Here is a 556,567-nt window from a genome sequence, read left to right on the forward strand (position 1 = left end):
TTTTTATTCAACATTTGCGTCAATACACAGAGAACTTAATTAAGCACCACTTGGAATTTTGCACTGATATATATTTAACACATACATAAAACTTCTCGTGGTGTCTGCGATGGAAAAAGACGAGTTTTTCTGACCCGTGTGATCCTGTGACTCATAACCTCTATGTGACTGTATGACAGCTAGCACTCTCCTCCCCATACTCCCTGTCAGCCTCCTGGGGCAGTTTACGACATTCCTTGTGTATTTAGCAGCTTCCAACTGGCTCAGAATCTCATTGTTGCACACGACGACTAATCATGTCCCAGATATACTCCGAAGGGTTAAGATCGGGGCTCATTCAATTCGTTAGATATGTCAGGGGGTGTTTACGTTTTTGTGTATATGTTGCATGTATTGCTTTGCCTAGTTTCCGAGTTACAACCCTTGTTTTCATAGACGATACTATCAAAATCACTGGTGTCGCTTGGTTGTAATCCGTGTTAGGTGGTATAAACCTACACGTTATTTGTCATCATTCACTTGATGCTCATTTAATGAATTTATAACAGCTATAATTAGTGGCCACTGAGATTACCCGACAAAGGTCCCCATTTGGCATTTCTTATGTCTGGATCGATCAAAGGATTAACCGATAACACGCTGATTGATTAATTACTTTATGCGGATTTAAATCGGATTTGTTAAAAGGCAGTGTTTAAGTATATACATTTACTAATCTATACTGAATACACTCTGTCGTGTCTGAGTCTATGTAAAACAACACACTTCTCTCAAAGGACTAACCGCCATTGATTGATTGCTCATTATTGGCTAACTAAATTACTTTTTAAGAGAATGACGCACATTATGCAATGAATTGCCAGGTGTGCTATCTTGGGTAACCAATGAGACTATACACCAACGTGAAAAACCTGAAACGATACATCACTTTTTCATATATTTGACTGTTAAAGTCACAATACTTGGGAAATCTGCGGACGAATGGTATATCACTCGCTTTTGTGGATATTGATACGTACCTTCCTCGAGCAAGGTAATAGCTTGGCACTGCTCCTATAAGTTCTTTGATTATATGTCTAAACACAAGTAAGATTCTGGTGAATCGTCTCAGTTCTAGCAAGAACCAACAACTGTCCCTGGTTTATTCCCTCATTTCCAACACAACTCAAGACAGAAGCAAGTAAACATGTCACGTTACAGATGTCAACGGCAAAAACATTCTGTCATCAGTTATCCAATGTGGAATTCCTATATCAAGGTGTTCTCAGTATGCTCCTCCAGGACTAGTGCCCTCCTTGGGAAGTGGCATATCATGTACATTTCTTCTGTTCGTTAGGACGACTGACAGGATTAGGTGATCAGGCTCGCTGGCTGGGTTGATATCCCAATTGCGTAGATTGGATATTCATGTTGTTGATCACTGAATTGTATGGCCCAGACTCGATTATTTACACGATAAAGCCATATTGGTGGAATGTTGTTGAGTGCGGCGATAAGCAAACAACCAAACTAACAAATCATGGCGGTAGTGTAGAAGACCTTCACCTGCATTCTTCCCTTATCGAGTGAGTGAGTTATGTTTTACGCCACAATCAGCAATATTCCAGCTATATGGCGGCGGTCTGTAAATAATCGATTCGGGACCAGACATCCAGTGATCAACAGCATGATCATGGATCTAAGCATTTGGGAACTGATTGACATACATGTATGTCAACCAAGTCACCAAGCCACCACCCTGTCTCGTTAGTCGCCTCTTACCGCAAGCATAGTCGCCTTTTGTGGCAAGCATGGCTTGCTGAAGACCTATTCTATCCCGAATTTTCTCGGGTCTCTTCCCTTAATGCGCTGACACGGCGTGGTGTAAGGGGAAAAACGTTGAAACCTAGATCACAGCATGACTCTGTCCTCTTCACTGTATCCACCAAGCAGAGAATGCTGACAACTGCCTTGTTAACTTGGTCTGTGTCATGATAAGTCAGCCCAAACCGGGAGCATGTGGATGAAGTCTTTCTCTCGGACTCGAGAGAGTGTATTAGCATTGTGATTTGGCAAGTCTGCCCAGATAGCTCGCTCTGTGCCAGGATTCATTTGACTTTTGAGTTTTCTGGTAGACATACATATTTATGTTTCTAATGAGATAAATATATTCCCTGGACTAATGAGTCTAGTATTCTTGTACGGCTAATGTTACGCCAGTGATTGACGTCATGAGGAATTTTCTACTCAGATACACTGTCCTGTGTCAACCAAGTCAGCGAGCCTGCCCACTAAATCCAAGACCAACTCTGATGTGACATTATCACGTGGAGCAAGTGGTGCTGAGTGTGGAACTAAACAACAAGTTTGGTTTGCAACCTGGTGTGCAGCCTGAGTCTGAGCTGTGCACGTTGTGCTGTTGTCAACGGACTTCTACGTAAGCGACCGGTAATGCATGACAATTCTCTTCTATGAACTTAATCTTATCTTATCCTGTACTCTCTAGTGGAGGAATACAAGAGAGAGAGAGTGTGTGTGTGTGTGCGGAGGAATAAAAGTGCGCGCGCGTGTGCGTGAGTGCGTGTGTGTGTGCATCTCTGTGATGGCGGCGTGATACTGAAGGAGAGACATCATTCTAGTATTTAAGGTTTCACTATAGCTGCACACAGTGAATACGTACAACATGTTGGGGCTTGGGTGAGATGAGAGACGTCAAGATTATTTCACATATTTATCGAATTTCCCCATCTCTCGCCTGCATGAATTATACGCCTTATTATCTCCGATTTCGTTGTAGTTTTGAAATACCTGGTGTGATGATAACTTTCTCTTATCCTCCACATTCGTGAAAAAACTTCATTTTTCAATGATTATTTTCTAACAGTAGCGACATGATCTATAGCATGAAATATACTGAAAAGCAAAAGAAACGAAACTCTGTTTTGTTGTCAAGTCTCTAAATAAAACTCTTACTTTTATGGGGTTTCACTTCTTTCGAAACTTGCATTTCTCTTGCTGTTAAGTATAGTTGAAAGACTTCAACCAAGTAAACTTTCAGTTTAACTTTAGCTAAACAATTAGTGAAAAACAACAACAAAAGTAGTATATACAATGGGGGTTCTGGACCACTTTCAAGAAAAGTCTCTACAAAGCCTTATTTACTAAATAAGGCTTTGGTTGGGCCCTTAGCTCTTGCTATTATTACCCCTACTACAAAAAAGTTGGCGTGCCTATGTCACGTTTACCGTGTGTTGGTAGGAGGTAACACTGTGCCGTACGGTACGATCAATAATTCTTCTCTTACAAACCCCCTACCCGGCCCATCCCTCAAGTAGTACAAGTTAGGTTCGTCGGCTTTCATATCCACTTTATCTATGTTGTAAGTTTTGACTGACCATATAGGATCGGTGGCCCGCTTACGGCTATCACCCTCGTGTTCCCCCGGCTGGTATAGATACCTCACTAGGGCCCTATCTGGTATCTGTTTCTCCTTCCCACGCAATGGAGCGGCCGACTCTGCAACTATTGATTTTAGTTTGATAGCGTCTGCCGGTTTCTTACCGGTGAGACGGGTGACTTCATGGTTGATTGCCGACACCACCTTGGGTAACCTCGTGACCCATTCAGTCGATCGTTTTCCAGGGGTGACCATCTCCCTAGCATACTGATGGCCGAACAAGCGCTCAGCCAAAGTCCTATTAAATCTCTCAACTATGGCTTGGCTGCGATGGGCTCCGGCCGTGCCACGCCTGACCTTTGTATCATGTTTGGCTAGCAGTTGTGACACGGCACCCATGAACTCCCGTCCGGGGTCAACTTGCAGCTCTGTTGGCCACGTCAGCGGACTGCGTTTGTATATGCGTTCGAATCCTCTGGCTACCTGGGCCGAATCTTTCGTGGTCAAGGGTTCGGCTTCCTTGTAACGACTGGCTACGTCCACTACGGTTAAGGCATACTTGTACCTCTTGTCGTGGGGTAGGAACAGTAGGTCTTCCTGGTGAACGCTATTAGGTATGTTAATACCGAACCTCCTTCTAGGCACGTAGCGTGGTGTCGGCAAATAGATCTGCCACAGGGCTTGTTTTTCAAGCCACGCTTTGGCTTCCTCCGGGGGTACTCGCGCTATTTTAGCTAACTTATCTACTGCGCTAGCTCCTTTCCAGTACCCACGCGGGCTGTAGTAAATAGCCTCAAATTTTTTCATGTCCATACGCGTATGTGTTTATCCCATCAATAGCTATCCAACGTTTCGTGTCCATAGGCGACAGGGACGTCTTGTTTATAGTCAGTCCGTATATCTTATGTCCATCACTTCTAAGTGTGTTCATTTTATGCCTAAAGGTACGGGTCTTGAACAGGGCTTCCTTGAATCTGGCGTGTTTGATGTGTTGTTTCACCACATACTTCTTAACCCCCTTAGCCTTCCGGATCTCACTATTGTCGGCTTTCAGTATGGAGTACATCTTAGGTCTCAAACCTATGTACTCGGCTATGGGCGTGCCAGCACACTCGTCCTTCATCTTACCTAGGACCTTTTTATTTACCGTACTGTGTATGGCATGGGTCTTAGGGTAGTCGCTGGTGTCGTATAAATCGAGGTGTTTTTTCATGTCCTCGTACACGTCCTCGGTTCGAATCTCCATCAGCAGGGAATCCGTGTCAGTGTACAGCACTTCACACCTGTCACCGTACTGTTTCTTGAGCTCGTTGTAGTAAAAGTCGTACATCAGGTGTTTGGATAAATCGAGGATGCTCATCCCCACGTAAACAGGCCGGTTGAATTTTATGTGGCTTTTCTTCATGTGTAGGGCAACCAGGTTGTCTGTGAATATCTTACTACGGTTGAATGCCGGACTGGCTATCAATCTCCTGAGCTTGTCTTCCTCACTCGACCGAACCAGCTTCACGGTCACGCGTTTCCTCAGGTTCTCCATAGTCTTACCAAACACCGAGTTGTTCATGAGCTTGTAGAGATTTTTCTCAAAATCACTGGTGGCTTTTTTTCGTAGGTCTGTGTTCATTCTGATGTAGGGCTCCATCCATGGGCTCTGGTCGAACATGAGCACCCTGTGTATTTTGGTCAGCCTCATACCCAACGACAGGTACAGCTGTAGGTTGCGATAGTGAACGATGTACTTGGTCTTATTCATTAAGTTAGGCACGAGTTTTTCAACGTCTGTCACACGCCCACCTAACAAGTTATGTTGGTACTCAGACATCCAGTCTGGGTTAACCCTCATACGTTCGGGGGCCAGGGGGTAGCTGTTGTGTGATGTGTGTAATTCCTTGGTATACTCTAAGTCAACCTCGAGGATATACCCTTTGTTCGAATCTGGTGCAACCCCCATAACATCAACGTGGGGTACCCATTCGAATCCCCCTGTAGGTAGATACTGGCTCATGGCCCAGCCGTATAGGTTGTTTGCGTCGAGGTAGAGAATGTGATTGGTTGGCTTGTTAGGATCGTAACCTTTCACGTATTGATTATTTGCTTTCGCGTATCGTTTGGATGCCATGGAAATCCCACCTCGCAAGCCTTTCTCAATGAATAGATGCATGTCGTAATCTGTGAGCAATTCTAAATTAACTCCGGTCTTTTTAAGCAAGGCGTCCCACGACAGACCTGGGCTGGTGTAATACCATGCGGGGTCGAGTTTATACTGCTTGAAACACGTCCGCCTAAACGTCTCAAACACGTCGGCTAACAGCAGTACATCTGTCCTCAAGTACAGGTCGTGATAATCACCCAGGTTCTTACAACCCAGTTTATTCCATACGTTAGTCGCGTGCGAGTAATCATCTCGTGAGACGGACGCCTCATTCAGCTTGCTATAAAAGCAGTCAATAGGGGGTAGTCTGGTCTCGGTGAACTTGACCCAACTATCCATGTACTCATAGGGGTACACACCCTTCCTCATAAGCAGGGGTCTAGTCTCGGCGTCTGTGTATCGATCGGTGATAGGCAAGGTATTTTGGCCTTGACCAGACTGTCGAGTGACGACAGGAGGAACTGAAACGAGTCAATGAACCTAAGTCCGTTTAAGCTGAAGGAGATGTATCTCTCCATGTTGTTGGGGATGCACGTTATATTACCATCGATTTTCGCAATGGCCTGCATGATCAAGTGTGAGTCGTACCCTCTCAAGTTGTGAAAGACAACGGGGATGTTTATTGTCTTAGGGTTGATTTTAAGCTTGAGGTTGCACGCGCTGTGAGCGGCGCCTCTATACTTACCAGTTATGTGGCAGTGATCTCTCACCGAATCACCGTTAAGTGGTGAGTCACACACGTGACAGTTAGTGCTACTAGCGTGAGCTAGCCTGTCGACTCGGGTCATACGCATGGGAGCGATTCTATACAATGCATTCCTAATAATTTTTTCTTCCTCCTGCAAACACTTTAGAAACCTTTCAGCCGCGTCAGGGCCCCTATACACTACAGGAGCTTTCGTTTCCCCGTCACAACGGACGACAATGTATCCAAACGAACAGGCTTTATGCTCGTGTGTTTTGTGGGTAACCAAGGCTTCGAAGTCGGCGTATATGATATAAGGCACAGACATTTGGTTCTTGTGGTTACAGAATTTTAGGATATTATCACCTTCTTTAGGCATGTCGACTCGTATGGCCGTCTGCCCCACACCTTGGCAATCCTCCCGGTGGGATTCTAATAAATCAGCTCGTGTGAAGCCATGTAGGCATCGTTCACAGAAGTGGGTCTTTTCTCTGTGTGCCGATTGGTCATACAACAGCCTGCTAAAGTGTTTTATCCATGTGTAGTGATACTTGTCACCTCGCTGGATCATGAATATATTGATAACTTGGCGATCCTTCACCGGGCTGACCCTGTGTACTATTGTTGAGTTACCTTCGTGCCCAAAGACATTTATAGCCAGATTATTCTGTTTTTCTACTTTAGTGATCTGGGATATAGGGGTGGGTTCATCTATACCATCCCAGTCGAGCCCATCGTCTTGAGGATAGCTAGAAAGCCTATCTGAATGAGTGTCAGCTGGAAATAAGGCTGACCTGATAGCTAACCTCAGGCAATCGTTTCCTCTATTCTTAACGTTTACTATGGCATGTTTGTTCCTATAGTAGGGAGGCAAGGCTAGGTATGACCCGCCTCTGAACGGCACGTAGTTAGCTATGTCTAGATAGACATTATCGATTTTATCTACAGCCCACCCGGACCCCAAGTGTGTGTAGCGTTCTAGGTATTCTCGTATCTGCTGAAAACTGGTATCGATTGATGTGTCAATGGTCTCTGTATGTGTGACAACCTCTTGTTTACCTCAGAAGTAAGGCTGAACATACTCAGTGGTACTCCCAACCTGCTTATCGAGCGACATTTTCACTGTGATCTGAAACTTGATACTTCCTAGGTTATTTAGTTCCTGGTTGACCTTATCAGCTATCAGAGGCTTGATATCTGTAATGTCTATGTTTCTATCAACGTGCATGCGCCAACCTCTCAAATAGTTGCCTACAGCACGCTCAGTGCGCACGAACTGTAGGTCAATAGCTTTATTCTGTCGTAATAATTCTACAAGCTGTGGTTTTCTCATACGGGAATACCCGCCTAAACCCAAATCGTGTGCCTCGGCTTTCAGTTGTTTTACAGTGGGACGTGCTACGGGGGCATGTGATAACAATGCGGTTAACCTGGCTCTCCCCAGGTTTGAATAACCCGTGTATCCAAGCTGTTTTGCTTGAGCTTTTAATTGTTTTACCGTAGGAGGGGCTTCTAAACCTAGTAATCTCAACAATGCTGACTTCCGCATTCGAGAATACCCGATCACACCTCTCTGTTTTGCGACCCGCTTCAGCTCGCGCACAGTAGTCATAGTGTTTACACCTAAGAGAACCAATGTCTAATTGGTTCACAGTAAAGGGAGGTAACCCTTAAGTGGCTATCTTGAGCAGTCGCCTACGTTCTTTTATGTAGCCTTTTTTATTCTCGTAGATGAGTTGATGTCTGACTACGTTCGCTCCGTGAGCTTTACATAGACAGTAGTGCCCTTTAACCCCGATACCACACACAGAACACGTGTAGTTAGGACTTCCCATATGGAAACAACAGAACCCCTGATTCCTGCATTTCCTACCACAGGCCTCGGTCTTCCCCATAAGTATGTATTCGCATCGGTATGGAGCGGGTCTCATGTTTACTTATATGGGTATTTTAATTTAATTGCTTCGCAACCAACGCAGTAGCTGCTATACCCAACACTATCAAGCCCAGTTCACGATTCATTTGTCCCTTGGATGGTGTGTAGTACTGAGCGAGTGTGGGTTTATTGAGCGGTTCCAATCGTTTACCAGTTAGTAGGTAGTATTCTTTCATTGCTTCATCGACATCGTTGAATGTTTGAACGGCATGGTTTTCACGCTGGAGTTGTTCGTTAATAAAATCAATCCTCTGGAGGCGTTTTTTAGCGTACTCGGCCTGTGCTTTTTGTAAGTTCTCAGTAGCGAGATCGTGCCGCTTCCTTTCTTCCTGTATTTCAGCCGCGTGATCATCTCGTAGTTTCGAGAAGAGGAAATTACTCCCGGAAAATGCTAGGGCATTCACTAACGCCCCACCGACCATCATAGCTATCGTGGCCATCCCTATATTTATTTCATTATATTTTCAGGTATGATCCCTTGTTTTACTAGGATGTCTTTTGTGGCCATCGCCATACCAAGGTTCATTATGAGCATACCCATATCCTGCAGGTTGAAATCTAGCTTGATAGTTGGTTGTTTAAGTACCATTTTAGTCAACCGAGCGTACCCTACTGCTAGACTGGCGACCACTGTGGCGTGGTATGCGTCGTTGACGAACGTTTTCTCTTCAGACATTATGTATATATAAAAATATTTTAAATTATAACATGATATGCGGGTCGACAGTGGGGGTTACCACCTCACTGTTGGGGGGTACCCCCACGTTTACCTCACGTCCCTCACGTGTATATAACCACGAGATAGCCAAGACAGCAGTTACGCCTACAACCAACAACAGTCGGGTTGGGTTGGTCACTTTATGTTGGTTACACCACCGTTTTTTACCGGCAGCTACTCTCTTAGGATTCTTCTGTCTGGTCACTGTTGGGGGTTCCTGTGAAGGGGTCACTTCCCTCACTGTGGGGGTTTCCTCCAGTGGAGTTTCCCTCACTGTAGGGGGTGTCACCACTGGGGTTTCCTCCTCCCTGGTATCCATCTATACCATTATTGTTTTTTCTCTCAAATGACAATGCTTTGCCGTCACTGGAGCCAACAACATACCATATTTGTGGTACAGCCCGCAGCTGATAGAACTCACGGCGTGTTCGATAAAAGGGTCTTTCTCGAGGTCTTCCCACAGGTAAAGTCGGCGCTCTGGTGGAATGGGAAGGAAGTATGACACAATACCGGTGTATATCTGGGTCATAGCCGATCCTATTGTCTTTGTCATTTCTGCTCCGAGCCGGGACTAGCGTACCTAGCGTATCTAGCGTACAGCTTATCGATTTCTTCGGCTGACATTTTGTGAATTTTATCCGGAGTGTAGTCTCCAAAGTAATGTTTGGCTTTGCCGCCAACAGCCAACGCCACCAGTTTCTCTCGCTTATCATCAGTGGGGCCTGCCGGCGGCGTGGGGGAGACCCCCAACTGTTCGAGCAATTCCTCACACTCCATCTTATAATATAACAAGTAAGATTTAGTTTTAACTATATAATACCCGATGCAGACAAAACACAGAGAAATGAAGGTTAAGTTGCACACGACAAACACTTCAAATATCATAGCTATATGCTTAGCTTTAGCTTAGCTTTGCTTAGCTTTGCTTAGCTTTGCTTAGCATACTATATATGCTACTGGTTGGTCGGTCTTGAGCACGAGCTTAGCGTGTTTAGTTTCAGCGAGCTGTTTCTTCACCCGTTCCCGTTCTAATTTGCTCATCGTTCTCTCTCAAACACTCCTCGAACGAATCCCTGTCCTTGCAGTGAAATAAGGCCACCCATCGCGTCTGCTCCCTGAGGTCTTTCAACACCGAGTTGAACTTCTGCGTTAGCACCCAGACGCTGTGATTTGCACATCCAGAGAGATGTTATCGAACACATCCTTGTAGTAACCCTCCAACATATCCAACACGAAAACGGTCTTCCCACAGCCAGTCTGTCCGCACACTATGGCGCAGTGTGGGTCAGTGGGCAGTTGTGGGTACCCCCGGGGGGTGTGGGGGTCTCCCCCACTAGTAGATGGCTTGCACGAATCTCCCATTGTCTATATTAAGTTGCGCGTCCATAATAACGTACAGATATAATTTCAACTTACCAGCGGGTTGAGCCTTTTTAGTAATCTGGATGGTTATCCCTTCGCTGCCGTTATCTATACGGCGCCCGCTACCGTGCAGTTTATCATCATCCGTGGATCGCATGTCAAACCATAGGGCGTACTTGGTGGTCAGGTATTCACCGATCTGCACGGAGCCGAGGTCCAGGTCCTTTGTTATGTAGTCCCCCACTGGTAGCTTTTTTATCTCATCCCACTGCTGGTGTGGTCTCATACCATGACTGAACAGCTGGTTGGGCACGCCCTCGATGGTCACTTCCACCTTTTCAATCTCGGGGTTGAAAAACTTCTCGCTGTCCCTCCGGAATGGCTCGTAATCCTCCACGGGGACGACCAGGATACCTTTCATCGATCGCGCCGGCACGTTCAGGTTGATATTCCACACAGTGTCGCTCTTATCTCGCACGACTGATCTATGCCTCAGTACGCGATCGTACAGGATAGCCATCTTCCCAGAGTACTGGCTTCGAACTTGCCTGGCCAGCTCCGGGCTAGTGACCATGTCGAACTCCAGAGAGATGTTGTCTATGGTATAACTGGCCTCATCACCGTTCGGCGTACGCACTACTTTGCTATAGTCGTTAAACGTGAGCTCGTATTCTAGCCTATCACCCAGCGCGGCCTGGTAAAACGGCGCGTGTCCCGTGAGCAACTCGAAGTCGAGCGGCACGCAGAATCGATTCCAGTATGCTCGAGCGATGGCCTTTTCACCGTCCGATAGCTTGTCTAGCTGGTCTTGCGTGAAGGCATACCCTATGCGCGACCGGGTTGATTTGCTGATGCCCTGGTACACATCATTGACTCGTTCTCCCTCGCTTTTCCAGAGATCCCCGTAGCAGTGAAACACGTCGCTGTCGTCGATACTCAGCACCTCGTTACCGCTGATCTTGACGGTCGTTTTCTTGATGATAGCTCGACCCACGTTCCGCACTAGCTCGCGTTTGTCGTTGTCGGAGGTCAACGTGATATTGAACGCCAGTCGAACAGTGCCTGGTACAATGAGGTCATTCTCACCAAGGTTTGGAAATCTAACCAGCAGAGTTTGATTCTGGTCTATCTTGCTGGGATTGTTGGTGATGGTCACCGACTGGCGCACGGCTCTGGCGCCTAATGGCTCTCTCAATCTTCTGAAAGGATCTAATTTTCTGCCGTACATTGTTATATAAATGAAATATATTTTTAATACTAATGGATGAAGACATAGATATGACGGAGATGCCGGGCGATAGTGCCCAGGCATTCGATGATGACCAGGAGACCTCATTCAGTACTGGCCTACAGCCGGCTGACAAACTCATTAGGGACGCCGTCGACAGTTATTACGACGCAGTTGAAAAGAGAGACAACATCAAGCCGTTGGTAAGGGAATATGACAAGTTTTTTGTTGATACGGGTGGCCCGCTGCGTTTGAAGGCTCGCCCGGAGGCCGATCTCGTGCATCAACGCACGGGAAAACCGCTTGCCTTATCAACATTGGCCGGTAAATATAAAATTAAGTTTGTCCAAAAGGAACTAGGCTTAGAAGATTACGGTGGCGCGCGACCTAAGCTTCCTACGAATTTAGTTCAAAGTCTGGAAGGCATCAGGGACGCCCCATCGGATCAAAACATGACTTATGATATTAAAAAGGTGTTGGCCGACTATGAGAACAAGCCCTTCCCGGGTCTCAAAAATACCTTTCGGGAACTGAGGGGGTTGGACCTGTTGATGCAAACCCTTCGTGGTCATCTCTGGAAAAGCACGGCCAAAATTAGCGTGATAGACGACCACATCGCCCATGAAAAGGATAAACTCGGTGAAACTGAGGACGAGGCTCTGAAAGCCCCCATCAAGAAACGAATACGTGATTTGGAAGAGGAAAGGCAGGCCTGGCTGGAGACAGCATCCTCCTTCAAAGAAAAGCTTAGATCCCAGGTCAGCCGTGTGCGGGAAACCATCAATCAAGTCCTCCACCGAGACACCACGTTAGCAGACAGGATTCGGATATTGTTCCGGGAGCAAGGGATCACCATCGCCAGCATTCTGACTGCATTGGGTTTCATCATATCAACCCTGGTGGTGTCACTGACAGGGGGTACTGTGGGGCCTGCCGGCGGGGGAACTCCCACACCTGGCGGCGGTGTTAAAGACTGGATAAAAAAACTCGGGGAACACCTAGCTAAACTGGCTGGTAAAGCCGCCGAAGCCCTCCCCGGCATCCTGGGCAGTATAGTCTCGTGGTTGTTGGGCGCTCTGGCTAAAACTGCCATGTGGTTCAGTCAAAACCTGTAGGCAGCCATCGTCGCCGTGGCGGGTCTGGTGTACGTAGCGGCTAAGAAATTTTTAACCAAATAAGTCCCAAAGCTACCCCACCAACCACCAGGGCCGTTTTATTATCAATATGATTGGTGGCCTGAATATGGGGGTGTGTGGGGGGTACCTCCACATGAACTTTAGACTCCGGGGGTGGCGCTACTATACCCGTTTCACGTGGTGGGATGTGTGGGATATAGGGGGTGTTAATATCGGGGTTGATACCCAACTTTTGATCCGCCGTGGCTATGACTATTTTGTTGTTATAACCCACCACTTTTTTTACTCTCAGTTGCATATCACTCGGAGCCATGTACAGCCCCACGCCGAACACGTAATTGACTTTCGATCTGGCGTATTCTAACACGTTTTGGTAACGGTCGATGGCCCGCGGGAGATCAACTGGAGAATTGATAGCATCCTCAACGTTGGAAACGAACTGTTTCTGAGCGTCGTAAGCAGTTCCCTTACCTAGGATGTTGGAACGCGTCATCGACTGCGCACCCAACAGCGCCCACACGTACGTTCGAATCGAGTCGTTCAAGCGTATTGTACCAGCACGAGTGAATTCTTTCGATGTTTTTGAGATCATTTTAGTCCAGGCTGTGGCTGCATCAGGATTGGTTTGCTTTATACAGCTGACATGGACCTTTTCATTCGTTGTGGGACCTGTAAATGTATGTTTGCTTGGGTTGTATGAACCATCTTTAGAACCGGCCTGATATGTTCCGGACCTGTAGAAGTACACGAGAACTATACCGAGACCATGGTTCACACCAGGAAGACGAAAGTCTTTATTCGTTGGAATCTCAAACTCCCCACAAACACGTTCATAAGCGCGTTTATCATAGGGGTTATTCGTCATACTCCACGCTTTATCTTGGGGAAGAGGAGCACTTATTTCCTTCAATATTCGTCTCGTTTGATAATAAATATGAAACAAAATAACCGCCTTACTCAGTTCGTCTATACCGTAGTCTGGTGTCACACCCGACCCTGTCGTCACACACCACACAGCAAAGTTGAGTTGGTTCTGCCAAAACTGCATTGGGTTTTGATTCCAGTTTACCACCGCCTGCGCGTTATTAACGGACACGATATAGTTTTCAAAGATATTAATAAAGGTTGTTTTAAACCCCGTACTACCTTCCACCACGATTTTCAAGTGTGCTAAATCCATATTATAATATATAAATTATATATTATAATATGTACATAACACTTCCAGGAATAACGAGCGGTGAGGCCGTTCAGCTGACGCACGCGATCGATAACACGTCAGGTCAACTCGAAGTCGCACTCTGCGATATCACCTACCTACCGCAATGGACTAACATCAACGCCAGCAACAATAAGCTGTTCGTCAGTGGGGCTCGCAGCCAGATAACTGACGGCTACTACAGCGTGTGCTCTCTAAACGACGAGGTCTTCAAACCCCTGGGAGCCGAACTCAAGATGAACGACTCAAACGGTACAGTGGTGTTAATCAACAACGGAAGAACCTCATTGAGGCTCGGCCGACCATTAGCTAGGATACTCGGTATGTCTCCTGACGAGATAAAACCAACAACAACCGTCACAGGCACGAAGTTACCCGATCTAGTACCGTACCGAGAGCTGTACATTCATCTCGGTCAGGTGAGCACAACGTACAACATTCAAGGAGGTCACCCTTCCACTATACTGAGAGCAGTGCCGGTGAAAACTGAGAAATACAACGACGGTAGAACCGAGTCGTTTTCACCACGGCAGTATAAGAGATTAACCCAGGGCAACATACCTGAGCTGATAATATCGGTGTTAGATATAAATCATAATCCTGTAAATATAGGATACCTCAGCTTAACGCTTCATGTAAAATGACCAGCGCACAAGGGCCCGGAGTGAAAAAATGCGTCAATATCGGGATCTCCGACCTCGGAGACACGCGCGGTTTCGACGCTCCCGGAGTAGATGGTAAATCGTACGCCTTGCAACTGAAAAACAACATTTACAAACGCGTTGAAGTCTCCGGTGGAACCCTAAGTGATATAGTAGATACCACAAGAGCAACAGTCAACACTAAGTACTCCCTTGTCAACACCGGTGATAACTGGATAATATACCCATCGTTCGGGGGTAAACTGTTCGACTTAGACGATGTTGAGAGCACTACCGTCGCCCGAAACAAGCCATATATGCTCGTCTTCACCGAAGATGACAAGTGGGTGTGGTTACCCGATAACGACTGGTTTCTCAATATTAGGCTCGGCTCCCCTTACGTGTTTACTGATAACAAAGACAACCACCTAAACAAAGTCGTGAACAATGGAACCCTGCTCGTGGCTTACGTCCCAACTCAGAGACGTAGCGTAGTCGTCAGCCCACTCAACACTATGGCAGCCCACATGCTATCGAGTAAACTGACCATACAAAACGTGACATTGCAGTTGGTGTCTGAATTCGAAGGCGTGGTCAAGATACTAGAGAGTCTACCGGCAAACTCAACACTGATCATCAAAGTCTACCTAGGGGAACCATCGGGGAATGATGTCGAGATCGTGAAGGGGATCAAACTCGGGTGGGTGAAACGCCACCAGTATCAAGTTTGCAACGTTTACGTGCGGGTGGGTGTTGGAGCCGACACCAGTCTGCAGGGGGTCAACGTGATCGTGGAAAACAAGATATCACTAACCAAGATCTTCCTACCTGACAACATACACTTCATGGGTATGAAGTTAACCCCTGAATTATTATCAAAAAACCAGTTGGAAATTATATTGTAATAGTATAATAATGACCAGTCATCCCAACACTACGCTTAACGACCTAGGAGATACGGAGGGATTCGATCAGCCTGGTGAGGAAGACGCCTTATACATCCTGCACTTCAAAGACAACGTGTACAGACGGGTGTCGTTATCAGATTTAAAAGAGCCCAAATGGTTGGTCAACTTAACACTCGCCTCACCTTATCTCACATTAGACGAATGGGGGGATATCTCTAAGATTAAGAACAACGGTATCTGGGCCGGGGATTTCATTCCGGAGAGTGAATTACGCATGATAACTATTGGGGACGGGGAAAAAAAGGGGTTAAGTACTGGGTCAAACAATAGATTAACATTTAGCAGTAATCCTGATAGACTATTCCCCTCTTTCACACTCATCATAGAAGTCGTCTTTACGTATTTATTCAATGAAAACCCCCCAACAGTACACCAAATTTTACCCGGGGTGTCAATACACTGGTCTAACGAACACATGCAACAATATTGTCGTATTGTTATACAACGGGATACCACGGGTTCTATAAACCACTTAATAAGCCTCAGTGGGGTTTTTATTACAACAGAAAGGTATATTAGCCTCTCACCTATTACCCTGACTAATAGTCTAGATCTTGTAGACTTCAAATACATTGATAGACTATTAACTGAAACCCAATTAAAATATCTTTCAAAATATATATTATAGGATGGGTCTGTACCCAGTCGTAGAGGAAGTAGCGAAGACTCTGGAAACCGTAGATGGGTTCCGCTTGAGGCAGTTATGTGATGTGAAACGCCAACTAGAACAAGACCGTGACACACGGAAAGCACTATGTAAAAAGTACCATAGAGCTTTCAATATCGTGGACGGGGCTGACACTACCCTTATGACAACCAGCATGGGACTAGGGGCGGCAGGTGTTGGGTTGTTAGCTACCATCGTGGCTGCACCTATAGTACTAGGTATTGAAATAACGGCAGGGGTGGCAGGGTTGGTAGGGTTGGCGCTTAAGTTAGTATCACGCAGACTGCATCGTAAGGCATTGAAACACGACGAGATCAGGGTTCTGGCTGAAGCAAAGCTCAACACAGTGAGTGAGAGTATTTCCACGGCACTCTCTGATAGTAAGATCTCAGAAGAGTAGTTTCGTTCAATCCTCTCTGAACTCACAAAATATAATGGAATGAAACAAGATATTCGGTCCAAATCTCGTAAGTCTGCTATCAGTGAGGACGAGAAAAAAAAGTACATAGAACAGGGGATACAAAAAGCCCAACAAGCCTTTATTATGAACACCAAAGAGATCATAGGCGGTTCACGTTAAACTGTTTCATTGATATAAACGTGATATAGGCACAGTGTTACCTCCAACACACGGTAAACGTGACATAGGCACGCCAACTTTTTTGTAGTAGGGGTAATAGTAGCAATAGCTAAGGGCCCAACCAAAGCCTTATTTACTAAATAAGGCTTTGTAGAGACTTTTCTTGAAAGTGGTCCAGAACCCCCATTGTATATACTACTACAAACCAATTAGTTATGGGTCTGATCAGTTTCGTACACCCGCCCGCTCTTTTGTTGATGAGAAACTCATGCGGATGACTGTACGCATCGACAAGCACAGACATGGTTTTATAGTGTCAGCCACACCAATGAGATATCATACAGCAGCTACACATAGATATGCTACGATCAGAAGGCGTAAGGGACGACATATCATTTGGTATGGTTGCCATCGTATCGACACATATTCACTGGATTGCCTGATGAAAACTGAATTACAAAACACATATAACAATGATCAGCAACACATACTTATCGTAAGAGAAGTAAAACGGGATCTGGTGGTCAGGCTCGGTCGGAGACATGTTTAAAAATGGCATCATATCGTAATTGCGTAAACTGATGCTCATGAGGTCAGTCACAGGATTGCCTGGTCCATCCAGACAGCCGCGATAAAGCCTAAATGTTGCTGAGTAAGGCGTTAAACAAAGAAACAAACAAAAAAGAAAACTCCCCAAAGCAAACACAAACAACAAATAACAAAACTATAAAAAATATCATTTTTTAATGTCTTTCGGAAAGTTACATACATAGAATATGATCTCAAAGGTCTGCCACACTTCGCTATGGATCGCTACGGTTGAAGAATACCAGGCTCTTTTACCCAGTGCAGAATATGTACACTCCCTTACATATATGTTAAATTCCGGGATCCGTTCACTGCTTTCACTTTGATAATGGCGACACATCTACAGTTCTCTCAATAGTATTGGTGTTGTGACATTTGAATTTGATTCATATTATGCTATAATGACAACTGCTGTCTTGTAGTGAGTGCGTCTGTTTTCACACCGGTTTTAGAAATATTCCAGCAATATCACGGCGGGTGGCACCATCACACATTGTACCCAGGTTTTCAGCATGATGGGCGGACGCTTTAACCAGAAGGGCACCCAGCCGACCTGGATTTCTTGTATTTATGTTAACACAATGTACGTAAAATACACTGGAAATTGTGCGACTTTAAAGATCAGACATCTCTTTTTATGACAGGAAACCCCTCAACTGATTTGTCAAAAATATCAAATAAATACATACGAACTAGGGCCTTCGGTGTGACGGGCGAACGCGTTAAATCACTTGGCTGCCTCTTTCATGCTGTTACTCTTTTTGAAAGTTTACTATTTTTACGATTTCATTCATAGCTTTGATTGTCAATTGTCTCGCGATGGCAAGGCACGAGCAAATGCATCTTCTCGTCTAAACGGTTCTTTAGGTAGTAGCTAAAACCCATTTATGACATGTTTCTAAATTTGTTGATTAATAATGTTACCTGAAAAAAATGGTGTTTTGGATGATGACTAGAGGACCAAATTGAAAGGCCTAGTTGGGAAAAAAGATAGTTGTTGAAAAGAACATTTCATTTACGTTTCCGCGAGTAGTTTAGATAGGTCCTGTTCCTTTCTCCCTGTGCGGATTATGGAGAAAAACACAGGATTTTGTTTCAGACGAGATAGCGTTTCCGTCAAAATTGAACAATAACCTACCTACCCCCCCCCCCCCCCCCCCCCCAATGACCAAAGCATATATTTACGGTCCAAATATATTTGTTTTAGAACATACAGTATTTCTAAGATTGACTTATAAAGTGCAAATGAACCTGAATACTCGATTTGTCCGTTTCTGGAACAAAATAATCGGGCTCTGCCAGAATATGAAGTAGTCGTCCCATAAAAGTATACAATGTTATATGAAAGCAAGCATACAGACTGCGTATTGTCACGAACGTCGCATTAAACGGTTCCACAGATGAAGACACGGCCGACCATTACCATGTTGACGACGGCGCCGACGCCGAAGGCGAGGAATCTGATTGGCTGTGGCAGCGGGGTGAGGTAGGCGACAGTGTGAATGAGACGCGCCGCCGTGAACGTCTGGAAGAGTCGTCGAGCAATGATGGGGTGAGGATCCGATAGAACGAAGAGTATACCAATCACAGCAAATGGCACGATGTTCTCTATGTCATTCTGATGGCATCTGGAAAAAGTGGGTGAGTGAGTTTAGTTTTACGCCACTTTTAGCGATATATTCCAGCAATAACACGGTGGGGGACGCTAGAAAGGCGTTTCACACATTGTACCCATACAGGGAATCGGCCCCGGGTTGTCGACGTGACGGACTATCGCTTAGCCACAAGACTACCCAACCGCCCCTAGAAAAAGACACGTGTTAGGTTTGGCTCATGACTAGACACAGCCCGGCAAAGTTCTCGGGCTAGACATGTCCACAGAAACATTCAGGGGTCATATAAAACGCCCTGATGGGTTTGGTGACCAGATTCGTCGGCTGGGTTCATTAGATGTCATCAAGCCACAAAAGGGTTTGGGGAGCCATTGGATTGACGAATGCGTAACTGAGCATGAATTTAAACCGCTGTCAGCTATATTCCAGCAATATCACGCCAGAGATGGGCTTTACACACTGAACCCATGTGAGGAATAAAACCCAAGTCCTAGGTGTGACAATCAACGTTTTCACTACTCGGCTACCCCAGGTACGTAGGTGATGCAGATCGCAGACCTTCTCTAATGGTGACTTCTGACAGATGCTGAGAGACAAAAACTTAAAAAACAAATCACGATGAAGGAAAACAGCGGATTAGGACCCGTGATGGCTAGATTTTTTTTTCAAGACACTGCTCCGATTTACTAAGCTACCTCTTCCTCAACAACAGACACGCATATCCTGACCTGATTCATAAACGCAACAACGCAACTCTCCATAAAATGGGGTAACAGGCTCAGTCAGCCTTAGCATTGTAAACAACATCTAGTTCCATAGGAAATACGGTGGATATTTGTTTCGGAGAACAGTGCAGATGGTACTGGGCGGTCAGTCTTAGTATTGTAAACGAAATCTGGTTACAGCCTCTCGTGAGGAAACTACAGTGGACATTTCTTCCGAAAACGTGGGCTACGATCACCTTGTGAAATGTCGCCTGCGCCGCGGGGTCAGTTGTCAGATCTGCAAATTGCCCTCATCAATTATCTAGTTATAGTTGGGTCCGGAGCAGACATTACAGTGACAAACATAATGAACATTGATTTGGAATACGATGACATGAGTCAGGGAGTCTGACCACCCGATCGCGTTAGTCCTTTTTTACGACAATCATGGGTTGCTGAAGATCATTTCTAACCCGGATCCTCAAGGGCAGGATCTGCATATGGTCTACAGCAGACAGGATTTTACAGCCTACCTTCGAATCCTCTCCACAGTCTGGTCGTTGAAGTTGACTTTGATGCCAGGTGCGCCCAACTTCAGGTCCTCGGAGTTTGAGAAGGTCTGGAAGCATTGTCATATATGTCAGGTTATCATAAGTCTATTTCATATTGATTTATTTTCACTTCATGTTAACCTCTGTAACAAATTGTTAATAACTATGTTTTAATTATGTTTAATATTGGCAGACCATTCCATCTGTTGAAGTATTTGGAGTGACCATTGGTTTATATAACCTGGGTTCTGAAGTGGTCACTGGCATGATGTTTGAACTTGTGCTTTTTCTGCAGTCATCTGACAGAGGCATGTGAACCGACCAATCACTTGACGATAGAGAGTCTCCTTCTAATTTAATACTGAGTGAGTCAGTATGGTTTAGCGCCGCCTTTAGCAATATTCCAGCAAAATCAAGGCGGGGGACACCAAAACCCATTTGAGGAATTGAACCCGGGTCTTCAGCTTGACGACCGAAAGCTTTAACCACCCAGCTATAAATATGCATTTAATAAACAGGGTACAATCGACAAACATGTTTAGTAACCTAAGTTATTCGAATATTTCCCTCTCTGTCCCCACGTGAATGTTTGAATATCTTACTCCTTGAGATCCAAATACTGCTGTGCTAGCATAACGTCATTGTCTGGTTTTATTCTGACAAAACAATAACCACGGGTTCAACTTTGCGTAGCTTCATCAAGCAGAAGATGTGACCGATGGATTTTTCTCACCCTCGTGTTTTGTTTATCCACCTCTCACACCCCAGTAACCAACCACCGTATCCCAATTACGCAGATCGATGCTCATGCTGTTGGTCTGGATTTGTCTGTTCCAGACTCGATTATTTACAGACCGCCACCGTAGAGCTGGAATATTGCTGAGTGTGGCGTTAAACAACAAACCAACCAACCAAACCAGTGATCCGGACTGTCCAGAATAACAATTCTGTCACGAATGCCATCCATTGCCTGTGGACGAAATGCAAGAAGCGCACGAAGACACTCAAGTAGATTATCTGCCCTTGGTTGAAGAGCGTACAACAGTGGGGCAGGCACATGGGAACAAAAGGCACTATAGCAATGTGTAAACACTTACCTGGTTCTTCATTCTGAAGAGAGCCGTCAGTGGACTCATCAGCACCGTTTTCCCTATTAACACCGAGCCATAGAAGGCAAACTGGGAGAACACGGGGTTATCGATGAAACTCAGTTCTCCTGCCATGTTGAATGTGCTTATGCAAAAAGACAGTGAAATGTTACACAATTCAGGCTTGGGGCCGATAGGAATGAATGCTGTGCACGGTTGCATGTCCTTGGTAGTGGGGAATGGAGAATAGGGGCGGGGACTGACAGCAGGACGGAGGGTTCGGTCACGCATGACGTAGTATTGTGAATAGCCGTGATACTGGATCTGGACTGTCAAGTGAAGAACGGTGACTGAGAGAACTACTTTATCGGTATACACCTAGACTAACTCCTTGTCTATGAATACATGTAATTTTGATAGAGACAAACAATTCCTACTGACATGAAATGGGGCCCCAAAGTCTGTCTAATACGAAAGCCTGATGCTGCCACTTTTGTAGCATAAGATATTTTTTTCAAAGACAATTCTCGTTACTTCAATTATTTACTCGTTGCTTCGAGTATTTTCTCGTTATTTCAATGATTTTCTCGTAACTTCGAGTATTTTCTCGTTACTTCAAGTTTCTTTCAAAAACTTGAAATTTCGAGTATTTTCTCGTTATTTCAAATATTTTTTCGTTGCTTCGATTAATTTCTCGTTACTTCGAGAATTTTCTCGTTACTTCATGTTTCTTCCAAAAACTTGAAATTTCGAGTATTTTCTCGTTGCTTCAAGTTTCTTTCAAAAAGTTGAAATTTCGAATATTTTCTCGTTGCTTCAAGTTTCTTTCAAAAACTTGAAATTTTGAGTATTTCCTCGTCGGTTCAAGTTTCAGTCAAAAAGTTGAAATTTCGAGTATTTTCTCGTTGCTTCAAGTTTCTTTCAAAAAGTTGAAATTTCGAATATTTTCTCGTTGCTTCAAGTTTCTTTCAAAAAGTTGAAATTTCGAATATTTTCTCGTTGCTTCAAGTTTCTTTCAAAAACTTGAAATTTCGAGTATTTTCTCGTTGCTTCAAGTTTCCTATTTCATGTGTTAGGACAAATCTAAGTTTATACACCTTAAGTAAGAACTGACCAATATTATAGACAACACTACCTTTACCTGATGCCATAATAGTTATAAAAGACTGATGTGACACTAACGTTACACACAGAAAATGCACGGTACTGGCCTTCCTCAATATATAATCCATCTATGGCCTAACAATACAGCTATTATGTTGGAATTACTAGTCCGAATTTACAGACCGACACTGATTTTCCGTTGCGTTTCAGTATTAACACCTTTATTAGTCAAGACTAATTAGTCACTGGGAGATGAAAACCATTCAACACTATGAAATATTAAGGGGACGCAAATATGTTAACTCCGCGACGAAAGTGTCTTTCATCACTTTTGATCAATGCGAGGATAGTTCCGCACCAGGATATGCGGGTATCGCAACAAAGTAATTCACTGAGCTTCGAGTGAGTGAGTGAGTGAGTGAGTGAGTGAGGTTTTACCATTCTTCATCAATATTCCAGCAACATCAAGGAGGGGGACACCACAAATAGGCTTAACACATTGTACCCATGTGGGGAATCGAACCCGGCTCGTCAGAGTGACGAACGAACGCTTTAACTAAGCTAGCCCACCGCCCCTAAGCATAAAGTGACTATAGACGAATACACAAGCTTAAGCGTCGAGTTTTTTAAAATAAAAAACATATATAGATGGCAGGAAGGGGGTAGTTATTCTTATGTTATGTGAAACTTAGCTGAGTAAATTTTGTTATAGCTTTTGAGTACATTAATTGAACATGGACGGGCATTGGCACATGAAAAGAAATATTGTCTCGCGAGAATAATAGAGTGACGTCACGGGAAGGGGATGGGGTGGGGGTGGGGCTTACAATAGGGATTACACGTTCTCAGTAAAGAACAGATTCTTTTACTTTTGCTGGGTTGAATCCCATTCGGGATTCGAACTCATACCTTCGGAGTCAGACACGAAATCCCCAGTTGGTCCAAAATCGAGTTTGTTGAGTAACGGACGCCAGACAGCATCCTTTAAATCCCAACTATTTAACATGGTGCCGCCTAAAAGATGGAGCTATGTTTTCCCTGTGTGAACATAGACCGCCAGTCTTTGTTTTAATAGTGCAATACAGCATAATCAAAATAATAGAGAACCGAAACCCCTAAACACGATTGTATACACTTAACCAAATTGAAGCTGATTTCTGCAGCTGAAGGAGGATTTTCGCTGAATTGACCCCAAACCGGTAAATTTGAACATAACTGAACGCCCCGGTTGAAGCAGGTCACTCTTGTCTATAGCGATGTGTATGGTCACGTGACTCACCCAGCGCTCACTCCGAGTTAGGTCAAAGTCGTTCAAAATGGCTGGTGTGTTTGACAATCCCGTCTTCCCTTACTTCGCTTTTTATGCCACAGTGGTTGTTTTGAAAACCATGGCAATGAGCTTCGTCACTGCATTTCACAGAATTACGAAAAAGGTAAGAAAGTGTTATGTCTGTGAGACAAACGCGTTAAATGACAACTATGAATACAGGGAATACCCTTCGGAACCCCGGACTTTGATCGCGTACCCAGTTACTCAGATCAGAGACTATATAATCATAGAGAGGGGTTGGAGTGGGGTGGGAGTGTGCAGGGGTGCGCCCCCCACCCCCCACGACCTCTTTTGTCCTGAAATTTTGTGTGCGTGTGCAACCTTCACATATCGCTAGCTATATGGCAGTCACAGTATTATTTTGTGCTGTGTCATTCCTTTCGCCAGTGTAAGTGAGTTTAGTTTTACGCCGCACTCAGCAATATTACAGCTATATGGCGGCGGTCATTTCACCAGAAGAGGAAAGTAAAAATATAACGCATAATTCTTTTTAGGTGTATTTTTATATTATTCTCGAAGTGGTTTGTTTACTATAGCCTGGAAGAGAATTTGTACATTACACTTGAAGTGGGTTTTTATATTATACTCCCGTAGATATGACATCACTTAATGGTGACATTCATGGTTGAGATAAGCGCTCAGCTAAATTAAACATTAATTAATTAAGAATGATGGATCTGTTGTTATCCTCCCAGGTATGACTCGTGAGATCGGGGTTAGAATCCCGACTATAGCGGGATCGGGTGGTCAGGCTCGCTGACTCCTATCCCTGTTGCGTATCGCCGCCATATAACATTCTGTTTGACGCTCGGCGATGAAATGACCTGTCGAAGAGGAAATTTGTACCTGAATGCAGTATCCATTATTAATCTGCAGCATGGTTTCTCAGTGGGCCAGCGTTTCAAACTCAGAAAAGTGCAAGTCTGCATTCAGACATGTGCATTAGATGAGTGTCGGTCTTCACCGCCACCCACCCACCCCCACCCTATCTTTCTTTCAGTATGTGGAGCAATAATCTAGCAGCGTCGGGCATAGTCATATTTGCTCTGTGTCACTCCTTTTGTCGTTAAGCGTAAGCAATTAACCAGTTTTAATTAAATCAGTTTTTAACAAAAATATTATTTGAAAAAAATGTTTCTCTATTTTATGTTTTGTCTTGTTCTTGGTTTGTTTGTTTATTAATGTCGCACTCAGTAATATTCCAGATTTATGGTGTCGGTCTTTAGAAATTTGAATCTGAACCAGACAGTCCAGTGATTGACGTCATGAATAACGATCCAAACAATTGGAATACCATACAAAATGTTGGCGTTTTGCTGCGGCGATTTCATGTCAGATGCCTCTGTATTGCAGGTGTTTGCAAATGCCGAGGATCTCGTGGACAAAACAAAAGAGAAAGTCTCGACACATGAAACAGTTGAGAGGGTCCGCAGGTGAGTGAAATAATTTTTTTTTAGTATGTGAAGTGATGGTTATAAGGTCATCGAGATTATAGAATGCCTTATACTACTGAAGTGACACACGTTACATAATGTACGGCTTTCGTGAATTTTGTGTGATATTTAAAAAATTATTGTTTTGTTTTCTTACCAAAGAACTGTGTCGTTCATGGCGAACAGTCGATGTAAAAACGTGGCATCATTTGTGCACTTTGAGCTGCTTTTTACCAGTTATGGCGATCAATGGATTCTGTACTCAGGCGAAGTATTCCATTAACTTCAAGGATGAAATACAAGAGTCCCATTTACACGTCTTCCCATGTACAGCAACACAACACACTTCGTCTATTTCAGGTGCCACCTGAATGACCTTGAGAATGTTATCCCCTTCGTTCTGGTTGGTCTTCTGTATACAGCGTCTGGTCCAAGTCTCAGCTCCGCCCTCCTCCACTTCCGCATATTCACAGGTGCCCGGATCTTCCACACCATAGCCTACCTCTTCGCCCTGCCACAACCATCACGAGCTCTTGGTTTCTTCGTTGGAGTCATTGCCACAGTGTCTATGGCTTACAACGTCTTGTCTGCCGCTAAATATTAGCGCCATGTTCAGATGTCATACTGTAGAAGATAAATCTTTGTTTTTAATTATATCGAATTAACGGCTTATAAATGATGAGTATACACATGGTCACTATACTGTCTACATTATTTGAGGAAGTGTTTTTTGTCTGAAACTTCATGTCAATCATACTATACTGAATGAATCTATATTCTAACTGTTTAGAAAATACCATTTTGCGCCATTGACTCATCCATGGTCCTGTTGTTTGTCGGATTGTGATAGGCCACCGAGGTGGCCTTTAGCTTTTAAAGCATTTATAGGATTTAAAATGTCATTTGATGATGCTTCACTGTATTAAAGCCTGTAAAATATTTACCCGTGTTATAATTTAGATGTGACATATGTAACACGAGGGACCAAAGATTCGGTTAAAAAGCAGAAACTGTCCACTGCAGGTCGTGGAGAATATTGACAAATCGTTTGACTCCTGCTTTTAGAGCTTTTTGAGAATTTTGTTGTATGGTCCCTTAAAAGGTTTACTGCATTATGCAAAAATGTAACCTTTGATGGTTTTATCAAATGTTCCAACAGTACCGTTTATTTTGTTAAAACGTAGCATGTTCCATATAATACAACATATCTACGTAACTATGCACAACACGGTGCATGACCATTGAAGTCGTAATACGTCCTTACCGCGTTTTGATAACTGGCAAAGAAGAGCGGTTATTAAACCCAAGATCCGTGACCATCAGGGATAGAACTGGTCTTCGGTAACCCAGTGTCAATGTGTTTTAAAATCGTGCGAGGATGTCGGTAACTGAACCGACACCCAGATAATGATCCCGATAAAACATCCATAACAAGAACAGGAGTAGCAATTGTTTTATCACAAGTAATTAGTCTGAAAAATACTAGTTGTTGGAGTTTTCTGCACAGTAATAGAAATGCATTATTGCAAAGAGAATGAAGTACATGAATGCATGAACTGAAGTGCATATATGTACATGCAGGTTTACACACATATATACGAGTTTGCATGGTGAAAGGTTTTGCTGAGTTTTATCTGATGAAATATGAATGTTCAGTTGGACTTCCCTGGTTGTCAACGGGAAGGTCCTCAGCTGATCAAAAACCCAGTTTATTGAGTCGCCGACAATAAATGGCACCAGGTGATTCATCTAAACGGTGAATGTGACTATAAATAAAAGCTCCTGTTGAAACCTGCTACAGCTGTCAGACGCTACCGTGTGATAACGCATACGGTTACGTCACTCGCCCAGCGCTCACAGGATCAAGTCCTGTTAAACTGGCTGGTCTGTTTGACAATCCCTTCTTCCCTTACTTCACATTCTGTGCCACAGTGGTTGTTTTAAAAACCATGGCAAAATAGCCTCTTCATTTCATTTCACAGAATGAACAAAAAGGCATGAGCTTATTTCGTTCGTTGCAACATTCGAGATAAATGCAGATAAACGTATGAATGCAAGAAATACCATCGAACCGCTCTAACCCAGATACTTTATCATCTTCACCAGCACCTGTCAGTGCAAGGACGGATACAGCTTTCTGAGAAAGGTGTGCCGATGGGTGTGGGGTGTTGTGCACACTGTTGACAAAAGGGGTAGAGGAGTGCGGACATCGTTTTCACCAGATTTTTTGTGTGTGCGTGATTGGGTGGGGGTGGGGTGCGCACCCCTGCATCCCACCTCTGGATCCGCCTGTGCGCAAGCTTCACCTGTCACAACCAGTCAAAGTCGCATTTTTGTGACGTTTCTATCGTTTAAAGTGGAAAGTTAAAAACAGACAAACAAAAAAATCATTTACATTTGTCTTGGGGTGTATTATTCACACGTTCACGGTATTTCACTGTTTACTTGATTGCAAACCCAAAACCCAACACCAAACACATGTAGTACATGTGGAAGTACAGTAAGTCATAAATTGTGCTGTGTCACCCCTTTTATCGTAAAACTCAACAACCGACACCGATTTTAAAAAAAGACTCTTTAGTTTAGAAGATGCTCATCTGTTTATGGTTTGCTTGTTTGTTTATTCTGTTACACTCGGCCACATTCCATCTATATGGCGTTGGTCTGTAAATAATCAAATTTGGACCAGACAATCCAGTGATTGATATTATGATAGAATCAGTTAGAATTCGATGCATAACGGACGAAGAAAAGAAGAAAGCATGCTGGAGTTTTGCTGGCCCGAAATTCGAACAGGGTAAGCAACCAGTAGCTTACCTGCCCAATATTCATTGCTGGTGATCTAGCCAGACATGGTTTCACCATGAGTAGACAAGCAAGGGTGATGAGGATCCATTCAGGTGCGGATTCAACATTGGTAAACAAACATGTTTTTTGAGGATCTACTCAGGTCTGGTTTGTTCACAAGGAGAAAAGCATGGTTGCTGAGGATCTATTCAGGCACTGATTCTCCACTATGCACATGCAAATGATTTTCTAAGATCCTCATTCTTCGTGAATAGACAAGTATGGGTGTTGAGGATCTACTCATATCTGGTTTGACCATATGGAGACAAGCATGGGTGTTGTAGACCTGTCTAAACTGGAACTCTCCTTTAGGAGACCACAATGGCTGTTGAGGATCCATTTTATTCTAGAAGCTATTGCCGTCTCAAAACTTTACTTGATGGTACAGATAACCTATTTCTAGAAATAGTAGTTCAATATTAGTTTATCTGATTTGAGTTTTGTTTCAAAGCATCATCAGTCTTTCAGCATAAAGCAGTTTGTACTGTACTTTCCAAACTGAAATAACACGATTATGTTATCTCGCGGTCTGAGCAACTCTGGTAAGAAAAGAAGTTTTATATCATACCATAAGGCAAAATACCCTGTCTCGTCATGCCTGGACACATAATGTGCCCCATTTGCCTGTACGTGCATGGGGCAGTGGGGGCTGACCTGGTGCTTTATAGCATAGACTCGTCACGCCAAAGACCGGTTCAATTCCCCATATGTGTACAATGTGTAAAGCATATTTCTGGTAATCTGTGAAGTCCATTTCTGGTGATCCTCGCCGTGCCGTTGCTGGAATATTGCTAAAAGCGGCGTAAAACCATACTCACTCACTCTGCTTGGAAATATTTGATCGATGTAAGTAAGAAATGTTAACCCGTACATTTTACTCTTAAGACGTGCCGACATGAAAATGATAGGTAGACTGTATGTCACCGTAGCCTCTACAGCACTGGCCAATCACTGCATTGTGCGCGCGCGCGCGCGCACGCACACACAACACACAGTCTAGATTCTCTTCCTTTATCTCCATGGGGCTATTTTACAATTTGGGTCATTATTTGATTATATATGTTCAGAGTTAGTTTAGGTTTGTCTGGCCCAAGCTCAATAATATACAAACCACATTGAAGTTGGAGTATTGAGGACAGTGCTGCACAGTGTGCTGCACAGTGTGTCAAGGTTGTGTTGCGAACTCGTGGCTGGTGTGTTTCCAACGAAGAATTTATTATTTCAGCATTAATAGGATAATGGACTTTGGCACTGATAAAGTTAATGCTGCATAGTGGACGCCAGAAAACTCAAATCTGACAACTACTGTCGCTGCGTGCGAACTACTTGTGCAAGTCACGTTCCTGCTGACAATTTGTGCAAAGTCATCTTCGTTATACCTTAAAACTGACAAAAAAACTGCTTAACATAAATTGTTACAGTTAAATAATACAAAAGGTATAAGTGTCCCCTTTGAACAAGCAAAATACGACACAGACAAGTCTAAAATATTCAGTAACAAATATTCAATGAGTAAGTTACAATTAATCACAATACAGATTTCTAGTACAATACAGATGAGTCACAAATCTAAAGTAATGGGTCACAAATATCAAATAATAACTCACCAGAGTCTTGACATTTACAGTTAGAAATCTATACTAAATAGAGCCTGTTAGTCACGAAGTGTCAATCTTGAATGCATATTGAAGGCTAGATGAAGTTGACAAACTATGACGTTTGGCAGATGTACACAACAATTCCGAGTGTAAGTCCGTGTGTGACACAACTAGCCTTTATATACTGACACGGTGTCGGAAACTGTAAAATACTCTTACTGAATATGTCAACTGGTTATGGCTATGTCAAATGTAATGTATATGTACCTCAGTAATGTTGATACAGAGTGACTCTGTTGATTTATGTCATTACGTTCTTGGATAACCACAGTGGAAAGACATTATGGAGGGGTTAAAAGTTCTGTTTCAGAACGGATAAACAATAACCTACGAAACAGACAGCTGTTAAAGAACGAATATTTGAGAGTGCGGTTGTAATTTACAGAAAACACATAAAGAAATACTTAGGACAATTAGCAGCTGCATTCACAGCAATACAAAAGCTGATAATCTATGGAACTTGGTTTTCTGAAATTTTTAAGCATTTATAAGGAAACGAAAGCTATAACGTAATTTTTGTCTCGCGCACTTCAAGTATATTTCAGTCAGAACGTCTATAACCACGATATCAAACTTACTTTTAAGCCAAAATTAGTTAAAGTTCACTTCGCTATTAGCGTAATCAATGTAATTTCTGGCATTCAAATGTTCTAAATCTTAGGTCATGAAGTGTCACATAGTTTTAGGTAGTTTGAGATGTTTGAATATAGCTCCGGCAAATACATTTCATTAGTGTCCAATGGTTCCATAGCATCTTTGGTGTGTATTTCAATTGCATATCTACTGCCTTGTCCGACCCGTGAAGGTCCGGGGTAAACTAGGCTTTTTTTAGCAACCCATGCTTGCCATAAAAGGAACTATGCATGTCGTAAGAGGCGACTAACGAGATTGGGTGGTCAGGCTCGCTGACTTCGTTGACACATATCACCTAATCCCAAATGCGTAGATCGATGCTCATGCTGTTGATCACTGGATTATCTGGTCCAGATCCGATTATTTACCGACCGCCGCCATATAGCTGGAATATTGCTGAGTGCGTCAACTCACACACTACTGCTTTGCCCTCTGTAAAGAACCATGACATTCACAACTATGATTAAAAAAATCGTATCTTTCGTCATGCGATAAATATGTAGTCATGTGACTGTCCCATAGCGCTCGTTACAAAGTGTGTCAAAGTTATTGGTTTGACAAATCGTCGACAATGGCTGGTGTGTTTGACAATCCCGTGCTCCCCTACTTTGCCTTCTATGCCACTATGGTTGTTTTGAAGACCATGGCAATGAGCTTCGTCACTACATTTCACAGACGAACCAAGGGGGTAAGTGCTAAGTTGGTTAACTATCAAACATAAAACAGAGCCAGAGCAGTGGCGGTACATGTGGAAACTTTGATCAAGTAGTCAACCATTACTTAATTTCGCAGTCAGGATTCGTAGTAAGGATAATGAACTGTCTCATAGATGTAGCTAATTCTCCACAATGGAGCGCAACAAGCACACGGACATATTGACAAATGTCACTGTGTGCGAGCTCATGATCAAGGTCAGGGCGCCGTGTGCTTGTTAACTGTTTGTGCAAAGTCATCTTCGTTGTACCGTAAAACTGACAAAACATCAGACATGTTTTGTTTGTTGTTTAATGCTGCACTCAGCAATATTCCAGCTCTATTGCGGCGGCCGGTAAATAATCGAATCTGGACAAGACAATCCAGTGATCAACATGGATGGGTCTCACGTTCCATGATTACCTGTCCTTGTTATATGTCGAGCTCTTGAAGTGGTAACAAACAGCGTCCAGATCTATCACTTGAGGCCTTTTGTGGCCTAGCCAGTTATTTTTTACAATATTACTTTTGTCTAGTAAATATTATATATAGACCGTGCAATGAATTAAACTGACATATCTAAACTAGATTTAATCATGCGACATTTCTGTTAACAAATTCAATATTCGGACAGAATATCTTTGCTCAGTCATGTGTTTTAACAAGTATATTACTTTCTGTGAAAAAGAAAGTTGCATGTACTTCGCATTTTACTTGCTTTTGGTACAGTGGTCATAACATGACTCTAATTGTAAATGACTGGTCTTTTATTAGACGGGGCATTGGTCTCTGCGGTGTTTCAGTTTTCACTGATCCAAGCGTCTGACGTAACATTTTCCCAGACCCTACTCCTTCAAAAACTGACAACATTTCTTCAAGGTTCCCAGTATAGCTGACGCGAAAGTTAGCTGTACCCTTTCGCTGTGTCATTGGTTCCTAACTATTGTGTGATTGGTCTTTCATGATGCAGGTTTTTGCAAATCCCGAGGACGTCGGAATTGCGCCAGGAAAAGGGAAAATAGCAACAGATGAGTCGGTTGAGAGGGTACGCAGGTGAGTTTATTAAACGTTCAGTGGGTTGTGAAAATATGGCTTGCAAGGCTTTTGACGCAAACGCGTATCATTTTCTGATAGTGGAGCTATAGGAATAGGATGCAACGATGCCACGTCAAGACAATGGGTTCTAACGAGGCACGTCCTATACAGGTAACAGTCCAGGTAACAGTTACATCGGTGTGTCGATGAGATACGTTCGACGATGTCTAAGCCTCTACGACGGCCAAGTCCGATGGTCAGTTCTAATTTCAGGCCACATATGTCAATGTCTTCATTGTAGCATAAAACACACCTTTTCAACGTCTCCACTATAGCAGACAACGTTCTCCTTCAACGTCTCCATTGTAGATCACAACACTCTTTAACGAGTCATGTTCCCGTCTCCACCGAACTGACAGTTGGACATGCACAGAAACGAACGCTAGACCAAGGCACGTGTGTCTGTTTCGGTTTTTCGGGCGTTACCACCTGGGGTGTTATGACAACTGCGGCATGAACGCCAATGATTGTGATTGAGGGAAACATGAGGTATTGGGACGGTCTTTGTTGGAGTTTTATAGCAGTGTCCTAGTAAGAGCAATGTTAGCGTGTTACCCCTGCCCACAAGATCCCCGATCTGTAACACATGGAGTAGATCTGCGATGAAATGAAGCGACATTTACTAGGTCAACTGAATTCTCAAGCAACATTGCAGGAACTCTCACAAATACTTAATCGGATACTGAATGATCTTCCCTAGGACTTTCTTTGACTTTAAGAGGCCTCAGTGAGACAAACGTGAGGCAAAGGTGCCAGTCTTTGCATGAATGCATGTCGACGTGCTCGCATCAGTCTGTATATGGACTAACTTGTGAACCCCATCTTGTATGTTGTGGCTCATTTGCATATGTCAACTGCACTTTATAAGTACAACAACACAACACACTTCATGTATTTCAGATGCCACCTGAATGACCTTGAGAATGTTATCCCCTTCGTTCTGGTTGGTCTTCTGTATACAGCGTCTGGTCCAAGCCTCAGCTCCGCCCTCCTCCACTTCCGCATTTTCACAGGTGCCCGGATCTTCCACACCATAGCCTACCTCTTCGCCCTGCCACAACCATCACGAGGCCTTAGTTTTTTGGTTGGATACCTTGCCACCTTGTCCATGGCTTACAATGTCTTGTCGTCTGCTAAATATTAGCATCCCGTTAAGCCATCATACTGTAGGGCATAAATCTTTGTAATCAATATTTTGAATTAACGGCTTATAAATTAGGAGTACTCACGATTACGACATTGTCCAAGACTGATTATATTAGTCTTGAGATCTTTACACTTTAACCAGTGATGCAACATGGTGATGTGTGGTGTCCAAGAGTGTTTGGACCATCCTGAACATGTCTCAAAAACACGTCTACCCGAAACATGGGCGCTATTATGACTATAAATCCAGTTTCTTGCCCTGGTGCTGTAATGTTTATGTTTGATTGGGCTTTCGAGCCTGTGCATGCTCATATCAAAATTGATATCCGGTGTGTATAATTTCAGTACCACTGATTGCTATATTTACAAACAGAGATCTAAACAGACAAAAGTCACCAGCTGCAAGGTCAGGAAGTGAACATCATACAGCCTTCGTCTCTTATCAAACACAAGTACCAGGGACGGGAACTCCAGAATGAAGGACTCATGATACGTCATCTGACAGGTTTTCAACACATTAGCAGTACTAATCATGTTTCACCATAATCTGCAAAATGTTTTTGGGAAACCAATTATTAATTATGATTAACTTTTTTTTTAAACTTGCAAAATATCCGTCTTTTCAGGGCTGTATGGGTTTCGATTAGGATGAGTGAAGGACCAAGTATTCGATATAATGAAAACCTGGTACACTGCATGTCCTGGGAAAGGTAGTTCTCTGGATGAGCATTTGTTATTTGTAAGGTGGCTACAAATGTTTTATGTATAATCATTTTAGTTACTTTTCCATCTATTAGATGCAAGAGATATATTTTTTGTTGGCTTTAGTAAATGTTTTATATATGCTGATTTTATTTCTTAATATATTCACATAAGATCACATTGCTACACTTGCCCAAGTGTGGGGCCAGGAGGAAAAATGATACGTTAGGGCACATATAAAGCTTAAGGGCATAGACAACTCACAGTTGTTTTCTGAGATCGAAAGGCGATGGATAAATTGTGACTGCAATATATTTCGAAAACAGTTTCTCTCGACCCGGCCAATGAAGATTCGGGGGTCTAGGATAACTGCCCTCTGGATAAAGCAGGATTCTGACCTCAGCTGGGTGTAATCCATGAAATCCGTGTTAGAATTGGTCTTCAGAACTCATGGTTGTCGTGAAAGGCGACTAAAGGGATCGGGTGGTCAGACTCGCTGACATGGTTGACACGTCGTCTTATACCAATTGCGTAGATCGATGTTCATGACGCTTATAACTGGTTTGTCTGGTCCAGACTCGACAATTCCAGATCGCCGCCGTATATTTGGTTAATAGCCAAGTGCGACGTAAATAAACAACAAACCTATCAGTCAGCCAGATGTTCAAGTAACATGAATCACTAAGGAGTTCTAAGACATTCTACGATCTCAGTGGCCGTGTACACCACAAGATAAGTACTTGGAAGAAGTATCATTTCACTCACCTGCGGATCCTCTCAATTGTTTCATGTGTCGCTGGTTGGTAATCCTGGTGTCTTCAGGACTGATATCATGTGTGAAACATGAACACACCGGTCATATTCAACAATGTTCATAACACTATGACACAACAGATGGGGAGAACCAACAGTCAACTATTCGGCAGGCACCATGGGAAATGCCGCACGTCTTAGAATTCAAAGGTCACAGAGGTGAGTGTAGGTTTAGGCCGCATTTAGCCAAAGACAAATGGGCTTCACACATTGCACCCATGTGGGGAATTGATCCTTGGTCTTCAGCGTGACAAGCAGACGCTGTCCCACGACTGGGCTTCCCAAACACTTACAAGACGCGGGATGTACATGTTCATCTGTGACAATGTCTGGCAAATTTCTTTAATAGTGTGGACAAGCACAAAACACACCTGAGATGTAATGAAGTGAGTTTAGTTTTACGCCGCTTGTAGGAATATTCCAACAATATCACTGCGCGTCACACTAGTAATGAGCTTCAGACATTTTAGTCATGTGGTGAATCGAAGCCAGGTCTTGGGCGTGACGAGCGAATGCTGTGACCATCAGGTTATCCTACCGCCACAACACCTTGACCACAGGCACACAGACACGATTACTCACAGGCGGCCCACACAGCTGGAATATTGCTGCGTCTGGCGTTATACAGCAAACCAACCAAACAAGACAAATTATGTTAATAAGCACTTTCGCCAAATTTACGCTATAACGGAGATGACATTGCGAAAATATGCTCAACCATGAGCTCGCTCTCACCGATATTTGTTGGTTCATGTGTCTGTATGTCTGTTGCTCTCCCCTATATAGTATGAACAATTTCTGTGAAACAGTTTATCATCCTATATGAAACAAAATCTTCGGTGGTTGACTTCTCGGCCAAAGTTCGCTTCTTAGCGCTTATTGTGCTTACCTAAGAAAAATCCTCACTTTTGGCTACATGACAAAATAGGCACTTACCTACGTGGTTCGTCTGTGAAATATAGTCAAGAAGGCAATAGATATGTTGTTGTTTTTTATAATAACCACTATGGCATAGAACGCAAAATAAGGGTAGACGGGATTGTCAAACACACAAGCCATTTTGGACGATATCTTAACACTAAAATTTTAACACGTTTTCTATCCCCGCTGTACGAGAGCCACGTGACTGCATTTTTTCGTATTTGCAAACGATATATACCATCGGTTTGATTATAGATGTGAAGGCCATGGCTCTCCACGAAGGGCAAACTGTAGAATTCTAAGTGAATTACTAAACAAACATGAAGCTTAATCACAAGGTCGTCGGGTTATGATAAAATAAACGTGCCGATAATTCTCATTCAACACTAAAACTGATCAATGCCTCTGATTTGAAAACATTCGACAGCAATACACTACACAATAAGTCAGACGTGGCGAAACATACAATACGCAGTCACTGTGACACCATACAAAGTCAGCCACCAAGGGCGCCCAGCCAGCGCGACTTGTATGCTGGCGATTAGGTGCCTGACTCCGAGGGTGCGGATCTGAATGCCGGATGGGACTCAACTCGATCCGGAGTTGCCCTGCCACAGCCATCACGAGCCCTTAGTTTCTTCGCTGGACTCTTTAGCATGATGTCCATAGCTTACAACGTGTTGCCTGGTACTCAGTATTAGCACCTCGTGAAGATTTCATAGTGTAGGATGTAAGTCTTTGTAAGATGTTTATATACATCGCATTAACGTCTTATAAATGAGGAGTACGCAGATTGTCCAAGACTGAATCTATCAGTCATGGGATCTTTACACCTTAGCAAGTGTTGCAACATGGCGATGCTTGATGTCCAAGAGTGTCTTGAGCTTCCTGAACATGCCGAACAAGTACATCTACCTGAGCCAGAGGAGCTAAATGACTGTATATCCAGTTTCCACGTTTGTCGAAATCCCTAGAAGTTTTGACTTAAGTTTGGGCTGGGATATCAAGTTATAGGCAAATCAAAATCATGTAAAGAAATTGTAATCAGGGCCCAGATTTTAGAAGCTCTCTGAGCGCTACGATAGTCGTAGGTGTCATATACATTAACATTAACACACTACTATCTTAGCGCTTACAGCTTCGAAAATCAAGACCCAGGGTTTTCTAACTGTACTGCATTATTCTGGGCATCGAGAGATATTTTCAAGTGACGTGTCTTTAATCAATGTGCTCTTGAAAGGTCGCAAATGTCGCAAGGCTCTTTTCGTTACGAATCAGATGTGCGTCTTGACTGGCACCGTGCGTTTTTAAAACTAATATGATCACTGTGATGAATGAACCCTGACCAATGGTTGAGACTGGAAAGGGACGTTACTTGCAACAGCCACTCGTGCTGCGACAAAATGTATTGTCCCTTGCCTCGGGCACATGATACTTCAGCTCTATGTTTATGACTTGGACAATTCAGAGCAACTGATCACCACACTTAACTAACTAAAGGCACCAGCTGTAAGGTCTCGGCCAGTAAGTGAACATCAGGCATCCTACGTCTCTCATCAAACTCAAATACCTGGGACAGAAAATCCAGTACGAATAACTAAGATAAATCATTTGGTAACAAATATACCGGTAAATAGTTAAATGTTTCACCAATAATCTCTACATTGTTTCAGGAACTCTTTTCCAGTTTCATATTGTGCTTTACCGTTTTCGAAGCTGCAAAACATTCGTCTGTTCAGTGTTATATGCGATGCGATTGTGATGGGTGAAAGCCCAAATATCCGATCCAATCAACAATGTGTAACTGCATGCCCTGGAAAAGGGTGTGGAGGTTGAAAGTGACATCAGAAATGAGCTTCACACATAGTACCCTTGTGGGGAATTGAACATGGGTCTTCAGAGTGACAAATGCACTCTTCAATCTCCAGGATACCCCTCCGCTGCCTAAAAGATGCTAGGGCCACATCATCCCTTCATAACTGAATGATACAACATGTCTGTCTTACAAACCCGATATGATAAGCGAACATGACTGGCTGAAAAACCTCGAAGAACAACTGAACACATCTGGCATTTATAAAACTATAACATTTTATATTTTCATACAAGAGAACAAGGTGGTGTTGTGCAATATTTTAGTGAGAAGATATTACAGTACAACAGTGAACTAAACGAATATACAGCGACACTGACATGATGCTGAATATGTTACACGCGGACTTGGCAGTACATGGATAATATACATCTACCGCTACATAATAATTACTGCACATCGTGTTCAGAACAAATAGAACAGGGGTAGTACATCACTTTGATAATGCAGTCACTACTTGTATAACTGAGACAAATTCAACCGAATCTGTGTAATAATTGTAGCAACTATGAAGTAGGGGTGAAATGGTATACCACGGCATTAGGTGAACCGCAGTATTTTGCGTTTGGATCGGTAATGCAGTCCAAACATTTGATATTTTCTGGTTTTGTTTACCGTCATATAACAGACAGTTTAAAACCTTTTGTAAAATGTCTAGGTATCGAATCATTCTGTAAACATTAGTTTGCTAGGGGGCCGCTATATTCCTGGAAGTCAGTTTTCCTTTACTGTAAATCGAGTTCTATGCCACAGTGGTTGTTTTAAAAACCATGGCAAAGTAACCTCTTCACTTTATTTCACAGAATGACCAAAAAGGCAAGAGCTTGTTTCGTTCGTTGCAACATTCGAGATAAATGCAGATAAATGTATGAATGCAAGAAATACCATCTGACCCCACTAACCCATTACTCTGTCATCTTCACCAGCACCTGTCAGTGCAAGGACGGATACAGCTTTCTGAGAAAGGTGTGGGGATGGGTATGGGGTGTTGTGCACACTGTTGACAAAAGGGGTAGAGGAGTGCAGACTTCGTTTTCACCAGATTTTTTCCCAATGTTCATTGAACAAAATGGGGGTGCGTGATTGGGTGGGGGTGGGATGCGCACCCCTGCATCCCACCTCTGGATCCGCCTGTGCGCAAGCTTCACCTGTCACAACCAGTCAAAGTCGCATTTTTGTGACGTTTCTATCGTTTAAAGTGGAAAGTTAAAAACAAACAAACAAAAATCATTTACATTTGTCTTGGGGTGTATTTTTCACACGTTCACGGTATTTCACAGTTTACTTGATTGCAAACCCACAACCCAACACCAAACACGTGTAGTACATGTGGAAGTACAGTCAGTCATAAATTGTGCTGTGTCACCCCTTTTATCGTAAAACTCAAACAATCGACATCGATTTAAAAAAAAGACTCTATAGCTTAGAAGATGCTCATCTGTTTATGGCTTGCTTGTTTGTTTATTCTGTTAGGCCACACTCGGCCACATTCCATCTATATGGCGGCGGTCTGTAAATAATCGAATTTGGACCAGACAATCTAGTGATTGACATTATGATAGAATCAGTTAGAATCCTATGATTTGCATGAACCAAGTCAGCGATTCTGACTCCCTAATCCTGAAATTTGCTTCTTACGGACACGTAGGACCCCTTTCAGATCTCCGGGTTTACGTCCAATTTACGTGTCTGTCCATATCTTAAGACCTGTTGTGTCACGCATCACTCACAAGTGTCAAGGCAAGTCAGGAACAACATATGTTACAAGACAAAACAAGAAACTGTTGGCATCTCTTCCCTACCGGATTCATGACAGTCATGCAAGCAACGGGTGACACGAAATAACGGACGAAGAAAAGAAGAAAGCATGCTGGAGTTTTGCTGGCCCGAAATCCGAACAGGGAAGCATCCAGTAGTTAACCTGCCCAATATTCATTGCTGGTGATCTAGCCAGACATGGTTTCACCATGAGTAGACAAGCAAGGGTGAAGAGGATCCATTCAGGTGCGGATTCAACATTGGTAAACAAACATGTTTTTTGAGGATCTACTCAAGTCTGGTTTGTTCACAAAGCATCATCAGTCTTTCAGCATAAAGCAGTTTGTACTGTACTTTCCAAACTGAAATAACACGATTATGTTATCTCGCGGTCTGAGCAACTCTGGTAAGAAAAGAAGTTTTATATCATACCATAAGGCAAAATACCCTGTCTCGTCATGCCTGGACACATAATGTGCCCCATTTGCCTGTACGTGCATGGGGCAGTGGGGGCTGACCTGGTGCTTTATAGCATAGACTCGTCACGCCAAAGACCGGTTCAATTCCCCATATGTGTACAATGTGTAAAGCATATTTCTGGTAATCTGTGAAGTCCATTTCTGGTGATCCTCGCCGTGCCGTTGCTGGAATATTGCTAAAAGCGGCGTAAAACCATACTCATTCACTCTGCTTGGAAATATTTGATCGATGTAAGTAAGAAATGTTAACCCGTACATTTTACTCTTAAGACGTGCCGACATGAAATTGATAGGTAGGCTCGATGATCTGACTGTATGTCACCGTAGCCTCTACAGCACTGGCCAATCACTGCATTGTGCGCGCGCGCACGCACACACAACACACAGTCTAGATTTTCTTCGTTTTATCTCCATGGGTCTCCATGGGTCATTATTTGATTATATATGTTCAGAGTTAGGTTAGGTTTGTCTGGCCCAAGCTCAATAATATACAAACCACATTGAAGTTGGACTATCGAGGACAGTGCTACACAGTGTGCCACACAGTGTGTCAAGGTTGTGTTGCGAACTCGTGGCTGGTGTGTTTCCAACGAAGAATTTATTATTTCAGCATTAATAGGATAATGGACTTTGGCACTGATAAAGTTAATGCTGCATAGTGGACGCCAGCAAACTCAAATCTGACAACTACTGTCGCTGCGTGCGAACTACTTGTGCAAGTCACGTTCCTGCTGACAATTTGTGCAAAGTCATCTTCGTTATACCTTAAAACTGACAAAAAACTGCTTAACATAAATTGTTACAGTTAAATAATACAAAAGGTATAAGTGTCCCCTTTGAACAAGCAAAATACGACACAGACAAGTCTAAAATATTCAGTAACAAATATTCAATGAGTAAGTTACAATTAATCACAATACAGATTTCTAGTACAATACAGATGAGTCACAAATCTAAAGTAATGGGTCACAAATATCAAATAATAACTCACCAGAGTCTTGACATTTACAGTTAGAAATCTATACTAAATAGAGCCTGTTGCCACGGAGAGCAGTTAGTCACGAAGTGTCAATCTTGAATGCATATTGAAGGCTAGATGAAGTTGACAAACTATGACGGTAGGCAGATGTACACAACAATTCCGAGTGTAAGTCCGTGTGTGACACAACAACTAGCCTTTATATACTGACACGGTGTAAAATACTCTTATTGAATATGTCAACTGGTTATGGCTATGTCAAATGTACTGTATATGTACCTCAGTAATGTTGATACAGAGTGACTCTGTTGATTTATGTCATTACGTTCTTGGATAACCACAGTGGAAAGACAGTATGGAGGGGTTAAAAGTTCTGTTTCAGAATGGATGAACAATAACCTACGAAACAGACAGAACGAATATTTGAGAGTGCGGTTGTAATTTACAGAAAACACATAAAGAAATACTTAGGACAATTAGCAGCTGCATTCACAGCAATACAAAAGCTGATAATCTATGGAACTTGGTTTTCTGAAATTTTCAAGCGTTTATAAGGAAACGAAAGATATAACGTAATTTTTGTCTCGCGCACTTCAAGTATATTTCAGTCAGAACGTCTATAACCACGATATCAAACTTACTTTTAAGCCAAAATTAGTTAAAGTTCACTTCGCTATTAGCGTAATCAATGTAATTTCTGGGCATTCAAATGTTCTAAATCTTAGGTCATGAAGTGTCACATAGTTTTAGGTAGTTTGAGATGTTTGAATATAGCTCCGGCAAATACATTTCATTATTGTCCAATGGTTCCATAGCATCTTTGGTGTGTATTTCAATTGCATATCTACTGCCTTGTCCGACCCGTGAAGGTCCGGGGTAAACTAGGCTTTTTTTAGCAACCCATGCTTGCCATAAAAGGAACTATGCATGTCGTAAGAGGCGACTAACGAGATTGGGTGGTCAGACTTGGTTGAGACATATCACCTAATCCCATTTGCGTAGATCGATGCTCATGCTGATGATCACTGGATTATCTGGTCCAGATTCGATTATCTACCGACCGCCGCCATATAGCTGGAATATTGCTGAGTGCGTCAACTCACACACTACTGCTTTGCCCTCTGTAAAGAACCATGACATTCACAACTATGATTAAAAAAATCGTATCTTTCGTCATGTGATATAAATGTAGTCATGTGACTGTCCCATAGCGCTCGTTACAAAGTGTGTCAAAGTTATTGGTTTGACAAATCGTCGACAATGGCTGGTGTGTTTGACAATCCCGTGCTGCCCTACTTTGCCTTCTATGCCACTGTGGTTGTTTTAAAAACCATGGCAATGAGCTTCCTCACTTCACTTAACAGACTAAGCAAAGGGGTAAGTGCTAAGTTGGTTAACTATCAAAAAATATAACAGAGCCAGAGCAGTGACGGTACATGTGGAAACTTTGATCAAGTAGTCAACCATTGCTCAATTTCGCAGTTAGGATTCGTAGTAAGGATAATGAACTGTCTCATAGATGTAGCTAATTCTCCACATTGGAGCGCAACAAGCACACAGACATATTGACAAATGTCACTGTGTGCGAGCTCATGATCAAGGTCAGGGCGCCGTGTGCTTGTTAACTGTTTGTGCAAAGTCATCTTCGTTGTACCGTAAAACTGACAAAAAATCAGACATGTTTTGTTTGTTGTTTAATGCTGCACTCAGCAATATTCCAGCTATATGGCGGCGGTCGGTAAATAATCGAATCTGGGCCAGACAATCCAGTGATCAACAGCATGAGCATCGATCTACGCATTTGGGATTAGATGACATGTGTCAACCAAGTCAGCGAGTCTGACCACCCGATCCTGTTAGCAGGCTTTCACGAATACAGTACTACACTGGTAATCAGTGGAGGTGTTGCAGGACCTGCGTTATGTGGTCATACCGCCTTGTGTTGCTAACAACTGTGGCAGCGGTGTTCTGGACCTTTTGTAGTTTCTTCAGTTATTTATTTGTGATTCGAAAGAGTCAAGACGTGATGTTATCAGCGCTTAGGTCAGTGATGCAGCTGTGTGGATCATGATTCGTCGCCAGATAAGTCCAATGTTACGTGACGCAAGGCTCTCTGTGAGATGAGGTTAACATGTGTCAAAAATGATTCCAGAGCAACGTCCTTGAGCTTGGTGTGACATTGTGTGACAGATTGTTACATAAAATGTAATTAGTTACACATTTTTATGCTCATTCACATGTATGTCTGAATCTGCGTAAAAGATCTGGTACTGTCTGTTATGATTTCATTGGTCTAAGCGAATGTGAATTGCTGAAGATGACCAAGCCTTATTTCAGCGCGGAAAACATACACACATGTGACATCAGCGGGGATGTCAAGATATTTCTCAGATATTGTCACAGTCCTACATGGGTATCACGCTCCAAGAATACCTGTCCTTGTTATATGTCGAGCTCTTTAAGTGGTAACAAACAGTGCCCAGAACTATCACTTGAGGTCTTTTGTGGCCTAGCCAGTTAATCTTTACAGTATTATTTTTGTCTAGTAAATAGTATATATAGACTGTGCAATGATTTAAACTGAAACATCTAAACTAGACTTAATCATGCGACATTTCTGTTAACAAATTCAATATTCGGACAGAATATCTTTGCTCGGTCATGTATTTTAACAAGTATATTACTTTCTGTGAAAAAGAAATTTACACGCACTTCTGTCATAACATGGCTCTAATTGTAAATGACTGGTCTTCCATTAGACGGGACATTGGTCTCTGCGGTGTTTCAGTTTTCATTGATCCAAGCTTCTGACGTAACATTTTCCCAGACCCTACTCCTTCAAAAACTGACAACATTTCTTCAAGGTTCCAAGTTAGCTGTACCCTTTCGCTGTGTCATTGGTTCCTAACTATTGTGTGATTGGTCTTTCGTGATGCAGGTTTTTGCAAATCCCGAGGACGTCGGATTTTCCCCAGGAAAAGGGAAAATAGCAGCAGACGAGTCGATTGAGAGGGTACGCAGGTGAGTGTATTAAACGTTTTGTGGGTTGTGAAAATATGGCTTGCAAGGCCTTTGAAAGGAACGCAAACGCGTATCATTTTCTGATAGTGGAGCTATAGGAATAGGTACGTCGCACCGTGATGATTAAAGCCAAGAAAAACACCATTTGGCATTCATCGTTCGCGTACGTCCCAGCCTCCAGCAACGATGCCACGTAAAGACAATGGGTTCTAACCAGGCACGTCCTATACAGGTAACAGTCCAGGTAACAGTTACATTGGTGTGTCGATGAGATACGTTCGACGATGTCTAGGCCTCAACGACGGCCAAGTCCGATGGTCAGTTCTAATTTCAGGCCACATACGCCAATGTCTCTATTGTAGCATAAAACACTCCTTTCCAACGTCTCCACTATAGCAGACAGCGTTCTCCTTCAATGTCTCCATTGTAGATCACAACACTCCTTTTTAACGAGTCATGTTTCCGTCTCCACCGAACTGACAGTTGGACATGCGCAGAAACGAACGCTAGACCAAAGCACGTGTGTCTGTTTCGGTTTTTCGGGCGTTATCATCTGCAGCATGAACGCCAATGATTGTAATTGAGGGAAACGTGAGGTATTGGCACGGTCTTTGATCTAGTTTTATAGCAGTGTCCTTGTCAGATCAATGTTAGTGTGTTACCCCTGCCCACAAGATCCCCGATCTGTAACCCATGGAGCAGATCTGCGATAAAATGAAACGACATTTACTAGGTCAACTGAATTCTCAAGCAACATTGCAGGAACTCTCCCAAATACTTAATCGGATACTGAATGATCTTCCCTAGGACATTCTTTGACTTTAAGAGGCCTCAGTGAGACACACTTGAGGCAAAGGTGCCAGTCTTCCATTAATGCATGTCATCGTGCTCGCATCAGTCTGTATAGACTAGCTTGTGAACCTATTTGCAGGAACTCTCCCAAATACTTAATCGGATACTGAATGATCTTCCCTAGGACATTCTTTGACTTTAAGAGGCCTCAGTGAGACACACTTGAGGCAAAGGTGCCAGTCTTCCATTAATGCATGTCAACGTGCTCGCATCAGTCTGTATAGACTAGCTTGTGAACCTCATCTTGTATGTTGTGGCTCATTTGCATATGCCAGCTGCACTGTTTCACAGGTTGTCCATCGTTTTCATAACGATGCCACTTGAAACAGTTGTCTTCTCAAGTAATAACATTAAATTAGCGGAAGAAACTGTTTCAATTCTGTTTGTTGTTTGTTTAGTAACAAAATACAAATTACACGTCTTCCCATGTACAACAACACAACACACTTCGTCTATTTCAGGTGCCACCTGAATGACCTTGAGAATGTCATCCCCTTCGTTCTGGTTGGTCTTCTGTATACAGCGTCTGGTCCAAGTCTCAGCTCCGCCCTCCTTCACTTCCGCATATTCACAGGTGCCCGGATCTTCCACACCATAGCCTACCTTTTCGCCCTGCCACAACCATCACGAGCTCTTGGTTTCTTCGTTGGAGTCATTGCCACAGTGTCTATGGCTTACAACGTCTTGTCTGCTGCTAAATGTTAGCGCCTGACTGATTATATTAGTCTTGAGATCTTTACACTTTAACCAGTGATGCAAAATGCTGATGTGTGGTGTCCAAGAGTGTTTGGACCATCCTGAACATGCCTCAAAAACACGTCTACCCGAAACATGGGCGCTATTATGACTATAAATGCAGTTTCTTGCCCTGGTGCTGTAATGTTTATGTTTGATTGGGCTTTCGAGCCTGTGCATGCTCAAATCAAACTTGATACCCAGTGTGTATAATGTCAGTACCAGTGATTGCCATATTTACAAACAGAGATCTAAAACAGACAAAGGTCACCAGCTGCAAGGTCTGCGTCAGGAAGTGAACATCATACAGCCTTTGTCTCTTATCAAACACAAGTACCAGGGACGGGAACTCCAGAATGAAAGATTCATTATACGTCATCTGACAGGTTTTCAGCACATTAGCAGTACGAATCATGTTTCACCATAATCTGCAAATTGTTTGTGAAACCTTATTTATGATTAACTTTTTTTAACTTGATTAACTTGCAAAATATCCGTCTTTTCAGGGATGTGTGGGTTTCGATTAGGAAGAGTGAAGGACCAAATATTCGATATAATGAAAAACTGGTACACTGCACGTCCTGGGAAAGGTAGTTCTCTGGATGAGCATTTGTTATTTGTAAGGCGGCTACAAATGTTTTATGTATAATGAATTTTGTTAGTTTTTTCATCTATTAGATGCAAGAGATATATTTTTTGTTGGCTTTAGTAAATGTTTTATCTATGCTGATTTTATTTCTTAATCTATTCACATAAAATCACATTGCTTTACTTGCCGAAGTGTGGGGCCCGGAAAACTGATACGTTAGGGCACATATAAAGAGCATAGACAACTCACAGTTGTTTTCTGAGATCGAAAGGCGATGGATAAATTGTCACTGCAATATATTTCGAAAACAGTTTCTCTCGAACCCGGCCAATGAAGATTAGGGAGTCTAAGATAAATGCCCCCTGGACAAAGCAGGATTCTGACCTCAGCTGGGTCTAATCCATGAAGATACGAGTAAGAACTGGTCTTCAGAACTCATAGCTGTCGTGAAAGGTAACTAAAGGGATCGAGTGGTCTCGTCCGCTACCATGGTTGACACGTCTTCGTATCCCAATTGCGTACATCGATATTCATGATGTTTATCACTGGACTATCAGGTCCAGACTCGACAATTCCAGATCGCCGCCATATATTTGGATTGTTGCCGAGCGGGACGTAAATAAACAACGAACCTATCAGTCAGCCAGATGTTCAAGTAACATGGGTTCTACGACATTCTACGATCTCAGTGGTCTTGCACATCACAAGTTAAGTACTTGGAAGAAGTATTATTTCACTAACCTGCGGATCCTCTCACTTGGTTCATGTGTCGCTAGTGGGTAATCCTGGTGTCGTCAGAATTTATATCATGTGTGAAACATGAAAACGCCAATCATATTCAACAATGTTCATAACACAATGACACAACAGATGGGGAGAACCAACAGTCAGCTATCCGGAGGACACCATGGGAAATGTCGTACGTCTTAGGATTCAAAGATCACATAAGTCAGTGTAGGTTTACGCCTTATTTAGTCATATTCAAGCAGTTTCACCGCTAGGTTCTCCAGAAATGGGCTTCACATATTGTACCCATGTGTCGAATTGATCATGGGTCTTCAGCGTGACAAGCAGACGCTTTAGCGATTGGGCTATCACACCTTCCCAAACATTTACAAGACGAAGGATGTACATGTTCATCTGTGACAATGTCTGGCATATATCTTTAATAGTGTGGACAAGCACAAAAACACCTGAGAAGTAAGGAAGTGAGTTTAGTTTTAGCAATATTCCAACAATATCACTGCGCATCACTAGAAATGAGCTTCACACATTGTACCCATGTGGGGAATCGAAGCCGGTCTTGGGCGTGACGAGCGGATGCTGTAACCATCAGGCTATCCTATGGCCACAACACCTATAGACAAATCAATTATTTACAAAAGGCCCACACAGCTGGAATATTGCTGAGTTTGGCGTTAAAGAGCAAACCAAACAAACAAGACAAATTATGTTAACATGAACTTTGTCAAATTTACGCTATAACGGAGATGACATTGCGAAAATAAGCTCAATCATGAGCTCGCTCACACTGATATTTGTTGGTTCATATGTCTGTATATCTGTTGCTCTCCCCTATATCAACTATTTCTGTGAAACAATTTATCATCCTATATGAAACAAAATCTACGGTGGTTGATTTCTCGGCTAAAGTTCGCTTCTTTGAGCTCATTGTGCTTACCTCAGAAAAATCCTCACTTGTGGCTACATGACAAAATGGGCACTTACTTTTGCGGATCGTCTGTGAAATACAGTCAAGAAGGCCATGCATGCCTTTTTATAACAACCACTATAGCATAGAACGCAAAATAAGGGAAGATGGGATTGTCAAACACACAAGCCATTTTGGACGATTTCTTAACACTAAACTTTTAACACGTTTTCTATCCCCGCTGTACGAGAACCACGTGACTGCATCTATTTCGCTTTTGCAAACGATATATATCATCGATTTGATTATAGATGTGAATGCCATGGCTCTCCACGGAGGGCAAACGGTAGAATCCTAAGTGAATTACAAAACAAACATGAAGTTTAATCACAAAGTCGTCGGGTTATGATAAAATAAACGTGCCGATAATCCAACACTAAATTGCCTCTGATGTAAAAACATTCGAAAGCAATATACAACAAAATAAGTCAGATGTGGCGAAATATACAACACGCAGTCAGTGTGACACCAGACAAAGTCAGCCACCTAGGGCGCCCAGCCAGCGCGACTTGTATGCTGGAGATTGGGTGCCTGACTCTGAGGGTGCGGATTTGAATGCCGGATGGGACTCAACTCGATCCTGAGTTGCCCTGCCACAGCCATCACGAGCCCTTAGTTTCTTCGCTGGACTCTTTAGCATGATGTCCATGCTTTACAACGTGTTACATGGTACTCAATTCATAGTGTAGGATGTAAATCTTTGTAAGAATTTATGTACATCGCATTAACGTCTTATAAATGAGTGAGCAGACTGTCCAAGATAGTCCAAGATTGAATCTGTTAGTCATGGGATCCGTACACCTTAGCAAGTGTTGCAACATGGCGATGCTTGATGTCCAAGAGTGTCTGGAGCTTCCTGAACATGCCGAACAAGTACATCTACCTGAGCCATTGGAGCTAAATGACTGTAAATCCAGTTTCCACTTTTGCCGAAATACCTAGAAGTTTGGAGTTAAGTTTGGGCTGGGGTATCAAGTCGTAGTCAGATCAAAATCATGTAAAGAAATCGACAGCGGGGCCCAGATTTTCGAAGCTCTCTGAGCGCTAAGATAGTCGTAGGTGCCATACATTAACATTAATACACGACTATCTTAGCTCTTAGACAGCTTTGAAAATCAAGACCCTGGGTTTTTAACTGCACTGCAGGTTTGGTCGACTGCATTATTCTGGGCATCGAGAGATATTATCAAATGCCGTGTCTTTAATCAGTGTGCTCTAGAAAAGGTCGTAAAAATTGGGGAATAAGGCTCTTTTCGCTACGAATGAGACACGCGTCTTGACTGGCACCGTTAGTTTTTAAAACTAATATGATCACTGTGATGAATGAACTCTGACCAATGGTTAGGACTGGAAAGAGACGTTACTTGCAACAGCCACCCGTGCTGCGACAAAATGTATTGTCCCTTGCCTCGGGCACATGATACTTCAGCTCTATGTTTATGACTGGGATAATTCAGAGCAACTGATCACCACACTTAACTAACTAAAGGCACCAGCTGCAAGGTCTGTGTCAGTAAGTGAACATCAGGCATCCTACGTCTCTCATCAAACTCAAATACCCGGGACAGAAAATCCAGTACGAATAACTTATGATAAATCATTTGGTAACAAATATACCGGTAAATAAATAAATGTTTCACCAATAATCTCAAAATTGTTTCAGGAACTCTTTTCCAGTTTCATATTGTGCTTTACCGTTTCCGAAGCTGCAAAATATTCGTCTGTTCAGTGTTATATGGGATGCGATTGTGATGGGTGAAAGCCCAAATATCCGATCCAATCAACAATGTGTAACTGCATGCCCTGGAAAAGGGTGTGGAGGTTGAAAGTGACATCAGAAATGAGCTTCACACATAGTACCCTCGTGGGGAATTGAACATGGGTCTTCAGAGTGACAAATGCACTCTTCAATCTCCAGGATACCCCTCCGCTGCCTAAAAGATGCTAGGGCCACATCATCCCTTCATAACTGAATGATACAACATGTCTGTCTTACAAACCCGATATGATAAGCGAACATGACTGGCTGAAAAACCTCGAAGAACAACTGAACACATCTGGCATTTATAAAACTATAAAATTTTATATTTTCATACAAGAGAACAAGGTGGTGTTGTGCAATATTTTAGTGAGAAGATATTACAGTACAACAGTGAACTAAACGAATATACAGCGACACTGACATGATGCTGAATATGTTACACGCGGACTTGGCAGTACATGGATAATATACATCTACCGCTACATAATAATTACTGCACATCGTGTTCAGAACAAATAGAACAGGGGTAGTACATCACTTTGATAATGCAGCCACTACTTGTATAACTGAGACAAATTCAACCGAATCTGTGTAATAATTGTAGCAACTATGAAGTAGGGGTGAAATGGTATACCACGGCATTGGGTGAACCACAGTATTTTGCGTTTGGTTCGGTAATGCAGTCCAAACATTTGATATCTTCCAGTTTTGTTTACCGTCATATAACAGACAGTTTAAAACCTTTTGTAAAATGTCTAGGTATCGAATCATTCTGTAAACATTAGTTTGCTAGGGGACCGCTATATTCCTGGAAGTAAGTTTTCCTTTACTGTAAATCTACAACACTGACGTCGGGGAACTTTAATTTACAGTACCTAACTGATGAAGACCTTCTACTTCATCGGTCCGTGGCAAGAGTGTACTGTTTCACCCCTACTATTGTAACAAACATGTCTAAATATTACTTGACACAGATGTTGATTATATCTCACAACGTCTGTATAGGAATAACGTATATGAAAATATATTTTTAAATTAGTATCAACATTGAGTTAACATAATCAGGTTAAACTGCAACAAAACCCAATTTTTCCTGAAGTTTTGTGAAGACCAGATGCAGAGCACTCTAGTGTTGTCGTCGGTCGTGTGAACAAAATGATATTGTATTCAACCTAACAAATCGTCACTCTTAAACAGTATTGTCCCAAGAGGGAGAAATGGGATTCATATGATGGAAGAGAGTAGTCTTACATTTTCACCATCACTTGAAAGTTGGCTGAGTGTACGATGTATATATTTTAAAGAAATAAACATCTGATCTTCACCATTGTTATTCACAAAGTGGCCCAGGATAGATAGAATCAGGATGACTGTAATGTCAGCCCCTCTATGTAGACTTTTGATGGCTGTATCATGAAGACTGCCCTCTGTAACAGGAATGAACTGTTACCTTATGAGCACATGTTGTTAACGGCTTAATACCATAGTTTCAACTGCATTTACATTTTGTAGACATTTCACATACAAAACGTGAAAACGAAGTCAAGACTATCATGTGCTCTAAACATTTTCGCTGCAACTTGTTGAGAAGCCATCAGTTGCTAAATTCTCACAGCCTTCATCAAAACAGCTGCCAAATACATTAATTCCATGCTCCTGGATAAGTTGACTCTTCTAAAGATGTTGCCATTTTCAAAAATGTTTCAATTTTTCCATATCATTTTTGTGACAAGTCAAGCTATACTTACCATTTAGAGTTAACACATCCATACAAAGTCATTTACAATGAATGTACACACCATCCTCCCTCCTCAACAGCACCATTAGGAAATCGTACAAGCAGCAAGTGGAACATGAGATTCAGATGGACTGTTGCTGGCAGTTAACAGGTACATTGTGCAGTGTACCATAGGTCACAGATTACACAAGGAATTTGTTATATTTCAGTGCTACATCTAAAGGTAATTTCTTGATGGCATATATTCAATTTGATTAAAACCCTGAATTGGTGAGATCTCATGGTGTGACATTACTTACTATTGGTATCTTCACAATTGTAGAAGTGCACTGTAAAAAAGGTAGGCTAATGTTTTCAAAATCTACATGAGTGGGTGTATGTTATTTTCAGTGACATTAATACACAAAAATATGAGCAATTTTCCCCCAATTGATATCTTTCTGCTATGAACAACAAAGTCTGACCTACAAGAGGCAAATGTTAAATACAGATCACACATAGACAGATGTACAATGAAACCCCTTGTCAGTGGTAGATCCGGTTTATCTGGAAATGACAATTACAGACAATCACAATCACATCTATGTTCCTTGCCTTGCTGAACAAGGATAGGATGAGTGAACTGCCTTGATGAACAATAATCGAATAACGGGCAGAAACTGAACTTTTACAGTCAGTTATCTTCCTTGCCTTGATTAACAAGAATGGGATAATGGGCAGAAACTTAACTTTCATAGTCAGTTATCTTCCTTGCTTTGCTGAACAAGAATAGGATAACGGGCAGAAAGTGGACTTTTACAGTCAGTTATCTTCCTTGCCTTGGTGAACAAGGATAGGTTAACAGGCGAAAACAAAACTTTACAGCCAGTTACCTCTCTTGCCTTCCTGAACAAGGATGGGAAAATGGGTAGAAACTGAACTTTTAGAGCCAGTTATCTTCCTTGCCTTGCTAAACAAGAATGGGATAACAGGTGAAAACTGAACTTCAGCGGTAAAAAAATCTTCCTTGCTTTGCTGAACAAGGAATGGGTAACCAGTGGAACCTGCACTTTCAAGGTCACTTATCTACATTGCCTTATGAAGATGCTCTGGCTATTTTTTTAACACTGCAGATACTAACACAGGTACATCAGGTGGGAGATGTTAGACATTAGACTGAAAGCATGTCTAATGTAACTTCAAGCCCCTTTGATGTTTGAGTTCAGAAAATGGGCTCCTTGTGTATGGCAAAGTCACCTATACCTAATGTGTAATGGCAATAGGACAGACACGTCAGATGGGAGATGGCAGACATTAGACTGGAAACATGTCCAATATGAGAGGGGAGACTTCAAACAATAGATATGTTGGACATCAGACAAAAGACTCTTTAAAGATTAGTAGACATGACAGTAGACATGTCAGATCTCTCTAACAGGAGATATGTCAACATGAGACGGAAAATATATAACAGATAAACGTCAATATGAACAGACATACAGCCTTCATTGAATGCAGCCATTGCACTAGCATGTTTAATGTATATACAGTTAAGACAACAGCTCAGTTTTAATTGCAGCACATGCACCTTTTCCTCTTTAACTTCAGTGAACAATTAGCTTCTTTTGTGAAATATTTACAGTTGGTTCGCAATAGAGAAATGTACACATTATGCCAGAATTCCAGCAAATATACACAATGTGTACATTTTCTCAGACACTAACCAGGCGGCTATATACATGATCAGTCTTGCAGTTCAATGGGAGCAATCCCTGTCTAGTCGATTCTGTATGAACATCCTGTGTTTAAGTGCTAGTAGGATCAGGAACACCTCCAATTCCATAAGCTGAATGTCACTTGAGTATTTGAACTGGAAACAGTTACTGACAGGAGATATGTGTGAAAATACCAGAAGTTCTTTACGTATATTATAACATTAAGTGGACATTTTGCCATGTAACGTATGCAATTACTAAACTTATTACTGCACTGCAAGTGTGTTCAAACCCAATCTACACAGTTGGCACTAAACAGAATGTTTGAGTGAGTGAGTGAGTTAAGTTTAATGCCCCTTCAGGGAATATTCCAGCAATATCAGGACAAAGAACACCAGATATGGGTATTAGACACTGCACCCTTGTGGGGAACTGAACGATGGTTGCTGGCATGATGAGCACCTCCTTAAACATTAGGCTAACCCATACACCCTTTGATGTTGGAGAATAACAAATGGGCTACTTGTGTATGGCAAGTCACCTATACCTAATGTTTAATGGCAATATAAACAAGTCACAAAGAGAACAGTTGTGCAAAATATGTGTTATTTGTTGACAATGAACGATGTATTTTACTATAGGTCTACTGTGACCACATTGTGGATACCTAAGGATGACAATGTAACCATGCAGAAGCACACGTTAACGTTTATGGTGTTGATTATGAACTTTTACAACACCGTCAAATATCCACCAATATTCATGTAAATCCTTTCAAACACCAGATGACACAATACATCACTTATGGAAGCAACATTTGTTCTTGTTTTAAACACATATTAATGACAAACATCCTAACCTAGTTTACAGCATCAGTTTTGTTTGGGAAAATAAGACACATCTGAACCGGTACTGATTCAGTTATGTGAAGTCAAACTTGTTGTCATAGAAACAATATCAGTCATTTTGTGATAATCTCCACAGTGAATTAGGATCAGGTTCTACAGGTAAACTAAGAACAACTAACATTTTCCTCCAACTTAAGACTCTGTTCAGTTTTACAGTGCTCTTAGCAATATTAAAGCAATATCACCAAGATTTCACCAGAAATAGGCTTCACACATTGTACACGTGGGGAACTGAATTTGTATCTTTGGAGTGACAAGTGGATGTTATAAACACTAGGCTTCCCACCATCCCCGCTAAATTAACATCATGACATCAACCCCAGTCATTTCCACAAAAGCTGTGAAAATCAGTGGATTTGTGAGTATGACAATTGTGTTCAGTTGTCTGAGATAATGTTTGTGAGTGGTTTTGTTTACGATGACAACAAGCTTACACCTCACAGATTGAGATCACACTCAAGGAAATAGATCACAGATAGATATCATGTGCACAGTAGGTAAAGATCCAATCATTAGGATTCCTTCTCCAAACATAACAATATAGTCAACAATAACAAGTGGAGGACGTATGAGACCCTCAGATGTGAGGGTTTTAGCACTCCAGAGCATTTAGTTCTCCCTCTCAGCAGTAATTACAACCAGCTGTAAGACATGCACTGTTAATCCTTGTACACAAATCCTGCATTATCATTTTCACATACATTCATATTCCTCCCAATATGACAACTGCATTAATTCATACTACTCAAAAGATATGATTCTTTCATATTATCATATTTAAACAGTTATGTCATGAAAGAATGGAAAAGAACATGGCGTCCTTATGTTCTGAAAAGTGACATCAAATTCAAAATGCAGGCGAACAGCTTGAGGTTCACTATGCTCTACATTTGAATGAAAGACAGCAGAAATAGACTTGCACATAAACACACAAACACCATTTTGAAAAATGAATCCCTGAAGCGTTATCTGAAATGTTTTACCCTGACTGGGCTGACCAAGCTAATACAGGAATACCTGGTGGGTGGAGAACACTACATCATATCTACTTGTAACAAGCAGAAAGAGATGTGCCGAGTTGCGTAGGTGTATTAGAATTCCTATGGATACAAAGAGTCGGACACTATGGACATGAAGAGTCCAACACTATGAGGACAAAAAGAAAGACCGACGACGTCCTGGACTAATCTAACAGATGCTGGGTCATTCCTTATGTCATGGTGACGCCTAGAGCTTTGCGGACCTGTTCATACACAACATAACTGATGCTGACGGCCGGAGCCACCTTCATGAAGTTGGGCAGGATGCCTCGATATAGGCCACGAGGGCCTTCTTCACGTATAATAGTCCTAAACAATCCTGTCATGTTATCTGGCACCTTGCCTTTCAGATCTGCCTTAGCTGAAACAGAAATGCATGGAATGTGTGAGTGAGTTGGTTCACATTTAACAAAGTATCCGCAGCATTATTTCAGCCATAATATCTACACGCCAGGTGTTAATTTAGCATGTCATAAAAAAAAAGAAATAAAAAACAAATTATCACAATTCAATGAATCTGCAAACATGTCAATAAAATTCAGGTTCTTTTTAGCAAAGATATGTCAGTAATCCACAATAATTTTAGTCTATCTGGAACTGAATGAGTGAGTTTTCGTCACACTCAGCAATATTCCAGCTATATGGCAGCGGTTTGTACATAATTAAGTTTTGACTAGACAATCCAGTGATCAGCAAGCATAAGCATCGATCTATACATCTGGGATTCAATGACATGTGCCAACCAAGTCAGTGAGTCTCATCACCCAATCTTGATAGTCGCCTTTTATGACATGCATGGGTTGCTGAATACCTGTACACAGGTAAAACTGAATGTGGAGATGAAACCGACAAAAAACAACAAGGTCATAGCTAGCTGAGATTACCCTGTGCCTGGAGTCTTGTTCTGATCAGTGCCAGGGGGTAGCTGGCAAGCTGGCCACAAGTACTGCTAGTTGTTCCACAGGCTAGCAACACAAAGATGCCTGGGTCTTTGTCCTTATTCCTTGCACTGTATGCCTTCTTTAAAGTCTGCAGACATAAATAGTTTCAGTCAACTCACTGTCATCTCCCACAGGGATTGGGAAAGAGAACTTTGACAATGGGACATTTTCAGGATTATTAGCCATTTCCTTAATTTTGAATGGGCCACTGCCTTGTATCAATAGTGAAGTTCCAAATTTTAATGGGCCGTTTTTCATTGTAATGTGCAAAATGGCCCATGGCCCCTGCCTTTCCCAATCCCTGCTTCATATACTGTGAGAGAACATAAATACATCACAAAGTAAAACACACGTCTATTAGTTTTTTAAACCTGGCAGAGTTGTTTTCAAGTAAAGTGATTTACACATATTGACAACACATAAAAGTAGGAGAATGATATGAAGGTATGGAAGGAGTTATGTCCCATACACCTTGGCTTTATGGCTTTCAGCTAACCTACACCTGTCCATCTTTTTTGGTAGTTTACTTTCATCAGAGATAGCAGATCGCGATGTGATAGGCCATTCGGGTGACTCATGAATGCATGTAAATATCAGGTATATTTTGGTCTCCAGCTATATTACTGTGGCCTTTAACAGAACAGGACCTGTAGATGCAGTTTTACTGTTTCTTTCACCCTCTTCTTCTGAGGATAACATGGAGATGAAAAACATATAAAATGCTTTAGAGCAATATTTTCATTTTGGTTTAGCTTAACACTACATACTGAGAATAGCAATATTCCAGATATATAGTGACTCTCAATAAATGACCGAGTCTTGACCTTACTCAAACCAACCAAAGACTTTGTTTGTGAAGACTGCAGAATTTGCACACATTGGTGAAGACAAGTTCCCAGACTTTGAAAAAGAAAATCTGTGAATCATAAACCAGCACGATGACAGCCATTACCGTTTCATCCCTGAAGTAAAATACCTAAGGATACAGAATTCAGAAGTCTTACCTCATAAATAGCAAGATCTATTCCAGCATATGGTATGATTCCTAGTAAGTTGGGGATGTAGCCCTTGTAGAAGGCCTTGGCACCTTCATGTTTGAAGATCTTCTTTGTACAGTCAAACACACCACTGTATTGTCCAGTCTTCCTCAAAGCAAGGCGAGTCTTCAAGACCTGGAATGGGAAATGATTGTGGAATAATTTGTTTTATGGAACCAACATGGATTATTCACAACTTTGGCTGGACATAAGAGTTCAAATGGATGTTTGATCCTTTGGAGTTAGACTGTGATTCAACAGGATCATTTTATTAACCTAACCAGACTGAACCTATCTGTAGTTGAACCACTTGCAAGCTCTGTTACTTTACTACCAAATGTTGCTTTCTTACTTTGACTACCAATTTTGCTCTGTTACTCTGACTACCAATGTCACCTTTGTTACTTAGGCTACCAGTGTCAAACACTGGACACTGTCACATATTAAACCTAGTCAGTTCTCTTGCAAGAACAGGGAGCTGGCAATCTCATACACTTTTCCACACACTGATTTGTTACAATAATATTATCTTGAATGTGATGAAAAAAAGCTGATACTATGGTCCCAGAAAGACACAGGAAGATGTGTATAACAAGCATGTTCTCTCACCTCCATGGGGTAGATGATGGTTTGTGAGATGGCCCCAGCAGCAGATCCTGACAGCAGTCTCTCGATCACATACATATCACGGTTTGAATCCCCTTTGATCCAAGTCTTGATCTGGAAACCACAACACAGTTTGTCGTGAAATATCAAAACATGTTTCCACCGTGGAGTTGCTTGCATTTCAATTGGGTGTGTATCTTCATTTTACTTTGTTGTCAATAGAGGGAGTAAATGAAAGGTAAACAAGAAGGAAGTGTACCACAGCAATGGCCATTACAGCTTCAGATGGTTCTTGAAATATTTTCAATTACACTAACAGATATGTTTCTACTGCATGCATTTCATAAAATCTAACGCACTTTTGAATGAGAATATGACATACGACTAGGTCCTAAATTTTTTGTAAACGCCTGCATTTATTCATCTAAATTAGCTGCAATTCACTGCAATATATATATTACAGGAAAGATTCAAAGTTCATAAAATGTATGAAAACTGCATGGAACAATGCTTTTTGTCTCAAAGTCATGCTAAGATGCTGAGATATCAGAGAATGATTCTAGGTCATGACAAATACACTCACTACTGATGACCCAGTTATTGTTTCACATGTCAGTTTCAGTGGATTCCATTTCAAGAAGTTCTATTGTTCCGTAGAATATTAAAAAGGTGGCGAGATGAAGAAACATTTTTACAAAAATGTGAAAACCTTCTGGTATGTCCATTTTTGGTGAATCTATCACAATATTTCTTGGTGGAATAAATGATCTTGATCTCATAAATATACTGTGTGTTGTCGCTACAGTTACTTTCCAGACAGAGTAGAATGTATTCACATGCCATTTTTGAAGGTCACGTTGCATTTTGCATACCAAGCATGCATATGAAAGCTTTCCTAGCTTCAGATGTCAGGTGTCGCTTCATATTTTACCCTCAGCATATATATGAAGGCCTGACAATCCACACAATCATCTCATCTTATCATCTGGAGTGAGAAGTGTTTGGGTTTGTTGTTTAATGCTACACTCAGCAATATTTCAGCAATATGGCAGCTGTCTCTAAATAATCAGGTGGAATAAACAATCCAATGTTCAACATCACAAAACATCTATCTTCGCATTTGTTACGATGACCTGATCCCAATAATTAGCCACACAAACTCAGATGGCTGAAAATCAGTACTTCACGCATCAGAATCAGCAGGGACAAAAACAACGATGGAAATTAGCACCATTACACTTGCCAAGGCCAGTTTTCTTACTGTTAAAGGTACCTTTACAGTAGCTAGACTTTCAAACATTTTGTGTGGTATTGCAGTATGTTAGCACTTGTTGGGTAGTAGATGTACTTTGTTAATTTTCTTTCATGCTACCATCTGATACTTGGGACCTGTTCTTCTGCGAAAGTCTCCCGAGGATGCGTTGGGAAACAATAGACCACACAGCTGTTACTGTCTCTGGTACAAATGTGATAACAGTCATTTTCATCCTCTTGAGGAATGACAACGTTCTCACTTCTAACAGGGTTTGTTTGGTTCAAAGTGGGTAAATCCTACACTTAAACCTAGAATCTTCATTATTTACCTTGCAACTCTGATCAATACTTGTACTGGGATGTGATCGATTGATACAGTGTCTCATTACTACCATGAACTCCTAGAAACTTTCACTCATATATACATGACTTACTTGTTCATATGCCATGAACTTGAGCGCTGATTCAGGGGCAATCTTGATGACATTGATGCCGTTGCCCCTCCACATGGACATGTATCCCCCTTCCTTCAACATGTGTTGGAAGCCAGACTTTATACTGATGTTCTTCCGAGACCCATGGACCTGGTGATCAACAATCATATTGCTGTGACATAACATCAACCAATACTTACTGTATCACAGAACTTGGTATCTTGGTACAAATACCGATATGGCTGAGGTACATTCAAGAAAGACCCGGCAAATGTCTCTGTTTGTTGTTTATTGTAACACTTAGCAATATTCCAGCAATGTGATTGTGTTTGGTACATATTCCAATGTGGATCAGACAAATCAGTGATTGATACTGGAGCAACTTTCCATGTTCAACCATGAACCATATCACAGAGTCCGACTTGCATCAACTCTTACAACTAGAAAAGGTTGCTGATGTGAATCATAACCCAAAGTCCCAGATTTCACCTTCCCTCTAAATTCAAAGAGTTACTTCCCTTTTCTAATGACACCTTTGAATTACATTAAAAGACTGTATCAAAAAAATATATGATATGCGACAATATCAACAGAAATGTTTTGACATTGTTTGTGGGGAAAACAGATTCACAACCAGATTTGGGGCAGCCTGTGTTGGTTGAAACAAACATACATTTGTCGCAGTCAATATTTTATGTTATGTGTGGCATAAAGTTGTTGGCATCTGTCAGTTAACTGGGTAAGTGGGCACAAATTCTAATTCTGCTAAAATGGAATGGATGTTTATTAACATACCAGTAACATGTCTGTGTGTGGTAATTCCCTTACTAATGCATTTGAAGTTGCAAGAGTGAGTGATTTTAGTTTAACGTCACACTATATGGTTATGTCGGTTAATGATTGAGTCTGGACCAAGCAATCCAGTGATCAACAGCATATGCATCGACCTATACAAATGGGTTATGATGACATACATCAACCAAGTTAGCCAGCCTGATCACCTCATTCCATTAGTCACCTCTTATGATAAGCTGCAAGAGACATCTCATATAACATATATCAAATATAATAAGAGAAACAACAACTGCTTAGATACTCTGATTGTACCTTTTTCATCTAGTATGTCAAACCAATGAACAGACAACTAAAGCAGTATCACTATATTGGCCCATGAAGAAAAACAAGTTGTTTCACCTGTAGTAGAATCTTCAACCTATCTAGTGGAGCAGTTGCTGTCCTTGACACTGCTCCTGCAGCCCCTCCTGCCACTAGGTGGCGCCACCACATCCCTGTCTGCAGTTCCTTCTCTGTGAAGTCATCAGGCACCAGGCTGTTCTCACCAATGTCAATAATCTGCAGTCATACAGCTTGACGTTATTTTCACTACATAAATATCATTCAGTAACATTGGATATTTTTTAATCAGTATCTGTACTGGACAGATATATTAAGACTACTTTAAGTAGAATAACACTTACTTACGCTAAAGCTAAATAGTCAGCCATTCATTACTGGGCTAACGCTGCAAATATCTTGTTTAGTTCAATGACCAAGCAAATATATCTTCCTATCAAGAATATCAACTTCAACAATTCCATTACTAGAAATCAAATAAAACATGCAGAAAGATTCAAAGCCTACAACAAATAGTTTCTGGTGTATCCATGGGAGATAACTCTGCAAAGCAGACTATTTCACATTACAACTGGGAGGCTTGTGAAGCCATATCCGTGGTAATACTAATAACTAAGTCTCAGTGTTGCAACAAGTCTGCACTGAACCTTGATGATATGAATGTGCACCCACCGATGAATGCCTCCAGTAGTGCAGGATGTCTTTGAGACTCTGGCCAGGTGTCAGCAGCAAGAACTCCCGCCATTCATTCCAATCAATTTTCAGAGTTCCATCTTTGTCCATTCTAGCAGAACATTTGGGAAGTAAGTTAAGGGATAGTCTGTTTGCAGTGAAAATGTTCCGATGAATTTCACTTTAAACATAAAAGTAAATCAAGTAAAGTGAAATCAAGATTGCAGATCGTCATAATTTCAACTTGCCAATTGAACATTTAAATCTGAGAATTTTATTCAACTTCTGATAAAATATTGTTTAACAAACAATCATAGTTTCAAATTGCTATATTTGTTTGTATAACAAGTGGGTCTGCACATTAAATGAAACAGAGACAAGCAGGTTTTGTCTCACTATATGCTTATCATGTTCTGTACGTGCATTTGTTTCACTGTTCCACTACTTTGTACTAGTGCTGCTGCTTCAATACAAACCATTACTAAAGATTTGAATCTATAATCATTTGTAACAACTCTTATCCTAAGTTGAATACAATTCTGAGACTGAAACTGTCACATGGCAAGGTACAATTATCAGGATCGCAATCTTAATTTTGCTGTAAGTGGTTTACGTTTTTGCTTTAAGTGAAGTTCATTGGTATGTTTTCACTGAAAATACACAACAGTTCAAAACAGATGTTTGCTGATGCTTAACATAGCACTCAGAAATATTCCACCAATATAATGCACAAAAAGTAATTCGCACAAGACGATCAAACGATTTACATTATCAGCAACAATTCCTGCAAAGTTTCGGAACATACCTCATGAGCAGTTTCTTGGCTTCAGCTTTGTCAATGTGAACACCAAGTTTGCGGAATGATTCCTGAATCTCAGAAGTATCAATTGTACCTGCATAACACAAGAATATAGGAAGAAATTAACATTGAGAAGACATAATTTCTCCATAATGCTGGGGAGCAAAACATTCTCATTAACCATTAATTACTCGTCATAGTATCTTCACTGACATCTCAGTATGCTTATGTCTTAGATATCTCTAGTTGATCAAACTGACCAAAGAATGTTTTCAGAACATAATTCCTTTTTCACAAAAAACATATACTGAACTGCCAGTAGGTGAGTTTAGCTTTACACTGCACTCAGCAATATTCCAGCTATATGGTGGCGATCTGTAAATATTCGAGTCTGGACCAGACATTTCAGTGCTAATCATCATGAGCATCGATCTGCACAATTAGGAGCCGATGAAATGTGTCAACCAAGTCAGTGAGTCTGTCTACCCAATACCGTTAGTTGCCTCATACAACAAGCATGGATTACTGAAGGCCAATATTCTAACTCAGACCTTCATGGGTGAACTGTGAAAGAAATGTCACATAAGAATAATGAAATTTATTCGCATAACATGCATATTAACAATAGTACTTTGTGATACATCTTGTCTTCCATGTGCCTGTTCTGTTAAATGACACCCTAAACAAATTCTAGTACTTTTTAGGTTAAGTCCCATGACACTCAACCTAAAAAGTACTAGCATGACACTCAACCTAAAAAGTACTAGAATTTGTACTTTACTGAGAAAGTGAAATCCCAAATATGACATATGTTGCATTTGACCACTTTCTAAATGGCATCGTGTAATCATAGCTTTCGGCCGTGGGAGCCGTGCCAATTCACACTTATCAGAGGGGTGCACAAAGTAGGCTGTCTAGACTACCAGTTGTCTGACTTTCATTTTTGTGGAAGTCGCGGTTGCTGAGCAGGATAGGCGGCTGACTTTGTGTGCTGGCGATTAGGTGCCTGACTCTGAGGGTGCGGGTTCGTATCCCGAATGGGACTCAACCAAAAAGGTACTAGAATTTGTACTTTACTGAGAAAGTGAAATCCCAAATATGACATATGTTTGATCCTGACATTCTCGAAGTGAAGTAAAATGGCTGTATGTTATATTTAATGTTAAGGCATTCCCTGTGATAAAAAAAAATGCAGTGGGAACAATTGAAAATGTCGTCATAAAAATTTGCTCAAGAAAAGTTACAAAACATGTCAATGTCATTGTCTATATTTCAATGTGACAATGAGAATGTCACGTTTAGAGTAAAAAACATAAGTCATCAGAAGATGAAAAATCCCCCAGGCTCCTACACATTAGAAAGAACACATCATCTGACAGTTACTTTAAGTCCAACTTGATTTATTTGTAGACCCAGTCCAAATCCATGGAAATCATGACAAATGTAAATGCCAAAATTCTGCAAATAGCTACAGAACATACTTCCCTAGCTTTGGATCAAAAACTATTTTTCATGTTAAAACAAAATATCGTCACCATCAAAGGTATACTCTCATTTCCTCACTTGGTTGTGCTCTCAGATCTCCTACCCCATGTTTCATAATTACTCACTTGAAATATGCTTTATTCAACATTTTAAGTGCCATTCATGGTATACAGATCGTTCTTCGCCTCCATTACCCCTGCCAGCATCCGGTTGAACTAAGTGACGGAAGAATAAGCAGATATTAAAAAGAAAATACCATATTGCCTAATTACATCATGAACCTGTTGGAGTTTATTTGCGTTATCTGTTGTCTCTATTGTTAGAATTTTTGTAACATTTATTCTATATAAAAACACTTCTGGCGTAATGAGTGAATGAAGCAGGGAGGTAACTGTAAGTATTCCATATGGAATAATGTCCTCCAGCTCCTTCACTCCGTTGAACCAAAAGCTGGAATGGAGGCGAAGAACGGTCTGATATACCACAAGTTGTGCTTAAAATGTTGAATAAAAAATATTTCACTTGAGTAACTGTTCAACATGGGGTTGGAAATGTGATAGCACAACCCACTGAAGAAATTGGCGCATATCTTTGATGGTGGCGCTGTTTTGACATGTAAAGTATTTCTTGAACCGAAGTGAGGACAGTATGTTGCCAACCTTTGCTCACTACGCTCACATGGTCATTTTGTCTAAGCTGCGCAACTCATTTGCACTACAGTTTGCCTGTAGGCAAAGGTATCAGTTTAAGTTCTGTTAAGAGACTAAGTCAGAAACATTGACAAAAGTAAAAATTACAAAAAATCTGTCAACAGAAAAAGACACCACCTTAGGTTCTGTTTATTATATCTATGGACGTTTGTTGAAAAATACTGAACAGTTTTTGAATCATGATTCGGAAACAAAATGATTACAGACACACTGATGGACAGACTGATGGACGAGACGTTGGCTAAATTCTCCTGCATTACATGCTCGGGGATAAAAACAGGATAAGAATCTATAAAGACAACAAAAAAACTTCTCACCATCTTCGTTTGTGTCAATCTTTTTGAAGTAGAGTTTGAGATGCTGTTCGTGTTCCCGAACGTAGTTGACAAATTCAGAGAAGTCAATTTCTCCATCCTTGTCTTTGTCATATTTCTTGAACAATTTCTGTAATGACAACAGGGATAATCAACATGTTTAGGATGAATCATGCTGAATCAGCATTCTGAGTCCTGATCAATGTCATTCAGTATGTATTATAACTTGAGGTGAATCTTCATTATGCAAGCCCAGAAACACCATCCTGCCCTATTTAGCATGGATGTTCCTTGATGATAATCCACCATGTGCTCCTCTTTCACTGCAATAATTGTAAGCAGAAAAGAAATGGCTACAGTGTTCTCGTTAATGCAGAAACCCGCGTTCTTAATGCCCCAAAAATATAAAAACATGCAAAGAATATTCTTCCTGTGTGTTTTGGACACATAGATTCCAATCAACTTAATCTTAAAAGTACCTTGAAACAGAATAATACCAAAAAAAGAAATTTTTTTAAAATGATTCAGGATTATAATGAAAATTTCACATGCACCAGATCTGGGCTACATATTCATAATTTTATTTCTGCACGCACTCTTACAAAACCAGCCATGAACACTGGGCTAGGAAATGACAACATTTTAACATATTAAAACTAAACATGATAACGATGAAATCTATGTAGCTATAGCCATTTTGAGTGACATAAATCAATGGAAATGAAACACTATCAGGAAAAGACATAGATATATATATATATATATTGCAGATCATGCACATATCCTACAATTACATGCAATATTCATTACAACTGTAACAAAACCAATGGAACACTTGTGCAGCAGTGTACAGGATCATATTCCTAACATTAATGAAGAATATTATCAGTGTCTACCATGTAAACCCTGTTCCTCTGTCACTCCTCATTTTATGCAGCTGATACAGGGCAAAGTTAGCATTCACTTGTACATCTACCAGTTTTATAGACATGTTGCACTTGAAACTACTACTACAATAATTTAAAACAAGGATATATTCTGACCTGTACGTGGCCTTCTAGAATAGCAACTTACTGATTTAACATCAAACAGTAAATCAAAAATCACAGTGTTCTCTAATCTGATTGGTTGAAAAACACGATCGAATGGTACTGGATTCCCGGAAATAGCAAGATAATTTGCTGTGTATAGACACACACAATGTCACACACAATAGTATTAATGTGTCGTTAGCAGTGGTGCCATCATTCAAATAACATAGTGATGTACAATAGGAGTAACGTCACAAATGTGCAGTTCTTGATGCTACTCCGGGAACAAGCTGAAACAGCCAGAGGATGACACTTCACTACTGTACCTTTATTTGATGTAAATGAGTGTAGTGTCGACAAACATCATGTGTTGGCCAATTTTTGGGTGTTCTTGAGTACTTGAAGCACAGGAGTATTTCATTTGAAAGCTCCAGCTGACACTGTAGGTTCAAATTGAATCTCCCTGCTTCAAATACTCCATAACACTCGGTAATAGAAATGTATTGTATAGCAATGTTATACTATATGGCAGTAATGAAAGCAGAGTTTAAGTGCCATTCATTAACATTAGCTTACAACTATCTTAGCGCTAAGAGGGTTTTGAAAATCTAGGACTTAAGGTTAACCTTGCCCTACAAAATTTGAGGTCTAGACAACTCCCAAAACACACTTCATGAGTCTTTACAGGAAGTATGTGGGTCCTGTAACCTAATGAAATGGTCTAAACTAAAGACTTCTTAACAATTTCAGTTAAATGAATCTCCTTGTCAACAATCTGTTACAAAGAATATTTCTGTTACATAAAATCCTACTATACCATAAATATTGTAGGCTATCAGTTCTCAACGCTTTGGAAGATCCATGGTCCATGAGGGCTGCTGTGATCATATTTGAGCAAAGGGCTCTGATCACTAAAGCATTTGTAGCACTGCAACATTCGTTAATCTATGTACTCGTGAAGGTCTCATTTAAATATTGGCCTTCAGAAACTCATGCTTGTCTTATAGGAGGTGACTAACATAATCGAATGGTCAGGCTTGCTGACTTGGTTAACATATGTCATCGGTTCTCAAATGCGCAGATTGATGCTCATACTGTTGACCACTGGATTGTCTGGTCCAAACTAAATTATTTACAGACTGCAGCCATATAGCTGGAATACTGCTGTGTGTGGCGTAAAACTAAACTCATTCACTCGTATGCCCATGCTAAACTGAAGAGCTAGGACAAGTAGTCATGTTATGAAGGTTTTGCGGATTGGGACGTTATCATACCACATCAGGTTTTTACCTTGTCCTACACACCAGGCCCCAATAGTCAATTTCAAGGGCCCTTACAGAAAACAAAGGTCATTTGAATTAATGAAATGGTGTACACACATGGTGTAATTTATGCAAAGACAGAAATTAGCACTAGCCTGAAGCAGTATCACTTATGTGACGGGTATCCTAATGGGTGATAGAATTTGAAACATTTTAGGGTTTAGATCACATTGCTTTTCAGGCTTGAAGTCTTTCAAAGCTAATTTCTATTCCTGGTAAAACTTGTAATGTAGAAATGCTCCATATTTCCTGCTTAGAAGTGGTACAATGACTAACAGAGTGCATCTTTGAATGCATAGTATGTTTTTAGTTTGTGTGTGTGTGTCCATTCTAGACACAAATTTTGTGTCCCGGACGCTCCTTTCTGCATCCCTTAAAACCCAGCATCATCCATACTTCAACATTAAGTCTGATTAAAGTAATCACTCGGTTTATAAAAGAATGCAGAATGTTGTTTAATATAATAGTAAGCAATAATACAGTGGCTAATATGTGTGCTAGCCATGTAAACCAGTGGCTGACAGCATGAATACTGATCCATGCCAGTAGGGTTTGATCAGGAAGGTGACGAATCATAATCCTCTGTAGAATCAACAATAGTTTTCTGATGAATGTGTTTTACAACAAACACAGTCTGCCCTGGAATTACCATTCATGAAACTACTAATGCTTATTTGCTGTTCCAAACAAAAGTACAGTGGAAGCCCTCAAAACGGGCATCCCTCCAATCCAGAATGATCTCAAAATCGGCACTAGAATTTGGCCCTGGCATCAGCCTTCTCTGAACTTTGTCAGAATAAAGACCCTCCACTTAAGTGTTTGTACAGTAGTTATGCTTACAAAACCGGCATCCACTATACTGGCTCTCCTGTTGATTGGCTGAACAACACAATGGATTAAAGTTAAGAACAGTGGTTAAGCGTGAGTAGGTGAGGTAAATTGGTGAGAGGAACCTGTCACTTGGCAAATTGAAATCAGTTGGTGTCTCCCATTCTATCAGTTGTTCGCTATGTCAAGATGGCTTTGTAGATTAGTTGAACATGTAATACAACACAGTGGATTACGGTTAAATATGGTGGAGTATGGTTAAGGATAATGAATGATTAGGTGTGGTAAACTGGTGAGTGACATGTGTCACTCGTACTATAAATAAATAATTGTTGTGTGCCAATTTGTCAGTTGCTCGCTGTGTCTCAGACTGTCGCTAAGAACATCGCTCGAGATGAAATAATAGAAACAGCAAGCTAAGTTTCCTGACTTTTTCACGTCATGAATTATATACATGTATGCTTGCACTGTAGTTTTCAATGTTATTTTTATTGATGAATAAAGAATACGATGACTTTCAATGTGTTGTTCAATTGTATTTTATGGCACATGGAAAATCATTCTCAGGATGAAAAGGGAAAAGTTCACTAAACCGGAACACTCGCTATACCGGCATATTTTGCTGGTTCCACATGATAAATCTCACATCTTAAAGTGAATGAGTGAGTTTAGCCTTACGCTGGTTTTAGCAATATTCCAGCAATATCATGGTAGCAGAAACAAGAAGTGGGTATCACACATTATACCCATGAGGGGTATCAAACCTGGGTGTCAGGCATGATGAGTAAGCACTTTGACCACTAGGCTACCCCATCACCTCACATCTTATAGAATTGATCACAAACACGATCAATCTTCCAAAGATTCATGAATCATAAATACCCATTTACAATGAGGGTATCTTCCTGTATGTTCAACACATAATTGAAGACATTCTACTCACCGACTTCACTGCAACACAATGACATAAAATTAAACAATATCACAACGATCATTGCAAATCACTTATAACTTTCTTCCTTTTTCCAAAAGTGTCCAATAATGTAAATTAAATGTCAGTAATGAATATCTGCAAACTGTTACTTTGTGACTTGAACAACTGATCAATAATGGATCTGTCTTCAACAATATTTGATCTGATCGAGGTATAGATTTAACTGAAGAATGTCAAGCTTTTCAAAATGGAACCTATTGAAGCCATGGTTACTACAATGTAAATATAATGAAGACCAGAGCTTATTTTCAATTTTTTTGTAACATTTCTTGCTGAAAATGTTACACAATTGTGTACTGATATGCCATCATCCATGACTACCATCAGTTTCAAATATGGGTGCTTTCATGAATAAGTAAAGTTATATTATAGGATACTGAAATACTTGGTAACAGAACTCAACTGTGCCAAACAGTGCAAAAACATCAACTGAGTGTCACTATTACTTTAACAGTCATTAAAGTATAGATCATCGATCCAGCAGAACTGGCTTTAAATTAAATCATACGTGTAACATTGAAGTGATTCATTTGATTGAAATACTTCCTGCTTGCTTTGATCTGTTCGCTTGAATGATTTACAGCATATATATCTTAGTATGATATAAAACACTGCATGTGTCTTAATTCACACCTACGGGTCACTGCATGTGCCATAGTAATAGTATTGTGTATAAAGTGCACACAACACAACACAATAAACAGTCTTACAGCACTTACAGCACGGTTACACAGTGCTGAAGTGACAACAACTACCCTTTTGAATCTACTGAAAAGAGCCAATTCATGTAAGCATTATGAAGGAACTCGGACTGAAACTGAACTTTAACCATCTTCTTAACACAATCGTTGTGTCTATCAGTCCATACAATGTCCAAGGATAGTTTTCACAGCTGAATTTCAAGCCTTCTTTTAGTAGAACATGAACAGTGTCCCCTGATCATCAGTTAGTCTAGTAAAGATACCTTTGACGTCTGTTGTTAACTGATTACTCTAAGACAGGCATAATGATCAGTAAGACTACAAGGTATCAAACAGCACTACACATCACAGCTGAGCATTATAGCTCAGCATGTCTAAAAATAGCACTGCATTGCCAGTCACTGGGTTAAGCGTTCAGTCACAGAGTTTAAACAGTGAACTGTGCATCTAACATACATACAGGTACTTAGGCAAACTAAGTGAAAATTATGAACCACTCTGAAAACACTTGTTTAACACTTGAAATTTTGGAACAAATGTAACGTTACTACAAGCAATGACTGCTGCCTTGAAATTGACCATGTTTTCAGAACTTGCTATTTTGTAAAACATTCTCTTATTGGTCTATCAGCATGTCAGCTAGTCCTCATATATTTAATCACAAAATATGTATGCTTGAAATAGAGTCAAGGTGGAAACTAGGCTAATGGACACTCTTTCCTGGAGAAGATGTAAGTGAGCCAGCTGATTTTCTCATGGTTACCATGGTATCAGGTCTTATTCTAACAAAATACCTGTGTCTGTGTCTCAGTGTCTACTAGCCTAAATGTGCCCAGAATAATTTTCTATACAAATTAACAGTATATGAAATAAGGCCAGGCAGACAGCCCAAGACTGGCTAGATTTATAACGAACAGTCCTAATTTACAGCTATCCCACAGGATGGGCTGGTCAGTAATTCAGAAAACATTTCAAACAATATTGTTTACATTGTCTGGTCTGGTTATATCCATTTTGTACTGATGTCTGGATGGGTTTATGGCTAATTTCATACACTGATATTAGTTGAAGATTCAGATATTGGACTTACGGGTGGAGATTCAGAATGGAATACAAACTGGTGGGTACCCCTCTAAACCTCTTCGAAAATATTACAGAGAAGTCACTAAGAAAATATTTAAGCATAATGATTGATAAAGATACTTTTTTCTTTAAAAAATTAAATAAATAAAAAGTCATTTCTGAATAGTTTTTAACAAGCTTGACATAATTAATTTTGAAAGCACAAAAGTGAAAGACCTAACCATCACCAACACTACACAGGTAAGCCATGTTATACATGTTACATATGTATGATACCAGCACAAATAGAAACCAATTGTTGTTAATGTGCAAGTGTCCATGGCAACAAAGACGAAGACTACTGTCTCCCACAGTGCAGTGTGTGAAACAATCCAATGACAGCAATACTATGAACAAGGATAACACCTAGATAAGACATGGATAACAAGAGGAGCTTAGTCTTAAACTTTGAGAGATTCCATCTTGAACTTCACATGCATATTGCCAACTGTATGCTGAATGTTCCCATATACACTGACTGGGCTGGCAAGTTTGATGTCAGGTAATTAACTGACACAACCCTTTTGAACTGCAAAACATTTGATATTTACAACCCTTATTTGTACAGAGACCAAATCCTTTCAGTCCTCCGGCCCAAATCTGGCTTTCAGAACACATTTCTGAATAGATTTTAGAGTTGTTATCTAGATTTTGGTTAGATGGCTCAGTTGCCAGGGCTACAGATAATATTTCAATGTCAGGAGTACATGCTCATTATTTTCAACGTTAGGAGTACTGAAACACCTTAAGAATACATTTAGAATACTGCATGGAATTTGACAGAGTACCAGTAATCTTGCGTTTCATATGTACCACAACTTTGCTACTTAGATGTAAACAGGTCAATGAACAATAAAACAACACTTTTCTCACATAAATATGTCTGTACATAATTCCAAGACTGTACATCATTCTTGTGGCACATATCTGCCATATTTCCTAAATTACCTCCTACCGTATCGTGCATATTTTATCCATACGTACGCTTATCTGGTGCCATGGTTGGTTTGCGTATTTGGATGTAACATTACTAGCTAACAAAGCAAGTACTTTAGTCTTCATGTCTAAATACTAAAGAAATGTGCAGTGATAGTGGTGTATTACACACTCACAAGGAAGGGAAAAAATATGCTAAGTGATGGCTAGTCCTCGATATCTGTTAATGTTAAATCAAGCTGTCTCACTGAGGCCTGAATTTTTATATCATAGGTCCAAGAAAAAAAGCTAAAAAAACCAAAAAAAAAACCCAACAAGCATTGTCACTAAGGTGACATAATCCCCCCCTGCATATTATTAAATCAAACTTAAAAAGAAATAAAAGTGAAGGTCGTAGTTTAAGGTGAAGGAAAATGTCAACAAAAACACTACTCTCAAACTCTCTTGATATCATGCACAGTAGTTGTTCGAACACAAAATATTTTGAGCGTCACTTAAGACCTTGATCAGTGTATGAAACTCCTAAAAACACAGTTATGCTGACCTAGAGAATTAACTGACGGCCACCAAAATGGACTGGGCCTTGCACCTTCTCTAGATAAATCTTGGTCTTGAATATGAAGAAAATCCAGTGAACAGTTCTTGAGATATCTCACAAGACAAGGTACAACACTTAAGTCCCCTTGTGACCTTGAGTTGAAGGTCAGGGTCATCAAACCATACTGAGACCGTTCTTTCTCTAATGAACCTAGATACCAAAGATGAAAAGAATCTAATCAATGGTCCTTAAGATATTCCAATCCATACGTATGCACCTACGGATGTATGGACGGATGGAGTCTAATACTATATCCTCTGCTTCACGCTAAATGTGAGGTGGAGGATAAAAAAAACCCTCAACAAATAATCTTTATTTCTTCAGATTCAGTTTTGGGGGATTTTGGAGTCTGCAGATATGGAAACCAAGTTTTGGAAAAGTTCTGGCTGGTGGAATAAACTAGATTGACATAACTAGTGATCAACTTATTGATCCTGTAATTCAATATGAAGCACTATCCAAGGTTTTGTATTATCCTATAATCCATACCTGTGGGAGACAAGAAGAGGTCTCAGTTACTGAATACCAACCAATTAACTGATCAATATGTACCGATACCTGATTACTGGATAATTCGACAAAAGGTCATACTTGATGGAATGTGAACAAAACATATTTACCAAATAGACTAATTCAAACAGTGATAATTTTTTAATGCAAGATTACCCCCTTTTCCATTGGAGAAGTTTGTCATGCGACTGCAGAACTGAAGCTTGTAAGTATGGAGGACACATTTTGATATTCAGACATTTTTCTTGGATTTATTTTTAGTGAATTCTTGTATGACTAATTTTGTGTGACTGACAGAACTCTTTCACATTTCCTCTGTAAATTCCCTAGCATGAATAAAAATACAGAATTGTAATCATAATCATGATAATTTGAACCTTCTATCTTAAACTCTGGCATCAGCAAACATTTGGGTAAGTCATGGATCATAACCTTGTGCTTAATCGAGAAAATCTTTACTCCTACCCATGCTTCTAAGCAAAACAAAAATTAAACAAATACATATCCATAGTATTAGAAATAGTGTAATATGTTTAGTTTTTGCACTCAGCAGTATTCCAGCTACGTGGTGGCGGTCTGTACATAATAGAGCCTGGAACACACAATCAACAGCATGAAATGGGAATCGATGATGTGTCAACCACGTCAGTGAGCATGACCACCCGATCCCATTAGTTGCCTCTTACGACAAAACTGGGTTACTGAAGGCCAATATTTAAACCAGAACCTTCACTAGTAGTCATATTCCAGACGTGCATGACTGTCCTGTGTATGTTTGTTTTAGGGTGGCACAACAGACAAGAAGGCACATATCATGAGGACTTGCACTTATGGGAGGACTTATGTGCTAAAATCTCATTATGAGCATAATCAGAAGGTTATGCTGTAGAAAATATCCTTTATGTGAAATGTTTTATAGGTCTACTATTCCAACTCTGTAAACCTTCCAATTACAAGCAAAGGATCATTAATATCATAAATAGTTGCAAAATGTTGCACTCTATGTTGCACATTACATTACAGCTCATTTTTTTCATGTTTTTTTCTTAATGCGTGTAAGATATTTCACTTCATAAATAAATATCACCAAATGGTAAAATATGTCCAAATATATAAAAATACTGATTTTACCTCTGTCAATATTATAATACTGAAAGGAATTTCTGACATGTTTTATAATCAGCATTATGAACTTTTCCAAAGAGTTTTCATATTAAATAAAAAACTTTGATAAATAGTCTAAGATCTGGTTATTATCATTGAAAACATCTAAATCAGAAGTAAGTACCCATAGATAGCTTGATACTAAATAAAATGGGGTTGAGATGTACTGTACATATATTTGATAATTTAATGTTATGTATTTTTGTTTTTAAATTGAACATCAGGGCCCCGTTTCACAAAACTCTCGTAAGCCTAAGATCTCGTAACTTTTCTCGTAGCATCTGTAGCTCCTGTGTTTCAACATAGGAGGCACAATGGCTACGAGAAAACTTACGAGATCTTAGGCTTACGAGAGTTTTGTGAAACGGGGCCCAGAGCTCCAGATAAGGAGAATATTTGTGCATTTTACTCAATAAACAATCACATTTACTACATTAATAACAAATCTGGGAGTACAAGAAACCCATAAGAACCACTAAAAGCCCATTAGGTCTATAACACCTTGCATACTTTACTCAATAAACTAATCTGGATGTTGTCGAGCTCAGTCTCTACAACAGCATTAGCAAATGTTAAGCAATGCCTATATACATATATTCTTAGCTATAGTAGTGTGACATGATTTCTATGGTGAGTGTTTAAAAGTGAGAGAATTTATTGAGAAGCATTCACCTTAACCTTAAAAGTGCTAATTACCAAATACGGATAAGAAAGTCTGTGTAAAAGTACTCAATTCAATAAACTAGTGGGAGTATACAAAATGCTAGTTACTCCTAAAAATTAGCAGTTACTCATAATTAAAGAGACATGCAGACATGGGAGTAAACACCTAACTGCTTGAAAAATTATCTGTAGCTCTGGAATATTTTTACTGCTATCATAGTTGCGTTTGTTGGTTGTTTTTTTCATAAAATTGTATGGGCTGGCACCTCTGCATTCAACATAGTTTCATGTACTATAAAGGGAATCAAACCTCTTTCTGTCCAACAATGACCTGACTGACAATCAGTCATCCTGTGTCAGCGGACAAGCACATTTGATAAGTTTTCAATTCACACCACTCGTACACAAAATGTGTAAATCATACAGGGCTTCCAAAAACAATTTATCTAAGTCTATATCAGGCAGATATATGACTAAATGGATTTGGCAGATATCCTTGGAATAATTTTCTCCTTACATAATGACATGAACAAATCATTCATTATTACAGCCTGGTGCATAAGCTGTTGCTAGGTTAAACAGACATGGGCATCTGGCGTCACAATATCACTAACTGCATCTACTTAGACGTGTTAGCCAGAAGGATATTCTATTTACCTTGGCATTACTATGAACTATCTAAACTTAATACATCAGTGCACCATCCTAACATCTCCAAAAACAAATTTCACCATTCTTAATGACAAAATTGAATTAAAAAACATGAATCTTGGTAACACTTTTAGAAACCCTGCACATGATAGGATATTATTGTGCACTGGATAAGAGGACAGTGCTAGTTTATATATAGAAGCTAACAGCAAGTTTTAATAGACCCCTATTACCAGTGATTAGTATTAAGAAGTGCGTGCTAAGATGGATGCTGACTAGACAGTTGTGTCAGTACATTTGGCCATATTGCTGATGAGTTTTCATCATAGTTAATCACATGCCTCCCTTGCATATTTCAGTGTAACAGGACTCAAGATAAAAGAAAACGAATGTGAAGAAAGTTATAAAGTTTTTTTTAAGATCAAGCAATCATGGTCACCAGTAAAAGTTAAAGTTATGTGCATAGCATATTCTGAATCAGACACAGAGTTTGAAATTCAGTTTATAACAATTTTGGCAACAACAATAATTCATGTGAACATACTAGAACCAAACTTCGCAATTTGCCTAAGCCTTACCCAGGTATTGCCCTTCAGGATAACCCTAAAACTGTTCACAGCTAGTCCAAATTTCACTGTGTTCTTCTACACTGACATTCATGCACATGCTGTTTCTTTCAAACATGTACCAGACCCTTTACCATTTCATCTTCCATGTCGTTTAATATCAAACCATTCATTCAATTCTGATTATAAACCATCTTGTCAAAAGAATCCAAAGAACACACATTTGTAGTTTCAAACAGTTTTCAAGAGATGGTGAGTGATTATAGTCTGGCATCACTTTCAGCAATATTCTGGCGGGGGACACAAGAAATGGGGTTCAGAGATAGTACCCATGTGGGTAATCAAACCCTGGTCTTCAGTGTGACAAGCGAGCGCTTTAACCACTAGGCTACACCACTGCACTATACCACTGCCCCAGTTTTCGACATTCCTGACTCGTCAATATCTCATTCATAAATTACAGAGTAAAAACATTACATTATGTTTTCCTAAAAGAGATGGCACAGACTGAATCAAATCACATAGTGCTGATACAGATAATCCATGCAAGACCTAAATATATATATATACATAAATACACCCATGCAAAACATACAGAACAGCACCGACTTACACAAAGCAATCTCAGTGTTTCAGCTGATGGAAGTCTATGTTGACGAAAAGGACTTACAACAACACTGTAAGCACTAAATCACCTAGTGCAGTCGGTCTCCGAAGTGCTGCAACTTTCCACTGCAATTGTGCATCACTACAAATATGCATCTCTACCAAGAGGTACAGCAATATATAGATAAGATTGTGTTAATAAAACCATTGATTGCTATGCCTAATATATTCAAATAGGCAGAGGTGGATAGGCACAGTGCTCTAAGACCAAAAGCTGGGCTAGTGTCTAACCATAGAACACCATGATAATAGGGAATTAGTCAACGAAAATAACTATGCCGGTTAGCATTGACTAGTCACAAATATACCTGTGCATATTCCTTCTGAAAAAATGGAAACAAAATAATATACGAAATGTCTCCAAAACCATTCAAGAAAAACATGAAAAATGACCAGATGAGGAAATTGGAACTTGAAAGTTGTACAGTACAAAGAGAGGAGGCTGTTTTCATAATTTATAAACAACATGTACATTACATACAACAATACAATGAAACATGCAAACATAGAAACCCCTGGATGATTTTAAGGCCACAGTTTATATTTTTATATCAGGTTATGAATATTAAAATTTGAGCAAAATACCACTGGCAGTGAATGAATTTAACAGTGCATAAATTTTGGTGTGACTTTCTGACCAGTTGCTGAATGAGCATATAGAGATAAACCTTCACACTCTACAAAGAGAAACATTTAAAAAATATTATTAATGACTCATTGCTTTTTCTCATTAATTCTCCTCCTCTCAAAATAAATACTTCAACATCAGGTCACTGTCAAAATGTGTAACATCCTGCACATTTAACACCATTATCATCTATAGTTTCAATATTGTTAGACCAAAACCTAAACAAATGAAACATAATAATCATTTTTTTTTTTTTTTGGAAAATGAAAATGTAAAAACACTATACTGTCCAAATAAATCTCACTGGTAATTTTACTGTGATACACCCATGAAAATCATGTTGAGAGACAAAACTATGACAAAACTGTGTCAAAAACATCTGGTGAGGGATATCTACTGATTTTACCTGGCTGCAGGGCTATCATTGTTTATACAGCTGTCATAGATAGCTTTATGGTTGTGTGAACTTAATTTCATGCAAGAATTATGTTGTCAAGTTTCATATTCAAATGTATTGAATTTAAACCGCCAGTTTGCAGGAATTGTGTTTCACATACGTGAACATAGTCACTACTACCAGTGGGTTGACAGAGTCCATCTGTACAGCACTGAACCAAACATAACACATAGAGTTGGTCAAAGTCCATACATGACAGTTTCTATACACTGGAATTGACTCATGTTCTTTGAAAGACATGACAAGGATTGCTGAGACATAAAGCAAAAATGGTTTTTTTACAAAAGTTGACATGTTAAATATTACAGACTGATGTGAAGTGTAGGCGACACTGTACTTGGAAATAAAGGCCTGGGTCGTCATTCATCAGGCTTACACAGAATAAGAATAACATACAATTAAATGATCAAACATTTCAATTTCATAGCCAGCGTTTGAAATGTATTGCTGAGGCTTATAGTTTTTATTTGTCTCAGGACAGACATATGATAATTTACATTGGTTGTGACGTGTGTAATGAATTTTAAAACTGCCACTTCTGGATGCCAACTAATCTTAGCTGTAGTCTGTATGGTTTAATATGTCACAGACATATATTCATAAAATACATATAATAGTTAGAGTAACTATATCTGTTTGCTGCTTGAATTTTTTTGTTGACTTGTTGCCACAAAGAACTGCAGACTGTTACACTATTTTCCTAACAGATCCCTGATGCAAACACACATTACAAGCTGTCAAAGTAAAAGCTGTGATTGAATAATAAATGCAAGATTGTCACTTCTTTGATCTCTGACTTAAAGATGAGCAATAGTTTAGATCATGCAAACAGATACTACTTTCGTAATTAGAAACTAAATCAGGAAACACTGGCAGATTCTGTACCCTATTGGAAATTCCAACATAAATACCTATAATGGTTGTATGGTTGAAAATGTAAGAACACAAATTTGCAGGAAAGTGCTTCAGGAAGTGAAATGTGATTGGTGTAATTACAGAAAGGCTGTTTTGTGGTGCATGTTTTGCACCAAAAAGATTGGAAAATACAACAGGATAGTCCACAGCTCTGTGTGGCGACAAGTCAACAAATTGTTCATAGGGAATAGTACTAAGGTAGTCATGCATCAATCACAATTTCTCTTCCTTTGAGCCTGAGTACAACATATTTACAGAAAAATGTCTATAAGCATGTCTGAACAAATTCAAGCCTGGCATGAAATTTATTAATAGGATTTAGAGAGTTAGGAACTAGCCCTTGAGAGAAGGGAAATGAACACCTCAAAAGCCTGAAATTTACTATCTTTAATAAAGAAAACATTACCATATAATATCTTGGTAGAGATAGCAGGTTAACAAGTGCAAAATGGTCTTTCCCCAGTTTTAACCTTTCTCAGGACTTTTATTCATATTTAAGCAGCATGACCAACAAGTAGGCCTTACACACAGAGCAAATGTTCAGTGTTTCTGTCATGAAGACATTGATATTAAGATAAAGAAACACTCTATGTGTGGTATCACACCTTGAGTAAAGAATATTATGCTTGGCTGGGCTATCCTGCAACCTTGCTTTCTCTAAAAGTCATGGTTCAGTGCATCTGCATTAGTAATGGACGTTAATTAAGGAATGCATGTCATATATTCGAGCTGTTGGTATATTCTGTGGAGTATTATTTTCTGTGAAGATGAACTTTGTTAACACGCGTTCTGAGACTAGCGTGGCGGTGCAGCTTGAAGCGAACTTGCGACCATTGTGTTAAATGAATGATCAGTGAAGCGTAACGCAAGTGTTGCTCCGTATGCATGGAATTACGCTACCTATGACAGCCGACCTATGTATGACCTTGTCACAGACTGACAACACAGCGACACTGTCAATATGCCAACCTGAGCATGATCTGGGACTTGCGGCACATTCATCGTATCCAATGCACTAGTCAAATCGTCTATGTCAATGCGACCGTCTTGGTTCACATCTAGCTTTTTAAACAGTTCTTTGAGCTTTTGGCCATCGTCATCAGCTGCCTTACTGGCCTCGCTTTGCTCTTCGGACGGCATTGTTAAATTATAGCAGGTGATCACGACAGATACAGTTGACAGATTCCGTCGTCTTCTTCCATGGAACACCTCGCAGCGAATGTCATAGCTCAGCAGCAATTCGGCAGCGTGTGATTTGATTGGATAAAATTCACTCGCCGGCAATCTCGACGTTTTTTCAAACAGTTCATTTTGATGCGGGGTTACATATTTAGGAGTTGAGTTGTATAATATTGTACGATTAGGAAAGAGTTCCGTCCGTCCCCCCACCAGCTTTAAACTCTAAACCTAACCGTAAACCTTACATAAATTTTGGACTCAGTCGTTGCTGTGAGTTCTCTAGTGATAGCTGTGTTAAGTAGAGTTAATAATAATTTATTATAGTATATATCAATTGTAAAATATTATTTGGAATGAGAGAACGGGAGGATCTCTTACCTATTTACCTATGGTCCTCCGCAAAATGAAACTGTACAAGATAATAAATTGCGCCCCTCACCCCCACCACACACACATACAGACACACTACCACCACCACCACACACACATACACACAACCCTTTTCTCAATAGTGTGCCCGTCCCCTTGTCCAGGAAACTTTGTTTGTCCGCCCCTGCATATTCAACTGGCATAGATTGAAATTAATACTTCATATATATCAGTAGGAGTATTTCTACCAATGCAACATTTACGTGAAGAATTATTTTTTTAATGAAAGGGGGGCAAAAAGACATAACAACATGCAATGATGACTGAGATTCCAGGTCGAAAACAAGGACTTGTGTGGGTTTTGGAAAGCAAAGGGCGGCCATATCGAAAACAATATCCCCTCCCAAAAAGCAGACCCGTTAAAACAACCCTTGTTATGGTTGGTTGCATGCTTGATTAGGAAAAATGGTTTTACCCATCTAACTATAGTTTAGACAATCCTTTATTTCATCAGCATTTATTTAATTAATAATATTTAAAAGTAGGACAAAAATATTCATATTGGCGATTTGATAAGGATATTAATATTTTACCGAAAACCCATGGCATACACATTTTAAAGATTTATTAACTCCTATATATCACGTGATGACTGTGACCATTGAGTGGGATGCTTATGTCGGAAACTATATCACTGAACATAGCCTTATGAACAATACACTAATTGTGTAATTGTTAAACTGTCTCAAGCACACTTTGTGTAAATTATTTACATCTATCATAAACAAGATTATGAACACCTTTGTCGAAATTGAAGGTGTAATTGGTGAATACCAAAGACGGGCTTAGAAAACATGATTCAACTGTTGACAACATATTCATTCTTCACTCTATTTTCCAAATGCATATAACTTGAATAAAAGGCAGATTTCACTGTGCTTTCTCAAGAATGCTTTCGGCATGGTTAACCGAAACAAATTACTTTATATTCTTTTAAGAAACGGTATCCATGGAAACATTTCTTGTTCTTTCATATTTATGTAACAAAGTGAAATCTAACATATGTCATATTTGGGATTTCACTTTCTTAGTAAAGTACAAATTCTAGCCCGGCTAGGCGGCTGACTTTGTGCGCTGGCGATGAGGTGCCTGACTCTGAGGGTGCGGGTTCGAATTCCGGATGGGACTCAACCGAAAAAAAAGTACTAGAATTTGTACTTTACTAAGAAAGTGAAATCCCAAATATGACATATGTTGCATTTGACCACTTTCTAAATGGCATGGTGTAGTCAAAGTGAAATCTGCTATAGCTGTCGACGAAGGGAGAAAAACTACCTGATTATTTTGTTTGTTCCTCTGGTTTTAGACAAGAATGTCCACTTAGACCCTTGTTGTTCCCATTTTAATGTGTATTTTGGGAGGTCTGGGTTACAGTAGTAAACATGGAAACATCACTGGTTTTCAGAGTTCACGAGATGAGTGAGTGAGTTTAGTCTAACTCAGCTTTTAGCAACATTCCAACAATATGACGGCGGTGGGCACCAGCAACATTCCAACAATATGACGGCGGTGGACACCAGCAACATTCCAACAATATGACGGCGGTGGACACCAGCAACGTTCCAACAATATGACGGCGGTGGACACCAGCAACGTTCCAACAATATGACGGCGGTGGACACCAGCAACGTTCCAACAATATGACGGCGGTGGACACCAGCAACGTTCCAACAATATGACGGCGGTGGACACCAGCAACGTTCCAACAATATGACGGCGGTGGACACCAGCAACGTTCCAACAATATGACGGCGGTGGACACCAGCAACGTTCCAACAATGGCATCGTGTAATCAATATCGCTGCGGTGGTAACCAGGCATGGGCTTCACACATTGACCACTGGGTTTCCCTATCGCCATAGCGTATTTGGAGGTAAGTGTATGTGGAAGATGTTATGTAAATTATATTATTATTCACAGCCAGCCGTGCCCATTTTCAGTGTAAATTAAAACATTGTGTGAAGCTGACAGGCTACGGCATTAATGATTGTATAAACGGGCATACGTGTGCGTGGCATGGTCCTAGTCCGAACATTAATTTTGTCGGTTTAGTGCGACATCCCCTACACTGAAACTGACAAGTCCTAGTTTTATCCTCTATCGCCTGGCAGGGTGAAAGCAAGTTAAAATACTCTTACCATGTTTTGATTTCAGGCGATCGCAAATGGCCCTTGAGCCACTGGCGGCGGTTGGGTAGCCTGTTGGTTGAAATTTCTTCGCTTGTCCTACCGAAGACTCGAAGACCCGTACTGTCCTATTCCCTACATGGGTACAATGTGCCAAACTCATTATAAGTTGTTCACTGGTCACGAAAGGGACATGGGTTGATGAACCCTGGAAGACTGTTTATGTTGCCTGGACCCGAAGGCCGAGGGGACCATAAACAAACATTGAGGGTACATCAACCCATGGACTCAAGGGACAGGTGAACAACGTATATTATTTATGTATGGGTATCGGATCATACACTTCAGCCAGTCAATGTTCATCAAACGATTCGAATCTTGATGCTTTTCCCTCAGGTATTGTCTTAGTGAAGTCACCGCGGTGTAATTCCCCTTCTTCATATGCACAATATGTATATTAACGTTTTGAACGTTTAGTCAAAGCCATGCACTCTTCTTTCATTTTCAATGTACCCTAGTTACAAGCAAGGTGCATTTCAGTGTACCCCACTGCAAATGGCAACTTATTTGGTACACCGTGGTAGCACATCTCGAATAACATTGCATCACGCATCACGCATGAAGCATAGAAATAACCGATATTTTGAGAATGCAGATCGAAGGAAGGGAGATAACTCTAAATCTGTTTTTTCTTGTGTCGTCTGCAAAATCTAGCGATGGCTAAATATTGACAAATCGTTCAAAAGTAGTCCCTGTGAATATGTGAATATTAAGAAGGGGAATTACACAGCGGCGACTTTACTAAGACAACACCTGCAGGAAAAACAGCAAGATGACGCAACCCAAATCACTAAATGGACTTTTCCAATCAGTAAATGGACATTTCCAATCACTAAATGGACGAACGCGTCTTCTCTTTCGTCAGCCCATAAACACTGGAATTCGCTTCCCCCATGTTTCAGAAATACACTCACTAAAGACGCCTTTTAGACACCGATTAAAGCCACCCTGACACTTGCACGAACTGGAAGGCAATTTTCCGTGCCAATGAGTAAAGTCGGCGTATACTGTTGTGAAGTGTGAATAAACTGTTCGGGGCTGCGTACCATTACGCGAAGAAAAACTGGAACTGTTCAAAATTTCTGGCACACATAATCTTGCTGCTTGTGTGAACTACTCGCAAACATTGCGGGCCGGTGCGTGTCAAAGTGAGTCAAGTTCCGGTCCTAAGCGCATTGACACGCAGTGTCACGCATTGGATCACGAACTATATTAAGCGTATGTTGGAGAATGGAAGTTACAATCATTGAAGTGCTTTTGCTTTGTGGAAGTAAGCCATGGACGTGGCAGACTGCGCAAAGTTCACGCCTTCTAACTTGTCGTGAAGTGAGCGGGCGGCGGTTTGTGTAATGTCCCAAATTGTCCACGTGGTCATTATTCGAGTTCGCGCATAGTTTGCGCATGGCACGAATAGTTTGCATATGGAACGAAAATCATTTGCATTGTTACGCATTTTTGGCACACAAATCAGCGATGACTGCGCATGTACATAAAAGCGTACCGACCGCCAGTCCCCACATTCCTCAACTCAACAGCGAACCGTCAACAAAATGCCTGTCAAGAAGAAGAAAACCAGAAGGGGACCAGCAGTGGATAGAGGACTTGAAGAAGAGACCAGACATAAAATTCGAGACACAGAGAGGGACAGATAATGAAGGTGCCGAGAGGGATAAGTATATTTCTCCAGGTTCAGCGGGCAGTAACTTTCGGCTGTCGCCTTATCCCAAGGATATGGATACTCCTCTCATGACCCCCAACACTGTCCATATCTTTGACTTAATCCCTTTCACGTTCCCGTCTATATTTTGCAGGTAAATGTGTGCAGGGTTATTGAAAAGGAAGAAATGGAAACACTTTCTGCAGCTATTATGAATATGTGATAAGGATGAAAAAATGAAAATATTTTTTTTCGAAAACTGAAAATGTAAACTCGCTCGCCCATGGGCACGCCCATGGGCGAACAGCGGCCGAACAGCGGCCCATGGGCAGGCCCATGGGCGAGACTGTTTAATTTCGTCCAAAATAAACGTTTTGGATGTTGTAAATGAATGACAAAATGTTAATAAGTATCATGACTCAAATTTCAGCTCGATTTGACTTGACTCCGCTAACTGACAGTGATTTTAAAAAATCTCGCCCATGGGTGAAAAATATATTGGCCCATGGACGAGAATATTTACTTTCACTGGAAATACATGTTTTTTCCATGTTTTGCAGTTTGTAAAAAAATGAAAGTATATTTATTAGTGTCGTGACACGAAAATCAGCTTATTGTGACTTAATTCTGATAATTTAGAGCTGATTTAAAAATATCATTTGGCCCATGGGTGAGAATATTGACTTTTACTCAAATTACATCTTTTTGCATGTTTTGGGGGTTGTAAATGAGTGAAAGTATGTTCATAATACAAATTTCAACTTATTTTGACTTAATTCCGTAAATTTAGAGCGATGTTTAAAAATCTCGCCCATGGGTGAATAACATTTTGGCCCATGGGCGAGAACATTGCCTTTTACCCAAGATATATCTTTTCACGTGTTTTGGAGGATGTAAATGAATGAAAGTACATTTATGAGCATCATGACAGAAATTTCAACTCATTTGACTTAATTCCGCTAATTGAGAGCGATTTTAAAAACTCCCGCCCATGGGCGAAAAACATTTTGAAGCATATTTATAAGTATCATGACACGACATCCAACTCATTTTGACTTAATTCTGCTAATTTAGAGCGATTTAAGATCAATCTCGCCCATGGGCGAGAATATTTCCTTTTACTCCAAATACATCTTTTCCAATGTTTTGAAGGATGTAAATGAATGAAAGTGGCTTTACGAGTGTCATGACACAAAATTCAACTGATCTGAGTTAATTTTACGAATTCAGGAGGATTTTTAAAAATATACGAGAATAATTACCTTTACTCCAAATACATAGATTTTTTTTATTGTTTTAGAGGTTGTAAATGAATGAAAGTTTGTTTATAAGTATCACTCCGGTCTTAATTCGACTAACCTCGCTCGTGGACAAAAATATTTTCATTTGATTGTTTTCTTTATTTTGCAAGCATATGGTTAAAATTCAGATGAAATAATGACAAATAATTTCAGTTTAATTTAGTGAGTTTAGTTCTATGTCGCACTAAGCAATATTCCAGCAACATGGCGGCGGTTTGTAGATAATCAATTTTCGACCAGACAGTCCAGTGATCAACAGCATGACCATCGACCTACACAATCGGGAACCGATGACATGTGGCAATCAAGTTAGCGAGTCTGACCACCCGATCCCGTTAGTCGCCTCTTACGACAAGCATAGTCACCTTTTATGACAAGCATCGCTTGCTGAAGCCCTGTTCTACTCCAGATCCTCATAGGTCCTGAACGCAGAGCTATTAAATTGAAGTTATTTGTGAAAGTCCTTACTCCAGTGACACAAAGACTATGCTGGGACACATTAATAAACAGCGTTGTGAGATCTTTAAGCTGTTTTGAAATGTGTCTTGTCAACCCCACTGACATTCGCCAAAAACCACTTAAATATAGAATATATAGTCCGTGCTCCTTCGGAACAAATAAGTAATTAAGGATCCCCAACTGGGTAATTAAGTAAACAACTCAAAATACTGTCACTTTCTGCCCAGGACATCACGCGTCACCAGTCGTGAGCTAATGACCTTGTAAAACCCCTCACAAGGAAACACAAAGCACCAAAACTGCATTTCTTTCTAGGTGACACACGGTATGTTGTCAAAATATTTGTTGTGGAATACATTCTATAGTGGGCAAAACCTTACGATTGGAAAGTGTACCTACCCAGTAGTTATAAGTGTACCTACCCAGTTTAGCATGTTTCGTTTTAATATTGTGGGATCCACTTTTATTAATTCTCGTTTGCCCGTCCCAGGTTTTCTTCGACCGAGGTTTTATGGGGTATTCTCGAATTTGTCAGACCAGGAGTAATCTACAACAGTGATAGGTCACTCGCTTGCTTTCTTTACCATTTGTACCAATTAACATGTTCCTCGTCATGCTCCAGCGCACACAGCGATTTGGTTCGTTTCCAGCGCAACTTCGGCTGCGTGTAACAGTACTTCAGCCAGTTTACTGTATCAGTCGAAATCTTACAATGAATGAATGAATGAATGAATGAATAATAAGAATTAAGAGCAAGATGTATATGTGAATGAATGAAAGAAATAATAAAAGAAAGAAGTACATATGTGAATGAATGAAAGAATAAATGATACACCACGGCCATCCCTTCCTAAACATGCTAAATAATGCAAAACTATCGTTAGATCACATGTGTTAACATCAGCTAATTATAGTCTCCCTTGTCAGACATAACAATTTTCAGACAGGTTTAAACAACAAACTATCTGCTTGACTGCACAGCTGCCTGTTGACGTAGTATACCCACCTCACCTAATTTGCCTGCGTAATCTTCATCTACATCACCATAAGCAGAGAGCACAGAAGGCCGAATACCTGTAACCACTGAACCGTGGCGTCTCACTGGAACAGGCTAAGTTCCCAAGTGCGGGTGTCCTTCTCTACCTTTTCCATTAATCTTTAAAACATCTAACAAGCTCAACGCATGCAACTTTTAACTAAAATGTGATGTTAAACATGTCATAAAAGTAATTTTAGGTATTATTCAGTTGATAAATTATCAATATTTTGCTTTGATTGTGTAACTACCCACATTAGGACATTGAGACCATTCTGATTTATCGAGTAAATTGCGATTGTATGGTTTAGAGTTTGAATCTTGGCATATCTTACCGGTTTTGCTACTTTTGCACTCTACCTTTTACCTGGGGCGAGCATGTTTTGGTGGTTTTTAGTATTTCATCTATTTTTTCAGATTTATTGATTTATTTGTTTTATAACTGTAAATTTATTCTGACGGTTGACGAGGTTTGTGTAGTTATCATGTATGTTATGTAATTATATTATTGGTATGGAGTGGCATTTATATGCATGATTATGCTTGCCAATCCAGTCACGATTACTTGAAGAGATTAGTTTAAACTATAGATTAACGTATCCATACTGTTAATGTGTAATGTTTATATTGGGCTATGAGGAATACGTAAAATATTCAAGATTGATTTTACGTTTACTTTTCTATCTTTTAATAAATTTTCGCTATTTTTGCTACAGTCGAAAACATTTACCGTGACTTCGTTGTGTACAGGTCCATGGTTGTGGTCTCTAAGTATGTTAGAAATTATGTTGTTGGGACTGTTGGAACTGTTGAGCTGCAGTCTTTCAAAATTCATTTTCACGAGGTACATTCTCCCTTTTTGCTACAAAAATATTCTCACAATGAACATATAACCTTTTACAAAAAGGTGTCTTCAGGTAAAATAGGTAGGAGGAAACGCAAAGTATAGCAGCGCATTTGCCATAACTGAAGTTGTTAAAATGATAAAGAAAACTGTCATTTCCAACATTCACATTTTAAGCAATTTTATTAAGAAACTGAATAACTCATTACTAACGGAAGGGGTGAACTGTTAAAAAGTTCATTTTATTAACTAAAGTCAGTGAGTGAACTCGCTAACATCGGTTCAATTACATTGGCACACGTGTCTTATTTCGTTTCCTAAAGAAACACATTTTATTTTGTTTTTTTTTTAGAAAACCAGTGTCTAATCCCTTAAAACAGCACCGTTGTCACTACACCAAACGATTTTGACCTTGACCCAAAACAAAGGTTTAACTTACATAACTACCCCGTAGACATCATTTGCTTCAAAACGAGTTTAACACCTACGCCGAAATGCTGCTTCTATATCCATATAACTTTCTCTGTTTTTCAAATTATTTTAACCTGAACAGATATTACTTTGTCAACGACTTCATGAGAATTTTTCAAGTTCTAATCCACACACTGATTTCCACTTTTTCATCATTCTGACTTTTATCTTAATTTGTTGAGTATTTCAGCATAACTCGCAAAGACAAAACCACTGAGCGGAACGATGACGTTTTCTGTTTCCGCGTTCAGTTACGTAATTTCCGCAAAGCGCCTGCTACAATTTGCGCGTCGTGTCTCGTCCGCTGGTCTTGTGTATTGGAATAAACCAGCTGCCGCTTTCAAGTGTATTTTACTTGTCATATAGACATCTCATCCATGGATTACTCTAGTTCATTAGGTGACACCAGCTTTGAAATGAACAGGTGTTCGTGAGTGTATATGGATGAAAAAGACTGACTGCGCATGACGCGCAGCCAAATATCTCACATTCAAAGGAAATCTCGAATTAATTGTTTTACAAGGCGTCGAGCTGACCAATTGGTTTCGGTTTTGTGTATAAACCTCCTTTGCCATGTGAACTAAATACATTGTTGTTTATACTGGGGATGCATGCAGACCTTATATATGCACATGAATAATCTCGAATTTCGACCTTTCGTAAAATTCTATGTGCATTAAATTTTACTGTAAATATATATTGAAATCAATATATATACATACATGTGTGATTGAACAATCCTATTTACTAAAACAGGGATGGGGACTTTGTCCTTCTTCAAGACCTGCACATATTAGTCTGTGAAAGACAATGGCATTTATGTGCATGTTCTCTGGAAAACCTTCTCCTGCACGATATTCTTTTCAATTTAGTTATTGTGTGCATGCTGTATTTCAATTTTGAAAATGTAGTTAAAACATATTTTGATTCTCAAAGAATCTCGTTCGTTTAGCAAACAAAATATTGCTTTGATTAATACTTCACCAGTACTATACAATATTACAGAATGCACAAAACCGGATACGCAAAGCCGACAAATTATAGCATTGTGATGAAGGGTATACGGGGTTATAGGAGTCCCTGTTTATCCACCGAGCCAAATTGTCGCTGACACGGCCCCACAATCCTATACGCCCTTGTGGGGTGTGGTTTCGGAGGAGGGGGTAACGGTGGAGATGACCAAGCCAAGGAAGACACAAGTACTCCATACTCTATCATGGTCTTCCTTACTGCTTGAAGATGGACCTTTTCTCACTGTGGTCTGTGATGACTTCGGTGAACGAAAACAAAGAACTTATACACTGTGAAAACCAGAAAATAGTTGAATTCGTCAATGATTTTATCACGCAAACACAAAGCTTGTTTTTTTAACAGAAAACTAATTAACTTATCAATAACCTTCTCACAATTGTTCAGTGTTTCTACAAAGAGCTAGTCAGACACAACAAGCCGTAACTCTCTTTTTTATGTCTACTTATATGATAGATGTGTATTTGATTTAATGATATGTATGCATGTGTTATTATGTGATAGTTCATATGGATGACGACACATGCTGCATTTATATTTTGTATTATATGTTGTGTGGCTGAAGTACTGATATAAACTGTAAAGCTTGTTCACCAGTCCCAATCAGTGTTTACGAAACACACAAAAAACACAACATCTTGGAGATGTGTTGAGAAAATAGAGACATATGGAGAACAGCGATGTCATAACTGAACAGAAATCATTCCCTCTATTGGTGAAGGCCGTGTGGGATTAGTTAAACAAAGAAACCTAGTCGACCATGCCTCATAATCCTCTTACTCCGTCAATAAACAACGCACCTGGGCTGTCGAAAATTGAAATTTTGTAAATTCGATGTTTCGGCTAATATGTAAGGAGGTAACCCGACGTTAACACTATGGCGTTAACACACCGGACAAGAAGGTAAACAAAATCCGTTAACAGTACATGCTTTAATGTGGCCACTATGAACGAGGTAGACTGTCTGATCAGCACAGCTTATTATGGCAATCTCTTGTCTCTGAAGCTGGTCCTTGACACGCTGAAACTTTCTGTCTTCTTTACTGTGGCCACTGTGTTACAATATTATTACATTGCTCACAGATCCTCGATTCACGATGATGCCAACTTTCTCGATTACTGTTCGTGCGACGACTATCGTTCAGGAATTGCTTCCACAGCTCCTTCTTTCACCGATGTCTTTGTGTATGTGTTCTCCCTCGTTAATTAGAGTAGAGCCGAGTCTTCTCCTATTCTTAGGCGCAAGTTCTCCAAGGCAGTCGACACTCAAACTCCGCTGCTTCTCGACAGTCCAGTTGTGTATTCGATCAAACAGTTGACGCTCCGGGTGTGAACCAAAAGAGGATACAAACATTCGGATCGGTGGATCACAATGCTACACCTCATTTACCACAACGAATGTTTAAATCTCATTTTATGTAAATATAGCATCAAAACAAACTGAAATAATGTATTTTTATTAACATGGTACTGACTATAGTCGATTCGAATCACTGCTTTACGTTCACTTACTGCCATGGATGCTTGCTTTTCCCACGTGGCGGGGTAAAACTGATATATTCTCCCTCGAAAGGTCACATGAAGCAATCAGAAATGGACATTCTTAAATGGAGTAGGATAAATGTGCCCTCTACGTGCTTATGAACCTTGAACGCGCAGTTTCATTTCACCAGTTATGTACAAATATTGGTCTAGAATAATTTTATTTTTTCAAAACCTTTAGTCTTAAATATGTATTGATGCAAGGGCTCCATATATGTTCTTGTTCATGTCCCTCTCGTCAAGCGTCAGAATAAACTTACAGTTATCAAAGCAGACTCACTCGCTGGGCCACTAGCAGTTAAAAACACAACAAAAACAAATAAATCAATAAATCTAAACAAATAGATGAAATACTAAAACCACCAAAATATGCTCGCCCCAGGTAAGAAGGTAGTGTGCAAAAGTAGCAAAACCGGTAAGATATGCCAAGATTCAAATTCTAAACCATACAATCGTATTTTACACGATAAATCAGAATGGTCTCAATGTCCTAATGTGGGTAGTTACACAATCAAAGCAAAATAAAGTCAGAAGAATCCCCGACAATCACGGCAGCTTCTCCCCAGTCGGTTGGTTTGTGAGAGTGAGGGTACTCCCTACAAGGCTCACTCCCATTAGTGAACAGGGTGTCCTTCCATTTTATGTATTTTTTGATCGATAGGTACAGAAACTTAATTAGGTGATGTGGGTATGTCATGCTTGGTTGATTTCTCAGGATTAGGTGAATTGGGTATAGGAGAGTCCATATACTATGATCAGAGGGGATTTAACGACCGTATTGAAGTGAAAGAATGACAAAACTCAGAGATAGATTAATGAGTGTCTTTTTTATGCATTATGAAAATGGTAATGGTAAATTATCACAAAATGCCCAACACCCGTCCAGCATGTCATACATATATGCATCATAGAATGATAATTTATCAACTGAATAATACCTAAAAATTACTTTTATGACATGTTTAACATCACATTTTAGTTAAAAGTTGCATGCGTTGAGCTTGTTAGATGTTTTAAAGATTAATGGAAAAGGTAGAGAAGGACACCCGCACTTGGGAACTTAGCCTGTTCCAGTGAGACGCCACGGTTCAGTGGTTACAGGTATTCGGCCTTCTGTGCTCTCTGCTTATGGTGATGTAGATGAAGATTACGCAGGCAAATTAGGTGAGGTGGGTATACTACGTCAACAGGCAGCTGTGCAGTCAAGCAGATAGTTTGTTGTTTAAACCTGTCTGAAAATTGTTATGTCTGACAAGGGAGACTATAATTAGCTGATGTTAACACATGTGATCTAACGATAGTTTTGCATTATTTAGCATGTTTAGGAAGGGATGGCCGTGGTGTATCATTTATTCTTTCATTCATTCACATATGTACTTCTTTCTTTTATTATTTCTTTCATTCATTCACATATACATCTTGCTCTTAATTCTTATTATTCATTCATTCATTCATTCATTCATTGTAAGATTTCGACTGATACAGTAAACTGGCTGAAGTACTGTTACACGCAACATATGTCATATTTGGGATTTCACTTTCTTAGGAAAGTACAAATTCTAGTACTTTTTTTTTTTTTTTTTTTTTCGGTTGAGTCCCATCCGGGATTCGAACCCGCACCCTCAGAGTCAGGCACCTAATCGCAAAAATGAAAGTCGGACAACTGGTAGTCTAGACTGCGTACTTTGTGTACCCCTCTGATGAGTGTTACACGCAGCCGAAGTTGCGCTGGAAACGAACCAAGTCACTGTGTGCGCTGGAACATGACGAGGAACATGATAATTGGTACAAATGGTAAAGAAAGCAAGCGAGTGACCTATCACTGTTGTAGATTATTCCTGTACTGGTTTTGGTGCTTTGGAGGGGTTTTACAGGGTCATTAGCTCACGGCTGGTGACGTGTGATGTCCTGGGCAGAAAGTGACAGTATTTTGAGTTGTTTACTTAATTACCCAGTTGGGGATCCTTAATTACTTATTTGTTCCGAAGGAGCACGGACTCTATATTCTATATTTAAGTGGTTATTGGCGAATGTCAGTGGGGTTGACAAGACACATTTCAAAACAGCTTAAAGATCTCACAACGCTGATTATTAATGTGTCCCAGCATAGTCTTTGTGTCACTGGAGTAAGGACTTTCACAAATAACTTCAATTTAATAGCTCTGCGTTCAGGACCTATGAGGATCTGGAGTAGAACAGGGCTTCAGCAAGCGATGCTTGTCATAAAAGGTGACTATGCTTGTCGTAAGAGGCGACTAACGGGATCGGGTGGTCAGACTCGCTAACTTGATTGCCACATGTCATCGGTTCCCGATTGTGCAGGTCGATGGTCATGCCGTTGATCACTGGACTGTCTGGTCAAAAATTGATTATCTACAAACCGCCGCCATGTTGCTGGAATATTGCTTAGTGCGATATAGAACTAAACTCACTAAATTAAACTGAAAATATTTTTCACTATAATTTCATCCGAATTTTAACCATATGCTTGCAAAATAAAGAAAACAATCAAATGAAAATATTTTTGTCCACGAGCGAGGTTAGTCGAATTAAGACCGGAGTGATACTTATAAACAAACTTTCATTCATTTACAACCTCTAAAACAATAAAAAAAACTATGTATTTGGAGTAAAAGAAATTATTCTCGTATATTTTTAAAAATCCTCCTGAATTCGTAAAATTAACTCAGATCAGTTGAATTTTGTGTCATGACACTCGTAAAGCCACTTTCATTCATTTACATCCTTCAAAACATTGGAAAAGATGTATTTGGAGTAAAAGGAAATATTCTCGCCCATGGGCGAGATTGATCTTAAATCGCTCTAAATTAGCAGAATTAAGTCAAAATGAGTTGGATGTCGTGTCATGATACTTATAAATATGCTTCAAAATGTTTTTCGCCCATGGGCGGGAGTTTTTAAAATCGCTCTCAATTAGCGGAATTAAGTCAAATGAGTTGAAATTTCTGTCATGATGCTCATAAATGTACTGTCATTCATTTACATCCTCCAAAACACGTGAAAAGATATATCTTGGGTAAAAGGCAATGTTCTCGCCCATGGGCCAAAATGTTATTCACCCATGGGCGAGATTTTTAAACATCGCTCTAAATTAACGGAATTAAGTCAAAATAAGTTGAAATTTGTATTATGATACTTATGAACATACTTTCACTCATTTACAACCCCCAAAACATGCAAAAAGATGTAATTTGAGTAAAAGTCAATATTCTCACCCATGGGCCAAATGATATTTTTAAATCAGCTCTAAATTATCAGAATTAAGTCACAATAAGCTGATTTTCGTGTCACGACACTAATAAATATACTTTCATTTTTTTACAAACTGCAAAACATGGAAAAAACATGTATTTCCAGTGAAAGTAAATATTCTCGTCCATGGGCCAATATATTTTTCACCCATGGGCGAGATTTTTTAAAATCACTGTCAGTTAGCGGAGTCAAGTCAAATCGAGCTGAAATTTGAGTCATGATACTTATTAACATTTTGTCATTCATTTACAACATCCAAAACGTTTATTTTGGACGAAATTAAACAGTCTCGCCCATGGGCCTGCCCATGGGCCGCTGTTCGGCCGCTGTTCGCCCATGGGCGAGCGAGTTTAAATTTTCAGTTTTCGAAAAAAAATATTTTCATTTTTTCATCCTTATCACATATTCATAATAGCTGCATGTTTATTTTTGCCAAATCTCTTGTGAGAGAGTGGCCACAGTGCGGAGAGTTTCTGGACTATTGTGAGTCCAGAATTAAATTGTGACGTGTTCCAGGTATTAATGCCTGTCTTGTTGAAACGTCTTGATCGACATTTGTGGTCACTAGTGGACATGGTGTGCCCGTTCTCTTGCAAAGGAACGGCGCCAACAGGAGGTAAGTATACATACATGCATGCAAAGTACAGTTCTTCCATGTACCATCTGAAACACCAACCTCTGTTCGCAAATATCTACATGGCCCATGAGCATAATGATATGGAAGCCCATATACTAGTAATTATAGCAGAGTGATCCAGCTTTGGGGGGCTTCTTCATAGCATTGTGCGTGCCACCCACAGCCCCCGGACAGTTGTGGAATTTCCATCTGCAGCTAAAACCTTCAGCAACTTCCTCCCACTCCTCGTCAGTTTTGGGACACCTCAGTGGTGGCTTTGACCTCTAGTCTGCAAGAACCTGCAGACTGTACTTCAACTTCAACTCTGAAACTGTACTGTAGACTTGCATAAGAATTACCAGTGGCAAGGACGAGTGGTTGGCAGCTCGTTTCCTACCTCCAGGAGTTCTCTCATGAGTATGGTCTTCTTGTCAAAGTGAGAAGTTAACTTCTCCAGCATGTCTAAGAACAAGTCGGGGGGAATTTTCAAGTAATGTCCATAACCCCTTGGATCGTCCTTGTGGATATACACCTGTTCTTTTCTGTATTAGGAGCTTGTTGCTTGGTGTTCAACATCTTGTAGGTCCACAGCAATGCATGAAGCTGGTGCTGATGCCTGCTATGCCGGATCCAAATAGTACCATGACTGCTTGACCAACAATACGTGACCTAACTCATGCAATGAAGAAGTTGACAATCTATAGAACTTGGTTTTCCTTCTTCTGTACAATTTGTAAAATGCCTTTCAAAGAATGCTTGACCTAGACGTAAATATGTCGTACGATGGCGTGCCATTGCAGGACAATGCGCTTCATTTTCGACCACACATTGCGTGCAAAGTGCCTAATATCTTCGTAAACAGGCCACGAACAGTGCGCAAACTGGGCTTCACGTTTTCATGCGTACCATCTAAATTACACGCACTGGCACGACGAATTGCGCGGCAGTGCGAAGGCAAATTTGTGCAGGCGTCAGGGTGGAGTAGGACTTACTATTTCTTTCTGTGTACCTGTAGATAATCATTCTCTGTGTTATGTATATATGTTCCAGTATTATCACTGTATTGGCGTCACTGAGCAAATGAAATGTACTATTATCTATGTGTTTTATATATAGTTTCTGTAAACGTATGAATTGTTTCACGTCAATGCATTATTCCATTACTATCACGACAACAGCATGGGCTTTGCGTAATCGGACCAGGCTCTGCAGCGTGACGCGCGAACTCCTCTAGGACTTTACTGCCCCAAAACTTCGATTTTGAACTGGAATAGACATCAGGAGATAGCAGCGAGGTGTTTGATTGGCATCACTAAAGCTGATGATGGTCGTGTAATTATTCCATATTGATTTTATCAATAATTTATTAATCAACATTACCCAAATCGTTTAAAAACCAATAGCAACATGCACATTTATTTATAATACAAAGCCAATATTTAGAATAATACCAACCAAACAATATATTCTTACACAGCACTTAATCAAACTATTGATATCACAAATTCAAAGGCGGGTTATTGGTGGCTAGAAATTTGATTTCATCTCAGCACTAAAAATACAATTCTTGCTTGTTGAAAGAAAAGGATTTTGCCTAAGGAAGTTCTCCATTAAAGCCGTACCATTTCAACTATCAACATGTTTTCAAAGAATACTGAAAATGCAAAATACAACCTTTAATATACCGAACTACGCAACCCACGAACTTAGTCGTGAGAAATGACTTAAGGGTCAAATTCAGTGACTTAAATTAGTTTATTGTCATTTTACACCTACGGCGTGAAGAGTTCAATATTACCGTCATTGGCTTCTATGACGGAGCGTCATGGACCTCCCATGTTCACCATCAAGTACATTTTGCTTGACTGTGTGGACTTTTCAGCTGCAAGGAGCTCCCATTATGTTGTGACAAATCTGAAAGATCTTTTTTTCCAGTGAGAGCAGGCACCTGTACCTGATCATAAATTTCCTGAGGGAAGCTGGTAGTAGTTTCATGGGGAAAATAACTGCTTGCTTTTGTATTCGATGGTATGACATCTTATGTTTTAGATGGTGGTGAAATGAAAGCCAAAGTCTTTTGGACCATGCTCCCAAAATGGCACTGGACCCAAACGTTATCTCTTTACAATATGGCTGGAATAATGCTGATGTGACGTAAAAACTCAACTCAAGTCAACTCAACCGAAGTCCGGAAAACGTGAGCAATTGAAATCATGATTCCGACATGTGCCGCCATCATTGTAAAGTAGCAGCTCAAAGTGTTGGTTCCGCCTATGTCACCGCTTGTTGCTCACTGTTCTGGAATGGCTTCGTGCAGCTTGCTTAAATAACATTACAAGGTGGTATGATGAAGAGGAAGTCAATGTATGGATATCAACCTCTTTCTTGCACCAGATGCGACATATCGGTGTTGTTGCTAGAAAATGGTGTGAGCCCTTGCACCGAAATATCGGATCTATTACAGACTAGTCCATAAATTTGTTTCTCTGCTTGCAGCTTGTAGCTGGGAAGGAATTTTTGATGACAGTGGGATGGATTATGTTCAATTAATAGTCTGTTCTGCCAGTAGGACAGTGATTATCAGTGATTTATTCTTACAATGTTCACTTCTGTACCGTGCAAAATCAGATTAGAATTTTTATTTTATTAGTTAGAAGTTTTATGGATACGAGGAAATAGTAGCGAAAATCGTTACTTTCAGAGTAGAAAAACGTTAATCAGACAATTTTGTGACTCAAGAATGTTTGCGGAATGCAAACAAGGATAGCTGTTTGATATTCGCGCAAACCTTTCGTGCATTTTGTAGTTTTCTGGTAGCCATATTACTTCCTTCATGTATGAGAAGCCCGATTTTGATGTGCAAACATTCCCTCCTTAGGCACACCAGGCAGTGAATTGGGCTGCCGTAGGAGGTTGTCGTAAGAGGCAGCTAATGGGGTCGGATGCTCCAACTCACTGACAACCCTTGGATGACATGCCATCGTATCTAATCCTAGAATGGCGCTCATGCTGTTGACCACTGGATTGTCTGGTTCCGAGTCGATTTTTTGCAGACCGAAGCTTTACAGCTGGAATATTGTTGAGTGCGGTGTTAAACAGCAAACCAACCTAGGCACATCAGAATGGACAGAATAGACTCGAATGAAGGATTGACCCTGTTTATGTTTCTTCTCCAGCACCATATGACCATAAAGGTGAACATCTCAGGTCTGCATCACTTCAGGCAGTCAGGAGATTAATATAATAGAAGATCAAAAGCCTCAACCACTCTAAAATAGCTGTCATATGATTTCCGGCCTTGGCTATCCAAAAATTGTTCCACCGTTGACCATCATCGTTGATCGATTCCTTCTTGTAACGATTGATTTGAGACGCACGTCGAACTTGTCATTTATTCAAATAACCATTGTTGGAAAATCATTAATCCCTGATCAGTATGTAACTCACATCAATGATACGCCAGTATAACACTCACATTAATATTGGCTGAACACAATTACCGCTCAGTGGACAATAGTATTACTTAATGCGTTGAAGTTTCCTAGGCCTTGTTACTCGACAGCAGCAGAGGCATGGTTGGTCCAACAGTACGCTCGGCTTCGTTCACCCTTGCCCTTACAAACTTGATGCTGAATGGGTTGGTACCTATAACTGATGTGGGTTCACTGTCCGCATGCTTACTGCATTGTATTGAAGATATGGGATGCTTAGCTGCATTCTACAACACAATTGAGAAGAACTGTTTCCTGTCCCAGAGACAGTACCAGAGTGGAGGAACTGGCTTTTCGCTGCAGGAAGGAACCACGTTCTACCACAGGAAACTAGGTGAGCATGTTAGCATACCGTACAACTAACCCTGGCGCAGATAAACCTTAAACATTTTATGGGCGAACCGGGATTCGAACATACAATCACATTTTCCCAAAAGATGCATTCTTGCACAGTGAATTCCTGGGCTTTAGGCAACTGGTCCACGCACACAGGTGCTTAGCTATAGGAAGTCAAATCTGAAATTGTGACTTTGTTATACGAAACATAAAGCAGAGACCTCTCAGCACGTAGATATTTGCACCAGCATTCTTCCCTTAGTAGACGTCTACCGAGATGTAAAACGCCTTCCTTAAGGCGCGTTGACAAAAGATTTCTGTTGACATGAACAGTTGCCTTTTCCACAAGTCATTCTTTCCCTCAACGCCTTCAGAGGAAACTACTGATGTCAAATATGGTGACCTTTTCCGCTAGCCATTCTTTCCCCTTTCACACAAATAGTCATACGTCACATACGTCATTGGCCGTAAATCATTAATTCTTTACAGTATACACCTAACGTCATGTGCGATGACCTATTCCATAAGTCACCTTTCCCACTGCCACGTTCACAGTAACATATGTCTAATTTTATGTAAGATGACATTTTCCGTCTGTCATTCTTTCCCCTTTCACACAAATAGTATAACGTCATTTACGGTGTCTTTTCCCGAAAGTATTCTTTCCCCTTTCACTTAAATTGTATAACGGCATGTACGTCACCCTTTTCAGTAAGGCATTTCCCCCCCTTTCACACATATAGTGAAACGATACTTAAATCATTGGCCGTACGTCATTCTTTCCCACTGTCACTTTTACGGTATACGTCTAACGTCGTGTACGATGACCTTTTCCGTAAGTCATTCTTTCCCTTTTCACATAAATAGTATAGCGTCACGTACGATGACCTTCTTATGCAATGTACAGTGACCTCTTCCATCTAAACGAATTTGCCAAGCCATTAAGATATGAATAAATAAAACAAGCTTTGTTTCGTTATGTGCTAAATTTTGGAAAAGAACAACAGGATACCGGATACCTTCCGTCATCTCTGAAAACTTCAGAATTGTGCAACCGGAAGTCATCCCCCAAAATTCGATTTTGATGGGTATTGTTTTTATTTTGATGTTCCGTTTATTTCGAATTTTATAGTCTTTCCCATGGCACTAAACTGTATGGTAGGTAGCCGGTATTCTGAAGGTGTACCATATTTTGACCTTTGATAAATGCGGCACAAAACTGAGCTCGCTCACTTCTGAGGTAAGGCTTTACACCATAAGGTAGTGATTAGAGTTGGCTCTGCAAGTCTGGGGTTGGATTCCCCACATGTTAGCGATGTTGCGCCAATCGAGATATGCTTTGAATATTTGGAAAACTGACGTACAATCATCTTTTGCCAGATTTCTGTCCCACCTCATACAACTACCAATGGTCAAGTGACGGTTCCACCTGCTTCAGGTACGGAGCTGCCACGAAATGGGATCAAGCAAACATTGCATGTCGGGAAGATGGCGGGCGTTTGATGCAAGTGGAGACAGTTCATAAAAACAACGTTATGGTGGAGATTATCAATACATATAAAAATGGTACGGTATATCTATGATACATTTTGTCCGACGGATATATAACTATAGTATAAAAGATCCAGGTTAGAATGAGCCTTTAGTATTCGGTAACCCAAGCTTGTAGCGAGAGGCGACTAACGTGATCGGCTGGTCAGGCTGACACCATGTCATCGTAACCCAACGTATCGTGATTGTCCATCACTGGGTGTCTTTTCCAGGCTCGATTATTTACAGATCGCTGTCATATAATTGGACTATTGCGGCGTTAAACGAAACTGCTTGGTGAGATTATTTGCCTACTATAATCCCGGGACATAGCACCCAATGACACTGAATTTATAGAAACTACCATAAATAGCAATTTACACAAATTTAATGAATGTTAACTTAACAAGACAAGACTGAACATAACTATTTCCACAATGGTTTTGGATAAAGGAAACACTTAACACGTTAAAGAAAACACAAACACCCGAGGCAAATGTTCATGTCATATAGATTCAATCAATGAAACCACATGGATGGTTCACATTATGGAAGACCATATTTTTATGTAGTGATCGGGATGCACGTACTGTTTATTTGACAACACTTTACAAATGCGAAGTTTGGGACCGATAAGAACAAAAATTAGATAACCATGAATAAAAGAGAATGGTAACTGCTTTACTCCACGTCATCATCTATTAATACAGCATCTTTCAGCCCTTATTGGTGCGAGGATAAAAGATAGAAAACCCTTTCATATCCTGTCATGTCGTGTCGTGTGTCGTGTGTCGTGTGTCGTGTGTCGTGTGTCGTGTCATGTCATGTCAAATATCAAATATCATATCGTATCGTATCATATCGTATAATTGTGCGACAATATCATGAGGATGTGTTGATCAGTAATTATGAAAAGGCTGGTCCATTGTTCACAGACACACCCATAATACAAACATGGAATCATTCGCGTCAAAATATCTAATTTCATCGACTGGAATTTGGCTGAAGCTGAAGTATATTGCTCGACATAAGGAAAACGTTACTATTGACTTTACGTCGTCTTGAAACGAGTCGACACGTCATAAACTGTAAATCCCATTTACCCCTTAACACGAACCACACAACAGTCACTTTCATGAATGTCATTTGGAAACAACACCACCAAAATTCGTCTCTTCCATAAAACACCAAAATGTCGAATGTTTGATTACTGACTCGCCATCTTCAGGTAAGGATTGCATGGCCCTGGTAACCCTTCGTCGCTAGCGCTTGTTTATTAAACCACTGGAACCAAACAATATTGTCCGATTTCTAATCGAGCTCATACCAGACTAGTCTTACTAAATACATGTCTGAAAGAAAGATTTCGATCTTAGATTTCGATCTTTTCGATCTGTTGACGTGCACGTTAACCGGCTATTTTACGGCTATTTTGCTCTAAATACTCCGGTAACCTTGGCGATAGATACACAAGCACATCTATAAACAACACACCGGATGCTTGAAATTGCAAGTGCTACTCTGAAAGAAAAACTCTAAATCCTTTTACGAACAAACCCTGGATCAAGTTCTAAAGCAAGAAGGTCAGTGGGGTAGCGCTTGTTCGTCATGCAGAAGACTCGGGTTCGATACCTTACATGTGTACAATGTGTGAAACCCATTTCTGGCGTTCCCCGACACTCACTCACATTCTGGAGCGGAGTGTTGCACCCCAACGACACAGATGTTGAAAACTGTTAAACGTAAGTATTAACACCAAGGTACATCATTGCGTATTGATCCTGATTTTGACACTTTCAAGAAAAATATATTAAGGTCATTATTTGTAGTATTGGTAATAATTCTGATCACCGTCTGTTGATTCCATTCATTCTTTGTGTTGCACAAGCCACATTTCGTCTAGATTTCTGACCATGCTCAGTCTTCCACACTATGTGATTAGCAAACTATGAACCAGGTACTGAAAAAGCCACAGTGTCGAAAATCCACCCGTTTCAACATCTGGTTCACGACAAAAGCACAAAGTAAATTCATCGCACAGCAATCCAAATTGCTGAAAATTTCAACCAGCTCTTGGAGTGCAAGAAAAGAGTGGGGCCATTTGAAATGGTTTACGTGTAGCTCAACTCCGTGTCTCAAGGGAACGTGAGTTGCCGCCCTTTACAAATCATATGGTCAACAGACACCAAAGTTCACAACTGCAGTCAAGATGACCTTTCCTTTTCTTTGATCGGACTGACTGAATTGTCATTTTGAGACCTCGTGGTCAACTTAGGGTGGCTCGTAATGGTGTAACGTCTCATCACTTTGAGTGAAACATATTAATAGCGTGTACGGAAGAGTGACTGGACAGCACTGACACCTTGTCGTCCTGTTTGCATGGTTGACGGACGACCCTGCTTGTGCAAAGGCTCACCTCCAACAGCATACCATCCGTACAACGCCATTACGAGCAATGAACCGACCTCTCCCAGCACGTCTGAGACATGATGGCTACCGGGAGACGCGTGAATCTACATCACAGGTAGTCGACCACGTTAGCTGAATTTGTCCAGGTGCTGCAATCGCATTGAGACGAAAGCGATCAGAGCGCTGTTGAGAGACTCATACTTAATGTGTGTTTGGAAATCGTGGCGGTGTGACGCATTACTTATTATCACAATTCCCTTCTTATCCATATCGTCGTCAAGATCGTTGGAGGTCATATTAACATGTATTGTCATACATGACGACTGGTTGTAATGTGACCAGAACTTATTCATTCTTGTTATACAATTACCAAAAGCTGTATCTCTCATGTTTTAGATCTTAATATATTACGATTGTCCATAACCTTTTGATGAGCGTAGACGACACAGCAGATATCTATTCGTCTGTAATGTTTTGTGTGAGGACAGGGTGAATCGACATCCTCTCAAAGTGTTTACAGACATCGTCATTTTTGAGGCCTCGTCATTAGAGGATCGTTAACTAGACAAGACTGCAAAAAGCAATCGAACGACCTTCACTCATTTATCTATTTCCTACTACCAATCGTTGACCAGCAGCAACAATACAAGTACATGTAAATATTAAGATGAATAATGTGTTTTATTACCCTTTTATGAGCGTCTTTTTCAACACATTGTCGATTCAGGTCAAGAATCGTGGAACGCTGATACTATTGTCACGTTTCAACAGGTATATAAGGTATTTATATATAAAAATTCCAGGTATTGTTCTTTTGCAAAAACTCCATTATATCAACACAAGATCTTTCGTCGTTGAACGGCTCTTCAGGTGTACAATGTATATATGTACATTTCATGGCATGACAACAATTCCTATATAATAAATGAAATACTTATGTCAATTATTGAATTCCAAAAGATGAGAATGTCAAGTAAGGATAGGATCAAAACTGACAACATACTTAGTTTACTTTCAAAAAAAGGTATATCCCGGAAAGGAGGTTGGACATGTGGACAGCATTGTTGTTATTTTATGAACAAAAACAATAACAAAGCAATTGACACACTGGACTGAAATAGATGTCTTAATATAATGCGTGGTATTCTTGGTGATAGGAGAAAAGTTACTGTTTCATAGGAACAAAAGTATAATCAGCGACAATGACCCCAAGCATTACATGAATCATATATTCATGATAAACGCAGTCGTATGACAGGGATGTATGCCATCACCTCTTTCTTTTATCGCATTTCTTAAACCTACCCATGAAAATGTAAATATTCTGTACAGATATTGTCTTTAACTAAGGTTAGGTGTAAATTATTGTTTTAGTGAAGATTTTCAAAATGACATTCATGGTAACTCGTTGGTAATAATATCCATACAGTTCCGATCAGGATAATCATAATACACAATGGAAACTTGGTCCATCTTGATCATTTGAGACCATTGTATGTTACGTGCGCTCTCCGTCACAGAAAATAATGTGTATTTGTCAAATGATTCCTGCCTAAAAATGCAACAGGCATTTGTTGTCTAAGATTTAATTGAAAAGCCACAATGAATATGCGATACGGACTATGTCAGACATTTCCACGTCTTTAAAGCTTGGAAAGAAATACCTGATGACTCGGGTAGAAACTAGGTGCAATACAGATGAAGGAACATGCGAAACGTTGTGTTATCCATGATAAAGAAGCTGACATCCATAAATCTGGCTTTCCTTATGCTTTCCCTTTGTAAATGCCCTTCAAAGATTCGTCTCTAATATACGTCTACTTACAGCTGAAGAAAACTGCCGAAAGCCCGTGTGCCCGTACGCTAGTTTATGTATTTGTCTCGTATTTGTTTTGACCGGTGAAACTTTTCAATACTGGTTGGTCGGTCGGTGTGTTGTTTTACGCCGCACATAGAAAATATTCCAGCCTTAATGGAGGCGGTGTGTAAATAATGGAATGTGGATTATACACTCCAATCATCTACTATATCAGGGCCATAGTTAAATTTACGTAATGGGTGAGTGGCAATGGGGAGGGCGGAGAGGGGGCGGGGTGGTAATATCGATGCTAAAAGAGTGTTATATCAATACTTTAATGCACAAGAATTATTTGTAAAACTGTAGGTAGGTAGTTGTCCCTCACCCCCACCCCAGCACCCTCTGACGTCCAGATGATGTTAGTACAGTAAGTATGGTTGCTGAATTCTGACCTGGATCTTTACTGTTCTTTCAACAATACTAGCTGACCACGGATAAAGGAAGTAACTCTCACCGAGGCACTTTCTTCATCAGTTCAAACAATATCTCTGGAGTAAAATGGATTATTTTATCGCAGAAGCGAACAATCAAAAATCAACATGATGATATTTTTTTGATATGCTGATCATTGACACGAAGTTCCTAAAATTAATAACTGTTGTGTGAACGACTGCCTCGTGGACAAGTCATCAATACTCTGTGGAATACATCAGTCAGTTATATTTGTTATTCTTCATAATAAATATAGACATTAAAATACTTGAATAAATATGACGGGTTGACAGAGAACACTTATCTTATTGATGAAGAGGGGTGTCGGACTAATGTCGGAATATCAGAACCTTCAACAAATACCATATTTGTAGATTTGGACGAATGATGTTATAAGGTTTGTAATGTTTTATAGGATAACATGTTAACATGAAGTACAGCATTTAGACTTTACTCAGAATAACATCAGAGGGTTCCTGTTCCTACACGGTGACTGTTTGATGATGTTTTATGCCACAGTCAACTATAGATAACGATACGTAATTTATCAAACACATTGGAGAGAACTTTCGACTTGTCCCAGTTGTGCCTGGTTCGATAGCAAAAGACCAATGGCACCATCTGCAGTATCGATAGACAATACATTTAAAAGTAATAACTGATTTTGCCAATTACTAATATAGACATTTAAAAATAAACAGTTGAATACCTAATAATAACAATTGCAAGTGTACCTTTGCTCCCTGTATTCGTCTCATAGAGCCAACCTGTGACATGGATCACAACAGCGCTTAGATATCATCGCATTGGGAACCGGCAAATATGGAGGGTATATCTCAATGATGCACTGGATAACTGAGTCTCACTACATCATGACCTTCCACCAACTGGCTGATATCGTGAATTACGTTCTGCTCCTTTGTGACTGGTGGTTATACTATGAAACAAGTGATATCCATGTTAGGTAGACAGAAAAATGCCCCACTCGGGCATTGTCGGCGTAGGTCAGCATTGACGCTCTGCATGTTAGAAGATGTCTCTCAAGAGGATTTATCTAAAATTCACTCTAAGTATCAGTGCAGTGTAAATTGGTATTATTTATTTCAAAGCAGACATTTTTTGCGCGTTACGCCAGAGGAGCGACACTGTACACTATAACTATTTTTTCTCAAACTGGTAGTCTATCTCACTTCCTGAACCACATTACTTCCCCTACTGTCTACCCATCCCTGTAACCCGTGGGCTTTAAACGAAGCAAGTCTAGATTTTCCCAGGTAATCCTGAATCTCCCAATTAACCGGGCCACCTTTCCAGTTTAAATGGGTTTATTTGTTACTATCAAAGTGATATATATTTAGAGACTAAGCATCATTCTATCAAACCAGGAATTATTCGCTTTGGGATAATTTTACTGACGTTTGATGAGGTCGATTGGCCTTAGAGCAAGTCTAGATGGATCCCCGCTTACTTGTGACAATAGCTTGTTTGAAATGTTTTCTTGCTTTAAGTACACCATCTCAGAGGGGGCAATGTCCGACTTGTACATCCAGCATCTTGGACACGCCTTGCATGGTGATTCCACGTTTCTAGGAACTTTGGTGTTTTATTAGAGATTCTGAGTATATCCTTGTACGTGATGGAGAAAGGTGAAATAAAAATATCGACAAGTAGTATGAACTGGGCAAATATTTGTCAGCTTGGCAATTGAACAGGATCATTGAACGCGTGTGGTTTGATCACTAATTTAACTCACAGGGTTGTTTCTTCAAGGTTCTATTTAATGTAGCCTAGACTGTCTTGTAGTCTCTGGACTGCATTGATTTCAGCCAGCCCAGTCTTTTCTGCAATGCTAAGTCTTTAAAAAGGTCAGGTACAGGATCTTACTTCTCATTTGGGTGCCATTTCAATCTAAAACAACTGTATTGTTTGTTCCTATGAAAATGTGGACTTGTGCATACAGCACAGGTAAAGGTGGAGAGGTCTTGGATGGGTGACTGTGTTAGGCAGCTACACTCCTGAGAGTTTCTGCCTTCTTCTGTCCTGGTCTAAAACAAGGCTCCTATATTGTCTCACCTTAGGCAAGTGAGTTTGTTCAAAACTACATCTGTTCACGCAGCAAGAAGTGGTTACCTGGTGGCATAAGACATATGCCTATTAATGTTCTAGCGCCTCATAAGCAGGTTGGGTTATCCGGGGTGATAATGTCCATCCTGTTGTATGCGTTTAGGGCATGTTCCTGCTCAGGGCATGTTCCTGCTTAGGGAATGTTCCTGTTTGGGGAATGTTCCTGCGGCCTTGAGTTCAGCACTGTATATGTGGCATGCATATTAAGTAGCGTTAGGTTTATGTTAGACTGGAAACCTTGTCTTTCCATTATGCCAGGGGTACCAAATCGTCTTAATGAATACGCAGTACAATGTTGCGCTCTAGAAAACCAATGACCATAGGTTCGATTCAAGCTTTGCCCTGGATGCATGACTTGTTCTTCAGAGTCATAATCCACCTGTGGAAATCCTGCTTAGAACTGGTCTTCCGTAACCCATGCATGAGCAGGTAATCAGGTTCGCCGACTTGGTTCACACATGTCATCGTTTTCAATTTTCGTAGATCGATGCTCATGATATTTATCACTGGATTATCTGGTCGCTCGATTGTGTTACAGATCGCCTCGGCATTCCAGAGTATGCCTGAGTACGCCACTGAACAGCCAACGAATTAACCAATCAAAAATCGTTCCTATTTATAGCGTGTCTGTGAGAAAGTATTCAATCTAAGTACTGGCTATAAATTCACGGCATATGTTGTGAACGAACACAATACATACCATATAATATTCACGTGACAGCATCGCAGGACAAAAATAGTAAAAGAAGACCACAGCAAAAGTGAAAGCACGAAAATCATCAGTCAATGGATTAACCGAAAACACCTGATAGAGTAATAACTGCTATCTTGTAGACAGATCATGAACAATGTTGTCACGTGCCCTATCACAACTGACCAGTGTCATCTGCCACCCACGTGACATACCTGAAACCAAAGTTACGTGGACTGTAACGAACGCGAATTTGATAACACGAAACGATATACATACTGTAAGATATTATATATTTGCAAAGACACTGGTATCGAATAGCTCTTCTTACGATTTCACGTGCACGGGGTATTGTAGGACCACATGGTTAAACGAATATTATTCTTAGTTGATAAACACAACCATCTTATAACTTGAAGATTTAACGTCATAGATGTTTTCGCCCATCCGCGCGACATCACAAAAACCGATATAAATTAAGTAAAAATACGTCTCATTCTGTTTCATTTAAGCAAACTTTCATACATCTGCAACCCCCAAACTTGCATTTTGGCAATAGCAAATGTTCTTGCCTATATGCTTGATATTCTAACAATGTTACCGATTGCAGCATTAAGTAAAACAAAAGTTGAATTTTCTATATTTTATGTCGTAATCGTGACCCACTTAAATGATAAAACATGAGTTGTCAGCACTGGATTGTCTGGTCCAGAACCACCGTCACATATCAAGAATACTGCTGAGTGCAACGTAACACGACAAACACAAACATCGACGTAAACAGTGATTAACATTCTTCCAGGTGTATTGCCGTAGGTGCACACTCTCTGCACAAGCGAAGGTGAAAGAAAACCTTGTAACCAAATACAGTCAGCTGTCTTTCAATGTAACGTAATCATGGCCACTATATTAATTTCCATTCTTCTTCAGGTAACAATTTGGTGCTTGTATTCTTCGGAATGGTGGATTATAAAAACGAGTCCTCTCCAAGGTGGGCTGACGGGAGTCCGATCTCTGGCTATGAGAACTGGTACCCTGGTTCACAGGACAGTGATGCCGAAGAGTGTGGTGTTTACCATAGGAAGGTTCTGTCAGAGGCATTACAGTGGGAAGACCAGGTCTGCAATGCCAACTACAACTACGTCTGCGAGGTTGTGCTAGGTTAGCAGGAAGGGACGTGGCATATGGCCGTGTCAGAGAGTTACAATATTAAATGTAAGACATACCACCTCACTCTTACCACAGCCCTACGTATTTGAAGCTCTATGGTCGTCCTGAAAAAGATAGTGTCAGGTATACCCATAATAACGATTGCGTTATGTCATGTAAGACATAGCTCATTAAATGTTGTGCACTAATATCACCACGCATGGAGACTGTGGGTAGCCTAGTGGTTAGTGCGATCACTCGCCCCGTCCAAGACCCGAGTTCGATTCCTCACATGGGCAATGAGTTTGATATGCCTTCATGTAAATCACTGTTGTCCTTTCCGTTGAATTTCTGTGAATCTCAGACATGGGCAAATGTGGTTTGCATCGAGCAAGCGCTACTCGACTTTGGCAGCAATGTACCGTCAAGAAGAATGAAATAGGCATTGGATGCTTCACTAGGAGAAGCCTCGTCGAATCCGGTATTGTCTTGAGAATAGTGGCGTATTCACGCGGTAATGTGTGTTGTGGCCAATCAACTAACACAATCTTTGGCCATTCGGCATTCAACGCTCATCTCAGTCAAGTGGCCCGGTTACAATATAAATCTGTCTCTGCAATTAAATGTATAAATGTCAATAGTTAGGACATCTTTTTAATTGAGTATAGCCTAGTTTGTTTTAGAAAGTATGCGTCATGGAAGAAGGTGACAACATTCCTGATGATGAAGCATATTTACCACACACAAACATTGAATAAACGAACTAGATACAATCACGTTTGTAGGGCAAAATGTCTTCACGCTGCGCTCAAGTCTATTTATTACAGCAATGTTTCACTTGATCCAAAGGTATGCATGTTACTGAATCCCACGATGGTGCAAGATGCTCTCACCTTCCTCGAATACTATGATACTATCACACTCCACATTGATTCAAAAACACATGTTATCGTTGTTATAGACTCAGGTTTTAGTACAGGTTTCTTTCTTTCTTTCTTCTTTGTATACAAATACCTTCCGGGGATTGTAACAGTTTGTCGTCCAGTCAAAACGACGTGGTAATATTGCGTACATTGTTTACTTCAATCTCCAATTTATAATCATGTCCGTAAAGATCTTTTAACTGAATGTAATGATGCGTGACCTTATTTCAATATACAAAATGATGATGCTACGTTACGTTTTATCCTGTCCAAGCTACATGTTGTACATGTAAGTGCCAAAACCTTCAAGGCCATTTTAAATTTACTTAAGGATATCATATACACTTTATATTGTTTTAACCCTTTACTTGTGCATATTATTGCTTTTAGTTTTTCATTTGTATTTTAGAAAATTGTATTTGCATATTTTTAATGTTTAGGCTCTTGTAGCCTCCAAGGATTTGTTCATTTCAATACTACATATAAATCTATGTAACATTTGAAGTGAGACGAAAATAAATAATCTGTGTGTCTGTTGGTCTGTCCTTGGACTTTTCCATGTGTTTTTAGTGATATGTGTGTGGCTCTGAAGTCCAAATACATGCTTTAGTGAAAATTCTCTGAATTCAGCACCGTAAATCAGCAATGACTCCTGGGCCTCCTTTCTCGTTCAAAGCTATTGTAGCTCTATGACTGTCGTATGTCCTATACTGTCACATAGACTTACGGCAGTCTTAGCGTTATCATAACTTTGTGTAACTTGTCCCAGGTTTTCACTGAAAGTGTGAACCCGCACTACTGTATTAGAAAGTCCCGCCACTTTCACAGTTTGCCCTATTAGTAAGTGTTTGCTTGTTGCCTGACGCTACAAGTAGTACTTAATCCTCGTTTCATTTTCTTGGCTAGTGACTTAATTGAAAGAAGACGTTTTATTTCTGCAACTTTATTCTGGTCAGTGTGGTGCCCCTTAGATATGTCAGACTTTTGTGGGTTCGAACTCGCCATTCATCCTTTTTAATTTATGTTTGTAGGTTTTTCTGTGCAATACCTGCGAGGGCGTACTCCACCAGTGTAGTGTGCCTGTTCGACCTGTACATTTTCTGGCTTCCCTTTAACATCCTACTGACAAGTGGCGTTCAACACAACTCACTCACTCACTCACGACCAATGACAACCTAAACTAAGTCTTGCTATAAGCTGTTCACTGGTCATAGGGGGGAAATGGGTTGATGCAACCTCGATGTTTGTTCATGACGTTACATAAAAAACGTCGAGGGTACATCAACCCGTGGACCCCGATGGACCAGTCAACGACGTATTTATCTGAAGGAACATCTCAATGTTAATTTTGAATTGTTTGTAGCACAGGTACAAAAGCTTCTGTAGCCATCGGTAGATTTTGCAGGTAACAAAAAACAAAACACCCCCCCCCAAAAAAAAACCTAAAAAAAACCCAAAACCAAAATAAATAAATAAATAAAAATTAAAAAATAATTTCTAGTTATCTCCCTTCCATTGTTTTACATTCTCATAACACTGGTTAATTTCGTACATCATTCGTGATTCAATGTTATTCGAATTAAAGAATTACTACGACGAAGTACCAGATGGGTTCAGCATTACCAGCGGGGTACAGTGAAAATATTAAATTAACTGGAAATAGAAGGACAGCGCTCAGCCCATCTGAAACCGATATTTATGCGTGAGGTCAGATAATATTCTAAGTTACTGAGGTGCAGGTATTACATATTTTAAGGTGCCGGATAAAAAGAGTGTATATATTTGAAAACTGATCTAACCATTAAAATCATTTTCAAGAACGTTACTTGACTAAAACTGTAGTGAAAACAGTGAAATGTCAAACTCGCCTCCAGGATCCCCCTATACCAACTTGCACACCAGTTGATAACCATGTCTCATTTGTTCCAGTTTTAACCACTAAGGAAAACGGGTGTACATATTCTTATGTCAGCCAGGATATACATAAACTCCATTCTGGGATATCCTTCAAGCAACCTCCGCTTGTTTAATGTAAACTGCGTATTACTTGGTGCTCTGTGACTGATTGTGTGCCGCGGTGATTTGTCTTGGTCAGAGATGATTATATGCAGACGACGAGGAGACAACTGAACTGTTGCGGACTGTGGCAGAAAATGAAAATGGAGCACGCTTCAATTTTTGAGACTGTATTAAATACAAATAGACCTATTTCGCTATGGACCCCACAGCAATTCTGTCTTTCGAAAGAAATGACGTCTATAACTACACTTATACCTATATGCACATATCGGATAAAAACAAAGTAAACTTATACTGTTCTCGTGAACATCTGGTTTCAGTGACCACTTCATGATTTCTCCGGAGAACGCCCGGTGTCATCACTGGTTTAAGTGGCCACTTCATGTTTTCACCAGGGAACACCTTGTAACATCACTGGTTTCAGTGGCAACTTCATATATTCTCAAGAGAACACCAGATTAAATGGCCTATTAATCTATTTTCACTTCTATTTTGCCTTCGAAACTACTACTACTACTACTACTACTACTACTACTACTACTACTACTACTACTACTACTACTACTACTACTACTACTACTACTACTACTACTACTACTACTACTACTACTACTACTACTACTACTACTACCACCACTACTACTACTACTACCATCACTACTACTGCTGCTATTACTACTACCACCACCATTACTGCTACTATCACTATTACTTCTGCTGCCACTACTATTATTATTACTACTTCAACTGCTGCTACTGTTACTATTGTTTCTGCTACGACTACCGGTACTGCTCTAACTATTGCTACTATCGCTACTATTGCTGCTACTGCCATTGTTCTTACTACCACCACCGCTGCTGCTACTTCTACTACCACCACCGCCACCACCACACTTTTACTACTGTTACAACAACTAATACTGTTACTACTACTATACCTACTGCAACAACAACTACTACAGTTACTGCTGACGCAGTTCCTACCCTACAACTACTACTATTCATATATTTATCACAATTACTGCTACTACTACTACCACTGCCGCTATCACCCGTTCTGGTGCTACCGCCCGATCAGACACTTCGTTGTTGGAATACAACATAAGACACAAACACCAGACACGTTTGGGCTGCATTAATACTGAGAACATGGTATACCATATTGCATAAGCATTGAAGTTTTTGAGTACAGTCAATCACAATGCAGCCCAGTACATCTCAAACCATTTCATGTATTCCAGCCATGGAAGGCAACCCAAAGTAATTGAAAGCGATCCGATGCAACGACCCACACACTAGAATCCAGTCCACAGAAATAGAAGTTTTTCTGATAAGAATCAGATGCGATGACAAAGCCAATGAAACATCAAAGTTTATTCAAGACAACCGATTCTCTCAAACAATGTAACATGATCATATGCAATCACCTAGAAGACAAGTCAAGGCACAGAGGTGATACAATGCAGACCAATGCCGTCACCTAAAGCAGTTCAAGTTAATATCATACAGTGAGCCAGGAAATCAAGAGCAATCCAAAGCACATCAGGGCAATCTGATGCAATTACCCAAACAATGAAAGGAAACCCATACACAAGTCACGACAAAGAGATGCAATGATCCATTGCTATTATACGATGCAGTAACCCAAAAAGTTCAAAGGTAATCTGACGCTAACAATCGAATACCAAAAAGCAATCGGATACAATAACCAAAACATTCGAGATGCAATCCAAAGCAATACAAGGCAAAGACTTGTTCAAAAGCAAGTCGAGGCATTTCGCTGAACACATTTCCAACAACTCACTGCAGTAACCTTGACAACGAGGTGCAATTTCGTATCAATTAATAATACATTGACTCAAAGCAAGTCATTACAGTCAATGATCCAAACCATCAAAACAATACCTAACAAACAAAGGTAATCCCAGGTTACACAAATGCAATGACATTTTGGTCCCGTGACCCACAGGAGTCCAAAGTAATCTGTTACAATGAGGAATGTCCCAAACAAACCAAGGCAAATCCAAAGCAATTCAAGGCCATCAGGTCCAATGACATTCCAGATTTGGAAATATTCATGGAAAAAAGTAATCACACATAATCGTAATCGTAAACTTAATCCTGTATCTCCCATACATGTTCTTCTTAAAGATCCTGGAGAGATTTCTGGACACCGGGTGTTTGTTCAGTTTAATAATGAAACAACGTTACTAGTACTGAACAGTTTGCAGTTCCATTTTCACCTTTCTCCAGGAACGTTTGCGAAAATTGGCATCAACTTGAGTGTCGTGGGCGCTACATAGGGGTGTCGTCACTGTTGCCACCGTTTTCTGTCAGTGCAACTCCTTCGTTCTTCTCACGAACTACGTCTACCCTCTTCAAGGTGACATTTTCTTGCTTCTTTGCTGTGCAACTGAAACAATATAAGGTCCTCCGAATCATGTAGTGTGTTTTTCAGTGATCACACGGACCGACGGTGGATAGTAAATATCCTGCGTCTGTCTGTGACTAGCTGTCGCTCTATTTACAGCAGAGCTGAAATATAATCAAAACGAATTCCAAATGGTACAAATTTAAACTGTGATTAGACGAATTGTTTTGGTCGAAAGTACATGTATTCGGGGTAGCCTAATAGTTAGAGCGTTCATTCGTCACATGAAAGAGCCGGGTTCAATTCAGGGTACAATGTGTGAGACAAAATCTGGTGTCCCGCACCGTAATATTGCTGGAATATTGCTGAAGGCGACATAACACCATACTCACTTACTCACTCACATGCATGTATTCAGTACACTGCCCACGCTGAGGTGTGATTGGAGAAATAATAAAACCAGTTGCAACTCTGTATACACAACCTTAAAAACACAAGCCAAATAGTTAAACAGTCTAGGTTTAGATAGTGCAAAGTAACGAAAACCCTCTGTTCATTCACGTCTCTCTCTGCAGCGTCATGTGGAGAAATATCTGACTAATAATAACAAACTTAAGAAACGGGCGGAGTATAAATATCGTTTAAAGAAATCTGGAGTTCAGAGCGAAATGCTCGAAATATGGTCAAAGCTACCAATACTTTTGCTGTGCCATTCCTTTCCTCTTCCTTTGGAGTAGTTGATTGGACAAAACAAGACATCCAGAGTCTTGACCGCCTGACCAGAAGGATCATGTCAGATAACAGAGCACACCACCCTCTTTCCTCTCTTAATCGTTTATATATGCCAATCAGTTCTGGAGGTCGGGGTTTGATTAATGTGGACGCTCTTCATAACACAATTTTATTGTGTACTTTTGCACATATTTACAATCCCCTGCTGATGCCTGTCAAGACACATGATGAAAACAAGGAATTCCACAGCTATCTTTAGCGTGCCAAGGTTGTTGGACACAATCTGAAATTTGAGGTTGATTTTGATGGCGATGTACTGCTGGACAGTACAGCGATGGGAGTAAACCAGGTGAAATCCTTCATCAAGTCTACCCAGAATCGGTCCTTTGTGGAGAAGCTGTCTGGAAAGCCATTGCACCGTGTGCACATGCAGTATGCGGAACAGAATGGCAATCCCACCGACTCCTTTGCCTGGATGGAGTCGACTGGTCTCAAATGTGAAACTGAGGGCTTTCTTTTTGCTGCTCAGGACCAGTCACTGCCCACTCGCAATCGCCAGAATGTGATTCTTAATCAAAATGTGAACATGAAATGTCGCCTTTGCAATGAATTTACAGAGACTGTCCAACACCTTGTCAGTGGATGCCCTTCCTTGGCACAAACAGCATATCTTAAAAGACATGATGTCATGGCTCATTGCTTTTACTATCGTCTCCACTTTGCCTGTGGCTTTGACCCCGAGGTCCACCCATGGTACGACCCTGAACAGGTCCAGGGCGTCCTGGAAAATGATGCTTTCAAACGTCTCTGGAATAGGCCAATATACAGTCTGAGACGAATTCCAGCCAGTAAACCTGATTCTGTATCATTGAATTTTTTGTCCCTTTTGACAGCAATGTGATTGGCAAGATTCAGGAAAATATGATAAATATGCGGACGTCGCCTTTGAAATGTCTCGCTTGCATCCCAAATACACTGTCGTCAGGCTCCCCATTGTTCTCGGTGCCCTTGGTTTGGTACCTCCTGATCTCTTGGCGCAGATCAGGAGAGTACCCGGGTTCTCCACTGGGAGCACAGTCCTTCTGACAATTTGGATAATGAAGAAGGCTGCAGTGTTGGGGAGGCTTCATATTCTCTGGACAGTTCTTGGTGGGTTCGCACTAGGCAGCGTTTACTGGGAGAAGTCCCATTCGCTGTCTGGGCTGCATGTAGAAGGGGCGAAGGCCCTGAGATGATGATGAGCTTTACCAGCCTGACAGTGCTAGGACCACCCGAACCCTCTCTGTTGCAATTCAATCTCAGTCTGTAAATCATAATAATATTCCACTTATATGGCGCCATTCCAGTATGAATGTCGTGGTCAAAGCGCTAACAGTCAGAACACACTGTTATGATGACTTTCATGGGTTTGCGTTATCAGTTCTTTCGCACTCACCGTTTGATGACTACAGCCGCGACGATACAGACCACAACGAAACAGACAGCCACTGCGACGATCAAGTAAATGGCTGAAACAGACGGAATACAAGGGGATATTAGCGGAAGGGGGATTAGATGCATCTATCTAAATAGTGAGTGAGTGAATTTAGTTTTACGTCAGTTTTACGGGGGATACCAGAAATGGGCTTCGCGTTACCCATGTGAGGAATCGAATCCCGGTCTTCGGCGTGACGGGCGAACGCTTTTAACCACAAAACTACACCACTCTCCACTGCTGGCAAGAATCTGCCTCTGATGCAGTACAGAAAATTACTTCGGTTGCAAGATTTACCGGCATCTGGAACAATCATGAGATGAGGATGAAAGATGAAGGACATGTATTGCACGTCGCGGAAGGATCGCATCGTTTCATCAAACCTGTATTTGAGAGTCCTTTAGAGTCAGAACTTGTTGTGGTTGTCGCTGCCTTTGTCCCTGGTGTCCCTGTAGTTGTTGATGACTGAGGTGCTACCACAGAAAGGAAACACATGATACAAGAACAGACGTAGGGGTGATGCAAACTGTTGTGGTATTTGAGAAAGATTTTGCAGTTAATGGTGACAGATGAATAAGCTCTACTTACGCATTGAAGTTTCATTCCTTTGACACGGGACATAGAAGGCACGTGTGTCTGTATTTGTATAAACATGAACATAAACATGAACACGAACTTAAATATAAATGTGACAATACATGTGAATATTAACCTTGGCTGAAACCCAGGGCCAAAAGAAACGCTAGTTTCACAAATATTGATACAATTTTAATCCATGCCTAAAACCATGGTTAGGGACGTTATGAAAACATCTTTCCAAAATGCAACTGTCATTTCTTTGGCCTGGTGGTGAATCTACATCACAAGTTGTCTGTGAAAAATTGATTATTCTGGTTTCTGATTGAAAAAATGCATAGGGAAAGTTCGGTGCAAGGATCCGGTATAAATAGTGCCCTGAATCCTTCCTCGTCATTGAATCGTTTAGATTTCACCAAAAGAATGCCACGTCTAAGCAGCGGGAGAGAGCAATAGGGATGTTGCAGACTGGGACAACTCGGGTCAGAGTTGCACAAATCATGGGTTGCCATAAAACCACAATGGAGAGGCTGTGAAACGTCTTAGAGAGACTGATGGTGCATCAGACAGACCACGTGGTGGAGGACCACGGGTGACCATGGCCAATGAAGACCGCCATCTTCGTCTGCTGCACATCGGTAACAGGTTCCACACTTTGACGTCATTACCACAAGATGCTTTTCAACACGCCTTCAGCGGGAGGACTGCAGTTCGACGTCTCCGCCATTTTGGTATGAGAGTTTACCGGTCCTTTACGGAGTGACCTTGTTCCGGCAACCTCGATGCCGCAGATTGAGTCGGGCTCGCATTTGGCAACGCTGGCAAAGACGACATTGGTACAGAGTGCTGTTTTCGAATCCTCATGGCGGCGTACGTGTGATGATACGGGGCGGTATTTGTGGTGACGATAAGACCGACCTGATGGTTTTAAATGGTATCCTCAACGCTGACCGCTACATTAACCAGGTCTTGACACCAGTCGTGCTTCCATTCCTGCAGAATAGTCCAAGAACGCTGTTCCAACATTATGACGTCACTCTACACAGTGTACGTGTTACCAGAAAATATTTCAGTGTCAACACCATACACGTTCTTCAGTTGCCAGCCAGATCCCCTGAGCTGAATAATTTAGAACACCCCGGGGACCATCTTGGGAGAAGGATTCGGCAACGTCAGCAACGTCCACATGACAGCCACTCGCTGACGCAAGCACTACAAGGAGAATGGCGTCACATCAGCCCAGCCAATGTGAGGGGGAATGGTAAGGTCTGGGCGACGTCGTGTCAGAGACTGCATACTTGCTGGAGGTGGACACTCTCGATATTGATGATGGAATGTGACTTTTAAATGATGTGTGTAATGATGACATGAAATGAATCGTGATCGAATTATGCAGGACAGTGAAACACCTGTTACAAGAATGCTTACTATTCTTACAATATGATCAACTAGTTGTTAAAGTCGGTCAACCTGGTGTTGATTGTTGTGTTAGTAAAATACAACGGTATCTCTTAGATAAGAAATTTAGAAACCAGCGTTTCTTTTGCCCCTCAGCATATGTGATCTCTCCGAGAAATATTGTCTATTACAACAATGTCTATGAATAATTGATTCTGGACTAGACAATCGAGTGACCAACAACATGAGCATCGATTTACGCAATTGGGATACAATAATGTGTGGTCAACCAAGTCATAGGTTGTAAGAAGACTAAAAGGATGACATTTAAAGAACAACGAAGACGAACCACTAACATCCGAACAGGTAGTAATGTGAATTACGTTTACATGTCACGTGACTTTAATTAAATTACAAGAAAATACGTACCATTCCTCGATAGTTCTTCTTCCACTGCTGCAAAAGAGAATGGATATACTAAGGAATTCAATTTGCTTAAGATGATTAATTACACAGTATTGTTGTGGTTTATGCAGGAGAGTAATAACACCATGAAGTATAACCAAGAAACTCACTGGCGTTACGTTTGCAAAGATAATAGTGTTGTTCGCTGCAGTTCACCTCGACGAATGTCCCGTTCCTTAAAATTCTACACCTGTCTGCATAATCTGAAAAAGTGTAAAATATAAAAGTGCAACAAGGAGTGTAATATATCGCATCCTCAGTACACAAGCTTGGATACAAGGATGTCAAGGGTGTCATAAGTTTTCCGTTAACAGTTAACGTACATACTATCCCTGCAAACTGTACACCATACGCAGTGAACGTTTCAGTGATTTACATATCATGCACGCACTAATTAAAGAGAATATAATAATGCAATATGACGGCCAAGAGGCTTTAGATAATCAAACTTTGATTTACTGATATGAATATTTTACCACTAATCCATATCGATCCGTGTTGTGCTTCGGCTTCTGTTTTAAAATTGCCAGCCACTTTAAAGTCATATATGCTGAAAATGCGCATTCCCTGTTCGATGCACGTATTTGTGGCCTTAGTAAAATACAACGGTATCTCTTAGATAAGAAATTTAGAAACCAGCGTTTCTTTTGCCCCTCAGCATATGTGATCTCTCCGAGAAATATTGTCTATTACAACAATGTCTATGAATAATTGATTCTGGACTAGACAATCGAGTGACCAACAACATGAGCATCGATTTACGCAATTGGGATACAATAATGTGTGGTCAACCAAGTCATAGGTTGTAAGAAGACTAAAAGGATGACATTTAAAGAACAACGAAGACGAACCACTAACATCCGAACAGGTAGTAATGTGAATTACGTTTACATGTCACGTGACTTTAATTAAATTACAAGAAATTACGTACCATTCCTCGATAGTTCTTCTTCCACTGCTGCAAAAGAGAATGGATATACTAAGGAATTCAATTTGCTTAAGATGATTAATTACACAGTATTGTTGTGGTTTATGGAGGAGAGTAATAACACCATGAAGTATAACCAAGAAACTCACTGGCGTTACGTTTGCAAAGATAATAGTGTTGTTCGCTGCTGTTCACCTCGACGAATGTCCCGTTCCTTAAAATTCTACACCTGTCTGCATAATCTGAAAAAGTGTAAAATATAAAAGTGCAACAAGGAGTGTAATATATCGCATCCTCAGTACACAAGCTTGGATACAAGGATGTCAAGGGTGTCATAAGTTTTCCGTTAACAGTTAACGTACATACTATCCCTGCAAACTGTACACCATACGCAGTGAACGTTTCAGTGATTTACATATCATGCACGCACTAATTAAAGAGAATATAATAATGCAATATGACGGCCAAGAGGCTTTAGATAATCAAACTATGATTTACTGATATGAATATTTTACCACTAATCCATATCGATCCGTGTTGTGCTTCGGCTTCTGTTTTAAAATTGCCAGCCACTTTAAAGTCATTTATGCTGAAAATGCGCATTCCCTGTTCGATGCACGTATTTGTGGCCTTGGAGTTATTTTCAGGCTTGCAAGACGACTGGAAAGCTAGATGTTCTGCAGAAAAGGGAGAGAAATGAAAATATATAAAAGATATAAGATTATGGGATCAGCGTGATTCACGAAAGAATAGATATTTTGGAAAGCGTTATTTCGTCTGTCATTCTTTGTAATTCTAAGAAAGCAAATGAATGTAATGAAGGCCGGGTGGGGCAACTTAGGAATGACCAGCGAGTCCTAACTTGACACACAGAAGGGAGCAAGCTACAAAGACATATTTTATATCATTGGAAAGATCTCGAGGAGATGAACACGAAAAGTTCATTTGTCAGTGTGTTCACAAGTTAATAAGATCACAAATTGGCTCTGAAAATGCATTTCTGCAGTCGGTTCAACACATGAAAGTAATATGCAACAAGTATACTACCCACCAGAAGTCTAGACTCACTTAAAACACCCACTATATGTTATATATGGATACATGGTTACAACGAAGATGAATTTCTTCACCAACTTGGGGGAAACAACTGCAAACTCTATGCTGATTAATTGCCCGAGGATGGTTCATCAAATTGCTGTAAAACATGTGCAAATATCGTGCATGTGAAATGCTGCGTTTTGGTGTAAAGGTTTGATAAGAATTTGCCATTTTTCACCGAGTTTAATCATTTGTTGAACGCATGACAATAATCTTGTCAACGTTACGAATTTGGTTTATTATACACGAGTTCATGTGTAAACACCATTAAACAGTATGGAATATTTAGCAAAATCTAGTTTAGAACAGTTGAGTGAAGTATGCGGCTACATTTACACTAATGAGCCCAAACCTTTGGCAGGTAGTATAGTTGAACACAAGAGTCTAATGGTGAAGGAAATAGTAGGCACTTAGAGTAAATGAAACATATGATATTAGACGCCAATGGAAAATATAATGCATAACTGTAGACTCATGAGTCTACGTCCTACGTAGGTGACAGTAAGTCCTACGTAGGTGATAGTATGTCTTACGTAAGAGATAAGTCCTACGCAGGAGATGCTAACTCCTACGTAGGACTCTTTAGTCTCCTAATGAGACTAAAAATACTTTCACCGTGGCCCTAATACGCTTCCGTAAGTTCCACAAATGCCATTTACTCAAAAATTATTAATAAAAATCGCTGTTCTCTATTAAACTCCCGCATTCGACCCTTCTCTGCCTAGGATTTAAAATAGTTTTTAAGGAAGTATTTGAGTGATAACTGTTTGAACACTGTACAGAAACTGATACCTCTACTGGCGTTATGAAGTCAGCATATGCACGTATATAGACATGAAGCCACAGCATGTATGACGTCATGTTGACATAAGCTTCAAGACTCAGTTTTCAATATGAGTAACATTTAACCAATCTTTATGTGTGGCTAAAAGTTAAATACATTCATTTTAACAGGAAGTAAGGTTATGCATGATGTGTAAGTTAAAGATAGATGGAGATCAGTTTGATTTCCTTCTCGTCTGTTGCCATTGTAAATATGTGATTGAGTTCGCATTCATAAATACCATACAAGCAATTCCTTGGCAAAAAGTTGCTAACATTTTAAACTTGAATAATGTGCCAATACTTCAAAGTAAACAAAAATGTATAAACATATGTCAAGAAATAAATGCCTATAAATGATCATGGTAATAAAAATCGCATTTGAAAGGAAAGCCCCCAACACGACCTCTGCAGCATTATAGAATGTGTTTATGAATGACTGTCATACAGTGATGATGACAATACAAAAGTCATACCGACCATCACCAATGTACGATCCAGGCCGAATCAGAGACATGTGTTGATGAATCACTATCAGATATCAGTGTATGTAGACAATACGGACGTATCACTTTCCAGTACATGAAACGAGTGAATGAGTAGGTATGTAGTGCTTCTTGTAATATTTTTGCAATGGGCTTTATCGTCCCTGTGTGTTGAATCGAACCCGTGTCTTAATCGTGTCAAGCGAACGCTTCAACTACTAAGCTATCCCACCACTTACAAAGGGAAAAGAACATACATGATTACGCTGGAATGTGCGCACTTCTGATGTTTCCAAACCCCTGTCAGAAATAAAGTTCTTTCTGTTACAGTTTTAGGGAAACAGAAAAAGTATCACAATCGTGTCGAGAAATGCGTTAATTCTTCGATCTGTTGTGTCACGATGTATGCTGGATGCAAGCGGGTCGTTGACGTTGACAAAAACTAGTCTGTAAACTAGTCTGTAAACGCGATGCATAAAGGCAGCAAGTCTGCAAAACTAAACATGGTGTTCAAGACGACTTCATTGCATAACCTGTTAACCTCATGTACATCCTGGTCTAAACATTCACAATAGTTTCGTAGAACACAAACAAAACCCATAATCATGAGAAGTCTCTGCGAAACCAGAGACCATTTCACTGTTCCTACTTTGCCATAAGCGCGTGTTAATGAATCAGCGTTGAGTGTTAGAGGGTAGGGTAGTCCAGTGGCTAATGCCTTTGCTCGTCACGCCGAAGACCCGTGTTGTATTTCCCACATGGGTCCAAGATCATATACTTAGGGATCATTGCTTTAGTATCACTTTAACCGCCGATAAAACTGACAGCCCATCAAGCCACGAGGACGATATGAAAGTCATACGAGGACAATAATATATATTATGATATTCGTGAAGCTATTTCCTGGTCTATCGGTCGTAACGTTGTTTGAAAACTGCTAAAACGGAGGTAATTCTTACTTCCACACTTTAGGTTTGCAAAGAGGTGAATGTGATCGAGCGAGTCGTGGCATCTCAGTAACGAACACCCAAAGGACAATCATAATTAATCCAGTTCGCATCTGTATGTTTCCTACCTTGTTGAGTGAAACACTCCTTCCAGCTGAGAACCACCACTATCACCATCAGGGCAAATGCGTGAGATCCCCGTTGGATTGTCAGAGCGCCAGCCATGGTATACTTCTAGCTACAGTTACTTCAGCTCGACTGTCTCAAACAGACATACGTCCGGGTACTGCAGTTCCCGCTACATTCAATAGTTCTAGCAGCCCACGCCAGTGAGAATGTGAATCAGATTTGAAATGATGTTTGCGAAACTGGCTCGATGTTTCGTATTGAGGTCACATGACATGCCATGACACATACCCTGTAGACAGAGACCGGAAGGAAACGTTTGGGCTGAATATGGGGGACGAACAACTTGTACGTTCAAAGGCTGAACTACTAGTGATATGTGATAAATATCACTGATATTAATATTTTGTAGAAACAACAGATACACAAAAGGTAGATTAATGTGGCGATTATTTGCCGAAACATTTTCAGCGTAAGCTCATAAACTTGAACATGTCCTTAGTCTAAGATGATGTATGAGTTTGTTTTGGATGGGTTTACCTTAAGAGTCTATGAACATTATTTAGATCAATGTCTTGTTCTTCCTCGTATATTTCAAAATCCTGTACAAAATCCCTAAACCAGTCTTCCAGTTCTACTTTAAATTCCCAAATTCTACAATTGTTGAATAAAACCTTAATCTGAAAACACACATGAAACCTGACATTATGATTTGTAAAGGTTCCCATTTCATATATGCATGCGTCCTCGGTATTGCTGGAAGATAGCTACAAGCGATGTAAAACATACTCACTCTCTCCGCTATGCATAATCTATGGCCCAGACCAATGGCTAATATATTCGATCAGAATCGGAAGTCAAACCCACAATCCCAGACATCCAGGGTACCTAAGGGACGCAACTCAGTCAGGTTGGCACGTCCTAAGGTAGGATGGTGTCAATGTTTAAGTTACCCTTCTACACCTTGACTAAACATTGCTAAAATGTTGACACCGAGCAAGCTTGTTGTAGATTTACGGATAACTAGATCAGATGTTGGAATACCCTAAAAGGGAGTGGGTTTCAGCAATATTCCATTTATATGGCGGCAGTCTGCAAATAATCGAGTCTGAACCAGACAATCCAGCAATTAACAGCAAATGTGGTCCGATGTTTCGAAGTTCGCATAACTCGACATTTTTCGTGGTCCCATGTTTATCGAGACAACGGTGTTAGACTGAACACGTACATTGTAAATTTGTTTTCAACAAAGTTTACGAAAGGTACTTGTTGTAATGAAAGATATACTTGTGTGTGGTGAATCGTCTTTCTTCTTTCTTGTGACACGTTGTAGTTTCTCTTTCCCCAAATTATCACTGCTCACCAGAATTGTTTTTGAATGTGTTTTCATTTCCGTGATCTGATTGAAAGACATGAATGCATTTGGCAGTTACTTGTGCTGTCAGTCAGAAAACAGGCCTATGCGAAACCCTTTGTTCAAAGTTTGTGTGCGGAAAGTCATCGATGTGAGATGTGTTTCATTTGGGATGACACTTGTTCAGTAAAGTACAGATTCTAGTCGCAAGCACAAGTCAGTGATCTAACCCGCTCATCCACTTACGCAAACTTGATATGACAATGATACAATATGCTCACAAGCTATAATATGACAATGAAGCAGTACACAGACACACGTCTATGAACACCAAACATTAAACACATACACACACACACACGCGCCATATGATCATCAAACGTTACACACACACGATATAAACATCAAACATCACAAACATGCATTATGATCACCAGTCATTACACACACACGCTATGATCATTACACGCTACACTCACACTATGATTATATATCATTAGACCCCCCCCCCCCACACACACACACACTCTCTCTCTCTCTCTCACACACACACACACGATATGATAACGAAACACTACACACACACACACACACTACACACTTCATACACACACACACACACCATGATCATCAAACATTACTACACACACTATGATAGTCAAACACCACACACACACGCTTTCACCATCAAACTCGACATACACATGCAGGCTAGGAAACTGAAGTTATGGTAATTCCGTCCATCCCTGGAAGAAAACCATTATTCTGTCGACATTTCAACTGTTCAAACATTACGCAAATACTGCGTAATAGAGAAGCATTAGAGACACTGTACCCAATGTTGGGGCGGTGCGGTGGCCTAGTGGCTAAAGCGTTCTCTCGTTATGCAAAAGACCCAGGTTTGATTCTCTACACTATGTGAAGTCCTTTTTCGCCATGATATTGTTGGAATATTGCTAAAAACTAACGCTAACGCGTGACTACTCAGGCAGTCTTGACACACCACATAATATGAGGATGTCGACAAACTTGAAAGTGAACAGTGTCGGTTTCTTTCAAACGTTGGGCTGAAAGTTTTATTTAAATATCCACTGGACCAGTGCAAAAGTAATACAAGCAGAGACTTTCTCGAAGAAAATCACAGTGATTTTATAGACAATAGGGGAAAATATTTTTACCATGCCTATTTAAAGTGTGTTTATGATGGCTTTCGCAAACATGACATTGTGGTATCATTCCCATCAGATTCCCATTCATATATTCATACTTTTGATATGAATCGCAGCAATGGATTTTGTGTTTAGCAGAAATGTTTATGTAAAAGGAATTTCCATTTTGTTGTGTGAAGTAGAGCGAAGAAACCGAAAGGAAAACCACCCATGTTGGATTGATGTAAGTCAGAAAAGTATATACTCATTAACATACTCATATATCCGTCGATGATGAAATATGTCTCAGCTTCACATATGCCATTGTTTCCAGACCCGGCACAGAAACTGAGTTTGAAGAAGTCCTTATTTCATAAATTAACTTTTGAAGTAGTCCAGCATGAAAAGTTGAGTTAATTGATAAAGGATAGGACGGATTAACCCTGCACTTGTTTAACACTGGCTGAACTATACTTAGAAAGTACAGCTGAGCGCTACTAATTGTAATTTTGTGTTATGAAATGGAAAATACGACCTCATATAGCTGATGGCATGAACTGGTTTCCATACATTAACCGAAACGATTGTTAACTCACATGAATGTCTTGCCCTTCTAGAGCTAAATGCAGGTGTCGTTCATTTTGAGAGACCAACTTTTGTGATTTCATTGACGCCTGATATCTCAAACAGACCATTTGAACTTTCATTGAAATTCAACTATGCCAAGGCGCAGATTGTAAACCGGTGAGAGATGGCGGAATGCCTTGAAGAGCTGTTGCCAGACAGATTGAACATTATCACCGTGTTATCACACGCCTGGTTCAGAAACACACCCGAATCAATGAAGATCTACAGCGACATCTGTGCAAGAGGAGAGAGAACTGCTTCGACTCGAAAGACGACTCCCATTTTCATGTGTTCCTACACTGAGAGACCACTGGAATATCCACAGGAGAGTGTCCATCGCGACGACCAGGTATGGTCTCCATGCTACTGGACATGGTCATGTAGACCACTCCGAAAGTGACACAAATGCATGCTTGGTGTGGTGCAGAGCGAGAACATCAATGGCGAAGGATCCATTGATCTGACGAGTGCAGGAGGCTAATGCATCTTGTGGACGGCAGAGTTCGTGTTTGGTTTCAAAGTAACCGCTATTTTGAACCGCAATATGCCCAGCCGACCGACCAGGGATGTGGAAGTCATGTCATGACGTGTTTACAAGGGGTGTAAATTAGGCCTTGTGACTGTTCACAATATCTCTGGTAAGAAATATCTAAATGACATTCTTCAGCCTGTCGTAACTCGACAATCCTCCTCTCCGCTCAAGACTCTTTAACATAGAAGATAATGCCCATAACAGAAACGGGCACCCTTCAGCAAGATGTCACAACCACACTGGCCCGCATATAACCCGGATTGAACCCCATAGTACATCTGAACCATTAATAGATTTCATGATTGATATCTAACAGTCATATCTAGTATCACACAGAAATTGAACTGATAACATCTATCTTTTGTTTCAGACAACGATAGATGTGTCTTTTCTGTACCAAAAACTTAATCTTTAAATATTGATTTCGTGTGAATATCGCCAACAGCACGTACTCATTGAAGAGCATGAGGTGCTGGGCGGTGAGAATTTTGGTATACAAAGATAACAACAAAAGACAAATTTAATTACCTAGGATTAATGTACAAATATAACAATGTAAGGATGCCAATTAGATAAATGGTATTACAATGGAAGACGAGGTTGATGCTTATAGAACAATGGAAATTTGGTGGTCGGGATTTTTTATGAGGTGTTACGAATGGGCAGATTTCATGTCAGAGTTCTTATGTTCTTTTGTCCTGGTAGCTACGGGGCGTGTTGTCTCTCCTATGTATTTGTGTTTGTTCGTACACGCATGCTTTAGGTTGGGGTGGACTATATGTTTATATCCGTTGTAGGCAATGATGAATTTCTTGGCTAAGGCTGTCTGTATTGCCGATGGCTATGACTCGTTGAGTGATGGTGGCAGTGACAGCTTGGTTATCTGAGGATGGTGGTTTTAGTAAATAGTAAATATACTGATCCGTGTGGCTTGGTTTGTGGTAGACGGCAGTGTGGAAAGTTGTCTTTGGTTTTCTTGGCTGTTGTCCAGTTTTACATGGAGGAATGCTAACTGGTAGTGGTTTTCTGTTCCATAGTGGATTTGATTCTGTGGTGTTGCGGGTTTCGGGTCCATTAGGACTTCAGACCCTGGAATGGTGAAGGTTTCTGTACCAGCATTGGGAATGGAAACGCGTGGTATCGGCTTCTTTAAAGTTGGTCACAAATCTTTCTGTAATAAGTTGGGACACGGGGAACCCATAGGAAGGCAGTGAATTTGCTAGTTGGTCTTGCCTTGCCAAGCGAAGTATGAGGCGGCGAAAAAGGAAACGGTTAACAATGGGATGTCATCTCTAGTGAGGGATGTGCACAGATGGTTAATGTATATATGTACCTTGCCGTTTAGGATCTGGACGGTATTTACCATTTACATTCCCAGTGTATACCCCATTGTTTATGGGTAACATGACAAAAGTAATTGTTTTTCTTACTTAACTCGACAAAGTCAGAGCCTTAAGAAAACATCTGGCACAAGAGCGGAGAACAGTATTTTGTCAAGTGTCAGGATAGTTACCGACATTGTAATAAATAAATTTTGAAATAAAGTTTTGCCCGCCAGAAAACTGTCTCTCTCTAAAATAGCCTCCACAAAAACACAAACCATCTCTAGGTTGTACACCCTTCATGCTCAAGGCGGAATGAGTCCGTATGCTTTCGAAATGAAGATTTCTGGATACTTCTGGAAATTCGACCTGGATTCTACAACATACTGCACTCCGAATACATTCCAACTAATCGGGTCAGTTCTTGGAACATGACCGAATGTTTTGAGCATGCTCAACACTGTCGAGGTACATTCGAAGTGGAAAAATATTGAACGGCATACGAGGTGCATTGTAACTGCATTTTAAACATCCTTATAGTATTCAGATTATTCTTACTCTTCCTTTCTTACTCATTCTAAGCATTCTGAACATATTCGATGAAGATCAGAAAAGACAATTCAAAATCCTGTCAATGCGCCTCGAATAAGTCAGAATGTATCTCGATTACTGGTCGACTTCAGGTGGAATATGCTTCAAATGTATCGGGGTTTTCGAACGAAGTTGGAATACAGCTCGAATGTACCTCGAATACACTTGGAATACAGTCAGAGTATCCCAAATGCTCCTCAAATAACTCCTGACGTCAACGCCAACGAATCGCAGAAAACACGTGTCCACCTGACACTGAAACGACTGATAGCATTTGGGAGTCGCATGCTTGAAAAATAAAATAAAGCTTGAAAATTTAGTTGGATATTCCTTTCCTAATTCGAAGTTTGGAAATATGTTTTTTTCTACTTGATTCATGTCAATTCGAAATAAATGTGAAAGAACCTTTAGGGTGAAATAGCAAGGACATGACGATCTATATGTCCCCAAGGCACCTCAGGGCCTAAAATGGACTAGTGGCAACGCATCAACGCAAAAGTATTTCAAACCCGAGTTTTATTTGTGCTTTCATTTTCATCTTTTTCAACAGAATATTGAAGAGGAACAAGTAATTTGGACTGACAACGTCTATATCAAGTGTTAGCATCTGCGCCAAAATGTCGCATCCATTGCAACAAGGACATTGTCAAACCAAATTACTTGTTCTCTTTCATCACAGCAACTCTTCTAAAATGTCATCTAAGGAAATGAAAGGCCAATGTATTCAAGTATCAGACCCCTCCAGTAGATCCTAACGACCACTTCTAACAGTGAGATGTTTGAAATAGATATGAACAGAACCGGTAGAAATAAAAGGGATTTTACTGAGGAAGAAACTACTTACTTCCACTTAAAGAAGGAAGCGCTCTATTGCCCCTGAATACCATTTAATATATCACGTTAACATTTGGTGTGAGTATCCTATCCTTGAACTAGTTCGTATGGAGAGTGCATGGTTATTTTTCATGAGTTGAAAGACATGTATACTTTCTGCTTGTGTATTTAACACGTCACCTATCACGTCCCTGGGAACTGAACACTTACTACATATATTTATTCGTTTGTAGGAATACGTTTGACAATAATGATTTCCCGTTCTTTGTTAACACGCAGCGATATAAGGAATATATTGACTCGAAGGTATCTCCTTTCATGTTGAATGAATACCTGAGATTGGTAAAGGTTACCGAGGTATTGGGTTGTCAGTTAGTTGACACATGTTATCGGATCCCAATTGCGTGGATCGATGTTCATGCTTTTGGTCACTGGATTGTATGATCCAAACTTGATTATTATAAATTGATTGAATTCTGTTGAGTGCAACGAACCAAACGTAAACGTATAATTAGCCCAGTCATAGGATCATTCTCAGCTTCCTGGTGAGTATACACGTCAAGTTGTGCACCACGAGTTAGAAGGTTGACTGCCACATTGCCATCTCACACTTCCGGGTACTAACGTACTACCGGTGAGCAAAGGCATATTTCGACCAAAGCCATATGGTGGAGGAGACAAGAGATATTTCACGTGGTCGCCAGTGATCGGTTGAATTGGGGACTCACAAACTTCCAGACGCCAATCAAGGTCCCTCCACGACCAACCTTTCTTGACTTCAGCTGATAGTGACCTGTGCGCAAGACCTCGTGCTTCAACCTTCAACAGTTTCACTCCACATGTATCACACAACTGTGGCGTCATATTATCTCGCTCCTCGGGGCTCTTTGTTTTACGTATTAGATGTTTAACTAGGTGCCGTGAATACATGCGTTCTTATGTCCCTGTCAGGGGGAACAGAAATGTTTGATTTATTATGATAATTCACGTCAACTGTTTTGGTTATGTTTATTTTTGTTTGGTTTGCTTTTACTGCAAAACATCTCATCATGATAACATATTCCTACTGTCTTAAGTTCCTGACAGTTTTAAACGTTTTACAGATTTGAGTGAGTGAGTTATGTTTTACGCCACACCAAACAATATTCCAGCTATATGGTGTCAGGCTTTAAGTAATCGAGTCTGGATGAGACAATCCAGGGATCAATATCATGAGCATCGTTCTACGCATCTTGTATACACTAACACGTGTCAGCCAAATGAGAGAGTCTTCCCACCCGTTAATCGCCTCTTACGACAAGTACGGGCAACCGAAGATTAATTCCAACCCGAATTGGACAAGGTTTGATAGAACTGAGTTGTTGTTGTTGTTCAATTCGGTATTGACATCCTATGGCGTATAAATCTGGCCAAAATGTTTCAGCTATTACTCACTGTTGTTCGATATACGTGAGATGAAGGTTAAATGTACAAGGACGTCCGTGTGACATTCGAAACTACATATAGTTAGCCACAGTAGGGCATGACCTAGTCGTCCATATGTTAGTGTGGGGAATAAGGACATTCCTTGACCACATGAATGTGTTCTTTAACACCACACTCAGTGGAAATAGGGAAGTTCGCATTCCCAATTTCTCAAATAAACGAAAAGCCAAATGAATTATGTCTAAATGTTTAATACTAAACAAAACAGTAAATTCAAAGGAAAATCCCCCACCATGCACATTTACAGATAGTGTGAACGATAAGTAGGCATCTGTACAAATGTCTTCCCGATAATTAGTGAGTTTAGTTTGATGCCACACTCAGCAATATTCCAGCAGTATGGAGTCTGTGGGTCTGTAAATAATCGAGTGTGGACCAGACAAGTCAGTGATCAAAAGTATGAGCACCAATGTGCGGAATTGCGAACCGGTGACATGTGTCAAACAACTCAGCGAGCCTTACCATCCGATCAAAATAGTCGACTCTTACGACAAACATAGTGTGGCAAGCACAGGTTGCTGAAGACCTATTCTTCACGGACCCAGCAATATTCAAGCTATATGACGGTGGACCTTTAGATATCCAGCAGTCCAATGATTGACATAATGAGTGTCAATCTACAGAGCTTTGACAACAACAAATCAGTGTGTCTGACCACCCATTCCCCATAGTCACCTCTTACAAGTATGGGTTGCTGAAGATCAGCTCACCCCGACCGTCTTGTGTATGGATAGTTGTGTTGTGTTGTATCGCGTTGAGACGTAACGATGTGACCTGAGATTCCAACGATCGGATTGGTAAAACAGGTAAGAATTGTATTCAGTTGCGCATATTCAGGAAAGTCAAAATATGTGCGAAGGTAGTCCTAAACACAATTCTTCCGCAACCAGTTTCGGTTTGAAAATTCATAAAAATAACCGAAATACACTATTTTGTCAAGTTTACGCAGGTAATTCGTGGATAATGGTCACATACCATAGGAAAGACACTCATTTCGGAGAATTCGCGTGTAAAGAAACCAATGGTAGTATTCCCTATATAACGCAGGGAAGTTAGTTTGTTAAAAAAACGCTTCTATCCAATGGGTTGACCATGTTCCTCGCATATATATTGGGCACATATTGGGCGCATTTATTATTAGCATTATTATTACACTGAGGCCTTTACGGTTAGTTCGAGTGACAGCTATAGGCTGGAAGACCTGCAGCAACATGTGATCACCACACATGGCGCCGTTGGGTTCCAGGGATTGTCTTGAATACCACTTGAGACTGATTTGTCTCATAAATACATAAACATCACAAGTGTTAGGTCCGCAACGATGGTCTTAACGTGTCAGACTTCGAGGCTGGCCTAACTTCATCTACGAGGTTCTGAAAGATTAAGCCTGAGAGGTAAGACCATACTGCAATCCCACATAGACACATAGTTTCAAGATAATGATTATCCGCTGTCTGTTATCAAAATACAGAAGTTGAGCATCCAAGTTTGGTCATCTCTAGGACTACTGAATGACCAGTGTGTATGTTTCTGACAGTCTGTATGTATAATGGTCAGCCCATTGTTGCATTAAAACACGTAACTGTAATTGTCCTCCATTCATTCGTTCATTAGCCATTTCTTCAACGTCTCCTACACCTGTGTCTCCTGTGTCTTCTTCGTTTCCTTGACATTCCTATCTTCTTTCCTATTCCTGAAACAGAAAAGAAAACAGAAATCTATATTTCTTTACATTCAATAACGAATCTTTGTGTTTATCCTGGTTAACGTGCCCCCTTGACAATGAAAACATTTACTACAAACAGTTGTTTGTTTCTTTATTTGTTGGTTGGTATTCTGTCTGATGCCACACTCATTATTTCAGCTACATGGCGGCGGGTTGTAACTAATCGAAATTGGACCAGACAATCCAGTGATCAATAGCATGAACATCGATTTGCGCAATTGGGAACCAATGATATGTGTAAACCAAGTCAGCGAACCTGACCACCCAATCTGTTAGTCGCCTGTCAAGACAAGCATGGGTTTCTGATGACCATGTCTAACCTGGATCTTCAGAGAGACAGCTCTGTCATGACATGTATGGAAACTTACGCTTGAAATAACACACAGCCACGACGCCCGCCGCAATCACCAGGAAGCATACGACAAAGATGATTATGGCTGCAAGAGAAAGTCGGAAAACCTTCCATGAGAATGAATATACAACGTCCACACCAGATCATATCTTTCCAAACAGATTCTACTGGCCGCAGAGAGCAAATACTGCGAATATATTATTGTATGATTGAGTGATACTTATGATTCTCAAACATACATAAATTTAACATAAAGATGTACTGTCTTCGCCCGAGTGAGTGACTAACTATCATTTTCGGCCTCTCTTGAAATATTTCAGCACTATCGCGGCGGGGAGCACAAGGAATAGGCTTCCCATATTGTACTCATGTGGGGAATCGAACCCAGGTCTCGTTCGTGATGAACGTGATGACACCTTACCCATTCGATGTCACGTGCTAGTCTTTACAAACTGTATTCATACTAATGATTTTAATCGTAGACTAACTTTTAGACAAAAAAACCCACATGATTACTTATTATCGTTAGCAGCTGTAGTGGTGGTATATATCCCGCTGGGGACTCGTGCAGGAAGCAAAATTATTTTCAATTTCCACGGTCGCTGGTATGGTGATTAACTTCCGTTGCTATATTCGTTGCCATTTTTTTGGTCTCGTATTGTTAATTGTTAGTGTATTATTTTAAAATTTCTTGATGTAGTTTAAACAAATATGTTATAATCTAGTAATTTTTCTGTCCGTTGAGATGTTTCATAGATTATATTTGTCACTCACTCACTCATTTAACAAATGAGTGGTGCTCCATTGAACATAATCAAATTTAGAAAACGGAATTGTTTTTTATTACTGAAACAAACTGGGTATTCCTTCTTTTGCCCGTCAGATTATATTCCTAATAGGAACATTGTTATTTTATCTTCTTTCTAGATCATACAGCCGAGCTTGAGGCGACAATGGATGATTTGACAAAATCTAGTCCCAACATTTAAGTCAAAGTAATTGTGAGTCTTGTTGAGTTTATCATGATATTGAATTGATTCAAGAAAATAGTGATTAGTAAATAGTAATTGATTAATTAGTAATAGTAATTAATTCCACGACATAATTGCGCTCGGTAAAAATGATTGAGAATATCTTAGCCTTCTGCAGTTCATACTTTGAATGGAAGTACTATAGTTGCTTTGTTCAAATACATTACTTGGTACAAGTCAGACAAGGGCAAATGTTATAGACAGCTATGACTGTAGTGCGATATCATCTTTATTTCAGTGAGCTATAATTGGTTTCCCTGTATATTTCATCATGACAGGTGCATAGAACCGCACATAGTTCTTAGTGCGTCTAAATGTAAATTCTTATATGAACGCTTATATGAACTTTCCAAAAACAGTCGCTTTGAAGTGTAATACCTGGATGTTTATGGTTATCATCTTCTTTAATAGTTTCGACATTCTCAATAAGTGCCGTCTGACATAGCTTTACGTATTACGAGTGAATGTTATACTCTCAGTCCTACTAGGATTAAAACTAACTTGCCACTTTTCATCGCATTCTGAAATTTTTGCCAAATCTTTGTTTATTATTCCAGCTGATGCAATATTTATACCATCAGCAGAATCACTGATATAGATAATTAACAGAAGCGGTCCTAAAACGGAACTGTCGGGCACACCAGCTTCCACAGTTTTAATATCTGAATATTGAAACCACATATTACAACTCTCTTCATTCTACTATCAAACTTTCAAACCATTACAAGAGCTATACCATTACACCATACGCATGAAGTTTATGAATAATGCTCCGAAGCCAAACGCTGTCAAAGGCTTTGCTTATATCGCAGAATACGGCTCTAATATCCTTTCTTGATCTGCTGCACCTGCGATGAAGATAAGTTAATTTATTTATTGCAGAATTGATAGGTAAAGTCCAGACTGTAAGTTTGACAGGGTAGTGTTATCTCCTTAGAAGTTGAAGACATATGTGAAAAAACATTTTAAAAAAACAACTATAACGATACAGCTAGTTCGCGCAACTGGCCTATAATTTTAACAAACGTGTTCATCACCTTTCTTATGAAGGTGAATTACCGAGGCTAGTTTCAAAGATGAAGTAAAAGTTTTATAACGAAGTGGAGATGTAAAACAACTGATCTAAAAACGGCAGTAGAGAGACTGAAGATAATTTTAATACAATGTTTCAAATGCCATCGGGCCCGCAGTTTTAGATGTGTCTGAACTCATTTTGTTTTCAAATTCATTCAGTACCCTACATTCCCTACAGTACAACTATGAGCACCCCACCGAACCACGACCCTCGACACATGCAATTTACAAAGGTACCTTCAGTTGTTGGTGATCTATAGCCCGTGTTACACTGTATTGTCTTCTTTAATTACACAATTTTAGTTTTACGTGCTAGTTATATGTTCATATCTGGGATAGACTAGTATTTCTAATGTCCATTGCCGACAGGTGTAACTCTTCCAAATTTTATCTTTTTTCTTATTAGATGAATTGTTCTCGACACGATATAGCTGCAGTATAGCCGCTGTGATGGTGAATGTTGACCCACTCACTCACTCATTCAATATCAAAAGGCGGAATCCACAGATAAACTTCATAGAATTGATGTTTCTATTAGATAGGGCTACAGGTACACCCTAAGCATCAACTAGACACCTTCAAAATAGTTTAGCAACTATGTTTGTAAGCTGACCACTTCCCCAACCGCCGAACTATGGATTGGTAATATACATAGGGAACAACATACATACTTCTGTGCTTATAGGAGAGATATGAAGAGGGCGGTCTGGTAGTAGGAATGGTTTGAAGTATTATTTCACTGACAGGCCCTGAAAGCAGAGAGTGAATGGGTTACATATGGTTTGTCACTGTAACAGAATATCAGTCACAGTAACAAGAATTATAACGTGGTGCACGTCGTAGACAATTCCCAACCCAGTGACACCCACAAATGTGTCTGACAAACCATGAAACATAGTGCCTGCGAAGTCGGAATCGAACCGCCCAAGCTACAAAACATTTCAGCACAAGTGAGCCATCCGTGCGTGATGCCTACTCCACTTTTCATAAAACAGAGTGAGTTTATTTTTTTGCCGCTTTTAGCAATATTCCACCAATATCGCGACAGGGAACACCAGAAAATGGGCTTCACACATTGTACCCATGGTAGGAATCGAACCCGGGTCTTCGGTGTGACGACCGAACACCTTAACCAGTATACTACGCCGCAGCATCCTGAATACGACGACATGATACAGAACCTCACTTAAACAATCCTTTTTGAAAGGCATTTAGAAGTTGGACGAGCACGAATACATGGCACGTTTTATGGATAACAACATTTTTTTGTCTTTTTTTTATTTTAATTTTTGGTGAAGGAGCAAGAATTAGCTCAGAAACGTCGTAAAAAGAATAAAAAATAAGTTGTTATCGTATATATACACGCAAACATACACGTGTGTACACTCAAACGCAAACATTCATCACTACACAGACATTCATCTATACACACAATATGCATTACCTTTTGTAGTACCGCTATTGCATCCTTGGTATGGCACATGTGCAACTGTAGGCGAAAGTATTACGGAGGTACAAAACAGTACATAATCTAGCAATGCACTTAATACTGTACGTACGTGTGCAGATAAACGGTTGCACATGGTAGCATTTTGAATTGATCAAACGAATTATGTTCAGTGTGTTGCCTGTTTTTCAGTTCAATTTGCATTTCACGATGTATTGCGTTGGTTCAGGCATTACATGTTGACGACTTTGAGTGGCATGTCTTTCCTTTGCCCAACTCATTGGCCTCATCAGCTTAATTCCTAGACAATTATGCTATAATGCTTTTTTCTTTGTTACATTGTTACATTCAGTATATATAGCTACCCCCCTCTTCATGTTCCATTTATGCTTGACAACAATCTGTACTGAAACGTCGCTCTCACGAATAAAAGTTATCCATAAAGTTTGTTCTATATTACATGTTGAGATGTTAGAAAAAATAGACGGTTGTCATTTCTCTGAAAAATATTTTAGTCTACCTTTCTGGTTGGATAGGTACCGTCTTCCCAACAAATTCTCATAGAATGTGAGTTATAGTTATTATGGCATTCAGCAACAGACAAAAAAATCCAAATGAATACTCACCATTTCGATTGAATATGAAGTTAACATCTGCAAAGTAAACAAATACGTATATATGTGCAATGGCAGATATTTTGGCACTTGAACTGAAACAAATATAACAGAGACTGAATATATTAAACCGTTGCACTTGTCTAGCTGTCGTGGTGAAGACGCACTTGTTTTAGTACTCACCTGATGTCACACGGCAGACAAAATAATATTTCTCGTCACAGCTGTTGTCGATACGGATATGTTCTCCGGACAAAACGGGACATGTCTTGGTTTCATTTTCTGAAAAAAGTATATTAGTAGCATTTAACAATGATACAAATACAATTCGACGTTTGGCGCATATATGCTGACACACACAGAAGTTAATGCACATATACCGCAGTATTATTGTGGCAAAGTGGCACTACGATGACCTAATATCACTTTGTGGAACGGGGCCAAACCGATGCAGAAGACAGAGGTCTGAAACTAAATGCCCGTCTCACTGCAGTTCAACTGACTTCGGGCTTCTGCAAGAAAGTCATGGCGCTTACGTCCGTAGTACGTCCGGTGACAAAAATGTTTCCAACCATGGTGGTCAGTTGACAGCAAGTTCTTGCAGAACAACAATCTAACCATCCCTTAATAAGCTAAGTATTACAACTGTCAACAGCTGTGACAGCCATGCATGGTTGTACACTTGGTGCGGTGAAGTCATATTTGGTGGTCGGTGACACCCGCAAAGGGAGCAGGGAATTAGCTCAGGACCCTATCATCATTGATCTGAAAAGCCGGACGGTTGGGTAACCTAGTGGTTATGGCGTTCGCTCGTCACGCCGAAGGTCTGGGTTCTATTCCTCACGTGGACACAATGTGAGAAGCCCATTTCTGGTGTCCCATTTCTGGTGATATTGCTGGAATATTGCTAAAATCGGACACCTAAACTCACTCATGCTGAAAAGAAATTTCATAGCTAAAATGGACAGAATCTGCAGTGGCTCCCAAACTAAACAGGATCATACGTTTGGTGATTGCATGAAGAACCTCTCAAGATATGCCGCTGTTCTATCAATAGTAGCGTCAGAGAACATACACACAATGACATGAACAGAGAGTAAACAGAACTATGGGCATGGTAAATTAGGAGCGAGGAGAATATACGTTTGTCGACAAAGTCCTGAAGTTGTAATTTCCGTGTCTGTGGAGATATGGCATATACAGTTTGCGTATTCACCTTGTTCCTTGCCCAGCCATATCGTCGCGTGGTTTTCGATGGCCAGTTTGTTGACATATCCGCCGTAGATGTGCTTCAGGTCAGAAAAACCGTACAACACTCCCCACTTTTCAGCACATGTCTCGTTGGCTGAGAGCCAGGTCTTGCGTTCACAGGACGATTCAAAGGCAATCTTACCTGCGAGATAACAGGAGTTTGAGTGTGAACTGTTGCTGTTGTTTGAGATAGAACCGTTGTGTTGTTGTTGTTTGGAATATCAATCAAACTTTAAATAAAATAGCTTTGGCGCTTTGCTCACATCTCTTATCCACTCTATACATTCATAATACTGACAGCCAAAGTTGTCTAGTATTTTTAATGAATATTATCCGTTTTAATTTTGTACTTCGTTAATTTATTTACCGCAATACACTCGTCTTGCATTCGGACTGTTGTCACACTGTCTTCAATGTGTTTATACCTTTACTACTTTACATCCATCCCCGATATCTCCAGGGTATGCGGTCTCCTTTATGAATCTCCACTATACTGTGGATGCATCTAGGGTTCGTACCGATAATTTTAATACCTCCCTTTGCTTGCTCCGTATAAATTCTCACCATAGCCAGTCAGCCAAGCCGCAGTTACAACTGAGCTTGCCAGTATCAGTAAAGATAACGGTTGCAGCCGCGAGGGTTTGTCAGCAGTGTGACTCAGTTTGGGGAAAATCATACGGACAAATTGACAGGTCCGAAACGTTTACAAAATATGCAAACATTCCTCCTATCACTTTAAGAGTACCTCTGCATCATTTATGTTTGCCAAGTTTAATAGGGTAGATAATTTGAAAAGCAAAAGTGAGCTGTGATTGGTACGTTCAACTTTGGAAGTTGGAAATTATGCAGATTCTTGTACTGTTGCCAAGCATAAATCATGTTTGACAACAGAACAAGAATCTGCACCCAAATATCCCTTCTATGAAATAGAAAAGCTGTTAACCATAAAGTTGTTTTTTTTCTATAAGAGAAGTAATAAATTCACCTGACTCTGTTGTTACAGAACATTCATATTTCATCCACAGTAAAACCACTCTGGCGTCACGGAACATTCATATTTTATCCACAGTTCATCCACTCTGGCGTCACGGAACATTCATATTTTATCCACAGTACAACCACTCTGGCGTCACGGAACATTAATATTTTATCCACAGTTCATCCACAGTACAACCACTCTGTCGTCACAGAACATTCATATTTCATCCGCAGTACAACCACTCTGTCGTCACGGAACATTCACATTTCATCCACAGTACAACCACTCTGTCGTCACAGAACATTCATATTTTATCCACAGTTCACCCACAGTACAACCACTCTGTCGTCACAGAACATTCATATTTCATCCACAGTACAACTACTCTGGCGTCACGGAACATTAATATTTCATCCACAGTACAATTACTCTGTCGTCACGGAACATTCATATTTTATCCACAGTTCATCCACTCTGGCATCACGGAACATTCATATTTTATCCACAGTACAACCACTCTGGCGTCACGGAACATTCATATTTCATCCACAGTACAACCACTCTGTCGTCACGGAACATTAATATTTTATCCACAGTACAACCACTCTGGCGTCACGGAACATTCATATTTTATCCACAGTACAACCACTCTGTCGTCACGGAACATTCATATTTCATCCACAGTACAATTACACTGGCGTCATGGAACATTCATATTTCATCCACAGTACAACCACTCTGTCGTCACTGAACATTCATATTTCATCCACAGTACAACCACTCTGTCGTCACGGAACATTCATATTTCATCCACAGTTCACCCACAGTAGAACCACTCTGTTGTCATGGAACATTCAAATTTCATCCACAGTACAACAACTCTGTCGTCACGGAACATTAATATTTCATCCACAGTACAACCACTCTGTCGTCATGGAACATTCATATTTCATCCACAGTACAGCCACTCTCGTCAGACAGCATTCACACTACATCCTCAGTGCATTCACTATGCCGGGACACAATGTTCACATTATATCTACGGCACTATTACCCTCATCACAGAACATTCACATTACAAATATTAGAGCAAATATTCAAATTACACCCAGGAGCATCACTCTGTCGTCACAGAACGTGCACAGAATGTTAAAGTACACATGTACTATTCTATGATACATAGGATGTACGTTCATGATTTCCATGGCCTCGTTATCAACACAATGTAGCCGACATTCAGAGCATGCTCACTGTACCTTCACAGATTGTATGCTACCTACATGCACACACACAAACAAATACACACACACATACACACACACACACACACACGCACACTCACACACACACACACACACACACACACACACACGTTACACGACAATGACACACTCACAATCCTTACACAATCACAAAACACTCATAAAAACAGTAAAATCTTCACAATCCTGACACACGTCTAATATAAACACAACATGATACGAACAATCCTGTCATACTCGTGATCTAAACACAACACAATCCTCACAATCCTGACACAATCATGATATAAACACAACACAGTCCTCACAATCTTGACACACTCGTACACTGTTCTGAATTACTGAAAATTGGACAAAGTGAAAGCATGTACCACTGTAACGAAACGTCCACACGATAACGCCAGGCAACAAGCCACGAATGTAAGCTTTTGCTAAATGATACTCACCAAAAGAAATGGCACGTGTGTATATAACTTTTGTGTATACCAACAAAAGTAACACAATCACAAAGAAAAACTCTTTTGCGACAACTGAGCCTGCAAGCATACTTTGTGTCAGTAGTTCCCAAGTTCGTTGAGTTAACCGGAATGCTCAAAAATATTTCCGGGGCTAAGTCGGTATATGTGAACTGTGAGTCGTTGTGAAACTCGTTGTGATGACAGGGGCTACGGTAGTGTGTCGTAACAGCCCGATCAGTGAGTGAGTCATTGGGGTTTAATCTCCAGTTGTGGCCAAACATTTGTTGTGACCGGTTTATTGCTGTGTTGTAACTGATGAAACTGAATGAACTGACAACCTCTCTGTCTTAATTTTCATCAGGTTGGTTATATTAAAACAACGAAAACAGACTACGAAAACAAACCTAACTATGCATTTTACTGTCCTTTGTCGACAGCTATCTTAAAATGAATATCTTATTTTCATGGCTGTTAGGCCGTAATATTGGCGACACGACGTACACTTCAACAGTCAACAGACCATGAGATGTTGTTTTAAGCCTGGGGAACTGAGGTGTAGGCGAAGTGAGAACAACCCTTCTGAATAATGTAGCTCTAATGTCGCTGGCAGAGGGCTTAGTTAAGTCTAAATAAAGCTCAGTTCAAGTATGAATTCTACACATGCACGTTGTATCCGGCGACAAGTAATGCCTGGATGGGTTTTGTGAGTGTGTGCGGTTCGTGAGTGAGTGGGTTTTGTGAGTGACTGAGTGAGTGAGCGATCGAGCGAGTTTTGAACAAACGGGTTTGTGTTTGTGTTTTGAGTGAGTGAATGTTGCTTTAATCCCCATCACCGTAAGCGATTAAGATTGGCCACCAAAATTAAAATTTACCAAATCATTTCTTTATCTTATCGTAAAGTTTTATTTCCTAAGCTGAATATATAGGCACGGTTAAGAAATTGTTTGATCGGTACGAAAACGATGGCGAATAAGTGAAACATCCACACATTCCAACAGAATGTGCTTGACAGTTAATGAACTGTGACAGTGAGTAAATGAGTAAGTGAGTGGAGCGAGTTGGTTTGTGAGTTAGTGAGGTACTTGGCAGCTATTCAGCTGTGACAATGAGTGAGTGAGCGAGTGAGTGAGCGAGTGGACAGCCAAATCGTTAGCAAGATGAGCTAATGAGGTAGTGGGTTTGAAAAAGGCTTCTTTGTTTAACGCCACACCAAATACATTATTTCACGTCTTGAGGTTGTCACACGACACTCTCCGAACATGAAACATTTTCAGAATCCAAATTCCACATCAGCCGTATTTAGTGCCAGTTGGAAGCGTTTGTGGTTGTCTATCTAACGTAAGGATTAGGTTACGCTAGGTTGCACGTGGTGTAAAAGTTCCGTCTCCTACTTCCGGGTTGGGTAACTTCCGGGTTGGGTAAACCCCAGTCTGACATGTGAAACTGAAACACGTGGACACAGAGTGGCATAACTGCAAACAGGTGAATCAGGTGGGATGGCCGATCGTACTGACACCAACAATACAGTGTTCGAGCGAGGTACTTTATCATGGAGCTGAGACCTATTTACAACTCTTGCTTGCCGATGACTGACGGAGTTGTGTCCCTTGGGAATGTCAGCAATCTGAAATGATTGCGAGTTGGAATACCGATTACGGTTGTCAAAATTATTCCAGTCCTTGCTTGTTTCAACAAAGTGATAAACACTATGACCCGGATCATTTGGGGTTGACGTCCCATATTCAGCTGATACTTGGTCACGTACACACGCGACATGACCCCTAATTCACTGCCTCATTTAAAAATATTTACGCGCAGGCTTGCATCAGTGACAATAAAGTGTCGACATTCATTCAATCATTGATTGCCATAATACGATGATTGTTGACAAGGGGTTATGATTTTTAAACTTTCACTTAAGGAAATGCAACATAAAAATGTGCAACGCTGTTTGTCATGTTCCCGAGTAAGTGAGTATGGTTTTACGCGGCTTATAACAAAATTCAAGCAAGTTCATTGCGGACACAAGACATGAGCTCTTCTTTCTTTTAGTTTCTTCACGTTCATATATTCACATACTCGACTGTCTGATTCAGGGTCAATTATTTACAGCCCGCCACCATGTACCTGGACTACTGCTGAGGACGGTGTTTATACAGCAGACAACTAAACATAAGAATACATTATATATACAAAACGAAGTTGACAGTAACTATGTACAGGACATTTTCACCATACTACATCGATATAATCCAGCAACGAGAGCCAGTCACTCAGACTACTGGTGTGGTGCGTGAATAGTAGCGAAACAAATAACCGCTAGAACAATGCTGGTATGAGAATTCAAACTTTAACGAATGCAGTTCCAATATCGAGCTAAATATATGGGAGTCAAACATGCAATAATGAATATCCATTTGTATCGTGTAACGCAATTTAACGCAAACTTTCTCATTCACCTTCAGTGATAGCAGGAAGGTGAATTTATGGCATATGCCGGATCGTTAAAATTATTACTGGACGAGCAGCAGTGTGATGAAAAGTATTGAAAACGGTTCACTCTCACTTAGCCAGAGTCTAACTAAAATGTCTTGTTAAAACGACATTGCACTTTGGCTTTGTGAGACATGCGAGCCAAGATACAGTCGATGTAGTCGATAAGATAGTCGTAAGTGCTATACATTAACATTAACTTACGACATTCTTATCGCTAAGAGAGTATCGAAAATCTAGAGCCAGGTAACTAGCATGCAGCGTGAACCTTTGTTTAAGGCCTGTAGCCTATACCTACAATGCGACAGAATACAGAATCTGGCTAAGTGAGGGGATACCTTTAATGAATGAAATTAGTGAAATTACGAAAGAACGCTTCAAAGATAATTGGATGTAAATGGAAGGTTAGATTTTCGATTTCTGGAAATAGTTGCGTTGGTTCTATAACCCAGATAGGCGAGAGAGATTTATTACACTGACACCAATCATCATTACACTGACATTACACTGACACCAGTGTTCATTACACTGAGACCAGTCATAATTACACTGACACCAGTCAACATTACACTGACACCAATGACCATTACACTGACATCAATCACCATTACACTGGCACCAATCAGCATTACACTGACACCAAACATCACTACACTGACACTGATCATTATTATACTAACACCAGTCTTCATTACACTGACACCAGTCATCATTACACTGTCATCAGTCATCATTACACTGACACAAGTCATCATTACACTGACACCAGTCACCATTACACTAAGACCAGTCATCATTACACTGACACCAATCATTATTACGCTGTCACCAATCATCATTACACTGACACCAGTCGTCATCACACTGTCACCAGTCGTCATTACACTGTCACCAATCATTATTACGCTGTCACCAATCATCATTACACTGACACCAGTCGTCATTACACTGACACCAATCATTATTACGCTGTCACCAATCAGTATTACACTGTCACCAATCATTATTACGCTGTCACCAATCAGTAATACGCTGACACCAGTCGTCATTACACTGTCACCAGTCGTCATTACACTGTCACCAATCATTATTACGCTGTCACCAATCATCATTACACTGACACCAGTCGTCATTACACTGTCACCAGTCGTCATTACACTGTCACCAATCATTATTACGCTGTCACCAATCATCATTACACTGTCACCAGTCATCATTACACTGACACCAATCAGTATTACCCTGTCACCAATCAGTATTACGCTGACACCAGTCGTCATTACACTGACACCAACCATCATTACACTGACACCAATCAGTATTACGCTGACACCAGTCGTCATTACACTGACATCAACCATCATTACACTGACACCAATCATTATTACGCTGTCACCAATCATCATTACACTGTCACCAATCATTATTACGCTGTCACCAATCATTATTACGCTGACACCAGTCGTCATTACACTGGCACATGTCGTCATTACACTGTCACCAATCAGTATTACGCTGACACCAGTCGTCATTACGCTGACACCAGTCGTCATTACACTGACACCAACCATCATTACACTGACACCAATCAGAATTACGCTGACGTCAAGAGACAATTCCTGAGAGCTTTGTATCTGCACTTCAACCCATTACATTTGCATCAACGTGCCATGATACTATTTTCTTTGGGTCATAGTATGCTAAGGATTTTGAATTTTGCCAGTTTCCTAACTGCACGATTTCAGAACAAGCTCCTGCTTAGTGTACCAGCGTTCCTCATCTTGTAATCGACAGCCCCAGATCATGGAATGCACTGCCAGTCCACATCCAAGACTTTGACTCTGACAGATTTGAAATGAAAGTTTAAGACTTAACTTTTCTCATTATTACTCTGACAACAATTGCAATCATCATTACACTGACACCAGTTATCATTACGATGCCACCAATCAGCATTGCGCTGACACCAATCACCATTACACTGACACCAGTCACCATTACACTGACAATGATTATTATTACACTGACACCAGTCTTCATTACACTGTCACCAATCATTATTATGCTGTAATCAATCAGCATTACGCTGACACCAGTCATCATTACACTGACACATGTCATCATTACACTGACACCAACCATCATTACACTGATCAGTTTAATACTAACACCGGTCTTCATTACACTGTCATCAGTCATCATTACACTGACACCAGTCATCATTACACTAATCATTATTATACTAACACCGGTCTTCATAACACTGACACCAGTCATCATTACACTGACACCAGTCATCTTTACACTGACACCTGTCACCATTACACTGACACCAGTCATCATTACACTGACACCAGTCATCTTTACACTGACACCTGTCACCATTACACTGACACCAGTCATCACTACACTGTCACCAGTCATCATTACACTGACACTGATCATTATTATACTACCACCAGTCATCATTACACTGACACCAACCATCATTACACTGACAACGATTATTATTACACTGACACCAGTCTTCATTACACTGACACCAATCATCATTACACTGACACCAGTCATCATTACAAAAACACAAATCATCATTACGCTGACACCAATCATCATTACACTGTCACCAATCATTATTACGCTGACACCAATCATCATTACACTGACACCAGTCATCTTTTCACTGACACCTGTCACCATTACACTGACACCAGTCATCATTACGCTGTCACCAGTCATCATTACACTGAAACTGATCATTATTATACTACCACCAGTCATCATTACACTGACACCAACCATCATTACACTGACAACGATTATTATTACACTGACACCAGTCTTCATTACACTGACACCAATCATCATTACACTGACACCAGTCATCATTACAAAAACACCAATCATCATTACGCTGACACCAATCATCATTACACTGTCACCAATCATTATTACGCTGACACCAATCATCATTACACTGAAACCAGTCATCTTTTCACTGACACCTGTCACCATTACACTGACACCAGTCATCATTACGCTGTCACCAGTCATCATTACACTGACACTGATCATTATTATACTACCACCAGTCTTCATTACACTGACACCAGTCATCATTACACTGTCATCAGTCATCATTACACTGACACAAGTCATCATTACACTGACACCAGTCACCATTACACTAAGACCAGTCATCATTACACTGACACTGGTCAATATTACACTGACATCAGTCACCATTACACTGATACCAGTCCCCATTACACAAAGACCAGTCATCAATACACTGACACTGGTCATTATTACTCTGACAACAAATGCAATCATCATTACACTGACATCAACCATCATTACACTGTCACCAATCATTATTACGCTGTCACCAATCATCACTACACTGACACCAGTCGTCATTACACTGTCACCAGTCATCATTACACTGTCACCAATCATTATTACGCTGTCACCAATCAGTATTACGCTGACACCAGTCGTCATTACACTGGCACCAGTCACTATTACACTGACACTGATCATTATTATACTAACACCAGTCACCATTACACTGACACCAGTGTTCATTACACTGTCACCAATCATTACTACGCTGTCACCAATCATTATTACGCTGTCACCAATCAGTATTACGCTGTCACCAATCAGTATTACGCTGTCACCAATCATCATTACACTGACACCAGTCGTCATTACACTGTCACCAGTCATCATTACACTGTCACCAATCATTATTGCGCTGACACCAATCAGTATTACGCTGTCACCAATCATCATTACACTGACACCAGTCGTCATTACACTGGCACATGTCGTCATTACACTGTCACCAATCATCATTACACTGTCACCAATCATTATTACGCTGTCACCAATCAGTATTACGCTGACACCAATCAGTATTACGCTGTCACCAATCAGTATTACGCTGACACCAATCAGAATTACGCTGTCACCAATCAGTATTACGCTGACACCAATCAGTATTACGCTGTCACCAATCAGTATTACGCTGTCACCAATCAGTATTACGCTGACACCAATCAGAATTACGCTGTCACCAATCAGTATTACGCTGACACCAGTCGTCATTACACTGACATCAACCATCATTACACTGTCACCAGTCATCATTACACTGTCACCAATCATTATTACGCTGTCACCAATCAGTATTACGCTGGCACCAGTCACTATTACACTGACACTGATCATTATTATACTAACACCAGTCACCATTACACTGACACCAGTCGTCATTACACTGTCACCAATCAGAATTACGCTGTCACCAATCAGTATTACGCTGACACCAGTCGTCATTACACTGGCACATGTCGTCATTACACTGTCACCAATCAGAATTACACTGTCACCAATCATTATTACGCTGACACCAGTCGTCATTACACTGACATCAACCATCATTACACTGACACCAATCAGAATTACGCTGACGTCAAGAGACAATTCCTGAGAGCTTTGTATCTGCACTTCAACCCATTACATTTGCATCAACGTGCCATGATACTATTTTCTTTGGGTCATAGTATGCTAAGGATTTTGAATTTTGCCAGTTTCCTAACTGCACGATTTCAGAACAAGCTCCTGCTTAGTGTACCAGCGTTCCTCATCTTGTAATCGACAGCCCCAGATCATGGAATGCACTGCCAGTCCACATCCAAGACTTTGACTCTGACAGATTTGAAATGAAAGTTTAAGACTTAACTTTTCTCATTATTACTCTGACAACAATTGCAATCATCATTACACTGACACCAGTTATCAACACGATGACACCAATCAGCATTGCGCTGACACCAATCACCATTACACTGACACCAGTCACCATTACACTGACAATGATTATTATTACACTGACACCAGTCTTCATTACACTGTCACCAATCATTATTACGCTGTCATCAATCAGCATTACGCTGACACCAACCATCATTACACTGATCAGTTTAATACTAACACCGGTCTTCATTACACTGTCATCAGTCATCATTACACTGACACCAGTCATCATTACACAAATCATTATTATACTAACACCGGTCTTCATAACACTGACACCAGTCATCATTACACTGACACCAGTCATCTTTACACTGACAACGATTATTATTACACTGACACCAGTCTTCATTACACTGACACCAATCATCATTACACTGACACCAGTCATCATTACAAAAACACAAATCATCATTACACTGACACCAATCATCATTACACTGTCACCAATCATTATTACGCTGACACCAATCATCATTACACTGACACCAGTCATCTTTTCACTGACACCTGTCACCATTACACTGACACCAGTCATCATTACGCTGTCACCAGTCATCATTACACTGGAACTGATCATTATTATACTACCACCAGTCATCATTACACTGACACCAACCATCATTACACTGACAACGATTATTATTACACTGACACCAGTCTTCATTACACTGACACCAATCATCATTACACTGACACCAGTCATCATTACAAAAACACCAATCATCATTACGCTGACACCAATCATCATTACACTGACACCAATCATTATTACGCTGACACCAATCATCATTACACTGAAACCAGTCATCTTTTCACTGACACCTGTCACCATTACACTGACACCAGTCATCATTACGCTGTCACCAGTCATCATTACACTGACACTGATCATTATTATACTACCACCAGTCTTCATTACACTGACACCAGTCATCATTACTCTGTCATCAGTCATCATTACACTGACACAAGTCATCATTACACTGACACCAGTCACCATTACACTAAGACCAGTAATCATTACACTGACACTGGTCAATATTACACTGACATCAGTCACCATTACACTGATACCAGTCCCCATTACACAAAGACCAGTCATCAATACACTGACACTGGTCATTATTACTCTGACAACAATTGCAATCATCATTACACTGACATCAACCATCATTACACTGTCACCAATCATTATTACGCTGTCACCAATCATCATTACACTGACACCAGTCGTCATTACACTGTCACCAGTCATCATTACACTGTCACCAATCATTATTACGCTGTCACCAATCAGTATTACGCTGACACCAGTTGTCATTACACTGGCACCAGTCACTATTACACTGACACTGATCATTATTATACTAACACCAGTCACCATTACACTGACACCAGTGTTCATTACACTGTCACCAATCATTACTACGCTGTCACCAATCATTATTACGCTGTCACCAATCAGAATTACGCTGTCACCAATCAGTATTACGCTGTCACCAATCATCATTACACTGACACCAGTCGTCATTACACTGTCACTAGTCATCATTACACTGTCACCAATCATTATTACGCTGACACCAGTCGTCATTACACTGGCACATGTCGTCATTACACTGTCACCAATCATCATTACACTGTCACCAATCATTATTACGCTGTCACCAATCAGTATTACGCTGACACCAATCAGAATTACGCTGTCACCAATCAGTATTCCGCTGACACCAATCAGAATTACGCTGTCACCAATCAGTATTACGCTGACACCAGTCGTCATTACACTGACATCAACCATCATTACACTGTCACCAATCATCATTACACTGTCACCAATCATTATTACGCTGTCACTAATCAGTATTACGCTGGCACCAGTCACTATTACACTGACACTGATCATTATTATACTAACACCAGTCACCATTACACTGACACCAGTCGTCATTACACTGTCACCAATCAGAACTACGCTGTCACCAATCAGTATTACGCTGACACCAGTCGTCATTACACTGGCACATGTCGTCATTACACTGTCACCAATCAGAATTACACTGTCACCAATCATTATTACGCTGACACCAGTCGTCATTACACTGACATCAACCATCATTACACTGACACCAATCAGAATTACGCTGACGTCAAGAGACAATTCCTGAGAGCTTTGTATCTGCACTTCAACCCATTACATTTGCATCAACGTGCCATGATACTATTTTCTTTGGGTCATAGTATGCTAAGGATTTTGAATTTTGCCAGTTTCCTAACTGCACGATTTCAGAACAAGCTCCTGCTTAGTGTACCAGCGTTCCTCATCTTGTAATCGACAGCCCCAGATCATGGAATGCACTGCCAGTCCACATCCAAGACTTTGACTCTGACAGATTTGAAATGAAAGTTTAAGACTTAACTTTTCTCATTATTACTCTGACAACAATTGCAATCATCATTACACTGACACCAGTTATCATTACGATGACACCAATCAGCATTGCGCTGACACCAATCACCATTACACTGACACCAGTCACCATTACACTGACAATGATTATTATTACACTGACACCAGTCTTCATTACACTGTCACCAATCATTATTACGCTGTCATCAATCAGCATTACGCTGACACCAGTCATCATTACACTGACACATGTCATCATTACACTGACACCAACCATCATTACACTGATCAGTTTAATACTAACACCGGTCTTCATTACACTGTCATCAGTCATCATTACACTGACACCAGTCATCATTACACTAATCATTATTATACTAACACCGGTCTTCATAACACTGACACCAGTCATCATTACACTGACACCAGTCATCTTTACACTGACACCTGTCACCATTACACTGACACCAGTCATCATTACACTGACACCAGTCATCTTTACACTGACACCTGTCACCATTACACTGACACCAGTCATCATTACACTGTCACCAGTCATCATTACACTGACACTGATCATTATTATACTACCACCAGTCATCATTACACTGACACCAACCATCATTACACTGACAACGATTATTATTACAATGACACCAGTCTTCATTACACTGACACCAATCATCATTACACTGACACCAGTCATCATTACAAAAACACAAATCATCATTACGCTGACACCAATCATCATTACACTGTCACCAATCATTATTACGCTGACACCAATCATCATTACACTGACACCAGTCATCTTTTCACTGACACCTGTCACCATTACACTGACACCAGTCATCATTACGCTGTCACCAGTCATCATTACACTGAAACTGATCATTATTATACTACCACCAGTCATCATTACACTGACACCAACCATCATTACACTGACAACGATTATTATTACACTGACACCAGTCTTCACTACACTGACACCAATCATCATTACACTGACACCAGTCATCATTCCAAAAACACCAATCATCATTACGCTGACACCAATCATCATTACACTGTCACCAATCATTATTACGCTGACACCAATCATCATTACACTGAAACCAGTCATCTTTTCACTGACACCTGTCACCATTACACTGACACCAGTCATCATTACACTGTCATCAGTCATCATTGCACTGACACAAGTCATCATTGCACTGACACCAGTCACCATTACACTAAGACCAGTCATCATTACACTGACACTGGTCAATATTACACTGACATCAGTCACCATTATACTGATACCAGTCCCCATTACACAAAGACCAGTCATCAATACACTGACACTGGTCATTATTACTCTGACAACAATTGCAATCATCATTACACTGACATCAACCATCATTACACTGTCACCAATCATTATTACGCTGTCACCAATCATCACTACACTGACACCAGTCGTCATTACACTGTCACCAGTCATCATTACACTGTCACCAATCATTATTACGCTGTCACCAATCAGTATTACGCTGACACCAGTCGTCATTACACTGGCACCAGTCACTATTACACTGACACTGATCATTATTATACTAACACCAGTCACCATTACACTGACACCAGTGTTCATTACACTGTCACCAATCATTATTACGCTGTCACCAATCATTATTACGCTGTCACCAATCAGTATTACGCTGTCACCAATCAGTATTACGCTGTCACCAATCATCATTACACTGACACCAGTCGTCATTACACTGTCACCAGTCATCATTACACTGTCACCAATCATTATTACGCTGACACCAGTCGTCATTACACTGGCACATGTCGTCATTACACTGTCACCAATCATCATTACACTGTCACCAATCATTATTACGCTGTCACCAATCAGTATTACGCTGACACCAATCAGTATTACGCTGTCACCAATCAGTATTGCGCTGACACCAATCAGAATTACGCTGTCACCAATCAGTATTACGCTGACACCAGTCGTCATTACACTGACATCAACCATCATTACACTGTCACCAATCATCATTACACTGTCACCAATCATTATTACGCTGTCACCAATCAGTATTACGCTGGCACCAGTCACTATTACACTGACACTGATCATTATTATACTAACACCAGTCACCATTACACTGACACCAGTCGTCATTACACTGTCACCAATCAGAATTACGCTGTCACCAATCAGTATTACGCTGACACCAGTCGTCATTACACTGGCACATGTCGTCATTACACTGTCACCAATCAGAATTACACTGTCACCAATCATTATTACGCTGACACCAGTCGTCATTACACTGACATCAACCATCATTACACTGACACCAATCAGAATTACGCTGACGTCAAGAGACAATTCCTGAGAGCTTTGTATCTGCACTTCAACCCATTACATTTGCATCAACGTGCCATGATACTATTTTCTTTGGGTCATAGTATGCTAAGGATTTTGAATTTTGCCAGTTTCCTAACTGCACGATTTCAGAACAAGCTCCTGCTTAGTGTACCAGCGTTCCTCATCTTGTAATCGACAGCCCCAGATCATGGAATGCACTGCCAGTCCACATCCAAGACTTTGACTCTGACAGATTTGAAATGAAAGTTTAAGACTTAACTTTTCTCATTATTACTCTGACAACAATTGCAATCATCATTACACTGACACCAGTTATCATTACGATGACACCAGTCAGCATTGCGCTGACACCAATCACCATTACACTGACACCAGTCACCATTACACTGACAATGATTATTATTACACTGACACCAGTCTTCATTACACTGTCACCAATCATTATTACGCTGTCATCAATCAGAATTACGCTGACACCAGTCACCATTACACTGACACATGTCATCATTACACTGTCACCAACCATCATTACACTGATCAGTTTAATACTAACACCGGTCTTCATTACACTGTCATCAGTCATCATTACACTGACACCAGTCATCATTACACTAATCATTATTATACTAACACCGGTCTTCATTACACTGACACCAGTCATCATTACACTGACACCAGTCATCTTTACACTGACACCTGTCACCATTACACTGACACCAGTCATCATTACACTGACACCAGTCATCTTTACACTGACACCTGTCACCATTACACTGACACCAGTCATCATTACGCTGTCACCAGTCATCATTACACTGAAACTGATCATTATTATACTACCACCAGTCATCATTACACTGACACCAACCATCATTACACTGACAACGATTATTATTACACTGACACCAGTCTTCATTACACTGACACCAATCATCATTACACTGACACCAGACATCATTACAAAAACACCAATCATCATTACGCTGACACCAATCATCATTACACTGTCACCAATCATTATTACGCTGACACCAATCATCATTACACTGACACCAGTCATCTTTTCACTGACACCTGTCACCATTACACTGACACCAGTCGTCATTACGCTGTCACCAGTCATCATTACACTGAAACTGATCATTATTATACTACCACCAGTCATCATTACACTGACACCAACCATCATTACACTGACAACGATTATTATTACACTGACACCAGTCTTCATTACACTGACACCAGTCATCTTTTCACTGACACCTGTCACCATTACACTGACACCAGTCATCATTACGCTGTCACCAGTCATCATTACACTGAAACTGATCATTGTTATACTACCACCAGTCTTCATTACACTGACACCAATCATCATTACACTGACACCAGTCATCATTACAATAACACCAATCATCTTTACGCTGACACCAATCATCATTACACTGACATAACACTGACACCAGTGTTCATTACACTGAGACCAGTCACCATTTCACTGACACCAGTCAACATTACACTGACATCAATGATTATTACACTGACATCAATCACCATTACACTGAAACCAGTCATCATTACACTGATACGAGTCATTATTACACTGACACCTGTCATCATTACACTGACACCAGTCACCATTACACTGACACTGATCATTATTATACTAACACCAGTCACCATTACACTGACACCAGTCATCATTACACTGACACTAGTCACTATTACACTAGGACCAGTCATCATTACACTGACACCAGCTATCAGTACACTAAGACCAGTCATCATTACACTGACACCAGTCATCATTACGCTGACACAAGTCATCTTTATACTGATACCAATCAGCATTACGATGACACCAATCAGCATTGCGCTGACACCAGTCATCATTACACTGTCACCAATCATTATTACGCTGTCACCAATCAGTATTACGCTGACACCAGTCGTCATTACACTGGCACATGTCGTCATTACACTGTCACCAATCATTATTACGCTGTCACCAATCATCATTACACTGACACCAGTCGTCATTACACTGTCACCAGTCATTATTACGCTGTCACCAATCATTATTACGCTGACACCAGTCGTCATTACACTGGCACATGTCGTCATTACACTGTCACCAATCATCATTACACTGTCACCAATCATTATTACGCTGTCACCAATCATCATTACACTGACACCAGTCGTCATTACACTGTCACCAATCATTATTACGCTGACACCAGTCGTCATTACACTGGCACATGTCGTCATTACACTGTCACCAATCATCATTACACTGTCACCAATCATTATTACGCTGTCACCAATCATCATTACACTGACACCAGTCGTCATTACACTGTCACCAATCATTATTACGCTGTCACCAATCATTATTACGCTGACACCAGTCGTCATTACACTGGCACATGTCGTCATTACACTGTCACCAATCATTATTACGCTGTCACCAATCATCATTACACTGACAGCAGTCGTCATTACACTGTCACCAATCATTATTACGCTGTCACCAATCATCATTACACTGTCACCAATCATTATTACGCTGTCACCAATCATTATTACGCTGACACCAGTCGTCATTGCACTGGCACATGTCGTCATTACACTGTCACCAATCATTATTACGCTGTCACCAATCATCATTACACTGACACCAGTCGTCATTACACTGTCACCAATCATTATTACGCTGTCACCAATCATTGTTACGCTGACACCAGTCGTCATTACACTGGCACATGTCGTCATTACACTGTCACCAATCATTATTACGCTGTCACCAATCATCATTACACTGACACCAGTCGTCATTACACTGACACCAGTCGTCATTACACTGTCACCAATCATTATTACGCTGTCACCAATCAGTATTACGCTGACACCAGTCGTCATTACACTGACACCAGTCGTCATTACACTGTCACCAATCAGAATTACACTGTCACCAATCATTATTACGCTGACACCAGTCGTCATTACACTGACACCAGTCGTCATTACACTGTCACCAATCAGAATTACACTGTCACCAATCATTATTACGCTGACACCAGTCGTCATTACACTGACATCAACCATCATTACACTGACACCAATCAGAATTACGCTGACGTCAAGAGACAATTCCTGAGAGCTTTGTATCTGCACTTCAACCCATTACATTTGCATCAACGTGCCATGATACTATTTTCTTTGGGTCATAGTATGCTAAGGATTTTGAATTTTGCCAGTTTCCTAACTGCACGATTTCAGAACAAGCTCCTGCTTAGTGTACCAGCGTTCCTCATCTTGTAATCGACAGCCCCAGATCATGGAATGCACTGCCAGTCCACATCCAAGACTTTGACTCTGACAGATTTGAAATGAAAGTTTAAGACTTAACTTTTCTCCTCTGTATATTACTGACCTTTTTGGCACCCGTGGCGAGCCACCTCCTCGTGGTGGGTGCTGGGTAACGTCAAGAGCTCGCCGACACCCCCGTAGTGGACACGGGTGGATATTTGGTCCACCAACCCGTTTGCCGTGTGTTGCGGCCCTGTGTCGGCGGAGGAGGGGATCCTGGTGGTTGAGGGCAATAGGAACCTGCAATCGTGTTCCTGTTGCTCAACACACCACTTTGGCCCTGACTGCGCCTAGACGGGTGGTTGCATAGGCCCGGTTCGACCAATCGGCTGGTCATGCCGAGCCCTGTGCGTGGATTATTCATGTAATTGCACAAATTTGATTTTGTATTGTTTCAATTTTGGTCTTGGCTTTTCACTAACAAAACAGTTTTAGATTTGAAAACTGATGTTATGAACTTTGCCTAGAGTCTTATGCTTACACCCAGAAGGCGGTGGCTCATGGGCCAATCTGGTGGAATAATTCTTTAATTTTTCTGCTGGAGTATATCATCCGGGTATCCTTGGTGCTTCAAGCTGGAGATCCGCTTGTTTTTAGCATTGTCCTTGTGATACTCCGTGGTGGGTGGGGAGCTCGGATGGTGAAAAGTTACTCATTCCCCATGGCTTACGAAACTCCCTCAAAAGAAAACCTAAACGTCCACTTGAAAACGATGATGAACAGCGACCTTCACAATCTGTTGATTACTGGACACGGTTTCTAGTGATTGAACCTATTGATAAAACACCGTTGACATTAAATCCTTTTGCGGTTTCTAAAGGCATTCAAGGCATTGCAGGAGACGTGAAAAACATTACACGCTTGCGTTCGGATGCTTTGTTAATTGAATGTAGGAAACGACAGCAAGCATCCAACCTCCTTTCCATTGAATCATTTATTGGTACACCTGTATCCGTTTCTGCACACCGGACTCTTAACACAAGTAAAGGCATTATAAGAGATCGGGATCGATTGTTCTCTGACATGACTGAACTGGACATATCCACCGAAATGTAAGACCAAGATGTCACATTTGTCAAACGATTTACCACCTGTAAAAACTCAGAAATCCATCAAACAAATACCGATCTCTTTTCGTTTTCTTCTCCAACTGCTCCTCAATCCATAAAGGCTGGTCACTGCAATACCAGGGTTGAAACATACATTCCCAACCCTGTCAGATGTTTCAAATGTCAGAAGTTTGGCCACGGTGTGAACACCTGTACGTTGTCTGTCACATGCGCTCACTGCAGTGAGAAGACGCATGTGATGGAAGATTGTGAGAGCAGTTTTAGAATGTGTGCCAACTGCTTTGGAGCACACTCGTCGTCCTCCAAGGAGTGCCCGATGTGGAAAAAGCAGATGGAGATTAACAAAATTAAATTTACTAGAAACATCAGTTTTGGAGAAGCTAAAAAACGTGTACAATCTCCAGACCTAACTGAAACTCATGCATCAGTAACTAGACCACTATAAGATTCAACCCTAAAACAATTCAAAGTCAAACCTACACCAACAACCTGTCAAACAGACTTAATATGGGTGAAAACTAATACTCCCGAGAGGTTTTCACCGGAACAATCCACCCAAACATCAGTTTCAGCCCAAATCCAATCTGAGTCTTTGAGTAATCATGACACATCTACATCACAGGAGATAACACCATCTCAACTGCAAATGTCAAACAGGTTGTTAAAAGTAAACCCAAACCAAGGCCAGATCTTTCTAAAACACTTCAAAGTGGCAGAGTATCCAAAGGATCAGAAAATCGTGTTCAACTTTATAATAAATATGGTTCGCTTGAGGACATGGAAGTGTCCGAACACACCCATCAAAGGGCACATAGTTTGTCGCCCATCAAAAAAGTGCGGGGCAGATCCCCAATCAATGCCCCTAAAAGATAGTCCGTTCCAAAACTATAGTACAGTGGAATTGTAGAGGGTTAAGGACCAATTTCAATGAGTTCCAGCTACTAATCCAGGATTTTGCACCATCGGCCTTCTAATCTGCTGGAAACCTATTTGAAGCAGACAGATACTTTTGATTTACGTCAGTTCGTTTCATATAATTATTTTTCACCTCCGGGTGACAGGGCCACTGGAGGATCTTCAATCCTTGTAAAGCAGGATGTTATCCATAGTCCTGTAACACTCACAGCAAATCTCCAAGCTGTTGCAGTGAGACTAACTCTTCATGTTACCTTTACACTATGCTCTCTGTATAACATGGTTCAAAGAATTAAAGGCAAAGGTTCAAAAGTTGCTGTTCACCATCTTAAAGATGGTGACAGTTTAATTACTGACATACCTAAAATTGCAAATAAACTTGGCGAAACACTTGCAAAAAATTCATCATCGACAAATTATGTTCCTGAGGTTCAGAAATACCAGAAACAACAGGAAAAGACAAAACTTAATTTCGATTAAAAAAATGGTGAAGACTACAATGAAGTGCTTTCATTACATGAGCTACATACTGGACTTGAGCAAGCTCACGACACTGCAACTGGTGATGAAAATTTACATTATCAGCTACTGAAACACTTACCTGAACCATGTCTAATGGCACCTTTGGATATATCTGATCAAATATGGACGTCGGGGGAATTTCCTCCTTCATGGCGTAATGCCATTGTAGTCCCAATACCAAAACCTGTCAGGGATCATACAGATTCGTCGAATTACAGACCGATATCTTTAACCAGCTGTGTCTGTAAAACCATGGAACGTATGGTAAATAATAGATTAACTTGGTATCTTCAAACCAATAACCTGATCACAGATATTCAGTGTGGTTTCAGGAAATATCGCAGTACCATTGATCATTTGGTACGTTTAGAATCCTTCGTTAAAAATGCGATAGTAAATAAACAACATGCTGTATCGATTTTCTTTGATCTCAAGAAAGCTTATGATACGACCTGGAAGCATGGCATTTTGAAGGATTTACATGATTTTAGGTTGAGAGGCCGTGTGTCTCTTTTTATATCAGAGTTTTTAAAAGACAGGCAATTTCAAGTCCGAGTGGGTTCAACACTGTCTGATCATTACAATCAGGATCAGGGTGTCCCTCAAGGCAGCATTTTGTCTGTCACTTTATTTAGTATTAAAATCAACAGTGTATCCAAGGTTTTAAATGATTCAATTGATGGATCACTTTTTGTGGATGATTTTAATATTCTTGTCGTGGGAAAAATATGCGTACTATTGAACGGCAACTACAGCAGCTTTGTTTAAATATAATAAATAAATGGTGTCTTGAAAACGGCGTTAAATTTTCTAAATCCAAAACTAATTGTATACACTTTTGTAGAAACTATAAGCCAAATAAGGATCCGGAACTATCTTTAAATGGCACTCCAATTAAAGTTGTGAAGGAGGCCAAGTTCTTGGGTTTAATTTTCGATTCTCATTTAACCTTCTTACCGCACATTAAATCCCTTAAAGCTAAATGCCTGAAGGCACTAGATTTGTTCAAAGTGGGGAGGGGATCAAACTACCCTCATACACTTATATCGATCACTGGTCCGTTCAAAACATGACTATGGCTCCATAGCATATGGTGGAGCCTGTAAAAACAACCTTAACGTTCTTGTTTCTGTCCACCACCAAGGTCTAAGACTTTGTCTTGGGTCCTTTAGAACCTCTCCTGTTGACAGTGTACACGTTGAGGCTGATGAACCATCTCTTACACAACGTCGTGTAAAATTGTCTTTACAATACACTACTGAATTACATTCTAATGAATCTAACCCTGCATATGACTGTGTGTTTAATCCGCTTTATGAGGATTTGTATAAGAAAAAGTCTCTTGTTCCGCCTCTTGGTATAAGAACTAAGCCATTTATATCTGCTGCCGGCATTGAGCTGGAAAGTATATCGCCTTCCCGTCTTCTTCCTTCTCCTCCTTGGCAATTCGTTAGGCCTCAAGTTGACCTAACATTAACATCATAAAAAAATCAGAAACACATGACTTACAATATAAACAAGAATATCATCAATTAAAAATAAATATAACAATTACAAATCGTTGTTCACAGACGGGTCCAAGGACGGTGGCGCAGTGGCTTGTGCCACTGTCACTGGATCTAGGACAATATCTGTTAGGATACCAAATAAGAGTTCAATTTTTACTGCTGAAGCAAATGCCATATTAACAGCTCTTAAATATATTCAAAGACACCCGAAACGTAAACAATATATAATCTGTTCCAACTCTCTTTCTTGCCTTCAGGCTATTAAATATATTTCTTGTAAACATCCACTTTTAATTGAAATTATTGAATTGTATAATAATCTTGCTAATTGGTGAGTTTATTGACAGTATGGGTGGCCACTGGCCCATTATACATTTAAAAGAGAAATACAGTGTGTAGCACAACAAAGCGCCTGGAACATCAGTTATACATTTGGCAATACAAAACGTGATCGTAGTTTAACTGCTAGGAATACATATTTTGCAAGCAGTGATAATACATGAACATTTTTTGATGCTAACAACTGTTGAAATTTGGTTTCTGAGGGAAATGTGAAGTAGTATGCAGGAATGAGGGAAATAATCTTGCTAATGGCCAATACGACATCGTCTTCCGTTGGTTACCCAGCCACGTAGTCATTTCCGGTAACGCAATGACCGATCTTGCTGCCAAGGCAGCACTCAACAAATCTGTGACACCACTTCTTATTCCATACAGTGATTATAAAGCTACCATTAGAACTTACATCCGTGATCTGATGCAGAAGAGGTGGGACACCCAAGTAGGTATAAATAAATTACATGAAATAAAACCGTATATTGATTATTCCTACTTGGGTTGTCAGTCCAGATTTGAAGAGGTAATCATGCGGCGATGTCGTATTGGCCATACTAGATATACTCATTCATACCTATTGAAAGGTGAGGATCCTCCGTTTTGCATCCCTTGTGATGGGAGAACCACGGTCAAGCATATCCTGCTTGACTGTGTTGAATTCTCCATCATAAGGGATAAATATTTCAATGTAAAAACAATTAAAGACCTTTCTAACACCGTAAGTTCTCATTTAATTCTTGGATTTTTAAAAGAAATTGATTTCATCTTTGAATTTTGATTATTATGTTCTGTAGATAGCTGCATTTTAATTCATGGTAGTTTAGATTAGTAACTTGAATTGTTAGTGGCTGTACCCTCAAAGGGGGTTGAAGTACCGTAAAATTATTGTCCTCCTGAGAGTGTACTTAAGTCCCCAAACATTTCGTGTACGTTTAGACTTACACTGTTTGTAATCGTAGTATATGTGTATTTTTAATTTGTGGCTAGATGTGACTAAATTGCTAACAGCTGAGGGGATGATGTAAATCCAACTTGGGTGCATGCAGGTAGCTAAGGTACTGTAAGTCTCCACGGTCCATAATATGGTGATCTACCTTCGGTTGTTGGCAATCTATAGCCTGATTTTATGTTGTATGAATAGTGATATTATTTTTAACTTTCCACGCTAGTTTTAATCATATGTGTGATATTCTAGTTGTTTTACTGTCCCTCGTTGACAGGTGTTTATAGTATCCATATATTTCATTTCAGTATTAAACGTTCTCGTCACGATATGGCTGAGATATTGCCGATGTGACGTTAAATACTCTCACTCACTCACTCACTCACTCACTCACTCACTCACTCACTCACTCACTCACTCACTCACTCACTCACTCACTCACTCACTCACTCACTCACTCACTCACTCACTCACTCACTCACTCACTCACTCACTCAATCACTCACTCACTCACTCAATCACTCACCTTTTCTCCCGCGCACATTGATCATCCACTAGTGTGTGGATTATAGCGCATAACAAATGGTCATTATTACTACTTACCCGTGTTGTAACGGTGCAGTTACGGGTAATATATAAAATGTGATGGAAGTACATCTTCATGAATGTGAGGGTTGAAACCTTAAATTAGCAATGATAAGGAAAATAATAAATCCACATTTAGTTAATTCAGTTACCTTTTGCTTACTTCTGGTCTTTGCGCAGTTGTTGGCTACTTTTCTAATACCGATGTAATATGTTGAAAAGGGAAATATCTGGACACCCTGGAGAATTATAATTGGAAAATGTCTCTGAAGCTTGGCGTTTATGGTTTTGCACTTCCAGCAAAACACAGACTAAGGCACACTCAGAGATTAGATCAACTATGAACAGTTTGTATTTTTGCCTCTTATTTTTAAAAATATTGTTCTCTGAAAAGATGCAAATTCGAAAAAAATGCTCATTTTTATACAGCTGGGATTATAAAAAAATATCTCATAAATGACACTTTGTTTATTACATCACTTAAAGTACTTGTGATTCTGCACTTTGTTACCTAATGACCATGCCCCACTTGCACAAAGTCATCTAAGCGCTACGGAGTTCGTAAGTCTATGTTAAAGTATGGGAGCAACAAACGTCATAGCGCTGAGAAAGCTTTGTGCAATGTGACCAAGCTGATGAGAGGCCACACTGACGCCAAACACAGCTGGTTATAGGTAGAGTTGGATCAGAGTATTCTCCGTTGGTATACGGAACTTTGCCCACACTAATAACACACCATGAGATAAGTGACATGACATTATTAAACTATAGCGAAATAGCATTTAATATTGCACATTGATAGTTAAAAATGAATAGCATTTCATTGTACATTCTAATATATTTAACGAGGTTTTTTGTTGCTGATAGTTGTTTCAGTAATTCATTGTTTTAGTTCAGTCTAATAGTGGCACCAACATACCTCAATGGAACATCAATCTCAAGGAATGCACGCATAATGTATTCTTTTACTCATAAGTCTCAATTACAGCATAAACTAACATTACAAATAGGCCAGACATCTACATCGTAAATAGTTTTAATGACACATGGTATTCAAAATGTAATATAAACATGGCATATGCAGAAAACAAATGCTGATTTGTTGGCCGAATCCAGCGAGGTGCAGGCTAGATGGATGACCGTAGGTCCACAAATGTTTCAATGTCTCCAGCGCATTATTGGGAGAAATGCTTTTAATTTTTAAAGATAAAATTGGACAACAAACGCCTTAACGGGAATGTCTAAAGATGAATGTAAAAGAATCTAGAAGAACATACTATACTCGTTTCAGTTATAGTCAATTGTCATCTTTACGCGTGTTAAAAGGAGACAATGCAGTGGTGGGCAGAATAAATGTACATACATTCTTATACTTGAAGACAACACACACTATCATGATAACATGTGTGGTGCGGTGGTAACATATGCTGCATGTACGTACATCTTGAACTTTTATTCACGTTGGACCAAGTACAAGGACAGAAAGAAAGGAAAAAAACCCAAAATACAACATGAGTTTGAAAGGGACCAAACTCATTAAAGAGGACAGAACTGGAGAAGATTTATAATGTGATTACTCTGTTTATGGATTCCGCAAGGTAAGGGATCACCCGCTGCCGAGCAACGTTCTGTGAGCGCTGCACGTGCTGAAATAGACAACCAAATGCTAACGAGGCTGCGAGTTGGGGCTGCTCTCTGTATTAAGAAAATATTCATTTGGATAAGGATCGTTTACAAAGTAAGTATGCATTATATTTACTTTTGGTAATTGCCAGAAATATTTATCGTAAAGAAGCGGTTATGTTAGACTAGAGTTGGTGATATTTATTGCTGAATCAAATCACAAATGATCACAAAATGTCAACTTTGTAAACTGTATATTTATGTAAGGTGAATGTGGTAAAGAGGTGTTGTGAGATTTGTTAATTAGTATTTACAAGATAATGAACTGAGATCAATTAACCACTTACTTCCACAGTGATATAATGGGGAAGGAAGCAGAGCACAACGTGAATACAATGTAGTCTATCCACTTGGAAGTGTTAAGATGAATATGTACAACAGTAGGGGGTAAGCACATGGGGATCTTAATAGGTAATATAAGCGTTATCCCAAGGTAGGGATTTCATTACAATAAAATAAACCCAGTATGTGCTTATGTGTGAAGGGAATATTGGAGAAATAATCATGACCCATGATAGTAAAGTAATCAATTAGATATAAGTAAAGTGTGAACATGATATCGTAACTTCTAAGCAAGAGTGTCAAGTTAATAACAAAACAGTCAATAACCACTTGTGAGGGGAACGATTGAGAGAAGGACACATAAGACAACATTTTCATGATATGCACACAATACAATCTTGTCATGGATTATCATATAAATTCAACACAGGGTTTTCCATATTGTTGGCCATATGATCACACTTATCGGGTAACATATGATCACACATATAAGGTAAATGACATTTATTATCCGCAATTGTGTGAAAGTGTTTATATCTAGATACTATATAAATCAACACTAAAATTAACACAAAAAGTCCATGTTTTTGCCATATGGTCACATACATGAGGCACCATTTGATCATATATGTAGGGTCATGTCATTTGTGATCGGCTATGGTGTGATATCATATTATGCTTAAAAGAAGAGAAGAAGAAAGGACAGTGTTTCCTGGCTGTTCATATAGTAAAATGGCTTACACCACACATAAGCTTAAGGTCTGCAACTTTGATATAAGAAACTTTGATAGCAGAACAGGATTATATATTCATTATCAACTGCTCTTATTCGTATACGTATAACCGATCTTTTAAAAAAAACCACCATTGGTTTGGACTTCAATCTAAGTAAACTTACTCTCAATGCTATTCGTTACACACCTCTACAGTAGGGTGTAGTGTAACGAACAGTACTGATCGTAAATTTATATGGTGAGGACCCTTCCCTTGATTCATGAATATTTTGTACATAAATGTGAGATGTAAGTAGTCAGATTGATTCTGACTATCTGTGTATTGTTATATGTTTTTATCGTTTTCATTGTAAGAAAGAGACAAACCCAGAAATGATTATCATTACCGTTGTGGTTCTGCATGATTTTGCGACAGTCCTTGAATCACCCTGCACAGATGCTTGACGTTTCGTATTATCACATCCTGTATTGTATCTGGTTTGAATGTCAGTGCATATCCGTGGTAACTGATATGCTATTTTTGAAAGTCACTTATCCGATTTTGGGTTCATATCTCCGCCAGGCATTCCTTCACATAGATGGATTATAATCATATTTTGAGAAACCATTTCAAGAATAGGCCTTAGTTTCTTCATCATCCTTCAATTCTTTTCTACTGAAGCAAATCATCTTTTAAAAGTGCTATATAAACTGACGAAAAGTTAACTATCATAAATACTACTCTCGCAGCTGATGTGTAGGAAAATATACAAAACGTACCTTTTTCTGTTGTGCGTGGTAGGCAGGACTACTTCGTAGTCACTTTGATTTAAAGTTAGATTTGAATATCGAAATCTTTTTGTCACAGCGAATACAGCAATATCTCTTGTGATATTGCACGATAATGTTTGGAATTTTAACTTATTTAATCTGAAATAACAGTATCTGAATGCTAATGTTATACTATGACTATAGGTTCATATAAGGACTACAGTGGCACAATAACATTTCTCTGCTTGAATCGTGGCGAAGTTCCATAATACACTTATGAAACGTAATAGGTTTTCCACCCTTGAAGACATTGAAAAGAACTATCCATGCATTTTCTGTATTCACTTGAGAATGGAACTAAACGGAGTTTCGTCTGATTAATGAGTATGTGTTCATCTGTGAATTAGACGGAACTTCATGATTTTCAAGATATTTTTCAAGAATATGTCTGTAAAGGGGTTCAGATAATGACTACATTGCACAGTATTATTCATGAGATTCCTGTCAACAGTATGGTCGGATAATGGATCGATTTTATTGTTGGCCCAGAGGCCAGGTGCATTTGAAGGCTATCTACTTGCACGCGGTACAACCAGCCTAAAGTTATGAATAGGGATTAAAGAGGTTTGGTGTACATGGGTTAGTGATTACAGTGCTCATCATGAAATTTGGTCCTGATGGGTGACACTAAACAGTCTCATCTAGATGAACGGTGTTTACCGTTCATGAATTGGGGTTTAATGATTTATTGTTGTTGCTGCTGATTTTTTTAAACAAAAAATAGTGAACACTCTCCACCATTAACATCGGTATATAATGATACATATGGTCGGTTATCAAGTCAGCCACGATGGCTAACCAACAAGTGAATGTCAAGCTCTTTCCAAATGGTACGGGCGGTCAGTACTTGATTGATTTTCCAGAACCATAGATTTACAACAAAGGGAAGAAGAGGTACATCCATCCACTGGAACAGTGTCCAGAAAACCTGTCAAGCCACGATAAGTTTGTCACGCCTTTCAGTGAGCATCATGTAAATTTGGAATGACAGTAATGATGCAGGATCTCCGAGAATGTCCATTTTGACATTTTGACGTTATATCATCTGAGTGAATATGTCTATTTTGAAAGGTTACCCATGTACATATTTGTTGAGCCATGTTATTTGTACAGCAGTGAACACGCGAATGAACTGATAATTGTTTTGCATTTGTATTTGTCACACCTTATGAGAATTTTTGGGGAACCATTTATCACGGGGAGCAAAATTTAAGTGACATCTGTTGTACTGCTGATTATTTCGCGTCAGTGATTTGCCCACCAAGAAGAATAGCTGGTGGTTACACAAGAAGACCCCCTAATAACATATTAAGTTTCTGTTGGCATTGAATCATATTTCAGATAAAAAGGTAATGGTATTAATTTCACTTCTATAGTGTTTCATTTCGCAATGTGTTGCCGTACGTTACAATTTTTGACAGGCTTGGCAAATAATTATTCATGTGGGTAATATTTGTGAAGCTTTTATCCACGGACAAAATGCTCTACCGTTAATATTATTTTCATATTGTACCTATAGCTGTGCTCTAGTTTCTCATTAAAATGTCTTTTCTGATGTTGGAATGGAAGTTATCCAACGATAGTCTCTACTTTTATTCACTTAAGATCATTCTGATAGTGAAACCAACATTTCTGTCAGAAATTCATGCGGGAGAAAAAACTTCTGCCAGAAATGTCTGCTGCAAAAACATTCTGCCAGATATTCCTTTATGAATGCATTTTGAGAGCCAATTTGTGAGCTTATTAACCAGTGAACACATTTGCATGGACTTTTTGGGTTCGCCTCCTCGAGATCTTTCCTATGATATAAATACGTCTTTATAGCTTGATTCCTTCTGTGTGTCAATTTAGGACTCACCGGCCATTCCTAAGTTGCCCTACCCGGCCTTCAGGGCTCACTCTTCTGATTCGTACCTCTGTTATACTCAACATGTTCGCACAAGAAACGTGCGGATGAATGCACTGTCAACTGACATAGCGAAGCATAGAAATGTTCCGCTATTCAGCCAAGTACATGTAGCAACGTACGATCCTTTTCGTCAGATCATCAGCCAGAGAAATTATGACAACATGCACAAACTCTGCAAAATAATTAGTGACATTTCACTGGAATTACAACTGAGAATACTTAGGTATCATATGTTATATTTGGGCTTCAACATTTTCAGTAAAGTACAGATTCTACCACTTTTACTGGGTTGAGTCCCATCCGGTATTCGAAATCACGGCCTCAGTCAGCCACCTAACCGCCAGCACACATTGAGAATACTAACAAAAAGACAAATAAACACAGGTGTCGTAAAGTATGCACTCAGGAGATGGCAATTCAACCCTAGAATGATGATAATGTTGATGATGATGATATAGTGACTATATGTCAGTAGGTTCTAGAACAAATGATAGATGCCCCTCTGACAGCGACCAACCCCGCTCTCTTGATCCACTGAATATAACCGATTTGACAATCCCATAACAAACGATCGTTAACAGAGTGATTTCAATGCTACTCATTGGAGGGTACTTCACACAGTATTTCCTGAGACCGACTGCATTCAACATCATCAAGACATAGTCCCTTTTCTTCCCACAGCTCCATACAATCCATATTGCCGTTGGGCTCGCCCGGGCACCAATCATGATCCTTGATATCACTGCCATCAAACCACAAATGACCACCTTTGGGGTTTGCTTTGCCACCGATGTAAACGCTTGACCTAACTCCTGAAATGATATTAAATCAGTTTGAATTCTGAGAAGTAAATTAAGGAAAAGGTCAATCACACTTGCTCAGTAATAGTGTGTAAATGCTGTTACAGTCGTGTCTCTCTTAACTTTATTAGCACATGTTATCTGTATGGACAGATACTGGAACAACCACCATGCATAAACTGTCAACTAACACCAAAAGTATATCGTTTGTTGCCGTGATCTAGTCCAATTTCTCAGCACTGTGAAGTTTAAGGATAGATGAGGCATTTTAAATTAAAAGCAAGCAAACCACATATGCTGGGGTAGTTGCTCGTGCTTAATACGAAATGTATGATTAGGTCACTAAATGGCGTCAAAGATCAATGAGTGCAACATTCATTTTTACAAAGGAAAAAATTGCATTTTTGCAAATGTCACCGTAACGGAGCTACTTCTCGATTTTTGCGTAACTAGCTCAAAAATGCAAAGCAAACCGGAATATGTTTCCAGTTGTTGACATAATCGTATTCCAGGCACACCGTTTGGATCACAAAATTTCCAGGATAAGTGCATGATTATTTCAAAGGTACCAGTCTTATTTTGACTGAAGGATCGAGGGTGTAATGAACAGTTTGGTATGAAATATTTGGTTTAAGAACTGTTTATGCAAGTGGATTTTGCTAGTTGATGCACTGCTTATATTATGTCTTGGTTTTACCCAAAAGGTGCAGTGGAACCTCTGCAACTGTGTACCAGTATAACCTCTAGTATAAGTGAACCATGGAACCTGTTACCTGCCTCAAGTGGCAGCTCCAAGATGTCTCATTTCAGCTTTGTGCCATGTGTCAGGAAACCGGCCTTTGGTCACGTTAGCTAGGATATTGGTCACAAATATCATTTTCTGCAAATTAAGCCAAAGTATTCTTTTTCTGGATGAAAGAATTTAGTCTAATTTTGAGGTGTGTGCCCAAGTATAGCAGAAAGCATTTACTTTGAATGAATACAATTTATGTAACATATCACAATACATAGAAAATATTCCATGCTTAGAAATGAGTGTGAAATGTCCGTTACCACCGCCAAATTACGGAATTGGAACCTTTTCACACTGTTAAAGTTACATTTAGAAAATAAGGCACGTAAGATGGGATAAGGGGAAAAAAATTTCAAGGCTGATGTGTGGTTGATAGGAATGTTCTGCTTGATTTGGCAGACTGTGTAATTTTCTTTACTGACATGTTCCCTACTAGAGAATTCAAAACTATTCTGATACTATTTTTGTCTATTATAAGGTGACTTGATGATGTCTCCTGAATCGACAGAACCGCCACAGACTTACAATTGAGAGCCATCTGACATAGGAAGTAATGATGTAACGAACATTTTATTTCCATCTAAAAATGATACCATCACTTACTGTTTAGTTATTGGTCACGTTTCGGAGTAATGTCACTTTGCACAAGAAACATCACCATGATAACATAACAACCATAACGAGCATTTCATCCTAGTAACGGATATTTATCGTTTGCTAGTTTTGAAATAGAGCTACAGTCCTATCATTTCCAGAATTTTTGATGTTAGTCTCATGTTAAAGACTTACAATATCATCAGCTGAAATTTATGCCCGCCGAAAGAATGAATGATAATTGAAACGAAGAATAGTTTACTTACTTTTCTACTTTTAAACAATTACGTTACAATAACAATTGTTGACGATAACGTCGAATTTGAGTTTGGAATAACACGTAGATCCAAACATGATAATTAATCCTTTATGTTATTTTCATGGTGTCAGTTTTCATTGTCTGGAAATATCTTCCCTTTACGTCTGTCGGAGGAGAAGAGAGAGGAGATGTTTCTGAAGACATGGCGTTACCTAAAATGTTCCTTGGTTTACTCTTGACACTATTGAGGCGTTTTGTGATTGAACCTTGAGACGATTTCGAAGTACTTGTCACTTCATGGCATTTTATTTCAGGATCACCTCCTTTCACAAAGTTTGTTCAGCGTTTGTAAGTTTGTCTTATTCTGTACAGTATTTGCTGGGAATAGGACAGTCTACCAGGCAGTTGAAATGTTAAGAAAAATGTACCCCCAAACTTGGCAATAAAGCTAAGGTCGTTCACCCTTGTTATAACAAAGACTTCAGTGTTTGGGTTCTCTGAGAGTATACCTATCTTGTCAGCATGCTATATATTCAAGAGCATTCAATTCTTGTTGAAATACCGTTGGTTTTTTAAGCAGCCAAATAGGTTACCGTGGCAAAATAAATGATTTCGCTGAAATACATCTTTATTAATCTTTCGATAGTTTTGTGAGTCATTTGTATGGGAGCGTCATGGGTAGTCGGACCAGGGTGAATTTGATTTGTGTGTCACTATCTCCTACGTAAGACATATCCCATACGTAGGACTTACAAAGGACTTATAATCTCCTACGTAGGACGTAACATCTTCTATGTAGAACTCATTACCATATACTAAGTACTACGTATGAGATACTAAGTCTTACGAAGAACATACTATCTCTTACGTACTACTTATCTTTAAGGTTCGGATTATGAGGTATGGTTATTAAGTTGAGAAAAACTAGAAATCAATCCGAAACGTGAAATACATTAGTACCTACATACATGACAATGTGATTCATAGTTGATAATTGATATGTACAGAAGCATAATCAATATCCATTTACAACGGGATAGCGTCACTTGTACACAAAGTGTCTACATTACAATACAAACTCACGATATGGTCAGAATAATGTCTGCAACTATCTTGTTCAATATATAATTTATCATCTTCTGCGACGGAGATAGTAAGTCCTACGTAGGCGACATGAGGTCCTATGTAAGAGATATTAAGGACTACAAAGTGTGTCCTGAGTGGAATTAATGACACCTGCGTATGAGATATGATGTCCTATGCAGGAGACAGTGAGACAAAACAACTTTTTCACTGTGTCCCTGCAACGCTTCCGTAGATTTACTGTTATTTAGATCAACCTTAACAGCAGCAGGTAATTGATACACCTTACGATGGTGGAGAGAGAACAACAGACATCACAAGCCATGAAGAGAAAAAAAGCCGGAACGAATTAATTGTGAAAACCAAGCTGACTGGGTGTCCGGTGAATAGCTGATGTTCCACGTGTAACTTAAAGGACCTATGATATTCAGACAGAGAGAAATAGACGAGGTTTCTACGCCTGAAGGAGATGCATCAACAATATTATAACATGCAATTGATATATAATCCATACAACCTATTTCCTTCAGATATTTCACCGCTGCTCTATGTTTCTGAGTTGTTTCAAGTTGGGCAGGGCGGGCATCTACGAACAGTTCGGAGCATCTTTGGGGTCTGAAGGCGCCATGAGAATTCGCAACAAGTTTCAGACACACGCTGGCTTCTTTGTCAAGATGAAAGTCTGGTGGACACGATTTGGCTGAAATATGTAATTTTGGATCTTTTACTCTTCAAATGTTTCAGAGTTTCATGTATTACAAGCTCAAAACCTCGAAAGCATATAAACCGATGCTTATATTGTTTGGCATTTAACGCTTAATTTTAGTTTAGCTTAATAGCCGGATAAATGCTGCTGATAGCATCAAATATGACAAGTTAAAGAATTATCTGTCTGAGATTTCTCTTCCTCAAAGCATATTTTCTTCACGATGGATTCAGATCACTCCAATGTCAACCATGTTGATGGTTTTATTTACCATACAATAAAGTAAAATACGAGTCGTGTACAATAAGACAATCTGACAATAAATGATAGATGCAATGCATAGTAAGTCTTGATATATTCGTGACATATATATCTTCAGTAAACGTTCAGTTTTCATCATAAAACTTTCAGGAGAAACAAAGATTGCTCTTAAGTAATTAGGAATCCGTCATAGACAAACGTAACACATTCGAAGTAGGTTATGTCTAACAGTCAACGGAATGCCGCACCAACAAAACCCCCAAGAACCAAACCAAACCAAACCAAAATTCACAGATAAATCACAAAGAACAAAACACTTACACAGATAATCCAAGCAAAAGTGCCACAATCCTTTTTTCAAGGATTAACGGTAAGCCTGGTTCGTCGTGCACAGGTGTGAAATTCGTGAAATTCGTGGCTTACAAGCACCATACATTGTACCCTTGCTTAGGGTTTCACCGAAGTTGTAAAGAACTGCATCAGTTCGGGATATGCTCCTACATTAAACCGCTATGTCGTAATATAACTAGAATATTGTTACAAGAGGCGTTAGGCCCAACTACTGGCTGACGAACTATACACCTGGAAATTAATCAAGCAACACCCCAATTTTTTCTATTGGAGCAACTTTGAAGTGTTCTGACAATCAAAATATGCCGGGTTGATATAGTTTGACACTTTTTTATTCAACAGACGATCTCTGACAAACAACTTAAAGGGAAAAAGTATCAAGACTTTGCTTTATTGCAACGAAATCCAAATTCTTAAAACTGTCTTAAATTCATGAAAAAATGGACACAATTTACTATTCATCCACAGACGTTGTTGTCAGGTGTATTAACACAAATGTCACATGGAAAGAAAGAACAGTCATCTGAGAGTCTGCACACCGACTTTCATCAATATCTAGTGTGTCCTCCCTGCGCACGCACCACCGATTCCAGACGCCTCCTCATTCCTTGGATGAGTCTCCGGATCTGATTCTGGGGGATCCTGTTCCACTCCTCATGCAGGGCAGCCGTCAATTCGTTGAGATTATGGACTGGTGGGTCTCTCTGCCTCACACGACGGCCAATAAAGTCCCACAAATGTTCAATGGGGTTGAGGTCAGGGCTCATGGCAGGCCATGGAATTCTGTCAATTGCATTTTGCCGCAAAAAATCATTTACAGCATGCGCCCTGTGAGGTCTAGCATTGTCGTCCATAAATATGGGTCTCGTTGCCAGAGGATGGTTCTCAAAATGAGGTACCACAGCCCTGTCAAGAACCTCCTGTTGGTAACGAACACCGTTAAGGTTGCCACGGATGGTAATGATATCCAACTTGCAGTTCATGGAAATGCACCCCCATACCATAACGGAACCTCCCCCAAAGGCCACAGTCTCCTGGATGTTCCGTGGAGCCATTGCTGTGTTCCTCTGCCTCCAGACCCGAGTACGACCGTCCACCATGTGCAGCAAGAACCGGCTCTCATCTGAGAAATGGACCTTCCTCCAAGAGGCAATGTTCCAGTGCAAACGGTCATTACACCAGGCCAGTCGGGCTGCCTTATGGGCTGGAGACAGTCTGGGTCGCTTGATTGGCCTCCTTGCCCGGTATCCTGCAGCTTTCAGACGATTCCGAACAGTCCTGTTCGAGATGGGTCTCCCTGGAAGCCACTCCTGTCTCAACCGAGAGCTCGAGTCGAAGGACCTGCGCCGTACAAGTCTCAGTAAAGCTCTGTCCTCCCGGACTGTGGTCTTCCTGGGTCTTCCTGGTCTAGGCAGGTCTTTAACTTCATTAGTGGCCCGGTATTTTTTCAAAAGTTTTGAAATTATGGAATGATGTCGTCCGATTTGAGTCCCGATTTGTCTTAGAGACATACCAGCATTCCTCATGCCGATTATTTGCCAACGAGTGGCCTCTGATAATTTCCTACGTGCCATGACATTGAAATGAATGAAAAACCGAATGCAATCGACAACCTGCGCTTGTAAACACCCCAGGGAAAAAGTGCATTTTTCGAAAGTTGAGGTTAAAGCAATGCACGTGCGCTGTGCAAGCTTCACGCGCGTCATATCAACCCATGAAAAGCTCATGCTGTATGTCAATACATCAAAATTGAATAATCAATCATCAAAATTACTTCGTTAAACTTTGTTAAGTTTTTATGTGTCTTTGAATTTGGTGTTGCTTAATTAATTTCCATATGTATATATATAATAACATAACACAACAGCATTTACAACGTTTTTCTAATCACATGTGTAAAACATTCATATATTCACAAATACTTTGACGATTTGGTCATTATGATCTTAGTTAAGCGTTGATTTCAATATATTTAAATGCATTTTTTTCGGAATTGCAAAATATGTTTCCGCACTCTAGTAGGGTTGAAGGTCTGTAAGTTTCATCGGGTATATATATTTTTCAAGACATGTGTCACCAACATTGTAAAATCATACACACTCCCTCTCTTAAGTGTAATGTCTATATCAATCTCGATGACGATTTGTGCCGGTATGTTAGTGAATGGTAAATATTCAAAGAATGCATAACCTTTAGTGACTGTCAAATTGATTTCTCTGATAATACTGGTAACACACCCGAACACAAACACCCTCAGAAACAATGTGCTTCACATTTTACACTTGGAGTTTGATCGATTAAAACCCGCCTGGAATCATTCCTCTAAACAACAAGCGGCTCCTAACTTCATTTTGTATGGATGACAATACCCATAAACTGATAATAATGGACGAGAAAGAGTTGTTAATGATGTTGGTATGATGTTTTGAACAACAAAATCACACATATGGACTACTGTCCAAGGTCAACTGATCTTAATCCAACTGAACATGTATGGGACACTATTAGAAGTCGTGTTTACGGTCTCCTCCATGTTCGTCCCCGGACTCTGGATGGACTCGAAGAGAGAGAATAGCAGAACATTCCACAATAGAAACTTTAACGGCTCATTTTGTCAATGCAAAGACGCTCAGTGATGATAATACGCGTTACTGAACACTGCTTCACTTTCCAAAACTGACTTGTATGTTAACATTTTTTTCTAGCACATTTTGCTGTTCCATGGTTTCACGGTTACACCGTTTGATGATTTGTAAGTCTATTATTGTTCATATACTATTTCATTTCGTTAATCGCATGCACATGTGTTTCACCTTTCTCATTAAATGATCTGCAGTTTCAATAAATGAAAATGAAATGAGACTAAACAAGTTCGTGGTAAAATTCAGCAAATCATACGTGCATTAATAATGAACCCGTCATGTTGCCAGCAGTCCACCCACTACCCTCACCGCTGTCCTTGTCGCATAGTCGCCATTAATAGGTGGACTGAAGGTTGCCAAAACTTGTGAATAGTTTATCTACGGTTATCCACTTTGTTGTGTAGACATTGCCATTTTCTAAACGGATGTATAAATTCATGTACTAGAGTCTGTTTGTGGACGGGTTATACAATGCAACAATTTCGCAAAAGCTTTCTGGATTATGCGTTTCGTTTTGAATACTATGGGTCAGACAAACGCTTTCTAAAGATTAACGACTACTCCTATGTCGATCATTAGTCCGACTTTGTCTTGCAATTGGTTCCTTTAGAACTTCACCTGTTGACAGTCTATACGTCGAGGCTGTGATGAACCATCTCTTGACCAACGCTTTATAAACTTAACTCACTGTGTATTCAGTCCAGTATGAGGAATTGTACAACAACAACAACAACAACAACAACAACAACAACAACAACAACAACAACATAAATAAATAAATAAATAAATAAATAAATAAATAAATAAATAAATAAATAAATAAATAAAACACGTCTCTTGCTCCGCCTCTTGGGCTCACAATTAAACCGTTTATTACTGCTGCCGGCAGTGTACTCGAAAATGTAGCTCATTTCCGTTTTCTTTCTTCACTTGCTTGGCAGTTGGTTAGACCACATGTCGATCTAACATTAACTATATTCAGAAACTAATGACTTACACTATAAACAAGAATATCACTAGTTAAAATGTAAATATCGGAATTACAAATCCTTATTTACAGATGGGTCTAAGGGCGGTGGCGCAGTACCTTGTGGTAAAATCTATCAAAGAAGGACAGTGACACGACTGGAATATCACAATTTGAATTAAAACTAGCTAGGAAAGTTAAAACTAAAATCACTATTTAGAAAATACAATATACAAACAGGCTATAGATCGCCAACAACGGAAGGTAAATCACCACACTAGGGACCATGGGGACTTACAGTACCTTTGCTACCTACATGGACCCCAGTTGGATATACACCATCCCTTCAGCTGTTGGCGATTTTAGGAAACGTTAGCCAAAATGAAAACAACAATAATGCAACGTTTAAAAAGCCTGGAAAGTTCATATAGACCTGAGAATGTTTGGACTTGTATACCCACTCAGGAGGACAATAATTTTACAATACTTCAACCCCCGTTGAGGGTACAGCCACCAACAATTCAAGTTACTGATCCAAACTTCCAATAGTTAAAATACTTCTATTTACAGAACATATTATTCAAAATTCAACCAAAAAGTCAATTTCTTTGAAAGAAAATAGATAATTAAATGAGAACTATCGCTGGTAAAAAGATCCTTAATTGTTTCAACTGAGGATCCTCACCTTTCAATAGATATGCATGAGTATATCGTGTATAGCCAATACGACATCGTCGCAAAATAACCTCTTCAAATCTGGACTGACAACCAAAGTAGGTGTAGCCAATATACGGTTTTATTTCATGTAATTTATTTATACATACTTGGCTGTCTCACTTCTTCTGCATCAGATCACGGATGTAAGTTCTAATGCTAGCTTTGTAATCAGAGTATTGAATAAGAAGTGGTGCCACAGATTTGTTGAGTGCTGCCTTGGCAGCAAGATCGGCCACGGCGTTACCAGAAACGCCTACGTGGCTGGGTAACTAACGGAAGACGATGTCGTATTGGCCATTAGCAAGATTATTATACAATTCAATGATTTCAATTAAAAGTGGATGTTTACAAGAAATATTTTTAATCGCCTGAAGGCAAGAAAGAGAGTCTGAATAGAATATATATGGTTTACGTTTCGGGTGTCTTTGAATATATTTAAGAGCTGTTAATATGGCATTAGATTCAGCAGTGAAAATAGATCAAATGACCGTGGTACAAGCAACTGCACCACCATCCTTGGACCCATCAGTAAATAAGGATTTATATTTGCTATATTTAAGTTTCAATTGATGATGTTCTTGTTTATATCGCAATTTATTCCTTTCTGATTTTTTAAATGCAGTTAATGATAGGTCAACTTAGGGCCTAACAACAGCCAAGGAGAATAAGAAAGACGTCGGGAAGGAGCTATGTTTTCCAGCTGAATGCCGAAGGCAGCTAGAAATGGCTCCTAATCGCCAGCACACAAAGTCAGCCAACAAGCCCGCTCAGGACGTTTTGTCTCCCCCTCCCCCCTCCCCACCCTTTCCATTCAAAGTTGGATGATCGTTATACAAGTTTTAAATAGGATAATGAGTGAAGAACATGCAATACGTTTGACGGCACAATACAATGCATGTAATTCTTAGCTCACCCATGCAATTGGCGTATGCTCTGGCACCGTGCTTTGTGGCTCCAGATGACGAAACAGATGACGAGTAAATGTAGCAGTGACCACCATGGAACATGAAAGCGACACACAGCTCGTCCTGTGAACAAACTGATGCACATCCAAGGACACGTTTAGTCTGTCTGAAACTGTATGGGGTCTTGATAGCTTGCAGGTTATCCAGAGAAGTGATTCTGTCATATGGATAGTATCGAAGCTCTGCCGTTTTTGCAATGAAAACTGGTGTAAATGACAAGAAAATAATAGTTGCTTTCATCATGACGTGTGTTGGATAAATAAACCCCTGCAACTCTAGATGGATATGAGTGCACAAGAAGAGTAGCATTTACGTACTGCGCAGTTTGTACATGAAACAACTGACATTGATTAATAATCACACATCAATTATTCAAAACTTCCCTCAAGCAGCCAAAGAACACTTTTGTAGATCATTGCTCCCATATAGTTAGCATGGGTTCTATTAAGCCGGGGTGGTGGTGTAATCTAGTGGTTAAAGTCAAGTGCTTAAAGGGTTGAATCGTCATGCTGAAGATCCGGTTTTATTCCACTCAGTGCATGCACATGAAGCCCATGTAATCATTTGCAAACGTGTGTATTTTGTGCACATATATGTATGCATGTAGTTTATAAATCATATTTGCTTTACTAGTTTTTATTGACAGGCTCAGATGACGGAAATGTGTTTTTACTGAATAGGATGTCTAAAACAACATTTCCGTAAATATTAAAGCTTTAGGAAATTTTTAATTAAGTAATTGGTTTAATGCAAGTTGTGAAATCCCATGAATATGTCTGTATAGGCCTACTGACCAATATTCTCTGGTGCAAATGAATGAACATATCCAGTGGTTCAATTATAAGCAGTTGACTGGTCAAGAGGTGGACATGGATTGATGTGCCCTCGATGTTTGTTGATGTTTGCTGAGTCTGAACAAATAAATATATAAACGCATTTATCTTCCAAAACACCTGAATGTTAATTTTGAATTGTTTGAAGCACGGGTATCAAACTGTTTATAGCCATCGCTAGATTTTGCAGACAAGAAAAAACACATTTAGAGTCATCTCCATTCCATTGTTTTGCATTCGCAAAACATCGGTAATTTCCGTACATCATACGTGATTCATTGCTATATTAACGAGTCACTGTTTGGAAGTACCAAATGAGTTTGGCATTCCCACTGGGATATATAGAAATGCTTCTTGCTTGTAAACGGGGTATACTGAAAATAATAGAAGAACTCTCAGGCAATCAGAAAACGACATTTATGTGTAAGGTAAGATAAAATGGATTATTATGAATTAGAGAGGGTGTCATCATGCCGCTTTGAAAACTGTTTAAGTGTATTTCAGTTTGATGTAGGCGGACACTCTGATTCACTACACTGATTCACTTTGTCGAAGCTCACGACCATGGATACGATGCTGATCTATAAATCCATTCGTAATGTCGTAACTCGGATTAGGTGGTAGTAAACCCAATTACTAGTTACCTATCAAGACAGCCGTTCCATTTTGTCATGAGTGATGTAAGCTCAAGTTACACACTTGCGTGGTCTGTCTGGGGTTGCTACGTCTAGGAATGAGAAGTTGGACGACCAGGTCTCTTAACTACAGCATTGTATTCATGTACTGGTAACTCTACACAAGGTTCTGTACTCAAACAGGTTTAATCGACTTCTCACTTCAAGATAAGGCAAGCTCTTTACCAGATATGAAACTGATCGATCGCGATGCAAACGTTTTGCTGATTTTGCCACCCGCACTTCTTTCTAGCACTGACGGTATGTTCTCAAGGTGTTCGAGCCCGCTCCTCACTTCTCATATGACCAGATGCAATCCCTCCGATTCGTATAAAGCTACATCATTCCATTACTCATGTCGTGCTTCTTGATCGTAGTCACTGTCAACTGCGCCTATACCTCACCTATTAATTGTTACTTTAAGCGTCTTTTCTGTTCTGTTACTGACGTTTATCCAATTCTGTATCCATTAGTAAACTACCGAGCAGAAATAGCATTAATCTGACAAAACAATGGATTTGTTATCGTCTCTTGTATAACTGATGCAATTTTCACCATTTACCAACTCCGCATGTTGACAAGAACTGCTCATGGCTTGAAATAAGAAAACATGAGGACATGAAGGCGGTGTATGGAAGTACAACAGAATCTACACAAGAAGCAATGCCCAAGGGACAGTAACTTACGTTCGAAAAGGAGAAGAAAATAAAATGGCCCCTATGTTAGTTCGTGATGTCACAAAGCATGTACACAGCCCTCGTCCATTAAAGTTCACAAAAGTAAAAATACAATCAAATACGTTTAGTCACAGCTAACGTATTTGTAACATGAAGCGAATGTGAACAGTAATTGATTAATGGAGACATGGTAATCTAATTACAAAGACCTCATTTGGATACATACTCTACGGAGAAAATACTATGCTTATGAAGACTAAGTAGGATAAGCATGGACCTAATCTGTAATTCTCTTCTCGTGGTATCTCTAATCGCTCTTTCCCGTGTGGACCCGGGACAGAATGTGTCCACAGCACCCCATTGCTGGTCGTACGAGGCGACCAAATTGGGCACGTCAAGCCCTGTTTATGGACTTTAGTTATTTGTCATTACACACATTTGATTTGAAAATGTTACCCTTTTGGTCTTGGCAAAATTGTTCCCTAACATGTTTATAAGTTTGAACTATGACGTTTTGCACTTTGCCTAGAGTCTTACTGCCAAAAGGCTGTGGGCCAATCTGGTGGATTTGTCATTTCTAACTCTTCTGCTGGAGTATATCATCCGAGTATCCTTGGTGCTGTAAGTTGGAGACCCACATGCTTTTAGCATTGTTCTTGTGATACTGCGTGGTGGGTGGGGAGCCCGGATGATGAAATCTAAAACACAAACCATTGCTTATGAAACCCCAAACACAAAAAGAAAAAAAAATGTTCTCTCGTCATGGAGCCAAATGATTTGACACCATTAAAACTGAACCCTTTTGTTGTGTCTAAGGGTATCCAAGGCATTGCCGGCGATGTGAAGAATATTAGAAGATTGAATTCAGGAGCACGTTTGATTGAGTGTGCCAAAAGACAACAGTCAACTAACCTTTGGAACACCAAAACTTTTGTTGGCGTTTCTGTTACCGTCTCGGCTCACAATACGAGCAAGGGAATTGTTAGAGATCGTGAGCGATTGCTGGTTGACATGTCGGAACTAGATATCGTCTCCGAGCTGAAGGATCAGGATGTACTTTATGTTAAAAGTTTCTCAACCCGTAAAAATGGCACAACCATTCAAACTAACACCTATCTGTTTTCCTTTTCTCCAAATAATGCTCCAAATTCACTAAAGGTAGGTTATTTGTACCTCAATGTTGAGACATACATTCCTCACCCTCTTAGGTGTTTCACATGTCAGAAGTGTGGGCACGGTGTAAATACTTGCACATTGTGTGTTGTGTGTGCTCACTGCAGTGAAAAGACAGCCACAACTGAAGTTTGTGACAATAATGACAAAAACATGTACTAACTGCAAAAGGGAACACCCATCATTCTAAAAAGATTGTCCTGTTTGGAAAGAGCCAATGGTTATCAATAGAATGAAATTTACACAGAATGTTCGTTTTGCAGACGCAAAGTAACTGTTACAAACCTCAAAACAAACACAAAGCTATGATTCCATTGTCAGAACGTCAGGAATCTGTCTACAGGAAACAATTTTAAAACAGACAGATACTCTTGACCTCCGTCATTTCAACGTGTATCATTATTTTGCACCTCCAGGTGATAGCTCATCAGTCTTTGTACGGCTAAATGTTATAGATAGCTCAATAGCGCTTAAAACAAATCTCCAAGCTGTAGCTGTGCGACTTACATTACAAGTTGTATCCCAACGTCTTCTGCAGTTCCACACGTACGAAAAACATATAGGAGTGCGAGCAAGCTAGGAAGGTACGAAAGAAAGCTGAGCATTTCTTCCGTCGCCATCCTATGGTGCATACTTTAAACAAATTCAAAATTTCAAATGTAAAAGCCCGGCGTGCCTTTAAACAGAATAAACGCCAATCTTGGAAAAACTATGTATCCAAAATACATTCCCGAACGCCCATGTCCAAGGTATGGAACATGATCTAGAAAATTAAAGGCAAAGGTACTAAAGCTAGGATCCATCATCTTAAACATGGCAAACAATTACTTACTGATCAATCAGATATTGCCAATAGATTGGGTGAAACACTCGCTAAACACTCTTCCTCTTCAAATTATGTATCCAAGTTTCAACACTATCAAAAACGACGAGAAAAGAAGACTCTTAATTTCAATTCAGATAATGGGGAAGATTGCAATGAACTATTTCCTATTCACGAGCTTCATACTGTTCTTGATCAAGCTCACGATACTGCTACGGGGTCTGAAAACACACATTATCAACCCCTGAAGCACTTACCCGAATCGTGCCCAGAAAATCATGATATTTGAACCTCCCTCGTGGCTTGACGTTATAGTAGTACCAAACCTGGACGTGATCATACGGATCCATCCAATTATCGACCTATTTCACTGACAAGCTGTGTTTGCAAAAGCATGGAACGCATGATAAATAATCGAGTTGTTTGGTACTTGGAAACCAATAACCTTAACCTAACAGATATACAATGCGGTTTCCGTAAAAACAGAAGTACTCTTGTTAATTTAGTGCATTTGGAATCATTTGTCACAAATGCTCTAATTAACTTATATTCGTGATCACGCATGAGAAATGGGACAGTCAAGGAGGCATCAGTAAATTACATGCAATAAAACCCTATATTGGTTACACCTACTTGGGTTGTCAGTCCAAATTTGAGGAGGTCATTATGAGACGATGCCGCATTGGCCATGCGCGGTATACACACGAATAATTGTTAAAAGGTGAGGACCCTGCGTTTTGTGTCCCTTGCAACTGTGATGAAAGAATCACAGTCAAGCATGTCTTGCTTGACTGTGTTGAATATTCCAGCACAATAAGTATTTTAAATCCTGAACTATGAAGGATCTTTTTAATAATGGTAGTTTTCATTTAATTATAGAATTTTAAAGGAATTAGATTTGTTAACTGATTTGTAAGTAGATAAATATTTTGTTATTGGAAGTTTAGATCAATAACTAAATGTGTTAGTGGCTGTATCCTCGATGGGGGGTTAAAGTATTGTAAAGTCTTGAAACAAGAATGAAAATCGATCCTAGCAAGCAATAATGAAGATTCAAAACTTGAGAATAATGCAACATTGGTAACTACCAGCTATCCATAATATGTGAGATACGCATTCCGAGTACAATTAGAATCACTATGGAAATGCAGAGTGTATATCTATTACAATATTTTTGTATGAATATGATAGACAGGATGCTGAGTGTCGTATGGATTATGTCAAGGTAACGAGAGAGCTGCACCACAACGTTGGCGGACGGTAACATACTTTGCCTGGAATGCAGAATTTTTTTAACCCTCTGATAAATCTTTACAGAAATGTGTAGACTGTGATGGATGAAAATTTGCAAAGATGAAAAGTCAAAATAGTGGTAGGTAGTAAGATTGGAATTCCCCTTGAACTGATCATGTCAGGTCTCGGAGAAAATATTAAAACATGTTAGGTCGTAATCTCACCACAAACAGAGTTGGTGGAAAGAAATGTTTCAAACTGCCATCAGTTATACATTATCAATAATACATTGTGTGCTCTTTCATATGCTGGTAAGTAAGGTGTAAAGCAACGTCGACTTTCTTGTCACTGTATCAAGTTATAAATGTGGAATTTTAAAAGCATAATTATCGAAGATAAGCTGTAAAAGTTTTGAAAAGTTTGAATGAGGGTAGAAAAAGAAACCAATACGGTAAGAGCAAAAGATGCCGTTGGCATACCTTTGCAGTTGTCTTCTGACAATTATGAATGATCATGGCTATATGCCGAATTTACCAAGTTCCAACGCAAAGTGGCAAGAAAGTCTAAACATAAAAAGGCACCTTTGAAGAGCCACCTCCTCGTGGTGGGTGCTTGGTAACGCTAAGCGCTCGCCAACTGACTGAATGGAAAATACACATGCTGATGATGCAAATTTCACTAGAAAAGAGAAAAGGAAAGCACAGAAAAGACGAAAGGCACTCACTTACGTGGAGACGCCCACTCCTGTTCTTACACCTGTTGGGGTTCATAAGTCGTATATAAACCTCTGGAGAGAGACGTTTCTCCATCAGAACCAATCCATTACTAGTGAGCACTTCTCCTAATCACGATATCCAGTTAAGCCTCCACGGACATTTCCAATACCATTGTTCAGTGGAACTGTAGAGGAATGAAGAACAATTTTAATGATATGCACTTACTGATAGAAGATTTGAAGCCGTCAGCATAGTGTTTACAAGAAACATATTTTAAAGAAAACGATAAAAGTGATATACGACAGTATACTCATATCACTGCTTTTCTCCTCCAGGGCCAAAAACAAGTTAGAAGAACAATATTAGTCAGACAGGACATCATTCACAGCCCTGTTCCTCTAAATACTCACCTACAAGCTGTTGTTGTCCGTGTAACCATGCACATTGCTTTCACATTGTGCTCTATCTTCCCTCTTCCTTTTCTGTCCAGCCTGTCGTTCTACAAGCACTTTATGACTAACTGCCTGAGCCCTGTATCATGGGCGATTTGAATGGACAGAATCCTTGAGGGGAGGTACACATACGAACAGCAAAGTCAACATACTGGAACATTTTATTTCTACCAACAATAGCTGTCTCATTAATGATGATTCCAACATTTATTTACATCCTGGTACAGTAACATACTCTTTAGCTGATTTATCTATTACTGACTCTGCTCTGTCAGGTGAGTTTGAATGGGCGAGTGAGTGAGTGAATATTTAACGTCACATCGGCAATATTGCAGCCATATCTTGACGAGAACAATTAATTATAAAAATACAAATAAATTAATAGCATATACACTGTAAAACCTGTCATCGAAGGACAGTAAAACTAACTAGAATATCACAGATTAAAGTGTAAAACTAGTGATTAGAAATAAAACAATATATCTATATAGGGCAATGCAATATAAAAATCAGCTACAGGTTGCCAACAACTGAAGGTAGATCACCACACTAAGGACCATGGGGACTTACAGTACATTTGCTTCCTGCATGAACCCTAGTTGGATTTACATCATCCCTTCAGCTGTTAGCAATTTAGACAAATCTAGCCATACAGTGAAAAAGCACACACTTATTCTACGATCAAAAACCTGGAAAACTTACATTTACATCAAATGTTTTGGGACTTGAGCACCATCTCAGGAGGACAATTATTTTACAGTACTTCAACCCCATTTGAGGGTAGAGCCACTAACGATTTGAGTTACTAATTTAATCTTCCAATCGTAAAATATTTATCTATTTACAATTCATTCAACTAATTTAATTCCTTTAAAAATGCAATAATTAAACGAGGAGTAACATTGGTAAACAGATCCTTCATAGTTCGTGAATTAAAATACTGATCCCTTGTGATGGAATACTCAACACAGTCAAGCAGGATATGCTTCACTGTGATTCTTTCATCACAAGGGATGCAGAACTCAGGATCCTCACCTTTCAAAAGGTATTCATGAGTATATCGTGTATGGCCAATACGACACCGCGGTAAAAGGACCTCTTCAAATCTGGACTGACAACCCAAGTGGGTATACCCAATATAAGGTTTTATTGCATGTAATTTATTTACTCCCACTTGGGTGTCCCACTTACTTTGCATCAGATCACGGATATATGATCTAATTGTAGCTTTATAATCAGAGTATGGAATAAGAAGTGGGGTCACAGATTTGTTGAAGGCTGCTTTGGCAGCAAGATCAGCCACTGTGTTACCAGAAATGCCTACGTGGCTTGGTAACCAGCAAAACACGATTTGCCAGTCGCAAGATCATTATACAATTCGAAAATTTCGATTAAAAGTGGATGTTTACATGATAAGTTTTTAATAGACTGAAGATAAGAATCTGAGAGTCTGAATAGATTATGTATTGTGTATGTTTAGAATGTTTCTGAAAAAAATTTAAGAGCCGTTAATATGGCGTCTAGAAGATATAGTTCTAGATCCAATGACAGTGGCACAAGCCACTGCACCACCGTCCTTGGATCCATCTGTGTATATAGATTTCTAGTTGCTATGTTTAGTTTTTAATTGATGATATTCTTGTTTATATTGCAATTCATTAGTTTCTGATTTTTAAAATGCAGCTAATGTTAGGTCAACGTGTGGCCTAACCAACTGCCAAGGAGGTAAAGAAAGAAGACAGGAAGGAGCTATATTTTTCAGCTCAATGCCAGCCGAAGAAAGAAATGGTTTAATTCTATTTCCTAGTGGTGGAACAAGAGAAGATTTCTTGTTGTATAAATCCTCATAAATGGCATTGAAAACACAGTTATAGGAAGGGTTAGATTCATTAGACTATAATTTAGTAATGTATTGTAAAGACAATTTTATAGGACGTTGTCCAGGAGATGGTTGATCACCCTCAACGTAGAAACTGTCAACAGGTGAAGTTCTAAAGGACTCAAGACAAAGTCTTGGACCTTGGTGGTGGACAGAATGAAGAATTGTAACGTTGCTTTTATACGATGAAGCCATAGTCAAGTTTTGAGCGGACAAGTGATCTGTATAGATGTAGGAGGGTAGCTTGATCTCCTCCCCACTTGAGTTGGAAACAACTTTCAACAAATCTAGTGCCTTCTGGCATTTGGCTTTAAGGGATTTAATGTGTGGTAAGAAGGTTAAATGAGAAAAGAAAATTAAACCCAAGAACTTGGCCTACTTTACAACTTTGATGAGAGAACCATTTAAAGATAGTTCTGGGTGCTTTTGCGACTTATATGTTCTACAAAAATGTATACAATTTTTTTTGCATTTAGAAATTTTAAAGTGAGTGAGTGAGTGAGTTAATGTTTAACGTCACATCGGCAATATTGCAGCCATATCGTGACGAGCACATACGTGACATTAAAAACCAAATACATATGCATACCATGAAGAAGCTGTCGACGAATGACAGCAAAAGCACTAGACCATGGCAGTCAGTATTTAAAACCAGCATGGAAACTAAAAAAACCCAACAAAACAAAACAAAGAAAACAACAAAAACAATAGCCATTTGGACAGCACAAAACAAAACAGGCCACAGATCGCCAACAACCGTAGGTAGATCACCATGCTAGGGACCATGGTGACTTACAGTGCCTTTGCTACCTGCATGGTCCCTAGCTGGATTTACACCATCCCCTCGGTTCCTGGCGAACGTACCAGCCACAATCCGAAACGACACATACTCTACGGCCAAAAAGGTGATTAAATCTGACTTCAACTGCCCTGGGACTTACGTACCCTCTCAGGAGGACAATAACCTTACGGTAATTCAATCCCCTTCGAGGATAAAGCCAACAACAATCTTAGCTGCTAATTCAACCTCCAATCACAAAATATCCATCTATCCACAAGTCATGCAACAGGTCCAACTTTTTTAAAAACGCAATGATTAAACGATAACTAACACCACTAAAAAGATCTTTCATAGCTGCCGATTTAAAACAGTTATCCCTTGCGATGGAATATCCAACACAAACAAGCAAAACATGGTTGATTGTGATTCTTTTATCACAAGGGATACAAAATGGAGGATCCTCATCCCCAAGTAAACACCCATGTGTATATCGTGCGTGGCCATTTTGACATCGTCGCACGATGACCTCCCGAAATCTGGACTGACAACTCAAGTAAGTGCAACCAACGTAGGGCTTCATTTCATGTAACCCGTTGACACCCACTTGAGTGTCCCACCTCCTCCGCATCAGACCACGGTTGCAAGACCTAATGGTAGCTTCATTATCAGTGCCTGGAACAAGAAGTCGTGTCACAGATTTGTCGAGTGCTGCGTTAGCAGCAAGGCCAGTACGACATCGCCGCAAAATTGCCTCTTCAAATCTGGACTGACAACCCAAGTGGGTGTCCCCCTTCTTTTGCATCAGATCAAGGATATTCGATCTAATTGTAGCTTTATAAGCAGAGTATGGAATAAGAAGTGGTGTCACGATCACAAATTTATTGAGTGCTGCCTTGACAGCAAGATCAGCCATTGTGTTACCAGAAATACCCACATGGCTTGGTAACCAACAAAAGACGAAGTCGTACTGGCCAGTAGCAAGATGATTATACAATTCAGTTATTTCTATTGAAAGTGGATGTTTACAAGAAATACTTTTAATAGCTTGAAGGCAAGGAAGAGATTCTGAATATATTATATACTGTTATGTTTAGGGTGTCTTTCAATGTATTTAAAAGCCGTTAGTATTCCGTTAGCTTCAGCTGTGAAAATAGAACTGTTGTCTGGTAATCTAGAAGATATTCTTCTGGATCTAATGACAGTGGCACAAGCAACTGCACCATCGTCCTTGGACCCATCTGTAAATAAGGATTTATAATTGCTATATTTATGTTTTAGTTGATGATATTCTTGTTTGTACTGTAATTGATTAGTTTCTGATTTTTAAAATGAAGTTAATGTAAGAGCCTAACCAACTGCCAAGGAGGAGAAGCAAGAAGATGGTAGGGAGCATTGTTTTCCAGCTCAATGCCGGTCGAAGAAAGAAAATGTTTAATTCTGTGTCCTAGAGGTGGAACAAGAGAAGACTTTTTGTCCTACAAATCCTCATAAAGTGGATTGAACACATAGTTATATGCAGGGTTAGATTCATTAGAGTATAATTTAGTAATGTATTGTAAGGATAATTTTATTGGACGTTGTGTAAGAGATGGTTCATCGGCCTCAGCATAAAGACTGTCAATGGGTGAAGTTCGGAACGACAAAAGACAGAAAAGTCTTAGACCTTGGTGGTGGACAGAATGAAGAAGTTTAAGGTTGCTTTTGCAGACTCACCATAAACGATGGAGCCATAATCAAGTTTTGAAAGGACCAGTGATCGATATAGGTGTAAGAGGGTCGTTTGATCCCCTCCCAACTTTCAACAAGAGCCTTCAGACATTTAGTTTTAAGGGATTTAATATGAGGCAGAAATGTTAAGTGTGAGATTAAAGATTAGGCCCAAGAACTCGGCCGCCTTGATCACTTTGATGGGAGTCCCATCTAGAGATAGTTCTGAGTCCTTATGTGGCTTATTTTTTCTGCAAAAATGTATACAATTAGTTTTGGATTTAGAAAATTTAAAACCGTTTTCAAGACACCATTTATTTATTTTGTTTAAACATAGCTGCAGTTGCCGTTTCAATAGTCTGCAGATTCGTACCACGACAAGAAATATTAAAATGATCCACAAACAACGATCCATCAACCGAATCGTTTAAAACTTTTGATGAACTGTATATCTCTATACTAAAAGGTGTGACAGACAAAATACTGAAACACCCTGATCCTGAGTGTAATGATCAGACAGGGTAGAACCCACGCGGACTTGAAATTGTCTGTTGTTTAAACGACTTCGCAAGCCGAAATCATGTAAATCTCTTAAAATGTCATATTTCCAGGTTGTGTCATATGCTTTCTCAAGATAAAAAAAATATAGACACAGCGTGTTGTTTATTAATCAGCGCCTTTCTTACAAATGATTCCAGTCGCACTAAATGATCGACAGTACTTCTGTTTTTACGGAAAGCACATTGTATATCTGTGATAAGGTTATTGGTTTCCAAGTACCAAACAAGTGGATTATTTATCATGCGTTCCGTGGTCTTGCAGACACAGCTAGTTCATGAAATTGGTCGATAATTGGATGGATCTACAGCACAGATCCCCAACACCTCTTACTCATCTCCTCTACATGGATGACATCGAGCTCCTTGCCAAAAGAGATACCAATTTGAAAGAACAGATTCTCCTTGTCGAGTCCTTCTCTAATGATATTGGCATGAATTTTGGACTCGACAAATGTAATACTCTTCATCTGAAACGTGGCAAGGTAACTAATGATGGATCGGTCAAGTTACAAGGGCCAGGAGTTATTGAGCATCTTGTGGAAGATCAGGCCTACACCTATCTTGGAATGCAAGTTCGAGACAAGCTCCAGAATGCCCACATTCAAGATAAACTTCGGGCCGAGTATAAATCTCGTTTAAAGAAAATCTGGAGCTCCGAGCTAAATGCTCGAAACAAGGTCAAAGCCACCAATACTTTTGCTGTGCCAGTCCTCACCTATTCCTTTGGAGTAGTTGATTGGACAAAAGAAGACATCCAGGGTCTTGACCGCCTGACCAGAAGGATCATGTCTGATAACAGAGCACATCACCCTCGTTCCTCTCTTAATCGATTATATATGCCAATCAATTCTGGAGGACGGGGTTTGATTAATGTGGAAGCTCTTCATGATAGAATTCTATTGTGCACTTTTGCACGTATTTATTTATAAGATGATCCTCTGCTGATGCATGTGAAGACTCATGATGAAAGCAAGGAATTCCACAGCTATTTTAAGCGTGCCAAGGTTGTTGGACACAATCTGAAATTTGAAGTTCATTTTGTTGATGGTGATGTACTGCTGGACGGTACAGCGATGGGAGTAAACCAGGTGAAGTCCTTCACCAAGTCTACTCAGAGTCGGTCCTTTGTGGAGAAGCTATCTGAGAAGCCATTGCACCGAGTGTACATGCAGTGTGTGGAACAGAACAGCAATCCAACCGACTCCTTTGCCTGGATGAAGTCGGCTGCTCTCAAATGTGAAACTGAGGGCTTCCTTTTTGCTGCCCTGGACCAGTCACTGCCCACTCGCAATCGCCAGAATGTTATTCTTAAAGAAATATCAAGATGAAATGTCGTCTTTGCAATGAATTTACAGAGACTGTCCGACACCTTGTCAGTGGATGCCCTTCCTTGGCACAAACAGCATATCTTAAAAGACATGATGGCATGGCTCGCTGCTTTTACTATCGTCTCCACCATGCCTGTGGCTTTGACCCCGAGGTCCATCCATGATACGACCCTGAACATGTCCAGGGCGTCCTGGAAAATGATGCTTTCAAACGTCTCTGGAATAGGCCAATATACAGCCGGAGACGAATTCAAGCCAACAAACCTGATCTTGTCCTTTTTGATAAAACCAATGAAATTATTTATATCATTGAATTTTCCGTCCCTTTTGACAGCAATGTGATTGGCAAGATTCAGGAGAAGCATGATAAATATGCGGACCTCGCCTTTGAAATGTCTCGCTTGCATCCCAAGTACACTGTCGTCAGGCTCCCCATTGTTCTCGGTGCCCTTGGTTTGGTACCTCCTGATCTCTTGGCGCAGATGAGGAGAGTGCCCAGGTTCTCCACTGGGAGCACAGCCCTTCTGACAATCTGGGTAATGCAGAAGGCTGCAGTGTTGGGGAGCCTTCATATTCTCCGGAAAGTTCTTGGTGGGTTCGACTAGGCAGTGTGTCCTGGTAGAAGTCCCATTCGCTGTCTGGGCTGCATGTAGAGGGGGCGAGGGCCCTTAGCTGATGATGAGCTTTACTGGCCTGACTGTGCCAGGATCACCTGAACCCTCTCTGCTGCATTTCAATCTTAATCTGTAAAACATAATAAGGGTATTTATAAAGCGCTAGTTCCACATCACTGAGGGACATGCTCAAAGCGCGTATGAAATCTATGCATATGCACAGGGCGGACAACAGTTAGTGGTAACGTTGGAAGAGATACGTTTTTAGTCCAGATTTAAACACAGATAGCGTAGGTGCAATGTTGAGGTTAAATGGGAGAGAGTTCCATAATGAGGCAGCTACATGTGAGAAGGATCTAGCCCCAAAAGATTTCAGTTTATATACTGGTACAGTCAAGAGCAATTGGTCAGCTGATCGGAGATTTCTAGAGGGGTTGTAGTGGGCAAACATATCCTGAAGATAGACAAGGGCAGTGTTTTGAAAAGACTACTAGACTAAAGAAAGGATCCTAAAGTCAATCCTTTCACGGATCCTGAGCCAGTGCAGTGACTTTAGAGCTGGGGAGATGTGAGAATGGAGCTTAGTCCTGGTTATGATACGGGCAGCCCTGTTCTGTATCCTCTGCAGTCTGTTCAGCTGATCTCCTGATATTCCCATGAGTAAGCTGTTTCAGTAATCCAGACGAGAAGTTATGAGCGATCTAGCCAGAGTGGCTGTGGTTTCAGCTGTAAGAAGATGACGGATTCATCGATCCTATGTTTCTCAAATGAAAGTGACATACTTTGCAGAGATGGTCCACTTGCTTATCCATAGTAAGAGAAGAGTCAATAAAAACACCAAGATTTTTTACATGGTTCGAGAAAGGTATGAGAGACTGTCCAATTTGCAGGTGGGTTAGCCGAGATTTTTGCTGTCTAGAAGGTGGAGCGATGATGATGGCCTCTGTCTTTTCGTCATTTAATTTAAGCATGCTGGTTGACATCCAGGATTTGACATTGTTGACACAACTTTCCATGTTATGCAAAGATTCCATCTCACTTGCTAAGGTGGGTCTGAAACTGTCTACCAGCTGCGAGTAATCGGCATAGAAATGATGAGCCACATGCTTCTCTGATATCAAGTGTCCCAAAGGTCTTGTGTACATGGTGAAAAGGATCGGACCTAGCACGGACCCTTGAGGGACACCACAGGCCAGAACTTCACTGCGGCACATAGCTTTATTTATTTGGACAAACCGTTTCCTATCTGTAAGGTAGGATCAACACCACTCCAGGACAGTGCCGTTCAAGCCATAGTCGTGTTCCAAACGACTCAGCAGCATTGCGTGGTCGATGGTGTTGAATGCGGCTGATAGGTCTAACAGGACTAACATGGCGATGTCTCCAGAATCAACAGACACCTTTATGTTATTCAAAACACAGTTTAGAGCCGTCTCCGTGCTGTGTGCCACTCTATCTGCGGGCTGATAGTTGTCCATCAGATTAGACTTTTGAAGACGTTCCACGAGCTGTGCTTTAACAACTTTTTCTAGAATCTTTGACATGAATGTCAAGTTGGATACCGGGCGGTAGTTGCTCAAGGTCTGAGCGTCGAGAGCTGGTTTCTTGATTTGTGGCTTGATAACTGCCTTCTTGAAGCATGGTGGCACCTTTCCAGTGGCCAAGATGGTGTTTACAATCTTTGTTATCACGGGAAGAAGCACGTCCACTAATCCAAAGAGGAATTTTGTGGGTAGTGGATCTAGCGAGCATGATGTTGGTTTAGATGAAGTGATTAGTCTCTTGTATAAGAACCAGTATCACACACGGACCCCAGACCATGGTGTATCTTTGATATTTTCTCTGAGAAATACGTACTAAAGTTGTTTGCCAGGGTTGTATCAGTACCATGTGGCAAAGTGACATCCGCCTTCTTGCCGATCAATTTGTTAAGCGTGGAAAACAAGAGCTTAGGATTATCAGTGTTAGTGTTAATTTCTTGAATAATGTAATCGGATCTAGCCTTTCTGATACATCTGTTTACTTCATTCCGTGCAGAGTTGTACATCTGGCGGTGGACTTCAAGTCATGACTTATGCCAGCATCGCTCCGCAGCACGCCTCTTTCTCTTTGCGTTTCTGACCTCTGAACAGTACCAAGGTGCTGTATCTTGAGGACGAATTAGCTTGATTTTGATTGGTGCATGCTTATTCAGTAGGTCAAGCAATGTTTCATCAAACAATGCTGCCAGTTCATTAACATCATCAGGAGGAGGACGAAGGAGTGTTGATGCCTTCAGATCATTTGTGAAATGCTGAATATTAATGGACTTCAGATTCCGGATCTGTGCTTCCTTCTTGATGACGGGAGGCCCGCTAAAGTTAAGATGACACGTGATCATAAAATGGTCCGACATCTGTCGATCATCGACTGAGGCTCCAAGAATAGTGTTATCATCTCTGGACACGATCCAGTCAAGAACGTGGCCAGATTTGTGTGTGGACTCAGCAACATGTTGCTTTAAGGCATGGGAGTCAAGAACTGCACACACGCTTTTTGTCAGTTTATTTTCTTTTTTGTCAAACTGGACATTGAAGTCTCTCAGAATCAGGTAGGTTCCAGTCTTGCCATCTAAATAATCACAGTGATGAAAACTGTGTATGAAAATCTGAGTTTTTCAGATTATTTCCTTTTGAGGGTGGGTGTCTATATATTTTCCCGAAGCTGATGACAGTCACCATTTACTCAAAAGTAACGAATCTATCAATCAATTTAGAGAAACTGATAACCATGTCTTTCTTATATATCATAGCTATACCTCCAGTAGTATAGGGAATGACAGTTCTAAAACACTTTCAAGAAATGTCTCTACAAAGCCTTATTTCTCCTTCCCACGCAATGGAGCGGCCGACTCTGCAACTATTGATTTTAGTTTGATAGCATCTGCCGGTTTCTTACCGGTGAGACGGGTGACTTCATGGTTGATTGCCGACACCACCTTGGGTAACCTCGTGACCCATTCAGTCGATCGTTTTCCAGGGGTGGCCATCTCCCTAGCATACTGATAGCCGAACAAGCGCTCAGCTAAAGTCCTATTAAATCTCTCAACTATGGCTTGGCTGCGATGGGCTCCGGCCGTGCCACGTCTGACCTTTGTATCGTGTTTGGCTAGCAGTTGTGACACGGCACCCATGAACTCCCGTCCGGGGTCAACTTGCAGCTCTGTTGGCCACGTCAGCGGACTGCGTTTGTATATACGTTCGAATCCTCTGGCTACCTGGGCCGAATCTTTCGTGGTCAAGGGTTCGGCTTCCTTGTAACGACTGGCTACGTCCACTACGGTTAAGGCATACTTGTACCTCTTGTCGTGGGGTAGGAACAGTAGGTCTGCCTGGTGAACGCTATTAGGTATGTTAATACCAAACCTCCTTCTAGGCACGTAGCGTGGTGCCGGCAAATAGATCTGCCACAGGGCTTGTTTTTCAAGCCACGCTTTGGCTTCCTCCGGGGGTACTCGCGCTATTTTAGCTAGCTTATCTACTGCGCTAGCTCCTTTCCAGTACCCACGCGGGCTGTAGTAAATAGCCTCAAATTTTTTCATGTCCATACGCGTATGTGTTTATCCCATCAATAGCTATCCAACGTTTCGTGTCCATAGGCGACAGGGACGTCTTGTTTATAGTCAGTCCGTATATCTTATGTCCATCACTTCTAAGTGTGTTCATTTTATGCCTAAAGGTACGGGTCTTGAACAGGGCTTCCTTGAATCTGGCGTGTTTGATGTGTTGTTTCACCACATACTTCTTAACCCCCTTAGCCTTCCGGATCTCACTATTGTCGGCTTTCAGTATGGAGTACATCTTAGGTCTCAAACCTATGTACTCGGCTATGGGCGTGCCAGCACACTCGTCCTTCATTTTACCTAGGACCTTTTTATTTACCGTACTGTGTAGGGCATGGGTCTTAGGGTAGTCGCTGGTGTCGTATAAATCGAGGTGTTTTTTCATGTCCTCGTACACGTCCTCGGTTCGAATCTCCATCAGCAGGGAATCCGTGTCAGTGTACAGCACTTCACACCTGTCGCCGTACTGTTTCTTGAGCTCGTTGTAGTAAAAGTCGTACATCAGGTGTTTGGATAAATCGAGGATGCTCATCCCCACGTAAACAGGCCGGTTGAATTTTATGTGGCTTTTCTTCATGTGTAGGGCAACCAGGTTGTCTGTGAATATCTTACTACGGTTGAATGCCGGACTGGCTATCAATCTCCTGAGCTTGTCTTCCTCACTCGACCGAACCAGCTTCACGGTCACGCGTTTCCTCAGGTTCTCCATAGTCTTACCAAACACCGAGTTGTTCATGAGCTTGTAGAGATTTTTCTCAAAATCACTGGTGGCTTGTTTTCGTAGGTCTGTGTTCATCCTGATGTAGGGCTCCATCCATGGGCTCTGGTCGAACATGAGCACCCTGTGTATTTTGGTCAGCCTCATACCCAACGACAGGTACAGCTGTAGGTTGCGATAGTGAATGATGTACTTGGTCTTATTCATTAAGTTAGGCACGAGTTTTTCAACGTCTGTCACACGCCCACCTGACAAGTTATGTTGGTACTCAGACATCCAGTCTGGGTTAACCCTCATACGTTCGGGGGCCAGGGGGTAGCTGTTGTGCGATGTGTGTAATTCCTTGGGGTACTCTAAGTCAACCTCGAGGATATACCCTTTGTTCGAATTTGGTGCAACCCCCATAACATCAACGTGGGGTACCCATTCGAATCCCCCTGTAGGTAGATACTGGCTCATGGCCCAGCCGTACAGGTTGTTTGCGTCGAGGTAGAGAATGTGATTGGTTGGTTTGTTAGGATCGTAACCTTTCACGTATTGATTATTTGCTTTCGCGTATCGTTTGGATGCCATGGAAATCCCACCTCGCAAGCCTTTCTCAATGAATAGGTGCATGTCGTAATCTGTGAGCAATTCCAAATTAACTCCGGTCTTTTTAAGCAAGGCGTCCCACGACAGACCTGGGCTGGTGTAATACCATGCGGGGTCGAGTTTATATTGCTTGAAACACGTCCGCCTAAACGTTTCAAACACGTCGGCTAACAGCAGTATATCTGTCCTCAAGTACAGGTCGTGATAATCACCCAGGTTCTTACAACCCAGTTTATTCCATACGTTAGTCGCGTGCGAGTAATCATCTCGTGAGACGGACGCCTCATTCAGCTTGCTATAAAAGCAGTCAATAGTGGGTAGTCTGGTCTCGGTGAACTTGGCCCAACTATCCATGTACTCATAGGGGTACACACCCTTCCTCATAAGCAGGGGTCTAGTCTCGGCGTCTGTGTATCGATCGGTGATAGGGAAGGTATTGTTGGCCTTGACCAGACTGTCGAGTGACGACAGGAGGAACTGAAACGAGTCAATGAACCGTCCGTTTAAGCTGAAGGAGATGTATCTCTCCATGTTGTTGGGGATGCACGTTATATTACCATCGATTTTCGCGATGGCCTGCATGATCAAGTGTGAGTCGTACCCTCTCAAGTTGTGAAAGACAACGGGGATGTTTATTGTCTTAGGGTTGATTTTAAGCTTGAGGTTGCACGCGTTGTGAGCGGCGCCTCTATACTTACCAGTTATGTGACAGTGATCTCTCACCGAATCACCGTTAAGTGGTGATTCACACACGTGACAGTTAGTGCTACTAGCGTGGGCTAGCCTGTCGACTCGGGTCAGACGCATGGGAGCGATTTTACACAATGCATTCCTAATAATTTTTTCTTCCTCCTGCAAACACTTTAGAAACCTTTCAGCCGCGTCAGGCCCCCTATATACTACCGGAGCTTTCGTTTCCCCGTCACAACGGACGACAATGTATCCAAACGAACAGGCTTTATGCTCTTGTGTCTTGTGGGTGATGGGTGCCTCGCCGGCGGCACCACTGGGGGGTGTGGGGGAATCCCCCACAACTAAGGCTTCGAAGTCGGCGTATATAATATAAGGCACAGACATTTGATTCTTGTGGTTACTGAATTTTAGGATATTGTCACCTTCCTTAGGCATGTCGACTCGTATGGTCGTCTGCCCCACACCTTGGCAATCCTCCCGGTGGGATTCTAATAAATCAGCTCGACTGAAACCGTGTAGGCATCGTACACAAAAGTGTTTTTCCCCATCGTGTTTCGACTGGTCGTGCAACAACCGGCTGAGATGTTTTATCCACGTGTAGTGATACTTTTCACCTTGTTGGATCATGAATATATTGATAACTTGGCGATCCTTCACCGGGCTGACCCTGTGTACTATTGTTGTGTTACCTTCGTGCCCAAAGACATTTATAGCCAGATTATTCTGTTTTTCTACTTTAGTGATCTGGGATATGGGGGTGGGTTCATCTATACCATCCCAGTTGAGCCCATCGTCTTGGGGATAATTAGAAGGCCTGTTCGGATTAGTGTCAGCTGGAAATAAGGCTGACCTGATAGCTAACCTCAGGCAATCGTTTCCTCTATTCTTAACGTTTACTATAGCATGTTTGTTCCTATAGTAGGGAGGCAAGGCTAGGTATGACCCGCCTCTGAACGGCACGTAGTTAGCTATGTCTAGATAGATATTATCGATTTTATCTACAACCCACCCGGACCCCAAGTGTGTGTAGCGTTCTAGGTATTCTCGTATCTGCTGAAAACTGGTATCGATTGATGTATCAATGGTCTCTGTATGTGTGGCGACCTCTTGTTGACCTCGGAAGTAAGGCTGAACATACTCAGTGGTACTCCCAACCTGCTTATCGAGCGACATTTTCACTGTGATCTGAAACTTGATACTTCCTAGATTATTTTGTTCCTGGTTGACCTTATCAGCTATCAGAGGCTTGATATCTGTAATGTCTATGTTTCTATCAACGTGCATGCGCCAACCTCTCAAATAGTTGCCTACAGCGCGCTCAGTGCGCACGAACTGTAGGTCAATAGCTCTATTCTGTCGTAATAATTCTACAAGCTGTGGTTTTCTCATACGGGAATACCCGCCTAAACCCAAATCGTGTGCCTCGGCTTTCAGTTGTTTTACAGTGGGACGTGCTACGGGGGCATGTGATAACAATGCGGTTAACCCGGCTCTCCCCAGGTTTGAATAACCCGTGTATCCAAGCTGTTTTGCTTGAGCTTTTAATTGTTTTACTGTAGGAGGGGCTTCTAAACCTAGTAATCTCAACAATGCTGACTTCCGCATTCGAGAATACCCGATCACACCTCTCTGTTTTGTGACCCTCTTCAGCTCGCGTACAGTAGACATAGTGTTTACACCTAAGAGAACCAATGTCTAATTGCTTCACAGTAAAGGGAGGTAACCCTTAAGTGGCTATCTTGAGCAGTCGCCTACGTTCTTTTATGTAGCCTTTTTTATTCTCGTAGATGAGTTGATGTCTGACTACGTTCGCTCCGTGAGCTTTACATAGACAGTAGTGTCCTTTAACCCCGATACCACACACAGAACACGTGTAGTTAGGACTTCCCATATGGAAACAACAGAACCCCTGATTCCTGCATTTCCTACCACAGGCCTCGGTCTTCCCCATAAGTATGTATTCGCATCGGTATGGAGCGGGTCTCATGTTTACTTATATAGGTATTTTAATTTAATTGCTTCGCAACCAACGCAGTAGCTGCTATACCCAACACTATGAAGCCCAGTTCACGATTCATTTGTCCCTTGGATGGTGTGTAGTACTGAGCGAGTGTGGGTTTATTGAGCGGTTCCAATTGTTTACCAGTTAGTAGGTAGTATTCTTTCATTGCTTCATCGACATCGTAGAATGTTTTAATGGCATGGTTTTCACGCTTGAGTTGTTCGTTAATAAAATCGATCCTCTGGAGGCGTTTTTTAACGTACTCGTCCTGTGCTCTTTGTAATTTCTCAGTAGCGAGATCGTGCCGCTTCCTTTCTTCCTGTATTTCAGCCGCGTGATCATCTCGTAGTTTTGAGAAGAGGAAATTACTCCCGGAAAATGCCAGGGCATTCACTAACGCCCCACCGACCATCATAGCTATCGTGGCCATCCCTATATTTATTTCATTATATTATCAGGTATTATTCCTTGTTTTACTAGGATGTCTTTTGTGGCCATCGCCATACCAAGGTTCATTATGAGCATACCCATATCCTGCAGGTTGAAATCTAGCTTGATAGTTGGTTGTTTAAGCACCATTTTAGTCAACCGAGCGTACCCTACTGCTAGACTGGCTACCACTGTGGCGTGGTATGCGTCGTTGACGAACGTTTTCCCCTCAGACATTATGTATATGATATAAAATATTAAAATTATAACATGATATGCGGGTCGACAGTGGGGCCTGCCGGCGGCGTGGGGGTACCCCCCACACCCCCAGAGTTTCCCTCACTGTGGGAGGGTACCCCAACGTATAACCATGTTATAACCACGGCAGCAGTTACGCCTACAGCCAACAACAGTCGGGGGTTGGTCACTTTATGTTGGTTACACCACCGTTTTTTACCGGCAGCTACTCTCTTAGGATTCTTCTGCCTGGTTACTGTTGGGGGTACCCCCACTGAAGGGGTTTCCACCGTCACCTCGGGACTCACTGTTGGGGGTGGGGTCTCCTCCACTGGGGTTTCCTGTGCAGCATCCATCTATACTATTATTATTATTTTTTCTCTCAAATTGACAATGTTTTGCCGTGATAATCGCCGCCGTCACTGGAGCCAACAACATACCATATTTGTGGTACAGCCCGCAGCTGATAGAACTCACGGCGTGTTCGATAAAAGGGTCTTTCTCGAGGTCCTCCCACAGGTAAAGTCGGCGCTCTGGTGGAATGGGAAGGAAGTGTGATACAATACCGGTGTATATCTGGGTCATAGCCGATCCTATTGTCTTTGTCATTTCTGCTCCGAGCCGGGACTCGTATCTAGCGTACAGCTTATCGATTTCTTCGGCTGACATTTTGTGAATTTTATCCGGAGTGTAGTCTCCAAAGTAATGTTTGGCTTTGCCGCCAACAGCCAACGCCACCAGTTTCTCTCGCTTGGGGGAATCCCCCACAGTGGGGGTACCCCCCAACTGTTCGAGCAATTCCTCACACTCCATCTTATAATATAACAAGTAAGATTTAGTTTTAACTATATAATACCCGATGCAGACAAAACACAGAGAAATGAAGGTTAAGTTGCACACGACAAATACTTCAAATATCATAGCTATATGCTTAGCTTTGCTTAGCTTTGCTTAGCTTTGCTTAGTTTTAGCTTAGCTTTGCTTAGCTTTGCTTAGCATACTATATATGCTACTGGTTGGTCGGTCTTTAGCACGAGCTTAGCGTGTTTAGTTTCAGCGAGCTGTTTCTTCACACGTTCCCGTTCTAATTTACTCATCACATCGTTCTCTCTCAAACACTCCTCGAACGAATCCCTGTCCTTGCAGTGAAATAAGGCCACCCATCGCGTCTGCTCCCTGAGGTCTTTCAACACCGAGTTGAACTTCTGCGTTAGCACCCAGACGCTGTGATTTGCATGCCGGCCGGAGAAGGCCAGGTACGATAGCATGTCTCTCTTTTTTGTTATCTCGCGATTAGCGCTGCAGTCGTCCAGTATAAACAGCGTCGGTTCCCCTTTAAATTTCTCGTGAAGAGCTTTCAACCAGTCCTGCAGGCGTGTTCCAGGGTCGATTTTGTGTACGTCCGGGTCCGTCATCACCCAAGGTCGCGCGTACGTTTTATTCATGCTCAGAGTAGGGCACATGATAACGATGTTATCGAACACATCCTTGTAGTAACCCTCCAACATATCCAACACGAAAACGGTCTTCCCACAGCCAGTCTGCCCGCACACTATGGCGCAGTGTGGGTCAGTGGGTAGTTGTGGGTACCCCAGGGGGGTGTGGGGGTCTCCCCCACTAGTAGATGGCTTGCACGAATCTCCCATTGTCTATATTAAGTTGCGCGTCCATAATAACGTACAGATATAATTTCAACTTACCAGCGGGTTGAGCTTTCTTAGTAATCTGGATGGTTATCCCTTTGCTGCCGTTATCTATACGGCGCCCGCTACCGTGCAGTTTATCATCATCCGTGGATCTCATGTCCAACCATAGGGCGTACTTGGTGGTCAGGTATTCACCGATCTGCACGGAGCCGAGGTCCAGGTCCTTTGTTATATAATCCCCCACTGGTAGCTTTTTTATCTCATCCCACTGCTGGTGTGGTCTCATACCATGACTGAACAGCTGGTTGGGCACGCCCTCGATGGTCACTTCCACCTTTTCAATCTCGGGGTTGAAAAACTTTTCGCTGTCCCTCCGGAATGGATCGTAATACTCCACGGGGACGACCAGGATACCTTTCATCGATCGCGCTGGCACGTTCAGGTTGATATTCCACACAGTGTCGCTCTTATCTCGCACGACTGATCTATGCCTCAGTACGCGATCGTACAGGATAGCCATCTTCCCAGAGTACTGGCTTCGAACCTGCCTGGCCAGCTCCGGGCTAGTGACCATGTCGAACTCCAGAGAGATGTTGTCTATGGCATAACTGGCCTCATCACCGTTCGGCGTACGCACTACTTTGCTATAGTCGTTAAACGTGAGTTCGTATTCGAGCCTATCACCCAGCGCGGCCTGGTAAAACGGTGCGTGTCCCGTGAGCAACTCGAAGTCGAGCGGCACGCAGAATCGATTCCCGTATGCTCGAGCGATGGCCTTTTCACCGTCCGATAGCTTGTCTTGCTGGTCTTGCGTGAAGACATACCCTATGCGCGCCCGGGTTGATTTACTGATACCCTGGTACACATCATTGACTCGTTCTCTCTCGCTTTTCCAGAGATCCTTGTAGCAGTGAAACACGTCGCTGTCGTCGATGCTCAGCACCTCGTTACCGCTGATCTTGACGGTCGTTTTCTTGATGATAGCTCGACCCATGTTCCGCACTAGCTCGCGTTTATCGTTGTCGGAGGCCAACGTGATATTGAACGCCAGTCGAACAGTGCCTGGTACAATGAGGTCATTCTCACCAAGGTTTGGAAATCTAACCAGCAGAGTTTGATTCTGGTCTATCTTGCTGGGATTGTTGGTGATGGTCACCGACTGGTGCACGGCTCTGGCACCTAGTGGCTCTCTCAATCTTCTGAAAGGATCTAATTTTCTGCCGTACATTGTTATATATAAATAAAATATATTTAAATACTAATGGATGAAGACATAGATATGACGGAGATGCCGGGCGCTAGTGCCCAGGCATCTGATGAGCAGGAGACCTCATTTACTAGTTCACCATTGAACCAAGAACTTTTAGCAACAACGGTAGATGATTATTACGAAAGTTTAAGAAGTGATAAATACTACGTTGATCCACAGGGCCGATACCTTGATAATTTTTTTATTGATACAAAGGGTGTTCTACGCCTTAAGTCTAAACCAGAGGTTGACCTCGTTAACAAGCGCAATAAAAAACCACTGGCCTTGTCAACTCTAGCCAGACGCCATGGTGTCGAATTTATCCGTGAACATCTCAACATGCATGATTACGTTGGTGCAATACCTAAGGCCGTTGTTGAAGATCTGCAAGCTACCAGATCCCACCTCACCACTAGAGATGAAATGACACCACAGCGTGCTACAGAAGCCTCGGACAGCATAGAAAAACTGTTGAGCACCTACTGGGACAAACCGTTACCGGGGTTTGACTTTCCGGTAAGGGAACTGCGCGGCTTAGACGAAGCCGTGAAACGCGTGCGTGGAGAACTCGTGAACAACATGGGGAAACTGAACGAAATCGACGAGCACATCGCTAAGGAAAAAACCAAACTCAACGAAACTGAAAACGATGATATGAAGCGTCGTATCAATGAACGACTACGCGATTTAGAAGACGAGAGACGTACACGATTGGAATCCGCTTCCTCGAATCGTGAACAGCTTCGATCCCAGATCAGTCGCATTCGGGAAACAATCGATAGAATACTGAACGAGGATACAACTTTAGCCAACAGGATTCGGATATTGTTCCGGGAGCAAGGGATCACCATCGTCAGCATTCTAACTGCATTGGGTTTCATCATATCAACCCTGGTGGTGTCACTGGTGGGAGGAACCCCTGTGGGGCCTGCCGGCGGCGGGGGAACTCCAAGTGGCGGTGGTGTTAAAGACTGGATAAAAAAACTCGGGGAAGGCCTAGCTAAACTGGCTGGTAAAGCCGCCGAAGCCCTTCCCGGCATCCTGGGTAGCATCGTCTCGTGGTTGTTGAGCGCTCTGTCTAAAACTGCCATGTGGCTCAGTCAAAACCTGTGGGCAGCCATCGTCGCCGTGGCGGGTCTGGTGTACGTAGCGGCTAAGAAATCTTTAACCAAATAAGTCCCAAAGTTACCCCACCAACCACCAGGGCCGTTTTATTATCAATATGCTGCTGATAGGAGGTCTGAATATGGGGGGCCACCTCCTGTGGTGTTGGTTGAACTTTAGACTCCGGGGGTGGCGCCACTATACCCTTTTCACGTGGTGGGATGTGTGGGATATAGGGGGTGTTAATATCGGGGTTGATACCCAACTTTTGGTCCGCCGTGGCTATGACTATTTTGTTGTTATAACCCACCACTTTTTTTATTCTCAGTTGCATATCACTCGGAGCCATGTACAACCCCACGCCGAACACGTAATTGACTTTCGATCTGGCGTATTCTAACACGTTTTGGTAACGGTCGATGGCCCTCGGGAGATCAACTGGAGAATTGATAGCATCCTCAACGTTGGAAACGAATTGTGTCTGAGCGTCGTAAGCAGTTCCCTTACCGAGGATGTTGGAACGCGTCATCGACTGCGCACCCAACAGCGCCCACACGTACGTTCGAATCGAGTCGTTCAAGCGTATTGTACCAGCACGAGTGAATCCTTTCGATGTTTTTGAGATCATTTTAGTCCAGGCTGTGGCTGCATCAGGACTGGTTTGCTTTATACAGCTGACATGGATCTTTTCATTCGTTGTGGGGCCTGTAAATGTATGCCGGTTTGGGTTGTATGAACCATCTTTAGAACCGGCATAATATGTTCCGGACCTGTAGAAGTACACGAGAACTATACCGAGACCATGGAAGGCGAAAGTCTTTATTCGTTGGAATCTCAAACTCCCCACAAACACGTTCATAAGCGCGTCTATCATAGGGGTTATTCGTCATACTCCACGCTTTATCTTGGGGAAGAGGAGCACTTATTTCCTTCAATATTCGTCTCGTTTGATAATAAATATGAAACAAAATAACCGCCTTACTCAGTTCGTCTATACCGTAGTCTGGTGTCACACCCGACCCTGTCGTCGCACACCACACAGCAAAGTTTAGTTGGTTCTGCCAAAACTGCATTGGGTTTTGATTCCAGTTTACCACCGCCTGCGCGTTATTAACGGACACGATATAGTTTTCAAAGATATTAATAAAGGTTGTTTTAAACCCCGTACCATCTGCATTCACCACGATTTTCAAGTGTGCTAAATCCATATTATAATATATAATTCATATATTATAATATGTACATAACACTTCCAGGAATAACGAGCGGTGAGGCCGTTCAGCTGACGCACGCGATTGATAACACGTCAGGTCAACTCGAAGTCGCACTCTGCGATATCACCTACCTACCGCAATGGACTAACATCAACGCCAGCAACAATAAGCTGTTCGTCAGTGGAACTCGCAGTCAGATAACTGACGGCTACTACAGTGTGTGCTCTCTAAACGACGAGGTCTTCAAACCCCTGGGAGCCGAACTCAAGATGAACGACTCAAACGGCACAGTGGTGTTAATCAACAACGGAAGAACCTCCTTGAGGCTCGGCCGACCATTAGCGAGGATACTCGGTATGTCTCCTGACGAGATAAAACCAACAACAACCGTCACAGGTACGAAGTTACCCGACCTAGTACCGTACCGAGAGCTGTACATTCATCTCGGTCAGGTGAGCACAACGTACAACATTCAAGGAGGTCACCCTTCCACTATACTGAGAGCAGTGCCGGTGAAAACTGAGAAATACAACGACGGTAGAACCGAGTCATTTTCACCACGGCAGTATAAGAGATTAACCCAGGGCAACATACCTGAGCTGACAATATCGGTGTTAGATATAAATCATAATCCTGTAAATATAGGATACCTCAGCTTAACGCTTCATGTAAAATGACCAGCGCACAAGGGCCCGGAGTGAAAAAATGCGTCAATATCGGGATCTCCTACCTTGGAGACACGCGCGGTTTCGACGCTCCCGGAGTAGATGGTAAATCGTACGCCTTGCAACTGAAAAACAACATTTACAAACGCGTTGAAATCCCCTCCGGTGGAACCCTAAGTGATATGATAGATACCACAAGAGCAACAGTCAACACTAAGTACGCCCTTGTCAACACCGGTGATAATAATTGGATAATATACCCATCGTTCGGTGGTAAACTGTTCGACTTAGACGATGTTGAGAGCACTACCGTCGCCCAAAACAAACCATATATGCTCGTCTTCACTGAAGATAACAAGTGGGTGTTGTTACCCGATAACGACGACTGGTTTCTCAATATTAGACTCGTCTCCCCTTACGTGTTTACGGATAACAAAGACAACCACCTAAATAAAGTCGTGAACAATGGAACCCTGCTTGTGGCTTATGTCCCAACTCAGAGACGTAGCGTAGTCGTCAGCCCAGTCAACACTATGGCAGCCCACATGCTATCGAGTAAACCGGCCATACAAAACGTGACATTGCAGTTGGTGTCTGAATTCGAAGGTGTGGTCAAGATACTAGAGAGTCTACCGGCAAACTCAACACTAATCATCAAAGTCTACTTAGGGGAACCATCGGTGAATGATGTCGAGATCGTGAAGGGGATCAAACTCGGGTGGGTGAAACGACACCAGTATCAAGTTTGCAACGTTTACGTGCGGGTGGGTGTTGGAGCCGACACCAGTATGGAGGGGGTCAACGTGATCGTGGAAAACAAGATATCACTAACCAAGATCTTCCTGCTTGACAACATACACTTCATGGGTATGAAGTTAACCCCTGAATTATTATCAAAAAACCAGTTGGAAATTATATCGTAATAGTATAATAATGACCAGTCATCGTCCCAACACTACGCTTAACGACCTAGGAGACACGGAGGGATTCGATCAGCCTGGTGAGGAAGATGAATTATACATCCTGCACTTCAAAGACAACGTGTACAGACGGGTGTCGTTATCAGATCTTAAAGAGCCTAAATGGCTGATCAACTTAACAATCACCTCACCTTATATCACATTAAAAGAAGAAAAGTGGGGGTACATCTCTAAGATTAGGAATAACGGTATCTGGCCCGGGGATTTCATTACGGAGAATAAAGCAACAGTCTCGATAGATTCTCGTATTGGAGAAAAAAGTGGGTTAAGTTCTGACACAGAAAGTAAATTAACATTTAGCAGTAAGTTTTTTTTACCCAAGGAGCATCTTGATCAAATAAACTACCTCTACACAATCATCATAGAAGTCGTCTTTACGTATTTTAACCAGGAAAACTCCTCGAAAGGACACCAAATTTTACCCGGGTTGACAATACACTGGTTTAACGAACACGTAGGTCAATATTGCCGTATTGTTATACAACGGGATACCACGGGTCCTATAAACCGCTTAATAAGCCTCCCTGGGGTTTTTATTACAACAGAAAAGTCTATTGGCTTCACACCTGTTATCATTAATTATGATCTATCCCTTGTAGGCTTCAAATTCATTCGTGAAATATTAACTGAAACCCAATTAAAATATTTTTCAAAATATATATTATAGATGGGTCTGTACCCAGTCGTAGAGGAAGTAGCGAAGACGCTGGAAACCGTAGATGGGTTCCGCTTGAGGCAGTTATGTGATGTGAAACGTCAACTAGAACAAGACCGTGACACGCGGAAAGCACTATGTAAAAAATATAATAGAGCTTTCAATATCGTGGACGGGGCTGACACTACCCTTATGGCAACCAGCATGGGACTAGGGGCGGCAGGCGTTGGGTTGTTAGCTACCATCGTGGCTGCACCTATAGTGCTAGGTATTGAAATAACAGCTGGGGTGGCAGGGGTGTTAGGGTTGGTGCTTAAGTTAGTATCACGCAGACTGCATCGTAAGGCATTGAAACACGACGAGATCAGGGTTCTGGCCGAAGCAAAGCTCAACACAGTGAGTGAGCGTATTTCCACGGCACTCTCTGACAGTAAGATCTCAGAAGAGGAGTTTCGTTCAATCCTCTCTGAACTCACAAAATATAACGGAATGAAACAAGATATTCGATCCAAGTCTCGTAAGTCTGCTATCAGCGAAGATGAGAAAAAAAAGTACATAGAACAGGGGATACAAAAAGCCCAGCAAGCCTTTATTATGAACACCAAAGAGATCGTAGGCGGTTCACGTTAAACTGTTTCATCGATATAAACATGACCTAGGCACAGACGTTAAGTAGTAGGGCGATAGCCGTAAGCGAGCCACCGATCCTATATGGTCAGTCAAAACTTACAACATAGATAAAGTGGATATGAAAGCCGACGAACCTAACTTGTACTACTTGAGGGATGGGCCGGGTAGGGGGTTTGTAAGAGAAGAATTATTGATCGTACCGTACGGCACAGTGTTACCTCCAACACACGTTAAGTAGTAGGGGTAATAGTAGCAAGAGCTAAGGACCCAACCAAAGCGTTATTTAGTAAATAAGGCTTTGTAGAGACTTTTCTTGAAAGTGTTTTAGAACTGTCATTCCCTATACTACTCCTCCGCCTCTACCACTAAGTCGGGGTACATGGTGAAGTTTGTAACCAATTGGTGTGATCTCAGAGCATTTTGATTCATCTCCCATTACTGACAACCAAGTTTCAGTTAAGAAAAGAATGTCAATGTTTGATTCTATGATGTAGTCAGCAATTTCAACAGTTTTATTTCTAGCAGACTGAGCATTCCATACGCTTATCTCCAGACTATCAAGTGTTGTCCTGTCAAACGGTTGTGATGTATGATCATCTGGGTACTAACTTGAAATCTCACCAGCAGACCATAATGCTTTTTGTTTACGTTTGCCACCTCTACAGCCTCTATTTGTTTGTTTAATCTCACTGATGTTCAAACTTCTTATGTGACGCAACAACTCTGGCTGAATCCATTGTATGTTTGACTGAAGAGAGCCAGAGTCAATCAGCTGGATTCTGCTGTAGGAGAGTTGGCTAACACCCATAGTGATCCTGCTGGCATGTGGGCTTGGCTCACTGATTGATGAACAATTGCTGTCCACTGCAGTAGTATCAATATAGATGAGACTGCAAAATGTTAATGTCAGCAAAGTCAACATTTTGCAACAATCTTGGACTTCAAAAACATCGTAGGAAGATTCTCCAGAACATGACCCAACTGCTTGGACTTGATAAAAATAGGTGAAACAGGGGATATTTGTGAGAGCTCAAGTTGACTGCTGCCTGCGAGGCGCACACTTGGCTTGAGAGGGAAGTCACTTCACCTGAAGAAGAGACTAGAATCTGTCTCGAAACGTTGTGACCTTGTAAAATAAAGAAGTTGCACCATAAAGCACTTTTAGTTTGATTCCTCCAACTTCTAAATGCCTTTGAAACAACTTATTAATTTCGCTGATGATGTGGTGGAATTGTCTTAGTCTGAAACACTTAATCTGTCATTGTTGAACATGGACTCTCGAAGAAATCGCAAAGAGAACGAACGCTTGTAGCTTTTAATAATGGAGGTTTGTTACCAAACACTAAAAGTGGTATCCTTGTTCGTCGGATGTTCAGGCTTAAACTATTCCCTTGATGGAAAGGTACGGCCTATGGAGTGAAAACAATGTAGGCAACGAAGACTTTATGCCTCTTCATAATGTATTTAAGAAACATGGTATTAAAGCAAAATTGTATCTAAAGTATCTTGTATGGCTCTGAAATAAAGGGAGCGTGTAGCTGAAATGGAAAAAAAGGAGTTTACAGTCACTCACTTTTGTATATGCTTTCAGGTGTTTGTACATTTCCTTTTAAAGAGGCAATCATTTTGTAAAAGTTTCGACTGTTTCCATTTTGTCATCCACACTTTGGGATATATGTTTGGGAATCAGCTATGTTCATATTCAATAGGTGTTTAAGTTTATAAGAAGATATTTTATGACTAATTGTGAATGATTTCTTGCACGTTCCAAATTAAAATGTAGATCGCAGGTGCCATAGACGGTGATCTTCATTGCACATATTGTATATCATGAAAAGTAGAAATTGAATACTATATGTTACTTCTTCATGTATCTGATGTATTTAAATAACTTTGTCTGTACATATCTTTACATTTTGTCTGCCTCTTGTAGAACTATGCTCTAATATACTATTGTAAGTGAGTGAGGGAGTGAGTTGATATTTAACGTCACGTCGGCAATATTGCAGCCATATCGTGACGAGAACGATCAATTATAAAACAAACAAACAAAAAAACAAATAAATTAATAGCACATACATTCATTTGTAAAAACCTGTCAACGCAGGACAGTAAAACTAACTAGAATATCACAGAGTATAGTGTAAAACTAGTGATTAGACCTAAAACAATGTATCTGTAGAGGACATTACAATATAAAAATGAGCTATAGGTTGCCAACAACTGAAGGTAGATCACCGTACTAAGGACCATGGTCTATTGTAACTATGTTAGTGAGGGAGGGAGTGAGTTTTAGTTTTACGCCGCTTTTAGCAATATTCCAGCAATATCACGGCGGGAGACACCAGAAGAAGGGCTTCACACATTGTACCCATGTGGGGAATCGAACCCGGGTCTCCGGCGTGACGAGCGAACGCTTTGAACACTAGGCTACCCCACCGCCCCATTTGCAACTATGTACAGAGGACATATTTAAGTTAGATCACTTGTGCCCAATCCGTGTCTTGAATAAAATATGTTTCAATCAATCATGCATCTGAATGGTATTCAAATTTCTGCCTTAAATTTCTCCTGGTGGTGTTGAGTATTATTTAGGGCTTTCATTAATGATAAATCTTCTAAAGTATGAAACAACAACCATGACATGATCCATGCTGTTGCTTTTCTCATGTGAATGTGATTTAAAATCTGACACTATGCAGTCAGCAGTATAATGTGATGTCTGAATAAACTGTCTGTCCAATCCAGAAATGATACTCACCAAAAGAAATCGTCCGTGTGTATATAACTTTTGTGTATACCAACAAAAGTAACACAATCACAAAGAAAAACTGTTGTGCGACAGTTGAGCCTGCAAACATACTTTGTGTCAGTAGTTCCCAAGTTCGTTGAGTTAACCGGAATAGTCTAAAATATCTCCGGGGCTAAGTCATGATTGTCGATGTATATGAACTGTGAGTCGTGAAACTCGTTGTGATGAGAGGGGCTACTGTAGTGTGTCGTAACAGCCCGATCAGTGAGTGAGTCATTGGGGTTTAATCTCCAGTTGTGGCCAAATCTTTGTTGTGACCGGTTGATTGCGTTGTTGTAACTGATGAAACTGAATGAACTGACTACCTCTCTGTCTTAATTTTCATCTGGTTGGTTATATTAAAACAACGAAAACAGACCTAACTATGCATTTTACTGTCCCTTGTCGACAGCTATCTTAAAATGAATATCTTATTTTCATGGCTGTTAGGCTGTAATATTGGCGAAACGACGTACACGTGTGTAATCAACAGTCAACAGACCATGAGATGTTGTTTTAAGACTGGCAAACTGGGGTGTAGGCGAAGTGAGAACAACCCTTTTGAATAATGTAGCTCTAATGTCGCCGACAGAGGGCTTAGTTGAGTCTAAATAAAGTTCAGTTCAGGTATGAATTCTTAACATATACGTTGTATCCGGCGACAAGTAATGCCTGGGTGAGTGAGTTTTGTGAGTGAGTGAGTGAGTGAGTGAGTTAAAATTTAACGTCACATCGGAAATATCTCAGCCATATCGTGACGAGAACATCTAATATCAAAATTAATTATATATCTACTATAAAACCTGTCAACGAAGGACAGTAAAAGAACTAGAATATCACAAATGGAATTAAAACTAGCACGGAAAGTTAAAAACAACATCACCATTAGGACAATACACTATAAAATCAGGCTATAGATCGCCAACAACTCAAGGTAGATCACCAAACTAGGGACCATGGGGACTTACAGTACCTTTGCTACCTGCATGGACCCTAGTTGGATTTACACCATCCCCTCAGCTACTGGCGAGTGTACAATATGCCAGCCAAAATTAAAACAACAAGAATACTACGATTAAAAGCCTGGTAGATTTAAATTTACATGGAATATTTGTGGACTTACGTACCCTCTCAGGAGGACAATAATTTTACAACACTTCAACCCCCTTTGAGGGTACAGCCACTAACAATTCTAGTTACTAACCTAAACTACCAATCATTTAAAATACATTTATATACAGAACATATAACTCAAAATTCAACCAAGAAATCAATTTCCTTTAAAAAAGCAATAATTAAATGAGCGCTGACTGTGTTAAAACGATCCTTAACAGTTTTTACAGAAAAAATACTTATCCCTTATGATGGAGAATTCAACACAGTCAAGCAGGACATGCTTGACCGTGACGCTCTCATCACAAGGGATACAAAACGGTGGATCCTCACCTTTTAAAAGGTATGCGTGAGTGTATCTTGTATGGCCAATGCGACATCGTCGCAAAATGACTTCTTCAAATCTGGACTGACAAACCAAGTATGTATAACCAATGTACGGTTTTATTTCATGTAATTTATTTATACCTACTTGGGTATCCCACTTCTTCTGCATCAGATCACGAGTGTAAGCTCTAATGCTAGCTTTGTAGTCAGAATAAGGAATAAGAAGTGGTGTCACAGATTTGTTGAGTGCTGCCTTAGCAGCAAGATAGGCCATTGCGTTACCGGAAATGCCAACGTGGCTGGGTAACCAACAGAAGACGATATCGTACTGGCCAGTAGCAAGATCATTATATAATTCAATAATTTCAATTAAAAGTGGATGTTTACAAGAAAGATTTTTAATCGCCTGAAGGCAAGAAAGAGAGTCGGAATAGATTATATATTGTTTATGTTTATGGCGTCTTTGAAATATATTTAAGAGCTGTTAATATGGCTTTAGCCTCAGCGGTAAAAATAGAACTGTTAACTGCGGGCCTAACCAACTGCCAAGGAGGAGAAGAAAGAAGACGGGAAGGAGCTATATTTTCCAGCTCAATGCCGGCAGCAGCAAGAAATGGTTTAATTCTTAAACCAAGAGGCGGTACAAGCGAAGATTTCATATTGTATAAGTCCTCACACAGAGGACTGAAAACACAGTTATATGCAGGGTTTGACTCACTGGAATATAATTTTGTTACATACTGTAAAGCTAATTTGATACGTCGCTGCTCAAGAGATGGCTCATCGGCCTCAACGTACATGCTGTCAACAGGTGAAGTTCGAAAGGAGCCAAGACAAAGTCTTAGACCTTGATGGTGAACAGAGTCTAAAAGTTTCAGGTTGCTTTTACAGGCTCCACCGTATACAATGGAGCCATAATCAAGTTTTGACTGGATCAGTGATCGATAAAGTTGCAGGAGGGTAGCTTGGTCCCCTCCCCATTTAGAATTTGAAACGACTTTCAACAAGTCAAGTGCCTTCAGGCATTTAGTTTTGAGGGATTTGATATGTGGTAGAAACGTTAAATGCGAGTCAAAAATTAATCCCAAGACCTTGGCCTCCTTTACAACTTTGATGGGAGTGCCATCTAGAGATAGTTCAGGGTCCTTATGTGGCTTATATGTTCTGCAAAAATGTATACAATTAGTTTTGGACTTCGAAAATTTGAAGCCGTTTTCAAGACACCATTTATTTATTTTGTTTAAACACAACTGCAGTTGCCGTTCAATAGCATGCATATTTTTACCTCGGCAAGAAATATTAAAATCATCCACGAAAAGCGATCCATCAATTGAATCGTTTAAAACTTTTGATAAACTGTTGATCTTGATGCTAAAAAGAGTGACAGATAAAATACTGCCTTGTGGAACACCCTGATCCTGATTGTAATGATCAGACAGGGTAGAACCCACACGGACCTGGAATTGTCTGTCATTTAAAAAGTTGGCAATAAATTGAGGCAAACGACCTCGCAAACCAAAGTCATGTAAATCCCTCAAAATACCATGTTTCCAGGTTGTGTCATATGCTTTTTCAAGATCAAAAAAGATAGACACAGCATGTTGTTTATTAATTAGTGCGTTTTTAACAAATGACTCCAGTCGCACTAAGTGATCGACAGTACTTCTGTTTTTACGGAAACCACATTGTATATCAGTGATAAGATTATTTGTTTCCAAGTACCAAACAAGTCGATTATTTATCATGCGTTCCATGGTCTTGCAAACACAGCTAGTTAGTGAAATAGGTCGATAATTTGACGGATCCGTATGATCACGTCCAGGTTTAGGTATTGGTACTACTATGGCATCACGCCATGACGGAGGAAAGTTACCCGATGTCCAAATATCATCAAAATATTGAGAAGCGTTTCTAGGCAGGATTCTGGTAAGTGCTTCAGGAGTTGATTTTGTACGTGATCAGCTCCTGTAACAGTGTCATGAGCTTGATCAAGAGCAGTATGGAGTTCATGAATAGAAAACGTTTCATTATAATCTTCCCCATTATCAGAATTGAAATTAATAGTTTTCTTTTCTTCTTGTTTTTGATATTGCTGGAATTTAGGTACATACTTTGAAGAGGAAGAATGTTTAGCAAGGGTTTCACCTAGTTTATTAGCAATATCTGATTTATCAGTAAGCAATTGATCTCCATGTTTAAGATGATGGACAGTAGATTTAGTACCTTTACCTTTGATTTTCTGGATCATGTTCCATACCTTGGACATGGGTGTCCGAGAATTTATTTTGGATACATAATTTTGCCAAGATTGGCGTCTATTTTGTACGCCGTGCTGTAGCATTTAAAATTTTAAATTTATTTAAATTATGCACCATGGGATGGCGACGGAAATAATGTTCTGCCTTTTTCCTTGCCTTCCTAGCTTGTTTGCACTCATCGTTGAACCATGGTTTTCTTATGTGTGGAACTGCAGAGGACTTTGGTATACATTCATCAGCTATAGATTTTAGTTCATCAGAAAACCTTTTGATAGCGTCAGGAACATCAATAAAACGTTCAGGTTGAAGCCTGGCAGCACACAACGTTTCATATAAAGGCCAGTCAGCCTTTTTAAAATTCCATCTTGATGATGGAGGAACATCAGATGGTGTTACAGATTTCAGTATAGTAGGAAAATGGTCACTTCCACAGAGGTCATTGTGGACTGACCATTCGAATTCATTTAGTAAGTTGGAGTCAGTTAATGACAAATCAAGAGCTGTATATGTTCCTGTGCCAGGATGTAAATATGTATTGGTACCATCATTATGTATACATAAATTATTATTTGAAATGAAATCCTCCAGAAGCTGACCTTTAGTGTTCGTGATTACACCACCCCAAAGTGGGTTGTGCCCATTTAAATCACCCATGAGTATACATGGTTTGGGTAATTGATCGTAGAGAGTTTGTAGATCAGCCTGCATAAGAGTTGATGAAGGCGGAATGTACAATGAACATAAAGTAAGCGTAATGTTCAAAGTCATTCGCACTGCAACAGTTTTGAGTTTTACAGGACTATGAATAACATCATGTCTTACAAGGATTGAAGATCCTCCAGTGGCTCTATCACCAGGTGGGGAAAAGTGATGATATGCATTATATTGACGTAAGTTAAAAGTATTTGTCTGCTTTAGATACGTTTCTTGCAAGCAGAATGCTGATGGTGTAAAGTCTTGGACTAATAGGTGAAGTTCATTAAGATTAGTCATTAGGCCCCTGCAGTTCCACTGAATAATATATGAAGAAACTATTTCTTGGGGGGATTTATTGGGGATCTACCCCTTGATTTCCTTGAGGGCGATAAGCTATGTGCCCTACATTGGATGTTTTCGGACACATCCATGTCCTCTAAGGATCCAAACTTATCAAAAAGTTTGATGGTGTCATTTGAACCTTTGGAGGTTCTGCTACTTTGACATTTTTGTATGTCATTTTTGGTTTTGATTTTATTTTTGGTAATAACTTTCCCATTATCTTTTGATTGAGGCTTAGGCATAGGCTGTGATGATGAGGACGATTGTTCTTGAGAAGATGACCGTGACTGAAATGGAGCAAGTGTTTTTGGAAGTGATTTAGCGGTCTGGGTCGACTGTTTGGGTGTGTATATTTCAGGTTTCTCTGTATCCACCCATGTCAGATCAGTCTGGCACTCCACTGACGAAGTGGATAAAGTTGCTTTGTGACTGGCGGCAGAGGGTATTCTCGTAACTGAGGCATAAGAAGTGGTCTGGTCTGTTGGGGAAAGAACAAGTTTCTTGGCATCAGCAAAACTAACATTTTGCGTGAACTTAATTTTGTTTATTTCCATTTGTTGAATCGAGATGGGACATTGTTTCGAGAAAGATGAATGTATCCCAGAGCAGTTTGCACATTTTTTAATGTTGTTATTGCAATCCTCAGTAACATGAGTTTTCTCACTGCAATGAGCACATGTTACCGAGTTAGTACATGTAGTGACACCGTGTCCATACTTTTGACATTTGAAACATCTCAGTGGATTGGGAATATAGGTATCAACACTGAGATTGCAATATCCTGCTCTAACTGATTTTGGAATGGTTGGTGAAGAAAAATGGAAAAGATAAGTATTAGTAGGTTTTGTTTCAGAGTTTATTCGTGTTGTAAATCTTTTGACAAAAATCACTCCTTGCTCTTTCATTTCTGCCGCTATATCAAGTTCTGACATATCAGAAAACAGTCGATCTCTGTCTCTGACAATCCCTTTGCTTGTATTCAGAGTCCTGTGAGGGGAAATTGAGACCGGAACTCCAACGAACAACTTGGTAGACATCAGGTTGGTGGATTGTTGTTTCCGATTACACTCTATAAGGAGAGAGCCTGAACGTAATCGCCTGACATTTCTGACCTCACCCGCAATACCATGTATACCTTTTGATACTGCAAAAGGATTTAATTTAATAGGTGATTTGTCAAGAGTTTCCATAACGAGAAATCGTGGCCAATATTCGATTGAGCTGGACGGTCGAGGTTCATCATCATCATCATAGTCAAGGTGACGTTTGTTTCTTTTTAGGGGGGTTGTGTAGGCCATGAGTAATTTAGTATGGTTCATCATCTGAGCTCCCCACCCACCACGGAGTATCACAAGGACAATGCTAAAAACAAGTGGGCCTCCGACTTGCAGCACAAAGGATACTCAGATGATATACTCTAGCGGAAGAATTATAAATAACTAATCCACCAGATTGGCCCATGAGCCACCGCCTTCTGGCATAAGACTCTAGGCAAAGTTTAAATACATATTAACATTTTTCCAATTCCAAATCATTGCACTGTAATAATAAGTCCAAGTCCGAAATCAAACAATTCCAAATACGATTTGTGCATTGACATGTAAACAGTCCATACACAGGGCTTGGCATGACCAGCCGATTGGTTGAACCGGGCCCATTCAACCTCCCGTCTAGGTGAAGTAAGGGTCGAAGGGGTGTGTTGAGCAAAGGGAACGCGGTCACAGGTCCCCAGTGCTCTCAACCCCCAGACTCCCGTCCTCCACCGACACAGGGCCGCAACCCACGGCAAACGGGTTGGTGGACCAAATATCCCCCCGGGTCAACTACGGGGGTGTCGGCGAGCTCTTGGCATTACCCAGCACCCACCACGAGGAGGTGGCTCGCCACGGGTGCCACAAGAAATATTAAAATCATCCACAAACAACGATCCATCAACTGAATCGTTTAAAACTTTTGATAAACTGTATATCTTTATACTAAAAAGTGTGACAGACAAAATACTGAAACACCCTGATCCTGAGTGTAATGATCAGACAGGGTAGAACCCACGCGGACTTGAAATTGTCTGTTGTTTAAACGACTTCGCAAGCCGAAATCATGTAAATCTCTTAAAATGTCATATTTCCAGGTTGTGTCATATGCTTTCTCAAGATCAAAAAAGAAAGACACAGCGTGTTGGTTATTAATCAGCGCCTTTCTTACAAATGATTCCAGTCGCACTAAGTGATCGACAGTACTTCTGTTTTTACGGAAAGCACATTGTATATCTGTGATAAGGTTATTGGTTTCCAAGTACCAAACAAGTGGATTATTTATCATGCGTTCCATGGTCTTGCAAACACAGCAGCTAGTTAATGAAATTGTTTGATAATTGGATGGATCTGTGTGATGACGTTCAGGTATAGGTGTTATCAGCTCCTGCAGCAGTATCGTGAGCTTGATCAAGAGCAGTATTGAGTTCATGAATAGAAAACGTTTCATTATAATCTTCCCCATTATATGAGTTGAAATTAATAATTTTCTTTTCTTTTCACATAAATCGATGAGGAAGAATGTTTAGCGAGAGTTTCATCCACTTTATTTGCAATATCTGATTGATCAGTAATTGTAAACCAAGACGCTCTGTGTTCTGTAATCTGATTGGTTGAAAACATGATCAAATGGTATTAGATTCTCGGAAACTGCAAGACTATGCACTGCGTATTGACACGTAAACAATTGTTTTGTTGAGTCATCAACAGTGGTGACGTCAAATCCTATTGTGACGTAAAGTTAGAATGACGTCACAAATGAGCAACTCCAAATGCTACCATGGGAACCAGCTGAAACGGCCAGGTGATGACACTTCACTGCTGTACCCATACTCGATGTAAACGAGTGCAGACAGTAAAACCCCTTTGGTTTACTTTTTTGTTGACAATGTCGATAAACGTCATGTGTTGGCCAATTTCCGGGTGTTATTGAGTATATGAAGCACGGGAATATTTCATTTGAAACCTCCGGCTTACGCCGTCGGTTCTAAATGCATTGCCGTGCTTCAAATACTCAATAACACCCGGAAATTGGCCAACACATGATGTTTATCTCCTAAGTAATTGATCTCCACGTTTCATATGATGGACACCAGATTTAGTATCTTTACCTTTAATTGTCTGGACCATGTTCCATACCTTGGACATGGGTGTCCAAGAATTTATTTTGGATACGTAATCTAGCCAAGATTGGTCTTTGTTCTGTTTAAAAGTAAGGCGAGCTTTAGAATTTAAAATTTGGATGGCGACGAAAATAATGTTCTGGTTTTTTCCTTGCCTTTCTAGCTTGTTTGCAGTCATCGTTGAACCATGGTCTTCGAATATGTGGAACTGCAGATGAATTTGGTATACTCTCATCAGCTATGGAATTCAGTTCATTCGAAAAACATTGAATAGCATCAGGAACGTCAATAAAACGGACAGATTTTTCAGCACACAGTGTTGCAAACAAAGCCCAGTTAGCCTTTGTAAAATTCAATTTAAAAATTGATGATGGAGGTACATCTGATGGAGTCACGGGTTTTAGTATAGTAGTGAGTGACAGAATAGGTTCCTGTACCAGGGTGTTAACATGTGTTGGAACCATCATAATAAATACATAAATCATTATCAGAACAAAAGTCCTCCAGTAATTTACCTTTAGCGTTTGTAGTTATAGTTCCTTAGAGAGGGTTGTGCCCACTCAGATATCCCATCATAATACAGGGAGTTGATCATGCAGAGCCTGAAGATCGGTTTTGTGAAAAGTTGAAGACGGAGAAATATAGAGAGAGCATAATGTAAACTGCAACGGCCTGAAGATCAGTAGTAAGTTAAACAGGGTTATGGATAATGTTCTGTTTGACTAGGATGGAAGACCCTCCCTTGGCCCTGTCACCTGGAGGTGAAAAGCAATGATAGGTCTTGTAATGACGCAGGTCAAAAGTATCTATCTGTTTTAAATAGGTCTCCTGTAGACAAAAAGCTGATGGTGTTAAATCCTGGACCAAGAGCTGCAACTCATTACAATTAGCCTTAAGACCTCTGCAATTCCACCGTGTAAGATTATTCTGATTACCTATCTTTTTGGGGGTTTATTGGGGATCTACCCCGCACGTTTTTCGAGGGCAACAAGCTGTGTGCCCTAGAACGGACGGTTTCACACAGGTGTCCACATACTCAAGCGATCCGTATTTGTTGAATAACTGAATTAATGTTTTAGTACTCACCTGATGTCACACGGCAGACAAAATAATGTTTCTCGTCACAGCTGTTGTCGATACGGATATGTTCTCCGGACAAAACGGGACAGGTCTTGGCTTCATTTTCTGAAGAAAGTACAATTATTAGCGTTAAACAATGATACAAATACAGTTCGACCTTTGGTGCATATATTGCTGACACACACAAACGTTAATGCATATGTACCGCAGTATTATTGTTCAGGTCCCTGTTATACAAAGTGGCACTACGATGACCTGAGATCACTTTGTGGAACGGGGCCAATCCTATACAGAAGGCAAAGGTCTCAAACTAAATGCCCGTCTAACTGCAGTTCAACCGACTTCGGGCTTCTGCAAGAAGGTCAATACGCCTCGCGAAAGCTTAGTACTTCCGCTGACAAAAATGTTTCCAACCTTTTAGTCTCATGGTGGTCAGTTGACGGTAAGTTCTTGCAGAGTAACAAACCTCCAATCTAACCATCCCTTAATAAGCTAACTATCACAACTGTCAACAGCTGTGACAGCCATGCATTGTTGCACACTTGGTACGGTGAAGTCATATTTGGCGGTCACTGACACTCGCAAAGGGAGCAGGGAACTAGCTCAGTACCAGAAGCAGCGCCTTGCAGGGCTTTCAGTTACAGACCCTATCATCACTGATCTGAAAAGCCGGACGGTTGGGTAAACTAGTGGTTTTGGCGTTCGCTCGTCACGCCGAAGGCCTGGGGTCTATTCCCAACATGGACACAATGTGTGAAACCCATTTCTGGTGTCCCATTTCTGGTGATATTGCTTGAAAATTGCTAAAAGCGGATAACTAAACTCACTCATGCTGAAAAGAAAAAGACATATAGCTAAAATGGAGAGAATTGGTGCTTTACTCACATCTCTTATCCCTTCTAAACATCCATAATACTGACAGTCAAAAAAGTCTGTTAATTTTAAATGAATGTTATCCGTCTTAATTTCACACTTCATTAATTACACTCGCGTTGTATTCGGACTGTTGTCACACTGTATCCACTGTGTTTATACCTTTACTACTTAATACCCATCCTCGATATCTCCAGGGTATACGTTCTCCGCTTTGAATCTCCACTATACCGTGGATGCACCTAGGGTTCGTACCGATACTTTTATTACCTCCCTTTGATTGCTCCGTATAAATTCTCACAGTAGCCAGTCAGCTAAGTAAAGTCGCAGTTACAACCGAGCTTCCCAGTATCAATAAAGATAGCGGTCGCAGCCGCGAGGGTTTGTCAGCAGTGTGACTCAGTTTGGGGAAAATCATACAGACAAACTGACACGTCCGAAACATTTACAAAATATGCAAACACTCCGTCTATCCCTTTCAGATTACCTCTGTATCATCTATTTTGCCAAGTTTAATCGGGTAGATAATTTGAAAAGCAAAAGTGAGCTCTGATTGGTACTCTCTACTTTGGAAGTTGGAATTTATGCAGATTCTTGTACCGTTGCCAAGCATAAATCATGCTTGACAACAGAACAAGAATCTGCACCCAATCATCCCTTCTATAAATTAAAAAAGTTGTTAACCATAAAGAATCTTTCTATAAGAGAAGTAATAAATTCATCTGACTCATCCACAATGTAGTTACTCTGTCGTCAAAGAACAGTCATATTTCATCCACTGTACAACCACTCTGTCGTCAAAGAACAGTCATATTTCATCCACAGCACAACCACTCTGTCTTCACAGAAGAGTCATATTTCATCCACAGTGTAGTTACTCTGTCGTCAAAGAACAGGCATATTTCATCCACTGTACAACCACTCTGTCGTCAAAGAACAGTCATATTTCATCCACAGCACAACCACTCTGTCGTCACAGAACAGTCATATTTCATCCACAGTACAACCACTCTGTCGTCACGGAACATTCATATTTCATTCACAGTACAATTACTCTGTCGTCACATACCCGTGAAGATCCGGATTACGATTGATCTTCAGTACCCCATGGTTGTCGTAAGTGGCGACTAACTAGATCGTGTGGTCAGTATCGCTGCATCCATGTTCATGATGCAGATCCCTAGATTGTCTGGTACAGATCCGATTATGTACAGACCACCACCATATAGCTGGAATATTGGTGATAGGGGTGTAAAAACAAACTAGTTCGCTCTGTCGTAACACAATATTCACATTACGTCCACGGCAAAAAAGATCTAGTCACACAGCATTCACACTACATCTTCACTGCATTCACTACGCCGGGACACAATATTCACCTTACATCCACGGCACAATCGCCCTTGTCACAGAACATTCACATTACGTCCACAGGAGAATCACTCTGTCGTCACAGAACGTGCACAGAGTGTTAAAGTACACATGTACTATTTTATGGTACACAGAAAGTACGTTCATGATAATTTCCATGGCCTCGTTATCAACACAATGTAGCCGACATTCAGAGCATGCTCACTGTACCTTCACAGATTGTATGCTACCTACATACACATACACAAACACATACACATACACATACACATACACATACACATACACACACACATACATACACATACACATACACATACACATACACATACAGGTACACATACACATACACATACACATACACATACACATACACATACACATACATACACATACACATACACATACACATACACATACACACACACATACATACACATACACATACACATACACATACACATACACATACACATACACATACACATACACATACAGGTACACATACACATACACATACACATACATACACATACACATACACATACATACACATACACATACACATACACATACACATACACACACACATACATACACATACACATACACATACACATACAGGTACACATACACATACACATACACATACACATACACATACATACACATACACATACACATACACATACACATACATACACATACACATACACATACACATACACATACATACACATACATACACATACACATACACATACACATACACATACACATACACATACACATACACATACACACACATACATACACATACATACACATACACATACATACACATACACATACACATACACATACACATACACAAACACATACACACACACATACATACACATACACATACACATACAGGTACACATACACATACACATACACATACACATACATACACATACACATACACATACACATACACATACACATACACATACACATACACATACATACATACATACGTACATACATGCATGCGTGGGTGCACGCACGCACGCACGTACGTACATACACATACAGACAGACAGCGTCTGAAACAAGGTTCTGGCTTTACAACATAGGAATAGGTTAGCTCACATATTAAGGTAAATATTGAACGAACGCACAGCTTTGTTGATTTCAAGGTGAAAGTGATATATAGTTATAAAACATTTGCCAACACGGAACATTTGAAACACATACAATACTGGACATTGTTAATTTCGCTGATGATGTGGTGGAATTGTCTTAGTCTGAAACACTTAATCTGCCATTGTTGAACATTGACTCTCGAAGAAATCGCAATGAGAACGAACGCTGTAGCTTTTAATAATGAAGGTTTGTTGCCAAACACAATAAGTGGTATCCTTGTTCGTCGGATGTTCAGGCTTAAACTATTCCCTGGATGGAAAGGTACGGCCTATGGAGTGAAAACAATGTAGGCAACGAAGACTTTATGCCTCTTCATGATGTATTTAAGAAACATGGTACTAAAGCAAATTGTATCTAAAGTATCTTGTATGGCTCTGAAATAAAGGAAGCGTGTAGCTGAACTGGAAAAAGGAGTTTACAGTCACTCACTTTTGTATATGCTTTCAGTTGTTTGTACGCTTCCTTTTAAAGAGGCAATCATTTTGTAAAAGTTTCGACTGTTTCGATTTTGAAATCTAGCAATGCAAATAAAAAGACACTTATGCTACGATTAAAAACGTGGAAAGTTTGAATTTACTTTGAATGTTTGTGGACTTCCATACCCTCTCAGGAGGACAATAGTTTTACAGTACTTGAACCTCCTTTGAGGATACAGCCACTAACAAGCACATTTAAAAATTTAAACTTCCAATAATAAAATATTTATTTATTTACAATTCAGTCAATAAATTTAATTCTTTTAAAAATGCAATGACTAAATGGGAGCTTGTGTTATTAAAAAGATCCTTCAGAGTTCGTCAGTTAAAATACTGATCCCTTGTGATGGAATACTCAACGCAGTCAAGCAGGATATGCTTGACTGTGATTCTTCCATCATAAGGGATACAAAACGGAGGATCCTCACCTTTAAGCAAATATTTATGTGTATATCTTGTGTGGCCAATACGACATCGTCGCATGATGACCTCCTGAAATCTGGACTGTCAACCCAAGTAGGTGTAACCAATATATGGTTTTATTTCATGTAATTTATTGATACCTACTTGAGTGTCCCACTTCTTCTGCATCAGATCACGGATATACGTTCTAACGTAAGCTTTGTAATCTGAATATGGAAGAAGAAGTGGTGTCACAGATTTGTTGAGTACTGCCTTGGCAGCAAGATCGGACATCACATTGCCAGAAATACCTGCGTGACTGGGTAACCAACAAAGGACGATGTCGTACTGGCCAGTAGCAAGAGTATTATACAGTTCAATAATTTCAATTATAAATGGATGTTTACAAGAAATATTTTTACTAGCCTGAAGGCAAGAAAGAGAATAGGAATATATTATATATTGTTTACGTTTCGGGTGTCTTTGAATATATTTAAAAGAAATGTCAACATGGCTTGGTAACCAACAAAAGACGAAGTCTTACTGGCCAGTAGCAAGATGATTATACAATTCAGTTGTTTCTATTGAAAGTGGATGTTTACAAGAAATATTTTTAATAGCTTGACGGCAAGAAAGAGAGTCTGAATAGATTATATACTGTTATGTTTAGGGTGTCTTTCAATATATTTAAGAGCCGTTACTATTGCGTTAGCGACTGCTGTAAAAAATAGAACTATTGTCTGGTAATCTAGAAGATATTGTTCTGGATCCAATGACAGTGGCACAAGGAACTGGACCCATCTGTAAATAAGGATTTGTAATTGTTATATGTATGTTTCAATTGATTATATTCTTGTTTATACTGTAATTCATTCGTTTCTGATTTTTTAAATGTAGTTAATGTTAGGTCAACCTGTGGCCTAACCAACTGCCAAATGGGAGAGGAAAGAAGACGGAAGGGAGCTGTATATTGTCCAGCTCAATACCAGCAGCAGCAGCAGCAATAAACGGCTTTATTCTGAGCCCAAGAGCTGGAACAAGAGAAAGCTTTTTGCTATATAAATCCTCATAAAGAGGATTGTAGACACACTTATATGCAGGGTTAGATTCGTTAGAGTATAGTTTTGTGATAGATTGTAAAGATCATTTGATACGGCGTTATGCAAGAGATAGTTCATCCGCCTCAACGTAAAGACTGTCAATAGGTGAAGTTCTGAAGGACCCAAGACAAAGTCTTAGACCTTGGTGATGGACAGGATCAAGAAGTTTAAGATTACTTTTGCATGCTCCACCATAGACGATGGAGCCATAATCAGGTTTAGAACGAACGAGTGATCGATATAGATGGAGAAGGGTAGCTTGATCCCATCCATATTTTGACTTTGACACCACTTTCAACAAGTCAAATGCTTTCAGGCATTTTTAAAAGTGATTTAATATGTTGTAAAAACGTTAAATGTGAATCAAAGATCAGACCCAAGAACTTGGCTTCCTTCACAACTTTAACTCATTAAGCCCTGGAGTCGCTCCACTGCCCAACACCTGGCACCCCTCGCTGACTGCCTGATTGCTGCGACGAGGTTAATTAGTGCTAATCATGCCTGATTTCCCTGGCAGGTCTCGGATATGACAGGAAACTGTCTAGTCTCACAAACAAGTACTGATTATTTAATTGTGTCGTAAAGATGTAAATGGGAAAGAGGCCAATGTGAATTCATATATTACAGCATTTCATGTAATTTATTACCTGTGTCTCTCATACCCCTTTGCCAGTGTGTGCTGTATTTTTATCAACACCTACGCGGTCTTTGTACGTACTAGATGAACAAATATACAAATTCCTCCAGTCTCTCTCATCGTATGGACTGAATTATAATATATTATTTATAATAGAGTTTAAAAAGAGTGTGTGTGTGTGGGGGGGGGGGGGGGGGGGGGCTTGCATTATAATCGTCTAGATTTTTTGCCAATACATTGCTCGTGCTTACTGACTATTTCAAGGAAATTATCAGTAGGTGTGTAAGTAACATGGAACATATAGAGATTTATAGTTTGTCACTTTGTTCATCTTAACTTAACGCTGCAAACATACATCACCATTCATACACATACATACTGCATGATACATTTATCATTACTCGATGCTAAACAAAGCTTCCCGTCATGTGAAGGGATAAAATATCCCCCGAAAGTAACGCATTATATCTCAGTTACTCATTATATTGGCTGATACTTTGACCAATCGTATCGTGAGAACCTGTCACATAGGAAGGGCAAGGTGATGGGGCGTGGCCTAAATTTCTGAAGAGCACGTTTGGACACTCAAAGTGATAGGGTAGAGATTGATTTTTGGCTTTATCGTTGACCAATGGCTATGTTGTGTTACGGCTGTATCAACTATCATGCAACAATTTGTGTATTGTAAACATAACATCAGTTGTTGTAATGATGTATGAAAGAGACACATAATACATATGGGAGTAGACTGATACTATGATGAGTGTATTCGTTCTCAGATGGTGAACACACATGTCTTAGTATTTTGGACATGTAAAAGAATAACGACTGAAATGCAACAATTGAAAAGAATGAGTGAATTTAGTTTTACAGCGATTTTAGCTATATTCCAGCAGTATCACGCGGGCTTCACACATTGTGCCCAACAACTGACAAGAATGGTATACCGTACCATTTGTACAACACAACTAGTGCATAAAACGTTATTGTCCTTGGAACAAGTCTTTATGGTAGGCCTCAAAACAGTCAACGCACAAAAACACATCACAGCTTGAACATCTGCATTTGATGTCTCGACGTTTGCCAGTCCGTTTCATTGTATGTAAGACATACTTAAACAAATTGTCCCTCTCATGTCATTGTGTGAGGTTAAATTGTTCAAAACATCTATGTCAATGGCAGTAAAGAAGAATTTACGCACATGCATAATAGTCTATGAAAGAAGCGTTTTCGCTGATACATTGCTGGTGTATACTGAATATTTTAAGGAAAGTACTAATAAGCTAGTCTGTGACTTACATATAACAGATTCAGTTTGTCGCTTTGGTTCAACTAGATTTAACGCAGAAAATATACGAACATACATGCATACATATTGTATAATGCTATTCCTTGCACATACATAAGACAAAGGGTCATGGGATGGGCGTCATCAAAGTTCCCGAATAGGACGTTTTGTATCTTAACTGTTCAATATAGTCCCTGATTTGTTATCTATGACCAATCGTATCATGAGATACCTGTCAGATTTCGGCTTTATCAGCTTTATCAGCTATCATGAAAAACTTTGTGTATCGTGAACATACATAATCGTAAGAATGCCTGAAATGTACACGTAGGACTAACAAGCACTTTGACGAGTTTATTTTTTTCTAAGCGCTCAAAGCGCTACAATCCGATTATTTTTACCCCGAATAACCCAATCCAATCATTGAGTAGAGATAGTATTTATTTGCGTATACTTTTTGCGCACACTACTTGTACATCAAACATAATGGCTTGCTGAACATTTCAATATAATCTATACATTGTTATGAATAAATAAATATCAAAATTCAAGTACATGTATTATAGAATTAAAAAAGTAACACGATACTGATTTATTGTGATGTATACACTTGTAGTTGAATCTCTCCCAAATATTTATGAAGATGGGCATACTTATATTTGTTTTGAAAGCAAACGAGGTGCAGAAGATTGGCAATGGGCGTGACTCCACATGATGTAACAGCGCATGTTTGTTTTACACTTGTCACAGGACAAAAGTTTACCTGGACATGCATTCGACCAGAGGCTGTTAGTTTGAGGTTGAAAGAGGTGTTCATATATTTAGTGTTGTCTGATTGAATGATTATACGCATCAATTCCGTAACTGATATATTCTCCTCCTTTTATTGACGATGGATCTGATACACGTGATGATTACACAGGATAAGATAATTACAGAGATCAAATACAAACGTTTCTTACACAATGCTTATGTAAATTGCATTGAAAAATCACATTTCAAATAAGCATGAAACAGCTTGAACAAAATACCCCAGTTACCTTTGTATGGTTTATGTGTACTATATATGTATATTATGAGTAGATGCAAGAGTTATCACTTCATATTCGATTATGTATTATTGTCAACTTTAAAAATCAATAGTCGCAAATGAATTAGATCTAAATTAGTAACTTGGTTTATTTCAAATCTACACGAACATGAGTGTAATACAGTAGTGCTATTTATGTCTACGATTCATTATATGAACTATTACAATGAATGAATGATTTAATTTAGAAGAAGGTTTCGTAACCTTGTCACCGTGATTCAGTCAATGTGCAAACATAGTATCTTAGTATTCACTCCCAATGACGAGTAACAAACACGTACCTCCTGTAACAACATTTCATAATCCCTATTCTCGCAGACATGTGTTCATTTGCCTGTATAAGCCCCCGACATTGCAAGCAATTGTTATCAAAACACATTAATAGTTCTTCTGATTAACACAGAAAGTAATCTCTCTCGTAAGAAAGGCTAATATTTGATCATTACTGCTAAAGTGATTGAAATTATAGGTAATGTACGAATTTAAAATGTGAAACCCCCAATACGCGGCTCTGGCTGAATAAGAGGTGCTTTTCATAACCCCCAATATGCGGCTCTCGCTGAATAAGAGGTGCTTTTTATTACCCCCAATATGCGGCTCTCGCTGTGAGAGACTGACTGACTTCGCCTAGACGGGTGGTCGAATGGGCCCGGTTCGACCAATCGGCTGGTCATGCCAAGCCCTGTGCATGGATTATACTTGTATTTATCATTGCACAAATATCATTTGGAATTGGTGTACTTTGGTCTCGGCGTTATTGTGCAAAACATTTGTAATTTGAAATATTTTGTTCTGAGTCCTATGCCAGACGGCGGTGGCTCATGGGCCAATCTGGTGGAATTATTAATCTTTTGATTCTTCTGCTGGATTATATCATCCGAGTATCCTTGGTGCTGCAAGCTGGAGGCCCGCTTGCTTTAGCATTGTCCTTGTGATACTCCGTGGTGGGTGGGGAGCTCGGATGACGAACCAATATACCAGTAATCATGGATTACCAAACCCCTAACAAAAAACAAAAAACAAACGTCAATTGGAAAATGATGATCAGCATCGACCCTCTGTACAAATTAATCACTGGCCACGTTTTTTGATTATTGAGACCCTTGACAAAACTCCTTTGAAATTAAATCCCTTTGCAATTTCAAAAGGCATCTCTGGCATTGCAGGTGAGGTAAAAGATATCAAACGCTTACGATCAGGCTGATTGAATGTAGCAGAAAACAACAAGCTACCAACCTGTTATCAACTGATATGTTTGTCGGAGTCCCGGTATTAGTTTCTGCCCACAGAACACTGAATACAAGCAAAGGTTTTGTTCGAGACCATGAGCGACTTCTAGCAGACATGACTGAGCTTGATATAATATACGAGATGAAAGATCAAGGAGTATCTTTCGTCAAACGTTTCACAACACGGACAAATAATGTGACTGTCCAAACCAACACATATCTGGTTTCATTTTCAGCTCCAACACCTCCAAAGTCAATCAAAGCAGGTTATTGCAATCTGAATGTTGACTTATATATTCCAAATCCTCTGCGCTGCTTTAAGTGTCAAAAGTACGGACATGGTGTTAATACTTGCACATTGTCTGTTACATGTGCTCACTGTGCTGAGATTACACATGTAGCCGAAGATTGTGACAGTATTCACAAAAATGTGCAAACTGTTCAGGAAATCATTCATCCTTTTCGAAAGAATGTCCCATTTGGAAAAGGCAAATGGAAATTAACAAAATCAAATTTTCAAGGAACGTCAGTTTTGCTGAAGCAAGAAAGATTGTACAATCTACTGAGCGCACTGAAACTTACGCCTCTGTCACAAAAACATCTGAAACCTTATCAAAAGGAACAACTACGTCAGTACCAACTTCGTCAAGCTCATGTCAGACTGACCTCACATGGGTAAAATCAGATATTCCTCAGTCTATCTCTCCTGATCTTCCACAGTCTATCTCAGAACAGTCTACTCAGACAGACACAGCTCAGTCTACACAAAAGCCCGTATCTTCTTCATCAAAATCTTCTTCCGATCACAAATCTTCATCATCACCATCTCAGTCACACTCAAAGTCTCAATCTGATAGTCAGCCACCTGTTAAAAGTAAACCAAAGCCTAAGCCTGATGCTTCAAAACAACAAAGTGGCAGAACTCCTAAAGGGTCACAGGACAAAATTCACTTGTTCAATAAATATGGGTCTCTTGAAGACATGGACGTTTCTGAAAACGTCCATTCTAGAGCACATAGCTTGTCGCCCTCCAAAAGAGTGCGGGGTAGATCCCCAATAAATCCCCACAAAGGATAGTTCATTCCAATAATATTGTACAGTGGAACTGCAGAGGACTGAGGACTAAGTTACATGAATTACAGCTATACATTAGTCCAAGATTTTACACCTTCAGCGATATGTCTCCAAGAGACATATTTAAAACAAACACATACATTTGACCTTCGTCAATTTAATGCATATCATTGTTTTTCACCTCCGGGTGATAGGTCCACTGCCGGATCATCTATTCTAGTCAGACAACTCCCGAAGCCCTGTATAATAATGGGAGATTTAAATGGACACAACCCACTCTGGGGTAGTGTAACTACAAACACTAAAGGTAAGTTGCTGGAGGAATTTTGTTCTGACAATGATTTATGTATTTATAATGATGGCTCCAACACATATTTACACCCTGGTACAGGGACCTATTCTGCTCTTGACTTGTCACTGACAAATTCAGAACTACTAAATGAATTTGAATGGTGAGTCCACGATGACCTCTGTGGAAGTGACCATTTTCCTACTATACTAAAATCTGTAACTCCATCTGATGTTCCTCCATCATCACGACGAAATTTTATAAAGGCTAACTGGGCTTTATATGAAACACTGTGTGCGGAGAAACTTAAACCTGAACGTTTCATTGACGCTCCTGATCCTATTAAATGTTTTTTTTCTGAGGAACTGACTTCCATAGCTACTGAGTGTATACCAAAGTCTTCTGCAGTTCCACACAAAAGAAAACAATGGTTCAGCGATGAATGCAAACAAGCTAGGAAGGCATCCTATGGTGCATAATTTAAATAAATTTAAAATTTTAAATCCTAAAGCGCGGCGTACTTTTAAACAGAACAAACGCTAATCTTGGCAAAATTACGTATCCAAAATAAATTCTCGGACACCCATGTCCAAGGTATGGAACATGGTCCAGAAAATTAAAGGTAAAGGTACTAAATGTTCTGGAGATCAATTACTTACGGATAAATCAGATATTGCGAATAAACTGGGCGAAACTCTCGCTAAACATTCTTTCTCTTCTAATTATATACCTAAATTTCATCAATATCAAAAACAACAAGAAAAGAAAACTATTAATTTCAATTCTGATAATGGGGAAGATTATAATGAAACTTTTCCTATTCATGAACTCCATACTGCTCTTGATCAAGCTCATGACATTGCTACAGGAGCTGATAACATACATTATCAGCTCCTGAAGCATTTACCAGAATCCTGTTTAGAGACGCTCTTATCAATTTTTTATGATATTTGGACTTCCGGGAAATTTCCTTCTTCATGGCGTGATGTTATAGAAGTACCAATACCTAAGCCTGGACGTGATCGTACGGATCCATCCAATTATCGTCCGATTTCATTAACTAGCTGTGTTTGCAAGACCATGGAACTCATGATAAATAATCGACTTGTTTGGTACTTGGAAACAAGTAATCTCATAACTGATATACAATTTGGTTTCCGTGAAAATAGAAATACAGTTGATCACTTAGTGAGTTTAGAATCATTTGTGAAAAACGCACTGATTAATAAACAACATGCTGTGTCTATCTTTTTCGATCTTGAGAAGGCATATGACACTACTTGGAAATTTGGAAATTCAAGAGATTTACATGACTTTGGTTTGCGAGGTCGTTTGCCTGAATTTATTGCCAAGTTTTTAAATAACAGACTATTCCAGGTCCGTGTGGGTTCTACCCTGTCTGATCACTACAATCAGGATCAGGGTGTTCCACAAGGCAGTATTTTGTCTGTCACTCTTTTTAGCATCAAGATCAACAGTTTATCTAAAGTTTTAAACGATTCAGTTGATGGATCGTTGTTTGTGGATGATTTTAATATTTCTTGTCGTGGTAAAAATATGCGTACCATTGAACGACAATTGCAGTTGTGTTTAAACAAGATAAATAAATGGTGTCGTGAAAACGGCTTTAAATTTTCTAAATCCAAAACTAACTGCATACATCTTTGTCGTAAATATAAACCACATAAAGACCCTGAACTGTCTCTAGATGGCTCGCCGATTAAAGTTGTGAAGGAAGCCAAGTTCTTGGGTCTAATCTTTGACTCACACTTAAATTTTTCACCACATATTAAATCACTTAAAACTAAATGCCTGAAAGCACTTGACTTACTGAAAGTGGTGTCAAATTCTAAATGGGGAGGGGATCAAGCTACACTTCTCCATCTATATCGATCACTCGTACGTTCTAAACATGATTATGGCTCCATCGTCTATGGTGGAGCCTGCAAAAGAAACCTTAAATTTCTTGATTCTGTCCACCACCAAAGTTTAAGACTTTGTCTTGGGTCTTTCAGAACTTCACCTATTGATAGTCTCTATGTTGAGGCCGATGAACCATCTCTTACTCAACGTCGTATAAAATTGTCCTTACAACACATTACTAAATTATATTCTAATGAATCTAACCCTGCCGATAACTGTGTCTTCAATCCGCTTTATGAGGATTTGTATAACAAAAAGTCTTCCACCTCTTGGGCACAGAAATAAACCATTTATTTCTTCTGCCGCTATAGACCTGGAACGTATATCGCGTTCCCGTCTTCTTTCTTCTCCTCCTTGGCAATTGGTTAGGCCACAAGTTGACCTAACATTAACGACATTTAAAAAATCAGAAACGAATGAATTACAGTATAAACAAGAATATAATCAACTTAAACATAAATATAGCAATTATAAATCCTTATTTACAGATGGGTCCAAGGACGGTGGCGCAGTTGCTTGTGCCACTGTCATTGGATCCAGAACAATATCTTCTAGATTACCAGACAATAGTTCTATTTTCACAGCAGAAGCTAACGCCATATTAACAGCTCTTAAATATATTCAAAGACACCCGAAACGTAAACAGTATATAATATATTCCGACTCTCTTTCTTGCCTTCAGGCTATTAAAAACATTTCTTGTAAACATCCACTTTTAATAGAAATTATTGAATTGTACAATAATCTTGCTACTGGCCAGTCCTTTGTTGGTTACCTAGTTACGTAGGCATTTCTGGTAACACAATGGCCGATCTTGCTGCTAAGGCGGCACTCAACAAATCTGTGACACCACTTCTTATTCCATACTCAGATTATAAAGCTACAATAAGATCTTATATCCGTGATCTGATGCAGAAGAAGTGGGACACCCAGGTAGGTATAAATAAATTACATGAAATAAAACCATATATCGGTTATACTTACTTGGGTTATCAGTCCAGATTTGAGGTCATTATGCGACGATGTCGTATTGGCCATACGAGGTATATTCACGATTATCTATTAAAAGGTGAAGATCCTCCGTTTTGTATCCCTTGTGATGAAAGAATGTCCTGCTTGACTGTGTTGAATATTCCATCACAAGGGATAAATATTTTAATTCAAGAACTCTGAAGGATCTTTTCAATAATGTTATTGCATTTTTGAAATAATTAGATTTGCTAAATGAATTTTAAATATATAAATATTTTATGCTTGGAATTTCGAATTAGGAACTTAGAGTGTTAGTGGCTGTATCCTCGAAGGGGGTTAAAGCACTGTAAAATCATTGTCCTCCTGAGAGGGTACGTAAGTCCCAAAACATTTGCAGTCAAATTTGATCTTCCTCTTTTTAGTCGTAGTAATTCTGTCATTTTAATTTGTGGCTAATCTTGCATACAGTCACCAGCAGCTGAGAGGATGGTGTAAATCCAGCTAGGGACCATGCAGGTAGAAGAAGTACTGTAAGTCCCCATTGCCCCTAGTATGGTGATCTACCTTCAGTTGTTGGTGATCTATATAGCCTGTTTTTATATTGTATTGTCTGAATAGGGATATTAATTTTAACTTTTCACGCTAGTTTTATTTCTCATTGTGATATTCTAGTTGTTTTACTGTCCTTCGTCGACAGGTTTTTATCATATGCATAGATTCCATTTTTAAGTATGCTCTCGTCACGATCTGGCTGCAATACTGCCGATGTGACGTTAAATATTAACTCACTCACTTAAGATGATGGACTGTAGATTTAGTACCGTTACCTTTAATTTTCTGGACCATGTTCCATACCTTGGACATGGGTGTCCGAGAATTTATTTTGGATACATAAGTTTGCCAAGATTGGCGTTTTTGTGTTCAAAAGTACGCCGGGCTTTAGCATTTAAAATTTTAAATATATCTTAAATTATGTACCATAGGATGGCGACGGAAATAATGTTCTGCTTGTTTCCTTGCCTTCCTGGCTTGTTTGCATTCATCGCTGAACCATGGTTTTCTTATATGTGGAACTGCAGAGGACTTTGGTATACACTCATCAGCTATGGAATTCAGTTCATCAGGAAAACACTCAAGAGCATCGTTAGCGTCAATAAACCGTTCGGATTTAGGTTTTTCAGCACACAGTGTTTCATATAAAGCCCAGTTAGTCTGTTCAAATTCCGCCATGATGATGGAGGAACATCAGATGGAGTTACAGATTTTAGTATAGTAGGAAAATGGTCATTTACACAGGGGTCATCGTGTACTGACCATTCGACTTCATTTAGTAGTTCTGAATTTGTCAGTGACAAGTCAAGAGCAGAATAAGTCCCTATGTGCTGGAACCATCATTCTAAATACATAAATCATTGTCAGAACAGAAGTCCTCCAACAACTTACAAGAGTTGGTTGTGCCCATTTAAATCTCCCATTATAATACAGGGCTTCCGGAGTTGGTCATATAGGGCTTGAAGATCAGTAGAAGATGGCGAAATATAGAGTGAGCATAGCGTAAAGGCTACATGTACCCCACACTCTTTTGGAGGGCGACAAGCTATGTGCCCTAGAATGGACGTTTTCAGAAATCAGAAGAAGACTTTGAGGTACTAGGAAGTGATTCCTCAGTCTGTGATGATAGAGCAGGATACAAAAGCTGTGGAGAATCACAATTTACCCAAGTCAAGGTAGTCTGGCAGTCTGTGGTTGATGTTGTTTTAGAGCTAGTCCCCTATGATGTTTTTGCTTCTGTAGCATACGTTTCTGGAAGATCAGATCTCTTTGCCAGTTTTTTTTTGCCTCAGAGAAAGACATATGTTGTGTAAATTTGATTTTGTTTATCTCCATTTGTTCTTTCCAAAGAGGACACTGTTTAGAAAATGAAGAGCAGAGCAGTTGGTGCATTTTTTTTAAATCACTGTCACAATCTTCTGTTGTGTGTGTCTTGTCACCACTGTGAGCACACACAACACACAATCTGGAAGTACTAACACCATGACCAAACTTCTGGCATTGAAAACACCTCAAAGATTCGGGTATATAAGTGTCTACGTTGATGTGACAATAGCCTGCCTTGACTGATCTGGGAGCTGTTGGAGAGGAAAATGAGAACAGGTACGTATTAGTCTGAATGGTGTCCTGGTTTTTACGTGTTGTAAAACGCTTAACATAAGTGACCCCTTGATCATTCATTTCTGAAACTATATCAAATTCAGACATGTCGGCGAATAATCCATCTCTATCCCTGACGATTCCTTTGCTTGTGTTAAGTGTCCTATCCGGAGATACCGACACTGGAAAGCCGCCGAATGCGGTGGTAGACATCAGGTTAGTTGTCTGTTGTCTTCTGTTGCACTCAACAAGCAATGCACCTGAACGCAAACGTCTGATATTTTTAACGTTATTTCCTTACACGCCTTTCTGTATCGCAAAAGGGTTCAACTTTAGTCGACCTTTTTCTTGAGTCTCAATCACGACACAACGTGGCCAGTAATCAATGGAAGTGGACAGTCTTTGGTCGTTATCATCTGGATCATTGTCAAGTGGACGTTTTTTCTTTGTAATGGGGATTTGAGAAGCCATGGTTATGGTTGAATAGTTCATCATCCGAGCTCCCCAACTACCACTGAGTATCACAAGGACAATGCTAAAAACAAGCGGGTCTCCAACTTGCAACACCAAGGATACTCGGATGATATACTCCAGCAGAAAATTATAAGAGAGATTAATGATTCCACCAGACTGGCCCATGAGCCACCGCCTTCTGGCATGCGACTCTAGGCAATAATAAACAGTAACGTTTTCAAATTCTGTTTCAAAATTCGCCAAGGCTAGAAAATATAAGATCTCAAATTTTTGTCCAACACTACAGAGTTGTAGCACAGGGCTTGGCGTGACCATCCGATTGATAGAATCGGGCCGATTCTACCACCCGTCTAAGAGAAGTAAGGGCCAAAGTGGTGTGTTGGGCAACAGAACGCAGTTAAAAGCCCAAATGCCCTCAACCACCAGGATCCCGTCTTCCACCGACACGGAACGCAACCCACGGCAAACAGGTTGCCCAATTTAGTCGCCTCTTACGACAAGCAATGGGGTGCTGTGGACACATTCTGTCCCGGGTCCACACGGGAGATGAGCTCTTTGCGTTACCCAGCACCCACCACGAGGAGGTGGCTCTTGATGGGTGCCCCTTTCTGTCAGATCATCAGCCAGAGCAATTATGACAACATGCACAAACTCTGCAAAATAATTTGTGACATTTCACTGGAATTACAACCGAGAATACGTATGTATCATACGTTATTTGTGGGCTTCATCATTTTCAGTAAAGTACAGATTCTACCACTTTTACTGGGTTGAGTCCCATCCGATATTCGAAATCACAGCCTCAGTCAGCCACCTAACCGCCAGCACACATTGAGAATACTAACAAAAAGACAAATAAAGACAGGTGTCGTTAGTATGCACTCAGGAGATGGCAATTCAACCCTAGAATGATGATAATGTTGATGATGATGATATAGTGGCTATATGTCAGCAGGTTCTGGAACATATAGCAGATGCCCCTCTAAAAACGACCACCCACGCTTTCTTGATCCACTGAATCTAACCGATTTGACAATCCCATAACAAACGATCGTTAACAGAGTGATTTCAATGCTACTCATTGAAGGGTACTTCACACAGTATTTCCTGAGACAAACTGCATTCAATATCATCATGGCATAGTCCCTTTACTCCCCACAGCTGGATACAACCCCCATTGCCGCTTGGCTGGCCCGGGCACCAATCATGATCCTTGATATCACTGCCATCAAACCACAAATGACCACCTTTGGGGTTTGCTTTGCCACCGATGTAAACGCTTGACCTAGCTCCTGAAATGATATTAAATCAGTTTGAATTCTGAGAAGTAAATTAAGGAAAAGGTCAATCACGCTTGCTCAGTAATGGTGTGTAAATGCTGTTACAGTCGTGCCTCTCTTCATTAGCACATGTTATCTGTATGGACAGATACTGGAACAACCACCAAGCATAAACAGTCAACTAACACCAAAAGTATATTGTAAATGTGAAGTTTAAGGATAGATGAGTCATTTCTAAGTAAAAGCAAGCAAACCACATATGCTGGGGTAGTTGCTCGTGCTGAATACACTAAATGGCGTCAAAGATCAATGAGTACAACATTCATTTTTACAAAGGAAAAAATTGTATTTTTGCATATGTCACCGTAACGGAGCTACTTCTGGATTTTGCGTGACTAGCTCAAAAATGCAAAGCAAACCGGAATTTATTTCCAGTTGTTGACGTAATCGTATTCCAGGCACACCGTTTGGATCACAAAATTTCCAGGAAAAGTGCATAATCATTTTAAAGGTACCAGTCTTATTTTGACTGAAGGATAGAGGTTGTAATGAACAGCTTGGTATGAAATATTTGTTTTAAGAAATGTTTATGCAAGTGGATTTTGTTAGTTGATGCACTGCTTATACTATATCTTGCTTTTACCCAAAAGGTGTAGTTTGTGTGTACCAGTATAAGCTCTAGTATAAGTGAACCATGGAACCTGTTACCTGCCTCAAGTTACAGCTCCAAGATGTCTCATTTGAGCTTTGTGCCATGTGCCAGGAAACTGGTCTATGGCCACGTTAGCTAGGATATTGGTCACAGTATCATTTTCTGCAAATTAAGCCAAAGCATTCTTTTCTGGATGAATGCATTTAATCTAATTTTGAGGTGTGTGACCAACTGGTGTGCCCAAGTATAGAACAAAGCATTTACTTTGAATGAATACAATTTATTTAATTTTTCCATTTATGATATTTGTCATAATTGGGGGCGTACAATATATCATAGCGTAACATATCACAACACATAGAAAATATTCCATGCTTCGAAATAAGTGTGAAATGTCCGTTACCACCGCCAGTTTTGAAATAGAGCTACAGTCGTATCATTTCCAGAATTTTCGATGTTTCGATGTTAAAGATTTGCAATATCATCAGCTGAAATTGAAGCCCGCCAAAAGAATGAATAATTATTGAAGCGAAGAATAGTTTACTTACTTATCTACTTTTAAACAGTTACATTACAATTACAATTTTTGACGATAACGTCGAATTTTAGTTTGGAATAGATCCAAACATGATAATTAATCCTTTATGTTATTTTCATGGTGTCAGTTTTCATTGTCTGGAAATATCTTCCCCTTACGTTTGTCGGAGGAGAAGAGAGAGAAGCAGATTCTAAAGACATGGCGTTACCTAAAATGTTCCTTGGTTTACTCTTGACACTATTGAGGCGTTTTGTGATTGAACCTTGAGACGATTTGGAAGTATTTGTCACTTCATGGCATCTTATTTCGGGAACATCTCCTTTCACAAAGTTTGTTCAGCCTTTGTAGGTTTGTTTTATTCTGCACTGTACTTGCTGGGAATAGGACAGTCTACCAAGCAGGAACACAGTTGAAGTGGTAAGGAAAATGTACCCCCAAACTTGGCAATAAAGCTAAGATCGTTCTCTCTTGTTATAACAAAGCCTTCAGTGTTTGGGTTTTCTGAGAGTATGCCTATCTTGTCAGCATGCTGTATATTCAAGAGCATTCAATTCTTGCTGAAATACCGTTGGTTTTTAAGCAGCCAAATAGGTTACCGTGGCAAAATAAATGATTTCGCTGAAATACATCTTGATAAATCTTTCGATAGTTTTGTGAGTCATTTGTATGGGAGCGTCATGGGTAGTCGGACCAGGGTGAATTTGATTTGTGTGTCACTATCTCCTACGTAAGACATATTATCCCATACGTAGGACTTACAAAAGACTTAGAATGTCCTACGTAGGACGTAACATGTTCTATGTAGAACTCATTACCATATACTAAGTACTACGTATGAGATACGAAGTCCAACGAAGAACATACTATCTCTTACGTATTACTTAAGATACCCTCTTTAAGGTTCGGATTATGAGGTATGGTTATTGAGTTGAGAAATTCTAGAAATCAATCCGAAGATTATTGATACTTTAATTGAATGAAACGTGAAATACATTAGCACCTACATACATGACAATGTGATTCATAGTTGATAAGTGATATGTACAGAAGCATAATCAATATCCATTTACAACGGGATAGCGTCACTTGTACACAAAGTGCCTACATTACAATACAAACTCACGATATGGTCAAAATAATGTCTGCAACTATCTTGTTCAATATATAATTTATCATCTGCGATGGAGATAGTAAGTCCTACGAAGGCGACATGAGGTCCTGCGTAAGAGATATTAAGGGCTACAAAGTGTGTCCTGAGTGGAATCAATGACACCATCATATGAGATATGATGTCCTACGCAGGAGACAGTGAAATAAACTTTTTCACTGTGTCCCTGCAACGCTTCCGTAGATTCTACTGTTATTTAGATGGACAAGCATTAGATTAACCTTAACAACAGCAGGTAAGTGATAGACCTTGCGATGGTGGAGAGAGAACAACAGACATCAGAAGCCATGAAGAGAACAAAAAGCCGGAACGAATTAATTGTGAAAAACAAGCTGGCTGGGTGTCAGGTGAATAGCTGATGTTCCACGCGTAAAGTACCTGTGATATTTAGACAGAGAGAAATAGAAGAGTTTTCTACGCCTGAAGGAGATGCATCAACAACAGTATAACATGCAATTGATATATAATCCATACAACCTATTTCCTTGAGATATTTCACCGCTGCTCTATGTTTCTGAGTTGTTTCAAGTTGGGCAGGGCGGGCATCTACGAACAGTTCGGAACATCTTATGGTCTGAAGGCGCCATGAGAATTCGCAACAAGTTTCAGACACACGCTGGCTTCTTTGTCACGATGAAAGTCTGGTGGACACGATTTGGCTGAAATATGTAATTTGGATCTTTTACTTTCCAAATATTTGAGCGTTTCATGTATTACAAGCTCAAAACCTCGAAAGCATATAAACCGTTGCTTATACTGTTTGGCATGTAACGCTTAATTTTAGTTTAGCTTGATAAATTAGCCGGATAAATGCTGCTGATAGCATTAAATATGACAAGTTAAAGAATTGTCTGTCTGAAACTTCTCTTCCACAAAGTATATTTTCTTCATGATGGATTCATATCACTCCAATGTCAAACATGTTGATGTTTTTATTTACCATAAAATAAAGTAAAATACGAGTCATGTACAATAGGACACTCTGACAATAAATGATAGATGCAATGCATAGTAAGTCTTGATATATTCGTGACATATATATCTTCAGTGAATGTTCAGTTATCATCTTAAAACTTTCAGAAGAAACAAAGATTGCTCTTCTATTTAAGTAATTAGGAATCCGTCATAGACAAACGTAACACATTCGAAGGATGTTATGTCTGACAGTCAACAGAATGCCACACCAAAAAATCCCCAAGAACCAAAACAAAACAAAACAAAAATCACAGATGAATAACAAAGAACAAACCATTTACACAGATAATCCTAACAAAAGTGCCATTGGAGTTTGATCGATTAAAACCCGCCTGGAATCACTCCTCAAAACAACAAGCGGGTCCTTACTTAATCTTTTATGGATGACATTACCCGTCCATTGACAGTAATAGCCGAGAAAGAGTTGTAAATGATGTTGGAATGATGTTTTGAACAACAAAATCACACATATGGACTAGTGCCCAAGGTCAACTGATCTTAATCCAACTGAGTGAGTGAGTTAATATTTAACGTCACATCGACAATATCTCAGCCATATCGTGTTGAGGACACTTAAATGAAATATATGCACATTCTAAAATCTGTCAACGAAGGACAGTAAAACAACTAGAATATCACAAGTTTAATTAAAACCAGCATGAAAATGTAAAACCAATATCACTATTTAGACGATACAATATAACAACAGACTATAGATCGCCAACAAGCGAAGGTAGATCACCATACTAGGGACCATGGGGACTTACAGTACCTTTGCTACCTGCATGGACCCTAGCTGGATTTTACACCATCCCTTCAGCTGCTGGCGAGTGTACAAAATGCTGGCCAAAATTAAAACAACAAGAATACTACGATTAAAAACCTGGTAGATTTAAATTTAGATCGAATGTTTTTGGACTTACGTACCCTCTCAGGAGGACAATAATTCTACAATACTTCAACACCCTTTAAGGGTACAGCCACTAGCAATTCAAGTTGCAAATGTAACCTACCAATAATTAAACTACATCTATTTACAGCACATACTATTCATAATTCAATCAAGAAATCAATTGTCTTGAAAAACAAAACAATGATTAAATGAGAATGAACAGTGTTAAAAAGATCCTCAACAGTTTTGAAATTGAAATATTTATCCCTTGTGATGGAGAATTCAACACAGGATATGCTTGATCGTGATTCTCTCATCACACGGGATACACAACGGAGGATCCTCACCTTTCAATAGGTATGCATGAGTATATCTCGTATGGTCAATACGACATCGTCTTAAAATAACCTCTTCAAATCTGGACTGACAGCCCAAGTAGGTGTAACCAATATACGGTTTTATTTCATGTAATTTATTGATACCTATTTGAGTGTCCCACTTCATCTGCATCAAATCACGGATGAAGGTTCTAATGCAAGCCTTGTAATCAGAGTATGGAAGAAGAAGTGGTGTCACAGATTTGGTGAGTGCTGCTTTTGCAGCAAGATCGGACATCACATTCCCAGAAATACCTACGTGACTGGGTAACCAATAAAAGACGATGTCGTATTGGCCAGTAGCAAGAGCATTATGCAGTTCAATAATTTCTATTAAAAGTGGATGTTTACAAGAAATATTTTAATAGCCTCAAGGCAAGAAAGAGAGTCGGAATATTATATACTGTTTACGTTTCGGGTGTCTTTGAATATATTTAAGAGCTGTTAATGTGGCGTTAGTTTCTGCTGTAAAAATAGAGCTATTGTCTAATCTAGAAGATATTGTTCTGGATCCAATGATAGTGGCACAAGCAACTGCGTCACCGTCCTTGGACCCCTCTGTAAATAAGGATTTGTAACTGTTATATGTATGTTTCAATTGATTATATTCTTGTTTATACTGTAACTCATTCGTTTTTGATTTCTTCAATGTAGTTAATGTTAGGTCAACCTTTGGTCTAACCAACTGCCAAGAGGGAGAGGAAAGAAGACAGAAGGGAGCTATATTGTCCAGGTGAATACCAGCAGCAGCAATAAACGGCTAAGAGGTGGAACAAGAGAAGACTTTTTGTAAAGATAATTTGATACGGCGCTGTGCAAGAGATCGTTCATCGGCCTCACCGTAAAGACTGTCAATAGGTGAAGTTCTGAAGGACCCAAGACAAAGTCTTAGACCTTGGTGATGGATAGGATCAAGAAGTTTAAGACTGCTTTTGCAGGCTCCACCATATACGATGGAACCATAATCAACTTAGCTATACATTCAGGCAAACGACCTCGCAACCCGAAGTCATGTAAATCTTTTAAAATTGCATATTTCGAAGTATTGTCATATGCTTTTCCAAGATTAAAAAAAGATAGACACGGCGTGTTGGTTGTTAATTAGTGCGTTTTTAACAAATGATTCCAGTCGCACAAGGTGATCAGCAGTACTTCTGTTTTTTACGGAAACCACATTGTATATCTGTTATGAGATTATTTGTTTCCAAGTACCAAACAAGTGGATTATTTATCATGAGTTCCATGGTCTTGAAAACACGGATGTCCAAATATCATTGGTACTACAATGCCGTCACACCATGAAGGAGGAAAGTTACCCGATGTCCAAATATCATCAAAAATATTTCGGAGAGTGTCCAGACAAGATTCTGGTAAATGTTTCAGGAGTTGGTAATGTATGTTATCAGCTCCTGTAGCAATATCATGAGCTTGATCAAGAGCAGTATGGAGTTCATGAATAGAAAACGTTTCATTATAATCTTCCCCATTATCAGAATTGAAATAGATTTCTTTTCTTGTTGTTTTTGATATTGTTGAAATTTAGGTATACAATTAGCAGAGGAAGAATGTTTAGCGAGAGTTTCGCCCAGTTTATGCGCAATATCTGATTTATCCGTAAGTAATTGATCTCCATGTTTAAGATGATGGACAGTAGATTTAAGACCTTTACCTTTAATTTTTCGAACCACGTTCCATACCTTGAACATCTGTGTCCGAGAATTTATTTTGGATACATAAGTTTGCCAAGATTGGCGTTTAAAAGTACGCCGGGCTTTAGCATTTAAAATTTTAAATTCATTTTAAATTATGCACCGTAGGATGGCGACGGCAATAATGTTGTGCTTTTTTCCTTGCCTTCCTAACTTGTTTGCATTCATCGGGAACGTCAATAAAACGCCCAGGATTAAGTTTCTCCGTACACAGTGTATCATATAAAGCCCAGTTAGCCTTTTTTAAAATTCCGCCTTGATGATGGAGGAACATCAGATGGAGTTACAGATTTTAGAATAGTAGGAAAATGGTCACAACAAATGGACCATTCAAATTCATTTAGTAGTTCTGAATTTGTGAGTGACAAGTCAAGAGCAGAATAGGTCCCTGTACCAGGGTGTAAATATGTGTTGCAACCATAATTATAAACACATAAATCATTGTCAGAACAAAAGTCCTCCAACAATTTGCCTTTAGTGTTTGTAGTTACACTACCCCAGAGTGGATTGTGCCATTTTAAATCTCTCATTATAACACAGGGCTTGAAGATCAGTTTTGGCAAACGTCGAAGACTGCGAAATATAAAGAGAGCATAGCGTAAACGCTACATGTAAAGAAATTCTCACAGCAACAGCCTGCATATTAGTATTAAGTGAAACCGGGCTTTGAATAACGTTTTGTCTGACTACAACGGATGACGCGCCAGTGGCTCTATCACCCGGAGGTGATAAAGAATGAAACGCATTAAAATGACGAAGGTCAAATGTATCTGTTTGTTTTAGATATGTCTCTTGGAGACATATCGCTGAAGGTGTAAAATCTTGGACTAATAGCTGTAATTCATGTAAATTAGTCCTCAATCCTCTGCAGTTCCACAGTAAAATATTATTGGAATAAACTATCTTTTGGGGGGATGTATTGGGAATCTACCCCGCACTCTTTTGGAGGGCGACAGGCTATGTGCCCTAGAATGGACGTTTTCAGAAACGTCCATGTCTTCAAGAGACCCATATATATTGAGCAATTGAATTTTATTTTGTGACCCTTTAGGAGCTCTGCCACTTTGTTGTTTTGGAGCATCAGGCTTAGGCTTAGATTTACCTTTAGCAGTTTGTTGTCTATCAGCTGTCGATTGAGACTCAGTGTGTGACTGCAAAGATAATTTATGATCAGAAGAAGACTTTGATGTTCCAGGAAGTGATTCCTCAGTCTGTGATGACATAGCTGGATATAGAAGTTGAGAAGTGTCGCTGTTAACCCAAGTCAAGGTAGTTTGGCAGCTTGTAGATGATTTTGTTATTTTAGAGCTGCGCACATATGATGTTTTTGCTACTGTAGCATAACATTCTGTAAGGTCAGATCTCTTCACCAGTTTTTCTGCTTCAGAAAAAGAGATGTTTTGGGTATACTTTATTCTGTTTATTTCCATTTGCTCTCTCCAGATTGGACACTGTTTCGATGAAGATGAATGGTCGCCTGAGCAGTTGGTGCACTTTTTAAAATCACTGTCACAATCTTCTGTTGTGTGTGTGTCTTCTCACCACAGTGAGCACACAAAACAGACAATGTACAGGTAGATACACCGTGTCCATATTTCTGGTATTTAAAACACCTGAGCGGGTTGGGTATGTATGTCTCAACTTGGATGTTGGTACAGTAACCTGCCTTAACTGACTTGGGGGCATTTGGAGAACAGAAGGAAAACAGGTGTTTGTTTGGATTGTTTCATTACTTTTCCGGGTTGAAAAACACTTTACATAAAGCACACCCTGATCTTTCATTTCGGATGCTATGTCAAGTTCTGACATATCAGCAAACAACCGATCACGATCTCTGACAATACCTTTACTTGTGTTCAGGGTCTTGTGAGCAGAGACCGTGACCGGAATGCCCACAAAAGAATCAGTACCCATCAGATTGGTTGCCTGCTGCTTTTTCCCACACTCAACTATCAGGGCACCCGTACGTAAGCGTCTAAGATTCTTCACATCTCCAGCAATACCTTAAATACCCTTAGATACTGCAAAAGGGTTCAATTTCAATGGTGTCTTGTCAGGAGTTTCAATTACAAGGAAACGTGGCCAATACTCAATCATAAAGTCGGTCTATGGTCAGTATCAACAGGATCAATTTCAAGTTGACGTTTTGATTTTGTGGGGGGATTTCATATGCCATGGGTAATGTAAATTGGTTCATCATCCGAGCTCCCCACCCACCACGGGGTATCACAAAGGACAATGCTAAAAGCAAGCGGGCCTCCAGCTTGCAACACCAAGGATACTCGGATGATATACTCAAGTAGAATAATCACAAAGTAATTACTCTACCAGATTGGCCCATGAGCCACCGCCTTCTGGGCATACGACTCTAGGCAACTTACAAAACAACATAATTCAAAATTAAACATGTTTCAGAAGCCAATAAATCCAAGACCAAAATTACATCAATTTCAAATCATATATGTGCAATGATACATATATTTATAATCTATGCATAGGACTTGGCGTGACCAGTCAGTCTAGGTGAAGTAAGGGTCAAAGGGGTGTGTTGAGCAAAGGGAACGCTGTTACAGGCCCCCAGTGCTCTCAACCCCCAGACTCCCGCCCTCCATCGACACAGGGCCGCAACCCACGGCAACTCCGGGTCCACAACGGGGCTGTCGGCGAGCTCTTAGCGTTACCCAACACCCAACACCAGGAGGTGGCTCGCCACGGGTGCTCTTAATCCAACTGAACATGCATGGGACACTATTAGAAGTCGTGTTTACGGTCTCCTCCATGTTCGTCCCCGCATTCCGGATGGACTCTAACAGAGAGAATAGCAGAACATTCCACAATAGAAACTTTAACGGCTCATTGTGTCAATGCAAAGGCGCTGAGTGATGATAATACGTGTAACTGAACACCGTTTCACTTTCCAAAACTGACTTGTATGTTAACATTTTGTTCCAGGACATTTTGCGGTTGCACGCTTTTGATGATTTGTAAGTCTATGATTGTTCATATACTATTTCATTTTGTTAATCGCGTGCACATGTTTAACCTTTCTCTGGAATCATTAAATGATTTGCAATTTTAGTCAATGAAAATGAAATGAGACTAAACAAGTTGGTGGTAAAATTCAGCAAATCATACGTGTATTAATAATGAACTCATCATGTTGTCAACAGTCCACCCACTACCCTCACCACTGACCTTGTCACATGGTCGCCATTAATAGGTGGACTGGTAAACATAGAAGCAAGAGCAAAATCTTCTTCCTCAGCGAAGCTGACAACAGCGTGTGCATTATATATTCTGTAAAGATTGCTCATTAATCACGGTGATTCTTACACATTCCATGCTCATTTTGTTGATAATATAACTTCAGTACCACTTCGGTATCTGACAACTAACAATTCGGACAAAATTATTACGGGGGTTTGCATTTTAGGGCTTGCAGCCAGTCAAAAACGGGTATTTATTGAACTATAACTTGATATATTAACTATTAGGACGAGGAAATTTGAATGCAGCTAACGTGAGAAGGACGTGTACAATGCCGTTGCGTTCCGGTTAAACGCACTAACGCAACTGAGGCGTACACCTGCTGGAAAATGCGACCGAGTCAGCGTCTCAATGAACAGTGAGTGAGTGAGTTTAGTTTTGCGTCGCACTCAGCAATATTCCTGTTGGATGGCGGCGGTCTGTTAAAAACCGTGTCTGGACCAAAGTAACTGTCTGATCCTGATTTAGCCGCCTCTTACATGCACGGTCGCCTTTTGTCGCAAACATGTGTTGCTGAAGACCTATTTTAACTCTGACCTTCACCAGGGGCCCTTTAAGATGACAGAAAGAATAAACTAAGAGTGTCCTATACTGCACATTCTTTAAACAACAACAACAACAATAACAACGTCTGTTTAACAGTTTACATTGATATTCGTATGAGTTATGATCAGTTGAATATCATGCACCTTATTCATGGCTTGTCTGCCAACCTTAATTAACATACTTTCCTACGACTGACGTACTGTCACGGATATGTGTCTATAGCAGGTTGTACTGCCGCATCAACTTTATTCTAATCATTTATGTCAATGCGGTTTGAAAGTCAACAGGTAATATTCTTAGGAACTACTGACATTTTACAGGCGCTGATCTAAAATCTCGCTCAGAATATAACAGACCCCCCAAACAGTCGGTAGGATTAATTATCGATAAAAAGGGCGACTGAAAATGAAGACTAAGCCGCTTGGGTGCCCTCCTCCTTCATCATCGTATCGAGCATGATAATGGTGCAGTTGAAATATATTTTGATAAATGCAAAGTAGGATGATAGTTCTACGAGTTTTAAATAGTTTAATGAAGGAAGAACAAATCAGCTGTTTGAAGGACCGCGCTTGGTGTATGCTCTGGCACTGTTTTGCGACTCCAGATGACGAAACAGATGACGAGTAAGTGTAGCAGTGACCACCATGAAAGCGACATACAGCTCGTCCTGTGTACAAACTGATCCACCTCCAAGGACACCTTCAGTCTATCTGAAACAGTATGGAGTCGCTGCAACTTGCAAGTTATCCAGAATAGTGATTCTGCCATACGTCTTTACAGTCAGAACTGGTGTAAATGACAAGAACAACAGAGCTACTTTCATCATGCCGTGCACTGGAAAATAGACTTCTGCATCTGTGCATGGATGTAACTGAACAAGAGCAGTTACTGACTGCGCAGTTTGTGCATGGAACAACTGACATCGATCAATAAAGACACATAAGTTTTCACTGAAGTTTTCTGCCAATAACTTCATTAGTATACTCATTGTTCATGTGTAGTTAACATGGATTCTGATTGGTCGGGACAGCCTTGTAACCGAGCGGGGAGAACCTTTGTTCGTCCCTCTGGGTAAAATGTATGAAGCTAACATGATCATTTGCACATTTGTGTATGTATATTTGAGAATGTTGTGTACTCGTATGTTTACATGAAGATTGTGAAAATATTTTTTGCAGCACATATGATTGGTTTTTCGTCAGGTTTCCATGAGGGTACACAGCTCTAGATGATTGAACGGTTTATTAACAACATATTATATATATGTCTACAACAATGGTTCAGATAACAACGCATTGATCATATCGAACACCTCTGTGTTTAATTATTTGTGGCAAGCATTCACACTTTTCTGTAGATATCGCTACATTTTGCACACAAGAAAAAAAGAGTTACCATCCTTCCATTAATTTGCATTTGCAAAACATTTTGTACATCATACGTGATGCAATGTAATTCGAGACTGACAAGCGTGTGTGAACTGTTATTCGTGCACGCGGTGGGCACAATTGGTATTGACACTTCTTTGAAGGTTGCTAAACTTGTGAATGGTTTATCTAAGGTTATACACTTTGTTGTGCAGACATTGCCTTTTTTCTAAACTGATGTATTAATTCATGTACTAGAGTCTGTTTGTGAACAGGTTTTACAATACAACATTTTTGCAACAGCTTTCAGGATTATGCGTTTCGTTTTGAATAGTATAGGTCAGGCAAACGCTTTTTAAAGATAAACAGTTTCAGTTTCAGACAAAATATATAAATGGTGTCTTGAAAACGGCACTCCCATCAAAGTTTTAAAAGAGGCCAAGCCCTGGGCCTAATGTTTGACTCCCATTTGGCTTTTGTGCCGCATATTAAATCTCTTAAAGCCAAATGGCTGAAGACACTCGATTTGTTGAAAGTTGTTTCCAACTCAAAGTGGGGATCAGGGCACCCTCTATATGGATCATTAGTCCGACATTGTCTTGGTTCCTTTAGAACGTCACCTGTTGACAGTCTATACCTCGAGGCTGTGATGAACCATCTCTGACCAACGCCCTATAAACTTAACTCAATGTGTCTTCAGTCCCCTATATGAATTGTGCACCCCCACCCCCCACCCCCCCACCAAAAAAAATAAAAAAAAAAAAATAAAAAAAAAACAACAAGAAACGTCTCTTGCTCCGCCTCTTGGGCTCAGAATTAGACCGTTTATTACTGCTGCCGACAGTGTGCTGGAAAATATAGCTCCGTTTTCCGTTTTCTTTCTTCACCTCCTTGGCAGTTGATTAGCCCACATGTCGATCTAACATTAATTATATTCAGAAACTAATGACTTACAATATAAACACGAATATCACTAGTTAAAAAGTAAATATCGCAATTACAAATCCTTATTTACAGATGGGTTTAAGAACGGTGGCGCAATACTTTGTGCCACTGTTATTGGATCGAGAACCATCTCTTCTAGTGAGTGAGTGTGTGAGTGTGTGAGTGTGTGAGTGTGTGAGTGAGTTAATATTTAACGTTACATCGGCAATACCTAAGGCATATCGTGCCGAGGACATTTAACATTTAAATGATATATATGCATGTGAAACGACTAGAATAGCACAATTTGAATTAAAACTAGCGAGGAAAGTTATTTAGAAAATACAATATAAAAACAGGCTATAGATCGCCAACAACAGAAGGTAGATCACCACACTAGTGAGTGAGGGAGTTAATATTTAACGTCACATCGGCAATATTTAAGCCATATCGTGACGGGAACATAATACTGAAATGAAATCTATGTGTGATATAAAACTTGTCGACAAAGGACAGTAAAAACACTACAATATCACAGATATGAATATAAAATCAGCACGAAAAAATAAAACATTGTAATTGAAGAAGAAACTACATTATAAAACACGGCTTATAGATTGCCAACAACAGGAGGAAGATCACCATACTGGGGACCTTTGCTACCTGCATGGACCCTAGCTGGATTTACACCATCCCTTCAGCTGCTGGCGAGTGTACAAAATGCTACAATCATTGGCTATGGAATTCAGAAAAACATGTAATAGCATCAGGAACGTCAATAAAACGGTCAGGTTTACGTTTTTCAGCACACAGTGTTTCATATAAAGCCCAGTTAGCCTTTTCAAAATTCCGTCTTGATGATGGAGGAACATCAGATGGAGTTACAGATTTTAGTATAGTAAGAAAATGGTCACTTCTACAGAGGTCATCGTGGACTGACCATTCGAATTCATTTAGTAGTTCTGAATTTGTGAGTGACAAGTCAAGAGCAGAATAGGTCCCTGTACCAGGGTGTAAATATGTGTTGGAACCATCATTATAAATACATAAATCATTGTCAGAACAAAAGTCCTCCAACACTTTACCTTTAGCGTTTGTAGCTACACTACCCCAGCGTGGATCGTGACCATTTAAATCTCCAATTATAATATAGGGCTAGTCCATGGTAAATGTATAGTCGTTCATCATCCGCGGTCCCCTCCCACCGTGGAGTATCACAAGGACAATGCTAAACACAAGCGGATCTCCAATTTGCAACACCAAGGATACCCGGATGATATACTCCAGCAGAAAAGTTAAAAAAGATCAGTAAAAAGTAATTCCACCAGATTGGCCCATGAGCCACCGCCTTCTGGACATATGACTCTAGGCAAGTTCCGAAATTGGAGTTTCACAATCAATATCATCATGAAGCCAGGAAAATTGACAAAATTTGTAAACATCGTCTCAAATTTGTGCAGCGAAGTTTACATGTGCAGGGTTAGTATGACCAGCCGGTCTGTTTAACAGTTGGCACGAATATTGATATCACTTATGATCGGTAAAAATTTCCTTCACTTTATTGAGGATTTTTCTGCTAGCTATGTCTAACCTACAGCCTTACAACAGACTTTCAATAAATGTAATGATTCTTAGTGTGTGTTATTTATAGTCAAGAATAGCTTGTGCTGTTGCGTCAGCTTCACCTTTACCATTTATGCCAATGTGGTCTGGAAGCGAATAGGTAATATACAAATCCCCCCAGCCCCCATTCATTCAAAGTTGGATAATAGTTATAAAAGTTCTAAATAGGATAATGAGGGAAGAACAAGCAATCAGTTTGACGGCACAATACAATGCATGTAATTCTTAGCTCACCCATGCGATTGGCGTATGTTCTGGCACCGTGCTTTGTGGCTCCAGATGACGAAACAGATGACGAGTAAGTGTAGCAGTGACCACCATGGAACATGAAAGCGACACACAGCTCGTCCTGTGAACAAACGGACGCACAACCAAGGACTCGTTCAGTCTGTCTGAAACTGTGTGGGGTCTTGATGGCTTGCAGATTATCCAGAGAAGTGATTCTGTCATATGGATGGTATCGAAGCTCTGCCGTCTTTGCAATAAACACTGGTGTAATTGACAAGAAAATAACAGCTGCATTCATCATGACGTGTGTTGGATAAATAAACCCCTGCAACTCTGGATGGATATGAGAGCACAAGAAGAGTACCAGTTACGTACTGCGCAGTTTGTACATAAAACAACTGACATCGATTAATAAACACACATCAATTATTCAAGGCTTAGTCCAAGCAGTCAACGAACACTTTTGTAGATCATTGCTCCTGTATAGTTAGCATCGGTTCTATTAAGCCGGGCTGGTGGTGTAATCGAGTGGTTAAAGTCTACTGACCAATATTCTCTGGTGCAACTGAATGAACATATCCAATGGGTCAATTATAAGTAGTTGACTGGTTAAGAGATGGACATGGATTGATGAGCTCTCGTTGTTTGTTCATGTTTGCTGAGTCTGAACAGAATAAATATATAAACGCATTTATCTTCCAAAACACCTAAATGTTAATTTTGAATTGTTTGAAGCACGGGTACCAAACTGTTTATAGCCATCGCTAGATTTTGAAGACAAGAAAAAAAACACATATAGAGTCATCTCCCTTCCATCGTTTTGCATTCGCAAAACGTCGGTAATTTACATCATGTACGTGATTCATTGTTATTCGGGATAACGAATCACTGTTTGGAAGTACCAAATGAGTTTGGCATTCCCACTGGGGTATATAGAAATGCTACTTGCTTGTAAACGGGGTATATTGAAAATAATAGAAGAACTCTCAGCCAATCAGAAAACGACATTTATGTGTAAGGTAAGATAAAATGGATTATTGTGAATTAGAGAGGGTGTCATCATGCCGCTTTGAAAACTGTTTAAGTGTATTTCAGTTTGATGTAGGCGGACACTCTGATTCACTACACTGATTCACTTTGTCGAAGCTCACGACCATGGATACGATGCTGATGTATAAATCCATTCGTAATGTCGTTACTCGGATTGGATGTTAGTAAACCCAATTACAAGTTACCTATCAAGACAGCTGTTCCATTTTGTCATGTGTGATGTAAGCTCAAGTTACGCACTTCCGTGGTCCGTGTGGGGTTGTTACGTCTAGGAATGAGAAGTTGCGACCACCAGGTCTCGTAACTACAACACTGTATTCATGCACTGGTAGTGAGTGAGTGAGTGAGTTTAGTTTTACGCTGCACTCAGCAATATTCCAGCTATATGGCGGCGGTATGTAAATAATCGAGTCTGGACCAGACAATCCAGTGACCAACAACATGATCTGCACAATTGTCAACCAAGTCAGCGAGTCTGACCACCCGATCCCGTTAGTCGCCTTTTACGACAAGCATAGTCACTTTTTATGGCAAACATGAGTAGCTGAAGGCCTATTCTACCCATGTATTGGTAACTCTGGCATACAGTGAATACCTCAACACAAAGTTCTGTACTCAAACAGGTTTAATCGATCTATCTCATCATTACCAGGTGACATGGTCTGGACAAGATATGGCAAGCTCTTTACCAGATATGAAACTGATCGATCGCGATGCAAACGTTTTGCTGATTTTGTCACCCGCACCTCTTTCTAGCACTAACCGTATCTTCTCAAGGTGTTCGAGCCCGCTCCTCACTTCTCATATGACCAGATGCAATCCCTCCGATTCGTTTAAAGCTACTTCACTCAATTTTCTCATGTCATGCCCCATGATCGTAATCACTGTCAACTGCTCCTATACCTCACCTGTTAATTGTTACTTTAAGCGTCTTTTCTGTTCTGTTACTGACGTTTATCAAATTCTATACCAATTAGTAAACTGCCAAGCAGAAATAGCATTAATCTGACAAAACAATGGATATGTTATCGTCTCTTGTATAACTGATGCAATTTTCACCATTTACCCTCTCCGCCTGTAGACAAGAACTGCCCACAGCTTGAAATAAGAAAACATGAGAACATGGAGGCGGTGTATGGAAATACAACAGAATCTACACGAGAAACATTACCCAAGGGACAGAAACTAACATTCGAAAAGGAGAAAATGAAATGGCCCCTATGTTAGTTCGTAATGCCACAAAGCATGTACACAGCTCTCGTCCATTAAAGTTCACAAAAGTTAAAATACAATTGAAAACGTTAAGTCACAGCCAACGTATCTGTAACCCGTGAATGTCCCGGGGTAGAATAGGCCTTCAGCAACCCATGCTTGCCATAAAAGGTGACTGTGCTTGTCGTAAGAGGCGACTAACGGGATCGTTTGGTCAGACACGCTGACTTGGTTGATATATGTCATCGGTTCCCAATTGCGCAGATCGATGCTCATGTTGTTGACCACTGGATTTTCTGGTCTAGACTCGATTATTTACATACCGCCGCCATATAGCTGGAACATTGCTGAGTGCGGCGTAATACATGTGCAACAATATAAAAACAGGCTATAGATCGCCAACAACAGAAGGTAGATCACCATACTAGGGACCATGGGGACTTACAGTACCTTTGCTACCTGCATGGACCCTAGTTGGATTTACACCATCCCTTCAGCTGCTGGCGAGTATACAATATGCTAGCCAAAATTAAAACAACAGAAATACTACGAGTAAAAGCCTGGTAGATTTAAATTTAGATCGAATGTTTTTGGAAATACGTACCCTCTCAGGAGGACAATAATTTTACAATACTTCAACCCCCTTTGAGGGTACAGCCACTAACAATTCTAGTTACGAATCCAAACTACCAATTATTAAAATAGATCTTTTTACAGAAACATGTTACTCAAAATTCAATCAAAAAATCAATTTCTTTTAAAAAACAAGAATTAAATGAAAACTAACGCTGGTAAAAAGATCCTTCATTGTTTTACAGTGTTCCCAGAAATTATTGAGAAAATCTTTGTTTTTTTTCTAATGATGCTAAGATTGGAAAAAGGGCTTTCACTATGCACTAAGCATACTAAATAAAGGACACAACTCTTGAAGGCTTAGAAGGCAGCTCATTGCGTCAAGAGTTATCTCCCTTGTCTGAGCAGACGGCTTCCTGTGTTGACATGGCAGAATTTACAGCAAGAGAGAAAAGAAAGCTCATTCTAGATGATTGTGAAAGGGGTGAGGCTGATGCTAAAGTGTTAGCTTGTAGACATGGTATTCCTCTGTCTACATTATACAGAACTTTGAAGAATATTCAAACAGGAACCGGGATAGAGCACAAAACAGGGGCAGGTCGGCCTAGGAAATTCAGTGTTGTGGATCGCCGAAGACTTGGGCAGATTGTGAGTAGGGGCAAATTGAAAAGTGTTGAGAACATCAGAAATGAAATGATTAGCAGATGAAGTCCTCACGTATGCAATGAAACAGTTAGGCAGGAATTGCAGAGACTTAATTGGGTGAAAAAACGTGGAATTCCCTCGCCGTTGATGAAAGATGCACAAAAGGAAAAACGTTTAAACTGGTGTCGGGCTCATGAAAATCAAGATTGGGATAATGTTTTCTTTTCGGATGAAAGTTCTGTTTGGCTTTTCCCTAATTGTGTGAAAATGTGGACCAAAGATACTGTCAAACCTATCTACCAGCGACCAAAACATAGCCCGAAGTTTCACCTGTGGGGTGGCATATCGGCTCGCGGAGTGACGCCATTGTGTGTTTTCACGGTAAACTTGACAAAAGAAAGATACGTTGACATTCTAAATGGTCACCTTCTTCCGGCAGCACAAACATTGTATGAAGATGATTGGATTTTCCAGCATGATAATGACCCAAAACACACTGCGCGCTACACGAAACAGTGGTTCTCGGGCGAAAATGTTCAAGTTTTAGTCTGGCCCAGTTACAGCCCAGACCTAAACCCAATTGAGAATGTGTGGGGAGTCATGAAGGACAGAATAAACCAAAAGGGACTGAGAAATATTGAAGATATGAAGGCCGAGGTGGTCCAATATTGGGATACCCTGTCACACGATTACCTACAAACTTTGATGGGTAGTGTGCCTAGGCGTATTCAGGCATGCATTGCTGAGCGAGGAGGTCTAACAAAGTACTAAAACAAGACTGAGACTGTAAAAGGATGATGTTTTAACATGTTTATGTAAGTAAAACGCCAGAAGTTAATACGCGTAATGAGTTACATGACGCAACATGATTCTATGCTTGACTGTGACTCTCTCATGACAAGGGATACAAAATGGAGGATCCTCACCTCTTAACAGGTATGCAGGAGGATAACTGGTGTGACCAATACGACATCGTCGTAAAATAACCTCTTCAAATCTGGACTGACAACCCAAGTGGGTATAACTAATGTAAGGTTTTATCTCATGTAATTTATTTATACCCACTTGGGTGTCCCACTTCTTCTGCATCAGATCACGGATATAAGATCTAATGCTCGCTTTGTAATCCCTGTAAGGAAGAAGCAATGCTGTCACACATTTGTTGAGTGCTGCCTTAGCAGCAAGGTCAGCCAATGTGTTACCAGAGATCCCTACATGGCTGGGTAACCAACAGAAGACGATGTCGTATAGGCCAGTTGCAAGATCATTATACAATTCAATAATTTCTATTAAAAGTGGTTGTTTTCAAGAAATATTTTTAATAGCCTGAAGGCAAGAAAGAGAATCGAAATAGATTATATATTGTTTACGTTTATGGTGTCTTTGAATATATTTGAGAGCTGTTAATATGGCGTTACCTTCTGCTGTGAAAATAGAACTATTATCTGGTAATCTAGAAGATATTGTTCTGGATCCAATGACAGTGGCACAATCCACTGCGCCACCGTCCTTGGATCCATCTGTAAATAAGGGTTTGTAATTGCTATATTTATGTTTTAATTGACAATATTCTTGTTTATATTGTAAGTAATTTGTTTCTAATGTTTTAAATGATGTTAATGTTAGGTCAACTTGTGGCCTAACCAATTGCCAAGGAGGAGAAGAAAGAAGACGGGAAGGCGATATACGTTCCAGGTCTATACCGGCAGAAGAAATAAATGGTTTGATTCTATGCCCAAGAGGTGGAACAAGAGAAGTCTTTTTGGTATACAAATTCTCATAAAGGGGATTGAACACACAGTTATAGGAAGGGTTAGATGCATTAGAATATAATTTAGTAATGTATTGTAAAGACAATTTTATACGACGTTGAGTAAGAGATGGTTCATCGGCCTCAACGTAGGGACTATCGATAGGTGAAGTTCTGAAAGACCCAAGACAAAGTCTTAAGCCTTGATGGTGGACAGAATCAAGAAGGTTAAGGTTGCTTTTGCAGGCTCCACCATATACGATGGAGCCATAATCGAGTTTCGAACGCACCAGTGATCGATGTAGGTGCAAGAGGGTAGCTTGATCCCCTCCCCACTTTGAGTTGGAAACAGCTTTCCACAAGCCAAGAGCCTTCAGGCATTTCTTTCTAAGGGACTTAATATGAGGCAGACATGTTAAATGGGAGTAAAAGATTAGCCCCAAGAACTTGGCCTCCTTTACAGCTTTGATGGGAGTGCCATCTAGAGATAGTTCAGGGTCCTTGTGTGGTTTATAATTTCTGCAAAAATGTATACGATTAGTTTTGGATTTAGAAAATTGAAAGCCGTTTTCAAGACACCATTTATTTATTTTGTTTAAAAAAGGTGCAGTCGCCGTTCAATAGTATGCATATTTTTCCCACGACAAGAAATATTAAAATCATCCACAAATAACGATCCATCAATTGAATCGTTTAAAACTTTTGATAAGCTATTTATCTTTATGCTAAAAAGTGTGACAGACAAAACACTGCCTTGTGGGACACCCTGATCCTGATTGTAATGATCAGACAGGGTAGAACCCACACGGACCTGGAATTGTCTGTTATTTAAAAACTTGGCAATAAATTCAGGCAAACGACCTCGCAAACCAAAGTCATGTAAATCTCTTGAATTTCCAAATTTCCAAGTAGTGTCATATGCCTTCTCAAGATCGAAAAAGATAGACACAGCATGTTGTTTATTAATCAGTATCAACTTATCAACTATGGAGTTCAATTCATCAGAAAAGCATTTAATATCATCAGGAACGTCAATAAAACGTTCAGGTTTAAGTTTCTCAGCACACAGTGTTTCATATAAAGCCTAGTTAGCCTTTTTAAAATTTCGTCTTGATGATGGAGGAACGTCGGATGGAGTTACAGCTTTTAATACAGTAGGAAAATGGTCACTTCTACAGAGGTCATCGTGGACTGACCATTCAAATTCATTCAATAGTTCTGAATTTGTCAATGACAAGTCAAGAGCAGAATAGGTCCCTGTACCAGGTCAGAACAAAAGTCCTCCAACACTTTACCTTTAGTGTTTGTAGTGGTGCAGGGTGTTGGAGTGAGAATTACGTAACATGTAGTGTTTACATTATGCTCTCTCTACATTTCGCCGTCTTCGACGTTTGCCAAAACTAATCTTCAAGCTCTATATGACCAACTCTCGAAGTCCTGTATTATGATGGGAGATTTAAATGGACACAACCACTTTTGGGTAGTGTAACTACAAACACTAACGGTAAAGTGTTGGAGGACTTTTGTTCTGACAATGATTTATGTATTTATAATGATGGTTCCAACACATATTTACACCCTGGTACAGGGACCTATTCTGCTCTTGACTTGTCATTGACAAATTCAGAACTATTGAATGAATTTGAATGGTCAGTCCACGATGACCTCTGTGGAAGTGACCATTTTTCTACTGTACTAAAATCTGTAACTCCATCTGGTGTTTCTCCATCATCAAGGCGAAATTTTAAAAAGGCTGACTAAGCTTTATATGAAACACTGTGTACTGAAAAAACTTAAACCCGAACGTTTTATTGACATTCCTGATGATGTTAATTGCTTTTCTGATGAATTGAACTCCATAGTTGATAAGTGTATACCAACGTTCCACATATTCGAAAACCATGGTTCAACGATGAATGCAAACAAGCTAGGAAGGCAAGGAAAAAAGCACAACATTATTTTGGTCGCCATCCTATGGCGCATAATTTAAATAAATTTATAATTTTAAATGCTAAAGCGCGGCGTACTTTTAAACACAACAAACGCCAATCTTGGCAAAATTATGTATCTAAAATAAATTCTCGGACACCCGTGTCCAAGTTATGAAACATGGTCCAAAAAATTAAAGGTTAAGGTACTAAATCTACTGTCCATCATCTTTAACATGGAGATCCGTTACTTACTGATAAATCAGATATAAACTGGGGGAAACCCTTGCTAAACACTCTTCCTCTTCTGATTATTTACCTAAATTCCAGCAGTATCAAAAAGAACGAGAAAAGAAAACTGTAAATTTCAACTCAGATAATGGGGAAGATTATATGAAACTTTTTCTATTCATGAGCTCCATACTGCTCTTCATCAAGCTCATGATACTGCTACAGGAGCTGATCACATACATTATCAATTCCTCAAGCATTTACCAGAATCCTGCCTTGAAACTCTTCTCATTATTTTTGATGATATTTGGACATCGGGTAACTTTCCTCCCTCATGGCGTGACGCCATAGTAGTACCAATACCTAAACCTGGACGTGATCATACGGATCCGTCCAATTATCGACCTATTTCACTAACTAGCTGTGTTTGCAAGACCATGGAACGCATGATAAATAATCGACTTGTTTGGTACTTGGAAACCAATAACCTTATCGCAGACATACAATGTGGTTTCCGGAAAAACAGAAGTACAGTCGATCACTTAGTACGTTTAGAATCATTTGTTAAAAATGCGCTGATTAATAAACAACATGCTGTGTCTATCTTTTTTGATCTTGAGAAGGCATATGACACAACCTGGAAATATGGCATTTTAAGAGATTTACATGATTTCGGTTTGCGAGGTCGTTTGCCTCAATTCATAGCTAAATTTTTAAATAACAGACAATTTCAGGTCCGTGTGGGTTTTACCCTGTCTGACCATTACAGTCAGGATCAGGGTGTTCCACAAGGCAGTATTTTGTCTGTCACTCTTTTTAGCATCAAGATTAACACTCTATCTAAAGTTTTAAACGATTTAATAGATGGATCTTTATTCGTGGATGATTTTAATATTTCTTGTCGTGGTAAAAATATGCATACTATTGAAAGGCGACTACAGTTGTGTTTACATAGAATAAATAAATGGTGTCTTGATAACGGCTTCAATTTTTTAAAATCAAAAACCAATTGTATACCCTTCTGTCGTAAATACAAACCTTATAAAGACCCAGAACTATTTCTAAGTGGTACCCCAATCAAAGTGGTCAAGGGGGTCATGTTCTTGGCTCCTATTTTCGATTCACATTTGACCTTTTAGCCGCATATTAAATCCCTTAAAGCCAATTGCCTGAAGGCACTCGATTTATTAAAAGTTGTTTCTAATTCAAAATAGGGAGGGGATCAAACTAGCCTTCTTCACTTATATAGATCACTGGTCCGATCCAAACTTGGTTACGGTTCCATCGTATGTGGTGGAGCTTGTCAAAGCAACCTAAAACTACTTTATCCTGTGCACCACCAAGGCCTGAGACTTTGTCTTGGTTCTTTTAGAACCCCTCCTATCGACAGTCTATACGTCGAAGCTGATGAGCCTTCTCTCAACCAACGCCTTATAAAACTATCTTTACAATACATTACAAAATTAGCTTCTAATTTAATTGTGTCTTTAATCCTCTTCATGAGGATTTGTATAAGAAAGGTCTTCTTTTCTTCAGCCTCTGGGGCTCAGAATTAAGCCATTTCTTGCTGCTTCTAGTATTGAGCTGGAAAATATAGCTCCTTCCCGACTTTCTTCTCCTCCTTGGCAATTGGTTAGGCCCCAAGTGGACCTAACATTAACTACATTTAAAACAATCAGAAACTATTGAATTACAATATAAACAAGAATATAATCAATTAAAACTTTAATATAACAATTTTAAATATATTCAAAGACACCCTAAACATAAAGAGCATATAATCTATTCAGACGCTCTTTCTTGTCTTCAGGCTATTAAAAATATTTCTTGTAAGCATCCCCTTTTAACTGATATTATTGAATTGTATAATAATCTTGCTACTGGCCAATACGACATCCTGACATCCTCTAGACTGGCCAAGAGCCACCACCTTCTGGGCATACGACTCTAGGCAAAAGTCTGAGACTATTTGAAATTTTGCAATTTCTAAAAATTGCCAAGTCTTAAAAAGAGCATGATAAAACTTTTCAAAATGCTTAGATCATTACAAAATGTAATTCTCAGGGCTTGGAGTGACCCGCCGATTGGTTGAATCGGGTCTATTCAACCTCCCGTCTAGGTGAAGTCAGGGCCAAAGTGGTATTTTGAGCAATAGGAACAATGGTCCTGCTCCCATGCCCTCAACCACCAGGATCCCCTCCTCCACCGACACAGGACCAAAACCCACAGCAAACGAGTTGGTGGACCAAATATGTCCCTTAGCACTTAGCGTTGCTGAGCACCCACCACGTGGAGGTAAACGTCAATGTTTGCGAAACTATGTATCGAAAATAGTAGTATAGGGAATGGGGGTTCTAAAACACTTTCAAAAAAAGTCTCTACAACGCCTTATTTACTAAATAAGGCTTTGGTTGGGCCCTTAGCTCTTGCTACTATTACCCCTACTACTTAACGTGTGTTGGAGGTAACACTGTGCCGTACGGTACGATCAATAATTCTTCTCTTACCCGGCCTATGTCACGTTTATATCGATGAAACAGTTTAACGTGAACCGCCTACGATCACTTTGGTGTTCGTAATAAAGGCTTGCTGGGCTTTTTGTATCCCCTGTTCTATGTACTTTTTTTTCTCGTCCTCGCTGATAGCAGACTTACGAGACTTGGATCGAATATCTTGTTTCATTCCGTTATATTTTGTGAGTTCAGAGAGGATTGAACGAAACTCCTCTTCCGAAATCTTACTATCAGAGAGTGCCGTGGAAATACGCTCACTCACTGTGTTGAGCTTTGCTTCGGCCAGAACCCTGATCTCGTCGTGTTTCAATGCCTTACGATGCAGTCTGCGTGATACTAACTTAAGCGCCAACCCTAACACCCCTGCTATCCCAGCTGTTATTTCAATACCTAGCACTATAGGTGCAGCCACGATGGTAGCTAGCAACCCAACACCTGCCGCCCCTAGTCCCATGCTGGTTGTCATAAGGGTAGTGTCAGCCCCGTCCAAGATATTGAAAGCTCTATGGTACTTTTTACATAATGCTTTCCGCGTGTCACGGTCTTGTTCTAGTTGGCGTTTCACATCACATAACTGCCTCAAGCGGAACCCATCTACGGTTTCCAGCGTCTTTGCTACTTCCTCTACGACTGGGTACAGACCCATCCTATAATATATATTTTGAAAGATATTTTAATTGGGTTTCAGTTAAAAGTCTATTAATGAATTTGAAGTCTACAAGATCTAGACCATCAGTTATGGTAATAGGTGAGAGTTTAATAGACTTTTCTGTTGTAATAAAAACCCCACTGAGGCTTAATAAGCGGTTTATATGACCCCCGGAGGTATCCCTTTGTATAACAATACGACAATATTGGTCTAGGTGTTCGTCAAACCAGTGTATTGACACCCCGGGTAAAATTTGGTGTACTCTTGAGGTGTTTTCATTGTCTAAATCTAAAAATAAGACTTCTATGATGAGTGTGAAAGGGGTTAATATTCTATCAACAATGCTATAAGCATTATTGCTAAATGTTAATTTATTTTTTTTTTCTACAGACTTTAACCTATTTTTTTCGTAAAAAATAGTTCTCATGTATAATTTACTCTCCGGAATGAAATCCCCGGCCCAGATACCGTTGTTCCTAATCTTAGTGATCCATATATTTGCGTCTAATGTGATATAAGGTGAGGTGAGTGTTAAGTTGATCAGCCATTTGGGTTCTTTAAAATCTGATAACGACACCCGTCTGTACACGTTGTCTTTGAAGTGCAGGATATATAAGGTGTCTTCCTCACCAGGCTGATCGAATCCCTCCGTATCTCCTAGGTCGTTAAGCGTAGTGTTGGGACGATGACTGGTCATTATTATACTATTACGATATAATTTCCAACTGGTTTTCTGATAATAATTCAGGGGTGAACTTCATACCCATGAAGTGTATGTTGTCAGGCAGGAAGATCTTGGTTAGTGATATCTTGTTTTCCACGATCACGTTGACCCCCTGCAGACTGGTGTTGGAGCCGACACCCACCCGCACGTAAACGTTGCAAACTTGATACTGGTGTCGTTTCCCCCACCCGAGTTTGATCCCCTTCATGATCTCGATATCATTCCCCGATGGTTCCCCTAGGTAGACTTTGATGATCAGTGTTGAGTTTGCCGGTAGACTCTCTAGTATACTGACCACGCCTTCGAATTCAGACACCAACTGCAATGTCACGTTTTGTATGGCCGGTTTACTCGATAGCATGTGGGCTGCCATAGTGTTGAGTGGGCTGACGACTACGCTACGTCTCTGAGTTGGGACGTAAGCCACGAGCAGGGTTCCATTGTTCACGACTTTGTTTAGGTGGTTGTCTTTGTTATCCGTGAACACGTAGGGGGAGCCGAGCCTAATATTGAGAAACCAGTCGTTATCGGGTAACAACACCCACTTGTCATCTTCGGTGAAGACGAGCATATATGGCTTGTTTCGGGCGACGGTAGTGCTCTCAACATCGTCTAAGTCGAACAGTTTACCCCCGAACGATGGGTATATTATCCAGTTATTACCGGTGTTGACAAGGGCGTACTTAGTGTTGACTGTTGCTCTTGTGGTATCTACTATATCACTTAGGGTTCCACCGTAGGGGACTTCAACGCGTTTGTAAATGTTGTTTTTCAGTTGCAAGGCGTACGATTTACCATCTACTCCGGGGGCGTCGAAACCGCGCGTGTCTCCGAGGTCGGAGATCCCGATATTGACGCATTTTTTCACTCCGGGCCCTTGTGCGCTGGTCATTTTACGTGAAGCGTTAAGCTGAGGTATCCTATATTTACAGGATTATGATTTATATCTAACACCGATATTATCAGCTCAGGTATGTTGCCCTGGGTTAATCTCTTATACTGCCGTGGTGAAAACGACTCGGTTCTACCGTCGTTGTATTTCTCAGTTTTCACCGGCACTGCTCTCAGTATAGTGGAAGGGTGACCTCCTTGAATGTTGTACGTTGTGCTCACCTGACCGAGATGAATGTACAGCTCTCGGTACGGTACTAGGTCGGGTAACTTCGTGCCTGTGACGGTTGTTGTTGGTTTTATCTCGTCAGGAGACATACCGAGTATCCTCGCTAATGGTCGGCCGAGCCTCAAGGGGTTTCTTCCGTTGTTGATTAACACCACTGTACCGTTTGAGTCGTTCATCTTGAGTTCGGCTCCCAGGGGTTTGAAGACCTCGTCGTTTAGAGAGCACACGCTGTAGTAGCCGTCAGTTATCTGACTGCGAGTTCCACTGACGAACAGCTTATTGTTGCTGGCGTTGATGTTAGTCCATTGCGGTAGGTAGGTGATATCGCAGAGTGCGACTTCTAGTTGGCCTGACGTGTTATCGATCGCGTGCGTCAGCTGAACGGCCTCACCGCTCGTTATTCCTGGAAGTGTTATGTACATATTATAATATATAATTTATATATTATAATATGGACTTAGCACACTTGAAAATCGTGGTGGTAGGTAGTACGGGGTTTAAAACAACCTTTATTAATATCTTTGAAAACTATATCGTGACCGTTAATAACGCGCAGGCAGTGGTAAACTGGAATCAAAACCCAATGCAGTTTTGGCAGAACCAACTCAACTTTGCTGTGTGGTGTGCGACGACAGGGTCTGGTGTGACACTAGACTACGGTATAGACGAACTGAGTAAGGCAGTCATTTTGTTTCATATTTATTATCAAACGAGACGAATATTGAAGGAAATAAGTGCTCCTCTTCCCCAAGATAAAGCGTGGAGTATGACGAATAACCCCTATGATAAGCGCGCTTATGAACGTGTTTGTGGGGAGTTTGAGATTCCAACGAATAAAGACTTTCGCCTTCCTGGTGTGAACCATGGTCTCGGTAACGTTTACGTGTACTTCTACAGGTCCGGAACATATATAGCCGGTTCTGCAGATGGTACATACAACCCACACCGTCATACATTTACAGGTCCCACAACGAATGAAAAGATCCATGTCAGCTACATAAAGCAAACCAATCCTGATGCAGCCACAGCCTGGACTAAAATGATCTCAAAAACATCGAAAGAATTCACTCGTGCTGGTACAATACGCTTGAACGACTCGATTCGAACGTACGTGTGGGCGCTGTTGGGTGCGCAGTCGATGACGCGTTCCAACATCCTCGGTAAGGGAACTGCTTACGACGCTCAGAAACAGTTCGTTGCCAACGTTGAGGATGCTATCAATTCTCCAGTTGATCTCCCGTGGGCCATCGCCCGTTACCAAAACGTGTTAGAATACGCCAGATCGAAAGTCAACTACGTGTTCAGCGTGGGGCTGTACATGGCTCCGAGTGATATGCAACTGAGAGTAAAAAAAGTGGTGGGTTATAACAACAAAATAGTCATAGCCACGGGCGGATCAAAAGTTGGGTATCAACCCCGATATTAACACCCCCTATATCCCACACATCCCACCACGTGAAACGGGTATAGTGGCGCCACCCCCGGAGTCTAAAGTTCAACCAACACCACAGGAGGTGGCCCCTCATATTCAGGCCTCCTATCAGCAGCATATTGATAGTAAAACGGCCCTGGTGGTTGGTGGGGTAGCTTTGGGACTTATTTGGTTAAAAATTTCTTAGCCGCTACGTACACCAGACCCGCCACGGCGACGATGGCTGCCCACAGGCTTTGACTGAGCCACGTGACAGTTTTAGCCAGAGCGCCCAACAACCACGAGACGATGCTACCCAGGATGCCAGGAAGGGCTTCGGCGGCTTTACCAGCCAGTTTAGCTAGACCTTCCCCGAGTTTTTTTATCCAGTCTTTAACACCACTTGGGGTTCCACCGCCGGCAGGCCCCACAGTACCCCCTGTCAGTGACACCACCAGGGTTGATATGATGAAACCCAATGCAGTCAGAATGCTGGCGATGGTGATCCCTTGCTCCCGGAACAATATCCGAATCCTGTCTGCTAACGTGGTGTCTCGGTAGAGGACTTGATTGATGGTTTCCCGTATACGGCTGACCTGGGATCGAAGCTTTTCTTTGAAGGAGGATGCTGTCTCCAGCCAGGTCTGCCTTTCCTCTTCCAAATTACGTATTCGTTTCTTGATGGTGGCTTTCAGAGCCTCGTCCTCAGTTTCACCGAGTTTGTCCTTTTCATGGGCGATGTGGTCGTCTATCACGCTAATTTTGGCCGTGCTTTTCGCGAGATGTCCGCTAATGGTTTGCATCGTCAGATCCAACCCCCGCAGTTCCCGAAAGGTAAATTCGAGACCCAGGAAGGGCTTGTTCTCGTAGTCGGCCAACACCTTTTTAATATCATAAGTCATATTTTGACCTGATGTGGCGTCCCTGATGTCTTGCAGACCTTGAGGGACCTTCGGAGGAAGCTTAGGTCGCGCGCCACCGTAATCTATGAAACCTAGTTCATCGCGGATCAAGTCACTCCCATGTTTACTGCCCAATGTTGATAAAGCAAGCGGTTCTCTCGTGCGTTTATTCACGAGATCGATCTCCGGGCGAGCCTTCAAACGCAGCTTGCCATTGCTATCGATGGTAAACTTGGAATAGTCTCGCCACAGCGGCTTGAGTTTGGATTTATTTTCAACTGCGTTGTAATAATCGTCGACGGCCTGCCACGTGAGTGCGCCACCTTGCGAGAATGAGGTCTCCTGGTCATCATCGAATGCCTGGGCACTATCGCCCCGTATATCATCCATAGGTATGTCTTCATCCATTAGTATTAAAAATATATTTCCTTTATATAACAATGTACGGCAGAAAATTAGATCCTTTCAGAAGATTGAGAGAGCCATTAGGAGCCAGAGCCGTGCGCCAGTCGGTGACCATCACCAACATTCCCAGCAAGATAGACCAGAATCAAACTCTGCTGGTTAGATTTCCAAACCTTGGTGAGAATGACCTCATTGTACCAGGCACTGTTCGACTGGCGTTCAATATCACGTTGACCTCCGACAACGACAAAAGCGAGCTAGTGCGGAACGTGGGTCGAGCTATCATCAAGAAAACGACCGTCAAGATCAGCGGTAACGAGGTGCTGAGCATCGACGACAGCGACGTGTTTCACTGCTACGGTGATCTCTGGAAAAGCGAGGGAGAACGAGTCAATGATGTGTACCAGGGCATCAGCAAATCAACCCGGTCGCTCATAGGGTATGCCTTCACGCCAGACCAGCTAGACAAGCTATCGGACGGTGAAAAGGCCATCGCTCGAGCATACGGGAATCGATTCTGCGTGCCGCTCGACTTCGAGTTGCTCACGGGACACGCGCCGTTTTACCAGGCCGCGCTGGGTGATAGGCTCGAATACGAGCTCACGTTTAACGACTATAGCAAAGTAGTGCGTACGCCGAACGGTGATGAGGCTAGTTATGCCATAGACAACATCTCTCTTGAGTTCGACATGGTCACTAGCCCGGAGCTGGCCAGGCAGGTTCGAAGCCAGTACTCTGGGAAGATGGCTATCCTGTACGATCGCGTACTGAGGCATAGATCAGTCGTGCGAGATAAGAGCGACACTGTGTGGATTATCAACCTGAACGTGCCGGCGCGATCGATGAAAGGTATCCTGGTCATCCCCGTGGAGGATTACGAGCCATTCCGGAGGGACAGCGAGAAGTTTTTCAACCCCGAGATTGAAAAGGTGGAAGTGACCATCGAGGGCGTGCCCAACCAGCTGTTCAGTCATGGTATGAGACCACACCAGCAGTGGGATGAGATAAAAAAGCTACCAGTGGGGACCCCACATTATATAACAAAGGACCTGGACCTCGGCTCCGTGCAGATCAGTGAATACCTGACCACCAAGTACGCCCTATGGTTGGACATGGGATCCACGGATGATGATAAACTACACGGTAGCGGGCGCCGTATAGATAACGGCAGCGAAGGGATAACCATCCAGATTACTAAGAAGGCTCAACCCGCTGGTAAGTTGAAATTATATCTGTACGTTATTATGGACGCGCATAATATAGACAATGGGAGATTCGTGCAAGCCATCTACTGATGGGGGGTACCCCCCACTGCCCACTGACCCACACTGCGCCATAGTGTGCGGGCAGACTGGCTGTGGGAAGACCGTTTTCGTGTTGGATATGTTGGAGGGTTACTACAAGGATGTGTTCGATAACATCGTTATCATGTGCCCTACTCTGAGCATGAATAAAACGTACGCGCGACCTTGGGTGATGACGGACCCGGACGTACACAAAATCTACCCTGGAACACGCCTGCAGGACTGGTTGAAAGCTCTTCACGAGAAATTTAAAGGGGAACCGACGCTGTTTATACTGGACGACTGCAGCGCTAATCGCGAGATAACAAAAAAGAGAGACATGCTATCGTACCTGGCCTTCTCCGGCCGGCATGCAAATCACAGCGTCTGGGTGCTAACGCAGAAGTTCAACTCAGTGTTGAAAGACCTCAGGGAGCAGACGCGATGGGTGGCCTTATTTCACTGCAAGGACAGGGATTCGTTCGAGGAGTGTTTGAGAGAGAACGATGTGATGAGCAAATTAGAACGGGAACGGGTGAAGAAACAGCTCGCTGAAACTAAACACGCTAAGCTCGTGCTCAAGACCGACCAACCAGTAGCATATAGGGTGTGCTAAAGCTAAGCAAAGCTTAGCAAAGCTAAGCAAAGCTAAGCTAAAGCTAAGCAAATGCTAAGTATAGCTATGATATTTGAAGTGTTTGTCGTGTGCAACTTAACCTTCATTTCTCTGTGTTTTGTCTGCATCGGGTATTATATAGTTAAAACTAAATCTTACTTGTTATATTATAAGATGGAGTGTGAGGAATTGCTCGAACAATTGTTGGTACCTGGGGGTGTGGGGGTCTCCCCCACTGATGATAAGCGAGAGAAACTGGTGGCGTTGGCTGTTGGCGGCAAAGCCAAACATTACTTTGGAGACTACACTCCGGATAAAATTCACAAAATGTCAGCCGAAGAAATCGATAAGCTGTACGCTAGATACGAGTCCCGGCTCGGAGCAGAAATGACAAAGACAATAGGATCGGCTATGACCCAGATATACACCTGTATTGTGTCATACTTCCTTCCCATTCCACCAGAGCGCCGACTTTACCTGTGGGAGGACCTCGAGAAAGACCCTTTTATCGAACACGCCGTGAGCTCTATCAGCTGCGAGCTGTACCACAAATATGGCATGTTGTTGGCTCCAGTGACGGCGGCGATTATCACGGCAAAGCGTTGTCAATTTGAGAGAAAGAATAATAATAATAGTATAGACGGATACTGCACAGGAAACCCCAGTGGGGGGTACCCCCCACACCCCCAACAGTGAGGGAAACCCCCACAGTGAGGGAAACTCCACTGGAGGAGACCCCTTCACAGGAACCCCCAACAGTAACCAGACAGAAGAATCCTAAGAGAGTAGCTGCCGGTAAAAAACGGTGGTGTAACCAACATAAAATTATTACAGTGACCAACCCAACCCGACTGTTGTTGGCTGTAGGCGTAACTGCTGCCGTGGTTATAACATGGTTATATCGTGGGGGTGTGGGAAACCCTGGGGGTACCCCCACTGTGGGAAACGCTGGAACCCCCACTGTTGGGGGTGTGAGGGGTACCCCCACTGTCGACCCGAATATCATGTTATAATTTTAATATTTTTATATCATATACATAATGTCTGAGGGGAAAACGTTCGTCAACGACGCATACCACGCCACAGTGGTCGCCAGTCTAGCCGTAGGGTACGCTCGGTTGACTAAAATGGTGCTTAAACAACCAACTATCAAGCTAGATTTCAACCTGCAGGATATGGGTATGCTCATAATGAACCTTGGTATGGCGATTGCCACAAAAGACATCCTAGTAAAACAAGGGATAATACCTGAAAATATAATGAAATAAATATTGGATGGCCACGATAGCTATGATGGTCGGTGGGGCGTTAGTGAATGCCCTGGCATATTCCGGGAGTAATTTCCTCTTCTCGAAACTACGAGATGACCACGCGGCTGAAATACAGGAAGAAAGGAAGCGGCACGATCTCGCTACTGAGAAATTACAAAAGGTACAGGCCGAGAACGCTAAAAAACGCCTCCAGAGGATCGATTTCATTAACGAACAACTCCAGCGTGAAAACCATGCCGTTCAAACATTCAACGATGTCGATGAAGCAATGAAAGAATACTACCTACTAACTGGTAAACGATTGGAACCGCTCAATAAACCCACACTCGCTCAGTACTACACACCATCCAAGGGGCAAATGAATCGTGAACTGGGCTTCATAGTGTTGGGTATAGCAGCTACTGCGTTGGTTGTGAAGCAATTAAACTAAATACCCATATAAGTAAACATGAGACCCGCTCCATACTGATGCGAATACATACTTATGGGGAAGACCGAGGCCTGTGGTAGGAAATGCAGGAATCAGGGGTTCTGTTGTTTCCATATGGGAAGTCCTAACTACACGTGTTCTGTGTGTGGTATCGGGGTTAAAGGGCACTACTGTCTATGTAAAGCTCACGGAGCGAACGTAGTCAGACATCAACTCATCTACGAGAATAAAAAGGGCTACATAAAAGAACGTAGACGACTGCTCAAGATAGACTCCAATTAGGTGTAAACTATGACTACTGTACGCGAGCTTAAGCATATCGCAAAACGCCGGGTATTCTCGAATACGGAAGTTGAGATTACTAGGTTTAGCGAAACAGCTTGGATACACGGGTACCTCGCTGAAAGAAGACATACGAGAATTGGTGACGAAAATCCTCACCTAGTTTTGATTGGCGGCTCTCTTAATACCAAATAAAATATTTACAATACTATATCCAACAGTGCGAGTACTGGATTCACTATTTTTTTTATCAACTCCCTTTACTGTGACCCAATTAGACATTGGTTCTCTTAGGTGTAAACACTATGACTACTGTACGCGAGCTTAAGCGGGTCGCAAAACAGAGAGGTGTGATCGGGTATTCTCGAATGCGGAAGTCAGCATTGTTGAGATTACTAGGTTTAGAAGCCCCTACGGTAAAACAATTAAAAGCTCAAGCAAAACAGCTTGGATACACGGGTTATTCAAACCTGGGGAGAGCCGGGTTAACCGCATTGTTATCACATGCCCCCGTAGCAAAACCTCCCACTGTAAAACAACTGAAAGCCGAGGCACACGATTTGGGTTTAGGCGGGTATTCCCGTATGAGAAAACCACAGCTTGTAGAATTATTACGACAGAATAGAGCTATTGACCTACAGTTCGTGCGCACTGAGCGCGCTGTAGGCAACTATTTGAGAGGTTGGCGCATGCACGTTGATAGAAACATAGACATTACAGATATCAAGCCTCTGATAGCTGATAAGGTCAACCAGGAACTAAATAACCTAGGAAGTATCAAGTTTCAGATCACAGTGAAAATGTCACTCGATAAGCAGGTTGGGGACCTCACTGAGTATGTTCAGCCTTACTTCCGAGGTAAACAAGAGGTTGTCACACATACAGAGACCATTGACGCATCAATCGATACCAGTTTTCAGCAGATACGAGAATACCTAGAACGCTACACACACTTGGGGTCCGGGTGGGCTGTAGATAAAATCGATAATGTCTATCTAGACATAGCTAACTACGTGCCGTTCAGAGGCGGATCATACCTAGCCTTGCCCCCCTACTATAGGAACAAACATGCCATAGTAAACGTTAAGAGTAGAGGAAACGATTGCCTGAGGTTAGCTATCAGGTCAGCCTTATTTCCAGCTGACACTAATCCGAACAGGTCTTCTAATTATCCTCAGGATGATGGGCTCAACTGGGATGGTATAGATGAACCCACCCCCATATCCCAGATCACTAAAGTAGAAAAACAGAATAATCTGGCTATAAATGTCTTTGGGCACGAAGGTAACACAACAATAGTACACAGGGTCAGCGAAGTGAAGGATCGCCAAGTTATCAATATATTCATGATCCAGCGAGGTGACAAGTATCACTACACATGGATAAAACACTTTAGCAGGCTGTTGTATGACCAATTGGCACACAGAGAAAAGACCCACTTCTGTGAACGATGCCTACATGGCTTCACATGAGCTGATTTATTAGAATCCCACCGGGAGGATTGCCAAGGTGTGGGGCAGACGGCCATACGAGTCGACATGCCTAAGGAAGGTGATAATATCCTAAAATTCGGTAACCACAAGAACCAAATGTCTGTGCCTTATATCATATATGCCGACTTCGAAGCCTTGGTGGTGGGGGATTCCCCCAGTGGTGCCGCCGGCGAGGTTCCCAGTGGTAGCTTCACCCACAAAACACAAGAGCATAAAGCCTGTGGGTTTGGATACATTGTCGTCCGTTGTGACGGGGAAACGAAAGCTCCGGTAGTGTATAGGGGCCCTGACGCGGCTGAAAGGTTTCTAAAATGTTTGCAGGAGGAAGAAAAAATTATTAGGAATACATTGTATAGAATCGCTCCCATGCGTATGACCCGAGTCGACAGGCTAGCTCACGCTAGTAGCACTAACTGTCACGTGTGTGACTCACCACTTAACGGTGATTCGGTGAGAGATCACTGCCACATAACTGGTAAGTATAGAGGCGCCGCTCACAGCGCGTGCAACCTCAAGCTTAAAATCAACCCTAAGACAATAAACATCCCCGTTGTCTTTCACAACTTGAGAGGGTACGACTCACACTTGATCATGCAGGCCATCGCGAAAATCGATGGTAATATAACGTGCATCCCCAACAACATGGAGAGATACATCTCCTTCAGCTTAAACGGACTTAGGTTCATTGACTCGTTTCAGTTCCTCCTGTCGTCACTCGACAGTCTGGTCAAGGCCAACAATACCTTCCCTATCACCGATCGATACACAGACGCCGAGACTAGACCCCTGCTTATGAGGAAGGGTGTGTACCCCTATGAGTACATGGATAGTTGGGTCAAGTTCACCGAGACCAGACTACCCCCTATTGACTGCTTTTATAGCAAGCTGAATGAGGCGTCCGTCTCACGAGATGATTACTCGCACGCGACTAACATATGGAATAAACTGGGTTGTAAGAACCTGGGTGATTATCATGACCTGTACTTGAGGACAGATGTACTGCTGTTAGCCGACGTGTTTGAGACGTTTAGGCGAACGTGTTTCAAGCAGTATAAACTCGACCCCGCATGATATTACACCAGCCCAGGTCTGTCGTGGGACGCCTTGCTTAAAAAGACCGGAGTTAATTTGGAATTGCTCACAGATTACGACATGCACCTATTCATTGAGAAAGGCTTGCGAGGTGGGATTTCCATGGCATCCAAACGATACGCGAAAGCAAATAATCAATACGTGAAAGGTTACGATCCTAACAAGCCAACCAATCACATTCTCTACCTCGACGCAAACAACCTGTACGGCTGGGCCATGAGCCAGTATCTACCTACAGGGGGATTCGAATGGGTACTCCACGTTGATGTTATGGGGGTTGCACCAGATTCGAACAAAGGTTATATCCTCGAGGTTGACTTAGAGTATACCAAGGAATTACACACATCACACAACAGCTACCCCCTGGCCCCCGAACGTATGAGGGTTAACCCAGACTGGATGTCTGAGTACCAACATAACTTGTTAGGTGGGCGTGTGACAGACGTTGAAAAACTCGTGCCTAACTTAATGAATAAGACCAAGTACATCGTTCACTATCGCAACCTACAGCTGTACCTGTCGTTGGGTATGAGGCTGACCAAAATACACAGGGTGCTCATGTTCGACCAGAGCCCATGGATGGAGCCCTACATCAGAATGAACACAGACCTACGAAAAAAAGCCACCAGTGATTTTGAGAAAAATCTCTACAAGCTCATGAACAACTCGGTGTTTGGTAAGACTATGGAGAACCTGAGGAAACGCGTGACCGTGAAGCTGGTTCGGTCGAGTGAGGAAGACAAGTTCAGGAGATTGATAGCCAGTCCGGCATTCAACCGTAAGATATTCACAGACAACCTGGTTGCCCTACACATGAAGAAAAGCCACATAAAATTCAACCGGTCTGTTTACGTGGGGATGAGCCTCCTCGATTTATCCAAACACCCGATGTACGACTTTTACTACAACGAGCTCAAGAAACAGTACGGTGACCGGTGTGAAGTGCTGTACACTGACACGGATTCCCTGCTGATGGAGATTCGAACCGAGGACGTGTACAAGGACATGAAAAAACACCTCGATTTATACGACACCAGCGACTACCCTAAGACCCATACCATACACAGTACGGTAAATAAAAAGGTCCTAGGTAAGATGAAGGATGAGTGTGCTGGCACGCCCATAGCCGAGTACATAGGTTTGAGACCTAAGATGTACTCCATACTGAAAGCCGACAATAGTGAAATCCGGAAGGCTAAGGGGGTTAAGAAGTATGTGGTGAAACAACACATCAAACACGCCAGATTCAAGGAAGCCCTGTTCAAGACCCGTACCTTTAGGCATAAAATGAACGCACTTAGAAGTGATGGACATAAGATATACGGACTGACTATAAACAAGACGTCCCTGTCGCCTATGGACACTAAACGTTGGATAGCTATTGATGGGATAAACACATACGCGTATGGACATGAAAAAATTTGAGGCTATTTACTACAGCCCGCGTGGGTACTGGAAAGGAGCTAGCGCAGTAGATAAGCTAGCTAAAATAGCGCGAGTACCCCCGGAGGAAGCCAAAGCGTGGCTTGAAAAACAAGCCCTGTGGCAGATCTATTTGCCGGCACCACGCTACGTGCCTAGAAGGAGGTTCGGTATTAACATACCTAATAGCGTTCACCAGGCAGACCTACTGTTCCTACCCCACGACAAGAGGTACAAGTATGCCTTAACCGTAGTGGACGTAGCCAGTCGTTACAAGGAAGCCGAACCCTTGACCACGAAAGATTCGGCCCAGGTAGCCAGAGGATTCGAACGCATATACAAACGCAGCCCGCTGACGTGGCCAACAGAGCTGCAAGTTGACCCCGGACGGGAGTTCATGGGTGCCGTGTCACAACTGCTAGCCAAACACGATACAAAGGTCAGGCGTGGCACGGCCGGAGCCCATCGCAGCCAAGCCATAGTTGAGAGATTTAATAGGACTTTGGCTGAGCGCTTGTTCGGCCATCAGTATGCTAGGGAGATGGCCACCCCTGGAAAACGATTGAGTGAATGGGTCACGAGGTTACCCAAGGTGGTGTCGGTAATCAACCATGAAGTCACCCGTCTCACCGGTAAGAAACCGGCAGACGCTATCAAACTAAAATCAATAGTTGCAGAGTCGGCCGCTCCATTGCGTGGGAAGGAGAAACAGATACCAGATAGGGTCCTAGTGAGGTATCTATACCAGCCGGGGGAACACGAGGGTGATAGCCGTAAGCGGGCCACCGATCCTATATGGTCAGTCAAAACTTACAACATAGATAAAGTGGATATGAAAGCCGACGAACCTAACTTAGACTACTTGAGGGATGGGCCGGGTAGGGGGTTTGTAAGAGAAGAATTATTGATCGTACCGTACGGCACAGTGTTACCTCCAACACACGTTAAGTAGTAGGGGTAATAGTAGCAAGAGCTAAGGGCCCAACCAAAGCCTTATTTAGTAAATAAGGCGTTGTAGAGACTTTTTTTGAAAGTGTTTTAGAAGCCCCATTCCCTATACTACTAAAATGAATTCACATACGGCGATATCAAAAGTATGGAACATGATGCAGAAAATCAAAGGCAAGGGTTCCCAACCTAGCATTAAATATCTTAAAGATGGAGACCAATTATTAGCTGGTAAATTTGATATTGCAAATAAACTTGGAGAAACTTTGGCCAAACACTCTTCCGCATCGAATTATGTACGTCAGTTACAAACGTACAAAAAAAACAAGAAGAAAAGACACCTATCAAGTTCACTTCAGATAATGGGAAGATTACAGTGAAGTATTTTCGATTCACGAGCTTCATACTGCTCTTGACCAGGCTCAAGATACTGCTACAGGAGCTGATAACGTTCATTATCAACTTCTGAAGCACTTGCCAGAATCATGTTTAGAAACGCTCTTAAACATAAGAATGAAGATTTTTATGGATATCAACTTCTTTATGAGAGAACACAACGTTTCGGAGTTAATGCTTACTCCTTCATCAGGTGATTGAGAAAGGGATACAGAGGTGTATTTATATGTACAGGTAAAACAATAACAAAGTAACAAGTGGAGTGAGTTAACGAAAGCTAGTATAAACTAGCACTGATAGGAAGCCGATAGTTAAGATAACAATGATGGAAGCCAATGGTAATGCATTACAGTTGATTGGATATGTTTACATAACACAGATACGGGGTAAGGACGATGTACATGATTGGGGATAAGGATGGAAGCCAATGGTGATACATTACGCATGATAGGATGATGTACATAACACACGATAGGGGGTGAGCATGTTTACATGAGGGTTGGTGATGTACAAACACAAGTAGGTAAGGATGTACTCGGGTAGATTGGCTATACATGAATTACATAGATAGAATGTACACAGGTAGATGAGATTAATTTATCAATAAGTCCCAGGCACTTGGTAGGTACACTCCTTGGTCGCGGTTGATGGCTGGTTTCTGTCTCCGGATCTCGATGGCCTCTTGCAGTTTCCAATCTACCCGAGTACATCCTTACCTACTTGTGTTTGTACATCACCAACCCTCATGTAAACATGCTCACCCCCTATCGTGTGTTATGTACATCATCCTATCATGCGTAATGTATCACCATTGGCTTCCATCCTTATCCCCAATCATGTACATCATCCTTACCCCGTATCTGTGTTATGTAAACATATCCAATCAACTGTAATGCATTACCATTGGCTTCCATCATTGTTATCTTAACTATCGGCTTCCTATCAGTGCTAGTTTATACTAGCTTTCGTTAACTCACTCCACTTGTTACTTTGTTATTGTTTTACCTGTACATATAAATACACCTCTGTATCCCTTTCTCAATCACCTGATGAAGGAGTAAGCATTAACTCCGAAACGTTGTGTTCTCTCATAAAGTAGTTGATATCCATAAAAATCTTCATTCTTATGTATTTTCACTTCTAAATGACATTCAAAGACTCGCTCATAAACAGTTTTATGATATTTGGACGACTGGAACCTTTCTCTGGTCTTGGAGCGATGCTATAATTGTTCCCATCCATAAACCTGGACGTGATCATACTGATCCTTTCAATTATAGGCCCACTTCACTGACTAGCTGCGAAGTACTGTCGATCATTTGGTGCCTTTGGAGTATTTTGTTCATAATGCCATCGACTTAGCAAAAGCATATAACACGACATGGAAACATCGGATTTTAAAAGATTTACATGCTTTTGGATACGAGGTCCTTTGCCTCAATTTACATCCAACTTGTTAAACAGGCTGTTTTAAGTCCAAGTGGGTCCCAACCTGCCTGACCATTATAATCAGGATCGGGGTGTCCCACAGGGTAGTAGATTGTCTGTCACATTGTTTAGTTTTACGATCAACAGTTTACCCAAGGTTTTAAATTGATTTGATTTGATTCAATTGATGGATCACCTTTAGTGGATGATTTTAATGTTTCTTGTCGGGGCAAAAATATGCATACCATTGAATGTCAACTACAGTTATGTGTAAACAAAATATATAAATGGTGTTTAGAAAATGGTTTTAAAGTTTCAAAGTCAAAAACTAACTGCATACATTTATTGCCGTAAATACGAACCGTACATAAAGACCCTGAACTGTATTTAAAGTTGCTGAGGAGGCCAAGTTTCTGGGTCTTATTTTCGTCTCCCACTTGACGTTTTTTTCCGCACATGTAATCACTGAAAGCCAAATGTCTGAATGTACTAGATTTGTTAAAAGTTGTTCGAAATTCTAAATTGAGACGGGGGTCAAACTACCATGCTTCCCTGCATCACTTATACAGAACGCGTTCGAAACTAGATTACGGCTTCATCATATATGGCGGAGCCTGCAGAGGCACCCGGACACTATTAGACTCTATCCACCACCAAGGTCTGAGACTTTGTCTTGGGTCCTTTAGAACTTCTTGATAGTCTCTACGTTGAGGCAGATGAACCGTCTCTTACACAACGCCGTATAAAATTATCCTTACAATATGTGATAAAACTACATTCTGACGAGTCAAACCCTGCCTTTAACTGTGTTTTAAAACTCTGTATGAGTGTCTGTACAACAAACAGTCTTCTCTTGTTCCGCCACTGGGCCTAGGAATTAAACCTTTACTTTCTGCAGCTGGCATTCGACTAGAAAATATATCGCCTTCCCGTCTTTCTTCTCCTCCTCCTTGGCAACTGGTTAGACCCCCTCGTTGACCTAAGTTTAACTACATTTAAAAATCAGAAACTAATGACTTACAATATGAACAAGAATATCATCAGTTAAGGAATAAATATAGTTCATATAAGTCCATTTTTACTTGTGGATCCAATGATGGTGGTGCAGTTGCTTGTGCCACTACCGTTGGATCCAGAACAATATTACCCAATAGTAGTGTCTACACTATGACTCCAACCAGTGAGAAAAACTGGCATCATCTTCATCCTCACCAGACGCGCCATAAGTCTTTGCTCTACCGATCCTACTGCAGAAATCCAACACCTTCGCCATGTCTTCACCCAGTTCAACCACTAACCATCCAAAATCATAAGCACCACTGTCCATCCAACAAGAAAACCAGACACAACCAAAGCCGAGCCAGCACCTATCCGCATCTCTCTTCGCTTTAAAGGAAAGATCTCCTACCACATCAGCCGTCTCCTCAAACGACAAGCTGGCATTGAAACCCTTTCACCAGCTCCACCCCACTGAAATCACTACTCCACGCCAATAGCAGAAATGCTTCCAAACATCTAAAACCCAAAGGAGTTATCTACAAGATCAGCTGTGACTGTGGCGCGGCCTATGTTGACGAAACTTCTCGCCCAATAAACCTCAGAATTATGGAACATCAGGTATCAACCAAGAAATTGGAAATCTCAGAACACATAATCAACTATCCTGGTCACACCATTGAATGGGACAATGAGGAAATATTATCAAAAACCCTTCACGATTTCACCAACAGAAAGCTGACAGAAGTAGTCCAAATCCGCCGACAAAAGCCTTCAATCAACAGAGACCAAGGACACCTCATTCCCTCCGCCTACAATGAACTCATGAAAACAACAGGACAGGGCACACCAGCCATAATTGCCAATTGATCCCTATCTGCTACATACAGCTTGGCTTCACCCCAAATGCTGTGTATACCCAGGCTTCCATCTATTATCATTGGATTACTGCCCACCCCATCTGCTATGAATACCCAGTTCTACTCTGGCTTCCTCCCAATTGTTACTGCATTATTACCCACTCTATCTCCTATGTGTACCTAGTTCCGCCTCCTCAATATTGGCTTCCTCGCATTGTTACTGTGTTATTACCCATCCAATTGTTGGTATTGTTAATCCCCCATGGTACATTCCTTGATGTTGTCTTACTTAATTTATGTTACATGTATAAAAGTTGGTTCTGTGCTGTGTTGCTTTTCTGACTGCCTGATAACAGCTCAATTTTTACAGCGGAAGCGAAAGCCATATTAACAGCCCTAAAATATATTCAAGACACCCTAAACATAAACAATATATGATCGATCTATTCAGACGCTTTCTCTCTTGCTTTCAGACGATTAAAAACTTATCATGTGAACATTTACATTTGTACCAATGGGCAAAATCGGCAAATTGTCTGTCATCACCGGCAAAAGCTTTTCGTTAGGGCTACGGAAATTGCACAGACGGCAATTGGCAATCACCAGACCAATCAGCGCCGAAATAGTGTGGAGGCGTTTGAGGCAGAGAAACGTCAGATGTCGCAGGCCTTACCCGGGTCCGATCGTCACTGCTCGGCATCGTCGTGCTCGTCTCCAGTGGGCCGCACATCATCGGATTGGGGAGTGACGAACTGTACTCGTCGCCGACGAAAGCAGTTATTGTGTCTCGACGGCTGATGGCAGAGTGAGAGTGTTGCGACGACGCGGAGAGCGTTTGGCAGATGCTTGTGTCCTGGAAAGACGCTAGTTGGGAGGTCCGAGCATAATGGTGTGGGATGCCATTAATCAAAAACTAGGCCTTATGGTGTATCAGAATATTGGTCCTGGTAGAGGAAAGTTTGTAACATCCACCCGCTATATTCATAAAACGCTGAGACCCTTCAACGTGCCACATGAAAACTATGTCCTCCAGCAGGACAATGCGCCGGACCAGCAAGAGCAACTAGAGACTTTCTCCGTCAATACGGCATCCAAACTCGTCAATGGCCTGCCCTCAGTCCAAACTTCGGCCCGATACAACACCTGTGGGACAAGATTTAGAGGAGGCAGACAACTGCAGCTCAACCCTCTCATTCGTATCACCGAGTGTGAGAGTTCCTATGGCCTTCATCAATTGTCTCACCCACTCCATGTACAGACGATGCAACGCTCAAGGATGCTATGATTTTCTCATCGCCACCTGATGTCATTTTGATGCGTAATAGTATGCAATTCGTCTTGAAGTATTGATGATCAGTTATGTCAATAACTATCGGAAAGATTTCAATATTATGTTATTTACATGTATTTCAATTAAACTGATTACAAATTTTAAAAAAAGGTATACCATTTGAAGAAAGGCTATGCAAATATTTAAACAAACGGCAGCATATATTTTATTGAAGATGAATTTCACTGATCCAGTGTACTTTATATAATGATATAAGATTTAACCTCTTTAAGGCAACTGCAGAAAGCCACGGTAATTTTAATCTAAAGCGTTTTAGGACGTAGTGTATTATGATTCCAGTTATTTCTTTTTTTTTTCTTTCATTTGTTTGTCGAGGAGTCTATCGGTGTATCTTACCCACATGCTGCTTCAATTTCTATCTCCCATATTATATTCTATCATGTATGCACCATTAATCTAATGTATTTATAACGTCTCGTACGCCATGTGTGACTAGTTTCTCTAAATCCTCCTTTAAAATGTTTTATGTGATTCTACATTTTAATGTAAATGTTGGTAAATGTTGTGCGTGTGACAATTTAATAACTATTAATTGCTGCTGCTGCTGCTACTACTACTACTACTACTACTACTACTACTACTACTACTACTACTACTACCACCACCACCACCACCGGTCTTCTACTGCTTAGTATCTGACAACTGACAAACTGAACCATCTGGAAAGAACGTATTGTCTCTGTATCAAGACAAGAAAATGTAACGATGATGTTCACAGTACAATGCAGAGCATTATGAACATAAATTTCAGTTTTGTCTTTTCTTCGTTACTGTTTGCGAACACATGTTGTCATGAATAATTGTCAATGAAAGTGCGACTATATGAAGTTCACCCGAGTAAACAACTTTAACATAGAGTGCAGCAAAAGGTCAACTGTGCGATTGATAAACGTGTACAGATAACAATCGTTAAGGGTAAATTACTCTTGGATAACGAACGCCAGGTTATCATTGAGGCTACGTTTCCAGATGTACATATGTGAAAACAAGATGAAGTATAAAGGTATATACGTCCACGTATATTCACAGTTCGTTATCCTTTTTGTTGTGCTGACTCATGAATACGAATAATCTGATTTGTTCATCAGAAACAACTAAACCGTCCATGTAATTATCAGTACGGGCAAGCTAGTGAATATATTTTCTTGCTATATCTAGCAGCATGCAAACATCCTTCAACGTCTTGAATATTAGCAATCATTATTTTATCAAATGCAGACCCCTGAGCACTAACGAATCGGGTTTGCAAACTATTCTCGTAATATATCAAACATGATCTGAGTCAATGGTCTTCCTGGTGGTCTCAAGTCTGCAGCTAAAAACAAACTGTTCGGGTCCAGATACTAAAACTGCCAGCTACCGTACAAACACATTTTTGTAAACCGTCGTTGTCTTTATATCAAATCATACGTAGGTGGATCGAAGCTGGTAATGTTAAAACGGTCAGCGAGAAAGCATTTACATAACCACAAAATACTCTGCGTGAAAGAGAGTCGACTGACGATCTTACACAAAAGCCATGCTTGTGGTGAGGAGCCATGATCGGGATCGGATGGTCATGCCCAATTGAATGGGTTGACACATACCATAGTATCCCAAATACTCCGATCGATGCTCATGCTGTTTATCACTTGATGACCTCCAACTTGATTATAGATGGAACATTGCGGAGTGTGGCGTTAAACAAACAAGTAAAAAACAAACAAACAAACGGTAAAATTTATCAGCGCTGATAAAATTTATTACCGCGTAAACGACAACAGCTTGAAGATACACAACAGAACATGAACAAATGAGAAACATACACAAGATTGATGCCGTCTTGTGGAAAGAGTATCGTCGAAGGCGCCGCTGTTCTGTCCCTTGCGCAGAGGTCCTTTCCTTGTGCAAGACCCAATCTAGGGATTGTGGTTTCATAATACTATTTCGGTGTTTTTAGCGCCTTAGTCATCGTGTTTCATTGACGTGGTTGAGATCAGAGTTTCGGGATATCTCCCACACTAAGCTTTGGTGATAAGAAATGGAATGTTATTCAAGAAACCGAGCTCACTGACTCATTCACTTGTACGTGTATGAGCATCATGTTGTATGTGTTATCTGACAATGCTGTAAGCAGCTGTAACTGACATATAGTAGTTGACAGACTCCTGATGACAGATTTCATCACCTGATGCCGTGACCTGGATCACATCAGTTGCCAAGATGAACAGATATGTATCTCATTGCCATTGGTGTTAATTACTCACCGCTGTGGCAGCGAGAGGGAAGAATGTACGCTTTCCTTATTTCCTGTCTTAGTTTATGCAAAATATGAATAGCAATAATGTCAGTGGACACCATTGAGACGATGCTTACTGCTTGCTGGGAAAGAGTCACACAGACAGACAAACGAAACTCATTAAATTTATGTGAATTAAAATAGGCTTTCCAAGCATGGTGATAGCCAGGGGCTGTTTGCCATTGATAATGTGACTCTCTCATCCATACGAGGTACCCAAATTCACAGCGCACAAAATGTCCTAACATTCTGGACACAATAAAACGTGTTTTCTCAAACTGAGATATTTGGCCCATCCGTTCATTCGACGGGGCGTTTCAGGCCTATCGTTTATGAGCAAGTCTGCATTGATCTTGGGCCCATTGTAGACGTTGTGTTTATGTGCAAACAAGTATTCACTATTTGTCCATTCAAAGGCTAGTGGTTTTGAGCGAGTAAGACATCTTTGATCGATGCGTCAATTTACACTTTAGGTGTGCTAAAGGTGCTGTCAGGCCATGATTTAGGTAAAGGAGCGAGCCTTGAAACAACAGAGAGAGCTGTGAGTTCCACAGGTATATTTAAGCAAGTGTGTTACTACAAATCTTCAGACTACATCATCGAGATCCGAGAACAATTTCAATCGGAAAGAGATATTTAAGACAGTATCTGGTTTTAACAAAGCGAGGTAGCCGTTTACAGAAACATACTACAAATAAAACAGCGTTAAGCTATGCGGTTGCTAATGTGTTAACTACGGTGAAGATTTATGACAATTACGGTATGTAGTGCCTATTCCGTTAACTACAGTACTGAAGGAGTTCATTAAATACAGTAAGCATTTACAACAGTGTTAGTAAATTTCAGTTAAATACATGCCTTGAGCTAATACGGTAAACAGTGCGAATGCTCAGATTGGATATATACCATTTAACTCCTGAACGCATTCTAACACTGATGTTTTCATTTTCTCAATACAGTAATTTCGGTAGGTACGGTAAGTGGTACTAGAGAGTGATTGAAACAAAAGTATGTAACTGCGGGGAGAGAAGATAAAATTTTAGTTAGACCATTACTCCTTTGTTTCATAATGGATCATTTAGGTGACTACGGTAAACGACATTCGACGGTGATGTTCCAATTGGCAACGAGCAATGTCGCTATATACAAAGTTTAAGTAATACCCAAGCGAAATCATGTAAGTCGCCTAACAAGGATGAGTTGCAGAAGAAAAATTTCTTGATCCTGACAGATTATCGCAGGTTTATGAGGCAGTTCTATGATATGTCATAAAGTTGGTATTTGGTTATATGTGTTGGATCAAGATGGGCCATGCGTTGAGGGTAAATGTGCTCATGGCGAACTACCAAGTCACTGGCTCTACTTACAACAGTAAGATATAGAGGTGTTGAAATAAAATAGCACGCAAATACGTACAGACGTACAGTTCACACACACACACACAGAGAGAGAGAGAGAGAGAGAGAGACAGAGAGAGAGAGAGAGACAGAGAGAGACACGATAAATCATAATAGCCATCGTATGACAACATATTTATTTGTTTTTGCACGGAACGTGTCAAACCATGTTTACAAAATTTCATGTACTGCGAGAAATAAATGTATCCATGATATTTCAGAATTTAATTAAACTGATGCATCAGCCAACTTCTATTGTAAGTAATCGAGTCAGACAACCCACTGGTGGACATTATCGAACCAGACAGTTGGGATTCGATGACATAACTGCGTCACCTAATACAGTTGCCTCTTACGACAGGTATCGAGTTGCTGAAGATCAACACTAAACCGGTTTACAACATGTCACACCACATGCAAAGACAGTATGAATACAAATAATGGTATTGTTATAATAATATCAGAGGGAAGACCGTCTCACAATAAAAATGCATTCGTTCGTGATCATTTCTTATATTTGCTAGTTTTACTGGGTGAAGAAACAATTCACTTGAGTTAAAAAGCATAGTGACATTGCTCCTGTCTTTGCCCCACAGGTATGTTCCAGGGGGGTTAAATATATTCTCTGCTTTTTCAATTCCATAAAATGCGGTTGGGTAAGCGAGTTCGTGAAACAGCTGATATTTTGAGAAGATGTTCATAAGAAATAGAAACCTTTTAACATAGGATGCAGGCACAAACACAATGTCGGACCATGCCTTATAGAAACCGTCCAGATGACCCGAATTGGCTTTGATAAATCCCCTGTATTCCTTATATTCTCTGTCATAACTCTTAAGCTCGGCTAACGATTTTGTGAGTGCAGAAATACTGTATGTACTTTCCAATAAGCAACATTCGTATGGTTCATTTCTAAGTAGGGGATTCATGTGGGGTTTGTTTATCCAGAGCTTGTCCTTAGGAAATGCTGTGTTGATCATCAACCATGAATTCAGTAGCGTGTCATCTCCTATGATCAGATACCCTGACACATGATACTGCATATACATAGCTGCAGTGGCACACTTGTACGAAAACGATCCCTTGTGCACAGTTGCCTGAATGAAAGAAGGAGCATTATCAAGATGTGCTGTTTGGACCTGAAATGCTTCAAAATCTGGACCACAATAAAGTCTTTGTGGAAAATGTAAAGAGTACAAGGTTTCCAGCATTTCTACATTTTCATAATATGGATGGTTGAATACTATAACCAGGAGGATGTTGTCAAGCTGCGTATAATTACCCGTGTGAGCGAATTCCGGGATTCTGAAGTTCGTTTCTGGACACATCTTGCTCATTTTGGCAACGACATTCCAAGCGGAATATATTCTCCTTTCTGTCACGTTATTTTTATCTGGTTGTTCATTTAGTGCAGAATACTGAACGCTTAATGGTTTTTCCGATGTATTGAAAGTTGAAAGATGAAACAAATCAGGTTGACGTACGTATTTTACAAAGCTGGAGAGAGACAATGATTTTCTCTTGGGTTCTTGGTACCCAGCTTTCGTCAAATCAGATAGCCACGATTTGGACAAGTCTACATCTTCAGGTCCCCAGAAGCCATTTTCTGCCATGTTGTCTGACAACAACAGGGCGCAGTCAAAGAGGCTGTTATACTCAGGACAAGACCATTGGAGCAAATATAGTATAAGTTTTTCCGCTTTGAAATATAGATCTGTTTCCTCATAAGCATCCTTTATATAGGAATGTGAATTTCGTTTCTGGAAAGCACTGGGAGCAACGAAACCTAGATTACCTCCAATCTCCCAGAGTAATCTCTGCGCCCAGTAAGCTCTCCAGATGTCACACACACGAAACGTCACTGTCACTGGGATCATCAAGGCCCAGAATGCATCATACAAAAATAAAGTGTTTTGGGCGTTGAATGGCGCAAAGGAACCCTTTGGAAGAATAACGTTTGGTGCCATCACGTCAAACGTCACATTCAGGATACTATGTTTCTTCTTACGGGTCAGTCTGAAAACAGCATCCATATCTGGGTCACCATTTACAAGTCCCTGTTGTATAAGAGGTGACCTCCAGACATGCAGATTATAGTTGGGTGCTGCCTTCTCGGTGACGTGCTCAAGAGGATATCCCCGTGGCCAGAATGTTGGCTGGCCAAAGTGTCTGTATGGATTAAATAAATGACTTCCATTATACATCAAACCAGCGGTTACAGGGCCATATATAAAATTTGCCATTTGACCCACTGGCTTGTTGTCGTCGTCAGTCTCATATATGATTTTAGCACCATGCTCAATAGCGAATAGGTACCCGATATTCTTCCGTGAGTAACTATCCATAGGTATCCACTTGGAAGTATCATATCTAAGGTGTTGTTGATGATCAAAGCTGAGGAAGATACAGTTGGCATTCCTGAAATGTGTAGGATAACAGATAGAAACTCAATACGTCATAATTAACCACATACACCAAAGGTTGCTATTTTTATTATCTCCTTCATATAGCCCGACAGAACATGATGTTGATTTAAAATACAATCGCTAGATGAATAGAGGAAGAATTTATCATTCGGAATTTCCAGTTTGTTGGTTGGTTAGTTTAACGCCGTACTGCGCCAGCATTATTCCAGCTTGACAACGGCTATTTGCAAATAATCATCAGAAATAATCCCCTGACTGACATTAAAATCGATCGGCGCAACTCAGATACGACAACGTGCATCAACCAAGTCAACCTACCAGACCATCGGATCCCTAAATAGCCCCCTACGGCATGTGTAAGTTGAAGTACGTAAGTTCTGATCGGATCACTACATTCTATATCATTTTGTTACCAAATAACACTATAACGGGCTGACTTGTAGGAAATAATCATCAATGAGAGTAAAATTATATTTTCTTAGTTCCCCTTGTATGTCAGGGGCGGCTAGGTAGGCTAGAGGCTTTTCGGGGTTCTCATCTCACGCCTTATGAGTACAATGCGCGAAGCCCATTTCTGATGTCTTCCGCCGTGATATTGCTGGATTTTTCTAAGACCTTCCTAAAACCATACTCTCTCAGTCAGTGAGTCTGATATGGAATATTTGTTACTTTCACCACGTTTAAACATTAACTTCACATCTAACAAAATATCATATTTCATGGCACATTCACTCACTCACGATCTCTTGTAAAGATCTATATTGCATCTGTCTGTGAACTGATAGAGTAAATGTAATATGTGTAATTGAACTCTTACGACCAGTTGCTGGGGGTTTTCTTGTCCCCTATCACCACTACTTTCCATCCGGGTATCTTGGCAAGGTACTGGACATCCGGTGTAGGTGGCGCCACCGTGGTAATGACAATCCATCGATCATGTTGGATGTTGTTGTACATCTCTGTCCTAACATAAAAGTAAGTATACTTTAATATTATATAGATACTGTAAGTGATACCCGGTGAAGGTGTTCATTAATATTTACTGTTATGCCGCCGTGTTATCAATACAAGTTTAAGGAAATCAGTATGTAGTGGGTGAGTGTCAGCACAACAGTGGACACAGCAATAGCGGTGTCCATGAATAGCGGTGTCCACACACACACACACACACACACACACACACACACACACACATATATATATATATATATATATATATATACATACACACGTACATACGTACTCACATAGATCGGTACAGTACGCACCGGAATGACGCATCCGTGAAAAGGGAAGGCAAGAAATAGCGGTTGGTCTTCATTTCTTGGACTGTTATCCACAGGATGCAAGCAATAAGGCAAAGAATGAAGACTCTATACATGTTGCTCGCTCCCTTCCACCACAGTAATTGATGCTTATACCAATGACCTATCTGTCTATCATCTTTATCTCGTCTTTGGCGGCAGCTGACGTTATCGGCCATGGCATCAGATAATTAAATGTCTCTACTTTAATTTAGTCACAGCTGCTCACAACGTGTAGTGAGTGAGTGAGTTAATATTTAACGTAACATCTGCCATATTGCAGCCATATCGCGACGAGAACGATTAATTATAAAAACACAAATAAATTAATATCACATACATTGTAAAAACCTGTCAACGAAGGACAGTAAAACTAACTAGGGGGGGTTTGTATTCCATAGTAAGTGTATAAGTTTCATCATCCGAGCTCCCCACCTACGACAGAGTATCACAAGGACAATGCTAAAATAAGCGGATCTCCAGCTTGCAGCACAAAGGATACCCGGATGATATACTTCAGTAGAAAAATTAAAAGATTAATGATTCCACCAGATTGGCCATCGCCTTCTGGGCATACAACTCTGGGCAAAAACAGACATTAACTTATGTATTGAAATTCGGAGTCCAAAAAGTTCGCCAAGACTTTAAGACATATCATATGATAATATTCAAAATTTGGTGCAACAGTACAATATGTAGCACAGGTTTTGGCGTGACCAGCCGATTGATTGAATCGGGCCCATTCAACCACCCGTCTAGGTGAAGTTAGGGCCGAAGTGGTGTGTTGAGCAACAGGATCACCTAGTGATTGTTCCAGTGCCCTCAACCAACAGGTTGCCCAATCTGGTCGCTTCTTACGACCAGCAATGGGATGTAGTGAACACATACATTACATGTAATGTAATGTAATGTAGGCAGGTAATATAATACCACAGTGGACTCATCCAAAGGAAATACCATTTTTTTTTTGCTGTAAAGATTTCATTGCAGAAGAACGGCATGTTTTCCTGAATGTTGACTTATTCTTCTGAAGGAGATCTCCTTTCTAGTAAATATGAGCAGCGTGGTGTTAGTTTTACGTCATTTTGTGACCTTGATAAGATTACACTTTTACCGTCCAATCCATGCAGCCCAAACCTTCTGTCTTATCTTATGGCAGTGACTTGCCATTTTATGCTCTAAACTGGTATGGTAAATATGCATAAAACATTCTATATTCTTTCAGTTTTGTATTTTCATGCTATATAGTCCCTAATAAGTCTGTAAATATTGGCTTAAAGTTTTATTATTTTGTTCTGTGTACATATGTGTGATCCCCATTCCGTTAGTCGCCTATTACGACAAGCATAGTCGCCCTATTATGACAAACATTGGTTGCTGAAGACCTATCCTATCCTGTGACCTTCACGGTTTACAGTGAAAGACCGCCGTATAGCTGGAATATTGCTGAGTGCGGCGTAAAACTAAACTCACTCAGTGAAAGACATAAAAAAATAATAAAATAAAAGAAAGAAGTACATATGTGAATGAATGAAAGAATAAATGATACACCTCCGTCATCTGTGAGAAAGGGATAGGTTTTCTTCGATTCTATTTTAACATGTTTGTTTAAAGTGCGTTTTGATAGTACAGGGTATTGTCATAAGAGCTTTTTTTTATAATCCCCACTCTACACGACTGAATCCAGCCTATTGTTTTGTTTGCCGTGATACTCTACCCTCTTGGTTACACAATAATGGAATCGTTTGACCTACTTATTTTCGATGAAGTAGAGTTACGCAAACAGTTTGAAATGGCGGACGAGACAGTTTTTACATTTTGCGAATTTTTTACATTTTGCGAAAGTTTCCACTGTCACGTCAAAGTACTTGACTGGATGTCGAATCAGAACCCTCCAAAGTCCAGAATTGAAGAATAGATCCGTTTCGGAAAGACATACAGTCTGTAACTCATCAAAAACTTATTTTTACGCTCGGCAAGTGTCGATTGTGCTTTCATGTAGATCTACTTGACTCCACCCCGGCAATGCGGCATGCGGCAAATGAGTGACAGTGCTGTTTTGTCAAAATGTGTGTACATGCGACTAACTTGGGGTTCTTGGAGACTTTGTTTTCATCAGTTGGAGATGGATTGAGGCCAAGCTTTTCTCAAAGTGTACAAACATAACAGTGACTGCCTTGCGGGGATGATGGCAGAGCAAAACTCTGATGGTTAAATGTTTTACACATATATTATTGTGACATGATAGAGTGTGCGTAGCATAAATTTGGTGTTTCGCCAGACGTGTGAATTTCCCATTTTAAATGGAAACAAATATACCATATTCTAGGTAGGTAGATGTATACTAACGTTTTGCTGCACAATTTTCTGTTGATAGGGTTATATTTATTTATGTGTTAGATATTGTTTACGTTAGGGGCTGTGCATTGTAACTGAATGTTTTTATAATAATAATTCCCATGTAATTGTGGAGAAAATATCATATTATTGTAGTTTTTTCAGTTTGAAAAAATGCTTTTTATCAGCATTTCCATCACGTCTGTTGTGTTGATATCAGTCATGTTGGTGGTCAAGCTGAAGTAGTGCGGCAATGTCGTGCATAGTAAAGCGCCGTGAAATCAGCCGCATGGTTCAATCCAAAAATGTAGCAAGTTCCTGAGTCAGCGTCAAAATCCATGGAGTTGTTATGACCCGCCATCTTTGGGGTGAAATGGAAGCAGTTCTCACAATAAGACTTGTTAATGTGCGGTGAAACAGCCTAAAATCAGATAGCGTCAATCCAGAATTAATGCTAACTGATTTATCTGAACAACCATTCAGAATCCAGTATTTTCTTGATTCATGGTAGAATAGAGAATAAAAGGGGGATATAGATCACCAACAACCGAAGGTAGATCACCATACTGATGTCCATGGGGATTTACAGTACCTTCCTTCCTGCATGGACCCTGGCTGGATTTACATCATCTCTTCAGATACTGGCGATTGGAGTCAAACCTAGTCGTAACATGATTAAAACACGTGGTATGAAAAAGCCTGGACAATTCAACCCCATTGAAGGCAAATAGGGAATATAATATTTCAGTGCCTGTACCAGCTTCAACTGGATCCATTCAGCGTGAATTACACCGTTAAGGCTATGATCGGAGGATTGTTTCTAAGAAGCTAGGAATTCGTGAGGTAAATCGGACAAAGCGTCTCCAATACTCTGGAGGTGGTAACCAAGTGGTAACCAAGCAGTTCACCAAAATACACAAGGAATGTCCATGGATAACAATGCCAGATTTCACCACTCTGGGCCCGGTTGTTTAATACTTTGTTATCTCAATCACCGGTTAACTCCTAACGGCAGGTTAAAACCTTAACAAGCCGTTAAGGTAACTGAACGTTATATACGTTCAAAACGTGGTTAGTCATGCCAGGGAAAATCTACAACAGGGCTAGGTCACTCGTTTGCTTTCTTTACCATTTGTATTGATTGACGTGTGGCTTGTCATGCGCCAACGCACATAGTGACGTGGCTCATTCCCAGCGCAACTTCAGTTGTGTTTAACAGAGTGAGTGAGTGAGTTAATATTTAACGTCACATCGACAATATCTCAGCCATATCGTGACGAGAACACTTAATACTGAAATGAAATATATGGATACTATAAAAACCTGTCAATGAGGGACAGTAAAACAACTGGAATATCACCAATGGGATTAAAACTAATGTGGAATGTTAAAACTAACATCACTATTCGGACAATACAAAATAGAATCAGGCTATAGATTGCCAACAACTAAAGGTAGATCACCACACTAGGGACCATGTGGACTTACAGTACATTTGCTTCCTGCATGGAACCTAGCTGGATTTACATCATCCCTTCAGCCGTTAGCAATTTAGTCACATCTAGCCCAAATTAAAAATACACATATACTACGATTAAAAGCAGTGGAAGTCTAAACGTACATGGAATGTTTCGGGACTTACGTACTCTCTCAGGAGGACAATAATTTTACGGTACTCCAACCTCCTTTGAGGGTACAGCCACTAACAATTCAAGTTACTAATCTAACCTACCATGAATTAAAATGCAACTATCTACGGATCATAATAATTAAAATTCAGTGATGAAATCAATTTCTTTTAAAAATCCAAGAATTAAATGAGAACTTACGGTGTTAAAAAGGTCCTTAATTGTTTTTCCATTGAAATATTTATCCCTGATGATGGAGAATTCTCATCTCAAAGGATGCAAAACGGAAGATCCTCACCTTTTAAAAGGTATTCATGAGTATATCTCGTATGGCCAATACGACATCGTCGCACAATTACTTCTTCAAATCTGGACTGACAACCCAAGTAGGAATAACCAATACAGGGTTTCATTCCATGTAATTTATTGATGCCTACCTGGGTGTCCCACTTCTTCTGCATCAGATCTCGGAGGCACCCATGAAGAGCCACCTCCTCGTGGTGGGTGCTGGGTAACGCTAAGTGCTCTTCTCCCGTGTGGACCAGGGACAGAATGTGTTCACAGCACCCCATTGCTTGTCGTAAGAGGCGACTAAATTGGGCAACCTGTTTGCTGTGGGTTGCGTCCCGTGTCGGTGGAAGACAGGATCCTGGTGGTTGAGGACAGATTGGCTTTTAACTGCGTTTCATTTGCCCGACACACCACTTCGGCCCTTACTTCACCTAGACGGGTGGTTGAATGGGCCCGATTCAACCAATCGGCTGGTCATGCCAAGCCCTGTGCATGGAGTGTATATGTGTCATTGCACAGATTTGATTTGGAATTGTTTTGAATTTCGGCTTTGGCATTACTTGTGATCTGTAAGTTTTTGATTGTGAATTCTAATATGAACTTTGCCTAGAGTCTTGTGCCAGAAGGCGATGGCTCATGGGCCAATCTGATAGTTTAATTATTTATAATTCTTCTACTGGAGTATATCATCCGGGTATCCTTGGTGCTGCAAGCTGGAGGCCCGCTTGCTTGAGCATTGTCCTTGTGATACTCCGTGGTGGGTAGGGAGCTCGGATGATGAACCATATGACACCAACCAAGGCCTATGGAGTACCTAACAGAAAAAACCAAAGCGTCCACTTGAAATTGATCCTGTTGATACTGACCACAGACCGTCTCTATCGATTGAGTATTGGCCACGTTTCCTTGTTATTGAGACTCCGGACAAGACACCATTAAAGCTGAACCCTTTCGCAGTATCTAAAGGCATTCAAGGTATTGTTGGGGATGTTAAGAACATTAGACCCTCACGTTCGGGTGCTCTACTAGTTGAGTGCAGCAAGAAACAGCAAGCATCCAATCTGATGAGTATTGAATCTTTTCTGGGCATTCCGGTCACGGTCTCTGCTCACAAGACCTTGAACACTAGTGAAGGTATCATCAGAGATCGTGATCGATTGTTTGCTGACATAACCGAATTTGATATACCATGTGAAATGAAAGATCAAGGTGTGCTGTATGTGAAGCGATTTTCAACCCGAAAAAACAATGAAACATTCCAAACTAATACCTATCTGTTTACTTTTTCATATCCAAATGTTCCTAAATCAGTGAAGGCAGGCTACTGTAACATACAAGTTGATACCTACATCCCCAACCCGCTCAGGTGTTTTAAATGCCAGAAACATGGACATGGCGTGAATACTTGCACATTGTCTGTTGTGTGTGCTCACAGTAGTGAGAAAACACACACAACAGAAGATTGTGACAGTGATTTAAAAAAATGCACCAACTGTTCAGGCGACCATTCATCTTCTTCGAAACAGTGTCCTATTTGGAAAGAACAAATGGAGATAAACAGAATACAGTTTACTCAAACTATCTCCTTTTCTGAGGCAAAAAAAACTGGTAAAAAGGTCTGGTCTTCCAGAAAGTTATGCTACAGTAGCAACAACATCGTCGGAGTCTACTTCCAAAATAACAAAAGCATCCACAGGATGCCAGACTACCTTGACTTGGATAAATTGGGATTCTCCACAGCTTTTGTACCCTGCTATGTCATCTCAGACTGAGGAATCACTTCCTAGTACATCAAAGTCGTTTTCTAATCACAAATCATCATCATCTCAGTCACACTCAAAGTCTCAATCGACAGCTGATAGTCAACAAACTGTGAAAGGTAAACCGAAGCCTGAGCCTGATGCTTCAAAACAACAAAGTGGCAGAGCTCCTAAAGGGTCACAAAATAAAATTCAGTTGTTTAATAAATATGGGTCTCTTGAAGACATGGACGTTTCTGAAAACGTCCATTCTAGGGCACATAGCTTGTTGCCCTCCAAAAGCGTGCGGGGTAGATCCACACACACACACCCCAAAAAAAAAAGAAAAGAAAAAAAGATAGTTTAGTTCAATAATATTGTACAGTGGAACTGCAGAGGATTGAGAACTAATTTACATGAATTACAACTATTAGTCCAAGATTATACACCTTCAGCGATATGTCTCCACTTAATACTAATATGCAGACAGTTGCTGTGAGAATTGCTTTACATGTAGCGTCTACGCTATGCTCTCTCTATATTTCGCCATCTTTGACGTTTGCCAAAACTGATCTTCAGGCGCTATATAACCAACTCCCGAAGCCCTGTATTATAATGGGAGATTTAAATGGGCACAACCCACTCTGGGGTAGTGTGGCTACAAACACTAAAGGTAAGTTGCTGGAGGACCTTTGTTCTGAGAATGATGCATGTATTTATAATGATGATTCTAGCACTTATTTACACCCTGGTACAGGGACCTTTTCTGCTCTGGACTTATCACTCACAAATTCAGAACTACTAAATGAATTCGAATGGTCAGTCCACGATGACCTCTGTGGAAGTGGCCATTTTCCTACTGTATTAAAAGCTGTAACTCCATCTGATGTTCCTACATCATCAAGGCGAAATTTAAAATAGGCTAACTGGGCTTTATATGAAACACCGTGTGCTTATAAAGCTTAAACCTGAACGTTTTATTGACGTTCCCGATGCTATTAAATGCTTTTCTGAATCCCATAGCTGATGTGTATACCAAAGTCCTCTGTAGTTCCACACATTCGAAAACCATGGTTCAACGATGAATGGAAACAAGCTAGGAAGCCAAGGAAAAAAGCAGAACATTATTTCCGTCGCCATCCTATGGTGCACAATTTAAATAAATTTAAAATTTTAAATGCTAAAGCACGGCGTACTTTTAAAACAGAACAAACTCCAATCTTGGCACAATTATGTATCCAAAATAAATTCTCGGACACCCACGTCCAAGGTATGGAACATGGTCCAGAAAATAAAAGGTAAAGGTATTAAATCTAGTGTCCATCATCTTAACCATGGAGATCAGCTACTTACGGATAAATCAGATACCGCAAATAAACTGGGGGAAACCCTCGCTAAACATTCTTCCTCTTCTAACTATTTACCTTAATTCCCGCAGTATGAAAAACAAGAAAAAAACTATTAATGTCAAATTTGATAATGGGGAAGATTATAATGAAACTTTTTCTATTGATGAAGTCCACGCTGCTCTTGATCAAGCTCATGATACTGCTGCAGGAGCTACTAACATACATTATCAACTCCTGAAGCATTTACCAGAATCCTGCCTAGAAACTCTTCTAAATATTTGTTATGATATTTAGACATCGGGTAACTTTCCTCCTTCATGGTGTGACGGCATTGTAGTACCAATACCTAAACCTGGACGTGATCATACGGATCCTTTCAATTATAGGCCCACTTCACTAACTGGCTGTGATTGCAAGACCATGGAACGTATGATAAATAATCGACTTGTTTGGTACTTGGAAACTAATAACCTTATCACAGATATACAATGTGGTTTCCGGAAAAACAGAAGTACTGTCGATCACTTAGTGCGACTGGAATCATATGTTAAAATGCACGCAATAACAAACAACACGCTGTGTCTATCTTTTTTGATCTTCTGAAGGCATATGACACTACTTGGAAATATGGCATTTTGAGGGATTTACATGACTTCGGTTTCCGAGGTCGTTTGCCTTAATTTATAGCCAAGTTTTTAAATATCAGACAGTTCCAGGTCCGTGTAAGTGTGGGTTCTACCCTGTCTGATCATTAAAATCAGGATCAGGGTGTTCCACAAGGCAGTATTTTGTCTGTCACTCTTTTTAGCTTCAAGATCAACAGTTTATCTAAAGTTTTAAACGATTTAATAGATGGATCTTTATTTGTGGATGATTTTAATATTTTTTGCCGTGGTAAAAATATCCATATTATTGAACGGCAACTACAGCTGTGTTCAAACGAAATTTTCTAAATCAAAAACCAATTGTCTACACTTCTGTCGTAAATACAAACCCCATAAAGACCCAGAACTATTTCTATGTGGTAGCCCAATCAAAGTGGTCAAGGAGGCTAAATTCTTGGGACTTATTTTCGACTCACATTAGACCTTTTTGCCGCATATTAAATCCCTTAAAGCCAATTGCCTGAAGGCACTCGATTTATTAAAAGTTGTTTCAAATTCAAAATGGGGAGGGGATCAATCTAGCCTCCTTCACTTATACAGATCACTGATCCGATCTATACTTGATTACAGCTCCATTGTATATGGTGGCGCTTGTCAAAGCAACCTAAAACTACTTGATCCTGTGCACCACCAAAGCCTAAGACTTTGTCTCGTTTCTTTAAGAACTTCTCCTATCGACAGCCTATACGTCGAAGCTGATGAGCCTTCTCTCAACTCACGTCGTATCAAACTTTCTTTACAATACATTACAAAATTAGCTTCTGATGAGTCTAATCCCGCATTTAATTGTGTCTTTAATCCTCTCTATGAGGATTTGTACAACAAAAAGTCTTCCCTTCTTCCGCGTCTTGGGCTCAGAATTAAGCCATTTCTTGCTGCTTCTAGCATTGAGCTGGAAAATATAGCTCCTTCCCGTCTTCTTTCTCCTCCTCCTTAGCAATTGATTAGGCCACAAGTTGACCTAACACTAACTACATTTAAAAAATCAGAAACCAATTAATTACAGCATAAACAAGAATATCATCAATTGAAACATAAATACAGCAATTATAAATCCTTATTTACAGATGGGTCCAAGGACGGTGGCGTAGTAGCTTGTGCCACTGCCATTGGATCCAGAACAATATCTTCCAGATTACCAAATAATAGTTCTATTTTTCAGCATAAGCTAACGCCATATTAACAGCTCTTAAATACATTGAAAGACATCCTAAACGTAAACAATATATAATCTATTCTGATTCTCTTTCTTGCCTTCAGGCTATTAAAAATATTTCTTGTAAACATCCACTTTTAATAGAAATTATTGAATTGTATAATGATCTTGCTACTGGACAATATGACATCGTCTTCTGTTGGTTACCCAGCCATGTAGGAATCTCTGGTAACACATTGGCTGACCTTGCTACTAAAGCAGCACTCAACAAATCTGTGACATCACTTCTTATTCCTTATAGTGATTACAAAGCCGCCATTAGATCTTATATCCGTGATCTGATGCAAAAGAAGTGGGACACCTAAGTGGGTGTAAATAAATTACCATAAAACCTTACATTGGTTATACCCACTTGGGTTGTCAGTCGAGATTTGAAGAGGTTATTTTACGACGATGTCGTATTGGCCACACTAGATATACTCATGCGTACCTGTTAAAAGTTGAGGATCCTCCACTTTGTATCCCTTGTGATGAGAGAGTTACAGTCAAGCATATTCTGCTTGACTGTGTTGAATTCTCCATCACAAGGGATAGGTATTTTACAGTTAAAGCAATTAAGGATCTTTTTACCAGCGTTAATTCTCATTTAATCATAGGTTCTTTAAAAGAAATTGATTTTTTGGTTGAATTTTGAATAGTATGTTTCTGTAAATAGATGTATTTTAATGGTTGGTAGTTTGAATTAGTAGCCTGAATTGTTGGTGGCTGTACCCTCAAAGGGGGTTGAAGTATTGTACAATTATTGTCCTCCTGAGAGGGTATGCAAGTCCACAAACATTCACAGTAAATTTAAGTCTACTAGGTTTTTAATCGTAGTATCCATGTGATTTTAATTTTGGTTAACGTTTCGTACAATCGCAAGCAGTTTAAGGGATGGTGTAAATCCAACTAGGGTCCATGTTAGGTAGCAAAGGTACTGCAAGTTAACATGGTCCCTAGTGTGGAGATCTACCTTCTCTTGTTGGCGATCTATAGTCTGTTATATTGTATTGTCTAAAAAGTGATATTAGTTTTAACTTTCCATGCTAGTTTTAATTGAAATTGTGATATTCTAGTTGTTTTACAGTCCTTCGTTGACAGTTTTTACCACATGCATATATTTCATTTAAATGTTCTCGTCACAATATGGCTGATATATTGCCGATGTGACGTAAAACTCACTCACTCACTCAGATCTGTGATGTAAGATCTAATTTTAGCTTTATAATCAGTGTATGGAATAAGAAGTGGTGTCACAGATTTGTTGAGTGCTGCTTTAGCAGCAAGGTCAGCCAAACTGTTACCAGAGATACCAACATGGGTGGGTAGCCAACAGAAGACGATGCCGTATTGGCCAGTAGCAAGATCATTATAAAGCTAAATAATTTCTGTTAAAAGTGGATGTTTACATGATACGTTTTTAAAAAACTTGAAGGGAATAAAGAGAGTCTGAATAGATTACATATTATTTACGTTTAGGGGATCTCTGAATATATTTAAGAGCTGTTAATATGGCATTAGCTTCAGCTGCAACAATAGAACTATTATCTGGTAGTCTAGAAGATATTATTCTGGATCCAATGACAGTGGCACAAGCCACTGCGCCACCGTCCTTGGAACCATCTGTAAATAAGGATTTATAACTGCTATATTTATGTTTAATTGATTATATTCTTATTTATACTGTAATTCATTAGTTTCTGACTTTTTAAACGTAGCTAATGCTAGGTCAACCTGTGGCCTAACCAACTGCCAAGGAGGAGAAGAAAGAAGACGGGAGGGAGCTTTATTTTCCAGCACAACGCCGGCCCAACAAAGAAAGGGTTTAATTCTGTACCCCAGAGGCCGAATAAGGGACGACCTGTTGTCGAACAAATCCTCATAAAGTGGATTGAAAACACAGTTATATGCAGGGTTAGATTCATTAAATTATGCACCATAGGATGGCGACGGAAATAACAAACGTCAATCTTGGCACAATTACATATCCAAAATAAATTCTGGGACACCCATGTCCAAGGTATGGAACATGGTTCAGAAAATTAAAGGTAAAGGTACTAAATCTACTGGCCATCATCTTAAACATGGAGATCGACTACTTACGGATAAATCAGATATTGCCAATAAACTGGGCGAAACTCTCGCTAAACATTCTTCCTCTTCGAATTATATACCTAAATTCCAGCAATATCAAAAACAACAAGAAAACAAAATTATTAATTTCAATTCTGATAATGTGGAGGATTATAATGAAACTTTTTCTATTCATGTGCTCCATACTGCTCTTGATCAACATACATTATCAACTCCTGAAACATTTACCAGAATCCTGTCTGGAAACTCTCCTAAGTATTTTTGATGATATTTGGACATCGGGTAACTTTCCTCCTTCATGGCGTGATGCGATAGTGTTACCAATAGCTAAACCTGGATGTGATCATACAGATCCATCCAATTATCGTCCGATTTCATTAAGTAACTGTATTTGCAAGACCATGGAACTCATGATAAATAATCGACTTGTTTGGTACTTGGAAACAAATAATCTCATAACAGATATACAGTGTGGTTTCCGGAAAAACAGAAGTACTGTCGACCACTTACTGCGACTGGAATCATTTGTTGAAAACGTACTAATTAATAAACAACACGCTGTGTCTGTCTTTTTTGATCTTGAAAAAGCATATGACACAATCTAAAGATATGGCATTTTGAGAGATTTACATGACTTTGGGTTGCGTGGTCATGTGTCTGAATTTATTTCCAACTTTTTAAATGACAGACAGGTCGGTGTGGGTTCTACCCTGTCTGACCATTACAATCAGGATCAGGGTATTTCACAAGGCAGTATTCTGTCTGTCACTCTTTTTAGCATCAAGATCAACAGTTTATCAAAAGTTTTAAACGATTCAATTGATGGATCGTTATTTGTGGATGATTTTAATATTTCTTGTCGCGGTAAAAATACGCATACCATTGAAAAGGAATTGCAGTTGTGTTTAATCAATATGGTGTCTTGAAAACGGCTTTAAATTTTCTAAATCGAAAACTAACTGCATACATTTTTGTCAAAAATACAAACCACATAAAGACCCTGAACTGTCTCTAGATGGGACGGCCATTAAAGTTGTGAAGGAAGCCAAGTTCTTGGGTCTAATCTGTGATTCACATTTAACGTTTTGGCACATATTGAATCACTTAAAATTAAATGCCTGAAAGCACTTGACTTGTTGAAAGTGGTTTCAAATTCAAACTGGGGAGGGGATCAACCTACCCTTCTCCATCTCTATCGATCACTCGTTCGTTCTAAACTTGATTATGGCTGAATCGTCTATGGTGGTGCCTACAAAAGCAATCTTAAACTTCTTGATTCTGTCCATCATCAAGGTCTAAGACTTTGTCTTGGATCTTTTAGAACTTCCCCTATTGACAGTCTCTATGTTGAGGCTGATGAACCATCTCTTGAGCAGCGCCGTAAAAAGTTAGCTTTACAGTACATTACTAAATTATACTCTAATCATTCTAACCCTGCATATAACGGTGTTTTCCATACCCTTTATGGGGATTTATACAACAAAAAGTCTTCTCTTGTCCCGCGTCTAGGACACAGAATTAAACCCTTTCTTTCTGCTGCTGGCATTCAGCTGGAAAACATAGCTCCCTCCCGTATTCTTTCTTCTCCTCCTTGGCAGTTGGTCAGGCCCCAAGTAGACCTAACATTGACCACATCTAAATACTCAGAAACTAATGAATCAGAATTTAAGCAAGAACATAATGAATTAAAACATAAATATAGCAATTTAAATCATTATTTACAGATGGGTCCAAGGATGGTGGCGTAGTAGCTTGTGCCACTGTCACTGTATCCAGAATAATATCTTCTAGATTACCAAATAATAGTTCTATTTTCACAGCTGCAGCTAACGCCATATTAACAGCTCTTAAATATATTCAAAGACACTCTAAACGTAAACAATATATAATCTATTCTGACTCTTTTTCTAACCTTCAGGCGATTAAAAATTTATCATGTAAACATCCACATTTAATTGATATTATTAAATTATATAATAATCTTGCTACTGGACAATACGACATCGTCTTCTGTTGGTTACCAAGCCACGTAGGCATTTCTGGTAACACAATGGCCGATCTTGTTGCCAAGGCATCACTCAACAAATCCGTGACACCACTTCTTATTCCATAAACTGATTACAAAGCTAGCATTAGAGACCTACATCCGTGATCTGATGCAGAAGAAGTGGGACACTCAAGTAGGTATCAATAAATTACATGAAATAAAACTGTATATTGGTTACACCTACTAGGGTTCTCAGTCCAGATTTGAAGAGGTTATTTTAAGACGATGTCGTATTGGCCATACACGATATACACATGCATACCTATTGAAAGGTGAGGATCCTCCATTTTGTATCCCTTGTTATGAGAGAGTCACGGTCAAGCATACCCTGCTTGACTGTGTTGAATTCTCCATCACAAGGGATAAGTATTATACAGTTAAAACAATTAAGGATCTTTTTACCAGCGTTAGATCTCATTTAATTATTTGTTTTTTAAAAGACATTGATTTTTTGGTTGAATTTTGAAAACTTGTTTTGTAAATAGATGTATTTTAATTGTTAGAAGTTTGGATTAGTAACTTGAATTGTTGGTGGCTGTACCCTCAAAGGGGGTTGAAGTATTGTAAAATTATTGTCCTCCTCAGAGACGGTACGTAAGTCCATAAATTCACAGTCAGTTTAAACTTTCCACTGTTCTTAGTCGTAGTATATGTGTATTTTTAATTTTTGGCTAGATGTGTCTAAATTGCTAACAGCTGTGGGGATGATGTAAATCCAACTACGATCCATGCAGGTAGCAAAGGCTCTGTAAGTCCCCATGGTCCCTAGTATGGTGATCTAGCTTCAGTTGTTGGCAATCTATGGCCTGATTTTACATTGTATTGTCCGAATAGTGATATTATTTTTAACTGTTCACGCTAGTTTTAATCTCATTTGTGATATTACAGTTGTTCTACTGTCCTTCGTTGACAGGTTTTTATACTATACCTATATTTCATTTGAGAATCAAATGTTCTCGTCACGATATGGCTGAGACATTGCCGATGTGACGTTAAATATTAACTCAGTCACTCACTTCATTGTTCGTGATTTGAAATAGTCCCTTGAGATGGAATACTCAACACAGTGAAGAAGATATGCTTGACCGTGATTCTTTCATCAGAAGGAATACAGAACGGAGGATCCCCACCTTTTAGTATGTTTTTGTGCGTGTATCTTGCGTGGCCAATGCGACATCTTCTCATGAAGGCCTCTTCAAATTTGGACAGCCTAGGTAGGTGTAACCAATATAGGGTTTTTTTGCATGTAATTTATTAATACCTACTTGAGAGTCCCATTTCTTCTGCATCAGATCACGGATATAAGATCTAATGTTGGCTTTGTAATCAGTGTTTGAAATAAGAAGTGGTGTCACAGATTTGTTGAGTGCTGCTTTAGCAGCAAGATCAGCCATTGTGTTACCAGAAATGCCAACGTGGCTCGGTCGTACTGACCAGTGGCAAGATCATTATAGAATTCAATTCAAGTGGATGCCTCCAAGAAATATTTTTTAAAGCCTGAAGGCTAGAAAGAGAATCTGAATAGATTATATACTGTTTATGTTAAGGGCGTCTTTCAATATACTTAAGAGCCGTGAATATGGCGTTAGCTTCAGCTGTGGAAATAGAGCTGTTATCTGGTAATCTGGAAGATATTGTCCTGGATTCAATGACAGTTGGACAAGCCACTGCGCCACCGTCCTTGGACCTATCTGTAAAAAAACGATTTGTAATTGCTATATTTATGTTTTAATTGATAATATTCTTGTTTATATGGTGATTCATTCGTTTCCGACTTTTTAAAACGTAGTTAATGTTAGGTCTACTTGGGGCCTAACCAATTGCCAAGGAAGAGAAGAAAGAAGACGGGAAAGAGCTAAATTATCCACCGCGATGCCGGCAACAGAAATAAATGGTTTTATTCTTAAACCAAGAGGAGGAACAAGGGAAGATTTCTTAGTGTGGAAATCCTCATAGAGAGGATGGAAAGAAAACAGTTATATGCAGGGTTTGACTCATTGGCATATAGTTTTGTTATGTACTGTAAACCTAATTATATACGGCACTGCTCAAGAGATGGTTCATCAGCCACGACGTATAGGATGAGAACAAGTGCAGTTCAAAAGGAACCAAGACAAAGTCTTAAACCTTGGTGATGGACAGATTCTAAACGTTTTAGGTTGCTTTTGCAGGCTCCGCCATATACAATAGAGCCATAATTAAGTTTAGATCGTACCGATGACCTGTATAAATGAAGGAGGATAGATTGATCCCCTCCCCACTTTGAATTGGAAACAACCTTCAGCAAATCTAGTGCCTTCAGGCATTTAACTTTGAGAGATTTAATGTGGGGTACGAAGGTTAAAAGAGAATCGAAACTTAAACCCAAGAATTAAGTATCCTTTACAACTTTGATTGGAGTGCCATTTGAAGATAGCTCGTGGTCCTTATGCGGTTTATACTTTCTACAAAAGTGTATACAACTAGTGTTTGTTTGAGAAAATTTAAAGCCGTTTTCAAGACACCATTTATTTATTTTAAACACATCTGTAATTAAACTAAAAGTGCTTTATGGTTCAACTTCTTTATTATACAAGGTCACAACGTTTCTAAACCGATTCTAGTCTCTTCGTCAGGTGAGGTGAGGATAAAACTAAAGGGTTGTAATAGATATACACATAACAGTAGACCGATAACAATGGGTAACAAGATATACAGGTTTGTATTGATTGATGTACAGGCTTCAACTTATGTACAGGCTTCAACTGATTGGTGTGCAGGCTTGTGTTGATTAGGGTAACAAGTTACAGGTAAAGATGTTTGGATAAAGATTAGTCACTGAGGATAAGGTGGTTCCATGCATTGGGTAAGTAAACACCTCCGTCTCTGTTGACTGAGGGCTTGTTGCGCTTGATTGCAATGGCTTCTAGGAGCTTCTGTATTTTTTAAGTCACTGGCGTTCCTAACTAATCTCCTGGTGTTGTCCCAAACAATCTTGTGATTGGGGTTGTGCATGATGTGTTCACATACGGCAGACTTCTGATCCAAATTTTGAACTGATGTTTTGTGTTCTTTTAACCTGATAGTCAGTGGTCGACCAGTTTCACCAATATATGTCTCTTTACAACTACATTGGATCTGGTAGATGCATCCTGCTGGTAGATGCAACCTAAATGCAACAATCCAAAACAAGCCCTCAATCAACAGAGACGGAGGTGTTTACTTACCCAATGCATGAAGCCACCTTATCCTCAGTGACTAATCTTTATCCAAACATCTTTACCCGTAACTCGTTAACCTAATCAACACAAGCCTGCACACCAATCAGTTGAAGCCTGTACATAAGTTGAAGCCTGTACATCAATCAGTACAAACCTGTATATCTTGTTACCCATTGTTATCGGTCTACTGTTATGTGTATATATACAGTAACTACAACCCTTTAGTTTTATCCTCACCTCACCTGAAGAAGTGACTAGAATCGGTCTCGAAACGTTGTGACCTTGTATAATAAAGAAGTTGAACGATAAAGCACTCTTAGGTTGGTTCCTCCAACTTCTAAATGCCTTTGAAACAACACATCTGTAATTGCCGTTCAATGGTGCGCATATTTTTACTACGACAAGAAATATTAAAATCATCCATAAAAAGTGGTCCATCGATTGAATCAGTTAAAACCTTGGACAAACTGTTGATCTTACTACTAAACAGAGTGACACACAAAATACTGCCTTGTGGGACACCCCGATCCTGAGTATAATGGTCAGACAGTGTTGAACCCACTCGGACATGAATTTGCCTGTCATTTAAAAAGTTGGCTATAAATTGAGGCAGACGGCCTCATAATCATGTTCATCTTTTCAGTCATGTAAATCTTTTAAAATCCCATGTTTCCATGTCGTGTCGTATGCTTTTTCTAGATCGAAAAAGATTCGACAATGGAAGCCAGTGAACTATAAGATATCGCCTTGAAACTTTACTACAATTCTTCTGTTCTAATACTGACACTAATAACAATTTTTTGACTTAAACTGAAGTGACAAAATAGTTAGCTCATCTTCTACATGTAGAATTTCAACTGTCACAACACTCAGCGAATTTAATCAGCTGTTGAAAATAAACCGGGGTCAATATGAAATACTAAGATGCCGCCATATTGGCAACACTGGTTGCCTAACGACCAGCGGCATACGTTCAGTGGCTTTTCGGGGATTTTTATCTCCCTCTATATATAGTCTCCTTGGTCATGGTGTTAGCTAACGTTGCCGTCAAAGTGTTACTGTGTGGTTAACGTCACTGGTTAGTTTCCATATATCCCATAATTCCGTTTTTTCTGTTTACTTCCGCCTTACCAAATGTGAAACGCAAAATGTCTCCTGCACCCCATGGAGAAAGAGAAGTCGAAATTTCTCGAAGAGAATGTGATCCAGTCAGTGGTTGAGACCAACCCAAGAGTAATTATAGGTATGCTAATTTCGTAGCGCCACTAACGTTTTATATAGGAACACAATGTCCCAGTCGTTTGTATGTTTCACAGACATATGATCCCATCTCTGTGTGGGACTTACTTCAATTCCGACAACAGAAAATACATTATAATAAGGAACTGTAGCACCGGTATATATAAAACACGATGAATCCTTGAAAGCAATATTAATTGTATACATGTATGTAAAAGCATGCTGTCCATGGATAGAAGATTTAACAATATCACAGAGATGCGTTACGCTTGGACGGGTACAGCTGTAATGAACCTTTGAATCTTTAATAACAGCTATTATTCGACCATACTGTCGACAGGCATATCAAGAATAATGCAGTGTAATATCGTCTTCTTCTGAACGCCCTCACAGATGCATATTTCAGAAAGATATCTTGGAAAACATGAAACTACCTCTAATTTATAGATGAACACATACACATTAATCAGATGAACCTCCATTTAGTTCATTTCACAAATGTCTACAGAAAATGCATAGATAGTTCTTTTCAGTGTCTTCAGGGGCGGAAAACGTGCATTATATTTCATGAGTGTATTACGGAACAGTGCAGCGATACGGCCGAGAAATAATGTAATGTCATTGTGATCCTTAAATGAATCAATCCCTGTCCAACATCAGCATTAAGATATTGTTATAACATAGGTTAAAAATTCCAAACTTTATCTAGTAATGCGACAAGAGATACTGATGTGTTCGCTGTCACAAGAAAGGTTTTGACATTCAAACATATCACTCACAACAGAAAAAAGATACATATCAATGTTTTGTTTATCTTTCTACACATCAGCTACTTATGGTAATAACGTTTCAGTCAATTTATATAGCTTTCTTAAAGAATATTTGCTTCAATAAAAAAAAGTTGAAGGATGATGAAGAAATTAAGGCCCATTGCTAAAAATATAATGAAAATCTATCAATGGGAAGGACTACCAGACGGACAGATGGAACCGATAATTACTCAATGTATGGACTTTCGAAAGCAGCATATTATCATCGCTGATATCAATGTTTCATAAAATCACTAACGGGACTGAAACGTTGCCAATAAACCTGGAATCGTGTTGTTTTCATAAATAAACTAGTGTCCAAAACAAAGTTAGAACCGTTATTAATGATCGATAAAATCAAAGCAAATCTCATCACAGATGAAGAGAACTTGGATATTCTGGGCGTTCAAGAAGTTCTGAAGAATTCACGCTGTGTGGGGTCTGGCGTTGTCGTGCTGCAGAAGTGTTCCCTGTTGCTGCTAGCGAAGAAATGGTATTGCCACGTGTTAGAGAATGTCATCGCTAAATCTTTGAGCGTTAAAGTTTTCACGCATAACGACCAATCGTTCATGTGTATTTCCACAAATCCATCCCCACACCATCATATCTCCTCCTCCAAAAAATGGAGTTCTTGGTCGCAGTTCGGCGCTAGTCTTCATCCCGTGCGACCGTATACTCGCACCCAGCCGTCAATATGGAAAATGGTGCATCGAGTATCGTCTGTAAAAGAACACTCGCTGCCAATTTCGTACCGGTCCTTGTCCACTGTAACCTACGACGACGATGTTCCTGCGTCAGCGCCATTCCACGCAAAGGGCGTCGAACTCTGATACCTGCTGCTCTCGGACGTCATAGACGACTGTTGACATAACCTAGAGCCGTTGCAGCCGTTTACGGTACCGTGATGACCCGGTTGTGCAGATGAAGAGTCTTACTGTAACGCTGGAACAACTTGGTGATAGTAGAACCTGTACAGTTCAGGGCGCTTGCGATATGGCTGTTGTTAGCGCCCATCTACCTCATACCTATGTCCCTCTCTCTCTTGCACTATTAACCGCGGCATAATTTCGGTGGTTTTCTGTCAGCTGGAGATGTATGGCCACCGATTCGCTGCCTTTATATACCATGTCGGGGCAAGCATTCTGCAAAATCTCCGTGATGCAGGTTTTGTCGCATATTGGCTGGCTCCTACACAGCCAACATGGTGCGTTTGGGCCCAGGATTCGTCAGTGTGTGGACGAAGTGTTTGGCCTCTTCCACGGTTAACGAACTTTCATGTGCATATTTTATAGGTTTGCCTCCTTCCTATCAAATGTCATCAAAGGGTGAGCCATGCTTTGTTGGAAGAGTGTATTTCACTCAAATATTTAAGAAGCATTACATTAAGAAGCATTAAGAAGTTTGTTCCTGAGGCAGAAAGACACCAGCCTCAGCTGTGAAATAATGCGTTAGAGAAGAACTTGAAAGTTAACATTGTAGGATACATTTTGAGTTCAGACATGTTCCCCTGAACTACGGCGTAGGAGTAGGTTCCATAGAGGGTTTATCTTGAAGATGAGATCATCAATACATTTTTATTCTGATCATGAAGCTCAGTTTACCAAATAGCTACACACAGTCTTTTAGTAATCTATGACACAAGCGTGACTATATTGTATTGAAGTAGTGAGATGTAACATGGATGAATGGATGGATGGATGTAAGCAATAATGCAAGCGAGTAAGCATTCATACAAGATATCAAACAGAGTAAAACAATCATCATTCTTTGAATACAGATTTCTGTGTGAGGAATGAATGAAGACGAACTCAGCAGACGCATCAAGGCCTCGATCAAGTTTCATATGAAGTGTTTTAGGTTCCCTGTGTTTGTTTGTGTTTTCAATAAAAATTTCTTTCACACATGGGTTTCTCAGTTAGTGAGTGAGTTAATATTTAACGTGACATCGGTAATATTTTAGCCATATCGTGACGAGAACATGCGTGACAAAAAAGAATATATATGTATATTATGAAGAACCTGTTGACAAAGGACAGTAAAACCATTAGACCACAGTTAGTATTTAAACTAGCGTGGAAACTTAAAAACTGATAGTATCACTATTTGGACAGTACAATATAAAACAGGCCATAGATCTCCAACAACAGAGGGTAGATCACCATACTAGGGACCATGGGGACTTACAGTACCTCTGCTACCTGCATGGTCCCTAGCTGGATTTACACCATCCCCTCAGCTGCTGGCGGCTGTATGCAAGATTAGCCACAAATTAAAATGACACATATTCTACGATTATAAAAGTGGAAGATTAAATCTGACTTAAACCGTTTTTGGACTTACGTACCCTCTCAGGAGGACAATAATTTTACGGTACTTCAAACCACTTCGAGGATACAGCCACTAACAATCTTAGTTGCTAATTCAACTTCCAATCATAAAAAAAATTATCTATTTACAAGTCATGTAACAGGTCTAATTATTTTAAAAACGCAATGATTAAATGAGAACCAACATTACTAAGAAGATCATTCATGGTTCCTGATTTAAAAAGTTATCCGTTGTGATGGAATATTCAACACAGTCAAGCAAAACATGTTTGACTGTAATTCTTTCATCACAAGGGACATAAAACGGAGGATCTTCTCCTTTTAACAAGTACTCATGTGTATACCGCGTATGGCCAATACGACGTCGCATAATGACCTCTGGACTGACAACCAACCAACAAAAGACGATGTCGTATTGGCCAGTAGCAAGATGATTATACATTTCCATAATTTCAATTAAAAGTGTTTACAAGACAAATGTGTGGTAGCCTGAAGACAAGAAAGAGAATCGGAATAGATTACATACTGTTTATGTTTAGAGTGTCTTTGAATATATTTAAGAGCCGTTAGTATGACGTTTGCTTCTGCAGTAAAAATCTGGAATTCTAGAAGGTATTGTTCTCGGTCCAATGACGATGGAACAAGCTACTGCACCAACGTCCTTGGAACCATCTGTAAATAAGGGTTTGTAATTGGTTATATTCTTGTTTATATTGTAGTTCATTAGTTTCTGATTTTTAAAGGAAGTTAATGTTAGGTCGACTTGTGGCCTAGGGGGAGAAGAAAGAAGACGGGAGTGAGCTTTGTTTTTCAGCTCAGTGCCGGCCGAACAAAGAAAGGGTTCGTTTTCTGTGCCGTAGAGGTGGAACAAGAGAAGATTTCTTGTCGTACAAATCCTCATAAAGTGGATTGAACACACAGTTATATGCAGGGTTAGATTCATTAGAGTATAATGTAGTAATGAACTGTAAGGATAATTTTATAGGACGTTATGTAAGAGATGGTTCATCGGCCTCAGCGTAAAGACTGTCTATGGGTGAAGTTCGGAAAGACCCAAGACAAAATCTTAAACAGAATCCAGACGTTTAAGGTTGCTTTTGCAGGCTCCACCATTTACGATAGTGCTATAATGAAGTTTAGAACGGACCAATGACCGATAAACGTTTGGGAGGGTAGCTTTGTTCCCGCCCCACTTACAATTAGAAATGACTTTCAGCAAGTCAGGTGCCTCGAGGCATTTAGTTTTAAGGGATTTGATATGGGAAGAAACATTAAATGAGGTCAAAGATCAATCCCAAGAACATGGCCTCTTTTACACCTTAAATACCAGTGCCATGTAAAAACAGTTCGGGGTCTTTATGTGGTTTATATCGTCTACAGAAATGTATACAATTAGTTTTGGATTAAGAAAATTTGAATCCGTTCTCAAGACACCATTTTTCAATTTTGTTTTAACACAGGTGCAGCTGCCTCTCAATAGTATGCATATTTTTACCACCACAAGAACTTTTAAAATCTTCCAGAAAATGTGATCCGTGAATCGAATCATTTAAAACTTTGGATAAACTGTTGATTTTAATGCTAAATAAAGTAACAGAAAAATACTCCCTTGTGGAACACCTGATCCTGATTATAATGATCAGACAGGATAGAACCCACTCGAACCTGAAATTGTCTGTCATTTAAAAATTAGGATTTAAATTGAGGCAATCGGCCTCGCAATCCAAAGTCATGAAAATCTTTCAAAATACCGTATTTCCATGTAGTGTCATATACTTTTTCTAAATAAAAAAAAGATAGACACTGTATGTTGTTTATTAATTATAGCGTTTTTGACAAATGATTCTAAACGCACCAGGTGATCAATGGTACTTCTGTTTTTACGAAAGCCACACTGAATATCTGTTTCTTTTAAACATATTTATTCCAGAGAATGGATTAGGTACAAGTTATTCCAACTTAGTGAAACCCTCTCCTATATACAATGCTTACATGCATGCAGTGAAACAAACTATGTACAAAAATAGAAAGATATATACAAAAGGAGAATAAGCCATATAAAACAAATAATTATAGGGAATATATGATTTCCGTACATGAATAACATTATATCCAATCACTGAACCTTTTAGATTTTAATATATAGTTTTGAACTTCTTTAAAAATCTGGATATTATCAAGGTACGGAAGATCTGCACTGCCATTTAATAATAGCTGTAGGTTTGCTGGTACTCTATTGCTACAAATTCTGTTAATGTTTTGAAACAGTTATTGTAAGATATTAGAATATAAAGTACATTTCATAAAACAATGATGAGGGTTTTCACAGGTAAATTTACACTTACATTCAGAGCTCTCTGTAAGACCATTTCTGTAAAGGTCATCATTTATTCTACTGTTTGAGTATCTTAGCTGGGTCTGAATTACGTTGAGTTTCCTGTTACCAAATAAAAAATGTCCTGGTGCTTTTGACATATGTGAGCTTATATGCGATTTAAAACTTTTAAGTGAGTCTGATTCTCTAACATATAAGGGGAGATTATTCCAAATTTGTGAAGATGATGGAAAAAAACGATTGACTGTAGAGACTTGTGCCGGAATAAGACAGGGAAAGATCACGAATGTTTCTAAGATTATAATTTGTCTTAGATTCAACAGTTTGAGGCATAAGATCATAAAGGTAGGCTGGAGCATTTTTGTTGCAGATATTATAGAATAAAGACAGTTTTCGACATCTTCTTCTCTCTTTTAACAATTGCCAACCTGTTTCACGTAACAGAGATTCTCTAGTGGCATACTTTGGTAAACCAATAACTATCCTCGCGGCCTCAAACTGAACCTTTTCAATTTTATCAGTTAAATCTGCCGAACAGCCGTCCCACAATTCACAAGCATATTCAAGATGTGGTCTTATAAATACAACATAAATTTTATTTAGAGTGTCTCTGTTTAACGTGAACTTTATTTTTCTCATTGATGAAACCATCGAGGACGTTTTCCTCACAATATCTTTATATGAGCATTCCATTTACAATCAAAGGAAAGTATTACTCCAAGATGTTTGTGAGAGTTTTCGAATCGAACACATTGATTTGGAAATTCTAAATTCAGAACTGCTTTGTTATTCTTAAGACTGAAAAGTAAAGCTTCTGTTTTGTTGGGATTGTATGTCACAAGCCAAAGTTTTGCCCAACACGATACAATTTCTAGATTCCTATTGATCGTATCTTGCATAAGCCTGTGATTGATAGATGAAAATCCCATTGATGTATCATCGGAGAACATGCGTGCAGCACAGTCTAGTTCATCGGCAATATCATTAACGTATACTATAAACGGAAAGGGGCCGAGGACTGATCCCTGGGGTACCCCCGCTGAAAGCGATTCGGGGTTTGATAATGAACCATTTAAAAACACCTTTTGAGTTCTACCACTGATGTAACACTGAATCCATTTAAGCAATTCTTCACATATGTCGTAGCTAATTAATTTATGCAGTAATCCTCTGTGCCATACTCTGTCAAAGGCCTTCGAAACATCACACAAAACATGTAATAGTCTTCACGTCTATCTAGAGCTGAGCAAATATTGGTGCATTAACTGATGAGTCGTAGAATGGCCTACATGGAATCCTGATTGATATTTGTACAACAATCTGTTGTCCAGAAAATGATTAGATATATGCTTCATGAGAATTCTTTCTAAGATTTTTCCTAAACAACTGATTAATGAAATGGGTCTGTAATTACTACAACTAGATTTATCTCCCTTTTTATAAAACGGAGCACCCATAAAGAGCCACCTCATCGTGGTGGGTGCTGGGTAACGCTAAGTGCTCTTCTCCCGTGTGGACCCGGGACAGAATGTATCCACAGCACCCCATTGCTTGTCGTAAGAGGCGACCTGTTTGCTGTGGGTTGCGTCCCGTGTCGGTGGAGGGCGGGATCGTGGTGGTTGAGGGCAGATTGGCTTTTAACTGCGTTTCATTTGCCCAACACACCACTTCGGCTCTTACTTCACCTAGACGGGTGGTTGAATGGGCCCGATTTCACCAATCGGTTGGTCATGCCAAACATCGTGCATGAACTATATATATATATATACAGCTGATAGTCAACAAACGGTGAAAAGTAAACCGAAGCCTGAGCCTGATGCTTCAAAACAACAAAGTGGCAGAGCTCCTAAAGGATCACAGAACAAAATTCAATTGTTCAGTAAATACGGGTCTCTTGAAGACATGGACGTTTCCGAAAACATCCATTCTAGGGCACATAGCTTGTCACCCTCCAAAAGAGTGCGGGGTAGATCCCCAATGATTCCCCCAAAAGATAGTTTATTCCAATAATATTGTACAGTGGAACTGCAGAGGATTGAGGACTAATTTACATCACTTACAGCTATTAGTCCAATATTTTACACCTTCAGCGATATGTCTCCAAGAGAATTTTAATGCATATCATTGTTTTTCACCTCCAGGTGATAGCGCCACTGGCGGATCATCCGTTCTAGTCAGGCATAACGTTAGTCAAAGCCCTGTTTCATTTAATACTAATATGCAGACTGTTGCTGTGAGAATTGCTTTACATGTATCGTTTACGCTATGCTCTCTTTATATTTCGCCATCTTTGACGTTTGCCAAAACTGATCTTCAAGCTCTATATGACCGACTCCCGAAGCCCTGCATCATAATAGGAGATTTAAATGGCCACAACCCTCTCTTGGGTGGTGTAACAACAAACACTAAAGATAAGTTGTTGGAGGACTTTTGTTCTGACAATAATGCATGTATTTATAATGATGGTTCTATCACTTATTTACACCCTGGTACAGGGATTTATTCTGCTCTGGACTTGTCACTCACAACTTTAGAACTACTAAATGAATTTGAATGGTCAGTCCACGATGGAAGTGACTATTTTCCTACTATATTAAAATCTGTAACTCCATCTGATGTTCCTCCATCATCAAGGCGGAATTTTAAAAAGGCTAAATGGACTTGAAACACTGTGTGCTGAAAAACTTAAACCCGAACGCTTTGTTGACGTTCCCGATGCTATTAATTGCTTTTCTGAGGAATTGAACTCCATAGCTGATGAGTGTATACCAAATTCCTCTGCAGTTATTTCCGTCGCCATCCTATGGTGCATAATATAAATAAATTTAAATTTTTAAATGCTAAAGCACGGCGTACTTTTAAACGAACAAACGCCAATCTTGGCAAAATTATGCATCTAAAATATATTCTAGGACACCTATGTCCAAGGTATGGAACATGGTCCAAAACATTAAAGGTAAAGGTACTAAATCTACTGTCCATCATCTTAAAAATGGAGATCAACTTCTTACTGATAAATCAGATATTGCCAATAAACTGGGCGAAACTCTCGCTAAACATTCTTCCTGTTCGAATTATCTACCTAAATTTCAGCAATATCATGCTACTGCTACATGAGCTGACATACATTATCAACTCCTGAAACATTTACCAGAATCCTGTCTGGAAACTCTCCTAAGTATTTGTGATGATATTTAGACATCGGGTAACTTTCCTCCTTCATGGCGTGATGCCATAGTAGTACCGATACCTAAACCTGGACGTGATCATATCCAATTATCGTCCGATTTCATTAACTAGCTGTGTTTGCAAGACCATGGAACTCATGATAAATAATCGACTTGTTTGGTACTTGGAAACAAAGAACTTTATAACAGATATACAATGTGGTTTCCGGAAAAACAGAAGTACTGTCGACCACTTACTGCGACTGGAATCATTTGTTAAAAAGGCACTAATTAATAAACAACACACTGTGTCTATCTTTTTTTATCTTGAAAAAGCATATGACACGACCTGGAAATTTGGCATTTTGAGAGATTTACATGACTTTGGTTTGTGTAGTCGTTTGCCTGAATTTATTACCAACTTTTTAAATGACAAACAGTTCCAGGTCCTTGAGGGTTCTACCCTGTCTGATCATTACAATCAGGATCAGGGTGTTCCACAAGGCAGTATTCTGTCTGTGACTCTTTTTAGCATCAAGATCAACAGTTTATCAAACGGTTTAAACGATTCCATTGATGGATCGTTATTTGTGGATGATTTTAATATTTCTTGTGGTAAAAATATGCATACCATTGAAAAGGAATTGCAGTTGTGTTTAAACAAGATTAATAAATGGTGTCTTGAAAACGGCTTTAAATTTTCTAAATCGAAAACTAACTGCATACATTTTTTTTCGTAAATACAAACCACATAAAGACTCTGAACTGTCTCTAGATGGGACGTCCATTAAAGTTGTGAAGGAAGCCAAGTTCTTGGGTCTAATCTTTGATTCACATTTAACGTTGTTACCACATATTAAATCACTACCTTAATTATTGCTACCCTTCTCCATCTATATCGATCTCTCGTACGTTCTAAACTTGATTGTGGCTCCATCGTCTATGGTGGAGCCTGCAAAAGCAACTTAAAACTGTTAGATTCAGTCCATCATCAAGGTCTAAGACTTTGTCTTCGCTCCTTTAGAAGTTCACCTGTTGACAGCCTGTATGTCGAGGCTGATGAATCATCTCTTGAGCATATAACTGTGTTTTCAATCCTCTGTATGAGGATTTATACACTAAGAAATCTTCTCTTGTTCCGCCTCTTGGTTTAAGAATAAAACAACTTATTTCTGCTGCCAGCATGGAGCTGGAAAACATAGCTCCTTTCCGTCTTCTTTCTTCTCCTCCTTGGCAGTTGGTTAGGCAACAAGTTGACCTAACATTAACTAACTAACTAACTAACTAACTACATAAATCAGAAACGAATCAATTACAGTATGAACAAGAATATAATCAACTGAAACATAAATATAGCAATTATAAATGCTTCTTTACAGATGGGTCCAAGGACGGTGGCGCTGTGGCTTGTGCCACTGTCATTTGATCCAGAGCAATATCTTCTAGATTACCAAATAATAGTTCTATTTTTACAGCAGAAGCTAACGCCATATTAACAGCTCTTAAATATATGCAAAGACACCCAGAACACAAAGAGTACATAATCTATTCCGACTCTCTTTCTTGCCCTCGGGCGATTAAAAATATTTCTTGTAAACATCCACTTTTAATTGAAATTACTGAAATTGTGATATTCTAGTTGTTTTACTGTCCTTCGTTGACAGATTTTACCAGATGCATATATTTCATTTCAATGTTCTCACGCTGTGTGCTGAAAAACTTAAACCCGAACGCTTTGTTGACGTTCCCGATGCTATTAATTGCTTTTCTGAGGAATTGAACTCCATAGCTGATGAGTGTATACCAAATTCCTCTGCAGTTATTTCCGTCGCCATCCTATGGTGCATAATATAAATAAATTTAAATTTTTAAATGCTAAAGCACGGCGTACTTTTAAACGAACAAACGCCAATCTTGGCAAAATTATGCATCTAAAATATATTCTAGGACACCTATGTCCAAGGTATGGAACATGGTCCAAAACATTAAAGGTAAAGGTACTAAATCTACTGTCCATCATCTTAAAAATGGAGATCAACTTCTTACTGATAAATCAGATATTGCCAATAAACTGGGCGAAACTCTCGCTAAACATTCTTCCTGTTCGAATTATCTACCTAAATTTCAGCAATATCATGCTACTGCTACATGAGCTGACATACATTATCAACTCCTGAAACATTTACCAGAATCCTGTCTGGAAACTCTCCTAAGTATTTGTGATGATATTTAGACATCGGGTAACTTTCCTCCTTCATGGCGTGATGCCATAGTAGTACCGATACCTAAACCTGGACGTGATCATATCCAATTATCGTCCGATTTCATTAACTAGCTGTGTTTGCAAGACCATGGAACTCATGATAAATAATCGACTTGTTTGGTACTTGGAAACAAAGAACTTTATAACAGATATACAATGTGGTTTCCGGAAAAACAGAAGTACTGTCGACCACTTACTGCGACTGGAATCATTTGTTAAAAAGGCACTAATTAATAAACAACACACTGTGTCTATCTTTTTTTATCTTGAAAAAGCATATGACACGACCTGGAAATTTGGCATTTTGAGAGATTTACATGACTTTGGTTTGTGTAGTCGTTTGCCTGAATTTATTACCAACTTTTTAAATGACAAACAGTTCCAGGTCCTTGAGGGTTCTACCCTGTCTGATCATTACAATCAGGATCAGGGTGTTCCACAAGGCAGTATTCTGTCTGTGACTCTTTTTAGCATCAAGATCAACAGTTTATCAAACGGTTTAAACGATTCCATTGATGGATCGTTATTTGTGGATGATTTTAATATTTCTTGTGGTAAAAATATGCATACCATTGAAAAGGAATTGCAGTTGTGTTTAAACAAGATTAATAAATGGTGTCTTGAAAACGGCTTTAAATTTTCTAAATCGAAAACTAACTGCATACATTTTTTTTTCGTAAATACAAACCACATAAAGACTCTGAACTGTCTCTAGATGGGACGTCCATTAAAGTTGTGAAGGAAGCCAAGTTCTTGGGTCTAATCTTTGATTCACATTTAACGTTGTTACCACATATTAAATCACTACCTTAATTATTGCTACCCTTCTCCATCTATATCGATCTCTCGTACGTTCTAAACTTGATTGTGGCTCCATCGTCTATGGTGGAGCCTGCAAAAGCAACTTAAAACTGTTAGATTCAGTCCATCATCAAGGTCTAAGACTTTGTCTTCGCTCCTTTAGAAGTTCACCTGTTGACAGCCTGTATGTCGAGGCTGATGAATCATCTCTTGAGCATATAACTGTGTTTTCAATCCTCTGTATGAGGATTTATACACTAAGAAATCTTCTCTTGTTCCGCCTCTTGGTTTAAGAATAAAACAACTTATTTCTGCTGCCAGCATGGAGCTGGAAAACATAGCTCCTTTCCGTCTTCTTTCTTCTCCTCCTTGGCAGTTGGTTAGGCAACAAGTTGACCTAACATTAACTAACTAACTAACTAACTACATAAATCAGAAACGAATCAATTACAGTATGAACAAGAATATAATCAACTGAAACATAAATATAGCAATTATAAATGCTTCTTTACAGATGGGTCCAAGGACGGTGGCGCTGTGGCTTGTGCCACTGTCATTTGATCCAGAGCAATATCTTCTAGATTACCAAATAATAGTTCTATTTTTACAGCAGAAGCTAACGCCATATTAACAGCTCTTAAATATATGCAAAGACACCCAGAACACAAAGAGTACATAATCTATTCCGACTCTCTTTCTTGCCCTCGGGCGATTAAAAATATTTCTTGTAAACATCCACTTTTAATTGAAATTACTGAAATTGTGATATTCTAGTTGTTTTACTGTCCTTCGTTGACAGATTTTACCAGATGCATATATTTCATTTCAATGTTCTCGTCACGATATGCTGAGATATTGCCGATCTGACGTTAAATCTTAACTCACTCTTTCACCTAACATTAACTACATTTAAGAAATCAGACACTAATGAATTACAATATAAAGACGAATATTATCAATTAAAAAATAAATATACCAATTACAAATCCTTATTTAGAGATAGGTCCATGACGATGGATCCACAACAATGTCTTCTAGATTACCGGATAGCAGCTCTATTTTTACAGCTGAAGCTATATTAACAACTCTTAAATATATTCAAAGACACCCAAAATAAAAAAAAAATACATAATGTATTCAGACTCTCTTTCTTACCTTCAGGCTTTTAATAATCCTTCTTGCAAACATCAAATTTCAAATGAAAATATTGAATTGTATCATGATCTTGCTACTCGTCAGTGCGACAGCGTCTTTTGTTGGTTACCTAGCCACGTAGGCATTTCTGGCAACACAATGGCCGATCTTGCTGCCAAGGGCGTACTCAACAAATCTAGTATTAGGTCTTACATCCGTGATCTTGTGCAAAACAGTGGGACACCCAAGTATTCATGAATAAATTAGATGAAATAAAACCCTACATTATTCACACCTACTTGGATTGTCAGTCCAGATTTGAAGAGGTCATTTTGCGACGATGTCACGTCGTCACGTCGATGTCACATACGAGATATACTCATTAATATTTATTGAGTGAGTGAGTTAATATTTAAAGTCACATCGGCAATATTGACGAGAACGATTAATTCTAAAAATACAAATGAATTAATAGCACATAGATTGTAAAACCCTGTCAACGAAGGAGAGTACAACTAACTAGAATATTACAGAGTAGAATGTAAAACTAGTGAATAGACCTAAAACAATGTAACTATAGAGGACAGTACAATATAAAAATGAGCTATAGGTTGCTAACAGCTGAAGATAGATCACCATACTATGGAGTAATATTTATTGAAAGGTGATGGTCCTCCGTTTTGTATCCCTTGTGATGAAAGAATCACAGTGAAGCATGTCCTACCTGACTGTGTTGAATATCACAGGGGATGAGTTTTTCAACTCACGAACTTTGAATGATCTTTTTAACGATATTAGTCCTCATTTAATTATTTCATTTTAAAGAGAATCGATTTTGTAAATACATAGATATTTTATAATCTGAAGTTTGAATTAGTAACTCACAGTTTTAGAGGCTGTATCCTCGATGGGGGTTAAAGAACTGTATAATTATTGTCCTCCTGAGAGGGTACATAAGTCCCAAAACATTAACAGTAAAATTAAACTTTCCACTGTTTTTAATCGTAGCACATGTGCATTTATAAGTTTTGGCTAGGTGTCTAAATAGCTGACAACAGGGATGATGTAATCCAACTAGGGCCCATGCAGGTAGCAAAGGTACTGTAAGCCCTTATGGTCCCTTGTATGGTGATCTACCTTCAGTGGTTGGTGATCTATAGCCCGTGTTTTGTAGTGTATTGCCCTTCACTGTTTAGGTTTCTAATTACACAGTTTTAGTTTTACATGCTAGTTTTATGTTCATATCTGTGATAATCTAGTATTTTTGCTGTCCTCAGATTTCTAGATTTTTACGTTTCAAATTTATTAATTTCAATATTGATATAAATGTGCCTGCAATATTGCCGGTGTGACGCTAAATATTAACGGACTCACTCTAGATACAGAAGTAGGAGCTAAGTGCAACACAAGGTCAGTTCATTGGATATGCAACAGATAATGTAGATCAATCTCAGAACTTAATACTCACGATGATTTTTTTGCATGAATTAGGGCCCCGTTCCACCAAAATTATCGTAGCGCTGCGATGATCGTAGCTCTCATGCTTTAACATAGCCTTACCACTGTTGTCGCGCTACGGTCGCTTTAAGGAACGGGTCCCAGCTAATAACTGTTTGCTTATGATGCTGAGGTGTTGCAAAGGGATGGGACCATATGTTACGGAGATGCTGAATCAAATTGCTTTTTGTCTTACATGTAGAATATAAAATGACACAGTAGACAGTATCATACTTAATATTGAGTTATGTCGCCTGTACGCCTATCAACTTGAATCCATGACTCAAGACTGCATTTGTTCAACTGGCGTGTTTGTGAGTTGTCAGACAAAGAAGCAAAGCGTCAGTACACGTATGGAGAAGTCACATCTAGCTAGGGTCATATAGCCATACAGCCAGTGTTAGCCAGGGTCAAGTGATACATACACAGATTCATGTCCACGTGGAGGTCAGCTGGTTGTATTTGACAGACACTATGTGACATAGGATACTCTAATGGATTTACTGTGAGAATTTGTCACATGTAGACATATGGAAGTTCCTTCATGCATCTTCGGGTCCCGAGTTCCATCAGGTGACAACAAAAAAAAAAAAACGCTAACAAAAAGTGTCCAGCAAGATCGTTATTTGAAACGAAATGCATAGAGGAGAATGATTTAGTGTTCTACATGTGAATAATTCTGCACGTGTAGTAAACTGTTTATGGGGAAAAAACGAATGAACTATACAAAGTGGGAAAGAAGTTCTGTCAACTGATGAAATGAGAACATTTCTCAAACAATCAATTTGCTGTAAGAGAAAAAAGTAAAATCTCCCTTGAGATGTTAAAGGAAGGGAACTAATCTGCGTCTCTTTTCCCGTATAAAACATGAACGTTCCCAAAAGGATAAGGCAGTACGTTCCCTCTGACAACACACAGCATAGTTGTTTATCTTAGTAACATTCATTAACCCCATATGGAAATACACAGATAGTCCATAGATTTCGTTATCTGCGGAATTAACGGATGACAAGGTGCTTGTTTTAGAAACTTACTTAGACTGCTGCTCGCAATTCCCCTGTGCTTAGTATCTTCCACGTGGGAGAGAACTGTATAGTTTGCCTCATTAACTTCTTTCTATCACATTTCATCTGAGCGTGAGCCACAAAAATGCAATACCGGTTTACCTCAGGAACAGAAAGACGCCGGTCAGTATCAGCGCGCACAGAAACATGCCCTGGCACAAGACAGTTATTGTGCAGCTGTTCTGCTTTAGTGTCCTTCTTTGTGTAGGCGCTATGCCCATATCATGCAGCATCGAGTCATATCCCAGCCGTAAGAACGTTAACTCAACAAAAGGTCTTAGATGGACGTCCATTTTGTCAGCTCGCGCTGACTGCCTACATCGTTGTTACAACGACATCCTCTGCAAGAGCTTCATCTATAACCCTCTGACAGGTATCTGCTCTGGCTATTTTGCCTATCCCCATAGAACCAACACTGCAGATCTGCACAGCTCTTCTGGCTCGAAATGGTTCACCATGTGCACAGGTATGAGGTCTCTACAATAGTATCTCCCAGTTTGAAATGGTTAACTTTGTGTTATAGTTATGTTATATGCTGTCAGTAATGTAGTATCAGTCCAGCAGGAGAATCTCAAGAGTGGCCTAGAAATAGGTGTTGTCTGCCAGCATACCAAATGTCATGGAAATGCTCGCAGGCCCCTATCACAAATAATGACCTGCAAAAACTGACAAACTGAGAGGATTACAAGCCTTTACATGAGCCCAAGACTTGAAGCTAATGCCATACTTACTGAAATTATGTCAAACAAAATCAGTACTGGGGAAGTTACGATTTAAATGTTTTCAGCTGCCTCCTCCTGGACTATATTCCCTGTTTCAAAGATGTTCACTAATTGCACTGTACGGCAGTATCCCATGCTTACAGCTGTAGGCGATTGATGAGAGTGATTGGTCAGACTTGCAGATTTAGTTAATGCATGCCATCGTTAAGGTCGGCATTCATGGTTGTGACTCACTGACTCGCCGATATTTAGGTGGAATACTGTTGTTATATAACAGATAATCTCAATACAAGTACTCAAGCTTGTATGCCTTAATGTATCACCTGGGATAAAGTGGTTGGAAGTGTGTACATCTATGTAGGAACTAACGTATAACTTAGTCGCCCAAAATGTTTGCACATGTGTACAGGTATGGGGACCCGCTTATGCGCCTTGTCCACCTAGCTTAATTATATATAAAATGTTTCATTTTGTGAGTAGCGAATTGACACCACTCGGGTATATACTGGCCTAAAGATGTTTTCATCGTGTGTAAACCCGTGAAGGTCCCGGGTAGAATAGGTCTTCAGCAACCCATGCATGTCATAAAGGCGACTAAGCTTGTCGTGAGAGGCGACAAACGGGATCGGGTTTTCATTCTCGCTGACTTGTTTGGCACATGTCATCGGTTCCCAGTTACTCAGATCGATGCTCATGTTGTTGATCACTGGATTGTCTGGTACAGACTCGATTATTTACAGACAGCCACCATATAGCTGGAATATTGCTGAGTAAAACTAAACTTAATCACTCACTCACTCATCATGTGTGCGTTTATCTAATCATTGTATTATTTCCTGTCTGAAAGTGAGTGCCGCACTATACATGGCTATGTGGCGGTCTATCTGAAAGTAGTACTATGCGTGTAAAGTGTATTAGCACCATTGTTTTATATCATGGCTTGATGTGATTCATTGTTTGAACACGTATGTTTGCATTATTGTAGTATATCCTTGCCTCTTGCATGTTTTCTTGGTAGTGTGGACATAACACATCTATGACCATGTCTGTTCACTGTGCATACTTATTTCCAGAACTCAACATTGTCACCCGACAGTGCGGATCGGTTAAATGTCCTGTAACAGCCTCCTTCAGGACAGGGCTCTGTGGGTGTGGTTTCGGGCGCAGGTTTGACCCCTCCACGCAAGCTTGCGTAAACTGTGAGTATAAGTGTGCGCACTTCATCCGCACTTCACATTCCTAGGTATGTTCTTTATGGAAAGTAAAAACAGTAGAACCACCAGTATGTAATGCTTGTCACATAAATGTGTGAGGAACTTTGACTATCATAGGTCCATAATGTAGTGTACTTGTACTTGCAGTAGTTGTAACACCAACCCAGTTGTACATCGTATTCTGATTACGTCATCCACACGTCAGCAGCACGAGAATGATGACGTGATGTATAGGGCAGTTAGTTAGCCGTTTTTAAATAAACCATGAGATTGACACCAGTGCACTCGTTGTGTCTTGGAACCTATAGGAGTTGAGAAGGAACACCCCACACTGAGTACATTACACATAGGAAAAGTAAGATATATGGATGTAATCATCTTTATTGTGAATTACAAGACGTATCATCAGGCGGCAAACATACACTCCAAAATGTCGTGATATTCCAAATAAAGAAGTTGACATCCATAAATCTTCTATTTCTTGTGCACTCCATTCTTAAATGCTCTTCAAAGATATAATATGTCCATATAGGTAGCGTACAGTCAAAGATACCTTAGGTCTCCATGGTGATTAAGGAAATGGTCTAACTGTGGCTGCTGGAGATCGTACGCCATGTTTATATTGTATTTTATCATCCAAAACTGGGTTTCACTGCAAATGTTGCTTGTGCGAGATCCCTAGAGATACACTTGATGGCGGCTCAATATTATGACATCGCTGCACTGCAAGTCGAATTGGCAGTACCGTGGTCAGTGGCGTACTTTTGTCATTGAAATGTGATGAAGAGGGATTGTAGATGATAAAAAATCTCATCTTTGTGTCTTTGATATCAGTACACGTGAGTGATATTACCTATGTTTTATTATTATGTAGTGTCCTTTTGTTGTATCATGCTGGTTTTAAACCAAACCTGTGATATTCTAGTGATTTTACTGACGACAGTTTCCTATGGCATATGTTTGTTACATAATGTTAATATAGGGACTGGCTTTGGTCACGGTATATCTACGATATTGCCGAAGTGACGTTGAATGTTAAGTCATTCACTCGCGCCAATGCATGGTCTGCGCAGGTTAATTGTACAGGTAATTACGTAGGTAAAACGTGAACGGTTTGGGTGACTGGCACATTGGCAACATTCGATCTTATTATTCTTCCAAGAAATACTAGCTCTATCTCAGTGACAATAGCACTCACTTTTCAGATCGTGAAAAACAATTCAGAATTTCTTCTCAAGAACCACATATCTGAAGAACCCAGCGAGGGACTTAGTAACTTTCTCGATTACTGACACAGAGTATTGCTTAATGAATCAGCATCACCGCCATATTGGAATAATGGTGAATGCGTCGTTATGCAATCAAAACAAAACAGCAACAGCACAACAACAACAAAAAAAATATATATATATATAAATAAATAATAAATAAATAAATAATAAATAAAACACATAAAATTCATTAAATAAATAAATAAATAAAATAAAATAACAATAATAATAATAAATTAAAAACCCCGAGTAATTGCCAACTGAGTCAGTTACTGTTTCTCACTCTGACTTAATAAAGGACGAATCTAGCTTAAGTTAGGTTATTGAATCTTTGACTGACATCGTGGCGGTTATCAAATGTTCATCTCTTGAAATTCAGATCGTATCTCTGTTATGTGTTACTCGATGATACACATACAATACCACAACAATTGTCCTCCACACATAAACCATTTTCATAAAACTCAAACAGCAACACACAGCAGGGTGATTTCTTGTTGAAATATATGAACTGGATGTGCTCCCGGTGCTGTTTCATCTCAGCGAACTTGATAAACCTTTGAGACTTCATCATCAAACAAATCAAATGGAGCCTTGAGTTTCAAGTGAACTATAAACATGCAACACGGCAATGGTTTCTCCAAGGCGAGGTTTCATGAGTAAAGTTCACGCGCAGCTGTTGCCGTGCTTTTAATTCTTTGTTTTTAAGCTTCTATCAAACATTTTTGAGTGGCGTTTAGAAATTGGTGTTCAGAACATCAAGGAGAGTTCTGTGGATATACATCTTTTTTATCAATATGAGCGACGTTTCGGTGTAGCTAAAATAACGCTGCTCGTAGAACAGGAACATCGTAGAACAGTAACACAAACTCCAGAGCATCCCCCATTCTGAGATCAACTCCACACCGCTCAACCTCCAGACAAAGGCTATCAAGAGCCTAAACATCATAGAATCTATCAAGCTCAAATCACCCATCCGCACCCGATGTTCCCAATCCAGAGACGAATACCCCAAGAGAACTGTCATCAACCTCAGCATCGAGCAGTTCTCGCAGGAAGATATCGCTGTGGTTGGCAAAGGCCTGAAATAGTCCCCAACTGTCTCCCGAGAATACCGAATCACTACTGATATTAAAGCAGGCCTTCAACAACTGGCGCCTGGATTAAGACAATCGGGAGTCCCGAGAACAGTCTCATAGCTCTCCGACTGTTGAATGGGTCGCATCCCCAACCTCGCACGCCAGACCACGTCCACTGTAGCCGCCATGGTGCCCAGCAAATGAAGCCAAGTTCTTGCTGTGACCCTTGGGGACTCGAGGAACTGAACCGCAGTCCTCCGAACTTTGACGATACGGTCTGGGGCTAGGGAAACAATCCCCTGTGTGGTATTGAACTGTGCCCCCCAGAAAGAAAAGTACTAAAATAAATAGTCTGATCAGTCAATAACCATAGCCCCAGTTGCAAGTCAGAACACCTGTGATTATGAACACCGCCCGAGAGCAATACTGTTACAGGTAACATCCTCAACGATGCATCTATTTGCAAGCAGCTCGAGAAAGATCCCACTGAAAAAGCCTCCACAAAGTACACATGACCTGCAAAAACCCTGCAGACTAACCCTGCAGAAGAAACTCACTGTTCCACATCCCTAGCCACCTTACGACAGAGCTACCATCAAGGTCCACAGAGATCCCATCAAAGTCTTCCTCTTGCTCGAGAAATACAGTCCATTTCAAACATCTTCAACCCTGATGTTGACTACAGTGCGCTCTCAATGCTCACCACAATCCTTGCCTGCAGCATTGTACTAGTAGTACGCAGAAACGTCGTTGATGTGGTGTTATAGTTTTAGGGGGCGTGGAAGAGGCCCGTTTGCGCCCTTCCCAGTGACGAACTTAATAAAAACCTCTCAGGTAATTTCATAGCCACAACGAATCGTTTAGCTAACATAAAAGGAACGACAATACTGTTAATATTAATTTGGATGGTATTATGTCTAATAACCTATGGATCAAAAACTGTAAGTAATCATTTTCATTTTTGAAACCTGAGATTAGGGAAAACCATGAGAAACATGAGGACCTCGCATCCAAAGTATACTGTCGTCAGGCTCCCCATTGTTCTCGGTACCCTTGATTTGGTTCCTCCTGATCTCTTGGCGCAGATGAGGAGAGTGCCCGGGTTCTCCACCGGAAGCACAGCCCTTCTGACAATCTGAGTAATGCAGAAGGCTGCAGTGTTGGGGAGCCTTCATATTCTCTTGGTGGGTTCGCCTAGGCAATGTTTCCAGGGAGAAGTCAAATTCGCTATCTGGGCTGCGTGTAGAGGGGGTGAAGGCCCTGAGCCGATGATGAGGCTTACCGGCCTGACTGTGCTAGGATCACCCGAACCTTCTCTGCATAACTATCTTAATCTGTAGAACATAATAATAAAGGCGTTGTATATCAGCAGGAACTCTCCTTGTTGAACTGATATCATATTGTTCACTGTGTGTTATATAATACGAAATGTCTATTCCAGCCTGCGGATCATACGGGAACGAATACACGCAGCTGACGGGCGTGGGTATAATGGGCTACAACGATAAAAAACTTACCATATCTGACCCCGACTCGTGTGCAATAGCTTGTTCAGCTGAAACATCCTTTGTCTGCACCACGGCCGAATCTGTCTACGGAGAGTGTCGTCTTTCCCCTGTGATGTATCAACCCATTAACATGTCTTTATTGTACGTAGAAGAAACAGCAAATCTCTTTCAACGCCACTGTGCGTAACAGCAATAAGTTTTCATCCCAGCAGCACTGAGCCTTCGAGTATGATTAATTTATTAAACTTAAGGTGACAGCACCGTGAAACATTTTTATATGATATTATCTGTTATTATGTTTGTCTCTTCGATAAAGCACCCAGCGATGAGTTGTTACCCTATTGTAGTCTACCCGTTGTAACAAATAATGAATGTTGAGTAGCCATCCTACATCAAAAGATTACATACCTCCAGTATATACCAACTCATTAAAGATCCTCATCAATGATAATCACCCGCTCATGTATACATCCTCATCATTGATATGCCTCCCTATATACACCACAGGTTTCACTGTCTCCTTGTGTATATCGCAGGCTTCATTTGTTGCGCTTTTATCAAAGACCATGTGTTGTTATTGTGTCTGCCTTCTTAAATCCATATTATACTGTACAAATATATCCTCTAATTTGTATGTATGCCTCTCTATCCTTATGGTGTTCATCACCTGCTTGATGACTAACGGTGTTAAAAACCTAAACGTAGCTCTCATAGCAATTAAGGAGTTTTCATCCATATATCATCATTCCTTAATGAGTGCTGATTTTGTGTAATATATCATAATAGTAACTGTCAAATTCCCTAGCACTATTGAACAGTTCATTGCATGCGTCTTATATGGAATGTGTTGAATAACCAATTATGTCATGAAGCATCCTCACTGCTAACAATTTCGAGGTGTTATTTTGTTGTCTTTCAGCCACTGTTGGATTAATTCCTAGGTCCCGAATGATTCGTGTTTTGATCTGTAACCTGTTGACATTAATATGAACTGACGTAATTTGAGTGAGTATACTTTTACGCCGCTTTTAGTAATATTTAGTATCCCTGAACTATTACGTCGGGGGACCTTAGGCTTCACACGAGCACATTGTTCCCATATGGCATCAAACTCGGGCCATCGGCATGACGATCGAACGCTTTAACCACTAGGCTACCCCTCAGCTCTTGACGTTGTCTGAGGCATGATGGTATGATATCTTGTCTCATTGACACTACGATGTGTTGGTTGCGGCCGTTAAAGGAACATTACGATAGTCTACTTGAGGCGTACATTACTACTTATGACAGAGCGTTTGTGATGGAAGTATCGCTTGCCAGGTGTGTTTTCAATAGACCCGTGAAGATCCGTGTCAGAATTGATCTTCAGTAATCTGTGCTTGACATAAGAGGCGGCTAACGGGATCGGGTGGTCAGGCTCGCTGACTTGGTTGACATATACAATCGCAGGTCAATGTTCTCTGGATTGTCTGGACCGGACTCGATCATGGCTGCCGTCATTTGCTGGGATGTTGCTGAAAACGGCGTAATGCTGAACTCACTCACTCGCGTTTTTCAAAGTATTCCTTATTCCACGGACACCTACTTTTGGAGATGTTATCGTTATGTATTTGGGACCGAGTTTTGTATCGGTGTACTTTCCAAACATGTTAGAAGACATCCATACCTTGAAGACTTAACCGCAGCTACTGTTGCTTCTATTGTTGTTGGGATTGGCAGTTCTCATTATCCTGGTGTCATTGACAATTATTCTTACCCGACTGGCACAGAGAGACCTGACAAAAACGAGAGAGATGATGAAATAAATATAAACTGTAAAACGAACGGGTCTCAGTACAAACCCCCGAGGGACACCACGCCTCAGTAAGTGTCTGTGGCCATCCATGTATCATGATGGTTTGAAGACCAAACTGAAATGAATGACTTGAGCCGTTTATTTCAGTCTCTTTTCTAAGACAGCAGCTTAAGACAGCTTAAGAGATATAAGCACTGACAGTGTGTTTGTGAGGCATTCTTACAGAGAGCCAAACATTGTTTACATCAACGTAAACTCGATTTCAGAGTTAGGGTACAAATTTGTTTCAGTTGGGCATGTTTGCACATACTGTTTTAACCACCTCGGAGCTCATTACAGTTCTCTTAACTGACTGCGACCTTTCATGTTCGAAGACAATAACGTGTTTGCTGTTTTCTAAAAATTCAGGTCAAGGTTCATATGTCTGCGTGATCGGAAGATCTATGAAACAATTTTTGTTTTATTATATCAATCTCTTCAGCCCAAAAAGGTTACCCTGACTCTGAAGTTAATCGAGCCACCCTTCAATAAAACTAGTATGTCGTAGTTGACATGGTGTAGCTTGAAGTGGCGAGAAACAATACCCACTTAATCTTTGAATACAGATGCAGTCAGAGTCAGAATGATACATAACGCCTACCAAAGGATTAGTGTTATATCAAGTGATTATCCCCTTGTTTGTTGTTGGTCAATAAAACTGTTTATCACACTATTTCCTTGTTTGGGCTGTTTATGTAGCTCAGCCGTGAAGATTCTAACTGGGTTAGAATTGGTCTTCTCTAATCTATGCTTGACGTAAGAGGCGACTAACGGGACTGGGCTGTTAGAATCGCTGGCAGACACATGTCATCGTATCGCAGTTGGAATATTACTGAGTGCGGCGTATAACTAAACTCACTCTCTGACCTTTTCAGCTCAACCAAAGGTAGCCACTTTTTTGTGCTTCTCCACTAATAGCAGTGCCATCTCATTGATTTGGTTCATCCTTAACTTTTGTATTTGTGTGGAAGGAACTAAAGTCTAAAGTTCCAATGAACATGATGTACGTTTGTGATGGCACTGACGACTTGTGTTTAATATCATATATGTGTTATACGTTCCTGTAAAAATCTTTCTGGGCAAAGGGTAAATATATTGAACCGATGTATGAAATTGAACACTAGTCTCATGCGTAGGCATTTCGGGGGAAAGAACTGGTCATCAGCAACCCATGTTTGTCGTAAGAGGCGACTAACGGGATCGGGTCCAAGATCGAAGCAGGGGTACGCACCCCTCTTTTGTCCTGAAAATGTGTAAAAAGATCATTGAAAACTTGAGAGATGGAGTGAAGGTGTATCCGCCCCTGTAACATATGGTACCTTATACACAGAGTGAGTGAATGAGTTCATATTTAACGCGACATCAGCAATATTTCAGCCATATCGTGACAAGAACATTTAACACTAAAATGGGATATATGTACACAATAAAAACCTGTAGCCGACAGGATGTAGAGACAATACATTATACAACACGGGCTATAGATCGCTAACATCAGAAAGTAGATCACCATACTAGGGACCATGAGGACTTACATTACTTTTGCTACCTGGGGGATGGACCCCAGCTGGATTTACACCATCCCTTCAGCCGCTGGCGATTGTACGAAAATTTAGCCAAAATTAAAAGAACATGAATACTACGATTAAAAACCTGGTAGACTTAAATTTATTGTGAATGTTTGTGGACTTTCGTACCCTCTCAGGAGGACAATAATTTTACAATACTTCAACCCCCTTTGAGGGTACAGGCACCAACAATTCAAGTTACTAATCCAAACTACCAATCATTAAAATACATCTATCTACATACTCTGGCGAGTATACGAAATGCTAGCCAAAATTAAAATGACAATGCCACGATTAAAGACTTGGTACACTTAAATGTACATAGTAGACACATATTTCATTTCAGTATCAAATGTTCTCCTCACGATATGGCTGAAATATAAATCTTAACTCACTCACTCACTTAAATATACATCGAATGTTTCGGGACATACGTGCGCTTTCAGGAGGACAATAATTTTACAATACTTCAACCCTCTTTGAAGGTACAGACACTAACAATTCTAGCTACAAATCTGAACTACTAATAATTAAAATACACCTATCTACAGAACATATTACTCATAGCTCAGCAATGAAGTAAATTTCCTTTAAAAAAACAAATAATCAAATGAGCACTTACTGTGTTAAAGAGATCCTTAACTGTTTTTACAGTAAAATACTTATCCCTTATGATTCAACACAGTCAAGCAGGATATGCTTGACCGTGACTCTCTCATCACAAGGGATACTAAACGGGTGATACTCGCCTTTTAGCAGGCATGCATGAGTATATTGCTTATGACCAATACGACATCGTCGTAAAATAACCTCTTTAAATCTGGATTGACACCCCAAGTACGTGTAACCACTTGGGTGTCCCACTTCTCTGTATCAGATCACGGATGTAAGTTCTAATGCTAGCTTTGTAATCAGAGTATGGAATAAGAAGTGGTGTCACAGATTTGTTGAGTGCTGCCTTGTTACCAGAAATGCCTACGTGGCTGGGTAACCAACAGAAGACGATGTCGTATTGGCCAGTAGCAAAATCATTATACAATTCAATAATTTCTATTAAAAGTGGATGTTTACATGATAAATCTGCAATAGCCTGAAGGCAAGAAAGAGAGTCTGATTATATATTGTTTACGTTTAGGGTGTCTTTGAATATATTCAAGAGGTGTTAATATGACAATAGCTTCTGCTGTAAAAATAGAACTGTTATCTGGTAATCGGCCACCTCCTCGTGGTGGATGTTGGGTAACGCCAAGAGCCGTTCATCCCCGTTGTAGACCCGGGGGTATATTTGGTCACCCAACCCGTTTGCCGTCGGTTGCGGCCCTGTGTCGGTGGAGGAAGGGATCCTGGTGGTTGAGGGCATGGGAGCAGGACCGTTGTTCCTATTGCTCAACACACCACTTTGGCCCTGACTTCACCCAGACGGGTGGTTGAATGGGCCCGGTTCATGCTAAGCTCTGTACATGTAAATTTGTTTCACATTGTTCCACAATTTTTTGTCTTGGCTTCACGATGGTTCATTTGTATTTCGATTGTACAATTCCAATTTCGTAACTTGCCTAGAGTCCCATGTCCAGAAGGCAGTGGCTCATGGGCCAATCAAGTTGAATAATTACTTTTGTATTTTCTGCTTGAGTATATCATCCGGGTATCCTTGATGCTGCAGGCAGGAAAGCCGTCTGCTTTTAGCATTGCCATTGTGATACTCCGTGGCGGGAGGGGAGCTCGGATGATGAAACAATATAAACTTACAATGGCTTACGAAACTCCCCTAAAAAAACTAAACGTCCTCTTGATACTACTGATCCTGATAAGTACCAGATGGAAATAAACAAAAGAAATTTTACTCAAAATCTCAGCTTTGTCGAAGCGAAACAACTTGTTCAAAGATGCGACCCACAAGAAACATGTGCTTCTAAAACAAAAACACCATCTTAACCATCCTCTAAGGCTTCTAAATCTTCCTCAGCAGCTCAAACAAACTTGACTAGTGCACACTGATTCCCCAGGGGTTTTTTCATCCGCTATATCCACTCCGACAGCTGAGCTACTTCCTCACATGTCGCAAAGTCAGTCAGGGCCAGCTTCTGATCATGCTTCATCATCACAGCCACCTGCAAGGTTTCAGTCTTTGTCAAATGTACAACAAAGTCCTAAAGGAATAACTGAACCTATGCCTGATTCTTAAAAAAAGCAATGTGGCAGAGCCCCGAAAGGATCTGAAAACAGAAGTAAGCTATATAACAAATACGGATCACTTGGGGACATGGACGTGTCCGAAAACGTCCAATCAAGGGCGCACAGCTTGTCGCCCTCAAAAAAGTGCGGGGTAAATCCCCAATCAACCCGCCCAAACGATAACCCATTCAAAAAATATTGTACAGTGGAACTAGAGGTCTAAGGACCAATTTCAACGAGTTACAGCTACTTGTCCAGGATTTTGCACCATCGGCCTCCTGTCTCCAGGAAACCTATCAGAGGCAGACAGACACTTTTTGATTTACGTCAGTTCATTGCATATAATTATTTTTCATCTCCAGGTGATAGGGCCACGGGAGGGTCTTCAATTCTTGTAAAGCAGGATGTTATCCATAGTCCTGTAACACTCACAACTAGTCTCCAAGCTGTTGCAGTGAGACTAACTCTTCACGTTACCTTTACACTATGCTCTTTATATATTTCACCTTCATCGGCACTCCAGCAGTCTGATCTGCAAGCTCTCAATGACCAGCTTCCTAAACCTTGTATTATAATGGGTGATCTCAATGGTCATAACCCGATTTGGGTTGTACAAATACAAACTCTAAAGGTAAAATACTGGAAGATTTATAGCCAATAATGACTTGTGTATATACAATGATGATTCAAGCACTTATCTGCACCCTGCAACTGCCACCTACTCTTCTCTGGATCTGTCTCCTGCAGACTCTTCTCTACTAAATGAATTTGAGTGGTCAGTCCACAATGACCTCTGTGGAAGTGACCACCTTCCAACTATCTTATAAGCAATTAATCCATCTGATTCTCCATCTCATACAACATGGAATTTTTCCAAGGCAGACTGGTCGTTATTTAAAACGTTACGCACATCTAAACTACGGCCGCAATGTTTCCGTGATGTAACTGATCCTGTTCGGCTTTTTTCTGACACTTTAAATGAAATAGCTGATGTATACCAAGGCCCTCTACTGCTCCACATGTACGGAAACCGTGGTTCAATTCTGACTGTAGGCAAGTCAGAAAAGAGAGGAAAAAGGCAGAAAATTATTAAATTATTTCCGCCATCATGCAACTGTCCACAACTTGACTAAATTTCGAATCCCTAATGAGAAAGCCCGTCGTACCTTCAAACAAAACAAACGGCAATCTTGGAGGAACTATATTTCAAGGGTTAATTCGTGTACGCCTGTGTCCAAGGTATGGAACATGGTTCAAAGAATTAAAGGTAAAGGATCAAAATCTTCAGTTCACCATCTCAAAGATGGAGATAATTTAATTACCGACATGTCTCATATTGCAAAAATTGGCGAAACACTTGCCAAAAATTCTTCAGCAGCAAATTATGTGCCTGAGTTTCAGAAATATCAGAAACAACAGGAAAAAAATTAATCAAATAATGCTGAAGATTATAATGAAGTGTTTGCATTACATGAGTTATATACAGCTCTTGAGCAAGCTCACGACACTGCAGCAGGTGATGAAAATATTCATTATCAGTTACTGAAACATTTGCCTGAACTATGTCTGGTCACACTTTTAGATATATTCGACAAAATATGGACGTCTGGAAAAATTCCTCCTTCGTGGCATAATGCTATTGTAGTCATAATACCAAAACCTGGCAGGGATCATACAGATCCGTCGAATTAGAGACCAATATCTCTCACTAGCTGTGTCTGTAAAACCATGGAATGTATGCTAAATAATTAGATTGGTATCTTGAAACCAATAATCTCGTAGTACCATTGATCATTTGGTCCGCTTAGAATCCTTCGTTAAAAATGCTCTAGTAAATAAACAACATGCTGTATCAATTTTCTTTGATCCTGAGAAAGCTTATGATACGACCTGGAAGCATGGCATTTTGAAGGATTTACATCATTTTGGATTGAAGGGCCGTTTGCCTCTTTTTATATCAGGGTTTTTAAAAGACAGGCAATTGCAAGTGGGTTCTACCCTGTCTGACCCTGTCATTACAATCAGGATCAGGGTGTCCCTCAAGGTAGTATTTAGTCTGTCACTTTGTTTAGTATTAAGATCAACAGTTTATCCAAGATTTTAAATGATTCGATTGATGGATCACTTTTTGTGGATGATTTTAATATTTCTTGTCGTGGTAAAAATATGTATACTTTTGAAAGACAACTGCAGTTATGTTTAAACAAAATAAATAAATGGTGTCTTGAAAATGGCTTCAAATTTTCTAGATCCAAAACTAATTGTGTACATTTTTGTAGAAAAAATAAACCGCATAAGGACCCTGAACTATCTTTAAATGGCACTCCCATCAAAGTTGTAAAGGAGGCTATGTTCTTGGGTTTAATTTTCTATTCTCATTTAACCTTCTTGCCACACATTAAATCCCTTAAAGCTAAATGTCTGAAGGCACTAGATTTGTTAAAGGTTCTTTCAAATTCAAAATGGGGAGGGGATCAAGTTACCCTCCTTCACTTATACAGATCATTGGTACGATCTAAACTTGATTATGGCTCCATTGTAGATGGTGGAGCCTGTAAAAACAACCTTAAACTTCTTGATCCTGTCCACCACCAAGGCCTAAGACTCTGTCTCTATGTTGAGGCTGATGAACCATCTCTTACACAACGCCGTATAAAATTGTCTTTGCAATATATTACTAAATTATATTCTGATGAATCAGTTATATGCACTCAATTATATGCAGGGTTAGATTCATTAGAGTGTAGTTTAGTAATGTATTGCAAGGATAATTTAATACGACTTTGTGTAAGAGATGGTTCATCGGCCTCAACGTAGAGACTGTCAATAGGTGAATTTCTGAAGGACCCAAGACAAAGTCTTAGACCTTGGTCATGGACAGAATCTAATCGTTTCAGGTTGCTTTTGCAGGCTCCACCATATACAATGGAGTCATAATCACGTTTTGAGCGGACGAGTGATCAATATAAGTGAAGGAGGGTAGTCTGATCCCCTGCCCACTTTGAATTAGAAACAACCTTTAATAAATCGAGTGCCTTCAAGCATTTGGCTTTTAGGGATTTAATATGGGGCAAAAAGGTCAAATGTGAATAAAAAATAAGTCTCACGAACTTAGCCTCCTTGACAACTTTGATAGGGGTGCCACCTAGAAATAGTTCTTGGTCTTTATGAGGTTTATATTTACGGCAGATGTGTATACAATTGGTTTTTGATTTAGAAACTTTGAAGCCATTTTCAAGACACCATTTATTTATTTTGTTTAAACACAGCTGCAGTTGCCGTTCAATAGTATGCATATTTTACGTCAACAAGAAATATTAAAATCATCCACAAATAACGATCCATCAACTGAATCATTTAAAACTTTTGATAAACTGTTGATCTTTATACTAAAAATGTGACAGACATAATACTGCCTTGTGGAACACCCTGATCCTGATTGTAATGATCAGACAGGGTAGAACCAATTTGAAATTGCTTGAAATTGTCTGTTATTTAAAAACCCTGATATAAAAAGAGGTAAACGGCCTTTCAATCCAAAGTCATGTAAATCCTTTAAAATGCCAATGCTATGAATTCAGGGAAACGAGTTCGCAAGCCGAAATCATGTAAATCTCTTAAAATGCCATATTTCCAGGTTGTGTCATATGCTTTCTTAACATCAAAAAAGATAGACACAACATGTTGTTTTTTAATCAGCGCGTTTTTCACAAATGATTCTAAACGCACTAAGTGATTCTTACAGTACTTCTGTTTTTACGGAAACCACATTGTATATCTGCTATAAGGTTATTTGTTTCCAAGTACCAAACAAGTCGATTATTTATCATGCGTTCCATGGTCTTGCAAACACGGCCAGTTAATGAAATTGGTCGATAATTGGATGGATCCGTATTATCACGTCCAGTTTTAGGTATTGGTACTACTATAGCATCACGTCATGAAGGAAATTTCCTGGAAGTCCAAAAATTGATAAGAGCGTCTCTAAACAGGATTCTGGTAAGTGTTTCAGGAGTTAATAATATATGTTATCAGCTCCTGTAGCAGTGTCATGAGCTTGATAAAGAGCAGTATGGAGTTCATGAATAGAAAACGTTTCATTATAATCTTCCCCATTATCAGAATTGAAATTAATAGTTTTCTTGTCTTGTTGTTTTTGATATTGCTGACATTTAGGTATATAATTAGAAGAGGAAGAATGTTTAGCGAGGGTTTCGCCCATTTTTTTGCAATATCTGATTTATAAGTAAGTAATTGATCTCCATGTTTAAGATGATGGACACTAGATTTAGTACCTTTACCTTTCATTTCCTGGACCATGTTCCATACCTTGGACATAGGTGTCCATTTATTTTGGATACCTAATTTTGCCAAGATTGGCGTTTGTTGTGTTTAAAAGTACGCCGCGCTTTAGCATTTAAAATTTTAAATTTATTTAAATTATGCACCATAGGATGGCGATGGAAATAATGTTCTGTTTTTTTCCTTGTCTTTCTAGCATTCATCGCTGAACCATGGTTTTCGAATATGTGCAACTGCAGATTACTTTGGTATACACTCATCAGCTATGGAATTCAGTTCCTCAGAAAAAACATTCAATAGCATCGGGAACGTCAATAAAACGTTCAGGTTTAAGGTTTTCAGCACATAGTGTTTCATATAAAGCCCAGTTAGCCTTTTTAAAATTCCACCTTGATGATGGAGGAACATCAGATGGACTTACAGTTTTTAATATAGTTGGAAAATGGTCACTTCCACAGAGGTCATCGTGGACTGACCATTTGAATTCATTTAGTAGTTCTGAATTTGTGAGTGAAAAGTAAAGTTTTACTAGTATCCCTTGACTGTATCAACTTTTTGGCTTCAACAAAACTGATATTATTAGTGAATTTAATCCTGCTTATCTCCATCTGCTTTTTCCAAGTGGGACAATCCTTAGAAAAGACTGACGATTTCCAGGGCAGTTGGCACATGTTTTGGATCTACTGTCACAATCTTCTGTTCCATGTGTATTCTCAGCACAGTGAGCACATATAACAGACAATGTGCAAGTGTTCACGCCATGTCCAAACTTCTGGCATTTGAAACATCTCAGAGGGTTAGGGATATATACATCAACATTAACATTGTAGTAACGTGCCTTGATTGGTTTGGGCGGATTTAGTGCAGAAAAAGAAAACAGGTATGTGTTAGTTGGAACACTCTCATTGTTTCTCAGAGTGAAAAATCTTTTTACATACATCACACCTCAATCCTCCATCTCTGATATAACGTCAAGCTCAGTGCTCAGAGTTCTATGTGCAGAGACCTCCAACAAACCTTTTGGTGGACAACAGGTTAGTTGCTTGCTGTTTCTATTACATTCAAGTAATAAACATCCTGAACGGAAGCGTTTCACATCTTTAATGTCTCCTGCTATTCCGTGGATATGGATCTGGAGGGTCGCTGTTCATCGTCATCATTATCGAGTTGGCGTTTCGTTTGTTTATTTGGGGTTTGGTATTCCATGGTAAGTTAGTATGGATTCGTCATCCAAGCTCCCCACCCCCACGGAGTATCACAAGGACAAGGCTAAGAGCAGGTGGGTTTCCAGCCTGCAGCACCAAGGATACCCGGTCGATATACTCAAGGAGAATAATCAACAAGCAATTATTCCAGCAGATTGGTCCATGAGGCACTGCCTTCTGGACATAGGACTCAAGGCAAGGTATGAAATTGGAGTAATAAAATCACAAAACAGATATATCATCATGAAGCCATGACAGCTGACTAAAGTCTTAAATATTTCCAAAAATTATGTAGCAAAATCTACATGTACAGAGCTTAGCATGCTCAGCCGATTGATTGAATTGGGCCGTTTCAATCACCCGTCTAGGTGAAGTCAAGGCCGAAGTGGTGTGTTGAGCAGTAGGATCCCTTCCTCCACCGACACAGGGCCGCAACCGACGGCAAACGGGTTAGTGGACCAAATAAACCCCCGGATTCACAACGGGGGTGAACGGCTCTTGGCGTTATCCAGCACCCACCACGAGGAGGTGGCCGTTCAAGAAAGCCTTGTTTACAGAAGAGCGTACATAGGTTACCGTGAATATATAGGCTATTTTTGTATCAACTAAAATATCGCATATCAACTCCGATTTTACTGAATGTTGTAAATACGCATAAGACGAATGTAAATACGCTCCTGAATCGATTTCGAAACGTGATAGTTCGTGTGACGTCACGTTTATTTGTGAAACCATTTCACGAACTACTTAGCACAGCAGGTTAAAACTACCTTGTCGGGATACACACTGCATTAAGGATATGTTGATGCTTTGACACCACAGAAAATAACTGAAATGTAATTTTAAAATTCTGTCGACCATATCCTGGTGGCGAGACTCTGTTTCTGGTATTGCGCCACTGTAATATTTATCAATGGTTCATAGGAGAGAAAAGTGGGCTTGGGTTAAAAGGACTGACAGGTCGAAGACCAACATGTTACTTTTCATCTTACTGATTGTATTTGTAATTGTCGCTAACACCTCGTTGTTGGATTCACTCCCGTTCGGGCAGTGGTTGGGTTGCCTGGTGGTTAAAGTGTTTGCTTGTTATGCCGCACAACCGTGTTCGATTCCCAACATGAGTGCAATGTGTGAAGCCAAATTCAGATGTCCCCCGCCGAAATATTGCTAGGAGATTGTTCATAAAGGCGTTGTAAAACGCACTCATCCCTTTCAAAATCCTAGATGATTTCAATTAACGAAAGCGTTCATAACATCGCCAGGTGTAGTTTATTGTATTTGTTGTTATTACGACAGGAAACGACTTTATTTATCATGTAATAGACACCCCTCCTCTATGTTAACTGACTTAAATAATTAAAACTGAGTGCCTTGTGGTAACTGGAGGGATCGATCCACCCTCCGCTATGCACGGAGGTTTTACACCAATCAATAAAAATCGAACTTTTGTTCATCACAGGCGTTGTGCTTTTCACAAATGAAAGAAACACAAGTGCATTATGTCTTCCTGGTGCACAGGCATTGTCATACTTAATCAAAGTTTCATGTCAGTTATTGTTCATATTACAGAGTTCGACGCTTTTCATTATTGACTTCTTTCCTTTGAGAACAACTTCATGCATTTGTATCTTTATCCGAAGGTTCTGATGCATGCTCAGTTGTATGGTTAGTGTCAACATATTGATGTAGAGTAAACTTCCCTTGGCGTGTGCTTCAGGTGATGGGGGAGAGTTTCAAGTATCCATGCTGCCGTGTCAGCTTATTGTTGCAGTTTACCTTTTCATAGGTTGTTGTTTCTTCGGAGAAGGTCATGGATGGAAAGACCGGCCATGGGAGTATCAAGCTAGTTTATCCCCTCAATATTGTAGTAACCCTCAAAGGTTGTCGAAGTATTGTACAATTACTGTCCTCCTCAGAGGGTATGTAAGTCCCAAAGCACTAAAGATGAGCATAAATCCCATGTTATTGTTAATCGTGGTATATATGTTCTCTTAATTGTGGGCACCCGTGGCGAGCCACCTCCTCGTGGTGGGTGCTGGGTCCCGTCGTGGACCCAGGGGGATATTTGGTCCACCAGCCCGTTTGCCGTCGGTTGAGGCTTTGTATCGGTGGAGGAAGGGATCCTGGTGGTTCAGGGCCTGCAACCGTGTTCCTATTACCCAACAAACCACTTTGTCCTTGACTTCACCTAGACGGGTGGTTGAATGGGCCCGGTTCAAACAATGGGGTGGTCATGCCAAGCTCTGTGCATACACTGTGTATGAGTCATTGCGCAAATTTGATTTGGAATTGTTTGAATTTCGGACTTGGCACTACGGCTGATCTGCAACTTTTTAGATTGTGGAATATGATCATATGAACTTTGCCTATAGTCTTGCGCCATAAGGCGATGGCTCATGGGCCAATCTGGTGGTATATCATCTGAGTATCCTTGGTGCTGCAAGTCGGAGACCCACTTGCGTTTAGCATTGTCCTTGTGATACTCCATGGTGGGTGGGGATCTCAGATGATGAAATCTAACTAACTAAACATGGCTTATGAAACCCCTAAAAAAAGAGCAAGCGTCAACTTGATACTGATCCCGTTGAATCTGACCACAGACTGCCCAACTCAATTGATTACTGGCCTCGTTTTCTTGTCGTTGAGACTACTGACACCGTTGAAGTTGAATCCTTTTGTTGTATCTACAGGTACACAATGCATCGCCAGTGATGTTAAGAACATTAGGCGATTACGTTCTAGTGCTCTGCTGGTTGAGTGTGCAAAAGGGCAGCAAGTTACCAACCTTATGACTACTAAATCATTTGTTGCCATTCCAGTTACGATCGCGGCTCACAAAACACTTAACACGAGCAAAGGAACTGTCAGAGTGAGTTAATATTTAACGTCACATCGGCAAAATTGCAGCCATATCGTGACGAGAACATTCAGTAAAACAACTAGAGTATTACAATAAGAATTAAAACTAGCGTGACAAGTTAAAACCAATATCACTATTAGGACAGTATAATATAAAAACAGGTTATAGATCACCAACAACTGAAGTTAGGTCACCATACTAGAGGCCATGGGGACTTACAGTACTTCTGCTACCTGCATGGTCCCTAGCTGGATTTACACCATCCCTTCAGCTGCTGGCGAGTGTATGCAAGATTAGCCACAAATTAAAATGACAGAAATACTACGGCTACAAAATGGAAGACTAAATTTGACTTCAAATATTTTAGGACTTACGTAGCCTCTCGGGAGGACAATAATGTTACGGTACTTCAACCCCCCTCGAGGATACAGCCACTAATGAGAACTTACGTTAGTCAAAAGGTCCTTCATAGTTCTTGATATAAAATGATTGTCCCTTGTGATGGAATATTCAACACAGTCAAGCAAGACATGCTGTGACCGTGATTATTTCATCACAAGGGATGCAGAATGGAGGATCCTCACCTTTCAAAAGATATTCATGCGTATACCTGGTGTGACCAATACGACTTCGTCGTATACTGACCTCTTCATATCTGGACCGACAATCCAAGTAGGTGTAACCAACATATGTTTTATTGCATGTAATGTATTGATACCTACTTGGATGTCCCACTTCTTCTGCATCAGATCACGGATATGAGATCTAATGGTAGATGGTAGCTTTATAATCAGTATAGGGAATATGATCACGGATATAAGATCTTATTGTAGCTTTATAAGCTGAGTATAGAATAAGAAGTGGTGTCACAGATTTGTTGAGTGCTGCCTTAGCAGCAAGGTCAGCCAAAGTGTTACCAAGGATGGTGGCGCAGTGGCTTGTGCCACTGTCATTGGATCCAGAACAATATCTTCTAGACTACCAGATAACAGCTCTATTTTCACAGCTGAAGCAAACGCCATACTAACGGCTCTTAAATATATTCAAAGACACCCTAAACGTAAACAATATATAATCTATTCTGACTCTTTTTCTTGCCTTCAGGCTATTAGAAATATTTCTTGTAAACATCCACTTTTAATTGAAATAGTTGAAATGTATAATGATCCTGCTACTGGCCAATACGACATCGTCTTTTGTTGGTTACCTAGCCACGTAGGTATTTCAGGGAATACACTGGCTGACATTGCTGCTAAGGCAGCACTCAACAAATCTGTGACTCCATTTCTTATTCCATACTCAGATTATAAAACTGCAATTAGATCTTATATCCGTGATCTGATGTAGAAGAAGTGGGACACCCAAGTAGGTATCAATAACTTACATGAAATATAACCTTGCATTGGTTATACCCACTTGGGTTGTCAGTCCAGATTTGAAGAGGTCATACTACGACAATGTCGTATTGGTCATACAAGGTATACACATGAATATTTGCTTGAAGGTGAAGATCCTCCGTTTTGTATCCCTTGTGATGAAAGAATCACAGTCAAGCATGTCTTGCTTGTTTGTGTGCAAGATTCCATCACAAAGGATAACTTTTTTAAATCAAGAAATATGAAGGATCTTTTTAGTAATGTTAGTTATCATTTAATCATTGCGTTTTTAAAAGAATTAGACCTGTTACATGACTTGTAAATAGATAAATATTTTATGATTGGAAGTTGAATTAGCAGGTAAGATTGTTAGTGGCTGTATCCTCGAAGGGGGTTGAAGTACCGTAAAATTATTGTCCTCCTGAGAAGGTACGTAAGTACCAAACAGTTGAAGTCAGATTTAATCTTTCACTTTTTTAGTCGTAGAATATGTGTAATTTTAAATTGTGGCTAATCTTACATACAGGCGTCAGCAGCTGAGGGGATGGTGTCGACAGGTTCTTCATAATATGCCTATATATTCCTTTTTATGTCACGTATGTTCTCGTCACAATATGGCTGCAATATTGCCGACGTGACGTTAAATGATAACTCACTCACTCATTAACATGGTGAACAGCTGATTTTGAACCTTTGCCTTTTACTCTCTGAACCATGTTCCACACCTTGGACATTGGCGTGCGTGCGTTAAGTTTGGAGACATAGTTCTTCCAAGAAATACTTTTATTTTGTTTGAAGGTACGACGTGCCTTCGCATTTAATATTTTAAATTTATTCTAGTTGTGGACAGTTGGATGGTGACGGAAATAATTTTCTGCCTTTATCCTCGCTTTCCTGGCTTCTCTACGATCTGTATTACACCATGGTTTTCGTACATGTGGAGTCGTAGAGGACATAAGTATACATTCATCAACAATTTGATTTAGAATGTCAGAAAATGTCTGAATGGAATCAGGTACATCATTGAAACATTCTGGTCGTAGTTTCAAGTTACACATAGTTTGATACAAGGACCAAATAGCCTTCTAAAAATTATATCTTGTAATTGATGGAGAATCAGATGGAGTTGTTTCTGAAAGTATTGATGGGAAGTGATCACTTCCGCAAAGATCATTGTGAACTTTCCATTTAAATTTATTAAATAGGTTAGAATCTGAAACCGACACATCTAAAGAAGAATATGTGCCATTGGCTGGATAGAGGTACGTGCTTGAATCGTCATTAAATATGCACAGGTCGTTGTTAGAGATAAACTCCTCAAGTATTGAGGTGAGTTGTGGCTGTTTAAGTCACCCATGATAACACTGGGCTTCGGTAGTTGATCATAGAAAGACTGTAGATCAATCTGCTGAAGTGCTGACAAAGGTGGAATATACAGAGAGCATAAAGTAAACGCAACACCAAGAGTGAGTCGAATTGCTACAGCTTGAAGATTAGTTTTGAGTATAACAGGACTGTGTATAATATCCTGTCGCACAAGGATAGAGGATCCTCCAGTGGCCCGATCGCCTGGGGGAGAAAAACAATGATAGCCTTTGGATTGACGTAATGTAAAACTGTCTGTCTGTTTCAGATACGTTTCATGCAAACAGAATGCTGATGGTGTTAAATCCTGAACTAATAGCTGTACCTCATTGAAGTTAGTCCGTGGACCTCTACAGTTCCACTGCACAATGCTTTTGGTGGGTTAATAGGGGATCTACCCCTCACCTTTTTCGAGGGCGACAAGCTATGTGCCCTGGGATGGAAGTTTTCTCACACTTTCATGGCCTCAAGCGATCCGTATTTATTGAATAATTTTACAGGATTTTCTAAACCCTTCTGGGGTCTGCCACTCTTTTTTGAAGATTCTGTTCTTGAGTCAGTTTTAGTTTGAACAATATTCTTCGAGTTTGTTCTTGATCATGATTTGTGTGTTGGCTGAGACAAAGATTGTTCTCCAGATACAGATGAAGTCTGACTACAGGACTGTGACCCGGCTTTAGATACCACCTGAGTGTTGACAGAAGATGTCAAGGTTTGCGTAGACTGTTCGGGTGCAACAAACTGAGCATTATTTGTTTTAACCCACGTCACATCTGGCAATGTATCGACGAGGTAGTTACTTTTGAGATATATTCAGGAGTTCTGACAACTTATGCAAATGATTCAGTATGTGCTGCAGATTCCACAAGTTTTTTGGCGTCAGAAAAGCAGACGTTCTAGGTGAATTTAATGTTATTGATTTCCATTTGTTTTTCCCAGACTGGACACTCTTTGGCGAAAGACGAATGATTTCCCGAACAATTTGTACACTTTTTATGGTCACTGTTACAGTCTTCTGTGACATGAGTATTGTCACTACAGTGGGCGCATGTTATGGGCTTGGTACAAGTGTTAACACCGTGCCCATACCTTTGACATCTAAAACATCGCAAAGGATTTGGGATGTACACGTCAGCTGAAATACTGCACTAACCTGCTCTAACAGACTTCAGAGGATTCGGCGATGAGAAGGAGAACAGATAAGTATTTGTTTGGACCGTTTCATTGTTTCTGCTTATCGTGAATCTTTTAACATAAATCACTCCCTGATCTTTCATCTCAGAAGCAATATCTAACTCTGACATATCAGCAAACAATCCATCTCAGTCTCTGATTATGCCTTTACTGGTATTCAGAGTCCTGTTGGCAGTGATAGAGACGGGAATTCCAACAAATACTTCTGTTGACATCAGGTTCGTTGCTTGCTGTTTTCTGCTACATTCAACCAACAGAGAGCCTGAACGCAAGCGTCTAATGTTTTTAACCTCACCTGCAATGCCATGTATACCTTTGGAAATGGCAAAAGGGTCAACTTTCAGTGGTGTCTTGTCTACAGTTTCTATAACTAAAAATCGTGGCCAATTGTCGATTGAGTTGGAAGGTCGTTGGTCGTCATCATCGTTGTCAAGTTGACGTTTATTGCGTTTTTGGAGTTTGGTATTCCATAGGTATTATATATGTTTCATCATCCGAGCTCCCCACCCACGACGGAGTATTAAAGAGGACAATGCTAAACACAAGTGCGTCTCCAAATTGTAGTGCCAAGGGTACTCAGATGATTTACTGCAGCAGAAAAATCAAAAGATTAATACTTCCACCAGACTGGCCCATGAGCCACCGCCTCCTGGGCATAAGACTCCAGGCAGAATTCATCTAAACAAAATTCAAATCAAATAATATTTTGAACAAAGGGTGCAAAGACTAAAGTTTAAACAATTCCAAATCACATTTTGTGCAATTACATATAATCCGTGCACAGGGCTTGGCATGACCAGCCGATTGGTTGAACCTGGCCCATTCAACCACTCCTCTAGGTGAAGTCGGGGCGAAAGTGGTGTATTGAGCATTAGGAACACTGGTCCTGCTCCCATGCCCACCAGAATCCCCTCCTCCACCGACACAGGGCCGCAACCCACAGCAAACCAAATATCCCCCCGTGTCCACAACTGGGGTGTCGGCGAGCTCTTAGCATTACCCAGCACCCACCACGAGGAGGTGGCTCGCCACGGGTGCCTTTTATGATTGGAAGTTCAATTAGCAGATGACATTGTTAGTGGCTGTATCCTCTAATGGGGTTGAAGTGCCGTAAAATTATTGTCCTCCTGAAAGGGTACGTAAGTCCCAAAACAGTTGAAGTCAGATTTAATCTTTCACTTTTTAGCTGTAGAATATGTGTCATTTTAATTTGTGGCTAATCTTACATACAGTCGCCAGCAGCTGAGGGGATGGTGTAAATCCAGTTAGGGACCATGCAGGCAGCAGAGGTACTGCAAGTCCCCATAGCCCCCAGTATGGTGATCTACCCTCGGTTGTTGGCGATCTGTGGCCTGTTTTCATATTGTACTGTCCAAATAGTGATACTATTATATGTTTAAGTTTCCACGCTAGTTTTAATACTAACTGTGATAAATCTAGTGGTTTTACTGTCCTTCGTCGACAGGCTTTCATAATATGCATATATATATATTCTTTTTTTTTCTGTCACGTATGTTCTCGTCACGACATGGCTGCAATATTGCCGATGTGACGTTAAATATTAACTCACTCACTCACATTGGCGATCTAGTCCATTTTCATATTGCATCGTGCTATATAGTTCAACTGTTTTAGATTTAACTTATTAGTTTTAAATATCAATCTGTCATAATGTAGTTGTTTTGCTGTCCTGACAGGTGTTTCGAATTCGTGTATAAGTTTTAATCTTTATAAATCTATATCTTGTTTTAGTCACAGTATTGCTGTAATAATGCTGATATGACTTCAAATCGTAACTCACTCACTCATTATTGTATTAATTTCAGATATGTTGTACACTATATAGGTTGGAGAGGGTTACGGCTGGAGCGACCCGTCTAGGAGTGTGAACCTACTAAATAGTGTAGTAATTACAGACGTTTTCTACACCACTAAGGTTGATATGTATGCTCCCTTGTAGTGAGGTGTGTGTGTCATGTACTGGCAATAAATTGTGAATTTTCCAAAATCTGTGAGAAAGAGTCCCAAAGTATATCACATATCAGGATGGGGATCCACAGATGCCTGGAGAGTAAGAATCGGCAGATTTATATCGCCAAGTGGACTCAAACAGGTTGAATGGTTCCTACCCTTCCATCCTGACACTCACACAAAATGGACGCCAGGTATTGATTGACATGACATATCGTCTTCTCCTATGTACGATACTTCTTCTCGGTATATAGAATGTGAGTTTAGTGCTGGCGGGTGCAGCTGAAGCTGGTGACATTGAAGTAAACCCAGGCCCAACAAATACAGATTGTGATGCTTTAATAGGTACTATAGCAAAACAAATAAAATGTCAAAACACGCTGAAAGAGGATATTCACTCTATGAAAGAAGAGATTTCTGGACTGTGGAAAGATGTAGATAACACTAGCTGTTATACGACCAGGCATCTCAGCGCTGCCAGATAAGATGGCGGACACTGAGGGTATCCGTCAGCTTGTCGAGGAGTTAGAGATAAAGACTGAAAATTAGGAGAGACAGAGAAGAAGAAACAGCATCATTATACAGTGAAATACTTTTATAACGAACACGGATATAACGAACTGACGGCTATAGCGAACTGTTTTGAAAGTCCCGAATAAACCACTATATGTTATCATATAAAAATGTCATGAATAACGAATGTATACGGTATTCCTGAGAGTGCACAGGATTCATATAGAGTGTGTAAAGAGAAAGTACTTGTTGCCATTAATACAGCCGGAAAAATCAGACACCTCATTTTCTTTTCTTTCCTGGGCATGTTGAACGTGCTCACCGTATAGGAGCAAAACATCATGACAAACCCAGGATTGGGAAGCCTCTGCAGTGGGAGGTTAAGATGCAGATTATAGGTCAGGGGGACATTTTGAGGGAAATGAGTAATGATAGTGCAAAAACAACTTTTCAAAGTAATGAACTGAATAAACTGAGAGAAGACCCTGATAACCACTTTTATAACGGAAATAAAATAATGGAAAGTGTGAGACGTGAGGGTAGAAGTGAGAGTTAGGAACAGGATAGGGATAGGAAGAGTGATGTGAGATCTACTAACCTGCGCCAGGGTGCAACAGAACGAGACTTTGGACCGAGTCAAAACGGCAGGCAGGACGCTGAGGAAGTTACCCACGATTCGCTTCAGTTACACGAGCTTCCTATTCTGACGTGAGTGGAGATCAGAAAGATGTGAACCAGAGGGCTCCGACAGAAGAGTAGAACAGGACGGAACAACAAAGTGAGATAGGGGAATGGTCATGGGTATCATGATTGTAAGTGTATGTAAAGGATGCTGAAAAGACATCAGAGCCAGATAGACCTCCTGCTGGTGTTATTGTGCTTGTAAAGAAATGCCTATCACATTATGCCATAGATATTAATATATTTGATTCTGTTAATATTTGACAAAAGCCTTTTTCGTTATAAGAAAGATATGTTGTGGACATGGGTTTAATACATCCCCCCATCATGGGGCCCCCAGGTTAATGCAGACAGAAAGTACACAAATTGTATACTGTTTCTACAAGAGAAGCTTTGTGATTTTCTTATGAAGTATGATGATGTTTGGTTGCTTTTTTGTGTTGGTGATGATTTTATTGCACGAAGTGGGGTGCTAGATGATTTTTTTGGAAGATTGAATATGTAGTTGACGAAGGCTGTCTTCGATATTTGCTTTTGGATCACTTCTCTCTGAAGAGATACTCAGTTAATACTTATGTGATGCTTGGTAAGTGTGTATTGAACATGTGTTCAAAGTTAAATATCCTTATAATGACCAGGGTCTACGTGATAATACTTTCATTGATCATAATGAGGCCAACACATTAACTGATTATGCTCATCCTGCCATATTTTCCTTCTAAAAACCTTGTGATGTTTCTGTTCGTGAATATACATCAATCTCGTGGATTCACGTACACTTCGTAACTCTGAGTATCATGGAGAAAAGGAATCCAAAGCATATGGCACCCCTCAAGAGCCACCTCCTCGTGGTGGGTGCTGGGTAACGCTAGTGCTCTTCTCCAGTGTGGACTCGGGCTATGTGTCCACAGCACCCCATTACTGGTCGTACGAGGCGACCTAACTGGACAACCTGTTTGCCGTGGGTGCACCCCTGTGTCGCTGGAGGACGGGGTCCTGGTGGTTGAGGGGAATCGGGGTCTCTAACCGTGTTCCTTTTGCCCAACACACCACTTTGTCCCTGACTTCACCTAGACGGGTGGTATAGCTGGCCCGGTTCTATCAATCGGCTGGTCGTGCCATGCCCTCTGTGTAGAACTATTTTTGCACCGTTAATCTATTGGGTATTGATGTCTTTCATATCTGTTGTACAAAATATTTTGAAATTATTCTTCATCTTATATTGCCTAGAGTACTATGCCAGAAGGCGGTGGCTCATGGGCCAATCCGGTAATATCAACTCTGAATTCCGTATGCCTCCAATTACCTGTTTACGGCTGTTCCAGCCTGACAGTGATTTTGTGGTAAGCAAATATGGCTATTCACGTTGTATTTACTGGAGTATACCACTCTTGTAGCCCTGGTGTTGTAGATTGTTGCCTTTGGAACATCGTCCTTGTTGACACTCGATGGCGGGTGGGGCAAGGGTGCTGAATACCATTCACACGCCATGTCTCAAAACCCTAATCCTGGTTGATTGAAGACAAATAAACGTCGCCACGTGGAATCTTTATCACCTGATGATGTAGCTAATTCTTGGCCATAGTTCAATGCTATCTCTTCTTTCGACGGAAACCCACTAAAACTCATTCCTTTCGCTGTGTCCAAAGGCATTCAAAGTGTCTGTGGAGAGGTGAAACAAAGCAGTGGTTCACTGCTTTTAAATCTGCCAGTTTGCTGAGCCTTCCTATCAAGTGTAGGAAGAAAGCCGAAAACTACTTTCGTCGACATCCTACAGCCCAATCCATAATTTATACAGAGTAAAACTTTCAAATGCCAAAGCTCGACGTGCATTCAAACTAAATAAACGTCAGTCTTGGTGCAAGTATGTTTCCAAAATCAGTTCTCGTACATCGATTTCAAATATGTGGAATATCATTCAACGTATCAAGGGTAAAGTTTCGCAATCTTCTGTTCATCATCTGAAGGATGGTGACGATGTATTGACAGATAAGGGTGATATTGCCAATAAGCTTGGTGAAACTCTCACCAAACATTCGTCTTCATCAAATTACGTTCCTGAGTTTCAGAAATACCAGAAACACCTCTACACATTTGTGATACTATATGGACTTTGGGGGATTTCCCATCTTCATGACGTAATGCCATTGTCATCCCTGCCAAAGCCTGGCCCGGATCACGTTGAACCATCTAATTACAGACCAATCTTTTTAATGAGCTGCATCTGCAAAACCATGTAACGAATGGTCACCAATCGTTTATTTTGGTATCTTGAAACCAACAACCTTATTACAAATATTCAATGATCCCGTGTGGACCCGGGACAGAATGTGTCCACAGCACCCCATTGCTTGTCGTAAGAGGCGACTAAATTGGGCAACCTGTTTGCCGTGGGTTGCGTCCCGTGTCGGTGGAGGAAGGGATCCTGGTGGTTGAGGGCAATAGGGGCCTGGAACCGTGTTCCTGTTGCCTAACACACCACTTTGGCCCTGACTTCACCTAGACGGGTGGTAGAACTGGCCCGGTTCTATCAATCGGCTGGTCACGCTATGCCCTGGGCATGGACATGTTCATGTTGACAATATATATTCCTTACATTGTATTTTGAGACTGATTATTGAGGGTATTCTATTGTAAATAACAATTGCCTAGAGTCCTATGCCAGAAGGCGGTGGCTCATGGGCCAATCTGGTGATACTGACCCCTGAATTCTATGTTTCTTGAGAAATGTGTCATGGGCCGAACCAGCCTGACATATGTTCTTTTAGATATCATGGCTATTCATGTCTTTATTCACTGGAGTATAACACCTCTGTAGCCCTGGTGTTACAGGCTGGTTTCCACTGTAATGTCGTCCTTGTTGACACTCGATGGCAGGTGGGGAGCAGAGTTGTCGAATGTATTTATCCCATCATGTCACTCCACATTCACTCTGGTTCTGCAAAAGCTAACAGACGTCGACATGTTGATTCTGATGATGAAATATCGACTGAAAAATCTGATTCTTGGCCTAGGTTTATCGTTGTTGCTTCTGCTGACGGTACCCCACTGAAACTCAACCCATTTGCTATCTCCAAGGGTATTGAAGGTGCCTGCGGAGAAGTGAAAAATGTCACCTGCCTTCGAAATGGTTCATTGTTAGTTGAATGTGCTCGGAGTCAACAATCTGTCAATCTGCTCGGTCTTAAGCAGTTTGTTAATACACAGGTTGTCGTCTCAGTGCACAGAACATTGCACTCAAGTAGAGGAATCGTTCGAGATCGGGCGAAATGTCTTTCGTTTATGAGTGAGGAGGAAATTGTAGCTGAACTGAGAACCCAAGGTGTTACAGCTGTGAAGCGTTTTACCAAAAGGCAAGACAACAATATAATACAAACAAATACCTACCTGTTTACATTTAACTGTCCGACCATTCCAAAGTCTATTAAAGCTGGCTACTTCAACATTGCAGTGGACGTATACGTGCCTAATCCACTCAGATGTTACAAATGTCAAAGGTTTGGGCATGGTGCGAAGTCTTGTCAGGCAAAGAGTTCTGTTTGCTACCGTTGCGGTGGCATGGCACTCATGAAAGTTCTGAATGCACAAATGAATCATACAGTTGTGTCAACTGTGGCGGGGAGCATGCAGCCTCATCTAAATCTTGCCCTGTCTTTGAACGAGAATCCAAAATACTGAAAATTAAACATACAAACAATGTTTCTTATCACGAAGCAAAACGGTTAGTTTCTGTTTCATCTCAGACTTCGTCTATTACTTACTCAGCTGTAGTTTCCTCTCCTCCTCTACCTGTTGTCAAACCTTCCGGAGTTTCTACTCAATGCCAAACGTCGATCAGTTGGGTGAATGATGATCAGATCATTCTGGAACAAGTTTCTTCTGAAGCAGACACATCAGTAACCGAAACACAAACAGATGTCCAACTGACACAACACTCAGAATCAGACAATGTTACAAGAGAAACTCCCTTACAATTGTCGAAGACAGAAAAGAAACAAATGAGAAGAAAGGCTAGGGCCATACAAAACTTGGAAGTGCATTCTTCTCCCTCAGGCCCTGCTTCGGTTCAAAACCGATTTGAACCTTTGGACATGGAGGTCAGCCCTCCAGTCTCTACTCATGGGAGTAAGCGATCATCTCGTTCACCAGTTAAACCACCATGAACGGTTGTCAACCAGTAATCCAGTGGAACTGCAGAGGACTTTGGAACAATTTCAATGATTTGCAATTGTTATCACAAGATCTGAAACCATCGGCATTTTGTTTACAGGAAACATATTTAAAAAGTGCAGATCAGTTGAAAATCAGACAATATGATTCGTATCATTTCCTTTCACCTACGAAGGCTAAGGCCACCGGGGGTAGTTCAATATTGGTCAAACAAGGCATAATTCACAGTCCTGTTTCCTCAAAACACCTCTTCAAGCTGTGGCTGTTCTTATCACTATTCACATTGTTATCACATTATGCTCTCTTTACACTCCTCCATCTTATTCTCTTCAGCAAAATGAACTTCAAACACTCTATGACCAGCTCCCAAAGCCTTGTATTATAATGGGCGATCTCAACGCACATAATCCCCTTTGGGGAAGTACGCATACCAGCAGTAGGGGAAAGATTTTGGAAGACTTTATGTCCGCCAATGATTTGTGTGATTTGAATGATACTTCTAAAACATATTTACATCCTGGTACTGGCACATACTCTTCACTTGATTTGTCACTTACAGACCCCACTCTGCTTAATGAATTTGAATGGTCAGTTCATGATGACCTCTGTGGTAGTGATCATTTCCCTACCATTCTACAACCTGTAAACCCTACTGATGTTCCTCCATTATCACGATGGAATTTTACAAAAGCAAACTGGTCTTTATACGAAACGCTATGTAGAGAAAAACTTCTACCTGAACTTGTTAATGGTGTTCCTGATCCTATCAAATGCTTTTCCGACGCACTAACCACTATAGCCAATGAGTGTATTCCGAAGTCCTCTGTGGTTCCCCACATCCGTAAACCATGGTTCAACAACGACTGCAAACAAGCTAGGAAGGCAAGGAAAAGGACGGAGAATTATTTTCGTCGCCATCCTATGGTCCATAATTTCAACAAATTTAAAATCTTAAATGCTAAAGCTCGACGTACCTTTAAACAACATAAACGCCAGTCTTGGCAAAATTATGTATCTAGAATCAATTCACGTACGCCAATGAATAAGGTATGGAACATGATCCAGAAAATCAAAGGTAAGGGTTCTAAATCTAGCATTCACCATCTTAAAGACGATGACAAATTATTGACTGATAACTCAGACATTGCTAACAAACTTGGTGAAACTTTGGCTAAACATTCTTCCTCTTCAAATTATGTACCCAATTTCAAAAATATCAAAGACAACAGGAAAAGAAACCTATTAATTTCAATTCGGATAATGTAGAAGATTACAACGAATTATTTTCTGTTCATGAGCTCCATGCAGCCCTGGGGCAAGCTCATGATACTGCTACAGGTTCTGATAACATCCATTATCAGCTCCTGAAACACTTACCGCAGCCATGTTTGGAAACTCTTCTATTCATATTTGATGAAATCTGGACATCTGGACACTTTCCACCATCATGGCGTGAAGCAATTGTTGTTCCCATACCAAAACCGGGTCGGGATCATACTAACCCTTCGAATTACAGACAACAACAATCCTTAACAAGCTGCGTTTGCAAAACCATGGAACGCATGGTCAATAACAGACTAACATGGTACTTGGAATCTATTGATTTAATATCTAACATTCAATGTGGATTTCGGAAAAATCGCAGTACCGTTGACCATTTAGTTCGATTAGAGTCATTTGTGAAAAATGCAATTATCAATAATCAACATGCAGTGTCCATCTTTTTTGACCTTGAAAAGGCATACGACACTACATGGAAATATGGCATTTTAAAAGATTTGCATGATTTTGGATTACGAGGCCATTTGCCTAAGTTCATATCCGAGTTTTTAACTGACAGGCAATTTCAGGTCCGAGTGGGATCTCCCCTGTCTGATCATTATTATCAGGATCAGGGTGTCCCGCAAGGCAGTATTTTGTCTGTCACATTGTTCAGCATTAAAATTAATAGTCTCTCTAAGGTTTTAAATGATTCTATTGATGGATCTCTTTTTGTGGATGATTTTAACATTTCATGTCGTGGTAAAAATATGAATACTATTGAAAGGCAGTTACAAATATGTCTAAATAGAATTCATAAATGATCGTTAGAAAATGGATTTAAATTTTCAAAGTTAAAAACAAACTGTATCCACTTCTGTAGGAAATACAAACCTCACAGAGACCCAGACTTAGTTTTAGATGGCACACCTTTAAAGGTTGTAAAGGAAGCTAAATTCCTAGGAGTAATTTTTGATCACCATTTGACCTTTTTACCTCACATAAAGTATTTGAAAAATAAATGCCTGAAGGCCCTAGACTTGTTGAAAGTTGTTGCGAATACTAAGTGGGGAGGGGATCAGAAAACTCTCCTTCAATTATACAGGGCACTAATCCGTTCCAAACTTGATTATGGCTAAATCGTATATGGTGGAGCCTGCAAAAGCAACCTGAAAATACTTGACTCAATTCACAATCAAGGTCTGAGACTGTGTCTTGGATCTTTCCGTACGTCTCCTGTTGCCAGTCTTTATGTAGAGGCTGATGAACCATCATTAAACCAGCGCCGCATAAAATTATCGTTACAATATGTCACAAAACTCTATTCTAGTCAGTCTAACCCTGCATATAACTGCGTTTCGGTCCTCTTTATGAGGATTTGTACAACAAGAAATCTTCTCTTGTCCCTTCTCTGAGGCACAGAATTAAACCATTTATTTCTTCTGCCGGAATCGAGCTGGAAAGTATATCTCCAAGGCCAAGGCAGCACTCAACAAATCTGTGACACCACTTCTTATTCCATATTCAGATTATAAAGCTAGCATTAGATCTGTTATCCGTGATCTGATGCAAAAGAAGTGGGACACCCAAGTGGGTATAAATAAACTACATGAAATAAAACCCTACATTGGTTATACCTACTTGGGTTGTCTGTCCAGATTTGAGGAGGTAATCATGCGACGATGTCGTATTGGCCATACAAGATATACACATGCATACCTGTTGACAGGTGAGGATCCTCCGTTTTGTATCCCTTGTGATGAGAGAGTCACAGTCAAGCACATCTTGCTTGCCTGTGTTGAATTCTCCATCACAAGGGGTAAATACATCAATGTCAAAACCGTTAAGGATCTTTTTACCACTGTTAGTGTCCATTTAATTATTGGCTTTTTAAAAGAAATTGATTTCATGATTGAATTTTGATTACTGTGTTGTAGATAGATGTATTTTAATTATCGGTAGTATAAATTAGCAACTGGTATTGTTAGTGGCTGTATCCTCAAAGGGGGTTAAAGTATCATAACATTTTTGTCCTCCTGAGAGGGTATGTAAGTCCCAAAACTTTTCTCAGTTTAATTTTTGCTTACCCTATTTTAAACGTAGTATATTTGTTCATTTAAAAATTTGGCTAAACTTTCGCACAATCGCCAACGGCTGAAAGGATGGTGTAAATCCAGCTAGGGTCCATGCAGGTAGCAAAGGTACTGTAAGTCCCCATGGACCCTGGTATGGTGATCGTCCTTCAGTTGTTGGTGGTCTATAGCCTGTTTTTATATTGTGTCGTACTCTAGAGTTAACTTTTTAAGATTAATTACTAGTTTTACATGTCTGTCTGTGATAGTCTAGTTGTTTTACTGTCCTTCGTTGACAGGTTTTTTACCATTCTCTATTAGGTATATTATTATTGGTTCTCGTCACGATATGGCTGCAATATTGCCGATGTGACGTTAAACATTAACTCACACTCACACACAAATATTCAATGTGATTTCAGGAAAAATCAAAGTACCATTGATCATTTGGTACGTTTAGAATACTTTGTAACAAATGCTATAATCAACAAACAACATTGGTTTGAGAGGTCGCTTACCTCTTTTAATCTCACAGTTTTTAAAAGACAGGCAATTTCAAGTCCGTGTGGGTTCTACCCTGTCTGACCATTGTAATCAGGATCATGGTGTCCCACAAACTTGTACTTTGTCTGTCACCCTTTTTAGTTTCAAGATACACAGTTTGTCGAGGGTTTTAAATGATTCAACAGATGGATCACTTTTTGTGGATGATTTTAATATTTCTTGTCGTGGTAAAAATATGCATACTATTGAACGGCAATTGCAATTGTGTTTACATAAAATAAAGAAATGGCGTCTTGAAAACGGTTTTAAATTCTCAAAGTCAAAAACTAACTGTGAACACGTTTGCAGGAAATATAAGCTGTATAAAGACCCTGAACTATTTTTAAATGGCAGTCCCATAAACGTTGCAAAGGAGGCCAAATTCTTGGGTTTAATTTTAGATTCTCATTTCACCTTCTTACCACACATTAAATCGCTTAAAGTCGCTTAAAGCTAAGTGCATCAAGGCACTAGATTTGCTGAAGGTTGTTTCCAGTTCTAAGTAGGGGATCACACTACCCGCTTTCACTTATACAGATCATTGGTACGATCTAAACTTGATTACGGTTCCACTGTATATGGTGGAGCTTGCAAAAGCAGCCCACAACTTTAAGAATCTGTTCATCACCAAGGTTTGAGACTTTGTCTTGGCTTCTTTCGAACTTCACCTGTTGACATTCTGTACGTTGAGGCTGATGAACATCTTTTGTGCAATGCCGTATAAAATTAGCTTTACTGTATATAACAAAACTATATTCGTCTAACCGTGCACATAACTGTGTCTTCAATCCTTTGTAACAGGATTTATACATAAAAACTTTTTTCCTTGTTCCGCCTCTTGGTTTAAGAATAAAACCATTTATGTCTGCTGCTGTCATTGTGCTGAATAATATAGCTCCTTCCCGTCTTCTTTCTTCTCCTCCTTGGCATTTGGCCAGAAGTTGACCTACGATTAACTACATTTAAAAATCAGAAACTAATGACTTACAACATAAACAAGAATATAATCAATTAAAAAACAAATATAACAATTACAAATCCTTGTTTACAGAGGAGTCCAAGGGCGGTGGCGCAGTAGCTTGTCCCACGGTCATTGGATCCAGAACAACATCTTCTCGATTAAAGCTGAGCAGTTCTATTTTCACAGCTGAAGCTAACGCCATATTAAAGGCTTTTAAATATATTCAAAGACATCCTAAACATACACCATTCAGACATTCTTTCCTGTCTTGAGACTACTACAAATATTTCTTGCAAACATCCACATTTAATAGAAATTATTGAATTGTATTATGATCTTGCGACTGGCCAATGCGACATCGTCTTTTGTTGGTTACCCAGTCACGTTGGCATTTCTGGGAACAGAATGGTTGATCTTGCTGCCTAAGCAGCACTCAACAAATTTGTGACGCAACGCATCTCACGCATACCTATTGAAAGGTGAGGACCATCCGTTTTGTATCCCCAGTGATGAAAGAATCAAAGCCAAGTATATCCTGTTTGACTGTCTTGAGTATTCCATCACAAGGGATTAATTTCTAAATTCACGTACTATGAAGTTTCTTATATTACTCCTCGTTTCATTATTGCATTTTTAAAGGAATTAGAACTGAATTGTAAAAAAGAAATATTTTATACCCTCAAAGGGGGTTGAAGTACTGTAAAATAATTGTCCTCCTGAGAGGGTACGTGAGTCCCAAAACATTTGAAGTAAATTTAAGTTTTGATTACACGATGCCATTTAGAAAGTGGTCAAATGCAACATATGTCATAATTGGGATGTCACTTTCTTAGTAAAGTACAAATTCTATTACTTTTTGGGGTTGAGTCCCATCCGGGATTCGAACTCCCACCCTCAGAGTCAGGCACCTAATCGCCAGCACACAAAGTCAGCCGACTAGCCCGCTCAACCACCGCGACTTCCACAAAAATGAAAGTCGGACAACTGGTAGTCTAGACTGCGTACTTTGCGTACCCCTCTGATAAGTGTAAATTGGCACGGCTCCCACGGCCGAAAGCTGTGATTACACGATTCCATTTAGAAAGTGGTCAAATACAACATATGTCATAACTGGGACTTCACATTCTTAGTAAAGTACAAATTCTAGTATTTTTTTTTATTGTAGTTTGGTTCCCGTAAGGACCCGGGACAGAATGTGTCCACAGCACCCCACTGCTGGTCGTAAGAGGCGACTAAATTGGGCAACCTGTTTGCCGTGGGTTGCGTCCCGTGTCGGTGGAGGACGGGATCTTGGTGGTTAAGGGAGGTTGGTCTTTTAACTGCGTTCCATTTGCCCAACACACCACTTCGGCCCTTACTTCACCTACATGGGTGGTTGAACTGACCCGATTCAACCAATCGGCTGGTCATGCCAAGCCCTGTGCATGGATTATGTACAACCGTAGAGAATTTTTATTCAGAATTTTTGAACTTGTGGTCTTGGCATCCTTATTCATGGAACAATATTTGACATGACTTTGATATGTTTATCGTGAACTTTGCCTAGAGCCCTATGCCAGAAGGCGGTGGCTCATGGGCCAATCTGGCAGAATCATTAATCTCTTAATTTTTCTGCTGGAGTATATCACCTGGGTATCCTTGGTGCTGCAAGCTGGAGATCCGCTTGTTTTTAGCATTGTCCTTGTGATACTCCGTGGTGGATGGGGAGCTCGGGTGATGAACAAATATGTCTTAACCATGGAATACCACGAAACTCGATGATGTTGGGAGAACAACGACAAGGATTTTCTGCTGACATTGGCCACGAGTTTTGATTATGGAAACTCCGGGATATGACTCCCTTAAAACTTAATCCTTTTGCGATTTCTAAAGGTATCAATGGAATAGCTGGAGAGGTACAAAACATCAAACACATGCGTTCAGGATCCATTCTAATTGAATGTAGCAGAAAACAGCAGGCTATCAACCTTTTATCTACGGATATGTTTGTTGGAGTTCCTGTGATAGTCTCTGACCATAGAACACTAAATACCAGTCAAGGTATAATCAGAGACAGGGATCGACTGTTGGCTCGTATGTCTGACTTAGACATTGCTTCTGAGATGAAAGAACAGGGAGTTGTATTTGACAAGGGTTTTACTACCCTTAAATCCCCCATTAATCCACATAAAAGATAAGTCAACCTACTACTATCGTACAGTGGAATTGTAGAGGTCTTAATTCTAATGAACTACATCTATTAGTCCAGGATCTAACACCATCGGTATTTTGTCTGCAAGAAACGTATCTAAAACAGAAGGACAATTTTACTTTGCGCTAGTTTACAGTCTATCATTGTTTTCCCCTCTAGCTGACAGGGCCACTGGAGGATCTTCTATACTTGTAGGGAGGGATGTTATTCACAGTCTGGTTATGCTAACAACTTCTCTCCAAGCAGTGGCAGTGCGACTTACTCTCGGTGTTGCATTTACATTATGCTCTCTCTATATTCCACCTTCATCTGCACTTCAACAGACTGATCTTCAATCATTCTATGATCAACTCCCGAAGCCATGTGTTATTATGGGTGATCTAAATGGCCACAACCCACTTTGTGGCAGCACTTAAACTAATACTAAAGGCAAAATACTTAAAGATTTTATTTCCAGTAATGACCTGTGCATATTTAATAATGACTCAAGTACATATCTGCATCCTGCAAGTGGTACTTATTCTTCTCTGGATCTGTCTCTTGCAGATTCTATTTTACTCAATGAATTTGATTGGTCTGTTCATAATGACCTTTGTGGAAGTGATCACTTCCCAACTATTCTCTTCTCCATCACATACAAGATGGAACTTTTCGAAGGCTGACTGGTCTTTATTACAGACTATTTGTAAATCGAAACTGCGACCTGGCTGTTTCAGTGATATAACCGACCCCATTCAAACTTTTGCTGACATTTTAAATAAAATGGCTGATGAGTGTATACCGAAGTCCTCTACGACTCCACATGTACGAGAACCGTGGTTTAATACAGATTGTAGACAAGCTAGAAAAGCGAGGAAAAAGGCAGAAAATTATTTTCGTCGTCACCCAACTGTCCACAACTTGAATAAATTTAAAATACTCAGTGCGAAGGCACGTCGCACCTTTAAACAAAATAAACGGCAATCGTGGAGGAACTATGTTTCCAGGATTAATTCACGTACGCCAATGTCCAAGGTATGGAACATAGTTCAAAGAATTAAAGGTAAAGATTCAAAAGCTGCTGTTCACCATCTTAAAGATGGGGATAATTTAATTACTGACACATCTGAAATTGCAAATAAAATTGGCGAAACTCGTGCCAAGAATTCATGGTCGGCGAATTATGTCCCTGAGTTTCAGAGACATCAGAAACAACAGGAAAAGACAAAGCTTAATTTCGATTCAAATAACGGTGAAGATTACGATGAAGTGTTTTCTTTACATGAGCTCCATACAGCTCTTGAGCAAGCTCGTGACACCGCAACAGGTGATGATAATATACATTACCAGCTACTTAAACACTTACCTGAATCATGTTTGATGACACTTTTGGATCTACTTGACCAAATACGGACGTCTGGCAAATTTCCTCCTTCATGGAGAAATGCCATTGTAGTTCCAATACCAAACCCTGGTAAGGATCATACAGATCCGTCGAATTATAGACCAATATCGTTAACTATCTGTGTCTGCAAAACCATGGAACGTATGGTGAATAATAGACTAGTTTGGTATCTTGAAATCAATAACCTTATCACAAATATTCAATGTGGTTTCAGAAAAAAATCATAGTACCATTGAACATTTGGTACGTTTAGAATCCTTCGTTAAAAAGGCTCTAGTCAATAAACAACATGCCGTATCAATTTTCTTTGACCTTGAAAAGGCTTATGATACCACGTGGAAGCATGGCATTTTGAAGGATCTGCATGATTTTGGAATGAGAGGCCGTTTGCCTCTTTTTATATCACAATTTTTAAAAGACAGGTAATCTCAAGTCCGAGTGGGTTCGACACTGTCTGATCATTGTAATCAGGATCAGGGTGTTCCCCAGGGCAGTATTTTGTCGGTGACCTTATTTAGCATTAAGATCAATAGTTTATCCAAGGTTTTAAATGATTCAATTGATGGATCACTTTTTGTGGATGATTTTAATATTTCCTGTCGTGGTAAAAATATGCATACCATCGAACGGCAACTGCAGCTATGTTTAAATAAAATAGATAAATGGTGTCCTGAAAATGGTTTCAAATTCTCAAAGTCAAAAACTACCTGTCTACACTTTTGTAGGAACTATAAACCGCATAAAGACCCTGAACTATATTTAAGTGGCACTCTCATTAAAGTTGTAAAGGAGGCCAAGTTCTTGGGCCTAGTTCTTGATTCCCATTTAACCTTTTTGCCACACATTAAATCTCTAAAGGCCAAATGGCTGAAAGCACCCGATCTGTTGAAAGTTGTTTCCAACTCAAAGTGGGGAGGGGATCAGGCTACACGTATATCGATCACTGGTCCGTTCAAAACTTGATTATGGCTCTATCGTACATGGAGGAGCCTGCAAAAGCAACCTGAAACTGTCAGATTCTATCCACCATCAAGGTCTAAGACTTTGTCTTGGGTCTTTCCGAACTTCACCTATTGACAGTCTTTACGTTGAGGCCGATGAACCATCTCTTACACAACGTCGTATAAAATTATCCATACAATATATTACTCAATTATATTCTAATGAATCTAACCCTGCATATAAATGTGTGTTCAATCCACTTTATGAGGATTTGTACGACAAGAAGTCTTCTCTTGTTCCAACTCTAGGGCACAGAATTAAACCCTTTCTTTCTTCGGCCGGCATTGAGGTGGAAAACATAGCTCTCTCCCGTCTTCTTTCTTCTTCTCCTTGGCAGTTGGTCAGGCCCCAAGTGGACCTAACATTAACCACATTTAAAAAATCAGAAACTAATGAATTACAATATAAACAAGAATATAATGAATTAAAACTAAATATAGCAGTTATAAACCCTTATTTACAGGTGGGTCCAAGGACGGTGGTGCAGTGGCTTGTGCCACTGTCATTGGATCCAGAACAATATCTTCTACACTACCAGATAACAGATCTATTTTCACAGCTGAAGCAAACACCATACTAACGGCTCTAAAATATATTCAAAGACACCCTAAACGTGAACAATATATAATCTATTCTGACTCTCTTTCTTGCCTTCAGGCTATTAAAAATTTGTCGTGTAAACATCCACTTTTAATTGAAATTATTGAAATGTATAATGATCTTGCTACTGGCCAATACGACATCGTCTTTTGTTGGTTACCTAGCCACGTAGGTATTTCAGGGAATACACTGGCTGACATTGCTGCTAAGGCAGCACTCAACAAATCTGTGACTCCATTTCTTATTCCATACTCTGATTATAAAACTGCAATTAGATCTTATATCCGTGATCTGATGCAGGAGAAGTGGGGCACCCAAGTGGGTATCAATAACTTACATGAAATAAAACCTTGCATTGGTTATACCCACTTGTGTTGTCAGTCCAGATTTGAAGAGGCCATACTACGACGATGTGGTATTGGTCATACAAGGTATACACATGCATTCCTGTTGGTGCAGATCCTCCATTTTGCATCCCTTGTGATGAGAGAACCACGGTCATGCATATCCTGCTTGACTGTGTTGAATTCTCCATCACAAGGGATAAATATTTCAGTGTAAAAACACTTTCGGATCTTTTTAACACAGTGAATACTCATTTCATTTTGGATTTTTTAAGGTATTTCCTTGTTGAATTATAATTCATATGTTCTGTAGATAGTTGTATTTTAATGGTTGGTAGTATAGATTAGGAACATTACTGACTGTACCCTCAAAGGGGGTTGAATTAGTGTAAAATTATTGTCCTCCTGAGAGGGTACGCCAGTTCCAAAATTTGCAAAGTAAATTTATACTTTCCAGGACTTTTAAGTGAAGTATTTGTGTTATTTTAATTTTGGCTAAAATTTCTTACAATCGCCAGCGGCTGAGGGGTGGTGTAAATCCAACTAGGGACCATGCGTATAACAAAGGTACTGTAAGTCCCCATGGTCACTAGTGTGGTGATCTACCTTCGGTTGTTGGCGATCTTTAGCCTGTTTTAATACTGTATTGTCCATATAACTTTCCACACTAGTTTTAATGCTAATTGTGATATTCTAGTTGTTTTACTGCCCTTCGTTGACAGGTTTTATAATGTACACACTAGTCGTTTTCATTGCTGAATGTTCTCGTCACGATATGGCTGAAATAGTGCCGATGTAACGTGAAATATCTCGTTAAACTCACTCACTCACTCCCTTTTTTTGTTTGAGTCCCATACTGGGAACCCTCAGAGTCGCAACTCGCACCCTCAGAGTCAGGCACCTAATCGCTAGCACACAAAGTCAGCCGACTAGCCCGCTCAACCACCGCGACTTCCACAAAAATGAAAGTGGCTGGGCGGGCCAATCGGCTGACTTTGTGTGCTGGCGATCAGGTACGAGTTCGAATCCCGGATGGGACTCAACCCAAAAAAGTACTAGAATTTGTACTTTACTAAGAAAGTGAAATCCCAATTATAACATATGTTAAAAATTAAGTTTTCCGGGTTTTTAATCGTAGAATCGTGTTCATTTACTGTATGACTAGATTTGTCTAAATTGCTAACATCTGAAGGAATGACGTAAATCCAGCTAGGGTCCATGCAGGAAGCAAATGTACTGTATGTCCCCATGGTCCCTCTTAGTGTGGTGATCTACCTGTGGCAACCTATAGCTCTTCTTTATATTGTACTGTCCTCTATAGATAAATTGTTTTAGGTTCAGTCCCTAATTTTACATTCTAATCTCTGATATTCTATATCGTTTTACTGCCCTTCGATGACAGGTTTTCACAATGTATGTGATATTAGTTCATTTGTATTTCTGATAAGTAATCATTCTCGTCACGATATGGCTGAAATATTGCCAATGTGACGATAAATATTAACTCACTCACTCACTAATATGGTGATCTACCTTCTGTTGTTGGCAACCTATAGCTCATTTTTATATTGTATTGTACTCTATAGATACATTGTTTTAGGTCTAATCACTAGTTTTACATTCTTCTCTGTGATATTTAGATTAGTTTTACTGTCCTTCGTTGACAGGTGTTTACAATGTATGTGGTATTAATTCATTCGTATTTTTATAAGTAATCGTTCTCGTCACGACATGGCTGGAATATTGCCGATTTCACGTTAAATATTAACTCACTCCCAAAGCATATATTCATAAGTTTAAGTGGAATGGTACAACGGCACAATGTTTCAGCCATAACCTACAGTCAGGCTGTTGTCAACATGTGTTAGATAATTCTTTAAATTTTTGGTTTACAAATATTAACGAGAGTATTAAGAGTACATGTCTTTAGGCTTATGCAAGGCAGCTCAGTGTGTGCAGAGACGTGGTTGTTTTAAGCCTACAGGTAGTAAATCCTGGTGTGAAGGTGAGCTTAAGAGTGAGTAAATGAGTTAATATTTAACGTCACATCGGCAATATTGCAGCCATATCGTGACGAGAACATTCGTGGAAAAAGGAATGTATGCATATGATAAAAACCTGTCAACGAAGGACAGCATAACAACTAGAGTATCACAATAAGAATTAAAACTAGCGTGAAAAGTTAAAACCAATGTCACTATTAGGACAGTACAATATAAAACCAGGCTGTAGGTCACCAACAACTGAAGGTAGGTCACCATACTAGAGGCCATGGGGACTTACACTACTTCTGCTACCTGCATGCTCCCTAGTTGGATTTACACCATCCTCTCAGCTGCTGGCGAGTGTATGCAAGATTAGCCACAAATTAAAATGACAGAAATACTACGGCTAAAAAGATGGAAGACTAAATGTGACTTCAGATGCTTTGGGACTTACGTACCCTCTCAGGAGGGCAATAAGTTTACGATACTTCAACCCCCTTCTAGGATACAGCCACTAACAATCTCAGTTACTAATTCATCTTCCAATCACCAGGTATATGCATGAGGTATACCTGGTGTGGCCAATACGACATCATCGTATAATGACCTCTTCAAATCTGAACCAACAACCCAAGTAGGTGTAACCAACATACGGTTTTATTGCAGGTAATTTATTGATACCTACTTGGGTGTCCCACTTCTTTTGCATCAAATCACGGATGTAAGATCTAATGGTAGCTTTATAATCAGTGTAGGGAATATCTAGTGGTGTCACAGATTTGTTTAGCGCTGCCTTAGCAGCAAGGTCAGCCAAAGTGTTACCAGAGATTCCAACACGGTTAGATAACCAACAGAAGACGATGTCGTATTGGCCAGTCGCAAGATAGTTATAAAGTTCAATAATTTCTATTAAAAGTGGATGTTTACAAGATAGGTTTTCAATAGCCTGAAGGCACGAAAGAGAGTCAGAATAGATTATGTATTGTTTATGTTTAGGATATGTTTGAATATATTTAAGAGCTGTTAATATGGCGTTAGCTTCTGCTGTAAAAATTGAACTATTATCTGGTAATCTAGAAGATATTGTTCTGGATCCAATGACAGTGGCACAAGCCACAGCGCCACCGTTCTTGGACCCATCTGTAAACAGGGATTTATAATTGCTATATTTATGTTTCAATTGATTATATTCTTGTTTGTAATTCATTAGTTTCTGATTTTTTAAATGTAGATAATGTTAGGTCGACTTGTGGCCTAACTAACTGCCAAGGAGGAGAAGAAAGAAGACGGAAAGGAGATATGTTTTCCACCTCAATGCCGGTCGAAGAAAGAAATGGTTTAATTCTGTGCCCGAGAGGTGGAACAAGAGAAAACTTTTTGTTGTACAAGTCCTCGTAGACAGGATTGAAAACACAGTTATATGCAGGGTTAGATTCGTAAGAGTATAGCTTTCTTACATATTGTAAAGATAATTTTATACGGCGTTGTGTAAGAGATGGTTCATCGGCTTCAAAATATAGACTGTCAACAGGAGAGGTTCTAAAGGTGGCAAGACAAAGTCTGAGACCTTGATGATGAACAGAATCTAATAATTTTAAGTTCCTTTTGCAGGCTCCACCATATACGATGGAGCCATAATCAAGTTTAGAACGGACAAGTGATCGATATAGATGGAGGAGGGTAGCTTTATCACCTCCCCATTTAGAATTTGAAACCACTTTCAACAAATCAAGTGCTTTCAGACATTTAGTTTTCAGAGATTTAATATGAGGCAGAAACGTTAGGCGTGAGTCAAAAATTAATCCCAAGAACTTGGCCTCCTCTACAACTTCCATGGGAGTGGCATCTAGAGATAGTTCAGGGTCTTTATGTGGTTTGCATTTACGACAAAAATGTATGAAATTAGTTTTCGATTTAGAAAATTTAAAGCCGTTTTCAAGACACCATTTATTTATTTTGTTTAAACACAACTGCAACTGCCGCTCTATGGTATTCAAATTTTTACCACGACAAGAAATATTGAAATCATCCACAAATAACGAACCATCAATTAAATCATTTAAACCTTCCATAAACTATTTATCTTTATACTAAAGAGTGTGACAGACAAAATAGTGCCTTGCGGAACACCCTGATCCTGATTGTAATGATCAGACATTTTTCTATTAGGGAAACTAGAGGTTATACAGCATCTAAAACGGAACATATCTGCTGGAATAGAAAATCTTATTCAAATTAATATTTTTTTAAAAATGTGCTAAGGTGAGTGAGTGAATTAATATTTAACGTCACATTGGCAATATTTCAGCCATATCGTGACGAGAACATTTTGGTACTGAAATGAAATATGTATACATTATAAAAACCTGTCGTCAAAGGACAGCAAAACTACTCGAATATCACATTTACAATTAAAACTAGTGTGGAGAATTAAAACAAATACCACTATCTGGACAATACAACACAAAATACGGGCTGTAGATCGCCAACAACTGAAGGTAGATGACCATACTAGGGACCATGTGGACTTACAGTACCTTTGCTACCTGCATGGACCCCAGATGGATTTATACCATCCCCTCAGCCATTGGCGATTATACTTAAAGTTAGCCATTATTAAAAACAACAAATATACTACGATTAAAAGTTTGGTCGTAATAAATTTACATAGAATGTTTTGGACTTACGTACCCTCTCAGGAGGACAATAATTTTACAATACTTCAACACCCCTCGAGGGCACAGCCACTAACATTCTCAGTTATTAATCTTGACTGCCAATAATAAAATATTTATCTATTTACAATTCTGATAACAAATCTAATTCTTTTAAAAAAAGCAATTATTAAATGAGAGCTGGTATTAATAAAAAGATCCTTCATAGTTCGTGAATTAAAATACCGATCCCTTGTGATGGCTCAACACAGTCAAGCAGGATATGCTTCACTGTGATTCTTTCATCAGAAGGGATGCAGAACGGAGGATCCTCACCTTTCAAAAGGTGTTCATGAGTATGTCGGGTATGGCCAATACGACATCGCCGCAAAATGACTGACAAATCTGGACTGACAACCCAAGTGGGTATACTCAATATATGGTTTCATTGCATGTAATTTATTTACACCCACTTGGGTGTCCCACTTCTTCTGCATCAGATCACGGATATACAATCTAATGGTAGCTTTCTAATCAGTGTAGGGAATAAGAAGTGGTGTCCCAGATTTGTTGAGTCCTGCCTTAGCAGCAAGTTCGGCCATTGCGTTACCGATAATGCCTAGGTGGCTGGGTAACCAACAAACGACGATGTCATATTGGCCAGTCGCAAGATTATTATACAATTCAATAATTTCAATTAAAAGTTGATATTTACAAGAAATATTTTAATAACCTGAAGGCAAGAAAGAGAGTATAGAATAGAGTATATACTGTTTATGCTTAAGTCGTTTTTGAATATATTTAAGAGCCGTTAGCATGGCGTTAGCTTCTGCTGTAAAAATAGAACTCTTGTCTGGTAATCTAAAAGATATTGTTCTAGATCCAAAGACAGTGGCACAAGCCACTGCACCACCGTCCTTGGACCCATCTGTAAATAAAGTTTTATAATTGCTATATTTATGTTTCAATTGATTATATTATTGTTTATATTGTAATTCATTAGTTTCTGATTTTTTAAATGTGGTTAATGTTAAGTCCACTTGGGGCCTGACCAACTGCCAAGGAGAAAAAGAAAGAAGACGGGACAGAGCTATGTTCTCCAGCTCAATGCCAGCAGAAGAAAGAAATGGTTTAATTCTGTGCCCTAGAGGTGGAACAAGAGAAGACTTCTTGTCTATAAATCCTCATAAAGTGGATTGAACACACATTTATAGGCAGGGTTAGATTCAATAGAGTATGAGTTAGTGACATATTGTAAGGACAAGTTTATATGGCGTTGTGTAAAAGAAGGTTCATCAGCCTCAACGTAGAGAGTGTCAACAGGTGAGGTTCTGAAGGACCCAAGTCAAAGTCTTAGACCTTGGTGGTGGATAGAATCAAGAAGTTTCAGGTTGCTTTTACGTGCTCCACCATATACGATGACGCCATAATCAAATTTAGATCGCACTAATGATCTGTATAAGTGAAGGAGGGTAGCTTGATCCCCTCCCCACTTTGAATTTGAAACAACAAATCTAGTGCCTTCAGGCATTTAGCTTTAAGGGATTTAATATGTGTTAAGAATGTTAAATGAGAGTCGAAAATTAAACCCAAGGACTTGGCCTCCTTTACAACTTTGATAGGGGTGATTTTTATGAGGCTTTTATTGTCTACAAAAATGTATACAATTCGTTTTGGATTTAGAAAATTTAAAGCCGTTTTCAAGACACCATTTATTTATTTTGTTTAAACATAGCAGCAGTTGTCGTTCAATTGTATGCATATTTTTACCACGACAGGAAATATTAAAATCACCCACAAATACTGATCCATCAATGGAATCATTTAAAACCTTTTTATAAACTATTTATCTTGATGCTAAAAAGTGTGACAGACAAAATACTGCCTTGAGGGACACCCTGATCCTGACTGTAATGATCAAACAGGGTAGAACCCACGCGAACTTGAAATTGCCTGTCTTTTATAAACTCTGATACAAAAAGAGGCAAACGGCCTCTCAAACCATGCAAATCTTTCAAAATGTCATGCTTCCAGGTGGTATCGTAAGCTTTGTCAAGATCAAAGAAAATTGATACAGCATGTTGTTTATTTACTATTGCATTTTTAAAGGTCACATGCAACGTAAAACACAACTTTGCAGATTCTGATACCTTTAGGTGTGCACTTAGCGAAACAAATCATGAAAAGTGCCAATTCAGTATATAAAGTTGAAAAAAACGCAGTGAAAAAAAAGCCCGCGAAATCGGAGTTCAAACGATTCACTAAATTCCCACCAGCGCTGGGGGAAAACTGGTTTCAACAGCTGTGCTGCGCTGCGTCCATAACGCATGCGCAGTGAATAGGTTCGCGGAGCTTGAAACAGTATGGATGCCCAGCATCTGAGGTCGTGGCACCCGTGGCGAGCTACCTCCTCGTGGTGGGTGCTGGGTAACGCCAAGAGCTCGCCAACACCCCCGTAGTGGACCCGGGGGGATATTTGGTCCACCAACCCGTTTGCCGTGTGTTGCGGCCCTGTGTCGGTGGAGGAGGGGATCCTGTTGGTTGAGGGCATGGGAGCAGGACCAGTGTTCCTAATGCCCAATACACTACCTTGGCCCTGACTTCACCAAGACGGGTGGTTGAATGGGCCCGGTTCAACCAATCGGCTGGTCATGCCAAGCCCTGTGCATAGATAGTATGTAATTGCACAAATTTGTTATGGAATTGTTTAAACTTTAGTCTTGTCACCCTTTGCTCAGAATATTATTTGACTTGAATTTTGTTTACATGAATTCTGCCTAGAGTCTTATGCCCAGAAAGCGCTGGCTCATGGGCCAATCTGGTGGAAGAATTAATCTTTTGGTTTTTCTGCTGGAGTATATCATCTGAGTATCCTTGGTACTGCAAGTTGGAGACCCGCTTGTGTTTAGCATTGTCCTTTGTGATACTCCGTAGTGGGTGGGGAGCTCGGATGATGAAACATATATACTACCTATGGAATACCAAACCCCCCAAAAACGCAATAAACGTCAACTTGACAACGATGATGACGACCAACGACCTTCCAACTCAATCGACAATTGGCCACGATTTTTAGTTTTAGAAACTGTAGACAAGACGCCACTGAAACTTAACCCTTTTGCCATTTCCAAGGGTATACATGGCATTGCAGGTGAGGTTAAAAACGTTAGACGCTTGCGTTCAGGCTCTCTGTTGGTTGAATGCAGCAGAAAACAGCAAGCAAAGAACCTCATGTCAACAGAAGTATTTGTTGGAATTCCCGTCTCCATCACTGCCCACAGGACTCTGAATACCAGTAAAGGCATAATCAGAGACAGAGATGGATTATTTGCTGATATGTCTGAGTTGGATATTGCTTCTGAGATTAAAGATCAGGGAGTGATTTGTGTTAAAAGATTCACGATCCGCAGAAACAATGAAACGGTCCAAACAAATACTTATCTGTTCTCCTTCTCATCGCCAAATCCTCCAAAGTCCGTTAAAGCAGGTTACTGTAGTATTTCAGTTGACGTGTACATCCCAAATCCTTTGAGATGTTTTAGATGTCAAAGGTATGGGCACGGTGTTAACACTTCTACCAAGCCCATAACATGCGCCCACTGCAGTGAGAATACTCATGTCACAGTGACCATAAAAAGTGTACAAATTGTTCGGGAAATCATTCGTCTTTCGCCAAAGAGTGTCCAGTCTGGAAAAAACAAATGGAAATCAATAAAATTAAATTCACCCAGAACGTCAGCTTTTCTGACGCCAAAAAACTTGTGGAATCTGCAACACATACTGAATCATTTGCATCCGTTGTCAGAACTCCTGAATATACCTCAAAAGTAACTACCTCGTCGATACATTGCCAGCTTTGACGTGGGTTAAAACAAATAATGCTCAGTTTGTTGCACCCGAACAGTCTACGCAAACCTTGACATCTTCTGTCAACACTCAGGTGGTATTTAAAGCCGGGTCACAGTCCTGTAGTCAGACTTCATCTGTATCTGGAGAACAATCTTTGTTAATATTTAACGTCACATCGGCAATATCTCAGCCATATCGTGACGAGAACATTTAATACTGAAATGAAATACATGTATCGTATAAAAACCTGTCAGCGAAGGACAGTAAAACAACTAGAATATCACAAATGAGATTAAAACTAGTGTGGAAAGTTTAAAACTAATATCACTATTCGGACAATACAGTATACAATCAGGCTATAGGTTGCCAGCAACTGAAGGTAGATCACCATACTAGGGACCATGGGGACTTACAGTGCCTTTGCTACCTGCATGGAGCCTAGTCGGATTTACATCATCCCCTCAGCTGTTAGCAATTTAGACATATCTAGCCAAAAATTAAAAATACAGATATACTACGACTAAGAACAGTGGAAAGTTTAAATTTACTGTGAATGTTTTTGGACTTACGTACCCTCTCAGGAGGACAATAATTTTACAATACTTCAACCCCCTTTGAGGGTACAGCCACCAACAATTCAAGTTACCAATCCAAACTTCCAATAATTAAAATACATCTAATTACACAACATAATTTCAAATTTCAACCAAAAAATCAATTTCTTTTAAAAAAATCAATAATTAAATGAGACCTAACGCTGGTAAAAAGATCCTTCATTGTTTTAACTGTAAAATACTTATCCCTTGTGATGGAGAATTCAACACAGTCAAGCAGGATATGCTTGACTGTAACTCTCTCATCACAAGGGATACAAAATGGAGGATCCTCACCTTTTAAAAAGTATGAATGAGTATATCTAGTATGGCCAATACGACATCGTCGTAGTATGACCTCTTCAAATCTGGACTGACAACCCAAGTAGGTGTAACCAATATACGGTTTTATTTCATGTAATTTATTGATACCTACTTGGGTGTCCCACTTCTTCTGCATCAGATCACGGATATAAGATCTAATGGTGGCTTTGTAATCACTGTAAGAAATAAGAAGTGGTGTCACAGATTTGTTGAGTGCTGCCTTAGCAGCAAGATCAGCCAAAGTGTTACCAGAAATGCCTACGTGGCTTGGTAACCAACAGAAGACAATGTCGTACTGGCCAGTAGCAAGACTATTATACAATTCAATAATATCAATTAAAAGTGGATGTTTACATGACAAATGTTTAATAGCGTGGGGGCAAGAAAGAGAGTCAGAATAGATTATATATTGTTTACGTTTAGGGTGTCTTTGGATATATTTAAGAGCTGTTAATATGGCGTTAGCTTCAGTTGTAAAAATAGAACTATTATCGGGTAATCTAGAAGATATTGTTCTGGATCCAATGACAGTGGCACAAGCTACTGCGCCACCGTCATTGGACCCATCTGTAAATAAGAATTTATAATTGCTATATTTATGTTTCAGTTGATTATATTCTTGTTTATACTGTAATTCATTCGTTTCTGATGTTTTAAGTGTCGTTAATGTTAGGTCAACTTGTGGCCTAACCAACTGCCAAGGAGGAGAAGAAAGAAGACGGGAAGGAGCTATATGGTCCAGCTCAATGCTAGAAGCAGCAAGAAATGGCTTAATTCTGACCCCAAGAGGCGGAAGAAGGGAAGACTTTTTGTTATACAAATATTCATAGGGAGGCTTAAAAACACAATTAAATGCGGGGTTAGACTCATTAGAAGCTAATTTTGTAATGTATTGTAAAGATAGTTTGATACGACGTAAGTTGAGAGAAGGCTCAGCAGCTTCGACATATATACTGTCGATAGGAGAGGTTCTAAAAGAACCAAGACAAAGTCTTGGTGGTGCACAGGATCAAGTAGTTTTAGGTTGCTTTGACAAGCGCCACCATAGACGATGGAGCTGTAATCAAGTTTAGATCGGATCAGTGATCTATATAAGTGGAGAAGGGTAGATTCATCCCCTCCCCATTTTGAATTTGAAACTACCTTTAATAAATCGAGTGCCTTCAGGCATTTGGCTTTAAGGAATTTAATATGCGGCAAAAAGGTCAAATGTGAGTCGAAAATAAGTCCCAAGAACATGTCCTCCTTGACGACTTTGATTGGGGTACCACTGATAAATAGTTCTGGTTCTTTATGGGGTTTGTATTTACGACAGAAGTGTATACAATTAGTTTTTGATTTAGAAAATTTAAAGCCGTTTTCAAGACACCATTTATCAATTTTGTTTAAACACAGCTGCAGTTGCCGTTCAATAGTATACATATTCTTAACGCGGCAAGAAATATTAAAATCATCCACAAATAAATATCCATCGATTAAATCGTTTACAACTTTAGATAAACTGTTGATCTTGACGCTAAAAAGAGTGACAGACAAAATACTGTCTTGTGGAACACCCTGATCCTGATTGTAATGATCAGACAGGGTAGAACCCACACAGATTTGAAATTGTCTGTTATTTAAAAATTTAGCAATGAATTCAGGCAAACGACCTCGCAAACCGAAATCATGTAAATCTCTCAGTATGCCATATTTCCAGGTTGTGTCATATGCCTTCTCAAGATCAAAAAAGATAGACACAGCATGTTGTTTATTAATCAGTGCGTTTTTCACAAATGATTCTAAACGCACTAAGTGATCGACAGTACTTCTGTTTTTCCGGAAACCACATTGTATATCTGTGATAAGATTATTAGTTTCCAAGTACCAAACAAGTCGATTATTTATCATACGTTCCATGAGAATGAAGATTTTATGGATATCAACTTCTTTATGAGAGAACACAACGTTTCGGAGTTAATGCTTACTCCTTCATCAGGTGATTGAGAAAGGGATACAGAGGTGTATTTATATGTACAGGTAAAACAATAACAAAGTAACAAGTGGAATGAGTTAACGAAAGCTAGTATAAACAAGCACTGATAGGAAGCCGATAGTTAAGATAACAATGATGGAAGCCAACGGTAATGCATTACAGTTGATTGGATATGTTTACATAACATGATTGGGGATAAGGATGGAAGCCAATGGTGATACATTACGCATGATAGGATGATGTACATAACACACGATAGGGGGTGAGCATGTATACATGAGGGTTGGTGATGTACAAACACAAGTATGTACTCGGGTAGATAGGCTATACATGAATTACATAGATAGAATGTACACAGGTAGATGAGATTAATTTATCAATAAGTCCCAGGCACTTGGTAGGTACACTCCTTGGTCGCGGTTGATGGCTGGTTTCTGTCTCCGGATCTCGATGGCCTCTTGCAGTTTCCTTTGGCGCCAGTTGTTGTTGTTGGTAGATAGTATCCTAGTGTCCTCCCATCGAATTGAGTGTTCAGGGTTCTTGAGAATATGTTCAGAGATGGCCGATTTCTGGTCGAGTTTCCTGACTGAGGTCTGATGTTCCTTCATTCTGGTGTTGATTGGTCTCAGCGTTTCTCCAATGTATAGGTCGCCACAGTTGCAAGGGATCTGGTAGATGCATCCTCTCGGGTTAGGGTGTTCACAGCTGGGTCCTTTACCGTTGGCTTTTAGGTAGGTCTTGATGGTCTTGCCACTGGAGAAGGTGACATCGATGCTGGCTTTGGTCTTGATGAGGCGTGATATTTGATGACTGATGGGGCCAAAGTAGGGTATGGTTACTCTGATGGGTGATGGAGAAGGTTTGGGGCGGGGTTCTCGGTCCTTAAGGGTCTTGTTGATGGTGGCTGTGACGAGCTGGGGAGGGTACCCGTTGAGTGTGGTGAATGTCTTTCTGAGGTGGTCCAGTTCATTGTTTAGGGCATCGGGGTGGCAGAGGGCTTTGGCACGTCTGGTAAGGGTGGCGATGATAGCTTGCTTGATCTGAGGGTGGTGGCAGGAGTTGTAGTGGAGTTGTAGTGTACATTCTATCTATGTAATTCATGTATAGCCTATCTACCCGAGTACATACTTGTGTTTGTACATCACCAACCCTCACGTATACATGCTCACCCCCTATCGTGTGTTATGTACATCATCCTATCATGCGTAATGTATCACCATTGGCTTCCATCCTTATCCCCAATCATGTTATGTAAACATATCCAATCAACTGTAATGCATTACCGTTGGCTTCCATCATTGTTATCTTAACTATCGGCTTCCTATCAGTGCTTGTTTATACTAGCTTTCGTTAACTCATTCCACTTGTTACTTTGTTATTGTTTTACCTGTACATATAAATACACCTCTGTATCCCTTTCTCAATCACCTGATGAAGGAGTAAGCATTAACTCCGAAACGTTGTGTTCTCTCATAAAGAAGTTGATATCCATAAAATCTTCATTCTTATGTATTTACACTTCTAAATGACATTCAAAGACTTGATACGTTCCATGGTCTTGCAAACACAGCTAGTTAATGAAATCGGACGATAATTGGATGGATCTGTATGATCACGTCCAGGTTTAGGTATGGGTACTACTATGGCATCACGCCATGAAGAAGGAAATTTCCCGGAAGTCCAAATATCATCAAATATTGATAAGAGCGTCTCTAAACAGGATTCTGGTAAGTGCTTCAGGAGTTGATAATGTATGTTATCAGCTCCTATAGCAGTATCATGAGCTTGATCAAGAGCAGTATGGAGTTCATGAATAGAAAATGTTTCATTATAATCTTCCCCATTATCAGAATTGAAATTAATAGTTTTCTTTTCTTGTTGTTTTTGATATTGCTGAAATTTAGGTATATAATTAGAAGAGGAAGAATGTTTAGCAAGAGTTTCGCCCAGTTTATTTGCAATATCTGATTTATCCGTAAGTAATTGATCTCCATGTTTAAGATGATGCACCGTAGATTTAGTACCTTTACCTTTGATTTTCTGGACCATGTTCCACACCTTGGACATAGGTGTCCGAGAATTAATTTTGGATACATAATGTTGCCAAGATTGGCGTTTGTTCTGTTTAAAAGTACGCCGTGCTTTAGCATTTAAATTTTTAAATTTATTGAAATTATGCACCATAGGATGGCGACGGAAATAATGTTCTGCTTTTTTCCTTGCCTTCCTAGCTTGTTTGCACTCATCGTTGAACCATGGTTTTCTTATGTGTGGAACTACAGAGGACTTTGGTAAACACTCATCAGCTATGGAATTCAGTTCATCAGAAAAGCATTTAATAGCATCAGGATCGTCAATAAAACGTTCAGGTTTAAGTTTTTCAGCACACAGTGTTTCATACAAAGCCCAGTTAGCCTTTTTAAAATTTCGTCTTCATGATGGAGGAACATCGGATGGAGTTACAGCTTTTAATACAGTAGGAAAATGGTCACTTCCGTTTACATTGTGTTCTCTTCATGTTTCACCGTCTTTGGCGTTTGCCAAAACTGATCTTCAAGCTCTATATGATCAGCTCCCGAAGCCCTGTATTATAATGGGAGATTTAAATGGGCACAACCCACTCTGGGGTAGTGTAACTACAAACACTAAAGGTAAATTGTTGGAGGACTTTTGTTCTGATAATGATTTATGTATTTATAATGATGGTTCCAACACGTATTTATACCCTGGTACGGGGACCTATTCTGCTCTTGACTTGTCATTGACAAATTCAGAACTACTAAATGAATTTGAATGGTCAGTCCACGATGACCTCTGTGGAAGTGACCATTTTCCTACTGTATTAAAACCTATAAGTCCATCTGATGTTCCTCCATCTTCAAGACGAAATTTTAAAAAGGCTAACTGGGCTTTATATGAAACACTGTGTGCTGAAAAGCTTAAACCTGAACGTTTTATTGACGTTCCAGATGCTATTAAATCTTTTTCTGATCAACTGAACTCCATAGCTGATGAGTGTATACCAAATTCCTCTGTAGTTTCACACGTAAGAAAACCATGGTTCAACGATGAGTGCAAACAAGCTAGGAAGGCAAGGAAAAAACCAGAGTATTATTTCCGTCGCCATCCCATGGTGCATAATTTAAATAAATTCAAAATTTTAAATGCTAAAGCACGGCGTACTTTTAAACAGAACAAACGCCAATCTTGGCAAAATTACGTATCTAAAATAAATTCTCGGACACCTATGTCCAAGGTATGGAATATGGTCCAGAAAATTAAAGGTAAAGGTACTAAATCTAGTTTCAATCATCTTAAACATGGAGATCAAGTACTTACTGATAAGTCAGATATCGCAAATAAACTGGGTGAAACCCTTGCTAAACACTCTTCCTCTTCTAATTATGCACCTAAATTCCAACAGTATCCAAAACAACAAGAAAAGAAAACTATTAATTTCAACTCAGATAATGGGGAAGATTATAATGAAACTTTTTCTATTCATGAGCTCCATACTGCTCTTGATCAAGCTCATGATACTGCTATAGGAGCTGATAACATACATTATCAACTCCTGAAGCACTTACCAGAATCCTGCCTAGAAACTCTTCTCAATATTTTTGATGATATTTGGACATCGGGTAACTTTCCTTCATCATGGCGTGACGCCATAGTAGTACCCATACCTAAACCTGGACGTGATCATACGGATCCATCCAACTATCGGCCGATTTCGTTAACTAGCTGTGTTTGCAAGACCATGGAACGCATGATAAATAATCGACTTGTTTGGTACTTGGAAACAAATAACCTTATAACTGATATACAGTGTGGTTTCCGTAAAAACAGAAGTACTGTCGATCACTTAGTGCGTTTAGAATCATTTGTGAAAAACGCACTGATTAATAAACAACATGTTGTGTCTATCTTTTTTGATCTCGAAAAAGCATATGACACAGCCTGGAAATACTGTATTTTAAAAGACTTACATGACTTCGTCTTGCGAGGTCGTTTACCTCAATTTATTGCCAAGTTTTTAAATAACAGACAGTTTCAAGTTCGAGTGGGTTCTACACTGTCTGGTCATTACAATCAGGATCAGGGTGTTCCACAAGGCAGTAGTCTGTCTGTCACACTTTTTACCATCAAGATAAATAGTTTATCAAAAGTTTTAAACGATTCAATTGATGGATCGTTATTTGTGGATGATTTTAATATTTCTTGTCGAGGGAAAAACATGCATACTATTGAACGGCAACTGCAGTTGTGTTTAAACAAAATAAATAAATGGTGTCTTGAAAACGGCTTTAAATTTTCTAAATCCAAAACTAATTGTATACATTTTTGCAGAAAATATAAGCCACATAAAGACCCTGAACTATCTCTAGATGGCACTCCCATCAAAGTTGTAAAGGAGGCCAAGTTCTTGGGCCTAATCTTTGACTCCCATTTAACATTTCTGCCTCATATCAAATCCCTTAAAAATAAATGCCTGAAGGTTCTTGACTTGTTGAAAGTTGTTTCCAACTCAAAGTGGGGAGGGGATCAAGCAACCCTCTTACACCTATATCGATCACTGGTCCGTTCGAAACTTGATTATGGCTCCATCGTATATGGTGGAGCCTGCAAAACATCCACTTTTAATTGATATTATTGAATTGTATAATAGTCTTGCTACTGGCCAGTACGACATTGTCTTCTGTTGGTTACCAAGCCACGTAGGCCACGTAGGGTAGATTCATCCCCTCCCCATTTTGAATTTGAAACTACCTTTAATAAATCGAGTGCCTTCAGGCATTTGGCTTTAAGGAATTTAATATGCGGCAAAAAGGTCAAATGTGAGTCGAAAATAAGTCCCAAGAACATGTCCTCCTTGACGACTTTGATTGGGGTACCACTGATAAATAGTTCTGGTTCTTTATGGGGTTTGTATTTACGACAGAAGTGTATACAATTAGTTTTTGATTTAGAAAATTTAAAGCCGTTTTCAAGACACCATTTATCAATTTTGTTTAAACACAGCTGCAGTTGCCGTTCAATAGTATACATATTCTTAACGCGGCAAGAAATATTAAAATCATCCACAAATAAATATCCATCGATTAAATCGTTTACAACTTTAGATAAACTGTTGATCTTGACGCTAAAAAGAGTGACAGACAAAATACTGTCTTGTGGAACACCCTGATCCTGATTGTAATGATCAGACAGGGTAGAACCCACACAGATTTGAAATTGTCTGTTATTTAAAAATTTAGCAATGAATTCAGGCAAACGACCTCGCAAACCGAAATCATGTAAATCTCTCAGTATGCCATATTTCCAGGTTGTGTCATATGCCTTCTCAAGATCAAAAAAGATAGACACAGCATGTTGTTTATTAATCAGTGCGTTTTTCACAAATGATTCTAAACGCACTAAGTGATCGACAGTACTTCTGTTTTTCCGGAAACCACATTGTATATCTGTGATAAGATTATTAGTTTCCAAGTACCAAACAAGTCGATTATTTATCATACGTTCCATGAGAATGAAGATTTTATGGATATCAACTTCTTTATGAGAGAACACAACGTTTCGGAGTTAATGCTTACTCCTTCATCAGGTGATTGAGAAAGGGATACAGAGGTGTATTTATATGTACAGGTAAAACAATAACAAAGTAACAAGTGGAATGAGTTAACGAAAGCTAGTATAAACAAGCACTGATAGGAAGCCGATAGTTAAGATAACAATGATGGAAGCCAACGGTAATGCATTACAGTTGATTGGATATGTTTACATAACATGATTGGGGATAAGGATGGAAGCCAATGGTGATACATTACGCATGATAGGATGATGTACATAACACACGATAGGGGGTGAGCATGTATACATGAGGGTTGGTGATGTACAAACACAAGTATGTACTCGGGTAGATAGGCTATACATGAATTACATAGATAGAATGTACACAGGTAGATGAGATTAATTTATCAATAAGTCCCAGGCACTTGGTAGGTACACTCCTTGGTCGCGGTTGATGGCTGGTTTCTGTCTCCGGATCTCGATGGCCTCTTGCAGTTTCCTTTGGCGCCAGTTGTTGTTGTTGGTAGATAGTATCCTAGTGTCCTCCCATCGAATTGAGTGTTCAGGGTTCTTGAGAATATGTTCAGAGATGGCCGATTTCTGGTCGAGTTTCCTGACTGAGGTCTGATGTTCCTTCATTCTGGTGTTGATTGGTCTCAGCGTTTCTCCAATGTATAGGTCGCCACAGTTGCAAGGGATCTGGTAGATGCATCCTCTCGGGTTAGGGTGTTCACAGCTGGGTCCTTTACCGTTGGCTTTTAGGTAGGTCTTGATGGTCTTGCCACTGGAGAAGGTGACATCGATGCTGGCTTTGGTCTTGATGAGGCGTGATATTTGATGACTGATGGGGCCAAAGTAGGGTATGGTTACTCTGATGGGTGATGGAGAAGGTTTGGGGCGGGGTTCTCGGTCCTTAAGGGTCTTGTTGATGGTGGCTGTGACGAGCTGGGGAGGGTACCCGTTGAGTGTGGTGAATGTCTTTCTGAGGTGGTCCAGTTCATTGTTTAGGGCATCGGGGTGGCAGAGGGCTTTGGCACGTCTGGTAAGGGTGGCGATGATAGCTTGCTTGATCTGAGGGTGGTGGCAGGAGTTGTAGTGGAGTTGTAGTGTACATTCTATCTATGTAATTCATGTATAGCCTATCTACCCGAGTACATACTTGTGTTTGTACATCACCAACCCTCATGTATACATGCTCACCCCCTATCGTGTGTTATGTACATCATCCTATCATGCGTAATGTATCACCATTGGCTTCCATCCTTATCCCCAATCATGTTATGTAAACATATCCAATCAACTGTAATGCATTACCGTTGGCTTCCATCATTGTTATCTTAACTATCGGCTTCCTATCAGTGCTTGTTTATACTAGCTTTCGTTAACTCATTCCACTTGTTACTTTGTTATTGTTTTACCTGTACATATAAATACACCTCTGTATCCCTTTCTCAATCACCTGATGAAGGAGTAAGCATTAACTCCGAAACGTTGTGTTCTCTCATAAAGAAGTTGATATCCATAAAATCTTCATTCTTATGTATTTACACTTCTAAATGACATTCAAAGACTTGATACGTTCCATGGTCTTGCAAACACAGCTAGTTAATGAAATCGGACGATAATTGGATGGATCTGTATGATCACGTCCAGGTTTAGGTATGGGTACTACTATGGCATCACGCCATGAAGAAGGAAATTTCCCGGAAGTCCAAATATCATCAAATATTGATAAGAGCGTCTCTAAACAGGATTCTGGTAAGTGCTTCAGGAGTTGATAATGTATGTTATCAGCTCCTATAGCAGTATCATGAGCTTGATCAAGAGCAGTATGGAGTTCATGAATAGAAAATGTTTCATTATAATCTTCCCCATTATCAGAATTGAAATTAATAGTTTTCTTTTCTTGTTGTTTTTGATATTGCTGAAATTTAGGTATATAATTAGAAGAGGAAGAATGTTTAGCAAGAGTTTCGCCCAGTTTATTTGCAATATCTGATTTATCCGTAAGTAATTGATCTCCATGTTTAAGATGATGCACCGTAGATTTAGTACCTTTACCTTTGATTTTCTGGACCATGTTCCACACCTTGGACATAGGTGTCCGAGAATTAATTTTGGATACATAATGTTGCCAAGATTGGCGTTTGTTCTGTTTAAAAGTACGCCGTGCTTTAGCATTTAAATTTTTAAATTTATTGAAATTATGCACCATAGGATGGCGACGGAAATAATGTTCTGCTTTTTTCCTTGCCTTCCTAGCTTGTTTGCACTCATCGTTGAACCATGGTTTTCTTATGTGTGGAACTACAGAGGACTTTGGTAAACACTCATCAGCTATGGAATTCAGTTCATCAGAAAAGCATTTAATAGCATCAGGATCGTCAATAAAACGTTCAGGTTTAAGTTTTTCAGCACACAGTGTTTCATACAAAGCCCAGTTAGCCTTTTTAAAATTTCGTCTTCATGATGGAGGAACATCGGATGGAGTTACAGCTTTTAATACAGTAGGAAAATGGTCACTTCCGTTTACATTGTGTTCTCTTCATGTTTCACCGTCTTTGGCGTTTGCCAAAACTGATCTTCAAGCTCTATATGATCAGCTCCCGAAGCCCTGTATTATAATGGGAGATTTAAATGGGCACAACCCACTCTGGGGTAGTGTAACTACAAACACTAAAGGTAAATTGTTGGAGGACTTTTGTTCTGATAATGATTTATGTATTTATAATGATGGTTCCAACACGTATTTACACCCTGGTACGGGGACCTATTCTGCTCTTGACTTGTCATTGACAAATTCAGAACTACTAAATGAATTTGAATGGTCAGTCCACGATGACCTCTGTGGAAGTGACCATTTTCCTACTGTATTAAAACCTATAAGTCCATCTGATGTTCCTCCATCTTCAAGACGAAATTTTAAAAAGGCTAACTGGGCTTTATATGAAACACTGTGTGCTGAAAAGCTTAAACCTGAACGTTTTATTGACGTTCCAGATGCTATTAAATCTTTTTCTGATCAACTGAACTCCATAGCTGATGAGTGTATACCAAATTCCTCTGTAGTTTCACACGTAAGAAAACCATGGTTCAACGATGAGTGCAAACAAGCTAGGAAGGCAAGGAAAAAACCAGAGTATTATTTCCGTCGCCATCCCATGGTGCATAATTTAAATAAATTCAAAATTTTAAATGCTAAAGCACGGCGTACTTTTAAACAGAACAAACGCCAATCTTGGCAAAATTACGTATCTAAAATAAATTCTCGGACACCTATGTCCAAGGTATGGAATATGGTCCAGAAAATTAAAGGTAAAGGTACTAAATCTAGTTTCAATCATCTTAAACATGGAGATCAAGTACTTACTGATAAGTCAGATATCGCAAATAAACTGGGTGAAACCCTTGCTAAACACTCTTCCTCTTCTAATTATGCACCTAAATTCCAACAGTATCCAAAACAACAAGAAAAGAAAACTATTAATTTCAACTCAGATAATGGGGAAGATTATAATGAAACTTTTTCTATTCATGAGCTCCATACTGCTCTTGATCAAGCTCATGATACTGCTATAGGAGCTGATAACATACATTATCAACTCCTGAAGCACTTACCAGAATCCTGCCTAGAAACTCTTCTCAATATTTTTGATGATATTTGGACATCGGGTAACTTTCCTTCATCATGGCGTGACGCCATAGTAGTACCCATACCTAAACCTGGACGTGATCATACGGATCCATCCAACTATCGGCCGATTTCGTTAACTAGCTGTGTTTGCAAGACCATGGAACGCATGATAAATAATCGACTTGTTTGGTACTTGGAAACAAATAACCTTATAACTGATATACAGTGTGGTTTCCGTAAAAACAGAAGTACTGTCGATCACTTAGTGCGTTTAGAATCATTTGTGAAAAACGCACTGATTAATAAACAACATGTTGTGTCTATCTTTTTTGATCTCGAAAAAGCATATGACACAGCCTGGAAATACTGTATTTTAAAAGACTTACATGACTTCGTCTTGCGAGGTCGTTTACCTCAATTTATTGCCAAGTTTTTAAATAACAGACAGTTTCAAGTTCGAGTGGGTTCTACACTGTCTGGTCATTACAATCAGGATCAGGGTGTTCCACAAGGCAGTAGTCTGTCTGTCACACTTTTTACCATCAAGATAAATAGTTTATCAAAAGTTTTAAACGATTCAATTGATGGATCGTTATTTGTGGATGATTTTAATATTTCTTGTCGAGGGAAAAACATGCATACTATTGAACGGCAACTGCAGTTGTGTTTAAACAAAATAAATAAATGGTGTCTTGAAAACGGCTTTAAATTTTCTAAATCCAAAACTAATTGTATACATTTTTGCAGAAAATATAAGCCACATAAAGACCCTGAACTATCTCTAGATGGCACTCCCATCAAAGTTGTAAAGGAGGCCAAGTTCTTGGGCCTAATCTTTGACTCCCATTTAACATTTCTGCCTCATATCAAATCCCTTAAAAATAAATGCCTGAAGGTTCTTGACTTGTTGAAAGTTGTTTCCAACTCAAAGTGGGGAGGGGATCAAGCAACCCTCTTACACCTATATCGATCACTGGTCCGTTCGAAACTTGATTATGGCTCCATCGTATATGGTGGAGCCTGCAAAAGCAACCTTAAACTTCTTGATTCTGTCCACCATCAAGGCTTAAGACTATGTCTTGGGGCTTTCAGAACTTCACCTATTGATAGTCTCTACGTTGAGGCCGATGAACCATCTCTTACTCAACGTCGTATAAAATTGTCTTTACAATACATACTCAATTATATTCTAATGAATCTAACCCTGCCTATAACTGCGTGTTCAATCCCCTTTATGAGGATTTGTATAACAAAAAGTCTTCTCTTGTTCCACCTCTTGGGCACAGAATTAAACCATTTATATCTGCTGCTGGTATTGAGCTGGAAAGTAAATCGCCTTCACGTCTTCTTTCTTCTCCTCCTTGGCAATTGGTTAGGCCACAAGTTGACCTAACATTAACCGCATTTAAGAAATCAGAAACAAATAACTTACAATACAAGCAAGAATATCATCAATTAAAACATAAATATAGCAATTACAAACCCTTATTTACAGATGGATCCAAGGACGGTGGCGCCGTGGCTTGTGCCACTGTCATTGGATCCACAACAATATCTTCTAGATTACCAGTTCTATTTTTACAGCTGAAGCTAACGCCATATTAACAGCTCTTAAATATATTCAAAGACACCCTAAACGTAAACAATATATAATCTATTTAGACTCTCTTTCTTGTCTCCAGGCGATTAAAAATTTATCATGTAAACATCCACTTTTAATTGACATTATTGAATTGTATAATAATCTTGCTACTGGCCAATACGACATCGTCTTATGTTGGTTACCCAGCCACCTAGGCATTTCAGGGAGCACAATGGCCGATCTTGGTGCCAAGGCAGCACTAAACAAATCTGTGACACCGCTTCTTATTCCCTACAGTGATTACAAAGCCACCATTAGATCTTATATCCGTGATCTGATGCAAAAGAAGTGGGACACCCAAATGGGTATAAATAAATTACATGAGATAAAACCTTACATTGGTTATACCCACTTGGGTTGTCAGTCCAGATTTGAAGAGGTCATACTACGACGATGTCGTATTGGCCACACTAGATATACTCATGCATACCTGTTGAAAGGTGAGGATCCTCGATTTTGCATCCCTTGTGATGAGAGAGTCACGGTCAAGCATATTCCGCTTGACTGTGTTGAATTCTCCATCACAAGAGATAAATATTTTACAGTTAAAACAATGAAGGATCTCTTTACAAACGTTAATTCTCATTTTATTATAGGTTTTTTAAAAGAAATTGATTTTTGGGGTGAATTTTGAATAGTATGTTTCTGTAAATAGATGTATTTTAATGATTGGTAGTTTGAATTAGTAACTTGAATTGTTGGTGTAAGTCCCCATGGTCCCTAGTGTGGTGATCTACCTTCACTTGTTGGCGATCCATAGTCTGTTTTCATTATGTATTGTCTAAATAGTGCTATTAGTTTTAACTTTCCATACTAGTTTTAATTAAAATTGTGATATGCTAGTTGTTTTACTGTCCTTCGTTGACAGATATTTCCATATGCATATATTTAATTTAAATGTTCTCGTCACGATATGGCTGAGATATTGCCGATGTGACGTTATACATTAACTCACTCACTCATTGAGGTCGTGAGCAGTAGTCTAATCTTGGTTGTGTACACAAACAAGTAAATAATCTACTCGTTGCGTTAAAAAACTTGTTGATTGTGGTAAGTAGTCTCTGTCACAGAGAAAGCTCAGCGTCTGGTTTATTCACACCTATATGCCTGTCTGCTTGTCTGCTAAAGACAACATGCAATACACAGCTTCAATCATTGACCACGTGCAATTTGAACTTAACACCTATAAGGCTATACGCCATAAACAAAATAAACTGATTTATGACTCGTGAACCCGAGTCCAGTCTCTGCCACATTATGTAATTAGGCAGGTGTGATACTTGTTCACATGACAAGTTTTTATGTCTGTGGGTTGCAAACAAACTACATCCATTTTTTCGGATGACTGGATTTGACGGAAACTGGTGCAAACTCTTTCAAGTGCTGGTTTGTACTTGGACGAATGACACTTTCCAGTCACGCAGTACTAGTAGTTCACCATATCTACCGAGATGATTTTTGGTTTGATCGAAATCAAATTCAGAGAACGTGTATTTACAAAACCCAACAGCTCTATATACATTCTCTAGGGATAACAACTTATTCTAGTGTGAATGATTTTGTTTGACAACGGTATATGAATCCATATTGAAACGATGCATCAAGTACAATTAAAGAAGTTGTTATCCATAAAGAATCTTACTCTCTTGTGACTCGCCATGCTTCTAAAATGCCCATCAAACAGATCATCTTTCTGTACACGCAATGAGTCTTCAGCGTATCAGCTAAGGAACCAGCCAATCGGAAGCCGTCGTTACACTTACAACCCGCTATTACTGGGTTCGGTCTCCCGTGGACTTCGTTTCGGAGGAAGTTAGCCCAAATACAAAATAATGCACTTTTGAATCGCGATTGTGCCCTTATAATTTTGTGTATTTGTTTGTTTACTAGCAGTAATGTATTTTATGTGTCGTGAATAAGTGATAATTGTGTTTTAATTATGTTTGATTTTTTGGTTGCATGTGATCTTTAAGTATTTGGCACTAATTATGCATGCCAATCCTATTTTCTACATTATAAGTCTTGTGACTAGGCATACTTATGAAAGGCCCATCAAACAGATCATCTTTCTGTACACACAATGCAGCCCTCAGCGTATCAGCAAATGAACCAGCCAGTCGGAATCCGTCGTTACCCTTGAGTGCACAGCCACCCGCTATGACTGGGTTCGGTCAGTATGAAGCCCAAGTACAAAATATTGCACTTTTGAATCGCGATTGTACGCTTATAATTTTGTTTATTTGTTTTTTAACAAGCAGCAATGTATATTAGATGTCATGAATAAGTGACAATTGTGTTTTAATTATGTTTGATTTTTTGGTTGCATGTGACCTTTAACGAAGGATTCTAAACGTACCAAATGGTCAATGATACTACGATTTTTCCTGAAACCACACTGAATATTCGTTATTAGATTATTGGTTTCAAGATACCAAGTTAATCTATTACTCACCATACGTTCCATGGTTTTACAGACACAGCTAGTGAGAGATATCGGTCTGTAGTTTGACGGATCTGTATGATCCCGGCCAGGCTTTGGTATTAGGATTACAATGGCATTCCGCCAGGATCAAATATATCTAAAAGTGTCAATAGGCATGGTTCAGGTAAGTGTTTCAGAAGCTGGTAATGGATATTATCATCACCAGTAGCAGTGTCATGAGTTTGCTCAAGAGCAGTTTGTAGCTCATGTAATGAAAACACTTCATTGTAATCTTTACCGTTATTTGATTCGAAATTAAGTGTTGTCTTTTCCTGTTATTTCTGATATCTCTGAAACTCAGGAACATAATTTGTTGATGATGAATATTTGGCAAGAGTTTCGCCGATTTTATTTGCAATTTTAGACTTATCAGTAATTAAATTATCACCATCTTTGAGATGGTGTACGGCAGATTTGGAACCTTTGCCTTTAATTCTTTGAACCATGTTCCAGACCTTGGACATTGGCGTGCGTGAATTAACTTTGGAGACACAATTTCTCCAAGATTGTCGTTTGTTTTGTTTAAACGTACGACGCGCCTTTGCATTCAGGATTTTGAATTTATTTAAGTTATGGATAGTTGGATGACGGCGAAAATAATGTTCTGCCTTTTTCCTCGCTTTTCTGGCCTGTCTACAATTTGCATTGAACCATGGTTTTCGTACATGTGGAGTCGTAGAGGACTTTGGTATACACTCATCAGCTATTTTATGTAAAATGTCAGAAAAGTTTGAATGGGATCAGCTATATCACTGAAACACTCAGGTCGCAGTTTTGATTCACACATAGTTTGATAGAAAGACCGGTTAGCCTTCGAAATGTTCCATCTCGTAAACGATGGAGAATCAGATGGAGTAATTTCTGAGAGGATAGTTGGGAAGTAGTCACTTCCACAAAGGTCATTATGAACAGACCAATCAAATTCATTGAGGAGGTTAGAATCTGCAAGAGATAAATCTAGAGAAGAATAAGTGCCAGTTGCAGGATGCGGATAGGTGCTTGAATCATCATTAAATATGCACAGATCATTATTTGAAATGAAATCTTCAAGTATTTTGCCTTTAGTATTAGTGTTAGTACTGCCCCATAATGGGTTGTGGCCGTTTAGGTCACCCATAATAACACATGGCTTCGGGAGTTGGTCATAGAGTGATTGAAGATCAGTCTGTTGTAGTTTTGAAGAAGGCGGAATATGCAGAGAGCATAGTGTAAATGCTACTCCAAGCGTCAGTCGCACAGCAACAGCTTGTAGATTAGTTGTAAGTGTAACAGGGCTGTGAATAATATCCCGTCGTATAAGGATAGTGGAACCTCCAGTGGCCCTATCACCTGGAGGGGAAAAATAATGATACGCTTCAAACTGACGTAAACTAAAGTTGACGAAGGTCAAATGTATCTGTCTGTTTCAGATATGTCTCTTGCAGACAGAACGCTGATGGTGTTTAATCCTGGACTAACAACTGTATTTCATTAAAATTTGTTCGTAGTCCTCTACAGTTCCATTGCACGATATGCTGAGATGGACCTATCTTTTAGGTGGATTAATAGGGGATCTACCCCGTACCGTTTTCGAGGGCGACAAGCTATGTGTCCTAGAATGGACGTTTCCAGACACGTCCATGTCCTCATGTGATCCGTATCTGTTAAATAATCTGATCTTATCATCTGACCCCTTTGGGGCCCTGCCACGTTGCGTTTTGAAAGAATCTGGTTTCGGTTTGCTTTTGCTTTTGACAACTGGTTGAACGTTTCTGTTAGACTGAGTCATTTGAGATGCCTGAGAAGATGCAGCACAAGCAGAAGATGGTTCTGATTGGGTTTGGGGGGTGTCAGGAAGTGGTTCCACAGTTTGTGTAGATATTACAGGCGGTAACATCGTGGGAGATTCGGTTTTAAGCCAAGTCAAGTTTGTTTGACAGCTTGCAGATGACGTGGTTACTGCAGGGGTTTTATCAGACGGTGTTTTTGCAATGGAAGCATACATTTCCTTAATCTCAGAACCTAAGACAATCTTTTTTGCATCAGAGAAACCAATGTTTTGTGTAAACTTGATCTTGTTGATCTCCATATGCTGTTTCCAAACTGGACAGTCTTTGGAAAAAGATGAGTGAGCACCCGAGCAGTTGGTACATTTCTTAAAAGTACTCTCACAATCTTCTGTTGTATGTGTCTTCTCACCACAGTCAGCCTATACAACGGCCAATTTACAAGTACTAACACCATGACCAAATTTCTGGCATTTGAAACACCTCAAAGGATTTGGTATGTGGGTATCAACGGTCATGTTACAATATCCTGCCTTTATTGATATGGGAGCATTAGGAGAAGAAAATGAAAACAGGTAAGTGTTCCTCTGAACGGTTTCGTGGTTTTTGCGTGTCGTAAAACGCTTGACGTAAATAACTCCTTGGTATTTCATTTCCGAAACAATATCAAATTCGGACATGTCAGCGAACAATCGATCTCTGTCTCTAACAATTCCTTTGCTGGTGTTACGTGATCTGTGAGGAGAGACTGAAACCGGAATGCCGACGAACGTGTCTGTTGACATCAAATTAGTTGCTTGTTGTCGTGATGTTTTTCACATCACCAGCTATGCCTTGTATGCCTTTTTGCACTGCAAAAGGATTCAACTTCAATCGTGTGTTATCTTTAGTCTCCATTACTAAAAAACGTGGCCAGTAGTCAATTGATTTTGGCTGTCTGTGGTCATCATGATCGGGGTCAGTGTCGAGAGGACGTTTTGTTTTCTTTAGGGGAATTTCGTAATCCTTGTTTAGTGTTTTAAGATTCATCATCCGAGCTCCCCACCCACCACAGAGTATCATGAAGACGATGCTAAACACAAGTGGATCTCCAACTTGCAGTATCCTTGGTGTCTGTTGACATCAAATTAGTTGCTTGTTATCGTGATGTTTTTCACATCACCAGCTATGCCTTGTATGCCTTTTTGCACTGCAAAAGGATTCAACTTCAATCGTGTGTTATCTTTAGTCTCCATTACTAAAAAACGTGGCCAGTAGTCAATTGATTTTGGCTGTCTGTGGTCATCATGATCGGGATCAGTGTCGAGAGGACGTTTTGTTTTCTTTAGGGGAATTTCGTAATCCATGTTTAGTGTTTTAAGATTCATCATCCGAGCTCCCCACCCACCACTGAGTATCATGAAGACGATGCTAAACACAAGTGGGTCTCCAACTTGCAGCACCAAGGATACTCGGATGATATACTCCAGTAGGAAAACCAAAAGATTAATTCTTCCACCAGATTGGCCCATGAGCCACCGCCTTCTGACCATAAGACTCTGGGCAAAGTTCATGTTAACAAAATTCAAGTAAAATATGATTCTATAATCCACGGGCGCCAAGACCAAAATACAGAGAATTTCAAATCCCATTTTGTGCAAAAGCATACAATCCATGCAGGGCTTGGCATAACCAGCCGATTGGTTGAACCGGGCCCATTCAACCACCCGTCTAGGTGAAGTCAGGGCCAAAGTGGTGTGTTGAGCAATAGGAACAGTGGTCCTGCTCTCATTGCCCTCAACCACCGGGATCCCCTCCTCCACCGACACAGGGCCGCAACCCACGGCAAACGGGTTGGTGGACCAAATATCCCCCCGGGTCCACAACGTGGGTGAACGGCTCATGGCGTTACCCAGCACCCACCACGAGGAGGTGGTCGTTTACGGGTGCCAAATGTGCTAAGGATATTCTTATGCCATGTCTATGGGATACATCTAATTTAATGTTGAAATAAGCTCATTTTCCCAAAGGATGGGAAGTTGCACGATAAGGTTTCCCTTGTATAAGAGACCCTACTAATCCAGGGCATTATTGATGAATTACTTTATATAGTAAAATAGTACAATTTTTCTGTATGTCATTAATAGAAATATAATGTTTTACCTATATGTAAACTATGTTAGAAATAAAATTAATGAAGTAGAGGCAGGGTTTAGTGAAAGTCTTTCAACCACTGACAACGCATTTATTCTAAACAGCCCCATAGAGCGATATCTTTTTTGTGAAGTTTTTTTGTGTGTGTGGATTTTCCAAAGCCCTTGATTCTGATTATAGAAATATATTATGGATGTCAAACAATGTTAAAATTGAAGAGCATAAAACTAAGCATATATGGCAATGTAATAGGATGGTTCGTAACTTTTGATCATAATATTGGTGTTCGTCAAGGGTGTATTCTGAGAACGGTCTTGTTTTCATTCTATATAAAGGAACTAGCGACTGCTGATCATCATAATTGTTAAAAAGGTATACAACTACATCCAGATATTGTTAAGTTATTCCTACTATTGTTTGCCGAAGATGTGTCATGTTTCTAGTACTGATATAGTCTTACAAAGGCAAAGTACTGTTTTAGAAGATCATTGTGAGATTTAAGTTAAAATCAAAAGCGATTTTACTAAGCTAGTGTCTTGCACGAATGGTGGGAATTTTTTCAAGTTTGAGAAATATACATTAAAGAACAACTGAACTCATTTTTAGGTACTCTTTTTACCACTGCATAAACGGAACACAATTTAATTTTTTAAAACAACTTGTGGTTAATTAATACCAAGCGCTCAAAAGTTGCTAAAATGCCGTCTGCTTCTCTCTCGCTCGCAAACAAAAACGCAGAATGGTTACGTAACTCTGCAGCCAGAGCCCTACAGGACGTCATAGAAGGAACGATTTTCAGTTAGTTGTATAGAAAATGTGTAGGAAGCTCGTCATTTTGCTGATTTCTCGACGTCACCAAAGACATGCCGAATTCTTGTGTTGCCATCAATTGCTTGGGGTCGGGTGGTGGTGTCACTATGCACACCGGACCCCGTAGTTTGTGCTTAAATTGGTTGTTAGTGTGTGCGAAGCCTGTGGTTTATACTAAATCGGATGGTTCGCCCGATTGTTGTTGACCAGAAGGATTTTGCATGAATATGAATTCATCCTTCCGCGGAAACGAGGCTGTGGTCAAAATGACAATATTATCGTAAGTAACATTGTATTGACCCATTATACTGACCGCTTCCAAGAGTGGAACTGTTATGTTATAAGCAATGTCATCTAAAATCCTAATGTCCATCAATAAAATACATATTTTACTACCAGTGAAAAGTAATTTTGCTTTTATAAGTCGGTGAAAGCAGACTTAAATAGCATTCATCCGCATTGTTTGCATCAAGTTAGAAAATCAAAACTACTTTCTACTAATAGTTAAATATGTATTTGAATCATTACCAAAAGGAGTTTGCATGACACAACCTGTAGCATAACCTAAGCGAGGTCGGTGTAGATGTGAAAATACTGCGCGATAAATTTCTTCAGTTGCTAAATTTACTGGGTTTGTAATATGTAGACATTTTAAAGTTTGCCTATATGAATCATAATTCGCACGCACGCCCTAGTGTATGTCGTCTGCATCATTAGACTTCACCACGAAAACAATGATTCTGTTGAAAGCTACGACAACTTAATGAAAACTAAAATGCAAATATTAAAATTAAGCAATGTCAGAATCTACATCGAAACGTCGCTCAACGTAATAAACAGGAAGTTGCAATCCATTAAGCTGTATGTTTCATTGTTGACTCACCAACTTCTAGAATGACCATTAAACAAGTAGTGTGGGTATTACACTTTATGCACTGAAGCATATAAACACATTCTCAGATTTTAGATAAGGTTTGTAAATAGTGTTATGTGTATGTCTGGTAGAAATGATAAGAGAATGTATTTATTAAATCTGTAGCGCAAAGGTTAAAAGATGTGTATTTGCAACTCTGGACTGCCTCGCTAAGCCTATCACCCAGAACCTCATTATATAACACCTTTAAATCAGATCTCATAGCAGTGTATTATCTTTAAGATAACATTAAAATGTTTAGGACAGCAATTGCACGATTACGACGTACATCCCATGAATTAAATACAGGAAAAAGATCCTATAATGTTACACGAGAAAACAGACTGGGTGTGTTACGTGATTTAGATGTGATAGAAAAGAAGACACACAGGGACACTTACAGCGACACCTAGGTGTGACCCAACCCGCAGAGGTGAAATTAAGTGTGAGTAGGATAAGGACATGATTGGTTTGTGGCATCACTAAGTGCAGTACCCCTTGGTTGTCACAATCATTCCTGATAGCTTATCTAATGATATGTGCAGGAAACTCTGTCATAAGAGACCTAAACTATCATTACCTTAAGGACCGGCGTTCAAAAGCTTCTCTCGATTTCAGTCTCTGTAATATCAAGTAATAAAGCTGCGCCCATTAATGTCATCACAGATGTTTTGTTCTGTTTTGTGGCTAGGCCAGGAGTTTCAGTTAATTAATATATGAGGTGGCTTGAGCTTTAATGACGGTGACTCTCGACACCAAGGGCCCTTCAATGGAGTGAAAGAACAACCCTTGGTCTCATAGTCTGTATATGCGAATTGATTTTGAGGATCATGATTGGTACGAATGCTATTCCATGCAACACCTAACAGTAAGGAATTTTTTTCCGATTAAAGGAAGTCTAATAATTTGAAGGGTTGTGAACAGATTCACGTGAATATTTGAAATGTGGTCGGTTGAGATGATTTGATTCAACAGTACTTGCAATAATTTTTAACTGACCGGTACATAGGACTGTAGATAATTTCATGCCAATTACCTCCAACGACTCGTAATACCATGGGACATATGGTCATAGTCATTCCCGTGTCAGTCAGATGATCTTTCCTGAGCAAACTCGCGATATGCTGGATAAATGAGCATGCACCACCTACTATTAAAACATTTGAAATGCTTAAAATATTTGTCCTCCAGTAATGTCAGTTTCACTCACTACTAGAAGGTTAAGATAATGATATTTCCAATTTTAAGAAAACGATAGGTACGTTATTCATCAAAAATATATGTTACATATCCCGTTTATGTGAATCAATTTCCAGTTCTTCCTGTAAATTTCAGTCCTAAGAAGCAACCAACTGATCGACTGACACATGGCATACTATCCAAGATTCGTAGATCGCTGCTGTTGATGTTGATCACTGGATTGTCCAGGCTCCTTTATTCACAGACCACCGCTATATGGCTTGAACGTTTGCTGAGTGCTGCGTCAAACAACAAACATACGTATTTCCGTGATGTATTTGTCAAATTCCAAAACATTAATTGGTCTAGTCACAGTCATTCAGATAGTGTTGAAAGAGTTGCTTACCTTTGCATATACGTTCGTTGTAGTACAGCCGATCCGTAACCAACAGACCATGACAACACAGTGCGTAGTCTTTCAGGTTAATTGATTGTACTTAGTTCAACAAGCATCAGTAACTTAAGAAATACTGTATAAATGATCATCTCATATTATCTCATCAGGACTTTATTTACTTCATAAAATCCAAACTTCTATAACAAAAATCGATCTGTTTGGCTATCCTGTATAGACGTAAGTAGGAGTGGCTGAAGTGAATTCATTTCCTGCTTGGGTGGTAGGAATCAAAACAAATTCATGTGGCCCCATAACTGCCGAGACCGGCATATTATGCTGTAAAACACTTTCACTCGCTTGTTTTGCATGATCTTAAGGACGTATCCTTGATTCGTATACTATTACCACTCCGTTAATGACAGGAGTGAGTGAGTGAGTTTAAGTTTAGTTTGTAAAAATTCGAGTTATGACCAGGCAATCCAGTGATCAACCGCGTGAGCGTCGACCTGCGCAAGAGGAAACAGTTGACATGCGTCAATCAAGTCAGAGAGCCTGACCATCCGATCCCGATAGTCGCGTCTTACGACAAGCATAGTCGACGTTTATAGTAACCATGGATTGCTTAAGGTCTATTCTACCCCGAACCTTCACGGGTCGTTAATGGCAGTACACCTAGGTAGAGACAGCTACACTATACGTTCCCACTACTGCCATTTACTTTATCTCTGCCAGTCTATCAATCTGTGTCTGCAACTCTGGACAGGAGGCCGCAGTACAACTGGGATGAATTCAACATTCAAGTTGTCAACTTTCCCATCAAGTTGAGCAATATTCCTTTTTTATTACGACTGAAACCAATGGGAGATATATCGCAGTCAATCAATGTTGATATGATTCCCCATGCATTCTTTCTTCAAGTGAACAAAGTAACGTATCACAATACCGATAGTTTTCATTGTACCATAATACTGTTGACCAGTGCAACGACACTTATCCAAAGATAGCCCAGAAAGTCGTGTTGTATATATGACAGAAGTTGTAGATTCATACTATTCGTTGTCATATGATGTTGATATGATTATAATGAATGTTTTGACCGTGCATCATCACTTGTACTTCCTTCTGACCATAGTTGTGTGTACAGTAATTGCTTTTGATAGAAGATTGGCTTATGACCTTAAAAAGTGAGTGAGTTAATATTTATCGTCACATCGGCAATATTGCAGCCATATCGTGACAAGAACAAGTATGACTTTTAAGAAGCATGTGTAGGATGCCTTCTGTTTGGGGGTGGTGTTGAAGAGAAATGGTGGTGAGTTCATAAGATTTCTGTCTTACAAAAGTTTATTAATACCCTGACAACCTATTCTGATCATCTTTCTATATCTTTTAAATGAATATTTTTTAACGGAGTGAAATTTGGACTCTTACTGAATCGTATCATTGCGTTTCGGCACACATTGGCACCAAACACACTACAGCCCCAGCCTCTTGTCATTTGTTTCATGTTGCCAGTGCCCAGATTTTGCCTTCCCAGTCTCCCATTTATTTATTTCACCGTATAGCCTTTTATCAGTCTATGGTCTGGCACTCTTCAACAATTCGCAAGACTGAACATTTTAAGGATGTTTCAAGTGGTTGACATTACTTGTGCTTACAATTGTTACAAGCGGCTGTAAAATCCATTGAAAAAAATCTTTGACTCTTTGAGATGCACTGTGATGGTGCAGATGATGTGTCCTCTTGAATTCCCCCGATGTCCTCGATGTATACGATATTAAGCATGGACATGCTTAGCTGATCAAAATACCGATCTTCAGTACGAATATCGCATGGCACCTTAGTACTGACAGACACCAGGGTCAAAGCATGGTGTTTGTCTCAACCAGAACATTACACAATCAACACTCTAACACAAAGAATAACTAGCTAGCTATGTGCTTAGCTAGGAAGATGATTACGCTGCAGAACGGGTGAGTGAGTGAGGTAAAATTTAACGTCACACTGGCAATATTTCAGCCATATCGTGACGAGAACGTTTTGATACTGAAATGAAATATGTATACATTATAAAAACCTGTCACCAAAGGACAGTAAAACCACTAGAATATCACAGTTAGAATTAAAACTAGTGCGGAGAGTTAAAACAAATACCCCTATTTGCACAATACAATATAAAATACGGGCTGCATATAGTACGTAGATCGCCAACAACTGAAGGTAGATCACCATACTAGGGACCATGGGGATTTTCAGTACCTTTGCTAACTGCATGGACCCCAGATGGATTTATACCATCCCCTCCGCCATTGGCAATTATACTGAAATTTAGCCATTATTAAAAACAACAAATATACTACGATTAAACGTTTGGTCGTAATAAATTTACATAGAATGTTTTTGGACGTACGTACCCTCTCAGGAGGACAATAATTTTACAATACTTCAACCCCCCTCGAGGGCACAGCCACTAACACAGCAAAAATAACCTGGTTTCCGCACTACGGAAACCTGATGGAAAGTGGACTGAAAGTTTCCACCAAGAATCCAGTGAGTTTCCGTTCATTTACTCTGAGTTTCCGCAATGACGGAAACTTTCAATTACCCACTTTCTAAGGGTTTCCGCACGGTATCCGTTACCCATGCTCCAACAAGTTTCCTTTGAGTTTCAGTTAAGTTAGAGATCCATCAGGTTTCCGCAGGGTTTCAGTCACCAAGACTCCATCAGGTTTCCGCAGAGTTTCAGTTACCAAGACTCCATCTGGTTTCCGCAGAGTTTCAGTTACAAACTGAGCTACATAGTTTCCACAGAGTTTCTGTTGCCAGAAAACTTTCCACAGCATTTCATTTACTCGGGTTCACTGGAGTCATTCAATGTGTGTCATTGCATATAACATTCTTGTTACTCCTGGTTGGCAAAGACAATATAAGGAGTTTGTGTACAATCATCACGTATACATAAAGAAAAACAAAAGATACAATAAGATTCACTGTTTTATTTTCAGACAAATATGGATCAAACATATATCTAATAATTAATAAAAAGATATAGCACTAAATAACAGATCAACATTTATATCTTATGACAAAAATATTTCTAAAAACATGCTATAACAGTTGCATCCCTTGACTCCTGCTGCACCTCCTCACGCTGACACAGAAAAACACACCCCAGTCAGTCAACGCTAAACATATAATAACACACACCATGCAATACAATACAACAATGAAACAAAATGCAATAAAGAACTTAGGTTACATTGAATGTACAAAAAATGTAAAAAAGTAAATAAAGGTCTCTTGGAAAATAGATAAAAATTAAGATTGAATAAAATTGTATTAATTGAAATAAAATCAGAATATCAAAACTATTAAAGTTTTACATTGAGAATAATTCAAATTTAATTGATCACAGATAAAATTGCGTTCATGTGATCGATTAGCTATTTACTAGCCCACGTGGGCATCCTTCAGCGGATATCTCTGTCATTCTGGTTGGATGCCGCATCCTGGTCTTCATGTTGGCCTCAGCTTTGGTGGTGGCGTTGAAAATTGTGGCTGAGTCCAGTGCAGACGTCTTGAGTTTAGATTCCCAGGTAAAGGGGTAAGAGAGCAATAAATTGGCATCTTCTTCATCACTCACAACTGGTGAAGTCATTTCCAAGGTAAGTATAGTTGAAACCCTTTCCTTTCGTCGATCTGGCCAGTCAATAGTTTTCAGGCTTTTCATGCGCAGTGCAATTTTCTGAAAATTAAACAAAAATCAATCAACAGATAAACCATAATGTCAAGATGGATTGCAAATTATTAAAAAGGAAGTGTCGTGAAAAATTATTTACTTCATTAATCACCCCAACACAAGTTAAGCAGTTCATCACATTTAATGACATATCCTATTTTCTTGTGGACACACAATCTGTTGCTCTGAAGTGACATGTAGTCACTGAAGTGTAGTAACATGTTTATATATCATCATTAACTGACTTGATTCTTATTTTATGATTTATGAAATTATGATCTGAATCATGTGTTACATATCTTAAGAATGTAAAAAGCAATAATCCATAAACATTTTAAATGTATATTTCCGGAACTTAGAATCTGTCATCAGACATTGTAATGAGAAGAATTGTTACATGTTATTATTCGAATAGATATACTTACGGATTTCATTCTTTTTGTTATTTTTTTTTTTTTGCTGCTGTTCTGTGTGACACTTTCTTTCCGGTTTCTTGTCTACTGAGATCATCACGCCTGTTCCGCCACACTCTACAAAGCGCTTCTGAAAATAAATGTTTAAAGTACTATACAGCATGTTTCACACATTTAGTTCATCTGTTAGACAAAGGTATTTATATATGTCATGCTGGCTGGGTTACTGAAGTTAACATCCATAAATCTGTCTTTACACTATTAATTAAATCATTAACTATTTATAATGACAGGAAGGTGAGTAACAATTACCTTCACAAGATCCTGTTGACCATGCTTGGTCGTGATATAGTCACTTTTTTCTTTGACTACTATATTCATAGAGTCCTCGTCATCGGCTTTAATGAAATAAAAACAAATGTCATTTTCCTTGCACTTCATTCAATCATGCATTCAACACAATGTCTAATTAAAATTAAAGATCGTCAGTGAAAATTATACAACCAAGTAAACTACAGATTTATCACTTTGAATACATATATTGTTCTGAAAGTTTACCATTTTGTAGTTAAATGATTTAAAATGACTTCCAAAAAGGCTAACCATCCTATTTCGTGCAAATTCTTTGTACATCCTGTTTGCCAAAGTTATGCAACCGGTAAGTGAACAACTGACATAAAGATCATGATAAAAGAAGTTTAGTTATATCACATGACATAACCTTGCAGCAATTAAGCATTGTTAAGTCAAGGGGTCAGTTTGATGGCAATTTCACACAGGTGTAATGTTAAACTGATTTAGTTTACCGGCTATTCAAATCCATTTGCAAATGATACTTTCATGAATTTTTCATTTTGAGAAAACGTGCGTAGGGAAGTGAATTAATGAAATATTCAAAATGAAATTACCTAGTAACATGAGCACATACCTTCGATAGACAAGGGTGATCCTCCAGCAGCAGTTCTTCTCACAACAGCCTAAAAGATTAAATCAAATACGTTAAATATAACAGGTATATATATATACCATATATATATTATGCTGAACACATATGTATTACATTACTGAAATATTATGCTGATTATGCTCAACACATATGTATTAAATTACTGAAAAATTACATGAAGTTTCAAATGTATCCTACGCAAAGCTAACAGTTTCTTATATGAATTTAGTGTTTGCCTCAAATAGTTCAGAAACACATCTGACCCCTCTGAGCGAATTTGGGGGTAAACAATTTCATTTCACTAATGATCCGGGATTGCATTTAATAAATTACACCGAAATGTTGTCATTGTAAAAGAACATCATTTTTATCATTCTTTAAAATATATCTGAATTGGTGAAATATATCTTGCAGTACCCAGTAAACCCATGAGTGAACCACTACCTGTGGTGGATCTTTGTGATGCAGATCGTGATGAAATGAAAAAACCCTTGGTCTTACCTGACACATCCGAGGTACACCGAGTTTCTCGCATCCGTTCTCTGTTTTCTTCTCCAAGTCGCGAATTCTCTCTTCGAATGCTTTTGGGGAAAGTGAGGTGTCCATGACAGAGTTTACACGACGCAGCCATCTTATGTTTCTGTTAAAGGGGCACTGATGCGGAGCGAATAACGTTTCTCGCCAACGGTCTAATGACGAAACCAAGATGCAAATTGGTCAGGACCCGCTCCCTCGACCGTGACGGACATAGGGACTGGGCTCCTGTCCACATTAGCAGAATTTCTTCACCCTAAAAAGTGCGGAGGCCGGATGCTCATCACATGACGTTATTTAAAAATATCTATGGTATTCCTTGTATTCCTTAACAAAATATCCCAGGAGTGTAGTTTTTCCCCCCGGATGCTTGGATAGTATAGTGACTGATCCAATTTGATCCTATTTCTGTGTTTTTAACCTCCATATTTAATCATGTTATGTGAAAACTTGATGTCTACATGCACGTAGCAAGCCATTTGTTTCAGTCCGAAAGATTGAAAAGCTTTACATTTAGATAGTTTTGATGGGTTTTTTTGTTGCTTCACCTGTGATAGTAAATATCATACATAAATTTTAGTAACTGTGGTAGCTACCCCGGTTTATTATTCATGGTAATAAAAACACACAGTTAATTTATATGAATTCGTAAACTGAAAACGATGACTTTGCCTTTGGTAGAGAAATCTGAAAATTATCTTACGTAAAAAAATCCCAAACCTATTACATCTATTTACCCAAGTACACAGCAAATGCCTGTATGTATTCCTTATGTAACGAAGTTCTGTTGGTATCCTCAAAACAGTTTCGGCCCATAAGTGTTTTCAGGCTGCATGCGACATAGAGATTACATCTTCCTTGCCGTAACTCGCGTTTGATGGTGTAAACCTACACGTGTTATTGTCATCATTCTCTGGATGGTCAGTTAATGACTTTATAACAGGTATAATTAGTAGTAACACCACTTTGGTTACTCATCAAAGGTTCCCATTTGGCACTTCTCCTGTCTAGAGTAAATACTCAACATTATAAATTAAGGTCTGTAGTGGCAAATGTACTGTATGTTATGTAATATGTGCATGTAACACAGCAAAAATAACTTGGTTTCCATTCTTGCGGAAACCTGATGGATACTGGGTAATGTAGGCTTCCGCTTGGTTTCAGTTTCAGGAAACGCGCAATGAGAGTTTCCGCATAGTTTCCACAACTGAAACTAACAAGTCTTGGTTTCCGTCAACTGAAACTGTAGTTGGAAGTTTCCATTTAGTTTCAGTTTACTGAAACCTTTATAGCTGGAGTGAGTAAGTTTCTGGTCTTGCGGAAACCTTGTGGATCTTGGGTAATGTAGGTTTCCGCTAGGTTTCTGTACAAGGAAGATGACAATGAGAGTTCGCTTAGTTTAGAAAACTGAAATATGTTGTATTATCTATTATATTTATTACATTTATTTGAACAAAAAACAAACTCTGGAAATGTTATGATGCAACTGTTTCATTTCTTAGAAAAGCTCACATTTTAATGCAACAGGGCAGCTGCAGTAGTACACAATTCGCTGTATTAAGAAACTGGGGCGCTCAGAGAAGAGTAACAGAATTCTCTCCACACAAGCATTGCTCAGGAGGTAGGCACTTTGAATGAAGACGAGCTAGCCACTACACAAAGTGCTTTGTTCTTCTGTAGATGTTGGTTGGTGTATGCGAGTCCTGGTTAATATCTGGCGAAACATCTGAATCCGAATCAATCAGGCTCTCACATTGTGGTGGTAATAGCTCGCAAACCTTGAATGTGCTGCTAATATCTTGGTCACTGTCAGTATCTGGAAAGGAAAAGGACATTCAGTTTGAATCATCAATTCAACTGAGAGACAATTCACTGAAGAAAAAAGCTTGTAAAATCTAACATTTCCAATGAATGAAACACCGCCATATATATGATAATGTAGATAATATGTATTACAAATATTAAATACGTATTACCATTTGCTCACTTTCAGTTATTCCAGTTACATGTATGATACATACATTAAATATATTAAACATGGATAGCAAAGTGACAGTGCAAACTCGTTTTTCAGTGAAATCTAAACATTCTTTGATGACTAACCTGATGTAACATCTGTCATTCACCCGAAAAATCTGTAGAAACTAATAAACATCTTGTCGTTACGGAGATGGAGATAACGTGTTTTTCTTGAAACAAACGTCTGGCAGTGAGAACAGAAAAGCCGTATTTCTCCTGGAATTTAAAATATATGTATATATTGAATCCATGTACAGTTACACTTTGAGTGAGGTCAAAAAGGTTTATTGTATGTATCTACATAGTGTCTGCTTCATTCTAAAGCTATATGAATAATATTATTATAAAAGAGATTCCCTTACCGGGCATATAACAGATAATATAGCGTGAATTATAAATACCAATGAAGGCCTCTTGTCATTCTCCGAGTTTGTTGGTCCACAATCCATATCTGTAAATCAAATAACTGACACAATGATTCTTTCAGAAATATGAAACTTGAGGTGTGATGACAATGTCAATGCATTGTAGGGCTAACACATGCAACATGTACTGATGGACAAGGTTTTAATGGTTTTAAAACAAATATCAAATCATCAAACTGATTAACAGGTACAACTGACACAGAACATAAGATAGTAGATATTGAACTAATGAATGTATGATGTGACTTTGTTGAAATATTTCTGGAGTACAGATTGTATGAACAGATATAACGAAGACATATATACGGAATATCTCCGGGTACCCATATTAAAACAAATATTGTAGAAACCAACGATATTTCAGAAACTTATTTCTTGCAATGTCCACAAAGAACTGTGTCCCTGCAGCAGAAAGTGCCACGAATAGTCTACAGAATTTATGAATACTTGCATGTACAAATCATAGCCAAATGGACAGTTGGATTGGGCTTCATTCTTCATTTACACTGACAAATGAATTAAGGTTTGAAAGAAATTGTGACACATCACCAAATTATATCAGTAATAGTAATAAAGGTATTCATCAAGTTAACTTAAAGGGTTGATAGGGATAGTAGATCTGTGTGTATAACTGAAAAGAACAAACAATGTTAATATTTCTAATCACCGTGCATGTTTTGAGCACTGTGCGTAAATTACTTACATGGTACGTGGGGGGTCCATCCAGCAGAAATATATCCGGATACTACCTTCTCCTGACAGGAGTTTAGAAAATAACTTATTTGCCACAATAAAGTTTCTCATGAGTGCTAAATCAGTAGGACTCATGACGCTCGGGCCAGTTAAAGTAAGGTGAACATGTTTTCAAAATTAATCACTGTTAATAATCGCAAGGCCTACATATTGATGCTTGACACTGAGAAAAAACAATCATTGACGCTAATGCGATGAAAAGACCGCTAAAACCATAACTGCCCACTGTTGTCACTTTGAGTACTTACATTCAATCCGCTGAATTGCACTTTTCACACTCCCCTTTGATGTCGGCAATGTAAACAAATAAACGAATGGCGACAGGATCACGTCCACGCGAGACTATCTAATTGTTACAAAAACAACTCACAACAGGGTGTACCTTCCTCTTTTGTTGTAGAACGCGGAAATCTAATGTCAAATGGTCATATTAGGTTTATTGTAAAAAAACAATGACATAACCGTGTATTTCCCGTGCGTGTTAGCGAGACGCCATCTTGTTTGGCGGGTAGGAACAAATTTGTTTTCCTAGCAAGAGGTTTATCAGGATTTCACCAATGTGTTACTTTTTCGCAAATTAGACTGTTGTAAGACACACGAGACAGAGCAGGATTATTTACCAGCTGCAGATGAATGGAATATCGTTTCTTTTATGTGGATATTGATGGATACATTCCTGAACAAGGTAGTATCCTGGCATTGTTCTATAAAATTAGTCTGTTTTACATTCATTATTTGCATTTTGTTTTAATTTATTTGTTGTAGCATTCGGCAGAATCTATTTCACAGAAAACACACACTAGATCGCGCATGTGTGTAAAATAGGATCCACATTGGCAATCTATACAATGTATAAATGTTGCTGTGATGTTAGAAATTTACTATGTAAAAGCACACTGTGTGTTCTTTCATTAAATTCCAAAATCATACAAATATAACTATAAACTAATTAGGGTTATGAGACAAAATTTAGAGACGTAAATTGGCTTCGTTATTTTCCCGTCCTAATAGTTTTTTACCATTTCAACCACTGCCAGATGATTAACCTTCAAAGTGTTTCATTTGTTTTCATAATACCTTTGTAATGAAGTAAAATTACTTGACCTTAGTTGATCTGTCTATAATTAAACTCTCAGTTTTCTCAGTTTACTCTCAGCATAGGTCACGAACCAGTCACGATTTCTAGGATATCATCCGGGTACTCTCGGGTGAAAAACAATAACAAACGTTTACACCAGTCCACGGAAATTGCTCCGCATCAGTGCCCCTTTAAAGTTTTGAAAATAATTGCTAGGAACACAAATTTGTTCCTACCCGCCAAACAAGATGGCGTCTCTCTAACACTCACGGGAAATACATAGTTTTGACATTGTTTTTTTACAATAAACCTAATATGACCATTTGACATTAGATTTCCGCGTTCTACAACAAAAGAGGAAGGTACACCCTGTTGTGAGTTGTTTTTGTAACAATTAGATAGTCTCGCGTGGACGTGATCCTGTCGCCATTCGTTTGTTCGTTTACATTGCCGACATCAAAGGGGAGTGTGAAAAGTGCAATTCAGCGGATTGAATGTAAGTACTCAAAGTGACAACAGTGGGCAGTTATGGTTTTAGCGGTCTTTTCATCGCATTAGCGTCAATGATTGTTTTTTCTCAGTGTCAAGCATCAATATGTAGGCCTTGCGATTATGAACAGTGATTAATTGTGAAAACATGTTCACCTTACTTTTACCTGGCCCGAGCGTCATGAGTCCTACTGATTTAGCACTCATGAGGAACTTTATTGTGGCAAATAAGTTATTTTCTAAAATCCTGTCAGGTGAAGGTAGTATCCGGATATATTTCTGCTGGATGGACACCCCCCCCCCCCCCCCCCCCCTTCTCCCCACGTACCATGTAAGTAATTTACGCACAGTGCGCTCAAAACATGCACGGGGATAAGAAATATTAACATTGTTTGTTCTTTTCAGTTATATACCCAGATCTACTTTCCCTATCTACCCTTTAAGTTAACTTGATGAATACCTTTATGACTATTACTAATATAGTTTGGTGATGTGTCACAATTTCTTTCAAACCTTAATTCATTTGTCAATGTGAATGAAGAATGAAGCTAGCAAGTATTCATAATTTCTGTAGACTATTCGTGGCACTTTCTGCTGCAGGGACACAGTTGTTTGCGGACATTGCGACAAGTAATTGTCAAGAAAAACAGCCTAAAATCACAAGAAATAAGTTTATGAAATATGGTTGGTTTCTACAATATTTGTTTTAACATGGGTACCCAGAGATATTCCGTATATATGTCTTCGCTATATCTATTCATACAATCTGTTCTCCAGAAACATTTCAACCAAGTTACATCATACATTCATTAGTTTATCAAATTATCTAGTATCTTATGTTCTGTGTATCCAGTTGTACCTGTTAATCAGTTTGATGACTTGATATTTCTTTTATAACCATTAAAACCTTGTCCATCAGTACATGTTGCATGTGTTAGCCCTACAATGCATCGACATAATCATCACACCTCAAGTTTCATATTTCTGAAAGAATCATTGTGTCAGTTATTTGATTTACAGATATGGATTGTGGACCAACAAACTCGGAGAATGACAAGGCGCTTTCATTGGTATTTATAATTCACGCTATATTATCTGTTAAATGCCCGGTAAGGGAATCTCTTTTATAACAATATTATTCATATAGCCTCATAATGAAGCAGACACTATGTAGATACATACAATGAACCTTCATACAATAAATTTCCATCTCCGTAACGACAAGATGTTTATTAGTTTGTAAAGAATTTTCGGGTGAATGACAAATGTTTCATCAGGTTAGTCATCAAAGAAGTTTTAGATTTCACCAAAAAACGAGTTTGCACTGTTACTTTGCTATCCATGTTTAATACATTTAATGTATGTATCATACATGTAACTGGAATAACTGAAAGTGAGCAAATGGTAATACGTAATTAATATTTGTAATACATATTATCTGCATTATCATATATATTGCTGTGTTTCATTCATTGGTTGGATTTTACAAGCTTTTCTTCAGTGAATTGTCTCTCAGTTGAATTGATGATTCAAACTGAATGTCCTTTTCCTTTCCAGACACTGACAGTGACCAGCACATTCAAGGTTTGCGAGCTGTTACCACCACAATGTGAGCGCCTGATTGATTCGGATTCAGATGTTTCGCCAGATATTAACCAGGACTCGCATACACCAACAAACATCTACAGAAGAACAAAGCACTTTGTGTAGGCTAGCTCGTCTTCATTCAAAGTGCCTACCTCCTGAGCAATGCTTGTGTGGAGAGAATTCTGTTACTCTTCTCTGAGCGCCCCAGTTTCTTAATACAGCGAATTGTGTACTACTGCAACTGCCCTGTTGCATTAAAATGTGAGCTTTTCTAAGAAATGAAACAGTTGCATCATAACATTTCCAGAGTTTGTTTTTTGTAATAGTAAATATGTAATAAAGATAATTCAACATATTTCAGTTTTCTAAACTAAGCGAACTCTCATTGTCACCTTCCTTGTACAGAAACCTAGCGGAAACCTACATTACCCAAGATCCACAAGGTTTCCGCAAGACCAGAAACTTACTCACTCCAGCTATAAAAGGTTTCAGTAAACTGAAACTAAATGGAAACTTCCAACTACAGTTTCAGTTGACGGAAACATGACGGAAACCAAGACTTGTTAGTTTCAGTTGTGGAAACTATGCGGAAACTCTCATTGCGCGTTTCCTGAAACTGAAACTTAGCGGGAACCTACATTACCCAGTATCCATCAGGTTTCCGCAAGAATGGAAACCAAGTTATTTTTGCTGTGTAACAATCTCAGTTATTAATGTAGACTACAAATAATAAAATATTTAATTATTTACAATTCTGATAGCAAATCAAATATATTAAACAAACAATAATTAAATGAGAGATGGTATTAGTAAAAAGATCCTTCATAGTTCGTGAATTACAATACTGTTCCCTCGGTGCAGGACGACTTCATGGACTTGTGTTTAAATTTGTATCTGGGGATGAAAGGCAAAAACGCGTTTCCTGAGGTCAGGGAGATAATTTTCATTCCTTTACGCTACTATTGGCATTAATCTAGTAATATTAATAAATTATAGGCTTCACCCATAGAGCCCATGTGTGAAATTGAACATAGGTCATCAAGCAACGGCTTGCGGATAAACACGTTTCCTTCAGCCAACTTACTTGTACACAGCATTTTACGTCATCTCTTTCCACTTAGGAAGCTACCTTGTAAATGATGAACCAAGCATATCATGGGAATCTATCCCTTGAATCTGTCCCTTGAACCGTGTTTCTCATTACAAAAAGACAGCACACCTCAAAGCACACATAAACCTATCTTGATAGTACCTATACAGGTTTGTTCAACCAAAAAGAAACGGAAACAGGCAACTGGTGCGTGAAATATAGTTTTATTGAGAAACAACACGTTACACGGGGAACATAAAACCATTTGATATGAAACTTTGATGGAGGCTTTAACGCCTACTCTGAATCTCATGAATTACTCTGTTTAACACAGAAATCTGTATTCAAAGAATGAATACGTTTTTTGTTTTACGCCATCCATTTGAAACAGTCTGAAGCAATATCTTGGTGAACACAAGAAATGGCCGTCACACATTGTACCAGTGTGAGAAACTGAAACCCCACAGAAACGAAGTCGTTATGATCGATCCCTCTCCCACAATTCAAGAAATGTACGCTATATTGTGAGGAAAAGAGTGTATTTCGGTTTGGTGCAATGCCACAGTAGCTTTACTGGACTGAAAGGGGTTGATTTGATAAGACGTAGGTTAAACATGACGGTTTACCAGACCGACAACCTTTGTTGCGCCTCTTCTCCAGCGTACTACACATTATATTGCACAGTCAATTGAGAGAACTACACTTATACCGAATGAAAATAAAGTAGGGACAGTACCAAAAAACCCCGTAAAATATGCCTCATTATAATTGAGTTTGAAAGAATGCTTGAGGCAAACATCCATTTGTGTTCCAAATGTGAAAGTGTGAGTGGCTGTCTACCTGTAGCAATACTACGCCCAAGTTTGCCCCAAAATGTTTAATGGGAGTCATAACCGATGAAAGAGACGGCCATGGAAGAGTGAGTGAGTTTAGTTTTACACCGCACTTAGCAATATTCCAGCTATATGGCGGCGGTCTGTAAATAATAGAGTCTGGGCCACACAATTCAGTGATCAAATAACACGAGCATCGATCTGCATAATAGGGAATCGATCGACGTATCAACCAAGTAAGAATATAATGTAGAAACGAAAACGACATTTATGTGTGACGTAACATACATTTGGTGAACTGAGTTACAGAATTCACTGATGGTCTCAACGTAAACCCACTATGGAACCTACTCGTTCTGAGCAGTTCAGGGGAAAAGGCCTGAACTCAGAATGCGTCCTACTTTGTTAGCGTCTGAGAAGAGCTTGAAAGTTATGTTTAGCAATCCCTACGTAAAGGTATCATTGGTCTAGATTGTGTGCATGGTGAAGGCGATCATTCTCTTTCGACTGAAATCAAGGTCGCCATCCACGACGTTCTTTTCTCCGATTATCTGTATATACGCAGATACCTCTTCCTAATCTAAACATCCCATATATGTATTATAACGTGGGATAATCATTATTTCCATTGTAGGTTAGTACTTATCATTGTACATAAATTGTTACTAAATACAAGTGTTTTGAAGACCAGGGGGCCTGGGAACTCGTATAATAACAACATGGATTACCAGTGCAGTACTCCTAGACTGAAATAAAATCATTGTAAATCATTGTTTTTAATACCTGTTCTAGTTCACGTTTGACTTCACATTTGCAATATTGCAGTCATATCGTGACGAGAACATTTTGATACTGAAATGAAATATGTATACATTATAAAAACCTGTCATCAAAGAACAGTAAAACCACTAGAATATCACATTTACAATTAAAACTAGTGCGGAGTGTTAAAACAAATACCGCTGTTTGGACAATACAACATAAAATACGGGCTGTAGATCGCCAACAACGGAAGGTAGATCACCATACTAGGGACCATGGGGACTTACAGTACCTTTGCTACCTGCATGGACCCCAGATGGATTTACACCATCACCTCAGCCACTGGCGATTATACTGAAATTTAGCCATTATTAAAAACAACAAATATACTACGATAAAAAAAGTTTATCGTGACGAGAACATTTATCACTGAAATGGAATATATGTACACTGTAAAAACCTGTCGACGATGGGCATTATATCGCAGATATAAATATAAAACAAGCATTAAAAACAAAAACATTGTAATTAAAGAAGACAATACATTCTGAAATATGGGCTACAGATCGCCAACAACTGAAGGTAGATCACTATACTAAGGACCATGGGGACTTACAGTACTTTTGCTACCTGCATGGACCCTAGCTGGATGTACACCATCCCTTCAGTCCCTGGCAAGTGTACGAAATGCTAGCCAAAATTAAAATAACAACACTACTACGATTAAAAACTCGGTAGACTTAAATTTACATAGAATGTTTTGGGACTTAGGTACCCTCTCAGGAGGACAATAATTTTCCAATACTTCAACCACCTTTGAGGGTACAGCCACTAACAATCTCAGTTATTAACCTAGACTACCAACAACACCAAAAACTATCGATTTACAATTCATTTAACAAATCCAATTCTTTTAAAAATGCAATAATTAAATGAGAGCTGTCACTAGTAAAAAGATCTTTCATAGTACGTGATTTAAAATAGGTATCCCTTGTGATGGAATATTCAACACAGTCAAGCAAGACATGCTTTTTTAGCCCAGGTAGGTATAACCGATGACCGAGGGTTTTACTGCAGTTTATTAAATGTGTTAGGGTGAAATATGCATGTCTGCTGGTAATTTTGATTTTTGATACGGGGTGGGAGGTACCGAAAGATATACTCATAGATAATGTAATATGAACATGTGTCACGGTGCTGGCACCGTAAGTTTTACAAGTTAATCATATTTGAATTGGGATGAAAACACCTGACCACAAAACTCATGATTGTTGCGCACAATGTTGTTGAAAGAGATTTGCTGTTTCGTTCACGTATAATAAAGATACCGCTACCACTTCAAGAATCCCTGGGGAAAGACGACACTTTCCGTAGACAGATTCGGCCATGGTGCAGACAAAGGATGTTTCAGATGAACATGCTCTTGCGCAGGATTCAGGGTCAGATATGGTAAGTGATTTATCGTTGTAGCCCATTACACCCACACCCGTCAGCTGCGTGTATTCGTTTCCGTATGATCCGCAAGCTGGAATAGACAATTCGTCTTATGTAACACGTGATGAGAGATATATATTCATAGCAGTATGTGACAAAAGTCAGATTAACATTAATAATAGCATGTAACCGAATAATACGTGGTATATATGACCAGTTGATCATAAGAGAGAGTTCCTGGCTCATTAATAGGATTCTGGGGCAAACATTGTACTTGGTGCACTGAACTGTACTGTGACGTACAGTTGTTGCATTCCATACAGAACATATCTAGGAATGGGAACAGTGAGTGAGTGAGTTTAGTTTTACACCGCACTCAGCAATATTCCAGCTATATGGTGGCGGTCTGTAAATAATCGAGTCTGGACCAGACAATGCAGTGATCAACAACATGAGTATCGATCTGTGCAATTGGGAACCGATGACATGTGTCAACCAAGTCTGCGAGCCAGACCACCCGATCCCGTTAGTCGCCTCTTACGACAAGCATAGTCGCCTTTTGTGGCAAGCATGGGTTCCTGTTCTACCCCGGGACCTTCACGGGAAAGGAATGAGAACAGCTACAGCAAGTAAATATTGAACACACTTGTACTCACATTTCACGCATGATTTCGTGGAGGGGTCAAACCTGCGCCCAAAACCACACCCACAAAGCCCTGCTCTGAATGAGGCGGTTACAGGACATTTATCGGACAGGCATCTTCGGGTGGCAATTTGCAGTTCTAGAAATAATCAATGAAATCAATATAACTCTTAAGTCATCAACGGCAAGAAATCATGTAGAATTTGGTTTTTTAAAAAAAACACGTACAAATCATGAATCTGTCATTGATCATATCTGTATCTTGTCTGTAGATGAACCACATCGAACAAAGATAAACTGCACTAATGCAGACATACGTGCAAACACTGAAGGTGTTCAAGAAATGAAATGGTGCCATGTTGCCTATGTTGTGCTAAACTCTTTCGAGGAGGGACAATAGAGGGGTACTAAATACACTAACTGGACACTTAAAGACAGGATATACTACAATGGTGTGTCCATACCTGCAAACAAGTGGGCTAGGTATCCTGCAATGGTGCCGACATACAGGACACTGGAGCACACCGAACCAGAATACACCACAGTGGTGCCGATTTCCCTGCACCAACACTCCCTACACTAAGTGACACGTCTCAATACATGTACACAAAAGAAAACATTTCGGGTAAGTGGGTGTATTTTCCTACACATGTGTACACACCACCAACCACTTTGGTTTAGGCAATAGAGTAAGGCCTGAATACATATTAGGTTGACAACTGATTGTTTGTCTTATTCCAAACAAATAACAACGATTGACTGATCGCAATGATGAGCCTCAACTTCATGGGCATCAACCAAATCATCTGTCGAGTCTGAGATACCAATCCCATTCATGTCCTTCGAATGTTAAGCTCTAAGCATGGTATACCGCAGTGAAAGACTTAGCGACAAGATGTACTTCAATGTTGACTACATACCACAACATAAACTTAACTATTTAAAGCTTGGGACTGTATTGTACAGATCTCATACCTGTGCACATGGTGAACCACCTAGAGCCAGATGAGCTGCGGAGATCTGCAGCGTTAGTTCTGTGGGGATAGGCAAAATAGCCGGAGCAGATACCAGTCAGTGGGTTATAGATGAAGCTCTTGCAGAGGACGTCGTTGTAACAACGATGTAGGCAGTCGACACGAGCTGACAAAACGGACGTCCATCTGAGACCTTTCGTACAATCATCACGTATACATAAAGAAAAACAAAAGATACAATAAGATTCACTGTTTTATTTTCAGACAAATATGGATCAAACATATATCTAATAATTAATAAAAAGATATAGCACTAAATAACAGATCAACATTTATATCTTATGACAAAAATATTTCTAAAAACATGCTATAACAGTTGCATCCCTTGACTCCTCCTGCACCTCCTCACGCTGACACAGAAAAACACACCCCAGTCAGTCAATGCTAAACATATAACACACACCATGCAATACAATACAACAATGAAACAAAATGCAATAAAGAACTTAGGTTACATTGAATGTACAAAAAATGTAAAAAAGTAAATAAAGGTCTCTTGGAAAATAGATAAAAATTAAGATTGAATAAAATTGTATTAATTGAAATAAAATCAGAATATCAAAACTATACATTGAGAATAATTCAAATTTAATTGATCACAGATAAAATTGCGTTCATGTGATCGATTAGCTATTTACTAGCCCACGTGGGCATCCTTCAGCGGATATCTCTGTCATTCTGGTTGGATGCCGCATCCTGGTCTTCATGTTGGCCTCAGCTTTGGTGGTGGCGTTGAAAATTGTGGCTGAGGCCAGTGCAGACGTCTTGAGTTTAGATTCCCAGGTAAAGGGGTAAGAGAGCAATAAATTGGCATCTTCTTCATCACTCACAACTGGTGAAGTCATTTCCAAGGTAAGTATAGTTGAAACCCTTTCCTTTCGTCGATCTGGCCAGTCAATAGTTTTCAGGCTTTTCATGCGCAGTGCAATTTTCTGAAAATTAAACAAAAATCAATCAACAGATAAACCATAATGTCAAGATGGATTGCAAATTATTAAAAAGGAAGTGTCGTGAAAAATTATTTACTTCATTAATCACCCCAACACAAGTTAAGCAGTTCATCACATTTAATGACATATCCTATTTTCTTGTGGACACACAATCTGTTGCTCTGAAGTGACATGTAGTCACTGAAGTGTAGTAACATGTTTATATATCATCATTAACTGACTTGATTCTTATGTTATGATTTATGAAATTATGATCTGAATCATGTGTTACATATCTTAAGAATGTAAAAAGCAATAATCCATAAACATTTTAAATGTATATTTCCGGAACTTAGAATCTGTCATCAGACATTGTAATGAGAAGAATTGTTACATGTTATTATTCGAATAGATATACTTACGGATTTCATTCTTTTTGTTATTTTTTTTTTTGCTGCTGTTCTGTGTGACACTTTCTTTCCGGTTTCTTGTCTACTGAGATCATCACGCCTGTTCCGCCACACTCTACAAAGCGCTTCTGAAAATAAATGTTTAAAGTACTATACAGCATGTTTCACACATTTAGTTCATCTGTTAGACAAAGGTATTTATATATGTCATGCTGGCTGGGTTACTGAAGTTAACATCCATAAATCTGTCTTTACACTATTAATTAAATCATTAACTATTTATAATGACAGGAAGGTGAGTAACAATTACCTTCACAAGATCCTGTTGACCATCCTTGGTCGTGATATAGTCACTTTTTTCTTTGACTACTATATTCATAGAGTCCTCGTCATCGGCTTTAATGAAATAAAAACAAATGTCATTTTCCTTGCACTTCATTCAATCATGCATTCAACACAATGTCTAATTAAAATTAAAGATCGTCAGTGAAAATTATACAACCAAGTAAACTACAGATTTATCACTTTGAATACATATATTGTTCTGAAAGTTTACCATTTTGTAGTTAAATGATTTAAAATGACTTCCAAAAAGGCTAACCATCCTTTGTGTTATTTCGTGCAAATTCTATGTACATCCTGTTTGCCAAAGTTATGCAACCGGTAAGTGAACAACTGACATAAAGATCATGATAAAAGAAGTTTAGTTATATCACATGACATAACCTTGCAGCAATTAAGCATTGTTAAGTCAAGGGGTCAGTTTGATGGCAATTTCACACAGGTGTAATGTTAAACTGATTTAGTTTACCGGCTATTCAAATCCATTTGCAAATGATACTTTCATGAATTTTTCATTTTGAGAAAACGTGCGTAGGGAAGTGAATTAATGAAATATTCAAAATGAAATTACCTAGTAACATGAGCACATACCTTCGATAGACAAGGGTGATCCTCCAGCAGCAGTTCTTCTCACAACAGCCTAAAAGATTAAATCAAATACGTTAAATATAACAGGTATATATATATATATATACATATATATACATATATATATATATATATATATATATATATATATATATATATATATATATATATATATATATTATGCTCAACACATATGTATTACATTACTGAAATATTATGCTGATTATGCTCAACACATATGTATTAAATTACTGAAAAATTACATGAAATTTCAAATGTATCCTACGCAAAGCTAACAGTTTCTTATATGAATTTAGTGTTTGCCTCAAATAGTTCAGAAACACATCTGACCCCTCTGAGCGAATTTGGGGGTAAACAATTTCATTTCACTAATGATCCAGGATTGCATTTAATAAATTACGCCGAAATGTTGTCATTGTAAAAGAACATCATTTTTATCATTCTTTAAAATATATCTGAATTGGTGAAATATATCTTGCAGTACCCAGTAAACCCATGAGTGAACCACTACCTGTGGTGGATCTTTGTGATGCAGATCGTGATGAAATGAAAAAACCCTTGGTCTTACCTGACACATCCGAGGTACACCGAGTTTCTCGCATCCGTTCTCTGTTTTCTTCTCCAAGTCGCGAATTCTCTCTTCGAGTGCTTTTGGGGAAAGTGAGGTGTCCATGACAGAGTTTACACGACGCAGCCATCTTATGTTTCTGTTAAAGGGGCACTGATGCGGAGCGAATAACGTTTCTCGCCAACGGTCTAATGACGAAACCAAGATGCAAATTGGTCAGGACCCGCTCCCTCGACCGTGACGGACATAGGGACTGGGCTCCTGTCCACATTAGCAGAATTTCTTCACCCTAAAAAGTGCGGAGGCCGGATGCTCATCACATGACGTTATTTAAAAATATCTATGGTATTCCTTGTCTGATAGTAACAAAATATCCCAGAAGTGTAGTTTTTTCCCCCGGATGCTTGGATAGTATAGTGACTGATCCAATTTGATCCTATTTCTGTGTTTTTAACCTCCATATTTAATCATGTTATGTGAAAACTTGATGTCTACATGCACGTAGCAAGCCATTTGTTTCAGTCCGAAAGATTGAAAAGCTTTACATTTAGATAGTTTTGATGGGTTTTTTTGTTGCTTCACCTGTGATAGTAAATATCATACATAAATTTTAGTAACTGTGGTAGCTACCCCGGTTTATTATTCATGGTAATAAAAACACACAGTTAATTTATATGAATTCGTAAACTGAAAACGATGACTTTGCCTTTGGTAGAGAAATCTGAAAATTATCTTACGTAAAAAAATCCCAAACCTATTACATCTATTTACCCAAGTACACAGCAAATGCCTGTATGTATTCCTTATGTAACGAAGTTCTGTTGGTATCCTCAAAACAGTTTCGGCCCATAAGTGTTTTCAGGCTGCATGCGACATAGAGATTACATCTTCCTTGCCGTAACTCGCGTTTGATGGTGTAAACCTACACGTGTTATTGTCATCATTCTCTGGATGGTCAGTTAATGACTTTATAACAGGTATAATTAGTAGTAACACCACTTTGGTTACTCATCAAAGGTTCCCATTTGGCACTTCTCCTGTCTAGAGTAAATACTCAACATTATAAATTAAGGTCTGTAGTGGCAAATGTACTGTATGTTATGTAATATGTGCATGTAACACAGCAAAAATAACTTGGTTTCCATTCTTGCGGAAACCTGATGGATACTGGGTAATGTAGGTTTCCGCTTGGTTTCAGTTTCAGGAAACGCGCAATGAGAGTTTCCGCATAGTTTCCACAACTGAAACTAACAAGTCTTGGTTTCCGTCAACTGAAACTGTAGTTGGAAGTTTCCATTTAGTTTCAGTTTACTGAAACCTTTATAGCTGGAGTGAGTAAGTTTCTGGTCTTGCGGAAACCTTGTGGATCTTGGGTAATGTAGGTTTCCGCTAGGTTTCTGTACAAGGAAGATGACAATAAGAGTTTGCTTAGTTTAGAAAACTGAAATATGTTGTATTATCTATTATATTTATTACATTTATTTGAACAAAAAACAAACTCTGGAAATTATTCAACTGTTTCATTTCTTAGAAAAGCTCACATTTTAATGCAACAGGGCAGCTGCAGTAGTACACAATTCGCTGTATTAAGAAACTGGGGCGCTCAGAGAAGAGTAACAGAATTCTCTCCACACAAGCATTGCTCAGGAGGTAGGCACTTTGAATGAAGACGAGCTAGCCACTACACAAAGTGCTTTGTTCTTCTGTAGATGTTTGTTGGTGTATGCGAGTCCTGGTTAATATCTGGCGAAACATCTGAATCCGAATCAATCAGGCTCTCACATTGTGGTGGTAATAGCTCGCAAACCTTGAATGTGCTGCTAATATCTTGGTCACTGTCAGTATCTGGAAAGGAAAAGGACATTCAGTTTGAATCATCAATTCAACTGAGAGACAATTCACTGAAGAAAAAAGCTTGTAAAATCTAACATTTCCAATGAATGAAACACAGCCATATATATGATAATGTAGATAATATGTATTACAAATATTAAATACGTATTACCATTTGCTCACTTTCAGTTATTACAGTTACATGTATGATACATACATTAAATATATTAAACATGGATAGCAAAGTGACAGTGCAAACTCGTTTTTCAGTGAAATCTAAACATTCTTTGATGACTAACCTGATGTAACATCTGTCATTCACCCGAAAAATCTGTAGAAACTAATAAACATCTTGTCGTTACGGAGATGGAGATAACGTGTTTTTCTTGAAACAAACGTCTGGCAGTGAGAACAGAAAAGCCGCATTTCTCCTGGAATTTAAAATATATGTATATATTGAATCCATGTACAGTTACACTTTGAGTGAGGTCAAAAAGGTTTATTGTATGTATCTACATAGTGTCTGCTTCATTCTAAAGCTATATGAATAATATTATTATAAAAGAGATTCCCTTACTGGGCATATAACAGATAATATAGCGTGAATTATAAATACCAATGAAGGCCTCTTGTCATTCTCCGAGTTTGTTGGTCCACAATCCATATCTGTAAATCAAATAACTGACACAATGATTCTTTCAGAAATATGAAACTTGAGGTGTGATGACAATGTCAATGCATTGTAGGGCTAACACATGCAACATGTACTGATGGACAAGGTTTTAATGGTTATAAAACAAATATCAAATCATCAAACTGATTAACAGGTACAACTGACACATAACATAAGATAGTAGATAATGAACTAATGAATGTATGATGTGACTTTGTTGAAATATTTCTGGAGAACAGATTGTATGAACAGATATAACGAAGACATATATACGGAATATCTCCGGGTACCCATGTTAAAACAAATATTGTAGAAACCAACGATATTTCAGAAACTTATTTCTTGCAATGTCCACAAAGAACTGTGTCCCTGCAGCAGAAAGTGCCACGAATAGTCTACAGAATTTATGAATACTTGCATGTACAAATCATAGCCAAATGGACAGTGGGATTGTGCTTCATTCTTCATTTACACTGACAAATGAATTAAGGTTTGAAAGAAATTGTGACACATCACCAAATTATATCAGTAATAGTAATAAAGGTATTCATCAAGTTAACTTAAAGGGTTGATAGGGATAGTAGATCTGTGTGTATAACTGAAAAGAACAAACAATGTTAATATTTCTAATCCCCGTGCATGTTTTGAGCACTGTGCGTAAATTACTTACATGGTACGTGGGGGGTCCATCCAGCAGAAATATATCCGGATACTACCTTCTCCTGACAGGTGTTTAGAAAATAACTTATTTGCCACAATAAAGTTTCTCATGAGTGCTAAATCAGTAGGACTCATGACGCTCGGGCCAGTTAAAGTAAGGTGGACATGTTTTCAAAATTAATCACTGTTAATAATCGCAAGGCCAACATATTGATGCTTGACACTGAGAAAAAACAATCATTGACGCTAATGCGATGAAAAGACCGCTAAAACCATAACTGCCCACTGTTGTCACTTTGAGTACTTACATTCAACCCGCTGAATTGCACTTTTCACACTCCCCTTTGATGTCGGCAATGTAAACAAATAAACGAATGGCGACAGGATCACGTCCACACGAGACTATCTAATTGTTACAAAAACAACTCACAACAGGGTGTACCTTCTTCTTTTGTTGTAGAACGCGGAAATCTAATGTCAAATGGTCATATTAGGTTTATTGTAAAAAAACAATGACATAACCGTGTATTTCCCGTGCGTGTTAGCGAGACGCCATCTTGTTTGGCGGGTAGGAACAAATTTGTTTTCCTAGCAAGAGCTTTATCAGGATTTCACCAATGTGTTACTTTTTCGCAAATTAGACTGTTGTAAGACACACGAGACAGAGCAGGATTATTTACCAGCTGCAGATGAATGGAATATCGTTCTTTTATGTTGATATTGATGGATACATTCCTGAACAAGGTAGTATCCTGGCATTGTTCTATAAAATTAGTCTGTTTTACATTCATTATTTGCATTTTGTTTTAATTTATTTGTTGTAGCATTCGGCAGAATCTATTTCACAGAAAACACACACTAGATCGCGTATGTGTGTAAAATAGGATCCACATTGGCAATCTATACAATGTATAAATGTTGCTGTGATGTTAGAAATTTACTATGTAAAAGCACACTGTGTGTTCTTTCATTAAATTCCAAAATCATACAAATATAACTATAAACTAATTAGGGTTATGAGACAAAATTTAGAGACGTAAATTGGCTTCGTTATTTTCCCGTCCTAATAGTTTTTTACCATTTCAACCACTGCCAGATGATTAACCTTCAAAGTGTTTCATTTGTTTTCATAATACCTTTGTAATGAAGTAAAATTACTTGACCTTAGTTGATCTGTCTATAATTAAACTCTCAGTTTTCTCAGTTTACTCTCAGCATAGGTCACGAACCAGTCACGATTTCTAGGATATCATCCGGGTACTCTCGGGTGAAAAACAATAACAAACGTTTACACCAGTCCACGGAAATTGCTCCGCATCAGTGCCCCTTTAAAGTTTTGAAAATAATTGCTAGGAACACAAATTTGTTCCTACCCGCCAAACAAGATGGCGTCTCGCTAACACTCACGGGAAATACATAGTTTTGACTTTGTTTTTTCACAATAAACCTAATATGACCATTTGACATTAGATTTCCGCGTTCTACAACAAAAGAGGAAGGTACACCCTGTTGTGAGTTGTTTTTGTAACAATTAGATAGTCTCGCGTGGACGTGATCCTGTCGCCATTCGTTTGTTCGTTTACATTGCCGACATCAAAGGGGAGTGTGAAAAGTGCAATTCAGCGGATTGAATGTAAGTACTCAAAGTGACAACAGTGGGCAGTTATGGTTTTAGCGGTCTTTTCATCGCATTAGCGTCAATGATTGTTTTTTCTCAGTGTCAAGCATCAATATGTAGGCCTTGCGATTATTAACAGTGATTAATTTTGAAAACATGTTCACCTTACTTTAACTGGCCCGAGCGTCATGAGTCCTACTGATTTAGCACTCATGAGAAACTTTATTGTGGCAAATAAGTTATTTTCTAAAATCCTGTCAGGTGAAGGTAGTATCCGGATATATTTCTGCTGGATGGACACCCCCCCCCAACCCGCCTTCTCCCCACGTACCATGTAAGTAATTTACGCACAGTGCGCTCAAAACATGCACGGGGATAAGAAATATTAACATTGTTTGTTCTTTTCAGTTATATACCCAGATCTACTATCCCTATCTACCCTTTAAGTTAACTTGATGAATACCTTTATGACTATTACTAATATAATTTGGTGATGTGTCACAATTTCTTTCAAACCTTAATTCATTTGTCAATGTGAATGAAGAATGAAGCTAGCAAGTATTCATAATTTCTGTAGACTATTCGTGGCGCTTTCTGCTGCAGGGACACAGTTGTTTGCGGACATTGCGACAAGTAATTGTCAAGAAAAACAGCCTAAAATCACAAGAAATAAGTTTATGAAATATGGTTGGTTTCTACAATATTTGTTTTAACATGGGTACCCAGAGATATTCCGTATATATGTCTTCGCTATATCTATTCATACAATCTGTTCTCCAGAAACATTTCAACCAAGTTACATCATACATTCATTAGTTTATCAAATTATCTAGTATCTTATGTTCTGTGTATCCAGTTGTACCTGTTAATCAGTTTGATGACTTGATATTTCTTTTATAACCATTAAAACCTTGTCCATCAGTACATGTTGCATGTGTTAGCCCTACAATGCATTGACATAATCATCACACCTCAAGTTTCATATTTCTGAAAGAATCATTGTGTCAGTTATTTGATGTACAGAATTGGATTGTGGACCAACAAACTCGGAGAATGACAAGGCGCTTTCATTGGTATTTATAATTCACGCTATATTATCTGTTATATGGGAATCTCTTTTATAACAATATTATTCATATAGCCTCATAATGAAGCAGACACTATGTAGATACATACAATGAACCTTCATACAATAAATTTCCATCTCCGTAACGACAAGATGTTTATTAGTTTGTAAAGAATTTTCGGGTGAATGACAAATGTTTCATCAGGTTAGTCATCAAAGAAGTTTTAGATTTTACCAAAAAACGAGTTTGCACTGTCACTTTGCTATCCATGTTTAATACATTTAATGTATGTATCATACATGTAACTGGAATAACTGAAAGTGAGCAAATGGTAATACGTATTTAATATTTGTAATACATATTATCTGCATTATCATATATATTGCTGTGTTTCATTCATTGGTTGGATTTTACAAGCTTTTCTTCAGTGAATTGTCTCTCAGTTGAATTGATGATTCAAACTGAATGTCCTTTTCCTTTCCAGACACTGACAGTGACCAGCACATTCAAGGTTTGCGAGCTGTTACCACCACAATGTGAGCGCCTGATTGATTCGGATTCAGATGTTTCGCCAGATATTAACCAGGACTCGCATACACCAACAAACATCTACAGAAGAACAAAGCACTTTGTGTAGTGGCTAGCTCGTCTTCATTCAAAGTGCCTACCTCCTGAGCAATGCTTGTGTGGAGAGAATTCTGTTACTCTTCTCTGAGCGCCCCAGTTTCTTAATACAGCGAATTGTGTACTACTGCAACTGCCCTGTTGCATTAAAATGTGAGCTTTTCTAAGAAATGAAACAGTTGCTTCATAACATTTCCAGAGTTTGTTTTTTGTTATAATAAATATGTAATAAAGATAATTCAACATATTTCAGTTTTCTAAACTAAGCGAACTCTCATTGTCACCTTCCTTGTACAGAAACCTAGCGGAAACCTACATTACCCAAGATCCACGAGGTTTCCGCAAGACCAGAAACTTACTCACTCCAGCTATAAAAGGTTTCAGTAAACTGAAACTAAATGGAAACTTCCAACTACAGTTTCAGTTGACGGAAACATGACGGAAACCAAGACTTGTTCAGTTTCAGTCTCTCATTGCGCGTTTCCTGAAACTGAAACTTAGCGGGAACCTACATTACCCAGTATCCATCAGGTTTCCGCAAGAATGGAAACCAAGTTATTTTTGCTGTGTAACAATCTCAGTTATTAATGTAGACTACAAATAATAAAATATTTAATTATTTACAATTCTGATAGCAAATCAAATATATTAAACAAACAATAATTAAATGAGAGATGGTATTAGTAAAAAGATCCTTCATAGTTCGTGAATTACAATACTGTTCCCTCGGTGCAGGACGACTTCATGGACTTGTGTTTAAATTTGTATCTGGGGATGAAAGGCAAAAACGCGTTTCCTGAGGTCAGGGAGATAATTTTCATTCCTTTACGCTACTATTGGCATTAATCTAGTAATATTAATAAATTATAGGCTTCACCCATAGAGCCCATGTGTGAAATTGAACATAGGTCATCAAGCAAGGGCTTGCGGATAAACACGTTTCCTTCAGCCAACTTACTTGTACACAGCATTTTACGTCATCTCTTTCCACTTAGGAAGCTACCTTGTAAATGATGAACCAAGCATATCATGGGAATCTATCCCTTGAATCTGTCCCTTGAACCGTGTTTCTCATTACAAAAAGACAGCACACCTCAAAGCACACATAAACCTATCTTGCTAGTACCTATACAGGTTTGTTCAACCAAAAAGAAACGGAAACAGGCAACTGGTGCGTGAAATATAGTTTTATTGAGAAACAACACGTTACACGGGGAACATAAAACCATTTGATATGAAACTTTGATGGAGGCTTTAACGCCTACTCTGAATCTCATGAATTACTCTGTTTAACACAGAAATCTGTATTCAAAGAATGAATACGTTTTTTGTTTTACGCCATCCATTTGAAACAGTCTGAAGCAATATCTTGGTGAACACAAAAAATGGCCGTCACACATTGTACCAGTGTGAGAAACTGAAACCCCACAGAAACGAAGTCGTTATGATCGATCCCTCTCCCACAATTCAAGAAATGTACGCTATACTGTGAGGAAAAGAGTGTATTTCGGTTTGGTGCAATGCCACAGTAGCTTTACTGGACTGAAAGGGGTTGATTTGATAAGACGTAGGTTAAACATGACGGTTTACCAGACCGACAACCTTTGATGCGCCTCTTCTCCAGCGTACTACACATTATATTGCACAGTCAATTGAGAGAACTACACTTATACCGAATGAAAATAAAGTAGGGACAGTACCAAAAAACCCCGTAAAATATGCCTCATTATAATTGAGTTTGAAAGAATGCTTGAGGCAAACATCCATTTGTGTTCCAAATGTGAAAGTGTGAGTGGCTGTCTACCTGTAGCAATACTACGCCCAAGTTTGCCCCAAAATGTTTAATGGGAGTCATAACCGATGAAAGAGACGGCCATGGAAGAGTGAGTGAGTTTAGTTTTACACCGCACTTAGCAATATTCCAGCTATATGGCGGCGGTCTGTAAATAATAGAGTCTGGGCCACACAATTCAGTGATCAAATAACACGAGCATCGATCTGCATAATAGGGAATCGATCGATGTATCAACCAAGTAAGAATATAATGTAGAAACAAAAACGACATTTATGTGTGACGTAACATACATTTGGTGAACTGAGTTACAGAATTTACTGATGGTCTCAACGTAAACCCACTATGGAACCTACTCGTTCTGAGCAGTTCAGGGGAAAAGGCCTGAACTCAGAATGCGTCCTACTTTGTTAGCGTCTGAGAAGAGCTTGAAAGTTATGTTTAGCAATCCCTACGTAAAGGTATCATTGGTCTAGATTGTGTGCATGGTGAATGCGATCATTCTCTTTCGACTGAAATCAAGGTCGCCATCCACGACGTTCTTTTCTCCGATTATCTGTATATACGCAGATACCTCTTCCTAATCTAAACATCCCATATATGTATTATAACGTGGGATAATCATTATTTCCATTGTAGGTTAGTACTTATCATTGTACATAAATTGTTACTAAATACAAGTGTTTTGAAGACCAGAGGGCCTGGGAACTCGTATAATAACAACATGGATTACCAGTGCAGTACTCCTAGACTGAAATAAAATCATTGTAAATCATTGTTTTTAATACCTGTTCTAGTTCACGTTTGACTTCACATTTGCAATATTGCAGTCATATCGTGACGAGAACATTTTGATACTGAAATGAAATATGTATACATTATAAAAACCTGTCATCAAAGAACAGTAAAACCACTAGAATATCACATTTACAATTAAAACTAGTGCGGAGTGTTAAAACAAATACCGCTGTTTGGACAATACAACATAAAATACGGGCTGTAGATCGCCAACAACGGAAGGTAGATCACCATACTAGGGACCATGGGGACTTACAGTACCTTTGCTACCTGCATGGACCCCAGATGGATTTACACCATCCCCTCAGCCACTGGCGATTATACTGAAATTTAGCCATTATTAAAAACAACAAATATACTACGATAAAAAAAGTTTATCGTGACGAGAACATTTATCACTGAAATGGAATATATGTACACTGTAAAAACCTGTCGACGATGGGCATTATATCGCAGATATAAATATAAAACAAGCATTAAAAACAAAAACATTGTAATTAAAGAAGACAATACATTCTGAAATATGGGCTACAGATCGCCAACAACTGAAGGTAGATCACTATACTAAGGACCATGGGGACTTACAGTACTTTTGCTACCTGCATGGACCCTAGCTGGATGTACACCATCCCTTCAGTCCCTGGCAAGTGTACGAAATGCTAGCCAAAATTAAAATAACAACACTACTACGATTAAAAACTCGGTAGACTTAAATTTACATAGAATGTTTTGGGACTTAGGTACCCTCTCAGGAGGACAATAATTTTCCAATACTTCAACCACCTTTGAGGGTACAGCCACTAACAATCTCAGTTATTAACCTAGACTACCAACAACACCAAAAACTATCGATTTACAATTCATTTAACAAATCCAATTCTTTTAAAAATGCAATAATTAAATGAGAGCTGTCACTAGTAAAAAGATCTTTCATAGTACGTGATTTAAAATAGGTATCCCTTGTGATGGAATATTCAACACAGTCAAGCAAGACATGCTTTTTTAGCCCAGGTAGGTATAACCGATGACCGAGGGTTTTACTGCAGTTTATTAAATGTGTTAGGGTGAAATATGCATGTCTGCTGGTAATTTTGATTTTTGATACGGGGTGGGAGGTACCGAAAGATATACTCATAGATAATGTAATATGAACATGTGTCACGGTGCTGGCACCGTAAGTTTTACAAGTTAATCATATTTGAATTGGGATGAAAACACCTGACCACAAAACTCATGATTGTTGCGCACAATGTCGTTGAAAGAGATTTGCTGTTTCGTTCACGTATAATAAAGATACCGCTACCACTTCAAGAATCCCTGGGGAAAGACGACACTTTCCGTAGACAGATTCGGCCATGGTGCAGACAAAGGATGTTTCAGATGAACATGCTCTTGCGCAGGATTCAGGGTCAGATATGGTAAGTGATTTATCGTTGTAGCCCATTACACCCACACCCGTCAGCTGCGTGTATTCGTTTCCGTATGATCCGCAAGCTGGAATAGACAATTCGTCTTATGTAACACGTGATGAGAGATATATATTCATAGCAGTATGTGACAAAAGTCAGATTAACATTAATAATAGCATGTAACCGAATAATACGTGGTATATATGACCAGTTGATCATAAGAGAGAGTTCCTGGCTCATTAATAGGATTCTGGGGCAAACATTGTACTTGGTGCACTGAACTGTACTGTGACGTACAGTTGTTGCATTCCATACAGAACATATCTAGGAATGGGAACAGTGAGTGAGTGAGTTTAGTTTTACACCGCACTCAGCAATATTCCAGCTATATGGTGGCGGTCTGTAAATAATCGAGTCTGGACCAGACAATGCAGTGATCAACAACATGAGTATCGATCTGTGCAATTGGGAACCGATGACATGTGTCAACCAAGTCAGCGAGCCAGACCACCCGATCCCGTTAGTCGCCTCTTACGACAAGCATAGTCGCCTTTTGTGGCAAGCATGGGTTCCTGTTCTACCCCGGGACCTTCACGGGAAAGGAATGAGAACAGCTACAGCAAGTAAATATTGAACACACTTGTACTCACATTTCACGCATGATTTCGTGGAGGGGTCAAACCTGCGCCCAAAACCACACCCACAAAGCCCTGCTCTGAATGAGGCGGTTACAGGACATTTATCGGACAGGCATCTTCGGGTGGCAATTTGCAGTTCTAGAAATAATCAATGAAATCAATATAACTCTTAAGTCATCAACGGCAAGAAATCATGTAGAATTTGGTTTTTTTTAAAAAAACACGTACAAATCATGAATCTGTCATTGATCATATCTGTATCTTGTCTGTAGATGAACCACATCGAACAAAGATAAACTGCACTAATGCAGACATACGTGCAAACACTGAAGGTGTTCAAGAAATGAAATGGTGCCATGTTGCCTATGTTGTGCTAAACTCTTTCGAGGAGGGACAATAGAGGGGTACTAAATACACTAACTGGACACTTAAAGACAGGATATACTACAATGGTGTGTCCATACCTGCAAACAAGTGGGCTAGGTATCCTGCAATGGTGCCGACATACAGGACACTGGAGCACACCGAACCAGAATACACCACAGTGGTGCCGATTTCCCTGCACCAACACTCCCTACACTAAGTGACACGTCTCAATACATGTACACAAAAGAAAACATTTCGGGTAAGTGGGTGTATTTTCCTACACATGTGTACACACCACCAACCACTTTGGTTTAGGCAATAGAGTAAGGCCTGAATACATTTTAGGTTGACAACTGATTGTTTGTCTTATTCCAAACAAATAACAACGATTGACTGATCGCAATGATGAGCCTCAACTTCATGTGCATCAACCAAATCATCTGTCGAGTCTGAGATACCAATCCCATTCATGTCCTTCGAATGTTAAGCTCTAAGCATGGTATACCGCAGTGAAAGACCTAGCGACAAGATGTACTTCAATGTTGACTACATACCACAACATAAACTTAACTATTTTAAGCTTGGGACTGTATTGTACAGATCTCATACCTGTGCACATGGTGAACCACCTAGAGCCAGATGAGCTGCGGAGATCTGCAGCGTTAGTTCTGTGGGGATAGGCAAAATAGCCGGAGCAGATACCAGTCAGTGGGTTATAGATGAAGCTCTTGCAGAGGACGTCGTTGTAACAACGATGTAGGCAGTCGACACGAGCTGACAAAACGGACGTCCATCTGAGACCTTTCGTTGTATTAACGCCATCACGGCTAGGAAATGACATGATACTGCATGATATTGGTACCGCACCAACTTGGAGAATGACATTTAAGGACAAGAACTGCACAACATTCGCAACTGTCTTGTAACCTACCATGTTTCCGTGTGTAGCGACACTGACTGGTGTGTTTCTGTCTCAGAAACCAACTTGTATTGCTTCTTCAATAATTGAGTGAAACAAAGTATTCCAAACAATGACGCTTTGATGACGTTTGACAGGTAGCAGACAACGCTATAAAACATGTGGAGAACCATTTGTTCCAGTCATATACTGACTATAACATCAACCAGCGTATAATAAGGCACACTATGTTCTGCACAATGGGAGTCACTGTCTTGTGAAATAGGGTTGTGAAATTTCCTGTGAAATTGGTTTCATGGAGACACTGCTCTGTAAGTTGTTGCATTATCAGTGTGCCCTGTATAATAGCGGGAACGGGGGTGCATTTGCTAGTTGTGCAAGTTGTGACGGCTAGTGTTTTGCATGGGGAAATAATGACAAGTGTACTATTTGTATGTCACGTGTTGTCATGTGAGAAACTTTAATATGGTAAATGTAATAAGGAACCTACATCATGCGATACTGGTTGATTGCACACAGCTGTATCGGTACAGTTGTAGCTGTATGATAGCAGTCTGTAAATACCCGAGTCGTGCAAGGCAATCAAACAATCCAATGATCGACATCATGAGCGTCGATATACACGATACAAGCCTAAATACGACATATATTCTCCATATATTGTGTTGTTCATGTTTATGATAGCCCATATCCTGAGGGCGTGTGTACTCCCTGTTTATATGATCAAACACATGAACTGTTCAAAAGAATTATTATTTTATAGTAATGCTTCCTCCAGGTAAAACAAGAGATACATGTAGGATAAACAATAAATGTAAATGATGCAATAGAAAACTGTCATCTGTTTTTGTCTCGTGTCAAGACAAGGCAGTTTGATAATAGAACTTCAAGAACCGTTGGACAAACAAACTCCCTTCTACAGTCATATACGATACTCTTTGGAGTTAGTTCTTTAGGACGCAGATGACATATGCTCCCTACTGCCTGTAACACAAATGAGTGTCACTTCTAGAGTGAAATGCGCAACTGACAATGATTATTGTTTGTTCTTCTTTTCATAAGCATACTTATGTTATTACCTACATTCTAAGAAGTGGGAAATTCTAGAACAAAAAGATTAATAATGTCTCAATTATAGTGTAGGAGGAAGTGTGTTAATGGCCGAAGATCTGGGTTTGAATCTCCAAGTACAAACTTTGAGATCTTTGAGAACTTTGAACTCTTTCTGGTAACTTCTGAATTCACATTTTTGGACGAGTCACATCCACATCCACATCCACATCCACATCCACATCCACATCCACATCCACATCCACATCCACATCCACATCCACATTTACGAATGTACTAAACTTTACTGGGCGCACTTGTTCAGATTAATTAGCGCTGTTGGGGCTCGAACACGCTTCGCGGGATTACAGACTTCGTTAGTGATGCATTTAGCGGATGGCAAAACGTGCATCTAGGAGATTTTGCAAAATGCTTGCCGTGAGCTTGTATGAAAAGGTAGCAAATTGGTGTCCATACATCTCCAGCAGACAAAACCTCCGAAATCATGCCACAGTTAACAGTGCAAGAGAAAGAGTGCTATAGGTATAAGGCAGATAAGCGCTAACAGCAGCCATATTGCAAGCGCCCTTAACTGTACACGCGGTACAATCACCAAGCTGTTACAGCGTTACAGTAAGACTCATCTGCGTAACCGGGTCATCACGGCACCGAAAACAGCTGCAACGGCCCTATATCGACAAGCCTTTCTATGATGTCAATATGCAGCAGGTATCAGAGTTCAACGCCCTTTGCGTGGAATGGCGCTGACGCAGGAACATCGTCGTCGTAGGTTACAGAGGACAAGGACCGGTACGAAATTGGCAGTGTTTATTTACAGACGATAGTCGATGCACCGTTTTCCATATTGACGGTTGGGTGCGAGAATACGGTCGCACGGGATAATGACCTTAGCAGACCTACGACTAAGTCCATCCTTTTGGAGGAGAAGATGTGATGGTGTGGGGAGGGTCTTGTGGGAATGAACAAGCACGATTGGTTGTGATGCGGGAAAACTTTAACGCTCAAAGATTTTGAGATGGCATTCTTCAACACGTGGCAATACCATTTCTGCGCCAGCAGCAACAGGGAACACTTCTGCGGCACGACAACGCCAGGCCCACACAGCGCGAAGTGTTCAGAACTTCCTGAACGCCCAGAATATCCAAGTTATTCCATGGTAAGCACACTAGCCGGACTTACCCAATAGAGCACTTGTGGGGTCACCTGAATGGCCAGGTGAGAAGGCAGCCTCCAGCGAACCGACAAGAACTTGCAGACGCTTTCAGGAATGAGTGGAATAGGATTACGAGTGACGCCATTCGTAGGCTGAGAGGGCGAGTCTGGGCGTGTACTGCTGCTGGAGGTGGTCACACTCGTTTCTATGGGTGTGTATGCGTAACCAGAGACTTGAAATGACTGAAACATTCCATTCACATTGACTCTATCTATATCTTCTTGTATCTATGAACTGTGTTCTTTCATGACACGTGCTCTTCATCTGTGATGAATTTCTCATAGCAGTGTTGGTGCATGGTGCTGGCGTCATCAAATGCACTATAACTTATAAACATTGTATGTTTTGCTTTGATTTTATTGATCATTAATAACGGTTCTCACTTTCTTTTGGTCAGTAGTTTATTTATGAAAACATAACACGATTCCAGATGTACTGGCGAAGTTTCAGAATCATTAGTGATTTTATGAAAAACTGATATCAGCGATAATCAATATGCTGCATTTGAAAGTCCATACAACAGGTAATTATCGGTGTCATCTGTCCTTCTAGCATCCCTTCTCATAGATAGATTTTCATTACATCTTCGGCAGTCATTTAAGCAATAGGCCATAATTTCTTTATCATCCTTCGATTCTTTTTATTGAAGCAAATATTCTTTAAGAAAGCTATATAAACTGACGAAGACGTTAGTGGCATAAGTAGCTGATGTGTAGGAAAATAAACAAAACATTAATATTTATCTTTTTCAGTTGTGAGTGATATGCTTGCCTATTTGGTAGTCACTTTGATTACATGTTATATTTGAATGTCGAAACCTTTCTTGTGACAGCGAACACAACAATATCTCTAATCATCTTACACGATAATGTTTGGAATTTTCAATCTTTTTTATAACAATATCTGAATGCTGATGTTGGACACTGATAGGTTCATGTACGGATCACAATGACACAGCAGTATTTCTCGGCGGTATGGCTGCACTGTTCCTTAATACATATGATATATAATGCACTGTGTCCCTGAAGACACTGAATACAACTATCTATGCATTTTCTGAAGACACTTGTGAATTGAACAAAATGGAGGTTCATCTAATTAATGAGTATGTGTTCATCTATAAATTAGACGGAATATGGATTTCTGGAATATCCGTCGGTTTCTGGAATATGCGTCTGTGCAGGCGTTCAGAAAACGATATTACACTGTATTATTCTTCAGATTCCTGTCAACAGTATGGTAGAATAATAGCTCAAATAGCTGTTATTCAAGGAGTAAAGATTCACGTCGTCTAAGCGTAACTCATCTCTGTGATATTTGTAAATCTTCTATCCATACATGCTTTTACATACATGTATACTATTAATATTATTTATATGGATTCATCATGTTGCATCTGTACCTGTGGTATAGTTTCTCATTAACATGTATTTTCTGTTGTCGGAATTGAAGTAAGTCCAATACAGAGATGGGATCAAATGTCTTTGAAGTATACATACAAACGACTGGAACATTGTGTTCGTAGCGCTACCACATTAGCATGTCTATGCTGAGCTTTCGAGTTGGTTTCAACAATTGACTGAATCACAGTCTCATCGTCAGCAGTGAGATTTCGACCTCTCTTTTTCCTTGGGTTGCAGGCGACATTTTGCGCTTCAGTTTTGGTAAACCGGAAGTTTGGGATATATGGAATCTAACCAGTGACGTTAGCCACACAGTAAAACGTTGACGGTAACGTTAGCAAACGACATGACTAACCACTTTTTCAACAGCGCATATTTATCGTTCTGTTACCTTAACGGCTTGTAAAGGTTTCACCCGGTTGTTGAGATAATAAAGCATTGAACAACCGAGCCCAGAAAGGTGAACTGTGGCATTCGTTGTGTATTGATGAACTGCTTGGTTACCACTGGCCACAAACACCTGTCAAGTACGTCTATATACGTCAGAGTGTTCATGTTGCCTGCCACAAACGCTAAAACTCTGGTCCCATAGTAAGTTATGCAGCCCCTCATTATTAACTTTAAGCCACCTTTCAAACTTTTTTGTCTAGACTTTGATTGTTCCATCTGGACCGATAACAATTATCTTTTCATCGCTCAATATTAGTTATCGCCACAGGTGATCAATATTCCAGTGTAATTTTCCCCTGCTGTATTGGAGACGCTTTGTCCTAGCTTCTTACAAACAACCCTTTTATCATAGCCCAAATGTGTACTTCACGCTAAATGGATCCAGTTGAAGCAGGCACAGGTAATGAAGTATTATATTCCCTACTTAATTATTATCCACCTGAGAAGGGATGTGAATCCCATTTCCTTCAAAGGTTTTTTCATACCATAATGCACACATACACACACACACACACACATGCATACACATACGCATACATAGACACGCACATACATGCATATACATACACATACATGCACATGCACATATACACACATTCACATAAACGCACATGCACATGCATGCACATATACATACACATGCACATACATACACATGCACATACATACACATGCACATACGTACACATACATACATATACACATAAATATACATTCACATGCGGCACCTCCTCGTGGTGGGTGCTAGTTAACGCTAAGAGCTGTTCAAACCCCCGTGTGGACTCGGGTCAACTGGGTCCATAGCACCCCATTTCTGGTCGCGAGGAACGACCGAATTGGGCAACCAGTTTGCCGTAGGTTGCGTCCCGTGTCGGTAGAGGACGGTAGTCTGGTGGTTGAGGGCAGTAGGAGCCTGAACCGTGTTCCTGTTGCTCAACACACCACTTTGGCCCTTCCTTCACCTAGACGGGTGTTAGAATCGCCCCGATTCTGTCAATCGGCTGGTCACGAAAAGCCTTGTGTATGGGTGAGTGTGTGAGTAAATATTTAACGTCACATCGGCAATATTACAGTCATGACGAGAACGATTAATTGTAAAAATAGAAATGAATTAATAGCACATACATTGTAAAAACCTGTCAACAAAGGACAATAAAACTAACTAGAATATCACAGAGAAGAATGTAAAGCTAGTGATAAGACCTAAAACAATGTATTTATAGAGGACAATACAATATAAAAATGAGCTATAGGTTGCCAACAGCTGAAAGTACATCGCCATACTAAGGACCGTGGGGGGTTACAGTACATTTGCTTCCTGCATGGTCCCTAGCTGGATTTACACCATCCATTCAGCTGTTAGCAAATCTAGCCATACAGTAAAAGAACACGATTCTACGATTAAAAACCTGGAAAACTTAAATTTAGATCAAATCACTTAAGTATTTCTGTGTATGGACTTGCATGTCATTACACAAATTTATTTTGAAAATGTTTTACTTTTGGACTTGACACATTTGTTCAGATCTAATGTTAATGATTTTTCAAGGTGATGTTTTGAACTGTGCCTAGAGTCTTATGACCAGAAGGCGGTGGCTCATGGGCCAGTCTGGTGGATTTGTTGTATATATAACTCTTCTCCTTGAGCATATCATCCGAGTATGGTGCTGCAAGTTGGAGACACACTTGTTTTCAGCATTGTCCGTGTGATACTCTGTGGTGGGTGGGGAGCTCGGGTGATGGACCTTAAAACACAAACCATGGCTTACGAAACCCCTATTACCAAGGAAAAACGTCCTCTTGGCACACATCCTGATGTTAATGAACAAAGACCATCCACATCTATTGACTGTTCGCCACGTTGATAGTACTTGAGACCGTTGACATGACGCCTTTGAAGCTGAATCCTTTCGCTGTTTCAAGAGGCATACAAGACGTAGTAGGTAATGTTAAAAACGTTAAACGTTTGCGTACAGGTTCTCTTCTTATTGAATGCAGAAAGATACAACAGGCAACTAACCTCCTGCCATCTAAATCTTTTGTCGGCATTCCCGTATCAGTCTCTGTCCACCGAACGCTTAACACCAGCAAAGGCACAGTGAGAAACCGAGACCGCCTTTTTGCTAATATGCTGTGTGCTCACTGTAGAAAGAAGACACACACAAGTAAAGATTGTGACAGTAGTTATAAGAAATGTACTAACTGTTCAGGAGATCATTCCTCTTTTTCAAAAGGGTGTCCGATATGATGGAGATAATCAAACTCGAATTCATCCAAAAAATTGGGTTTTCTGAAGTGAAACAGCTTGTCCAGAGATCTGAAGTAACAGGAACGTATGCTTCAAAAACTCAGACATCATCTGAGGCGGCGAACAAAGCAGCCAGATCAACTTCAGGCTGTTAAACAGATTTGACGTGTGTGAGCACTGATTCACCACTTTTGCACCCTGTAGTATCTACCCAAACTGCTGAGCCACTTCCTGGCACGTCTCAAAGTCAACCAGATCGTGGTCATAATGCGTCATCTCGGCCCACCACAAGATATCAGTGGTTGTGTAACGTACAACAAATTACTAAAGGCAAAAGTAAACCTAAGCCTGATTCTGTACAAAAACAAAGTGGCTGAGCCCCAAAAGGGTCTGAAAATAGTATGAAACTTTACAACAAATATGGATCACTTGAGGACCTGGACGTTTCCGAAAATATCCATTCTAGGGCACAGCTTGTCGCCCACCAAACAAATGCGGGGTAGATACCCAATAAATCCCCCGAAAAGATAGTTTACTTCCACAATATCGTAAAGAGAACTGGGGCATAATTATAATGAGTTACAGTTATTTGTCCAGGATTGTACGCCGTCAGCATTCTGACTGCGGGAGACTTATTTTAAGCAGACAGATCCTTTTGAGCTACGTCATTTCAATGCTTGTCATTACATTATCAACTCCTGAAGCACGTACCAGAATCCTGTTTAGAGACGCTCTTATCAATTTTTGATGATATTTGGACTTCCGGGAAATTTCCTTCTTCATGACATGATGCTATAGTAGTTCCAATACCTAAACCTGGACGTGATCATACGGATCCACCCAATTATCGTCCGATTTCATTAACTAGCTGTGTTTGAAGGCTATGGAACGCATGATAAATAATCGACGTGTTTGGTACTTGGAAACAAATAACATCATAACACATATACAATGTGGTTTCCGTAAAAAGTACTGTCGATCACTTAGTGCGTTTGGAATTATTTGTGAAAAACGCGCTGATTAATAAACAACACGCTGTGTCTATACTTTTTGATCTTGAGAAGGCATATGACACAACCTGGAAATACAGCATTTTGAGAGATTTACATGATTTCGGTTTGCGAGGTCGTTTCCCTGAATTCATAGCCAACTTTTTAAATAAATACCCTGTCTGATCATTACAATCAGAATGAGGGTGTTCCGCAAGGCAGTATTTTGTCAGTTACACTTTTTAGTAAAAAGATAAATAGTTTATCAAAAGTTTTAGACGATTCAATTGATGGATCGTTATTTGTGGATGATTTTAATATTGCTTCTCGTGGGAAAAATATGCATACCATTGAACGGCAATTGCAGTTGTGTTTAAACAAAATAAATAAATGGTGTCTTGAAAACGGCTTTAAAGTTTCTAAATCGAAAACTAACTGCATACATTTTTGTCGTAAATACAAACCCCATAAAGACCCTGAACTGTCTCTCGATGGCACGCCGATTAACGTTGTGAAGGAAGCCATGTTCTTGGGTCTAATCTTTGATTCACACTTAACGTTTTTACCGCATATTAAATCACTTAAAACTAAATGCCTGAAAGCACTTGATTTGTTGAAAGTGGTGTCAAATTCTAAATGGGGAGGGGATCAAGCTACCCTTCTCCATCTATATCGATCACTCGTACGTTCTAAACTTGATTATGGCTCCATCGTATATGGTGGAGCCTGCAAAAGCAGCCTTAAACTTCTTGATTCTCTCCACCACCAAGGTTTAGGACTTTGTCTTGGGTCTTTCCGAACTTCACCTATTGACAGTCTTTACGTTGAGGCCGATGAACCATCTCTTGCACGACGCCGTATCAAATTATCTTTACAATATATCATAAAACTCTGCTCTACCCAATGTAATCCTGCATATAACTGTGTCTTCAATCCTGTTTATGAGGATTTGTATAGCAAAAGGTCCTTTCTTGTTCCGCCTCTTGTGCGCAGAATAAAGCCGTTTATTGCTGCTGCTGGTATTGAGCTGGACAATATAGCTCCTTTCTGTCTTCTTTCCTCTCCCCTTTGGCAATTGGTTAGGCCACAAGTTGACCTAACAATAACTACATTTAAAAAATCAGAAACGAATGAATTACAGTATAAACAAGAATATAATCAATTGAAACATATATATGATAATTACAAATCCTTATTTACAGATGGGTCCAAGGGCGGTGGCGCAGTTGCTTGTGCCACTGTCATTGGATCCAGAACAATATCTTCTAGATTACCAGACAATAGTTCTATTTTTACAGCAGAAGCTAACGCCATATTAACAGCTCTTAAATATATTCAAAGACACCCGAAACGCAAACAGTATATAATACATTCCGACTCTCTTTCTTGCCTTGAGGCTATTAAAAACATTTCTTGTAAACATCCACTTTTAATTGAAATTATTGAACTGTATAATACTCTTGCTGCTGGCCAATACGACAGTCTTTTGTTGGTTACCCAGTCACGTAGGTATTTCTGGGAATGTGATGGCCGATCTTGCTGCAAAAGCAGCACTCAACAAATCTGTGACACCACTTCTTCTTCCATATTCAGATTACAAAGCTTGCATTAGAACGTATATCCGTGATCTGATGCAGAAGACGTGGGTCACTCAAGTATCAATAAATTACATGACATAAAACCGTATATTGGTTGCACCTACTTTGGTTGTCAGTCCAGATTTGAAGAGGTCATCATGCGACGATGTCGTATTGGCCACACAAGATATACGCATAAATATTTGCTTAAAGGTGAGGATCCTCCGTTTTGTATCCCTTGTGATGGAAGAATCACAGTCAAGCATATTCTGCTTGACTGTGTTGAGGATTCCATCACAAGGGATCAGTATTTTAATTCACGAACTCTGAAGGATCTTTTTAATAACACAAGCTCTCATTTAATCATTGCATTTTTTAGAGAATTAGATTTATTGACTGAATTGTAAATAGATAAATATATATTTTATTATTGGAAGTTTCAATTCATAAGTGTGCTTGTTAGTGGCCTCGTTTGAGAATTCATCAGAACATGTTGCGAAAACAATTTCAATCACACGTGTCTCGATATGGTGACTACAAACCATATCTATGGTAACGATATTTCCAGACAAATACACCATTCAATGACACGTTTCACATCAATGTTTACAGTTGAAAGAGAGACACTGTTGTCATCTTTGAAGCGAATACTTTATTTTTTGAGAATCCTCGTGGTATTGTTGCTCTGTGTAACTCGTCAGGCTGCTGACGACAAAATGTACTTCTTCAGTATTATTACCCATCAGAGGCAAATTGGTGGGGTGACTGATTACACTTCATCCATCTCATGCTACTGCTACTATTACTCCTGCTGCTCCTGCTGCTCCTGCTGCTACTTTGACACGTGGATGTTAACATGCGAACGTGCACAATTACTATGCTCGTCATTTGGTGATTGTGCCCTCGGATTTATCTCAGCTCAGACGGAAGTTTATAGAACGTGTATGTGAAGCGATGGACGTTTAACAGTCGCCACACCATCATATCAACCTACCTCACCGTTATCCCACATCCTGTCAGTGACGTCAGGAGAAACCAAATGTACTGAGCACTTTGGTAGAAACCACAAAAGTGCAGAGTACTTGGACGCCGTACCGATGTTCTCACACAGGGCGTGAATATAGGATACAGCTCTGTGATGTTGTATATGCACCTTGAGCGTGGTATTATTATCGCTATCGTCACCCTATCTTATTGTTAGGCTGATCATTGAGTCCAGCTTTGTCATGTTGTATATGCACCTTGAACGTGGTATTATTATCGATATCGTCACCCCACCTTATTCATGAGTCTATCACTTATACCTCAACATTGCACGAACATGATAGTTCTTCAAGATGGATCTCATCAATGTGTAATGTTCACATGAATCATGCATACGAACTGTTTTACTGACAAAGCCTAGTAGCCGAAAGCTTGGGTGCTATTCCCTACATCGGTACCATATGTGAATCCCATTTCTGGTGATAAGCGGTATAAAATCATATTCACTCGCATCGTTCCACCGATTGCACTTTCCACTCATACGACTGACATAGAGATAGTAATCGTTACGCTATCATGTAAGTCAGTCAGAAATACATCAAAATTTGAATCATTTGTCATCAAACAAATCGATGACGTTCAGTTAAAGGTTTCATCTATTATGCAGGATTTCAAGTGAGTTTTAGTGCGACTTGGAAATGGCTGAATTGATTCCCATTGTAAGTTATCATCTCTCAAGGGCTTCTGGTCGCGGCAGGTGAACGGTGATGTTTAGCAGAGATCAATGCTCACAAAGTTGCCAGCCAGATCGGTCGCCAAGAAAACACTATCGGGCAGACCATTCTCACCTCATTGTAAGTATGGCATTTCAAACATTTTTTTTATAAGGTCATCTAAATGGTTTGATTATCTCTGATTATCTTTAGCAATATTTCATAAACACTGAACTTTTGCTGTGCCAGTCCTCTCCAATTCCAATGCCAAGATCAACCAAATCCTTTCTGCTGCATTTCAATTCTAATCTGTAAGACTATTCCAATCAGAATGGGAATCTTTCAGGGGCACTCCTTGAGTCCTTTGCTTTTTTCTTTGTCTCTAAATCCCTGGAGATTTCTGCTCAATAGGGAGGAGGGTTACCATCCCGGACCTCCGCAGCACAGATCCCCAACACCTCTTACCCATCTCCTCTACATGGATGACATCGAGCTCCTTGCCAAAGGAGATACCAATTTGAAAGAACAGGTTCTCCTTGTCGAGTCCTTCTCTAATAATATTGGCATGACATTTGGACTTGACAAATGTAATACTCTTCATTTGAAACGTGGCAAGGTAACTAATGATGGATCAGTCAAGTTACAAGGGGGAGGAGTTATTGAGCATCTTGTGGAAGATCAGGCCTACACCTATCCTGTAATGCAAGTTCGAGACAAGCTCCAGAATGCCCAGATTCAAGATAAACTTCGGGCCGAGTATAAATCACGTTTAAAGAAAATCTGGAGTTCCGAGCTGATTGCTCAATTCAGGAGGTCGGCGTTTGATTAATGTGGAAGCTCTTCATGACAGATTTTTATTGTGTACTTTTGCACATATTTATTTGTCGGATGATCCTCTGGTGATGCATGTGAAGACTCACGATGAAAGCAAGGAATTCCACAGCTCTGAAATTTGAGGTTGATTTTGTTAATGGCGATGTACTGCTGGACGGTACAGCGATGGGAGGAAACCAGGTGAAGTCCTTTACGAAGTCTGCTTAGAGTAGGTCCTTTGTGGAGAAGCCATTGCATCGTGTGTACATGCAGTGTGTGGAACAGAACAGCAATCCAATCGATTCCTTCGCTTGGATGAAGTCGGCTGGTCTCAAATGTGAAACTGAGGGCTTCCATTTGCTGCTCAGGACGGGTCACTTCCCACTCGCAATTGTCAGTGGATGCCCTTCCTTGGCACAAACAGCATATCTTAAAAGACATGATGGCATGGCTCTCTGCTTTTATTATCATCTCCGCCATGCCTGTGGCTTTGACCCCGAAGTCCATCCATGGTACGACCCTGAACAAGTCCAGGGCGTCCTGGAAAATGACAGCTATAAACTTCTCTGGAATAGGCCAATTTACAGCTTGAGACGAATTCCAGCCAAAAAACCTGATCTTGTCCGTTTTGATAAAGCCAATAAAATTATTTATATCATTTCCTAACCATGGCTTAGGAAATTCCACAAAAAAAACCCGAAAACGTCCACGTGAAATTGACGCAGTTCATACTGACCACAGACCTTAAACGTCGATTGAGTATTGGAGAGTATTGAGTGACTGAGACTCATGACAAGACACCGTTAAAGTTGAACCGCTTTGCTGTATCCAAGGGTATTCAAGGTAATGCTGGGGATGCTAAAATCCTTGAATGCTTACGTTCGGGTGCGCTGCTAGTTGAATACGGGGAAAAACAACAATCAACCAACTTGATGAACATTAAATCTTTCGAAGGCATTCAGGTCACGGTCTATACTTACAAAACAATGAACAAAAGTAAAGGTATCGTTAGAGATCGTGATCGATTGTTTGATGATATGTCGGATCTTGATATAGTATCAGAAATGAAGGATCAAGGTGTGCTTTACGTCAAGCGCAAAAACAATGAAACCATCAGAACGAATTTCCAAATGCTCCCAAATCAGTGAAAGCAGGCTACTGCAACACCTACATCCCTAACCTGCTCAGATGTTTTAAAATGCCAGAAATATGGACACGGTGTAACTACTTGCACATTGTTCTAAGTGCTGACTATGGTGAGAAACCACACACAACAGAAGATTGTACAAGTGATTATAAAAAGTGCACAAACTGCTCAGGAGGACATTTCTCATTTTCTACACAGTGTGCTATTTGGAAAGAGCCAATGGAGATAAAAAAATAATATTTACTCCAAATAGCTCTTTTTCGGAGGAAAAAAAGGCTTGTAAAGAGATCTGATCTTCCAGAGAGTTATGTTACAGTAGCAGGAACATTATCTGAGTCTAGCTCTAGAATAACAAAATCATCCACAGGCTGCCAAACTACCTTGACTTGGGTAAATTGCGACTCTCCACAGCTCTTGTACCCTGCTATATCATCTCAGACTGATGAATCTCTTCCTACTACATCATCCTCTTAAGCTTCCTCTGATAATAAATCATCTTCCCAGTCACATTCTCAATCTACAGCTGATAGTCAACAAACTGTTAAAAGTAAACCTTACTGTTTGCTTCAAAACAGCAAAGTGGCAGAGCCCCAAAAGGGTCACAAAATAGAATTCAGTTGTTCAACAAATATGGATCTCTTGAAAGACATGGGCATATCTGTAAACGTCCATTCTGGGGCACATAGCTTGTCGCCCTCAAAAAAAGTGCGTGGTAGATCCCAAAATAATCCCCCCAAAATATAGTATATTCTAATAATATTGTACAGTGGAACCGCAGCGGATTGAGGACAAATTTACATGAATTACAACTGTTAGTCCAAGATTTTACACCTTCAGCGATCTGTCTCCAAGAGACATATTTAAAACAGACAGATACATTTGACCTTCGTCAATTTAATGCATATCATTGTTTTTCCCTTCCGGGTAATAGGGCCCCTGGAGGATCATTCATTCTAGTCGGACAAAAGCTTTATCCATAGCCCTGTTTCACTTATTACTAATATACAGGCTGTTGTAATGAGAATTACTTTATGTGTAGCGTTTACACTATGCTCGCTCTATATATCTCTCCGTCTTCAACGTTTGCCAAAACTGATCTTCAAGCTCTATATGACCAACTCCCGCATTCCTGTATTATAATGGGAGATTTAAATGGACACAACCGACCCCGGGGTAGTGTAACTACAAACGCTAAAGGTAAATTGTTGGAGGACTTTTGTTCTGACAATGATTTATGCATTTATAATGATGGTTCCAGCACATATTTACACCCTGATACAGTGACCTATTCTGCTCTAGACCTGCCACTCATAAATGCAGAAGTACTAAATGAATTTGAATGGTCACTACATGGTGACTTCTGTGGAAGTGACCATTCTCCTACTATACTAAAACCTGTGACTCCATCAGATGTACCTCCATCATCAAGGCTAACTGGGCTTTGTTTGCAACACTGTCTGCTGCAAAACGTAATCCTCACCCTTTTATTTACGCTATTCATGCTATTAAATGGTTTTCGAATAAATCGAATTCCTGTATATCCTCTGCAGTATCACATATTCGAAAACCATGGTTCAACGCTGAATGGAAACAAGCTAGGAAGGCAAGGTAAAAAGCAGAACAACATTTTCGTCTCCATCCTATTTACATAATTTAAGTAAATTGAAATTTTTAAATACTAAAGCGCGGCGTACTTTTAAACAGAATAAAAGTCAATCATGGCAAAAACTTATGTATTTAAAATAAATTCTGGGACACCCATGTACAAGGTATGGAATATGGTCTAGCAAAATCATGGGTAAAGGTACTGAATTAAATCTAGTGTCCCATCATCTGAAATGTGGAGATCAAATGCTTACTGATAAATCAGATATTGCTAATAAACTGGGTGAAACACTCGCCAAACACTCTTCTTCTTCTAATTATGTACCTAAATTCCAGCTGTATCAGAAAACAACAAGAGAAGAAAACAATTAAGTTCAATTCAGATAATGGGGAAGACTATAATGAACTATTTTCTATTCATGAGCTCCATACTGCTCTTGATCAAGGCCATGACACTGGTCATGGTCATTGAAACGCGAAAATATTTTATTAAGAATACGCAAACTACCAAAAGGCACCATTACACCACGGGATCTGCCAAGTTTGGTGATGAAATATTGAATGGTTTTAAAGTTCTGCTCCGGAAAAGATAAATGTACACGAACGGACGGACGGACGGACGGGGTGCACTATAATACCCCCTGCAAAACGCGTTGCGGGAATAACAAAGGTTTCTGGATGTGAATGTGATAAGTGATTATATGCCAGTCTAACGTTCTACTTGTAAAATACCTGGATAACGGGCGTTCTATAAAATCATGTCTAAATAGAAATGTAAAATATGTTTCCGCCAACAGTAAGTTTTTTGAAGTTAGATTCAGATTCAGAATAAATTTATCTGAGGCACAAGTTGACCTCAAGACAATGTATGAAACTATTGTCAGCTTCATCTTGTTCTTTCCAATGGAGTAAATCACATTCATGATCTGCGGACCATGTTGGTATTGTAAGGCTCCAAATCAGTCTTTAAATAACATGTAAGGAAAGCTTATATTCTCTTCGTTCAACCTAGAGTGGCTAATATATAGAGTGCCCTTTGACGTCAAGATGTTCACTGACGGGTAAACCTCAGGACTCATGGATGACCATTGCAATGTGGTTATTGGTAATGTTGGAGGTATTCAGTGAGGACACGCGCTCGGTGCGGATGATCGTTATTAATAGCAACTGGCGTCTGGCTAGAATGTATGTATAGGATAAAGCATGACCCGCTGGCTTTACGAAAAAGTAAGGCTGTTTTCCCGAGGGAAATGCCCGTGGTTCGTACTATCATATTCAGAGATGGCTGGACAAGGTCATATCAATCTTCAAAACAAGTAATAGTTCAGAGTTTGGTGGCAGATCGACGATATTATATACAGATTTTAAACCTTTCCACTTTATTCATTGAATCATGTTCCATACCTTTGAAATAGGTGTTCGTGAATTTATCTTCGAAACCTAGTTTCTCCAAGACTGCCGTTTATACTGTATAAATGTGCGCCGGACCTTAGCATTTAAAATATTTACTTTGTTTATATTAAGGACCGTTGGATGTTTACGAAAAACCTTTCCAGCTTTCCAGCTTTCCAGCTTTCTTCCTATTCTTTCTGGCCAGTTTACAATCATTATTGAACCACTGTTTGCGAATATGGGGATTTGCAGAGGACTTAGGTATTGTTTGATGAGCTATAGCAGTGAGCTGATCAGAAAATAGCTTAATCTGATCGTCGGTATTTTGTGACGTTAAATATCAACTCACTCACTCTTCGGTATTTTCAAAGCGGTCAGGTGTTAGGTTTGAAGTACTCAATACCTCAATTAGCTAATTTATAATTCCACCAAGACGATGAATAAGTGGTTGGGCTGATGGTTTTCAGAATGGTGGGAAAGTGGTCACTACCACAAAGGTCGTCATGGACCGACCATTCAAATTCATTTAATAAGGTGGCACCTGTAAAAGATAGGAATACATTCCAGTAGCAGGATGTAAATAAGTGTGAGACTCATCATTATTTGTGCATAAATTATTGTCGTTCATGACTTCCTCAATCATTGTCCCTTTACTGTTTGTGTTACGCTTACCCATGTAGGGTTGTGTCCATTCAGGAACTCCCTGCATGGTTTAGGGAGCTGGTCGTATGACTTTTGAAGATCAGATTGCAGATTGCAAATACAATATGCAGATTTAACCGGACAGCAAAAGCTTGAAGATTTGTATCAAGAGGAACAGGGCTGTTAATGACTCCTTGTCGTATAAAAATAGAAGCTCCTCCAGACGCCTTATTTCGTGATGGAGAAAAGAAATGATGACAATTTATTGTGTTAAGTCAAATCTGTTGGTATCTGTTCAAGATACTTCTCTTGGAGACCTAGTGCTGATTTGTGATGCTCCGTGGTGGGCGGGGAGCCCAGATGATGAACCAATAAATACTAACCATGGAATACCAAACCCCTACCAAAAAGACAAAACGTCCACTTGACATTGATTCTGAAAATACTGAACACATATCCACTAAATCAATTGACTACTGGCCGCGCTTTATCGTAATTGAGGCTCTGGATAAGACACCATTTAAACTGAATCCTTTTGCGGTATCTAAGGGAATACAAGGAATTGCAGGTGAAGTGAAAAAACATCAAACGCTTGTGTTCAGGTGCTTTACTTGTTGAATGCAGTAAACGGCAGCAAGACACGAACCTGATGCCGATTGAATCGTTTGTGAACATTCCTGTGTTGGTCTCAGCACACAGAACCTTGAACACCAATAAAGGAATAGTGATCACTTGTTTGTTAACATGATAGAATTCGATATCGCGTCAGAAATGAAGGATCAAGGATTCACATATGTTAAGCGATTCAAACTCGTAGAAATAATGAAACCGTACAAACAAACACATACCTGTTTTCTTTTTCGTGTCCGATTGCTCCAAAATCAATAAAGGCTGGCTACTGTAACATCAATGTGGATACTTACATTCCTAATCCTTTAAGATGCTTTAAATGCCAGAGATACGGCCATGGTGTCAATACATGTAAAACATCTGTTACATGTGCTCACTGTCGTGAGAAAACTTACACGACAGATGACTGCAACAGCACTTTAAAAAAATGTACCAATTGTGAAGGAAATCACTCATCTTTCTCAAAGGAATGTCCTATTTGGAAACAGCAAATGGAAATCAACAAAAGAAAATTTACACAAGACCTAAGTTTTGCTGAAGCCAAAAAAACAAGTGCAAAAATCTGAACTCACGGAAACTTATGCCTCCGTAGCTCGATCAACATCTGATACAGCCAAAATAACCATAATGTCAATAAGCTGTCAAACCAACTGGACATAGATAAATACCGATTCCCCTCAGATTCTGTCACCTGAAATATCCACTCAGACTTCCAGAGTCATCCCGTGTTCAGGATGCATTTATATCTAAGGCATTTAAATCCCAGTCACATTCTAAATTTGATTCTGAACCAAATGTGAAAGACATTGCAAAGCACCCACTGAAATCAACAAATGTAACTTCACAAAAATGTCAAAGTGGCAGAGCCTCGAAAGGCTCAACAAATAAAATCCAGCTGTTCAACAAATATGGATTGTTGGAGGACATGGATGTGTCCGAAAACATCCCCCACAGGGCACATAGCTTGTCGCCCTCTTGAAGGCAAGGGGTAGGTCCCCAATAAATCCTCCGAAAAAATAGTTTCTTCAACCATTCTACAGTGGAACTGCAGAGGCCTTAAAAATAACATTCATGAACTTAATCTACTAGACCAGGATCTTCAACCATGTGCGATCTGTTTACAAGAAACGCATCTGAAGCAAACAGATTCTATAAACTTACGTCAGTCCAACACATATCATTGTTATTCTTCCCCAGGTGATAAAGCCACTGGTCGATCCTCCATTCTTGTAAGACATGGCGTTATCCACAGCCCTGTGATGCTCAAAACAAACCTCCAAGCAGTGCGCCTTACTTTGAACATTACACTTATTCTGTGTTCACTGTACATTCCGCCATCATCGACTGTCTTTCTGGCTGATCTTCAATCTCAATTCAAACTACCAAAACCATGTGCACTCGTGGGTGATTTGAATGACCACAAACACAAAAGGTAAAACTCTAGAGGATTTTATTTTAAATAATGATTTATGTATATTCAATGATGGTACAGACACGTATTTACATCCTGGTATAGGAACATATTCAGCTCTTGATTTGTCAATAACTGACTCCAACTTACTAAATGAATTTGAATGGTCAGTCCACGATGATCTTTGTGGAAGTGACCATTTTCCTACTATATTGAAATCTGTAACCCCATCTGATGTTCCTCCATCTTCAAGGAAAAGGCTAACTGGCATTTATATAAAAATTGTGTCTTGACAAACGTAAACTTGAACTTTTTATTGATGTACCTGATACTATCAAATGTTTTTTCTGATGAACTGAATTACATAGCTGATGAGTGTATACCAAAGTCCTCCGTAGTTCCACATATCCGGAAACCATGGTTTAACCATGAATGCAAACAAGCTAGGAAGGCAAGGAAAAAAGCAGAACATTATTTCCGTCGCCATCCTATGGTTCATAATTTAAATAAATTTAAAATTTTAAATGCTAAAGCGCGGCGTACTTTTAAACAGAATAAACGCCAATCTTGGCAAAATTATGTATCCTAAATAAATTCTGGGACACCCATGTCCAAGGTGTGGAACATGGTCCAGATAATTAAAGGTAAAGGTACTAAATCATCTTAAAGATGGAGATCAATTACTTACGGATAAATCAGAAATTGCTAATAAACTGGGTGAAACCATTTCCTTCCTCATGGCATGATGCTATAGTAGTACCAATACCTAAACCTGGATGTGATCATAGGATCCATCCAATTATCGTCCGATTTCATTAACTAGCTGTGTTTGTAAGACCATGGAACGCATGATAAATAATCGACTTGTTTGGTACTTGGAAACAAATAACATCATAACAGATATACAATGTGGTTTCCGTAAAAACAGAAGTGCTGTCGATCACTTAGTGCGTTTGGAATCATTTCTGAAAAACGCGCTGATTAAAAAACAACACACAGTGCCTATCTTTTTTTTATCTTGAGAAGGCATATGACACAACCTGGAAATATGGCATTTTAAGAGATTTACATGATTTCGGTTTGCGGGGTCGTTTGCCTGAATTCATAGCCAAATTTTTAAATTACAGACAATTTCAAGTTCGAGTGGGTTCTACCCTGTCTGATCATTACAATCAGGATCAGGGTGTTCCACAAGGCAGTATTTTGTCAGTCACACTTTGTAGTATAAAGATAAATAGTTTATCAAAAGTTTTAAACGATTCAATTGATGGATCGTTATTTGTGGATGATTCTAATATTTCTAATCGTGGTAAAACTATGCATACTATTGAACGACAACTGCAGCTATGTTTGAATAAAATAGATAAATAGTGTCTTGAAAATGGCTTCAAATTTTCAGAATCAAAAACCAACGGTATACACTTCTGTCGGAAATATAAACCTCATAAAGACCAAGAACTATTTCAAAGTGGCACCACTATCAAAGTTGTCAAGGAGGCTAAGTTCTTGGGACTTATTTTCGATTCACATTTGACCTTTTTGCCCCATATTAAATCCCTAAACGTCAAATGCTTGAAGGCACTCGATTTATGAAAGGTTGTTTCTAATTCAAAGTGGGGAGGGGATCAGCCTACCCTCCTTCCCCTATAGAGATCACTCATCCGCTCAAAACTTGATTATGGCTCCATCGTATATGGTGGAGCTTGCAAAAGCAACCTGATACTATTAGATTCTGTCCATCATCAAGGTCTAAGACTTTGTCTTGGGTCCTTCAGAACTTCACCTACTGACAGTCTCTACGTTGAGGCCGATGGACCATCTCTTACACAACGTAGTATTGTATTATCCTTACAATACATTACTAAATTACACTCTAATAAATCCAACTCTGCATATAACTGTGTGTTCAATCCTCTGTATGAGGATTTGTACGACAAGAAGTCTTCTCTTATTCCATCCCTAGGGCACAGAATTAAATCCTTTCTTTCTTCGGCCGGCATTGAGCTGGAAAACATAGCTCCCTCCCGACTTCTTTCTTCTCCTCCTTGGCAGATGGTTAGGCCACAAGTTGACCTAACAATAACTACATTTAAAATATCAGAAACGAATGAATTACAATAACAAGAATATCAAACAAGAATATCATCAATTGAAACATAAATATAGCAATCATAAATCCTTATTTACAGATGGGTCCAAGGACGGTGGCGCTGTGGCTTATGCCACTGTCACTGGATCCAGAACAATATCTTCTACATTACCACATAACATACCATTTTTACAGCAGAAGCCAACGCCATAAAAAAAATTATTCACAGCTCTTAAACATATTCAAAGACACCCTAAACGTTAACAATATATAATCTATTCAGAGTCTCTTTCTTGTCTTCAGGCGATTAAAAATTTATCATGTAAACATCCACTTTTAATTATTGAATTGTATAACAGTCTTGCTACTGGCCAGTACGACATTGTCTTCTGTTGGTTACCAAGCCACGTAGGCATTTCTGGTAACACAATGGCCGATCTTGCTGCCAAGGCAGCACTCAACAAATTTGTGACACCACTTCTTATTCCATACACTGATTACAAAGCGAGCATTAGAACTTATATACGTAATCTGATGCAAAAGAAGTGGGACACTCAAGTAGGTATAAATAAATTACATGAAATAAAACCGTATATTGGTTACACCTACTTGGGTTGTCAGTCAAGATTTGAAGAGGTTATTTTATTGGCCATACTAGATATACTCATGCATACCTTTTGAAAGGTGAGGATTCTCCATATTGTATCCCTTGTGATGAGAGCGTCATGGTCAAGCATATTCTGCTTGACTGTGTCGAATTTTCCATCACAAGGGATAAGTATTTTACAGTTAAAACAAAGAAGGATCTTTTTACCAGCGTTAATTCTCATTTAACCATTGTTTTTTAAAAAAAGAAATTGATTCTTTGGTTGAAGTTTGAATGGTATGTTCTGTAGATAGATGTATTTTAATGATTGGTAGTTTGGATTAGTAACTTGAATTGTTGGTGCCTGTACCCTCATAGGGGGTTGAAGTATTGTAAAATTATTGTCCTCCTGAGAGGGTACGAAAGTCCACAAACATTCACAGTAAATTTAAGTCTACCGGGTTTTTAATCGTAGTATTCATGTTCTTTTAATTTTGGCTAAATTTTCGTACAATCGCCAGCGGCTGAAGGGATGGTGTAAATCCAGCTAGGGTCCATGTAGATAGCAAAGGTACTGTAAGTCCCCATGGTCCCTAGTGTGGTGGTCTACCTTCTGTTGTTGGCGATCTATAGTCTGTTTTTATATTGCATTGTCTATATAGTGATATTAGTGTTAACTTTCAATGCTAGTTTTAATTGAAATTGTGATATTCTAGTTGTTTTACTGTCCTTTGTTGACAGATTTTACCACATGCACATGTTTCGTTACAATGTTCTCGTCACAATATGGCTGAGCTATTGCCGATGTGACGTAAAATATTAACTCACTCACTCACTCTTAGTGCTGATGGTTTATAATCTTGAATTTATAACTGTACTTTGTTGATATTATTTCTAAGTCCTCTGCAATTCCACTGGATGAGATTGAGTCATGGAGGCTCAATTGGGGACCTGTTTCAGGAACGCGAGGAAGAAACGTTTCTTCCTCTCTCCTGAGGTGGACTCACCTCCATATACAAAGGAGCAAATATGTTTTCAATAGTGATGTCCACAGAAGGAAGATTTCCAACTTTCAGCAGTTTGTTTTGCTTTTTCTGTCTTTCTTGGCTCTCTGAATGTCTGGTTTGCCAACGGTTTGCTCTGTGTTAACGGCAGTCTGAGTAGTTTGTGTTTGTGAAGATGCAATGTTTGGTTGAATGTTTGTATTAAGATTGAGAGGCTGATCAGAATGTACCCAAGTTATCTCAGTCTGACACATGATAGAGTACGTCAATGCAGACTGGGTAACTGCAGCAGAGTAAGACAAAGTGGTAGAATTTTGTGTCCTGCTTGCGTACAGTTCTTTGGCCTCCTAAAAGAAAGATTATTTTGCATTTGATTTTGATTATTTCGGACTGTTTTTGCCTCTCAGGATATGACTTTGGAGAAGCAACATGACTTCCTCCGCAGTTTGCGCATTTAATGTCTTTGACACAATCAGAAAGATCATGATGTTCACCACACCTGACGAGACTGTGACGAGACTTTAAGCCATGGCCAAATTTTTGACAGTTATAGCATCTGAGTGGCGTGGGGATAAACACCTCCACTCCGATATTCAAATAACCAGCCTTAATGGATCGTGGAACTGATGCAAACGTCAAAAGGTGCGTGTTTGTGTTTTTAATAATGCCATCAACTTTTTTGTGAAATGTTTAATGGATGTTACACATTGATCTGCTAATTCAGATTGAATATCGTGCTTTGACATGTCAGACAGGCATCGATCTGTGTCTCGAACAATGCCTCGACATGAGTTAAGCGTTCTATGAGGGGATACTACCACCTGAATATTGGCAAACTGAGTGACCGATAGAAGATTGACAGATTGTTGCTTTCTCTCACATTCCACATGAAGTGAGCCATTTCGAGGACGTGTTACCTTTTTCACATCTCCACAGATCCCACAAACAGCTTTAGACACAGCAAATGGATTTAATTTGATAGGTGCATGATCAGAAGCTTCAATCACCAAGAACAGAGACCATGATTCTACATTTCTTAAAAATAGTTTCGTTGAAACTATCGAGTTCCAAACGTGTCTTTTTTCTCATATCTAGCGGAACCAGAACAGTCTTGTGACATTGTGAAAGATATTAATTCAACATCCTTGCTCCTCACCCGCCACGGAGTGTCAACAAGGTCAGTGTTACATTGCATCGAACATCCAGAATGCAAACACCGTCTAGGTGAAGTCAAGACCAAAGTGGTGTGTTGAGCAACAGGGAACACGATTGTAGGCCCGCATTACCCTCAACCACCAGGATCCCTTCCTCCACCGACACAGGGGGCGCAACCCACGGCAAGCAGATTGCCTAATTTGGCCGCCTCTTATGACCAGCATTGGGGTGCTGCGGACACATTCTGTCCCGGTGGTGGCTCTTCATGGGTGCCTCGATATTGCAAGTAATATCCCGGGGCAGTGGGACGTGACTGAAGTAATGCCCCCTCATCGACGGCAAGAAATTAACATTGTTTCGCGAGAGCAACAGAGTGGCGTCACTGAAGGTTTAGGCTCATTGTTAACGGACGGGACACTGGCTGCATGGACTCGATATCTCAAAGCATGACTTTCAAAATTAATCGATGGCTCTGTACGGAGCCCAGCACTAACATTATTTTTATATTTTCAAAAAGGCGGGCGACGTCTTCAGTCTCAAAAACACTGAACATTCTGGCCTTCACATAATTGTTCATGCCAAGGTGAAATAAGTATGAAGGTATAAAACATGTATGCCAATATCTTTTGTGTTCACCATGTTAAGTAAATGCAACACATTCACGGTTGATTAATTGCAGTTTGCGCGTATATTCACAGTCATTGAAACTGAATACCTTCCTCAAGTTTTTCCATGTTGCCCGACAAACGTGCGACCGTGAAATCCCATGCCCTGCTTGGGCCACATAGTGCAGAAAATGATATAAATTAATCAACCGTGAAAGTGTTGAATTAACTTAACATGGTGAACACAAAAGATATTGGCCTACATGTTCATACTTATTTCATCTTAACATGAACCATAGCGTTAGAAGGCCAGTATGTTCAGTGTGTTTGAGATTGAAGACGTCATTTGAGAAATTCAACATAACATGTTAGTGCTGGGCTCCGTACAGAGCCATCGATTAATTTTGAAAGTCATGCTTTGAGATATCGAGTCCATGCAGCCAGTGTCCCGTCCGTTAACAATGAGTATAAACCTTCAGTGACGCCACTCTGTTGTCCTCGTTGTCTCTGTAACAGATTTCATTTAAGAGGCAGGTCAGACGCAAGCTCGTCTTCTCATTACTAGGTCGGGGATATAAAGGCTGTTTCTCACAAGCGAAGTCCAGCATGTTCCACAGCGTGATAACAGTCTTGTAGGACTTCAGCTTCTCCTGTGCAATGTGTGAAGCCCATTTCCGGTGTCCCTCGTCGTGACCTTCCTGGAATAACGCTGAAGACAACATAATAACAAACAAACTAACTCACTTACGTTATTCTCCTTTACGGGTTTTGATAGCATTATCGTAATCAGTACCGTGGCTTCACATTTTGGACAATTCACAGAAGAAGTTAACAGCTTTAGTCGGAAGTGAATCACATTATCTGTGTTATCCCTCACTGGTTTCCTGGTGGGAACAAGTAAGGTAAAACTCAGCATCTTATTCTAAGCCTTTGTTCCTGCTGTCTTATCGTGGCCATTTTAAAATCCAGCTTATGACATCACTTGTAACCTTTACACTTTTTCACATCCGTAAACTGACTGCATCAGACATGTTTGTTCTGTCGTAAACTGATGTAATGAAACAAGCATCAAAATAACACAGTATGTCTTTGTTGAGTAATGTAGGTTGACTCAAAGTCCAACCACGACTGTCACTATCAGCAACTGTTACTAATATGTTCAGAGCAATAACGCTCTGCTAGCAATGTTTCGCAGCGGAAAAGTAAGTGCATTATTTACTTAGCTAGTTCTTCATGGACAGCACAGAAGAGATACCTAGAAATCAGTGATGACACCAAGTCTTCGCAAATGTTAAGCCACATAGAAGGCATTGTTTGTTGTTCATACAGGGAACATGGCTGATGGATACTTTTATAGAATGGTCAAACAGTAAAATTAGAAATGAACAAACAGAGCGCAGATCCAATATACAAGAAGTATTTAAGTATATGTGTTTCATATATGTTTAGTGCGAGCAAGGTTCAATTTACTTGTGCAAATATGACTGTAATACCTTTTGCATCTATTATGTGTTGGAGTAACAATTGCACGAAAGACGCTCCGAAAAGGGGGACAAGTATTTGCTTGATTTACAAATAAACCTCTGAGTGTATGTTTTGTGTTTCCCATAAATGCGAGCACCGTCTCAATAGGAAACGCAAGAGCAAAATAATACCCTCGGGTATCTTCAGAAATGGTTTCTGTTTCGTAAGGACCACTCGAAAGCAGCGCAAAGTTGACCATTAACAATGAGTGACGGCAAGAGATGATAGCTGTTTGACTCAAACCTGTAACATCTGACACTGACCAAGAACGTTTGGTGTAGTTTTAATCTGTCAGCACACCCGATGATATTGGTATGTAAAGGCATATCTTTCAGGCTCTGTCGTCAGAACGTCATATAAACCATCGACCGTTAAACAACATGGCCTGTTCTGAAATGACCGTATCCTCGGTATCTACTGGACAGGTGCCCCCGTCCCTGCCTCCAGGATCTCCTGCCATGTCCCGGATAGACTGTGCCTCTCTGTGTTTCTTCAGTGTATACTGTACCACCATGTTCTACAACAGGGACACCAAGACATGTGTCCTCATGGAAGGCTTCAACCAGACACAGCTTGCTGCCACGTCTGAGAATATTGAACGCCTGGTGCTCGGCAAAGGTAGGGTGTATGTTCTACATCAAGGAAAACTTCCATCAGACAAAGATGATCGACACCACTGAACATATTAAGCATATTCTGCTGGGTAAAGGTACAATGTTCCAGGACAACCTTTGGCTCGAATTACACATTTTAAACTTCATGTGTATAAACTGCCTTTGAACATCGACGGTTGTTTTTCCCTGTAGTATATATTTCTTTTAAGATTCCTATGATAGGCGTATGCTTTATGCTTTATACACTCCATTCAGTGTAAATGTAGCAACACCCAGCTCAAATGTTCGACTGCGATATCGCAAGATCTCTCACCATTTACTATCTGACAAAGAAGGCATTGGATAACAGATTTTAAGCACCTGCTGTCTTCGACTTGATTTAATCACATGTGCTATGAACAAAACGCTGAACGTTCGCCATTGTTTCAAAATACATCGACCCAAAGATTAATTTACCAGCGAAAATGGATGTAAACAAACTTTAACACTTTAGCTTTAGCTTGTTTCCATTGTTCATCTGTGATTTATTAAGTGATAAAGACTGGCTTATGAATGATCAAAGTAGAGGATAAAATCGGGTAGATGTTTTAATAATAATGATGTAGAAGACGAATATAATTTGCTTCCACTATTCACTTTTCCACTATTCCACTGGCCATCTTTGCTTTCCTTGTATGTACTACAAGCAAAAAGTATGGGAACAACCTAAAATATCATAGTCATAAATAGACTTAAACGTGGTGAGGTCACTTATAACCTAAAGAAATGTTCCAACATGCAGTGTAGCAACTGATTCTGATTCAATATTCTTTGAATTTGAGTGAAATAAAATATTGCCAACACAGCTGCATCATATTTCATTAAAACGCCCAATCACAACTGCCCAGTGCATGTGGAAGACAGACTTAGTAAAAACAAGTATTCGAAAGACACATCACATTCATTCAGATAATGTGTACCACATTTGTTTAGTTTTTACCTATAATGGAATGTATTTCGGTGGGATAAGTCCGGGTCAATTTTTGTCTGGCGTATACGTCAAAGGTTTATCTTTTGTCAGCTGCTTCGCGTTTGGGTTCTACGTTTATTACGGTTGTGACGTCAGGTTAGTGTTCTCCAGAAACCTAAACAAGGGCGCCATTTGTTCCAGCTGCTTGCCCAATCAAGTCAGGCTACCTGTACAACCGGAAACTGAACATGTGTTACAAGAAACACACCGGCCCAAAGATATGGTCCGACGCCAAGACCTCATGCTCATTAGAGGGTGACTACCTGGTCATCATCAACAGCGCTGAAAGAAACCAATTCATGTTCGACATTGCGGCAGATATTGGTGAGCCACGTGGAACAATCAGAACATCTTATATGTGTTTCACTTTCCGTCATAGGTAGATGCATCCTGAGTGAGTATCATAAGGCAAGATCAGACCACTCAAAATATGCGGTTGATCCATGCAGTCTGGGTACAATACAATAAATTGCTCCGGGTACGATTTCATCTTCAGCAACCCACACATGTCGTAAGAGGCGACTGTCGTGATCAAGTGGTTAAAACCGCTGACTTGTTTGATGCGTCTGAACATACTCCACTTGCACAGATCGATGCTTGTAATACATCCTCGATATCTGCTGGGTATACGTTACAATGAATCTGCACTATACCCTGGATGCATCTACGGCTCGGCCCGAAAATTTGATTACCCCCCTTTGCTGACTCCGCATTCTCACAGTAGCCAATCAGCTAGGCCGCTGTTACAAGTGAACTTGGCAGTGTCAGCAAAGAGGGCTGACACAGCTGCGAAGGTTTGTTCGCATTGCGACTCAGACTTGGGAGAATCATACAGACACATTGATAGGTCCGACAATTAAAAAAAAGAAATATATGCAAGAACTCCTTCTGACTCATTCAGAGAACCTGTGCATGGTTTGTGTTGCCAAGTTTAATCGGTTAGATAATTTAAAAAGTGAAAGTGAATTGTGACTGGTTCGCTCAATTTCCTAATGTATACACCTGATTGGATAAAACGCCAGCCAAGGGAGGTAATGAATTTAGCTGCAGATGCATCCAGGGTTTAGTGGAGACTTATCGGAACGTATACCCTGAAGATATCGAGGATGCTTGTAATACTGACCACTGAGTTGTGTCATCAAACCTCGGTTATCTACAGAACCCCGTTTTATTGATGGACTTCTGCTGAGGGCGGTGTTAAGCAACAAACAAACAAACAAACATGCCAAAATAACACTATGTTCTTTATCTGTGATTAGAGGCGAGTTTCTAAAACTGGTGGGTGTATGTAATCTGACAAATTTCTATTGCAGGTCCATTTTGGACGAGTGGCAATATACTGGAAGCTACATTCTGGACATGGGGAGACAACTCTCAAATTGTTGACCCCACATTCTGGAGCCCCGGGGAACCGTCTGGACCAACAAGTGAAAAGTGTCTCATGTTCTATGACCTGAAACTTAGCAAGAGTTGGCACTCTGCGCAATGCGAAAACCATCGAACTGCCTATGTGTGTGAAATAGCGATGTAGGCACATATTGTTTTTCTCTATTAACATACTCAAGAGTTATCAGGAGCTGTTACAAGGGGCACCTATAAAGGGGTTGGCTGGGTAGTCTAGAGCTGAGTGATATGCATCAAACATGTCACTGAATATAAATTTCATAGATTATTTACTGCTATGTGATGTTTACTGAGACGCTAAAAAACAAAATCGGTAATCATTTTGTTAAATCTAAAATTCTGAGGCATTCTCATATGAAATCGCCTCCATAGTTCAGTTGTCCGCTTACTTTTTAATTTCCAGCAATGCACATGGACTGACTATTACACACATTCCCCTCTGTACTGCGAAGCTCCACATCATGGCAGACTTGTCGTGGGTAGCTTGCTTCCATTGTGGTTCGTAATGAGGTAAAACTGGATGTTGCGCCCCAATGTGCCCTTGTGTTTTAAACACATTTGTCAACGAAAAGGGGAATGTGGGGAGAATGTTCATCTCTGCTGAAATCCGCTCTACTAAATGTCCTTACAATTTTAAACTTCCATGTTCTCTTCAACTCAACTAAATATCGTTACATATTTCATCTTCACGAAAAATGTTTCTGTCCAACTGAAGTCCAGTGTTTCAAACGGAACCATCAGTTGTGACAATGTTTCATAAGTATGTTTGTAAATGATGAATATGTGCACAGTATAGGTTGACTTAATCAATTTGTGTCACCGCTCCAACAGATGTTGTCGTGTAATATCTAATCCCTTTCTCAGCTTCTCGCTGTCAAACGACTGAAATATTGATGTGTCAAACGTCTGACGGTTTGGCTGGTAATTGATTAATGATTCAGTTGCTGGCATGGAGTAGTTGTTTGAGTCGGGAAGTGCTCTTCCAAAGTGAAAGACGACGTTAAACAGCAAACAAACCAAACAAAACCATTGAGTTTTCATCGTTTAATGTCTGAAAAAAGCCAACGCTCAATTTCCAGAAGGTAGCCTTTGCAAGAATAATATTTCAGGTATGAGGCAAAATACGTGCTCTGAACTGCAGGAAACAACTCAGTGATTCGCGTATCGGCATCTCTAATGATCTCACCTTATTTCAAAGAACATTTCTCCAAGATCTGAAGAAAGATAACAAACAAGGATACTTAAAAAATGGTCGACTGATTGTTGAGAAGCAACCACTCCCGTGGTCAAGGAAACCCATTCCATGATCCAGCGCTGAGAACCCCCAGACTACAGGTGACCTGCCTAGCGACAGAAACCTGGAGCCTCAGGATCTACCGAACTTGGGGACTAGTGCATAGTGGGGTGGCGCCGGCCTACAGATCTAGACTTCTCAAACTTCCCGCTCTTTATTCCGACCTGTATCCTTTTTGTTTTGAAATATATGGGTTGTAAGCTATATACTACCGTCCGAGAAAACTTCAGGTCATGGGAGGTTATCAGGGGGCGTGATTGTTCTCATCAGAAAATCCCTTGCTGGTGGGGATTTCAACGCAAGGACCTTGGCATTGCGGAGCGTCTTGGAATTGACGATTTCACCTAGGTGACAATATGAACACCGCCCGCTACTCGTGTGATGTGACTTTAAATAATTTCGGTACAGCTGTTCTAAATTTGTGTTGTGCCTTGAACCTCTGTATAATGAATGGTCGATGTGGCACAGATAAAGAGAAAGGTGATGTCACACTTGCCAATGCAAACGGCACAAGCGTTGTGGATTATGTAATTGTTTTCATTATGCACCCATTTTGAAGTTGTATGTAGGTTATTTTGTCTGTCACACTCTTTAGTATAAAGATAAATAGTTTATCGAAAGTTTTAAATGATTCTATTGATGGTTCGTTATTTGTGGATGATTTTAATATTTCTTGTCGTGGTAAAAATATGAATACCATAGAGCGGCAGTTGCAGTTGTGTTTAAACAAAATAAATAAATGGTGTCTTGAAAACGGTTTTAAATTTTCTAAATCCAAAACTAATTGCATACATTTTTGTCGTAAATATAAACCACATAAAGACCCTGAACTATCTCTAGATGGCACTCCCATTAAAGTTGTCAAGGAGGCCAAGTTCTTGGGATTAATTCTTGACTCCCACCTAACGTTTCTGCCTCATATTAGATCTCTGAAAACTAAATGCCTGAAAGCCCTTGATTTGTTGAAAGTGGTATCAAATTCTAAATGGGGAGGTGATCAAGCTACCCTCCTCCATCTATATCGATCACTTGTCCGTTCTAAACTTGATTATGGCTCCATCGTATATGGTGGAGCCTGCAACAGCAACTTAAAATTATTAGATTCTGTTCATCATCAAGGTCTAAGACTTTGTCTTGGGTCCTTTAGAACCTCTCCTGTTGACAGTCTGTATGTTGAAGCCGATGAACCATCTCTTACACAACGCCGTATAAAATTATCTTTACAATATATAACAAAGCTATACTCTAACGAATCTAACCCTGCATATAACTGTGTTTTCAATCCTCTCTACGAGGACTTGTACAACAAAAAGTCTTCTCTTGTTCCACCTCTCGGGCACAGAATTAAACCCTTTCTTTCTTCGGCTGGCATTGAGCTGGAAAACATAGCTCCTTCCCGTCTTCTTTCTTCTCCTCCTTGGCAGTTGGTTAGGCCACAAGTCGACCTAACATTAACTACCTTTAAAAAATCAGAAACTAATGAATTACAATACAAACAAGAATATAATCAATTCAAACATAAATATAGCAATTATAAATCCTTATTTACAGATGGGTCCAAGGACGGTGGCGCAGTAGCTTGGGCCACTGTAATTGGATCCAGAACAATATCGTCTAGATTACCAGATAATAGTTCTATTTTTACAGCAGAAGCTAACGCCATATTAACAGCTCTTAAATATATCCAAAGACATCCTAAACATAAACAGTACATAATCTATTCAGACTCTCTTTCTTGCCTTCAGGCTATTAAACACCTAGCATGTAAACATCCACTTTTAATAGAAATTATTGAACTTTATAACTATCTTGCGACTGGCCAATACGACATCGTCTTCTGTTGGTTACCCAGCCATGTTGGAATCTCAGGTAACACTTTGGCTGACCTTGCTGCTAAGGCAGCGCTACACAAATCTGTGACACCACTTCATATTCCCTATACTGATTATAAAGCTACAATTAGATCTTACATCCGTGATCTGATGCAGAAGAAGTGGGACACCCAAGTAGGTATCAATAAATTACATGCAATAAAACCATATGTTGGTTACACCTACTTGGGTTGTCGGTCCAGATTTGAAGAGGTCATACTACGACGATGTCGTATTGGCCACACTAGGTATACGCATGAATATCTTTTGAAAGGTGAGGCTCCTCCGTTCTGCATCCCTTGTGATGAAATCATCACGGTCAAGCATGTCTTACTTGACTGTGTTGAATATTCCATCACAAGGGACAATTATTTTAAATCAAGAACTATGAAGGACCTTTTTAGTAACGTACGTTCTCATTTTATTATTGCATTTTTAAAAGAATTGAATTTATTGACTGACATGTAAATAAATAAGTATTTTATGATTGGAAGTTTAATTAGCAGCTAAGATTGTTAGTGGCTGTATCCTCGAAGGGGGTTGAAGTACCGTAAAATTATTGTCCTCCTGAGAGGATACGTCAGTCCCAAAACGGTTTAAGTCAGATTGAATCTTCCACTTTTTTTAATCGTAGAATATGTGTCATTTTAATTTGTGGCTAATCTTGCATACAATCGCCAACAGCTGAGGGGATGGTGTAAATCCAGCCAGGGACCATGCAGGTAGCAGAAGTACTGTAAGTCCCCATGGTCCCTGGTATGGTGATCTACCCTTTGTTGTTGGTGATCTATAGCCTGTTTTTATATTGTACTGTCCAAATAGTGATACTATCATTTTTTAAGTTTCCACGCTAGTTTTAATACTAACTGTGATAATCTAGTGGTTTTACTGTCCTTCGTAGACAGGTTCTTCATATTTTCCATATGTATTCTTTTTTGTCATATATGTTCTCGTCACGATATGGCTGCGACATTGCCGATGTGACGTTAAATATTAACTCACTCACTCACTTGTATGTAGGTCAGATTCAGAACACTTGCCAATCGCATGTCGATTTCAGACACGTGACCTCCTCGTTCACGACAAGCATGATCCTCGTGGAAAGAGTACCAGCTGTTACCTTGTGTGGATCGAGAACAGAGATACTGATTTCAGATCTTGCTTGTTGTCACCGACTCGGTATCCCTGATTGATAAATGTATTGACTCTATTCTCTCTGGACTCACTGATTCTGCCGTTGATGTCATATCCACCTTGTTATGTAACGCTGCAGATTGCATGAAGAAGCCTCACTCCTCCAATGCTTGGAAACAGCCTTGGTTCCATAGTACATGTAAGATATTATAGGGGAGAGAGGCTTCGTCTACTGAATGTTTTCAGACGATGTAAAAACTCCTTGAACTTACACGTGTGTTTAAAGACACGAAATAGATATAAATGTATTACTAGAGAAAAAAACCCTTTCCAGCAGGAATTACGCAGGTCCATCATTGATAAAATATAGAAAAGTAAACTGTTTTGGACTATCTGACACATCTCTAACAAGAGTAAGGTGCTCAAGACAGATATCAGTATCCATCAATGGTTCAGTTATTTTCAGAAACTGAATACTGAAGTTAACCTTGTTACTGCAGATACTAACGATTCTATGTCGAAGACTATTCTTGATCCTCCTATTAAACAGGACGACGTTATTGATGCTATAAATGGTCTGAAGGTGGGAAAGGCGGCTGGGAATGATGGAGTTTTATCCGAAATGTTTAAAAGTTCGCAGGATGTTCTAGCTCCAGTTTTAACATTGTTGTTTAATTATTTATTTGCCTCTGCATGTTTTCCGTCTCAGCGGTCGCAGGGTGTTATTGTTCCTATACACAAAAAGGGGATCTAAACTCCCCATCATATTATCGAGATATTACTGTACTTGGCAATAAAATATACATATCTATCATTAATACAAGATTTGCGGTTTTGGTCTGATGCATTTAATAAGATAGTGGAATCGCAAGTAGGCTTTCGTCTTGGATATTCCACTATAGATAATATTTTCACCCTACATGCAGTCATTCAACGGTACTCATGGAAAAAAAGAGATAAGATGTACAGCCTCTATGTAGATTTTCGACAACATTGATAGATCTCATTTATGGTTGATTTGAAGGAAAATGGAAGCTCACCTAAGATGTTTAACTGCATTCGTTCTATTTATAATCGCGTCTCTTCTTGCATGAAGTTTGATGATCAATTTTCAGACAACTTTGAGTGTAAAGTCGGGATTCGTCAGGGCTGCATCTTAAGCCCCCTCTTGTTTAATTTATTTATCAATGAGTTGGCTAAGGAATTAGAATTAGAATGTTTCCCAGGTGTCCAGTTTCACCCTGAATTGGTCCAACTGAAGCTAAGGAAATCTAGACTTACCACATTTTCTAGACTTGCGTGGGCTTTCTTGGATATATATACTTCAGGGTCTGTACGACAAACTCACATGATGTGTATTTGTTTAAATATTTGATCACATTCTTCCCAGAGAGCAACTTACTAATGCGCAAGCCTGTTTGTTTTGAGGAACCTTTCAGTAGTGGTTTATGGATTGTTTTGGTCCACTACCTAAGACTAAGTCTGGTAATCAGTATGTGTGCTTCTACCAGATTTCCTGAAGCACAATTCGTAGGACTTTTGCCTCTGTGATTGTCAAGACTTTGATCAAGTTTAGATGGTTTGCCATATGTTGTTCAGTCTCATCAGAGCTCGTACTTTATGTCTAAGGTGTTTCAGGAAGCTATGTACTAGTTAGGTATTAAGCAAGTTAAGTCTAGTGCTTATCATCCACAGTCGTGGGGAGCTTTAGAGAGATTTCATCAAACTTTGAAGAATATCACCAAGACTTATTGTTCTGAGACAGAGAAATATCGGGATGAGGGTGTGCATCTGTTGTTGTTTGCTGTCAGGGAGATATTTCAGGAAAGTTTCATGTTTAGACCCCTTGAGCTGTGGAACACTGTTATAAAATATGAATGGTTTTGTGGCGGTTTTGTGAAGATGCCGGGACATACCTTGACTTGTAAACACAGACTTACAATAGACGGTTGGAAATGGAGACAAGCATTTGATTCGGATAAGGTGTTTAAGTCGGAAAGGAGACTACGCCCATCATAGTATTTCGACCCATATATATTCTTCAACAAGCAATACCATCACTGAATTCGACAGCTTAAATAGAAACATCCATATTCAATCTCAAGATGACGCTAGACTGCAATACATTTTAAAGAAGCAACAAACACTGACAAACTGAAACAAGCCGCCTGTGTGCTATATGCAAGTCAGTTTTACGATTTTGCTATAACCTATTTAAAGTATAAAAGGCCTTACTCCCGAGAATACTGACGATAAGAGAAATGTCACATCACCTCGCTGTTACACTCGATTTCCAGTTGGTGTCTTCTTCTATCACTAAGCGTTGCACTCAAGAATACACCATTTGGTCGTGGAGCAGGTGTTCCCTGGATCACACGACTCCTTTGTTGTTTTACTGCATGCAAATTATCCACAGCATCAAGCGATTTATGGTGCCAAGGCATTTATCAAAATGTAATGTTATCAAAATAGTGAGTGAGTTAGTTTTGCGCCGCAATCAGCAAAATTCCAGCTATATGGTGGTGGTAAGTAAATCATCGAGTCTGGGTCGGACAATTCAGTGATCACATAGCACAAGCATCGATCTGAGCAGTTGGGAGGATGACCACCCGATCCCGTTAGTCACCTCTTACGACAAGCATAGTCGCCTTTTATGGCAAGCATGAGTTGTCGAAGGCCTATTCTACCCGGACCTTCACAGGTCTTATCAAGACAGGGTTGAGGAGTCCAGTATAATTCATAGAAAGTACAAATGTATCCACTTTTGCGTCTTATCTCAGACTTCATGTGATCACAGAATGATACAGTTACTGGCACGTATCGTATTGTGCTGAAACAGAATTGTGTTAAAACAAACGGATGTCGAACACATTCACTTGCTGTACATGATTTATAGAAGTACACCCAATACAGGACATGTCACAAGCCATACACCAAAGCTTTACAATTGTAATGAAACAAAACACAGACGTTTGATATTTCAGTAAAACTCCCCAAATACCCTCGTATTTATACGTTAATTAATGGTTGTGTTTCTCGTTAACAGAAAATATGTACAAGATCGCTGCATATTGCCAAAGTCACTGAAAAACTTCATGTAGAGGGGACTTCCTACAAATTGGTATGTGATTTCCATTCTCATGCCCTCGGTGCAGTTTCATTCTGAGTGGGTGTCAAGGGGCAAGGGGGAACTCGCTAAGAAGCAAATTGGGGATAATCTTAAGGTTTAATGGCAACATTTTCACTACTTCAAAAGCAAATGCTTCATGTAAGCAAAACGTTATGATAAAATTATGAATAATGATGCTTTTTTTGCTTTGCACCTGCCATCCTCGTCGTCTTTAAAACCAACAGTAACAACATAGGTATTAATTATGAAAACCAAGTTTACATCGATTTATGAATACAAAAATTTACCTGAACAATGAAATTATTCAAAACGGCGACATGTAATCAGTACAAATTGTTTATGTCAGCTGCAAATATGTGCATGCATGGTTAAACACTACTTTGAACAAGCCTTAAATATGCCCAAATTAGTGCGTGTCGGAGATGTTTTCAAAGCAAAAGTAATTATGAAAATGAACCGGATTCGAACCTGTGATCATACGTTCCTGGCTCAACTTAAAGACGCAACACTGTAAAGTAAATTGCACCTTGATGAATTTGGTAATATTAAATATGGTCTAGTTAGGAAATCTATTTGGACTAATTTTGAACATTCTACAAACAAATCCATGCTTCCGGCCACAGTTTTCGTCATCAAGGGCACGCGTTTCAGGCAGAAAAACGCCACAGTACTTCCTGCCTCGTCCGCTCAAGAAGCCACCTCCGAATTCATCAAACGGCACTTCGCTTTTACTTCCTCCCCAAAACCACGTCCCCTTCCGTCCAATGTTGGCGCCGGTCCAGATCTTTGTTGTTTCTACAACATAGGAATGTCGTTTATTCGCTCTCACTCGCTCACTCACTCACTCACTCACTCACCTTTCATTAATCTGTAACATATTGTGTTACATTGCATTGTATTATAAGGAACACGTGTCCCGGGGTATTGACACTTACCACTTTTTGTGAAACACATGACCTCTTTACGTATACCGGACATATGCAATGACTGCATGAACAATAAACCACGCTTGCGAGAAATGAACCATTCACTGACACCTCTTCAACCATGTAACATGATACGAGTGTATACGAGGAGGAATAAAATCAGCTTGACTTGAGACTTACACCAGTCCTGTGGTGTTTTGGGATGGGATGGGGTAGGATGGGGTGGGGTAGGATCAGGTGTATTCGGGTAGGGGTAATTTTTTCCTCAATGCATGAGGCATTTACGTCACACCCCTCAAGCATATATTCAGTGACTTATATTTGTTTCTTTTCTAAAACGTGTCTTGTATCAAGTGGAACAATGTGTGATTTGTGATTACCGTTTCCAAATATGCTTGACACAGTCTCAGCCTCTTCTTGGGAATAGATTTCAACCAGGAAAGCTCCCATCTGTTTACACATAAACTGAGCAAAAGAAGAAACATATGTTAGAAATATTACATCAGGTAGACATTTATGAGCGTCATGTGTGTTAGTTAAATTTCTGGCCGGGCAAATAACCAGTATATAATGCGAAAGTAACACATAGTCTGTTTACCGTGACAACGTACCGATGAACATCACTTTAAACACAAAAATAAATCAAACAAAGTGAAATTAAGATTGTGAATCCTCATAAATTCCACTTGCCAACTGCACATTTAAATCTCAGAATATTATTCAACGTAGGATGAAAGCTGTTTAACAAAAGATCATAGATTCAAGTCAATTCTTCAGTTTTCACTCCCCTCAGACTATACATGGGGCTATAAAAATGTAGGAGCCTAATGGCACAAAAAGTATAGTTCAAAACGTACCTTATCAGTGTTTGAATAATTCGAACAGAAAAAAGGCTCATGTGAAACGCGAAGTTTTTCAAACCCGTGTTATATGATCAAAATCGTGTCTTGAAAGAATGAATAATGCTTTTACGTTGTATAATTATCATAGTGGCCTCGGGGTAGTCCAGTGGTTGAAGAGTTCGTTCATCACATCGAAGGGCATCGAATGAATCCCAGATTGGAATATTGGTAAATACGGAAGCAAAATCTTACCTTCGCTATTTTCCACGTTGAAGGATCAGGCACATGAAGATAACATGAGTTTTGAAACCTCTTCCAATGTTGGGGGCAATCATTTTGGACACCTACAGAAACACCACAGTGTTACCACATAACTCGTAGCTTTAATACCACGCGTGTTTGTCAATAAAACAATAACTTCAATTGTAACTACAGTTTGTACTTATAACGTTGTTAATCTTATAAGCCAACAATACAATGTCAAGGGAATTACCAGCTGTAAAACTGACGGACAAAAGTGATATTAGTACGACTTTTGTGAGAATTAATATGTCACATTTCACCATGCCATCAGTACAAGTGCCAGTGTGTAGTTGATATTACCTATGGAATCGAGTTTCTTTTTAATTATTGACATCTCTTCGACAACGCTTAACATGGCTGAATGGAGAGGACGCACAGCATACTTGACTACACCAGTCAGATCTTCGGACATATTGGTGATCTTATTGGACAGTTCCTCCTTGTTGATGTCAACCAGTTCCAAGACTGACATCACACTTGCTTGAACATTCCACAGTGTGGATGTCCTCCTCTTGAAATCTTCGTAATCATGTTTTATTTCTCCAATTGCTTTTACAAGTGCGTCATTTGTCTCTGTGGTAAGAAAAACATGTTTTTGTTTTTTCATGTGGTGTAAGATGAACGTGACATACATTTAAACAAAGCACACACACTACAAATTAATTTGAAGCAAAATGAAGACAACGTTAAGTAATTATGACTTTATGTTAATACTGACACCTCAGTGTGAAGAATCAGACCACTTTGGGGTATTCTAACGTGAACAGTGCACGGGATGTTATGTTTCATACCCATTTCAAGAAAACAGGATCCGGATTTGCCCATTCATGCATATCGTCCCACTTTGGGGGAACGGATACTTCAAAAAGTCATTTCTCTCCTATCTCTGAAGATAGAAACTTGCAGTATAGATAGATGTTCAGATTACCTCGCCTTGTGAATAGACACGCTGTTCACTGCAGAGCAAATAATTTCTAGAAATTGTAAAATCAGAAAAAAGACAAAACCATCTGGACGGCTCGAAGCTTACCCACTTCTACGCAAGTGCCTAGTAAGTGTTCTGAGAGAAGTTATGATTGATCTACAGACCTACAGAGCTAGGATCGGACACCTCGTCCACCCACCTGGGACGAGGCAGGTGAGACATGTCCCCATTGACTTGGAATATACACCGTTTACATCTGCGTCCGATATGCCTCTCCGGATCTCTGTATGCATCGTATTGTTAACTGTACACTTATTGCTATCCACCATGGCCTTCAGACACACAGATCATCATATTACCAATGGATTTAAGCTCATTGAGGCACACTCATTTGAACACAACTGTGTTTCCATCCATGACGTCACAGACCACTTCACCATGAGCAGTGAAGCGCATCTGGTGGAAGTGAACTGTCGTCCCGCAGTTCTACCACATCAGCAAGTATGAATAGACTCCATATCTACCTAACGACGTGGAAACCAACCCAGGTCCGACAGTTACAATGAGAGATATAACCTTAATGAGAAACGATCTTGTAGCCGAAATTAAGGGATTCAGGACTTACATGCAAACAGAACTGACGACGATTAAGAGTACACTAAGCTGTTTCTCAATAAATGTTCAACGCTAGAAACTGGCTGTGTCGGATCTACGTAAGGATATAGATAACGTCTCGTGTGAACAAAGCGCGATATATAGTGATGTAGATGCGCTACATAACATCCTTCGGGACGTAGAGGAGAGATTAGATCCTCAAGACACTGAGCTTGATAGTCTAGAAGCCATTAGTCGCAGGGACAATGTAGTGTTGTGTGGTTGTCCTGAACGTGAAAACGAAACTTTTGAGGCTTGCAAGCAACATATTGTAGAACTATTAAACACGCATGTCAACACTAAGGGTTGACAACACAGTGACATTATACGTGCGCATCGTATTAGTAAGAACAACAAAACCCAAACAAGGCCACGCTCCGTCATGGCAAAATTTGCGTTAACTGACGACAAAATTGAAACTTTAAGACACCGAGAACAGTTCAAAATGTCTACGATCGGTGTTGCTAATGACTTCACGAAAAAACAACGTGAGACACTGGCTGATCTAAAACGTACATTTTTGTATGGCTACTATAAGAACGGGCAACTATTCACTAAGCCTTCCCGCCCTGACACGTTCAGGCGATCCTCAGACCCTAGAACTAAATCGAAGACACCCAGGGACACCCCCAGTATTCCAGTCACATGCAAGAACACCGTCGGTGCACCTACGCCAACCCCTGGACAGACGTCGAGGGCACCTGACTACCGCAGAGATAATGGATGACGAATGGGGAGGAAGCCGGGTCCGAAAATCCAGTACAATCTCACCAGCTGGTACGTTTTCAATATATACTCAACACCTATCTATTCTCATATGGAATGTTGATGAGTTAATATCCAAAATTGATGATACTGAATCCATTCAATTTCTGCAACAATTTGACATTGTATGTCTAGTAGAAACATTCCTCGATAAAATCATAAATATACCACAACGTTCTACGTATGATGCTTATGTGGCTAATGCGCATAGACTAGCTATTGTTGAAAGGTTATCGAGCGGGGTTTATATGTTCATTCGTAGATCATTTGCTAGACACTGCCACCATCTGAATTTGAATATCGCCAATGCTGTTGATATTAGACTTGAGTCCCTAACTAGAAAGAATAAATACCTGGTTCTGATGGGAATGTATGTACCCCAAGACTGTCGGTCCACAGACAGGGTGACAGCTATAGACGCGGTGGATCAGTGGCTGACCCACAACGCTGACGATAACTTCGTGACCATCCTGTGTGGGGACTCTAACGCACGAGTCGGTTGTAGTAACAGTCCCCCGGAGACAGACGAGCGTCCAGGGATCGACAGATCAGCGTTCTCCGAGGAGGAAAGTACTCCTTTTGACCAGAGACACTCTTGTGATATAACTGTAAATGCGTTTGGAAGAAAGCTACTTGATTTTTGCTTTGCTCATCACTTGTACATATGTAATGGTAGATGTCCAGGGGACAAACAGGGCAGGTATACATATGTATCAGGAGCGGGTTGTAATGTTATTGATTACTGTATTGCGTCTGTAAATACACTTTCATATTGTAAATACTAATCAGTGCACTCTCGAGTTGAATCGAAGCACATGCATGTTTGTTTACTGTTAAACTTTGACTCTGCTGAATTTCCAGGCGTAGAGAACTCGAGGAATGAAAAACATTTATATCGTTATATATGGAATGAGAATCACAAGGAAACGTTTTCAGATTTGATACGTATCCAACAGCCAACATTGGAAGTATTAACTTACTTAGGAAATGCTGATAGCAACCAAGCACTAGATTTATTTGTCCGAAATGTTTTGAACGATGCTGAAGTATTCAAGAAAACACAAGTAAAACAAACATGCGTGGTTTTTATACCAGAAGTTGTCAGTATGCTAAACGAGAGGGCCGACGTGCACTTAGATGCTTCAGAAATACTAAATCAGTTTTAAGTAGACGCACTTACTGCGAATTAAGAAATAAATATAAATATGAATGCAGGAAGGCTAAACAAACATTATAAAAAAGGCGATATGTTAATATCATCTCTCCATAACAGTTTTATCGTTTGGAGAGAATTAAGACGCTTGAACCACGCCTGAAAGCCATGTTGTATTGTGGATAAAACTGTTTTATGCGCCCGTTTTAAAGATTTTTTTAGCACATTCAAACATGTTGATGACACAACAGAGAATGATTATAACTTTGTTGACCATACGTCTTTAAATGAGATTGATAAATGCATTCTTGAATCACCGATTACGGAAGATGAAATACGTTCTTGTCATAGCCATTTGAAAAATGGGAAGTCAGCCGGAATTGACGGGTTTATTGTGGAAGTTTTTAAGTCGTCTGAACATATTATCATGCCATTTTTTAAAAACATTTTTAACCAATATATGACATGGGCACTTTTCCCGTTACTTGGACAAAGGCAATAATCATCCCCCTTCATAAAAAGGGTGATCGGACAAATCCAGATAATTACAGAGGAATATCCTTAATGTGCATTTTGAGCAAGCTATATACTTCCATTTTAAATGTTCGTATCACGAGATGGGCAAAATATATGGAATAAAATACCTGGGACACCGGCCGATTTTAGACAAGGATATTCCACAACAGATCATATTTTTACTTTACATGGCATCATCGAAAAATGTCTCCTGAAGAAAAGAAAAAAATGTATATTGTTTTTATTGATTTCAGAAAAGCCTTTGATTCGGTTGACCGTTCCGAGCTATGGCATGGTTTAAATCGGGCTTATACGGGAAAATGTTAACTGCTATTATGAGTATTTATAGCTCTGTAAAAGCTTGCGTTAGAAATGATAATGGATTTACTGACTACTTTGACTGTCCGGTCGGTTTAAAGGGTGTGTTCTCAACCCGCTATCGTTCTCTCTGTTCATGAATGATTTATCAGATGAATTATCCAAATATGGTAAACATGGTATACAGTTATTCCCCGACCTATTAGAAATCGTGTTACTTATGTTTGCAGGTGACGTTGTTCTTCTGTCTGATACAAGTCCTGGTTTACAAAACCAACTTAATATTTTGCATAATTTCTCTGAACACGCGGACTTAAAAATTAATTTAGATAAGACTAATATTGTTGTTTTCAGGAGGGGAGTTCGCCATGCGAGAAACGAAAAATGGTTTTCGAATGAGGAGTCAAGAACATCAGTTAATACTTGTAAATATTTGGGTGTAATATGTTCTTCAACGTTTAAACTGAGAAACTGTGTTAATGATCTAGCCCTAAGAGGTAAACGGACTCTAACCGAGGTATTTACTAACCTCAGTAAAATTGGAATTCTAGATCCGAGTGTGCTTTTAAAAAAATATTTGATACGCAGATTCAACCAATATTACTTTATGGGGCTGAAGTATGGGGATGCATAAATTTGATCAATTAGAAAAGGTCCACTTGTCCATTGTAAAAGATTTTTAAATGTCACACCACAAACCTTCGCTATTGTCTACGGCGAGTGTGGAAGGTACCCTCTTTTCATTAATGACTTGTGTAAAACCTTGAAATATTGGTTAAAAATCACACGTATGAATGAAGATAGAATTCATTTAATAGTTTACAAAATGCAAATGTACTATGGTGACTCTGAATATACGACATATGCTTCATATATAATAAATATTCTTTTTTCACGTGGTTTTGGTTGTGACAGGATTTAACAGACGGTCGGTGATAAAGTTTCTTTTATAAATGAATTCAAATCAGTGGCAATCAATATGTTTTTCCAGTCATGGACGTGTATATTAGATAACAGCTCACGCCACTGTCTTTATACAGAATTTATAAGTCTTTTACCCCCGAGAAATATTTCTCATGTATTGTGGACAGAAAACTTCGTAAAATATTGACTAAATTCAGATGTGGATTGCTAAGATTAAAGTACAATAAAGGTAGATGGCAAAATATATCTGTAACTGAACGCAACTGTTCATTATGCAATCTAGGAGTGGAAAAGGAGTATCACTCTGTATTTGTTTGTTATGTTTATGATGCTCCTAGAGCAAAATATCTACCATCTCTATAATGTCAAAAACCTAATTATCTTAAATTAAAATCCCTATCAAATACTAATAATGAAACACTTCTGAGAAAAGTATGTACAATTTATACCATGCATACCAACTGAGAGAATCAAAAATACGTGCCAATTCATCAAGATAAATTTTTGTCTGTATGATTCCTCCATATATTGCATCATTATAATTGTGTCTTGTCAGCTCAGGCCTTCTAATTGTATATAGGCGTAAATGTATGACTGTCAGTTTGCATATATGTTGTATACGGGCCTGGGGCCTACAGACAATAAAATGACTTGACGTGAATGAAGCTGAGTACAGTTTAGTGGTTGAACCATTCACATAACTTGTAGATTTTAAGTTTTCTAAGCATGGCCATTTCCAGTGGTGAGGTAGCTCACCAGCCAATTCAGCGAAATTTGACGTTCGACGTTCATTAGAATGTGTTTAAAAGTTTCGTTGATCAAACAGACAAACAAAATGAAGATGGTTTGCACTTTGTCTATCCTCAACTTCCCACTAAGTACCGTCCAAAACTGGGACGATATGCAAAAAAGTGACCTTAAATTAGGTAATGCATTAGGCTTAGGAGGAGGGAGATCTACCTCTTAAATTTTAAAAGACACTCTTTTAATTTAAAGGATATCATGGAGTACAATCGAAGTGGCTTTTATACGCAACTATGTGTATTAACAAATTGAAACCTGAACAAATTATTAACATTCTTGATCCCATAATTTTTTTTGGATGAACTAAACATCATAGCTGATGAATGTATCCTAAAGTACTCTGGGGTATGAAAAATTATGAAACAATTTATTTACCTAAAAACGATATCTCATTCCTTTCATTGCTTGCCAAAAGAAGCCAGCTCGCAAAATTGTATGAAAAAAAATCTAAGACCCTATGCATAAATGGGTTAGCACTTTATCTTGCGCTCTCGGGCAACATAATTATAGAAGATTAACAAACGACAAACGCTTGAATATACTGAGTAAAACGGAGAGTTCCTCTCTCTGTCTCACTCACATACCACAGAGAAGCAGTGAACCTGTGTGTTTGTACATGATGTCAGTTCAAAAAATAAATTAAAAGATAATCTCATCATTATACCTCGAAGACATTAAGGACTGATTTTTCACTGGAAACATATATTGTGGTGACCTTGTTACCGCACGGAGTATAAGCTTGCATGTCTGTGTATGAACAGTATTAGGTTTCGTTGACATGACATTCAAGCTGGTGGAGCATATTGTGTTTCCTTTTCTAACATGCAATACTATCCATCAACGTATTGTCTCTCTGAAATGGGGGCAGTGGGGTAGCCTAGTGGTTAAAGCCTTCACTCGTCGCGCCGAAGAGCCATGTTCAGTTCGCAATACCGGAACAATCATACAATGTGTGAAGCTCATGTGTGATATTGCTGGAATATTGATAGAACCGGCTTGATGAAAGATGTTAATGTGATGATGTATTATTTCCCGCGATTGTTGAATCAATCATAGCTTGACCCTAGAACGTGTCCAATTTGAAGAAGTTGTTTACCAGTTAGTTTGTGCTACTTGTTATTCCATATGGTCTGCTGGCACTACATGACCCGTGTCGAGTAATTTATGACAAGATAGCTTTGTGGAACGTCACAGTGAAGGCCCAAGTATTATGAGAAGCACCGTAAAGTTTTCACTCACTCACTCACTCACTCACTCAGAAATTGTTTTTAGTCAGGCCATCACACATGTGAAACAAAATCACATTGTAAGAATCATCAGCATCAGATATGTGAATCATCAACATCACATTGTAGGAATCAAGAACATTACGAATGTGAATCATTAACATCAAATGTTTGAATTATCAACATCACCCAAGTGAAACATCAGTATCACGTTTGTGAATCATCAACATCACATTGTAGGAATCATGAACATTACGAATGTGAATCATTAACATCAAATGTTTGACTTATCAACATCACCCAAGTGAAACATCAGTATCACGTTTGTGAATCATCAACATCACATTGTAGGAATCATGAACATTACGAATGTGAATCATTAACATCAAATGTTTGACTTATCAGCATCACCCAAGTGAAACATCAGTATCACGTTTGTGAATCATCAACATCACATTGTAGGAATCAAGAACATTACGAATGTGAATCATTAACATCACTCAAGTTAACATTTTAGCGAAATCGACTTGTGATTTACACAATTTGATGACTGATCATTGGGCAAACGTCATAATTCAGTAAATGCAAATTATCATGGTGTACTTTCCATGTTCATTTCTTAGTACTCATCTATATTTGTTTCACTTGAGTTGAGACCGGTCATACAAAACAGCACTCAGTGGTTAACATTATTCTCCTGTATGAATTATCATGCAAGTAACGTTTTCGTGTTTCAGCCATTACCTCCGCCTATCAGATGAGTGACTGTCATTTTATATTCAAGCAGAATTATTTCAGGTGTGGCGGAAGATTTTCTCTAGACATATGTTTGAACAATATCAAGCTTCAGATGTAGATAGTGCATTCCAACTATCGAAATGCTAATGTGTGTACATTTGTGGACATTAGGCAACCTTCAGTGGTACACTTCTGCCGAGTCCCTTTTCATTTGGACAACAAAATATGTTTAGAACATACATCATACATTTATAAGCTTGTCCCTTAGTCACAGTACAGCTGCCTCGAGCTTTGGCTAACTCGAAGTATTTCCATTAGCTCATTCAAATGTTATGCTATAATTAGATTTTTGTATCTACAGAATATTTGATGCTTTGCATTAACACAAAGTTGTCGTAAGTGTGGACGGAAGAGAGGCTAAAGTGCCGGTTATGACTTGTGACGGTGGTGTTGTTCGTGTGCCTCAGTCACTGGTTTATCTAAGTCACTGGCCCATTTTCGATAACTTATCAATATTTTACATGTGCAACACAACAGTTAATAAGTGGCTTTCAACCTAGATTCTGTTTCATAAACCTTGTTACTTGGTATAGATCACTGCGCAATATCACATACACGGACGGAATTGAATGCTTTAATATATACCGTTATACGCGCAGAACACATTGCAAGACATCTGCACCAGGATATAATTGTTCATAGCCCTAGCTGCTAGACATATATCGCCACAGCCCAGAGTGGGTACATAGATCCTGTACAACTGACGAAGTGTCATCGATCCTGTACAACTGACGAAGTGTTAAGCCATTAAGACTTTTTTAGTCTTTGTTTTTATGCCACACTCAATAGTATTGAAGAGACCTATATTGAAACTATCATGTAATGTGACATAAATAATCTCTACTAAAAACGTCGAATGTCCGTTTGAGGGTTACGTGGCAGAGCAGTGTGACCTCCCCTCTCCGCTCCCACAACCAACACACCCTCCCTCCCTCTCAACTTCTCTCCTCTCTGTTTCTCTCTCGCTTCTCACCAAACAGGATGTTGAAATGTATCCCGCATTTATTTGACGTAACGGAGTACACTCCACCACCTCATCCTTCTCCCCATCACCGCCCCCCCCCCCCCCACCACCACCACCACCACCACCAACAACTCCTTCCATACACACAGTCTTCCGATAATATGGTCATGTCATAACCACTCCCACCCCCACCCCCCCCCCCCTCCCCCCATCATTCCTCTTTCACTTCCCTAATGTTCTCGCATACATGTGTTTCATGTTACGTTCACATCGTGTTTACAACAATGACGTTAACCAATGTGTTTTATCACCGACCTTGTGTTCTGCTTATCCCTGCGTGTACCGTGGCGGCGTCATTCTGCATGCCGTGCATTTCACTCTCTAGTCTTTGGAACCGAATTTCAGAAAGTCGCTCCACTTCTACGACTTGAGCCTGGGAAATATTGAGACCAGTGTTTAGTTTATCTTCAATCTCGCCTGTTTTCTCTTGAAGCCGGTCGAGGGTAGTGTTCAAGCCGCTGTTTATATACTCCAGTTTCGAATTGAAATAATCCAAACCTTCAGCGAACTTTTCAAAAGCACCTTTCATTCTTTCAGAAAATGCGTCTATTTCGAAGCGTAGACTCTCAAACATTGGTTGGTGTGAGGTGCAGATACTGACAAACCATACAAGGCTGAAAAAGAATAAGACCGGCTTCAGTAAGACCTCCATTTCTCCCACGGCAATGTACGTAGACACTTGCCTGCTCTTTACATCAAGTACACGAGTGTTTGCAGACCCGGAAGGAGTTCATGACGATGAAATCCCGATCTGGTTGTCCGGTTAGCCGAGATACATAGTTTTAAATGTCAAGGGAATTAGATACGTATTCTGGAAACATATATTTTGCAGCCTTTGCAACTAGCTGTTATGTCAAACTGGCCATTCACTTCTCATTTGAATGTCGGGTAGAAACCCTAGATATTGCAACATCTACTTACATTATACAGAAAATGATATTTTCTTTTAAAATAATGTTTCAAAAATACAATGGGGCCCAGAGACTTAAACAGCGGTAATCTAAACTTGCCACACATTCTTTACTTGCATGGGCTTGATTGAGGATATTTGGTTTGGGGCATGTATGACAAAGTAAAGCTACATCTGTATGATATTGCATTCACATCATGGATGATCATAACTCTATTACAATCAAACTACAACCAGGAAAAAAACTACCTAAAATGCATATCCATTTTTTAAAAATTTGTTCATATAAATCAATCAATTACAGTTTGGGGCTTGGTCGATGTTATATACTTCAAGTAAGTTTGCATAACATAGTTTTATATGATAACCTTTCATGATAGTGGGCGTATTTGGTGATAAAAGGAAATTTGTTAAAGGATTCCATAGACATGCACGACTCTGTCGACCACTTGATTCAGAGTCAGATAATGCTGTTCAAATGTTGTTCGAAGGTCCCATCAACAACCAACATCTGTATCTGAGTTTGAACCAATCAAACCGCTGCTTTCATGGAGTACAAGTTATCCAGCGAGACATCTCACTCTTCACATGGCTTGTCTGACACAGTGCATCACACCTGGCACCCGACCCAAAATCACCTAGGAAAAGTTAACATGCTGATTGATGTATGTTTGGAATATTTTGCCTGTAACTTGTTTTCTTTGTCTTTTACGCCTGTGAGTGAATGAATTTTGGTTTACGTCTCACCCAGCAATATTCCAGCTATAAAACGTCGGTCTATAAATATCTGAGTCTGTACTAGACCATCCAGTGATCAACTGTATGAGCAGTGATCCTACTCAGTTTGGGACACGATGACACGTGTCAACCATATCAGTGACTTTGACCACCAGATCCCATTAGCCGCCTCTTGCGTCAAGCATGGGTTACTGAAGATCAGTTCTAACTAGGATCTTCACGAGATTTCTGGTTGTGTATGGATGTGTATGAATATGTAAATATTTTAAGGACTGTCCAAAATAGAAAAAAACGTTTTAACTGAGCTGTTATTGTGTATTTCTACAATTTACACAACTGCAAAGAGCATATGTCGAATTAATCGACGTCGGCCTAAGTGGCCGCACAGTGGGACGTGTAAGAAGATGTCCAGAAAGGCATGTTTACTCGTAAAATCTGGCAAAACGAATAGCTGTTGAAACCAATAGATAAGACTGTAGGTAGCAATTAGGTCGCTTAGCCAGGTATGATGACGGAGAATCAATTGACACAACCCACTGACACAACGGCTCATCTCAAAAAAATATTTTATGCCTTTTTATGTGCATTTAAGTTTTCTCCTCTGTTGATTATCATCTTACGTGTCTTTCATAACCTTTATGTTGAGATATGTAAAAGAATATGATACCCATAAAAGCTTAAATCGACCATCATATCAAATGTCTCAAAATATATAGGTGGCATGACCACCCCGAGACCGACAGGACTCGATATTGTTTGTAAAATGTAATGAGACGCCGTTTACTTGCCCCACTTTAATTCCAATAAAGGATCATCCTATCTTAGGTGATATCCTTGTCCGCTAGTCTTACACCAACCGACAACTGTGGCTTGGGTTTGAGACGACCCCTCATACCTGTTTCTTTTTATAGTGACAGCGAGGCTCTATGGAAGCTGAAGCTACATTCTTATACGTTCAGTGTTAAAGTTATCATTTTTACGTCAGTTAACGTATATAATGAAGCTAAGTCTATAAACTGTCCTTTGAAATACAATATCATTGCACAACCATTTGCATAGGACCAAATGGTCTGTTCTTAATGAGGCGCTTTGGATTTTCAAAAAAAACACAGTTGTTATTTCTGCACTAACCTTCTGCACTACTAATGTTCGTCTATGTCGTTTTCTATCTCCCAACCACTGCGAGTGTAGTTAGACCGAACTTAGTTATACAGATATTTCACACTTTCACAAATCAGCTACATATCTTGTGAATATATATACGTGAAGAAAGTGGGGTTGTTTTCTATTTCCGACAGTACTTTAGTCATAGCTAAGCAAATCAAGAATAAAATACTGCGTATAATAAAGATTAACGATCTGGTCATAACATTTCAACTAAACATTCATTTAATGAGCACCGTAGACTTGCCTTGAACAAGTGTTTATGACGATATTGCCATATGTGTCCTAGCTCACAGAGGTTATCAGGCGAGTGTGTTTTGAGATATGCATCCTGTATAAGAAACAAACATTTAGCGAGAGCGTCAGGGCACTGGTGCTGCTAGACTAACTCTTAGTCCCTGAATATAATATAATTTTGACAGTAACAAATAAACCCATTTTAACCGAAAATGAGACCCAGTGAAATGGGAAATTCAGTAAATGGGTAAATGCTGACTTGCTCAATTTGGGGCATTAGCATAGACTGACGTCGACGCTTAGTAACTAAATATATAAATTTTTAATTGTAACAAATAAACCTATGTAATTTGCAAAAGGAGCCCCAGAGAATCTAATATTCAAGGGCTTGCTTCATTTAGGGTTTTGGCATTGCAGGGAGGACCAGGCAGGGGGAGCTAGGTCGTATAGCACCAGGGGAAATAACGGGATTCAGGGACAGTCAGACAGACAAGGAGTTAACATTGAAGGGAGGACGAGGCAGTAGGGAAAATAATGTGGTTCGGAACTGCGAGCCAGGCAAGGCTTTTACATTGCAGGGACAGCTTGGCAATCGGGAAATTAATGTGGTTCAGGCGATGGTGCTACATGATAGGTGCTTTGATATGTGTATTCTTGTCGGGAACGGCAGGTGGAATTATGATATTTTACTTATTTTCGTATCATAATCACAGCTAGATGTGCACTTTGCGCCAAATGGAGATTGTGGCGGTTGAGATAAGCGCGTGTTTGGTACGAACGTGGTGGATATCACGATGATTCCAGTACAATTTATAGACTTTAATGAAAGTTTCTAAATAATTATTTCTCAAAATATATCCCCTCACTAAAAGTATTTCCCATCTGTAGTTTTGATAATTTATAACAGTTCTCAGATAATGATCATAATTATTTATATAATTAGTTTTACGGGTATATACAATGCTATTACTGCTGACTTCGTATTTTTTAAATCGATTTTGGTTTGTCTGCCAGAGGTTTGTGGGGTGGGGTTTTCAACTTCATAGCATACTGGTGTTCCTAACATAATCATATTTCAATCCATCAGGTTACGGTATTATTTAGGATATCTCAGGTCTTTGTATGTGCCAATGGCAAACACGTACCTGTCAATCAGTTGTTTATCTTTTCAAGAGTTTTTGAATTGCGCGTATCTTCTTAACATTCCATCACTTTAAGCGTCCAGTTACTCTAATTAACCATTAACCATGTAGATTAATCTTACCACGCCCTTTAACAAAGTGAACACCAGCCGTAGACACTTGTTATAATCCATGCTTTTGTTTGCCACAGCTACGATAGTAATTAGCTGGCCACTTTTTGAATTACCAAACCAGACGCGGTTGGGGTAATCTTGTGGTTAAATCTTCCGTCGTAATAATGCTAGAATATTGCTAAAATCGGAGTAAAGCTAAACTCACTGAATCACTCTGTCTGACATCTTTGAACATTTATGAGTTTTGGATTATGGAGTTTTGAAGAACATAATTGAAGTGATTTCCACTTTTACGCGGTAAGTAAAATTTATTTTACGTTTCTTATACACTCTGTCAATACTCTGTTTGAATAATTCTGCCTCTTGAACCTGCATTATATTTCACCCACGACCATCTATTATTGACAAATCGACGACTGAAGATCCGTGATAGAACTGGTTGTTGTTTAAAAAAATGCTTATCGCAAGAGGCGATTAAGGGATCGGGCGGTCTGCCTGCTTGACAAGCAGACAAACAGGGGCAAAACGGAGATTCTGAACAAAGAGGCAATGTAAACAACGAGCAAAACAAGGGTGATTAGTAATGAATATCAAAGTCAGTGATGTTTGTTTTACCAATTAAAGGTCTCCTATAAATTGGAGTTCTGCAAAACATATAAACTTACATTTGTTACAAACAGTAGTAATTAGTCTTCCGAACAGCGAATCGTGTCACATGCTGTAAATTACGTAAAAAATAATTACGATGGAGCTACAAGACTTATGAAATTGCTATGTTTAATAAGGGCATAAATATTAATATAGGACAAGAGCTTTATAAATGTTGGCGTGAAAGATGAAAAAATGTCAGATAAGCGTTGTGTGAAAAATGTTTTAATATGCCATTACAAATGGAAAGTAATGGTTGCAAGAACTGGATTACAAATTGGAAGTAATGATTGTAAGAACTGGATGAAACAGTAGTATGATTATTTGGATTTGTTGGATTTGCTTCAGATACAGTGGAAGCTGTCTAAACCGGCACTCACTGGGGCGGATTATGGAGCTGATGATATATATACAAGCCACGGATGGGGCTGAGATTATGTGTCAGTGTTGACAATTTGCCGGATTAGACAGATGCCGGTTTTGCCAGCTTCCACTATAGTTCGAAGTGAAACACTATTTTCAAATGAATGGAAGTGAAACACTATTTTCAAATGAATGTCCAGGTAGACTGAAAGTTTTGAATCAACAGGGCTGGCATTCTGCACCAATAATATAACAGGCGCAGAAACGCTTGGATACTTGTTGTTTAAACGTGTGCTCGGTGTTAAATGTTATATCTTCACAGTTATATAGACGTGCTCTTGCTCAGTTTAGATCGGCATCTCAAACTACGAAAAGATTCTGTTTACAAGAAACACGATATGTTTTGTAGGACTGGCGTGACATCAACCAGGCTGACTTCATCACTGTGAGCTGTTTGGTTGGCGAATAGTATCAGGGACAATTAGCCAAACACAGATAGCGAAGATTGGGTTACCGGGCAGTACGGTATATAGGCGAATGCGTGGCAACGCCCCCTAAATTGTGACAATGTCGGGGATATCCACAACGTGGATTTTGTTTTGGATATGTGTCGGTGCTGTATATTCTCACATACTGGTAAGAGTTTAAAGTAGTAAATCCGCAATTGGATGAATCCCGTTCAGTTAGTCAGGCCTGTAAGAATCCGTCAATGGTCTCTTGGTGATCACTGATTTTCAACAATTTCCATTTTATATCACCATACACATTGACTGTCAAACGAATTAGATAGCAAGTACTTGGTATACTTGAAGTAGCACTCACTCATACGGTAGGGTGGGGGGATGGGGGTGGGGGTGGGTCTATCAGTACCCTGCGTGACTGATCTTCTAACAGATTCCCCTATCCACCACCAAATCAACGTTCGGTGTGTAAGATATGGTTTCCCATACAACTTTCCCATTTTCGCTATCAAATTTATGGGCGTGTGGAACGCATTTTTACGCACAACTATCTTGTTTTCCACTCCGGCTGCGAAAAAAAAATATCTAAAATATCTGTGTTACACACATAGCATACTTTGTCTCCAATTAAACATGTTCGGTAGGCTCGCGACAAGAGGAAAGGTGGGGTAGCCTTGTGGTTAAACCGCCAGTCTCACTTAAAATATGCAAATGCCAGTGGAAAGTCGCGGGAAAAATGTTTCATATTCAAGTATAATCATTTCAGAATCTGTTACTCAATAATAAACACTCAGACAGAAACAATTACCCTGCAACTGGTCTTTTTTGATTTCGTATCCTGAATTTACAATGAAATTTACGTGAAAACAACCAGGCCACAATGACCAGCTCCCTTTCAAATAGAAATGCTCTGACATTTTCAAAAACAGTAGAATAAGATAAACAGTTTCACGTGTCATTTGCGTGGAAAAGCAATATGAACATTCGGATGTGTCTTCTAGTATTTCAGATATTTTATGCTAAGCTAAGGCCATTTTTGTAACTGATACGCTTTCTCAACGACAGCGCTAAAACATAACTTGTGCATTTCATATTTCATATCACCTGTCACTGTTATAATCACACATGCTGGTCCCAACGATCTTAACAGCCATCTGTGTAACAACTCATCGACTTTTGGGGTGACGTAAATTACAATGTTTCACTAAGTTTGATACAAATATGCCACAGCAAAATTAAAAAGTTGCAACTCTTAAATGGTTTTATTTAGTAGTATTTTTCAAGTTGACAAGTAATTAATGAAACCAACACCTATTCATTAGCCTGATCTTGAACATTAGACACATAGACCCTGATCAAAATACCACTGTCACGTCAAGTACCCAGTCAACAGCTTCAAATATTGGATATTAATGACACTATGATAAATAGGGAACAAAGCAGAACTTTCGAAGTATAAACATGTTACAGACTGGAAAAAGAATTTTTAAAATGGTAGCTTTACAATTACTGGTTCTTGTGTTGTACTGGACACACCGTTCACAGCATACATTGTCGTCTTTACAGACTCTGGTGGAACAAGAACTGGTTCATAGAACATAGACTGGATTTTATAGTTTCTTACATTTCTCGTCTCTAAAGCTCGTCTCTAGTGCTTCATTTTAATCTTTTTAAGCTCTACACAGTGTACCGGTTGGCTTATATTAACTTTCAACTCGTTCTGTTTCGTTCCTATTCCATTTGTTTCCCAGTTCTGACTTTTTTACCAATCTGTATATTCTTTGTCGGTCTGCTTGACATTTAGTCATAATATCTGCAGCAGATGACCACAATTGAAGCAATAGTGTATACATTCCATCATTTAACAAAATGTCACTTTTCAAAATGTGAGTACTCGTTCGCAAATCGCAAATAACGTAATGTAGTTTACGTTGTAATTTACATTATGAGAAAATATAAGACTTTATGAATGCTTTATTATGAATTGCCTGAAATAGCCATAGCCATTTGTTTAAAAATAAAACATGCGTGTTATTAAGTATTTCCATTATGCCAGGTGTACAGTTGTACAAGTATTATACACTCTTCAAACAAAGTAGGGGATCTTCATTTTTTTTTTATTTACGATCATAAATATTTACGAGATTTATCGGATTCAATCAATGTTCATATGATATTATAGAATTTTTTAAGGGCGCATCACCATTTGCACTTCCTTACAATCATAGTTATTTGGAGTGTAGTCGCTTTTGAGAGATGACTGGTGTATGGCATGTAATTTGCATGGATATGATTTTCCTTTTAAAACAAACGACTAGAAACAAACACTAACAGATGTGTGATGCAAGATGAGTGTCAAAGTTAATGTTCTTTGTGAAAAAACGTAAAAGAATGGTACCCCATGCCCGTGTATGGGGCTACTGTGTTGTGCATATCATGCGTTGTGTTTAGGGGTGGTAATAGAAGGAAATGATTGTGCGTTCATAAGATGTCTGTCCTTGAAACGTTTGTTAACGTTTACACTTCCTATCCAAATTGAAAGTTCCTTTTTCGCTACTTTCTTGAAGAGTATATAAAGATCTACATCAACAAACAACCAAACACTGGAAATGGTTCTGTTTATTTCTTTGAATATAAATGTTCCCGCCTCATCACAGGTTTATTGTTTTGTCACTTGATGGGATATTATATTTTTCAATGACAAGGTTAATTTAGACTACAGTGATTAATACTGAAATTATTGTAGACGCACTGAGAGGTAATATACTTCACAACTCTTGTAACTTACGTTACAGGACCATGCTTGGAAGGCAAAGAATGGCTTTCATGAAACATGTCTCAAGTATGAAAATATTTAACAAAAATGTAACACGAGAACATTTTATATTATATGGCTGAACACTACGGCATCCTTATCATTGAGGGGGCGGTGGGGTAGCCTAGTGGTTAACGCGTTCGCTCGTCACGCCGAAGACCCGGGTTCGATTCCCAACATGGGTACAATGTGTGAGGCGCATATTCTGGTGTCCCCCGTCGTGATATCGCTGGAATATTGCTAAAAGCGGCGTAAAACCAAACTCACTCACTCACTCACCTCATCATTGAGAAGCATTTATTCCGCTTGACGCATGTTCTGTTCATCGATGTTTACATTCCAGTGATGTGCCGGACTGTCGACAACAACGAACAATCCGTCCAAATTACTTTTCGACTGTCCGGGGAAGGGGAGATAACGTTCCGCATGAGTGACTTGACGCCCAGTGTGCTCGCAATTAAGAAACCAATTAAAAGCACAGTGTGATATCAACAGTGCACTATATGTTTATTATATCCCCGCTATGTAACGGGGGTATATAGCGTTCATTTTGACCGTATATATTCACACAATATATTTGATATAGAAATAGCTTATATAAGTTATAAAGGTATTAACATTTGAGAATTGTGATGATAAAGTTCATTTCATTAATGTGAATGTTCGGCCAACATGAAGCAACTCTGACACTTGGTCTGTGAAGTTCAAGTCAGTAAGTCTGTCGGCAAGAAGGTCGGCCTTCAACAAAAATACGATGGGCAGGGGGCTTTTGTACATGCCCAGTTTGTTTTCTGAGCTCTACGTCTGTTGACTCTGTACTTGAATCCATTGTGGTAAAGATTCGGACCTCCATTAATGTTATCAGTCAGTGTAACCCGCACCGTATTTCAATTACTCACAAATTGTTAATTCATTTCCTCATGATACGCGCACAACGTAAAATAATAGTCTGTTTGCAACCTTATTTCGCTTTAAATTTTAAATAGGTTGACATAATTCAATCACTCATGATTGACTAAGTCACTAAGCAAACATTCTCGTTAACACCGTCACGGTTTGTTGACTACGCTATGTCGACACTCCGAGTTTTTACTCTGTCGACGATCAGCAACATCATAATTTTCATTTGTCGACAGATTGGGCTGGCACCGTGCTGGAATGGCCGATGTCTCAAACACGTCATTGCATAGTGTATTTGTTGTGCACATTTTCACTTACACGGAATTTCTGAACATCTACTGAACCTAAATTACAAAGCGTAAATTATATCTTTCTATCAAATGTCCAGGATGAGGCCTATAGTGCCCCGTTTTTGTGATTTAATGTTTGGAAATATACACAGATATCCCATTTATTTAAATGGACTAGGCCAGTATCGAATGCAATGAGACATATTGTTACCGCCACGTATGATGTCATCCTTAAAATTGTTTCAATAACGGAAGATAAAATGAGTTATTTCATTCCATTGATTCGATCTTCTTGTTGGTCACTTGAAGTTCTTTAAAAACACGGTTGCTTTCGGCATATAATATAACTCATTTTACTTGTTCAGCTTGTTTATATATAGTAAATGGTATGCACATCAGATACCATAACGTTAATTGTCATTACATTTATTGACAGAATTTTGAAACAAAATTGTCTCTCTGTTTCTTTCTCATCCTTGATTTTATGTTCTTATATGTCGAAATATTTGAAACTGACTGTTACCTTTCCGTTGGATATGACTTTCTAGCTGTCGGTTACACACATTGCGCTCAATGATTCTCTTCTAGATAATATATCAACGTTATAAAGCAGCATAATAAAAGCGGCGTAAACACAAATCATTCACCAACTCTCTGTCAAGAGTATGCTTTTGGCGTTTATGGAAGACTCAAGTGCATTGTTTGTGTGCTCTTGTATAGCAGCTCTTGTCTAGGACTTCTCGGACGACCGTGGGTTGAATCCAGGTGGATGTGCCTATACCATGATAGGGATAAAGTGTCCTAGTCACTTGGGGGACTGCCCAACATTTATGAGCCAAATGGTGATGTTGCGATCGCCAGCGTTCATGTCACGGCATTTGCAAGTGTGCTTTTCAGGAAGCTGATGTGGTGTCAATAACCATCTTCACGGTGTTTTGATCATTGGAACAGAATCATTTACGATCCCTTGTTTGATTAAAAAAGCCTGCACTTTGGTGATCAAAAGAAGCGTTCCTTCCCTATGTATATCGGTCTCTTATATTGTACCCATACAAGTATTACTCCTTTAATGTACAGGCTTTGCATATTGTACCTGTGTTTTACCACTACCCCTATAAACAGAGGGACACTGTGTATTGTTTAATATTAAAGAACACGATTTCAATAACAGTCGGTTATGTCACGAAAAGAACAGCCAGGCTTTGTTCTGTTTACAAAAGACCAAAAGATCATCACACAGCACTGACGCAGTACTGGAAATCGCGCTGGCTGAGCTGGTTAGATGGCTGACTGAGTGATGGTGATAAAGAATCTGGCTCTGAGGGTTCGAATCCTTGACCGGACTCAGCCCAATAAAATAATACCAGAATCTGTACTTTACTAAGAAAATGTAATTCCAAATATACCTGTTACAGTTGTGAACAGCAGTACAGTAGTACAGTAGTACACAAATTGGACAGTAATGCCTTATACTGGACGTGGCTTAGCCGTGAAGGGCTCGGGGTAGAATAGGCCTTCCGCTTGCTTGCCACAAAATGCGACTGTGCTTGTCGTAAGAGGCGACTAACGGGATCGGGTGGTCAGGTTCGCTGACTTGGTTGATACATGTCATCGGTTCCCAGTTGTGCAGGTCGATGCTCATGTTGTTGGTCACTGGATTGTCTGGGTTCGTACTCGATTGTTTACAGACCGCCGCCATATGGCTGGAATATTGCTGAGTGTGGCGTAAAAGTAAACTCACTCACTCACTGCATGTAGCTACTTCGAGCGTCGATGCCCGCCCTGACACGATTTTGAATGGAGTGTACAAGTCTTTTCATAACTTGATGACTGATCACATACTTTCGGAATGCAACAACGTAACGTCCGTTCACCATGTCGCCAGTGGGCGCTTACACAACCATCATGCTTGTTGCATTGAAAACTGCTGTCGTCGCTAAAAGACTTCCCGTCACCAATTTTGCTCTCTGACGAACTTTCCTGCTCCAGCCAAATCGTGCACGTCCATGTCAGGAGTCACCCTCATGTCACTGAACGGTACATTTACACCGAGACCAAGTTGGCGGAGTCTTATGTACAATGTCCTTCTGCTGATTGGATGACCAAGGTTGTTTGCTCCGAATGACGTCACTTTGAGAATCAGGCGAAAAAAGTACCTGCAAATCGCCATTCTCCCGTGTCACCAGCTTGGGACCCGGTTCTAGGCCTGTTTGCTTTTCGGCTAATTTGTCCGTGGCATGTGTCCAAGCATTTCAGTAGAGAAAAGTACAGTGCTGCTTGTGTTGTAAACCTAACACCTTGTTAGGTTTAGGTAATAAATTCAGTTTATTGATAACAACGTGCAACATGTGGTTTTCGTCTCGGTCGTGAGTGAGCGAGTTTGGTTTTACGTCGCTTGTAGCAATATTCCACCAATATCACGACGACTTGAACAATAGACTTCATACATGCCAGCCATGTGCGGGTGGTCGAACCCGGTCTTCGACTCAGGAGCGAATGCTTTAACCTTTAGGTTACCATACCGCCTGTTAATGTCCTAATGATAAATGGATTTATAGCTGTAGTAAGCAAATACTTTTGACATCGTTGTCTTTGACCCTGGATTTGTATTAGGATTCTTATACAGAGCTCCAAATAAGGCGCGTATTTGCATATTTTACTCAAATACAAATCACATTTACTCAATTAATTACAAATCTGGGAGTATAAAAAACGCATAAGAATTACGTAAACCCAAATAGGTGTATAATACCTTGCGTGCTTTACTCAGTGAACTAAATTTTCTTGCGTATGATAATTCGTCGTGGAGCCCAACTCTATATCAACGTTAGATGTGAAGTCATGCCTATATGTACGAGTATATCTACTATTACAGTCGAACCAAGTTATAGCCGTAGCCACTATCTGGAGTTGACTGTAGTAGTCACGTGACTTCCATGTTGCCAGTTCAAAAAAAGCTGTACACTTCTTGGAAATATAAGAATTACTGAAAAGTAAGTCTATCGAGAAGCATTTATATTTACCTATTTCATAGTGTTAATTACCCAATAAGGAAAAGACACTGTGTGTAAGAGTTTTCAATTCTTTAAAGTAGTGGGAGTATCAAAATGCTAGTTACTCCTCAAGAAATGCAATTACTCATACATAAACAGTGGAGTAAATACCCAACTGCTTGAAAAATTATCTGGTGCTCTGATTATATTGTACCCTTGTAGGTATTTGAAAACCAGCCACGACTGTATAACCATATTTCATTCATTCTCATGAGAAAATACCATAACAGAACTGTGCATACATATGGTCTGTTACACTGGAACCTTGATGGAACCATATCATACCACATGCACTATTTCCAGACTTCTGTTTTAATCCAACATTGTCTAATTCATGCGGTTTTTGTGCAACCTCCACACCCAACCTCACACCTGCGCATGTGATAATATAGTAGGTCGAATACAGAGTCTTTCTGCATGTTTTCATATTACATCTGAATCCCCTCCAGTCATACACCTCGTCAAAAGTATCTCACCACACATTTTAAAGTCAAATTGAAAAAATTTAATTTTTGGTGTTTGATAATACAAGTACACATTTATTATGCTACACCATCTGTGAACATAATAACACATCCGGTTCCAAGCTGCTAGTGCATGCCTCCCTTGAGCATGCTATTATTTGACCAATCAGTGAAATACTCAAGTGTCCAGAGCCTCTGAACCAAAGATGGCAAATTACAGGTGTGCACCAGATTGGTATGTCATATCGTGCTAACTGGCAGATCTGTCATGGTGCGGGGGTGTTGTTCTTATGAAAGTCAAACTGACCTCATCACAATTCCCGGGAAACTCAGTTGAAAGAGGTAAGCGGGTCTTGATTCTGGATAGTGCCGTTGTGCCTCATGTCACTGACCCTGCTCTCGCCACACGTCAATTTGCGATAATACCAGACCACATTGTTACAAGCTGTTGTTCAGCATCTCCAACACAACGCCTTCGAGACACTGTAATAACCAGCCAGACGTTCGGTAGCCTTACTCATTTTTCTTTATTTTACAGTGATTATTGTGAACTTTAGTTTGCTAAAAGTAAACCTCCAATTAGTGCTTAAATCAGATCTGGTGTTGTCATTTTTTTTACTGAACGCGCACATGAGACCACATAAACAGTTGCTTTTCTAAGCACCATTTTACGAGGGTGAAGATCCAGTTTCACTCAGTGAAAAAACTAACTGGTGCGATATTTATGTCGATGTGCATGTTTTGATAAATTAAACAAAACAAGAAAAATAATGTCGCACATATTGATTTAACAATGTCTGTATTTTCTTCAGTATTGTATTTCGTTATATAACATGGTTGCAGGAAGAGAGCGGATACGACCGATATGGATATTATTACCGTCGGATTCCCGTAAGTGTAACAACCTTAAGCACATGCAACGAATGACGTAAAGTCACGTTTGATTCAAGTTGTTCAATAATTCTTTGCTTTGTTAATAGTGTGTTGTTTAATTGTAATTGTATTATGCATATATATCTATCCGTTATTTAGTAGTCCGGTGAGAGAGAGAGTTCATTAGTCACGCACATATGGCACCGACAAAACGTGTTACCTGAGTAGGTATAGGGGTATTTCAATGTTTCCTTATCTCGAGTTTACACAAGCACTACATCCGTTATCGATACTGTTTTTTTTTCTCAGTTTGCTATTCACCGAACAGAGAACTCACCTGTGTACTAACACTTCAATTATTGTGTCTATGAAACTAAAATATAGCAATTCGTTATTAAAAGTATATTTGTACACTTGCAGCATCATCACTATCGTCGTCAACACCAGCAACGCAGTTCGTGGAAACCTCGGCAAGTGTGTACATTTCTTTAGTGCATGTCCTTGGTAAACTAAAGGGCGTTTAATCAACAATGATAGAGCTTAAATGAAGTCTATTTTAGAGCGTTGTCTTTGACGCTGTTGGTAGAGAATTAAAACACAGGCAATATAGCCTACGAATTGTCGCAAAAACAAACTTACTTTGGATGTGTCGTGTGCTTCATACCAAAACTGGCATGACAGGCTGAAATACAGGTGGTGAGTCCAAATCAAGACTCCTGACGCATACAATAAGGTTTCGTTCTCTCGTACGTAAGTTGTGTTTCCTGGAGTAAACAGTAAGATTTCGGCCCCTCGCGTGGACGTGGTGTTTCCATGTGCATTCAGTAAGGAGTCGTTCCTTTTTGTTGCGTTACCTGGTATATACATCACATCCCTAAACATGCTAGTGGCATATTTCAAGTGAAAATGTAAAACGAACATTTTCGAATTCGAGTAATATTCTTAGTGGCAAGTCACACGATATCCACTGGATAAGAGGTGAAGCTGATATTCCTGATCGTATGAATCGCTCACTCATTCCTTCGTCTTGAATGACATTCAAGGCTCAATCACGACATGTCACCTACGTAAAAATCAAAACTTCTTCATCAAGTACCTACGTATTGTTCTGTGAGCCGAATGAAAAAGCCAACAAGGTATAAAATAATTCTAACCCACAGTATACACCACCATCGTGTTAAGCAATTTTTGGATTGTCTATTCCGATAAATATATACCCACTATTGGTACCCATTCCAAAGCAACCGGATACAGAGTGTATTGTTTATGTTTAGGAGAGTTAACACTTCTAATATTGTTTTTATCACTACTTACAGAGACAACACAACTATCACCAGAGCACACAGAAAAATTATCAAGGCACACAGGGAGACATGCAGCCCAGGCGGACCACACAACGATATGTAAATATAGTTGGTCAATGTACATGCATGTATTAAGGGTTCATATTATGTGCTACCCAAAATGCCATATGTATATGTGTGTGTGTGTGTGTGTGTGTGTGTGTGTGTGTGTGTGTGTGTGTGTGTGTGTGTGTGTGTGTGTGTGTGTGTGTGTGTGTACATACAAATACAAATTCTAGTACTTTTTTGGTTGAGTCCTATCAGAGATTCGAACCCGCACCCTCAGAGTCAGGCACCTAATCGTCAGCACACAAAGTCAGCCGCCTAACCCGCTCAGTCACCGCGACTTCCAGAAAAGTTTGTGACCCATTGCTTTAGATTTGATTCAGTTACATTGGACTAGAAACCGCTATTGTGAATCTTTGTATCTTGCTTTTCGGTCAATAAATAATATTGGATATTTTAGACTTGTCTGTTCTATATTTTGATGGTTCTGAGGGGATTTCTTATACCTTATATCGTAACATACTTATTAATCGTAACAGAGCGTGTGTATTTCCGTCCGTCCGTCCGTCCGTCAGTTATCGTAGACACGGCCACGATGAGTTGCCGTATATTAGCGATAAGCTGAATTTGGAGGACCGAACAAAATAATCTGTGGAAGGTTGTCAGCCTATTCATGGGTTACTTTCGCCAAACCATCGTATAGCTTCGCGTGAACAAACAACAGAAGACAACTTTGTCAGTAAAGATGTCACATTTGCAATTAAACATCACGTGACAACATTATTTATCTTTTCAGTTATAATTTGTGTTTGCTAGGCTTTGTCTTGTATGCAGTGCATAAGAGTACGGTGTGTATCTGTGTCGCATACAGAGCCGGAAATAGCAATTACACGTTCCCCGCAACATACTAGTCATTTATTAGAACATACGCAATAACATAAGGAGAAGAATTCTGATGCAGTGATCGGAACAAAAGAGTACCTAATAGTGATTTTCGGGTCTACAGCGAGGTTGGGGCACATCTTGACACATCGTAATACAAAGGCACGTTTTTGGTACGTTGACTTACCTAACGAAGAAAACTGCGAAGAAAGAAATGTACTCTTGACAGAACCTGGGGCTCCGAGACATTTTAATGCCTCTTCCTGTCATAGCAAGTTCATCTCGCGCAGGAGCCCGCGTTAACAGTTACTGTCGGGGTATGTTCGTTAGGTCTCTGGGTGCACACTTTTCAGGTACAGTATTGTATGAACGCCCCAATCCGATTAGATATTATCTGCCAATCTGTAGTTTTACTTTTGGAGGGTCTAAATGCCCAAGCTGTAGGTTATCGTCTGTGCCAGGGTTCGTCAACACTGATTCTTCCCAATTAACCGGGTTTAGCATTACATACCACGGGTCATTTTGGAGTATGTTTACAAATAAAGGCGACATGTCGTTTCATAACTGAAGTACTCCTCATGGCAACGTTAAACATAACTAACTCACTCAAACCTGTTTTAGTATGTGACTTCGGTGGCACGGTGCATGAGTGTTCTCCAACATCACTTATCCTCGAACTGTCTTGTTAATGGGTGTTTGCATGTTCACTGTCTCAGCGTAAAATGATCATGGAAAAAATTTAACATCACCCTTTCAGTTCCTGTCACCATTTTCTGTACAATCATCAAGTGGCAGTTTTAGGAACATGCGTATGTAACTTCAAATATCGCTACTGTGTTCATAACGCGTGTCACCAAGTGAAACAAGCACGCGTTCTGGAACCTGCCAGACAAAGGTTTCTTTAAAAACCTGTTGCATGGCGACACATTCCACGAATGACAAAACAGAAATTCTGCCCGTGGTCCCATGGGAATATAAAGATGCACTTAAAGTAAATTTAGATCAATCTTTACCACTATTTAAAGTAAAAGTATTAGAACTTGCTTTCTGTGGAATATAAGATGCTATGCGCATGGAAAAAATGTCGAAACAGAAAAGATGTCAACCCAATGAAGACATTTATATTCAAATTGTATTTTGCTTGTTTGCATGATCCCTTCACTGTTTGATCGTAACATACACTGAGTTCAGACAGGAACATGCTACGATCAATCAAAGACAAGCACAGTGCAAAATGTGTACCCATCATTCAGCAAACATCTTTTTCGGTAAATCTCTTACAGCTATATCTCAAAAGCACACATGAGGAATCCTCATCTGGCATGTCATTTTGGTCTGTTACAAGTGAAGCGGGTGGTCATCTATCGACTATGAGCAAGTTGGCCATACACCTAATGACCTCAAGCACAGTCTTTATTCCAGCTGACCACGAGTGACCACTACGAAGAAGGATACAACCGTTCTCGGACTTAGTGGCGAGTTAAAAACAGAATGAACTCAACGAGATCGTTTGTCCAGCATCGCCATAACACCATGGAAAAGGATCCACTGGTCGCACGAAATTCCTTCATGAATAAGGATTGAGCAATTTGATGGAAAGAGAAAAACTGCATATGTACAAGGGAATGTCTTGGATTCTTGTCTGGAGGTGCTATAAAATTGACCTTGTGACAATCATAACTATCCTTATGTACAACGGGACAATAGTGAGAGAGGTTTTTGTACCACTTTTTGATGACCCTTTTCTGAATGCAAGACAGCTCTTCGTGGACCTCTACACTTGGCATCCTGCACGTTTCTCACGTAAAGAGGCGGTTGCAAATCTATCTTGGCCCGCCAGGCGTTCACATTTTAATCCCATAGACCATGTTTGGGACATTGTGGGCCTCAAAATACTGGGATCCTTCACAAATAAAAATCATTGATGTACTGGAACAAGATTCATTCAGGGATACACAATACACAATGCCTTAACATCAAATTCAACGCATGAGACAATCTGAGTGGAAGAGGGACACAGATGTTATTGGTGGAATTTACATTAGGCACACGCATTGCGTTCAGTTATTTGTACTATATGTATGTGATTCCTTAAAGGTCATATGCAACCAAAAAATCAAACATAATTAAAACACATTTATCAGTTATTCATGACATATAATATACATTGCTGCTTTAAAAAAAACCAAATAAACACAATTATAAGCGTGCAATCGAGATTCAAAAGTGCAATATTTTGTACTTCCCCCGAAACGAAGCCCTCGGGAGACCGAACCCAGTCATGGCGGGTGGATATGCACTCAAGTGTAACGACGGCTTCCGATTGGCTGGTTCATTTGCTGATATGCTGAGGGTTCATTGTGTGTACAGAAAGATGATCTGTTTGATGGGCATTTTAGAAGTATAGCCATTCACAAGAATGTAGGATTCTTTATGGATAACAACTTCTTTTAGTGTACTTGATGTGTCGTTTCAGTATGGATTCATATACTGTTGTCAAACAAACTCATATACACGAAAAGAAGTCGTTATCCATAAAGAATGTATATAGAGATGTTGGGTTTGGAAAATACATGTTCTCTGAATTTGCGCTCGATCCAATAAAAAACCATGTCAGTAGAGATGGTAAACTAATGCGTGGCTGGAATCTGTCACTCGTCCAAATATAAAGCAGGACTTGAAACTGACAAGAGTTTGCACTAGTTTCCGTCAGATCCAGTCGTCCGAAAAAAATGAATGTAGTTTGTTTGCAACCCACAGACATAAAAACATGTCATGTGTATCACACGTGCCTAATTACATAATGCGGCAGACACGGGACTCGGGTGCACGAGTCATAAATCAACTTATTTTCTTTATGTCGTATAGTCTGATAGATGTTAAGTTCAAATTGCACGTGGTCAATGACTGAAGCTGTGTATTGCATGTTGTCTTTAGCAGACAGGCAGACAGATATATAGGTGTGAATAAACCAGACACTGAGCTTTCTCTGTGACAGAGACTGCTTACCACAATCAACAAGTTGTTTTACGTAACGAGTAGATTATTTAATTGTTTGTGTACACAACCAAGATTAGATTACTGCTGACGGCCTCAGACGCTGGGCATGCATACTGTTTCAAGCTCCGTGAACCTATTCACTGCGCATGCGTTATGGACGCGGCGCAGCTGTTGAAACCAGTTTTCCCCCAGCGCTGGGGGGAATTTAGTGAAACATTTGAACTCCGATTTCGCGGGCTTTTTTTTTTCATCGCGTTTTTTTTTCAACTTTATAGGTTGAATTGGCATTTTTTACGATTTGTTTCCGTAAGTGCATACCGAAAGGTACCAGAATCTGCAAAGTTGTGTTTTACGTTGCATGTGACCTTTAATGATTGTTTGCCCAAATCTTTGATACGACCATAGTTATCACCACTGCAACATCTTTATTGCGCGAAGGATCATATCAGATAATACGTTTAAGTGAAATTTTTGAATGGTTTAAGATAATTTTCTAAAGTTACGCTAAAATATTCATCATGACAATTATTGAGTGTTGCAATACATTTTAAACGTTTAAAGTATTGAAATTATAAATTGATGATCCATATACAGCGACTAAAAGCATTCTAATTCATGCAATGTACAGTCATCACGTTAACAAATACTGATTACAAAAGTCTTGAGCCATCTTTTACCACTACTTTTAGAAACTAGTAAGCAACGTGACCTTCACCTTGCGTCACCATTCCCAAATCAGAAAAGGCAGAATGAATATGAAAAGAAGGTCATTTAAAATATGACAAGAACTACTTGTTTCATCTTTTCAGTATACATTCGTCATCCTTAAAATCAGTTAAAGAGATGGTCAGAAAAACTACGTTCTTTACATTTTCTCTGAATAAGTCATTTTGACATTTTAGCATTGTCTTTACAGGGAAATGGACATCCACCAAGGGATTCGATTGGCGGCAAACCTAACATGACACCCAAGCAAAGGCAGATATTTGTAGTTGAGATGTTACCTGGCCATCACACAGGCGATATTCCCCAGTCACTACTGGATCGAGCTCCAGAGATGGAGAATGCGTTTGATGAGGAGGGAGGAATACTTGGATACCTTCAGAAGAATGGTTTACTAGATACTATTTCGAAATATGTTGACTGGCAGATCAGCAAGTTGAGAGATTACTTTAAAACAGGTATTGTCACCATATTGATGACAACATGAATCTATGTTATCCTTGCATGCGCTCTCACTCACGCACGTGCGCACGCACGCACACATACGTGCCTGCATGCATGCATACATACATACATACATACATACATACATACATACATACATACATACATACATACATACATACATACATACATACATACATACATACATACATACATACATACATTTGCCGTTTGCAGTCCGTTCAGCATCTTGACTTCAGTATCGAGTCTGACCACAACGAGCGGCAATAACTGCAGCACAGCATCTATGCATGGAGTACACAAGTCGACTGATGAAAGCCACTGGCACCTCGAACCACACTCTGAGAAGCCTGACTCAATAAACAGGCTGTGTCTGGCCTTGGTATGGCATTATTCAGTCTCCCAAATATGTTCCATTGGGCTTAAATCAGGACTAAGGGCTGGTCACTCCATAATGTTGACACCGTTCTGCCGTAGGAAGACCCGTGCGGCCAGGCGATATAGATGCTGGGAAAATGCTTTCTTCTCGCTTCCTCACTACAGGACCTCCTCGACACTTGCATCTCCCCATGTGTCTCTTGCCACAACACGTCGTGGCCACATTCCTGGTTTGTCATCTGCAGTTGACACGCAGTACCGACACCTGTGAACACTACAGTTCTCCATCGCCTGTGCCGCCAATTATTTATGTTGTAGGGCAAACTGTAAACCTTCACGCCCATGAATGGGATAGGTAATGGAGGTTCTCGCTGTTAAGACGTCGACGTACAGTATCACACTGTCTGGCGTACCATTTCGGAGGCTTGCATGAACGGATTCTGTATATGCTGTCGCATGGCAATGGCGGTTCTGTCGTCTTGTGATAACCCCTTGTCTGCCAGTACTAGGGCGATCATTTGTGGTGTTGGTTGCCTGAAAAGTTGTAGATGGTCCGAACTTTGACCCGCAAGTGACTGGCAACGGCTTGTGAGTTTGGCCAGCTTCTTCCCTGCTCCTGGTTCCTTTTAGCTGCCGTGTGTCGCGTCATCCTGGTGACGTTGTAATGTGAACATTTCAGTCAGGTTTGGGGTGCATTTTATAATGCCGGTCCTTGTGAACACCACATGCAGTATGAGTTGCATGAAAGACATGAAGAACACAGCACCATCTCCAATGTGAGTTTGCGTTTTTAAGACATATCCTGGGTTTATTTCTGATGAGGGGAAGGAATGTCAGGTCAGGTAAAGTTGGAGATGTTGTCAAAAATATACTATCAAAACTTTAAATGAGTTTACAGTTATACCTTTACGCGAAGGAAAATTCCAGATTGACGTTTATTTTTTTCTGCTTACTATACATGACGTGAAGATCCGTGTTAGAATTGGTCCCAATTGACCCATGCTTGACCTAAAGATTTTTGTGGCTTGCTTGAGACATCATCGTAACCGTATCACCATTGCGTAGACTGATGATAATGGTGTTGATCATAGGATTGTTTGGTCCAAACTCGTTTATTTACAATATATATATATATATATGTTGGTAATGCTGAGTGATTAATGAATACAATAATAAACGATGACCCCTGTAATATCATACCTGGATGTGTCGCTTTGCTCCGTGCGTTTCGTTGCTAATTAAAGTTTGTATGTTGGGCCTAGACTGGAAATTCCCTCTTATCGCCAAGAGTTTATATTACCGATTGGGGCTTCACTGAATAGAATCTCTTGGTCCTAATCATTTTTAATCAGTGGCATCTAGTCAAATCGTTCTTCTCCTTTATGGCAGATGTAGAAAAGCCAAACATGCCACCAGTCATATCTTGTCCGAGAAGTTTCAACGTTAACAGTGATCCTGGTAGGCCGACGGCCCGCGTTAGATGGGATGAACCGACAGTCAGTGATAGAGAGGATCCACCGGAACGCCTCACGTAAGACATTCTATATTTTCTCGATAAAAGGAAGTCATCTGAGAGGCATTATGAATAATGTGTTCCACAAGAATAGCTTGTAGGCTTTCATCCCTTAAAAGGCTATCATTCATATCTGATATTAATAAAACTATTTCTTTGACTCCATAAAACTATTTCTATTTCAGTTATTTACTGTATGTATATGTACCATCCTGTCTTATCTGCCCCTCACTTGCTTGACAACGATACAAGAAGCTGTATCGAAACGTCGCTCCACCTGAAGAAAGAAGTTGCTCATCCATAAAGTTTTTTCCTTATCCATAAAAACTATTGTTTCATTTCCGTATAAACAATACATTCGGCTTCACTGGTGTTGTTTTGAAAAAAATGTTTTGAAAATGTCTCCCGAAATTGCCTGTTGAAATATATCATTCCCTCATGTTGTATGAACAGAAATTCATCCAAGCACATACATATCTCTGTATACAGTGAATACAGATTGTTATTTTTTCAGTGTCAGGCAAACACAGGGTGAACGCAATGGTGCAAAGATGTCTGGCACAGTACATGTTAAATACATTGTGTCGGACAGTCGAGGTCGCACGGATTTCTGTACATTTACCGTGACAGTAAAAAGCAAGTATAACATGATTTACCTGCACGTACAAGACTTACGAGAGGATATCAAAAGTTCTAATTGTCACCATACGTTTTCAGGGTAGAAACTTTGTATCGACTTCTTGTCCTTCTCTACATGGTTACCATCCAGAGTGACACATTTCTCCCAACATTTCTTGACCTTGTGCAGACCACTTAAATAGACCTCTTAAGTCATGGAAAACCAACACTCCGTCTCATCAGTGACCTCAGTGGCATCGTCAAAATGGAGTCCCCATCTTGGCTCAGGAACGTATGATCGGTTTGAAAATTCCTTTCCCATCTCACAACAGTATCATAACGTCGGCTATCTTCTCCATAAACAGATTTTATCTCCTCTTGATTCTGTCGGGCAGTGCAACCCTTCAATTACAAAAACTTGATAACACTGCATGACTCAGTCTTCTGCAAGCATGGGGTTACTCGTGTTTAGTGTCACTTACCAGAAGGTTGAATAAACTGATATAAGTAGTTTCTGGTCCATTAACTAGATAAGGATCACTATGCTACCTTATGATTTTCAACATAATTTCTCAATAAGTGGCCATAATTAGATGTTTTGTTATATCCCCTCGTATTTGAGTGTTATAACGTTCATTGGGTTTAATGATGGGGATAATGATCGGCTGCTGGTGCAGATTTACTTGTTCAATATGCATCTGAAGACTGGTAAATGTTTTTTTTTCTTCATATGTGTTTGTCATCCTATCCCAATTCCATCGATACACATGTTATTAATCACTGGATTGTACTATTCAGCCTCGATTATTTACAGGCCGCCGTCTTGTAGCTGTAATATTGCTGAGTGCGGCGTAAAAGTTCACTCATTCACTCATACATGTGTTCTGCCAGCGTTGAAATATTCTGATCTTCTGAAAAAACTGGCACTTTAATGTCGATTATTTCATTTGTAATATATCCGGTTTATTCTGAACTTACGACGGCTCTGTGACGATACTAAATGCTCACTGATTTCTTACGAAGCAATCACTTTGCTAATATGTATTACCTGGCCACCGTATCCCATTTCCGAACTTATGGCGACCACATGACAATGCCAAATGTCACATGTATGAAAAGGCATAGGTGTACACTGTGGCCTTGAAACCTTCCACGACTGCAAAATTGACCTTTACACTTCACTCTCGAGAACAAGTTACTCGATCGTTGCTACGTTGTAGCGTTACCGTAAATACATTGCATGTGTGTTTCAGGGGTTATGTGTCAGCCGATACATATGAGCCATGGCGTTAATAACTGCAGTACAAACTATGTTTATCACGGTACTGTGTGTCATTTATCATGTCAAGACGGTTACGAAGTTTTGGGAGATTCTATCATAACATGCAAGGAGAATGGACAATTTTCTTCTACTCATTCATCGTGTAAAGGTAAGAGACACTATTTCATTGCACGCCAAGTTTGAATTTCATGAACATATTATTTTTTTTAAAATAATGTCTGGTGTTTCTTTGTTATATTGTTAAAGAATGTATTGAATTCAAATTATAGCCCCGAGACCAATAGTACATGAATTTATAATAATAATTATAATAATAATATGTGCGTTTGTGCCGCGCTGGATTCTATAGGTGGTAAAATAGGTGATTGGAGTGCTACAGCACATCAAAAATGGTAGAACAGTTGATATACAACCTGTAAACTTGCGAATTACAGCGACATCAATAAATCAGAGAATGACCATTTAAATTTTACATTTTCTTTTCTTAAGCTAAATATGTTGTAAAATGCAAGGATTACCCTAAACAATAACTAAACATTTTCTGTACGAATAAGCATACGGAATTTATGCCTTGACGACTGGTAATCGAAAAACATAAGGCAGATGTATTTTTCTGTTTCAAAATATTTAGTGTATACTCATATTGTTGACAAAGATAATTGCAAAATTGACATTGGATATCAATTCCATTAACAGTTTTGGACGCGATGTTGTAGAAAGTTCATCATTGTAAGTACTGATTCAGTGTGGCTACGTTTTGAAAAAATATGAACGGCATATATCGATTTTAAATGTAAGCCCCACCCAAGCTCCCACAGAAGCTGATACCCAAACGTTTTCATACTATTTTGCTTTTCATTTTCAAACTGTTTATGAATGACAAACTGCATTAACAAACTGGCTGTGGTTTGACAAGAATGGTCGATCCCTAGGAAAGAGGGAAATGCCGTGCCACATTCAGGCTACATTTTCAGTTTTAGTAACAAATGATGTTATGTACTATGTGAAAAAAGAAACACATAGGCCTGACATCTGTTGCGAAAATGTTGTATTTTCAAACATGTATAACACGTCCACAAATAGACTCTAGAGCATGAATCTTTACACCCCTGCTCAGAAGAAGGTAATATCTATACAACCAAGCGCGTAGTTGTATATAGCGGAGACGTTGAGCGCGATGGGGACGACGTAGCACGTAGGGTCTCCTGGCTCTCAGACCAATGTCTTTCAACCTGTTACGTGCAGTTTGACCGGTTATCTTTCGAGGTCTTGGCACCCTGGCTGTTGTGCTCTCACCCGTGGCAGTACGATCATCAAATGCAGAATCCGGATGTCGTCTGCAGTCATAACCCGAGGTCTGTCCCTCAAAGGACGGTCATGTGCCATACCTGTACGCTGCAAGACGTGATGTCTTGCTCAGACTCACATTCAGACGCCTATCAACAGTAACAGTTAGTAATCTCCAACGCGCATTCTTTCCATGGTGATGTCCCGTGTCGCAGAAACAAGACATGGTGTAGTGTGTGGACCTTGAAACCCCTTCAAAATGAATGCCAATTTCCGAAAGTAATCAGGATTTTCCTTGCCAGACAGCGAGTGCTGTTTGCTGCAAAACAGCAATTGGATAGTGATTTCTGTTGCGTTTTGGCGATGCCTATTTAATCCTTGTACGAAATCTCATCAAAATCAACATTTTCAAGTAGAATCGATGTTTTACAATTGTGTTAAATCATGTTATCAACGTTTGTGTTACTTTGTTACATATTTTGACGATTGTTTGAACACAGTAGGTAATGAATGAGTTCATAAAAATACAAATCGCTCGTGCGTTTCCTTTTTGGGAGAGTATTTGAATCAGATTCTGAAAAGAAGGCACCCCGTTTGGATATGATTTGAAACGTGATTGTAACGGACTTGTAGCATATATTGTATCTATATTTGGGGAACTCACTTTAGCAACGTGTTGTCACATGTGCAGAAATTTATTTCTGTTTGTATAATATACATATGGAAATTAATTAAGCAACACCAAATTCAAAGACACATAAAAACTTAACAAAGTTTAACGAAGTAATTTTGATGATTGATTATTCAATTTTGATGTATTGACATACAGCATGAGCTTTTCATGGGTTGATATGACGCGCGTGAAGCTTGCACAGCGCACGTGCATTGCTTTAACCTCAACTTTCGAAAAATGCACTTTTTCCCTGGGGTGTTTACAAGCGCAGGTTGTCGATTGCATTCGGTTTTTCATTCATTTCAATGTCATGGCACGTAGGAAATTATCAGAGGCCACTCGTTGGCAAATAATCGGCATGAGGAATGCTGGTATGTCTCTAAGACAAATCGGGACTCAAATCGGACGACATCATTCCATAATTTCAAAACTTTTGAAAAAATACCGGGCCACTAATGAAGTTAAAGACCTGCCTAGACCAGGAAGACCCAGGAAGACCACAGTCCGGGAGGACAGAGCTTTACTGAGACTTGTACGGCGCAGGTCCTTCGACTCGAGCTCTCGGTTGAGACAGGAGTGGCTTCCAGGGAGACCCATCTCGAACAGGACTGTTCGGAATCGTCTGAAAGCTGCAGGATACCGGGCAAGGAGGCCAATCAAGCGACCCAGACTGTCTCCAGCCCATAAGGCAGCCCGACTGGCCTGGTGTAATGACCCTTTGCACTGGAACATTGCCTCTTGGAGGAAGGTCCATTTCTCAGATGAGAGCCGGTTCTTGCTGCACATGGTGGACGGTCGTACTCGGGTCTGGAGGCAGAGGAACACAGCAATGGCTCCACGGAACATCCAGGAGACTGTGGCCTTTGGGGGAGGTTCCGTTATGGTATGGGGGTGCATTTCCATGAACTGCAAGTTGGATATCATTACCATCCGTGGCAACCTTAACGGTGTTCGTTACCAACAGGAGGTTCTTGACAGGGCTGTGGTACCTCATTTTGAGAACCATCCTCTGGCAACGAGACCCATATTTATGGACGACAATGCTAGACCTCACAGGGCGCATGCTGTAAATGATTTTTTGCGGCAAAATGCAATTGACAGAATTCCATGGCCTGCCATGAGCCCTGACCTCAACCCCATTGAACATTTGTGGGACTTTATTGGCCGTCGTGTGAGGCAGAGAGACCCACCAGTCCATAATCTCAACGAATTGACGGCTGCCCTGCATGAGGAGTGGAACAGGATCCCCCAGAATCAGATCCGGAGACTCATCCAAGGAATGAGGAGGCGTCTGGAATCGGTGGTGCGTGCGCAGGGAGGACACACTAGATATTGATGAAAGTCGGTGTGCAGACTCTCAGATGACTGTTCTTTCTTTCCATGTGACATTTGTGTTAATACACCTGACAACAACGTCTGTGGATGAATAGTAAATTGTGTCCATTTTTTCATGAATTTAAGACAGTTTTAAGAATTTGGATTTCGTTGCAATAAAGCAAAGTCTTGATACTTTTTCCCTTTAAGTTGTTTGTCAGAGATCGTCTGTTGAATAAAAAAGTGTCAAACTATATCAACCCGGCATATTTTGATTGTCAGAACACTTCAAAGTTGCTCCAATAGAAAAAATTGGGGTGTTGCTTGATTAATTTCCAGGTGTATATATTCAGCTTGTGAAAAGTTATGCATATTTACAATATTTATTCTGCAGCTGTTAAATAAATCTGAACTAATCCCGGATGAGCCTCAACTCAGCAAAAGTATTATAATCTGTAGTGTACTACGAACGTGTAATCAAATATAACATTGTGTGTGTGTGTGTGTGTGTGTGTGTGTGTGTGTGTGTGTGTGTGTGTGTGTGTGTGTGTGTGTGTGTGTGAGAGAGAGAGAGAGAGAGAGAGAGAGAGAGAGAGATAACACGACACGGATCTTCTACATGTTCCACTATTGTAATTTCCGGGAGATACAATACTGAAAAAGACTTCTCCCGGACGATCCAATATCGAAACATGTAGGAGAAGATCCGTGTCGTATTATCATTTCGGAAACTACTAGTTATATATGTACTACTGTACGCTCGGTATTCTCATCACTGTCCTTATATATACATGTAATTTATATATATATGTCTTTCTATATACATGTATGTGTCTCTCTCTATGTGTGTGTGTGTCTCTCTCTCTCTCTCTCTCTCTCTCTCTCTCTCTCGCGTGCGTGTGTGTTTATTAATGTGTGCTTTTGTGTTAGTGTTTACATAACATATAACTACTACATACTACATAACATGATTTGTGGAATGCACAACTTCATGCTTACGTTCCTCAAGAGTTCTAAACAAGCTCACCACTACATAACATGATTTGTTCCTGGTCAGGGTGGATGGCTAATACACAGAATGCATTTGATCCAGCAGTACATTATGACAAGGTACTCGGTCTTCACTGCAATGAATTTTGTGAATCCGGCGCAAAGATTGTTTGAACGGAAAAGGAACTAGCGAAAGTACTTAACACAACTTGGAAATGTCTCTCTACAAAATTATGTAAACATAACTTTGTAGCACTCTCTGTACAATGGTAGGCGACGTAGAAACAGTTATATATTTACACGTTTGCGCGTATTTCCAGCCATTCAGTGTCCAGTCCTTAAATTGCCGGAAAATGCAGTTGAATGGAGATGTGGTGACGAGAATAATTTCGAAAGCCACTGCGACCTGATGTGCAAAGAAGGTTTTAGGCTAGAATCTGACTGGCGAGCACCTTGGCAGATAGCAGGAGCCAAGTGCCAGGCGAACAAGACATGGACATTATTGCCAGTATGCAAAGGTCGGTGGTAGTTTGATGATCCTCTGTTTTATGAGTACATGCGGTAGTTAGATTCATACAACATTTTATGACTATGCTCGGGGCAAGGGTAGTTCAGACGTCTTTGTAGCTGCATCTTTGGCTTTGCAGGAGACGTATTTCCGTAGGTTGAAATCAGTGGTCATGTTTCTTGGTTAATCAACGCCATATTCTTCCAGTCGTTGTTTTTTTCAGAAATGGTGGACGTTGAACACCCGACTTAATTCCCAAGTCCTACACCAAGCATACTCATCGCAATAACTGTTCTTAATTTATTTTTTTTTTGCGTGAAACGTACATGTTATAAAGCCCTCATTGCTTTGGCTTTATTGCAAAGGAAATACAAATGTGATGTTATATAAAATATCATCTACTCACAACCAGTAGTTCCTTAATGAATATCTTTCATTCTACTTTGCAAAATAGTGCTGGAATACTAAAGTCAAATACGGATGGGTCGAAGGTAGAGTGGCAAGTATGTTACTTAGAGTTTAACAAAACGAGACTTGACTGCATAAGTATCTTCCTGAAAACACCATTCTCAAAAATTCATGGCAGACAATTTTCAAATAAGGAGTATTACTATTTTCTAGGAAAACAAATAGTTCCACTCTTCACTTCACATGTCAGTCACTGGGATTTGTTTCTCTTCTTACAACAGCAGGCAAAAAAAACAACCAAAAACAACGTTTTAACTCATATGAATACATTACTATCTCATTGTCTTTTTATGTGTGCAGATATACGACCGCCACGGATCACCAACTGTCCATCACCATTTCCCATACAATATGCAGATAAAGGTCGGACATCAACCATTGTGGTGTGGGAAGAAATTAAGGCGGTAGACAACTCTGACGACAGTGTGGCAATCATTCTGAAGATGGGCAACGAAAGTGGTTCCCGTTTTGAAGTTGGTTCACACGAGATTAGATATCACGCTGTCGATGAAGCCGGCCTCACGGACGAATGTGCATTTATGGTAAACGTCGTAAGTAAGTATATCTTCCGTTTGTTTCTTTGTTTCTTTGTTTCTTTGTTTCTTTGTTGACTGACTGTCAACAGCGGCGGTTTGTAAATAATTTAGTCAGTGCAGACTGTCTAGTTATAATATGCGGATCGATCTATGCAGTTGGAATATTGTCGTTTCTGTTAAAACGTAGATACACTATTGAAAAAAGTAACTATGCATTATTTGATGATATGCCACTTTTCGTGGAAAAAACATAATAACATGGTTCGAGGAATGTCCCTTAATCACTATTTAATTGTTGCCCGGATAATGTAGAAATGTGTATGATTTGACACGAAGCATCGTGACTCGACCTTGAAAAGTTCAGTTCACAAATTCAGTATCGCTCGTGTCCACCTTTGGCGTTGCTGTATGTATGTGAGGCAACACAAAGCGAAGAAAGCTAGAGGAGGTTGTTACGTGTCTGAACTAACGCTTGTCCCAATCAGTTAACATCAGAGGCTGATTCTGGCCTTCAGTTTGATTCCAAGGGTGCTCGATAAGCGGTAGTCCCGGCGAAACAGCTGGCCAGTTCTGCTGTCTCAGAAAATACATGTCAAAACGAATTGACATGTGGACATGTGGGAATTATCTTGCTTACAGTCCTTCAACAGATTTGACATAAGCCAGGAATGATATGATCAGTCAAACGGGTAGTCTGGAATCGTACGAGCAGTTTAGGTTGTAAGTAACGTGCTTACCATAGTATTGAGAGAATAGAAAATAATCAAACATTCTTAGTTTGTAATATCAGGTTTGTGAGCTTTACGTGTGTGGACTCCAAACTTTGTTCATTGGTACTAGCTGGATAATGTCAGTATATTTTAAATGTTAGTACATTGCATTCGTGTCCAGAAGCCATGCCTGCAGGAACGCTAGCCTAGCCGAGCCCAGCCCAGCCTTGTAGTTAAAGCGTTCGCTCGTCATGCCAAGGTTGATTCGATTCCTCACATGGGTATATTCATTCTCTTCCCACAGAGGTTACTTGTCATATCTTCCTACGAACCTCTGTTCTATTAAGGCCACATTTCGCGATTCTCATAAAATCCCTTAGCGGCAAAAATGGCAGCAGATTTATCTACCTTTTTTCCTGTCCAATCAGAACACGTGTTGCACCGACTTATATTCAACTTGCCAAATGCAAGCAGTGTGTAGAAACAAATATGACATGACTGAGTTCTGTCTAGAAGAAACATTTGAGTATCGCGCTCGGGAAGAGCTTCTACTTTTCACGATGCATACGGAAATTACCGAGATCTGGCGAACGATCATTTTTGAAACAAGATCGCTGATCGCACTACGTATTAGAACAGAGGTTACGTATATTGTGTGAATCTCATTTCTGCTGTCCACTACTAGATTATTGCTAAAACTAAACACTGATATATGTCAACTCTTTGTCCTCAAGCGAGAAGTTGCCGGGTCCCAGTGTTTCAGCATCGTCGACTGCTGTTTAACTGCCCTGACCAATTTACTCATGGTTCAATCTGCAACGTGACTTGTTCTCACGGTATAACTTTACTGGGAGCGTCCAACATATCCTGCGAACTGGAAAACGGCACTCTGGGTTGGGTCCACAAGGGACGAACACCTACTTGTGATGGTAATTTTTTTAAACAGTCTTTCTTCTCTTTACAAAGAGATGAAAAGGTTTAAACGCTGTACTCAGGTTGTATTCCAGCACATAAACTGTTCGCTGAAGCCTGTGGGGGTGTTGAAACTAAATTACTGATTTTGAATTATTGACCGAAACTACATCCTGTCTCAAATACCTGGGAAGTTGTTTCAATGTGTATAATGAGTTTTCTCTGTGGTATTAGACGCTGAGCGTGTTATTCACATCTAATATGAGTGATGGTTACAAAATTCCAGTGACCCGACCTGACCTGACTGGAGGCCATGTATATAACGTCAAGGTTTCCGCCATTACTGCTAAACCCGACGTGCACTGCTTTTACACAATTGCATCTCAACCAAGTTATAACGACACAGAAAACTAAGGATTGCTTATACATTACATGACTGCATATAGTAACTCCCACTTTATAACATAGACTTACATACATTCCTAAACTATATCTGAATATATAAAATTTTGTTTGTAACAAACTAACCCATATACATTGAAAAGGTGTCCAAGGCAGACCAGGGATTTAGAACCTGAGCACATCTGGATTTGTTTCATTTACGGTTGTATACATTGCAGAGACAGCTTGGCAGTTTGGAAAATAATGTGGTTCAGGGATCGTGAGACATACAGAATACTACACGCGGTCTCATTACATACGAATCATACGACATGAGTGATTGTTCTTCCTAGGCTTTCGGTCGGTCAGATACCATGGGAAGCTCATCACGATATGGCTGAAATGCTGCCAATATGACTGTAAATTTTATCTCTCTCACTCACTAACTCACCATGAGAAGGTAACGAGTTTCGTATAATCCGTAATGTGACAGAGCGTGGTGATTTATCGTCACATCGGCAATATTGCAGCCATATCGTGACGAGAGCAATTCCTTTTAAAATAATGAAAATATCTGGAAGAGTAAAACCTGTCGACAATGGACAGTAAAAATATATACTAAACATCACAGACATGAGCGTAAAACCATCACGCAAAACTAAAACACTGCAATCAGAGAAGATAACACACTATTAAACACGGGCTATAGGTCACCAACAACTGAAGGTAGATCACCATACTAGGGACCATGAGGACTTACATTACTTTTCCTACCTGCATGGACCCTAGCTGGATTTACGCCACCCCGGCAGTTGTTACCAATTTAGGCACATCCAGCCATGCATTTAAAAGGACACATATACTACGACTAAAATAACTGAGAGTTTGAATATACTTTGAATGTTTGTGGACTTACGTCCGAGCGTGGTATTTTTATGTATTACTCACATCTAACATGAATTAAATTGACAAAATAGAGTATTTCTGTCATTTTATGGTTTTGAAATCGAAATCGGTTTCATAAAGAGGTAGCGAAAGAGCCTTGTATTTTAGTGCTCTATTGGCATAACATCACACAATGACGTCACTACCTTGGTAATTGACACAAGGATGCATGTCTATTACCATCGCCTCGTACAGCCGCATACAGTAAACTACTCCATAACACACCGTTCCCGGGTTTGCATCTGTCATCTCAGCTAACATCACTGGTGGAAACATTACGTCTGTTTTTCGACGGAAAATGTCTCAGTTCGAATCACAATCATTCAGCGACACGGCAAAGCCCCCAATATTTACATCCCCACAATGCATGTAAGTTGTATAATTACTGAATTCACATGTTTGTTATGAATGAAAAAAATGTTACGTCAGAACGTGACCTAACTGAGATGTCATCGGTTATCCAATCAAATCGTTAAAATCTCAGGTCAGGTCAGGTCAGGTCATGTCGTTACGACACAGGTCAACGCTATACGGCACTCGAGTGACGTACGTATGCAACTACCCCTAGGTTGACCACGTGGGTAATAACGATTAATACGTGCCCGGTTCGCGGACATATTGCAGCTTATGGTAATTCATAACTGATGTAATTGATCATTGATGCATATGTATTTCAGAGAAACCTTGTATCGATCCAGAGAATCCTCCTAATTCAGTGCTAGAATGCCAGGACTTCTCTGGTGGCAGGATGTGCGTTATGAAGTGCAATGAGGGCTATATACGTGCCAGGAATACCATGACGTCATCGCTCGTTTGCTCACCTTCCAAGGGCAAATGGCCAGATGAGAGTATCTATGGATGTGTCCGTGAGTGTGCTATTTCATCATATGCCCTTATGCTGATAATCTCCATGTTCCTGTCAATGTAAACTGACGGGCAAAATAAACTATACCAAATTTTGGATTCCAATATTTTGAATATTTTAACTGAGTTTTGTTTCCAGGTTACATAAACATATCACAAAATGCACGAGTTTTGTGAAATTGCGCTGCTTCCTGCGAAAATCAGTTTTAATTATGAAAAATGTAATGCACGTGAATCGCATGATCGAAATGGTAACGGTTATGAAAACCCTGCAGTCAGTATTTCATGACCATAAATAAGCAGATTACTTCAACTGACATGCCGAGAGGGCGATTGGTATGCTCCAACAGGTCATCTACCAATATGGCCGTTCATCATTGTCCTGAGAGGTAAGTTAGGTCACTACACTCACCTGGGCCCAGAGGGATGGTAAGTAAAGGAATGAGGGGTCTGACGACCGTGACCCCTAACTAATCACATTAATTCATGTACTGGCTCACATACATTCAAAGATGTAGGTTTATTTTGCCTCAGTCCATCTTACTGACTGACTGACTTCAAAACACGACAGGGTTGGCTAATCACATATTGCATCCTGAGTGACGTTGGTTGACTCCCGTCGATTCACTACTCCGCTTGTGTTAAAGGTATCTTTCTAAATGGTTAACGGTTAAATTGTCTTATCTTGATGTTCCAATACATTGTTGTAACCCCTTAACAACTGTATTGACCTTGACCTCGTGTATGTCATGATTGTAAAAAATATCGGACTCCCACCTTTTCAACTGTTTTGTCGATTGCTTTATCTGTTCCGTTTCTAATGACGAGTGTTTTGTGTTGGACCTCTTCAAACCTGCGACAAAATCTATTTCCTTGTAACATGCTGTCTTCATTGCTTTCCAAACCTTATTCTCCTATGAGAATAACCGCAAATCTAAATAGAGAATCTGGTGTAATTTCCTAATGGCTAAGGGATGCATTTTCTCTTTATAAAAGTATCTGTGCGCTGGCTTAAAGGTGTATCATAATCGCCCACTGAGTCACATGTCAGGTTGCAGGTTTGATTGGTTTCACAGCACTTTCAGTAGTATTCCAGCATTAACATTAAATGACTTTACACATCATGTAGGGAATTGAACCTATGATGACAGGCAACCTTTTTACCACGAAACAGTCCCATAGCTCTCACCTGAACCTGCTCTCTCACAAATGTGTAACATGTCTTGACGAATGGCTTCGTGTGATTCAGTTGCATCAGGTGCATCTAATACGAAATCCTTCAAATGAATGTTTTACTGATTAAGTGTTCATGGCGCCATATCAAATCATAATTTGTAGCGATTTAAAACTGAAGAAAAAGTGGAAATACGTATGTGTTGGAGGTATATATGCAACATGTAGTGCATATTTGTCACAGTAATGAAATCACACCTACTGTCGCCTCTGACCTTCTTTTAGATAATGCGACATTTTCACTGTCCCAAGAAAACCATTAACCCCCTGGATACCACAGGGACATATATGTCCTTCCTCTATATACCTCACTTTGAAGTCCAATAAAATTCTAAATAAACCACGCATATAAATACGTAACAATTTTGAATTCTGCGGAAAATTCCCAATTTCTTGATACCATCCACTTCTCAGACCAAGCTAAAGTGCTTAAAATCGCCTTTCAAAATAGGCTTCATCTTAAATGTCGTCAACTTTCAAACTGTACAAAATCGAGATTCACAGCGTTATTTGCGGTATGTTTTGAAATGTGAAAATCGGATAATTACTGGGAGTAATGAATTTCAAAAACAGCATATTAATGATAAAAAAATCGTAGCAGAGTGCTTTTATTGGTGCACGATAAGAAACGGAGAAATTTACTTTTTTTCAACACACAGAAAAGTTTTGGACAACATTTAGCAGTGTCTATTTCTCAAACCCCGGGGGAAGCCGCAGTTATATAGGAAAATAAATATTCTACATTTCTGTGCAATGTTATAGCCGTAGGCAGATCCAGGACCACGCGAGCGCAAATCTCCTACAACGTTCACTTTTCAAACCTTACGAAAATGTGCACCTGAAAAAAACTCGGCATCCAGGGGTTAAATCCGAACATACCGTACCATACCACCCCAGAGTATCAAAGATGTATATGTGCTATATTTATTATCTCCCAAACGCTCAGGGGCGATGGGGTAGCTTAGTGGTTTAAGCATTCGCCTTGGTTCGATTCACCACAATGTGTGAAGCCCATTTCTGGTGTCCCCAGCAGTGATATTGCTGCAATATTGCGATGTGAAACCCAACCAACACACTGTTTCCAAATGACGGCACCATCTCCGATCAGTCCTTTGGTTACATAGTAATTCAAATGAAAGGCGGAGTGTAGCTTCGTACGAATTTGAGCGAAAATGAAACCGAGATGACGAATACGTGCAGGGTATTTATCATCATGAAACAGACATGTGAAGCCCTTGATACCCAAGTGCGAAGTACTTTCGTTGCTTTTCCACCTTTAGCCATCAATGTGACCGGGAATCCATGGGCAATATATTCTTTCAACATTGTGTCATTTCAGGGAAAAGAGAGCCCTCCATTCTTGAGACATCTCTCGGTTATTATTGGTCAGCACGGTGCACAGACGAAGATATACAAAATGTTACCGATACATTTGAGGAGCTAATGAATTTGGAAAGGTTCTATTCATACTGCTCTATGTGTACAGTTAAGAACATAAGGGCGGCATGCAAAGCAAATCGTCGTGGTACCAGGTTTATGGTGGTGAAAATGGAAGTGCAGAAAGGAATCCTTGATACAGATGACAGTGAAATAACGGAGATGGCAATGAGTACGGTTGGAAGAAGTCTAAACGTCTGGCTTAAACGGAATCTGAAGACTCTCAACATTATTGGCAGGAGGAGGAGAGTTGTGTCCAAGAACTACCCCATTATCGCAAGCTGTGACCCTCAATACGCCGCGGACAAAACGTCCAGAGCCTGTGGTAAGACTAAATGACGATGTACTCGGGGCTTTCATAACGTTTTGAACCAAAAATACTTCTGATATGTGCATGATGATAACCTAAGAGATATCGTTTTGGCGGTAGATTTTGTACAATGAACTGACAATGCTATGACGTCATGAACTTGATGACGTCACAATGCTTTGAAATTGCTGCACTGCATGTTTAATGGTAGTACAATGTTAAGAGATGTACATTTTTCATTGAAGAATGATTTTGATGATAAATGAAATCTCACCTCGATGTCTACTGATATCCGTTATATCAATACTCGCTGTCTGGTTAACCTAACTTTTTGAACTCGTGTTGATATAATTGATATCAAAAGACACTTGAATGAGATTCTCCATTCATTCATTCATTCACATCAACGTAATATGCTCATGCACACGTCGCTAATTTCTGGTCACGTGACATCTAATCAGTTGTACAACAAAATGAAACGGCAGAATGGATAAACTGAAGTACAGAGCTGTCATAAAGTGTTGGTCCTCGCTGGCCATCCGCCTAAGCGCATCGAAGAGCTTTTGATAGCAGCACAGAATGCCATGGGAAGGATACATGTGCCTGTCAGTAAATGTGAATGATGTAAATCATTCCTCAATATCATATATTTATTGTCCATGTACATGTTAGAAGTATTTTAGTCACCAAACCTTTTAATGGTCCTGCATATTTTGATTACTTTTAAAATGTGCGACAAAACTTTTGTAACACCTCTTTTGATAAAGCCCTAATCCTTATTAGGTTGAATTGATGCGTCGCTTCGTAGTGTGTTGTTTATGACATTTGTAAAGTATTTCTTTCAGTCTATTTCTTACCTAGTCGGATTTTCCTAAGGTTCAGTTCGTCACTTGAGAAGAAATTAATAATATCAAGACTCACATCTTATGTGAGCTTCTACAAACAAGACTACTGACCACCTTTGTTTTAGATCTGCTGTTGCTACTGTGTCTAACCTTTCAGCTGCATGTGCGGTAGGCTTTGAATATGACGGACAGAGCGGATGTCGGAAGTGTGGCAGCGGAACATACCAAGATGACACCGGTTATCTTCAATGTAGGCGGTGTCCAGCTGGCACTTTCACAATAACCCTTGGAAGAAGCAGGGAAGACTGTAGAGGTAACAAGTTCCAGCCCAGCCCAGCCCAGTCCAGCCCAGCCCAGCCCAGCCCAGCCCAGCCCAGCCCAGCCCAGCCCAGCCCAGCCCAGCCCAGCCCTGCCCTGCCCTGCCCTGCCCTGCCCTGCCCTGCCCTGCCCTGCCCTGCCCTGCCCTGCCCTGCCCTGCCCAGCCCAGCCCAGCCCAGCCCAGCCCAGCCCAGCCCAGCCCAGCCCAGCCCAATGCGTGCAGCCGTTTTGCTCTGCTCGAGATATATTAAAAGCTGTTGACTGGTCCATATGAATCTTATAACCTCATGAAATAGATTTAACAAGTCCTCGTGTTTGGACAGCTGATAAACCAGACTCTATAGTCTTTGTACATCTACCCCATATTAACCATTTGTTTATAACTTTATCCCACCAATTTATGCGAAATTAATAAGAAATTGTCATCTGTCATTATGATCTCCACGTCCGGACGTGCCAGGTTTATGGCGACCACTACTCTGATGTCTTCTATGTCACAATGGTCACTAATGAATAGAAAGGAGTAGTATATACAATGGGGGTTCTGGACCACTTTCAAGAAATGTCTCTACAAAGCCTTATTTAATAAATTGCTACTATTACCCCTACTACAAAAAGGTTGGGTGTCTATGAAACAGTTCGGGGGCCAGGGGGTAGCTGTTGTGCGATGTGTGTAATTCCTTAGTATACTCTAAGTCAACCTCGAGGATATACCCTTTGTTTGAATCTGGTGCAACCCCCATAACATCAACGTGGGGTACCCATTCGAATCCCCCTGTAGGTAGATACTGGCTCATGGCCCAGCCGTACAGGTTGTTTGCGTCGAGGTAGAGAATGTGATTGGTTGGTTTGTTAGGATCGTAACCTTTCACGTATTGATTATTTGCTTTCGCGTATCGTTTGGATACCATGGAAATCACACCTCGCAAGCCTTTCTCAATGAATAGGTGCATGTCGTAATCTGTGAGCAATTCCAAATTAACTCCGTTTTTTTTAAGCAAGGCGTCCCACGACAGACCTGGGCTGGTGTAATACCATGCGGGGTCGAGTTTATACTGTTTTAAACACGTCCGCCTAAACGTCTCAAACACGTCGGCTAACAGCAGTACATCTGTCCTCAAGTACAGGTCGTGATAATCACCCAGGTTCTTACAACCCAGTTTATTCCATACGTTAGTCGCGTGCGAGTAATCATCTCGTGAGACGGACGCCTCATTCAGCTTGCTATAAAAACAGTCAATAGGGGGTAGTCTGGTCTCGGTGAACTTGACCCAACTATCCATGTACTCATAGGGGTACACACCCTTCCTCATAAGCAGGGGTCTAGTCTCGGCGTCTGTGTATTGATCGGTGATAGGGAAGGTATTGTTGGCCTTGACCAGACTGTCGAGTGACGACAGGAGGAACTGAAACGAGTCAATGAACCTAAGTCCGTTTAAGCTGAAGGAGATGTATCTCTCCATGTTGTTGGGGATGCACGTTATATTACCATCGATTTTCGCGATGGCCTGCATGATCAAGTGTGAGTCGTACCCTCTCAAGTTGTGAAAGACAACGGGGATGTTTATTGTCTTAGGGTTGATTTTAAGCTTGAGGTTGCACGCGCTGTGAGCGGCGCCTCTATACTTACCAGTTATGTGACAGTGATCTCTCACCGAATCACCGTTAAGTGGTGAGTCACACACGTGACAGTTAGTGCTACTAGCGTGAGCTAGCCTGTCGACTCGGGTCATACGCATGGGAGCGATTCTATACAATGTATTCCTAATAATTTTTTCTTCCTCCTGCAAACACTTTAGAAACCTTTCAGCCGCGTCAGGGCCCCTATACACTACCGGAGCTTTCGTTTCCCCGTCACAACGGACGACAATGTATCCAAACGAACAGGCTTTATGCTCTTGTGTCTTGTGGGTGAAGGCACCACTGGGAGCCTCGCCGGCGGCACCACTGGGGGGTGTGGGGGTATCCCCCACAACTAAGGCTTCGAAGTCGGCGTATATGATATAAGGCACAGACATTTGGTTCTTGTGGTTACTGAATTTTAGGATATTATCACCTTCCTTAGGCATGTCGACTCGTATGGCCGTCTGCCCCACACCTTGACAATCATCCCGGTGGGATTCTAATAAATCAGCTCGGGTGAAGCCATGTAGGCATCGTTCACAGAAGTGGGTCTTTTCTCTGTGTGCCGATTGGTCATACAACAGCCTGCTAAAGTGTTTTATCCATGTGTAGTGATACTTGTCACCTCGCTGGATCATGAATATATTGATAACTTGGCGATCCTTCACTTCGCTGACCCTGTGTACTATTGTTGTGTTACCTTCGTGCCCAAAGACATTTATAGCCAGATTATTCTGTTTTTCTACTTTAGTGATCTGGGATATGGGGGTGGGTTCATCTATACCATCCCAGTTGAGCCCATCGTCTTGGGGATAGCTAGAAAGCCTATCTGAATGAGTGCCAGCTGGAAATAAGGCTGACCTGATAGCTAACCTCAGGCAATCGTTTCCTCTATTCTTAACGTTTACTATGGCATGTTTGTTCCTATAGTAGGGAGGCAAGGCTAGGTATGATCCGCCTCTGAACGGCATGTAGTTAGCTATGTCTAGATAGACATTATCGATTTTATCTACAGCCCACCCGGACCCCAAGTGTGTGTAGCGTTCTAGGTATTCTCGTATCTGCTGAAAACTGGTATCGATTGATGCGTCAATGGTCTCTGTATGTGTGACGACCTCTTGTTGGCCTCGGAAGTAAGGCTGAACATATTCAGTGGCCCCTGTGGGGCCCCCAACCTGCTTATCGAGCGACATTTTCACTGTGATCTGAAACTTGATACTTCCTAGGTTATTTAGTTCCTGGTTGACCTTATCAGCTATCAGAGGCTTGATATCTGTAATGTCTATGTTTCTATCAACGTGCATGCGCCAACCTCTCAAATAGTTGCCTACAGCGCGCTCAGTGCGCACGAACTGTAGGTCAATAGCTCTATTCTGTCGTAATAATTCTACAAGCTGTGGTTTTCTCATACGGGAATACCCGCCTAAACCTAAATCGTGTGCCTCGGCTTTCAGTTGTTTTACAGTGGGACGTGCTACGGGGGCATGTGATAACAATGCGGTTAACCCGGCTCTCCCCAGGTTTGAATAACCCGTGTATCCAAGCTGTTTTGCTTGAGCTTTTAATTGTTTTACTGAAGGAGGGGCTTCTAAACCTAGTAATCACAACAATGCTGACTTCCGCATTCGAGAATACCCGATCACACCTCTCTGTTTTGCGACCCGCTTGAGCTCGCGTACAGTAGCCATCGTGTTTACACCTAAGAGAACCAATGTCTAATTGCTTCACAGTAAAGGGAGGTAACCCTTTCACGCACTGGAGTCTATCTTGAGCAGTCGCCTACGTTCTTTTATGTAGCCTTTTTTATTCTCGTAGATGAGTTGATGTCTGACTACGTTCGCTCCGTGAGCTTTACATAGACAGTAATGTCCTTTAACCCCGATACCACACACAGAACACGTGTAGTTAGGACTTCCCATATGGAAACAACAGAACCCCTGATTCCTGCATTTCCTACCACAGGCCTCGGTCTTCCCCATAAGTATGTATTCGCATCGGTATGGAGCGGGTCTCATGTTTACTTATATAGGTATTTTAATTTAATTGCTTCGCAACCAACGCAGTAGCTGCTATACCCAACACTATGAAGCCCAGTTCACGATTCATTTGTCCCTTGGATGGTGTGTAGTACTGAGCGAGTGTGGGTTTATTGAGCGGTTCCAATCGTTTACCAGTTAGTAGGTAGTATTCTTTCATTGCTTCATCGACATCGTTGAATGTTTGAACGGCATGGTTTTCACGCTGGAGTTGTTCGTTAATAAAATCGATCCTCTGGAGACGTTTTTTAGCGTACTCGGCCTGTGCTCTTTGTAATTTCTCAGTAGCGAGATCGTGCCGCTTCCTTTCTTCCTGTATTTCAGCCGCGTGATCATCTCGTAGTTTCGAGAAGAGGAAATTACTCCCGGAAAATGCCAGGGCATTCACTAACGCCCCACCGACCATCATAGCTATCGTGGCCATCCCTATATTTATTTCATTATATTATCAGGTATGATCCCTTGTTTTACTAGGATGTCTTTTGTGGCCATCGCCATACCAAGGTTCATTATGAGCATACCCATATCCTGCAGGTTGAAATCTAGCTTGATAGTTGGTTGTTTAAGCACCATTTTAGTCAACCGAGCGTACCCTACTGCTAGACTGGCGACCACTGTGGCGTGGTATGCGTCGTTGACGAACGTTTTCCCCTCAGACATTATGTATATGATATAAAATATTAAAATTATAACATGATATGCGGGTCGACAGTGGGGCCTGCCGGTGGCGTGGGGTACCCCCAGAGTTTCCCTCACTGTGGGAGGGTACCCCCACGTATAACCATGTTATAACCACGGCAGCAGTTACGCCTACAGCCAACAACAGTCGGGGGTTGGTCACTTTATGTTGGTTACACCACCGTTTTTTACCGGCAGCTACTCTCTTAGGATTCTTCTGCCTGGTTACTGTGGGGGGTACCCCCACTGAAGGGGTTTCCACCGTCACCTCGGGACTCACTGTTGGGGGTGGGGTCTCCTCCATCACTGTTGGGGGTACCTCCACTGGGGTGTCCTGTGCAGCATCCATCTATACTATTATTATTATTCTTTCTCTCAAATTGACAATGTTTTGCCGTGATAATCGCCGCCGTCACTGGAGCCAACAACATACCATATTTGTGGTACAGCCCGCAGCTGATAGAGCTCACGGCGTGTTCGATAAAAGGGTCTTTCTCGAGGTCCTCCCACAGGTAAAGTCGGCGCTCTGGTGGAATGGGAAGGAAGTGTGATACAATACCGGTGTATATCTGGGTCATAGCCGATCCTATTGTCTTTGTCATTTCTGCTCCGAGCCGGGACTCGTATCTAGCGTACAGCTTATCGATTTCTTCGGCTGACATTTTGTGAATTTTATCCGGGGTGTAGTCTCCAAAGTAATGTTTGGCTTTGCCGCCAACAGCCAACGCCACCAGCTTCTCTCGCTTGTCATCAGTGGGGCCTGCCGGCGGCGTGGGGGAGACCCCCAACTGTTCGAGCAATTCCTCACACTCCATCTTATAATATAACAAGTAAGATTTAGTTTTAACTATATAATACCCGATGCAGACAAAACACAGAGAAATGAAGGTTAAGTTGCACACGACAAACACTTCAAATATCATAGCTATATGCTTAGCTTTGCTTAGCTTTGCTTAGCTTTGCTTAGCTTTGCTTAGCATACTATATATGCTACTGGTTGGTCGGTCTTGAGCACGAGCTTAGCGTGTTTAGTTTCAGCGAGCTGTTTCTTCACCCGTTCCCGTTCTAATTTGCTCATCACATCGTTCTCTCTCAAACACTCCTCGAACGAATCCCTGTCCTTGCAGTGAAATAAGGCCACCCATCGCGTCTGCTCCCTGAGGTCTTTCAACACCGAGTTGAACTTCTGCGTTAGCACCCAGACGCTGTGATTTGCATGCCGGCCGGAGAAGGCCAGGTACGATAGCATGTCTCTCTTTTTTGTTATCTCGCGATTAGCACTGCAGTCGTCCAGTATAAACAGCGTCGGTTCCCCTTTAAATTTCTCGTGAAGAGCTTTCAACCAGTCCTGCAGGCGTGTTCCAGGGTCGATTTTGTGTACGTCCGGGTCCGTCATCACCCAAGGTCCCGCGTACGTTTTATTCATGCCCAGAGTAGGGCACATGATAACGATGTTATCGAACACATCCTTGTAGTAACCCTCCAACATATCCAAGACGAAAACGGTCTTCCCACAGCCAGTCTGCCCGCACACTATGGCGCAGTGTGGGTCAGTGGGGAGTTGGGGGTACCCCTGGGGGGTGTGGGGCAGTGGGGACTGTTTATTATTGGGGGGTGTGGGGGGGTACCCCCCATCAGTAGATGGCTTGCACGAATCTCCCATTGTCTATATTAAGTTGCGCGTCCATAATAACGTACAGATATAATTTCAACTTACCAGCGGGTTGAGCCTTCTTAGTAATCTGGATGGTTATCCCTTCGCTGCCGTTATCTATACGGCGCCCGCTACCGTGCAGTTTATCATCATCCGTGGATCGCATGTCCAACCATAGGGCGTACTTGGTGGTCAGGTATTCACCGATCTGCACGGAGCCGAGGTCCAGGTCCTTTGTTATATAATGTTGGGTCCCCACTGGTAGCTTTTTTATCTCATCCCACTGCTGGTGTGGTCTCATACCATGACTGAACAGCTGGTTGGGCACGCCCTCGATGGTCACTTCCACCTTTTCAATCTCGGGGTTGAAAAACTTCTCGCTGTCCCTCCTGAATGGCTCGTAATCCTCCACGGGGACGACCAGGATACCTTTCATCGATCGCGCCGGCACGTTCAGGTTGATATTCCACACAGTGTCGCTCTTATCTCGCACGACTGATCTATGCCTCAGTACGCGATCGTACAGGATAGCCATCTTCCCAGAGTACTGGCTTCGAACCTGCCTGGCCAGATCCGGGCTAGTGACCATGTCGAACTCCAGAGAGATGTTGTCTATGGTATAACTGGCCTCATCACCGTTCGGCGTACGCACTACTTTGCTATAGTCGTTAAACGTGAGCTCGTATTCTAGCCTATCACCCAGCGCGGCCTGGTAAAACGGCGCGTGTCCCGTGAGCAACTCGAAGTCGAGCGGCACGCAGAATCGATTCCCGTATGCTCGAGCGATGGCCTTTTCACCGTCCGATAGCTTGTCTAGCTGGTCTGGCGTGAAGGCATACCCTATGCGCGACCGGGTTGATTTGCTGATGCCCTGGTACACATCATTGACTCGTTCTCCCTCGCTTTTCCAGAGATCCCCGTAGCAGTGAAACACGTCGCTGTCGTCGATGCTCAGCACCTCGTTACCGCTGATCTTGACGGTCGTTTTCTTGATGATAGCTCGACCCACGTTCCGCACTAGCTCACGTTTGTCGTTGTCGGAGGTCAACGTGATATTGAACGCCAGTCGAACAGTGCCTGGTACAATGAGGTCATTCTCACCAAGGTTTGGAAATCTAACCAGCAGAGTTTGATTCTGGTCTATCTTGCTGGGATTGTTGGTGATGGTCACCGACTGGCGCACGGCTCTGGCTCCTAATGGCTCTCTCAATCTTCTGAAAGGATCTAATTTTCTGCCGTACATTGTTATATATAAATAAAATATATTTAAATACTAATGGATGAAGACATAGATATGACGGAGATGCCGGGCGCTAGTGCCCAGGCATCTGATGAGCAGGAGACCTCATTTACTAGTTCACCATTGAACCAAGAACTTTTGGCAACAACGGTAGATGATTAAGGCCGTTGTTGAAGATCTGCAAGCTACCAGATCCCACCTCACCACTAGAGATGAAATGACACCACAGCGTGCTACAGAAGCCTCGGACAGCATAGAAAAACTGTTGAGCACCTACTGGGACAAACCGTTACTGGGGTTTGACTTTCCGGTAAGGGAACTGCGCGGCTTAGACGAAGCCGTGAAACGCGTGCGTGGAGAACTCGTGAACAACATGGGGAAACTGAACGAAATCGACGAGCACATCGCTAGGGAAAAAACCAAACTCAACGAAACTGAAAACGATGATATGAAGCGTCGTATCAATGAACGACTACGCGATTTAGAAGACGAGAGACGTAAATGATTGGAATCCGCTTCCTCGAATCGTGAACAGCTTCGATCCCAGATCAGTCGTATTCGGGAAACAATCGATGGAATACTGAATGAGGATACAACTTTAGCCAACAGGATTCGGATATTGTTCCGGGAGCAAGGGATCACCATCGCCAGCATTCTGACTGCATTGGGTTTCATTATATCAACCCTGGTGGTGTCACTGGTGGGAGGAACCCCCACACCCCCCACACCTGGCGGCGGGGGAACTCCCACAGGCGGTGGGGTTAAAGACTGGATAAAAAAACTCAGGGAAGGAAGGCCTAGCTAAACTAGCTGGTAAAGCCGCCGAAGCCCTTCCCGGCATCCTGGGTAGCATCGTCTCATGGTTGTTGGGCGCTCTGGCTAAAACTGCCATGTGGCTCAGTCAAAACATGTGGGCAGTCATCGTCGCCGTGGCCGGTCTGGTGTACGTAGCGGCTAAGAAATCTTTAACCAAATAAGTCCCAAAGTTACCCCACCAACCACTAGGGCTGTTTTATTATCAATATGCTGCTGATAGGAGGCCTGAATATGGGGGGCCACCTCCTGTGGTGTTGGTTGAACTTTAGGCTCCGGGGGCGGCGCAACTATACCCGTTTCACGTGGTGGGATGTGTGGGATATAGGGGGTGTTAATATCGGGGTTGATACCCAACTTTTGATCCGCCGTGGCTATGACTATTTTGTTGTTATAACCCACCACTTTTTTTACTCTCAGTTGCATATCACTCGGAGCCATGTACAGCCCCACGCCAAACACGTAGTTGACTTTCGATCTGGCGTATTCTAACACGTTTTGGTAACGGTCGATGGCCCGCGGGAGATCAACTGGAGAATTGATAGCATCCTCAACGTTGGAAACGAACTGTTTCTGAGCGTCGTAAGCAGTTCCCTTACCGAGGATGTTGGAACGCGTCATCGACTGCGCACCCAACAGCGCCCACACGTACGTTCGAATAGAGTCGTTCAAGCGTATTGTACCAGCACGAGTGAATTCTTTCGATGTTTTTGAGATCATTTTAGTCCAGGCTGTGGCTGCATCAGGATTGGTTTGCTTTATACAGCTGACATGGATCTTTTCATTCGTTGTGGGGCCTGTAAATGTATGACGGTTTGGGTTGTATGAACCATCTTTAGAACCGGCCTGATATGTTCCGGACCTGTAGAAGTACACGAGAACTATACCGAGACCATGGTTCACACCAGGAAGGCGAAAGTCTTTATTCGTTGGAATCTCAAACTCCCCACAAACACGTTCATAAGCGCGTTTATCATAGGGGTTATTCGTCATACTCCACGCTTTATCTTGAGGAAGAGGAGCACTTATTTCCTTCAATATTCGTCTCGTTTGATAATAAATATGAAACAAAATAACCGCCTTACTCAGTTCGTCTATACCGTAGTCTGGTGTCACACCCGACCCTGTCGTCGCACACCACACAGCAAAGTTGAGTTGGTTCTGCCAAAACTGCATTGGGTTTTGATTCCAGTTTACCACCGCCTGCGAGTTATTAACGGACACGATATAGTTTTCAAAGATATTAATAAAGGTTGTTTTAAACCCCGTACTACCTACCACCACGATTTTCAAGTGTGCTAAGTCCATATTATAATATATAATTTATATATCATAATATGTACATAACACTTCCAGGAATAACGAGCGGTGAGGCCGTTCAGCTGACGCACGCGATCGATAACACGTCAGGCCAACTCGAAGTCGCACTCTGCGATATCACCTACCTACCGCAATGGACTAACATTAATATCAGCAACAATAAGCTGTTCGTCAGTGGAACTCGCAGCCAGATAACTGACGGCTACTACAGTGTGTGCTCTCTAAACGACGAGGTCTTCAAACCCCTGGGAGCCGAACTAAAGATGAACGACTCAAACGGCACAGTGGTGTTAATCAACAACGGAAGAACCTCCTTGAGGCTCGGCCGACCATTAGCTAGGATACTCGGTATGTCTCCTGACGAGATAAAACCAACAACAACCGTCACAGGCACGAAGTTACCCGACCTAGTACCGTACCGAGAGCTGTACATTCATCTCGGTCAGGTGAGCACAACGTACAACATTCAAGGAGGTCACCCTTCCACTATACTGAGAGCAGTGCCGGTGAAAACTGAGAAATACAACGACGGTAGAACCGAGTCGTTTTCACCACGGCAGTATAAGAGATTAACCCAGGGCAACATACCTGAGCTGACAATATCGGTGTTAGATATAAATCATAATCCTGTAAATATAGGATACCTCAGCTTAACGCTTCATGTAAAATGACCAGCGCACAAGGGCCCGGAGTGAAAAAATGCGTCAATATCGGGATCTCCGACCTCGGAGACACGCGCGGTTTCGACGCTCCCGGAGTAGATGGTAAATCGTACGCCTTGCAACTGAAAAACAACATTTACAAACGCGTTGAAATCCCCTCCGGTGGAACCCTAAGTGATATAGTAGATACCACAAGAGCAACAGTCAACACTAAGTACGCCCTTGTCAACACCGGTAATAATAATTGGATAATATACCCATCGTTCGGGGGTAAACTGTTCGACTTAGACGATGTTGAGAGCACTACCGTCGCCCGAAACAAGCCATATATGCTCGTCTTCACCGAAGATGACAAGTGGGTGTTGTTACCCGATAACGACGACTGGTTTCTCAATATTAGACTCGTCTCCCCTTACGTGTTTACGGATAACAAAGACAACCACCTAAACAAAGTCGTGAACAATGGAACCCTGCTCGTGGCTTACGTCCCAACTCAGAGACGTAGCGTAGTCCGGCAAACTCAACACTGATCATCAAAGTCTACCTAGGGGAACCATCGGTGAATGATGTCGAGATCGTGAAGGGGATCAAACTCGGGTGGGTGAAACGACACCAGTATCAAGTTTGCAACGTTTACGTGCGGGTGGGTGTTGGAGCCGACACCAGTATGGAGGGGGTCAACGTGATCGTGGAAAACAAGATATCACTAACCAAGATCTTCCTGCCTGACAACATACACTTCATGGGTATGAAGTTAACCCCTGAATTATTATCAAAAAACCAGTTGGAAATTATATCGTAATAGTATAATAATGACCAGTCACCGTCCCAACACTACGCTTTACGACCTAGGAGATACGGAGGGATTCGATCAGCCTGGTGAGGAAGATGAATTATACATCCTGCACTTCAAAGACAACGTGTACAGACGGGTGCCGTTACCAGATTTAAAAAGAGCCCAAATGGCTGATCAACTTAACATTCACCTCACCTTATATCACATTAAATAATGGGGTTGTCTCTAAGATTAAGAACAACGGTATCTGGGCCGGGGATTTCATTCCGGAGAATACATTAGTACACATACCATCTACTGGTTACGAAAAAAAGGGGTTAAGTGCTTATCCACACAATAAATTAACATTTAGCAGTAATCTTGATAGAATATCCTCCCCTTTCACCCTCATCATAGAAGTCTTCTTTACGTCTTTATTCCATGGAACCCCCCCCCAATAGTACACCAAATTTTACCCGGGGTGTCAATACGCTGGTCTTATATAAACCAATATTGTCGTATTGTTATACAACAGGATACCACGGGTCCTATAAACCACTTAATAAACCTCAGTGGGGTTTCTATTACAACAGGAAATTCTATTAGCCTCTCACCTATTGCCATGACTAGTAGTCTAGAACTTGTAGACTTCAAATTCATTGATAGATTTTTAACTGAAACCCAATTAAAATATCTTTCAAAATATACATTATAGGATGGGTCTGTACCCAGTCGTAGAGGAAGTAGCGAAGGCGCTGGAAACCGTAGATGGGTTCCGCTTGAGGCAGTTATGTGATGTGAAACGTCAACTAGAACAAGACCGTGACACGCGGAAAGCACTATGTAAAAAGTACAATAGAGCTTTCAATATCGTGGACGGGGCTGACACTACCCTTATGGCAACCAGCATGGGACTAGGGGCGGCAGGCGTTGGGTTGTTAGCTACCATCGTGGCTGCACCTATAGTGCTAGGTATTGAAATAACAGCTGGGGTGGCAGGGTTGGCAGGGTTGGCGCTTAAGTTAGTATCACGCAGACTGCATCGTAAGGCATTGAAACACGACGAGATCAGGGTTCTGGCCGAAGCAAAGCTGAACACAGTGAGTGAGCGAATTTCCACGGCACTCTCTGACAGTAAGATCTCAGAAGAGGAGTTTCGTTCAATCCTATCTGAACTCAAAAAATATAACGGAATGAAACAAGATATTCGGTCCAAGTCTCGTAAGTCTGCTATCAGCGAGGACGAGAAAAAAAAGTACATAGAACAGGGGATACAAAAAGCCCAGCAAGCCTTTATTATGAACACCAAAGAGATCGTAGGCGGTTCACGTTAAACTGTTTCATCGATATAAACGTGACATAGGCACAGACGTTAAGTAGTAGGGCGATAGCCGTAAGCGAGCCACCGATCCTATATGGTCAGTCAAAACTTACAACATAGATAAAGTGGATATGAAAGCCGACGAACCTAACTTGTACTACTTGAGGGGTGGGCCGGGTAGGGGGTTTGTAAGAGAAGAATTATTAATCGTACCGTACGGCACAGTGTTACCTCCAACCAATACACGGTAAACTGTTTCATAGACACCCAACCTTTTTGTAGTAGGGGTAATAGTAGCAAGATCTAAGGTCCCAACCAAAGCCTTATTTATTAAATAAGGCTTTGTAGAGACATTTCTTGAAAGTGGTCCAGAACCCCCATTGTATATACTACTAAAGGAAAGGAAGAAAACCAGAAATGGAACATGTTAATCACGAATAATATTGGGTGGAGTGAGCGAATGGATTTTTGACATAGCTCGTAGCTATATTCCACCAATGTCATCGGGGGGCACACCAGAGCTGGGCTTTGCACCATTTTGGGAATCGAACCCGAGTCTTCGGTGTGAATAGTGGACACTTTGACCACTGGGCTGCCCCACCACCCCGTGATGTGTAGGAATATAGCAATATCACAGTGCGTGTAAAAACGTGCTTAGAGTACAATGATCACGATGTCAAATCTGCACTCGATCCAACTATTCACGGAAGTGACGTACTGCAACACTGGGAACCCCTACGCCACTTGGCTACTAAGGTGTTTAACATCTTTATGATTGGGTTTTCATTCTATAATATCACAATGTCATGCATTTCAGGATGAAACTGTGAGTTGGACAGAGTGTAAATTAAGTCTCGCTGATGACTGACAGTATGATTTGTGTTATGGACGTTTTGAATACGATGACATGCATCAAACACGATATCGAAAATGAGCATCCTATCCCGTCTTTTACAATACATGTATGTTACTGGTAGTCCTAAAATAAACTGATGGACACAGCGATTGGCCATTTGCTGTGCTTTGTATTGTATTGTATTGTATTGTATTGTGTTGTGTTGTGTTGTGCTGTGTTGTGTTGTGTTGTATTTGAGTCGAAAAACGTCTAGCGAACTAAAACTAATGGTCCCTTTTAAGTCGTTTAACCATATGTTACTGTACACATAACCAAGAGATTTTTTTGCTCCGCGATTAGCTCCGTGTCCTAAAGGAGCCTTTTCTGCAACTGGATTGGAGCCGTGCAGTAAATGTCCCATTGGTCAGTACCAAGCACACACGAGGAGCACCACATGCCAGTCCTGTGTGGGAAAGGAAGTCACTCCTTCTGTTGGTAGTGAACAACAGTCAGACTGCTACAGTGGGTACCATTTTTTCATTTAAGAGCAACAGGAGACACTTTATTCTTGTATGCCTTACATAGAGAAATTGGAAAGTGCCTATTATTGGAATAGAATTAAGGCATATAACGGTATTCTTGGGAATAGGATAGTGTCCATACCGAGACCGGTTTTAGTTTTACCCATGTAATAGCTTTTGAGTCTGGAAATGTGTATGTCAAAATATTAGTAGGGTAGGGTAGGGTAGGGTAGGGTAGGGTAGGGTAGGGTAGGGTAGGGTAGGGTAGGGTAGGGTAGGGTAGGGTAGGGTAGGGTAGGGTAGGGTAGGGTAGGGTAGGGTAGTTGCTCACCCCATTGTATGTAGCCACAATTTCTAATTAGAATGAGAATTCAAAAGTATGCAAGCTACCGATGTTTTGCGGAATCACGAGTGAGTGAGTGAGTGAGTGAGTGAGTGAGTGAGTGAGTGAGTGAGTGAGTGAGTGAGTGAGTGAGTGAGTGTGAGTGAGTAATAACCGCTTACACACAGCATGGCCTTATGTTATGGATTGTCAGACGTGTGAGGAATGCTCATTACATCAGGTCAGTATTACTCCTATCAGTATGGAATAGTGTTATAACAAAATCCAAAATGAATCGGTTATTTGTACAATGTTGAATATAGGAGCATAGTGTGTTGAAATGAATAATCGTTTGTGTCATTTGTCAGTTCTTTACATCATTTCAGACCAGACGTCGCGTGTTTTGAGACTGAGAGTAACAGACGCTGGATCAACATTCGTAACACTCAAGTGGGGTATGCAATCCCATCTGCGTGAAAATCTCACTGGATTCGGCAGCGCATTCCATAAAGGTTGGTAAGGCTACAACAAATATCTTAATCCTGTTTATACATAGAGTGTGTTTGTCTAGAAATGAGAACTGAGAACTGGAGATTAGGTGAGCGAATCTCACCTGACAAGAGTTGTTTATCATGCAAAGAGCGCAAGTACAACACTGCCAGGTAGTTGTTTGTAGTCTGATATTCATAATAACCGGATTGTCAGACCTGATTGTGTTATCTGAAACATTGATGAGTGCGGCGTTAAACAACAAACGACTGAGAACATCTGAACAACAGCTGATGTGTTTGAAATAGACAGTTATACAGTTCGTAATTTATCGTTCTCTTTTAGTGAGTGAGTGTGTTAATATTTAACGTCACATCGGCAATATCTCAGCTATATACATTCAACAATGACAAAGATCATATGTACATTATAAAAACATGTCACTGTAGGACAGTATAGCAACTAGTATATCACAGATGGGATTAAAACTAGCGTGGAAAGGTAAAGCTAATATCACTATTCGGACAATACACTGTAAAAACAGGCTATAGATTGCCAACAACTGAAGTACTTCTCTTTTAAGGTGACCGTAACCCCCATGGCATGCCATGTCTTACCATTCCTTAGACTTAAGGTAGACTTTGCGCAAAGGTACTTTTGTGCAATAGCACCCTGGTCGTAAATTATCACAATCGGAAATATACTGAACTGCAAAAGAAACGCAAGTTACTATTTTCAAAACATACTTTCCAAATGCATTTTTTTAGGACAACAAACTATACCATAATAGAACAAAGCATTCGGTAATGGTTTTGCCGTTGTTGCCGCCGCTTATTCTTGACCATACCCCAAAGGCAATCATTTTTATGTTTTTTTTGTGTTTATTTGTATGAGGGTTTTGCGTTTCACACAAATGCGTGCATTGCACTCCAGTTTGAAGCTTTAGCGCAGGTCATTTAAAAATCACCATTGAACACAAAATTGACTGTCACAAGGCGGAGAAAACATGCCACATCTAACTGAACAGCAACGAGGAATCGCCGTTGGAATGTTGCAGACCGAATCCACACCAGTGGCCAGGCACTTCAGATGTCACGTGACAACAATCGCAAGACTATCCGCAAGGTATAGCCGAACCGGTAATGTTCGAGACCGACCACATTCAGAACGTCCGAGGGTAAGAACACCGGCGCAGGATCGTCACATCCGGGTCACTCATCAGCGTAACGACAGCAACGAGTAACACAGACAGCTGGGACGATTCGAGGTCCACAACTTGACATCTCTGCAGACACTGTTCGTCTGATTGCAGCAGGGATCAGATGTCGCCGTCCATACGTCGCACCGATTCTGACGCAACGTCATCGCCAAAATCGTTTACAGTGGGGGCAACAACACCAGCGTTGGCGACGTCAACAATGGCAACAAGTGTTGTTTTCTGATGAATCCAGATTCACCTTGTCCCACGCCGATGGCCGATTACGTATATGGAGACGACGTAATGAACGTTATGACTGCCGTAGTCTTCAGAGACCAGGTCCTTCAACACCACGTTGCACCGGTATTCCAGGCCCAGCCTCAGCTCCAGACGTTCCAGCAGGACACTGCTCGCCCTCACACTGCACGGGTCTCTATGGACTTCCTCAGAGGGAGCAACATTGCTGTACTGTCCTGGCCGTCTATGTCCGCGGATATGGCACCAATGGAGCATGTGTGGGATGAAATTAGTAGACGGATACAGACAACTTCTCAACCTCAAAACCTTAGAGATTCGGAAGCCAGACTTGTCAGGGAGTCAAATTCCCCAAGCCTTCTTTCATACACTTGTTGACTAGATGAGACATCACTGTGCTGCCTGCATTGCAGCTAGTGGAGGTCACACGCGCTACTGACTGACACACTGTTTTATGACATTTTTTATGTGTGAGGGTAGAGAGATAACGTATGCTTACACAGTAAACGTGAGTGTTGATTTCACCAGAGATCAGGACTCATTTCTTCAACAATCACTTGTCTTTTGTTTTTTCGTAGTGTTAACATTGTGTGTTCCACAGATTAAGAAATATTGAATCAACTTTCGTTTCTTTTGCGGTTCAGTATACATGAACTAACGTAGATATTTTTATGTGTAAAGCGATATTGACATTTACATGCAATTAATATCGATAGATTTGGGAAGGGAAGATTATGTATTTGTAGAAACAACTGTATCACCCGTTTTAAATCACTGTATGGATACATACAGGCGCGCACATGTACAAATGAAGATACAACTACTTACACTTAAACGTTGTGTTCGTTGCCTGAAAGACGTTGACATTTCCATAAAACTTGCTCTTTATTGTGCACCTTTCAATGCCATTCATAGACGTAGTTTATTTAATCCAGCGTCGGAGAAGAAAGACACAAGGACGTATCTGAACGACACCAGCAGTGACGTCCGTACCGTAACTATTAGAGGCCTGGAACCTCTCACTGAGTACACGGTGTATGTGTGGGCTATCGCTGTAAAGGGAGCGGGTGTGGAGAGGCACTTGAATGTTACCACCACAAATGTCACAGGTATTGTATAAGTATAGACTGAGCAAGTCTGTCACTTGATAAATATTCAGTGTTATTGATCACCTGCCAATACATATCTTTACCCGCATAAGCCAGTTGGATAACAATATGTGTGTTTTTGTTTCCAGACTGCATCTAAGAATCTAGGAACAGCGCAATTTCGTTTGACTGTTCATTATGTTGTAAATTTTAATTTGAACAAAATATCGCATGTTTTGGTAAGAATATAAAGAATAATAATAAAAAGAAAACAAACAAAACCCAAAAAACAAATTCAATGCAGGTGAGATCACTCCCATTATAAGCGAACAGACAAAACCGCACCGCACCGCACCGCACCGCACCGCACCGCACCGCACCGCACCGCACCGCACCGCACCGCACCGCACCGCACCGCACCGCACCGCACCGCACCATCTTTGAATCTGTAATTGGCTTCCACTGTTTTCTGTTGAAGACAGTATGTCATGATGTGTCTGAATTTTATGTCAGGGTGTGGGATATTTCCATTTAGCTTTGACTGAAGTCTCGAATCACGGAAAACACAACCTTACAGCAAGGTCCTCATCGGCGTCATGATCCACAAAACTTTCGTAGTTCTACGACATTCGTAAGCCTGTACAACAGGTTGTATACGTTGCGAACGCTTTGTCGATAGGAACCAGTACTACAAAATGAAGTTCGACTCCTGTTAATTAAAGGTCACATGCAACGTAAAACACAACTTCCCAGATCCAGATACCTTTCGGTATGGACTTACCGAGACAAATCTGTCTGTCTGTCTGTCTGTCTGTCTGTCTGTCTGTCTGTCTGTCTGTCTGTCTGTCTGTCTGTCTGTCTGTCTGTCTGCTAACGACAATGTGCAGTACAGAGCTTCAATCATTGAGGACATATAATTTGAACGTAACACCTATCAGGCTATACGCCATAAACAAAATAAACTGGTTTATGCGTGCACCCGAGTAATGTCTCTGCCGCATTATGTAATTATGCAGATGTGATAGTTGTACACATGACATGTTTTTATGTCTGTGGTTTGCAAACAAACTACATTCATTTTTTCTCGGATGACTGGATCTGACAGAAACTGGTGCAAACTCTTTTCAGTTTAAAGTCCTGCTTTATACTTGGACAAATGACACTTTCCAGAGTAGTTCACAGTCTCCACTGAGATGGTTTTTGATTGAATCGAACGCAAATTCAGAGAACATGTATTTACAGAACAAAACATCTCTATATACATTCTTTATGGATAACAATTTCTTTTAGTGTATATGATTTTGTTTGACAATGGTATATGAATCCATACTGAAACGACTGATCAAGTACAATAAAAGAAATTGTTATCGATAAAGAATCTTTTTTTGTTGTGACTTGCCATACTTCTAAAATGCCCATCAAAGAGATCATCTTTCTGTACACACAATGAGCCTTCAGCGTATAAGCAAATGAACCGGCCAATCGGAAGCCGTCGTTACACTCGAGTGCACCCCCACCCGCTATCACTGGTTTCGGTCTGTATGTATGTATGTGTGTGTGTGTGTGTGTGTGTGTGTGTGTGTGTGTGTGTGTGTGTGTGTGTGTGTGTGTGTGTGTGTGTGTGTGTGTGTGTGTGTGTGTGTGTGTGTGTGTGTGTGTGTGCAACCAGCCAACCAATTTTTCCAACCTATGAATGTAGCCTAGCTTAAAAAGCAGCCAAACTTCCTTTTTTCATGCAATCCTCATGGCAACGCTACAATTGTGATGGCGTTGCACCAAAGATATACACCAATATTTGGAACCAATGTCAGAAAGTGTCACCAGAAACTTCGGATATGTGCTCCTGGACTTTTCTGGAATGTGGTTAAGTTTCCTGTGAACAAACGATGCATATTATAAAGTGTTGAAATGTAAGACGTTATATTTGGTATCACACCTTCTTAGTCATCAACAGTTTTAGTACTTTTGAATTCCATTCAGGATCCGAACCCATACCCTACCAAGTCAGGCAACAAATCGGCAGAGCACAAAGTGAGAAATATAACCAATTTAGCCGCCTCGCCACAAGTGGTAGTCAGTCTCGATGACATAAAAGATGTGGTCAGGAAAACGGTACCTTAAAAAGGCTAGATGGTTGTATGTCAAGTAATCGGTTGAACATAATGGCATCTGTAAACACATTTTGTAACACAGAGCGTTTGCAAGTTGAAGAGCAATTTACACATGTTGTGAAATAAAATACCCAAATGGTGTTCTTCTTTCTTCCAGCCTCTACAACACAGATCCCAACCACGACAACAGTAGACCCAACACTCTGTCCGCCTGGTACTAACTCCCGAAGTGGACGGAAGGGCCCCGATGGCACATGTAAACCGTGTGCGTATGGCTTCTACCAGGAAAACAGAGGTCGGAAGAAATGTAAAGTTTGTAAACAAGGTTTCACAACGTGGTACAAAGGGTCGACATCAAGGAGGGACTGTGTTGGTGAGCATTATAGACGGAAGGCTCGTATGTGTTGTGTCAGATCACATTTGTGCATAATCATGCCCCCTTGTAATGTCGACCTCATATCACACTATTGATGCATCGGCATTGACTGTTTCCACTACTGGAATGTTTCTCTTCATGTAGCCTTGTTTAAGGCAGTCTCTATGACACTGACATCTATGCATGTATATCAGCACTCTCTGTAACGTCGGGCAGTCTATGAGCACTCTTAAGCGTGTATTTCCTCCATATATTTCCACACTCCGTGCGTGCGTGCGTGCGTGCGTGCGTGCGTGCGTGCGTGCGTGCGTGCGTGCGTGCGTGCGTGCGTGCGTGCGTGCGTGCGTGCGTGCGTGCGTGCGTGTCGATGTGGTCTATTTAGTAGTGTTATTCACTGGCTTCACACAGCATCGATGTTGCTTATACCGTGTGGTGTTAAATGGACATCCAAAGCATCTTCGTGACGTGATAGTCCATCTGCACTCACAACAGTGACACTCTTCAATATCCACGTATGCATCGGCCAGAAGCCGCGTGCACAAAGCAACTGATTTCATTATAACAGTGTCCAACTGCGGAAGGATGGGATCGTAATGCAGTGTCTTAACAGGAGAAAATACTACAGAAACTGTTTCCTTGCAGATAAAACATGGACAACACCGACGCCACCAACTACTACAGCCCCTCCTGAACCATGTGACGAGGGCTACGTTTCGGAAACAGGTTTCAAACCGCATTGCACCGTGTGCCCGGAAGAAAAGAAGAGTAATACTGCCCGAACTGAATGTGTTTGGTGCGATGATGACGATCCATCCTGTACCGGTAAAATATTACCATATTATTTATAGTACGTTTCATTAGCAATCAAGACAGTCATCAATGATCAATATTTCTTCAGTTAAGTTGCACTCGTGAAAATCCAAGGTAGAACAGGTTTTCAGCAACTAATGCTTGTCACAAAAGACGGCAATGCTTGTCGTTAGAGGTAAGTAACAGGACTGGCATGACAGACTCGCTGAGTGCGGCCTAAAACTACGGCAAATTTCGTATTAATTTTTTTCTGTGATAGTTATCCTCAGATTGTTGTTGATGTTTTCTTTCTATGTGAAAGATAAGCCACATTATTCATGTTTCGAAGTTCTTGTGGGCATAAGTTACCTTTTATTGTTGCAGTCACTACAACAACTGAACCATCCGCAACGACTGCAACTATAGACAGCGTCTCCGATGACAGCAACAGAACAGACAGGCGCAGTACTACTCCCATCGACTTCACACTTCCCAAAGTACCAATTGCCTAAGTTCGTTCCCTCCCAACCAACTTTCATGAAATTTGCTCTCACAACGCTTAACATGGCTGTCTTCACTTCCTGTTTACTTAATCAACCACCGTTTCCATGGAAGGCCAAGTCGGGGCTATTCCAAATGTGTAAAGGTCACGTGCCTTTATAATTATAAAGACGAGTAATATTGGTGATTTAATGATGTATCAAGGAAGAAGCGTATTAGGTGATTAACCTAATTACCCACAATACTTGCTGTCTGTATCGTCTGAAGATTCCATCATTACTGGCATTGGCACAGCGAACAAAGTTTCCACGTGTAGGATAACTTTATCAATGTCATCTTTCTTTTGGGTGTGGGAAGCTGCTGTTGCTGAAGTTATCTGTGTGTGACCAACACCCTTGTTCACCACTGTGCCAAATACAGTAGGAATTATTGCATGATGTCTGCTCAGCAGTGTGACTGTCACTTTATACTGCATGCAGTGAGTAGGCAACATGAAATTATCACTGTAACAAGAAATGGTCGCTAATGCAAGAGGAACCACGTGTTTGTGCATGCGGCAACTTTCATTTATACCATCTTTTTTGAACATTGAAAGATGCTATTGTGAAAGTTGTCACGATGTATTCCTCACAGTTCACGTCAGATTTTACTTCATTATTAGGTATCTGTTTGTTATCATGGCAAGTTCGTCACCAGTATTGCCGAGTTGTCGCAGTTACATTATATCATAATTATCTGATCATGCAATGTATCTTAGGCAACATCAATTCAAAATAAAGACACGTCTACTCTGAAAACAGCCATGTTAAATGACGATTTTGGTATGTAAAAATGTGAACCATTTGAAAAGAAATGTTTTAAAAATGTTTTTCCGTCCGTCCGTCCGTCCGTCCGTCCGTCCGTCCGTCCGTCCGTCCGTCTGTCTGTCTGTCTGTCTGTCTGTCTGTCTGTCTGTCTGTCTGTCTGTGCTGCCCTGCCCTGCCCTGTCCTGCCCTGCCCTGCCCTGCCCTGCCCTGCCCAACGTATTTCCGTTGTTTGTTCCCATGTCGCCGTTGTGTGTTTACCCGTCTCTGTTGTCCGTTCAGTACAGTTCTTGTCCATTTGATCAGCATACCATGCAATAACTATCTGTTGGGTGGTGGTGTTACTGTGGTGCTCTTCATGTGATTCAGTTTGCGTTGTTTCGTTTCTGAGTTTTCGGCATATATGTGCGACATGATATTCTTTACACTACTTGCAAATACAAGGTTGTTATTTTTTTCTATTTAGTGTAGTCTACAGACAGGCCATGACATAAGCTCAGCCCTTGTATTTGTGACTTGTGTTCGGGTATTATGTTTGCGACAGGTGTCATATCGTCACGTCTCACATGCATTGATGAATACCCCCCTTCCTATCCATGAATGTGATATGAAATGTTGACAAATAAACGTGTATGACCATATGTAGACCTTGTGTTGTGTTTTGGCAATGTGTTGTTGGTTTGACAAAAGAAGACTATCGTCTGTGTGGGGGCTAGTTTTGAGTCTGTTACTTCGACGACTGATTATTGGTGGTGAACTAGTACACACACACACACACACACACACACACACACACACACACACACACACACACACACACACACACACACACACACACACACACACACACACACACACACACACACACATATTAACAATCAGTTTCAATTCCTTGTTTCATAAGATAATGAAATGAACATATGTATTCTATTTGTAAACTTTTATAACACTGTGTTTCTATATATCACGGTGAGGTGTAGGCCGCATGATTCACCATGCATCTGGCTCACTGGTTACATTTTTTATGTGTTTTGCGCTTATTCAGTGTAGTTCTGCAAAGGTCAATATTCTTGATGTAATATCAACTTCATACCAGAACGCCACACTTTTCTTTTCGTGTTTTCAAGGATTAGAAGAAGCGTAGTCTTGCAATATACGAATGCTCAAATATATCAAACAATACCGATTAATATTTATGTACCGATTGAAATGAATTAGTCTAAGAATTCGGGACTGATTATTGTGCTAAGTTGTGCAATAGGATGGAAACTAATCAACTTGAGACGAGACTGTTGTGTAATCAATGTCTTGACTTGAAGAAACATTCATGACATAAACGACACTTGTTGCAGACACACAGGGCACAAAGGTGTACTAGCAATGTAAACACCCAAGCTGCCAGTTACAATCATTCAATGACCGACAGCTCGGAAACCGAAGACAATGAAAGTACAAGAGTTGGTGGTCAAGTTAGGATTATTTTGTCATAAAGTTTTATTGTTCCCAAGGGTACATCATTGAGACACCAATTCACATTTTGCAGTTTGTTAGATAGGGTTCTAAAGTCTCAAGTGAAGTGTTGCATAAGTCTGCTCTTTCAAGAATGACAGTGGTGTTCCACTGCTCGCTTTTATACAGATTTCAATGTCAGGTGACTCTTTGACCATCACATGGATATTGTATTCACTAGCAAAGGAAAAGTTGGGTCCATTCCTCAGATCAATGCGTCTTAACAGTGGTAAACTGGGTATTACCCACACAGGTTACACAGTATATGTACATAAGGATCGTTCACATGAGTGAGGTCTATCTTTCCAAAGTTTAACTCGGATAAAGACACGACCCAAAATCCATCAAACACCAGTCTTTGATTGGGCTTAATGCGAAAATGATAAGGGCTGTTATCCTTGAAATAAGAATTTTTTGTGTCAGAACTCTTGAGAAATACATATTTCTCCATCATAGGTTTTTCAGTTGACTTTCTTCCACATATGAATCAAAAGAACTAGGCAAACCTAACCAACCAACAAAAACATACGTTTTTCCTCTCATGCGTTTCTTCTTTAAGATCTTTTCCTCTTGCCACTCAGTATCGTCTCCTTTGTTAACCTTTAGCAGTTCGGCAGTGTAAAAACTCCCTTTAATAAGTTCACCGTGAAAATCTTTAATTCTGTACAGAGGTATGTCTGGCTTTTTGAAACGTTCTGTTACTTTGAAAAGTTCTTCCGTCCACTTCGATCAAATTCTTTGCTGAAGGGTTTCCTCGGGTATGGGATGCGAACAAGATCACCAACTTTATATCTGTATTTCTTTATCACTTGACCTTTTTTTCCTTTGACTTCAACAAGGGTTTGACATACAAGTGTTGCCAAACTTTCAATTCATTGCTTTTATTGACTTGAGCAGGTGATAGAAGGGGGTAAAGACGAATGTGGGGTGTTATTGTAGTTGTACACCAAATCAGGTAGAACACTGAGATAATGCTTGGTGTTCTTACGTGTCATGTAACGTGTGATCAACGACTTCAGTGTTCTGTTGAAGCGTTCCACATAATTACTTTTAATGTTTTCGTTGCGTGCAATAGTAATGGTAATATTTTGTTTTTCCAAGAAAGATTTGAACACTCCCTTAAACTCACTAGCACCTTCTACGCGTACTTTTCTTGGTTGTCTTTCTTGAAGTATTTTTAAAGGCTTTCAACACGGACTCTGGCCTTTTATTTTCCAAAGGAAGGACAAAAGTAAACCTACTCAGTATGTCAATCACGACAAGCAATTACCGGATACCCTCATTTTCTTTGCTGTAGCGTGAAAGATCAGCAAGGTCCACATCCCACATTTCGTCCATGGAATTCACTCTGATTTTCATCCTTTTAAATCCATGCTTGACTGGTTTGTGTAAACTGTAAGGATCTTGGTTGTTGACAAACCGTTTCACCTTCCTGAGCTTAACATCAGGTTGAGGTGTTGTCTTCAATACCTGTCGGAGTTTGCACGGAACATAGTAGGCTCCTGGATTGTGAGGGTCATAATAATACTTTTCTAATGCTTTTTCGTGCCTCTCTGATAATACCCTGTTCACCTTTTGTGAACTCACACACGTACTGAACGAAACCAGTTGTAACAGGCAAGATATAACATGAAGGTACGAATAGGAAGGAACATATACTTTAATTAATAGAAGTCATTCATGTATATATTCACAATTATTGAAAGCGATTTTCTAACAACAGCATCTTAACCACACGTTGCTTCAGATCATGAAGCCACTCTGATGTTTTGAAATGAGTGTCCCGAAAGTCTTTGCAGCGGTATGAAACTATGTTCACGTAATTCAGAGATGAGTCATCACTAAATACTTCCAACCATTTATCAATCACGTGTTCATCATTTATTTCACTCATGGCCGTCATGAAAAGACCATCAACGTGATCCTGTTCTAGCATGTGCTTACACGTGTGCACCAGTTCTCCCTCAGGTTCAAACATACATCCAAAACACAAATCACAGGATAACTGTCTAAGAATCTTAGTCAGTTCCAAAGTGTAACACAAAGTGAGAAGATTTTCTGCATGCTTTATGTGATTTCCACTATCAACTCTGTCGACACATAAGAAAAGTTTTCTTGTCTTCTTGATGATTATTCTTTTCGTTGACCTAGAATCATCTTGAAACTTTCTCTTAGCATCCTTGACACATTCACTGCGATCTTGAAACCATTCGTTAGATTGCATGACAACTGTTTCGTGCAAGGTGTGTGATGATTGTAGAACTTGCTTCCAGGAATAGCTGCTTTACCATTCAGTTGACTGTAAACACGAATTTAACACTTTTCACTCTGAACAACTTTGTCCATAAGCTCTTGTCTGACCTCCATCAAAGCTTTCCCCAACTAGTTTTGTCCCTTCCAGTTAGATGGATTTAATAGCATGGGATCGTGAAGAGAGAGTCCAACACCCCACCGTCTATCATATGGACTGGCTTCAGCTTATATTTCTGTGTTCATTAATGCATGTCGAAGAGTGGAAGACTGAGTAAACTTAGCCAGGGTAACTTTCTTCACAACATGGTAACTCACAACATGGTAACTCACAACATCCCATTTGTGTTGAATAAAGTTTTTCACACATCTTCCTAATCTTTTGTTCTTTCCACATGACCACACACCAGCACTCTCTTATTTGTCTCTTCAAAGCTTTCCTTCCAAGTTGGATATATAATTATGTCAGTGCCCTATGGATAAACATTACGTCATTTGCAGTATGTGAGAAGTAACATTTTCATATTTTTTTTCTCAACTTCAATTCCAATCCAATGCAGATACTTTCTGAAATAAGGTCATCCTACAGACCTATCTCTGGAAAAACCACATTGGTCAAACTGACACATTTTTGTATGGTCTCTAGTGTGTACGGGGATTCATGCAAGTGAAATTTTATCAACAAGCAAACGCTTTCATGGGCTAGTACTTCATATGTTCCTGTCTTCAACAGTTCTCTATAAAGGACACTGAAATACGTTTTTAATCATGGCCCATGTTCAAAGTATGACTGTCTCTGTCGTAGATGCATATGTTTCGCGACCCGGTCACCTAGCTAGCTGAAGAAAGCGTCATAAAATATGACCAGCAACACCCACACGCTCGCTTCTTTCGACGAGTAATGCATTCTCAGCTACAAGTGCGATTTCGCAGATTTCCAAATACAGATATACACAGACATGTACATACATACATACATACATACATACATACATACATACATACATACATACATACATACATACATACATACATACATACATACATACATACATACATACAGATATATCACGTCACGTCACGTCACGTCAAAATACAAACTCTCCTAATATGTACATACATACATACAAGTGAAGTCTTCCGCCACTAGATCCACACAAAGGCTAACTATTTTATGAGCAACACATCTGTAGAACCTCTCACTGTACAAGTACCTTCTGACAAACAACTGCTTCAGGAAATAAAGTTTAAATGTACGCAAGGGGACTTACATAATTATCACACAGGTAGAGGTACAGGACAGACAATGCCATCCGGTGGAGGACGGACGGAGTTTGTCACTCACTCACTCACTCACTCACTCACTCACTCACTCACTCACTCACTCACTCACTCACTCACTCACTCACTCACTCACTCACTCACTCACTCACTCACTCACTCACTCACTCACTCACTCACTCACTCACTCACTCACTCACTCACTCACTCACTCACTCACTCACTCACTCACTCACTCACTCACTCACTCACTCACTCACTCACTCACTCACTCACTCACTCACTCACTCACTCACTCACTCACTCACTCACTCACTCACTCACTCACTCACTCACTCACTCACTCACTCACTCACTCACTCACTCACTCACTCACTCACTCACTCACTCACTCACTCACTCACTCACTAGACCCGTGAAGGTCCCGGGGTAGAACAGGCCTTCAGCAACCCATGATTGCTACAAAAGGCGACTATTCTTGTCGTAAAAGGCGACTAACGGGATCGGGTGGTCAGACATGCTGACTTGGTTGACATATGTCATCGGTTCCCAATTGCGCAGCTCGATGCTCATGTTGTTGATCACTGGAGATAGAGTAGGAGTAGATATAAATTTCATTCTACAGCACAGACAATAGAAACTATGTCAAAACAATGGTAAAACAATGCGGTAATTAGCTAAAACAATAGCCCATGACCCACATTCCTCATTTATCCCTCATCCCTCATCCCTCATCCCTCATCCCTCATTTGGCTCACATTTCATCCCAAAAATAGCTATCATAAAACAGCGCGTGAGCGTGTTTCAAGGTGCGGCTGTAATCGTCCTCGCGCTTGCATTCAGGTTACCTTCTGCTTGGTGTCGTAAATATCGGAGGTACTGATGAGACATTTTGTTATGTATTATTGGGCCGTCGGTGATAAAAAGTAGTCCCTATTTTTTTAATCTTTCAATATATTTGGGTTTTTAGTATCAGTTGTGTGCAAGAAGACAGTTCGGGTCTAGGACACCCAATTTCATCGTTCTTGGCGTGGTGTGGCACGAGTTATTCGCAAGTTTCTTGCGCACTCTTTTTCCTTTCTTTGGGGCACGTCTCAAAGATGTTTAATCCTTTTCCCCAAAAGTGTCGCTACTAACCGATATCGAAAAGAAGGTCATTTTGGCCGTGGCCCTCGCCCGTGGTCCGAAATTGCGTGTTTTCGTGCGTGTAATTTTGGAGGTGAATATTTTGAAAGAGGGAATGTAAATATCCAGCCCCTTAATGAGATGCTGTGGGTATAGAGGTATTTTGCCGGCGCAAGCCGACAACCGGCATCGCTTCTCGGCCTTTTGGCTAAGATCAAAGTGTAGTATCTGTTCTTATCAGCTTAATATCTGATACGTCTCCTATTGGAGACATCGATATTAAACTGATTTTTGCAACGGGATGAGGTGCCACGGAGCTTGCTCCGCCCTCATCACGGGTTGACCCGGTATTGCAGTACCTCCGGGAATGGCCCACCACTCATAATACAAATTAAAAAATAGAACCCTTAACTTAGCCCTCTCTTTTTCACATTTCATTTCACTTTTTTCATCTCACTTTGCGCCGTCCCCTCCCTTTTCGCGCGTCCGTTTCACTGGAGGCACCATGCAACCACAGCCAAACTGTAGAAATGGACCCATCCACTCAACCACATTGTACTCCGTCCAAACCAAGCCCCGGGAAGTTCCTCAAAGTGATTTATTTTCCACTTGCAGTTGTTTTGTGTCCCCGTATCCAAGGACGTCGGCCATGATGTCGCACGCCGGAAATTACGTCGTAGACAATCACACCCTCACAACCACATTCTGCCCCGTCGATAACACACGTCTTAAGCGCCAGCTAACCCTAGAAAGTGTTTTCAAGTGGTAAGGAAGTACCAGAAGCCTCGGCGCGTTTCTCCCGGGTCAGTTTACATTGAAATTTCAAAGTTTGTTTAACTTTCATTCCATTTCTTAATTAAAACAACATTTCTAACTAAAATTCACCTACCCTAACATTGTTTTGATACGTGAAATGTATTTAAGTTTAGTGGATTTAGTCCACGCGGTCAGTTGCTGTGTTTTTTTTTTCACGCTTGTCTGGGCGCGACTTTCTCAAAGTCGGGACTGCAGAAACTCTTCCAATTGCTGTCCCCACGCCTCGTTCATTAAGCGCCGATCCACAGGCTCATGGCCCTAGCTGCAGGACGTTTTTCCTACGTCGGCCCGACGTTTTAGCGCAAGCGCTGTTTCTTCAAAGAAATAAATAAGGTTATTTACACATTTTGCTGCCTTGACACAAATTGTCGTATTTCACCACAAAGAAGGTCATTTTGGCCGTGGCCCTCGCCCGTGGTCCGAAATTGCGTGTTTTCGTGCGTGTAATTTTGGAGGTGAATATTTTGAAAGAGGGAATGTAAATATCCAGCCCCTTAATGAGATGCTGTGGGTATAGAGGTATTTTGCCGGCGCAAGCCGACAACCGGCATCGCTTCTCGGCCTTTTGGCTAAGATCAAAGTGTAGTATCTGTTCTTATCAGCTTAATATCTGATACGTCTCCTATTGGAGACATCGATATTAAACTGATTTTTGCAACGGGATGAGGTGCCACGGAGCTTGCTCCGCCCTCATCACGGGTTGACCCGGTATTGCAGTACCTCCGGGAATGGCCCACCACTCATAATACAAATTAAAAAATAGAACCCTTAACTTAGCCCTCTCTTTTTCACATTTCATTTCACTTTTTTCATCTCACTTTGCGCCGTCCCCTCCCTTTTCGCGCGTCCGTTTCACTGGAGGCACCATGCAACCACAGCCAAACTGTAGAAATGGACCCATCCACTCAACCACATTGTACTCCGTCCAAACCAAGCCCCGGGAAGTTCCTCAAAGTGATTTATTTTCCACTTGCAGTTGTTTTGTGTCCCCGTATCCAAGGACGTCGGCCATGATGTCGCACGCCGGAAATTACGTCGTAGACAATCACACCCTCACAACCACATTCTGCCCCGTCGATAACACACGTCTTAAGCGCCAGCTAACCCTAGAAAGTGTTTTCAAGTGGTAAGGAAGTACCAGAAGCCTCGGCGCGTTTCTCCCGGGTCAGTTTACATTGAAATTTCAAAGTTTGTTTAACTTTCATTCCATTTCTTAATTAAAACAACATTTCTAACTAAAATTCACCTACCCTAACATTGTTTTGATACGTGAAATGTATTTAAGTTTAGTGGATTTAGTCCACGCGGTCAGTTGCTGTGTTTTTTTTTTCACGCTTGTCTGGGCGCGACTTTCTCAAAGTCGGGACTGCAGAAACTCTTCCAATTGCTGTCCCCACGCCTCGTTCATTAAGCGCCGATCCACAGGCTCATGGCCCTAGCTGCAGGACGTTTTTCCTACGTCGGCCCGACGTTTTAGCGCAAGCGCTGTTTCTTCAAAGAAATAAATAAGGTTATTTACACATTTTGCTGCCTTGACACAAATTGTCGTATTTCACCACAAAGAAGGTCATTTTGGCCGTGGCCCTCGCCCGTGGTCCGAAATTGCGTGTTTTCGTGCGTGTAATTTTGGAGGTGAATATTTTGAAAGAGGGAATGTAAATATCCAGCCCCTTAATGAGATGCTGTGGGTATAGAGGTATTTTGCCGGCGCAAGCCGACAACCGGCATCGCTTCTCGGCCTTTTGGCTAAGATCAAAGTGTAGTATCTGTTCTTATCAGCTTAATATCTGATACGTCTCCTATTGGAGACATCGATATTAAACTGATTTTTGCAACGGGATGAGGTGCCACGGAGCTTGCTCCGCCCTCATCACGGGTTGACCCGGTATTGCAGTACCTCCGGGAATGGCCCACCACTCATAATACAAATTAAAAAATAGAACCCTTAACTTAGCCCTCTCTTTTTCACATTTCATTTCACTTTTTTCATCTCACTTTGCGCCGTCCCCTCCCTTTTCGCGCGTCCGTTTCACTGGAGGCACCATGCAACCACAGCCAAACTGTAGAAATGGACCCATCCACTCAACCACATTGTACTCCGTCCAAACCAAGCCCCGGGAAGTTCCTCAAAGTGATTTATTTTCCACTTGCAGTTGTTTTGTGTCCCCGTATCCAAGGACGTCGGCCATGATGTCGCACGCCGGAAATTACGTCGTAGACAATCACACCCTCACAACCACATTCTGCCCCGTCGATAACACACGTCTTAAGCGCCAGCTAACCCTAGAAAGTGTTTTCAAGTGGTAAGGAAGTACCAGAAGCCTCGGCGCGTTTCTCCCGGGTCAGTTTACATTGAAATTTCAAAGTTTGTTTAACTTTCATTCCATTTCTTAATTAAAACAACATTTCTAACTAAAATTCACCTACCCTAACATTGTTTTGATACGTGAAATGTATTTAAGTTTAGTGGATTTAGTCCACGCGGTCAGTTGCTGTGTTTTTTTTTTCACGCTTGTCTGGGCGCGACTTTCTCAAAGTCGGGACTGCAGAAACTCTTCCAATTGCTGTCCCCACGCCTCGTTCATTAAGCGCCGATCCACAGGCTCATGGCCCTAGCTGCAGGACGTTTTTCCTACGTCGGCCCGACGTTTTAGCGCAAGCGCTGTTTCTTCAAAGAAATAAATAAGGTTATTTACACATTTTGCTGCCTTGACACAAATTGTCGTATTTCACCACAAAGAAGGTCATTTTGGCCGTGGCCCTCGCCCGTGGTCCGAAATTGCGTGTTTTCGTGCGTGTAATTTTGGAGGTGAATATTTTGAAAGAGGGAATGTAAATATCCAGCCCCTTAATGAGATGCTGTGGGTATAGAGGTATTTTGCCGGCGCAAGCCGACAACCGGCATCGCTTCTCGGCCTTTTGGCTAAGATCAAAGTGTAGTATCTGTTCTTATCAGCTTAATATCTGATACGTCTCCTATTGGAGACATCGATATTAAACTGATTTTTGCAACGGGATGAGGTGCCACGGAGCTTGCTCCGCCCTCATCACGGGTTGACCCGGTATTGCAGTACCTCCGGGAATGGCCCACCACTCATAATACAAATTAAAAAATAGAACCCTTAACTTAGCCCTCTCTTTTTCACATTTCATTTCACTTTTTTCATCTCACTTTGCGCCGTCCCCTCCCTTTTCGCGCGTCCGTTTCACTGGAGGCACCATGCAACCACAGCCAAACTGTAGAAATGGACCCATCCACTCAACCACATTGTACTCCGTCCAAACCAAGCCCCGGGAAGTTCCTCAAAGTGATTTATTTTCCACTTGCAGTTGTTTTGTGTCCCCGTATCCAAGGACGTCGGCCATGATGTCGCACGCCGGAAATTACGTCGTAGACAATCACACCCTCACAACCACATTCTGCCCCGTCGATAACACACGTCTTAAGCGCCAGCTAACCCTAGAAAGTGTTTTCAAGTGGTAAGGAAGTACCAGAAGCCTCGGCGCGTTTCTCCCGGGTCAGTTTACATTGAAATTTCAAAGTTTGTTTAACTTTCATTCCATTTCTTAATTAAAACAACATTTCTAACTAAAATTCACCTACCCTAACATTGTTTTGATACGTGAAATGTATTTAAGTTTAGTGGATTTAGTCCACGCGGTCAGTTGCTGTGTTTTTTTTTTCACGCTTGTCTGGGCGCGACTTTCTCAAAGTCGGGACTGCAGAAACTCTTCCAATTGCTGTCCCCACGCCTCGTTCATTAAGCGCCGATCCACAGGCTCATGGCCCTAGCTGCAGGACGTTTTTCCTACGTCGGCCCGACGTTTTAGCGCAAGCGCTGTTTCTTCAAAGAAATAAATAAGGTTATTTACACATTTTGCTGCCTTGACACAAATTGTCGTATTTCACCACAAAGAAGGTCATTTTGGCCGTGGCCCTCGCCCGTGGTCCGAAATTGCGTGTTTTCGTGCGTGTAATTTTGGAGGTGAATATTTTGAAAGAGGGAATGTAAATATCCAGCCCCTTAATGAGATGCTGTGGGTATAGAGGTATTTTGCCGGCGCAAGCCGACAACCGGCATCGCTTCTCGGCCTTTTGGCTAAGATCAAAGTGTAGTATCTGTTCTTATCAGCTTAATATCTGATACGTCTCCTATTGGAGACATCGATATTAAACTGATTTTTGCAACGGGATGAGGTGCCACGGAGCTTGCTCCGCCCTCATCACGGGTTGACCCGGTATTGCAGTACCTCCGGGAATGGCCCACCACTCATAATACAAATTAAAAAATAGAACCCTTAACTTAGCCCTCTCTTTTTCACATTTCATTTCACTTTTTTCATCTCACTTTGCGCCGTCCCCTCCCTTTTCGCGCGTCCGTTTCACTGGAGGCACCATGCAACCACAGCCAAACTGTAGAAATGGACCCATCCACTCAACCACATTGTACTCCGTCCAAACCAAGCCCCGGGAAGTTCCTCAAAGTGATTTATTTTCCACTTGCAGTTGTTTTGTGTCCCCGTATCCAAGGACGTCGGCCATGATGTCGCACGCCGGAAATTACGTCGTAGACAATCACACCCTCACAACCACATTCTGCCCCGTCGATAACACACGTCTTAAGCGCCAGCTAACCCTAGAAAGTGTTTTCAAGTGGTAAGGAAGTACCAGAAGCCTCGGCGCGTTTCTCCCGGGTCAGTTTACATTGAAATTTCAAAGTTTGTTTAACTTTCATTCCATTTCTTAATTAAAACAACATTTCTAACTAAAATTCACCTACCCTAACATTGTTTTGATACGTGAAATGTATTTAAGTTTAGTGGATTTAGTCCACGCGGTCAGTTGCTGTGTTTTTTTTTTCACGCTTGTCTGGGCGCGACTTTCTCAAAGTCGGGACTGCAGAAACTCTTCCAATTGCTGTCCCCACGCCTCGTTCATTAAGCGCCGATCCACAGGCTCATGGCCCTAGCTGCAGGACGTTTTTCCTACGTCGGCCCGACGTTTTAGCGCAAGCGCTGTTTCTTCAAAGAAATAAATAAGGTTATTTACACATTTTGCTGCCTTGACACAAATTGTCGTATTTCACCACAAAGAAGGTCATTTTGGCCGTGGCCCTCGCCCGTGGTCCGAAATTGCGTGTTTTCGTGCGTGTAATTTTGGAGGTGAATATTTTGAAAGAGGGAATGTAAATATCCAGCCCCTTAATGAGATGCTGTGGGTATAGAGGTATTTTGCCGGCGCAAGCCGACAACCGGCATCGCTTCTCGGCCTTTTGGCTAAGATCAAAGTGTAGTATCTGTTCTTATCAGCTTAATATCTGATACGTCTCCTATTGGAGACATCGATATTAAACTGATTTTTGCAACGGGATGAGGTGCCACGGAGCTTGCTCCGCCCTCATCACGGGTTGACCCGGTATTGCAGTACCTCCGGGAATGGCCCACCACTCATAATACAAATTAAAAAATAGAACCCTTAACTTAGCCCTCTCTTTTTCACATTTCATTTCACTTTTTTCATCTCACTTTGCGCCGTCCCCTCCCTTTTCGCGCGTCCGTTTCACTGGAGGCACCATGCAACCACAGCCAAACTGTAGAAATGGACCCATCCACTCAACCACATTGTACTCCGTCCAAACCAAGCCCCGGGAAGTTCCTCAAAGTGATTTATTTTCCACTTGCAGTTGTTTTGTGTCCCCGTATCCAAGGACGTCGGCCATGATGTCGCACGCCGGAAATTACGTCGTAGACAATCACACCCTCACAACCACATTCTGCCCCGTCGATAACACACGTCTTAAGCGCCAGCTAACCCTAGAAAGTGTTTTCAAGTGGTAAGGAAGTACCAGAAGCCTCGGCGCGTTTCTCCCGGGTCAGTTTACATTGAAATTTCAAAGTTTGTTTAACTTTCATTCCATTTCTTAATTAAAACAACATTTCTAACTAAAATTCACCTACCCTAACATTGTTTTGATACGTGAAATGTATTTAAGTTTAGTGGATTTAGTCCACGCGGTCAGTTGCTGTGTTTTTTTTTTCACGCTTGTCTGGGCGCGACTTTCTCAAAGTCGGGACTGCAGAAACTCTTCCAATTGCTGTCCCCACGCCTCGTTCATTAAGCGCCGATCCACAGGCTCATGGCCCTAGCTGCAGGACGTTTTTCCTACGTCGGCCCGACGTTTTAGCGCAAGCGCTGTTTCTTCAAAGAAATAAATAAGGTTATTTACACATTTTGCTGCCTTGACACAAATTGTCGTATTTCACCACAAAGAAGGTCATTTTGGCCGTGGCCCTCGCCCGTGGTCCGAAATTGCGTGTTTTCGTGCGTGTAATTTTGGAGGTGAATATTTTGAAAGAGGGAATGTAAATATCCAGCCCCTTAATGAGATGCTGTGGGTATAGAGGTATTTTGCCGGCGCAAGCCGACAACCGGCATCGCTTCTCGGCCTTTTGGCTAAGATCAAAGTGTAGTATCTGTTCTTATCAGCTTAATATCTGATACGTCTCCTATTGGAGACATCGATATTAAACTGATTTTTGCAACGGGATGAGGTGCCACGGAGCTTGCTCCGCCCTCATCACGGGTTGACCCGGTATTGCAGTACCTCCGGGAATGGCCCACCACTCATAATACAAATTAAAAAATAGAACCCTTAACTTAGCCCTCTCTTTTTCACATTTCATTTCACTTTTTTCATCTCACTTTGCGCCGTCCCCTCCCTTTTCGCGCGTCCGTTTCACTGGAGGCACCATGCAACCACAGCCAAACTGTAGAAATGGACCCATCCACTCAACCACATTGTACTCCGTCCAAACCAAGCCCCGGGAAGTTCCTCAAAGTGATTTATTTTCCACTTGCAGTTGTTTTGTGTCCCCGTATCCAAGGACGTCGGCCATGATGTCGCACGCCGGAAATTACGTCGTAGACAATCACACCCTCACAACCACATTCTGCCCCGTCGATAACACACGTCTTAAGCGCCAGCTAACCCTAGAAAGTGTTTTCAAGTGGTAAGGAAGTACCAGAAGCCTCGGCGCGTTTCTCCCGGGTCAGTTTACATTGAAATTTCAAAGTTTGTTTAACTTTCATTCCATTTCTTAATTAAAACAACATTTCTAACTAAAATTCACCTACCCTAACATTGTTTTGATACGTGAAATGTATTTAAGTTTAGTGGATTTAGTCCACGCGGTCAGTTGCTGTGTTTTTTTTTTCACGCTTGTCTGGGCGCGACTTTCTCAAAGTCGGGACTGCAGAAACTCTTCCAATTGCTGTCCCCACGCCTCGTTCATTAAGCGCCGATCCACAGGCTCATGGCCCTAGCTGCAGGACGTTTTTCCTACGTCGGCCCGACGTTTTAGCGCAAGCGCTGTTTCTTCAAAGAAATAAATAAGGTTATTTACACATTTTGCTGCCTTGACACAAATTGTCGTATTTCACCACAAAGAAGGTCATTTTGGCCGTGGCCCTCGCCCGTGGTCCGAAATTGCGTGTTTTCGTGCGTGTAATTTTGGAGGTGAATATTTTGAAAGAGGGAATGTAAATATCCAGCCCCTTAATGAGATGCTGTGGGTATAGAGGTATTTTGCCGGCGCAAGCCGACAACCGGCATCGCTTCTCGGCCTTTTGGCTAAGATCAAAGTGTAGTATCTGTTCTTATCAGCTTAATATCTGATACGTCTCCTATTGGAGACATCGATATTAAACTGATTTTTGCAACGGGATGAGGTGCCACGGAGCTTGCTCCGCCCTCATCACGGGTTGACCCGGTATTGCAGTACCTCCGGGAATGGCCCACCACTCATAATACAAATTAAAAAATAGAACCCTTAACTTAGCCCTCTCTTTTTCACATTTCATTTCACTTTTTTCATCTCACTTTGCGCCGTCCCCTCCCTTTTCGCGCGTCCGTTTCACTGGAGGCACCATGCAACCACAGCCAAACTGTAGAAATGGACCCATCCACTCAACCACATTGTACTCCGTCCAAACCAAGCCCCGGGAAGTTCCTCAAAGTGATTTATTTTCCACTTGCAGTTGTTTTGTGTCCCCGTATCCAAGGACGTCGGCCATGATGTCGCACGCCGGAAATTACGTCGTAGACAATCACACCCTCACAACCACATTCTGCCCCGTCGATAACACACGTCTTAAGCGCCAGCTAACCCTAGAAAGTGTTTTCAAGTGGTAAGGAAGTACCAGAAGCCTCGGCGCGTTTCTCCCGGGTCAGTTTACATTGAAATTTCAAAGTTTGTTTAACTTTCATTCCATTTCTTAATTAAAACAACATTTCTAACTAAAATTCACCTACCCTAACATTGTTTTGATACGTGAAATGTATTTAAGTTTAGTGGATTTAGTCCACGCGGTCAGTTGCTGTGTTTTTTTTTTCACGCTTGTCTGGGCGCGACTTTCTCAAAGTCGGGACTGCAGAAACTCTTCCAATTGCTGTCCCCACGCCTCGTTCATTAAGCGCCGATCCACAGGCTCATGGCCCTAGCTGCAGGACGTTTTTCCTACGTCGGCCCGACGTTTTAGCGCAAGCGCTGTTTCTTCAAAGAAATAAATAAGGTTATTTACACATTTTGCTGCCTTGACACAAATTGTCGTATTTCACCACAAAGAAGGTCATTTTGGCCGTGGCCCTCGCCCGTGGTCCGAAATTGCGTGTTTTCGTGCGTGTAATTTTGGAGGTGAATATTTTGAAAGAGGGAATGTAAATATCCAGCCCCTTAATGAGATGCTGTGGGTATAGAGGTATTTTGCCGGCGCAAGCCGACAACCGGCATCGCTTCTCGGCCTTTTGGCTAAGATCAAAGTGTAGTATCTGTTCTTATCAGCTTAATATCTGATACGTCTCCTATTGGAGACATCGATATTAAACTGATTTTTGCAACGGGATGAGGTGCCACGGAGCTTGCTCCGCCCTCATCACGGGTTGACCCGGTATTGCAGTACCTCCGGGAATGGCCCACCACTCATAATACAAATTAAAAAATAGAACCCTTAACTTAGCCCTCTCTTTTTCACATTTCATTTCACTTTTTTCATCTCACTTTGCGCCGTCCCCTCCCTTTTCGCGCGTCCGTTTCACTGGAGGCACCATGCAACCACAGCCAAACTGTAGAAATGGACCCATCCACTCAACCACATTGTACTCCGTCCAAACCAAGCCCCGGGAAGTTCCTCAAAGTGATTTATTTTCCACTTGCAGTTGTTTTGTGTCCCCGTATCCAAGGACGTCGGCCATGATGTCGCACGCCGGAAATTACGTCGTAGACAATCACACCCTCACAACCACATTCTGCCCCGTCGATAACACACGTCTTAAGCGCCAGCTAACCCTAGAAAGTGTTTTCAAGTGGTAAGGAAGTACCAGAAGCCTCGGCGCGTTTCTCCCGGGTCAGTTTACATTGAAATTTCAAAGTTTGTTTAACTTTCATTCCATTTCTTAATTAAAACAACATTTCTAACTAAAATTCACCTACCCTAACATTGTTTTGATACGTGAAATGTATTTAAGTTTAGTGGATTTAGTCCACGCGGTCAGTTGCTGTGTTTTTTTTTTCACGCTTGTCTGGGCGCGACTTTCTCAAAGTCGGGACTGCAGAAACTCTTCCAATTGCTGTCCCCACGCCTCGTTCATTAAGCGCCGATCCACAGGCTCATGGCCCTAGCTGCAGGACGTTTTTCCTACGTCGGCCCGACGTTTTAGCGCAAGCGCTGTTTCTTCAAAGAAATAAATAAGGTTATTTACACATTTTGCTGCCTTGACACAAATTGTCGTATTTCACCACAAAGAAGGTCATTTTGGCCGTGGCCCTCGCCCGTGGTCCGAAATTGCGTGTTTTCGTGCGTGTAATTTTGGAGGTGAATATTTTGAAAGAGGGAATGTAAATATCCAGCCCCTTAATGAGATGCTGTGGGTATAGAGGTATTTTGCCGGCGCAAGCCGACAACCGGCATCGCTTCTCGGCCTTTTGGCTAAGATCAAAGTGTAGTATCTGTTCTTATCAGCTTAATATCTGATACGTCTCCTATTGGAGACATCGATATTAAACTGATTTTTGCAACGGGATGAGGTGCCACGGAGCTTGCTCCGCCCTCATCACGGGTTGACCCGGTATTGCAGTACCTCCGGGAATGGCCCACCACTCATAATACAAATTAAAAAATAGAACCCTTAACTTAGCCCTCTCTTTTTCACATTTCATTTCACTTTTTTCATCTCACTTTGCGCCGTCCCCTCCCTTTTCGCGCGTCCGTTTCACTGGAGGCACCATGCAACCACAGCCAAACTGTAGAAATGGACCCATCCACTCAACCACATTGTACTCCGTCCAAACCAAGCCCCGGGAAGTTCCTCAAAGTGATTTATTTTCCACTTGCAGTTGTTTTGTGTCCCCGTATCCAAGGACGTCGGCCATGATGTCGCACGCCGGAAATTACGTCGTAGACAATCACACCCTCACAACCACATTCTGCCCCGTCGATAACACACGTCTTAAGCGCCAGCTAACCCTAGAAAGTGTTTTCAAGTGGTAAGGAAGTACCAGAAGCCTCGGCGCGTTTCTCCCGGGTCAGTTTACATTGAAATTTCAAAGTTTGTTTAACTTTCATTCCATTTCTTAATTAAAACAACATTTCTAACTAAAATTCACCTACCCTAACATTGTTTTGATACGTGAAATGTATTTAAGTTTAGTGGATTTAGTCCACGCGGTCAGTTGCTGTGTTTTTTTTTTCACGCTTGTCTGGGCGCGACTTTCTCAAAGTCGGGACTGCAGAAACTCTTCCAATTGCTGTCCCCACGCCTCGTTCATTAAGCGCCGATCCACAGGCTCATGGCCCTAGCTGCAGGACGTTTTTCCTACGTCGGCCCGACGTTTTAGCGCAAGCGCTGTTTCTTCAAAGAAATAAATAAGGTTATTTACACATTTTGCTGCCTTGACACAAATTGTCGTATTTCACCACAAAGAAGGTCATTTTGGCCGTGGCCCTCGCCCGTGGTCCGAAATTGCGTGTTTTCGTGCGTGTAATTTTGGAGGTGAATATTTTGAAAGAGGGAATGTAAATATCCAGCCCCTTAATGAGATGCTGTGGGTATAGAGGTATTTTGCCGGCGCAAGCCGACAACCGGCATCGCTTCTCGGCCTTTTGGCTAAGATCAAAGTGTAGTATCTGTTCTTATCAGCTTAATATCTGATACGTCTCCTATTGGAGACATCGATATTAAACTGATTTTTGCAACGGGATGAGGTGCCACGGAGCTTGCTCGCCCTCATCACGGGTTGACCCGGTATTGCAGTACCTCCGGGAATGGCCCACCACTCATAATACAAATTAAAAAATAGAACCCTTAACTTAGCCCTCTCTTTTTCACATTTCATTTCACTTTTTTCATCTCACTTTGCGCCGTCCCCTCCCTTTTCGCGCGTCCGTTTCACTGGAGGCACCATGCAACCACAGCCAAACTGTAGAAATGGACCCATCCACTCAACCACATTGTACTCCGTCCAAACCAAGCCCCGGAAGTTCCTCAAAGTGATTTATTTTCCACTTGCAGTTGTTTTGTGTCCCCGTATCCAAGGACGTCGGCCATGATGTCGCACGCCGGAAATTACGTCGTAGACAATCACACCCTCACAACCACATTCTGCCCCGTCGATAACACACGTCTTAAGCGCCAGCTAACCCTAGAAAGTGTTTTCAAGTGGTAAGGAGTACCAGAAGCCTCGGCGCGTTTCTCCCGGGTCAGTTTACATTGAAATTTCAAAGTTTGTTTAACTTTCATTCCATTTCTTAATTAAAACAACATTTCTAACTAAAATTCACCTACCCTAACATTGTTTTGATACGTGAAATGTATTTAAGTTTAGTGGATTTAGTCCACGCGGTCAGTTGCTGTGTTTTTTTTTTTCACGCTTGTCTGGGCGCGACTTTCTCAAAGTCGGGACTGCAGAAACTCTTCCAATTGCTGTCCCCACGCCTCGTTCATTAAGCGCCGATCCACAGGCTCATGGCCCTAGCTGCAGGACGTTTTTCCTACGTCGGCCGACGTTTTAGCGCAAGCGCTGTTTCTTCAAAAGAAATAAATAAGGTTATTTACACATTTTGCTGCCTTGACACAAATTGTCGTATTTCACCACAAGAAGGTCATTTTGGCCGTGGCCCTCGCCCGTGGTCCGAAATTGCGTGTTTTCGTGCGTGTAATTTTGGAGGTGAATATTTTGAAAGAGGGAATGTAAATATCCAGCCCCTTAATGAGATGCTGTGGGTATAGAGGTATTTTGCCGGCGCAAGCCGACAACCGGCATCGCTTCTCGGCCTTTTGGCTAAGATCAAAGTGTAGTATCTGTTCTTATCAGCTAATATCTGATACGTCTCCTATTGGAGACATCGATATTAAACTGATTTTTGCAACGGGATGAGGTGCCACGGAGCTTGCTCCGCCCTCATCACGGGTTGACCCGGTATTGCAGTACCTCCGGGAATGGCCCACCACTCATAATACAAATTAAAAATAGAACCCTTAACTTAGCCCTCTCTTTTTCACATTTCATTTCACTTTTTTCATCTCACTTTGCGCCGTCCCCTCCCTTTTCGCGCGTCCGTTTCACTGGAGGCACCATGCAACCACAGCCAAACTGTAGAAATGGACCCATCCACTCAACCACATTGTACTCCGTCCAAACCAAGCCCCGGGAAGTTCCTCAAAGTGATTTATTTTCCACTTGCAGTTGTTTTGTGTCCCCGTATCCAAGGACGTCGGCCATGATGTCGCACGCCGGAAATTACGTCGTAGACAATCACACCCTCACAACCACATTCTGCCCCGTCGATAACACACGTCCTTAAGCGCCAGCTAACCCTAGAAAGTGTTTTCAAGTGGTAAGAAGTACCAGAAGCCTCGGCGCGTTTCTCCCGGTCAGTTTACATTGAAATTTCAAAGTTTGTTTAACTTTCATTCCATTTCTTAATTAAAACAACATTTCTAACTAAAATTCACCTACCCTAACATTGTTTTGATACGTGAAATGTATTTAAGTTTAGTGGATTTAGTCCACGCGGTCAGTTGCTGTGTTTTTTTTTTCACGCTTGTCTGGGCGCGACTTTCTCAAAGTCGGGACTGCAGAAACTCTTCCAATTGCTGTCCCCACGCCTCGTTCATTAAGCGCCGATCCACAGGCTCATGGCCCTAGCTGCAGGACGTTTTTCCTACGTCGGCCCGACGTTTTAGCGCAAGCGCTGTTTCTTCAAAGAAATAAATAAGGTTATTTACACATTTTGCTGCCTTGACACAAATTGTCGTATTTCACCACAAAGAAGGTCATTTTGGCCGTGGCCCTCGCCCGTGGTCCGAAATTGCGTGTTTTCGTGCGTGTAATTTTGGAGGTGAATATTTTGAAAGAGGGAATGTAAATATCCAGCCCTTAATGAGATGCCTGTGGGTATAGAGGTATTTTGCCGGCGCAAGCCGACAACCGGCATCGCTTCTCGGCCTTTTGGCTAAGATCAAAGTGTAGTATCTGTTCTTATCAGCTTAATATCTGATACGTCTCCTATTGGAGACATCGATATTAAACTGATTTTTGCAACGGGATGAGGTGCCACGGAGCTTGCTCCGCCCTCATCACGGGGTTGACCCGGTATTGCAGTACCTCCGGGAATGGCCCACCACTCATAATACAAATTAAAAAATAGAACCCTTAACTTAGCCCTCTCTTTTTCACATTTCATTTCACTTTTTTCATCTCACTTTGCGCCGTCCCCCTCCCTTTTCGCGCGTCCGTTTCACTGGAGGCACCATGCAACCACAGCCAAACTGTAGAAATGGACCCCATCCACTCAACCACATTGTACTCCGTCCAAACCAAGCCCCGGGAAGTTCCTCAAAGTGATTTATTTTCCACTTGCAGTTGTTTTGTGTCCCCGTATCCAAGGACGTCGGCCATGATGTCGCACGCCGGAAATTACGTCGTAGACAATCACACCCTCACAACCACATTCTGCCCCGTCGATAACACACGTCTTAAGCGCCAGCTAACCCTAGAAAGTGTTTTCAAGTGGTAAGGAAGTACCAGAAGCCTCGGCGCGTTTCTCCCGGGTCAGTTTACATTGAAATTTCAAAGTTTGTTTAACTTTCATTCCATTTCTTATTAAAACAACATTTCTAACTAAAATTCACCTACCCTAACATTGTTTTGATACGTGAAATGTATTTAAGTTTAGTGGATTTAGTCCACGCGGTCAGTTGCTGTGTTTTTTTTTTCACGCTTGTCTGGGCGCGACTTTCTCAAAGTCGGGACTGCAGAAACTCTTCCAATTGCTGTCCCCACGCCTCGTTCATTAAGCGCCGATCCACAGGCTCATGGCCCTAGCTGCAGGACGTTTTTCCTACGTCGGCCCGACGTTTTAGCGCAAGCGCTGTTTCTTCAAAGAAATAAATAAGGTTATTTACACATTTTGCTGCCTTGACACAAATTGTCGTATTTCACCACAAAGAAGGTCATTTTGGCCGTGGCCCTCGCCCGTGGTCCGAAATTGCGTGTTTCGTGCGTGTAATTTTGGAGGTGAATATTTTGAAAGAGGGAATGTAAATATCCAGCCCCTTAATGAGATGCTGTGGGTATAGAGGTATTTTGCCGGCGCAAGCCGACAACCGGCATCGCTTCTCGGCCTTTTGGCTAAGATCAAAGTGTAGTATCTGTTCTTATCAGCTTAATATCTGATACGTCTCCTATTGGAGACATCGATATTAAACTGATTTTTGCAACGGGATGAGGTGCCACGGAGCTTGCTCCGCCCTCATCACGGGTGACCCGGTATTGCAGTACCTCCGGAATGGCCCACCACTCATAATACAAATTAAAAATAGAACCCTTAACTTAGCCCTCTCTTTTTCACATTTCATTTCACTTTTTTCATCTCACTTTGCGCCGTCCCCTCCCTTTTCGCGCGTCCGTTTCACTGGAGGCACCATGCAACCACAGCCAAACTGTAGAAATGGACCCATCCACTCAACCACATTGTACTCCGTCCAAACCAAGCCCCGGGAAGTTCCTCAAAGTGATTTATTTTCCACTTGCAGTTGTTTTGTGTCCCCGTATCCAAGGACGTCGGCCATGATGTCGCACGCCGGAAATTACGTCGTAGACAATCACACGCCTCACAACCACATTCTGCCCCGTCGATAACACACGTCTTAAGCGCCAGCTAACCCTAGAAAGTGTTTTCAAGTGGTAAGGAAGTTACCAGAAGCCTCGGCGCGTTTCTCCCGGGTCAGTTTACATTGAAATTTCAAAGTTTGTTTAACTTTCATTCCATTTCTTAATTAAAACAACATTTCTAACTAAAATTCACCTACCCTAACATTGTTTTGATACGTGAAATGTATTTAAGTTTAGTGGATTTAGTCCACGCGGTCAGTTGCTGTGTTTTTTTTTTCACGCTTGTCTGGGCGCGACTTTCTCAAAGTCGGGACTGCAGAAACTCTTCCAATTGCTGTCCCCACGCCTCGTTCATTAAGCGCCGATCCACAGGCTCATGGCCCTAGCTGCAGGACGTTTTTCCTACGTCGGCCCGACGTTTTAGCGCAAGCGCTGTTTCTTCAAAGAAATAAATAAGGTTATTTACACATTTTGCTGCCTTGACACAAATTGTCGTATTTCACCACAAAGAAGGTCATTTTGGCCGTGGCCCTCGCCCGTGGTCCGAAATTGCGTGTTTTCGTGCGTGTAATTTTGGAGGTGAATATTTTGAAAGAGGGAATGTAAATATCCAGCCCTTAATGAGATGCTGTGGGTATAGAGGTATTTTGCCGGCGCAAGCCGACAACCGGCATCGCTTCTCGGCCTTTTGGCTAAGATCAAAGTGTAGTATCTGTTCTTATCAGCTTAATATCTGATACGTCTCCTATTGGAGACATCGATATTAAACTGATTTTTGCAACGGGATGAGGTGCCACGGAGCTTGCTCCGCCCTCATCACGGGTTGACCGGTATTGCAGTACCTCCGGAATGGCCCACCACTCATAATACAAATTAAAAAATAGAACCCTTAACTTAGCCCTCTCTTTTTCACATTTCATTTCACTTTTTTCATCTCACTTTGCGCCGTCCCCTCCCTTTTCGCGCGTCCGTTTCACTGGAGGCACCATGCAACCACAGCCAAACTGTAGAAATGGACCCATCCACTCAACCACATTGTACTCCGTCCAAACCAAGCCCGGGAAAGTTCCTCAAAGTGATTTATTTTCCACTTGCAGTTGTTTTGTGTCCCCGTATCCAAGGACGTCGGCCATGA

At 40.3% G+C, this 556,567-nt stretch overlaps 15 protein-coding genes and 15 non-coding genes across 32 annotated transcripts; 22 read left to right on the plus strand and 8 right to left on the minus strand.

Moving 5' to 3' along the window:
• Positions 1–17,393: 17,393 nt before the first annotated feature.
• Positions 17,394–21,369, minus strand: LOC137273230 (microsomal glutathione S-transferase 1-like). Its single transcript, XM_067805741.1, has 3 exons — positions 21,222–21,369; positions 20,107–20,192; positions 17,394–18,884 (listed from the first exon to the last, which is right to left on the minus strand). The coding sequence occupies exons 1-3, from the start codon at positions 21,345–21,347 to the stop codon at positions 18,641–18,643; spliced, it is 456 nt and encodes a 151-aa protein (XP_067661842.1). The 5' UTR covers positions 21,348–21,369; the 3' UTR covers positions 17,394–18,640.
• A 2,225-nt stretch (positions 21,370–23,594) lies between these two features.
• LOC137273233 (microsomal glutathione S-transferase 1-like) lies at positions 23,595–26,020 on the plus strand. Its single transcript, XM_067805744.1, has 3 exons — positions 23,595–23,749; positions 25,000–25,079; positions 25,440–26,020. The coding sequence occupies exons 1-3, from the start codon at positions 23,633–23,635 to the stop codon at positions 25,681–25,683; spliced, it is 441 nt and encodes a 146-aa protein (XP_067661845.1). The 5' UTR covers positions 23,595–23,632; the 3' UTR covers positions 25,684–26,020.
• Positions 26,021–30,705: 4,685 nt separating this feature from the next.
• On the plus strand, positions 30,706–33,997 carry LOC137273231 (microsomal glutathione S-transferase 1-like). The gene is made up of 3 exons (XM_067805742.1): positions 30,706–30,905; positions 31,881–31,963; positions 32,906–33,997. Exons 1-3 carry the CDS (start codon positions 30,789–30,791, stop codon positions 33,147–33,149), a joined length of 444 nt encoding a protein of 147 aa, XP_067661843.1. The 5' UTR covers positions 30,706–30,788; the 3' UTR covers positions 33,150–33,997.
• Positions 33,998–41,889: 7,892 nt separating this feature from the next.
• Positions 41,890–436,183, plus strand: LOC137273232 (microsomal glutathione S-transferase 1-like). The gene is made up of 4 exons (XM_067805743.1): positions 41,890–42,053; positions 43,615–43,697; positions 45,011–45,261; positions 436,172–436,183. Exons 1-3 carry the CDS (start codon positions 41,937–41,939, stop codon positions 45,252–45,254), a joined length of 444 nt encoding a protein of 147 aa, XP_067661844.1. The 5' UTR covers positions 41,890–41,936; the 3' UTR covers positions 45,255–45,261; positions 436,172–436,183.
• Positions 49,643–79,079, minus strand: LOC137273228 (calcium-binding mitochondrial carrier protein SCaMC-2-like). Its single transcript, XM_067805739.1, has 11 exons — positions 78,834–79,079; positions 76,173–76,187; positions 64,116–64,242; positions 61,610–61,697; positions 60,805–60,916; positions 60,193–60,351; positions 58,999–59,148; positions 57,314–57,424; positions 56,672–56,839; positions 55,611–55,755; positions 49,643–55,087 (listed from the first exon to the last, which is right to left on the minus strand). The coding sequence occupies exons 1-11, from the start codon at positions 79,002–79,004 to the stop codon at positions 54,897–54,899; spliced, it is 1,437 nt and encodes a 478-aa protein (XP_067661840.1). The 5' UTR covers positions 79,005–79,079; the 3' UTR covers positions 49,643–54,896.
• Positions 97,585–107,923, plus strand: LOC137274800 (C-type lectin domain family 10 member A-like). The gene is made up of 2 exons (XM_067808133.1): positions 97,585–97,711; positions 107,688–107,923. Exons 1-2 carry the CDS (start codon positions 97,585–97,587, stop codon positions 107,921–107,923), a joined length of 363 nt encoding a protein of 120 aa, XP_067664234.1.
• On the minus strand, positions 111,000–122,532 carry LOC137273229 (uncharacterized). Its single transcript, XM_067805740.1, has 10 exons — positions 122,273–122,532; positions 119,308–119,469; positions 118,942–119,034; positions 118,796–118,822; positions 117,975–118,067; positions 117,829–117,855; positions 116,014–116,061; positions 115,809–115,898; positions 115,387–115,459; positions 111,000–113,261 (listed from the first exon to the last, which is right to left on the minus strand). Exons 1-10 carry the CDS (start codon positions 122,367–122,369, stop codon positions 113,144–113,146), a joined length of 828 nt encoding a protein of 275 aa, XP_067661841.1. The 5' UTR covers positions 122,370–122,532; the 3' UTR covers positions 111,000–113,143.
• On the minus strand, positions 130,339–140,486 carry LOC137272258 (uncharacterized). 2 transcript variants are annotated; one of them, XM_067804618.1, is made up of 8 exons: positions 140,346–140,486; positions 137,624–137,800; positions 136,591–136,689; positions 136,420–136,446; positions 135,791–135,835; positions 135,018–135,095; positions 132,258–132,326; positions 130,339–131,856 (listed from the first exon to the last, which is right to left on the minus strand). In XM_067804618.1, exons 1-8 carry the CDS (start codon positions 140,443–140,445, stop codon positions 131,786–131,788), a joined length of 666 nt encoding a protein of 221 aa, XP_067660719.1. In that variant the 5' UTR covers positions 140,446–140,486; the 3' UTR covers positions 130,339–131,785. The 2 variants fall into 2 exon arrangements, with proteins under 2 accessions (XP_067660719.1, XP_067660720.1); XM_067804619.1 differs by lacking the exon at positions 135,791–135,835 and having other exon boundaries at positions 140,346–140,465.
• Positions 283,782–287,040, minus strand: LOC137272259 (uncharacterized). Its single transcript, XM_067804620.1, has 2 exons — positions 286,900–287,040; positions 283,782–286,074 (listed from the first exon to the last, which is right to left on the minus strand). Exons 1-2 carry the CDS (start codon positions 287,037–287,039, stop codon positions 284,106–284,108), a joined length of 2,109 nt encoding a protein of 702 aa, XP_067660721.1. The 5' UTR covers position 287,040; the 3' UTR covers positions 283,782–284,105.
• On the plus strand, positions 320,715–326,734 carry LOC137272260 (uncharacterized). The gene is made up of 3 exons (XM_067804621.1): positions 320,715–321,033; positions 322,363–322,488; positions 326,295–326,734. The coding sequence occupies exons 1-3, from the start codon at positions 320,715–320,717 to the stop codon at positions 326,546–326,548; spliced, it is 699 nt and encodes a 232-aa protein (XP_067660722.1). The 3' UTR covers positions 326,549–326,734.
• On the minus strand, positions 409,770–414,581 carry LOC137274801 (uncharacterized). The gene is made up of 6 exons (XM_067808134.1): positions 414,477–414,581; positions 413,891–413,939; positions 412,265–412,450; positions 411,560–411,751; positions 410,598–410,723; positions 409,770–410,032 (listed from the first exon to the last, which is right to left on the minus strand). Exons 1-6 carry the CDS (start codon positions 414,579–414,581, stop codon positions 409,770–409,772), a joined length of 921 nt encoding a protein of 306 aa, XP_067664235.1.
• On the minus strand, positions 424,773–426,888 carry LOC137274802 (uncharacterized). Its single transcript, XM_067808135.1, has 3 exons — positions 426,564–426,888; positions 425,601–425,726; positions 424,773–425,035 (listed from the first exon to the last, which is right to left on the minus strand). The coding sequence occupies exons 1-3, from the start codon at positions 426,886–426,888 to the stop codon at positions 424,773–424,775; spliced, it is 714 nt and encodes a 237-aa protein (XP_067664236.1).
• A 16,321-nt stretch (positions 436,184–452,504) lies between the features above and the next one.
• On the plus strand, positions 452,505–455,278 carry LOC137272261 (C-type lectin BfL-2-like). Its single transcript, XM_067804622.1, has 3 exons — positions 452,505–452,742; positions 453,889–454,071; positions 455,061–455,278. The coding sequence occupies exons 1-3, from the start codon at positions 452,505–452,507 to the stop codon at positions 455,276–455,278; spliced, it is 639 nt and encodes a 212-aa protein (XP_067660723.1).
• A 7,046-nt stretch (positions 455,279–462,324) lies between these two features.
• Positions 462,325–474,548, minus strand: LOC137272262 (C-type lectin domain family 4 member M-like). The gene is made up of 5 exons (XM_067804623.1): positions 474,014–474,548; positions 464,952–465,224; positions 464,601–464,692; positions 463,887–463,971; positions 462,325–463,375 (listed from the first exon to the last, which is right to left on the minus strand). Exons 1-5 carry the CDS (start codon positions 474,408–474,410, stop codon positions 463,137–463,139), a joined length of 1,086 nt encoding a protein of 361 aa, XP_067660724.1. The 5' UTR covers positions 474,411–474,548; the 3' UTR covers positions 462,325–463,136.
• A 5,087-nt stretch (positions 474,549–479,635) lies between these two features.
• Positions 479,636–533,921, plus strand: LOC137273234 (sushi, von Willebrand factor type A, EGF and pentraxin domain-containing protein 1-like). Of its 2 annotated transcripts, XM_067805745.1 has the most exons (20): positions 479,636–479,709; positions 487,900–487,947; positions 488,350–488,403; positions 489,246–489,332; positions 494,077–494,341; positions 496,116–496,257; positions 496,754–496,875; positions 498,111–498,287; positions 502,724–502,921; positions 503,680–503,934; positions 505,360–505,554; positions 507,541–507,729; positions 510,300–510,722; positions 511,710–511,865; positions 525,188–525,349; positions 526,057–526,182; positions 528,548–528,721; positions 530,969–531,184; positions 531,830–532,009; positions 532,361–533,921. In XM_067805745.1, the coding sequence occupies exons 1-20, from the start codon at positions 479,641–479,643 to the stop codon at positions 532,486–532,488; spliced, it is 3,366 nt and encodes a 1,121-aa protein (XP_067661846.1). In that variant the 5' UTR covers positions 479,636–479,640; the 3' UTR covers positions 532,489–533,921. The 2 variants fall into 2 exon arrangements, with proteins under 2 accessions (XP_067661846.1, XP_067661848.1); XM_067805747.1 differs by lacking the exons at positions 487,900–487,947; positions 488,350–488,403; positions 489,246–489,332.
• A 5,712-nt stretch (positions 533,922–539,633) lies between these two features.
• LOC137274803 (U2 spliceosomal RNA) lies at positions 539,634–539,826 on the plus strand. Its single transcript, XR_010956193.1, has one exon. It is a non-coding gene; the product is annotated as a U2 spliceosomal RNA (small nuclear RNA).
• A 984-nt stretch (positions 539,827–540,810) lies between these two features.
• Positions 540,811–541,003, plus strand: LOC137274923 (U2 spliceosomal RNA). Its single transcript, XR_010956274.1, has one exon. It is a non-coding gene; the product is annotated as a U2 spliceosomal RNA (small nuclear RNA).
• A 984-nt stretch (positions 541,004–541,987) lies between these two features.
• LOC137275043 (U2 spliceosomal RNA) lies at positions 541,988–542,180 on the plus strand. Its single transcript, XR_010956369.1, has one exon. It is a non-coding gene; the product is annotated as a U2 spliceosomal RNA (small nuclear RNA).
• Positions 542,181–543,164: 984 nt separating this feature from the next.
• On the plus strand, positions 543,165–543,357 carry LOC137275161 (U2 spliceosomal RNA). The gene has a single exon (XR_010956480.1). It is a non-coding gene; the product is annotated as a U2 spliceosomal RNA (small nuclear RNA).
• A 984-nt stretch (positions 543,358–544,341) lies between these two features.
• LOC137275262 (U2 spliceosomal RNA) lies at positions 544,342–544,534 on the plus strand. The gene has a single exon (XR_010956569.1). It is a non-coding gene; the product is annotated as a U2 spliceosomal RNA (small nuclear RNA).
• A 984-nt stretch (positions 544,535–545,518) lies between these two features.
• Positions 545,519–545,711, plus strand: LOC137274810 (U2 spliceosomal RNA). The gene has a single exon (XR_010956199.1). It is a non-coding gene; the product is annotated as a U2 spliceosomal RNA (small nuclear RNA).
• Positions 545,712–546,695: 984 nt separating this feature from the next.
• LOC137274823 (U2 spliceosomal RNA) lies at positions 546,696–546,888 on the plus strand. Its single transcript, XR_010956210.1, has one exon. It is a non-coding gene; the product is annotated as a U2 spliceosomal RNA (small nuclear RNA).
• Positions 546,889–547,872: 984 nt separating this feature from the next.
• Positions 547,873–548,065, plus strand: LOC137274834 (U2 spliceosomal RNA). The gene has a single exon (XR_010956221.1). It is a non-coding gene; the product is annotated as a U2 spliceosomal RNA (small nuclear RNA).
• A 984-nt stretch (positions 548,066–549,049) lies between these two features.
• LOC137274846 (U2 spliceosomal RNA) lies at positions 549,050–549,242 on the plus strand. Its single transcript, XR_010956232.1, has one exon. It is a non-coding gene; the product is annotated as a U2 spliceosomal RNA (small nuclear RNA).
• A 984-nt stretch (positions 549,243–550,226) lies between these two features.
• LOC137274858 (U2 spliceosomal RNA) lies at positions 550,227–550,419 on the plus strand. Its single transcript, XR_010956237.1, has one exon. It is a non-coding gene; the product is annotated as a U2 spliceosomal RNA (small nuclear RNA).
• A 984-nt stretch (positions 550,420–551,403) lies between these two features.
• On the plus strand, positions 551,404–551,595 carry LOC137274836 (U2 spliceosomal RNA). The gene has a single exon (XR_010956223.1). It is a non-coding gene; the product is annotated as a U2 spliceosomal RNA (small nuclear RNA).
• Positions 551,596–552,577: 982 nt separating this feature from the next.
• On the plus strand, positions 552,578–552,769 carry LOC137274840 (U2 spliceosomal RNA). Its single transcript, XR_010956226.1, has one exon. It is a non-coding gene; the product is annotated as a U2 spliceosomal RNA (small nuclear RNA).
• A 982-nt stretch (positions 552,770–553,751) lies between these two features.
• LOC137274835 (U2 spliceosomal RNA) lies at positions 553,752–553,945 on the plus strand. The gene has a single exon (XR_010956222.1). It is a non-coding gene; the product is annotated as a U2 spliceosomal RNA (small nuclear RNA).
• A 984-nt stretch (positions 553,946–554,929) lies between these two features.
• On the plus strand, positions 554,930–555,120 carry LOC137274842 (U2 spliceosomal RNA). The gene has a single exon (XR_010956228.1). It is a non-coding gene; the product is annotated as a U2 spliceosomal RNA (small nuclear RNA).
• Positions 555,121–556,104: 984 nt separating this feature from the next.
• Positions 556,105–556,295, plus strand: LOC137274841 (U2 spliceosomal RNA). The gene has a single exon (XR_010956227.1). It is a non-coding gene; the product is annotated as a U2 spliceosomal RNA (small nuclear RNA).
• Positions 556,296–556,567: the final 272 nt, after the last annotated feature.

This window comes from Haliotis asinina, chromosome 2 (genome assembly GCF_037392515.1).
Source record: "Haliotis asinina isolate JCU_RB_2024 chromosome 2, JCU_Hal_asi_v2, whole genome shotgun sequence".
NCBI lineage: Eukaryota > Metazoa > Mollusca > Gastropoda > Lepetellida > Haliotidae > Haliotis > Haliotis asinina.

What these genes read in the sequence shown, in the direction of transcription:
- LOC137273232 (XM_067805743.1), top strand. Translation starts at nt 41,937, where the DNA reads ATGGCTGGTGTGTTTGACAATCCCGTGCTGCCCTACTTTGCCTTCTAT. An exon ending in TTAACAGACTAAGCAAAGGG is followed by an intron (nt 42,054 to 43,614) that starts GTAAGTGCTAAG and finishes TTCGTGATGCAG; the next exon opens with GTTTTTGCAAATCCCGAGGA. An exon ending in TCGATTGAGAGGGTACGCAG is followed by an intron (nt 43,698 to 45,010) that starts GTGAGTGTATTA and finishes CGTCTATTTCAG; the next exon opens with GTGCCACCTGAATGACCTTG.
- LOC137273229 (XM_067805740.1), bottom strand. Translation starts at nt 122,369, where the DNA reads ATGGCTGGCGCTCTGACAATCCAACGGGGATCTCACGCATTTGCCCTG. An exon ending in GGAGTGTTTCACTCAACAAG is followed by an intron (nt 119,470 to 122,272) that starts GTAGGAAACATA and finishes CCTTTTCTGCAG; the next exon opens with AACATCTAGCTTTCCAGTCG. An exon ending in TAAAGGACTCTCAAATACAG is followed by an intron (nt 115,460 to 115,808) that starts GTTTGATGAAAC and finishes CGTCTGTTTCAG; the next exon opens with CCATTTACTTGATCGTCGCA.
- LOC137273233 (XM_067805744.1), top strand. Translation starts at nt 23,633, where the DNA reads ATGGCTGGTGTGTTTGACAATCCCGTCTTCCCTTACTTCGCTTTTTAT. An exon ending in TTCACAGAATTACGAAAAAG is followed by an intron (nt 23,750 to 24,999) that starts GTAAGAAAGTGT and finishes TCTGTATTGCAG; the next exon opens with GTGTTTGCAAATGCCGAGGA. An exon ending in ACAGTTGAGAGGGTCCGCAG is followed by an intron (nt 25,080 to 25,439) that starts GTGAGTGAAATA and finishes CGTCTATTTCAG; the next exon opens with GTGCCACCTGAATGACCTTG.
- LOC137273228 (XM_067805739.1), bottom strand. Translation starts at nt 79,004, where the DNA reads ATGCCGTCCGAAGAGCAAAGCGAGGCCAGTAAGGCAGCTGATGACGAT. An exon ending in GCCAAGAAACTGCTCATGAG is followed by an intron (nt 60,917 to 61,609) that starts GTATGTTCCGAA and finishes ATGTTCTGCTAG; the next exon opens with AATGGACAAAGATGGAACTC. An exon ending in CCATCATCTACCCCATGGAG is followed by an intron (nt 56,840 to 57,313) that starts GTGAGAGAACAT and finishes TTCCCATTCCAG; the next exon opens with GTCTTGAAGACTCGCCTTGC.
- LOC137272259 (XM_067804620.1), bottom strand. Translation starts at nt 287,039, where the DNA reads ATGTACAACAACATCCAACATGATCGATGGATTGTCATTACCACGGTG. An exon ending in AAAACCCCCAGCAACTGGTC is followed by an intron (nt 286,075 to 286,899) that starts GTAAGAGTTCAA and finishes TACACATTTCAG; the next exon opens with GAATGCCAACTGTATCTTCC.
- LOC137272262 (XM_067804623.1), bottom strand. Translation starts at nt 474,410, where the DNA reads ATGGAGGTCTTACTGAAGCCGGTCTTATTCTTTTTCAGCCTTGTATGG. An exon ending in CAACGTGGAAAATAGCGAAG is followed by an intron (nt 463,972 to 464,600) that starts GTAAGATTTTGC and finishes TCTTTTGCTCAG; the next exon opens with TTTATGTGTAAACAGATGGG. An exon ending in GTCAAGCATATTTGGAAACG is followed by an intron (nt 463,376 to 463,886) that starts GTAATCACAAAT and finishes CCTATGTTGTAG; the next exon opens with AAACAACAAAGATCTGGACC.
- LOC137274800 (XM_067808133.1), top strand. Translation starts at nt 97,585, where the DNA reads ATGGGATGCTTAGCTGCATTCTACAACACAATTGAGAAGAACTGTTTC. An exon ending in GTTCTACCACAGGAAACTAG is followed by an intron (nt 97,712 to 107,687) that starts GTGAGCATGTTA and finishes ATTCTTCTTCAG; the next exon opens with GTAACAATTTGGTGCTTGTA.
- LOC137273234 (XM_067805745.1), top strand. Translation starts at nt 479,641, where the DNA reads ATGTCGGGGATATCCACAACGTGGATTTTGTTTTGGATATGTGTCGGT. An exon ending in GGCGGACCACACAACGATAT is followed by an intron (nt 489,333 to 494,076) that starts GTAAATATAGTT and finishes TTGTCTTTACAG; the next exon opens with GGAAATGGACATCCACCAAG. An exon ending in TACCACCACAAATGTCACAG is followed by an intron (nt 528,722 to 530,968) that starts GTATTGTATAAG and finishes TCTTTCTTCCAG; the next exon opens with CCTCTACAACACAGATCCCA.
- LOC137272258 (XM_067804618.1), bottom strand. Translation starts at nt 140,445, where the DNA reads ATGCTTGCAGGCTCAGTTGTCGCAAAAGAGTTTTTCTTTGTGATTGTG. An exon ending in CAATAGCGGTACTACAAAAG is followed by an intron (nt 135,096 to 135,790) that starts GTAATGCATATT and finishes CTCTGCTTTCAG; the next exon opens with GGCCTGTCAGTGAAATAATA. An exon ending in TCTCTCCTATAAGCACAGAA is followed by an intron (nt 132,327 to 135,017) that starts GTATGTATGTTG and finishes TTTCTCTTGCAG; the next exon opens with CCATAATCATCTTTGTCGTA.
- LOC137274802 (XM_067808135.1), bottom strand. Translation starts at nt 426,888, where the DNA reads ATGGTAGGTTACAAGACAGTTGCGAATGTTGTGCAGTTCTTGTCCTTA. An exon ending in GTGGTTCACCATGTGCACAG is followed by an intron (nt 425,727 to 426,563) that starts GTATGAGATCTG and finishes GATTATTTCTAG; the next exon opens with AACTGCAAATTGCCACCCGA. An exon ending in CACGAAATCATGCGTGAAAT is followed by an intron (nt 425,036 to 425,600) that starts GTGAGTACAAGT and finishes TGTCTATTCCAG; the next exon opens with CTTGCGGATCATACGGAAAC.
- LOC137273230 (XM_067805741.1), bottom strand. Translation starts at nt 21,347, where the DNA reads ATGGCAGGAGAACTGAGTTTCATCGATAACCCCGTGTTCTCCCAGTTT. An exon ending in TCTTCAGAATGAAGAACCAG is followed by an intron (nt 20,193 to 21,221) that starts GTAAGTGTTTAC and finishes CAATGCTTCCAG; the next exon opens with ACCTTCTCAAACTCCGAGGA. An exon ending in ACTGTGGAGAGGATTCGAAG is followed by an intron (nt 18,885 to 20,106) that starts GTAGGCTGTAAA and finishes CACTTTTTCCAG; the next exon opens with ATGCCATCAGAATGACATAG.
- LOC137272260 (XM_067804621.1), top strand. Translation starts at nt 320,715, where the DNA reads ATGCCCTGGCACAAGACAGTTATTGTGCAGCTGTTCTGCTTTAGTGTC. An exon ending in ATGGTTCACCATGTGCACAG is followed by an intron (nt 321,034 to 322,362) that starts GTATGAGGTCTC and finishes ACTTATTTCCAG; the next exon opens with AACTCAACATTGTCACCCGA. An exon ending in CACGCAAGCTTGCGTAAACT is followed by an intron (nt 322,489 to 326,294) that starts GTGAGTATAAGT and finishes TGTCTATTCCAG; the next exon opens with CCTGCGGATCATACGGGAAC.
- LOC137274801 (XM_067808134.1), bottom strand. Translation starts at nt 414,581, where the DNA reads ATGGACACCTCACTTTCCCCAAAAGCACTCGAAGAGAGAATTCGCGAC. An exon ending in ATCACCCTTGTCTATCGAAG is followed by an intron (nt 412,451 to 413,890) that starts GTATGTGCTCAT and finishes TGACTTCACCAG; the next exon opens with TTGTGAGTGATGAAGAAGAT. An exon ending in GTGGTTCACCATGTGCACAG is followed by an intron (nt 410,724 to 411,559) that starts GTATGAGATCTG and finishes GATTATTTCTAG; the next exon opens with AACTGCAAATTGCCACCCGA.
- LOC137273231 (XM_067805742.1), top strand. Translation starts at nt 30,789, where the DNA reads ATGGCTGGTGTGTTTGACAATCCCGTGCTCCCCTACTTTGCCTTCTAT. An exon ending in TTCACAGACGAACCAAGGGG is followed by an intron (nt 30,906 to 31,880) that starts GTAAGTGCTAAG and finishes TTCATGATGCAG; the next exon opens with GTTTTTGCAAATCCCGAGGA. An exon ending in TCGGTTGAGAGGGTACGCAG is followed by an intron (nt 31,964 to 32,905) that starts GTGAGTTTATTA and finishes CATGTATTTCAG; the next exon opens with ATGCCACCTGAATGACCTTG.
- LOC137272261 (XM_067804622.1), top strand. Translation starts at nt 452,505, where the DNA reads ATGGCCTGTTCTGAAATGACCGTATCCTCGGTATCTACTGGACAGGTG. An exon ending in ACGCCTGGTGCTCGGCAAAG is followed by an intron (nt 452,743 to 453,888) that starts GTAGGGTGTATG and finishes CATTTGTTCCAG; the next exon opens with CTGCTTGCCCAATCAAGTCA. An exon ending in CGACATTGCGGCAGATATTG is followed by an intron (nt 454,072 to 455,060) that starts GTGAGCCACGTG and finishes TTTCTATTGCAG; the next exon opens with GTCCATTTTGGACGAGTGGC.